This window comes from Trachurus trachurus, assembly GCF_905171665.1.
Source record: "Trachurus trachurus genome assembly, chromosome: 6".
NCBI lineage: Eukaryota > Metazoa > Chordata > Actinopteri > Carangiformes > Carangidae > Trachurus > Trachurus trachurus.
In genome coordinates, this window is record NC_139897.1 from 15,931,485 (window position 1) to 16,446,811 (window position 515,327).

Consider the following 515,327-nt stretch of genomic DNA (forward strand, 5'->3'; position numbering starts at 1 on the left):
GGTTTCACTCTCCCTCAGGAGGCCGTATTCATTAAAGATTTCACTCTGGAAATATAGACTATATAGGTGCCTCATAAAACTGTAAAGAATGTTCTCAGCTTATAGTTAAAGCAAGATGTCTTCATTTTGGTTATAGTGATGCCAACTGTGTGGAAAGTATTTTGTGTCACATAATTTCTGCTATATTTACAATACTAATAATAATTCTACTGATCCATGAACTCAGGCAGTTGTAAAGGCTCATTAAAAATATCACATCACTAATGGTAATTGTCATTATTAATTGCAGGAATAATCCCTGGTTTCCAGTTGTAAAAGTAATATTCTTGAAAGCAGCCAACTCTATGAGGTGTGTTTATTTTTTCAAAGTCTCAGTCACAGCCTAAAACATTTTTTCAAAGTCTCAGTCACAGCCTAAAACATTTTTGCCTAGCAAACAGCTTGGCAAACTCTGGCATACACACTGGAGATGCTCAAGCCAGTGTTGACTTGGTTTTCAATAATGTTCACAACAGTGCAGAAAGTATTTGACAGGGTGAGACAGGCACAGAGGAGAAACAGACACCAGAGCAAAAAAATAAATCATCAGGTATGAATAGAGAGCAATCATTTGTTTGTAATAATCTGACCTGCAGACACAAACATGAACTCTCTATCAAATCATGTGAATATGTTTGTCATTTTTAGCAGATTGCTTCTCTCGTCATGCAGATTAGTGGTTAGTCAACTCTGTGTTTGTTAATGAGCTCTCTTGGCTCTCCTTTATTACAGGTTTTCAGGGTTGCTTCAACACATTTATGCACTCTGTTTTCACATTTCTAAAACAATTAACACACAGGCTTAAAAACATGCAACAAATGCAAACACACTCATTTAAATAACTGAGCTTATGGTCAAATTAACACAGTCTTTCTACCAGCACGATTCATTTGTACTTAATACTACATTATTGCATGACACTATTATGGTGACAAAGGCTGTCAACAGTCACAGAAACAACAAGTACTCAAAGTCTTCTCTGTTGCAGTTCCCGCCACATCAATCAATCAATCAATATCCTTTATTTAACCAGGTAAAAAAAAAAACTCATTGAGATTTAAAACCTCTTTTCCAAGAGTGACCTGGCCAAGACACATAAGCTGAGCTGTGTCCAGGACACATACACTCAAAGCTGAAAACAATAACAGCCCTGCTATTATTATTATTATGCTATTGCGACTGATAATAATTGTTGCTTGAATTTCTATTCTCTAACTGCAGCTCCTGCCCAAAACCCCATCTTCCCCGAGCCCCTCTGCCATGGCCTCTTACTTCAACTACCTGTGTTTGGCTTCTTTGATCCGTGCTTGAAAATAGCAACAAGGGTGGCATCTTTTATAGATGAATAAGGACTGATTGCTTACTAAGGAATGGTGCAAAGGAGTTTCACACCACTGCATCAGAAATTCATAAGGCAATTTGTATCAACAGGATGTTTTCCTTCTGTTTAACAAAGAGAGTTCATGTCTATGTCTATGCAGTCTGTGTTAACTGCTTTGATAAATGGTCTACAACAGGGTGAAAGTGTTAACACGTTTGCAGCAAAAGACCAGTGCTGTGCTAAGAAGGTTATGATGCTTATGTAGTGCCTTCACAACTGTTTATCAGGAATCTTACTACACATACAGTACATGGATCTCCCTACAGTATACAAGCTCAAATAGTGTGCACATAATGGCACTGCCACTGCAATGATTTTATGCAGGCATAATGTTGTTTACTGTACATTTTGTAGTTAACACTAAAAGAGAGTGATGGAAATGTCACAAGTAACGAGATATTTGGTCATAGAGCAAACAGGGCAGCTGTGTTCAGAAGCTAGGCTGTGTTTACACCTGTGAAAAAAAAGGGTAGCGGCTAATCGTGTATTTTTTAGGGACATATCGCATTTGCATGTCTGGAGACACTATGAATACTAGCAAAACACACAAAGCAGAAAAATTTTTGTCAGGAATGAGTTTCACCTCCAAGTTCAGTTTCTGGAAAAACAATAGTGCAAAAAGTCCAATGCTGCATGGTAAAGAAGTTTGTTTATCAGTTAAACTTTTATGGCAATATCCTGATGCATTGTAGAAAAAGTGGAACCAGATGCGGTGGTCTGGGTTCTAGAGCCACACCACTAGCCTGGCTGAAAGACCAGCTGTATATGACTGACACTGACCAATTACTGGAATTTTCCATGATAAAAACTAAGCTAATACTGCAGCAAACAGACACATGTGGGGCTAAGTTTTTAGATCTATACTTTCCAGGTGAATTAAGGAAACAGAGTTAAAACAAGATGTCTTGTTTTAACACAATGGTAAATATTTAAATAGCCATGGAGGGAAATCTGGTGAGGAAATTTTCATTAATAATAATAGCTCTAACAACCATTTAAGTCCATAATTGTGCTTTTTCCGGTATCACGGTGTATAATAAGACACAAACGACGATTACCACAGAGGGAATGGCAGCTGGTGTAGGGATGATTATGATGTTAAGTATAAAATTGTGACTGTATTTGCATTCACCGTGGTACTAATAGCAGAGATCGTTTATGCAAAGTGTCATATTCTAAACCAGTAGTGTACATACTAATGTTAAACGTGGCATTTTTCTGACATTAATTTTTGATGCCCTTTCGTGAAAATCATATGCATGGGCAATGCAAATATGGTCATTGTTGGCTGCTCTGCATGGACCAATACAGAGATTGTGTTTGCGCAGTGAGAGGCAATCCTTTCTAAGGAGACGGAGCGTGGCTATTGCAGCTCTAAGTGGGAATGAATGGAGGGCTAATTTGATGGGAGCCACTTTTCTCCCCACCACATTTAAAACCCCATTACTCAAACATCCACTGTGAATAACCAACGGTTCCTTTTGAGATGACTGAGCTGCACAGTCTCATATATGTACAAATGCATATAGTGTATGCTCCTCAACAAGCGGTGTATGACTTAGGTAAATGCACCATGGCATTATGGTTACTTAACCATGAGCAATTCTCAGCATTTCAAAGGTTATAACACACTCTATCCTTTCCTGTCTTTTCTCTTCTACACAAACACAAACACAAACACACACACACTCTCATAAGCACATCTGTACCCACCTGTCACTGAGACCCATTAGCACCCCTGCTGAGGTTCTGTTTAGCTTTTAGACTAAGGCACAGAAGACCCCCCGTGAAGGAGAGGGACTGGCACTGGCGCTCGCAGCTTCCCCTCCTCTCCAGCTAACAGCAAGAGGAGCGACACTCAAAAAAGGAATGCTACTGCACCACGAATACAGTCTGAGGCGAAGCATGCATGTGTGCATACACTCATACAGAGCAGCTCCTGGCAGCCCCTGCAGTGTGGGATCACCTTCATGCAATTACAACAGGTTGAACTTCACTGAATTCCCATCTGCCGCACAAGGACCGTGTGGCGATCGATTCAGCAGTATTAGGAGTGGCAGAGGTGTGGATGCACAAATGGCTTGCTCGCACTATGTTTGTGTGTGTGTGTGTGTGCATGTGTGTGTGTTTCTGCACATGCGTGCTGAACAAGTGTATGCTTGTGTATGTGTTTGTGTGGGTCTTGTCTGTGTGAGATCTCTCGTGTAGGTGTATGTGGAGAGGGAAAAAATATCAATACGTTACAGGATTGTTTTTTCTCACTGCTGTTATCTTAGCTTTCCCACCTCCATTACACCCCCATCAGCCTTGGATGGATTAAATCAGCAATAAAGACCTGTATCCATGCCTCTGTAAAAGACATGAGACACGTTAACAGCACATACACAATGAGCAGACTTGTACCCAGAGGCAGATTTTACAGCATCTATGTTTGTTCTCCGTGCCATTTTGTTGTGTTTATCTTTAGGTGTGCATGATATGCTTATACAGATGCATGCATGTGTTTGTATGTTGCAAAAAAAAATAAAAAAAAGATGAGATGTAGAAGGAGAGACAAGCAAAATGTGTTAGTCACAGCACCTTGGGTAGTGCACATTCACATGCCCGGCAAATAATTAGAAATGGTTTTTATTGACACTGTAAATGCGTTTTACACAGGCAATAGGCTGCCAAGGGGATAAAAGACTCATGCTATCAAAGCCACGTGTGGCGGGCCTCCCACAACGGAGGACTGCGTGCGAGCGCCACTGTGCGTGTGCGCCTGTGTTTGAGTGTTTTTCATAGCTTTTCTTTTAATTACTCCCCTAGTGAATTAGCTGATGAATAGGAGACTGGCTATGCAATGTTAAGTATCTTTGGCTGGGAATTATCTGTTTAGTCTGTTCTGTTTGATCTTCAGGAATAAGTCATTAGTTTGCAAGCAATCTTCTGCCTCTCCATCCCTCCCTTTTACTCCTTTTCTCTCCGTTCACTCCTCCCCCTGCATAGTGTCTTTATTTAGGCAGTTTCTTTGGAGCAGGGTGACTCAAAATGCCCGGTTACATAACAAAAAGGGTAGATCGTGTGAAGGAGATGTTGTGAGAAGATGGGAGGGTTTGGTGAGGGCCTGGTTAAGAGAAAAGATAGAACAAGTGAAGGGCACAGGATATGGATCTTTAACTCCAGTTGATCTGGGAAATGAAGGGGTTCATTGTAAAGTGCATCGCACGTGGGGAGCATGGGCCGGTTCTTTGAGCCACAAGGCACGAATGAGGATTAAAAGTGAGTGTGTGTTGCTCAGACAGAGTGCAGATAAGAAGATTGTTAACACTGGATGAAGAGCAACCATTAGATGGTAATTGGCTGGCCAGATGCTCTTCTCCCTGCATACAAATTACAGTCTTTAACTTCAGCATGCCTTTGGCTTACTCCATGCCATTACTGGTTGGGTTACAATCGGAGCCTTCACTCACTAGAAAAAAACATACTATTTTTAGGAGATCACTGTCTCCATGCTTCTAGACCAAAACAAACATTCTATTGATGTGATTTGTTTTTGTTTTTTTTTGCCTTTTTCACTGGCACAGTTAAGCGTTTATCCATGATTGTATTGTCTCTGTACCTCTGACCCAAGATTTTGTTATCCGGGACTAAAAGGACTGTTTCGGTAAAAAACATTAAAACTGAAAAGTCTGCCTCACTCCCTCTTAGTCTGGGCTGGTGGTGTTTCAGGGTTACTCAGAGCACTTTTCTAAGTCTTTTTCAGACAGGGTGCCAAACTGTGTCAATGCCAAGAGAAGCATTAGCGGACCCTACGCGGCCCCCAACCCCCCCACCCCAAATGGATATTAATAAACCCTGCTCCGTCTAGCATCTACTCTCGTACCAGTTCCACTTCTTCTCCCTCTCCATCCCCTCTAATCCCCTCCTCTGTCTCCAGTCCTTTTCCCCTTAAGTGTCAATAACTCTTGCTTGCAACACACACACACACAAACACACACACAGAGAGCAAGGCAGACACACAGGCAGTAGTTGCAGTGTCAGGCTTTCCACGGGGGCTGGTATAGTTATATAGTAGACTCTGTGGGTTTAGTAAAATCCTCATTAGGACTCTGAGTGTAGGTGTGAGCATCGCTGCTGCTGTCTCACAACAAACTGCTTACCTCAACAGAATACTCACACAAATGCAAACACACACACACACACACAGCTGCACATGGACCAAACAAAGAGGGGAGGCAGACACTGATGCAAGGCAGGAAACACTTATGTCTGTGCATACAGTATATGCACACGCGCACACACACACACACACACACACACACACACACAATGTATGTTGATTAAACTAATGTAAGCCCCCCTCCACCCTCAAATACACATTCACTAACAAAGTGTTAGTGCTGTTGTGTGGTGACATTTTAATGGAGGATGACGTCTCTCCCCTAATTAATGTCAGTCAGGATGGCAAAGTATCCAAAAATAACTCATTGAATAAGGCCTAGTACACTGCAGTGCCACCACCCTGGTAAACCAATTAGAATATTCAGAGACTATCAAAATATTCAGCATCCTTTTTAATCCAACATCTTTTTGACCTGGATGATGCTGTCAAATGTATCGGGTTTTTGAATATTATATGTGGAATATGACATTCTTATTTTAAAAGCAACATTAACTTTGTAAAATGTTTCACATTTGCAATGTTTACTGCAATTTGCCAAAAAGAAAAGAAAAGAAAAGAACGGATCTGGTGGTTCTTCTATGTGCTATTTTGAGGGGAGTAAACTGTGTAGTGGTGGTGGCAGAGTGAAGCAAGTACAGTATGTTACTGGCATTTAGCAGTGAGCAGCCTCCATCTCTGTTCGTACTATTAGAAACTTGAAACAGAAGGCAGAGATTAAGAGCTGAGCCAAGTGACATGAGGTCTTCTGTCTTATTGAATGGAAGATGGGATTTGTTCAGGCTTTTTTAAAACAACACAACACAAATGGCTGAACAGCAGGCCCATATTTGGCAGCAGAGGTGAATACAAAAGTTAACAAACCAAAACGCTGGATATTAAGCTTGAAAGGAACGGCTGAGAGTTAACATTATGTGAGAAGAACCACGTCATACAAATCTTTCAGGCTTTGTAGTCCAATATGATGAACAGGCATATTTGACATGTTCCACATATAATGATTTCCAAAGGTTTTCCATTTCCACTCTGTTGTCAGTTAAAGATTTTTTTTTCCGCCTTGCTCAGCATGCCATTGTGTCACTTCAGTCCCCTGCTGCTTCTGAAAGGTGTGAAGGATTTAAATAACTGGTTAAAGACTTGATGGTTGATAAACATCACTTACAGTCAGTCAATTTCTGCTTTTCATTAGACAGAAAGAAGAATGAAAAAAGATAAACAGTCTAAACTAATCATCATTCCAATTCATTATCAAGAGAAATATGTTTTTGTTTCACTGTTTAATGCATTTTTCTCTTTACAGAGATATTTATCGTTAATGATGAATTCATTATAAAATGAAATATCCCTTTATTTTTTTCTTCTTTTTCCACACAACTTGAAAATGGAAAAAATTGTGACATGTAATGTTGCACACTCGCTGTCAGTTCTGAATGTTAGTTTACACTTTAATTAAAACCAATTTCAACATGCCCTTAAAATACTATCAGGGATTATTTTCAGAGAGCACTATCATCAGCAGAGGGCTCTTAAAGTCCACACAGTGTCTGCAGATCTACACTGTGGAACATTTAACAAAACACCAGATCCAGCCTGCAGCAGGAAACTACAATTGGCTGCTATGTAAAACAGATCCACAACGGTGCCCATGCAGCATGAGAGCTAGTTGTTTTCATATGCAAATTCTTGGAAAACTGAATGGCCCCGTTCATTTGAAGCATGTCTGACTGCATCTACTGATTAGAACTAACAGCTCCACGAGCGCATGCATCCAGCGGAGCACTGTGACTAATGATGTCTCCATCTATTCTGGAGAAAAGCTGCAGATGTTTAGTCGGATTTAACAGGTTAAACATTTACTGTATATTCACGGGTGTGACATATGTAAGGCTGATTGCTTGCCATGAGTGATTGTGAAGAACACCTGTACAGGCTCCGTGTTACGGAAGAGAAAGAAGCGCAGAGCCTGTGCACATGCACAACGTGAAATTACCATTGCTTAACTGCACTTGTGAGAGCTCTTTCCTCTGTATCTCCCTCACACTTTTACACACATACACACACACTTACACTTGAAGGGGCTGCTCATTTGGCTAACAGACCTCATTACACGGGTGAATGGACCATCGACCCCTTGGTGGAGGAATTAAAGAAATCTCCCTTTTCTTCTCTTCTGTCCAGAATGTGTGACATGATGTCCTGGAGTTATTTACCTGCCCACTGTAGCATGACAGCTAATCTCACCTGCAGCCCCCAAGACCTTGCACGACAGCTACAATGTCTGCAGCAGAAGTTAAGTGGACAGACGAATATTTTCAAGATCTGTGGGTAATATTGGAGACAGTATCTTCAAACCTGTCTCCCAGAAATTACATTCATAGACCACTAGACTGTTTTTTATGATTATATTGGTGGGAATAAAACGATGGCTAGATTATGACATTGTCGGTGGTTTACTTCCAATATGCAGACTGCAGCAGAGACACAGGAGCCTGTTGTAGTGGATGGCAGGTGTACAAAGTGCTCAACTGTCACACCATATGCCAGGATTTGCGTCCAAGAGACCTGCCTGTGGCACAATTAAAGCAACAACAACACTTAAGTGAAGGTCAGGGAAGTTTGTGGTTTTGGTCTCATGCAAATTTTCCCTTCTTAACAGACTACAGGATATGTTCAAAACCGCCTTTAATTTTATGTCTCTATTTCTAAAATGCATTAATGTCCAATGTGCAATGACACAATTCCATATTTCGATGACAATATGACTTGTGATAAATAAGCAAATATTCATTCCTGTGTCTTTCTGAAAGAAAGCTGTAGTACATATACCAGGCCTGTAGTGGCGCTATAACGCTTCCACACAAATACACCAAAAACAGAGAAGAAGAGTGAAAAGGCTGTGCGCTGTAAACAAACTCCAAACATTATAAGTCGTGCCAGTGCAAATAATATGCCGATCGATGCCACGTGGACGCATTTCAGGAGCCATTGTTGTTGTTGTTGTTACATTACATCAAGCAGTGTAGCTCAGGTTACCAGTATGAGATGCGCCTGTATATAAAACCGACTCATGCATGTCAGGCAACCTTTTGCGATGGGTTCATCATGCATGTTGACATCACGATGGCGATGAAATTTTGATTAATCGAGCAGCCATACACAGAACTAACTTTAAAACATGTTAAAACCCTCTTCATAATCACAAACCCACTTAAGCTGTTGGAACAAAGCGCTGAAATGTGTTCGCTAAACCATCACTGATAAATGTTCAGAGCCCCTTCCTACTTAACCAGCTGACAGCACCTATGGTTCATACTCACGTGTGCACCTGGACCGCACATGCACACATGTGCTATGGCATGCTAATTTCACCTCATGTTTCAAAAGACCACTAGATATATTATTCATATTTGGCAATTCAATTCTGATGACAGTGTTACATCTATTTATTCTAATTGTAAGGCAATCAGGGGTTCCAGATGTGTCCTGAAGACTGCGGGCTTGTTATGTAATCTGTGGCCGCAGCCATGGAGACTCAAATTATCATGACAACACTAATTAACATGATGACAACCAGTTAAATCCCCACCACAGCTGGGCTCTGGTCAACATGGTAACACATCACAGCCAAGTGTTCTTGACATGCTTTCCAGAACATTGGGCATAGTGTCCCACACAAATGCTCGGTTTTCACACACCTACACGTTGCACACACATGAACACAGACATATACTGTAGACACAAACAGCTCCACGCCTTAGGAGGTGTGTATGTGTGACTGGAGTTTGGAACAGCTGGAAGCCATGTCTCATCTTTTGTGACCTCCCAGCTGCAGGCCAGTGGAGGGGGAAAAAAAAACTATCAAACCAATGAAGCTTGGGGAAACAAAAGTGTGTTTGTGTGTGTGACTGTGCGTATATATCACAGCTGCACATGTGACCATCAAATGCCTTTGAGGGAAAAAATACATCGGCTTAGATTGGATTTTATTACTCACTGTCCCTCCCTTCAGTCATTTTCTCAGCTTCCTGCCTTCGTTGAGAAATCTCCCAGACTTTGAGGTCACTTTTGGTCAATACCATCCCTCATCTCCCCTCCGTCCCTCTCGTTCCTCTACTCCTGCTCATATATTGCATCCCTCAACCTCCCACCCTGGAGCCCCCATCTCCACTAAAGATGTCAGACAATGGTTTCACACTGATCAAATGAGACAGTGTGTCAGTTCCATCACAGGCCACAGGGAACAGTGGGAACAAGTGAAATTGTTTGTGAGTGTGAGTGTGTGTTTGTGTGCACGTGTGTGGGATTGATTGTGTGTGCGTGTGTGAGAGAGAGAGAGATATAGAGATTGAGAGCCTGTGTGGTAATATGTATGTGCGTGTGTGGGTGCTCGCAGGCATATAAAATTGCAAAAGGTCCAGATGTGTGTGCTTGTGTGTCTGTCCGTGGTGTTGTGACGTCAGGATATTGCCTAGAGAGAGCAGGCAGGGAAAAAGAAGGAGGAAGGGAAGGAGAGGAGAGGAGGTGCCAGGAGAAGGATGAGAGGCACAGAATGAAAACTGTCTACTCCACAACTGCTTTGTATGATTCACACGCTGTCCGTCTTTCTTTCTGTCAATGTAATATTCACTATCTTTTCCACAGAGTATGGAATCCATTTCTCTGTAAACTTGTAGGCACTCTAGTCGAACAGCAACTATCATGAAGTAATACTCCATTAAAGAATGTAAAAATAAGAACAAATGCAACATAAAGTAGAGAGCCCTTAATTACATACAGTACCATAACATATTCCACATAATTCCCACAGTGAATTCTGATCACCACTGACGTGTGTGATAAACTGTATAAATAATCTTTTTATTTGTGTAAGCTAATTGTTTTCACCTCCAGTCAGACCCCAGGAGAAAGGATCTCTGCTCGTGCCTGCTTTCTTTTTTTCTTTGCATGTGCAGGATCAGAAACTACTGCTGATGTGGGTCTGTAAAGTCCACTGAGACATTCCATATACAGAGTGAACCAGACTTGACTTCATTTTGCATGAGTTGTAAACAACACTGATATAGTTAAAGGGGAAAACTACAGCCACTCTGTCACTGCACTTCATTTCCAGCTAAACCAGTCTGCAAATAAATTGTAATAATGACTCTTTCACTCAATCTTTTCAAGGTCGGCAAAGAACACACTTTTGGTGGTGGGAGCAAAACATAAAGTGTGCGTTGCACGTAGGTTGAGCCAGGCTCAACTCGCGCGCAGCGCTGTGTGATGACAACTCTGTACGTCCAATAGGATGGTCTCCCTCAGTTTCCTGGTAGAAACCGATCATCGCGAAACCGGAAACAGGGACGAGCTGAAACTCTCCCAATTGAGCCCCGAGGGTTTAGTGACCCCACTCCCTCCCCTCCCTGCCGATACATAGGGCATTGATATTCATTACACAGGCATAGAGAAACACTTCCTGATGCCGTTTCGGTCACCCAGCAACACACACATGATTTGCGCCAGGGTCCTGGTGCGCTGTTGTGTTGTACCACGCGAGGCGCATGGAAAACACTGCGTCCTATGTGAAAATGGCTTTCGATTGCACCAAAAAAAAAAGTGCTTAGAATTGAATAGCACTGAATTATTACATATACAGGTCAATTGAGGGGTCACTGAACCTGAAAACTTACTTACCTACTACTAATAGGTCTGGAACTGCCTAAAAAATTGAAAATCAATGAAAGCACTTGTGTTGTTTTACATCCATCTTAAGGATTGTACAACAAAGGCATGAGTTAAATCACCCTCTGCTTGAATTTGCTCACTAACATTATTACTGAGACAAAACCTGGGCCTTTGACTACTACTTGCTGTACTGCTACTGTAAATTGAACAGACCAGTGACAGTGACTGAGGACAACAGACAGGGATGGAGATAGGAAATGAAGATTAAGAGGAGAATACATTACAACTTCTATAACACCCTCACTGCACAATATCTAAAATTTCAAGGAAAGAATACATCTTAATACTTGCTCAGCTGTCAGATTCATGGTGTCATTAAATTTCATTATATTTCATATTATAATGACTCCCATCTTTTACACTTTCTGTAAGCGAGACCGAGTATATTCATTTGTTATGTCAGAATGTAGACAGTAAATCAGGAGGTCTGAAAACAAATATTTAAACACGGGAAAAAACCTTTGCTGTTCCTGTTGCTGTTTCTATTCCAGTGTAATGCCTTCTTCAAATGCAACCCAATTTTATGACACATATTGTTGATACATTTGGCACAGATTTTCAACTGCTTGTGCCATTTTTGCTACATGTGGTAATTGTTTCCATCCCTGCTAAATATGGGCCTAAGCGAGAGGCTCTTCAATTATTCTGTCTTTCACACCTTTAATAGACTATAATTACTTGAGATGCACACAATTCTATGAGATATTTCTTTCTTTGCACATGGTCACAGTTATTATTGCTTTTATTATCCTAGTCTCTCCACACAATTAATGTTTCAAACCTTTATGAGATCCGCTCTTGAAAGCACACGAAAACCCAGACTCAGGCATTTAACCTGCAGTACACTTCCCCTTTCTTTAGTGCACATTCAGTGATTTTTAATATTGCAGAGCAGCCATAACAGTCTCTCTTGCTTCAACCACTTTAACTCTTTCAACAACATTCTTTTCATCCCCGCTCGTCCCCATTTCCAAGCATTTTCCACCTGTCTGGTAGAGGTTCGACTGGTGCTAAAATGAAATATTGTGTAAAATCTCAGAGTGCATTAGGTGCATTAGGTGCAACGCTGTGTCCCTCTATTGAGTTTACTCAGCTTTTAACTGAGTATCTGAATGTTCATACTGTCACTCTCTTTAAAATACAGTCCATCAGTTTGCAAACTTAGACACAACCACCAATGAAACATGAACACACGCGCGCGCACACACACACATACAGCTTCAGCTTTTTCCTCTGGGTATTGCTGATGTGACAGAGAAAACCTGGTCTGATGTAGCAGGGTGAGGATTACAATTGCAAGCTTTTACATATGCATACACACTCACACACACACACTTGCACACTCACATACACACACACACACACACACTCACAGCATAGGCCTTGAGCAGATGGATAAAGTAGGGAGGATGTGACCAGAGGAGTGATGCATGACAAGGACAGCTGTGCTAAGCTCACTTCATTCAAGATATACAAGCTCAGTCACCGTACATAGGCAGCGGGGCAAAGTGTCAAAGCAAGACACAAGTGCAAACAATGACGGCCTGTTATGCAGACACTCGGTGTAAAAAAAAACAAAACATACTGCATATTTCAAAGGAACAAATGGAGATGCAGGAGGCCTGAAAGTCTCTCACTCCTGTATATTTCACTTTCACTTTGGAGAAACAGTTTCATTTCATCCCCACACCAAGGACATTACCACAATATGGACCATATTTTATGCATTGTGGTCAACCTCTGGGATGGATTTTGGAAATTTCACACTAAATGAAGACTAGACTCTCTCACTCTGATCTCTTCATCTTGCTCCCTTTGGAGACAGGCTTGGGTATAAAACACAGCTTTGTATGATGTGGCTGCAGTCGCTCAAAGTGCATTATTCTCCTGACTCAACATGTTTTTGTTTGTGTTTGTCAACTTCACTGTCTCCTCCAACTGACTGTCTGTGGCAGTGGTTAAAGATGTGCAGGAAAACTCCACTGGAACACACAAAGACTCAAAACAACAATGTGAGAATGACTCAGCATCTAAAGTCATCTTAAGTCCTGATTGCTGCACTTATGACACAAATTATTGTCCATTTTATTTCTGTTATATCATGAACTTAAAATTAACACTTGTGCCCTGTGATTTGCGATCAGTCTTAATCAGTGGGAACCTATTTAGTCAACTTAATCAACAGCCTACCACAAACAGGAGTGGACTAGCATAGACAATTTACTTATTCTACTGTGACAGGACAACAACATCATGAGGTTAATTTATTTTGTCAAGTCCAAGAGAAAAATTAAACTATTGCATTTCATGGGAGACTGGTCATAAGTCACATGCAAATAAGCAATGGGCAGATAAGCAACCTGTAATCTATCTCATGATATTCTCCGAGTATCAATTAGCTACCTGATGTTAATTATCAGAGTGCTTGATGTATAACCGACCTATCAGCAGCAAGAGAGAAAGCAGGAGTTCCATATACCATTATTTTTTAAAAAAGCAGTGCATTGTGACTTATTGCTGGCCAGATAAAATGAAATAAACGCCGCAAGCATATTGAATTGTTGCCTTATTTTAACATACAGTATATTTTATGTATTGGCTTGCTGATTACGTTGTGAGATTTATATCAAAACAGTCTAAGCAGAGATTCATAGCTGTAATAAATATACACAAACACTGACTTGTGGAAGGCCAGTGAAACATCCCTCTTATCTTAATATTTCATACATAACTGCGGAAGAACAGAAGAGCTCTCCATTTTTAATGACCTGAGGGGGGTTTACTACCAAACCATGAGTGGGTATAGTACAAACAAAGTTTTGCATTTCATGACTATTTATGTTGTTGTCTTTGAGTTGATTTAGAGTATTGTGTATATTTTAAGGAATGAGTGAGGAGAAAAGAGGAGACGGAGTAACTAAAGAGAAGAGAGATCTTCTAAGTGATTATTTTGGGTTATTTCTGCTTTTGTCACTTCAGAGCAACAAACCATGAAGGCCTGTCAAATATCTCTTAGTGGCCGCAAAATGCCTTTAATATTCGTTTGTGGACAAAAAATGTTATGTAATCCTAGTTCACCAAGGTTTAAGCTATAGAAAGACCGTTAAAAGATAGTTTGATAGTTTGATAATGTTTTGGTGAATGGCCTGTCAAAAATTGTGTGACCTACTATAGATCTCATATACGGTACCATCTAAGGCAGCCCAGATAACGTTTTCAAGAAATAAAAATGCTGTCATTATTTTCCTTATGTGGTGCTTTTCAGTGAGTATTTCTTGGTTTAGTTGAAGTGCTGTGGTACGAGTAAAAGTAAACAGTGTTTGCAAATCAATACCTTAGAAAAAGCCTAATATGTTGTTATGTCAGACACAAAGCCTCTTCCCTGGGGACCCTAAAGAGCAATAGAGGACCATTCAGTGTGCATTGTCATCATCCAGAGCTATTGAGCTGAACCTGGGAGTCAATACAGGGCAAATGGCTTTCATTGTGTTTCAATGGTTCCCAAAAGAATAAGGAAGAGTGCGCAAACAATCCAATTTCAGATGACTGCTGTGACTTCGTGTTCCAACATCAAGCAAATTCTGACAATTTTTAGAGACCAGAAACCCACGATAAACTGTGTCTGGCTTCTCGAGGAGGATGATACATTTTAAAAAGAAGAGAAGATGACACAAGAAAAAATGAGATTGCTATGGATAAGTACCTTAGGAAGCCATTAAGTAGCTTCTTAGCACAAAGGTTTTCTACTGTAGTTAATGTTTCCAACTTCACAGAGACAGAGAGAGGGGAAAAAAGCAGCAACAATAACAATTAATATTAATCACACTAAATCACTTATGACTCCATTAAGCTTCATATTGTTCAACTTTGGAGACAGATTATACACCACCAATTTCATCAAACTTGTGTGTATTTTTAATGATAGATACAGATGAGATTAGTTTGCCGTGTGCCCATGTACCTTCATGTTCAGAGGTTACAATAATAATGAGGTACTCCACTGTTTGCTGGCTAAATGATTAATTCATCATTCAGTTCTGCAGCAAAACAAACAGCTGTTAACATCATCCTCTTGCTCCTCTGTTAACTCATCTTGTAGTCTGTTGTTTGTCCTTCACTGACAGAGCTGCGTCTTTACTTCTCCTCAAGGTCAATGAGAAAATGAGTATGGAAAATTACTACTGATGAATCGCCCTTTATTACGGTGAAGTACTGTGACAGAGGGTTGATAGTTTGTGGCCCACATCAATTATGGAGTGAAAATACATCACAAACACTGACGCACACAAAAGAAAAATCACTGCCCTTATGAAATGCCTCTGATAAAACCTAACACTTTTAGACTAACAGCTAAACTACATACACTAACCAAATTCGAAAGTCTGATGGGAACTACTAGAAATAAATCAATCCAAAAAGGACAATGAATGAAGTAATTTCTACTTCCATTGCCACATAGATATATAAACACAAACACACACACATTTATGTGTTGTTGTTGTTTTATTCAATTGGAAACACAAGAACATGATAGCCCTCGGGGCCGCTTCCATCAAGTGTAGGAAGAGTTCCTGTTAATGTCAGTGACTGAAAAAAACTTGGTGCACAGGCCTCCTTAAAATGGTTTCTTTCTCAGGCTATTTTAACCATGCCCACGTCAAGGAGCATAGCAAACACTGTGGGCTGGCTTACAGCTAAAACAGGACCACATCTCACTTTGCACTGATTCCAGTGATACAAGTCACCGGAATAAATGCAAAATAATAATAATAAAACAATTACCAGGAAGCAATTGGATCACTATTAATGCTGCTAGCAATTTATTTTCATCCCCAGTGAGAACGAAAATTAGCCCTCTTATAGATTTATGCTTAGGTTGAACCTTTGGCTGTGGCTTTTAAAATAAAGATAAAACAACAGCCAAATAGCCAAAGGAGCTACAGAGCCCCCTCTGATTTTCCTGTCACTCAGTTTGCAACAGAAAGGGGCATTTTCAACATATTGCGTTCTCACCCCTGCCGCAGATACAAAAGTGAATCATTATATTGATGGTACAAATTTAACATCATCACTATGACTTCAATTACAATTGATGTAGTTTAACAGTATGTTAATTCACCCCAGTCGCCACTGCCATTAAAAAAAAAAAGCCCATTAATTCACTGTCAGTAAATGTTCCTCTTTTGGTGCTCCACTCAAAATCCTTTGTTTTTCTCTGCAATGAATATTTCCCATTCAAACAAATAATGGAATAACAACCCTGAAAAACACAATGATTCATACATGTCCTAACTCTGGGTGCAGTACCGCTTTAAATCTTCTATACTAGGAGTGTACGTCTTTTTGACATGTCACAGTTGAAAAACATAGGTGTAGGTACACTTAACAAGAGGTGACACACTTGGCTGCTTCATTTTCAGGGTGCTGGTGTTGTTCATGCTGGATCAGTGTCACATGGTCATGGCTTACTGGGGCAGTTCAATAGAACAGAGCCATCGTTAATGTTATTAGTAACACTTTCACTTTTCCCACCATGATGAGTCAAAATGTCTGCTGTGAAAAGACCTGCTGTTGGTCAGGATATAAAACCTATTATCACTTCCAGTTAATAATTGGTAGCAGTAAGACATTCTTGTTATCAAGTTGCAGGACCTACATCTAATGTAAGGTGTTTAAGTAGAGGAAAACAGCACTGTTTAGTCAGGTTATGAGAGTTATGGCAGAGTAGCAGGATCCATCTTACGTATGTAGGTGTCAAGCTACATAAGTGCAAGTTCCTTGGTCAGTCTTGAAATATCTCTTGATCATCTTTTTCCTATACGCATTAGATTCCTTTTGAGTTCAAGATGAGTGGTGGCCCTCCTGCCTCTGGTAATGAATGCAAAAAAAAAATGTGTAAGCTGTTTGGTAGAAGGTCCTTTGCTGCTGTCTGTTTCTTCCTCCTATACCATCCTCTCATCTTGGGCCATTTTCCCTACCCCCTCTCTCCGCTTCTTGTAGCCTTGGGCTAAAGTGTGAGTATTGCAGTGATTTAGAGGCACACATAAAACTCTGTCATGCGCAGACAGACCGGGACAGACACCGAAAGACAGAGACAGTGGCAGAGAGGAGTGCTTGTGTAAGTAAGAAATTGAAAGTGTCTTTGTGTGCGTGTGTGTGATTTTGCCTGTGTGGAGCCTATACATTATCACACAGATCCCCTAACCACCAACAGAGCCTCATTTTCATTCATTTCATTTCATTTCAACATGTCAATCTGCTCAACCAAAGAACACCCATCATTATCACCTTCTGAACTGAAAAAAAAAATCAATTTCCTGAATGCTACCAACATGACTTTATGAATCCACAGTGGGGGAGAGATCTCCCTTTACAGCTCTTCCACATTTCAATCCAGCCACCAGTTATAGCTCCACACTCACTTCCCAATGGGAGACATTGAGGAGAGAGAGGGGTTGGGCAAGAAACACAGAGGGAAGCACATGTGTATCTGTGCTGTGAGGCAGAGAGGCTGAATACTTATCACAGAAGAGAGACTTGCAGGAAAGGGTCAAATAAAAATAAAGAAGGAAAAGAAATGCTAGTGCGTCCTAAAATGAGCAGAGAAAGTAGAAAAACAGTGAAGAAAATGAAAGAGAAGCAGGATGGAGAGAGAGAGAGAGGACGGGGAGGATATTTAATGTAAGCCAGTAGTCAGTCTAAAAATAGTCTTGATTATATACTGTACGTCTAAGAGCATTCAAATGTTTATGTATATGGGGACTGGGAGGGCATATATATATATATATATACACAACTGCTTATGTTTAAGCAGTTGTGTGAATCCTCATCCCATCAGGGTGGCATCCCTCACAACACACTGGCAGCGTAGTGACTAAAGAGCAGGGTGACATGACGAGCAGCTATCTTTGCTGACAGCCCCCATGTAACAGTGACATGATAAGGGTTTTCATAGTTGGCACTGTAAATACAGGTTACACATTATACACGGGAGGATGACGAAGAAATCAGGGGGTGGCAAGTTTAGCGGAAAAGGATGGAGTGTGTGTGTGTGTGTCTGTCTATATCTGTGTGTGTATTTGGGGGTTTGTGGGGGTGGCAGAGACACAGCCATGAAAACTGAATATCTATCACATATAGACACTATACAAATATAAATGTTGTTTTTTGTAATCGGGAAAAGTAGTTACCACTAGTGAAGTAAGTTCTTCCAATTATGCTATTTGTTAGATAAATCAAAGTATCTCATGAATGCATTTTTTTCCTGCCAGTAGAACTTTGCATAAAAGTGTACTTTCATATTTCCAAATAGAATTATCTCATTTTTGACAAAACTATTAAATTTTCAACTTTCAAAAACAAATGAGGGCAAATGACTGAATATCTGCCTCTAGTAGACTTTGTAATTATTGTGTCCATATTGCCTGAAAGGCAGCAAATAAGAAAAAAAATGAGAAAATTAGTCTTGTAGAAAGAGATAGAGAAATAAGTCTTGTCTCAATGAATTAAAACAACACAGTGATGGAGTAATTTTCACTCACAGAAAAAAATGAAAAATGGTGACTGGAAAAAGTAGTCTTGAGGGGTGTGTTGTTTGTCTGTCTCTCTGTGTGTGTGTGTGTGTGTGGGGGGGGGGGGGGTTAGAATTATATGTTGGCGCTATAGTAAGACAGGACACACATGTCCTATGCTCAGCCAACACTCATTAACACTGCATGGCCCTTTAGACGGCAGTGTTTAGCATTCTATAATGAGTTTCCCTCCGGAGCAGCAGGCTTGAATGTCACTCACAGTCAACTGCAGTTTGAGTCGGGAGGTGGTGATGTGTGTGGGTGGAGCAGTGAGCACCATGTTTGTGTCTGCTTTCTGATGACTGAAGGCAAAGTAAACAGACACTAGATGCCTCTTATGAAAATGAGTAGGCAAACAGAGAGGGGGAGACGTCAGAAAGAAAAGCATTTAGAGAGTATTATGGCTATGTGTTTGGGGACATGTTCTCAGCATGCTCTCTGGACAGACCAAATGCCAGAATAAATGCCACAGACACTGTGCATTTTCTGTGGTCATGGCCTTTTAGGCTAGACAGTCTATTATTCAATTAAGAGCCATGGAACCCACTGGCCTTAAATAAAAGCCCAAATTGGATCCAAGTTTGCAAGCTATTCATCGCACAGTGAGAGGGAGTGACATTTTTATTGTATAACCTTAAGTTGATGAGGTTGTGCAACACAATGACCCCATCTTGACATTTGTTCGCAGTGCTGGTGTAAACAAACAAGGTAGAAAACTTTTTTTTTAAAAACCTTCAGAGGCACTCTCTTTACTTCAACAGACTAATTAAACAAGAGAGAGCAAAAAGTGAATCGATTGGATGGCATAATAGTACCATTTTGCTGGACTAAAACGAAAATGATTTAATTCCACAGTATGTGAAAAGCAACCAGCAGTGTTTATTGGCACCTATTGTGGTCATACAAATAACTGTAATTTCTCAAATGCAAAGGAACAAGGAGGAGGTGTGGGTGGTCCGGCATGTGCGGAAGATGTACACAGCTTGTACATCCATATGACAGTAACCAAAACAGTTTGTTGTTTTTTTTTTAACAATAACTGCTGTTTTCCCTAAGATGCACTGTTTTCCTATTTCCAGTCACTTAACCATATAATTCATAAATTGAGGATGATGTCTCAACTATTTACTTTTTTGTTTTGGGGTTGTCCATCAGTTTGCATTCGTTCACTTCTCATGTAGCGATTATACACTTATACAAATATATTCATGGGTAGTATATTCAGATTTTGCCAATAGACCTTGCCAAATATTACACACTGGATCTTTAAATTCTGCACAAATGTTCACTAGCATTCTGTGACTTTGTTGTCAACAGTCAAGGTCACTATGACCCCAGAAAATAGTCTTTACCCATTACTCAAGACTTCACAGCAATTATCACAACATTTCATACAAATGGTTAATATTTTATGATACTGGGGTGTAGCTACTAAACATTAGTCTGAAGGGCAGAGGCAGACAACCACAAGTCGGTAATTCTAATTTATTTAAGGCACAGTTCAGAGGGAAGTCTCTCAGTGTCTCTCAAAATCCATTTTTTTTAGCCTTACAATGCGTAAAATCAAATCAAACTTTATTTATAAAGCGCAATTCATACACAAGGCAACTCAATGTGCTTTACAACAGATAATTACAGTTAGAACAAATACTCACAATACAAAAGTGCAGAAATAGTAATCAAAACCATCTCATTCACACTTATATTTCTATACACACACTTAAACACAAAAATGCGCGCACACACACGCAACTTAAAGCAGAAGTAAGCGATCCGGTCGTTTTGGCTAATGCTGCGTTCCAGGCAGGCTTTTGAAGCCGTAAATTACAGCTTCAAGTCACGACTTACTACTTTGTAGCGTTCCAGGCAACCCACTCGTGTTTTTCCGACCTGTTTTACCGGTGAAAGTCACTATAACGGCCACTCGTAACTTCCGACCGGTGAACTCGTACCAGATCGAACTGGTACCACTTCACGGTCGGAAAAACACGAGTTACGAGTTGCCTTGAACGCACCATAACGTCTTGTCAGCCGATGGAGTTAGCAGCCCCCGCCCTCGTCATGGATCTATTGGTCCTCGTCCCTATGTCACCACATTCACGCGCATCCCTTGGCTGCACACACAGCCCTTCATGCCGTTCTCTCTCCTCATTGGATAAAACTTGTAGGATACGAGAAAAGTTTTCTCCTCGGCTCACTGGCTCAGAGCAGAGCAGAGTGACTGAGAGACCCGTGTTTCGGTCCAAACACTCTATGTAAGTGATTGCTGTCGGAAGATATACCTATTTAAAGGTGTACAGAAAAGAAAATTGAATTTAAGCCCACTCTGGGTCATAAAATTAGTGTAATAACTCATCTATCAGACGATGTAGGCCAAACTTTGTGCAAAATTCTATTCTTGAGTAAATCCAGGATGAAAGTGTGTATTTTAGTGTAGTTTTTTTTTCGCATTGGATAATGCAGGCGCACGGATTATACGTCAGCCTGTACACGATTCACCAGCCACTGATATTGGATCCGTCATCCGTCATTCAAACGTCTGAGACACGCACACACACACGGAGCTCGGGCTCGCCCCAAGCTTTGAATATCCCGCCCGCTCGATAACGACCAATCAAATTCGTTTTCCTCACTCGGGTAAACTCGTGTTGCAGCTCGTGACAACTCGGCGCGACAAACAGGACAAACGGCCATTTCTGTACACCTTTAAGACTTAGATTAACACAAAAATATCACTTACTTCTGCTTTAACCAAACGCTGCGTTTTTAACCTGTTTTTAAAAATGGTTACTGATGTGAAAATAAACGGTTTTTAATTATATACTGTACAACTCTGTGTGTGTGTGTGTGTGTGTGTAATAATCACATATTCACATGCTTTATGTACTGTATGTGTGAATTTGTGTACTGTATGTGCTTGTGTCTCAAGTGTGGTCAAGAGTGTGTGTCCATATTCTCATTAGAGCATGTGGTCAAGCGTGGATTAATTAGCAGTAATGTAATTCATACTGTCACCTCTCATTACTTTCAGAGTGCAGGATCTCCCCTACTCTCTGTATCCCTCTTGCCCTCTCTCTCCCCTCCTCTTTTTTTCCTCTCTCACATTTCTCTTCTCTTCTGTCACTTTACACACTTTCTGCGGCACATCAAAAGAGTACAACCTGCCTCTTGTTGTCTCCACCCCTCCCCTCCTCCTTCACTCCTTTAATTTCACTTCATCTTAATTTTCTTTTCAACTTTCTTTCATCCTCATAACCTTTTCATCAGCTTTTCTACCTGAGTACATTCAGCATTAATTCACATTCACCTTCTCCATGGTGGACCTTCTCAGTTCTCTAGGGCTCGGGCACACCACCAAAATCTGAAAAATTCTTTAAAGGGGAACTATGTAGGATTTGTATCTTAACTATGCTACATTTTTACCTCAACTAAACAGCTTAGGATAAATTGTGATGGTTTAATAAATGGTTTAACTCTGTCCGAAGTAGAACGGAGGCTCTCCCTTCGTGTATGTGCTACGTGCCTATACGTGCCTACGTGCCTACATGCATGTCACTTACAGTATCGCGTCTCGTGGCTGAAAAACCACTTTGCAGGATCGGGGCCGCCAACCGGCGGGGCCGTGTCCCAGCTCTCGTCTCTGCGCACCACCACACAAATGTGCCCCATAACCCATAATCTCTTGTTTATGACAGATCAAACTATACAAATATACACGTCGTAAGATTATATATATAACGTTATCTACCACTCTATTGATTGATTTCTCGTCTGCTTCATTGTAAACAAATGCACACGGCCAGGACAAAGGTTAGCAAAACAGCGAGAAGCAACCAGACTTACATAGTTCCTCTTTAAATTTCCACTGAGCTCTCATACAGAATCAAGCTTTGGTGTACTTTGATCATTGGCCAATTGCAAACTCTTGACAACCAAGCAGAGAACCATCACATTAACTCTTAAACCATTCAATTTCATAATCATTGGCTTCAAAAAGTTATTGTGTTGTTCATTTCAAATGGAGGTCATACCATTTCTGGCTGGACTGCAACAACAAGGCCTATAATTAAGTCACTGACTGACTGGCTGAGTAACTTACTGACTGATGATTTCCGCTACTGCTCAACATGCTGAGTCAACTTGTGGAATCAGCGGAGCACTTTCAATACTCTGAGCCTCACCGTTACAGAGAACAAACTATACCTTTATTACGCACTAAAGTCATTTCAGATGAAAAAAAACAGACTGCAAAGGCCTTAACTGTGTTTTATGCTGTTGTACCCTTGTTATGTCAAACTCTTAAATGAAACTTTATGGTAGCTTATTGATCTTTACAATAAATATTTAATTAAAACAGGTTGAGTCTGATGACATCAACAACAACACCAATGGTAGCAACAATGTTCAACCCTCGTCCCAGCAAGGAGGATTTCAGCTCATTCCTACCACAGCAGAACATGTGAGCTCCACATCAACAGATGGAGCTACGACTAGAGATGAGGGGGGCACTGATGTTCCAGCAGGGGGCTACACATCACAGATCTGCTATGACTTTACTCCTGGGTGAAAACTATACCACCAGCACCAACAATGACAGAAAAAGAAGTAGACATGTTTCTGAAGGATTCCCCATCACTCCTTGACTCTGGTTTCTGAGGCTGGCTGACCTGGCACTAGGACATTTGTGCATACCAGGTGCATCCATCTCATCTGAGCGTGTATTCTCAGCCGCCAGTAAACAAGAAGAAGACGCAAAGCTGTGTATCAGCCAGTCAGTTGTGGAAATGTTTGTGAGCATGGCGAGTGAAAAGAGTCTGAGCTAGAAGATGCGCCAGCAGCATTGTATAGGTCTGTTGTATGGGACCGTGTGTGTGTGTGTGTGTGTGTGTGTGTGTGTGTGTGTGTGTGTGTGTGTGTGTGTGTGTGTGTGTGTGTGTGTGTGTGTGTGTGAGACCGCGATCAATTAAAGCAGATATCAGCTTCACGGCCGTTTCGGCTAATGCTGCGTTCAAGGCAGGCTTTTGAAACCGTAAGTTACAGCTTCAAGTCACAACTACGACTTGGTAGCGTTCCAGGTAACCCGTAGCTCGTGTTTTTACCATCCTGTTGTCTGTGAAAGTTCCCTATAACGGCCACTCGTAACTTCCGACCCGTGAACTCGTACCAGATCGAACTGGTATGACTTCACAGGAAGGAAAAACACAAAGTACGAGTTTCTTTGAACGCACCATGAGTTAGCAGCCCCCGCCCTTGTCAGGCATCAATTGGTCCTCGTGCTACGTCACCACATTCACGCGCATCCCTTGGCTGCACACACAGCCCTTCATGCCGTTCTCTCTCCTCATTGGATAACACTTGTATCCCACAAGGAAAATTTTCTCCTCGGGTTACAGCAGAGCAGAGTGACGGAGAGACTCGTGTTTAGGCTGAAATACTTCATGTAAGTGATTGCTGACGGAAAATAGGACTATTTAGGACTTATATTAACAAAAACATTCCACTGATATCTGCTTTAATGATTTAGCGCGTTTAACATTTATTAGCGCTCCAGCGTGACCTGTGCAGCAGGAGGAGGAGGTGGGGCTGACTGACAGAGAGGAGAGGTGGTTAAACGCTGTTAAACACCACAATAATAATAGTTAGGCCCAAATGAGACCACGGCAGGACACCTATGCCTCTGGAGCCTATAGAGCCTATGCTTCACTTTATGTTGTTGGTAAATAATGTGGTTGTAAAAGTAGTAGGCTAAAGTTAAGTTATTTTGTATGCACTAATTCAAGGGTCAGAGCTTTAAGAGACATTTTTACTTTTATATTTCATCAGATATTTTTTTCTTTTGTAAGAAACACAATTGGTTATATACTTCAGTGAATAACTAATTGTTCTTAACATTTGTTAAAGATAACTTTCTTTGCCCAATAAATTAAAAGCATGTTGGAACTATGTCTCCTTTCTTCTATAGTGCCAGAATCTCGCCTACTTTTAATAGACTGTCACAATGATGTATCAAATGTCAGACTGACTCATTCTTTCAGTTTTAACCTGAAGATATGTTTGATTTCCCAACAATCAAAGTATATCGCACTGAACCGAAAACCATGACCACAAAACCGTGAACCGAACCGAACTGTGGATTTTGTAAACCGTTCCACCCCTACTATGAGGAGCCTATATTAAAAACACATTCAGACAGGGATGATGTTGTTTCAGGAAAGGGCAGCCTATCTTAATTTGATTGTTCTAAGGGACGCCAACTTATTTTACTGTCACCTTCCTCAGGGATGTTTTAAGTTGAGCTCAGTCAGCCTATATTTTAAGTTTCCAGTCCTAGTAATTTTAGCGTTACCTTTCTCAGATCAAGAGGGATTATCTTAAGTAGCCTACTAGGATATATTTTTCTCTTATTTCATATAATCGTCTTAATATTATGTAGGAATGTTCAGAATTTATTTTATGTTGCTAATGTTTCACATGCAACAGATGAGCCAATGTACAATTTATTTTTATGTGAAAGTAGCCTACATAATTGTCTATGCAGAATTTATTCAGGTATACGACATAAATGCCATTGTCTATACTGTATTTCTAATGGTACATGGTACAATGGTCTGACCCAAAAGCTGTGTAATATTCAAGGGAATAGTAATTGGCCCATGTGAAAATCTCCTGTCAGTTACAAGGACATCGGTAAAATGAGAGTGATACATGGAGAAAAATCTCCCTTTGTGCTTCTTGTCTCTTAATACTGTATAATGAGACATGGTGAGGATCCCCCTCTACCAGCCTCATGCATTATTTCACCTTCATTAGGACATTAGTTGGAGAATGGTATTGGGCCGAAGAGAGGTATCAGAGGGAACAGGGATAAATTAGTGGATGAGAAAGAGAGATCTAGTGGATGGCACAAATTAGGAGTGACATACTGTGCTTTTTCTTGTCAATGGCTCATACGATTTTAGAACAAAGGGAAGTCATTCAAACGAGTGGTGCATTCAAAAGACAAACAATACCGTTCAAAATGCTCTTCTAGACTGATCGATGGTCTGCCAAATATCAGTCACTGCTCTTTTTTGGCGCAGCGATACGGTGTGTGTTTGTCCTTTCTGATGGCTGAGGTAGACTGAGGACATGTACGTGAGAGACACTGTAAAGGCAAGTCCAGCAATAAGTCATGATTGATTTTGTCCCCTGCCAGTTGGAGGAAGAGACAAACACATTCCCCACAGGGTCCAGAGAGATAGATTGTGTACTAAGAATGCCATTGTTACTGAAAAGCACATTTTCCCTGACAAGGCACTGCTATTTCTTCTCCTCTTCTCCTCCTTTTTTCACAATGACAAATACTCTTAGCCTGATAGATGGTATTGTTTCCAATCACACATCTCTCCTTCTCTTTGTTTCTTTTTACCCCATACCAAACACACACAAGCACATATACAGTAAACAAGAGTGTGTGACTGTGTGTTAACAGTGAGTCCACATTCCTCCCATAATGTTTATCACAGTCAGCAGGAATAGTATTTAAGCTTTACTGGACAGAACCTGATACACCCACAGAAGCTTTATATCAAAATTAAGAGGGATCTGAAGCCCTTTGTTTATAAAAGAGGGGTGGATGTAAAATGCATGACAGTCTTGACACAAGGAGAATGGTAGAGCACATGGAGAAGAATAGTGTCTTTGTTATAGAGATAGCACCACTGAAACACACAAGAGTTCGATTCACCAAATTAAAAGCTGGTGTGTTATTGAACTTCAATTACATTAAAAAGGAAATGTTAAAGCAGAAGTAAGCGATCCGGTCGTTTTGGCTAACTTCCTGTCAGCCGATGGAGTTAGCAGTCCCCGCCCTCGTCCCTACATCACCACATTCACGCGCATCCCTTGGCTGCACCGCCCCTTCATGCCGTTCTCTCTCCTCATTGGATAAAGGTTGTAGGATACAAGGAAAGTTTTCTCCTTAGCCGAATGTAAGAAAGGTGGTCAAATAAAGCGTTGAGGTTGAATTCAATTTTTTTTTTCTTGTGGTCCTTATTAAAAGTAGGTCATTAAGTAGGTATTTATTAAAAGTAGGTCATTAATGCCCCACAAATACTTAAAAGAAAATTATCGATAATTATCAATATCGATCAATATAATTTTTTTTCAATTTACTAATCAACCAGCCCTAATTTGAAATTTAAATCACTATTTTTTATCACAAAAGCAGAGTTTTGTGAGAATAGCAACAAAGAAACTTACAAACAACCCAACAAAGAAAGCAAAATTAACAATACAGCTAGTTCTTATGTTCTCCAGTCGTTCGGCTGGTGTGGTTAGAACAAAAGCTGTGTGGGCCGATGGAGCCACATTGTCACCATGCAGGACGCTTGCTGTGTTTTCTCATCTGCCAGTCAGCTCCTGTTGATTACAGCTGGCTGCCAGGAAGAGGAGAATTTATCAGTGCTGTCAGATCACTATGCATATCATCTGATCAGGCGCAGGAACACACTTACTGACACACAATTTATGCAGAATATGCACAGAAAATCCATCTATTACAGTGCTAGATATGCCTGCTCGGAAAGTTGCTTAACCTTCACAAAGTTGCCTTCTGTCGCCAAATGGTGTGTTGACTGAAGCTTAGACTGCAAGTGCAAACTTGACTTTTCTTTGTCATGAATGCACAAAACAAGGCACAGAGCTTCTATTTAAGAGTTTCTCTGGGTTCTTATGAGACAATTTATTTAACCTATGTGTGTTTAACCCAAGAGTGTGTTTTGTGTAGACAAATTAGAGTGGGACTCAAAACTGGTTTACTGACAAAGTGGGCTACTGCTGCGCATCAGCAGGGGCCTATGAACCCCTGGGTGTTCAGACTTGTGTTTAAGTGTTATATGGCTTTTGCTTTTTTGACTGACACTGATTACTGGCTTATGAAACAGCTCTTAGTGATTTAGGTTGTTTGATCCGGCCTTGACAGCACATAGAGAAATTCTTAACCAGCAAAAGGTCACTCTGAAGTGACTGATATAAGACATGATCTACATGAACAATGCTGTCTTCTAGGAATTAGATTTATCTACTACTAATATGTTTTGAGGGAAAAGAAATCACTCAGTTTATGGTCAATTACATTTTTTGGATGGAGGAATATTGTGAGGTTAGATGGTAGCTGTGTTTTTACATATTTAAGCACAGTAAAGAACTTATCCTGACCTTTTAGCTTTTAGTGGCAAATTATGACCTGGAAAACCATTGATGATGCTTAAGCTGCTACAAGCAGAATATGTTGTAAGACAGGGAAAAAAAAAATAAAAAAAATAGTTTCCAGTCCATACTTTGCAGATACGTATTGTAATGATAAATGTGAATTACTTGCGCAACTGTACTTTATTGGAGGCGTGGTTGATGTCAATCGAAAAAAAGTTAAGAAAACTGTAGGCTACTGTACGGGTGGGCGATATGGGCAAAAACAAATATCTCGATTATTTTTTTCAATTATCTGATAATGATAGTCTGACGATATACTCTACTGGCTTACCAGGACATCTATGGATAGACAGCTTTTCAGAACAACGGCTCTTGTTTATTTTCTGTTAACTTAAGCATTCAAGAGACTCCCAGTTAAGCTCCAGTGTGGAGACATTAAATGAGGAAACATTCAGGTTCTGAGGTCAATTGTGCAGCATAGCATGAGCAAATAGATGACACATTACTATTTTTTAATAATAACAAAGTGCTTCATACATGTTCGGCAAAACATGCACACAGTAGTGCAGGGTTTTCCCTGGGTTGCACATCCTGACAGCTGATATTATTACTCTAGGTATTTTCCCTCCTCTATTAAATATGAAAGGAGGCTGAAAATCCCAGGACATGTCTGTTCTTTCCTGAAATGTGTGTTTCTCTTCACATTCTACATCTCGGAGGCGACTTCTTTCCACACACAGCTTCTTTCACCTTTGTGGCAGAGCTACGTGTGTAGTAGTAGGAAAGACACAGCCTGAGGGGGAACCGGGACACAACGGGAGAAGCAGGTCCAAGCTGTGCACCGCGGACATGCACAGAAACACAAGTGCGTCGCACCAAATGCGCGCCGCTACGGTGTCATTTTGGTTTGTGAGCGCATATGACACCTGTCCGCATTGAAAGTAATGGGTCATATTTCTTCTGTGCCAGACGATGTTGTGTTACGGTTGCTGCCGAGACAGTTTGCGGGAGATCACGTTACCACCACGTAACTGAAATTGCACATCATCAAAACAACATTATGATAATATCCTAGGCGATATATATCGCCCACCTCTAACTGTACATGCATTTTACTAATCTAACGCTGGAGATATTAAGGGTGAATGATTCAGAAGATTTCACAATTCAAATCTCAATTCACAAAAGACTAAATGATAGCATTGGATGTGAATAGTTTTTTGTGCATGCCAAGGAGATATGGCTGTGATATTATTTCCATTTTTGCTTAATCTGCCCAAGGTTGAAACCTCAACTGAAGCCTGTGAACTTTTGTTTTACTGTGATACATAATTTTACTTGCACCATTCAATTAATCTATTGCCTTTTTTAAACCAAACTATGGTTAGTGAAAAATGGCATAATGGTTTTGTTGATGGACATTTTGAAAGCCCCATTAATTAAATAATTTCAATGCATGCTGGCAGCTTCAGAACGATCAAGCTATAAAATTTCACAGTATTTAGTTTGATTAATATCACAGCAGTGCTCCATTATGATCTGAAAGATGATTTTTCTCCACGGGTTAAAGTGGTCACACAAAATAAAATGTAGTATTTATCAGAGGATGCTAACACAAGGACCTCTGCCTCTCGAAAACCACCATATCCATTATCCTGCCACATTTTCTCCAAACCCCAGCTAAATATGGAATATCATTTTTCTTGTTGAAGAAATGTCATGGGAGTATGCCTTTCCCATTCTCTGCCACTCCTGGCTTAATTAGAGTTCTGTAATTACTGGGACTGTAATTTCTGGGTTGAGGAGATGGAATGTGTAGGGTGGGTTGCAAAGGAAATCCTGGGAGCTTTCATGCAAAGCAATGCTAGATACTTTCGCTCCGACGCAATCACATCGAAAGGCTCCCTACCGTCTAATCTCCGAGTGAAGATGAATTGGGGATGGTCTGGCCCATTATCTAGTCTTATTTTACTATTTTTAATCAATAAGGATTAGGGGTGGGTAAAAATATTGATTCATCCATGCCTTACAATGTATTTTTTACCAATTCAACATAGATTCAATAAATCCTCTGAATCGATTCAAGCAAGCTTTGCCTTCCACGCCCTCCCCTTTGGTCGGGGCCCGCTGTCACTCGCAGGACGCCTCTTGGTCCCCGCCTCCAGCAGCTGGAAGCAACTCAGCCTCGACCTCGCTCGAGGGTCAAAGGGCGATGCGCCGCAGAAACACCGTCAGAGCTGCAGAGGTGGGTAGCCAATGTCCAATGCACCGCTCTTTACAGGCAGAGAGGGGGCTCAGTGTTTCTGTTTCACCCCCTCACGTTTAGCCGGAGGGACCGCGGTTGTTTAAGTTTATGTCAGACAAAAACGTACCATGCAGTCTCAGAAACAATGGCACTTTCTCAGCTTTACTATGGTTGCACTAATTTATAAATGACAATGGGTGATGGCGGGGCGCATTTACGGTTTAGTGTTCCAGCGCCACCTGTCCATGTGCACGTGTTAGTGTCTGTTTGTGTGCGCGCCTGCTGGTGAAAGATGGTGAAATGCTGTTAAAAATACTTCTTTTTTTTTCTGTGAGAGACTGTGACGGGCCGCCACCGCCTCCTTAATTAATGGGAAACACTGCACTGAATCGATATCGAAGCATTTATCAATATTGAATCAAATTGCTACCTAAAGAATTGAAATCAAATCAAATCAAATCGTGAGGTTGTTAACAATACCCAGCCCTAATAACGATGCTGACATTTATAATAATGCAACAGTTTGACCTGCAGTACACCTTCTGATTAGAGGTTCAGGCCATTATACAGAAACACTGGCACTTGGCAGGAATCCAACTTGGTTTGAACAGGTAGGACTATTTTTGATGCTTTATTCTAAGTGCCTAGAGAGGAGTAGGCCAACTCTGGGAAGATAAGCCGATTGTGTATTATTCTGTTGGGCTGATGATGATGCAATCTCAAGCAGTGAACTCTCCCTCTGTTTTTTTTTTTTTTTTTCAATTTCCCTCAAGCATCTGTTTCTAAATGGGGGTTTTATCCTTTAAAGCTGAGGCATGTTGTAACCTTCAGCTGTTTTATTATTTTCTAAGCGCTAAGCAGGATAGCCAGAGGGTACAAACTGCTGCCAGGACACTGTACACTCTTCAATACGGGTAATTACCACTACAATCAGTTCAGCCCATTACCAACTCTGAGCTTAATAGGGAGACAAGAAATTTCTGTGAAAACAACAGATTGAATCAAATGTCAGCTATTGAAATATGCACAAATACTGTACATGCATTTAAAGATGTGTGCCAGTATATAATGCATGCATATCATAATTACTCTTGGCACTGTATGTAGTCTCCATTTCAACTTAAATTATTCAAATCCCGCATTTTTTTTCTTAGCAGGCTTGTGAATGTCTTCCACTAAGCTCTTTTCCCACATCCCTTTTTCTGATTTAAGATTTGAAAGCCCTCACAGAAGTTGTCAATTTATAGTCAGATGCTTGAGTCCACTCTTTCTCTTGCGCGCTTTAAGTGTTTTATGTGTTGACAGCTCTTTGAACTAAACCAGTTTCATATTTGTGAGCTATTCAAGCAAGCTAAAAGTGATATGGATCTACTTCAGAGGGAGAGAGAAAATCTACTCAAACTCTAAATTGACAGGACTTTCTACAATCTCCACCATTAACTTGTTTTTCTTGTCTTGTTTATTAATAGTCCTGAAGGGTTTACAAATGGACTTTGCGGCCTTTCTTTGCTACTAACTTTCTTGTTAGCCTCTCTCTACCCCTTTTGTGCATATTATGAATATGGTGATATTAAAAATGGTTAGAAAGAAGGAGGATGATACTGTTTTTTCAAAATCACATTGATGTTTGGCTATTCATGTAACTATTTCTAGGCTATTTCTAGACATTATGAGGCAATTATTGTTATTTGTTGGCCATTTCTTGACATTGTCACATAATTAACGGCCTGTGAATTAAAGGGTTACCAAGTACAACTACATACTACACAATTTACTGTATTACCATGTAGTACAATCTACTGTAATTACAGAAATAACCAAGGAATACAGACATGTGCAAACAATTGCTTTCATGTGATAATCTTTAGTTTAACAGGACTTTCAAAATATAGGCTCACAAAAATAATAATGTGACATTGCTGTTCCTGCGAATTCAGTTTTCAGACTAGCTTTGTCCATCACGTTTCCCCTACCGTCTGACTTTATCCACAGGTTATGTTAGCAGTTCTCCTCCCATGCTGAGGACAACCTGGGCCTGGAACTGCCTGCCAGACTCATCTGACAGTTTGTCAAAAAAGTTCTTTGAGGCAAACTCAAAGTCGATCTCCTTCTACACTTTGATTTTTGTTTCTATTAGAAGTTGCGCTCCTTGTGGCCAGATGATGCCTGTCAGCTGATCCAGGTGTTCCCCAGGCTTTCCAAGCCTAGAAAAAGAAAGTTCTGGTTTATTTCAACTTGCCACTGTAGGAGCATCATACGGTTTGTTGTTAGCAATGTTTCTTCACTGGGTGCAAACTTAGCATGACCAAATAACTACAATAGCCAATTAAGGGAAAGTCAGCTAAATTAACCAAATTAGATGGTTTCTTCAAAGTTTCTATGATGAGCCAACAGATTCTCAGGTTGTTGACATGAGAGACACTGACAATGGTGTAGTTGTATACATATTTCTTGTCTCCAACCCACTCTATGGAGCAGAGTAGGTTTCTCTAGGTCAAGATGTAGGACTCCTTGCTCTAGTCATCCCATACCACAGTTTAGGTACCTAAATTTGCAGGTGACCCAATTTTCCTGGTTGTTAGTTTGTTGTTACTTCATTACTGCCAGAGACAGATCCTTAATGTTGTTGGGGTTTTTTTTCTTTCTTTCTTTCTTTCTTTTTTTTTTTTTTTTTAATTGTACCTATATTATTCATGTTTTCTGCTTTAAAACAAATAATCAATATCCCCTTTAAAGGGGGATGCCCATATTTTAATGAGGTTTACAGATTGCTATCAATTGTTCATGGTGACTGAGTGGGATGATAAAGCTGACTGAATATAGTGTATGCTTGCTCAACTTGACCCTCAGTTACTACATGAGTCAGAGGATAGCTAACCTTAATAAATGAGTGTGGGGTCGACGAGCCATTAAAAAGCACTTTGAAGCTCCATTTAAGAAAAGATGGTCCTGTAATTTAAAAGAGAAATAGGCTGCGTCAGTAGACATTTATATTAATCTATATGAATGTGGTTTTGGAAAATATTTGTCAGAATGAGGCAGTGGTTATTGCAATGTGATGTCTATCTATCCATCTACATACAGTATCTTGCTAACAAATGGGAGTAGGCGGGAGTGGTCAGAAAAGTAGCCATGAAAGTGGTAAGTGGTTTGTAACAATCAAAGGGAACCATGAGCTGTGGGAGCTGATGGTATTGATTGTTCTGATTATATTTATTTATTCATTTATTTAATAAATAATTATTTGTTGTTCCCTCAGCTCTAAGGCATTAAGACAACACTCAAGAAAGGGATGGATGCTCACAAGTATGTCGTTAATGCATCCTGCATGCTGAAGTCAGAAGAAAGGAACCATTAGTCCTCTCATCATACACAAATCAAGATAAAGGCGCCTGCAAGGTTCAGCTCAAAGACAAAAAGGGACAAATAAAGGATGCCCAGGTGGCAGCAGAGAAGGGAGGGATGAGAAAAGTGGGGCATTGGAGAGAAGGGAGAAGAGAGATGAAGTGATGTTTCATCTTTCAGGTCTTGTCTTAAGCTCTAGTGTCATCTACTTCAACAGCATGACTCCAGGCTTTACATATTTACATATTTATATATTTACATAACGATTTCCATAATTACCATAATGAAAACTGTACCCTGCCAATGCTTTGTGGTATATGAACCTGCAATGAACCCAAAGTTTCTGAATAGGCGTTGGATGCCAACAGATTTCTGCTCACATATACATACAACATTGTCTCTCTTTCCCCTCTTGCCCATCATCTGTTTTCTTTTCTTTTTTCTTTCAGTTTCTTTTTGTCCTCTCTGTACCCCCATGCACACCTCACCTCCCACAGCACCACCATAAAAGGTGCAGGATGTATTACCAATGTGTGTGTGTGTGTGTGTGTAAATGTGTGTGTATGACCTGCTGTGCCCCTGCTGAAAGCCCCGTACACCATAAGGACCTCGCTATCTGATCTGCCCCATCTGCTATCAAGACAGGTAGTGTCTACACCTGGGGGAGAACTCTCTTTCTCCCTTTTTCTTTCTGTCTCTCTCAATCTGTCTATCCCTTGTCTGTTTTACACACAGAGAGACAACACACACGCGTGCTTGCACAGCACACTGTTCCAGGATACAGAGTACTTGTTATCGAGAGACATCTGCCAGACTGTAGACTGACTGACATCATTCATGCAGCTGTAACAGATGATGATGAGGAGCAAGGTCAATGTTCTGTCTCCTGTGCGCTCTAACCCTGAAGGGCCTTTGGCTCCGGGTCTGAATGAACTATACTTTAAATATACATTTGACAAAAAACACAGAAACAAATCATTTCGCTATAGATTCATGGGCAACAAAGGCAAAGTCAGAGTAGCTTTATACTCCCTTGTTCATGTAGCCATGATGAAGCACCACAGTGCTGTGTTGTCTAGTATACATGAGGAACCTTACTCTGTGAGAAGTGTGCCTCAAAGGGTCTTTCCTAGAATTAAGTTAATACAGAGTTGAAATGTCATTTCTTCAGCAAATTTCTTTTGATATCAGAAAACGCACTTAAAAGCAGACTCACAGCTTAGATTTAAAAGAATGACTCTGCCTCTGGGAATGGCAAGTGGAGCTTTTTGATTATTAACGACATTCTGCTGTTAGTGCGAGAACCAGTCTGAGTTTCACTCGGTTATTCTACCTAGAGGGCATGACGACATTTCACCACAGTATTATTTGTCAAAGTAATTCAAATTATATTAATAAAACCTTCAATTAAAGCAGTTGTCGGCACGGGCCAGAACATAATGCAAACTGTCCTTGTGTGAGTATACTGTATACACCATGCATGCAAACTCAAGAGGTCAAGAGCAGTCTGCACTATATCAGGTAAATAAAGCTTTTCAGTGGGGCAACAAATGCAGCAACATTGTCCCTGCTATTGAAACCACTTCTTTAAGTAAAATAATTGAATGAAAGTGAAAATGTCAAGGTATCCCTTAAGAAAAATATCTGTTGCATCACTGGTTCACATTGCAATTGCACTGAAAAGGAAACCAGAGAGCCTGAGGAACAGTGAACACAGGAGGGGACAAACAGCACAACAGATTGAAATGCAGAATGTCAAGGCATCCTTTTAAGCGTTCAACAAGTGTCTGTACCTCCGCCTGCTCCCCCTCTCTTCATACCCCTCCCTCTCTCCATCCCTGCCTCCCTCCCTCCCTCCATCTCTCCATCCCTCCATCTCTGCCAAGGACACCATCCCTGCTGTTGTTACCATGGAGACAAGCCCAGAAGGGCTGTGGGCGAGACATGTGAGGGACTGTGGGTGACTGTGTGTGTGTGTGTGTGTGTGTGTGTGTGTGTGTGTGTGTGTGTGTGTGTGTGTGTGTGTGTGTGTGTGTGTGTGTGTGTGTGTGTGTGTGTGTGTGTGTGTGTGTGTGTGTGTGTAAGCAAGCGTGTACACATCTTTGCCCTTGTTTGTTTTTGTATGATTTTTTAAGTTTTCTACATGTTTGTTTCCTTTTCTGTTTTATCCGTTGCAGCGCTCACCAACCATTTAGTGACAGTCCACAGGTGAATTTGTGCCATTTCAACATACTGTACAGTGCTGATGTTAACAGAGAAAGTAGGAGGTCAGGGCCAATTCTTGTATCTATATCATATCAGAAGTGGTAATAAGAAAGTTCATTTTTAGTGGTAAATTGCTCATGAAGAAAACTGCAATGCATTTGTGTACAAGAGCGATATGGGGTTTTTTTGAAGTAGTTTTGGTTAAGGCTCAAATCTCCGTTACCGTCCTTGGCATTCTGACACACACAGCTGTGGATCAGCATCATATTGTGCCATAAGACTTGATATGATTTTGATTTATTTCCCAACAAACAATGCAAGCCTCCAAGGGTATGGGCCTGTGTTTGTGTGCATTTGTGTGTGATGGGATATGGGGTGGGAGGTAATGCATGTGTTGACAGCAATAATTCACCCCATTTACTGAATGAGAGATGAGAAGAAAGTGTCATTTTCTTGCCCCAGCCACTCTCTGCGCTAAGAGATGGTAATGTCTCACTTTCACCATTCTTGTCTAAAAAGCCTAATGGCCCAACATCAAAGTCCTCTTTTTCCTGCCAGCAAATGGAGGTTTGCAGCAGTGAGACATGCATTATGTGTGAGTTTATGCATAGCATATTATCAGTTTGAGCAGAATGTTGGATGAGGTCTAATTCAATGACAGATTTATGGAGCTGGCTCCAATGCACAATTTATTAATTTTCACTGGATTTAGTGGTTTTATTTAAGGTGGTGTGAATGCGTGTATTATAGAATTTGAGTATCCTAAAAGAAATACAGAGGAAAGGTTACATACTATTATCATTGCACTGATATCTAGGGCTGCAACAAGTGGCATATTTTACGGATGTTCAGGATCACTACTCGAGTAGTACTCGAGTACTCAGACTGGTCATTGCCGTTTTTCTATCTGTCAGTGTATTTTCAAAAACTGGTACAATTATTAATCAGAGGGGGGCGCACAACAACAATTTCACACCAGGCGGCCATAGCCTTAATGTTTTTAATTTAGCCTTTTATGCTGTGAGTCGAAGAAAGGCGTTGTGTTGGACCATTTAAGATTAAGTCCTGCTGCGGCACAAACGGTGAGACCGAGATGCCCTGTCTGCATGGCAGCTGTGGCATGACACAGTGTTTCTCAGGACGGCCGACTGAGCGACCGACTGATCTGAGGTGGTGGGGGAGGGGGGTGGGTCGTCCGAGTAGTGAAATGGAACTCAGATATCGGTTACAGCCCTAATAATATCTAAACACAAAATAGCTCCACTACAACTCTTTCATTGTCTCATAAATATCCTGAAAGAACTAATTTATTAAGGTGTCACTACAAACATCAAACTACATGTGCACTCACACAAAAACATAATCACAATACAGGAAATAAAAACACAATGTGATGAAATTCCTAATGAGGACCTTTTACAATACATAAGCGAGCGCACTGATGCATTCACTTATAAAGAACCTGCCTTCTGCCTTAATACTGATCTGAAAACATATTTTATTACACCTCTGACATTTTCAGTCAGGGTCTCGTAAATGATAATTCGCTCAACCGGTATACAAACATCCTAATACCTGTGATACAAACTATCAATGGTGGCTATTAGCCATGCCGACTGATGTCTCTCCATTCGACTCTACTTTATAAGCATCGAGTTATCTTGTTATTTGCCTCTCACTTACTGCCATGCTCCACCCTGCAATGAATAACTTTACAAAGCCCCCATGTTACAGCATTATAATATTTACATTTTAGTTGTAAGAATGTCAAAGATAGCGAGAAAAGTCAGTGGGAGAGGAAGCAAAGGTCTCATAAGAGAGGAAGAAGAGACTAATATACTGTAAGTAATTACCCTCATTTAAGAGCCATATATTCAGACAGACAAGAGATCATTTTTGTGTGTGTGTGTGTGTGTGTGTGTGTGCGTGTGTGTGTGTGCGTGTGTGCGCGTGTGTGCGCGTGTGTGCGTGTGTGTGCGCGTGCGTCCGTGCGTGTGTTTCTATGCTTTATAGTGCCTCAGCTTCAGCCCTCTGGCATTGATGGAGCATCATCATTATCACCTGGGCTGATGGTAAAGTGGCTCCTTAGCTAGACCCCATCAACCGCCACCGTTTGGTGTCACACTTTTGTGTACGTGTGAATGTGTGAGTTTGTGTGCCCTTGTGTGTCTTCCCGTCTTCCCGTGAATGCATTTTGCAATTGCAGTTTCAGTAATTCGGTGGCCACACTAACATGGCTTTACTGGCAGGTCCCTTATGCAAACAAATGGCCTTGGCTGGCAGGTTCAGTGGAGGGTGACGGTTGTTGCATCAGGTTGGGGAATCATGGCCATAGCAGATCCAGGGGAGAAAGCGTTCATTTCACTTGCAGCGTGAGACCCTCCACTTGCCCGAATAAAACACACAGCAGCCAGGGTTTGCCCAGCTTGTTTAATTGCCTTACAATTTTAGTTATTTAACCGTCTATGCACTGATACTGGTTCAGGAATACTGTTGTCAACTTTATCTTTTTTTTTTCTTTTTTTCTGAAGGTCAGTTAAATAACAGCCTGTATCTAGGCAACAGTTCTGCATTGATAACCATCATAGTCAGGTTAATATGAGGACAAATAGAATAAAGGAACCAATGCAAATATCCACTCATGATGACATAAATGCATATCATTTATTACATCATTATAGATGAGAAGGAGGGGAGATTAACATATATATTTCTTCATCCCAATCCACATTATTGTCATCATTTACCATCATTTTCTATTTATTTATTGGCCAAATAAAATTGACAAAACAAACTTAGTTGTCCTGTGTTCTTGGCTTTATTGGTATTGATTTTGTTTACCAATTCCAGCAAAAAAATAAATAAAATTGGGTCATTGTTCCATCTCAGTGATGAGTAAAAGTTCCTTCATGTAAAGAAGAAACAGAAAATTCAAAATAGTTGTAAGATGCTGTTATATCAACTTCTTATTAACCAGCATTTCCCCTACCGTTGTACAGGTCGCCAGGCCAAAAAAAAAAAAAATGAATATGCTCGAGTAGTACTCGGGGTTGGTGGACGGACTGGTGCTTGCCGTGTTTCTATCTGTCAGTGTATTTTCAAAAACTGCTACAATTATTAACCAGAGGGGGGCGCACGACAACAATTTCACACCGGGCGGCCATAGCCTTAATGTTTTTAATTTAGCCTTTATGCTGTTGGTCGAAGAGAGGCGTCATGTCAAACCACTTAAAATTAAGTCCTGCTGCAGCACAAACAGTGAGACCGAGATGCCCTGTCTGTGTCAGCCAACGTACCATCACACTCCGCCGCGGGCAGCTGTGGCATGGCATGGTGTTTCTCAGGACCTGGGGGGGGGCAAGTCAGCAGTGTAAAGCTCAAGCATGTGGGAGCCTCCCTTTATATATAGAAAGGGGCGGGTCTGCAATTACACTATCCTATCCTAACCCCCACCCCCAGTATTGTGAACAAAAATTTCAATGCAAAAATTTCAATGCATAAATTGCAGACTGCTTGCTGCGCCACCTGACCAAATCCAACTGCGCCAATATGGCGTCCCACGCGCCTCGTCTGTTTAGGGTATTTTCGGTGGGTACCTGGGCCTGAAAAAAATTCTAGGGGAAACACTGCTGCATGTCGAACTGCAACAAACAGTTAATAGGTGAATTGATCCAGCAAAGCCTACCTGGAGGAATACTAAGTAAATTGGTTAGTTCCAGATAAACTAAATTTTTTCCGATCAGCGGATGCATTGTAAATTTTTACTTTATATTGTATTCTTGAACTGGTGTATTTTTTTGAGACAGGGCTTCTCGTATTAATCGCCCCCCATTCACAACAGTTTACTGCCTGTGTCTCGTAGCAGCGTGATGCGCTGGTGTTTCTCAGTGGGGGGAAGCAGGGACCATTCTACTGCCATTTGTTCCGTCATACAACTCCACTTCAAAAAACTGAACTATCCCTTTAATATCCTGCAATACATAAAAATCTAATGAAATGTGATATGAAGCACACCACCTAGGTTCATATTCCTTTATTTAAATTTAATTTAATTTTCCTCTCAGACTAACGAGTAGCTATATTTCAACTAATATCAGATTTCACCTTCCAAAAATCATTTTTATCAGAAATTAAAACACCACCAACACCACACCACAGACGATCCCCCGACTGGTTGAGTTTGTTTCTCTGTTGGACCACACACCAAGATCAGGCGAGTGCATTGTTTTCCCAACTAACGGAACTGGTGGCCAAAGCTACTTTATATAAAACCTAAGTTGGAACATAAAGAGATGAATTCTCCATGGTAGTGTTTTTCAAGTCCATAAATGAACCCCACATTTTTTAAAGACCTTAGGCAGTACTTTTATTTCAAATGTCAATTTTTTCTACAGAATAAAACTTGATAGCCCTTTTCATTGCTGGCTCAGCGTTGGTTTTTTGTACCATCAATTTAAATTAATGCTCATGCAATGAAAAAGAAGCCTTTTTTCATCGTCACAGTTTTGGACCAATTTTCTTTCTAATTTTGTACTCGGCTGACAGAATCCATTGTGCAGTTCCAAAAATCGTCTGCTACCACTGCCATAACAAATATCTTTATTGGCAGCAAAAGACGTAGTTGTTAGCTGACATGGACAACAAATCTGCTCATATTGAGAAGAAGCACAATATGTATGCAAAAAATTGTCCAACCAGCAGGATACAATTTCACAATTTATATTTACACATATTTTCATCAGAGGGCTCAGCTTTGCCTCATAGTGTAATAGGAGGCAGTGGATAGATGTTATTCAGGCAATTACTTTACAGGCAGTGGGCGTAGGTGAGAAGTTGCTAAACCCCTCTTGGGACATTGGCAAAACTCTGTGTGTTTTGGCTGCATGAGGCCCTATGTGTTGGCATGTATTCATCCTCAACTAATCATCAAAACACAAACACCTACTCACTCTCCAAGCAGAGTTCACACAGGCTGTTGTCACACCTGTTGCTCATGGTGAATATGGAATAAACCATGGGTGTGAGAGTGAGACTGTGTGTGTATGTGTGATTGTTATTGTATGTTTGTGTTTATGTGTTGGTGTATGATATGGAGTTATGAATCCTAGTTTATAAGAAAACAAGGCAAGGATTACCAAGCTATGCTGCGTTCACATGGAGTCCAGCAGACGGCAAACGGCAAATGCCGCTGGACGGAATGGCAAAAACAAACAAACGGTCCGACGGGACGGCGCGACGGCAAAACGCGTCACTATGTTGCTGTGGCGATGTTGAATTTTTCTCCTTCTCTAAGCCCAAGACCTGAAGATTTGTGTCATTAGAAGTTAATGCGGTGACCAAACGTGCTGTTAGCTAATAAGCATTTACCTTTGTAACATATCCCTAGGTTGTTGTAGGGCTTATGTGGTGTGGTGGCGGGGGTGTTTTATTTTTTTTTCTAACAGCTCCTTATTTCCTCAGTTCAGGGGGGCGTGTCAAAACTTTCACGTACCTTCAGTCATATTTTTCGCAGCAAAAAGTGACACAAGAGGACTGACAGTATGAGCCAGTTATGCAGCGCAGTCCCCGTGAAGGAAGGTCAGACAACAAATGTAGCCCACGGACATAGATGTGCATCACCTGTAACAACGGCGCTGTAAAAAAAAAAAGATCTGTGGACCAGTGAAGCTATCTCCTAAACACTCATAGCCAACCACTGTCTAGTACCACAGGATAAGCTAAGCATTCTACATGACTGCAAAGTGCTTGAGAGCTGTTGTTCATAAAATTTCAAACTGACTCAGTGTCATCATTTCGCAAAAATAAGCTCTGTAACACAGCATGTATAATGTATGTTGCCTGCTGAGGAAAAGGAACCGACGCAGACAGACCTGACAGCCCCAGGGAGTCAAATGAGTGAAGGAGAAAAGTTGATTATAAGGCTCTTAACGACGCCGCTAATTACCATTGATGCTAATTAGCTGAAGCTCCAAGTTAACTGCACGGAGAATAATCAGTGTCTGGAACGAGACAGAAGTTAGAGTCAAACTATCATCTCTCAACCCTTCATGGGGCGCACCAAGACGGTATACACTGCTGTTATGTCCCAGAAATGCTAGCATGCTTTTCACGCTGATATCAAAACGGGCCCTCAAGAAAAAAGTGAGGTTTTTAATTGTAGGCCAGTAAAGACAAAAAAAACACAAGCTACTCTGATCTTGTCATGGTCATACCATCTTTGTAATGTGAGGCAAAATGAATTTCCGACATTTGACTTTCACAGCAAAGGTTAATGTGTTGGTTTCTTTCTGTGGGTGCGGGGTGTAATTATACTGATCATTGCAGTGTTTCTCATAACACACAGCTATAGACATCAACACACACACACACACACACACACACATAAACACACACATCCATTTAGCTTGACTTATGTGGTCTGTGACTGTGTTATTTTGTGCAGTAAATCCAGGTTTCTCCTGATGCCGAGATACCAGCTTAATCTTCTCCCAGGCTGTCGACACAACAACCGCTGGGGCTGATTTACTGTGGTCAGCTTCAATAACCAACCCTGAGAGCCAAAGGTATTCCTCAGGGTCTGGATGGCCATACGTTTCAAGGACAATTATTTTTAATGAGTCTGCCTCCAATCTATCTGCATGTGGGTCGAGGGACGCTTGACAAATCCGTCCTTCAGAGAGCCTCCTCCTCACTCTGATCTATGGTTCTGCTTCATTTCCTCTGCCTGTCATGCGGTGTGTAGAGCTGCTATCAGTATGTTTCACCTGGCGTGGTGTCTCACCAGTAGAAAGGCAGGCTGTGTGACTGATACGGCAGTATGGTATTTGTAGTTCTAAAGAAATGGAATCGCTCTAATATACTGTATGATGATGAATGAGATTAAAGTAGGAGGAGAAATAAACTTTTATGCAGAAACCTCAGTACGCATAGTAAAATAACAGCATGCATTACTTGTATGAATTGTCCCAATGTGAATTCCTGACTCTGGCACTGTAATCAAAGCTTTAAAATTCAGAGACCAAAAAGACATAGGCTACTAACTTTAGGGATGGGAATCAAGAACTGGACTCAGCTGAGAGCTATAGTCCTAAATTGTCTAAATCTTGAGGCACTTATCAAGTCTATTTATCTTGCATGATCTTCAGAGTGGGTGTGCAGGTCTCCACATATTATGCAAAGTCCCCACCTCCCTCTTGTGTGAAAGCAGATGGGCATACAATAACTGTCACGTATTCAGTCATTATATAAACAGTGTTCTATATTTAATGATTTGATGGGTTGCATGGGGACTCTAAAAAGTAGGTTCCTGACAATTTAATCAAGGCTTCCTCCAATGAAAATACAATAACAGACATATCATAAGGGAAAAAAGCATATGTGCCCAGGATACATCATTTAGCTTCGGAACCAATTCCACCAACTTGTGGGAACAACAGCAGAAAAAAAAAAAAAAAACCTTGTTAATTCAGAGAGCTAGAGTTTGTATAAACACTGTCACTAACACTGTTCCAGCCAGTGTCAGTTGCACGCAAACAAAAACATAATCAAGAGTTGCTAACTCTGAAATGTCTACTAGTCAGTATTTTGGTGCACAACAGATTTCCCAGTTGAGTCTGTGTCTTGCTAAAGCTCAAATGTGTGGCTGAGTTTCCCCAATACTTCCTCTAAAGCTAACACATCTTGATACAGATTGCTCTTTCCGGTCACAAATAACTTGTCACAATAGAGACTGAGCTGACAAGTTTTTACTTTTTTTTCAGAGAACCATATTAAGCAACGTATTAATCGTAGCAGAGTATTTTACATACCTCAAAACTGTGTCTTGGGGGGGACTTTAATGTAGTAATTATGTTCTGTGTTGTATTGCACATTTGAGTCCATGAAATGTGTTGTTTACAACATACCAAAGAATAACTGTGTAATATTACAAAATCTGTGGAGGAGCGGCACCATCCATGTCTCTGAGCTGCAGAAACAGCTTGCCTTTATTAATCTGATCTATTTTCTCCAAAAGGCTTTGATCCTCTGCTGCTGCTGAGTATACATCTCCAAAGGGCTGCAGCCCACGGGGAGTATCTCCTGCAGCGATCCCCAGCAGAGGTCCTGGTTGTAAGGTTGTGGAAGCACTATGGGCTCGGCAGCGTGCTTGTTGTCCAGGCCTTTCATGTCCCGTTGGAAAGTGGTTTCTACTGGGATGGCAGTTTGATTCACCAGCTTGACCTTGTGACTGTAGGCAGTAATCGCCATTTGCCATTTGTGTGTTTGTGTGCCCGTGTGTATGAGCTTATAAGAGAGGGGGGGGGGAAAGCAAGAGCAAGAGGCAAAATAGATATGATTCATGGCAAGTCCGTCCATCTGTGTTTGTCATATGTGCACGTGTTTGTCTGTGCTGGCACAACTAAACTGCCCGTCCTAGAGTCTAATCCATGTTTCACATATTGTGCTCTGATCAAAGTTACTGCACATTCCTATAGCTTCTTCTGTGACACCACCTTCAGGCTGTGTTGTGTTGCGTTTGTATCCTGCCTCCACCTGCGTATCTTGTGGTAATTAGATGCATTGCATGTGTCACAGTGAGTTTTGTCTCCTGTTAAACTCTGTGACCAGATAGTGATTGAGTTGTAGCACTCTTTTATCTTCTCCGTGGTCCTCTGATGAAGTGTTCTCCCTGTGGGCCTGGCACTCTGGCTTAATTCATTGTGGTAAGAGAGCCTGTACTGTTGCTCTACACGGTAATCACTCAGAGATGCTCAACAAACACCATCAGCACACAGACACGTTAACGGGAGAATAGCAACATTGTGGGGGGGGGTCAACTTTGCCAACATCTGAACATCAGTCTAAATAACAAACCAGCACCCATGCTGCCCATGGCAGAATTTAGCCGTTTTCCCACTAAAATTAGCGGGTCGACGCAGGTTTTTTAAACGCGGGTCGACCCGCTAACAATCGGCATTTGGCCCCTTTCCCATTGACCAAAATAAGCCGAGTCTGACCCCCCGCGGGGGGGATCAGACAGAGCAACCATGTTGCCCCGCTCTCATCCATGGTGCGAGTCATGCCACAGCCGCCTGCCGCGGAGGTCTGTCGGCCGAGGCAGATGAGGCGTCTGGCCAACCTGCGGAGCACCAGGACCGCGGAGGACAGCGAGTCTGCCACGGCCATATGACGGTTCGTCCGCGGCACAACACGTCAGTTAAACACACTGTCGTTTCTTTTCTCTTTTTTTTCAATCGTTTTCGGTCAGTGTTCTTTGATCTTTTGATCCCAGTCTCGGATGAGAGCAGAGCAGAGCAGAGGCAGAGCGGAGCAGAGCTTTGTTTTGGTACGTGATATGAGATGCGACCGGCGCGATGACGTGGCGTCACGGAACGTTCAGTGTCATCACGTAAATTAGCGGGTTGACCCGGGTCTGACGTTCCCACTGCAAGCCGAGCAGAGCCGAGCCGATTAAAGGCGATTTTAACCCGCGTCGCTTGCCGAGTCGTTTGACCCGCGTCGACGCGGCTCATTGCGCCTTTCCCACTGCCACCAAAAGCCGATTGTTAGCGGGTTTAAACAGGTTTTTTGGCCAGTGGGAAAGGGGTATTAGTGTCTGCCTTCTGCTGCCCTTTAAATTGCAGAGGTTGATCAAATACTGGAGTGAGTAAACTTGGTCACATAGAATTTAAGTCTTGCCTTATAGAGGAAGTACACACAGGAAGTACACACATGTACAATACAAGCTGTACAGTATGTTATGTATGATTGCCCCACATGCATTTTTAATGCCCAAAGTTGAAAGATCTTTTTGTTCTTTCTTCTGTTTGTTTAAATTAAGACACTCCACTCTCAGAGAACACATCCCACATTTGCAAGAACACACACATTTAAACAAACATACACACAAGAGAAGCCTCTCTAATCCAAATACCATATCTTGCAAACGTTGAATAATGTTTAAAGCAGATATCAGTGGAATGTTTTTGTTAATATAAGTCCTAAATAGTCCTATTTTCCGTCAGCAATCACTTACATGAAGTATTTCAGCCTAAACACGAGTCTCTCCGTCACTCTGCTCTGCTGTAACCCGAGGAGAAAATTTTCCTTGTGGGATACAAGTGTTATCCAATGAGGAGAGAGAACGGCATGAAGGGCTGTGTGTGCAGCCAAGGGATGCGCGTGAATGTGGTGACGTAGCACGAGGACCAATTGATGCCTGACAAGGGCGGGGGCTGCTAACTCATGGTGCGTTCAAAGAAACTCGTACTTTGTGTTTTTCCTTCCTGTGAAGTCATACCAGTTCGATCTGGTACGAGTTCACGGGTCGGAAGTTACGAGTGGCCGTTATAGGGAACTTTCACAGACAACAGGATGGTAAAAACACGAGCTACGGGTTACCTGGAACACTACCAAGTCGTAGTTGTGACTTGAAGCTGTAACTTACGGTTTCAAAAGCCTGCCTTGAACGCAGCATTAGCCGAAACGGCCGTGAAGCTGATATCTGCTTTAAGTAAATATTTGTGCATATGCATGTAATAAGTAACAAACACATAGATGAACACCTGAATATGATGGGAATTAAATAATTGCTTGCTAATTGTTTTTACATTTATCATTAGTGAGGCCAATTTCTTTTGATTTTCTTGTCCCGGTGGGTCTGCTGCTCTGCTATACACACAGCAGCTTGTTTGCTTGGTAGTGGATGAAAATTCCCTGTCCTCTGAGCATCTGTTCGCTACAGCAGGGATGTGTACCTCCCCAATGCCCCAGACTACTTGTCTTGACAAAATACAACTCTGAGAGATACAAAGCTACTAGCTACAGTAAACCCTAGCCACCCACCCCAGTGTAATGAATACAAAACTTCTAATTGTATACTCTTTCCAATTAATGAAAGGACACTGTCACAGAGGGAAAATTACTTTAATCTATTTTAGGTAAATTTGGGTTTTAATAAATTCAATTTTGTGTTGTGTTTTTGTTTCATATTATCTTGTTTTGTTTTTCCCAGGGAAGCCACCATTGAACTTTATGGTGTGACCCCAACCTTTATCATGTGCATGTCAGGCACTTAGATTAATCATAATTCAACACCACCAGGGGTAGTTTGAACTGTGATTCAGGGTAATATGTTCGTAATGGCTAATGTAGCCCCAAGGAGACATAAGGAGCGGGATTCGGAGGCCCGGTAGCTCCAGACCCAAGATTATTTATTTTTCTTTACTTATAGTCTTCAGCTCTTTATACAGAGTGTATAAATTTTATTTTTATAACAAATTTGCTTAATGGCTGATTTTTATTGGGAATGTTTCAAATGTGCAGTCTTGGAGGAAACCCTTGGCAACAATGTCTTTAAATCACACAGACTTTGGCCAGGCATTGCTTCTGATTAGGTTCCTTTTTGACAGCTGATTTTCTTCCCACATCTTCCATGGAAAGATAGACAATTCAGTCTCAGATGTGACCCATAGTTAAGTGTGTCATTTATATAATGTCATACATAATTCTGAGCCTGTTTAATAGCAGGAAATCTACCCTGTTTGCAGCCCTAACCACGACAGGGAAATCCTTTCAAGCTGCAACCCTCTCTACCTCACTCTACTCCTATCCACTTGCCTGACTGCTGACAGCCTTACATGCTGACCTCACATTACACAGTACACCACACTGAGGTATCACACCACTGAACTTGCCTATTCAGGTTAGCAGCAGCTATCTAATTGTGTGTTCCATTGGCACAAAGTGGAGCCACTTCTGCTCCTGCTGCTCGGTTAGTGTGAAAGACCATTAGTGCGGTACCGATACAGCTAGACCGTGCACTTCTATACTCCCAAGTTTAGAGGCTGTGAAGTCCTGCAGTGGTACAATACATGTGCATAGCATTCACAACATCTGCTATAGCTATTTGGTAATGTAATGTAATCAATTATACAACCACTCGAACATGCTTTTATCTTCTGATGTTAACTTTTAATGACATTTATAACTTTGACTCACAATACTCTGAAACTATATAGCTCTACATTTGAAGCAGGTTGTCCAGGCCTATTATTGAAGGAACAACTATCCTGTTAAGGTGAGAGAAAGAGAGAGCCTTTTTAGGATATTTATACTGTAGAAGTTACAGTATATGGCAATGCTGGGCTATCTTTTTTTAATCCAACATCTTTAAGAACGTCAACTGTCTGATGACTGAGTGATCTGACTTTCTAGATCACACAATATTTTCATGAAGATTAATTACGCCTCCTACATAGCCACTATTATCCTTCGAGTTAAAGTAAAGAACATTTACATTCTGTACCAAAAAAAGATAAATGTATCCAGTGTGTCATTTTCCAGACAATATTTTTGACACACATCCCCTGTGAATTGGTCTCCGAGTGTCCCTCTCTGTCAGTGTGCGCCATTGATAAGAGACTGCACATCCCACTTGTCAATCATTCAGTCAGTTAGGAGCAGGCTGGTTGCGTCAGGTCATAATTTTGCTGTGAGTTCATCAACTGAAGACATATCACATCATTTCATCACATTCTTTCATCAGCCAGACAGCCTTTCAGACGTACTGCTGCTGGGGATTTACCCCACAAACCACAGTTACACAGAGGGCCACCCGCTGAACTGCAACTGGATCAAAGCCCCGAAAGCACGAACCAGATCGAGTATGTCTCTTCTTTCATTCACAGGGAGTCTAAGCAGGTATCAAAGATACAGCAAAACAACCTTTACATCATCTTGTAAAGGTAAATGTGATGACAAAACTCAAACAAGCATTTGAAATTAAGTAATCTGCGATTTATACATAAAGATAGAAGAAACTTGAATTCAGCTAAAATTAGGCCTTTCTACTTCCTTGCACATGCACACAGACACACACACAAGCCTGTAAATAAAACCTTTTTGGTGTGAAAAGGCTAATCTACCGGATATGTGTCTGTGTCCCTGTAGAAAGTGATCTGGAGTCATTGAGCTGGATTAGCAGGTAAATATGTAAGTCATTGTATGTCTGGAGGTGTAGGGAGCACTGGAGTCATATCAAGAACTGTCACCAGCTGCCACAGATAGCATCACATTGAAATTCATGGAGACCATCTCAGTTGTGAATATGACAACATAGGGATCAGATGCTCATGCATGCGCAAGCACATCAACAAACACTTAACACGAAGATGCACGACATGCACCCATAAACACGCACATCAGAGCAAACACCTACTTGCCTCCCAGCAGTCGGGATGTAAATGCATTAAGAACTCAGTGTGTGACATGAGGCAGAAGGAGAAGAGTGCCAGCTGACACAGGTGGCACAGAGCAGAAATACAACTTATTACAGCCAATACAAAACCCCTGCTGAGGAGGGCTGCTAAGACAACAAATATGAGCAGCGCGCTGGCACAGGAAAGCAAAGACAGGAGGCGGAGATGGGTTTGAAGAAAGGAAGAAAGCAACCATGGGAGAGTGGGAGGAGACAGGGGAGTCAAACAAAAAGCAAGAAGGGCAGAAGAAAGGGATGGAGAAATATACAAACAGATGAGAGAGAGAGAGAGAGAGAGAGAGAGAGAGAGAGAGAGAGAGAGAGAGAGAGAGAGAGAGATGGGGGAGGAGGTGGCTGATAAGAGAAACAGTTTGGCTGGACCTTAAGGGGCGTATTGGATGAGGACTGTCTACTGAGCCAGTTTTAAAGGTTGCCCAGCATCACTATTTATCTCATCTGCATCCAAATGATGGCATGGGCTCAAACACACATCCACACATAACACCCACGCACACACATACACACCATGGATAGCACTCTGCACTGTGTATTCGTAAGAGAAAGACTTATTGTGCTCCACTGCACCTGTGGCAGGTTTCCAGTATTCAGAGGTGGATAAATGGTCTGCTCTTTTAGGTTGGCCTGCAATCTGACCACTCTGCTGTTTATGAGAGAGGGGAAGTGGGAAAGGAAAAGAGAGATGTTGAGAGAGAGAGAATGAAATAGAGGTGAGAGATGTGGGAAGGTGAGGTGAGGGGTAAGCGAGGGGTGGAGGATGAATAGGGAAATGCACAGCAGATGATTTGTAACATGACTACCTTCTATTAATCTCCTCTAATGCACTTCACTGCAGGGAGGAAGGAGCAGAGAGCAGAGTGAAAAGATGGAAGAAGAGGAGAAAATTAAAGACAAGTCAGACGTATGATTTTACAGTAATGTAGAATATCCAGGACAAATCATATATGACAGGCACTATCCAGTTGGATGATTTAAGTTAAGTGCAGATAAACAGCTATGACACGGCCAACAACAAATTGATGAAACAGAAGTTTTTAGATCAAGCCATTAGTTGAGAAATGCATAGGCCTTTACAGTATAACTTACACAAGTGCAGGTAGAATGTGGGTCACCTGCCAATTACACCAGAAAAATCTGTATTGGTTCTGAATGTTTTTGATGAGTCGAGGCCCTGCTATAGTCAACAAAAAATAATAATAACAACAGGTATCTTGTTGAAAATTAAAAAAAAAAAAAAAAAAAAAGTCCAAGATGGTTAATGGTAAAACTGTTCTAGCAGGCCACATTTTGAAAATACAAGTCAAAAGTCCAAGCCCCTTTCCAACACTTCTTCTCTGAGCCCACACCTCCAGAGCGCTTATCAGTATTGGGTTCAAACAAACCAACCTATCTGCAAATCAAACAATCAACCAAAGTATGGCTACAACCTACCCAGTCAGAATATAGCCAAAACCAACCAACCAATCAGAGCCACAAAACTAGGCTACTTCAATTACAGCTAAATCCCAAATGTTTACATGTCGTTCCTTTAACATTCAGAATTACTCAAAGCAGATTTTCAAGTAGCTATTTTAACAAAATCACTCTGGTGTACACAAACCATCACACTGGTATTTGCAATAAGACAGCCTTTGCACACACAAAGCTGCAAACCTTCACCTTGCTCAAGTCTTGACTGAGGTGGGAATAAAATCACCTTGCTGATTTGAATCACTTTCTTCAGTTCAGTGAGCTTTTCTGTATAATTCATTCACTGTTTTTGCCCTGCTAAGCAGGGACGTTACAGCTCAAGTGTACTTCAGTGTGTACAAAGCAAGCAAACAAATCACCTTGCAAATAAACCCCAGTATGTACATCAGCAAGTGAAGGCATGACTCCCCATATGCCCAGTGTTCAACTCAAATTCATTTCACAGTAACCAAACGCAGCACATTGAGTTAATATCACACTGACTTTTCCCCCATGTAAGGAAAACGCTGGCGCAATGTCACTTCAACAGCATAAAGGCAAATAAATAATGACTTACAGTTCAGCAGCATCAGTCCTGGATAGACAGCTTGCACGTCAGCTATGGCGGTTGTGTCATGGTCACCCAAGAGCCTTTCCCCGGTCAACAATGGCGGCTCCCATTTACTCCAACAGGTGTTTATTAGCAGAAGATCCTCTCCACTTTCCTGCTGCTGTGTCAGGTCCGTCCTCGAAGAAGTCCGTTGTTCATGTTACGAAGAAGTTGCACAACATAAGTTGAGCACGCAGCTGCTCTGCTCGCCTATGCTACAAAAACATTAAATTAGCCACCTCAACAGCCTCAGTATTAGCCTACCGCTAGCTTAGCGGCTAACAGATACAGTTGCTTCAGTGCTACATAAACATGTACCGTCCAGCCCAATATTATAAGCCTTCCTGAAATTCATTCGAGAGCAAAAGTCCGTACGGTCGCTTCACCAGCTATTTTTTAAATAATTTCTTCGCCTGTTCGTTTCCTCTGAGCTCTGCTTCTCTGTCTCAGTCTGGCCTCTGTTGACGCTTCCTGACATCCTGCCAATCACTACACACACTGATTAGCGCCAAGAAAAACGGAAGTAGGCTAGTTCAAACTTCTTTACGTCTGACGCTTTCTTCTATTCCTTTGTGAAGTAGGTTAGTATGTTATTGTTTATTTAGGTTACTCATATTAGCCTACATGTTTCTTTATGTATTATCTTATTGAAATGTTGTTCAGATTTGGTGCTTCATAGATTAACTTTAGTTGTAGCTAAATTTGGAACCACATTACTTCCAACATTTTTATCTAAACATATTCCATCATTTTGCCCATGCAGTTTAGGATGAATATCACAGAGGGTAGGCTATATAATAATAATTGATCAATAATAGGGCCTAATAATAATAACTTTATTCATAGCACTTTTAAAAACACAAGTTTACAAAGTGCTGGACAAAAGCAACATATAAAGATCACAGAAGAAAAATCACAAAAATTAAATGTCACAAGCCATAGGAGATGGACTGCCCAAGCATTAGAAGACCCTAATAACAAATTGAGACGAGGACTCAAATTAAAATGCAGGGTGCAGTTGATTAATAAATAAAGATATGATAAGATTAGAAAAGATGGGGTAAAAGAGTTCAAATAGCTAGAAGAAAGCGTAAAAGTAAAACTTGAGCGTCTGGGTAAAACTGCAAGATAGCCTATAGCCTCGCTATATTTTCATGTTTGTAGATGCTTTATGAGTCTTATATTTATTAATCTATCTAGGCTATCTATTTATTTATCTGACTCATATTAGGCAATGTTCATGAAAATCTAAACCAAGAATCCTACTGTTTTTACTGTTCCTCTGTGCCCAAAACTGTTATTAACACAACAGTGAGTCACACCATCACACTGAGTGTCATGATCCATCATTGTAATGAATATCAGTAGCCTACTGTGGTTTATTTTGAACTGATCCCACAGTGATAGTAGACTGCTGCTGTAAAGCACACCAAAAAATAATCAGTTGAATAATATTTGTTTTCGAGCTAGATTTGGCAAAAGATTACAGAGTCCAGCTGTTTTGGGGCTGGAATCAGAAAATGAAACAATATATTTCGACTTTGTTTAATTAAAGATGACTCTGTTGAAAGGCTGCCAATTATTATTGACCTGTTATCATATATAATTCATGAGGAGTAGGCCTAAATTGAAATTAATGCTTCCAGTATTGATCATTTTTAAACTAATCATGCATTTTTGTAGTTAAAACTGGTGTCTGTGGCTGAGAAAAGGAATGTGTGCTGTGTAGTCCCACCTGTTACCTTGTTCAAAACAGGCCACCAAAATAAAACAACACGTCAGTCATTTGAAACCTTTACAAAGTGTCTGAGACAATACAACAAACATTATTTGCAATACATAATACAAGTGGATCTCACTTACAGATGATGATGTTTAGGGCATCCCTAACGTATAAAACATCTAGCTGGTTTTGGTTGGTAGGCCTATTTAAATGGGATGCATGTTGATGATAACAAAAATACAAAATATTTTCCACCTTATCTTTTAATTGGGGGGGACATGTGATGTAAAAATTCTTGATGTCTCCATGTCTATCCATTAAAATTTCAGTCAGCTATGGCTGTAGAAAAAACCACACTCTTCATTTTTGCTCCCATTTTCCGGCTTTTGATCTTCAGCACGTCTCTATGTAAGGCAGCCCTTAATGTGCTCATGAAACTCTGACGAGCTAACTAACTGACAAGCCTGCCAACAAGCCTGTGGGAGCAAAACACAGCACTGAAGATAAAATTATTAATTAATTATAAATAGGCTAGTTCCAATATCTGTGAAGTTACATCATGTAGGCATCATTTATGAGGAGCAAATAATCAACTGCCTTTAGTCTGAATAATGCTGCACCCTGTAGTTGCTTCACTGTACATAAATGTAACATTGATGATGAGAGGCGGGAGAGGGGGTGTGGGTGGGGTGGGGGGCTGCCTGTGTCAAAGCTGTGATGGCGTTCCAAACAGCATTTCCCCAGAGACTCTGTTTCCAGGCCAGATACACATTGCTGATTAAGACACTGATCCTAGTATTGACGTGGCTATAAAATACAAGATACTTCAACACACATCGATCCAGGTCTTAACTTAACACAAGACACTCACACACCCAGTAATGTATCCACAATCTAGCATATGTACACAAATATGCACACACACAGAGAGAGAGATGCTTACACATGCATACATACATTCATACACAAATAATAAAAGAATCCACAACAGAGTTTACCTTATTCACTCGACACAAACACACACCACCAATAGATCGACCTGGGCTGTGCCCAGCATGGGTCTCCAGCTGTAGATCAATGAGAGACAAGGCTGGAAGTGCCATGTTGTGAGTGAGAGGCCTGAAGGCAAGCTTTATGGGGGGATCTCCTGTCACAAGGTATAGCCTTAACGGTCCATGTGCTTATTGTGTGAGAGTGTACCATGTACATTTATGTGTGTATTAAGCTTGCAAATGCCTTTATGTATGTGCATTTTGTAAAACAGTGGAAGTGGAGGTCGATCGGTGGGCAGTATATGTGCTTACATTAAAGACACAATGGCAATGTTCAGGTTTTAATCATGGCTGTGAGGTCTCTGACTGACTGGTCCTCTGTTCCTTCTTCCTTTCATCCTGTGTTTCTGTAATTAGTTGATTGACCTCTGCTGTCAGGGCCTAATTAGACATGGTAATTAAGGATTAGATGGGTCAGAAGGGAGGTGTGTGTGTGCGTGCATGTGTGTGTGCATGCGTGCGTGCACACATATTGGGGTAGGAAAGGAGGGTGGGTGGGGGTTGGTATGTGTGCATGAAGTAGGAGGCTGATAAGGGATGCGAAGGTCAATATGTTGCTTTTAGTTTTAGGGAACAGCAATTGTCCACTCTCCTTGGCTATATGGCTGCCTTGTTTACAAGATCAATGTTAAAGATGAACAATGTTAATTAAAAAGTATCACTGTACTAAACCTACGATATTGACATCAATGAGCTGACCGATGCAATTTATGAAGTACCCTGTATTTCTGGAGTAGCAACATCCACTTTTTTGGAAAATGCATAGCTGGCAAGGGAGGATGGGGGATGACATCCCTCTTAGGAAATGTTACTAAAGCCTTGCTGCCTGTCACTAGCACATCTGGGACAAGGAAATAGAAAAAGACAGTGTATGTGGTTGCTAAAGACTGTTAAATTATAGCTTGAAAGCAGCACTCAGCTATACTCTTGTACTATACAAATCAAATTAATTAACTACATTTTACGCTAAGGAAGCAGGTCACGCAGACATTGTGAGAAAATAGCAAGCACAATAGACCAGCAGTGTGATTCAAGTAACAGCAATTACAAAACCACAATAGAATCCGCAAAAAGAGCCAGTTCATGCATATTACAAAAGGGAAATTAGGAGTTAATAAGAATAGCAAAGTCCAAACAAAACACCTGACAATAGCACAGCATGTGAATGTTTAAAATAAATCTATAGACACGTATTGGGCTAAATTATCTATTTTCACCTAATTAAATATGGTCCCTTCATCCCAATTATTGCTGGGAAATCAAAAGCTGGGGCTGAGAGGCAAACAAGACTCTGGAGGGAAATTCTGCAAGTGACACTAAGGCTGTCGCACAGGGCACAGACAGTTTTGCAGCTTATGGAGTGCAAAGAGGGAGTGTGTTGGCACCAGATAGGTTGCATGTGACAGGCAACCCGAGAACTTCACTTGCCAATCACTCACTGCTGCCCTGTGGGGGGTTCTCTCTCCTTGCTCAATCTCCATGTCTCTGTACTTTGGTGTGTGTGTGTGTGTGTGTGTGTGTGTGTGTGTGTGTGTGTGTGTGTGTGTGTGTGTGTGTGTGTGTGTGTGTGTGTGTGTGTGTGTGTGTGTGTGTGTGTGTGTGTGTGTGTTTGTGTGTGTGTGTGTGTGTGTGTGTGTGTGTGTGTGTGTGTGTGTGTGTGTGTGTGTGTGTGTGTGTGTTCTAATGTCATTCGACACATGGCAGGGGATACTGCAAGAAAAAGGGTTGAAGGAACACTCAAGTAAAGATAGAAGGGGAGGAAAGAGAGGGAAGAACAATCAATTTAGCTGCAAGAAGGGGAAGAGTGGTGAAAGGCAAGGCGAGAGAAGCAAGACCGAAGAGAATCATGACAAAAATAAAGAAATAAAAGTAGCTATAAGTGGAGGGGAAAAGAGGTGGTGGGTGATTTGTATGCTTCTCACAGAGACACTTAGGACTCTCGTATAAGCCACGACCCAGTCCGAGGCTTCAGGAAACACAAAGTCATGAAATACAGTAGAAGCCATCGAATGTGAACCAAGAAATACCAAGAAGGGAGCTCCTCCTGTGAAACACAACAGAAAAGGAGACACAGTGATAGCTGGTGATATGGCTTGAGTGTTGTGGAGTGAGGTGAGATTGGGATGACCTAGTTAGAAAATAGTGAGGGATAAAAAAAAAACTGAGTGAAGGAGAAGAGAAGACAGAGAGACTAAAACGAATTATGACAAGGAAAATTGTTACATACTCAGTTGGAGTTACGCATGACATGTTATCCGACTCACGTAACAACAACAACAACAACAATATAACACATTTCCATTATTTCCATTTCCAGTAGTGCTACTGCCGATATTAGCAAGATGTTAGTGTGCTAACATCAAGCTATTCAGCACTAAATACAAAATGGAGTGAAGGCTGGAAATGTAATTAATTTAGAAGGTATTAGGTCGTTTAAAAAAAAACCTGCTAAAGGTCAATTAATCACCAAAGTTGCTTCAACTGATCTTGAGGAGAGCAGTAAAGTCTGTATTTCATAGCTATCAACCTATCCTGTTGGTGGTGCTAGTGAGGGGACCAAAAGAAGACACCATTCATTATTGGTTGATGATATGCAAATAGATGGGTAGTCACCGATCACTTTAAACACCACTTACTGTACCTGTGATTAGTATGCATGGTGGAGCATGGTGAGCTGTATAGTGTAGTCCTTCCTGCCACCCCAATCTGCAACAGGCCACCAAAACAAAACACGTTGGCAGCGCAGAACTTTTCTACACTATTAAGTGTGTGAGACTGATAGTGTTGTGATACTCAGATCGGTATTGAGGCCACATTTCCAAGGTGTTGGTCTTGTCTCAGAATCCACTACATTTTTATTCGGTCTCAGTTGAGCTGGACTCTATTTTTATTTTTATCAACCTTGCAGATGCAGATGTCTCTCTCTGTCACCCGTTCACTTTGGTTTAAGTAATGTAATTCAATAATTCCAAGATAATTAAAACTGTTCTACAAAAGTATATGATAGGTACCATCTGAAGAACTTGGTTGCACCAGTGTCAAAAGTGGGTGACTTTAGCAGGCCATGTTCTTCTGTTCAACCCAAACTTTGTTTCAATTAAATATAGATTGTATATGAAATTATCTTTTCTTTTTAGCTAGGGAATAATGTAAATATCAAGCCACATGATTAATATGAGTACTGGTACTGAATACAGTAATGGTCTTGAAAATGGTCTTGCACTGGTTTGATCTCGGTCTTGGACTTGGTCTCGACCCCCTCAAAGTCTTGGTCTTGGTCTTGACTCTGGTTAGGTGGGCTTGACCACAACAATAGACACTGATATATCTGCAATGGATGAAATGATCAGTATTGGTAATGGATCGGCCGATCTCACTATAGATGTTCAGCAACAAAAAAAACATGATTGGGGCGTTGTTAGTTTGAAGTTTTGTGACAGTCTATCATTTCATCTCTTTTGTTGCAGATAATTCACTCAATCACAGTTTCTCTTTGTCTTATCCATTGTAATGCTCCTACAGAACAGGAACTAGAAAGCTTCATAATAGTCAGTCTGTCTCATTGTGCCCATTCTGTTGTAAACATGTGACTAAAAAGTAGACAATGCGCTGCATTATACTATTCTCACAATGTAAGCTGTATTATTGCTGTATTTCATGAGTTTTTCAGTATTGGATCTCTGCTCCTGTGACATTTGTGTTTCCGCTGCAGGTGTGAAGTGTGTGTAGAGTTTCCCTGTTTTGTGCACAAAAGAATAAATCAAGTTTTCACTCTAAACTTGGACTTGACCAAGAAGGTTGAATATGGAGAATTACCAGAATACCATCATCTATTGATTGGAGCTATAGGAACAACAACAACAGAAAAATAATTCCTGGAGTCGTAGCCAGACCATTGCTAAGTTTAACACACCGTTGCTAGGGAGGCAGAATATTTACTTTATTTTTCATTTTTACCTTCATTAAACAGCTTTGGACTAACTGTGATATTAGATAAATGACTTGTAACTTGTTATAGGGAGAGTGGAGGCTAGCTCCCACATCTGGCTGAAAACCAAACCTGCACGATCAGAGCTTCTGACCCGGTGTCACAGCTCTCGTCTCAGTGAAAAAAAAGAAAGAAAGGCTCTCGTCTTGGTGGCACCAGGAGTCTGCGACACAAACGTGCCCCGTAAACCATATTCCCTTGTTAATGACAGATAAGACAAGTACACACATTGTAACATGTATATGATAATCCATCCATCCATGCACCGATTGATTATAAAAGGCTTCTGGCGCACAACCAGGAGGAGGGTTAGCGGAGAAGTGACCCCCAATGTGGCTACTGGCTGGTACGACGGGAGTCATTGCCAAACCCGTCAACATTTCTTAAATTATTTGTTCACTAAATATAATTTTTTACGGAAAATCAATACTTGTATTCTGCACCCCTCTTAACACTCCGTGGATGTATTATTTTTGAAAAAATTAAAATACACTAAAAACTTTTTTTTTTTCATCCAATTTGTTTTTCAATTGGTTACATTGTGCTTCCTTATCCATGAACATGTTGGTTTTAATATTTTTGGTGTGGTTTTGATCCGAGTCTTAAATCAGCTGTAAAACACATTAAAAATGATTATTTATCATCCCATTTATTCATCATCTCTTGGTTACAGTATGTTGTTAGGATTCCTTATCCATGAAAAGGCTGGTTTTGCACTTATGATTTCAGCTTTAACTCTAATTATTGTCTTTATCGTTATAACTGGGTTGTAACCGACCCTTACAACACAAATGTCATAATTTTGAGTGTTTTAGAATTTTGTGGAGAAAAAAAATTGCTTTATTTTGTTTAAATAGAAGTTCCTGACAAAGTCAAAAAGCCTTGATGCAATAAACAAATTTATGTGGTACTTTTATGCATAAAAAACCTAAAAACGGGTCACTAACACAAGAGGAAGATTAAAGAAAGGTGAAGGAGAGATACACATCATCAAAAGCAAGAAAGAAAATAAAATAAACTTTTGTTTAAACAAGACAGATGAAGACACAGTGTGTCCTTGTGTTTGTGACAGTGTGTGACTGAATTTCTTTTTGTGACAACTCTGTCATCCTTGGCCTTCCTGACACTGACTCTAAAAGACAACCTAACTCAAGAGACTAGCTTTGAAAGCATGCTGTATTGCACAGAGCAGTCAAGCCTGTCTCAAAACCAAGCATATTTGATTCCACTGTGAATTTTTTGAGACTAGCTGCCATGAAAAGTCCCTTGACCTTTTTTTTCCCCCTTAACATATTTGTCAATTCATCTATTTCAGCATGAGCACCTGGGTTGGAAAAACAAGTGGTCCATGAGTTGGACTGCACTCATACATGTAAAATATACATTTCAACTTTAGAGTGGTATACTTCCTGAGCATTGTACACACTGTTCCTCTTTTCTGTCTTAGGAGGAAAGCATTGAAGCCTTAAGTTTGCAGGATCCTAATCCATGCAGATAGAGAAAGCTGTATGAGCATGCGTTCACCGGGGGAGAGGAAAAAAACACACACACAAACTTACATGCACAAAAATGCACTTGCATCCACGCTGCATGAGGGAGGCTTATAGTGAAGAGGAGAATAGTAATGAGGCAAAGCTTTGTAATATTCTAAATTTGGCTGCCGGTCTCCAGATGCAGGTAAGTGTTCACATCGCACCCTCTTTCCCCTGCATTCCCTGCTGTGCATAGATGAGTGGAGCTGTCTTATGCAAGATATTTCCCCCTTAAGGCTGTTTCCATTTGGGGTGCCCGGAATAATGTTACACACTCCATTATTTTTATAGGCCTTAGGCATCTCACTCAGATCCGTTCACGAATATATTGACTTTCACTTTGCTGCATGATTGAGACTTGTTTGCCTTGCTGCTGGTAGACAGCGCGGACAACCAGACTGTAAAGGATGAGTTACAGAAAAAACTCCACCACATACAAAACACTCTTTTCAGGTTGAAATTGTGATTCTGTTTAAACTGCTGACGTTATCGCAATCCCCTGGAGGAAATTTAAGAATTAGCCTGTGTAAAGAATGAAATGAAAAACTAATGCTCCACATATGATAATGTTAAGATGGGGCAAAACATTTAGACATTACCTGGGTCTTCTTTGTAAACTAGAAAAAGAAGATGTGTGTTCATAAAAAAATTTCAGGGTTTAGCCAGAGGTCATGTGAATTATTGTGGTTATTTTCACATACCTATCTTTATTGCATCTTGAATATTGACTTTGGGGCAAGCAGTAATCAGTCTGCCCACCCATCTGTTTAGAAATATGCTTTGCCACACTTTTTTCTCCTGCAATATTACATCACTCTTGAATCTCTACTTGTTTAATGCATGCATATGAAAAAGTCAGGTGGAAGAATCGTTGCCTTATTTCACTCAGCTTGCATGTGCAGATTCCTCCAACCAAAGAATTGTGAGAGAAAACGAGAGACAGAGACAGATTACCCAGGCTCTTATAGCATTCTAACATATTTCCTTATCAGTCTTTAGGTTGCAGTGGCAGCAGAGAATTCCAGACATCCTCTTTCCCAACCCCTCCCGGGGGAATCCTAGGCCAAATGGGATGTATAATCCTGCCATGATATTTGGGATCCATCAAAGCTTTTCTCCCATTTGTTTGTGCCCAGAATACCTCAAGTTAACTGGTAAACTGAGGTTCAGGAGCAGGGTCACACCTCAACCACACCTCTAATCACAAGTGAAGCCTACAGTACATATACCTGGTCAACCCCTTCCTCCTCTGTTTGCCTCAGTTTTCACTCTTCCATGTCTAACTTTCAAGGTACTTGGGAGGCATTTAACCAGCTTGGGTGAAACCATGCCGAGACGGAGCCCCGACACTTAGTCTCCCTCCGCCGGTCTTCATTACATCCTCCCAGACCTGCAGCGCAGACATCAACCTTCCTTCACCTTCACCCCTACGTACAATATCCCATTCACCCATTCTCAACACTTACACATTCCATCCATTAAAATGTTTGAATGGCACATTGTTGTGGCGTGGTCCTTGCTATTGAAAGAAATGTACAGTATGGGAGGAATCCAGATCATACACATGAACCACCTCCTTTAAATGCAAAGGAGCAGCATTTTAAGATCCAGCTCATTTGTTATCCACAGTGTTTCTAGCTTATGTCAGCGGTTTGTATCATCAATATAATGTTTTTGGTCACTATCCAAAGCTTTTGCCCATGGGTAGGGGAGCAATGCTCCACACATTTCATCAGCTTCCACTGTTCTCAACAGTGTCCCAGCAGTGGGTTCCCAGGTGGAGCCTTGTAACAACTAATCCCAAGAAGTCCTGGTACTACCTGAAGCATGATGCAAATGAGCCCCAGAGCATACCGTCTAATATGCAAACATAGCCCTAAGTAAGTGTGTGTTTATATTAGCACACGGCATACCTTTGCATATGTTTGCATATGTGTGTGTCAGATATTTATTAAAGCACATGCTCTTAATTATGGGGATGTTAACAAGAACGCTGCCCCTGCTGGTGAGGTGTATTGTCCCTGGACACTCATTTCCTTATGGGAAGTCCAACGCAAATACAGTATGTCTCTGCTCATGTAGTGTGACACTGTCATCATTAGTCTCATTTATTCAATGTGACACCGAAACCTCTGTTACATCAACAACTGTGGCCCTTATACCCCTGGGTAATGAGTAATTCTGCTAATGATGAGTGAAAGACACAGATACAGTTAAGTTAATGTGCCTGAAAGTGACACCTTGAATGCAAACTATGCTACTGTGGGGTAGAGAAACCGCTGCTGTTGCTAAATATTGATTGTATGATATTTATATGTGTAATATGTATGCCTAGTTTTCACTAATGGGGCCAGGTCTACAAAAATGAAAGTAAAAATAGGAACTAATTGAAGTGATTTAGTATAGACAAACAAATGGATAACAGTGTGCATTTTCACTACACCAAACATTCATTTTCATGCCTTGTAATTACTGGATCAAATGTGGAGCATACTTATAGGGATTTTTTTAAGCAGAGTGAAAATATTGTATTAACATTCATGTGCATGGATGATGAAGGTGAGTGAAGGCTGGAGTTGAGGCTAACCTTGTGAAAGTGCAACAGTGTAGCTCAACTACGATGCGGCTCATGCACCTATCCTCTCAGCTGAAGGTTTTAGGAACTCAAAGCATTTCCCATTTTTCTAGTCTCACACCACACCAGCTTGGAATACATAATATCCATAGCTGCTTACTCTGGTGGGATCACCACCTTGTCACAAGAGCTCTCAGGGCAAGACACCAAGGTCAGCCCCATGTCCACCTCTCAGGTCAAACCCAGAAGTAAATATTCTTACCACCAAGCACCCAAATCACTGTCAGCAAGGTCCTCCTATATTCCAGGAGCAGTGGCAGTGACTGTAGATGAATCAAAGGGTTAAAGTGAAGGATTCTAACTTGAATATTACCTAGCTGACTAATTGGCCCTGAACACTTTAATAAATGGGATTTGAAGACAGTATTCTTTTTCTGAGGGAGTTGGGTAGGTGGTGTGGGTTGTACGACACCCAATTAAAGAAAATATCCATGGAAACTCATTAAAAAGCGGAAATTGCTGCTTTGTATAACTTATCTCTGTTCACTCAAAGGTGTATTTTCACATTTCTCTCACATTTCTCACCCTCTCTCTTTCTCCTGAGTTCCCAGTTGTTGGCACTTTTATGTAACAGCTAATTCATACCACTGACGTATATTAATGATGTGAGTGCATGTGGTTTGATATCATTTCGTAATGACATTAACACCCTGACTCTGTTCTGGAACGAATGAGGAATGCATAGGATCAGGGCCAATCCTCTGGCTTCATTTTCTCAATTGACATAATCACATTCAAACATCTGTGAAGGCTCCAGCTGTTTATGATGCTCGGATTATGTTCTTTAGCACCACAGTGTCTTCCCCCCACTAGCTTTAAGGGCTCGCTCCTCTTAGGGTGCCTGCCAGAATAAAAGCAGACTGTAAGTGTAGGGAACCTCAGCCTCCCATTACACCAGCTCTGTGTGACTTTCCCTTAGGGGAAAGGTCGAGTGAAAAGGGAATTTACTTAATGGGAATCAGTAAGGGATCACAAAACCGTAACATTGCTTCAGTTTTAGTGGAATGATGAGAATACAATTTTTAACTGAATCTCATCAATCATCTAACCCTTACTTTGGATAGTCAGAAGACACCTAATACACACAAAGCAAGTGGCTACATGCCAGACACAGAAACTGCACTATGCACTCTGAGAGTCAAGAGTTTAGGGTTGTATTTGCAAAGATCTAACTTGAAGTGTAATGTAAGAAATCAATATGATGCAAAGGTAGAGTATCACTCATCCACAGGTTTCATGTAACAGGTTTCAAGACAGTGTTGGGGTGGGGCTGGGGTTGGCCTTTTTAGTATTGTACACCAACACTCCTGTTTTGATGCAGCGCTCACATGGAGTGAAAGGAGGTCATCCAAGACAAAATGACTTCCCTTACAAAGCTCCCGTTGGTAATTCACTGCAATGAAACTTCAGTCTGGTAACTTGTTGTGTATAATGCGTATAATAAAATGTGGGGCTTCTTATGAAAGATACAATTTACATAATATAAAAATCATCTCCGTGTTAATTCAACTCACCTTGAGACCAGGCTGGGATGTGTTGATGTGTGTAAGTGTAATGTAATACAGCCTCCTTCCTTACTGCAGGGCCTCTTATTCAGAGCAGCTGCCTCCTGAGAATAACAGGCAAACGGAGCATGAAGGGAAGCCGAGGTCTGGACCAGGGGAAGATAGCATGACTGTCTGACAGGATGTGCTTTGTTACACACTCTCTGTTCCTACTACAGCCCAGACAGCCCACCAAGGCCACACATGGGAGAAGAGACAGGGGGGAGGAGGCTACAGGATGTGTGTGTGTGTGGCTGTGTGTGTGTGTGTGTGTCTGACGCAAGGAAAGATATATCGTCCCCTGCTTTTGCCTGGAGAGGCTCTGGGATGCATCCAAGATGCCAACAGCAGTGACAGCATCATCAACAAAATGTAGCTGCGCGCACACACACACACACACACACACACACACACACACACACACACACACACACACACACACACACACACACACACACACACACACACACACACACACACACACACACACACTCACACGTACACAGATTGCTGCTGAGCCACTTGAGAAAAACACTCCAAATGTGTTTAGGAAACTGCTCTGCCCCGGGAGGGAAAATCACTTTTTTCCTTTTAGTCCCAAACAAACAAACAGCTACACACTTTCCATCTACACTCCACCAAGTGAAGATTCCCTCTCGGTCGAGCGCGAGCATGAAGTCTGCTTTTAGAGGGAAACTTTTCCTCTTCATCATGTCTACTGACCATTAAGCCAATTACAGCCAAATGAAACTAAGTGGGGCCGGCTTAACAGAGTGTCAGATTGCTCCTGAAGGTCAAACAACACTCAGAATGAACAGCCTCTGTCTATAAATCCCTCAGTGTGTGAATGTGTTGCTTATTGGCACTCAACATCAGCACACCTGTTTATCTGATGAAGCTATTTCCCAATAAAGGAAGCCTTTAAATGTCTGGCCATTTGCCCAGTTTACCTTTATGGACCATCTCTTGCTCTCAGCTCTCTGTCTCTCTCTCTCATTTCTTTTTCATTTCCCATGGGGTGATTCTGTACATTTTTCACTTTCCGAACCACCTGAAAATAACGACCCAGTATGCACAAGGACGTAATAAGAACACTGAAGATGTGAGGACAAGAGCAGAAATGCTGACCAGAGGAAATGGTGATGAGAGGAAAAAATGATTCATCTTCTAGTAATATCACTGAGTTCCTAATTACTCTATCTGCTATTTGGTTTATAATATTTTAAACTATCAAGAACATTAGATCTATAAAAAAAAATCCTCTCCATTTCTTGCATGAATACAAAGTAATTAGCTGCAGATATGCCAGTGAGGGGGTGGTATCGCTGAACAGGCCAAATGCTTAATAGAGCCAAATAGATCTCAGGGGAATAATGCCACTCATGTAAACAAAACACTGTGTAAGAGTGAGAGGCAAAGATGATTTTTTTTAAGGTGAGTGACCTATTTTTGGATATCCAGCTGAATGAATGAGTGCAGAAAATGAATGAATGATGGGGCTCTGTTTGGGGAGAACTTTGAAACAGCAAGTGGGAGGAATAGTAACAGAGGGAGCAACTAAAGTAGAAAAAGAAAGAGTCAACCAGAGATGAGAGCAACATATGCTGATGATGAGGACTTCCCAAGAAGGGATTTTAATATTTCATGTGTCCTAGATTCCACCATAACTCCAACACACATACACACTCCCCCCACCCACCCACCCACCCACCCAGGACTTGAAAAAATGACTGAGGAGGGCATAGAAGGATGGAGAAAAAAGAATGACAGAGGGATTTATCTAAATATATGTATGTATGTATATACATACTGTATAATGTGAGCAGGCAGTTGGAGTGAGTTACACCACATATCCTCAGAGTATTAAATTGATACTACAGCAGATCCTTTGTTTTGTTTCACCTTTGGGAACTTATGTGCCATGAGCGCTGAGCTGAAACTCAAACAGTTTGTGACGATTATGGAAACCCTGAAAAGCAAGTGAATTTCTTTCCCTCCACAATCATCTTCCTCAGTTTTTGTTTTCCTCTTTAAAACAGTGCCCTGAAAAGCAAGAGACTTTTTTTTTAAAGGATCCTTTTATTAAGTTTTTTTTTTAAATTATTTTTATTTTAACACAACAGTACCATAAAAGACAGGTCAATGTTGTTTCCATAACTATTTTCACAAGTCTATATATAAGTCTTTAAGGATAGTGCCTTCAAGGGCGATTGGCAAATATTATTTTCGCCAAGCTCTCTTTTTTCTTTTTCTTTCGTTCGGGGACAAATTTTAACATAGAAAAAAGATTGCCCCCCAGAACATGCTTTTGCAGGGTGATTTTCAAAGATAAAGAAAAAAAAAACTTTGAAAAAATGACACTTTCCTCTTAGGCGTTGTTGTCACATATGGAAAAAGAATCTGGGATGAAAAAGAATTTGTGGTAGCTTTGGGCTCAGTTTTTTTGTAATACTTCCAAAAGCGTTCCTGGCAGAAAGATTTTGCTAATAATAGCCCTGTGAATTTCAACCTTTTATTCCCAAATTCACCATAACAGTGGGGGAAATGTGGCTGTCAATACCATTCCCCCTGGACTCAACATGACATGAAAATCATCAATCAAATCCATACTACTGACTTTTATACCCATAACAAGTAGGCCTAAGCCTTGTAAATTTGAACTTGCCATTTCCAAATTCACCATCATAACAGGAGGGAATGCATCCTGACAGCTGGAAATATGTCTGACAGATATGACAGTCACATTTCCTGCTGTTAGGATGCCTTCTAAGTTTTTTCCCTCAACAAACAAACAAACAAACGAAAAATATAGAAAAAGGGTCCTTTCACTATACCTTTTGGGGCATATTTTCTAAAGATTAAAAAAAAAGTAGGATACTGATCTTTAAAAAAGAATTCACTTCGCCTTAAGGGCTTCCATAGTAAACACAGATGATAGAGTTCTTATTCCATATGCTGTCAACAATACCGTAACATTTTTTTTTTTTTTTACTGAGTTAGAGTGAATGATGAGTCTTTACTTTATATAACTTCAAGTTTATATATTGCATGCAACTCCCAAATTACAATTTAAAGAAAAAGTTCAACACTTCTTGTGCCAGTACTGTTAAAATGAGGAATAACACCAGGACACAGCTCGCCTAAAACATAATACCTCCAGACCTGGCTCTTTCTGGTGCTGTGGCATAAAAAAGAAAACACTTCCAGTTTTTATGCTAAGCTTAGCGAAGCTATTTACTATTGGTGACAGGTTCCCATTTACTGCACATGGGAATGGTATTGATCTTCTCATCTAACTTTCTGCAGGAAAGCAAAAAAAAAAAGGCCTAATTCCCAGAGTGTTTCCTGAAATATTCCTTTAACAGGAACAAAAGGGACGATAGAGAGCGATGAAAAAGGAGGGAGATGTATTAAACAGTATCGAGCGGAATGGAGTAGAAAAGAAAAGTTTTTCCTTGAGTGACCTTGACTTCATTATTCAAGACATTGTTAAAAGTGTGAGGAGAATAAAAAAGCATCAGCATTGCAGGACACAAAGCTACCCTTTATTGTTTAAAGCAGCTTTATCATCTCTACAGTGCACTGCATATTTTGATGCACCAAGAACGAACCACCAGTAGCCTGCCATCTATATTTGTCTCTGCCACTTGATCAGACAGCTAATTAGCATGAAAAGTAATGTTGCTGCCACTCTCTGTGTGTATTTATGTGACTGTCAGCCTGTCTGTCCATACACTTGTCTGCCTGTGTTTGTATCTCCATTTGTCTGTCTCTGTTTATAGCTCTCTGTCCGTGTGTGTCTGAATGTGTGTGCACGGTTTCTTCGCTTTGTGTCTTGCTGGTCTGCTGCTTTGCTAACATTGTCTAGTTCAGCAGACCAGGGTTGCCTGAAGCCTCTGACCATGCTAATCAGCTCAACCCACAATAACCCACCAACTGGCACCTTAATTAATCATGTTACGGTGGTGGGATGTAGCCTTGCATCTCAATGTTCTGTGCTACAATAACAAGCATGAATATTAAAATAATGATACCTGCCTCTACCCATTGTCTTGCTATTAGATATCAGTTGCTCCCTTGCCTGTGCGGGCTTCAGTCACTGTGTGTTAGTGTAGAAACTGTGCTCATGTTCACCTGCAGCATGGGTAACAAGCATAAAAAATGATTTAAAGGTGATGAGAAGCCTAGTGCCGCTCTGCTGGCTGCCACTCTGTGTTATCTTTAGGATTGCCCTGCAACTCACTTCACAATTTCATTTATTTCGGAGATAACATTTGCTGCCTGCACCGGCACACTCACACAGGGAGGTGACAAAGCACACACGCGCACACACACACACACACACACACACACACACACTGAATTGCATTCATTACCTTGGAGCTAACCCTTACCTTACAGTAACTGGAATAATAACAGAAACCATTTTAGCGCATGCTGTATGCAACAGCAGGGGACCCATTCATACACTCATTTTGTCTCCAGCGAGACAATCTGTCCCCTGTCTCTTTCTGTTTGAGTATGAGTGTCTTGACAGCCAACATGTAAAGGAGAGAGAAAGGCTGTCTTCAGTCATGGACCACACAGAGGAGATGAGGAAGACATACCTGGATATGGATAGGAGTGTGAGGACAGCGTCCAGGAGAAAAGTACCCCATCTGATAAACCCTCTGCTTCGATTGAGACAGTCCAGTTCAGCCTCTTTGTCACCCCGCTGACAGTCAAATGACATGCTGACAGTCAGTGGCCAAAAGTCATGCTGTCCAGAGCCAGGGCCAGGAGGAGTGGGCCACCCACACCAAACAGATGGTTAACCAGCCCATGGTGAACCTTGGTGGAGCAGAGGGCGTTAATCTAGACATCAGGTAGGTGGAGAGTCTGCAAGGCTTTTATTGCAGAGGAAAAAGTTCTGCGGTCGGTGTCTGCTGAGGTTGGTGATCGTACTTAACTGTTGATGTAGCCATCACACAGTCTCTGGCAAAGTCATTCGAAGAGAAGGACTGTTCCTGCTGCCGGTGAAAAGACATACAGGTTGTCTCTTCCATGGCTGGCCTCCTTAATTTAATTTAAATCGTCTGTCTTTTGGAGCCCTATAAATCTTTTATAACACTGTGCAAAAAAAGATCACACCCAAGCTCTTTTCTGTTTTCTGTACTCAACTCAAAAAGTGCAGTACATTTTTGGCATTCTAAGGTGGACAGTATAACATATCATCACTTTAATCTGAACCAGTAACAATAAAATGTGTGTGTATGTGTGAGTGTGTGTGTGTGTGTGTGTGTATGTGTGTGTGTGTGAGAGAGAGAGAGAAACGTGCAACTTAAAAACTCACACATCCAACACACACATTGAATTTAAAGTCCATTCTATGCCTGCTCATATTAAACATGGCGCAAACCATCACAAAATTATTATTCTACTCATACAGTTCTGTCTGCTAAATCTGCATGTTTTACACTGTGCTATCCTCTCTTTATGGGATGGCATAATGATGAAGATACTGTTTAGATATTCGCTTATTATCTCCTAGGCTCAGCTTGCAGACAAGTTAGGGCTTCCTGTACTAACCAGAAAACTGGAAATATCTTCGGCTGCCTTTTCTCTTTCTATCGCTGGACAATTACAATATTTATGAGAAGGACCCTGTAGTGGAAAAACACAGTTTTATTCTCTAGCTATTTCTCCCCCCCTTGTACTGTGGATTATTTTTTCTTCTTCTTTTTTTTTTAATGAAACACCGCCAAGAAAATCACTCAAGCATTTGTCAGTGTAATTGTACAACACAATGCCATGAATGGATATGAGCCTGCCGTTTCAAACTGCTGACAGGCACAGAATAAAACACCTCGCACTGAACAGAGGATTAGGGCAGAGAAATAGAGTGACTTAGAAAGACAGCAAAGGGGAAATGATGAGAGACTCTGTGTGTATGTGTGTGTGTGTGTGTGTGTTTTTAATTTCTATTACTTCTTTTAAGCCTTTTTTTTTGGGGGGGGGGGGGGGGGGGGGGGGGGTCTATTTAAATTGAGTGGGACTAAAGCGATGATTATGCTGACCTTTGACACGTGTCACAGAAACAACAGTTGCTGGAAGCTCATTCATGTCTGTTCTGTAACTGACCTTTCCCATTATGGGAAACTTGAAAGTGTATTCCCACAATAGTGTAACCGTGAGTGTAATTTTAAGTATTTATGGATGATTGACTTGAGGTGTATTGAATTTTCAATGATATGGGTATTCATAGTGTTTGGAGCATGATGCACTTGATCACCTGGATTTGTGGAATCGTTGCTATCTTTGCATCAAGGACCACAGTCAACTTAATAGTGTTATCACTGACCTTTTTTAATTAGTGTGATTTGATGTGATGTCCACAGGGCCCTTCAAAGGGCACAGAGGATTTTTTTCTGCTTCACTTTGCGTATTCAAAGCTGGCTTTGCTGTAAGCTTTGCCTTACCTCAAATGACTGTGAGATGGGATGAGCTTTGATGCTTGTATCCATGGCGAATGTCTCACTCAAAGGTAACTTATGATCTTAATCGTAATAGTGTTATGCAGAATTTTCTATCAGTCGCTCTCCATTTTTTGTTTGTCTCCTGCACAAGGACACATGTATTGGCACATGTGCATGCACGTGACACACTGCACAGGTGGTAATGCGGCAAGAAATGCAGCAATAGGTCAACTGAGGTGAGAAAGGAGACTACTAAGTGATGTAAATTCAGGCTTCAAACTTTTGAAAAAGACTCTGCAAAGTGCTTCATGGGGAAGGAAGTGCCTCCATTGTTTGTTAGATCTAAACTTTTGTTGAAAGATGAAAGCAGCCACAGCAAAGCTACCATAGGCATATCCATAGCTCCACAGAAACAGCCACAACTGCAGTCGTAGCCCTAGCGAAAAACCTGGTCCACAGCCACAGCCAGTCAGAGCAGCTGCAGCTGCTGTCACAGTCACAGTGGCTGTACCCTGTCAGTGCTTGGCCTTTAGAGAGGAATAATGAGCAGTAGGTGCATAATGTAAAACAGTGTCAGATCATTTTGCCTTATCTATACAGACTGTTTTCTTACACTGGCAGCGTAGCTCAGATTTCTCAAGTACTGGACCAACGCACTAACTGTTCACATGAATCACAGAAAAGCCCAAAAAATAAATAATTGATTTGATAAATAAGCTTAAGCAAACTCTTAAATCACTGTCTTGTACATTTTCTGAGGCACTTAGGCAATAGATCTGCTTGAAGAACTGCTCGAATATTGACCATCCAGATCATTACAGGACCTGCTGAATCCCAGTGGTTTATGCTACAATTAATGAAGTGGACTGGGGATGTCTTAACTTAAAGGAAACAGGAAGGAGTCGTTGAAGTAGAGGCTGCCTAAATTCCAGCGTTATGTTTATTTATCTCCTTCTGTTTCTCTCACTCACACACACTCCTGAAAGTGCTGGAAATTAACTTAATAACTAATTACATTAACACAAGTTTATCTACAGTTTTAAGTTACATTTAACTTGTGTAAAGCCTCTGCAGCTAATACATTTTAGACTATTCACACATTATAGGAACTTTTAATTTCACAACATGTATTTGACATTTTATTATTATCCAATTTTCATTATTTTTTTTATATTTAACACAAGAAAGTAATATTAGGATTACACTGTATGGCAACATTGCCAGAGATTAGACTGACCTCATACCCCTTCACATTAAATCAATGCTGTCTGGTAACATTGCAGATGTTTATCAGTAAAAGCGAAGTAGAAAAGGCACTGCTCATACAATGATGCATTATGCCATATCAGTCAAAGAAGACATTTGTTCTAAAGACCCATTACTTTTGTATCTGAACTTTCATGTCTGTGAAGTGTCTGCACCTTTTACTTGAGTATTTCTACATTAAAATATTGGCATTTGGTACTTTCTATGACTGCTTTTTTTTAACTCAAACTCATATTTTTCCTCTTTGCTTGTTTCTCCCAAACAGTAACTAGTCATTCTTTGGGAAATTATGTGTGTTTCATATGAATCAGTCCACAGTGGCAGATGTTTGGGCTCCGCAGGGATTTGGGAGGCTGCAGAGCCAGAGGCCATCTATAGGAAAAAAGCGGAACATGAACTGGCTGCAAATCAGGCCTCAAATGGCTGCCTCACAATAATGCAACTACTGAGGCTTCCATTTTAACTCCAGAGATATTTCACACTCCTGTACTGATATTTTCATACTGCTCACTGCTCCATTTTTGGCTTATCAGTGGCAAAAGAGCAGGTTTAGTGTGTAATTTGTGTTTAGTTCACTCTGCACATGGAGTCTCATGCTGGAGGACAGAGGATTCAGCATCACCTGCCCGCGAGCTTATTGCTCTTGATTCATATTTACATTGGAAAATGTGAGGTATCACAACATATTAGTAGACGCTGGAATAGGCAAGCATTCTCAAACCGAGTTGTATATGTGCAGATTAACTGAATATCAATGTGCCCTTTTCATGAAAGCATGCTGCACAGCCACACTGGGGATTGGATTAAATCAAGTGAGACTTCCAACTATTTTTCTGCTTGATAACTGAGGGATTGAATAAACTCTAACCTGTACTACATGCGACACATCACATGTCCATGTTGTATTCTATCTCAACCCACCAGGTTTCCTCATGCATCCTGTGGTGAGTCTTAAAGTCTATGTACACGTGAGTAATAGCCATTTACTTTGTGTAAATGGATGTGTCGCATTGATTTAAGCACCTTCTTTAATTTCACCCCTTCCCACCAGGGTTCCCAAAGCACACTGCAATTTCCTTTTGATCACTTGCCTGTGACACTGCAGATCAGCTCGTGTGTGTGTGTGTGTGTGTGTGTGTGTGTGTGTGTGTGTTTTCCAGTGTGTGCATATATATACTGTATGTATGTATTTTGCTTATTGTGCACGTGTGTTTGCAGCTTGCGGTATGCCTTCATGCACACACTTGCGCAGTGGACGGCTTATTATATGACAGCATCCTGCAGTCTATCTCCATCATTATCCCACAGAAAAGAGGCACATCACACACAAACCACTTTCACTCATCCATACATCCAGTGAATGATGGATTGCACTCATGTTTAAAGTCACCAGTGTAAAGGGAACACCAAACCCCTTCTTTTTGACCTCTTCTTCCCCTTGTCTTACAAGCACAAGCACCACTTACCTCAACCAATTTTGCGTCTGTCAACCGCAGCCAAAAGCACATGGATTCATTGCTGTAGAAACATTTCTATTTTAACGTATAAGTAAATATTTCAGTGACATATCCTATAATTAGGAATCAGCAATGATTTATGGTTTGGTCTGTAAATAAGGTATCCATTGATCTTTCTCCCCTATTCTCAGACTGTCCTTGCGAATGTTTTCTGTTTCTTTGTGACCTGCCTGAGAAATAAAATCTTAATATCAGTGGCTGTAATCTCCTTCCCATAGTTACAATGGGGGCACCAGCCGAGGCAGACAATATGTTCATTATTTGTAACCTTGATCTCAATCATCCACCCATAAAATAGTAATCTTTAGCCACACTTTTTACGACTTAAGATACATTTTATCAGCCTTACAAAGACAGACCATTTGCGACAGTCATTGTGGACCTGCAACACTCAACAGGCATTTGCTCGGGACAGACAATTGAGAAACAGAGAGAGCTACTTCAAAAGAGGAAGAGCCACATTAATTCCATTCACTGTATAGGGAAAGTTTTCTTTCTTTCTTATTATTTACTGCAGTGGTGGATGCAGTGGCAGCTGGTGTAGTTTTCTCCAGGGGGGGCTATAGGCTACTTCAAAATAAAACTTGACTAGTATATTCAGTGCTTTAATTGGAAAAAAAATAAGTGCTGGTACTCTCCTTATTCAACTGTTGGTGGTAAATTAGGCAGTGGGCGGTCGGTACCAGCAGATCATTAAAGGGATAGTTCAACATTTTGGCAAATTGGCCCATTGCCATAATCCCTATATTTATAGCAGTAGGTTCGTTACCTTTATTTGTCGGTGCAAGCTATTTTTAGAACGGCGGAGCAGAGCCGCAAGCTGCTCAGAGCTACGTTACGGAGGCTAATGGGATTTCTTGGTTTCCCTCATCAAACTCATTGAATACACAATCCAACAACTCCAAAACGCTCTCGTGGACAAGTTGTGACCTTCACATTCACCACACTATGAGATAATACCTATCCTACTGAAAAGTCCTTTCTCAGTGTTTGTACTGGTCCAAGGGAGGTCTTCAGAGGGGAACTTGTGTAACGGAGGTCCGTGGGTATAATCACAGTACCAGTATAAAGAGAAGTGACGGCGTGTGGCGGTTAGCGGTACTGTAGATAAACTCACTCTCCCATAAAAGACGTGCTAATCCCCATGCCAAGTGGTCATTGACCTCTTGGCGAAACGGTTAGCATTGTCACTGGGGGGGGGGGGGGGGGGGGGGGGGGGGGGCAGCGCCCTAGCGCCCTCTATTGGCCACTGGGTGGACGACAGGAGTCAAAGTTCCAAACATTTAAAAAGAGTACAACAGCAGAGTTGCAATGTCATGACTGCACTTTTTGAATTTCACAAGTGAAGAGTAGCCTAAGTAGTGTGTTTTTAGTGACTTACAAAGCCACTGAACACATTCATTCATTTATTCTGGCGAAACCAAAACACAGAGGGACATAATTTCAGGTGCTTAATAAATGACTGACATTTTCCCTTCTTCACTCAGACATTAATCCGTCTTACTGCTGGTTGACTGCACCAGTTCCATGTTAGTTAGACCAAGTTTCTCTTTAATCTTTCAGAACATCTTGTTTTTTATTGATGAAATCTGTCATGAATACATGAACAAAAGCAAGCTTCTTTATACACCTACTTTCTCATACAGAAAAATATAGCTATATATGGTTTAAAGAACACGTTTTACATGTTTTTTCACATTTGTATTTTTCCACACATATGCACATGCAGTGAAAAGTCTGGAAACACTCCCTTATTCTAAGGGGTGGTTTACATGTTCAACGCGTTGGCTGTGAGTTAAAGACCACATCCACCAAATCTGTTTGGGAATAAAACAGTTGCACAATCAGGCTTCATCTCATATTTATAACATCTAAATTAAATAGTTTCAGGAGTGCCAAGAAATAGTGTGTCACATCATCATCTGAACACTCCCTGTAGTTTACTAATTGGTCTGGTTTCCAGCTGCTGGGCTCCACCAACTCTCAGTGGATGATTTTCACACTCCATTCTTGCTGAGAAAATTGAGCTCGCAAGATGTTGTCTTTCTTTACCTGACAAATTTGTTGCTACATTTCCATTTGCCTGCATATTTGCCATTCAAAGTAAGGTGATGCCTGGTTTTTGTAAAAAAAAAAAAAAAAAAAAAAAAAAAAGCATACTGTCTGTGGTTTGTCTTAAGACTCAATGCTGACGCTTTTTTCCATACATAAATCATGATGTGTAACGCAACTCTACTGTACATGTGTGTGCAAAATGGGGATTGGAGCTATGGAAATTAAAATGCAATAGTGAATTAATCTACATGTTTCAATGGTTTAGGCATCCATTACATATTTGACATTTGACACAGCCTTCTTTAATCACAACCCTTATCCCCAGCTTGGAAAACGTTAGGAATCATGTTAATTATATTTGATGAAGATGCTATCCCTTTGGAGTGTTCTTCTGAGTAATCCCTCACAGTTAAGTCTCTTGCTGTCTACAATAATGGGATGCCATCTTGAATCCCAAGACTCTAAGCGCAAGTTAGACTGCTGATGACAGAGACTGGGCTTTCATGGGATTTTAAAGGGAAGCTGGTAAGCCACTTAACATCCCACAAGTCAGAACACGAGGCGGGCTGCCAAATGGTTCACCATTTAGATTTCCAGGATCTGATTGCTGTGCTCCTGCGAAGTGTGGTGCCACAGATTTCAATTTCAAGTGCTATACTCACATGCAAGACACTCACTCACACACACAAACAAACAAACAAACAAACATAAACCATCTGGCAAACTTCCACTTCCACAATATAATTGCATGGTTACTTGACTTTTGCATCGCACAAGCCAACATATGTTTTCGTTTTTTTGCTGATTGTTTCGGCCTGTCACTGTGGTTAGCAAAGGTTTCACTAGAAGTAAATATCTACTGATGGAGCAACCTATTTAAACTGGATGTCAGTGTTGCAGTAGGTTTCAAACGAAGGGCACAGGATTAAAAAGAAGGTGACTTCACACACAGAACTTAAATGCTCACTTCACTGGAAAACAATTTGACATGTCACAGCAGGTAAAGCACAGGTGTAAATAAAAAATAAACACACACACACACATCTGTGATGACTAATATTTTGCTGGTTTCTTTTCAGGATGCTGGTGTTGTTCATGCTGACTCACTGTCACTCGTGGTTTACTGAGACACTTGAGCAGAGAGGAGCCATCGTTCCTGTTAGTGGAAAAACATGTGCTTACTTAACCGCTATGTTTAAATGCTGTGACAACAAAACTATATGCTGTAAGTTAAAGCAGCCAGGGTTAATGAGAGATAATGAAGAACAGTAAAGAGCTTGTGAGAGCTTGTGTGTGTGTGTGTGTGTGTGTGTGTGTGTGTGTGTGTGTGTGTGTGTGTGTGTGTGTGTGTGTGTGTGTGTGTGTGTGTGTGTGTGTGTGTGTGTGTGTGTGTGTGTGTGTGTGTGTGTGTGTGTGTGTGTGTGTGTGTATAGGTGCACTGCACTTGGTCGAGCCCCTGTGAGCCACAGGACAATGAGATGCCCTCTGAGCACTGTAGTCATTAATCAGCCGCTCATTATTGAGCTGTGCAGGGAGATTTACACACATGGACATAAACATACACGTGTACACACAGGCAAAGAGGCCACCCATGCACACACACACATACATACACACACACACACAGACATACGTATGCACACAAATCCTCAGTTCTGTTTCAGCCTCCCTGCTCTGACCTCCCCAAGCTCCTCCTTACAAACACATAAACCACAAGTCAATATGCAGGACTACTGGGCAGAGGGACATAGAGAGCACAGGTAAACTAAAAAAAGATTAAATAAATAAATAAAATTCTGGGTTTACAGTTTGTTTACCATGATCACCAAACAGGAAGATCTCTCTCTTTCTTTCTGTCTTTACCACAGACCTCCTTGGCCGTTTCCAGTAGACCTGGAGTGGACGATTTAATGTTGCCTCATGAATCTATTTATGAGAATGGCAAAGCAGAAACCCAATGAGTTTCATTGTTAAAACATTCCAAGCTTCCGCTTTGGTTAATTAGCATGCTGCATATTTAGCATATCCAAATTACTATTTAATATTTTTCATTTTAGTTCAGCTGTCAAGGCTGCAGGTGTTCTTGATTACATGCCCTCAATTTGTGCATATGCTTGTGTGAAGGTGTGTGTGTGGCCAAAGCACATTATTATGCACCACCTGTTGGGCAAGAAGTTGCAATGTGTGAAAATGTCTCGACAGTCAATCATTCTATGATAAGTGCTTGAAGAATTACTCAGCCCATGAATGATTTCACAGAAAAGGCTTCCATTCACCCCCATTACATGAGGACACTTGTCATATTCTGCACTTCTTCCCCTTTTCCTCCTCAAGGACAGACTCATATTTATCCTTTAAGCGTAGTTTCAAGGGGGGGGAGAGTGTTTCACGCCCACTCTGTCTTGCCTCGATGCATTCCTAAACCCTATTTCCAATTCTTCAAGCAAAATATTACCATCAATCAAACCACACACACATGGTCCCTGCCATCTTATAAAGGTGTCACAGACAGCCTTCGTCTGTTGGTGTGGGATGAAATCTCTTTGTTCCACAGAAGACAAAGACTTATAACAATTCCCAGTCCGTCACCATCTACTCCTCCTCACCATCCACATACAGTACTTTAGAAACCATCGCCATCTGTGTCAGTATGGACTGAGGAGGCTTGACTACCCAGTGATCAAGTGTGTCCAGTCTAAATCTGTGTCTAGCATGTTGGCCCCAGTGCACATCTCAGTGTGTGCGCATGTGTGTGTGCGATGCATGCATGCTTTCATGTGTGTCAGTGCTACGGCAGTGCCAGTCAACACGCCTGCTATCATGGAGGAACAGAGGGCTGTATCTCTGCTGCCTCATGCAGGACAAAGGTGGATATTGCAGGCAGACTCATGTCCTCCATCACATCTAACACATGTAGAATTAATCTTACACAAGCAGTTCTCCAGTGTCCTTCCCCGCATCCCTCAGGAGGGCTGATAACAGTGGTGGGACTCCAGCTGCTTCCCCACTTATGTGCGCCATGCATGAACCACGCAAGAGCAGAGAAGCACCCATGTGTGTGTGTGTGCACGCACGCACGCGCGCGCACACACACACACACACATCTCTGAGACTTACTGCTGAGAAGGTGGAGAATGAGAGGATCACACTGACATTTTCCCTGCAGGCTGTCCCGGCCAGGTGACTGCTTTATTGGTGTGTGTGTGTGTGTGTGTGTGTGTGTGACTGAAAGAGACAGAGAGAGAGAGAGAGAGAGAGAGAGAGAGAGAGAGAGAGGGAGAGAGAGGATACAGAATAAAAACTAAAATACTAAGTAAAATGACAGAATAGTTGTAAAAAAGAAATGGTATATACACCCTTGCATAAAGCAGCAAATAGGACAGGGTTATGTCACGTATTCAGTGTATGGCCTTCACAGCATTTTCACCCTGTGGATGCGCATGAAACTCTTGAATAATCCCTTTAACACCATGAACAAAAAAAGAGGCATGGTTCATTGATAAAATGTCAGAGGTGCACATTCTTTTACATAAAATCTTTAGGTGAGAAGACATCTACGTGACCCAAGGAGCACTGCGGCGAGAGACGTCCAATCATCAAGCTTCAAATTCCTAGGCCCACGCTGATCATGGTGAACTGACAGTAGAGGTTAAGCTTTGTAAACCTTGGTAAATACATTCATCAGCTCGAATCAATTTGGAATTCTAAATTAATTTTGGATCAATTCAGCCACGACGGTGCTGTGTTTTGTTCCAAACTGCAGCTTGTTGTGAATAAACCTCAGCCCTGATCCCGCTGGCTGACTTCCTCTCCAGCACAATGACTGCTACGTCTCATACCAGAGAGGTAGTGCATTGTTTGGAGTCATTCAACATGCTGAACTGATAAAAATCAGTAAAATTAAATTCTCCATTATTTTGTTCATCATTTGGTTATTTTTTAACTTTGCTGATCTTAAAATATATTTGTAGGATTGTAATAAAGACCTCACCACTGCTTTTGCGTATCCATAAGAACGTTTACATAATGTGTAGTTTCATCAATATTCAGACAGTCCTAAAGTCGTCCTCAGTGGTTTCTCAATTGGTTTGAGAAATTAGTTTGCCCTCACTTATTAGGTGGTTTCTGTCCAAATGATTCCATCCATTACAGTGCAAATCTACACTTACGTTGCATCTGCTCAAAATTAATGTCACTGTGATGGACTGATCCCCTAGCAAGTTTAATGGCTCAGTTTTAAATTGCAATACTGCTGACAGATATCTTCAAGAAAAAAATGGCTTATGTGAGTTTTCCTTCTATTAATATGTGTGGGCATATTCTCAAAAGATTTACAGCAAAACAAACAAACACTGTTGATGGAATATCAATCTCCTTTTTTCCTTCTCTAGTGACTTTCCTTTGGGTATTCCAGCCGAGTTTGCTGTTTTGTTTTGTTTGTTCACTTTTGGTTTTTAGGCCAGCATTTCATCATCCATCACACTACGAGGCAGAATATGAAATCATTCCATCCTCTGCTCCACAAAAAGCTTCATTCTCTTATCTCTGAACGATACAACTTTATCAATATTTGCCAAACAGTGGGACACTGAACGCTAATACGAGCGATGATATATGATTTTGCTGAAATACTGCTGAGAAGTGCATTACGCTTCCATCAGTGGGTCTTGTTTTCTTGTCCTACTCAGCAGGTAAGCAATGCAGGTAATTCAGGTAAAACTCTGATGCCAGATACAAACACTGACTGTAGCTTTCTTCCAGTTTTTACCCTCCTGTAGCTTGAGTCTAGTAATTACTGGAATTATCCTAGATGTCCACATTCTGCACCAGTCAATAGCTTTTCTGCTAATTCACTCCCTGAACAATCAACCCATTTAGACTCCTCTCTCAAGGTAATTAATGGAACTTGGCTCTGATATGGATTCTCCTGAGCTGACCTACTACATAGCTACTTCACAGATATGGCACTGTTGCATCAGAGTGGCACATCTGAAAATGTGAAACAACATGATGATACACACAAGTTCTAGCACAACACTCTAAAGCCGCATCCCCAATTCAGAGGCTGCATCTTTTGGAGGAAGCTGTCTACGAAGGTGTGGCCCCTTGTAGCCGTCATAGACCCTGAGGACCGAAGTGAAATGAAACGGTCTGGTCGATGGAGGATTTGTGCTGTGCATCACCAGCTGTGCTCACCCTGAGGCCGGGAACACACTGGCCAAGGCTAGGAGTGGTGTGAAGCTTTACTCAGGCTCACTGCCAGTAAATGCCAGTGTCAACATGATAACAATGCTCACAATGTTGAGGTATACAACGCCATTTTAGTAAATGCTGTAATGGTAACACTCTTTAATTAGTACTTAACACTGATGACACTGATTCAAATGTCATTAGTCCTGCATGTGTTTGGTCATAAACTAAAATATTCCATAACTGGAAATTTAGACCTGATGACTGTGCCAAAACAAAAATCAGAGGATAACCAAAATTGTTTGAATTCATCTTTATGTGGACAAAATGGCAATTCATCCAGTAGTTATTGAGACATTTCATGCAAAATCTTATGGAGAGAAAAAGTCAAGAGATGACCAAACTCATTGGGCCTCGTCTTTTAGCAACAATGAATGTCTAGTACCAAATGTGGTACCAAACCATCCTGTAGAAATAGATATATTTTAAAACTCTGACCTGATCATGGTGCTATACAGAAAAAGATCAGAGATTGCAAAGTCATTAAGATTTATCCTCTGGAAAAAAAAAATACAGATCAGCACAAAGTTGTATGCCAACCACCCATATAATTATAGAGATATTTCAGTCTAGACCAGTGTCCGGCTGACTGACAGAGCATCCACATGTCATGCACGTGTAAATCCAGCTGCCCATCCTTCTCTTGACATTCAAGGGATGCTAGTAGTTGTCTCGGTTTCCCTACGTGGCCACAGGGATATTCAATTCTTTATAAGGCTCAGTGGCATTCCCATCTGGAGGAGCATTCAAAAACTGCTGTAGTTGTACTGTACATGCACAACTGTGATACATGAAACAGGATACTCTGGGTGACTACCAGGAATTGTATAGATAATTTAAGATGCATGAATTATACATTAAAGATGCATGAATTATACAGTGCTTGTTAGCTATATGCAGCCTAACATGCCTGAAAATGTTTTAATGCTCTCTGTGAAGCTGACAGTAGTTCATGCCAGAGATCTGAGCGGTGGCATCATAGAGGAGGATCAGAGGATATCAGATTAACCAGGCACCAAGTACAATAATACATTTCAAAGAGGTTGTCACTTTAAAAACTGAACGTCCCATTGTTGTCCGTAGCTATTACTCTGTCCACCATCCCAACCTCCAACAGTGTAGGACAATAGGACTCAGTGGGGTTGTGTGTTGAATTCATGCATTATCTCATGTGAATCTGCCCTGTGCGCTTTGTGGGATTGGTGTTCTTCCCCTTGGACTCTGCTGCAGCATGCGGTCTGGAGATCTACAGGGAATGAGCCAGTGAGCAAAACATGCAGTAAAGCCATTTACTGCATGTTTTGCTCAGTGGCTCTGATTGCATGGGGTCCTGATTGCATGACAAGTGTCCCTGTGCTGAACATACATCAGGTGATTGTGTTTGGAGCCTCTAAATGGGCAAATGTGTGTGTGTGTGTGTGTGTGTGTGTGTGTGTGTGTGTGTGTGTGTGTGTGTGTGTGTGTGTGTGTGTGTGTGTGTGTGTGTGTGTGTGTGTGTGTGTGTGTGTGTGTGTGTGTGTGTGTGTGTGTGTGTGTGTGTGGCTGATGTGTGTCAGTGTCAGTGCACACTCAGCAGATTCCAGCCTACACAGACTATTGGCTTGTACAACAGCATCACTGGCCTCTTTAATATCATCAGTTAATGCAAGTCGCAGGCTAATTGAAAATGAACTAGTCTATGTCTCCCTGCAGTGCCTTAAGAGAGACACACCCTGTGAGTGCAGGACGGGCATCTGAAACCTCCTACTGTAATGCAAAGAATAACTTGCTCGGGTGAATAAATCAATACATTCCTCCGTGCAGAGGCACTCCACCAGGTGAAGCCGTGGTGCTATCATTCCTTGCCAAAAAGCAACAGCTGATAAATCAGGAATATGTGGAGATAAAACCACACATAAAGCCAGTGCGGAGCGTGCGTCTCCAGTGGCAGTGATTTACAACAGGCTGAGCTAAACTGCTTACCGTCAGGAGCTGTAATGGATGCCAGTGTCTGCTCTTAATTTCTGTGGCTCGGGATAGATATTGCTCCTGTTATTTTCTCCCAAGACGATTCCACTGATGTCTCCCAAGGTACCCTACTGTGTTATATTTGAACCATATGGGTGCAAAATGATGCAATTAAAAACATGCTGAAAGCCTGTGAAATTGATCACTAAGACAGGCAATTTTGGTTTCGGTGCTGTAATACACAAATTGTCTACAGTTTCTCCTACTGTGGATCTTATGATGAGTCCCCAGAGCTGAGATAATAAGAGACAAACATTAGCGGGAGATGAGCTGGAAAATTTAGAGCAGACTTTGGGACTAAATAATGTGAGCTCTCAAATGTACATACAAATGTGCAAACGAGAACAGTATGTGTTTAAGGGAAAAGCTTTCCTCCCTCTATCACTACACACAATTAACATTTTTCTCTCTGCCACACAGGAAACAAATCTATAACAGACTGTGTTTTTGTGTTGCCCTGTAGGCCCAGAGATATGAGGATGTTTAAGCTGTAAACTATCAATGCTACAGTGAGCATGCATATTCACAAACATGTATTTACAACTTGAAGGGCTCCTGCTTTGGCAGCCCATCAGGAACAAGAAAAAACAAGAAAAAACAAAAAAACGCTTACATAAGCTGCACTATATTTTATGGATGTGCTGCAACAGGTTTGCCTCTCCTGCCCCTCCTGCCACCTGCTTTTTACGGAGCCCACTGCACAGCTTCTTAGGCTCCACTGCTTCAGTTATTTTCTGCTCTGCAAATATTTGCTTGTCAGGTGAAATCCAGCATTCATCTGTCTGCAGCAGAGGATAATACATGTAAACTCTGAAAAAAGAAGAAGAAGAAGAAAAAAAAAGGTCATGGTGTCCATTATTCTGATACCAATTCATTAAGTGTGGCAGTTAGAAAGAGCCCCAATCATGTTTCCATCCTACACCATTTCCAACATCAACTGTAATACCAAACTGCACCACCAGCTCATAGGGAAAGAGAGACAGAGGCGCTTCTACCTGTGCAGCTTCTGGGATGATGCAACTGAGTTTTCTGTTATATGCAGGTCTCTTTAATAGCCAGTAGATGGCATCAGCAGTTTAAGATTAACACTTGTGGGCACAAAGCTCATTATCAACACTGTGTAGCCTCCAATAAAAGCTGTTAGATCAAATATGGCCATTACAAATACTGCTAGTTTATTTAAACCACATACTGTAGCATTAAAAATGATATTCACCTGCTTTCTATTTATATTATAATTATTATTAGAAGTATTAGAATTATAGGAGTAGTAAATATTGTTTTGATGTTTTATGAATTGAGTAAAATTCTGTGTTGTATGTAAATCAATACTTTAACACATGAGCCTGAAAACAACCAGAAAGCACATGGTTCTAACATCTGTCTGTGACATCTGTGTCAATCCAGAGAGATTACACCAAAAGATGATTGATAAATACACATACACACACACACACACACACACACACACACACACACACACACACACACACACACACACACGGCAATAGCTACATGTGAGTGTTTTTCATGTCATTCTTCACCTCTGCTCTATGAATGAATAATCTGGGGCTTCAGGGGACAAGATGATGCAGTTCCAGTGGCCAGCTGGCATAGGCTACTGCAACAGACTAAGGCGGCCTCGCAGGGCACCGAGCCTCTCTGATCCTACACACCACTCCAGCGAGATGCTCAGTCTCGATCACAATGTATGAATGACTGAATGAATGACTGAATGAATGAATGAATGAATGAATGAATGAATGAACGAATGAATGAAGGCTTTCCACCTCATAGGGAAAAAGCAGGCCCGTGTGTGTGTGTGATGGCTGTTAACTAGGTTTAGGGTCCACCCACACCCACCACTTGCTGGCTGCATGGGGGCTGGATGACCGCTCTTTTTTTTTTTTTTTTTTTTTTTTTGCTATTTTTATCCCCGTGGTGCTGTTTCTGTTTCTCAGCCAGCCAGCAGAGAGGAGAGCAGAGGTGCGGGCGTCTCTCATCACACCCACCTCTCTCTCTCTCTCTCTCTCTCTCTCTCTCTCTCTCTCTCTCTCTCTCTCTCTCTCTCTCTCTCTCTCTCTCTCTCCCTCTCTTTCCAAAAATAGCCGTGAGTCGTGATCAGCTCGTCCTTGAGAGAGAGACAGAGCGAGAGAGAGAGAGGGAGAGAGAGGGGGGTGGGGGGCTGTAGTATTGCTTAGGATCAGAGGAGGGGTTATGGATTGATACAAATAGTCACCCCCGCCAAGCCAACCCCAGCGCAGGCTGAATTAATGTGTTGCTATTTTTGGGAGCCCCGTGTTTCCAGGGGAGACCTAATGACGCAATGACGTCAATGCGGGTCAATCGCAGACTGGAGGAATTGAGTGGCTTCCATTTGGGGCTTTTGCAGTATTTCCTACAGAAAGGATGGGAACGAGTACAAAATGGAAGTATATTTCCTCCAAAAAAAAAAAAAAAAAATCTTGCATCGTGAATCAAAATGCAGAAGTGAAAATTATCACAGTGGCATCACGTCGTCCCCAACCCTTCGAGCATCAGCGATAGTAAAGGGAGGTGTGTATATGGATGCTTTTTTCTCTCTCTCTCTCTTCCTACTTCATCCACAGCGCATCAGTGGGGATAATACCTGCCAGTGACTGTAGCCTTGTGGAATTATTATTATTTTCGAGAACATTTTGTGTGTGTGTGTTTAGATGTTGATGTGCACAGCCTCGGCTTGGTTTGTTCTCCGTGTGATCTTTGTGTGTACGTAGCGTGTTGTTTTCCCTGCAATGCTATGTGCTATGTCTATATCTCTACTGCCATTAGCTGCATGTGATTTATGATCTGTTTTTATTTGCATTTCTGTCTCTTTCTGTCTCTCTCCCCAAGGGCTTTATCCCGACTTATTCGCATCTAGACGCGCAGAGGTAACGAGCTATACCTTTCTCCCTCATCTCACATCTCATGCAATGATACAGTCTGAGCGTCTCATTCCTTGTGTGTGTGTTATGTGTGTGTTTTACATGACATGGTCCCAGATTATTGTTATTTGTATACGGTGGTCGTGGGGGATGATCAGTTATTGTGGCATGAAGATTGTGCGCGTCATGGTTGCTCGCAGCTCGGGCGACCTGGCCGACGCGCGCAGCCCAAACGGCGGCGATGCGTTGAGATTGCTGTTTCTGTTTCCTTTCCCCAAAAGAAAAGAAAAGAAAGAAAGAAAAAGAAAAAAACTTTAACATTAGCCTGTGGATCACGACGTCTCTTCACGGTCGAAGTTCAGAGTTGTTTGTCAAGTGGTTCGTGTATCTGTGTGCTTGTTTCCCTCTCCTCATCCTCCCCCCTCTACTTGATTGCGAGGAGCGCATCCATGATCAGAGGAGGGTTATTTTTTTTTTTCCAGTGGGTAGTAAGTAGGCTAGTGTCAGGTGACGTGGGTATACAGGCAGGACGAATTGACTGTGCAACCCCCTTGCTACAAGAAAAACCCCAAGAGAGACGCATGTTGCATACAGCAAGAAGATGAACAGACATAGATTTATATATAGGCTACTACACGCATTGTCGGACACATTCATGAAAGCGCACGCACACACACTTGCACAGTGTCGTGAGAGGAGCTGGTGGTGATGGTGATGGTGATGCTGGTGGTGTGTGTGTGTGTGTGTGTGTGTGTGTGTGTGTGTGTGTGTGTGTGTGTGTGTGTGTGTGTGTGTGTGTGTGTGTGTGTGTGTGAGGGGTTGGGTGGGGGGTTAGGGCGTTTACCGGCAGGGCTGGTTTCAGAACCATGGACAGCTCACATGAAGCTCATCCACTGTGGTCTTCTCTCTGTCTCTGTGTCTGTCTGTCCGTCCGCACTGGCCGCAGCATCATTGTTTAGCTGGAGCACTTCATACACCACACTTCATTGTTAAAAGAAATGATTGTCCTAGAACATAAAAAAACATAAAAAAAGAAACCTTCTCAACAATTATAAGCTCAACACATCACATAACATTGTAGTGCAAGTTTTTTTTCTTTACATGGCACCTGTGTAAAATGACGTCAGCTGACCACTACCATCAGGGTGATAGATGTGTTGAAAAAGAGCTGAACAATTATGTTTATGTGTATGATAAGCATTATTATTATTTGTATTCATGCACCATGTCACCTTAAAACTAACTTGTGCTATGGTGTGTGTCCACATTTAACCTCCCGTCACCTGAAATCTATATTTTCCCTCTCTGGCCTACGATTTCACACTACAGTTTCACACAAAATCCACTCATATCTTTTTTCTTTCTTTTCTAAAAAAAAAAAAAACTTTTTTTCATGGTTCCCATTTCTGGTTGACAAGCAATGATCATTCTTAGCTTCTATTAGAAAGTCGTGAAATGCTCGAGCAGGCTCTAGGACATTTCTGTGTTATTCACAGGAGATCCAGTTTTAATTGTATGTTTGTATGATAGAAAAAATGTCAACCTTTACTGTGTTTTAGCTTCATATTTTGCCATTTTGATGTTACATCCCATGGTCAGTGACTGGGTGTCGGAGGTGTAGGATGTCATAAGGGTAAATCATGAAATAGGGAAATCAGGGAGGTGTGTGTAATCTAGTATTCCATAAATCTGAGGATATAATTCCTTGCTTTAAATTATTTTTTATTTTGTCATTTGAATGCACTTTTGAATCAGTTTTGCTGCATTTCCAGTCAATCAGTCATCATCAGAAATGACAGGGTGAGCATACGATGATCAGTGACTGATTCAGTGCATGTTTCCATCAGCCTGTGATGATACATGACTGATGTGAAGTCAGAAACAGTCCCATAACTCAAATTCATGCTGAAATCAGAGACAGCTACATTTACGTATTGTAATGTAATGTAAAGTATTCATCTGCTCATTCCTTCTGTTACACCGTGTTAAATGTGTTTTTAAACAAATTCAATTGTATCTACAAGGGGAAAAAATGCACAATGAGCAGTAATTACACATCCATTTGACATCAGAAAGGAAAACCTACTGATCAGACAACAACAAAGTCAAAAAACGTGATTAATACCTCAGTGGCGAGTAAAAGAAATACCTAAATACCACTGCATGCGATCACATTCATTTTTCTCCCTTTTTCTTTGTGCTTGTAAGTAATTAAATGTTTCAGTAATACCACATAGACTGTCACGTCAAGGGAAATGGGGTCATGCTGACAATTGATGTGCTTTTGCTTATGGCACCACTAGTCTTGTATGTAATTTAGTTGGATTTACAGTGAACATTTACCTACAATATGCTGAGTGGCGCAGTGGGTTAAGCAGGCACCCCATATGTTGAGGCTATAGTCCTCGTGCAGGCGGCCCTGGTTCGAATCCTGCATCGGACGGCCCTTTCCTGCGTGTCATTCCCCCTCTCTCTGCCCCCCCATTTCCTGTCTCTCTCGACTGTACTATTAAATAAAGGCATTTAAAAAACAAAAAAAACATTTACCTACAATACAAACCAAACTGTAGTTAAAGAGCTCTAAACTTTATCATTGTTCCTCTTGATGTTTGGTTTAAATCCTATCTGAGGCGTTTACAATAGATGAGGTGGAAGAACTAAACATGAAATTTGAAGGATTGTTATGACTCATTTTATTCCTAATGTACCTTGAATCTCATGGATGCCTAACTGTGTGTTTCAGATGATGTGGTTCGTATCAGCTTTTTCCGATCGTGACTGTGATTTCAACTGAGTAGTCTTGTTCCATTTAGGTCTTTTTGCGGTCTGGGCTTGCTGTCAAATGAGTATCCAGGAAGCCCTTACCCCAAAAAGCATCTGCATGGGACCCTCACATCAGGGAAGAGGTGGGTCCAATTTAAAATCCACATTCAGACGTTTTTGAGCTCAATTAAAAACGAAAAATTAACATCTATTTTCTCATGTTGTCCAACACTGTAAATGTATGTAACTGTGAAATGGTGTGGTGGAGTTTGACTTTGTAAGACAAATAATGTGTGTGTCATTTAGGCTATACATATATCATAGTGCAACATATAGAACATGTAAAACCTGCTGATCATTATCTGAAGTAGTGCTGTGTTTCCTGTGAGTAGTAAGATAGTAGCTTAAACTTTCATCCAATGCGGAAAACATCCTGTGTTTTAACTGGTTCGACTGAAGAGTAGCAGTGAAACACATTACTCTCCTTCTCGGTGCATGTGAAGCATCACTTATTCTTTTCCAGAAGGTGGCAGCATTGCATACGTTTTTTTTGACTAAGAGGAAACATATTTAAATCCACAGCCACAGTTATGATGGTGACAGTGGGTTTGATCGAGGTGTCTTTGTGCACTGCAAGCAGTGGTACAAATTGGCTGTACTTATTCCTAGTGGTAATTACAAAGTGTGTTTGTTTTTAATGCCAGTAAGAGTTTGTCCACATGTAAATGGGAAGCTGTTTTCGCTGTCTGTGCATTTGCAACATTGCATGAGAGAAGAAAGTGATTTCACACATTGCCACTAAATAAATAACTTCTGTAGAAACTTGTCATCTATTACTCATTTCCTCAGCTTCTGTGTTATGGTGTAAAACAGGGTAGTGTATGCAATTTTATTTCCAGTGAAACATCCACATAAACACATAATTAAACTGTTCTTCATCCACTGTGTCCGGTATTACTCCACTAAGCAAGAAACCCAACTCATCACTGTTTTCTGGTAAGGAAGAAATTGTGTCCAGGAGTTTAACTTTTAAATAAGAATAGCTACGTGTGTTTATAGATTCTTAAATTTGTAAAGAAGATGCAGGAATAGGTGTGATTTATGTTTAAGAAGTTATCAAGTGCAAGTTTTTTAAGACATACAAGTTTTTTTGTAAAAAAGAAAAAAAAATTGCTAGGAAAAGGAAGATGAACATAAGTGAGTTGTCAAGAGCATCCACAAAATTATATCTGAACAATAGAGGTCCCATTAGCAGTAAGAGGAATCACATTTATTTTTCCAACTCTTGATCTCCTCAACAGCTGCAGTTTGTGAAAACGTGTTTTGTGGTTGCTCTCATCATGTGTTGTGGTTCATTATTCACATAAAGTGCTTTCACTCATTCTAGTTGAGGCTCAGCAGCAGCAGCTGCCTCTTCAAAAGCTTCACTTACATGAGAAGAACCTATTTTCCCTTGAGTCAGCTTTGACATCCTGCTCTGCTCAGTCTTGAGTAATTCAAAGAGGTAAAATGAGGGGGTGCTGTCTCAAACCTGCTGTGGGGTGACCGTCTCATCAGCAGTTACCTGAGGGTGAGCAATGCCCTGATCAATGTCTGAGCACTTCTACAACACATGTATGCATGTGTAGAACTGGCAGGCATATAATTTAAACAAACTCCCTCTTGATACTGGTAGTTTAAAAAAAGCCTGTCTGGGTTTATTTACTGTACCGGACCGAAGCTACGTGTTGATAAATGATAAATCGTATATAAATTGTAACATAATTTCATTGGACTCAACAGTGATAAGTGACCCACACGTCTGTGATTTCAGATGCAGATTTAAACAACTGACCAATAGCTTACCAGTGATTAACACAGTTTGTGATCAAACGAGGCCTGAGATCTGCAGATGGAGGCCTGCTGGCCACCTTTAGGTCTAGACTTGTGACCTGACTCCCCAATCCCAAATCATACTGTGAGTCCTTGACCATGTCTTTGTAAAACACATTGGTGACTTCTGATTTGTGTTTTATTTTATCATTTTGTCCCCATCATTGTTCTTTTTTGTGATGCTCAATTACATTCTTCCTTTCTCTTACCTAGTTTGTACATAAAAAGAGTAAAAAATAATTTTACTCACTTACTGTGACATATAAGGAAACAAAGCTATAAATGCCAGAACATGGAAACCTTGATTCCTTATATCTTCCCATGTTAATGATAGTTCATATGTTATCAAGTCCAGAAAATCCCAGTTTAATGTAAGCAATGGGAAACAAAATACAGCCCCAAACCAGTAACCCCTTCAATGTAAGATAGTCCTAAAGAAGTGTAAACACACTGTATCCTTTAATGGACCCTTGTTGCATTGTTATACTTACATTTCATGACTTTTTTATAGATTAAAATTTTGAATGGATTTGCATCACTGATGTACGGTTCGTCTGAATGATCTGGTCATAAAGGTCATCTTTACTCACTTACATTTTACTTGCACAATGGACGACCTCAAATTCTAATACAAAAGCACTACATGGTCTGGTGTTTCGTCTCATTATATTCACATGAACCATTTTTTTAACGAATCATATTTCTGCTGAATGAACATCTGTCTCATTAAAATCACCACATACTCCTTCCCTGTACAACTTTTTATGACACACTATAAAACAGGTAAATGGCAATGTACATGGTCAATAGACTGGGCTAACACTTACCCTTGTAATGAAGTACATTTGCTTTCACACTCTACTTAAGTAAGTCATTGTGGTATTTGAGTATCTGTACTTTAATTATTATTATTATTATTAATAATAAAAAATATAAGTATTTGTATAATTTTCTTTTAGAAATATATTGCTTTTATTCCACTTCACCATTTCTATGAAGCATTCATAACTTTGAGCTTTTAGTCAGCAGACTGAAGGTATTTTCATTACGTGTCATGTTGTGCAGGCTGCATTTTTGAGTCGCTCAATCTGAACTTGGTGGTGGCTTAATAGAGGCAATGTTGGATAAACATGAGTAAGAAGATTCATCAGACTTATCTTAAAGATATCAGAAATAATGGTTGCTGTGTTTACTACGACCAAACTTCATTGCTGCCAAAAAAAAGCAATAATAGCCGAAGGCAGTTTCCACAGGCTCTAAATCTAATTCTACAAAATCTTTATTCTACCACTAAGTCAGTTCATTTGGAGGGTTGTTTCATCGGTCACTATTTCATCAGCCACTAGGTTCTGTAAATGTAGTGTGAAACAAAAGTAAAAAGATTGACTGAACAGCCTTACTTGAATCGGTGCAATATTTGATCAGAAAGATCCACAATATGACTAAAGTAATGAAGTTGTGTTGTGGATATGTCCAAAGAAGCTTCATAATAAGACATGGCTGACTACCACGGTCACTCCAAGTCTAACTTTGCTTCAAATCTCAGCATGTATTTGTATTTGGTGGGTTACACATCCACATTTATGCTTTCATGAAGCTCAGTGGCAAACACTTTGCAAAAACTTGACTGAAGTGATTTGATTTCTATAGAGGCCACAGATCCTTTGAATAGAGTTGGGTGGTTTGAACATGTTACACACAAACTGATAACTGTACAATTATCCCATGTTATTTTCTGTGACCGTGTACAGAACATTGTTCAAATGAATATGCATTGTAGCTATGTGGTGGTTTGGATAGTTTTTAGACGTACAGTGTAGCCTACTTTCATTTTTTAAAACAGTTGAAATGTCACGTTTCAAGATACTCAGCATCCAGTCTATATGTAATATGGGGTAGGTAATATGAATTTATAGTAACATACAAGGCAAAAAAGTAAAGTTTTTTTTTTTATATAACAGATCCATGTCAATTATCACATTAACTCAGTTTATCGTCAGTATTACTGCAGAGAGTTTTCTGCATGAATTGTGTAAAATCAACTCTTGTGTAAACTTGATTATTCCAAGTCAGCATTGATAAGTCTGGAACAAATGTAACAGCAAACACATGCCAGACGTATTCACAGAAATACAAAGCCTCTTGAAAATATAATAGTGGGAAAGAGCATCAGCAGCTAACTTTTCTTTTACATGCTTTTACATGTGATTAAAGATTTTCTGTCTGGACATTTGTATAGTTCCGGCTCATTCTCAACCCCTCACCCCAGTGAAATGCTGATTCAGGTTGTTTTTTTGACGAGTTTTATGATGTTAACGTCACTCATGTGTCTGGGTATGAAAACAGCTCTGCACCCTGCAGCATATCCAGTACCCCTGAAAGTGAATTCCCGTCATTCCTGTGACTCATCGGGCAGGTCCCGCTGAGTGGAATTCCTGGTTGCCTACATCTGGACAAGAAATCTGATCCCATGTGAGGCCTATTAACATGGCTCTACTCCTGCTGCTGAGGGGAACAGGTCGGCAACACTATGTTAAGGTCAGTATATCGTTCTACGTCATTCACTGCTAAAGTAATCACATCCGCCCCCCCTAACATTCGTGGGTTAATGGACATTGTACGTGCAGTGGTAAAGCCTGTGCAAGTGTGTATGGTTTGATTAAAGAGGGGCACACACTCCTATGAGGCTGTGACTCATATGCTCCCATAAGTCATGTGACACAAAATCTTCATGAATTATTAATGAGGCCTTGCAGCGTCCTTCTGCCACACTCCAGGAGGTGACTCCCTTGTCTTGCAGGGGATGCAATCTGATTGATCCTCTGTGATCAAAAGGACGTCCAGACATAAAAACTGTGGAGTCACTGGTTTGTTTCAGTAGCAATTCATAATACAACCACAAACACGTGTGACTCTCCTGTGTGGAAGCGGTTTGTAGACACCGAGAGCTGTGAGCAAAATAAACACATGCATAAACGAACAACTCCGTCTGACAAAGAGGAAATCAGACCTGACTCACCTTTTCTGTTCGTCTTTTCTTCTTTCCTACGTCCGTATCACTCATGACGATTGTGAGTGACTCCTGGAGTCAAAGTGATAACACCACAAATGCCACATAGATCCATCTAAAATGTAAAAATAGCACATGATTTTATTTGCAAAGGAGATACACTGAAAGTGTGGTAGCATTAAATGACAATCATAACATCATCCGACTGACCACTGCATTATCCTAAAAATGTTTCCTGTACAGGGAGACGTCAGATACTGGCAGAGAAATCGGCCTGCTCTGATTTAAAAATAGTTTTAGCGACTTTTCATCCCTTTTATTTATCCCAGATGTCAGGACTGTTGGCAAGAGAGCGCCCCTGAACAACCAGCAGAGCAACTCTTAAGAAACTTACAACAATATTTGGAGCCTGTCCATCCACTTTAATCACTCAATCCATTCCAGCATGTTTTTCTTTCATGAATAATACACCATTCCCGGTGAAAATACAAGTGGGACACTGTCACCCATTTGCTTTTCTTCCCAGAAGTATGTCTTTCACCCTGTATTTTTCCCAACAACTTTCAGATCCTATCACATCTGTTTACTCTGCCCAGAGCATGGCCGTGACCATGTGTTAATCATTTTATGAGACGTCTTTATCGGAGTGTGTGTGTGCTGTCAGCACATTGGAGAATGTGCATGAGGTTATTAACTGTATATGCAGGATTTACTGAAAATTACCTTAAGAGAAAACTGTAATGGCCACCGTGGTCCTGTTTTGTTCACGGCAGACCTCCCCTCCGACATGCTTGGCCCTGCTGACCTCTTTCCATTTGCTTCAGAGGAAACAGAAACTCACTCTGCACAGCCACACTCCTCCTTCTCCACGGAGCAACAACAGAAATCTGCTTCCAAAAATAGCCACCCTGCTTGAAAAATACATAGATGTCAAAACAAGTTTTCCAAAAAAGACAAGTGAATTACAGTAATATGAAACTCTAATGGGAGAAAAATTATTGACTCATATAGTTATCCAAAAGGACTGGGGGCCTGCATCAGAAACATCTGGTATCAACATGACAATGTTAACTATGTTAACTATTGAAAGACTGCAATGACTTTTCATGAGAACATAAAGAAGACAAATATTTAATTCCTGATCAGATTTATTGTAATTGTTTTGTTTTAAAGTGGAAAGCTGAAGAGATGTGCCAGTAAGGCAAGGGTGTAACTTTGGGTAATACATTTGGGGGTTAAGAGCTTTGCCCATATAAGGATTTTCAGAAGGAGAAAAAAAGTCAGCATGTGTCCTAGTGGACAAGGATGATTCAACTCTTAATTTTGGCATTACCATATTGATGTATTTCAGTCATGTACCATCTTTTTTCATTAATTTATCATATCACCACTTGCCATGTGTAGCTATTTCTTACCAGGAACATGAACTAATGGCAATTTGTGATTTAGGCAACTAGGCTATGACACAATAGTTACCCTGCCTGCAAAGACATTATGAACATAGCACACCACACCTTGTCATTTATACAATGTAAAGACCAAATTTGCTTGAGAGAGAAAAGTCATTCTATCAGTTTTCAGATTGGCTAAATACCAGCACATTTATTCTGTGGCGTCCTCCCCTAGCTTTACCTCTTACCACTAGCAAACTATCAACCAGCTACACATTGTCAGATTATTACAAATATTACTTGGGTTGCTTGGCTTCTTTTTTTGCCCATGCAGTAAGGGGACTTATGCCACATATGTGTGACTAGCTACTACCTCTAAACTAGTTTCACTTACCGTATGGAGAAATTGCCACTGTTGTCCGAACAACTTTCAGAACATAAGACACAAAATCTGTCAAACTGAACTGGGAAAGAGCATTCATAATGATTTCAGATAAACATCAACTGAGACCATACAAATGTAATATCTATGTCCATATTTCAAGAGTGATGTCACCACATGTGTCATGCATATTATTGTCACATGTATACATATACACGTATGAGGGTATACGTTTATAACATATGGAATACCAAAAGTAAACTTTGTGTATATACATTAAAAAATATCTATGAGGAATTTTCCCAACAGTTTGGTATAATATGTTGCAAGCATATATGCAAGTTTATTAGGACAACAAAAACATGCTATATGCTTATGCATGTTTTTGTTTTTATTTTCCCATTCATTTTGAATATGTTTGTCTATAGGCAACACATAAAAAAACATATTTCGTTGATACATGAAATGTTTTTATTTTATATTTGATCTGTTTTATTGTATAAGTATAGATATTCCGTATACGGGGGTCTTAAAGACATTTGGTATTCTGTCAAAATCTGAGATTTATAAAGTAAATAAAGTATTAATTGTGTACTTACATACAAAAGGGATTTGATACCTTGTCATATCACGTTGTGTATACAGGAGGCAAATGATCAAATAAAAAATGAAGATAATATACAATGATTCAATTGTACATTATTAAATTGCAGCTCTGTATTTCATTCCATCTTTGTAATACTGGTCCTTGTGTTTAGATGAACAACACTCAGTTATTCTCTGTCATATCACTGCTGTATGTTCTTCTTTTCCTTGTTATATTGTCTTAACATGTAGGCTCAGACACACTGTGTTTTGGTCCAAGATAAATACATACAGATGTAACTGACCCGGGTGGCATTATGCAATGTAAGAATCAGGATATGACATATAAGGCATGGTGACTGTCTGACCAGTCAAGCTGCAGTCACATAATTAGAGTGATTATTTCTATCTGTAACATATCAGTATTCAAAGTATGAATAAGGACATTATGGAGATGTTGTTGCAATTCTGGATTTGTTATGTCTACATGTTGGGTTTTCCTTAATTTCCAAACATTACTGTTCAAATACCATTGATCAAACGCTTTACCTCCCACAGCTCCAGTTGAGTTGTTCAGTGGCTACTGAGTGACTGGGCCACTTTTACAATCAAGTATTTTTCCAGGTCTCTGTAAAAGGAAAAAACAAAAAAACAACTGGATTCACTTCAAACACTTCTAATCTTGATTTCTCTACTCTGTGTGTGTACATTCATTTTTGCCATGTGGCTAAAATATGTCACGGAGTAGTTGTTAAAAAAATAAAAAATAATATTAAACTTGCACGCCCCCCCATCTCCACCCCCGGCAAAGCCACCAGGGGATTTAGGCGTATGGGATGGGGAGAAGTGAGGAGGATGAGGGGGGTATGGGGCTCTGAGGTGAGTAAGAGATGAGTCAACAGCCCTCCACTATAAGATACCCTGATGGAGCCCAACAGTAGCATACGACACAGCCACCAGCTACGGTAAGGCCAACTCTCCTCTTCAACTCTCTCTGTCCATCTCATTCACTGTCTTCTTTACTCACTCTTCATTCTCTGTTTTTACCATCTGTGCTCACACTTCACACCTGGTCTTTCTCCATTACTTACTTTGTTCAACTTAAAACTTTTAGTAGTGCCTCTGGGAATTTCTTGTGAGATTTTTGTTGTTTATTGCGTGTTTGTCCCGTAGCCTACCTTCAGCTCAGGCTATTAACCAGCTTTGACTCTCAGCTCTGTAGCGTAGATGTAGATGCCTGCAGCATGGAGAACTGGGCATAGCGATAATCAGAGCCAGTGATCTTTGTACCATTTACACAGCACAGAAATTCACAGGTGTCTACAAATATTTGCTGACATAATCAAACATAGTGAGTAAATTACTGGAAGTAAGGATGTTGATAAGTATAAACTGATGACACATTGATATGAAATCATGTCTGCTGTCTAAGAGAGATGACACAGTGGTGAAACAGCAGATCAAAGATGGAGCTGTAGAAAAAATATTAAAAGGCAGACTCACCTGCACAATATCTGATCATCTTTAACTCCATCCTCCTCCCAGGCAAACAGTGCTACTCTCAAATCTGTACAACTCTGGGAATATGGACTACACTCTGGCTCTGCTGTTTTCTCTGCTGCAAGCTTTAAGTCTGTGCACAGCTGCTCCAGTGGCACCTGAAGCACTGAAGATGAGAGCAAAAGTGAAAGGGATGGCTGAGCAGCTGATCATCAGGCTGGACAAAGACTTCCAGGTAATATTTGAAGCTCTGTTTATGGTGACAGAATGTAAAATACAGTGCGTTAAGTGCTTTGTGGCTGAATTGTGTCGTTCCTTTTGCTGCAGATCCCGCCGTCTTTCACACTAAGTGCACCTGCTGATGAATTAGCTGGACCTGCCTCCATAATTACCATCTTGGACGGTTACAACGGCCTGATCCCAGACAATTTGATCAGGGTCACCCAGGTCAAGTCTGAAATCTCTTCGTTGACGGGTTACATCAGTCAGTGGAGATGGAGGCACTGCGGCGAGCAGGGGCCAAAACCTTTGTTGTCTGGACCACTACAAAAGTTAGAGAGTCAAAAAGACTACACCCTCACGGTGGGCATCGAAGCTCTCATGAGAGTGAAAGAATTCCTCAATCTGGTGTTGAAAAACCTAGATCAGCTTGAGACTTGCTAAAAAAAACAAACACCTTGACCAGAATTTGTATTTTAATGGCCTGATTCTCTGGCTACTCAGCATTTTCCCTGGCCATGTTGAACGTGGCCAGGGAATGTGTTTTGAATGAAATGTATTCTTAAACATGCACTTATTTATATACATATATATTTATTTATCTACTAAACTCAGAAAATATGCATTTTGTAACAAATTTTGTTCTCTCATTGGCATGTCTGCAGCAAGTGTTTCCACATGAATGTTTGTATGCAATCTCTAGCATACTTTGCACATAAGAGGGAAATAAGCTGCGTATAGGCTTGTGTTGTGAAGTGTGGGGAAAAGAAAAGAAATATTAAGCTGAATGGGCTCTGTTAAGAAGCATCACAGCAAAAAGTGATGTCAGGTCTGAAATGTCCTGAAAACCTGCCAAGAATAACAAATGTGTTTGCATGTGAACTAGGGCAAACAAAAAAGTTAAAACTTTATTTTCAGTGCAATATGAGCAGCTTTTCCTCAATGGCTATGTATTGGTAAATATTTTGTATATTTTTGTACCATTGACGATACTTTTTTAATTATTGGGTTTTAAACTATGAATAAATATTTAACAAACTAAGTTTCTTTTCTATGCAAGTTTGTCAGTGTTATGTAATGAGTGAAAGAGTGAAAGTGAAGACGCCTCCACAACATGGTCAATATTGAATGTTGTTATTGGATGTCCTGTTCTTCACCTACTCATATATTCAGGCTGACTGGAAGTGATTCTGCAGCGCTAGTATCAAACAAACTAAACAAAAAAAGTGGAGTGGACGATAACAACCATCATTGTGAACTGACACATCTTTGAATCCTGCAACAAATAAGGATTTAATACAAAAATGTAAAGATTAACAATAAAACACAAATTCCGAGTGTTCTTTTGTAAATTTTCTTAAAAAGACAGAGTTTGTTTTCCTGGTAATTAACAAACATTGGAAGTAAAATTGTTTGGAATACGGATTAGGACTTAACAGGAACATGATGGGGGGTTAAGTGACTGTAGAGTACATAGGTATCACATACTCTATAATCTGACACAATAGAACTATTGTTTTTAATTGAAAACCTCATGATGTTAAATATCAAGCCTTAACAATTTCTCCCTCACACACACAAGAATACAAATATACAGTGCACACTTGTATTAGCTATTAAACCACTTGTTTCTTTTGATGCTGGTGTTCTTGTCACTGTTACCCATCAGTTTCTTCTTGTACTGCTCCACCAGGCTGTCAAATCGGTCCCCATCCCTTCTCTTGAATTGTTTCTTTGCTGCTTTAACCTGCTGGGGAAAATAACACAAGTAAGTAAAAGACAGTTATGAAGTGGAACAGGAAAACACTGATGAAGTGTCACAGCACTGACAGAAGTTAAGCAGCACAGCAAAGATTAGTGCCCAAAGCACTAGGTGTGTGATCTCTTCAGACCACAGCCTGAAACATATACCCCTTTCCCACTAGTCAAAAAACCTGTTTAAACCCGCTAACAATCGGCTTTTGGTGGCAGTGGGAAAGGCGCACCGAGCCGCGTTGACCCGGTCAAACGACTCGGCAAGCGACGCGGGTTAAAATTAATTACTCGGCTCGGCTCTGATCGGCTTGCAGTGGGAACGCCAGACCCGGGTCAACCCGCTAATTTACGTGATGACGCTGAGCGTTACGTGCTGCCACGTCATCGCGCCGGTCGTGTCTCATATCACGTACCAAAACAAAGCTCTGCTCTCATTCGAGACTGGGATCAAAAGATCAACACTGACCAAAAAACGATTGAAAAAAAGAAATAAGCGACAGTCTGTTTAACTGACGTGTTGTGCCACAGACGCAGTCCTCCGCAGGTGACTTGCTTTTCTCTCTTGAAAAACACTCTCTTGCTCTGTTTCTAGTTTCAGCTTTTGTATTTTATGACCATTAGCTATCACCCTATACAGTTGAAGAGATGCTTCGACCTCGAAAAGGGAAAGAAAGAAAGAAAGAAAGAAAGAAAGAAGATTCCTCACTTCACCATCTGTAAACACAGCTCAGATCAGGTTTGTGAGTTGTCAGGATGTCAACCACCGCAGAGTTTGTTAAAAGAAGGAAAAGAAGGAATCTGAAGATTTTCTTTTTAATTGCTCCTGTTTTGCAGTAGTTCTGTCTGTCCCCACATCGCCACAGCAGCGATGAACGGGAGCGGATTGATCTTATGCTGGTAAGGCCATTTACATCCCACAAAACTACAATTTTTTTCCACAGACAGCATCAGATGTCTATTCAAACATACACCGAGGGATTTGTTAACTTCAAGCAAGCGGACATGTTTGTAAACGGAGCTGTAATACAAAGTCTTGGGAAGTCTCGCGTGAGAGACAAGTTGAGGGCTAACTATCAAATATACTAAACCGTCTTTATAACTATGTTTACAGGTCGTCTGAAGCTCTTCCATTTGTTTTATCAACAAAGGAATATCAATGTTGGAATGTTCTCAAATAATTTCAATGCCGCCTTTCAGTCGACATCTCGTCAGGTGTATTGTGGTACCTCTACTATGTCACTTGGGGGTGCCAAAACAGGAACATTTTGTATTTTATATAAAAACTATTAGAAAGCATGAAAGCCCATTTTGTGCATCACTTTCAAAACATGTTTAAATCCAGTACATTTCTGTGTCAGTTCTGAATAAATAAATAACTAGCAATCAGACTGTCTGCAGCAGCGGTGGGGTTCTTTTTGATTAAGTCCTGTTGACTCATCTCAGCCTTGAGTTTTTAAGACGACAACTGACAGAGTTGCTGCTTTTAATAGTTTCTTATAAATCAGTGCCTTGACAGAATATGAATCTGACCCCAGATCACAAATACGCATGTACAACAGTATATATAATATACAAACCTGCTGTTTTCTGGGCTGTGTGGGCTTCTGGATGTGTTGTCTTTGGCGCTCTCTACTGTTGGATCCAGGTGCCGCTTTCTTGGGTGGTGGAGCTTTCTGCTTTCCTTTATCACGCATCCTGTAAAAGACAACAGCAAATTATAGCTGCTGCGCAGCGATCGGTCGGGTCCGGGCTACTTTTGGGCAAATTTAGGCAATTCTGAGCAACAAACAGGAGAATAGGAAGACAGGACAGTTGACCTTATAATGTTCAATTTGCATCAGTTGAGGCTCGAACCCACAACCTCTGGAGCCAAAGACCTTTGTCTATCACACTGAGCTAATTGACAAGTGGCAGTTCAACAGTGGCTTCACAAATTGAGTAAGCCATTCACTGTCGTGCAGGCAGATTTGAAACCACAGTAAAAAGAAAAATCAGTTTTTGAGGTAAAATAATGATATGTATTTGTTAAACATCTACTGTGACTCTAAGATGTTAGGAGCCTTTGCATATGGTCCAGTCCAAGCTATTTGGATTTTTAAATTTAGAGGCTTGCTGTGTCACAGGCTTGCTGTGACATGTGCCCCCCCTAGGAGGAGGGGGCACATGTCCTTGGAGTTGAGTGAATCTGGCATGGGTTTGGATGTTTCTGCAGAGTTTGGTGAGTTTTCGCCCATGGGAAGTATGACTTCCTTGGAAGAAGAAGAAAGAAGAAGAAGAAGAAGAATTCCTCGGAATACAATAGTGTCCTGGCAGCGTAGCTGCCCGGACACTAATGACGTTAACAGTGAAAATATTTTTTTGATCCTTTTTTTTTTTTTTTAAGAAACATTTGTCTATTTTTTTTTTTTTTAATAAAAATTGACTTACATTCATCTTCAAAATGTCAGTGTTACACACAGAGTGACACGGAGCATGCAGTTAACCACAAGAGAACAATCAAAGTAATTGATAAAACCGCACCTGATCTTCGGTCCCCGGTGAGAAGGCAGCGGCAGAATCTTCCTTCGTTTCTTTCCGTTCTCCAGGTCTATGTGTTCGACCTCAGGGTTTGTCTGGAAGCCGGAAAAGTTTCTGCCTTTTTTCTGGTTTTGGGGAGGAGCTGACGAACCCAGCACAGAAATGGACAGAGATTAATTTAACAAAAAAAAGAAGCATGTAAATGGTAACAGCACAAATAAAAGACCTGACAGTGTGCCATGTTTCTCCTTACTTTTTAAATGGTTATGAGAAGCATAGGGAATAACATCACCTATCTCATAATCAAATGCTGGCGTGTCCAGAACAACAGGAATCCTGTCTTGAAAACCTCATAACCAACTGCCTAATAATATCTTCATACCTCTTTCCTTCCCTGTCAACTCTGTTGACGACTGTGCTTTTCCTGGACCTTTCTTAAATCCTGCTCCATCTCCAGCTGCTCGGGACTGAGGTTTTGCTCCGTCTTTTCCTGGAAATTGCTGCAAAAACAATCACACAGGATACCTTGAATTAATTTTTTTTTTATTTGAGCAAGAACTCTACATGACAAGTGTGATTAAACTCGACAGAAACATACCTTGCTATTTTGATTTCGCATTTCCTTTATTTTCAGTTTCCTCGTATCCTCCAGGGAGAACTCGACGATAGGTCTCTGTAGGAAGATCGGTCCAGGAAAGGAAAACAAAGTGAACACATTTTTGTATTAAATGTTTTTGATTTAGAACAAAGCTCTTTTGAAAAACTCTGATAAAGATTTCAGCTCTCTAGCACTGACGCAAAAAAGTACCTTGTGTGTCCCAAACATATCAGGGTTGTTGTTGAGGTATCGAAGTGTGCTGAGAGCATGTTCGTGTTCCTGGAACTGGACGAAGCCGTAGCCTAATGACTGTCCCATTGACTGTCCCTTCTGTGGCTTCTTGTCATACATCACCCGACACTGAGAGGAGATTTGAGGACAAACAAGCATGAACAGACAGCAACACCCCCTACTGGACAGAACAGTGTAAGGTTTTTAATTCTAATAAATGCCAAACTCAAAACTATTCCCAGGGATGTTTTATAAAACTACAATAAAATAATCATCTATTTGCACAGCAGTATTCAAAGGTATGTCTCCATCATAGCATGATTTCTCACCTCTGTCATGCGGACTCCTTTGACGGTCTTAAAGCCCTGAAGGCAGAGCGCTCTGAGTTTCTTAACGTCCACTGACTTTGGCAGGTTATGGACACATAGGCGATTCTTTGACACAAACACATTAATGTCCCGAAGCTTGGCTCTCTTAGCTTCTTCAAACTGAGGGAAATAGACAACAACAAAATACATGAGTTGAATCGGGGTTCATTTGAGACATGGCTCAGTGTCTTTCAAGAGTAACGCATGATGTAGATGAAAAATGAACTCACTCTGGTTCTTTTGACCATGTCGGCTTCAGGCACGCCCTCTGCAGCCTTGGTCCCAGCACGGATTACTGCAGAAGAGAATAACAAACAGTGTAAGAACAAGAACTGACCCAGAATTCATTCATTCAGAAATTTTATTTAATAGGATAAACCCCTTGAGAGGAATCCTCTCGTTTTCGAGGGGGTCCTAATATACATTACAAACCAAAAAGAGACAAGACACAATCAACAATCTACAAACATACAGCAACAAGGACAATCAGAATCAGTTCAGCAAAGGAGTCAGACAACTAAACCTATTCCATATTCACACAAACATGGCTTACATCACAAATGGAAATACCTTGGTTCACAGTTTCATGAGGAGTGTTAAATCAAATCTGCATTAAACCTTCAATCAAATAACTGTGTGAGACCAAAGAGTCACAAGAAAAGACGAGTTGGAAAACAAAGGAGGAGAAAACAGGAGTGTGACAAGAGTTTACTCACATCCCTCTCTGGCCAGGTACAGGTTCCTGCTGCCCGTCTCTACTTTCACCTTGTCGACCTTCAGTTTAACAGCATCCTCTCTGCTCACTGCTGCCACAATCAACAGCTTTCTTCCGTCTACGCGGATGCCCCCAGTCTGCATCAAACACCCCCGTGTTACAACTCATTGCACAGAACACAAAAAACACAAGATGTCCCACCATAAAAAAGGAAAACACAGGGAATATTTATGATTAAATGGCTCTGCATGTTACCTCTGCCTCGTCCTGTGATGCAGCTATGCATTTGTCTGCGCCCTCTTTAGTTTTAAACTGAGCAAATGCACAACCTGGAAAAAACAAACAAACCCAAACTGACTTAATTAATCAGCCCCTTTCCTAAAACAGAAGAGTGTTTCAGTCGAGCACCGCTCACTGACCCTTTGAATGTTCTGTGTCTGGGTGGACAACGATCTTTATGTAGTTCAGCTCCCCGTACTTTAGGAGAGCTTCCTCAAGACCCTCCTCCTCTGTGTCAAAGGACAGGTTCCTGAAATAAACAAAGATGGCGATTAATTAACAAGGATGAAGTCGAGTGAGAGAAACAACAGCAGCTTAAAGACCCACTCCCGTGAAAATCGTGTTTTTTGAAGCTTTTCACATGTTCCTGTGGCATTTTTCTTGTGTTAGAGGACATATCAGCAGAAAAGGAAGTGCAAAATTGCATTTCTGAGTTTTTCTGCCTTCAAACTGCTGTGAACCAATGGCAGACGCAAACTGGCAGTTTCAGGGAGACTGGAGTTGAGGGTGTCACAGCTCCAGGGGAGGGCACTAGTGCTACAAGCTCCCGCCCCGCTCTGCATCTGGCTCAGAGGTGAAAGGCTTCACAGCTCGGTGTAACTGTCATGGTATAGCAAGTATAGCTCACCTGGTAGAGCAGCTTGCACTGTAAGCAAGGACTATGTTCCAGTCTGGGATCGAATCCCAGTGTGTAGTTTTACGCTAAACACGCTGAATCTGTAATTGTACAATGTCCAGCTGTCAGCAACCGGGGGGTGGGGTGCGAGGAGGTGGCTGGGCGGGTGCAAAACAGCGCAGTCTCCGCCCACCCCCCAGAGGTGCATTGCTAATGTGCATGGCTAATGAGCTGGTTTTAAAATGGCCGAAAAGGGTCGCGGGAGTGGGACTTTAATGATTAAGTCGGGACAAGAGTTGCTCACCTGATGAAAATCGTTCGGCCCTCCTTCACATCTGAAGGGAGAAGTTTCTTTGAGGATTTCTTTCGGGCTAGAGTAAAACGCAGATGGCAACCCAGGTCAGAAACAATGTCTTCATGAGAGAAAGTATTTAGGTAAAAGGCAAAAACATCAACTCAGTTTATACCCGTTTCTCCTTCTTCGTCATCCTCATCTTCATCTTCATCCTGGCTGTCATCCAGATCATCATCCTCAAGGCTACTCTCGTTATCATCATCATCATCATCATCATCATCATCATCAACGTCGTCCTCCTCCTCCTCGTCATCCTCACTATCTTGCTCCATACTACCATTTTCGTCTTCGTCATCGTCGTCATCATCCTCCTCCTCCTCCTCGTCCACCTGCTGCACAGCTGGTTTTGAACCGACTCTGTGGATACAAAATGAACAGTAAACTTAACCTGTGGATAAAACCTTGTGGCACATTAACAGAACTGTTTATTCATTTGGGGTTCACACTTTTTCTTTGCAGGCGCTGCTTGTTTTTTCATTTCATTTTTCCCTTCAGTGTCACTTTCTGAGTCGGATTCTTGTCCAGCTGCCTCTTTTGTAGTCGTATTTTTTCCTGCGGAGGTAAACAAATCATTGTTAACATTTCTTCTGATGATTTTAATAAGACACAAAGTGTTCTCTTTTCATTTTCAAGGTAGTTGATAAACCTTACCTGCACTCGAGGGCGGCTGTGTGGCAGTGAACTTGTCCTTGGGTATGGCCCAGTCGACGGCTACCTGCCGACCTGTGAGTAACAGTAACGTTTAAATATAAGCTCTAGATTAAAGTTTGTTTCGCAAAGTGGGATGACAACAACAAACTGTAATCCTCACACAACAGTAACTAAAGTGTTCCAGGCACTAACCTTTGATCTCCTTCAGGTTCATAGCATTTAGCGCTTTCGCTGCCTCCGGCACATTTTTAAGCTTGACAAATGCAAATCCTCGCATCTTCCCATCTGTAGAAAAAAAAAGAACAATTAACAGAATGAATAAAGGAAGATCGTGACATCACAATTCAAAATCTTGCTCTATGTGGTAATAAGAGTTAAAACATTTTCTTCACCGGGTTTTAGGGGAATTTGGGCCTCAAGGACTGTTCCAAACTGAGAAAACACCTCCTTCAGATCGTCCTCTGAGCACTGGAGCACAAAACACCAAAATGTCAGGCAACATGCATCCTCTATGTTCTCATCGGATAACTGTTAAGTCATGGTGGTGAGTGTGCCTGCCGATATCTGATGACCTGTACCTTGAAACTGAGGTTCCTTATGATGAGTCTTGATTTCTGTGTATTCTTTGTGCCCTTGGGTTTATGCTCATTCTCTTTAGGTGCTGCAGGTGCCTCCTCGGACGCTGAATGAAAGACGTGATCAATCAAGGTTATCAAGTAGACACAGTTGAAGACAGCTGATAACTTTGAGGACAAGTCTTCATACTCACTTCCTTTCTTTTTGACTGTTATTTTCTTCTTTGCTACCGCCAGAAAAACCCTCTGTCCGTCGTATTCTCGTATTTCTTTCAGGGCTGTCTTTGCATCCTCCTCCATGGAGTATGTCACATAGCCAAATCCCCGACATGTTTCTGTGCCTGGTTTACAAACCACAATCAATTATTTAATAAATAAATTACTTAACTATTCAAAACTGAGTTTAAACATGTACAGACTTAAGTTTCCCCTCCTGCCCTCTGGCAGGACATACAGAAGCCTCAAATTAAGCACCAACAGACACAAAAACTGTTTCTACCCCTGGGCTGTCAGACTCATCAACCAGAGCAACTGCACATAAACTCTGCACTTTACCAACAGTGTGCAATATTTATTCATAGGCTCCTATTTACGATATGTCAATATGTCACTTATGTTTATTTTCTTCTTTGATTATGTCCTTTTTTACACTGAAAAGACGTAGCACTGCTAATTTCGTTACATTTTGTTGTTTTGCAATGACATTAAAGGCTCAGTGTCTGTCAGTAGCCTATGATCTATCTCTACTACAACTTGTCTCTGTGGTAGGCTACAACTAGCTACAGCAAGTCATGTGCTTGCCTTGGTTTAGTGCACATACGTTCCCACATAAATGAGTGTCGACTTTACCTTTCTCTTTGACCACGAAGCACTGTTTTAATGGACCAACTTCAGAGAATATTTCCTCCAGGCGCTGGTTTGAAGCCGTGGCCGGCAGAGAGCGAACAAATATGGTCTGAGCAGGCATGGCTCCGTGCTGCCGAGCTAACTTAGCGTTAGCACGATAATGTTGTTAGCCTGTCCGGCTGCGTAGTAGTAAGACACGTGTTATTTGTTATTAATTTGTTATCAATCCAGCATTAGAAATCGATGTTGAATTATTCGATAGCAAACGAGTGAGCGGGATGAGCGCGTGTCACCGTTTACATTGCACGCAGTTAGCAGTCGGGTTTAATCGCATGTTTACATATGTGCGCAGACATCTTAGAAGAAGGAAGGCACCGGAAGTGGTCACTTCTATGGCTCAACAGCAGGGATGTTGACGATGGCGCCGCCTGTGGCCTCGGAGGTGTTAGATCTGGTTACAGCAGCTTCTTTACATACATTCAGATTAGAAAAAGAAAAATATGATACACAAGAACAATTCAACTTCAACTTTATTTCATTATATAATGCAATTAGTTTTGCAGTAGAAAAGAACAGAAACATAAAATGACACATGGCCTACCCTATAACAAACACATAGAATAGCAGGAATGGTGATCAGCCGTGCACAACCACAGATCAACAACAGAAAGATGGATAACAGAAGTACAATAAACACTTACATAAATAACAAGTGTAAGAAAACTGCATGCTTATTGCTTGAGTCTCAGCCCTGGGAGAGCTCTGTCAGGTTAGAGTTAGCTGACTCCTCCCCTTACCATAGTTTCAGATAGAGATGGCAGCGAGGATAAAATAATGCTTGAACAACAATGGGTGGGTGGCGTCTGACAGGATGCTTCTGGCTTTCCTCTCTGTCTGCTGAACAGGTCAGAGAGTGTGCCCTGCTGTAGGCTACTTTAAAATAAGATCATTACAGGTTCAAAAGACTAATTTCCACTATACACCAACGTCTGAAGGGTGACAAAACGCAAGACTGGGAGGATTAACATAATATATAATAAATAAATGGAATAAATGCAGCCTGCGACCCTATAAAAATATACAAAATAAAATATAAACTTTATTATTATAAGGAAGAGAAGGAAGTACAGTTCATAAAGGGCTCTTGTTGAAGTGTGACATGACACCTAGCAGGGATGAAGTATTTCTTGTTCTTTGTCACAATGGGGCTTAGGTTTACCCCCCCACCCACACACACACACACACACACAGAGGCAACAGGCACAGAGCCAACAACTCGCAGAAGCATTTTTCACTTTTCTATGACAGAGAGAGAAAAAACACAACTCCATAAAGTTGTTCCCATATTTACTTCCAAACAACAGAAAAGGCACAAGAAAATATCAACACAGAATTGTTTCTGGAATATAATTGCAGATAGAAATGCATCATAAGTTTAAGTTAAAGATACAAAGCATTACAATATGAAAGACATTGCTTCATGTTCAAAAACTATTTTCAAGAGACACTGTGGAGGTTAACTGGTGTAGTGTAACAGACATAGACATGGCTCATTAAACATGTAAATAACAACATAACTAACTGGTTATCAGTGTGATGTAACTGTATGGTGAAAGACACCAGTGTCTAAAGGAGCCATAGAAACTGGATAGGTTAGTATTATCAAATTATTGTTGTTCAGCAGGATCAAAAAACACATAAACGGTTAAATGACATATGGAGGAAGAAATTCTTCAAGGCACTTGTCAACAATTGAAACAATCAATTGTCGCTAGAGATTTTTTCATAAATAATATATAACAATGTGTGATGTGTGCTTTGGTATGCACAGTGGCTCATTTTTTCTGTTTCACAAAATAACCATTGTATTACACTAGAAATCTCCTCTGGCTATACACACAGGAAACTGGAATGTGAAATGGTTTGGATGCAACATTCAGTGAAAAGAAATGATAGTTACACAGTCAGAGGTTTCATTTGCCTGTGTTCACTGTCACAGTGCAAACATGAGACATGTAAATCGACTTCTGTAACATGCAATTTGTTCAAAGCAGCAATTTACTTCCTGAGATGAGAGTACAATCAACCATCTGTAAACAAAATTAAAGGTTTTGGTGAAGAGTTTGCCCTGAACATCCTAACATCTGTTCGTATCTGTTCGTTCATGAGCAGTGATTGCTGTGGTGCCACTCGACCACTCTTTTTGAGTTTCTACAAATCAGGTCAATGAGTCATAAACTTTAAAAAGTCTTCAAGCTATATTTGCACAAAAAAAGACACAACTGCAGTACTCTGTGTGCCAAGTTCTTCCTAAAAACACACAATTTAAGTAAGAACAAAGGTGGTCTACTTTGTGGGTTGTATCAATGAAGTCTAGTTTTTTTGCAAACCCCCCCCCCCCCCCAAAAAAAAAACCCAACAACTATATGACAGATTAAAACTCAAGTGTGCAGGGTGCGTTCAGATATAAACAACATGATTCTGACCACAGGGGTTTATCTGACTTCAAGCAGTCAGTGGATGACTGTGTTGATGAAGTTTGCTGAGACAATGAGATGGTCTGTCTAAGTTCAACTCCAGTTTTATCTGGTTCTGTACAGTCGCAATCATATATATATATTTTACACTCAAACAGATCAGTACTATGTAAGCTTTTTACATGTTGAATATATTCTCAGTAAATTGTGTTGTGTGTTATATGCATGTGCTCTAAAAACACAGCCTTGCCTTAGTTCACAATGCCTGGAGCAAATGTGCGTGTGGCTTGTATCTCAGTTTGCATCTTTCCACCGACATTCATCTCTAAAAATATCTCTGAACTGGATAATGAGCAACAGTATTCAACACATTTGCTTTGGAAATTAGGGCTTGGTAAGTAGTTCAGAATCTCTTTGTGTTTTGTTTCCTCACAAAGACACTATGTCTATCATATCACTAATAAAAAAGCTGAAATGGATAGTTGGTAGTTGATTAAACTATTCAAACAAAAATCCCATCACAGGTAGCTAATAACTGCAGTTGAACTAAGTTAAATGAGAAATAAATTCTTTTTTTTCTCCCCATCACTTTAGCAAAGTTGAATTAAAATAAACAGAGCTGAGAGAGTCACCTGTATTTATTTTTATGTAGTGCCCAATGACCTAAAAAAAAACATTTAAAGTTAAAGACCAACAACAAGAAAAGCCAGGCTGATATGGCATTAGGTTGTAATGAAACCATCCTACATTTTGGCCTTCAGTGGAGTGATGTGAAGTGAACTGAGGAATGAGTCGAGGGTGCTCAGATACTCCAGTGGGTGCCTCTTTAGGTGACCTGCATGCGTTGAATCCTCCCACTTCTTCGCTGTTACGTTTATCCCATTCTTCTGCCAATAACTGATCAAATCCTCCGTTGCTCTGGTGTCGCTTAATGGATCATTCTCGCAAAAGAAGAACAGTGCAGGAGCAGGGATGGGAGTGTTCCAAAACACATCGATGCTTGTGTTAAAGTAGTCCACTGTTTGGTGTTTAAACATGCTAAAGTACAGCATGCTTACCTTTTTGACCAGTGTCGCAAAACGAGGAAACACAGTCTTACCTAAACCTGGACAGAAAGGAGAAAATCACATGTCAGTGTCTTGTTTGTGTAAGTTGTCCTTGTATTGTGTCCTTAGTTTGTCCTTGGATTAGGTGACATCAGGTAAATTGGGCCATCAGGTAAAATGAGCCAGTTAAGGTTTGAGCCTCCTAGCTTTTTAAGTTTTAACAGGCAATGGCTGTAAATGATTTCAAATTGTTGCTACAACTGTACTTGACAAAAAACAATAGATTTGAGTGGTCTCTGGTTGCTGTTGTGGGTGGGACAATGCTTTATATCCAGCCTGCTGAGGAGAAGTGTGCGAAAAGTGGCCTGGCAAACAAATTTCACTTGAAACTGATAAGGTTGATAACTCCGTAAAAAAACAGATCTACAATAAAAAAAATTGATTTATAATACACATTGTGATTCCCCCCATTGGATAGAATGCAAAATTCTTGCTAAGCTTACTTATTTTTAATTTAAATGCATTTTTTGTGGGTGGCTCAATTTACCTTAATGCATCATGGTAAATTGAGCCATGCATTTCAGCTAAAATGGGCAACATACAAAACACAGTCTTACACTGAAGTTACACAGAAATTGAGGGTGCAAAACATGTTCAAAGTTAGATATATATCCAAGGTTGGTCAGTGCCACTCATGGCGCCATTAGCACTGTGGGGTAAAAAATGGCATCTATAATGCCACACACACACATACACACACAGTAAAAGAGCCTATAACATAGTCAGTTAACAAAGAGCATAGCAACAACATGATCATGTAATTTTAAAATGCATTTTTAGATTAAGAAATGTCTTCAACCTCTTATGTATTCACTGTTAATGTTAAGTTTAGTGTTGTAGTTTAGTAGTAGTGTCAATTAATTATTAAAATTTAAATGATTTCTGCTAAAATTACTGTGTTGTTCTCTCTTGGCCCAATTTAACTGAACGGCTGGCCCATTTTACCTGAACCTTCATCGTACCTCGAGAGGGAATATCCCGATACTTTAACTCTCATAATTCCAAAATAATTATACTTTTTAATTTTTTTTTCACACAGTAACATTTAAGAGACCTATGTCGATTTTTAAAAATATCAATGGATTTCATGCATAGCGTTTTTGATGGTCTTATTAATCGTTTACCAAAAAGTGGCCCATTTTACCTGACTTCACCCTATATCTTTGATGTTAAACACTAAATAAATAAGCTAAAATAAAAATAAAAACACTGAACTCACCTATGGCCATTGTCTCCAGAGAGCCCACCACCAAGCTATCAAAGACTTGACCTTTGATCCTCTTTGAGAGCGACTGATGTGTCTGTCTCTTCTGGGACACGTGCACCAGCAGTTGACAAAATGTGTAGCCACCGATAGAGAAAGCATGGATGAGTAGTGGGCGGGATGCGAAGCGTTCTGTCTGGAGCAAATCTACCAGACGCTGTCCATGATCCAGACCCCAGCGAGGCCACAGGAACTCTTGCACCTTGCGTGTGGAATAAACAGAAAGTTGAATCCCTGTCAGACTTTAAGGAAGTGTAGTAGCTTTAGCCTATAAAATTAAAGGGATGCTCCATAATTTTTGTTGTTGTTAATGTTGTTATTGCTACTGTGTTTGTGGTTGATGTTGCTGCTTTTTTTCTGATTTTTTGTCCTTCTTTATGGTTTGGTTTTACTGTTGATCATGTTTATTTGTTTGCAAATGTGGATTTGTAGCAATGATTTTGATTTTGTGAAAATAAAAATACAGTAGGCTACAGTAGGCTATATAAAAAAAGGGATCCTCCAAATATAGCCTATAGGTTGGAGTTAAATGTAGGCCTACTCACTGGACTCTCTGGTCTCCGTGGTTAATAATTCACTCTTATCTTGCATAGGCCTACACAAAGTAGGCTATAGGACTACTGTCAAAAACAAATTTCCCAATATATAGGAACACATCTGTAGCTGACTAAGTAAAGGAGAAACCACATCGATGCTGTTAAAATGTTAAATGCTGATAAAAAACAACAACAACAACAACAACAACAAAGCTGCGTCAGTCATGGTGAAGTTACCTTAATTTCAATTCTGAGTGTGATGTCAAGAACTGACTATGCTCAATATCTTATTTTGTATTCATACTGTCCTCTTACCTCACTCTCCACCACCAGCACGTCAAAGCCGGTGCGGAAGTAGATCTCACAGTACTTGTTCACAGTTTGGGGGCGCGATCCCAACCACGGCAGCATCAACACGAGCGGTTTGCCGTCTCCAGAGACGTCGGCGTGGCGTGATCCAGAGGCTGGTGGAGACGCTAATTCATTCATGTAGAAAGTCACATTCTTACTGAGGCGGTGGGCTGTGATCCCCCTGCTCAGGGCCGTCCTACCCAACATAGCTGCTGCTGCTGCTGCTGCTGCTGCTGCAAGGAGGCTCAAGTGTCTACAGGAGTAAAGAGGAAACAGGGTGGAATGAATGAAACAATGGACGCGACAACGACAAAACGAGCAGCATTTTAGTTTTGAGGTTTTTTTGTGCTGTCCTAACATCAGACGACGAGCATTAACCATGGATGTATTGGCATTAACCCTCCATGCTAACGCTAAATCTACGTTATTGTTGCTCCACATTAGCAACGCGTTGTAAAACACACTATAACAACGCTGTGTTTACAAAGTCGAGCTCACAGACAGATTGAATCTGCTTTGGGTGAACGTATGTTTTAAACATGACATTAAACACACCTTTACCAGTGAGATAATGACGACCTTTGCTAGCCCACTTAAGAAGGATTAACGTTACATCACCGTGCTCTGAGATCATAATGCACAGACAGCACGAACACAGCGATATATAAAATAAACATAAACTTTAACTGAGCGTTAGGTCAGTCTTTACATTGTTCATGATTAATGTTACAATTAAATGCTCAAGCCCCCTTACTTTTATTGTGTCTGTCCGGCCCTGGATTAGTGGCGGTGGTGTTAACACATCGTTGGACATGAGTCCTTTGCCCACACATGTTGTGAAACTTGTTGACAGAAACTCCCTCTGTTTTTTCTTGATCTGTCCTCAGTTGCAGCTCAGGCGTAATGCTGCCCTCCTTCGGTTACAGACTGCCAGTAAATCAAATGAGCCTAGGTAGGCTGATGCAAAAGTGTCAACAGTAAGACAAGTGGGGAATGAAATGATCTCCAAAAGGCATTACGTTACAGATGACACATTCCCTTTACATTTTAAAGAAAATGATTTTTATTTTTATTTTCATCTTTTACATTTTCAAAATGACAGAAAAGGAAAAGGGCCTGCATATCCCTAGCACCCCCTTTGGAAACTAACACAGCTGTAAATAGTAGCCTATAGCTTGTCCGATAACTGATGCCTTATAGATCCCGAAAAGGATCTATCTATCTATCTATCTATCTATCTATCTATCTATCTATCTATCTATCTATCTATCTATCTATCTATCTATCTATCTATCTATCTATCTATCTATCTATCTATCTATCATATCTGATCAGGACTTGTGATATATAGCTATATCACATATAATAATAGGCTATGATATCTCTACTTCTATTTATATCGTAAATTACTTTTATATGTCATATTTATGTTATGGTATTATATGGCATTGTAGTGTATTGTATTTAGGCCAGCATTTACAGTGTCATATTTGTCACACATTTCATGACATATCCTAAGACTGGCAAGTGTATTTCTAATGGTGGAGGAACCAACAGATTATGGTATGAAAATATATAAATTTGGGAGTAAAATTGTACATTTCCCCCCCTAACTATGGAAAATTGTCATTATGTTGCCCAGATCATTGTCCTGTCAGAGCTTCTTCTTTAAAAAAAAATAATAATAATTTTTATACTAATGTGTTAACCATTAACGACTTTTGCATCTACCCTGATCACTATGGCTTCCTTTGTTGGACATATTTGCATGGCCATTGACATGTAAAAACTATATTCTTAAAGCTTTCTCTTATCCTACAGTACATAGGGTCATTGCTTGCCTTTATCCTCCTCTTTGCTTGTGCAGCTTTGTTTCTGTGTCTTGTCCTGATTGTACACATTCCCAGCTGGACCCCAGTCCCTGCTGACTTTGTCTTGTTGGAGGATGACTTGTCTAAACAGAAACCAGTTGCCCAATGAGTTAGGATAGCAAGTGTGAGGCGGCAATAATTTGGCCATGTCCCTCACTGAGCTCATATGTTTGGCCTGTCATTGTCCCTCTCCAGTCCCTTTAGTTACGGCTGGGTTGGTGCTTTCCTGTATCCTCATCAGACAGCGGGTTATTCACACCCCTCGGGAAGTTGCTATCTTCACCACTGACTGTCTAAATTGAATGAAATAGCCTCCACTGTCTTATGTGAAATCTGAATCTCATTGTTGTAAGCAAAGTTGTTTTTATCCTGCGAGTAGAAGCCTGTGTAGAGGCAAGATAAAAAATTAGGAGACAATTAGTAAACTGCTCTCTTCATTACTGGCTGTGGTATTTACTGTCACGGCCAACACTATTCTTGGCAAATCAGCTTGTATATCTTAATCTTTTTGTGTTTTGTGCTAAATATATGTTTGGCAGATTTGTTTGGGATGCAGTTTGGCCCTTGTTTATCTCTTCTTCTTTTCTTTTTTTTTGGACACAAGAAAAATCAATGTGCATTTGGCAGAATGCCCACACAACAATAACCCTGGCTTGAACATTCCTGTGCCCTGTTAATTCAACAGTAGTGGTCAGTGGAGAGTTTAAAACATAACTTTTTATTATTACATCAGTCAGACAGAAAGAGAACACAATGTGTGACTGTGCTTTAAACACCCTGGCTCTAAATGCACGCAAAGGTATGTGGATCAGAGGCTATTTTAGAACCATTCTAGGGAATTGAATTAGGCCATGAGGCTACGAGATTTCTCCCATTGGATGAAAACAGAACACATGAACAAGTCTGGTAACATTGAAAGCAGAAAAAATAAAGAAAGCTATAGTAACATGGCATCATTGGAGACAGGATATTTGTGGCTCTCGGCTTAGACATTGGCAGAACAACCAGGTCACAGTTTAATGGTGCTTTTCTTTGCTAAAACGTGCACAGCCTAGATTCAGAGGAGGTTGCTATGTATGTATGCTCACATACACAAATAGCCACTATCATGCATTATACATGTACGGTATGCTATACAAAGAAATTCTGCTTCATCCATTGCTGTGTGTGTTTCAAACAGCTGATGTGATGGTTAGTTTAGGAGGAAGGGAGCAGCATCAGTTGTAAATTACACTTAGTGGCATGTATTGATCTGACACATAGGTTCGTTTAGTGCAGGGCAATGCCTGCCTGTTGGTTGGTGAGCCTTTCTAAGGACCTAAAACATATTATTCTCTCTTCTCTTCTCTTCTCTTCTCTTCTCTTCTCTTCTCTTCTCTTCTCTTCTCTTCTCTTCTCTTCTCTTCTCTTCTCTTCTCTTCTCTTCTCCATCAACATCATCTGTAAATCATGGGGATCATCAGGGGATGTTATGTGTGTGTGTGTGTGTGTGTGTGTGGAAGTGCATGTGTGGAAGAGAGGCAGTAGTAAGGTTCCTATGCAACCACAGAAGAGATGGTAGTCAGTGTGGTGCAGATGCCGATTTAGGAGAATGGGATTGTGCAAACAGTCAAACACACGGTCAGATCGGTGCAGCGGCAAAGTGTGGGACAGCGGGGGTTGTCAAGAGGAGGTGGGGTCTGTCCCATGTGTCGACTGTCTGATGAAGAGAAGAGGGGCACAGCACAGTGAGTATGAAAGGACACAGAGTGCTACGCAGAGAGAGACTGCAGGCATGCAGCAACACAGAGCGGCATATATGTTTAAAGAGGCTGCAGCAGAGTGGGCTGTTGATGAGGTAAGAATGCTGAAATAAGAATGGCTACGGGAAAAACAGCTGTTGTGTAGTTGATGTCTCTTCATGTGCTGTCGTTATGTGGCTCTGTCATTCACACTCATGTTTGTATTGTGTATGTGCCACTGCCACATGACTTCATAAGGTTAAGGTATAGGATGCTAGAGTATTTTTGTGTATGTTTGACACACATTACTTGCATTTAGTACACCACATATTGCGGATATCCTCAAAGTAGACCGTTTCTGATGAGTGCTGATACTGACTGGGTCCTGTATGTGATATCTCTCTCTTTTATCCACCAGGTCTGTTAAGGATAAGACACTTGAAGACCTGACTTTAGAGACCTGTCAACCATGTAATTGGCCAATAACACCACAAACCTACAGCATGTGACTTTGCAGTGGAGTTTACAGACCCTCACCATGCTCTCTCCGTGGAATCTTTATCCTCTCCTCCTTCTCTTATTGCCTCTCTCACTTTGTGTCACAGCCTTAACTGGAGAAAATGTCAAGGAAACACAACAGCTAGACACAGCGGTGCAGCATCTCACGCAGCCTTCACAGAGACTGCATGGATCTGATTTAGCACCCGTGAATCCCATGTTTGGATCTGACTTCCTGGGTCTGCCTTTGAGTTGGCCCTTATCGTCATCTGAGGAATCAGATAGACAAGGTGTGATTGGGGAATATGATGATTTACAGGAAAGCACAGAGGCATCTGTTTTGTCTCCCAATGAGGAGAGTCTTTTTGTATCCAGACCCATAGAAAGTGCTACAGAAGATACTTCCACTAAGGAGAATACTCAACCAAAAGTGTCTTCATCAGAAGCAGCACTGCCTCAACCTACCCAGGAGCAATCATTCAAGCATCAGCCAGCCGAGACCAGCATTAGATCTATTTTCAATTCTACACAGACCGGAAAAAATCAGCTAATTTTCCCGGCTTCGGAGAATGAGACAACTGATAGCCACTTACCTTTTCTTCTGTTTGGCTCACTTCCATCAGTCAGACCAGAACAAGACTTAACTTCACCCCCATCTGTTGGACCTGAGCCCAGCCCTGAGCGCACCACTCAGCCTGTTGCCACTAGCAGTTTGGGATGGACCACGGGCCCTTCTGTCAGACCACAGGGAAAGACACAGGGGGTGACTGTCCCCATGAAAGACACTGGGGATGTATTGGTTGATATGATAGACAGTGTTTTACACAGAGGAGCTGTTAGCTTGGAGGCAGAAAAAGGTAAGAATTAAATAATTTATCATTTACTGAATCTGACACCAATCTCAGTGTAAACTCGTCACTTATTGCCAATTGTGAATGACAGAATTTATAGTGTAAAAGTCTAGAATAAAATACTCCAAGTGGATGTGTGACTGCAGTGTTTGTGATATGCATTCTGCTGGCAGAGGCACTTGTTTTACATTCACAGGAGGGTTTGCATCGCTTCACTCTCTCAAGCATCTACTCCTCAAAAATATTTGTTTAGCCCTTCCTTCCAGTTCTCTCTCCCTTGCCTTGTGCTCTCAGTCCTTTTATCATAGACTATCCCACCCAGCCCTGTAGAAACATTACACTCCCTTTGCAACCAGAGTCCATTGCCCCTATTTAAAGTTTTTTTGGACAATGTCGTGCACACATGGAATATTTACTGCACAAATACACACACACACTACTTGCTCATGCTCCCACAATTGCACTCACTTGTCAAAGTAAATGATGTGTTGTGGGAGGAGGGCTCTGACAGAAATATAAGGAATGACCCTTCCTCAATTTGCCTATATGCATTTGATGCCAAATGTTATTTTTAGCCTAACAGCCATTCATGAATTGAATCATTGAATATATAATATTCAATATCTATTGGCACTTGCATCCCATCAAGATGCATTTATTGTAGACTTTGAAGTGAACACAAAGAAAATCAATTACCTCAGTGCTAGTTTGCGGCTTCTGCATCAACACAATCAACTTCATGACTAATGGAGGACCAGAAATAGGACACATTCCATTTATAACCAATGGTTTCCCTGATTCCAATGGCTTCAAACAGCTTACTCTGAAGGTTATTTCACTTACAGAATGCTTATATTATTTATTGCGTGACACGATCACAGTCACATAATAATGGTTGTCATTTGCAGCTTTTCGCTGAAAGGATGTAACATTAAAGATAGACTAACACTTCTTAATCATGCTTTATAATGGCCACTCAAAATGAAAGCAGCAACGAGGTCAATACTGGCTAATCAACACACATCTCTCTCTCTCTAACACACACACACACACACACACACACACACACACACACACACACACACACACACTACTTGCTCATGCTCCCACTCTCTGTGACCTAGTTAGAGATTCCCAGTTACAAGCCTGCTCTGTTTTATTATGGATTAACTTCACACACGGCAGATACCACCATGCTCTCTTTTTGGACAATTAAAATTGTAAAGAGCATCTTTGGCCTGTATTCATCGGTTAGATCATTATGTTGTTACATTTACATCATTATTATTGTAATTGTTTTAAAATAAATGAATATTAGAATTGTAAAGTTATGATAGCAAAGGTACACAGCCACACTGGTACTAAAGCGAGGCTGTGTTGTGCTGATGTTTTGTATGTATGTTTCAGTATATTCAGCATCTCATTTTACTATACTAGCTCCATTTGCCCACTAAAAACATTAATTTGAGTAAAACTTCTACCTCTCTAGCTATCTGTAGAGACAACAAATACATCAGTAACATGTTTTCTTGCACTTGTTTTACAGATGACTCCAGGGACAATGGTCTTCATGTCTCAAAAACCACTAGCACACTCTTACTCGATGGTAACACGGACACATCTGCCACACCCTGCAAAACAACAAACCAATCCTGGACTTCTACCTACCCAGATGATTTTACTCCCAACGAGTCCCTTCGCCCCTCCCTGGCTATCAACCCTGGCCTTTACGTCCCCCTGTATTCGGACTGGAACTCTGCCCTCGCCACATGGGGGTTTGCATGGGAAGCTCACATCTATGGCCTAGGGTCTGTCTTCACTGCGTTCAGCCTAATCTCTGTGGTCAGTCTGTTAGGCCTTCCCCTGCGATGTCCTGCTGGAAGCCCCTACTTCACCCTCCTGCATTTGTTCCTACTAGCATTTTCAGGGATGCAAGCTTTCTGTTTGCTCTATGATGCTTACAGCCATCAAGACCGTCTTCCCCCTCTGGGCTCTGTGTTGCTTTCTGAGTTACCGTTCCCCTGTTTGATTTCAGCCTTCTCTCTGGCCTTCCTCCTTCTTTCATTGCGCACACGAATGCGTCTTTCGCTTCCTCTTGCTATATCCACCTCATTTTCAGCTTTGCCCAAACCTCGCGTGTTACTGTGTGTGTCCCTGTTGCATTTTGGAGTGTCCTTAGGGTGTGTTGGCCTGCTCTATCTCTTCCACGGCCTCCCCACCATGATCCTGCTCTCCCCTCATGGCCTGTTTGTGTGTCTAACAATCTTTCTCTCATTCTCCTACCTCATATTCTACTGCTTAATAAGAGTCAACACAAAACACATCTACAGGCTGAATGACAATGGAGAGACTGGAGGATCTCCTGAAGTGATGCAACCTCCAAATTGCCCCTTTGCCAAAGTGGAGGACTGGCACAGGGCAGCAGGAGCTGGAGTAGGAGCTTCATTGTGTTTGTTGGGGTGTGGAGGTCTACAGCTCTATGGGATCCTACATGCCCTTGGTTTTGGTGGAGTTGATGGCTATGGGTTCCAGCCCTGGCCCTGGTGGGGCTACCAAGTAGGCTGTAGACTCTGTGAGATTGGAGTGTGTCTAGGTTTGTCTCTCATTGGCACACACCCTCTATTCTGTCACAAGAACTCTTCTATCAAGACCATCACTCGCCCTCGGCCTGGATCCTGGTCGCGCCTCTCCTGCAGCTCCCCTTCTCGTGGGCTCACCCTGCCATCTCATGGGGGCGCAAACTCCCCTGTCCTCTGCTCCGATTCCTGGTCCCAAGGTAAACAGGAGAAGCTGGTGGTCTGTGATGTCATCACTAAGGGACAGTCAGAGGCTCTTCCTCTTTGCTCGATGGTGGATCCTCCTGGAAATGGGCTAGATTGTCTACCAAAAGTCAGCCAAACACGGATTACTATACTACCTCTACCTACACCCCCAAGCCCACCCCGCAAGCCTAAAAATGCAGACGAGTCTCAGCTATCATCACTGGATAGCTTTGGTCAGGATACTGACTCTACTGTGGACTTGAGGCCCCCATCTCCCATAGACTTGTCACGCAGCATTGACCAGGCTCTGTTCAGTGAGTCCCTGTTCTCTCACAGTATTTTTGGTTTGCCCAGGATGTTCCATTCTTCTTCAAGCCATTCCCTGAATTCTCCTAGCCAGGGTACATCAAAGCAAGGTCCTAGTTCTGTGGATAATGCTTTATTCCGAACCTCTTCTTGTGGAGACATGGATCAAGAGAAAACCCTGCCCAGTTCTAAACCTCCTCAGCCACATAGTTCTTTGGCATCTCACAGCAAGACACCAGAGCAATGGGATTGGAAAGGGAGTGTCTCTGGATCAACCCAGGGTCTTTGCAGCAAACCCAAGGAGACAGGAAAGCTACTTTCACATTCTTGGGCCAACCGAGGGCAAAGCTTTGCTCAGCACAGTCTTCCACGAGCAATTCCCCACCTGTCTTACCACAGGCGCTACCGAACCCTGAGCTTGGCCTCCCAGGACCCCCAAGGTTCTGTCCGACTGGCAGGGACTAAGCACCTGAGTGAAAGCAAACAGCTGGAATGGGATATGGCTGTACAGGCAGAGTTTGTCAACGTGTGCAGACAAATTGATGCTCTGAGTGTTTGCAGTGACACCATTGAATTATAGGAAATTGTAAAAGTCCAGCAGTGAGTGGATTGCACCTGACATTGTGCAGAAATAGCAGACTCTGATTGTGATTGAGTTGAATTGTACATCATAAAAGTCATACAGATGAAATAATGACTGAATGATGGACATTACTGATACAATGTGTAGACCCAAATTATTTTCTGCTGACTTTGTCACTGTTTTCAGTAATGTATGCCCTTAAAATATTGTTTCAACTTTTTGATTTTTTGATTCAAAACTGTGCTCATTCCATTTCGACATTCATGAATGTTAAGGATCAAGTATCTGTTGCTAAAGAATGCAAATAGTACCATTCTCAACCTAAGAAGCATTAGGGTTTTTTTTACACTGAAGCTGTCCTGCAAAAAGAAACTCCAAGAGTCTATGAAAACAATAAGAACCTTCTCCATAGACAAACAATATGGAACCCAAAAAAGTCTCATTTAACATTGCTGATGTATTGCTGTGGATTCCACTCAGGAAAAGCAAGACATGCTCATTAACAACTTCATTTGACTTCTTCCCATATGCGATAATATCGCCTCAGACACAAATTCATTTACATTGGAAAAAAATATGAGCAAAATTTCATTGTGAGAGGGAGCTAAAACTATTTGTTACAGTGAAGTATAATATTTTGCGTTCACATCATCACAACCTTAATGTCCATTAAGTGAACTGAGTTGGTAACGGTATACTCAGTCATAAGAACAGACATTTTGGCATTTAGTAGCCAACTTTAGCCTACTTTTCTATTAGGATGATAATATTATCTCAGTGTGGTGCAATGAAATGGATATTTAAGGAAGAATCATACTATGACTTTGTCAGTTGCTAAACCAATCATTTGCGTGGATTTTTTTTATTACTTATATATTTGACAAATGTATACTATATTGCCCTCTAGTATACTATGTGTAGTAACAACATTTTTTAAAGATAGGACAAAATGTCAAAACAGTATCAGAATGCCCTTGTCAAAATTATCTTTATTCATGCAACACTATTTACAGTAAATATCATTCTGAAGCCTTAAGGTGGATGATAGAAGAAGACAATTATATTTTCTGTATATTCAGTGATTCTTGGGAATTGTTATAAAACTGTTAAATCATTTAGTCAACTAGTACAATCATTCATTTAATTGGTTGACAGTTATTGCAAAATTCAGATCCAGTATTCATCATGGGACAAATATGTAATACCAAAGGTGTTGAGTACCTTCCAGTAAAAGAAGAAGTCATTATTGAAACTGGAAAAATAAACTTTGGTCTATCATTCTATAAAGAAATAGATCTAGCCCTATGTCAGTGACTCACCATTTAATTAACTGAAATATTGAGCCTGAAAAAAGACACATAACTATCTGTATTGTGTATTATGTACAGTCGATAGCCATTAAATTAACAATGTTTTTTTGCAAAATGAAATTATGGAAGCTCATGACAAGTCAAGACTCATTTGTAAAAATGTACATGGGAATAATGTATGGACATATAATCAGATATACTAGAAATCAGATTATAATGAAATAATTGTAATATAAAGCATGGATACTCTCCTGTTTCGTCAACAGTTTCTTGTCCATTGTTTCCTGATGGGTAATCCAGAGTGAGATTACATGTGGTTGGTCCTATAAGGCGCTCCTTTCTACAAATGTATGTGTGAATTAAGGCTGATGCTAAGCCTCCCTTACGCAACAGTGCAGCACATCACATCACACATCCAGTGTGTTCAAAGTAAAGAAACACGTAACAGCCACATATTCAGAGATAATGATGTTGAAATCACCACTACAAAAACTATCAAGTGCAGTAAAAAGACAATGAAACTGTCCTGTGAGTACTCTTTGTTTCCTCTTGACAGCAAGCTTTATGCACCGTGTTGCAGGCTGTCAGATGTGACCATGGCTACATAACATGCTTTTAACATCAGCAAAAACAATCTTAAATATGTGGATTTGTGTTTCTTTCCTCTTTTAATTAAATAAAATGTTAAATATTTAAAACATTGTGTCAAGGATATGTTGCTTTTTGTTGTGTCTTTTTTTATGTAAATAAAATATATGACTGTCTGACTTCCTGCAAAACAAAGAAAAAAAGATCTTGTGTGATTTATCTATGAGCATGGAAACATGGGACTGCAACTCTGCAAGGTTTATGCTGTACTCTTCTGTATCAAAGTGCAATTCAGAAGCCAACAGGGAGATGAGCTTCACATTAGGGTCAGCAATAGTAAGCTTATCCTAAAGTAGTTAATGACATGCATTTGCTTGTTGAATGGGATTAGCAGAGTTACATTAGTGTCACTACACCTTGAACACAGCAGGGGAAAGACAGAGTTCATGTGCGGTCATGCAACTCTTTGGCTCTCCTCTAGACGTCATACTCAGATTAAAGTTTGTTGTTTTGTCTATCCTTAAAGGGATCAAAGTTAAGACAAACAGGAGAGGGAGAAGAGGACACAAACAAGTGGTTTCTGATATTTGTGTAGGCCTAGATGTTGTCCGGCAACAACAGTATTATTTTTTTTATTTAGTTTGTGGTTTGGTCACATGCGTCCACTACATCTGCTCATAGCTGCTGGGGTTGGGACATTGGGTCCTGATCGTGCGTTTCCTCTTCCTCCCGCCTCAGTAAAGCCGCTTTTCATAACTACATTTGGAATTGAACAAAGTAAAAGTATTAGCATTTTCCGTGTTGTGATGTGTTTGTGTCTTGAATGGAAATGAATGGATGAAAGAAGAAGATGAATGATGTGATAGCCTTGTAGTTATACTTACATGGCACAAAAGAATATCTAATATGATAGCATGGGTAAGAAAAGAGGAAGAGAGAAGACAATTTTATGTTGCTAACCACAGGTAAACAATTTGACAATAGAAGGGTTCTGACACAGGGACTGAATACAAGTAAGGTTTAGACAACAGATGATGAGAAAACAGATGATGACAGATGTCACCAAACCATCATTCCCAAGACAATATCTACACACTGGAAATAAGTATCACAAAAAAGAGGCACATGGAGTATGAAGCAGTTGTAAAGGTGGTGAAAAGGTCACTGTAGGTCACTGTAAGTCACTGTAGGGTCAGAGGTCAGACTTACGAGTGGAGGCCGTGAACTCCTCCCTCCATTTGAGCAGACATAGTCCTCTTCTCAAACTTCAGCTCTCCTGAGTACATCATCGACCTGGGACACACACACAGATACAAAGTTCATCAGCAAAAAGACCATACACAATATAAACTTACTAGTCATTGTTGGGGTTTGGAAAAAAAAAAGGCTAGGCCTACATAATTTTCTGTTAATGATTGTAAACCTAACTCCAAGCATGTCCATGTCCTCATAATAAATATCGGGGTAATATATCTTCCAGTCAGCAGGTGGTGCTGTGGTGCTGTCAGGCCCTGCAAACAGACTAGCTAGCTCTGGTTTGAGTACCATGGATCCCCGAAATTCTCTGGTAACACAATTTTATACTCCTAAACTGGTGTCAAAAAACAAAACAAAACAAAAAAAACTATTGCAACGCCAGAAAAAGTGCTGTAAGACGGTTTCGATATGTGAAACAGGAGTAGAAGGTGCTCATTGCCATGCCGTAAATGAGCTATAGTGAAGGTATTGTTAAAATTGTCATCATAAACCAGCCGGTAGCACGTGAAAATTAACGTAAGAATCCCACTTTTCAACGAGTTTCATGATCACTGTCATATGGTTGAGCTATGTTGTTAAATGCCACCTGTGATAAACCTGAGGACTTGTAGCCTGTTGTTGTTTTGTGTAAGTTAGCATGTTGATAAGGAGCAAGACCAACTTATTGTAACAGTGAATGTGTAACTTGTAAGTTATTTTTTAATTCACGGGCAATATTGTCCTTTTTGTTAGAATGTCTTATAAGACAAAAGAAAAAAACTTTGCTACCACTTAGCATAGTTTTGGTTGTGTAATTGCGGTATCATTTATGGCTAGTGGAGAATGTCAACATTATGTAAAATAGATAGGGGATGAAATTGTATTAAGAAGCATTTGAGCTCTGGTCTGTTCAAGATATTAACTGTGGTCCTCTCTCTATCAATCCACAGTTTCATTGTGCTACCTAGTCTGTCTGCTGCTTGCTGCCAGTACAGAGTATTTCCCTGAGGTCTGGTGCCAATAACGCTCACAATTTAACACTTACCTTAAAATCGACAAACTCTTGGCTCCTATGTCCTGACAGCCGTGTTGGATACCAGCAATGAGGTAAGGAACAAACTTGTGGATGGAGCCTTTGTCTTGTACTGAGCCTGAGACACCTTGGGCCACTTTCACTTTATCTCCCTCACTGGACAATAAAAAAAAAAACATACACAGAATAAGCGATACATCACAATGACATCCTCTGAGTTTAGATTTTTCCAGGAAAAGTTTTTATACAGATACACCACCTGAAGTAGCGCTTCTGACTATTGTTTTTCTCCATGGCATCCAGGGAGCCCATTCCTCTGTATTTCTTCAGACGCACACCATCTGAAAAGAAATATTCTCCGGGGGCTTCGGTGGTTGCCGCCAGCAATGACCCCATCATCACTGAAGCAAATAGAAAATGGGAAGAAGTGATGCTGGTTGCATATGACAACAATTAAGGTAAAAAGAAAGATACTAGATGTTTACAAGAAATACTGCTTTTATTTTGAGAAACTGGTCTGTTTGTAAAATGACCTGCCAGTCATCCACCATACATCCATGACCCTTGCCCCATATGTTATTTCATGAAAGTGTCTAAGGAATCTTCTAAATGTATATTATGAAAATGTAAATTGCATAATCAGGAAAATCAATGCCTTTTTCTACCTGTAGATGCTCCCAGGGCCAGAGCTTTCACCACATGTCCAACAGTCTGGATGCCTCCATCAGCGATTACTGGCACTCCAAAACGTCGTGCATACTCTGCAACCTTGTACACCGATGTTCCTTGGGGTCGTCCGCAGGCCATCACTGAGGAGAAGGCGTAAAAAATAGGTATGTGTCACAAAACATACACAAAATTGCATGTTTTTTTTGTTTCTTTACAGTATATCTAAAAGCAGCAGGGTCTCACAGTACTGCTCTCTATAACATACCTTCCTGGGTAATGCAGATAGAGCCACAGCCCATGCCCACCCTCAGGGCATCCACGCCTGCATCTATAAGATTTTTAGCCTGAGCAGCTGTCACCACTAGAGAGAGACAGAGACACAGCAAAGAGCTGAATGAGGAAGAAATGGTGTAGAGGGAGTTTTTGACTCCACAAATGCAAAAGAAAACCCTAAAGAAAATAGATGAGCTCACCGTTTCCCCCAACCACCTGCAGCTCAGGATATTTCTGTTTGATGTAGTTTATCATGTTGATTTGATACACTGAGTTTCCTTGGGAGGAGTCCTGCAGATACAATTGTTAAAATACTATCAAGGAAAGATAAAGCAACAATGAAATGCCTCACAGGTTTTAAATTGAGTTAATAGGGACTTAATGTGTTATCACATCCAGCATACTCATAGATTAAAAAAACAATCCACTGTTAAAACCTACCAGGACCACCACATCCACTCCAGCCTGCATTAGGAGGTCCAGTCTGTATTTGTCATCCTCTCTGGTACCAATGGCCGCCCCACACAGCAGCTGTTTGCGGGAGTCCTTGGAAGCCAGGGGATAATCTCTATTCTTCTTCAGATCAGTCCTAGCAATGATGGCAACCAGCTCATCACTGTCATTTACAATGGGGAGCTTACCTGCAAGAGTCAGAGTATAAAAAGGGTGCACAAAGTAAGAAAGAAGAAAGAAAAAACCAAAGTGTGTATCTGAGTTCAGTTGTTGTGTTACTACTCTGACAGATTTACCTTTTTTGCTACGTTGCAGTATGTCATTAGCCTCCTTTAGTGTGACTCCAGCTGGTGCAACAACTAAATCTTCCCTTTTTGTCATTGCCTGAATGAAAATAGGTTTCAAATGATTTTACTTATTTGATATCATTTAAATAATGCGTGTTCTCCTGCACATGCACATATTCACGTGTAAGCTAAGCGCCCACCTCTTCCAGAGGTCTGTCATGATCCTTCTCAGAGAGAAAGTCTATGTCTCTGGACGTGACGATGCCCACCAGCTTGCTCCCCATCTTGCCCGTTTCTGTAACTGGGATCCCAGAGAAACCATGGCGTATCTTAGCCTCGAACACATCCCCCACTGTGTGTCGTGGACTCATCACCACGGGGTCTGTAATAAAGCCTTGCTCAAATTTCTGGCAAAAACAAAAACATAAGCGTTGAGTGGGTCAGAGATTTTTCACTGTAGAATGTTTTGAAGGTAACATCCGAAAAGAGGGCTGCTATATGTCGTTCTTGACCTGGTCAGTCTTACCTTGACTCTGCGGACCTCATTCGCCTGGAACTCAGCAGTACAATTGTGATGAATTATTCCAATCCCTCCCATCAGCTGAAACCAGCCAATAAGGGATAGAGGAGAAAATGAAGAGAAACCCTCATATTAAATTACATTCAGATTTTGGTGCACTTGCCACAGACTGTAGAGCGGGATGTTGCTAAGTTGAGTGATCAATTAGGTATGGCATGTGTGAGGTTTGCGCTGTGTACTCACTGCCATGGCGATGGCCATGGATGACTCTGTAACTGTATCCATGGGAGATGAAATGAGAGGAGTCTTGAGGGTTATCTTCCTTGTTAATGCAGAGGTTAGATCCTGAAAGTGTGATGCAAAACAGAAGCACCATCTTAAACACCAATGAGCACAAAAGCAAAAATAAATCTGAAATGAAATCCTAAGGTGTGTGCTTGGATCCTGGTAGATAAATCACTCATTACTTTTGCCACAAACAATGGCTCTACTGTGTTGCAGCTGCAGCACAAAAGCATCACAGTTTGGAGACATTAGAGGCCGAATCTCTGAATTCACCTACTGAGTGTTAGATGACGCAGGTGTGCGTCTGTTTTGAACACCCTCTTTCAGCAATAGCCCATGTGACCAAGGCATGAAATTAATTTAATGTCCCAGCAGAGCTGGCAAAGACAAAAACAAAGCAAGTCAGATAAACAACCCTGTGCTCAAGCACCCCTCACTAACGAATGCAACAAAGAGTGAAGGATTAATTACTAGGATTACAGCAAAACCTGGCTGGCTGTGTTGAATTATTATGAAGAACATCATATATGTTCACTGGAGCTAACACTGGAGGACAAAAATATGTTTGTAGACCAAATAATGACACAGAAAGGTAACTTTAGCCTGTTTGGCTACAACAGATGTACCTGCTCATCTTTATCCAAAATATAATGCTTTGTGCTACCAATTATGAACAAGTTAATCAACAGTTTACTGTGTGCTCACTGTGCTAGCCAAAGAAGAGCAAAATATGGACTGTACTACGCTGGACATTGTGATACTCACCACCTCATCAGAGGTGAAATCTATGAAACCCGGGAGGATCAAAAAGTCACTGAGAGGGGAGAGAGAAAAGGATACACAAGATTAGTGGATACAACATTAGAATATAGGATAGAACATCTTTCACAGTGGAATAGCATTACATAAAGTAATCATGAATATATATATAGGCTATAGATAATTAATTTTATCCCTTCCAACAAAGCCACAGTTTTTTTTTAACTTAGTGAGCAGACATAATCTGTCCACCTTTCAACTCACTGAAATGTCCTGTGTTTATCCATTGCACACTCATGAACCCTGCATATAACCTCCATTAAGGAAACTACACTCGTCACCCATTAGCACACACACACACATACAGACCCTGCTTTTAATGACGGCGATTCCACTCAGAGTCATGCTTGAAAGTCGTATTACTCATTATAATCCTCCATATAAAACCCAAGCAGATGTGTCATCATAGATATCACTAAACATTTAATGGACCACATTGCATAATTCTTTGTGCCTCTGTATGTGCACATGCATATTGTTCCTTTTGTGCACATGCATCTGTGTGTGATAGCAGTACCTTGAAATTAGCCAGTAAATGTGTGTGTTGTGTGTGTGTGTTATCAGCATTTCTTACTTGTATGTTAGTCCTTCGCCAATGGCAAAGAGTTGTTGTGCTGTTAACCCGTCTTCAGGAACATAACCTGTGCCTCCACTGATCAAGTAGTCTGCCATGCTGTAATATTGAAACACTCACATGTAAGTGTGTAACAGAATTACAATGAATAGATTATACTGTTTATATTATGAACTTCACAGCTTCTCACAGTTAATATTAGATTTCAACTGATATTAGTTGTAGCACTTCACTTCCACAGAAATAAAACAGAGCAGTTTCCAACTAGCAATATAGACAGAAGATAAGAAACATAAGCGCCAAATCTATCAACTCCAACTGCAATATGTTTTACTGACTTAAACAGACAGATGTGTGCACACATCATATCATGGACAGATTTATTCTCACTTTAAAAAAACAACAACAAAAAACATGTTCATTTAGGCAGCCATTTATTTCTGGATGCAGTTATCCCTTGTGCAAAACATGCATGTTGTTTTGCTCCTCTCTCTTGACCTCCTTTTCACACGCCAGATCCTATTACAAATGTTGGAGCTGAGACAGGAAATGCTAACAAAAAGAATCCGTCCTTGTCAATGGAAACTCCTTCTATACACTCATGACGGCAGTGCTGTAGGTAAGAGGATTTGGTTGGCTAAGGTAGTTGATAGATGGACTTGGAAAAAGCACGCAGCTAACGCTTTTAGGCAAACATTAGAAAACATCTTGATCGCTGCTCAAGAAACATTGTTTACAATTTAGGTAGTGGTGTTAAGGTCATGACCTTACAGGCTATGAGTGTGAAACTGACCTTTCTGGTTCGTATCCAGCTTGGATTCTTGTAGCACTGTATCGCTGGGCTGCGGTCTCATGCCCGTGTCCATGTGGCGTTGGGTGAGGATGGGCTCCGTAGGGGTGAGGTTGTTCCCCATCTCTGTTTGAGATGCGTGGCCGCGCTGGTTCCATGTCTCCCACAATCCTTCGGTAATCAATCTGGTAACTGTCCCTCTCCCCGTCTCCAAACCGGTCATAACCATGACCCTCCATCTCTAGGAAATCCAGGGCTACGTCCTCCACGGCGCCCCCCCACCTCACGCACACACACTCTTTAAGCACTTTTGACTTGTATTATACACATTCACAAAATCACACCCTCACACTCCAGTTAGCAGTGGCCCCAGTGGCTCACAATAGACGCACACCAACACACACAGATTGCTGTTCAATTAAAAGCACTCATAAACACCCGATGCTCCACACACAAACACACACACACAGACCTTTCAGACACACCTGACATGGGAGGAAGCTGTCCTGCCATCTGTTTTGTTGCCATTGCAGCAGTTAAACCAAAATGGCCAAAAATGTAAGATTTCACAGGATCTCGCAGGAATTCACAAGTTCCTCTGTTTTTTTGTTTCCAAAAATCTTAAAAACACAGAGACAGCAGCAACAAGAATCTGTTAAAACATGTTGTACGCCCAGAGAAGAGTTTGTATTCCAGCTTCTCAGCACTCATCCTTGGAGGCCATCGAGGCCCTCCGACAGGGTGGCAGAGTGTTTGGCTAACCTGCTGACCAAGCCAACTGTCTTGACACACCAAATTTAAAGATCCTTGTGTTTTCCCCAGCTGGAAGCCCGCGTAGCCGCTTGGGACAAGTCAGGTCTTGCTCAGGTGGCAGAGATTCGTCCCCCCTGGAGGACAAGAGTGCAGCGCTGCCTGGTTATCCCTAAGGCTGGGAGCTTCTCTCCACTCTGTTCTCCTGGTGCCTGCTGAGCTTAACTCTGTTTCTGACAGTAGCAGACGTCACTCTCCCACAAAGAGGATTGGGAGCGTTAATGCAACATGGGGTGGGGTGAGATGGGTGTGTAGGGTGGAGTGAGGCAGTAGGACTGAGGAAGAGAAGGATGGGTCAAGATGACACTTAAACACACTTTCCCCTCAGAGGATTACCACCGGCGCAAAGGTGTGTGCGCATGAGTGTGTCTGTGTGTTTTTGCAGAGCTCAAGGAGATGAAGCTGTGAATGAAACAAAGGTCAAATCCCAGAATAATGTTACGTGTCAGGTTTTAGTCCTGTGGGACAGACACAGAGAGAATTACAAACAGGTGTTTCTGAGTGTGGTAGAAGGTAAAACTTTTTAAAAGCAACATGTTGGAATTGATTCTTTAATCTAAATTTAAAAGTGACATGTTTCTGAAAGCACCTCTTGCAAATGATAAATATTCTTTTTTAGAGAATAATGTTTAAATATAACTAATGTAGGATTTACCTTAAAGTTTTTGTCTGCAGCAGGTCATTGTTTGGACCATTAAAGCATGAAAACATTGAACAACAAACACATACACGTAAACTGAGATGGGAGAGTAAATTTGTTGCCTAGGTTGCCCTCGACACCTTCAACTGCAGGTGACTGTCTGACTGACTGCTTGTGACAGTTACTGAGGGATTGAACCAGAAAAGCCTCTTACCCAGTCTCTCTCTCTCTCTCTCTCCCTCCCTCTCTCTCTCTCACCCACTGGAAGAAACAAGCTTTATAATATCAACAATGGAAAATACGTTGACAATTAAGTCAGCACACACCATGTCGCTTTCTGAAAAGATAAAGTTAAAGGATGGAATTTAATTTCTTTCTGAAAAATATGTTTATTCAAGAAAATACTTAATGGCTTGTAGTAAAATATTAACAAATTTACATATTGGTATATGCATATACAATATATAGAAGAAAGGCGCCTAGGAGAAGAAGCATTGGCAGTCTTTGTCACATCCTTCATGATCCACCTGAAAAAAAAAAAAAAACTTAAATGTAATACTTGAATAACTAGTATTGGGGTAAATTATTTTACTGTTTTAAGAAAACCCAATCTTACCAAGCCTCCTCACTAGTTCAGGCTCATGTTTCTTGAGTGCAGCGTAGAAGGCGACTTTGACAATGTCACTTGAACGTAATGAGGTTGTATAAAGTTTTCTCATTTTTTCCTCATGTTCGGGTATAACATTGATCTTTGTGTATATTTGGCTGGGGACCATGTCTCCAAGTTCGTCCACGATTTTCATCACTGCCATGGCTTCCTGAACTATCTCCGGCATGTTCTCTCGAACAAAATTTACTGTTTGAAAATGAAGAATAATGAAAGCATTTCCATAAAAAAACATGATTAAATTATAACTGAATAAATGTGAGCCTTTTTACATGCAAAATTCACATCATAAACTTACTAAACACACATTAAACATACATTTTTAAAAAATCACTTCGGTAACAAAAGAATAGAATAGAAAAAAAAAAAATCACCTTTATCCTCATCACTCATTGTGTCAGTATAACCACTGTCCGACGGCTGTTGGCAAAAGTAAAAAGTTATTTTAGTCTATACTGAGGACTTATACATGATAGACAAACAAATATTACATTTTTTTTTACATATATCATATCATACATATATTTTATATATCTGATATAATAGCCAAACACAAATCGTAATTTGACTTGTTTTAGTTTGTTTGCTATTTGATCTCAATATAATTTCTTTGACTATCAGGCAGTGATCAAAGTGCCTTTGGTGTACCTGTGTTGAAAACCTTGCATCCACTTCATCATGTGACGGTGACTGACCTAAAACAAAACAGAAAGAAACATCTGCATGATGTTTTATTGTGGAGTGTAATCATTTACCAGATTTAAGTTCCCCAACCCACAGACAGTCTACCTGGGGGTGGCACACTTTCGTTTGAATCTCCTTCTAGTAGTTTCTAAAACAAGGAGAGAGAAAAAATACATGAATATATGACATAGATTTGGTGTAAATTCTAATTGATGATTAATCAGCACTTTCTGACATGTCATTTATGTACCGAGACTTGATGGACTACATCATGAATTCGCTTCTTGTGCTTGGAGTAAACCCTCTCAGTGTCTTCAACGCAGGCTGAAACATAAACCAAGTTTCATTTTAGGAGTTACAGTGTGTTTTAATCGGCAGCGGCAGTCAAGTACCTATGTATATTGCCACAACAAATACGTACCTTTAGATTTAGGCCTCTCAGAGGGTGTGTGAGCCCAACACTTGTTCATGAGGTCAACCAGGTCTTTTAACCCTTCTACAGCACCAATTCTCTGATTAAACTTATCGCAGCGAGGTCTTTGTTTTCTCCTGCAAACCCCGTCTACCACAAGATCCTTTGGTGCCCCTGTTGTTCATAGGATATAAAAATTAAATGCATCAAAACATGCAAAAACCTGTGTACAATTTGTGTAAATGTGAAATGTGCATATACTGTATGAATGATGTGGGAAACAGTTATTAGCAAATAAACAAATGATAAGACAATAAAAATGACTTACCGCGATACGGCTCTTTCCCAGTAAACAGAGACCAGAGAAAGATGCCATAGCTGATCAAGAGAAAGCAAGAGACTTTTTAGCAATGTGTTCAAACTGTTCATGTTTTGAACCATACAGTTTTCTTGTTTTTAATTGTTGATTGGAATTTTTACCTGTATATGTCAAAGTCACGGCAAGGCTGATATGAAATATCAAGCAATGCCTCAGGAGGCATGTACTTGTATGTGCCTCCAACAGCTTCTGTTGTTTGTCTGTTGCTGTTTCTAGCACTGGCTGAAACTATGGACAAACCAAAGTCTGCTAGCTACTTAAAAAAGGGGAAACAAACAATTACATGAGTTTCAGATAAGCTTTAGTTGATATAATAATATACGTACATGAGCTCAAGAGCTGAGCTTTATGGCACTTCACCTGGGCATGAAAATCCTCCGTCAGCAGAACATTGCTTGGTTTCAGGTCCTGGTGGACAAGCTTCCTTTGATGGAGGTAGTGTATGGCAAGAGCAACTTCATATGCCAAGCGGAAGGCCAGGGGCTCTGGTAGAGGGCGATCCAGGTTTTCTTGGAGGGTCTCAATTGATCCTCTGGCCATGTACTCCATGACTATTCCCTTTGTTGGTCTGCGGTAGTCTTCAAGTGGTGGAATTCCCTTAAAAATTCCACAAACCCTCAGCACATATGGACAGGAGGCTTGCTCCATGTTTTTAACCTCATTTGACAGTTCTCCCTCCATGAGCAAAAGGCTGCTAGGAGAACATCTGATCAGGGATGAAACAGAGAGAGAAAGGGTTAGGCTACCTGAATTTCTATTAAACACGTGGATGTTGATCATTTAAAATGAGTGCTCCAGATAATTACTTTTGTATTTATAAAAAAAAAATATTTATAATTTTTGAGATATTTAGCCTATATATTTACCGAACATCTTCATTTAGTAGCTTAATTGCCACGTCGCGCAGATCGTTATTGTTCCTGGCCTTGTAGACACGACCAAATCCCCCAGAACCAAGGATCTCCCATCCTTCCAACACATCGCTGCCTATAGTATCGTGGTCCGGCATCTCCTGCTTTAACTAAAACCCCCCAAGTCTGTTATATTTATGGAGAGAAAATGAAAGTAAAAGCAGGTAAATAAGTGATTTAGCAGCTACTTACACATTTCTTCACTGAGTTCACTACATTGTAATTGCTGCTTGTAAAAGGAAAGAGCACCGTGTTTTGCTCTTAAAAGCAGTAGCTAGTTAGAACCAGATGAGTATGAGCAGCAAAAAGTTTTTCTCATCAAGTACGAAGACATTTTCCATCAATACGTCTCTGGGTTCTTGTTCTCGTTATATTGTTAAAAATATACCTTGTTGTAGTCACCTCATCCCTTCAGGTGTTGTCCACATAAAAATTCAAGCCTCGGGAGTTTGTTAAATTCTAAACTCCAGCTGCACGGGAACAAGACGGCAAGAGTTCAGTTCAGACCATAGACTTCCTGTTTATGCTCTCAACAGTGACGCAATGGCCGGGGGGCGTGGGCTTTACTGCCCTACGAAGCAAAAAGGCAATTAACTGCATTTTTGGTCGAGTTGTTATCATTTTCATGACATTCAAGGCATCCTTTGTTATGTGACAACAACCTATCTGATCTTGTGTGTCGTTGAGATAAATGGTGGTCGTTTGTACAGTAACTGCAAAAAGTGAAACAAAGCCCAAGTACAGTAACATGTAGGCCTATTCTTGCTCTGTTTCATGTCAGTTACTGTAACGTTACTTTAGCTTTGTTTTACTTCACGTGAAAACAACCGTGTTGCCGCACAGCACAGGGAAGTTACTGTTTCCTTAAAAAAATAAGTTACTGTTTCCATGGAGAACACAGACAGCTACGGCTGTCAGCTGACTGACAGGCGATGTTTTAGCCAGCGTTAGCGTTTGCTTACCTGCTCCTCCTAGCTGTAACTTCACATCATCGTTGTGTCGTTCACATCACAAAGTTATAATCCAACCAGCGGTGGAAAGACATTTAATAAAAATTCAAAAGGCATCATAAGTTATCCCACAACATTCAAGCAGCCATGAACGTGATCTCTCTCTTCGTCTAATCAACGGCATCTTCATTTTCCTCGTAGGCCTCCTCATTCACGCCTTTGTCCCGGCAGGAATATATTGTCCATAAAACGTAATGTAACAGTTATTCTTTAACGTGACACTTGTTTAGCGCTGTTTGAAGAATATGTCCGCTGTTTAGAGAAGTTAACGAGTTTGGAGCAAAGACGACTTCTCCATGCGTCCACCTGCTATTCAAAGCAAAAACAAACTTCTGAGCAGGTGAGCCGACAGGTATTGATGTCCCCCTTAGCTATCAGGCTCAAACACATTGGTTCCTGTTCCTAAGCATTTATTTAGTGCACGGTTTCTTCTTCTGAATATAAAAATATATTTATGATTTCCCTTAATTATAATTCCTCATTATCATTCCTCAGTCAAAATTATTTTTGCTTTGCTCTGTTGAATTGAAGTTAGCCCAACTTGCAATATATTGCTTCAAAGTGAAGTTGTTTTGCAGTGCTTTAACATTAATGTGATTAATTGTAGGTAACCTAGCAGATACATTACAACACACCCAGATAGGCTATATTAATCTAATACTCACACATACTATGTGGTGCCCTATTCAAAATAAATTGTCCTCATTTGGGCCTTGATACAACTAGGAATGTGAGACACTTTAAGCAGCAATTTCAGCATCAGAACAGCTTCTGGGTGGAAATATTGGCCTAAGATGGTCAAATTACTTTGGGTTTGGTATATCCATGTTCAGAAAAACAAATGGTTCTTCTGACTAGTCCAAATACAGTAACACACCTAGAGCCCAAGTTGTGACAAAATCGTTTTTGAAGAATCTGCAGTTACTGCCTTTTTCCTATGCTGGTGCCACATTTTTGGTAAATAATACAAATCAAGAATACAGTTACTGCAAAATAGGAGTAAAACATCAAATCCATCATGTCCATTAATATACCTACAACTACTTAGCTGCCTGGGCGACAGGATAATCAATTTTCTCAGTTCTGCACTCTGCATAGTTAATAACTGCCTTTTTGCTTTGTAACAGGCTTGGTCTTCTCGGAGCAAGGGTCTGAAGTGTGAGCGTTGGAAACAGTCTGGGTGAGTCATTTATCATTTGAATGACGATGAATACGTTTAGCTGTGGAAAAAAAAAAGAATTGCATGACTTCAGACCAACTGTGCCGTGTGTGTGTATGTGCATGTTTTTTTGCATGTTATCTGAAGGTGTGGTGTGGTAAACTTTGATTCCAGTTGAGAGTTTATCTTTTATGGTAGTTTATCATAAATGAATCCCAGTATCAGGGAAGAATTATCATATGAACTCTTTTTAAGTTAACATACAGTATTACAACATTTTTGAAGATGTTGTGAACAAAATTTGGGTATCTTTATCCATCCATTATTCTGTGCTCTGAAAAATAGCTTGTTTATTGTTTTGTCTTTTACTGAGACATTTTACAAATAAGCCTCTCACATAGGGTGACATACATTCATTAGGACTATGTAATGAAATGTAGTTATGAGCTTATTTTGAGAAAAATAATGATATAGCTTGCATAGCAAAATTTTAAGATCCGAAATCCACATTCATACACGTTCACACAAACATCCACAGCACCATCCATAAACATATACATGTACACACTGTGAAGATAATTACACATTCACAATATTTAAAGCTGAGCTATAGCTACATGACAGCACTGAGCCCTGCTTTTCTTCCAGTTATAACACCATGTAGACTACATGATTCCTGACCTTCCTCCTGAATCTTTTTCTCATTACTTCTCTTCATCTCTCTGCCCTGCTTGCTTCCTTCCTGTACAAGCAAGACAAAAGCCATGCTGAGACTGTTGTCTGTGTAAATTATTAATGTCAAACACTGATCTAAAAAATCAGAGTCTGAAGCACAGGTGCCTGTGGATACGGCAGCTATAGTGGATCTATGTGTGCACACTCTCCCATCTACATCCCTTTAATTAAGCAAACTGGAAGTGTATTTACTCATATCACATGCTGCCCTGCTTTTTCAGCCGGCATCGATAGGCGCGGTCTGCTCTCACTCTCTGCATTTCTATTGCTCCTCACCCCTCCCTCTTCTCCACCCACCTTCATTTACGCTCAGCACGGTGTGGACCTCTCTTACCAGTGGCTGCTCTCAACATCTCTCTCCTCCTGGCTCCCTTTACTTCATCTCCTGTCCTTCTGAAACCATTTATTATACTCTTCCTTTATGTGCTTCCCTCTCTGCCCTTGTCTCATGCTGATGATATGTGAGGCGGGGGGGATTGGTCTAAAGGGGAGCTCTCTCTACTCTGGATCTCTGAGTGGAGAGGTGAGGTGAGCGTCTGTCTTTTCCCACCACAGTGGAGGAGTGCTTGAGGCTGGGGGTGAGCATCACTGATGCACGTTGCATCCTCTGGAGCGGCGACAGGACAGCCTCAGGAGCAAGCAGACAGATCCACGTGTACGCCTGGATGTGCTTTGTGTTCAGAGGCAGAAAGCAGCAGCAACTGAGGGAGGAGAGCATTTAGCGAGAGGCACCCGAGTCACAGGGGTTTGGGGGAGGTGGGCGTGGGGTCTGCAGGGAGTGTTTTAAAAGTGAAAGGAGGAGTGGAGGGGGTGTCTGCTGTGCTCTGAGATCAAAGAACTGGAAGAGCGAGGATTGCTTTTCACTCTGGAGAGTCTAGTCTCTCCCGAGACTGTGGCATTACAATTAGAGACCAGAGGTCGTCTGCAGCACTGACTGGAAAGCAGAGGGAGGTGGTTAAGGACACTGAGTGGGAGGACCGGTCAAAGGACTTCATCTGGACAGAGGTGAGCCTGCTTCCTCACTGAAGAGTCAGAATCAGAAGGAGGAAGAGGAGGAGGAGGGAGATAACCAAGAAGAGTCCATCCAGGAAATTGGCGCGGTTCCTTTTTCGCAAGAATCTGTAGGAAGATCCCATCATGGCTGTCCAACTCATGCCTGAATCAGCCGTGTGCTTGCTCATGGTGAGTCTCGGAGGGGTATAGTATTCCCCGCACTGTCTACCGGTCGTCTTTGTTTCTTCCTTTCTCTCATCACTCTCTCCTCGTGGCAAAACGCTATGCACCCTCTAAAGCAGGATGGAAGCTGTCATCTCATTAAAAGGCATCTTGCTTGTTTGCTCCTCCCCTTTACTACAATCTACCAGTTTGAAATCTTCCGATAACTTTTTAGTGAGGATCAGTGACTGCTTTCTGCACAATAGAGATGTGTGTCTCTTGCACCCAACTCACAAAACTCTTATCTTTTGTCTAACAGCTCCACTTGTGCAACTACTGCAGTGGTCAAGTGTGGGAGAAATCCCAGACAGGCTATTGCAGGCAATAAGGGGGGCACGGTGCTGAACATGGTGTCAGAGCATATTGGAGATGGATGCCATTTAATACATGTGTGCGCAAAAATGATGCAATACGTGCATGTGAATAAGTTGCAAAAAGGTTGTACTCTGTGTGTGTGTGTGAGAGAGAGAGACAGATATCAGTGTGTGTGATCATTTCCCATCCTTGAAACTGAATCTGGTCAATTACACATTATAACGAGACCAGTTTTGCTGCAGCCCCTGGCAGAGGATTTGCAGGGTCTTGTTAGCGTAGCATCCAGCCCTTCGCTGACATGACACAGATTGGTTTGGCTCTCCCCATGGTCCTGCCTGGTTCAGATCTGGCCATAGAGAGTAGTGAAATAGAAACACACAACATGCTTCAATCCACTGAACTCTTCTTTCTCCTCTGTCCAGCTGCACAGTGAAACAATGGCAGCGTGGCTTTGCTGCATGCGAAGAATACAGATAAGGCATGGACCCCTCTTGTGATCAGCCTCACTGGATTGAACGTACACCGAGCGATTCTGTATAGGAGGGCACGTTCTGCTCATTCTCATTCTATAGTGTTGGCATTCTGCAGTCCCAGGGGGAGTCATGCATCGCCGCACTACCTGCTATCTCCACCTGTCACGGCTGTCTGTTACTATGGCGATAGGCCATGAACCCCACTTGAGGCAGAGGAAGGCAGTAAAAAGTCGCAGTGCAAGAGATGACAGACAGGGCAGAGAGAAGAAGATGGAATAGGTATGAGTGAGTACGAGTGAAGATGGCAGGAATAGAAGAAGGAATAAAGCGACCCTTTATTTCTGCAGAAAGTAGCACACTACAAATACTGTCAGTCACTCTTAAGAGTTTTTTTTTTTTTTCCTTGCGTAGCGTGGAGACGTGATGGGTTCATCTACTGAGCATTGAATCATAACGCAGACAGTTGGTGTCCCTTGACTCCATTTTGCGCTGCCTCTGCATTTGTTAGCATTAGCATAGAGGGCGTTCCACTACAAGCGCTGTTACTGTCATAGCTGACAGCCCTAGAAATGCCTTACTGTCACCCCACATTTTTTTCTGTCTCCTCAATGCGCATAAAAAAAACTAGCTTACTGTCACAACTTTTTACTGTCACTGTTCCATTTCTGATTAGAGCCCCACATCTACACTTCTCTCACCACCCAGGGCAGCTTTAGTGTCTTGTCAGTTGGCGATGAGCAAGACACATCAGTATGGATACCGTTGGTTCTTGTGGTGTTTTCTTTGGCACAGATTTATTTGTGTTTGCTACTATAAGCTCACAAAGGCTACAGAATAACATGACTTAAATCTGTTCCATGGTGAATTTTCTTTCACATACATGCTGAGCAACAGTGACAGTGAATCACTCAGTGATTTGTTCACAAAATCCCTGGCATTTTGTATTCATGCTGACGTATTCAGGGGTTGAACCTATCTTAATTATTAATGGGAGTTTATGCAGCAAATGTCTGGTGTGTTGTGTGTGTGTGTGTGTGTGTGTGTGTGTGTGTGTGTGTGTGTGTGTGTGTGTGTGTGTGTGTGTGTGTGTGTGTGTGTGTGTGTGTGTGTGTGTGTGTGTGTGTGTGTGTGTGTGTGTGTGTGTGTGTGTGCATGCTCACATGTGGTTGTGTGCGGGCCAAGATTAATATTGATCATGCCTCCTGCCTCTGTGTATATTAATATTTCAGGTGTTTAAGTGATTATCTCCTGCCGTAATTACAGAAACTGCTTTAAATAATTGACAGCACAACAAATACCCCGCATCACGCACATCCAAGAGATAGAGAGATACAGTAGATAGATAGATAGATAGATAGATAGATAGATAGATAGATAGATAGATAGATAGATAGATAGATAGATAGATAGATAGATAGATAGATAGATAGATGTTCACATTGTTATACACATATGCAAATATACAAATGCAGTAAATTGTCTTTTAGTCCTCCTCGGGGGGGCTCTGTTGATAATGTGATTGGCTGAGGCTTACAGTAGCTCAGCTATTAAATTGAATGGTCTCATGTCTGTCATAGAAACTGGGGGAAGTGGGGGAAGCCTATTGTGTGAGAATCATGGCCAACATCCTAATATTTTTATGAATAGGGATCAATAAAATAGTATGACTAGGATGAGAAACTAGTGAATGAGTCTTGTGGGAATTGCAGTCTTTTTTTTCTTTTTTTTTTAAAACACTTAATTTTCATGGATAAATTAAGTACGGGCAGACATTATAGGGTTGTTTCCATGTCAACTGTATCTACATGGAGGGATATAGGATCTATCTGTCTGCCTGGTCTGATGGAGAAGGATCTAAGGATCAATAACAAGACTGTCTCCAGCCAACACACACAGAGACATGATGTCATGTGATATTGAAAGAGACCACAAACTAGATACTATAATTTGACCTCAATGGACCATACTATAGTTATACCGCAGAGATCTCGAGCACAGGGACTTGATGTGTTTCCTAGATTTTTGTTTTTTATCCTTGACCTAACTGGAATGAGTGACAACTACTGCACAGAAATCTTTCTTTTTGTGATTCAAACTGATAACATGTGCTCTTGATTGCAGGATTATTTTACTGTTTCAAATCGCAACTGGAGCAGCTATATATTTTGCCCCCCACGCTCATCACTGAGCTGATTAGCTCTGCTCTTGAGGGCTCTGAGAAGAGCAGCTCTTAGCTACCTCCAAGATGCACATACCATGGGGATACCCTGAAATACAAAATTAAATGCCAACAAAGGTAAACTAAATATGGGTTTAAAAAGAGCTGCTTTGAATCTGTACTTTTTAATGAGTACAGGAGGTAAATAACAGCACTGATTACAGTCTAAATTCAACAAGATTTCACAGACTCCAATCTGAAGCTTTAGTGTTTTTCAAAGAGGCTTATTCAGGATTCATCCTAAATTCGACACATGCCGATGAAATGCCACATTGAATTATAATTAGAAAATGGGAACTCAGTTAATCTCAATTTTTTTCTCTGGCTTGTCTCTTTTTTTCTTGCAAATCTCTTGTACTGTCAGAGCAGAGTTTTCTTTTTTTTTCTCCTGGTGATCAACATGCTTTTTGTTTGCTGGTACACTGGTCTCTGCAAATACAGCTCAGGGAAAGCAGGGCAAGTTGGTGTCTTGACACACACACATACACACATAAGATAAGTGGATTATCTTCATATTGCTGGAGGGTTCTGCTCTGCATAAAGTGAGAGAGCAGCAGCTTGAAACTTTGCGCTCCCCAGTGCGGCATGCATGTAAGAGGTTAGCTGTACGTTTCCTCCATGAAGCAGATCTGCCATGGTGGATGAGATCATCGCACACCTGCCAAAGCAATTATCACGTCTATAAAGCAGTAAGTGTGCGGCTTGCACTTTGCCGCGTGTGAAGTCATGTTGATAACCTCATAATGGAAGTGTTATTTATACTCGGGCGCGCATCCAACTATGAACCTAAAGCTATACAGAAACTCCAAAGCAAAGACCTCATGTTGCCCCTCGTGTTGGCGCCCATGTCTCTTCATTACTGTCCTTCATTCAATTATCCTGTCACTGAGGATGGAGACCAGATGACTCAGTGGTATCAAGTCAGAGGATTCATTCAGCGCTAATCAAATCACTGCTCTATGACGTGATGCACTGAATCCTGGCTACACACGTGACTTAATTGCAGTGTGCATTAGCTTCTGTTTATTCCTATAAAAAGCTGTAGTTCTTACAGTGACAATGAATCATGGGTTCATTGTCAGTGTTTGTATTTTCCATTCCTCATCTGATGCGCACCACAATAGAGCTGCCATTGTACAAATGGAGGAGGGCTGGACAGCATGGGGGAGGGTTGGCAGGATGACATCATACTGAGATAATTGATTAATGCCTGTAACAATGGCAGAGGGAGAGAGGCAGATAACATTGCATGTGCGTGAGTACGTGCAAGTGCAGACCTACATAAGTGTAGAAAGAGTTCATAACAGATGTATTGATATGGACAAACACAGTAATTGACATCGTAACCTTTCAGTAACTTAGCTTGTCTTTTTTTAATCGATAAACACTCCTCTCGAGGAATGTATGAAGACGACTATACACAGACACACACTTTTATATTATTGCCATTTTAAAGTTCTCCTGAACCACCACTCGGTGAGAAGCACGAACAAAGACTTTTTTTTTCTTTTATGCTGTCACACAATCTGCCACTTCATATCCTTGGTCATTATCTATCACCACTTCTTCCTCTTTGCCTGCATTTCTGTAAGTCTGTACAGGTCTAGTTCCCCCATGATAAAAATAAATAATGATAAAAACCATTTTACAGTTCATCATTTCTTTAATGCTGCAGTCCGACTGCAGAACAGTCATGCTTGAGTGATGTTAGGAGCTGGTTCTGCTGATGTCAGCTAACTAAAGCTCTGGAGTTACTGCAGGGGGAAAGACGCACTTTAACTTTACAACTGAAAAAACTGCCTTATGCACAGCTCACTATGCTATTTGTGTTCAATCTGTTGTTTTTCCAGTGACGTTAAAATGAACAGTGTCACACACCTGAAGGTTTTGTTTGTGTTGTGCGAATAGGTTAGCCTGTTTTAGAGCTATGGGGCTTCATAGCTACAAATCAATCACAGTTTAGGGATATAAAAACATAACACACCAAATTCATAGATAAGTTATCTTGTTTTTTAAATGTGTTCATTTGTTAAATTTGCCTTTTGTCACAAATGTACTATACTTCCTAAATGTGTGCTGCAAACTGAAATGGCAACATTAACTTAAGACCTTCATTTAATTCAACTTTAATTTAATTTTAGACAATTGAACAGACACAAGGTCTGCCTGGACTCTGTATTATCTTTTCATTTTACCTCATTACTACTTGTTATGACATAATTAACTTATGGCATTACAGTGTGTATGCTGGCAAAACCCCAGCAGAAATGGATCATCATCATCATCATCATCAATGAGTTTGGGCATGTAAGTCAATATCTTCATTCTCTTCTTTGCTCTGGTTTGGTCTCCTCCAACTCCTGAGAAAAATATCCTTGTTTCTTTGCTAGTTGCCTTATTATTCTTCATTAGCCACTGTTAGCCAGCAGGTAACTTTCTTTGTCTTTTGGATGCTGTTGCTTAATTTAAGTATTTCTGACAAAAACAGCTACATGGTGGACATTTTGCTGATGAAAGTAGTGAGTCTTAACCATACGTTAGCTACATTGCAAGTGCAGATATTTAAGATAAAGTACAACAAGCTTAATCCACAGACTTCCACAGATTGATTTTATGAGATGTTTTCTGTCGATGTTATTACATAATTAGTTTTTGTCAAGGTTTAATATGCACCTAGTCGCTGAGTCCACAAAGTCAAGAACACAGCAGAGGTTTGATATTGATATTCTGCACTTTGATTCTCGGGTGTTATGGCTTTGAACGTTGTCCATGATCACAGAATTGATGGGACTGTCTCAGATCAAAGGAGTACCATCAAGAAATTCCTGCTTGATGGTGAGCGTTGTGAAATTGTTCATTACATTTTCAATTGTTTTACGGAAGTTGCCTAAATCTCACTTTTGTCAGAGTGAGCACAAGGTGATGCATTTCACACAGGAAGTGCAAGTGAAAGAAATAGGTCTCATGTCTCACCACATGCATAAGGGTTTGTGAGTGACTGTGTGTGTGTGTGTGTGTGTGTGTGTGTGTGTGTGTGTGTGTGTGTGTGTGTGTGTGTGTGTGTGTGTGTGTGTATGTGTGTGAGAGTGAAACCGCAGAATACCATTAAATCTTATGAGCTGTTTACACTGCAGCCTGTTTAAGGACTATTGATGAGCTGCAGAGGTGAAGGCGCCTCAATTCTAATTGACTTCACCCGAGTATCTGCTCGCTCAGCTGTGGTCATTTGAGTGTTTGTGTGTAGCCAGGGGAAGGTCTCAGCCTCTCAGGTGTGTGTATAGTGTTTGCAGTGTGTGCGTGTATGTGTGCGCAGTGCATCCCCTCCTGCATGTTAATGCATGCGGCACGCCGGCAGTGGAGTGTGACGGAGTTCCTTGTGTGTTTAATAGCCAACCCACTTTGCTGGGGAGTTTATATTGTGGAGGAGGTCTGAGGAAGGGGTTAATGAAACAGCCATTAATGAGCAGAAGGTGATCCAGTGTGTGTGTGTGAACTGGTAGATGCTAATCAAAGTCTGGCAGTACTTCCCTGCGCTCTGTCTCCGCCTTCAGCTTGATGTTTATTAGGACTCTGCTCTGTCTACGTCTGCAGGTGCACTGAAATGCATTGGAATAGATGAAACAAGCCTTGTTAATTATGCGATTCTCGAGTCGATGCAGCGTATGAGACTGTGCAGAAACATGGGCAGAGATGTGTATTTGCATTCACTGTACGATGCTGGCCATTTCATTGATTGAACAGCAGCAGGAGAAACTGCATTCCTTTCTTATCGCCCACACACACACACACACACACACACACACACACACGCTCCTACATTTACACACAACCCTTACACTCACACATTGCCTGCTTCATAGTGCAGTCAGTCATTGCTTTCAGACCAAACTAAATATTTAGATGAAATTCCTGCAGCAGCTTTAAAACAGTCCCATCTTATTTCAGCTTCCTTGCCGGACATTGCCTACAGCAAAAACCTGCATATGACATTTATCTGATGCCTGTCCCCTTTAGAAGGTCAAGCTGCCGTGGAAATAAACCTCTCAGGGTAGATAAATGAGGGTTTTCTGCTTGGTGTTGCAGTATCAAAACACAATAAGCTCAGTGTATTCCAGTTTAATCAATCATGGCGGAATCTGAAGCGGGCCTGTGGGTATGGTGGATGCACACCGGCAGAGGAGGGGGTCAATGACTGTTCTCTGTCTCCTGCTTTTTGTTATTGGTTTTGGGTCTCCTCTCTTTGCCTTTGATCCATGTGAACTGTCTGGAAAATGCGTTTGCTCTGAATGTCAACATTGAAGTTAAGGCAAAGCAGGCTCGGCTGGATGCTGCCTGGAGCTAATGTAATGAACACATAAATTATTTTCCAGAGCAGCAGTGTCACATTTGCAAGGTGCCACCTGTCATATGTGCCAGGGTGCAGGTTTTGGGGAGGGGCGGCAGGGTGGCATGGGAGTAACAGCGGCACCAGGCGGTCTGATTGGCTCGCCATCTGTCTCTGGGACCGAACAGATGTCTGAGTAGAAAGACCAGTCTCCATTTTCTTCCAAGTTCATTTTCTCTCCCTTTTGTATGTATGTAATGTTTGTCGCTGTGTCTATGTGTTTTTGCGTGCGCAGTGCAGTGTGTGTATGCTTCTGACGTTTCACACTCTGGCTGACACAGGTCCCACTGGGGCTGATTGTCTTCCATATGGAGTGACTTAACAGAGAACAGGTCCTTGTCATAATGAAGAGCTGTCTTGTTAGCAGCACTTACAGGATAATGAGTGAGAGCCACTGTGAGGGCAGCAACAACCTTGCACATATACAGTATTATACAAGGTTTATTGATATTTTTCTCTGTTTTGTTTTTAAAAGGGTTAAAAGTCTGGACTTTAAAATGAGTGAACTGTCAAGGATGTAAAGAGAAGTGTGGATAAAGACTTTGTTTCACTTCACCCTCTCACAATAGGGCTCTATTGTCCACTAGCTTTAGCTGAGAGTCACTAGCAACTGCAAACTGTCAAAGCAAAACACGTACAACACACGTTCAGTACATACATGTGAATATCTAAATAAAGAAACTGAAAGAGTGTCTGACTTTTCTGATTGAGCCAATGTGCCACATTTAGAGAGAATCACAGAAAAAGGACAAGAAAAGACTTGAAAAGAGGAAGGACAAAAAAGCCACAGCATTTAGTGCTGAGAGAAATCATGTCGTCATTTGGGTCACAGTGTAACTGTTGTTGTTGTTGTTGCACTTTATAATTTGGGAGGAAGTAATTTGGCCTTTTCTTCGTGTTGTATTTCACCAATTATAACGTCTCTGTGTGTAATACACTTCACTAACCACACATCAGTTTACTCAAATTTTCAGTAAAAATTAGGCACATGCTATGAAATGAATGTTTTGGTCTTTGACACGTAGATACAGTGGGGGTGGAAGTGCTCGTAATAGCAAGTGGTGGTAGCTACTGTAGGAGTGAATCACTATTCACTTCCACATTCCATTTTGAGTTTGCCTAAATAAGGCATGTGTAGAAATAGCAAAACTAGGAGGAGGAAAGACAAGTAGTAACTTCCTGTTTGCAACGGGAAGTGACACAATTTTTCAGAAATTTGAGCAAAATTGTGGCTTAATATTGAGAAACACTTGATTTGCATGCAGCATTTACACACTGTTTATGTATCATCTGTTTTCACTAATCGAATGAATGGTGATATTTTTATACAAGGTCACTTCTGACATTTGTTTTGTTTTTTACCCCCAAATATATATTTTTTATATACATTCTATAATAAAAAATCATATTAGCCACCAACAGCATTGTCTGATCAGCAGTGAATGTGGTCCAGCTCAGAGACTGACTTTTCAACATCTTCTGTAGAGAGACAGAAGTGTGGCCTTGGTTGTCCTAGTAACAGCTGCCTTGCTGCAAAGCCTTCTGAAAAGGCATCTTTTTTTTCACTCCCTTTAATGCTGAGCCCAAACTTAATAAATAAATTAGTACGGTGACTTCCAAAATAAATATGCCTACAGCAATACACTAATTGCAAAATCTGTAGTTGAAAGGAAAAATGTATAGTATACCCTTGATGAATATTGATGCCCTGATTTGAAATGTAGTGGCCACTGTATATACAGTATGTAACAATACAGGTTTATTTGTTGTTCCAGCTACAAAAAGAAATGCAGTGGGAATGTAGCTGGAGTCAGGTGTAAAGTAAATCTGGAACCAATACAACTTTGTTCAAAGAAATGTACCGAATACAAATCTTGATTTGCACATGTCTTATGATAACTGCTGACGGCTGGCTGGCTGTGTATGAAGAGGACTGGTATTCATGATAGCAGAGCTATGACAGAAAAGTAAGAGTTGGTGGTAGTGGGGGTGTTACTACCATGTGTTCCTTTCAGATATTCACCACAGAGGAATGATGGAAGGAAGATGATGAAAGAGCAGGACAGAGCAAAGAGAAAGAGGAGGAGGAAGACAGACATACTGTATACCGTGAACCGCTCCTCGTAGCTTCCTTAGTCTGCCTCTAGAGGGAGGTAAAGACTATTAAATGAGATCTGAGTGAATTACTCTTATTTGTGGTTTTGGTGATGTTCTGAGACTTTTGCCAGGATGATTAGATTCCTGGAGACAGAGGTGTGTGAGTGTAGTGTTTCTGTGTAGTCTGTCTTGGCATTTAATAAGGTGGCGTGAGCACCGTTGCTCAGTTAAAATGTGAAACCCCTGGAGTTATGAGCAGGACACGGAGCAGGAAGGTCAACAGTGGAGGCTTCGTCTCTGCATGTTACTGCAAATGGCATCTCCCCATGAGCCCTGTTCACATTTGTAAACAACACATTTGTAAACAACACATTTGTAAAATCTGTTCTTGATTGCAACTGTTAAATGATTTTTGTCCTTGTTCATGTAGCTGTGTTTCTAACAGGCTGATATGACTGATATCAGAGCCTCAGATTTTAAACATTACAAGACCACAGCCACGCTAATCCCCTCTGTGATGCATAATGTATTACCCAGCAGACACACTCAAAGCAGCAGCCTGTAATGCCTCATTTGAGCATGTGCACCTTTTTTGTTTTTCTTTACTGGCTCTTATTTGTTATGTATCAAAGTAAAATTCAAATTAAGCAAATCTGTGTTAAAAGATCAACTATAATCCTAAATCTTACCAACAACCCACATAAAGCAAATCATTCATGTTCGGTTTTACTCCCTTCACTTTCCTATGGTTTTTCTCCTCAGGGATTAAATCTGGGTCCTTTTTTAGACACCGCCATTCACATGGAGAACAGAGCGCCTTTTGGCTCTCGTCATCCCTTTATCAGGCCAGGCCAGAGTTGGAACCTCCAAATGGTCAAAGTCAAACCCTGGCTTTTCCAGCCTCTAGGCAGCAGCTGTTGGTGGCGAAATTTTAAAACTTAATGAGAATTTTTTTTTCTCCCCATTTCCAGTTGATATAAAGTCCTTTTTGCCTATGGGATATTGTATGGGTTAAAAATTCATAATGGTCCATGTTCTTTAAATCCCTTATTTCCTGTATGTTTTCATCTCCTCCAAACATTTGTATCATGATAGGTGACTCTACCGTCATTCTTACCTACAGAGTTGTAACTTGGATTTTTTTGCTTTGTTTTTGCCAAAGACAGTAAATGTACATTTCAGTCAAGGTTTTGCAGTTGTTTGCATTCAAATCTATAATAATTATTTTGTTTTGTGTTTTATTATAATGATTTTCATTTTTTGCTACATGTTGACATGAAAAATGAATAAAAATTGTTAACAAAAAAAATATAAAAAAAACTATATAAATCTCTATGGTGCAATATATGCACACACATAAAGTTTCGATCTCACATTGTATTATTATTATTTCCACCATTTCCCCTGCTGCTCTTCAATTTTAGTGTAGCATTGAAAATAAAATGTAAATAATCTAACTGTGACCTGAGAGACTGACAAACAGATCAACAGAAAATCAGGCAAATCCACAGCAACACTAACACCCATTATAACTGTAACACATTACTATAATGTAAATAATATACATTATGCCTTTTATATGATATCGATAGCACAGGTATTTGAATGCTTCACTTCTTTTTGGCCATGCATTATTATAAATTATATGACAGCAGCTGTGCTTCCAGTGATGTTGACAATCGTAGGAAAATCTCATCCTGAAACACAGGAGCAATTTCACCCCAACAAATCCTATTAGTCTCTTCATGGCCTGTTAGCGGACGGATGTATGTTAGTGCTACGGACTCATGGACAAGAATTCAATTACAATCAGATTAAAGACAACAAAGAGAAATGATTGTGATAAATAAAAAATGTGTTATTCTCTATTAATATTCCAGTAAGTGATGGGAATCCAGATCTTATCAATATGGACATAGAAGAGGGAACACTGTGTTTTTATTATCTGTCCTACCCTATTCAATATGAGAAAAACAACTTTTGGCAAACAATATGTATTGAAAATGAGATCTCGATCTCAACGGGTCTTTTACCTGGTTAAATAAAGGCTAAATAAAAAAAATAAAAATCCACTATATCGCATTTGTAATAAATTGTAAATTTTGTCAGGCTGAGAGGAAATACTGTGCCTGCATGTTCTGTTTAAGCATTAGCAGCAGAGGGCAGTGTGTGAATGTGGGTGGGTGATTTGTCCTCCATGCAGTAGCCAGCGTCTGGCTATGCTCTGGGGATGTGTGTGTGAGTATACAGCATGTGTCAGAAATGTAGACATGGGTCAGATTTCTGTGGGTGTTTTGGCCAGTAAAACAGAATTAGTATGCTAAACATGTGAAACATGAGCTCTGGGAATAGAAACGAGGCGTCTCATGAACCATTACATTGTATGAGAGGTGACACATGATGGTGGATGATGAATCTGGATTAGGGATGCAAAGATTGTTGTGATGTTAGATGCAGAAAGCTGTAATTTAGCCACGGTCAACCACGCTGTCACTCTCTGTGTGCCTCTCTCTCTCTCTCTGTGTGCAAGGCTCACTGTGCTGTCTGCAGAGAATGCTGGTTGCCCCTGACAACAGTTGCTAGGAGACCACTCTGGAGTGACTTCATAGCATTGTGCACGCTTATGCCACAGCTCACGACAAATAAAACCCAATCCACAGACATTTCCCTTCTCATACATATGTGCATTTAAATAATGATGAAGTACTTTAGAGCCCAGATAATCAATACTACTGATAAATATGTTTTTTGGGTTTTTTTTGTTGTTGAACCAGGTCATTTCTGATCGATGATACCACAGAGGTTGTTTAAGAAAGTTATGGAAATGAGGTTGATTAAATATTCTCTCTCTCTTTCTATCACTGCTGTTCTCTCTTACCCAATCTTACTCTCTCTCTCTCTCTCTCTCTCTCTCTCTCTCTCTCTCTCTCTCTCTCTCTCTATCCCTCATGTCCTTCCACTACAAAACCCTGCTCACATTACCCTCTCCCATCCATCTTTCTCCCTCTCTAATTCTCTGTCTCTCTGCAGTAGTGAGATAAGATGTTCCTCCCTCTGAGCTGTGGTGAGGTGTGAGAGAAGAGGGGCTTTCCTCTCTCTCTTTAAGGACTGCAGGCCAATGAAAGCAGCCACACATAGCAAATGTATGTCTCTGTGCATGTAGGTGAAGGACATTTTCTCTCTGTGTGTGTGTGTGTGTGTGTGTGTGTGTGTGTGTGTGTGTGTGTGTGTGTGTGTGTGTGTGTGTGTGTGTGTGTGTGTGTGTGTGTGTGTGTTTCTATGTGTGTGTGAATCATTGTGCATGTGCAGCATGTTTCCCAGGATTGCTGTTTAATGAACTTTAGATTGGATGTCAGACAAATTCCCTCTGGCAACAATCAGCCTGGCTCTTTCCAACATGGCCGGGACCCTTGGCTCAGGGAACACGCTAAAGTAGTTTCATACTCACAATTTATCATAGTAAATCTCACCCTTGGCTGTGAGTCCGACACCAAACAGCAGTAACCAATTGCGCTAAAAAATCTTGTTGAAAGCTCTTAGAACAAACACAAACCTCTCTCAGTCCCCACTACACAGTGAACCCTAAAATAATATTCTATTACTGCTTGAGTAATTCCTGGATTAACCCATCTACTGTACGGCAGCTTACCTCAAGTCTCCACCAGGAATGAGGATTTTAAATATTTAATGATGATAATGTGGTTAATTGATTTGGACAGTAATTAACACTCTTCTTGGCTTACTACTACAATCCCACAGATTCATACCGCATAGCTCAGTCAATATTAATGTAGTGGATTTCTCCTCTGCCTCTGTAAATGACTTAATCTGAATGTAGTAGTGGTAGTGGTAGACTCTGGGGTTAACACTGACACTGAGAAACAAAACCAACCGATGGCTTATTTTTCCATCTCAGACAATGAAGCAATTGACGCCCTCGACTGAAATTTCCACCCAAACATTTAAAACCTGCAACAGCAGGTTTTGTTTTTCCATCAGACCACCCTCAGTATCGACAGGGATTGTTAACAGGCACACATCTTGTATCTCCAACTCCCTCCTGAGTCGATGCTATTGGTCTGTGTAGAGCAGAAGTCCCAGTCCGGTGTATGAGCGTCAGCAGCAGTTCCCTCTCTCGTGGCATTGATTTAGCTGTAATGCAGTGACAGGGTCACACACTGACTTATGGTCTCTCTGTTCACAGCCAGACGCCTGGGCACACACAGTGAATAACGATGAATATGACTTCCCTCTTTTTCTGTCGGTTCATCTCTTTACATGTCTATTCTCCCTGTTATTTTGTCCCGCTGGGCTGTCAGCCTGCTCTTGTCCAATTTGATCACCTGGTTGCTGGACCTTTGATAGTAACTTTTGATACGATTTAGTTTTAAACCACACATGAGGGGGTTTTATTCCCCAGACTCATTTCCACTATTAAATATCAAAAGTGAATTTTATAAAGTGGCTGGAAAAAATGGTGTGTGGCTAAGGAAACAGTGAGAATTTGGACGAGCCATAATGGCAGATGGGACAACAGATTTAAAGACGAAAAGACATCAGGTTGAAGCGTGGACTTGGAGCTGCTGTAAAAGGAAGAATAAAACCTTTTAAGCGCCTTTTCTTTTTTTTTTGCTGTAATGTGGTTTAATTGATAATCATTGCAATTAATTCCTTTGTTTTCCCCATGAAGTAACAGTCTGTCTAACAGCGGCTAATTACCTCAGCCCATTGGACGTCTGCTTTTTGCAGTGTAATTGCAGCTCTCAATAGAAACACAAACAGCCAGAGAAAATTACACACTGCTTTCACATTTTGTCCGTGGTGCCGCTCTCTTATATTTGCTCTGTGCAAACGCTGTTTGTACAATAACATGTTACATTCTCATCTGACCACAAAGGACTGTTGCAGAGTGAATAATGCAAAATATTTAAAAAAAAAGACCACAAGGAGTTGGAGTGATAAATCAAACACTCTATGACCAACGTGTGTCAGTTAACATCTGTGTGATGTAAAAACTCATGAGGGATTCATTTTGGGGTCCAGCTGGGGCGATAGGGACCGGAGTGAGGAGGAGGTGAGGGGAATGGGAGAAGGGGGGAGGGGAGACAAAAGGGGGAGGGGATGAGTTGAAGTGCAATGTGCAGTATATTGCGCTGTGCACTGTGCTGTGCAGTATTGTCCTGTGATTGTAATGGTTATCACCCCCGCTATCCTGCCCACCCATTCTCTCCTTTATGTATGGCTATGTGCAGGTTTAATAGTGACTGGGAAGGGTTGGGGGCAGGGACGAGGCGTGTGTGTGTGTGCGTGTGCATGTGTGTGATTCGCTGACAGGTTAACATTCACTGTCAGCAGTAATGTGTGATAGTGAAATATGGGGCTGTATGTTACTGTGGCTTGCCAGACACATGCACATCAAGCCTGCTGAAGAAAAAGCACATTTTCAACCTTACTTCTCCCTGAAATAATGTCTTCACTGGCAAATATACAGTTCTGCCTAAAAACATCATCCCTCCCATAAACACAGCGTAGGCCAAGCAAGTAGCAATATATATTCAGCCAGCATTAGGAAAAGAGTAACCAAATACAAAAAATAAAATGAGGCATTATTTGGAACATTCTGGGATATGAGAGAGGTGAAAGGTGCTCTAGGTTTATTCGTAAAGCTTACATTTTAAAGACTACATTGGGTCTATCACTGCTCTGAGGTCAGAGGTCAGCTGAATAATGAGATTTGAGTTCTTCCCACTGCCTCCCTGCAGAGACCTCTGCGGCACTTATCCAATTTTTACGTCGTCAATAAGTGTGTTGTGAGAGAATTAGGGGTTGATATATTGTGTGTCTGTGCCTGTGTGTGTCTATTCATCTGTGGCTGTGATGTGCCCTTGGTTTGTGTGAGCGTGTGCTGTGATATAATCATATGGTCTGATGGTGCTGTTCTGTGTGAAGAGGTAAATTGTCTGATGTGAAGTGGACCGTTGAATGTCCTCCTATGGGAAATCTCCTGTTTAAATATGCTTTATAAATGAAATACATGACTATGAACCCTGTTCATGGGGGTTCATTAATTAGATTTTAATTAGCTCTCAGATAATGAGTATTGCATCAAGTTTCACCTTCTAGGCCCCCTGAGCAGTGTTTCAGTTTACAGCACACATTCATGTTTGTCATCATGCAATCCTGCGTGCACATAATTAAGATTTAGATGCAAAGTCTTCATGTTTGATACAGTATCAGTATTTGCGTTTAAAACCTTTAACGGGACACTACCTTTGCCATCGTTAACACAAACACACGCATACGTTAGGCCACATTGGCCGCGCCACCTGCGGGCTGGATGTTATTGATCTGGTCCACACGTTGTTGTGCTGAGATGTCTGTGTCGTCCAGGCCAGCCTGCGATCAATGCCGTTATGTGACAGCAGGTTCCAGTCTATCTGCTTTTTCATCGGTGCGATAGTAACGTGACGGAGTAACACTCGCCATACGTTTTCAGCTTGTCAGCACAAATCAATTGGCGGGCGCCTAACCACCAGCTGTGACCATTCAATGTATGTTAACACACACACACGCACTCTAACGCTTAATAAACACCAGATCCATAAATGTTTTTAATGTAAAAAGGAAACTAATGATTTGCCACAACTGACGTATTCTAAGTAAGTGTACTATTATGGCCTTAATACAGTGATGGTCAATGACCAGTGGGGCATTAACCACTATAATTTACATGATTATGAGAATTGTCCTGTTTTTGTTTTGATTTTTTTCAAATGATCTTTATTGTCATGATATGTAGATTATATTATTTGTGTATTCACATTTGAGGCTAAGTGGTGCATAATAAACATGTGTTACAGGCCTTGGCCCGTAACACATGGCATGGTATGTTATACTGTGCATAAAAACTAATGAGGGGTCTTTATCTGTAATGTCCATGGTGGTTAATTTGGTTAATGAAATGCTTTTTTTGTCTTATCTGGGCCAATACAGAGAAACCAGGCTAAAAATAATTGAGAGAGAGAAACGAAGACAGACAGAGAGGGAGAGAGAGAGAGGGAGAGGGAGAGGGAGAGCGTGCTCTTCACTTGATGTCATGCAGTCCAGGTAGTGAGGTGAGGCTTGTTACAGTCATAAGACATGAACCGCTAGTGTCTTAACATCTGACAGCGCGGACTGAGAAAGGCAACAGGCACCAGCACTACCGTAATTTTTACTCATTTATTTCAATCTTTTTTTTTTTATGGTCTCGCCGCTTCTCTCTGTGTGCTCCCATTGTTGCCATGACAACGGCGAGATGCAGCTCGGAGCAGAGGTGATGATTTGTCTTGAGTTTTCATCCACTTACAAGGAAGAAAATTAGTGCCTTAATAACACAAACGCGTGTTCACAAAGACGTGCATCCAGTGACGCATCACCATTCAGCTCCACATTGGTTTCCAGTGGCAGCGCCGTCACACAGAACAAACCAGACACCTGCGTGAACACGGTAACCAACCATTATCGTAATGAAACGCACCACATGACCTGAATACTTCCAGCAGCTGATGGTGTAGTGTGCTATGAGTGTGGGCAAGGAGGACGAGGTTTGCGTGAGTGTGTGTTTTTGTCTATTTGTGTGTTTGAGAGGGTGACTCATGCCTTGTCTATTAAGAGAATAGAGGGTGATCAGGTTGCTAGGCGATTAAGAGCCACTATTGTCTGGAGGGACAATAGTGGCCCCGAGAGTGCCCTCTCTTCTCTGTCCATGTCTTTCTTTTGCTTTCTTTCTCCGTCTCTTTCACACACACACACGCACACACACACACACACACCAGCTATAAATGTACATTTTGCCTGACCCCCCCCCAGCTAGGGTCTTGGGCGGGAACCGGGAACTGCCAGTGAAGAGGAGGACTGAAAAAGAAGCATTATGGGAAGCTGAGAGGATGAGAGGGGACGGAAGGAGAGAGAGAGAGGAGAGGGCGAGCAGAGGAGGGAGAGCACTATCAGGAGAGCCGTACTGAGAGAGAGAGAGAGAGAGAGAGAGAGAGAGAGAGAGAGAGAGAGAGAGAGAGAGAGAGAGAGAGAGAGAAAAAAAAAATAGAGACCTGCAATCATTTGCCACATTGAAGGGAACAAATGTAGCTGGAGGCAGTGAGAGAGAGGGAGAGAGAAGGGGACAGGCAGGGAGGGAGAGAAAGGAGAGGAGGCAAGGAGAGAGAGAGAGAGAGGGAGAGGGAGAGAGAGACCTTCCCTGGACACGGCACATTAAAACCACAGTGTTTTGTAGAGGAAGATCACACACCAACTGACAGGTCGGCGGAAGGAGGGGAGGCAGTGGAAGTTTGGCACTGCCCGCACTCCTCCTGCTTCCCACTGTGTGTGTGTGTGTGTGTGTTGATGTGTGCTGATGTGTGTGTCATGGACATACACACACTCACACACTAAGAAAGAGAGAGGGAGAGAGAGGGAGAGAGAGGGAGAGAGAGAGTCTCTGTGCTGTCAGTTTGCCGGGCTCTCTGGGTGGGTAGAGAGCTGCGTTGTAGAGATGTTCGCTCTGAGGATGAGACAGCGTTTCTAACAGGATCTATTTGCGGACTGGGATAATACACCGACACAGCTGAGGGGACCCGAGCCCACCGGAACCAACCGAATCGGCCATGGAGGGACTGCTGTCTCCGATGAGGACGCGGGTAAGTTAGTTACCATGGGGACGGCAGAGCATCCTAACTACAGTGTTCTCCGCAGGAATCAAACACATTGGGGAGATGAGCCGCGGTCTTGCAAGCCGGTGAACTGCCTGAAACAAATCGGTCTGTGCCGCAGTCGCCACGGTGATATACTAGTACTCGAACTGAGAAGTTTCCGAGCCGCCGGCGTTGCTAGGGGCGATGGGCAGAGTGCTGGGGGATAGATAGCAGGGGACACGGGAGATATTCTGAGATAGTAGAGAAAGATGTGAAATCAGGGCAGAAAATGGGAATGGAGTTACAGTTTGCATGCAGTGTGTGTGTGTTTGTGTGTGTGTGTGTGTGTGTGTGTGTTTGCACAGAGGGGCGGCTTTGAAAGAATGACTCAGTGTTTCACAGTGGTGCCTATCTCCCTTCAGTACAAACCACTGGGCATTTGATTTAGGATAGTGAGGGGAAGGAGCGGGGAAAGAGGTGCAAGGGAGATGCTGGCTACAGTTTGTGTCAGTGAATCGGATGAATGTCTGAAAGTGTTGATTCTCTATTGTTGTATAGTTACACACTGTCTACTGTTATATACCCATGTCTGTCTAAGATGAGAGCATTTAGATCTGTGTCTCAAAGTCCACAGCGGTCAGCGTCTGTCTGACAGTGATCGTTTATGTCCGCACCATAGAGGAAGGATAATAAAAGAGCACAATTATGTGTTTGTGTGCTGATGGTGTCAGTGAATGTGTGTCTTGCTGTTAGGTTGCTGGGCTTGTATCCATGTGACTGCATGTGACATCCAGTGCAACTGTGTGGGGACAGTAATGGACTCTGAGAGGTGTCCACCTCCCGTCTTGAGATTTAAGATGATGAGATTTATGAGAGTGAGAGTTAGTGTGCAAGCATCATGTAGAAGAGGGAGGGTTGGCCGGGTAAGGGAAGCTGTAATGGTGTCATTAATATTTATAAAGGTATGATTACATTTTTGGGAGAAGAGGAGAGCAATTCTGCAATATTTACCATTACAACTATTTCAGAAATTACTGTGGTACAGCCCAGAATTAGATTCAACCAATTCACCCAATAATATTCTCACATAATTTTTTTTTTGTCTGTGCTCGTTTCCCTTTGCCGTTCTCCTCATGAGGACAGATATGATTTAGCTACCTGGCTCTCTCTATATCCCTCCCTTCCCCCTCCCTCTTTTATTGCCACTGGTACAGATCTATACCAACCAAAAATACATCCTGACCGCCTCCTCCTCCACCAGCTACATGTGGGGAAATTAGCTTATATTTTTTAAAGTCTGATTGATCACATTCCTGGACAAAAGATTAGCTCAAAACTATATTGCGACTCCCACACAGCCCTCTACTTGTGAGGGCGTTGAAAGGGTTAATCCACTGGAATGACCTGATGGCACTGTCACACATGAGTACACCGCTCTGCCCATGCACCTCCCCTTCCTCATTTTTGCAATTTGCTCTTCTTCACTGTAGCACCCCACCACCACCACCCTCCTTTTTTTCTTTCCCCCTCTTGTGTATGAGCCGCTCACTTTTTTTTTTTTTTTGCTTGTAAGCCAAGAGAGTGTATATTTCGCTCCTCTGTCCTGTTTGTCTGCCCACCTGCCCATCTGTCCGTCTGTCTGGCCCTCGCTGTGTCTTTGGCAGTTATAGCTTGAGCGCTGTAATTGGTATTTGCAGATCAGCCCATGATCTAATCCAAAGAGGAGTGTTAGCGGGCTGTTTGGAGATAGACTTGGCTTCAAAGATGTGGAATCGAGCCTGCTGTATCTCTGCTGTCTACCACCCTGGCCAGATTTGCCCAAGAGCTGTGGGACTCATTCTCAGTGACTAAATGACTTTTGCATTTATCTTCATCAGCCACATTGAGTTTCACATGCCCCACAGTCGATCCATGTGTGTGTGTGTGTGTGTGTGTGTGTGTGTGTGTGTGTGTGTGTGTGTGTGTGTGTGTGTGTGTGTGTGTGTGTGTGTGTGTGTGTGTCACTTTTGGCATCAAAGTCATTTCAGTAGATTTATGTGAATGAATCACAGCATGATGAGCCAACGCAGGAGTCTTTCAAAGTTTACACTGTATAATCTTGCCTTAATATGCTATTTCTCACCCCTGGAGATAAAGGGAGGAATCCTTTAGTGAGAACAGCAACTTTTGATTTGTGATTTTTTTTTTTCTTTCATCCAGTATTTCAGTGCCCTTGCAAACCGCATCAGAGATGAGTAATGTAAAGAGGGAAACAAACCCCTGACAAAATGTTCGTGTTTTCGCAGTGGAAGCAGAACTATTTGAAGCTATATTTTTCCAGCGGAGAGCAGCGTATACTCACAGCCAAAGAGCATCTGTAGAGATATTACCTCAAAGTTTATCCACACAAAAGTGTTGGCAGCATCCCATTGATAGCTTTTATGGGTGTGATTTTTTTTTTCCTTTCTCATAAAAACCCAAACCCATTTCAGTATAAGATAAAAAAAAAAAGGTTAAAAGAAAACAGCTTCTTCAGCTTCTTTCCTTTCTAAGATGGCATGACTCCTATATAGGTCCTACTTTTGAGGTTACGCCAAAGGTGACTCCGACCTAAGATAAGAGACATGGAAGAGCAAAAGCCTATTCCTAATCCTCAGCTCACTAAAATAGGAAAATTGTGCTGAGCTGGCTGTGTAGGTTATCTAGTGGACTTGAGACGAGTTGTACTTCTATCTCTACTGCCTCACTGCCCCCTTCTGGACTCTATATCACTCTCCCTATCTGTTTCTTTATGTAGGATGACAGTAATGGGCAGTGAAGCAGGAAAATGAAATGAAACAAGCATCAGTGAGTTGTGCGTCTGACTGTGTTGCCTTTGTATAGTTATATACAGCGGAAAAGCAGGTCAACACAAACACACAGTGCATGCAGAAGAAAACAGCAAACTAAGTAATACTGTGGGAAAGTGGCCAATTTGTTCTCCAAAAACTTTACTTGAGTGTATTCCTCATTATCATAAAGTCTCTTTAGTGAAGATGAGAGGGGAATGACAGATCCAGACAGGCATATATGAACCAAGTTCCCTGTTGATATCCCTACTTGGGCTTAATATATGCATATAGGTCAGTAGAACAAGGAGCTCCAGCTTTACAGAAATCTTCCTCTTGAGGACGTGTGCTGCTGTTGTATGGTACGTCTTGTACGTTCATCATTTAGTCTGAGTGTGTGTATCTCCGGCTCTCCAGTCAACTCCTCTAGTGTGTTACCGGATCAATAGTGAGTAGTTATAAAGGGATTAACCCTGTCGATGCTCTATCAGTCTAATCAGAGAGACCCCTCCGCTCGTCATCTCTCACCCCCGTCGTTTATCTGCTGGCTCGCATTTCTCTTTCAGCACAGTGTCACTGTCTTGTCTCGAGGCTCTTTCTTCCTCAGGTCATGTTTTGTGCACAAAAGTGTGTGTGTGTGATAGAGAGAGAGAGAGAGAGAGAGAGAGAGAGAGAGAGAGAGAGAGAGAGAGTGTGTGTGTGTGTGTGTGTGTGTGTGTGTGTGTGTGTGTGTGTGTGTGTGTGTGTGTGTTTATGTCCAGATGCCCATGACAGATGGAGCCATTACAGAAATGGCCAAGGGTTTGGACATACATGCACATTCGCCCACAAGCACATATTTATTACATTAAGAAATGACCGGTTTAAATGACACACACACACGCACACACACACACACACACACACACACACACACACACACACACACACACACAGACTTTTCACACACACACTCTCTCTCTCCCTGTGTTGCTACATTTGGCTCTGTTGCCTTCTGTCTGTATGAGAACCATCACAAAAACTAACTTCACAGCAGCTTGACTCATCGTTCTGCCGCCCACAATATCCCTACTAGCCTTGGGTACCACATGCCCCCCAAACCCACTACCCCCCCTCATACTCACATTCAAACTCCCACCCCAACCCAACCCTTCTCCTCGTTCTTTTCCCTTTGCCATCCATCCATCCACCTGGTTCATTAGCGGGCAGACGGCTGTCAGGATGGTTAAGGTCAGGGTGACGCAGAGGAGAGGGCGAAGCAAAGCCAAAAGGGAAGTGACCAGACCTTACATCCCTGAAGCCGGCCGCCTCGCTGCTCGGATGAAAATAATTAGGAGAGAAAGGCAGGGCTGGTGGGGTTTGGATCTGCAGCACAAGGTGGGACTGCCTTTGGCAACCCACTCAGACACTGAGACAGGCACACACAGACACACACACACGCATTCAGTGCACAGCAGGTTGGCTGGCAGCATTTAAAGGCCAAAGTAAGCAGCAGAGATGGTGGGGTGGGGCTGGCGGGGGTGTAGTGTCTAGTGACTGGAACCACATGGGGCTCATGCTAACAAACACACACGCTGAGGCACAGATACACACACTGATTGGATGTAGAGCCCCATCTCCCAGCTGTCATCCCAGCCTAATAAGTGCACTGTCAAGGCTGTGTCTGTGTATGAGACCTTGCAACAACAGATTTTTTGTTATGCAAATGTGGCCAAAAATACTGTGATCAATTTAATTTTAAATTAAAACCACTGCAATCCAGTTGTCCCACTACGGGCATATTCTATCATAATTGCTCATTTTGGCACTTGCTATATTAGAATAGAAAATCATCATTTGGATTTAATAAAGTTAACTGCAGAAAATAATATCTATTTGCTGTGCTAGTTTCTCATCTCCAGATACAGACAAAGAGAAGTGTTGCTGTTCTGTGTAAGATGACATCAGTGGGATGCCTTGTAGAGAGAGCGATACTCCCACACTTCCCTGTTTGAAGCGTTTTCCTCTTTGCCACACATCTCCACTTTCCATGTCGGAAGATCTGGCTCTGCATGTCGCCTATACACCATCTCTGATCATACCTGCTATACAAGTGTGGTTTATTTCTTCCGCGTGCGTGCGTGTGTGTGCACATCTGCACATGCGAGCCCGCCCTGCTGTGTCAAGCATGTCAAATGTGCTCTTGTCCCCTTGAAGAGGCCCGAACGATGAGATCAATCAGAGCGCAATTGAGCAACGGGAGAAGCAAACCAGTGATGCACTTAATGTTGGATGTTGTCATGGAAACACAGGGTGCAGATTTTCCACTTCATTGGCTGCCATTGGTCCACAGGCATTTTAAAAGAATGATTCCTGAGAAAGACAATTGAAAGATGGGAGGTATCAAATCAGTAGTGTCCAAGAAGAAAGACGGAAGACACAGCAGGACACGGAGGTGTTGTAATGGAAATTTCACTGTAACACTATGCTTCAATTAATGTGTTTGTATTTGTGTGTCAGTGTTAAAACCACACACTTTAAAAAGCCTCTAGCAATCTTATTATGTCTATTGACTCTATCTGTGTAATTGCATAGAATAGATAGTCCCAGGAGACGTTCCTCTGCATTGCTTTATGCCTTTAGAGAATCAAAGTGGCAATTACACTTCCTTTCACCAGAATGCAACCACAAGCATGCGTACACACTCGCACACTAACCCAGACACACTCAGACACCTTTGATGAACGAGCAGAGGATTAGTAGTGTCACCCCTGCTGGAGAGGGTGACCCTGCAATGCACAGGTATCATACATCACCTTATCAGTAGATCTACATAGCACAGGCTGCTCTATGCATGCACAAATACGCATACAGGAAATAGACTTACTTTCCACCCTTCACTCTATCATCTATTATTCTCCAATCTCTCTCAGTATCATGCATTTAAGCATCCCCCCTCTCTTTATTCTCCTGTTTTCACCTCAACCCAGGAAGAGACCCACCATTTCTAGACCATTTTCCTCCTCTTTTAAGCCATTCTGCCTCCAGCCTCACATGTCCTCCCGCGGGCTCTGAACTGTGACCTCCTAACATGAGGGGAGAGGAAGGTGGCGGTAGTCACATTTGATTGGCTGACCAAGACCTGGGCGGATGTCAACGCTGTCCTGAGGGGGGGAGAGAGAGAGGGAGAAAGAGAGAGACGTATGTTGTTGTATTGGAGAGAATGAAAAGAGGAACATGCACGATGGAAACTAGTCTCAAAAATGCAGTGAGAATATCAACAGAAAAACATACTCAACATTCAATACTCACATTTCCAGCTTTCCACCAGCAACTGTGCTGTTCCAGTTCTGACCTGTTCACATGCACTGAGGAATACTGGCTCTAGTACAATTACAAATTCAGCCTGGAGCTCAAGTGTGCAATCCCTAGCTGTGCTGTTGGCTTCTGGCGCGGGTGTGCTTCTGTGAGCATAATTGGCAGAGGAGCAGGTAGGTAGCCGCAAACGATCATGTCTTTATAACAGTGCTGATGGCTACGACTAGCAGGCTTCAGCAGTTATTTAGAGCTGATCGCATGGACCGCAACATGTGTTGCGTCCTCCCTGGTGAGAATAGGCCAACACAGGGAGTCAGCTGCAACAAAAACATCGATTCAAAGGTAATTGGCCATTCCTGAACTGTGAAAAAAAGCAAAACAAATGCAAAGGATCTGAAAAAAGCCAAAACATTAATGCTCCAATTTTTTGTCAAACAGGCACTCCGTTTAGGATAGAAACAATAACGGTGGAATATTTTGTGACAGGCCACCTTGTAAATATAATACATTTTTGTCTTGTTCACTAGAATTGCTTTGTTCCCCGTTTTTCAGTTCAGTTATTTCATTTCAAAAAGTCTTCAGTGCAAATAGCATGCACAGATTGCACATTTGCACTTTTTATGCTCCAGTGCTTAAATGTCTAACTCACGATTCACTTGACTGTGCACAAAGACAAAGACGTTGAAGGCTTTCCCATATGTGCATACATACAGATGCACTGCACACACAAAATGTGCATACACACAGATACACGTATGCACAATGGTCAATTTGCATGCTCCATAACATGTACGTGCTCATCTCCAGATGTTCTGGCCCGTATGCTGTCACCAGACAGCTTTATTGATGTTGGCTCGTAGGCAGCCCAGCAGTGATGCCGGTGCGCACAGGTTCAGATGCTGCTCGATGGATGGTTGGATGGATGGATGGATGGATGGATGGATGGATGGATGGATGGATGGATGGGAGATGGCGGAAGTTTTCCCGGAAGGAGCAGGAATAAATCTGTTTAAAGTGGCAAATTGGACTTAGAGGGCTGAGGAGAATCTTTAGAGCTGGTTCTGATTTCCAGCATTTGATTTTTTGAAGCAGTAGTCCATGACACCACTGGCATTTTACCAATCTCCTCCAGCTTTAGTGTTCTTATTTGGGGTCCTTGGGGGGAAATTCAGCAATGAAGAACATGCTTTTAATACATATTTCTGTCTAAAAGGGGTCTACACCAGAGGATTGCTTCCCATATGTGTGCACATGTTGGCGGGGTCACCTTAATAAATACTGCACATTTCAGCTGATTTGTGAAATCGGTCATATAGTAATAATTCCAACCACTTACCCCTTGTTCCCCTTTTCTTGCCTCATTGCCAAAGTGTAGGTAGCACTCTGTGTTTTTATTTGACCCCTGTTGTCAGTTGTTCCCCTCCCATCACCAGTTCATTTCTCCAGCTTCAAACACAGTGCAGTGGTTGCCAAGTATCCTATTATCACCCCTCTCCCATGTGTAGACAGCTGCCATTACGCCGAATTAAACCCAAATATGAAATCAGGGTTGCCAGATTGATGCTCGTCCATCCTCCAAGGAATACTTACATCATCCTAAGTGTCTCGCTGACCCTCGATGCTCTCATTACTGCTTGTTAGAACAATTAAATGTGACATGTGTCAGATTTATAACTCACCCCTGTGTGTGTGTGCACACTTATACGTGTGTGTTTTATTCTGAACAGATGTGAGCATCTGCCACTGCAGTTGAGGCCATTAATACATGTCTAGAGGTGTTTGTATGTGGATGTGTCTGGTTTTCGGCAACAGCTGTTGTTGTTTGCTGTGTAGTCTGTTTGTACGTGCACCTTTGCAAGTTGTCTGGCGTAGTTGTACTTTTAAATATGGATGTGCATTTATGAGACATAGAGCGTCAATGCAGGCGTCTCTCTTCAGTTTTGAGCTGAATCTTGCCCAATTTGGTTTATATCACATGGTGGGATTCTTAAAGAGTGGATATTGTTCATTCATGTGTAGACACTTGAGCTTGTTTTTCCCAAACACAGGGAATGCTTTAAGCTACATGTTGGCTCTAGTACAGGTGCTTCACAAAATGGAGGAAGGGCATTATAATACAGAGATATAAAGCAGATAATAAAAAGGAACCCCTTTCATTCAGAATAACATCATGTGGAATGTGGTCCCACGAGTCCTGAGGTGGGTGCAGTTTGATGTAGGTGATTATTAAGTACAAATTATAGTGACGCATAAAACTCAGCTTTGTGAATCAGCATGTCAGTTTTCATGAGAAAAATGTGTGTTGATTCCCAGAGGCTCCACTTCTGACGTAATTGACGTGTGAACTACACTTTGAACCGTTTCTCAAAAGCTTTTGTCTGCCGTACCCATTTGTCAATCTTAGTTGTCACCTTGGAAGTCATGGCCTATCAAAAAGCCTTCTACAAGTTCCATGATGTCCTGTAAATCTTCTTCCATAAGTTGTTTCTTCTATTTTTGAGCCTTTTCCCAGAGCCTTTGATTAGTGAGCTGTGTTCCACACTCTGACCACCAGAGTGCGCTGTGCGATGGGATTCCCTGGCCTTGCCCAAAGGCTTCCCTAAATCATGTGCCTGGGTTTCATTGATTGAAGAGGAGCAGGTCCTCATGACCCTGCAGTTGAAATGGTGTCAGAAGAATCCCTTCACCGGTGGAGAAAAACCCCTGACATCGCTTCAGATCCTCGGCTGTTAGACGCAACCAGCCTCCTCCATGCTGCGTACCGTCTGATGTATGGAGCCAATAAGCGGAGACCTTCAGCTCTAATGAGTAGTGGTCTACCGCTCTGCCGCTGCGTGTGAGTGCCGGTCGTTTGGCCCCAATAAACACCAAGTTTTATTGGACAACTCACACAGTTCCTCTCATCTGTCATCACAGCTTTCTCTGAGACACACAGGCCTGTGGAGGGGACCAGGTGGAAAAGAAGGAAAGAGGAGAGTGTGCGTGCGTGTGTGCGTGTTGTGACCAGGGAACTGTTATATGTATAATTAATGACCTCACCCTGCTCCTCCTGCTGTCCGAGAAGGAGACAATGAGCAGGCGAAAGACAAAAAAGCAGGGGAAGCAAGAGAAGTGGAGAGAGGGAAAATGAGGGAAAGGGATAGAGGAAGGGGCAGGGAGGGACAAAGAGACTGAAGGGAGGAAGCATATGTTAAAGGCTGCACATGATTAATAATTATGAGTTTTGTCAGTGACCGAGTGGCCATCCCGTTACCCCTGCTGTCTACTGCAAGGGGCAATTATATAGGATTTACCCCCCCAGTGCTCCCTCCCCATCCAAGCCTCCCCCTCTAGACCTTCATTTTTCACGTGCCAGTTGTCTGCTCTGCGTTGCTTCCCTTCTCTCTCGTGGCAGCGTCTCTGTTATCATGGTGGTAACAGGAGCTGAATGTAAATAAGTGGTAAATACCAAGGGACAGGACCTTGGCTTGGACTGAAACCTGGGACGGATCAAGCCCTGGCTGTCATAGCACATCTTTTTTTTTTCCCCCTGACTGCAGTGGGGTTGAGGAGGTGTAGCAAGGACAAAGGCAAAAGAAAGGTGGGAGGTGGGCTGGTCTGTCTAACAGGGGACCTCAGCGGAGGCTGCGGCCCCAGGGGGTCAGTCTGGCTCTGCTCTGTCAGCCCACTCTCTTTTTGATCCCATTTATTTGTCCTTGCAAAGAGTTAGACGGAGAAAAACAGATGCATTCATACAAAAAACAGAAGACCCTTAAAAAACAATAAATAGGCGAAATGCATTACTGTGATTTTTCATTTTACCCCCACAATGATGAGGATGGCCTGGAGTAATGTCAGTAGGTGGAGACGATCTCCTCAAATTACGTCTCTCTTTCCCTAAAGCCTTAGGGCTCTTCTCCTCCCTCTCCTCCTCCTCTGTATGATAACAAAGCCAATCTGCCCAAGTCGTTTGGCCAGCATTCACCATTGGTTAGTGTGAGGCCGGTGCACCTGTCATAGGTGTAAGGCCCATCTGTACAGTAACAAGCAGCTTAGTCTCGTGCCTGCAGCAAGAGGTGGAGCTGGCAGTCTGGCTTGGGTTACTGCACCCCTGGGAGAAAGCATGCAAGTGTGTTGTGGATTATAGAATGAGGAGGTCATGTTAGCTCATTAGAAGAACAAGGAAATGCAATTGTGTGTGTGTGTGTGTGTGACGTGATGTGTGTGTGTGTGTGTGTGTTTGGCACGGTGTGCACAGGTGCATCCTCTTTGTACTTTGTATTTGTTTGTGCACATACTTTGTTAGTTTGTGGTTTGCATGCCTGAGGTATCATAATGATTCATTGTCTATAAAGAAGGAGACTCGTTCAGTTACGAGGGGCTGAGAGGTTTACGAGGGTTATAAGCACAGCTGCATCCTGCATGTAGACAAATGAGTCCGAGGCAAAGGTCTGAGGAATGAAAACAATTTTGGTGAGGGTGGGAGGAGACAGGAAAACTTACATTAGTTTGTGGGTTTTCAGTTGTTGGCTTCAGTTGCAGCGGCGACAGACACGTTACTGTAAATTGAATATGGTCAAGGAACACAAGCAGTTTGAGATTCATAAAGGGTTGCAGACAGAAAACCAAGGCACTCGTGAGGGTACGACCAATTAAAATGCCTTTATTGGTACATGGCTAATCTATTTAAAAGCGAGTCAACGCGTTTCAGCCAAACTGGCCTTCGTCAGGACAAAAGTGAAAATGTTTGTCAGTCTCAGTTCACAATTAAGTAGGTAATTGCAGACAGCTGCTCAGTGTGAGCAGGTAGGAGGTCACATGACCTGAACAGCAAGACCTGCCAATGACAAGCAGACTCTGTACAAAAAGAAAGAAATAATAAAATCACAGAGTCAATAAATCAGCATTGCACATTACATAATCAATTAAACAAATCAGAAATGCATACAATATAAGTATTGAGCCTAATAAGAGACTGAGGAACCGTCATCAGAGTCAATCTTAAAGGACAACAACACACACCAATAGTCACAAAATACACTCACAGAAAAGGAGAAAAATCGAGTTCTCCATTCAACCCTGGATACTGAGTGGCCTTTAATGTATAAATCCAGAATGACTCTCTTTGCAGGAGTGTTTTGAGTCTATCTCCTCCCCTGATAGAGTCTTTAATATGTTCTATACCTGATATCTTTAAAGAGTCGCATTTACATACCTCCATCTTTAGAAAACCAACTGACCGCAACACAATTCTTCGAGCAGATAGTTTTCATCCTCCTTGGTTAACAGATAATATTCCTTTTGGTCAGTTTCAGAGACTTAAACGTATATGTGATTCAGAAGAAGATTATGAAAAAAATGCTTTAGATATGACCCAGAGATTTAAGGCAAGAGGATATCAACATAAAACTATATTCAGAGCTTACAACAAAGCAAAATGTCTCCCTAGAGAACAACTGTTAGCCCCTAAACAGAAAGAAGAACAAAATTCTGATCAGGTATATTTTGTGACACAATACAGTGACCATGCAAATGCAATTAAACAAATTGTTCAAAACAATTGGGGCATTTTGAAAAGTGATAGTCTTCTTAGAGAAGCTCTTCCAGATTCACCAACTATTAGCTTCAGAAGAGTTCCTACTCTGAAAGACAAACTTGTTAAGAGTCATCTCCCTCCTGTATCACAGAAAACCTGGCTTTCAACCTTAAAGGGTAATCACAGGTGTGGACATTGCAATCACTGTAGCAATATGATAAATGCCAATTATTTTACTGATGTGACATCTGGTCATACATTTGACATAAATGCATTTATTAATTGCAATACCTCTTATGTTGTTTACAGACTTGAGTGCCCCTGTGGACGCTTCTACATTGGGAGAACAAAGCGTAAATTGAAGGCAAGATTGGCAGAACATAAGCATGCCATTAGAACTAGTAACCCACAGTACCCCATGGCTGTCCATTACAAAGATGTAAGTCATGGTAGTTGCGACTCTTTAAAGATATCAGGTATAGAACATATTAAAGACTCTATCAGGGGAGGAGATAGACTCAAAACACTCCTGCAAAGAGAGTCATTCTGGATTTATACATTAAAGGCCACTCAGTATCCAGGGTTGAATGGAGAACTCGATTTTTCTCCTTTTCTGTGAGTGTATTTTGTGACTATTGGTGTGTGTTGTTGTCCTTTAAGATTGACTCTGATGACGGTTCCTCAGTCTCTTATTAGGCTCAATACTTATATTGTATGCATTTCTGATTTGTTTAATTGATTATGTAATGTGCAATGCTGATTTATTGACTCTGTGATTTTATTATTTCTTTCTTTTTGTACAGAGTCTGCTTGTCATTGGCAGGTCTTGCTGTTCAGGTCATGTGACCTCCTACCTGCTCACACTGAGCAGCTGTCTGCAATTACCTACTTAATTGTGAACTGAGACTGACAAACATTTTCACTTTTGTCCTGACGAAGGCCAGTTTGGCTGAAACGCGTTGACTCGCTTTTAAATAGATTAGCCATGTACCAATAAAGGCATTTTAATTGGTCGTACCCTCACGAGTGCCTTGGTTTTCTGTCTGCAACCCTTTATGAATCTCCCCAACTGAAGAGCACCTGAGGGATACACTTTTCTACAACACCCAAGAAGCACTCCATGCACTGCGTTCCAGTTTGAGATTCACATTGCCCTCTGGGAAATTGAAATGAAAATTTCAACTATTTTCTTATATTATGGAATAAATGAAGAATAATCAACAGATAAATCAGTAATGAAAAGAATTATTGGTTTTGCAGCCACATGTTTCATGGCACATCTTTTCAGTGATACATCCCTGTATCAAACAGCTGTTATGTATGTGTGCGTGCATATAGGACAATGATCCATTTTGAATTCTTGGTCTGCATGTTAACACACACACACACATACACGCACACACACATACACTAATACACACATTAAAGTATGTTAACCCATGTTTCCCTCTTTTCCCCGTGTCTGTGTTTTCCCCTGGGAGTACGATCATGTATAACCCATTTCCCCTCATGATCTGGCCTGTTAAGATTAAATATGTAGCTGTATCATCAAACATTTAACGGTTACGCTGCTACAAATCAGGTTCCTAATCGTATGTGGACTTTGGGGTTGGGGGACTCTCGTGCGCGTCTTGATCCTAAGTTGATGTGAGTGTGCCGTTTGCACGCTAGAGTAATTCATAAAAAATTGTGCAGCCTTGCAGGCAGACAGGCACGCCTGCTTACTAGAGTGTTAATTGTTAAATCAGTGTTATGGAAACAATGTTTTCTTATCCACTTAACGGTGTTGCTGGGTATGTGTGCGTCTCTCTGTGTCTATTTCTGTGCATGGCGGAGGCTGGGAAGCCTCCTCAGCACTGGGTAAAGTGGGCTAAGTTTACTGGGGCAGAAAATGCTGGAGCGTGACTCAATCCAGCGCCTCCATACAACCAGCCTCGAAAATATGCCTCTGTCGCATTCTGTCTGCTCAGTGCCTCTCAGACACACACTCACCGTGTGGTGAGAGACTTGTATGTAGGACAGGCAAAACAGAAGTAAAGGCTCTGACCAAGTTAGAAAAGGTAGAAGGTGTGCATATTTGTTTTACCCTATGATTCCACTACATATTCACCTTCTGCTCATGTATTCCAAAGAATCTATTGTCTATGAATGGATAGAACTGTAATATCCAAGGTGACTTTCACTGCAGCAAGAATGACATAAGATAGTAGAGTGCACCTGCGTCTCCTCTATGCACACACACAACACACACACACACACACACACACTATCATCTAGAGAGACACACAAATAAGAGAGAACCATTCACCGTAATGTGCAATGACAGATTTGGGGTGCGGAGTGACACAGCAGAATTTAGATTACTAACAGTGCTGCAGAGAATGACTTAGCAGAATCCCTTTCATCTGCACTCTGCTGTCCTTCATCACCCCAGACTGACAAAAAAGAGACACATGAATGGAGAGAGGGGGAAAAAAACGGTAAGAGACAGAACTGTCAGCAAAAAGATAAAAATAATGAAAGACAGCAACAGACCTACATCATTGTGGAGACACTGTATGCTAATAAAACTGTTTCCAGGCAGAGTGAGAGGCATAAAAAAAATACAACAAAGGGATGATAACTTACAGTGTGACATATACTGTCAATCGATAAAACCATTTTAGGTCATTTGGCAGACATGTGAGCATATGAGACGCAGTGTGTTAGACTCTCTGCTGCAGACTTTAGCACCTACTAGCCCAGAGTATAAGACTGGCAGTAAACCCTTTAGACAGTTAGCTGCAAACAGGTGCTTAAGAGGCTTTATCAACATGTCTGGAATAGATACTATTTTTGTGTGTGTGTGTGTGTGTGTGTGTGTGTGTGTGTGTGTGTGTGTGTGTGTGTGTGTGTGTGTGTGTGTGTGTGTGTGTGTGTGTGTGTGTGTGTGTGTGTGTGTGTGTGTGTGTGTGTGTGTGTGTGTGTGTGTGTGTGTGTGTGTGTGTGTGTGTGTGTGTGTGTGTGTGTGTGTGTGTGTGTGTGTAAACCATTTGGAAGCGTGCCCAGAGTTTGATTAGCACATATCCCTATTTTCCATGCCAGGTGGACATCTCACTCAATCAGGCTAACACACACACACTCACTCTGTACTCTTGCTGAAAACATAAAGACACAAAGAGCAAAACTATCCTCTGAGTTTTTCTTTTACAATGAATCCGATTCCAAGAGGCAAAATAAGGCCGGTTTTGTGATGTACAGTCTGAGTTGCTGCAGTTGCCACCACTCTGGTGTACTCATTGCTTACTGGATTACCGGGACAGACAACTTGAATGCGGAAACTGACAGTGAAGATCGGAGTGAAAACACGTCAAACTGCTTCAGCCTGTTTCATCCTCAGGTACCAAATGTAGGGTAGTTGATTTGTTAGATAATGATATATAATATGGCAAACCTTAGGTTTGGTTGTTTTTATGTAAATCATTTGTATAAATCACCTGTTGAATGGCACATTCTCATCTTCTATGTACGCATAAATCCATATAATGGCTATTCTTTGTATATATGCATGATAATGTTCATGAGGAAGTGTGAGTTAGAGCTCAGCAGGGATCCATTTAAATTCCATCTTTATATTTAAATGAGTCATGTGCAGAACAGCAGCTTGGCAGTTCAAACTCCCTCTTACAGAATCATGCATTTGCAAGTGCACACGAATGTGCCTTGATGGAACATAATGTGTTCTTTGTTTGTGTGTATTATGCAAAGAGATGAGGTGATGGCTGTTGTAAACACTGTGGTAATGATTCATTCCACCATCTACATACAGCCTCACACACTTTGGATTACACAGAGAAATCTGGGTTTTAACCCCAGCCGTGCAGAGAAGAGTCACACTGGGACATGCTGTCCCGTGCAGCCCCTCTGTTGGGGGCTAAGCTCTTCATTAATGGCAAATGCTGGTCTATATCGGCTACCTGCCGATCTCTCCACTCTTCACTGCATTCAGACTCTGCAGGCCACCTGCTTCACACGTCTTAGTGGCTAAATTCTGTCCATCTTCACCATGCTGGAGGGTATTTATAATGCATGAGCGACATGCAGATGAGAATTAGAGGGATATTTCTGCGTTATTAATGGTGGGGTGTTACATATTCACAGCATTAGAAGCGGCTTCAGAAAGACAGGAAAGCCTCCTGAGGGCAACAAAGGACTGATGGATATGTGCACTCTGTTTTACACCCATTGGTGTGTGTAATGGTGTCTGTGTAGATGTCTGTGTGTGTGCATGCACAAAATCCTGGCAGGTCAATAGACTTGGTCACACCCTGCTGCTCCTGACCGCAGAGCTGATGCACGGACTGATGAGTGGCTGTTCTTGTCGACCTCGCACCAGAAAGAGGTCAAAGAGCAAAGGTCATTGGCGCTCTGGGTCTGTGTGGCTTAGGAAGAGGGCAGGAGGGGGACAGGAGAGAGATAAGATTGAGAGTGACTTTTCTGAATCATATCGAGGCCGAGTGAGAAAAAAGAAAGAGAGAGGAGGAGATGTGGCCGTCGGGCTCTTTAATGGTGCATCAAAGTACTTTGGGTCATGGAGAACAATGTATTCTATTGTCAAAAAGACATCTTACTTAATCAATCAGCATATTCATGACTGAGTTTTTCGTCTTTCTTGGTGGTTCTCAGCAGGAACCTGATGCCTCAGGTGTGAAATTAGAGGAACTTATTTAACACAAGCACAATCATTAATTTGTCACAGTTTTGAATGTGCATGACAAAGATGAAAATAAACGGCTCTATACACTGTAGTGATGCAATAGGATGAAAATAAACGGTTGCCCAAAGCTTTCTGTCCTCTAAAAGTCTAAATGATGTTATTCATTAGACCTTTTTTGACTCAAAAGTAAGTAAAAGTGCCAAGAAGTCCCATGTTAGAAGTTTACAACCTGGTTTCTGTAAGTAAATTCCCTTGTGGGAACTGCACAGTCAAACATTTAGATATGATTAATTAAATGAGGAGTCATGTTAAATATTTTATATTATTATCATGCATAATTAAGGGTGTGCTGTTTTGAGCGTCAGGTGTTGGTGCTGAAGTCTCGCCTCAACGAACTCCCCATCTCTTTCCACCATTCATTCATAAACTGGGAATAAGATGGAGACAGCCAAGGTGGTGATGGTGGAACAGCTCGCTCCGAGCTTTAAAACCGCTCTCTGGAAACTCGTGGGTGACATCACAGAGGATACTACTACTACAGAGGATTACGTACATCTTCATTTATAGTCAATGGTGCATGAAAACAGTCTCCCTTCTTACAGGTGGCTACTACACACACACAGTCATATCCTGTTTGGTAGTAAAGCCCAGCTAAACTCACTTCCTCTCACCCCCCGTCTGACTCAATCTCTCTTTCTTTCTTTCTTTCTTGCAGTCTGGTAAACTGAGAGAGAACGTGGGATGGGTTGGGGGTGGTGGTGGGGGCATTCCATCAGCACATGCCAGAAAAACAAAAACAGCCCCTCGCGATGGTCCCGCCAACATCCCTCGTCCCCCTGCTTCCCTTCTTTTCTTCTGTTTTCCTTCCTCCCTCACTGAATCACTGTCTTCTGTGCCATGTACCCTTATCCTCCCACCCGCCCTGCTCCTTCCCAATCAGCCCGCTACCCCACGTGCCCTGTCCTCTACAACCCCCCCCCACCACCCAGTCTCCTGGCCACTGTTACATAAGCCTGCAGTCATAGATCCAGGCCATATCGCTGTTGATTTCTCCTTGTGTTTCTATGGAAGCCTCGACATCCAGGGCCGGCCCTTAATGAGGCCCCTACAATGGTCCATTGATGAGAGGCCCAGTGTGAGAGAGGATGACCCCAGCCAAGAGCACCCAGAATTGGGCATCAGCTGCCCCAGGCTCTCCCTCCACACAAAGACGTCCACTGTGGACAAAGACCCGAAAGGGCACAGACGAAAAAGAGGGAGAAGGCAGGGGAAAAGAGGGAGGAGATATCCTGTTCAAACAACTTAGTGAATGTGAGATAGAAAGATATAAAAAAAAAAAAAATGAAACAGACACATGACTTCCCATCAAGCCTTATGCCTCCTCCTCCTCGTCCGCTCCTCTTCTGTGCATCCTAACAGGAACAGTGAGACACACCCTCTGCCAGGGAGTTGTCAGCGTCTTCATCTCTTACATGGATCAAAAATCAGATCTGAACAGGGAACTCCAAGCCTCTAGTCCTTATCAGTAACCACAGGTTGCAGTAAGGAGCGATTGAGGGCACTTCGAGGGGGACGCCCACACCCTTTTTGGAAACAGTTGGAGCAGTGATTGGAATCCAGACAGTTTTCCGAGCCAAGTTTAGTGGCAGTAGACGCGTTAATTTATCAGACTTGGACTACAACTGCTTTTTTTGGGAAGCCACTCTTAAATGGAGAATGAGAGGAACGTGTGGACGAATTAGGCTGAACTGTTAGAAGCTGTCATGGCATGGTTCTTTGGAGAATTGGGATATCACAAGGCTGACATGGCTTAACGTCTCCCATTAAGTCATCCGTCAATATCCAGTAATATAGTAACAGAGGAGTCTGGAAAACCAGAGTTTGGGTCTAAGACCAAGTCGAAAACCTAAATCGAAATTCCTTCTTGTTTTCGAGTTTTTGGATCAGATGAACAATGACTCTTGCAGCTCGACTCGAGGACTTAGAGGTGACCCTGGAACACATGCTTATGGATGTTTTTGTAAGTTTCCCCACTCTTTCTTTTGTTCAGTTTTACTTTTAATCGCAGTATTCGTCTTATCTGCCATTTAATGGGGGCATGTTGGTCTTTCGTCACCGTTCTTTGCTCTTCTTTGACCTCTTGCATAATTGCAGTCGGAGACCAGAAGCCAACATATGTTCATGTCTCTTTCCAGATGCTCTCTCACTAATTGGCAGAGAAAAAAAATATGTGCTGATTAAACATCAAACTCTGTGCAGAGAGAGAGAGATTAAGGGAATAAACTGGCTGACCAAGAATCTAACCTGGACTTACATGGCCTATGCATGACTCAAAACGGGGTTAACCCACTGCGTAAAGACTTTAGGAATGTTAACTCAGCATGTGAGCAGTTTTCATCCAAAGCATTAAATCTTGATATTGGGGTTACTTATGCTTTCTGTGGTCTGCAGGACTCATATTTATCTGTGGATAGGCACAAATCTTTTGATTATGAGTGAATGAAATCTCCCAAGTAAAGGAAGTGAGGATTGAGAATGAGGAAATGAGGGATGAAAGAGGAATGAGACAAGAAGGAAAGTCTGATGGATGTGATAGTCGGGTTTCTATTGCCCGTGACGCTTGGTTAGAGGTAGATTACTCGGGCTCCTGTGGTTTACAAAGCACACAGGCTGTGGGAATGAAAAACTGCTCCACACTGCAAACCTCACGCACACACACACACGGTGTACACAAGCGAACTCCCTCACACATGCGTAGATACAAAAACATACTCATATGTGGGCGCATGCATGCAGTCTACCTCCATACAGACACACACACACACTGTAAATACGACATCAGAGTCCCTGGTTGCTTTGATCTGCCGGCTGCTGTAATGAGTTTGGTCGTTAAGCTTCTGTTTTCCTTTAACATTGTTTACAGGCACAGGCATCTGTTTGGAGGGGGGGGTAATCTGTCCTTTTCTGACATACACTTTGCTTCCAGTGAACACGATCAGCACTCACTCCACTGCTGCGGGGCATCAGTGTCACTGATATATGCAGGGATTTTCTGCCCGAATCCATCAACCTATTTTTCAGATTTGGTCATTTTCATACATCCCAATAGTTGATTTATCACTGAAGCAATAAAGATTAGTGTTTATGGCCACAACAGGATTTGGATTATTCATGCACTGCATGTGGGATGGAAAAAATGGGAGTCCAGAAAATACTTCCTTCCTCTACACTTCCTCTCAGCATCCTAATTAGACTGTTTATTTATTTATTTATTATTTCTCTAATTGCTGGAAGAGGCTGGAAAACAGAGGGTTATCTGGCCACTTTGCATACGTAAATGAGAAATATTTAAATCGCATGCACCCTTTTCCAGCTTGGTTGCTTACCCAGCATGCATATGGCAGTGCATGTGTACTACACACACACGCGCGCACGCATGCACACACACACACACACACACACGCACACACACACACACACACACACACACACACACACACACACACACACACACACACACACACACACACACACACACACACACACACACACACACACACACACACACACACAACTGAAGACATGCAGACATGGGCTAAATATGTCTATTTCAGTGAACCATCAAAAATAAAGGCAGGGTGAGTTAAATACTTTTATGGGAAGGATTACCAGCAGTAGATGTGTGTCATTGACCGGGCATCTTATACTACTGAAAACATTTTCATCCTCTGGGTTGAAAAAACGCAGGGCCCATAACTGTGCCGCTCGCTGGCTTTGAGCAGCAGCTGAGTGCACTGTTGTATTCAAGGGTGCGCAGCTATTTTCATTACCACAGCAGCGCATATGAATGATTCAGAAAAGCCGAGAGGATCCGAGGCTATGAACTTCCTCTACAACCTCTTTCGCTGCAAGAAAAGGAGGTCACTATTTTGTTGCCTCGATCGCTCGCAGGAACCCGGAGTCGAAGTGGAGTCATTTGTAGACTAGCTTTTTCAGGTCAACACTTTTATTTCTCTTGCTTTCAAGCCCCGCTGTCATAGAGTTAAAGCACATGACTGCACACAACATGGTTACAAAGTCATGCCTACCAGCTTAAAATTTAGAAATCTAGTAAGAAAAGCCCTGATTTTAATGCCAACAGCATTCAAATCAGCTCATGCACTGCCCTTTAGAGGAGAAGCCATGTCTATTTCATTTTTAGAGGCAAAATACCATTAGTCATTAATGGTAGTGTATTGCTTTATTTCTGTGGCGTTTGTGCCCCATAGGTCTCATTCACATTTGAACAGTGTCACTGCCACAGACACAACGAATACAGCACCGCTCGACATGAATAAGATAGTGACATGATCCGAATCTTATGATTGGATATTCTCTTTTTTACATTTTGGCTGCTTAAAAAAGTCTGTTCATCATGTCATATCAGCTCCTACCAAACCTGCAGTGTATTGTGTTGCTGGTCCACTGAGCTGTGTGAGCTGTGAGGGGAGGACAGAGAGAGAAGAGAGAGAGAGATGGCAGCTCCTCTTTCAGAGGATGCCTCACAGTCTTGCACAAAGGCTGACAGTCACGTCAGGAAATGAAGCGGCGTGATTAAAAATGCATTCAGTCCTTGTGTAGTTTAATTGAATCTCCTCCTCCATGCATCCCACCAATGTCTCCCCTCCCCCCCCGAGTCCTCTCCCTCCCCAACACCCTCATCACTGCTTACAATCCAGGCCTGGAGGCAGAGCTAAACATCGCATCTCTTAAGTCTTCTGCCTCCCAGATCCCTTTTTTTCCCCCCTCTCCCATCCCCCTGTGTCTCCTCTGACAGAAGACCTCAGCTGGATGGGATTGTTTCCATCACAGCTGTACTGCATTGCTCTTTTCAGGAGACAGTCCTTTCAGTGCTGACTCCTCTCCTTCAAACAGCTATAATGCACTAGTTCATATCTTTGGGGTGGCCTGTCTGCCACAAAGGGCCTGTGGTGTCTGCCACAAGCCGAAACACTGTGACGTACTGATACCAGAAACTTGTTCTCTCTACACGGTGACAATTGTATCACAGCATCGTGCAGTATTTGTGTATTTATTTGTCTATAATCTATTCTCCAGCATATGACTTTCTTTTGGCTGCGTGACTGTGTAGATGTGTTGATTCAGGCAGAGGCTATTGACTGGGTGTATTATGTGAGACCATGTTGTTATGTAATGGGTGTGTCCTCTGCCCAGTGACAAAACTGTTCACTTATAATAAGCTGACCTCCTCCCTCTCCTCTACGCCTCTATCCAGCTCTGTCCTTTTGCTCTGCGTCTCTCTCCACCAAACAGTTGTGATCCCATCCACATTAATCTGACAGTGCTGTTCATTTGTATGAGGTTGGAGACACAGTGTCAAGTCCTCTCATAACCAGAACATAAGTGTTGAGAGATTTTTTTTTTTTTTAAAAAGCCCATCTCTGCAGCCTTACAGTATATCAGGCAGATGCTATTGGCTATATTTTTCTTAGAGTGAACAAACAAATGTACAGATGAGCTCCAAGTAACAATGCATTTATTGATTCATCTCTCCTAAAAGAACCCACAGTTTTCCCCAAGCATTACTCAAACAGAAGTAAATGCATTTGTTTGTTGGTATTTGTCTAAGTGCAGTTGTTTGGAACTAATTTCGGTTGAGCATTTCATGTTAGTCAGGACTGACTAACACAAGGAACATACTGTCTGTGGATCTGGCCCAAAATAAACTGCAGGGCGTATTCATGTTAATGAAGGAACGTGTCACACTGTGCATGTGGCTCGCTGCTGTGTTTTTATTAGTTTTTGGATAACACTGGATTTCTGTGCCACAAAGGAATCTATTCCAGGGTGTAGCTACACAGACAACAGGGATGTTGCAAAAACTGATCTTTTGGTACCAAGTTAATGCCAAATCTTAGTGTTTTGTGTTTTAGTTTTTCTACAATGATATAGCAGAGTTAGGATGTTGTAGAGTTGTTGGCACTGGAGATGTGATTGGGCAGTAACCTTTCAAATGTTCTGACATCATAGTCCAAGAGAAGGAAAAAGAAAAAGAGCAACACGTGGAATAGTATCAACAATTGCAGGTGCAGTAAGCAGGGGGGAGGTGTTTAGTTGTAGCTTTATATAAGTGAGTTACAGTTGTACAGTTGTTTATATTTACCAGTCACCAGTGTCTGCTAAAGTGTTCTAGCTTAATAGTTTTATACCATTGGTCTAGAGGTGTGGTATCAACAATCATGGAGGTTTGTTGGTATTGGTACTGACGGCCAGATTTTGAACTTTCAACTTGAAAATAAAATGAAGTCATAGTTGGGTTTGGATTTTCAGCATCATCCGCAAAAAGAAAAATATACAATTAAAAAATACATTATACAAAGTTCAGGAAAACACATAGCCTACATTTTCTCCATAGTATGAATCAAATTTGAATAATTTAGTCAAATTTGGCAATCAAAAGTGTTTCTCAGTTTCTTGCCTCATTAGTCTTCTCTCTGACTGCAGAGTCACCCAAATAAATAGAGAAAGGGCAATTATCATAAACTTGAACCAATTTTTATGTGTATGTCTGGAAACTAATATGCTATTATCATTCAACCTTTAATTTCCATGCATGGTCCAGATTCGGATATCAACGGGTCCAGCACACATGCAAGTTTTCCAGTAGACTTGGGTGAATAATTCAGAAGCCTTGAATGCTATTCATTGGGGCAAATTGCACGTCTAGCGGCCCATTCAAGTCTGCTACTACTCCCATAATAGACCACTGATTGGCCCGCTGGAATGATATATTCTAATTCCATTAAAGCATTGATGATGGTATAATAGCAGTGCACAAGCCTGGGTATGGAGTTAGTTAGTTTTTTTTTCTTTTTTAAGGCAATGTCTACACACCTCATCGAGGTTTTAAGCAGAGCGCATTTGCAAATGTTCCATCCGTCTACATTCCTCTGGAGCCAGTGGCTGAAATGTTAATCATACTGAAAGACACATAAGCAAATAAAAAGTACACACGCACACACCCACACATGCATACACACACACACGCAGTCACCTCCCAGCAGGTTTGAGCAGATGTTGTGCGGAGCGACACGGTTTGACTAGGACGATCTGTCCCTGTGTTCCACCAAATCTCTCCACAACACAAATATGCCCCAGTTTTCACAATGAGTCACACACAAAATGTCCCAATTTCCTGAAAATCTCATGGGCTATCGGTTACCTTTCTGAGCATGCAAAAATGTTTCCCATGCTTTCTTACACAGACGCTGCTGAGGGGATGATAATTGAAGTGGATGCTCCCCTGTGGAGAAGTCATTATGATTAGTTCTGGCCTGATGAAGGGTGGGAGACCCCGATTTCTGCTCATCTCCTTCTCATGAGATAGAGAGAGACAACGTTGGCATACACTTAGAAGCACGGACAGAGGCCCACAGTGAGAAATGAATAGAATTAAACTCTCATGGTGGCATTGTTTAGACAGTATGACTGTTTATCTGTGTTTTGTGCAATGATGCTGTAACTGAACCCTTTGTAATTTGCGTAGTCTTGAAACATAAACATCCAACCGCCTCCCTTGTTGCCTGGGATGGGGCAATAGTCCAGCTAGAGGGCATTTCCATAAACATACCCACCCACACACACACACACAAACACACAACAAGGAGCAGGACCACAGGGATGAGTCAGACAGCCGTGGGCAGAGACTGGCTGGGTTATCGGGGTAAATTAATGCCTGACAATGCCGGGATTCTAAAATCCAGAGCCACTGCTTCTTATTATTACAACTACAAACACAGACGGGGCAGACATAACACACACACAGTGTAAAAATAAAACCCAGACAATTCAGATGCTTTGTTTGCACCTCCCCCATTTGCATCTTTCATAACCAGGTAGTCATTCTCTCTCTCTTTTTCTTTTCTTCTTTGCTTTCACTCTTTCGCTTTTATTTGCAGTTTCTATTAAATGTATTAGTAGCTGTTAGTTCATTCTGAGGACAACTGCCTTGCACTGATCCAATAAACTGAGGCGTGATTAAATCTCCCTGCTCTTTTTTTTATGTGTAATGTAACCTATGTAGTTTTGTATTTCACATATTTTTTTTCCAAGTGTAAATCCCATTTGCCTTTATTTATATGTGCTTGTTGACTGAAATGGGTCATCATTCATCTAGCCCGAGGCATCGAGAATAGTAACATGTTTTTATTTTATTTATTTTTTGCTCCTGTCAAGACGAGGGCTTATCACCTCACAGGATTTGAAGCGGTGGAATTTAAAAAAGAAAAAAAAAGATGAAAAACAAACAAACAAACTGCAAGCTGTGGGAGACAACAAACGAAACACAAAACAGACTTAAACTGTTCAATTAGGAGAGCGTATTGTCATCTCCCTGTCAAGGCGTCACAAAAAACCACTATGGAAGCAGCAGGGTTTTTGTCTCTCAAATCAGCAGTGGCAGTTAATCTCTGTCATCACGATTTGAATTAACATCAAACACACACACACACACACACACACACACACACACACACACACACACACACACACACACACACACACACACACACACACACACACACACACACACACACACACACACATATCCCACCCATGTTGCACATAGAGAGAAATGGAATTGAATCTCTGATTTCTTTCCCTTCTTTCTCCTCCTTCAGCTTGTCTTCTGTAAGACCTGTGTGACTGCAGACAAAGTTTATAAATAGCCCTCTGATATTTCTCATGTAGGCCACAGCCAATCACACACAGATGTGGGCCAGGGTATTGAATAAATAATGCTAACTGGGGATTACCACCACTGCAGATGATTCTCTCCTGAATGCTTGTCGCTCTGTTTTAGCACAACATGTGAGGATTTTTTGGGGGGTGTGTGCCTTTTATAAGCGTGACATATAAACACTATCATGTCATTAAAGCTGCTGGGGGTCCCTACTTATAGAAATCATATGGGGGCGACGGGCGGGGGGATGGGAAAATGTTGCTCATTTTGACTGGTGGCTTTAATCTGATTTTATATCCCATGACCCAGCTTCCACTCACCTCGTAACTGTGATAACTGAGTTTAATCTCACTGGTAATAATCCACAGCTACTGGTTTACAACTACAGAAACTACTGACATGCTCACTGTTATGTACAGTATGTGAACCTGCTGGTCATGTGTGCATCGCGGACATCTATGCCTGCATATGTGTAGTAGAGCATGTGTGTGCTGATCCACTTTAGTTAATCAGCTGACAGTTCAGTATTGATGTGCAGAGGCGCACAGAGCTCAGCAGTGACTGATGATGAGAATATGACAGTAAGTCACTAGGTGCAGCTGTAACTCATGAGTGCAATAGCTTTAATGGACATGTAAAGACCACCGTGGTGGATACTGGAGGACTGACTCAGCTCTGTGGCTGCAGCCATCATGATGAAAGATTTCTGCAAGAGCAGGAACCTCAGTCGCTGCTAGGAATCCACTACTCCCACAAGTTTGTGGGGGGGAAAAAATCAAATCGATTTCTGCACTTTTCTGTGTGCAGACAATGAATCAAGTCCTGGGGATGATCAATATCTGAATACATGAGCATTGTGCATACTCAACTGCAAGGATGCATGCTTGTGATTGTCTGTACGTGTGTGTGTGTATGTGTGTACTCCCTTTTTGTCCCAGCCCAGACAGTGCAGGGAGAGAAAGCTGGATGTGGGATTTCAAAGATAATCTCCCTACCAGATGGCAAAACATCCCATATTCCTTTTGAGGTTCCCCACGTGATCCCCCTGTAAGGGCTGGGTGTGTGTGGTGGTGGTGGTGGTGGTGGGGGGTATATATGCTCAGACACAATTATTATTGGATCACGTGACGCGGGTGCGTATGCTAATAACAGCCGTAACATCACATTAATCCAGTGACCTGGTTAAGCCCCCAACTGAAGGAAGTGAGTGTGAGAGGCGAGGAGGGGGAGCTGCCTGCCAGAGAGCTGGGGAAGAGAGAGGAGAGACAAAGCGCGCTCTCCCTCTCCCACACTCTCACACACTCATTCACCTCCTGAGCGGCGGAGTGGAGTGGAGCTGAGCGGAGCAGCAGCAGCAGCAGCAGCAGCATGGGCAGTGTTTTAACAGAAACAGAAGCAGAGAGAGGCTCATAGGACCGGTGTGGGGCTGCTACAACCACCCACACACACACACTCAACTCTTCGCTTCTTCGCACAAGCTTCTTTCCATCCTTACACACACACACACACACACACACATACACACGCACGCGCAAGCTCGCGTGAAACCCGGCTGCCAGGCTGGACGGGACGGCGAGGACACCCACCTCACACACTTGCACACATGCTCACACACCCACGGACACGCACACCCTGGAGCGTAGTACTATGGTGGTCCAAGGTGCGGTGACACCGGGGAGAACCCGCCGGCTGATGCTTAAGCTGCCGGTGGGGACTCTGCGCAGGAACAGTGGAGAGAGGGTAAGACACAAGCTTCCCTGGATTCCTCCTTTTTTTTTTTTTTTTTTTTTTACTTTCTCCCTTCTTCTCTGACTCTGTCTCTCCCTCTGCCTGTGCCGTGCCGTGCCGTTGTGTATGTGTGTGTGTATGTAAGTGGGATTTAAAAAGGTTCTTGGCTAATCCAGGGAACGGTATTAGATTGGAGTTGGTGGAAGGCAAGTCAAGAGCAAAGCTTTTAATCTCTACAGTGGACAATACTTCTCTGTGTTTTTTCTTCCTGACAGTCTGAGCCTGTCAGTCTTTCCACTGCTGGTTCTGTCTCTGTCACTGCTAATGCATGCCACAGCCGTCCTCGGCTTCTCAAGGTTACAGGGAAGTCTCACTGTGGGAGAGCTGCGTTTGACTGAGTGCAGCTTGTTTGCCTGTCACTGTCAATGCAATGGAACTGACTAGAGACACGAGTAAGCTTCCTTTTATCAAGCAAAGCCGCACATCGCCTTCAGCTTGATTTTAAAGCAGCAGGTTTTTTCATACAGAGAAAATCACTTTGCCTGTCGGGGCATCAGAAGCCCTCAGTGTTTGTGTGTTTGTGTAGATGTGGTGGGTGTGGAAGATAATAGTTCCCACTAGCGAAGCTTAAGAGGTGGAATGTGTCGCTAAAGTTAACCTTCATCTTGTTGTAAAGAACGGGCTGGAACCTGCCAGGTGATTCACCTCTTTAACTCTTCAGCAAAGTTGTTCAGACCACGAGAAGACTGCGAACTGAAAGGAGCACACAAGTTTGCAGCTGCGAGTGGTATTTGTATGTCTAATCCCCCGCCCCCCCCCCCACCCCCCTCCCCTCCATGCCTTTTCTCTGCGATGTGCATCTGTGCTCTTTCATGCTGTAAAAACACTGGCAGTGGAGTGAATCATCAAGAGCGTGGTGGTGGTGATGAGCAAGTCAACCCCTCCAAACTGCTTTCCAACAAAAATCACGATTGCATTTGATTTGAATTTGATCTCCCCTTTGAAAGCTTGTTTCTCTCACTTGATACAGTGTGACTTCATCAGTTTCATTAACGCACCTCTTTGAGGGAACGCGACTTCTAAATACCATCAGCTCCTCTGAGATTCCGCCGGTCGCTTTGTAGTTCTCTCAGAGGATACAGCAATACACACGAGCGCACACATACTTTACACATGCTATCATAAATTACACGGCGTGGCTACTGCATGTTGGATGAAACAGCTTTCACTTTAATAAGCTCAGACGTGTATATTCCCACCCAACACAAAAAATGACTGACGTAACCTTCATATCTCTGTAAAAGCACAAGCTGATTGATTTGCAGAAGAAAGCTCTTGGCTGTCTTTCTGAGAGTGTCTTGTTTGGACTAACTGAATCTGTCTTGTTGTCGTAGTGCATAGCATACTCAGAGAAAACTGAATAATAATCACTGCCCCTAAGACAAGTGATGGTGGTGGTGCTGGTTTTGGTGGTGTCCATCACTTGTAATTCACTTTGGATAAAAGCCAAATGAGTAAATGTTAATATCGATGGTTGACTGGCAGGTAGACACACTCACACACATACCCTCACTTTCAAATTACCAATCAAGAGAGAAAAGCAGATTTTGTCACATAGGAGTGGAGTAAGCTCTCTCTCTCTTTCTCTCTCTCCCTCTCTCCTGATTGCATCCCTTCTCTGCCTCCCATTCCTCTTGCAGCCAGCTGTGTCTGGACAGGCTGAACGGGGGGATTACTTGTTGTGATGATTTACATACACTCACTCACATAACTATTGTGTTGTGCTGAAAGGAATAGATGGATGTGCATCACCTTACTGTGCGAGGCAGTGAATGCATCAGACTTTCAGAATATCATCATCTATTAAATCAAACAGGGCAACACAGTTTTAAAGGGAGACTTTAAATCCTCAGACTGTCTGACTGATTCCTCTCCTGGGTGATGGCAGGTGAACAAAGCTCAGTGATCTACCGGTTTCTTCCCCAGAGGCGAGGACGACCGACTTTCTTTTGACGTATGATTTTACCTTTACCGCGTCCTTAGTGAGCCTCTGAAATACTTTCACTTCTATACACAGCTGCAGTTTTGTCCTGCTCTGACATGTCACATTAGATAACTCATTGCATTCTCATCCAGTCTCCATCTTATGCAACTGCGTGAGCTGCAATGGAAGAACACATGCATACAGACAAAAAAATATATTGACAAAGTCTGTATCTATACACAGCAGGGGAATGCTGCAGTGTGGAGGGTTTATTGCTGTAAGCAGCACAGATCCAATGAAAAGGCATTTCGCACACTCATTTTTCCATATCCATTGGCATTTCCCAGTGAACATGCAGAGACTGGTGCGCATCCCCGCTGGTTAAACCCTCTTCTCGGAAATCATTTGCATTCTTTAAGTTCTTGTGAGAGGTGTTTTTGAATGAATGAAACCTCCATCTGCGCCCTGCCACCTAACTAATGCAGATGAATTGTCTCACACGGGGGAAGTTTCTGATGGATGTGGCTTTCGCATCACATTTAATTGAGTAATACATACGGGGAGAACATAGCTATCCCTGTTCAACTGCTATGACACATTTGAACAAAACACGCCTACAACAATTAAGGGTGAGACAAGCTTGATTTGTACTCGATGAATCAACTTCTTATCTCAACCTTAGATTTATCTTGTCCTTTTGGTCTTCCTCTTCATATCTTGACTTGACATGCCTCTTTCCCTCGCTACATCTTGCATAACACTCATTACAACAGTAGTTCTGCGAAAGCAAAAGTGACAGCAATGGTGTGAGTGGTTTATAGAAATGGGAAGGGTTTATAGACAGAAACACTGTTCTGTATGTTGACAGAATAATGGCATAGTGATAAATTGCACAGTTTCTGTTGACACTTTTAAAACAGCTTCTTTTTGGGGGTGTTTTCTGTATAGATTACCCCTGTGAGCAGGCTGTATTAGGATTATCCTCCGCCTTTGTCATCCTGCTATCGTGTTAAGCTGCTCAACTCTTTTCTGTGAAATTAAGAACAAAAACAGCAAACAAACAAAGGGGAAGACAAGATGTGTATGTGTGTTTACGCAGAAGAAAAACATTTCAGATTTTAGGCGGCTAAATTGCTCTCCAAGGAAACATGTTGTTGTCAGGGGCACCGCAGGGGAGCGAGGGTTTAAAGGTGGGAGGGGTGGATCACTGTCAGGGAAGGAGAAGTTCACACAGGCACACACAGACACACACACACACACACACACATAGACACATGGTCAAAACACACATTCATGAGCAGGATAGGAATGCAAACAGACAATAGCATGACTGTAATTTACCCCTACAGGCCCTGAAAGATAGAGGCAGCCAGACAAGTGGGGAGGCAGGAATACTAATCGATCCTCGTTACGTTTAAACATCTTGTCTGCACCAATCACAGAGAAGGTCAGCGCTGGACTCCGGCATTCTTTGGGTCAGGTGGATACTCCGCTGGTTTCTCATCAGGCTGATCTAATTGTCTCGATATTAAAGTCAGGATTCATTTAAGCAGCTGTGAAGTTGACACTGAAAACCAACGGACCAATATTGAAAATTGGTCTGTTAATCTGTTTTTTTTTTTTTTTGTCTTTACTAAATAGCAGTTTAGAGCTTTGAGATTTTTGCCCCTTCAGCTCTGCCTCGCTACAGTATTGATTCCCAGGGATCTCAGCCAGACACCCCCCCACCCCCACCCGCCTCCCCAAGATTGAGACTGTAGGTGAGAGAGCTGTGGTCAGTCAGTCCAATTAAAGAGACAAAGAAAAGTGGGAAAGAGGGGAGAAAAGAAAGAGAGAGGTGGGAATAACGGGAGCTAAAGGCTCCTGTATAGGCCCCTCTTTGCACCACACCCTGTTCAGCATGAAAGGGGACCCCCCTTTTCTCCCCAAGGCAGCTCATAAGGAAGAATGTTTTGGAGCGAGGGAGGAGGGAGAGACAGTGGAGACTCCCACCCTTCTCTCCACCCCATCTCTTTCATCACCCTTGGCTCTGATTTTTTCGTCTTCTATCTTTTATTCCTCGTCCAAAATCAACCCGCAGACCTATAGACACACAGCTGTGTACCAGTTCAAAGTAAATCAGCACAGAACATGATCAAACAATGAGGAGATGATCGCCTATTGACTGTGAGTGAAGGCTGAAGGCAGTGAGCTGCTGGTAATGTGTTTTCTCAGTTTGCTATAGCAGGGTAGCTATGGTGAGACTGGACTCCTCTGTCCTGTGCCAAAACGTCCCCAGTCCATTGATGGATGTGTGTGTGTGTGTGTGTGTGTGTGTGTGTGTGTGTGTGTGTGTGTGTGTGTGTGTGTGTGTGTGTGTGTGTGTGTGTGTGTGTGTGTGTGTGTGTGTGTGTGTGTGTGTGTGTGTGTGTGTGTGTGTGCAGAGCTCAGAGTGATTTCTTCATTATCTCTGCTTCTCTATTCTCAGAAATTGCTTTATGGAATCCTTTTGAGGAATGGGCAGAGCAGGGAAGAAGAGAGAAGATGAGTGTGGGTTGATGGGAAGGAGTCTGTTAAATTCCATCTCCCCAAAACAGGATGTAGAGACCCCAAAATGTTCCTGAAATATCCCAGCACAAAAGTGCCTTTTGTTAGACAGAGATAACATGACCCAATGAGAACGGAGGCACTGTCTGTGACTCATTCATATGAAGGGGTTTATTCATAGAATCCTGCAATGACAGAATAAAACAGAAAGCAGGGGAGAAAAAGAAAGAATATGTGTTAAAGACTTTATTGAATATGTTGGAAGCAAGAAGGCCCATGTTTGTGTGTGTGTGGGCTAGAGTGACAAAGAGAGACAGAGCGGGAAAGGGTTAGAAAAAGAGAGAGAGAGGTGCAGCGCCTTGTTTTCCCGTGGGTGTACTGCAGTAACATAGTAATCCTCATTAATATTTATCTGCCAGGCAAAGTGGAGAGAATGATTAGCTTGTGTGTGTGTGTGTGTGTGTGTGTGTGTGTGTGTGTGTGTGTGTGTGTGTGTGTGTGTGTGTGTGTGTGTGTGTGTGTGTGTGTGTGTGTGTGTGTGTGTGTGTGTGTGTGTGTGCGTGCGTGCGTGCGTGCGTGCGTGCGTGTGCGCGCGCGCGCGCGTGCGTGCGTGTGCGTGTGTGTTTGAATATCTTCTTGAACATCCCTTTGTGCTTGTGTATAGCATATTACAGCATATAACATATGAACTAGGTCAACTTTTATACTTAAGAGACTGACAACTCCCGGCACTTCAAAGGTTCTGTGTCATCATGGGGTTTGTTCATTGCACGCATGCACAGAAAATAGTATTTTCACTTTAATTATTGCAAGAGCACATATGTACAGGGAAACCCAAAGTTCATGGTATGCACACATACATATAGACATATAGAAGCTCCCGGCTTTCATCACTCTCTCAAACCACATTGCGTTATGTTATTGATTTTCCTTCTTGCACCTCTAATACAATCACATTCAACTAGACTGATCGGGATTGAATTTCAGGCTGGGCCTACACACGTGTGTCACTTATAATCTCTGTCACAGTGTGGCATTATCACGTAATGAGCCTGTGAGAAAAGTTAACCTGTAAAAAAAAAACTAAAAACACTGTCAGGTATATTTTAACTTTAAAATTACAGTAAAAGAAAGGTACATGAGTAGTACCTGTGTGTCAGTCGCACATTCTACGCTCTTGTACACAAACAAGTGACTTAGTGAATTTATGTGCTGAAGAGCCTCAGTTGTGAATGTTCTTGTGAATTTATAGTGTCTGTGACCCATTTCCCTCCACTGCTCTCCCTCCCTCTCGCTCTCTGACACTGCCTGCACTCTAGTATAACACGCCTGAGTGAAGATCAGAGAGCAGAGGGAAGATTGAGAGATAGAGAGAGAGATGAGGGAGAGATGAAAGTGGGAAGGACGGGGAGAGATTGAGGCAGGAGAAAGTAAGAGGGGTGGAAGAGCATACTGAGAGAGATGGAGTAGTGATGGACGTTTACTCCTTATTTATCAGAATTATTGCCTGTGTCAAGACGACTGGGGCGACCTCAGAACAGATTTTAGGTTTTTATTCAACGTCGTCAGTATGTGGATGAATGTGTGAGAGAGAGACTAAAGCAACACAGATTATCTCACTGTTGGGCTGTCAATTCCATCTGTCCACTACGACACTGATTGTAAAAATCCTGAATAGTATCTTCTCTTCTCTGTCTTCATAGTCGGCCAGCTGACGCTCGGGCGATGTCTGTTTACATCGCATGGTCTCGCTCGACCTTTCCCAGGATTCAGCAGGACATAGCAAACACATAGACTCATGGGAACAGTGCACTGTCATACCTAACCTCTCGCCTCCCTCCCCTACCACAACAAATATTTACACCCCTCGTAAATTACAGTGGGTGAGAGGTGAATGCCTCCACCCTTCGTGTGCAGCTCCAGCCAAGCTGATTCATTTTGGAAAATTCACACATTCCTCATGGATTTCTCAAGACACTGCCGAGAGCAGAACAACATGAGGCCCAGAGGCGGAGAAATGAGGAACTGGTGCCGAGGAATGAGACAATCTTGGAGCATGTGGTTGGTAAAATTTAAGGAGATATGAGAGCGTGTTGCATTATGAGGAATTAGGATTTTTGTGCAACGAACCTAACTGTAATCCTTTCAATTAGCCATCTGTGCAAATTGTAGTGAGAGTGGAGAGTGAAAAAGAAAGTAGCGCACACATGGAGAGAGAAAGACAAAGAAGAAATAGCCTACAGTAAATTGGGCTCTCACTCCCATAGCTTTAGTCATAACAGTATTGTCTCATTGTGGAAAACCTAAAAACACATTTTTTTTGTTTGACTTTCCACAGTGTATGTTTTATTAATAATAAAGCTTACTCATTTTCAGGAACTAACATATTTTATTATCATACATCAAGTTATATCCACACACACACATACACAGACACACCATAGCTCAGCAGTACAGGATTGACCCCTCGCATCGATAAACCCCCTCCATGAATCAGAGCAGGCTCGGAAAGGCCATTTAATCCAACCATAGTCTGATTGGGTTCGGTTGGAAGGCGGAGAATTACTGTACAGTACAGAGTTATTGAATTCTCTATTGATCAAGGCTTTCAGAGAAAAGTGGAAAAAATAATTCCCTTTGCTGCAAAAAAAAAGGAAACATCCACAAGTATATTTTGGGGCTTTTTTTTTTGCCTTTATTGGATAGTATAGTTGAGAGTGACAGGAAATGGAGAGGCAGAGAGAGAGAGGGAATGACATGCAGTAAAGGGCCGCCCGATGTGGGATTCGAACCGGGGCCGACTGCAGCGTGGACTGTAGCCACTGCATATGGGGCGCCTGCCCAACCCACTGAACCACACGGCACCTCTATTTTTTATTTCTGAATGTCATCATTTGGCGTAATAAATCCAGAAGAGACCCAGAAGCTCATGGACAGTCTGTTGTTGTGTCTGTGTTTGACGCACTAAATAATGCTTTTAACATTAAAATTACACATAACAAAGAGATCAGTGGTCATTAGAGCTGTATTGTTTCAGCAGGACCATTGGCAACCAGAGTTTATAACAGACTGTCGAGGATATACACACTGGCACTGTGGGCTTGGCACAGCTTGTATATGGGGGTTGTATTGCCTCCATGTGGCCATTGTTGTAAATGGGTGTGTGTAATCAAATGCATATTAAGGTTCATTGTGGGTTTTTGTCTCAAATAAACAATTAAGTTTGACGTAATCGGTTATATTTACATTCTTTTGCTCATTCTGTCGGAGGATAATGTGTGGCGTTGGTCGGTCGGAGTAACAGATGGGTTGCATATTCTTCTAATTTTTGGGAAGAATCTGATAGGTCAGGTCAGGATACTCCGGCCTGGGAAAACTGGCTCAGAGGAGGAATGTTTCCTTTTTTAAAAGCATTCTGGCTAAAGTCCCAGTGCTGTCAGAAAGTAACATGCTCATGTCTTTAGAGACCAAATGTCAGCATTTTTCAGTCCAGTGACTATTTTGGTCTGTGTATGCATGAGCGCGAGCTTGTGTTAAGTATTTATGTGAGTGTGTGTGTGCGTTTCTAGATGTAGGATGAGAAGTATACAGATAGCATCCCGCCTGACCAGGTGTTTGCAGTGTATAGGCACACGACCCTTTCTCTCTCTCTCTCTCTCTCTTTGAAAGGTGAGATGGAGAGAGCGAGCAAGGACTGGTTGCTCTTCATGGGAGCTGCAGTATTAGAGTGCATATCGCTTTAAAAACAACTACCAGTCAGGGAGACCAAGAGACCGGCTGCATTTCCTTAGAGGGAATGTTTGTGTTTGTGGTGCTCAGACCAACGAACAGAGGCTGCATTGCCTCAGAGGGGAGGAAAGAGAGAGAGGAGGAAGACTAGAGAAAGAGTCAGCAGGGACCACTGTCCGTGTGGGACCGGGGCAGAAGGACTTGCGGGGGTTTTGACCTTGAGGAGGCATCAGACCGCTGAATCCCAGAGAGACTGAGAGGACAGAGGCAGGAGAGGAGGAAGCCGTAGGGTCACCGTGTCTCACTGTGGCTTACCTCTAGAGATGACCCAGTTATTATCTATTGGCGCTAAGTGGTATCAAGAGGACAATAAAGGCAAATCATATCTTCTTATTACCTGGGCCTCTGTGGATTTTACCTGTAACGGCTCACCTGTTGAAATAAAGCTCTGTGTTAATGTGATACCTGTGGACAGCCCACCGATATCATCCGGTACCGCTGTGCAGACCTCTGGTGGTGTGTCTCGTCACAGAGGGCTCGGTGTCGGTCCGTGCTGCTGTGATGGAGGCTGTTCTGTTGGGTCTAGACGAGGTGGTCTGCACTCGGCAGGGTCTGCTGTGGACTCTCACCTCCACAGCGCTCCGACGCCTCCGCGTGCAAGCCAGGAACCTTCCTGGACCCTTGCACTTATTGCACACACACAGGTGTGCTTCAAGGCCACTCTATCAGGTAGGCTGCACCTGACATACACACTAGATAAACATAAACTACGTTTGCATGTGTGAATCTGTGCATTCAAATAAGCGCCTCTGTCTGCGTGTGTGCTACCTGTTCGATGGAGGACACTATTATAAATGAATGACTCCACTGTTGATGTCAAGGATCGGGACAGACGGTGAACATTGCTGCAGGCCAGGTATGTCCTTTAGGTAATAGGCCGAGGCCAGAGACGGCAGCAGAGTTAAACTGGTCTAATTTGTTTCATGTGAAGGACAGAACTGGGTTAGATGTTGTGGCTGTGCTGGTGCAATGGGACAGACAAGCCGATGAAGTTTTTATAAGACACCGCTTATACGTGCGTGTGGAGTGCTGTCCCACCATTTTAATCTCCTGCATTGAAAAAGCTGCTTTGTTTTGTTGTTGCTGTGAATAATTATCATTTGTTGTTGTTGTTGTTGTTGTTGTTTTTGTTGTTGCAAAGCTTGAACAGGAAGTTGTGTTGCTAGGGTCACTATTAAGGAGCAGAGAACTAAGCTTGTAAGTGTTTCAGTGGATGTGAATGGAGGAAGCTTGCATAAAACACACACACACACACACATGGTTTTATAGGCTGTCTGGTGACCAGGCCTCCATCGTGTTACAAATTTAATCTTACTCCATGGTAACTTTTGATGCACTAAATATGTTGGTTTGCTTTAAAAGAACACTTTCAGCGGCCTCAATTATTTTTAATTGCTTTATTAAAACCAACTGCAGCTTTTGTGCCTTGTGTTTGTCTAGCTGTGATTCAGCAAAATGGTCGCTCAGTATTCACTCCGCCGCGTCTGGACCAGTACTCAGGGCTTTCATGGAGACATTAGTATTCCCAGGCACGTCACCTGCCCTGTATGCAGCTGGCACCACCAGGACAAACCCAACAGTCTTACAGAGAGAGACTCACCAGGCCTGTTGCTAGATAACAAAGCACAAAATGATCAGTGTGGTAACTTACATATGTGAGCACGGCCTCCACACATGTAATGTGTATGTAAACATCAACGCAGACACTCTCGCCACATGTGTTTTCCTGTCTCTTTGGTCAAATTCCCTTTTTACTCTCAAGAGGAAAATAAGCTGGTTTGTTTTTCTTACTTTTGTCTTAATGTGCTCTTATCTAGCTCCTATGTTAAAGCATCCTGAGGGAGTGTTAACACAATCAGAGGAAACTGAAATAATTTACCCAGGCCTCCCTAAGACAAACCCATCCTTAACACCCCCTCCTGGTTGAGAAACACCCTATAGTCTGAAAGAGACCACGCTAAACCGCTGATCAAACAGAGGTCTTCTAACACTCTACCAAACATCCTCTGGACGAGGGCTTTGATGAGCTGAAAACAATACCTCCACCTGGCCTGATGGAGTGGTACGGTCCAAGGTGGAGTAGCTAATAGTGGGGGGAGTTGCGAAGGCAGGGGAGGAGGGGTCAGTGTGTCAGGCTGCAGGATGGGGATATCCCTGGCTCACTGCACTGCCTCCCTTCCTCTATTACTGTTAATGAGATACCCAGCCTCACACAACTGGCACATACACAATAGAGAGAGAGCAACTGTGTCTTCATGTTGTATCAACCTGTTTCCACTCCTTTTCCACAGCAGTGATCCAAACATGTTCCTCCATACCTCCTTTTCCTTTTTCCTTTCAATTTTTGCTTTTTTTCCTGCTTAAATTACCTCTTCATTTCTTATTTAAGCCTCTCTCTAATCTTTTTTCAACTCTCGCTGGGGAAGGCATCCATCACGGGCAGTCCTATAAACTCAATCAGGATTCTAGCCAAGACATTTTCCTGCACTCAAGAGTCACGCAGATATGTCAAGGTGATAATTTTACGCTCAAGGTGCTTTTGCATGTTGCATGGAGGTGCAGCATGCACTGTATGATTGAGCTGCGGCGTTACAGTAACCAGCAGCCTGCAACATTTGCGAAATGTTGTTTGTTCACACACATGTGCTCTTATGTCACTCATGAGAGAACGCAGCCATGTGTTCACACATTCATACATCAGGCTGAATAATATTGACTCAACAGCCTCCAGTCACACATTTTCCTCTGGTGGTGTGACCCTTTAAACAGGGTTAGAACAGAGAGGCGTGTGAGGCCAGTGCTCTGCTGTGCCGTGTTAGACACTGTCTCTGGGTAATTGTTTGTCATTTCTCACATTGCTCTCCCATGCATTGATTTCAACTGTGTGCATTTTTATTTTCTTTCCCGTTTTTCTCACACCCCCAACACCCCACACCCCTCTTACCACCCGCCCCATCCCAAAAGCAGGATATCCTGCATGGGGAAGAAGCAGGGGTAAGGAGTATAGCAAACACAGGTGGCTGGACTTCCCCTTGAGTTGCAGGAATGTTGCATCTGTAATCACTGTTGTCCTGCAACACACCAGAGCTTCTCCAAGCCATCATTTTGTTCTTATGACTACGAAGTGACATGTCATTAAGCAAAACATGTCCTCAGCAAGTTCAACATCCCTGTAGGTAATTGCAGACTTGACAAGCTAAACATCCCAGATAGACCCAGTTTATTTCCTGTTATAGTGCTTGGTAATATCAGTAGCTGACAGGAAGCTGGTGCACCCAGTCGGCAAATAAACTATGATCCAAGCTGTCTCCTAGCAACGCAATCCCACTGAAAAGTTTTATGCATATTTTATACCTTGCATTATGTCACATCTATCATACATATTCATCGGGCCTCACTGCTGTGTTCGTTCGGAGGCTCTACTCTGCTGCATCGTATTTAGGATCGAGAGCCGGGTGGTTTGCTCCCACTGAACTCATCTGGTCCCGTTTCCTGTGAGAAAAAGCTCTGTCACTGATCGTATTCCTCTCACACTGACGAATCCCAGCCCATAATGATGTGAAGCAGAGACCTAGCAGCTAAAACCCTAAAATAACCAAAGACACACAATCCTCCCTCTGTCTAGTGGCTGGTTCATTTATGTCTGTACAGTTACGTCTTTTGTTTGTGGTGTGATAAACTGTAGGCGCTCAGTCAGACCGCGGTGTTTTCAAGCAAGTGGATTTCTTGGAGGGAGAGTCCACTGTGGTTGCCAGCAGCTCCCCTGGATCAGGACACGACTGTACTCAATTCAGTTTGTCAAGTCTTTCCGACTCTCATGTTTAATTTATCATCCATTTGTTCTCATGTTCCACTGAAACAGATTTCAAAAAAACTACACTCATGTCAAATGGGCAAATATCCAGAATTGGAAATTTGCGTGGCTTTGCTAATTCCCAACCTTATTAATTTTTTCCTGTCTTCCAGCCAAGTCATTATAGAGGTTGAAGTTGAACTTGTGACTTCCTACTGAAGAATTTTGATCACTATCCCTGTCTGGCAGCCATCTTTGTTCTTACTGCCAAAGTCAGGATCTGTATGTGAGAAAATCTTTTCCCAGAACCGAGAGAGAGCTTTGGTGCTGGGAGGGGGGAAATGAGGGCCAGAATGGACATTGTCTCAAAATTTTCCAGGGCCTTGCTTTCTTTTTTTGTTATAATTTTCTAATTTGTTTGCAACTACCCAGAGGCATGTTTGTGTTTGATATCCCCGTGCAGGCCCACACACACGCACTTAAATGCCCCTCCGTAGATTCTGTCGGTGGTTGAGGCCGTTTACAGTGTCTCCCTAGGGAAAAGGTCTTATTTGCATAGTTTGCCTGGAAAACATTTCCACTGCTCCATTCCCAGGTTTATCAAGTAGTGTGTCAGTGTGAAAGTGTGCATGTGTGCATGTGTGTGAGAAAAGAGAGGGGGGGGGGGGGGGGGGGCTTAAGAAACATTTCCTGTAGAGATTCATCAGCAGTTCAACCATGGGAAACAATTCTCACCACTCCATGAATCATAAATCATCATCAAAATTTTATCTGTCCTTCATATTTTGTTGCCATAAATATGTCTGATGAGTGTGTTGGAGATCCGCAGTCTTGTTACATGTTAAACATTTAAAGCACCGTATCCCACCCCCCCATGTGCCATGTCACTTAGTCACTGCGCACGATAAGCTTCTTCGACATGTCAGAATCTTAATTTCTCTGAAAGTGTGAGAATATGCACGCTACTTGATAGGACGGCCGCTCACTTGATTAATTACAGGCATGTGAACGCTCACTTCCTCACACGCGTCCTCATGCAATCATCCCAAAGGACTTATCTCCGATTTAAGGCACGGTATTGAAAAATGAATGACATTGCTATTTTGGTCTGTCGCTGCATGACACAGAAAAAAAAAGTCCACAATATAACGATTACTGACAGTGTTAGGGCTACCAAATATGGACACTTTCCCAGATATCAGTTGCCATGTTGGAGACTATTCAGATGTCCAACGTGATGAAACTCAGTGGTGGCGATATCTGGTCAGTGTTGCGTTGGGCCAAGGTTGAGAGGCCTACTTGATAAATCCGGGCTGGTATCCCTCTAAAATCCTCTGAGTGTGTCTGAGCTGTGGCCAGAGCCACAAGTGAGTGGATATGATGAGGTTTTTTGAGGGTGGTCCTCCTCCACCCAGTGAAGTGATAGGTTTAACTGTGGCATTAGTGATTAGGATATAAGCGTTTATAATGTTTTAGGTTCAGAGGTTAGGGCCTCAGTATAGAATGGTAATCCCAGAGGATTACCAGGAGAATCTGGTGAATATCTGAGGAAATCCCTGTCAGGGACTCTCAGATCCTCTGTTTGTGTAGATATAATATCCTCTAACAGCGTGTCCACATGTGTTTACCGAGCAGAGGTTTAAAGTTTTTTATGTGTGTTAACGGTTAGTGTCATATTACCGCTGAATGAGGGAAAATATGATTCACACATGTTCAAATAAAGTGGAGCTTCCATCCATCCAGGCCATCCATGTCCTATACTGCTTATCCATGGAGGGTCACTAGAGCCAATCCCATCTGACATAGGGCGAGGGCGAGGTACGCCCTGGACATGGAGACAAACGCTCACACGCTCACATTAAAGCCTATGGGCAATTCTGAGTCGTCAATTAACCTATGAGCATGTGAGGCACCCAGAGAGAACCGACACAGGCACAGGAAGAGCACGCAAACTCCAGGATCAAACCATTCTTGCTGTGAGGCGACAGTGCTAACCACTGAACCACCATGCCGGACGCGGTGCAGCTTCATCATTCAATTTTCAATGTTCCTCTGGGGAGGTACATTCAGTCACTATACTATATTTAATAACTTATATCAGCTGGCATGGACAGCTAAATATGAAAGCTAGTCCATGTGGACTCTGATGGATTTTTATTACAAGTTTAACACTTTAACACTGTGGATGCCTTCAATTTCTCTCTGTCTGGTATGCACACCTGTAGGCTAAATTCTACATGCACAAGTTCAATGCGCAGAAAACCACAGGGGGATGTGACATGTGCAAGCTCTCGACCAATAATTCAACCACTAAAGCTAAAAAAAATGAACCCAGGTTTCAACTGTAACTTTACGACATGATTGATCAGGTTGTTTTTTTTTTATTTCCTGAGCAAAAGCTTTCCACCTCCTACCTTCATACTCTGGCTCTCCCCGAGGTGAAATGGCCAAATGGAAGACATTCAATACCTTTACAATGACAGGATTCCCTTTGGACGAGAGGAATTGCGCACACACACATTCACATACACACACACACAGACCACACAGACTTGCCAAAGGGCTCTCCCTGCAGATGAGCTGGGTCATTTTTCATTACCCTGGCTCAGAGGAATCAAGTGTGTAGTAATGGAGCACAGTCACATTGAGCCAAAGCTATGGAGGGATAAATCCCAACTGCAGAGCACAGTGGAGGCAGAGCAGACAGGCTGCAGGACAGAGCCTGTGGAGGGGCATATACTAGCTCTTTTCCACCCCTCTATTTGTCACCCGAACACCTCAGACTAGATCCTGGGGGAAGATGAAGGAAAGGTCTGAAACGTGTTCCGTCTCCTCTTATCTCTCTGCTGCTTCTGTGTTCTTTATTATCTTGCCCCAATTTGTCAGCCTGCCTCATCTCCGGTTTATTCCCACTTCTACCTGTCTGCTTCGCCTTTGCAGTCTCTTCCCCTGTGAATTCCTTTCCTCGCTGTCTTCGCTGTCGAAGTGCGTGTTTGCGTGTCTCTTACATGTCCCTGTACTCATCTTGCACATAAACCCTCCCACGCCCCCTAGGATAGCCTGAGGGGGAAATACGCGTGGGAGGACAAGGGGGTGGTCAGGTGGAGGTATGAGAGATCTAAATGTTGACTTTGTAGTGCAGATGGTTCTCGTGTCTTCGCTGTTCAAAGAGCATGATACTGTCATCAGATGGACTGAATGGCTTTGTGAGGGAAACATTAAATTTGTGCCTCTTTTACCTCATGTTTACACCCCTGGGTCGGACCTTTGCCTGATACAGTGTCCTCCTGGCATTATCTTACAGCGCCTCCTCCTCTAAGTGCCCTACTTTTCTTGCAGAGAGTGCCCGACAGAGACGGCTGGATCTCTCAGAAAGTTGTCATGGCAACTTTTGTTTGCATCTTAGGCTTGAGAGCACGGGGGAGTGAGGCTGGTCAAACATTTATGTGCATGAGCTTGTGTGTGTGTATGTGCTTAAAGGTGCAGGTTGTGTCTTAGACTTAAGAGATACTTTATTGATCCCATGGGAATTGTCAAAAAGTGTCAGTGCCACTCAGTCAGTGCAATAAGTGCTTTTAAAATCTAAGAGTTATTATGGGGGGCGGAAGCTCACCGAGCCCCCATAAAGCTGGTACCCTGAGTGATGTCGTTCTGACGCTGTCTCCCCTAATTAGCCTGGAGGGTCTTTGGAGCCCTGAAGGACACGCACACACGCACACAAAGGCAAATTAGCAAAGAACAGGGAGGATTTAGGGTGGGTTTTACCCCCAAATCTCTTTTCTCTTTTTCCCTTTTGGTCTCAGGGTACGTATTTGGAGGGCTAGTGGAATACATTAGAGCTGTGGCACATAAACACACACAGTCACAGACACACAAAAATACACACACTCACGCACAGGGCTTTGCAGACAGGACTGTTTAATATTCAGCAAGCTAAATGATTAGGGTGTTTGGTATTCCATCCAGTCGAAGGACAGGGGATGGAGGCCACGGGAGTTCAACCGCTCTGCAGTGCACACAGTGCCCTTGAGTTTAGGCCACAAGCTGTGTGCTGTGTGTGTGTGTGTGTGTGTGTGTGTGTGTGTGTGTGTGTGTGTGTGTGTGTGTGTGTGTGTGTGTGTGTGTGTGTGTGTGTGTGTGTGTGTGTGTGTGTGTGTGTGTGTGTGTGTGTGTGTGTGTGTGTGTGTGTGTCTGTCTGTCTGTCTGTCTGTCTGTCTGTCTGTCTTGTTTATTTGCTTATGAGAAACTGAGAGAGAATCAGAAGAAGCCAGAGAGAGATAAAGAGAGGTGAAGGGTGAATTGAAAAGGTTCCGTTGGTTTACAGACTTAAGTGTATCATCACTAACACACACACACAAGAGCTGTATATGTAGGACACTATAAGCAGTGCAGAACCAAATACCTCGCTCTACGTCACACTGCTTTTCTGCATGCATTGCCAGCAGTATCAGTGAACGCAGGGTTACTCAGGTCTTCGGTGATTTCACACTGTGTGAATTATAAATGAATAGAGGAGGTGTATGAGTAAGAGATCCTTCCCCTGTGAATGACACACTCGCACACACACAAAGACACACATTGACCGGCCAGATCAACCCCCATGATCACTAAAACTGCATCACAGAGATAAATCAGTCCAGAAAACATGACATCACACTTGTACCTATTTGCCCTGAGCCTCTCAGTGCTTCTTATTAATGCGTCAGTGCTCTGCCTCACCCCCAACCCACTTTGTATCACATTGTCCTCTGTCCTTCCTCAGAAGCTCCTTCAGTTACCTCAGATCTATTTCATCCAAAACACAGAGCAGATGTATGGCCACATTTTCAGAGGCACACCCACTAAGATACACACACACGCACACACACAACAGTGGTGCTTATAATGGCTTTATCAACTAAGTGCTCACTTCAGTCTGGAATTCATGGAATGTCTAAACCGTGTCAGTAAAGGTCAAAGCTGACCAGAAGAAGACGAAAGAAAGGCGGTTTCCCCTCCTTTGGGACATAGGCAAAGCAGAATAATCCTTTTTCACTATTTTGAATACAGGTCGTGGCCATAAAAGCACAAATGCAAACACATTCAAACTGCTGGCAACATTAAACACAGATGACCTGCATGCACAGTGACAGCAGCCAGTGGTGACCTGTTCTCAAAGCGACACACTGTGGCGCACTACCATCGCGCTGCGCTGTTCGTGAAAGGCTTTTATTTGCCTGGTTGTCATCAAGGGACACATTTGCCATGGTCCAGTTTTAGAGCTTTTTTTATATTAAATATAACTTCAGGCTCCATGTGAGTGCCTGTGTACATCCATCTGACCCAGTTATTTTCTGCCACAAAGTTCTGGCATCAGTGAGCGCAACATGCAAAAAAAAAAAAAAAGAAAAGTCTATTATGGATTGAAAGAGGAAAAGAAAGGAAAGCAAGCAATTGAGGAAAGGCAAAGGTCGTGGAGTCTTTTGCATGTATACATTACTAGCTGAAAGCTGAGTAGAGTTTCAGTTTACAGCGCAAGATAACACTCGCTGTAAAAATCAATGACGTAGTTATGCTGGACTTTCAAAAATGCATTTAATGAATTTAAGATCAGCTAGTGACCTTTCAGCAAAAAATCCAAAAAGAATGAAGAGAAAAATTTCAGAGTATCAGGAATTTGTCAAGAACAAGGCAAGGTTATTTGTGTTATGACTACAGGGCATGTTGGAATTTACTGTAGCGATGCAAAATAGTAACTCTGGCTCACGTTTTGCACAATATTGGAAGTGCCTTTTTATGATTTGTTCTGTTGCTGAATATAAAACTGCTGTTACTGCTGGCACACACACTCACATTTATAAAGCCATGATAGCAAACCTTAGATGTGTAGTAGTGAAGATGTAGGAAGGAACTTTTGTACGTCTTCTGGGAGTTTTCAGCATGAAGCCAGGAGATGATGCCAATTCATCAGGGATTGAGGCTCCTCTGGGCGCACATGGCAGTGTAGTTGAACTTATACAGGAAAGGATGGATTTGTGTGGATTCAGCACAACTGAAGTTTGGATCCCACTAAATCAACTATAAAGTATGGCTTCAGTTATCTTCATTGTGCTTATAAACACCTCACAGCAGTTTTCCCGTTAAAAGCTGTGTTTAAAATTCATAAGTGTTAAACTCATAAGCTCTGTCAGTATTAGTCAAAGTTGTGATTCAAACTAAAAAATGAAGGGGGAAAAATGTAGAAAAGTTTTTTTTTTTTTTAGTAAAGTCTGGGAATGGAGCTTTGTAGTAAAATGAGAACAAAGCAGAGCTGGCTACAGAAATATCTGCTGTTTGTTTGAAGTGCCAGTGTGTTTCTGATTTTAAAAAACGCCCTAACTGGAACCACATTTCAGTCCCAAAGTCACTCACGGGCAGGGAGGGTGGAGCTCACAGACACACAGAAAAACATGCGCACGCACGCACACACACACACACACACACACACACACACACACACACACACACACACACACACACACACACACACATATATATATACACACTTGAACAAACAAAACAGATCTCTCGCAGTCAGTCATTTCTCAAGACATTCCTGGCTGCCTTTCCGTGACCCTCCCAGCTCTGTCTCACTCTGCTGCAACACGAGGCACTGGATGGAGATGAGGCAGGGATTTGGCCCTGCTATTATTTTTCCATCAGGTTTTCAATAACTCATCGAACTGCAACTGCAGTGTATTGAGACCTACAGTATGTTTTGCTGAATCTTGTGTTGACATCTAATCTGCACCATATGCAGATACTGTTACATTAAAACTGACGACGAGCCATAAAGCTTATTCAGCCATAATGATCTCAGCATCATAAATCATCACAGGACTGCCTGTGTCAGTCCACGCTTGCTCCCAAAGTGACGTGTTTAAGACTGTGTGTTTGTTTAGTCTCCATAAACACGGGAGAGACTCAGACAAAGACAGAGAGTGAGAGCGTGCAGTGTGTGTGTGTGTGTGTGTGTGTCAATCTTAACTGCCTACCGCAGCGTCGCACAGCCAGGGTTAAAGAGATTCTCCATCTTGCTTCAATTAACCGTTCAGAGCTGTTTATATCACATTCCGCCAATATAGGTTTCCAGCGCAGAGCATCAACCCTGGTCCCCTGCTCGACCCTAAAACCTGACTCTACCCACCGCCTGTTCAAACCCGCCTCACCCATTCGGATCTTTCCCCTTTGGACCCCAGCTCCCTACAAATACACCAGATCAGCACCTCATTACGACCACACCTCAGCCCAGAATAGAATCCCACTGGCTGCATAACAAGGCTCTGTCAGGACCCAGATATGTCACACCTATACAAGTGTGTCTCACCTTGTGCCTGTTGGCAACACTCTGTAGGCCCTTCAAAGGTGACCATGTGTGGAGGGGAGTTAAGAGGCATGGTCGTCGTACAAACAGCTGGACAGTCACTCACTTCCTGCTTTCCTTCCTGTCCTCATTCCTTTAGCCCTCTGTCTTATTTTGCAAATCTTACCCCCCTCTCATTCAGCTTCTCTGGAGGTTGTCACATCCTTCCCATACAGCCAGGAACAATAATTCATAAACTGTTGTGTTGAAGTGTCCAGGATCTTTTCTTCCGCATTTTCTCCTCTTTTCTATCTTCATCAGTTTTATCCTATCCTTCCACAGCCTGCATTGTCCCTCACTCCCCCCCTCCCTCCCTTGCATTGGTCAAACAACAGGGCCCTTGTGATAGCAAACTGAGGAAGCAACCAATAAAGAGAGATATGTATTTGACCGGAGAAAGAGAAGGAGGAACGGGTGTATGCATTAAAGCCAAAAGAAAGAGTCATCTGGAGATGTTTAAGTTGGACAGGCCAGTTTCCGGTGTCTGGAACAGGCCAAAAATATCCAGAAACAGAAAAATCCAGCAGGAGGGGAAAGGATACACCTCCTCATTTCTCATGTGACCTTCTACATTCAGCAAACTAAGATGAATTTCAGGCTTGAGGCATTAACCGCAGTTCTAACTAACCACATAAAATCTAACTGCATCGTCATATTGCTTGATGTATGGGGAAAGTATTTCTAAAGGATTCTAAAATTTAAGATTATGCTTTGTATTTCATGTTTGTTGCAAATGCAGGTGACTCAGACAAACTGTATTTTTCACACAGACTCTGAAAGTTAAGATTATCTTTAGACAACAAAAGTATCTCAGATGCTGATATACAGTATGTATGTACATTGAGCATGTGTTTAATGTGGCCTCACACTGTTTTCATAACATGGGGATTACTCATGCTGTAATACAATAATAGAAAACAGGCTAGCCTGCACTCGTAGCGTGATTCAAAGACTGTATTGACAGTAGGTATTGGCTTATCCCTGCCTTCCCAGCACACATTAGTATCTATTTATGGTACCAAGAACTGGACTCATTTTGTTATGTTAACAACTTGCGGTTTTAACGGCTGCTGCTCCAGCTGTGTAAGGTGAACACAAGTGCCCAATTTAGGCCATACAGAAAAAAAAAACGAGAGTGAGAGTCAGTCCAACGGCTGCAGTGGAATGAAGGCCAGGAATCATTCAAGCGAGCCAAACCTGAGAGCAAGGAGATTTGTGTTTAAAAGTGCAGACAGGAAGTGACAAGCTGGAGAGTCAGAGGGGGAAAGGGAGACCCAAATGAAACTCCTATTTGGTTGCAGCCAGACCATTTCAGGCTTATAGATCTATCAGAATGCACATGGTATTGGTCTAATATATAACAGCATGGTCAAAGTCATATGAGGATAGTCTTTGAAGGGGACACTCCCTCCCTCCCCTACAAAGAGTACAGTTTATGGAAGTGCAGCTGATTTGTAGACTGTGATCCCTGCTCATTGTTATTTATCAGCCGTGCATCAGTCGTTTTTTTTAATCGTGTGCTTTGCAGACACGGATGTCTGTTTGGGTTCGCGAGCACACGGATACACGCGCGCGCACACACACGCGCGAAGAGGCAGAGAGAGGTCTGCAGTTTCTCATGGCTGTGAGAGCTGCTGCAGAAAATTTCCCCTCTCATCCCCTCCTCTCCCCGCCCCCACATCTTGCCTCCATTATTCCCGTGTTTTCCAAGCAACTCCGGTGACAGGGAGAGAAACATCGCTTGCAAGTGAGTGCAACCGTGGAAAACGACTGTTAACCCATTTCTTCCGGTGCGTCGTCCCGTCTCGTCTAGTCTCGTCCCGTCCCCCCGTCCCCCCTCCTCGGTTGTTGACCGTTGGTACGGTCCTCTGCCTCTCCGCACGTTCACACACACCGTTAGTGCCGGTAGCGAAAAAAGGGGGAGTGGGAGAGAGGTGGAGTGGCGGAGCGAGCGAGCGAGGAGGTGGGGGGCGGCGGTTGAGCTGTGGTCGACCGGGACTAGACCCGTGTGAGAAGAAGCTCTCTGTTTTCGGAGGGAGGGATGAGAGAGAGAGAGAGGAGCCAGCCCCCGGTAAACGCTGCGCGGTCGTCGTTATCTGCAGCCTGAGTGGTAAAGGACACGAGATGTAGCGGCTGTGTGAAGAGGATACAGAGGATACACAGCAGCGAGCTGCGTCGCCACTAAGTAACTAATGGTCACTAACATGGATGCTGATGTGCCTCCTCCCCTAGGCCGGCCGGTGAAAGGGGTGTTTTTTGATGATTTTCTGGCAGTAACACGGCTCGTGTCGTTCTGGGATTAATATTTCGGATATTTTCATTTTCATTTTTTTTCCTATTTTTGTCTCTCCCTCGGAGCCGTTTTTTTTTTAACCCTGTGTGGAAGAAGCCTCGTTTGTTTGCAAGGTAACTAATGATAACGTCACTGCCGCCCGTCGCCAGCACTGAGCAGGCAGGCATCACTGTCAACTGTGTTTAGTGTGCACCTCTGTAATTTAGGTGAAATAATGAGGCGTTGTGAACATGGCTGCCTCACACAGTAGTGTTGGGTTTCATTCTTCATTTTCATCTCTTGTAATCTCCAACCGGTGAGTCAGGCCCGAGGAGGTCTGTAGGTTAGCCAGTTAAAACCTGACTAGTAATAGGTCAGAAATGTTGGTGGGAAACAATACAGCATGAATCACACACCAGGGCTACACCTCAGCCTGTGATTCTGTCAGATGAGCTGCATGATAATATAATGTTACAACCTGATCATCAGACCTCAGTGTAGAAAGATGTGTAAAAGAGAGCATCAAAGATCCATCTATGTGTAAATAACATGTTACTATACATGGTTGAACTCTCCAATGATTAAGCCACACTGCATTAACTGAACATAATCTGCAGTATATATTTTTTTCCAACCATGTTAAATGACAGCAAGCTATTCATAGAAACTTAGTACATTTGGTTTCATGGTGAATAGAAACTCAGTAGCATGTCCAATACTGCAAAGTGATTTTTATGACTAAAACCAATAAGCGTATGTCTCTGCCAGATTGGGCTGCCTAATTTTAGCCTGAAGGCAGTGATTTGTTACCTTGACATTAAGGTTTGTACTATTCCCAGGTGCCTCAAGCAGAGTGCCAGTGAGAGGGAGTGTGTATTTGTGTGTGTGTGTGTGTGTGTGTGTGCGCGCACTGTCTGCATTGCAGTTTAAAGTATTCTGCAGACAAGATACTTTGGTAGGATGTTTTTAGTCTGTGTACTGTAGTCTTGTCTTCTCTCCTGTCACACTGTCCAGACTCAGTGATCGAGGTAATGGAGAACAAAGATTAGTTTAAACAATGCAGTGTTTTCAGTAATTCTGTTTGCATACAGTCTAGTAACTTTGCCAACTCTTGTTTACTTATCATATCAGTGTTCCTCTGTTATCCATATTCGGTTATACTGGATTGTGGTGGCAGCTTTGACTTAGTAGTCGTCGTGGTAGTACCGTAATTAAAATCACTGTATACAGTATAAACATGGAAAGTTTGGGGGAAAGGTAATGAAACTCCAGACAGGAGATGAAAACAAAAGGCAACGCTGGAAAATGTAAGGGTGTGTGTCACTGACTGTGTGCACAGGTGCACCCAATCTAAACCCTCAAACCACAGGAGATCAATGGTGAGTGGGAGGGAAAACCGAACCCTTCAAAGTACCTAGAAGGCAGGCACACACACACACACACACACATGAAAAAAAAGTAGTCATTCTGCAGAGTTCACACAGGGATGGCTGTTGAGACACAACTCTGTCACTTCTTTCTCTCTCTCTGTCTGGTGTCTTCAGCTCTCTGCTAAACTCCCACCTCCAACCTGCCACCTGAATGCCATTTGGAGTGGTGAGAAAGTAAGAGTATGCTATACTCATGTTGTGGACACACCCTTACCAAATTGCTAGAGCCTCAGGTGGCACAATATGATCCTTCTCATGGTGATGAGTTACAAACCGGTTACGCTTGTGCTCATGTTTGTGGCATTTTCGCTTTGATGGGAGTTCTAGTTGATGTTTGTTCGACAATGAGGATGTCTCTCTCTCTCTTTCTCTTCTTTCTCCTTCTTGTCCAACTTTTCTAACCCCAGCACCCCACCCTTCCACACACACACACCCACACACACACCACCCCCACTCACCCCATCTCCCAGATGTGAGGGAAGTGTGGGAGGAGCCAGGGGGTGTTTGTGTTCCTCAGGGTCCCCGCTTCCTGTTAAATTGTGGAGAAACTCCACATGTGCTGAAAACACCACAAACATACACATGCTTGAACAGTCATCTTTTCTAGGTAGTCTGACTCTATTTCTGTGGTGGATATAAACCCTTAGTCTTATTATATTTGTTCGAGTTTGATCACACAGAAGGAAACGTATTGACAGGTTTGGGGAGATATCTTTCTCTGTCGTGTGTAATGGTCTGATTTGTTGCACATTGTTCCCACAGTTGACTGTTTCATCATTGCACCTGCTTCATTGTTTGTGGATGAACTTGGCAGATGGATATTATCAGTTTTTGCAGCTCTATTCGGCAAATCTTGTATCAACAACATGGGCAAACACTCGAGTGCACAGTGACAGCAGGCAGGCTTCACTAACTGTGGTCACTGATGTCCATTGATGAATAATGGATTTCCTGTTCAAGGAGGAACGTTAGAAATGTCAGCACAAGACATTGTCTCTACTGACTCATTGTGCATATTTAGCTCAGCTAACCTTGTTAAGACTTCACTGAGATCCCACACTCTCCCATACTCTGTGGGTTATTGGGAAACTTAAATCCTTTTCTTAATGTGCTTGCTTGGCATCAGTGGATACCCATAATAATGTTTGCTTTCGATCTGTATCATTATAATATGTAACACATATTAACATGGATCCTTTGTTTTTTCTCTGTTTTTCAGATGACAGAGGGGAGGCGATGTCAGGTCCATCTCCTGGACGATCGGAAGCTGGAGCTCCTTGTACAGGTGACTCTTTCTTCCTCCCATCCTCTCTCTTTCTTTCTCTGTCCTTCTTCCTTCTCTCTTTGCAGACTCTCATTTCCTTAGAGCGAGGGAGAAGAGATGTCTGGTATCCTAAGGGACCCGGTTACTGCTGACCAAGGGAAATGTGCTCAGCAGTTGGTGACTTTGCGCTTTCTTGATGTTCACCTGATCTCTACACAGACACAGAATCACACAGCAAACCCTGCCCTAATACACTGTCTCTGTAGAAGCTATGCACAGAGAAACACAGAACAGCCCCAACCGTAACCTAAACAAAACCTTTACTTGCCCTGAGCTCCGGTCGTAATTGTTCATCCCTTCGTCCCGCCTACCCCTTGGAATGCCTCAGTCATCTACATGTCTGCTTGTCTGACTGCTTTCTTGTGTATCCGTAGTACATCTCTTGAAATTGATGCATCTTCCAAATGTCTTGGAAAAACAAAGCAGCATGCTGCCCCCCTCCCCCTACGTCCAACCTTCAATCCTCCCAGTAGGCCTTTCTGCAGTAATGACCGATGGCCATTTCAGAACCCTGCCCTGGATAATGTATTTTACAACACACATTATATAAGATGGGGATTTTCTAGTTGTATGACACTCTCTTTAGTAACCTCACTTAATTTATTCTTCTCTCCATTGATTGCTGATATCATTAACTTTGGTCATGTATAAAACCAGATCATGGTTTGGCTTCATATACCAAATCATTTTTGTACAAACTAAGCTCTTTCCACTCTTCTTAACCTCACAAGCCCCTCTTGTGTCTGACCATTACTTGATTCCTCTGTAAAGAGAGGAAGACAAAAGGAGTTAATTGCCCAGGAACAGGGGAAGAGGAGCAAGTGGAGAGCAGAAAGACTGACGCAGAAGCTCAGGAGATTGAGAGGGAGAGGGTAAAGCGAGATGAGAGCTCAGGAATGGAGAGACAGGAGATGACACTAAAGGGACGGGAATAGAGAGGAGAAAATGGAGGGGGGGAGCCGAGGAAAGGTCTGCTGACTTTCTGATTTGATTACTCTGCCAGAACTGATCTCTCTCTCAAAGTGGTACTTCTTTCTGCTCCTCTGCCCCTCTCTCTCTCTCTTTCTATATCTCTGCCTTTTCACTCTTCACCCTCCATATCACATTTTCTCTCTCAGCTTCTTTCTTACCTTTACCTGCCTTTCCCTGGATGTGTCTCCTAAATCTCCAAATAGCAGCAGCTCCATATCCCCTCAGCCATCCATCCTCTCACCACTTGATCATCAGGGAAGGAAATGACAAAGAAATAAACAAGAAGACGCTTGAAGAGTCACATAAAAACATTGCAGTGATCCCTGTTATTGGCTTAGATTTTTTTTTTACAGGTGCTTGAAGACAAGTTGCAAGCTAAAAAAATAATTTCTGTTAATAATAATATACTCAGTGGTAGCAAACTGTGTTTTGACAGTTTGGCAATGATATTAGCAAGAGAGAAGACATAACAAAAAGACAGGAAAAGGGGATGTTATTAACACATCACTGCCATTTAAATCAGGATAGTGTTGACTTTTTTTTTCTTTTTCTCCCGCTCTCTGTCCCTGCTTCTCTCCATTGGGCGGATGCACAGTAGGCCAGCAAGTTGTTAGTAGGACCACAGAGAATTACAGTGTTATTCTTAGTTTTCCACTCAACTAAGAAACAGTCAAGTCAACCGCTCATTTGCAAAAAAAAAAGGATGAAGGGATGATCATAATTCATCAGCGGTGCAAACGGATGTATTTCTCAGATATTAAGACAGTGATCCAGCATTACACGCTTCGCTGGGCTGCTTCATGTCTTCACTGATCATTTAACAGCGCTGTGGTCAAGTATGTCCTGTTGAGGTTTTCATTTAAGTTCCTGATGCCACGCCAGGCGCACCAGCGAGCCAGCGAGCTCGCCTCTGAAAAGGCTGGATCTCTCATTCTGTCACTGGCTTCTAACATTGACCAGCTGTTTAATCCCAGAAGTGTTGTTCACTTTTTTCCTCTTCCTTATCCCCTTCCTCCTCTTTGATAGCGTGTCCTCTGTGGTCTGTTTATGGAGCAACGCCTCATTGGCAGGGAACTATGTGCCAGAGGGCCAACACACACCTATTGGCCAGGTTGTAAAGAAGATCGAAGCTAAGCATCAAAAACATCACAGGCTGAAAGTATATTCCAGTCATATGGCTATCGCTCCCTAATGCTGAAGCGTATAGAGTGAATACAGTATTACGCTTCCATGCTGATGTCTAGTGAATGACAGTGAAAAAAAGAGGCACTTAGGGGTTTTTACTTGTGACCCACCATAAGGGAAAGGTGCTACAGCACAAGCATTAGTTAAAATATTAAAACCAGACTTCAAGAGGGGGAAATTATGCACTTAATGAAAGGCGTGTAGCAAAAACCTTTTCCTTTCTCAACCTTGCACTGTAAGAACTGCCACTGATGAATCAGTTAGTGTCCCATAAATCTGAGCGACCCTGAAGGCGCCCAGGGCCTGACTTGCTGTTTGCAGAGATTGGGCTATGACTTGCTGCCAAGCCAGGCCAGTGAGTTGTTATGTGTTTGTCACTTGTCTGTGGGTTTGCTTTTGCATGTCTCCGCCTCACTAGCACTTCCCTGTAACTCTTCTGCTGTTAATTACCTGTGCTGCTGAGGAGGCACAGGCTAAATGTCTATTAGTAGTAATGCTGTCTAAGCTAGCAGAGAGCTTTACTGTCTGATAGATGGCTCCATACTGTGTGTGTGTGTGTGTGTGTGTGTGTGTGTGTGTGTGTGTGTGTGTGTGTGTGTGTGTGTGTGTGTGTGTGTGTGTGTGTGTGTGTGTGTGTGTGTGTGTGTGTGTGTGTGTGTGTGTGTGTGTGTAGAGAGAGATGTGTCTGGATATGTCTGGCATGTGTACTAGTAGCTCCATTATTGTGTGTGTGTGTGTGTTTAATGTGCCGTATCACTTACTATATTACCTGTCATTCATTGTCTCTATCTCTATTGGTATCTTCCACAACATTATTACACATCCGTTTTGTATCTGCCTTCTCACAGATAGGGCGTGCAGTCAGGATATGTGCAGTCGTGAGAGGAGGATGAGTCGTCACTTGAAGAGAGTCTAACTCAATTATACTATCCAGTGCAGCCCATGTGATTTTTTTTACAGTCTGCTTGGTATTCATAACAATGTTGAGGGGAAGAAGCTCAGCCTAACCTTACAGAAGTCCTTGCCTTGTTCTTTTTTCACTTTCAGTCATACGCTTCTGATATTCAACGGTGTATCAGCGGTTTATTTTTGTCTCCATATCATCTTTTCATTCACTATCAGTGTCCTCGTGTCCCTGTCCCCAACTAATTGTTTGTTACGCTGCAGTGGCACGAATCATGTTTAATTGATATTGTTGCGGAGGCAGTTGACTGTTGCTGTGTGGGTAATGAGAGACCACCACCATAATGTGTCTCAGACTAAACCAAAACATACATTGCTGCTAATACTATAACGATCGCCTGTTACTAGACTTAAAATTTCCACATCTAACATCTTTTGAGCGCTTCAAAGAGGCCTTGTGTTGCTCTCATGAATGGCTGCCATCCCACTTGGAGAAACAACAGAGCCAGGAAGAACCTTTGTGGATGGGACTTCCAAATTTTCAGTCTGACAGATCAGGATGTAAACACAAGTCTGATATTTTAAACTACATGTAACCATATAATAAATACTAGATTAACATTTTTTTGACTAAGAGAGGTTGAGTTTATATGCAATTGACAGTAGTAGCGTTAACTAAATCATCCACCACAGTAGACCTGTTTTTTCTAGTTAACATCTTCTGGTTTATAAGTCATTCAGATTTGAATGTCAGCAGGAACAGCCAACCTATATGTTAGCTTCTCCTCAAGCTCTCTCCATCGCTTCTGTTCTCTCCAGAGCCTTTTTGTGTAGCAGGATCACTGTAGGCGTCGCGCTTATATGAGATCTAGGTCACTGGAGATGTGTGTGTACGTGCATGCGTGCGCGTGCGTGTGTATGTGTGTATGCTCGCTGTCTGCATGACATCACCTCCTTTGCTTAAAATAGCTCTTAGTAGCTTCTGTCACTGAAGTTGTAGCTGTGCAGGGAGCAGATAGCACAGGACCTCGGGGAGAGATTATTAGGAATGTGCACACCACATCACTATATGAAAATATATGCAATCTCTATACTGTAGCTGTGTGTGTTCATATTTGATTGCACGCAGTATGTTGTATCCTGTATGTATACAGCGCAGCACATGTGTTCCTCCTCTATGTTGTGAGTAGATTCTGCGCATAGACTCATGTGCATATATGCATTTATGTTTGTGTGTATGAGTGTGTGTGTGTGTGTGTGTGTGTGTGTGTGTGTGTGTGTCATGAAAATGTAGGCAGTGAGGCACACCCATGGTTAACCTCAGGGTGGGGCGGGCTGCTGTTACCCAAGATGTCACAAACCAGCAGCATATGGCACCAGTCCCCGGCCTCTGCCTGGCTTTAAGATGCTCTGCATGCTCTGAGTGTTGTGATGAATGGAGCATGTCATCACATACAGTACAGCCCAGACAGTGTTTCACAGTATTAACTAGCTAGCTGCAGCCCTCTCTCCCTGCAATACAGTCGTTCAGCCCACAGCCATGACTCTGCAGTAGAGGTGTGGGTCAGAGAGGCGGAAAGGAAAGAGGGAGGGGAAGGGCAGGGTACCTGCACTGTCAGCAACATCCACACACTCCATCCATCTTTCTCGTGCTCTCTCTCTCATTTATCTCCTCCTCTCATGCTCTTTTCCCCAGTGTTTGTCAGAATGCTTAGTCATTGCAGTAAATCAATACCTGATAGAATACATCAACATAAAACTCTTACCATATGAACTTGCTCCAATTAAACTACTTTAATTAAACTGCAGTGTGATAAACCACTACACTCATACAAGTAATGTGCAAACATAAGGAGAATAACACTAATATGTCTGTCTCCCTGCTGCAGCCCAAGCTGATGGCTAAGGATTTGCTGGACCTTGTGGCCTCCCACTTCAACCTCAAGGAGAAGGAGTATTTTGGAATTGCATACACAGATGAAACGTAAGTCACATTCAAATGTTAAAACCTCTGAAAGTTGCAATACACAAGATGTATCAGTAACCCAGAGGTATTTCTTCATTATTATAATTTTTTGCAATCATATCCGTGATAATGTTAAAACAGTTCAGGACATATTTGTAGACAAGATATGTTTTCATATAACATGAATGCCCATTAATAGATCTTTTAGGATTAGTACAGAAATCTAAAAACTGCCGAAAACCCGAGAGCCATTGTCAAATATATGCATACGGTATAAACATACCGTACGCAAGATGCTGCACCATGTTTAAAAGTGCCACTCTGAAAACCTCAGTTACCAGGATATTGTTTGAGTTTTAAATATAGTAACAAAAGTCTTGCAGTAAAATATGGCTGTTGATTTTGGCCAGTTTTTCTCCTGAGGAATTTCCAGTCTGGTATCATATACTTAACTGTGTTTGTTGTTGTTTTGCACAGGCTTATTTAAATGGTCCTTCTCTGAGGCCTCTTTTCTCATGGCACATTTGATTGATGTTAGCAACTTTCGTACAGTCGTTGGAACCATTTTATCGAGATGCAGGAGTCTCCCAAAACCATAGATTGAACTATTGTGGAAACTTCATTGGTAATTTATACAGCACAAACCATCACTAAGCAACACAGGCTGCATCATTGACAGAAGCTCAAAGGAAGGTGGTCACCATGTTAGTAAGCTGAAAATCTAATATTGTCACATTTAAGCATAACATTACAATGTTTTTGTATGTTTTGTACCGTATTTATTGTATGCACCATAGGGGGTAGCACTCCCAATTTCGTTGTATTTTAAATGTGCAATGTTATTGTCGTGTGCTACCTTTAGTTGTTGTACGGGAAGGCGACTAGCAAAGGGTTATGAGGTTATGTCTGCCGGAGGGCTAGTTATGAGAACTGTGCTTGAAATGCAAAACTGACATTACTGTTTTGTGACCTAGAAATGCACAGCATGATAGTCCAGAGCCAGTCATGCAGACATACACATGATTTACATAGATGCCAGCATTTCCATGGCCTTTGTGTCATTCTTCTTCTTTGTTTCATCTCACACATACTAGTCATATCAAGCAAGCCCTGGCCGCTGCTCTATGGCATTTACAAGACAGCAGCACATGCATGTAGCCAGTGTCAGCTCAGCAAAGGAATATCAGCTTTGCAGTCTCGGTCCCCCAGGGCTAATTCTATGGTATGTAGATTTGTTAGGTGTGCCTGGGGAGAAGCAGACGCCTCAGATCTGACTGCTCCTGGTCAGAGAGACTATGTGGGGGGAAACGAGGGAGAGAGATTGAGAGACAGAGACAGAGGGAGGGCGACTTTGAGAGAGATGTTGCTCAGTTGCTCAGGAGACCATGTAGGGTTACCCGGGTGACAAACTGTCTCTGCAGTTTTCCTCTCTGCTGGAGAGGGAGAGAAAAAATGAGAGGAGTGGGGCAGAGAAGTGGGGGGAAACGGAAGGGAAGGAATGGTAACAGAAAAACAAACATGTTAAATCTTAAGGAGGAAATATTGTGCTTTGAAGTTTTTGTGTCCTCGTTGGATAGTAGCACTGACTGTTTTGTGTTTTTCTTCCATCAGGGGCCATTTTAGTTGGCTGCAGTTGGACCGCAGGGTATTAGAACATGAGTTCCCCAAGAAGTCTGGTCCCATCGTCCTCTACTTCTGTGTCAGGTGAGTTTTTTCTTCCGTTTGAATGTAAGTTGGAGAGAGAAAGAAAGATGGAGAGAGTGTGTCTGCATGAGTATTTGTTTATTCACGTGCAATCATGTGCTAATAGGAACAGATTAACAAGGTTAGTTATGACAAAGCCCTATGAAATTGCTTTGACCCCAGTGTTTAACTCCCGCCACAGGGGCCTCTCAGCCAATCATGTGCTTCTTAGACATCATCAGTATGCACTGCATGCAAATCCCATCACATAGCCTTATGGTGACTACAAAGTGGCATATTCCAAACAGGATATTACAACGCTTTCCCATAGAGGAAGAAGCCTTATTATTTCTGTGCATTTATATGGGAAATCAATTCAATAAATGCAGAGTCACTAGTGAATTTTATGCTAAACGAGGTGCAAAATATTCTAGTATTCAACTCAACATGTGATGAGGCATGAGCCCTTGAAGTGGGCTCTTATTATTGCTGTTGCTGCATTAGAGTCAAAACACAGTCAAAAGCCAACTCTTCTATGACCTGTTCTGACAGGGTTATGAAATAACCCCACAATCCCACACTCCTCCCTGAGCCCTTTGTACTGCTCACACAATGGCCCCACTCATATATAAAACACTCCTGACTCATACAGAAGCACCGGATCATGTACAAAATACAGAGGTTGTGTGTCTTTGCTTGGTGCTTTTTTGTGTTTTTGTGGGTATACTTTGTCTTCAATGGCTATTCAATAAAAAAGAAAAATACACCTGACCTGTGAAGAGAATTTCTGATCTTTCTTAGCCTTCCCAACCCACTCGGTGCCTCCAAACAGACACACACACATGCAGAGAGGCTTCCTCTCTAAGAACCCAAAAGGCAAAGCCAAGGCTTTGTTAGAGAACCAGTGGTTGTTCTCGGTCTCCATACATATCTGGATGATGTCATAGACTCCCCAGGGACTGAGTCTTGGTTAGCAACGTAGTAACGTGACGCACATTAACGCTGCTAAACAATGTCACTGACTAATCATTTCCAGTTGACATTTACTACACGGCTCAAGTAATGACACAATGACACGGCTGTATATCGAAATCACATCCTCAGTACATAGACCTATTGTTCAGCCTATTTTATAAACAATGGCATCTTGTACAAAGTGACAGTGATGCTATCAAATGATGCAAGATAAGTATGGTATCTTTGGCTGCCATTATTGCTATTGTGGCCATCTACAATATTTTAGATTACTTAAACGTCCCCTGTATTTCTGTGGAGGAGGTGGTGGGATGGTCAGGGTGAGGGTCAGCGTGTGTGTATTTGCATAGACTAATAGGTGTTTGAGGATGTGGTAGTGGCGCGGTGACGTTGTGAACTTTGACACCATTTTGAGGCTTCATCGCCCCATTTCTCTCCTGCAGTTCAGTCCAATCTCCAAACTCAATCTCTTCAAATGTCACATTGACTGCACCCTCCACCCCCCTCCCCTCACTCTCTCTGTGACGCACACACATCCTTACCTTACTTCTTAGACATGAAGTCACATACACACATACGCAGTTTCAGGGCCGTAATGGAACAACAATCAGCCCAAATGTCAGACCTGAATCCATTATCAGTCTGTGCGTATTGTTTTCATTAGCACAATATAAGGGTTTTTTTGTGTGTGTGTGTCTCTGTGCAGGTGCATTGTTTGCATATGTGGTGTTTGTGTGATATGTGTGTTCCTAGTAAAGGCTTAGGCAGATGCCCACCTCCTGCTGATCCAGTGGGTGCCTTTTGCATTTGCTTGCTGCTGTGCCGGCAGTGTGTGTGTGTGTGTGTGTGTGTGTGTGTGTGTGTGTGTGTGTGTGTGTGTGTGTGTGTGTGTTTCTCATCAACACCGTGGCTTTAATTAAATGTTCACACTGAATATTGACAAGGTTCCTCTCATTCCCTCTTGCAGCTCAATGGGTAACGCGATTTAAGCCCTCCAATATTGATCCTCCTACAATCCCTCTCACTCAATACCTATACACACTCATATGCACTCACATGAACAGATTCATTTAAGTATGTTCAAAGGAGCGTGTGCTTCGATCACATTAAGCACTCTTACAGTGATATAGCAAGTGTATTTAACATGTGTGTCCAGTCCATACATTTAACTCTATGTTGCTACCGTGGAAATTTCTGCTGATTGTGTGGGAGGTTTTATATGAGACCTCACCAAAAAAATAAGTCAGGGGCCAGATGAGAGCGTCTGTTTGCCATAGCATCTTTCTGATGTACATTTGCACCAAAGAGGCGCTAACAATGAATAGCTTCCTACTGTATCACCCATACTCCCCTCTGGCTCTGCATGCATTCATGAGCTAAATTTAGACTGCATTATTATGTTAGTTCCCTGCTCACCGCTCTGCAGAAGTGGGTTACTGTGCTTCTCTCTCCAGTATGTGACAGTGTGTGTGTGTGTGTGTGTGTGTGCGTGTTTAGTTCTGTATGTGCATGTGGAATCGGTACACACTGCTGATGATGCAGAGAGGTAGACAATATGTGAAGTGCATCATGTGCACATTCAGTGTGTGTGTGTGTGTGTGTGTGTGTGTGTGTGTGTGTGTGTGTGTGTGTGTGTGTGTGTGTGTGTGTGTGTGTGGCATGCACATTCAGATTGTGGAATGTGCACACACTTACAAACTAATAGTGGATCATTGCCAGCTGCCATGGTGAGAGAGAGAATTGGTTTAAGGGGAAGTGGAAGGACGTTTGTATACAGGTCAGCCTTTGGTATGGTGTGCCCCCCCCTGGCCGCTTCAGTCATTGCACCACTTTCATAGCACGTTCAATCTGTCCTTTTTTATTGCTCGAGACAATACATAATACATCACTGATCTTCTTTATAGGATTTGTAGGATACCTTTTATGATTCAAGGTCAATATATGCCCTGTTAGCTTTGCTGTTGCAAATGTATTGAGGCTTTTCTTTCTATGTTTTCAGATTCTACATAGAGAGTATATCCTACCTGAAGGACAATGCCACTATTGAGCTGTTTTTTCTTAATGCCAAGTCCATCATCTACAAGGTAAATTCAGTACTTTGTTTCCTTGCATCTGCATTATATTTGTTTGTGGCAGTGTAGAAATGTATCATTAAATCTGGAGTGCTGCAAATGTGGGCAGATGGGATACTTTGAAAGTTTGTATCTAAAACCAAGGTTTGCTTCTGGACTGGAGTACTGTGATAATGTCCTTGATGCTGTTAGAAGCACGGCACTTAATTAGCCCACTTTTGATTTTAAAAGAAGATATGCCCCAAGAGGGCACCTTGGACAGCGCTCCACACCGATTTGGTGAAGAAGAAAATATGAAGTATTTGCATCAGCTGTTGCCCATCATGTTATATGCTGCAGCACATTCTAGCAGCTGGTGAATAAATTGACACATTCACTGCCATTTGTCAGTGTGGAAGCATATTTATTTGGGTTGCTTTAATAACATTGAAAATAAGCCTTGAAATAGAAACTAACAACAAGTTTCACAACAAGTACTACAAATGCAAATGGTACATGAAAATGTTAGGCAAATGTACATGTATTTTGTATGTTCAGTGAACTGTTCCCTTACAGTGAAGGCCATTTTTCGTTTGTTTGAAGTGAGGGGTCACTGTCTTTTTCAGTCTGGTTCACATTCTGCCTGGGTTACCAACTGATTTCTATTGTCATCAGTCTACCTGCTAGATAAACTGGAGTCTGAAGTCACAGTGACAAGCAGTTATTTGTTATGTCCAGAAGAGGGTGTATGTGGCCTGAAGGAAAATAAACTGATCCATAAAAAGCCCTGTCGAAGATAACCCGTTATTTTCTGTGCTAAAAGTAGCACTAAGTTTAACAAATATCTTGCATTGTTCAAAAGTTTGTTGAATGTATGTTCAGTAGTGGAGAGCTGTCCTGAATGCAAAGGATACATTGTAGGCTTAAGGTTGTATACGTTAAGCCAGACTGGCAGTTGAAGGGAATTGACCAGTGCTCAATTACCGATTCTGCATATTAATCTTTTCTGATCTTAACAAATCATTTTCTATGTAGGAAATAAGTGTTTTCTCAGGTTTTTGACAGTGTCACCTGACACCGCCATGCTTCCATTACAATCCTTGCTCCACGAAAGCAACTTGCTCCCTCTGTTGGTCTGAGAATATGGAAACCTACACAGAACAAAATGAGATATAAACAAATAGTACTGAAACTGTTGTAAGAAATGAGAAATTGTGGAAAATATAGAATAAGCTTTTGGTCTGCTCCACTTATCCACTCCTCACAATATTATACTATTAGCTTTGGCTGTACAATGTAAATATAAGCCTAAAGGTTATGGCTGCTGCTGCATCAATAAGTTTTAATCAGCGGTGCATCCAGTATTCATAGCTAATCAACCTCTTAAATTCACCTTTTAATTGATAGTCAATGTCAGTCCATTTTTTTCCATCATGCATTAGTCCGCTCTGCCAAGCACAGAGACACAGACCTTAATGTTACTGTTTGCTGACATCAAACATGGAGAACAGAGAGTGCAGGTTCACCTGATTTACTTGCAATTCTCTCTCAACATGCACACTGATGGTACATGGGTACCTGGCACTGGGGAGCATGCAGGCCTGGATAAAAGAAGTTAATCAAATAAAAAGGGCTTATGATTCCCATGGTTCAGACAATGTGGACCTTTTTTTTTTTATCACCATCCCTAATAATCAAAATGTTGTAGCTTGACTGGCAGTGACAGTTGTATCCACATAATCAGAGAGAGGCTTTCCCACAAACATTACGTCTCTGGTTCAATCCGACCGGTTATCTCTTTTAAAATGTCCTTGAAGACTGCTGACCCCTGTCTGACCATTCATCCCCTGTCACCCCTGAGAACATGAGCTGAACATCAGTGTGAAGTACAAATGATCCCCTCTTCTAGCTTCAGTGATAGATGACCTTGTTGACCCCAGAGGGGCAAAAGAGGAAATAGTCACATAGTATTTTAAATAAATATGTTGTATCAGATGTAGCTCAGGATTTGCAGCCATTGATTGTGTGAGTGTAAGAAGAAATATTTTCTGTTGTGCTGTGGAAATACAAAAACACACGGTACTGTAGGTGATGATCTGGAGCCGCCCTTGATATACCACCCAGGGTGGGTTTGTTCTGTCTCCTGTTTCATCCTGGTTGTCTGATCCTTCAGCCAATTAAGAGGTGGATTGTGAAGGGAACATTCCTGACATACTTGACCCACTACTCACTGCCCACTAACCCTTATCCTTCCCCCCTTCAATACACACACAGAATAGTTATGTATATATATAAGCAAATGGTTGGTGAATGCGTAAGTACTTGAAAGACAACCGACATTGATTATCAAGCCATTTAGGACATTTCAGTGCAGCCCAACGTCTCTCATACACAGGGACATAAAATGATCCCTGTTTTCTTTCTTCTCTGGCCCCCTCCTCTTAGTTCTCTCACTCTTAGAATCACAGAAAAAAACTGTAATGCAACTTTAAAAAAGACACCTTTGGAAAATGTTTGCATCTGTGTAAGAGTCAGTAACCAGAGCATCCATGACTGCCCTCAACCCCCAAACCCCCTCTACCATCCCCCTTCACTTTGCTTCTAATCTCTGAGCTCCATCCACATGAAGAGGTCATGAAATTAGAGAAGGGAGAGAGGAAAAACAGAGGGGGAGTGGTAGGCAGATGAAAGGAACCACCAAGCCATCTTGGAGAAGTGGATGATGATCAGAGGCACGTCCCATTTTCCTTCCCAGCAGCACTGTGTGTGTTTTATTTACTTGATGCCAACAGAAAGAAAATGTATCATTCATGACCCCTGTTGTCTCTTCTCTTTTCTCCTCTTTACAGGAGCTTATTGAAGTGGACAGCGACGTTGTCTTCGAAATAGCGTCCTATATTCTACAAGTAAGATGGCTTGTGTTTGCTTGTGAGTGCGTGTGTAGAAGGGGATGTCTTTCCTCATATTTGTTTTTGTCTACACAGCCTCAGCACTTTCTTTCTCCCATCATTTTCTCAAAGTAGGTTAGTCCATTAACTGCAAGGTCATGTTACACCTAGACAGGACTGACTGGTGTGTTTTCATGTGAGTGCGTGTGTCCACTGTATAGGTGCAGATGCATAGTATCATGTACCTGCTTTGTAGGCCTTTAGAGGTTTCACTTCAGATGGAGGTTTAATGTTTCTCCCTGATTTCAGAACAGCAGACCTGGCTCCATGCTCACCTGTGCAAACAGAATACATACACACTTATCTTAAGGCTTCATAAACGTACGGGTAAATTGTCCTCTCACTACTTTTGTTTGTCTCTTTCTGTTCAACAGGAGGCTAAAGGTGATTTCACCAGGTAAGAAGTACTCAAGCACTCAATCATATGCAATGTACGCACACATTTGTGGTTGTATGGGAGTGTTAAGAGGACAGGTCACGGTGTTGATTAAGAGTGATGGTGCTCCAATTTGTTTAAAAGCATATAAGACTCTTGGCAGCCAGAGGGAATATGCAGAGGAGCGCACCTTCTTCACTTGCTCATTGACCCATTTATATGGAGGTGTCTATTCATTTCCTTGTTATACATTGTCATGACTTTATGAGCAAAATCTATATGAAGTTAATAACGAACCTCATCTCCATGTAAGCCAGTGGATTAGATGGTCATTTTCGAGGCTGTGACCTTCTTTGCACCAGATTCATTCATCGGGAAATCAAATCTTTAATCATACTGGTCCAACCCAGGAAAAGTCCCTCATAAAACTAAGAGTGCAGTGACAGACCGCAACATTCACAGGGTTTCCGAAACCATGTTGAGGACCAGTCATTGCGGTGTATGCTTTAAAGGATTTAAAGTTTCCTTTATTCGCCATCTTTGTCCTCAAAGTGGCATTGCTGTTTTTTTCTAATTGAAAACCAACATGCAGCTACACAGAAGACTGAAGACTTACAAAGGGTCTTGACACTAATTTCTTTGTGGACTGGATGCATGATGACCGAAGATTTAACTCTTATTTTGAATGCTAAATAGTCTACTGCCTAACAGGAGTTAATACATGCATGTACATGATCCAGAACACAGAGGCACAGACAAGGGGACAATAGAGATGATATCAGTGGTCTGTCTGTTCCCCTGAGCATCGAGGTGCATCACTGAGAACTGTCTTTGTTTCTGAGCTTGATTGACAACTCTCCCTCCTTCTTTCTTGCCATCCCTGCTCCACTTTGGTTCATTTGTTTTCAATCTGTACTGCCATTCATGAGAAACACATGGACTTGTGTATGTGTAATGACAGACTGTATCATTTTCTAATATGAATTTAAAAGGGTCAGCTATTGACAACTTCAGTTCAAAAAATGTCAGCAAAAGAATCAGTCTTAAAACTCATTAAAGCTAAATCCTTGAGCTTTGTATGTTTCATGTGAGCTGCGGCCCACATGTGGTTCTCAAGGCGAACATCTGTGTGATGATGTTGGCCTAAATGTGTGTCATCCCTCATCCCCTCATCCCTTTGTTGTAGCGCAGATAACAGACTACAGCAGCCATCACCTCTGACCTCATTTCCGTCAGTGAAAAGAGTAAATAAACACAATATCCAGCAGAGGGCTGGAATGTGACAGACTCTGGAGACATTCCTTTCACCCCCCCTCCCACTTTCCTCACCCCTTTCTCCAGCACACATACCTCTCAAACGATCCTGCTCTCTGTAAAGCTCTACATTACCATACACTGTACAAGGCTTCCATATAGAGTTTCACCATATTTCTTACTGCTGCTGCTCTAAAAATATGCAGTATGATGACTAATGTATTGATCCGCTGGATATGATTTTTGTGTGAATTTATTTCCAGTATATTCTAAAAGACATGCAACAAGTAAATCTACATTGGAAACAAGCTGAATTTACCTATTCATTCAAAAAAATTGAAGGGTTTTCTGACTGAATATACATTATAATTTATGACTAAGTCATTTGTGATGATGAACATGTCACGGTGCCATGGCGCACCTACTGTATTGGCTCAATTTTTTTTTTCGTCGCTCTTGCCTGCCCCTTCATTATGTGTAACACACCTAATGAGTAGTTACTTGAGTGGATATCAACAAATCTATGTCCACAGCTGTGTCCAAACATTGGAAAACAGCCGGGCAGGGTGGATAGGATGGATATCTTCCAAGGCTTTAGCTCATAGGTTGTTATGTTCCCAGGGCTTTCCCCAATCCTCCGAGGCCTCTGCAAAGGCTGGGGAGAGGCTGAGGGATTATAGTGGGGTATTAAGACCTCCTGCCACTGGAGGTCTGAAAACTGGATCTGGGGCCAAGTCTCTTTGGCTCGCTGTGTGGTTCCATGTCTCATTTACACTGTCTTAGTGTTTATCGTTTCCTCCTCTATCCCTGTTTTTAATCTTCCTTTATTTTACTTTGTTTATCTTTCATAGCTGTGTCTGTGTCTCTGTCACCTCTTTTCTCTCCCCCGTTTCCGACTGTCTGTGTCTTTGCAGCTGTTGAGAAACAGACAGTGCCCAGTCTGGGGAACAGAGAGCATTTAGGCCATCAGTATTCATTCCCCTTCACTGAGCAGAGTTCCTTTCGCTGCATTCTTCCAAAGTTTACATTTCAATCCAAAGACAGTTCTGGGAAATGGTCCATTGTGCTTCAACTTGTTGCAATGCTAAATAGTTCCAGTTTTCATCCTTCTACAGCCGAGTGGTATTGCCTGGTCAGTTTTTTGTTTTTTTTTGCATGAAACTGCTCGGCCTACAGCAGAGAGTGATCATTCTTGCAGGAGTTGTGTTGACCATGTCTTGTGGTTTTTCTCCTCCAGTAATGATGCAACCAAGTCTGACCTGAAAAAGCTGCCCGCTCTGCCCACCCAGGCCCTCAAAGATCACCCATCCCTGGCCTACTGGTAAGAGACTCGTCCGTTATCCAGAAAACCATCAGAACATTACACACACGCTCCTCTTCTTGTTTTTTCCCATTCTGAATGATTTTCCTTTTCACTCCTCATTGTACTCTCTAACAGTGAAGACCGGGTCATAGAGCATTACAAGAAGCTCAATGGGCAGTCCAGAGGGCAAGCTATTGTAAAGTAAGTGTCTATGTGTGTCCCTGCTTATGTTCATCCACTGCGTGGACGTGCTGTCTGAAGGATGTGCTCTCAAACCCTTACATGTCTGTCTTTCTGCTCCTCACAGTTACATGAGCATTGTCGAGTCTCTGCCCACATATGGAGTACATTACTATGCTGTAAAGGTACAGTTTTACTACTCTGCCTTTTCTCTTTCTCTCTTTTTGTAACACACGCACACCGCATACATTTCTTCTCACTGTGGACTTGTAAGGGAACAGTTTGGATTTGGAGATTGAACGGAGCTTAAAGCAAATGTGCTTTGTTGCTATTTCCAATTACAATAGCATCTTCACACACACACACAACTTTTCCTGAGGTTCTTTTTTTTATTTTGTGTTTCAGGACAAGCAGGGGATCCCATGGTGGTTGGGCCTGAGCTATAAAGGCATCTTTCAGTATGACCACCAGGACAAGGTCAAGCCCAGGAAGGTGAGATGATTCTCCATCTGATCTTTCAGCACCACAACTTAACTGTTCGCTGCACAGCTTTCACCTCTCCTTTATAGTAACACATGAATCAATATACTTAACATCTTTATAAATGCACAATACAAGTTATTTCCCCCATCATAGACATCCATTCTTTTACTCCTTTTTTAAAGACAAAGGTATTGTGTATTAGTGTGAATCATGTCCCTTCTCTGTTTTTTTGTGTCTCTGTCATGGTCACCACTGTCCATTTTTCCAAGTGAGTCAGGATATTGTGTTTGGGAAGAGCATGAACAATGCTGAACAAATACTACTGTCTGGAGACGTTCAGTCTTGGAATGTTTTGCATCCTGTTCTGTTTTTATTTCTGTCCTTCTGTGGACGAAGCCCTCCTCCCAGTCCCTGGGCCCAGTGGCTGGACCGTGAAACCGTTCTCAGCTTACCTCTGACCCTCAGTCGTGTTTAAGGCCTTCATATCTGGCATTCAGCCTTGTCTGGTAGAGTGTTAATGGGGTTAACAGCATCCTTTCATGGTGACGGATCGCCAAGAGGTTGTACTCTGTGGCTCGCAAAACCAACACTCTCACTAACGAATGCACACAGGTCAGACAGGAACTGAACTGGACTCTGAACTCACCTCCCTGATGAATACTTCCCGTCTGCCACAACTTTCCTGTTTGCCGCTGACACTGTGCAGTGTGTGTGCACATGTGTCTTGTTTAACACATTCCAGTCTAAGTGACTACCTCACCGCCAAGCCCCGATCCGGCCTCGTTCCCAGTCTCTCCAAATCATGTGGCCTGCTAGGTGTTGAATCACCATGGTGATGGAAAAAAATGCAGTCCACTTGCCCACTAGCCCACTTTATCTCACAGATACAAATGTCAGATCATGCTAGGAAGCCTGTGAAAAGGTCACAAACCATGTGTACCTTAATCTCACAGTGTCTGTACATGTCGTTTGAACAGCGTGAATAGAGCAGGAGACGTCCAGGGAAGAAAGAGTTAAAAACGTTCCCACACAAGTGACTTATGAAGCATTCAGCTGCCATAGCAACAGTCAGTATGAGTCACTGGTCCGCTAAGCTCCAGCACCGACCCATTCACTTTACTCTATTCTCCCCTCTCCTTCTTACTCTTTCCCTTTTTCCTTCTCCCTCACTGTTACACACACACACACACACACACACACATAAACACACGTGTTTAGAAGAGGAGAGTGGGTTTCCTCGCTGCCAAAATAAAGTTCAACTAAACCACCTCAGTGAGCACAGTACTCTTTTCCCTTTTCAATAACCAGGCAGAGAACAGAGGGTGGGCGGTACTGCTCTGTGAAACGGTTACACTCAGAGAAGTCAACAGGAGCTTTCCATGTTAGGTTACTAATGAGGGTCATCCCTGTTTCAACAGACTGGGTAGCAGCTGATATGGCTATTAGTCAGTCAGACCAGTCCAGTACCAGTCACCACTGACTCACAGTGTAATCACTTGTTTATCACCGTTAAAGCTTTCACCGCTGCGCCTCAGTGGAGGCAGGACGCTAATTATGAGATATTTTGGGCCAGTTGTTACAGAAAAAATGTTTTACGCTTTCAACTCAAGCCTGTTTTATTCATTAAGTAAATTCTACTACAGTGTGTGTGTGTGTGTGTGTGTGTGTGTGTGTGTGTGTGTGTGTGTGTGTGTGTGTGTGTGTGTGTGTGTGTGTGTGCGTGCGTGCGTGCGTGCGTGCGTGCGTGCGTGCGTGCGTGCGTGCGTGCGTGCGTGCGTGCGTGCGTGCGTGTGTGTGCATCTGTGTGTGCTGGAGACAGTTGTGTTTAATTAGTCACTTTACAAGGGGAGTTCCTGTTGTTTTTAAATGCAAACCATCTACCGCACCCTCCACATTTACTTGGGGATGTTAAAATACTTTTCCTCCTCTGCCTACCGCAGGCCACATGCAGACATATACAGTGCACACAGACAGGGGTTTACGACCCAACCACACACCGTACTAATGCCCCATTAGTGTGCTGTGACTCATTTAGGCAGAGATTATAGACTAACTACCTGGCTGATTGACTTAAAGCTTATGTGTAAAAGCTTCTGTCGACCCTGTGATGAAGCTACAGGAAGGTTTCAGTCAAATGCAGCAAACTATGGTGTAACTCATCATCATCATGGCCTATGCATTTCACTGCATAATGATTCAAGTTTCCTGCTAGTGGACTGTGAGTACACGAAGATAAACTTATTCAACTTCTGTGTTTCAGTTAGAGCAAATAGGCTGCTGCAGCCTGTTCTGATTAGTTTTTCCATAAATTTTACCCCCCAAGACACCACAACCAACTCACAAACAACAGGAAGTGCCCCCAGAGTGTATCTTCATCTCCATGACAACTGGTGGATATTGCATTACACACCAGAACCCCACCTATGGGTGAAACAATGGTCTGGGACCCTCAGGTCCGATTCTAGAGAGGAATAATACCTGCCCTCAGGTTATTGTGGCCTATGCTGTTTAAACTACTCTATTCTTCTACTCTAGACTCTATTCTTCCCAGAGTCCCCTGGGAATCCACTGTACAGAATAAAGGCTTTTACACTCTATCAAATCTGACCTTTCCATCTGTAATGGGCGTTCTTGTTCGGGTGCACAGACATTATTAAAAGGACGACATGCGTCCGTGCCAGTGAGCACCCAGTTGTTCATGAATAATGACCAGTCCCTTCCTCTGCTTGTGTGTGTTTGTGCTATTATGTGTCGATGTTCCAGTCAAAAGAAAGAGGATTTATAGCATACACACGCATACATCCAAAAACCTCGCCCTAATAGTAGAAGCACTCACCAGCTTCCTAAGAAAGAAATTGTCATCAGAGTGTTTTTTATCAGATATTCAGGCTATTCAAAAAGTCACAAAGACTACAAAGGTTTCATTAACACAATAGGGTTATATAACTGGAGCACTTTGTGAAGCAGTACTGAAATCACAACAAAAAGTCTAATTTTAAACTCCAAAGCGACTTTTCTGTAAATTACGTGACTGTTGTTAACATTCTCCAAATATATGTGGACACCATTAGCACACATGTATATGCAAAGCTTATCCTGAAACATCAAAGTCCCCTTTCAAAGTTGCAGCCGCTCTGCGTGGAGCGCTTTAGTGGTCTCGTGCTTAAACACAGTTTCAAACACCTATCTTATCTCCACAGCTCTGGTCCACATGTAACCAACCTGCTCTCTCACACACACACACGCAGTCACTCTCTCACTATCTACCCTGCCCGCTATATTTAGCACCATGCTACATTAGCACTTCACACTCCATTTAAAATGTACGGTACTGAAAGAGTTTCGATAAGAACGCCAGTTTTGCTTTCTTCATACTCACACTCTGCACACACATCTGTACCTAACTCCTCCAGCACATACTAAATACATACAGTAGGCTGTGTTTACATGCTGTTTTCATAATATTTCTCACCCTCCTCCCCTTTCCTCCCTCTCATCCCTCTGTCCATTGTTTTCCCAGGCTGTTAAAATTCCTGGGCTGTGACCTGTTCCTCCCTTAGCTCCCTTTCTCCTCTTTTTCTCCTTCATCCTGCCATAGCAGAGCACAGAGTCTTCTACTTTGTTACTTTTGTCTTGCTTGTCAGTTGTTGCAGCTCAGTTTTAGTCTCCTCGCTTAAAGCTGTTCAGTGGCCATCAGAGGTTTGTGACCGTGCTTGCATGTCTGCTTCAGCTGATAGATGCAGACCCTCTTGTGTTCTGAAGCGGCCCACACTCTATCTTTTCTCTAACAAGAACCAGACCCAGACTTTGTGAGTGTGTGTGTGTGTGTGCATGTGCATGAACAGAGTTCGGACTAAACAAAGCAAAGCAAGGGCACTTCAATTGGGGAGGGGGGGGGGCACAGAAGTCTTCTCTCCCCCTTCATCACTCCTCCCCTGACCCCACACACACACCTCCCAACCGCAGGACCCAGAGCAGGAAGCACAGTCCCTGAGGGAGGAAGGAGGGGTCAGGAGGAGGGGAAGCATAAACGCCCCCTCCCTCCTCAGCTCTCCTAGCAGAGCTCCAGGAGAGGAGGAAACTTAACTTTACACACTTTCTCTTCACCAACACACACACACGCACACATGCCTACAGATGGTGAACACCCACCATCTCAAAACTTTCTGTTCCCTTGCGCCTGGGAGGATTTAAGATACACACATGCTGCGGAGTACGTCTTGGGGGAAACTCTCTCGCCCAGCTGGCTTTAACTACATTTAAAGAGAAGCTGATGGTTCATAAAGTGGACGGAAAAGGGAAAAAAAAAAAAAAGTAAAGCTGAGCGGAGGAAAGAAAGCCTCCTCCCTCTCTCACTGTCTTTCTGCGGAGTGAGGTCATCCAGAGCAGGGATCCGCTGTGGACAAGACTGCCTGGTCTGGACCTGATCAGAGAGCTCCAGACTAGGTCCTCCTCTCTCTCCCTCCACCTCCTTCTCTGCTTCTAACTCCTCCTCTTCATCGGTTTCCATTTATTTTCTTCTCCGTCTTCTTATCCATTTCTTTTTCTCTTTTTTTTCAAAACAAATTGGGACATATAGAGAAGAGAAAAGAGGATGTGGCTGAAAGCTGTGTGGATTTAATGTGAAGCATGTTTTTCTGTGAGCGACCCTGAAAAGCGTGTGTTTCCCATAAACCTCAGGTGTTCCAATGGCGTCAGTTGGAGAACCTCTACTTCAGAGAGAAGAAGTTTTCAGTGGAAGTTCATGACCCCAGGAGGTAAATTTATATCACAAATTTAAGCAACTTGTTACAGTGCCTGTATTATCTGTGTGTTTTTTCAGTTAGAATCTGTATTGTATTATTAGATTATTATTATTATCTCGTATGGGTCCTCCATTAGTGACTGAATATTTGGAAGTGATACAGTTTTCCATCAGTGATGGATACATTCCAGTAGATTTTACTGTAAATTACCACTGTGCCATATGTGAATGTGTGAAGATTGAAGCTATATACAGCAGAGTGCAGGAAAAGAGAGATTGGAATCTGATTCGGTAATGGTTGCAGTGTTTGTTTTGGCAATAGAGCAAGATATTGGGGATGTCCCGGTGGAGCCTGACATAGATTGATAGGCCGATTATTAACACACTTGTGCAGCCACATGCATGCGAAAAGCTATGCTCTCTCTGTCTCTCCCTCTCTCTCACACACACACATACACAGGTCAAACCCTTGGTAGTTGACCACAGAAGGAAAGATGGCTGAGCGATAGCTGTTTTGTGGAGGAAGTGACCTCTCGTGTGTTTATTTAACATGGCTATATATGTGGAGTGTTATTCTACAGACAGAGAGGGAGGTAATGGGAGAAAAAGAGTCAGGGTGAAACAGAGAGCAGTGGTGTTTTCTTTAAAGGAAGCTGTCATTTTGGGTGAGCTGGTCTGTTGCTCAGCTACAGATGTGTGTTTAAATAAGGATGAGTAAACAATGGGGAGCGTCGTGTGTGGCTTTGCAAAGAAATACCTCTATTGGGTTTGCTCTTCAAGCCTTTAATATTTTTTTTTCCTCTTCTTCAGAGCAGCCGCAGCAGTAGTAATTTTATCAGTGTCAGTGGTGGTGGTGGGAGAGTAGCTTGGTGTTTTCACTGTATATGTAGCCATCCTTTGCATTCAGTGTATATAAGGAGGCCTTGTGTCCGCTCCTACTGTAGGGCGTCGGTGACGAGAAGGACGTTTGGCCACAGTGGCATCGCTGTGCATACCTGGTACGCCTGTCCTGCCCTCATCAAGTCCATCTGGGCCATGGCCATCAGCCAACACCAGTTCTACCTGGACCGCAAGCAGAGCAAGGTCAGTCAGTCCCACAAGAAACACTCAACTCAACACAGACCACAGACATGATTAAAGATGTACAAGCCATATACAAACTCTGCAAGGGTTGTGTTGTCACTAAAAAATGTCCCACTTCGTTCTTGTCTTTCCAGTCCAAGATCCATGCGGCACGGAGTTTGAGTGAGATCGCTATAGACCTTACAGAAACAGGAACTCTGAAGACGTCCAAACTGGCCAACATGGGCAGCAAGGGCAAGATTATCAGTGGCAGCAGCGGCAGCCTGCTTTCCTCAGGTCAGTAAATGTGTTTTTATGTTTGTTTGACAAAGTAAGAGACTAACAAACAGGGAGAGAGAATGACTGATATGTGAGTGTACTTGTGTGGTGGTGAGTGGAGCCTCGCTGACAACTGGAGCGACAGAAACAGCTGCCTCTGGAAAGAGGCCACTGATTCTCTGCTGCATGTTCTCACACACATACTGGACACACACCACACCCAGCACCTCTTTGTATGTATAGAGCACCAATCCCACCCTCCATGTCACACAGACTCATCCTCCAGAGGCCCCTGCCCTCTCTAAATTTAGGGAGTGCGGGAATGAAAAGGTCAGCAACACAGAGTACAACTTTGTTTCGGCCTTTAAAACAATGCCTATCTGGACAAGCACCGAGTGTGACAGAGAGATTTGTGCACAAACTAAAATTAGAGTAGAGAGGAAAATGCCCTTTTAAACACAAACAGCCATGCAAAGTGTGGTGCATGCACCTTCTGCTGCGTTATTCACTCATGAAATGAGATGCACTCAACCAAACCAGCATCAGAGGAGGCAAGTATGCGGGTGTGGTTATGGCCATGGGGTCAGCTATTTAGAGTATAGCACACCTTATTGAATCAATTACTGTGGGCCAGAATAAAGAGCACTATTCTATCTCAGTAATCATGTCCTGCGTGCTCTTTTCATTTTCATCTAATCAGATGTGTTTCTTCCTTAACCTCTCTTCTCAGTGTAGATACATGTATCTCCTCTTTCCTCCCTGATCCCTTCCCGTTATCTCTTCAAATACCCATTCATAGTCTCTTAATCTCCCCTTTCCCTCCTCTGTTCTTCTCTAGTTCCACCCCCACTCCATATCATACAGCGTCTCTGGCTTATCTGTCTGAGTCTTGTCACTTGTCTCTGCAGTGTTTATTTCGTGATCTAATGTTTGTTGACTGGAGGCCATCTTTTCCCAGCAACACAAACATGTGACACGAGCAGGCATGTCACATCTATGCCGCAACAAAAGGCAACAATCACAGACTTTTCTGGCTCTTCTACTTACTTCATTAACACATTTCTGGTCGTCAGACCTCCTTTAAGTAAATTATTATTGTAAGAACTTTAAAAACACATGTATGCATGGTGTTTGACTGCCACAGTCAACAAGTTTGACTTTGAGCGATGAATGTGAAACTCTTCATGGCCAGAATTGAGTTGTTGCAGAAATGTAACTGTTCAACATCACTTAAATAGATGCAGACAACAGCAACAAAGAGGTTTTGAGTCTTTTTGGAACACTAAAGAGCCATTAAATATTTCTTTCTTGCTTCCATAACTTCTTCAGCAGTGGTTAGTTTGGTATTATTTGACCGCACAGTGAACCACATTGGGTCACCGAGAGAGCAATAGAAAGAAACAGATTGTGTGTGTGTTTGTGTAGTTTTCAACAAGGCATGTTATAAACAAGACTGGCAACGTCTCAGGGCCTTGGAAATTGTGCGTCACAGGCTTTGCCCTAAACTGCCCCTTCCTTGATTCACTCGCACAAACACACGACTCAAACTCAGCTTCCTTATCGAAATGTTCCATTCACTTCCTGTAAACATCCTGCAAGGCAAGCAGGTGCATGCACAATTTCTCCCTCCCCTCCACAATCCTCCTCAAAAGAAGTTCCCCCAACTCCAAACACACACATAACACACTCACACACACATACAGTATATGCTCCAGACTCATGTCCTCTTATCATGTGCTGTCTGCACCTTGCAGGTTCTCAAGAATCGGACAGTTCCCAGACGGCTAAGAAGGACATGCTGGCAGCGCTGAGGGCCAGGCAGGACGCTCTGGAGGAAACACTAAGACAGAGACTAGAGGAACTGAAGAGCATCTGCATCAGAGAGGCGGTATGAGAAAACACGGACAGATTTGGTGAAAAAAATTATTTAAAAGACGTTTTCTTGCTCTTCTTTTCTAACTTTATTTCCCTGCCCCCCCTTCTCATATTTTCCAGGAGCTGACAGGAAAGCTTCCTAAGGAATATCCTCTGGATCCGGGAGAGGAGCCGCCCACAGTGAGACGAAAGATTGGTACCGCCTTCAAACTGGACGAGCAGAAAATTCTTCCTAAGGGAGAGGTGAAGATTGAACTTTCAGTTCTCCTCAGTAACACTTTATCACACTCCACAATCTCCCAGAACAAGCTAAAATGAAAACAGGAGGCCATCTAGAGGTGTACATGTTTGAATCAAATACCATAGTGCAACATGTACCTGCACCTCGCACTGGGCTGCAGTAATTGGAATATGTTGAAAGCAGTGCTGATTAGCAAAGAGTGGTCGTCTCCCTTTACCTGCTATTAACTGAGTTTGGGCATTATAGAGTACAACTGGTGCTTAAAGCTCAGTTCAGTGCAGAAGTGTTGTTCAATTTCATTAAAAAATTTTAACATTGATGATTAATGATAAGTTATCTGATCCCTATTCCCTGCTGATTAAGGCAAGCAATGAAAAGCGCAGTAAAAAGCTATATAGTCTGAGACGTCTTGGACCTGGTAAAAGTAGCGGAGCTGCATCTTTTTCTCGCTGTCTTTTTGTGCCACGGGTAGATTTTCCAGAGCAGCAAAACTTCTAAAAATAGTCTGGCAGCGTTCTCGCCATAGGAAGTGGTGATAGTAGGATTGTGTGCACGTCTGCGTGTGTGCAGGCATGCGTGTGTGGGTGTGTGTCGTTGAGGTTGTATGCTTTGAAAAGAATCCAGGGACATAATATCGCAGAAGTGCCTTGCGAGCAGAAAAGATGTTTCTTAATTTATCCCCGAACACCTTAAACCCGTGTGCACACACAGAACAAGAAGCCGCCCTGGCAGGAGTGTGAAGGCACTGTTGTGTGAGAGGGATTCCTCAGGACTGAGGTAGTCCAGCAAGATGTCGACTCGAGTGAATACATCATTGTTCTCGCTCTCTGGAGGCAAGTGGGTGTGTTCTGTCATGTGAGAGCACACATCACATGAAGGCTGTACACAGTGTGTACCATGAGTCTATTTTCTTATCTATTATCACATTCACAGGATTATACTGTACTTTATTATACACACATTGTAGTACTATGTAGACAGACACTGTGCAGTAAACACACATCCAGTATGCAATACATTTGCAGCATGACAGTGTGTGTTTTACTTGGTTCACCTTACAGTCTCGGCTGCACAAATCTCAGGAGGAGTGTAGAGGACGAGAGGATGGATTGATGGAGAGGTGTTGTTATTGGGGGACAGAGGGCCTCAATAGAGAATATCCAGTGGTGAGAAAATGTGGGGCTGCAGCACAGATAAATGATTTCCTCAGTGTGTTTTCTCTGGCAAGGCCCCGTGTGTGTCGAACCAAATACGTTGCATGGGAGAGTTACAGTCTGAATATGTGTCTGCAAACTAAGCTATGTTGTTTTTGGAGTGTGTGTTCGATTTCTGTTGCTAAAAACTGTGAGCAGAATCCAGTATCTTTGTGCTCTCTTGGGTTACCCAAGAGTTTGTTCTCATGTTTGTGTGTGTGTGTGCATGTGTGTGCTCATCCCAGGAAGAGGAGCTGGAGCGGCTGGAGCGGGAGTTTGCCATTCAGTCCCAGATTACGGAGGCAGCCAGGCGTCTTGCCAGCGATCCTCATGTGAGCAGTAAGAAGCTCAAGAAACAGAGGAAGACTTCTTATCTGAACGCACTGAAGAAGCTACAGGAAATTGAGAACTCTATCAATGAGTACCGGGTCCGCTCTGGCAAGAAGCCTACGCAGAGAGCATCGCTTATCATAGAAGGTACCAATATTCGCCTATTCAATGCAGGGAAATCTGATTTTTTTCATATTTCATAGCTATGTCTGTTAGCTGTAAGGCTGACACAACCCAGCATTGTTGTTTTTTTATACAAAAGATTTGTCAATATGATGTTTTTAAGCTTTTTGATTTTGCAGTTGTACGGCCTCTAACACCTTGCCTCTGTTTCCCTGTCCTATAGAGGCCAATATTGGCTCTGAAGACAGCTCACTGTCTGACGCACTGGTCTTGGATGATGGTAATGATAAATGTGACTTTTTCTTATTGTACTTGCGTACTTGTATCTCATATTGTGACGTAATTAAAAGTAATTCTATCTGAATCATTTGAATTATTTCTGTGTTTCAGATGACCCTCAAGTCACAGGTACTCCCACCTTCTCACCAGTAGCATCACCTCACAAGGGCCTCCCTCCCCGGCCGCCATCTCACAGTCGGCCCCCTCCACCGCAGTCCCTGGACGGCCTGCGACACCTGCACTACACACGCTCTGACTACGATAAATCGCCCATCAAACCCAAGATGTGGAGCGAATCATCACTGGATGAGCCGTATGAAAAAGTCAAGAAACGCTCCTCTCACTCCAGGTATGAGGGAGTTTATCCCAACTGCCCCTATACAAAAGACTAGAGGTATATTTATGTTATATTTATGTGTAAGGCTGCCCATAGATATTTTAGTCAGCTGTTTAAATAACCACAGATCAATTTAGGGTATAGTTTAATCATCATGGAGTACAGACTACAGAGTATACATGTCATGAATTTTTTCATCAGTGATGCGCATTTTCCTTGCACCTCTCCGTAGTCACAGGCGTTTCCCAAGCTCTGGCTGTGCTGAGGCAGGGGGGAGCAACTCTCTGCAGAGCAGCCCCATCAGGAGCCTCCCTCACTGGAACTCTCAGTCCAGCATGCCGTCGACCCCGGACCTGAGGTCCAGGACCCCCCACTATGTTCATTCCACTAGGTCAGTCTTTATACCCCCAATGGTTATTCAAGAGTTACATCACTCCAGTAACAAAAGATTACATAACTGTAAAAGTAGGTAGAGCTGACAAGTCAAAACTGTCTTGCTTCGTTTTCATTTTCTAAATCAGAGTAGCTCAGCTCATTGTTTGTGTTTTTCCAACTGACAGGTCAGTGGACATCAGTCCCACACGTCTGCACAGTCTTGCTCAGCACTTTAGGAACCGCAGCTCCAGCCTTGAGTCCCAGGGCAAACTGCTCGCTTCTGACCCCGACGCACACCCGCACACCCTGGGAACCCTGGGCAGCCCTGACTTCTTCCTGGGCCCAGGACGCAGCTCCAATGGCTCGGACCCACTGGACGACTGTTCATCTTGCACCAGCCAAAGCAGCTCAGAGCATTACTACCCTGGTGGACCCCCAGGCAGCAACCCCAACTATTCTACTCTAGGAGAGGACTCCCCCTCCAAAGCCAGGCAGAGGCAGAGGCAAAGGCACAGGTAAAGGGTTGGGGAGATGCAGGGCAAGAAGCTGTCGTCTTCTGTTCTTTCCTTTGTACAATACATATTTCAAGAAATAAAACGTTCTGTGAGATTTACATTGTCGGCTTATGTTCTCCATCCAGGTCTGCTGGACACCTGGGTTCCTCTAACTCCGGCTCCATGCCAAACCTGGCAGCTAAGAACGGCTCTGGAGGAAGCACAGGCGGAGGAGGGATGGGAGGGGGACACCATGGAGTCTACCTCCACAGCCAGAGCCAGCCCTCTTCCCAGTATCGTATCAAGGAGTACCCGCTGTACGTGGAGGGCAGCCCCAACCCCGTGGTGGTGCGCAGCCTGGAGAGCGATCAAGAGGGCCACTACAGCGTGAAGGCCCAGTTCAAGACCTCCAGCTCCTACACGGCCGGGGGACTGTACAAGGAGGCCTGGGGGGGAGAGGAGGGAGGAGAGGGGAGCGGCCGACTCACTCCATCACGCTCTCAGATCGTACGGACTCCGTCATTGGGGCGAGAGGGTGGTGGTGGAGGAGGAGGAGGAGGAGGGGGGAGGGCAGCAGTGTCTGAAGAACTGCGATGTTGGTACCAGAGGTCCTCAGGGAGCCTGAAGGAGAGGAGTCACTCACATTCGGGGTCCACTTCCTCCGAGACAGGGTCACAGCAAGGCACTCTGGGACACGGACGAGGGAGTAGAGTAGGGACACTCGTCAAGGGCTCACCAGGTGGGTCACCTTTATTTATTTATTTACACTTTGTGTGTTTTAGATAAACGTTTCCCTTTATTTAGTTTATTTAGAGGTTCCAACAATAAATCTCCATTTTAGTAAATATTGCCATATGTGAGGCTCAAATTTAAAGCCTTCACATTATGAGATTAAGAGCAAATATACAGGGGGTAGGAAGAATAACACCTACTGCTCCGTGTGAGGCTTGAACTCACAGCCATCAAATTACAAAACTGACAAGCTGCCTACTGTGTCAACAAGGTTTATCTGTGCACTGACAGATTTGTGCTGATGACTTCAACTAGCTGAGTAATTAAATGTAGTACCATTTTGAAATACCAAGAGACAAGCTGAGTCCAAAAGTCCACATCTTCTGCTTGATGAGAGCCTCGTGAACTTTGGTCACATCAAACTGCAGATTCTCTGCCTGTGGTTTGACCTCAGCTTTTCATACAGTTTTCTGTCGCCAGAACAAATCACAAACTGCATTTACACACCAAAGATAAACAAAATGAGGTCTTTGAAAATACATATGGCACAGTTGGAGTACAATCTATAAATTGTGCATGGGTCACATGGGAGTGAGTTGTGTTAGCTGTATTGATCTATGGCAAAACAACACAGCACAGCTGTTTTATGCGGCCAGATGAAGTGTAAAAACAAAAACACACTGCCCCGTGTGAGGCTCGAACTCACGACCTTCAGATTATGAGACTGACGCGCTGCCTACTGCGCCAACGAGGCTGTGTCTGTGTGTGACCCCTGAGCTGAACTGTGGTGACATAGAGGACACCTCCCCCAACACCATTTGTGACACCGTTGAAATTCCTCTGTCACTCACCTCACTATAGCCTCTCTTGTGCGTCTGTTGTCCCCGTCTGTATGTAAACGCATGTCCTTTGTCTGTCTCACGCTGCATGTGTCGTATCAGCGTCACTAACTGTCCGTTTTTCCCGTAGCTGCATCCCCTCACAGCCAGAGGAGTATGACGCCCTCCAGTGAACATGCAGCCACACCCACACCCCCTTGTAGCCCACAGCACATCCTCAACTGGCAGAGCGGGTAAGAGACACACCAGCGCACACATGAAGCGGCTCAAACAGGGTGACAAGATGTTTAAAGATATGACTTTTATCTTAATACTTAGGATGAACTATATCTTGCCCTCTGAGCTTCTTTCTCGCCTTCTTTGTCCAAACCTGACTTGATCGTCCTCACAAGCTTTCACTGTCTGTTGTATCTGTGTAAGCGGATGTCGTTTTTCACTGTGGTTTACGGGGTTAACATCTTTTCTCTTAACAACTTCTCCTGCCTTGTCGTCCAGTTTGGCTGTTTGTGTCATGGTTTCACTCACTGCATCGTTGTTTCTTCACTCTTTACCTTCCAACCTCTGGGTGTCTCTACCTTATGAAGCGTTTTTTTCTATTACCTAATATTGTCATTTCTTTCCCGTCTCTCTCTCTGTCTATACTAACCCTCCTTTACTTGTGTGTGTGTCCTCTCTCCTGGTTTAGAGGCACAGCAGACAGCTCTCCTACTGAGGACGTCTGTCAGTCTCCCCCTCAGCCCAGCTCTGATGCATAGAGGTACTGTCTGTGGTCTCAGCCTCCCACTGGTCTAAAGCTACAGTGTAGTGTTGGGAAAACACAGCAGCAGCATAAGCAGAAATTGCAACAACAACAAAAAAAAACTAATAATAATCTTGAAAGAAAAATTTAGCAATAGCAATAAAAAGTGATCGAAATACCACACAGTCAGATGTTCAGAGACATGTGACCATACACACCCCTGAAAGTCATATCATGACCTATATCAATAACTGTGGGGGGGCTGACAATGAGGAGGTTTCACAGCTTCTTGCTCTTTGACGGTGGAGGTATGTGTGTCAGGTACTCCTTCCCTGGCTGTATCTGTATCTGATCTCTGCATGTGCTCTGCTCCCTGCTCTGACAATGTGGCTCATTCACCACAGGGTTTACTAATAGAAATACTTAACCATGCGCTGTGTGTGTTGTAACAGAGAACGTTGTGTAACAGAAAACTTAGAAGCAGATGAACACTAGAAATCATATGTTTTGAATGTTTGATTGCTTCACCTCTTGAAAATGGAGGCTACTGTTGGTGGAAAGTCAATGTGGTCTCTGTTCCTCTGCAGGTCTTTCAGTGACAGCTGTTTTCTCAGCAGCCCCCTGTGTTCAGAGCTGGCAGATGTGCAGTGGTACGGACACGACAAGGCCAAACCTGGAACCCTGGTCTGAGACCTTCCTTTAGGGGGCCAGAGAAGTACCGTTGCCCTCTCCTACTGCCTCTCAACTGTCCCTCACTGCTACCCATCGACAACCAACAACCTCATCCTTAAAGCCCTACAAAAACCCTGCCCCCACCAGACTGGTGGACTGGACATGAGCCTTCCTCCTCCTCCTCCTCCTCCTCCTCCTCCTCCTCCTCCTCCTCCTCCTCCTCCTCCTCCTCCTCCTCCTCCTCCTCCTCCTCCTCCTCCTCCCTGCATCCTGCCCCTCTTCCATCTCACCACCTCTTTATTATGCCCCCCTTTATCACAGCTCAGTCAGACAGGGACACGCTCACTAGGCTCTGATAAGGGCTGGTTTCACAGGACAGACTGAGCGGTATCACCTCAGCTGTTGAACTGTAGCCCTACAGCATCACAGAGCCCTTTTCTTTACTCACCCCTTCGCAGCACACAAGCAACGGGCACTTCGGGGGGAAGGAGCGATGGAGAGAGAGAGAGCACAGGAAAAAAATATCAAACACAAAACTCACACTGGCCACTTCCAGGATTGATTTCATATCTCATCTTTGGTCACCCCCTCCCCACTCAACCTTACGAACTCCAGTGCACTGCCACCCAATCAGAGGATACCTGCTGGATTTGAGCCACCAGTTTGAAACCCATTTCCAGGCCCAAACGAACTGTGTTGGATTTCATTATGCCCATCGATGTCGTTTGTCAGTCTTGTTTATTTCTCCCTGCATATTTATAAAAAAGAACATGACACAAACTTTTCCAAAAGAAAAGAAAAGAAGAAGAAGCTGGATTTACAACCATATAGATGACAAATTCAACTCCTCTCAGTTCTAACCCACACAACCAAAGACAACTGGATTGACTGATCAACACCAGGGTCCAATGAGTTGGGTCCCCCCGCCCCCACCCCATCCCACCCCCCTCCTACAGAAAAGTGACTGTCAGTCAACCGTCTAAGTGTGAATTCACAGTGACAATATCGGGATGGTTTCTGGGACTCTGTCTGGGATATTGATGAGGACTATAGCAATAACAAACATTGTACAAGTACATGAACTGGTTTGAATCTTCAGAGTGAATAGAAGCAGGCAGTTTGCCATGTTCTCTGCCTTGTGACGCTCGGAGTAAAGGATCATTAGTGCATCACAGGGAGGATGTGGAGTTGCGGTTATTGGGTTTGGCATTAATCTATGCTTTCTTCAGTGACTTCATCATTCATTTTTATTTAACGTCTTTGGTCTTTATAAGATTTCTACGTCCATAACAGTTTGTTTGGCCGCATGGTGGATTATGAACAGTGCTTGAGCCAGAGCATGGAAGACTGGGTTGAAGGGTGATGTTATTTTTAAGCATTGGCTACACACAGTCACAGTTACTGCAACTTTTCATTTAGGCTTTTCACATTTTTCATCTTCAGCCCTGAAGGTAAGACTGGACACTGTTGACACCTGTTGGCATCACTTGTGGTTTGATACTGAGCCTATTCAGTGGTAAATCTCTACGGTGACTCATCTTCTTTTTTTTCTTTTTTTATCACGAGTGTCTGTTCTTCGCCTTTGGTCTTGGTTTTACATTCACACCACGCTGTGCATCGGTCAGTCTCTTTGTAGGACTGTGTTCTCTCATCTTTCTGTCCATTGCTTCAGCAGCACAGGAGAGATCCTGACTAGACACAGATAGTCCCAATTTCACACTGGCCAGAACTCACGCTGACAGTTACAACACTTGCATTTACCGGCACACGTGAATAATAACATATTTGTGCCAAACATGTCGGTGCTTTACATTTGCACTGTATTCAGCACTGGAACGGTAACCTCCCTCAAGCTACAAACCCCTTCAAATCTCCACTGTCTATAGTTGTTCTATAAAAACAGCAACAAAGCAGAGTAGCTAGAAGACACTTCTCGTGCTCATCTATATTTTGGCGTCTGGTGGAGTTGTTAAGAAACTAGTTGTTCTTACTCACTGGTCTCAAAGCACAACATCAACAGTGTCTGAGGGCTGGAGACACCATTGGTATGTTCTCATTTTCCACCCTCAATATTGTACTGAGGAGTTGGATCAAAGTGCATAAGAAGTAACTAGAAAAGCTGGAATCATAGATCAGACATTAATTGTGTTTTTTTTTTTTTTTTTACAGTAGGCTATATCATTAATGAATTAATAGTTATTACCCCACTGTCAGGGCAGAAGAGAAAGCCATAACCAGAACTGAAAAAAAATCAACTCCCTCTGAGATGAGAGTGAGAATTATTCACACATCCCAGTCAACAATCAAATATTCAGAACAGGGTTAGAAAAGCACATCTGGTTTTGTACAAAGGAAGTAGAACTTTGCATGTTGTTGCTGTCTCTGAATCAGTTCCCTCATCATGACCTTGTAAAATGTTTATGTTGAAGAATGACGCTTACCATTGTTTCACTGTTGCACAAAATCTGAACCAATCAGATGTTGATTTTATTAAGATTATGACAGATTGTACATCTCAGTGTCAGAGAGAAGTGGACGTGTTTTGTGTTTTTCAGGCTCATTGCACCATTATGTCTGGATAAACTGTGTATCATGCTGTAACGCATGGGCAGAATGGTACGTATGCTACCCTGTCCCTCACGGTAGTGTTTCCTTTATGCACTGACGTCAGTTGTTGTAATCTGTCACTTTCTAGACTGTTTTCATAAGAAGGGTTTAGCCCACTCCCATGCACCTCGTGTATGGCTGGCCCCCGCCCCAAGATTTACCCATCCATGCCTGGTCAAATCTGACAAGTCTTTACCCAAGCTTCGAACCAGCATTCACCACACAGTTATCATCTTTAGTGTATTCAAGTTTGACCCATCGTTTTCTCACTCAAAGTCTGCGCAATCCCACGCATGCCATGAAGCTCCAGTGATGAATGAAAACTCCTCTAAGACATCCAGCGTGCCATTTCTATATGCTAACATTAGCAGGTCTTGCTCCGTAGTGTTGCCCCACCACTCCCAGACAGTCCTGTTTTTGCCCCTGTGGTAATCTCTGACCCCTGAGCCCAATGTGATTTAAAGTGTGACCTCCCCTCCTTCTGTAGTTCCAAACACACCATATTTTCTGTGCTTCATAGAGATGTTTGAGGTTTTTTATAATACTCCAAGAGAAATGAACTAACTCTTTATCAGTCTTTTCCTGTATGTACGGAGGGGCACTGTAAGGTTTTGTGGGGTTTTTAACATTCACATTCATTGTTTTAACAATGTTCCATTTTATATGAACCAGTATTGTTTTTGTTTTGTTCTTCTTTTTTTTTTTTTTTTTAGTTCTGACATCGTAACAACCCTTCAGGTGCTACAAATGACCAGTTACTGCTTTGTCACGTAGGATCTAGACATCTCTTCATTGTTATCAATAGATTCAATACCAGTTGTGCAAAACGAAGCTTATTTTAACAAACAGTTTAATAGTAGATCACTACCCCTACCAGACAATAGAGCATGTAACTTGATTTTATCAGTTCTGTTCAACTGTAACATTAAAAGTGTTGTAGAAAAAAATGTGGAATTGATAAGAAAAAAAAACTGAATTCCACAGTTAATTTATTCTTTTTTCTATTAAAAATTTGTATAGTAACTTTACATTTTTCAAAACTGTGTTGTTGGACATTGATGATGACTTTTCAAGATGAGAAGCCGTGGTGGTTCTTGAGAGTAAGAAAAATAAATTATTGATGAATGTTCTCAAGACTATGCCTTTGTCTGTTTTTTTTTCCCCCTCTTCTAATAGTGAAAAAACAAAAAGCAAACATGAAGTTATTTAGTTCCCTGGCTTCCAGGTTATTAAGCTGAAAGGTCAGAGTGTCAGTGAGACTAATCAAAGGGAATCTCCACATGTAGTCACTGCTTCCTCTCCTCCGGACACACTCACTCTGTTGTCATCACATCCAGGCCTCGCTCACTTCCCTCTCACACTCTGGCCCTCGAAGAGCAGGAGAAGGAGGATTTCCTGTAGAGTCAAAGGGAAGATCCACTCCAAAGATAACAGATATTACTCATCACCCTACAGCGGACCACAAGACTAAACAGCTGCACATTAGACATCTAGGCTTTCATTTTTTCTCCACACATTTAGCCGTTTCTGATTTGCAAACCACTGTGTCACATGGTCTGGCTGTTAACTCGGATCACAAAGAACAATCCCTCTTTGTCTAAATGCAACATGGAACCGTTCAAGCGCACTGGCAGGAGATGCAGACATCTGAACAAATGGATTGTGTACAACTTTTACATGTACACATCTTCAAACACAAGCAGCACGGATAGTGAACACACTCAAAACAGTAGTTTTGATGCTGTACCACATAGAAACGTGGTTTCTACCAAAGGAATCAATTGTCAGTTTCTTTGAGGACACCAAACCTCATCATCCTGCTTTGTTTTAGTCTCCTTCTGTGTCCATTTACTAATGAATCCCATGTTACTCTTTGTACTCGGTGTGTTCCCATAGCAGCTCTCTCAACCAGGCTACAGCTGGAAGCTGTTAGCCAGACATGCCGTGAGAAACTAGCTGCTCTGTGATTTTTTTCACTCACACAAGTCGATTAGAATGTGTGTGTGTGCTCTACAATAGTAGTGCATGAGTACTTGCTTTATATATTCAATGAAATTCTCCATCCGTTAAATACTCACACGACAACGTTGACTCTGTACGCTTTGAAATCCATCTTTGTGAGGAGCAGAATGATAGTGGGTTTTTGTTGTTAGTTCTCTTTAAAGGGCTTTAACCTGGTTTTATGATATAAGATAGAATCAGGTTCAGTCTTATACGAACAGTAGTGTAAGATGTATTTACAGTCTGTCTTGGTTCAATAACAGTGTGCTCTGGATCAGTTCAAAACATGAAGAACTCCTTAGAGTGAATTACAGAATCTACATCTTCAACAGACCACACTGTCTCCTCAGGCACCAACAAGGTCTTAAATAAAACAATTTCACCTTCTGTTTTTATGATAAACACCAGAAAGAGGTCTGTGTATCAAACTGGACCTCGACATGAAAAACCTCTGGTAATGCTGCCCTCTAGTGTTGACCACAGAGTAGCATCTTTGAAAATTAGAAAAACTGGGGAACAAGAGGAGGAAACTGTAACAGCTGTTCAATTATGAGATACCTTTGTTTATCACCAAATCTACACAGAGATTTATTATGGGCCTACAAATAATAGGCTGACAAGAGTTAAACCCGTAAACTTTATTAGCAAATTCTAGTTTATTAAGTCATTGTGATACTTAATATGCACTTCTATCCATTGCATGCTGTTTATTTTCTTAGCTTTTGAATTTGTTGAAGTAATTCTTCATAGTTTACTGTACATTTCAAGTTTTTGAGAAGGAGAAGTGATACTATAAGTCATCAGAACAGTGCATGATATTATTTCCTCACATCTTAACCCAGAAGTGCACAAAAAATGCATAAACATTTGTCCCAGGTCAACAACAACAGTAACACATTTACAAAAGCTCTTCAAGCTGGAGTGAATCTATACAGCAGTGTGAATATCCCCGTCCCAGTGAGCAAGTGGGATTGATACATTTACAGTAAATCTTAAAAAAAAAAGAGAGAAAGGATTATAGATTACAGATTATATTCCACTTGTTCCAGTAGAGGTCCATTGGTTTCATCTGGCTCCTGCCCAAAAAAGAGAGGAGAACAATAAAAATCAAAAATCAGATTTAGTCAAACAGTATTACTGACTAGTCAAGAACTGGGAATGACCATAGGCCCAAAGTTAATGGTGAATCAGTCTCTCTATATACAATCCTGCTGCATTTACCTGTGAGAGGCGGCTGTAGGTCTGAGGGTGGGGAGGACTGTAGCGACGCAGGCCTCTCCACGACAGGAGAAGTATATAAATAGACGCCAGAAAACACAGGACTGAAAACGTTATGGAGCTTCCCCTCGCAACATACGAGCCAGCGCGCTGATGAGGGACAAAACAGAATGATTTAACAGGATTTCTAAATTATAAATGAATATAAAAAGCATCCAAAGTATTTTGATAATTACCTGCTGGCTTGTTTTGAGTGCAGCAGGTTCTGCAAACACGAGACTGTTGGCCAGGACAGCAGAGAACCCAAGCAGCAGAGTAAAGGCGTTCAGACCCATAAGAGTGATGATCTGTTTGTTATTGGGACAGAATCAAGTGAATCAGTCGATAATAAGAGCAGAGAGCGATGTAAAAAATATGAAACAAAGCATTTACCTTTATTTTATTAGCTTTCCTCCGAACCTCCAGTCCCAGACAACCAGCAGCCACATACTGGAACAACACAAACAGTTATGAGCCATGACAGCTGTAAGTTTCTGTTTCTGTCTGCAAGATCTTCACTGAGTGGACTCACGAAGAGGCTTGACCACACGGGCGTCATCATAGAGACTGAGCAGTTGTAACTCACACATGCATGGGTGACTGTGCTTAGTATACAAGCTACAGCGCTGATAACCTGCACCACCTGAGGGGAGACACACACAGGACATGAAGCAGGGAGACTGTTTTAAAACGTGATATGAATCTATATGAGTATAGCATCTCACCCCTGCAACTAAGAGTCTGGAGTTGACCACAGTCCCGAACCAACGATGGATCCTGGCGTTGTCCAGCTCCACATGGACATTGGCATCCTGGGTCTGTGGGCGGGTCGAGGGTCTATCCTTAAAAAAGACATGGTACAGCCCCTCCTGAAACATGTTCTGTGTCATCTGAAAAAATGGAGGAAAACACAATGTATATTGAAAACGCCCCAACACATGTATCATTTCAACACACTAGTAGATCAGGTTTCACACTTAATTTCAGCTTAGGTGACCACTTACCTTTCCCAAATGTTGTAAGGCTTTTACTTGTTTCTCCACATGCCTTTGTGTGAGCAGGGAACGTCATTTAACTAAAATAAGAAACATTTAGACTGATCTTTTTCTCTAACTGCTGCTGTCACTCTACGGTGTCGTACAGTAAATCCAGAGGGTCAATGTTCACTTGAGTTAGGTGACAGTGACTCATGGTTAAAGTTCACCCCAGAGGAAGCAGTCCGAGGAGGTGACGAAAGAGCTTATCACCTCAACAAAGTTTACAGCTGTATATTTTGTGATTCACAGATTAATACAAGACTCATATTCATATAGGACAGGGGAAAATCCATACTTGTTTATATGTTATTTTACAAATAAAAACAACATTTTATTTGTGATGGACAAAGGCAGGATAAAATGTTACAGTATGACAATTAGCTTTCACTGTGACCACAGTGCAAGGCAGTAACAGTGTCTCATACACACAGGAGCAAGAGACATTGATCGTATAGATAATATTACCCCCAGGGAAAGATAAACATAAAAACATGTAACAAATAAAAACAAATAACTGAGCGTTGATGAATAAAAGTATTTTCATTAATGCATGAGGATCTTTTCTTTGAGAGATAATTTAAGTTGTTGACAACCCAGGACTTCATTATTATACTTGTATTTTAGTTCATGTCTTGGTGCTGTTGCTGCATAACTACGAGCTCTAACTCAGCCTGTCAGATATTGACCATTTTTACGTTTACTTGAATCACTTCGGAAAAATCCATAAGTTAGAAATACAGTAGCAATCATTTGTAAAGCTGTTACCCACATAGTAAATGTGGTTTACTTTAATTTGTGGAGTGAAGTTTTGGGGCGAAACAAATCCCTGCAATGACATAGGCCTAGTGAAATAAAACAAACCAGGGAAGCCAAGAGTTGCATGAAATGACCATATGCATCTTCTGTCTCAGAGCACAGCCGAGTCTGGAAAAAAGCCACATTGGGCGACAGAGAAAGGTCACTGTGCTGCCAAGGGCCGAGGGCTTTAAATAAACATGAGCCTGTCAGACCCATTCTGTTTTTCCTGGCAGTGTTTCTGTGTCGTCCTCCTCTACCCCACCTGTGTACAGGTCAGCTAACCTGCCGAACCGTGGCCCCCACTGAGTCAGGCTCTGATAGCAGTGCTCCTCGTCTGGCTCTGACGAGTTGATGGAACTGAGTGAATCTGCGTCAGAGCCAACACCTTCATAGTCGAACACCAGGAGAGAGTCATAAGGCGGAGCTGTGGGGTCATTGTCTGCAGCGTGGATGTTCTACAGGGACAGACAGAACTCAATTCAATAAACATTGCACATATTCAAACTCTGACATTCATACTGTCCTAGCAAACAAACTATAAAACCTCCACTCACGTCTTTAATAAATTCGCCAATCTCCTCATTGGCTTGGAGCTGTAGGCGATAGCGTGGGGCCTTCTGGACAACAGGAAGTACATCAGTGCAGAGGACATCAGGCCGGGTGTCCAGCCCTCTGTGAAGCTGGCTCAGGTCAAACTCCTGAAGAAACATGAATCAGTTACCAATATCTCCCTGAAGATTTTCTGACATAAGCCACAGAGCGGAGCTGCAAACTGTTGTGCAACTCAGGGCTTAGGTTTGTGAGGCGACCATGTCCTGTTTGTCCTGTCTTCCTATGCATCACTCTCCTAATCGATCCAGCTAACATTTGTCACATAACTACACTGCCCGCCTCAATTTGTCCTTGTTGCTTTCAGCCTGTTTCACTACCTACATTGTCTACTTTAGTTTTTATGACTCTTTTTAATGGCGCTTTTGACCTTTTGTGGCCTTTAAAACTGTTTCCTGAGCCTGCCTATTTCTCTCTTGATGATGTTAACAAGTAGGTCATTTTAACCTCTACTAACTCTTTACTATGTTCCTAACCAATATGGCCTCTTTTTAAGGCTACAATAAAGACTTTATTAGGTACAAGTAGTCTAGGTCAAAATAATTTAATTGCAAAGAAAAAAGGGATTATCCGCACACTGGATTAAAGCTCCCATTTATTGGATAGCCTACTTGCTTGCAACGTTTCGAAACGTATCCTGACTGTCCGGCCTAAAATAGGCATTGGATGTGCGCACAACCACCCTGTTTTTCTCAAAATAATTTACACTTCACTTTGGGACAGAAAAAAGATGCAAGATGTGACAAAACAAATCCTGTGGTAACAGTTACATTAAAGACAACATCCTGAAAACAGTAAGTAAAAGGTAGAAAAGAAGAGCAAATGGTGTCGTGAATCTCTTTTCTTTTCTCTTTCCTCTTGCTCCTACCTTGTCTTCTTCACCTCCTCCCTCCTCATCATAGTCAAAGATGTTGTCTCTGGGTATGTCTTCCAGAAGAGGGACAGCCTTTTCTGAGCTCCTCGTACTCCTCCTCAACAACAGCAGCAGAAGCAGAAGCAACACTGTGTTCAAAAAGAAAGACAAATCTGAGTAAGTAAAGTGAATCATAACAAACGCAGGACATAGTGTGAAGAAGAAGGACCTGCTACATACACAGAAGACCAAAAATTGCTCCCAGAACTGATGTGGCAATAGAGGATACGTGCAGACGAGGGGATGGATGTGACACGACGCAGGTGGAAACGGCCCCGTGACATTCACACACCTCCACTTCCAGTGTGCTGTCTTGGTAGAGTGTGCCAGAATCATAGATGCGCATGAGCACATAATAGTTCCCAGGTGACAACTCACGTTTTGGGGCCAGGACTGCAACATCACCTACAATGGTCAGCAGAAGATGAGAGAATTGACACCACAGCAGTCAAATTACAGCTTCTACATCTTGTCAGTGGGTTTGTATTGTGTTAGTAATCTGTCTTACTTGTGGAGTTGGTGGTAACAGTCCAGTTGATTGCGTGCTCTCCTTGAAGCACCACATGAAATGGTCCAGAATAATCTGGTCCGTCTCTGTCCACTATGTCCAGAAGGACATGAACAGGGTCTTTGTTGCATATGCTGGCTTTTCTCTGCTTGATCACGGGACGATGATCATTCACATCCAAAAGCGTCACGACCAGAGTGCCTGTCCCTGTCGCTGGGAAAGTATCTGGAAGAATGAAAACATAGGGATTCTGGGTTATTGTTCAGTCAGGATTAAGAATTAGATTAATTTATGAGAGGATTGTTAGAACAAAAGTCTAACCGTTGTCATAAGACAGAATTAGGACCGTGTATTTGCTATCTTTGACGTAGTGTGATTCTCTGTCCATACTGTATCTAACTTTGACTAATCCTGAGTCTCCATCAATACTCAGCCACCTTGCAGAGTCGTTGTATAGTTTATATCTGAAAACAAGAGAGACAACCAGATTTAGAACTAAAACAGAACAACGTACATGCATGTCAACACCTACAGACGTGCGTCGACAGGTGACAAGACGTTTTCCATTACCTAACAGACTGTTTCCTTGCAGTGTCTGGATCCTTGGCTCTGATGTGGACAACAGCTGCCCCAATTTTGAAGTCCTCTGGGATTGTCTCTTGTATCTTTGCTGGGCTGAAGATAGGAGGCTCGTTCTGGTCTTCCACTGTCACGGTGACTGTGGCTGTTGAGGTGAGAACCGGCTCTGAGAACGGCACCTCGTTTGTTACCACTACCAGCAGAGTGAAGATGGGACTGCTCTCAAAATCCAGCTCCTTGGAGATTGTGGAAAACAGGAGAAGAAAATATAATGTACTCCTGACAATGAGTAAAGACGACAAAGTAAAGTGGACTGACGTCTACTGACCTTGGCTGTGGTGATGATTCCCTCCATTTTATTGGGGCCCGTGGTGACGCTGAACTCTCCCCCACTGTTGCCTTTGATTATCGAATATTTAGTGTTGGCATTTGGAGATCCTAACTCATCCTTGTCCATGACGGTTAGCCTTATTACCTCAACTCCAATCTCATTCTCAGGGACCGATGTGGATAACTGGGAGAGAGCAAGACAAACATGTTAAATGTAGCTAAAGATCAAACTCATTTATGCTTATTTTAAGTATTTGGGCTTTTTCAACTCACCGATGTGCTAGAAAATTGCGGAGCATTGTCGTTGCTGTCAGTGATGCTGATGATAACAGTGCAGGAGGTCGTCAGCCCATCCCCCTCCATGTCAGCAGCTTCAATCGTCAGCTGGTACTCTGGGTGAGTCTGACATAGGGAATTGGAATGGAATGGAAATTAGATGTGACAGAATCTTGGGAGGGGGAGAGTGGTGTTTACACTGTATCATAACTTTACCTCTCTGTCCAGTCCGCCTGCTGCCACACTGATCATCCCACTCACTGGGTTTATGCTAAAGATGTTGTTTTTGGGCATTTGAGGAATCTGACTCTTCATCTGATATCTAATTATTGCATTGTTTGTGCGTGCATCATCTTTATCCACTGCTGTAACCATTATGACAGGGTCACCTGTAGACAACAAAACAAAAGGGACTTTAGATTCAGATTGCTGGAGGTCATGTGAACTTTAGAGGATCCAGATTTTTATTTTTTTCTCACCAACTTCAGAGCTTTCGGGGACTCTGCCGTAGAAAGAGGTCTGAGTGAACTGTGGAGCGTTGTCGTTCTGGTCAATGACGTTGATGATGAGCTCCATTGGATCCTCGACCTTATTGCCCTCATTCATCGCATGGGCAAACAGCTGTAACACACACACCACACAGTTTCTAATAACAGAACTTGTGCATAAGGATTGAGACATACTGTAATTGAGATTGAGGTTATACTGTTAGCTCACGGTGTAATTGGCTGTCTTCTCCCTGTCCAGTGGCTGTGTCACATACAGCACCCCAGACCTCCGATCCACAGTGAACACATTCTCGGGGGGCTCATCAGCACCTGGTCCAGAGATCCTGTAGGTTATGGCCACCCTTTGCGCATTGCTGGACTTAATCTAAAGTGCAACAATAAAGTTATTTTAGTCAAGACAGCTGTAACGCAAATGAAAATGCATTAATAACTATTAAATCCATTCATTAATCCTGTATTTACCGTCACCATATATTTGGGGTATGGACCCCGGTCATTTTCTGGAAAGTTAATTGGTGGAATAACCCACTCCCTCTTCATGCGTCTCAAACCACCAGACACATGTGGGAAGTGAATGGTGGACACCTGCTGAAGGTTCAGGTCAGAGAGTCAGGATGTTTAGTCAAACATTTGTCTGTAATTTAATAAAATCATTTTAAGATTACAAAACCTATAAATTTACCTCAGGATTCGTGTTCATTGTGTTTCCTTTATCAGAGCAGTTGTTTCTATTGTTGAAGCACCGTGGTTGGGTCCACGTCACAGCCAGAGTGAACAAACACTGAGGAGTAAACATTATCCTATGACATTTGTTCAATATGAACATTTGAGCATTGTTTTTTTTTTTTTTTTTTACACTAATACTAATGATGATGTAATGGGTGTGCAATACTATTCAGGTGTAGAAAGATGTAAATATTCAATGTTCCTGATCATTCAAAATAAAATGTAAATAAATCTAAACATCTAGTGGATAAAACATGAAAATTAATTAACATATTAAAAAAAAATACTCAATTGAGCTGAACAGTAAAAATCTACAGGTTTCTGACTGCCAAAGGACATTTACCACTGACAAGAGCACACACACACGCACACACACAATCACCTTAGCATTTCTGTGTCAAAACACTCACGTGGACTTGGCAGAGTGAAAATAGCACCCTCAAAGCTGAGCTGTTCCCCATCATCTGCTTCACACGGACCTGTCCTCCACTGTCAGACGGACTGATCCTCTGGACTGGATGTGCTGCTTTGTTCCAGTGGACTGCCAAGTTTCTGACATTTACTAACTCTCCTTTTTTGACAGGTTTTCACCTTCAAAGTTGACTCCTTCAAATTAATTATTTCTTTTCCAGAGACATGGACTGTCATCTATTCTTTAAACTGCCTGTGGCAACAGCGATGGTGTTTACTCCTACTTTGCTTTACTCCCCCCGATGCTGCAGTTGTCTGATTTTTATCTGCGAGGGGCTGGTGAAAAACAAGGAAGCTAAAGGTGACCTCAGGCACCTTCACACATGCAGGTGTGTGTGTTTATGCAGGTAACGATTCCAGTTCTTGACTTCTGAAAAATGGTGATGTTTCCATAACATGGATTTACAACCTATAAAAATTCTAAATTAGGAGTTACAGAGGAGGAACTACAGAACATACAGTATACGTTACTTAAGGCATGCATTAAAATATATCCCCTCACTCTGATTTTGGCAGGATAATGGGGTCACTGGGGCTGAACTTTTTCTCAGTTGACAGAATACACATGTTTACACAACAGTGGAGGATCAGGTTGTCGACTCTCAGCAACGAATACATTAGCGGATTATTTTGAAAACTTGGTTTCCCACACATCTTTATGCATCAAATTCTCTGCATTGTTCAAAATGTAAGTTGGCCTTAAATTTCATTACTTTTGTAATTCAAATGTCTCTTTGATTAGTGAGTGAGAGAACTTAAATTCAACTGATAATCACATTTAAGACAGTACATTTATATAAAACTTATAGGATTGGTGGCTTCTGCACAAGCTGAAGTTAAACTGTTGCTGGCTTGGTGAATAAATGGTGTAATAATGGAATAAAATGAAAAGTGAAGAAGATTGCAAACTAGCGTGACCAGTGAAAATGAAAATGCCTGTGTAAGGTGTAACTTTTAGAAATAAATCTCTTCACTCTCCTGGTATGCAGGCAGGGGCTGGGGTTGGAGGGGCCTGGCTTGTCCTGGACAAAGCAGGTAAGTAAAAAAAGGTTGGGAAACACTGCCTTAGAAGACATTTTAAAAGAAGCAACAATATATCAATACCATTAAGCAAAAAATGACTGCATTATCTGGAATGACAAAAACAATTACTAACCAAATCAAATTTATTAAGATAATTCAACATTTTTGTCTATCTGTACACTTAGATGCAAAAAGTGAGAAGAAGAAAAATAAAACGGCAGATGAGTAGAACATATAGTGGAAGTGCTTTCACAGCAATCCCAAATAAACAAAAACTTCACAGTTTACAGAGAGTTAATAGGGAAGATGGATTGTCTAAGTCAAACTAAGACAAACAGACACAAAATACAGACACAGAACAAAGTGAGTATGTGCATTACTCTGCAGCTCCGTACTTTCTTCCCTCCTCTTTTGACTTGAAACTTAAAAATACACTGATGGACCAAATGTTTTTTCTGCACAGACAAGAGTATTTTGACCTGATGAATGCTGCAAATATGAATGTAACCATAAGTTAAACCTATAGAATAATGATTTTAGAAAAAGCTGTCTTCAATTTTAATACCTAGAAATCAATTTATCTAACAGGTTGTAACGATTACCTCTTGTATCCCCAATTTATATATCTGTCCAGCGCTGTATATAAAACAATCCGTTAGCTGTGGTGATTTCTGGCCAGGTCAGAGTTCAGATACACCACAGTAGCTGTGATATCGTCCCTGTACATTCGAGCCAAGTCCTCCGGCAGAGCGAGCATAGAGGCCAGTCTCTCCTGACACAGTTCTCCATACTCCCCTGTGCCGAGAGCATGTCTGATGAGGTGTGTGGCACCATTGGTGTCGAGGGCAGGGGAGGCACGGGCCTGACGCTTCAGTAAGAGTTCATGCATCTGACCCAGTTTCAGCTGCCTCTCGGATGGAGAAACTGGAGCCTGAAAAATAGAGAAGGTGGTTGGAAACCATTTTTGCAGGATCCGTTTACAGGATGAAAACACAAAAAACATAAAGACATGAAAATTGTGTCACTGTGACTCCGTCCACAAACCTGTAGGTGGATCCCACTCAGGTGCTCTCCAACCAGTCGTACAGCCTCCTCACTACTTAGTTCGTCCCACAGCCCGTCGGTGCCAAGGATCAGGAAGTGGTCCTGAGGTCTGAGCTTGTGATAGGTTATCTCAGGTGTCACGTCCAAGTAGGGTGGAGTCAGGTAATTAGGTGGAGTGTACTGGTACAAGTTGAGAGAGTCCAGATCCACTCCCGATTCCAGCCCGGCTAAAATGCTCTGCTGCAACTCACAGCTCCACTTGAATCTCACATCGCCGAACGCACGCAGGGGCATCAGAACCTGACAGATTGATAAATGTTTAGAACTAGTGATTTAAAACGTGACTTTCAACTCATAATGATCATTAAGTCAAAAACCTCTCACCCCGAGCAGTCTGTCCTCTGTGACCACTGTGTCTCTCTCTGTGGGTGGGTGCTGGGCTGTGATTCGCTCTACTTCAGCCTGGTTCTGTGAGTTATGGTCCTTGGATAAGGGTAACGCACTCCATGAACCATCCTCTTCCCGCACTCCCAATACTGCTCTGCAGTCTCCAGCATTCGCCACGTGGATCCCATTTGTGCCAATATGAGCCACGCAGGCTGTGCAACCGGCAAACGCCACCTAAACACGCGATGATGCATGTGAGTAAACATTATATAAGCTTGAACACACTGAAGAAGGAAAAGATTTAGCTCATTACTTGGATGGCTGTGCTTTTCATCAGGTCATTGGAAAGTGGGACTTGAGCCTCCAAGGATATGTCAGCATCTAGTCGTTTGAAAGCACATTCCAGAGCATCTTGAGGGCTAATAGTAAAAAGGGGGAGAGATGATAGAAGTATGTAAAAGAAAAAAACAATATCAAGCAGATGTAGAATATATTAAAATACATGCAAGTTTACCTCATGCCTTCATCGTGTTCCTCATTATCTAGTAATTCCTGCCAGAAAACTCTGAGGTGGTCAATGTAGAGAGAAGCAGATTCACGATAGTTGAAGTCTGCATGATGTTTGTACCACTTCAGGATAGGAGGAACAGGTCTTCCATGCTCCATGCACTTCTCAAGGTCCTCCAGGCTTTGCTTTTGCATCATCGCGGTGGCTATGTAATACAGCAGTCGCTCACTGACCGCCTGGGCACATGCCCAACCCCCATGGCCATCAAACACTCCAAAGAGCATGCCCTTTGTCTAGAGAAGATAGAGAGGAGTGAATTAAATTTAATGAAAGGGAGAAAGAAAAGTTGCGGAGGTGGATGTATGTGAGGAGAAGATGCATACCTGTAAGCAGGTGGCTGCGCTGCGGCGGTCTTCATTTGGAGTGTTAGCAGCTAACTGGTTACTCTCAAACTTTTTCACAGCACTCAGTCCTCTGCCATCAAACTCTGGCACACTCACAACCTGAAACAGATAATTGTGCAAAAACAATAAGCTTTTTCACCTTGCTCTGTAGCATGCTCACTGTAGCTTTTGATAGCCACTTTTTTAGAATACCATCTCATTCGAATCTAGAAACATATATCACTAACTGTCTCACCTGCTCATTAGAGCGCAGAATACTGTTGATTTGGACCCGGCTGAGTTGAAAGTCCAGGTCCTGACGAGTTGAGAGGTGTCGACCTCTTGGAGGCCAGTTTCCTGACTCTTCACCACTGGAGCACAAGTGGTCTGATCTGTAGTTACCCCAGGATGAGAAGTGACAAATATGGGCTGGTCGAGGCTGAGAAGACGAAAATACAACAAGGTGAACACACTTATTTACAACTAAGGATGATTAGGACGTGCTACACTGAATATATAACATATAATGGCCAAAGTATGAGGTCGGACAGGATGGTACAAACCTGAAAATAGGTACTGGAGGAGAGAGTGTAGCTTGAAGCTCTTTGGAGGATGCTGGCGCACACACGACCAGACATCTCTAATGCAACTCTCTCAGCAGGGTGTAGTGCAGCTTTATCACCCAGACACCTGTGTAAGCAGTGAAAGGATACCAGTTATGTTATGGTCATACCGGGGACAACTCCTGTCAAAACACTGGACAATCGAGGCACTGACGTAACTGTAACTATATAGCAAGCTAACGTAAATGTTGTGTTAACGTTACCCGGCTTCAAATTGACGCCACAATCATTGTGCTATAGCGTTAACGTACACTTGTATCGCACAGCATATCTCCTTTTATGAACTATCCGCAGTATTACTAGGCGCAACCTCTTTTATATACAGTCTATGGGTGCAACCAAATCATATAACGCTAAGCTGACCATATAAAACGTAAAGTTAGCTTGCTAGGCGGCTAGCTCCGCTAACGTTTAACATATTAGCTTCTTCCGCTATTCAAAGAACCTGTCGTTGAACTAAACGGCTTCATACCGGTCGATGTGCTATGTGTTTAATTCAGTCAATAACAACTTAATTAGTCAACTTCATACATACTTAGTAATTGCGCGAATGAATCAACGTCGATCGGCTGTCATCTGCTCCATACGTGACGTCGACGTGCCACACAGCGAACGTCTGACGCTAAGGTTGACGCATCAGAATTAGATGAGTGCGTCAAATGTAAAAAAAAAAAAAAAAAAAAAAAAAAGAGAGAGAGAGAGAGAGAGAGAGAGAGAGAGAATAATCGGAGAACAATTTAAAGAGTTTTTTTGTTTTGTTTTCTAGTTTGTAATGTAAGAATAGGGTTAAGCGGTTAAGCAGCATTAACAAGATGAGGAGTCTGTAGACAGTGTAGGAAAATCTTTTGTGACCTGCAGTGGACGGCCGAGTGCCAGTTCACATCGATTCATTCATATCATTATGTCACAACACATTACGGTAGTCTATTCTGCCCCCTGCCCAGGTGATAAATCTACAGCTACATCTTCTGCACACACATAATAATTAATATAGGCTAAACAAAACAGAAAGAAAGAAAGAAATTGAAAGCGAGAAGTAAGATTTTCACCCTTTAGAACTTTTTAATTTTCATTTAATCTATTTCTTATTCTTTTGTATATTTCTTTCTTTTAACATTTTTTGTAACATCTTCATAAAAATAACAGTTCAGGTATCAGCCGCATGAGTTCACAGGAGTGAAGTTACGAGTTTGACTGTACGTTCCAACGGGTAACCATAGGAACAGGTCGGAAACGCAGCAACACTACGTTGTTTTTTCGACCTTAAAAGAATGTTTCTAAACTCATTCAAGTGATAGAAGAATGGTTAATGTGATGAATCGTGCCGCTGTCGTGTTTAGGTTAGGTCAAAGACGGTTTATAAACCTAAATAGAGTATCTTTGATTAGGTTTCAGTCCTGGACGGCCGCTGAGACAGGTTGTTTCCATGGTAACGCGAAGTGCCGTCCGTTGCTTCACTATCTTGTGTAAGCAAACAAACGCGGAAACTAACATTGGCTGAAGTTTATATTTTCTCACTTTACCATCCCATGTTTTGTCAGAGCAGAAGTTTGGATCTTAGCTTAAGGAAACACCATACATTAACAGAGCAACAGCTTTAGCCAATGTAAATATTAGCACGATTATTTAAGGTTTGTAAGATAGGTTAGCTGGGCAGCTAATTGGAAATAGCATCTCGTTAGCACACAACCACACTATTATCCGCTGGAAGTAAGTAAAAAGAGATAATGTTCTTGTAATTATAAGTTAGCCATGCTGTTGTTAAACTTGAATCGCATTTAATCCTGGCTCTGAACCCGCTGAGAAAATGGATAAGACTGGCAACAGCCGCAACAGTAGGTGACCTTGATGCTAACGCTATCTATAACTTACTCATTTTGTTTATGTAACTTATTTCACTATCCAGCTAGCCTTTATAAATGCATGACTGTTGTTAATTTGATCTCTGCTTGCTTTCAGGCATAAAGACGGATCTCAGCTTCCTGCTTGAGAGCCTGAAATTGCAGATGAAAAGCCCTGATTTACAGAACCAAGCTCTTGACACCATTCGCGATATCTGTGAAACGAGAGGTAACGTTAATATAAGTGAACTATGACTTTGCCCTTTCATGCACACACTTGGCAGCCCTGTCAGTAACTAACTCAGATTTGTGGTTTGGGCATAATCATTTTCATTCAAAGTAGCATTATGTCTAGGTGTGATACCATTCAACTGTCTGTGTAATACTATTTTTTTTTTTTTTTAATTATTATTATTATTATTATTATTTCAGAGGATAATGTGGACCTGCTGAGAGAATTGGGAGGTGTGGCATTTCTGTATAACCTCTCCAAGTCCAGCATTGTTCATCCTGATGTCAAGGAGTCAGCACTCTTTACACTCTGCATACTGTTGGAGGCCAATGGTAGGGGTATAGTGTGTGTGATGGTTGCAGAATCCCAATTTGGTGACACCCTAGTAAAGGATTCACTCTAACAATTGTTTTGCAGCACTTGAAACCTGTGATGAAGTTCACATACTCCTTAAATGAAAAAGTGTAGCCTTGCAGGAACCAAATCTATGGATGTATATGGTTTGGATTTGAAGTCAAAAAACAGAAGATGTACAGATTTAAGGGCAGATAATTGCCCTTAAAAGTGGTATATTAAATGACCTGTTTGCTTATATTAATAATTATTTATGGAACTTTATAACCCTGATGTTCATATTGATCCCTGTGTAGACTGTGGGATACTTAAAACCGCAAAGGACACATGGAACACCTCTGTCAATGTATTATGACATTCAGATTTGAAATGTAGGCATTACAGTCTGTGGTCATGTATTGCAATGCAATTTAACTGTAATTTATTTGAAAAGTATACAACAACCCTGTGTACCATAATATTTTCAAATGTCATTTCATCATAAGTTTAACATAAAGTTAATATATTGTTCTACACTCTTTCTGGCAGTGTATTGCAAGAATTCTTTTTGCCGAAAGGAGACATTTGTAGACCTTGGCCGTTGCTTGATGAAAGAGGACAACACACTGACACAGAAGAGCACATCTGTCTATTTGCTGTCTGTGCTAGTAGCCAACAACAGTAAGATCAAGACACCTTAGCTGACATAAAGGATTACAGCTGTCTAATTTATGTGCACTTTTTATCTCACACAATTTCATGATGATGAGTATGATGGTCTTACTTTTATTATGCAGACATTTGTAGCCCTTGTGTGTCTGTGTGCTTTTGCAGAATTAGGACAGACTTTAGCCCAAAACACTGGTTGCCTTGATGTTCTCCTGGACCTTTTCAGGTACTTTTCAATGATGTAGCGAGACTCATGTCTCATAGTCCACATTGGTAGATAGATTTTAAGAAAATTATGATTTTATTTAATATCTCTTTTCAGGACCACTTTTCCCCTCCCCACCGACACTACTTCACCTGTAGTGAATTCCACGCACCTCTATAAGCTCTGGACATCTGTGTCTATTGCTCTCGGTGGATGTGTCAACAATCCTCAGAATGGTAATGTCATCTTTTTTTTCATGCCTTGTAATGAAGCACTGTAAAACATTGACAGTCATCCTGACCTCCTCTTTGAAGCCCAACCATAGGGTACTTTAATTTACTGAAGTCTTTTACTGAATTTTTTACTGAAGTCTTTTTTGTGCTAACAGCCAGAAACCTTCCAGATGTCTAGTGGACACAATGTCTGAAGAACGAGATGTAACAAGGTCACACTGACCTCAAAACACTTTTTAGCCTCTATTCAAGACTTCACATAGCAATTTATGGCAAATTTATTTGATGTGATTCTGGACAAACAACTTGAGAATTTGACAACAAATTGCAGCTAGTCTCAAGTGGTCTCAGTCTGGTGGTGGCATGCACCCCCTTGAGGGTTATTCTACTTTTGTCTTGCAGAAGAGGGTCAGCTCATTTGTGTGGCAGCCTTCCCCATAGTAAAGACATGGCTTCAGCAGATTGCTCTGCAACGCACAGATATTTTTCAGCCAATATGTTCCTTCATAGCAATGACAGTTTCCAACAACAGTAAGTTTTTATATGTGTATATACAGTATTTGGGTAAAACATCTACATTGAAACAAAAATCAAAACCACTAAATTGGTTGAAATGAATCAGTTGTTCTGTTTGTCCATAGCCTTTGTTCAGGAGCATTTTGCTGCCTCAGGGGGATTGGAAACTCTTGCTCTTTCACTGGTTCGTCAAGCGTCTGTGGCAGATTTGAGCTTGATGTCTTGCCAACTTTCTGTCACTATATCCAAGACCCTATCAGCTTGTGTAACTGATAACTGTGCGTATTGCTCTTTCATACAAAAACACATGCACAATAAGAGGTTACTCAAATATTCACAGTATTTCCCTCTCTATTGACAATCTACTCTCTTTAGCTCCTCTGGCTTCAGGTCTGGCTAAGTATGGCATCGTGCCCCATCTCTTCTCCCTGCTGGCTTGTCCAAATCTTAACCCTGTGGACCGGATCTCAGTTTTACTCACACTGGGTCACTGCACTTGGGCTTCTGGTAAGACTGCTCTTCAGTCTGTTTTTGTGTCCAGTATTTTCTAGTTGTTTTTGAGTCATCCAGTGCTACAGTACTCCTTCTCTTGAGATTACAACTTGGTAATTAAATGCTACCCAAATATTTTTCACAAATATGTTTTTCTTCCTGTCTGTAGTGGAGCATCAGTCCCAGTTGGTGCAGTGTGGAGGCCTGCCCCTTATAATAACCCTACTTGCCGAGGACACATGTGAAGAGGTTAGGAGGGCTGCGACATTCATATTGCAAACCTGTAAACAGGCCAGTAAGTCAAGGCAATTTTGTTTCTATTACAATGCAATTATGTTAGTCATCGTGTTTTATCATTTTTCAGACTCTAAAGCATAGACATTTTAATTTAGCATCCAACAAAGTCATGCACTTAAAGGTGGGCTGCTGAATTCCTGCAATCAAAATGGGCCACTTTGATGGAAGAACATTCACACTAATCTCTAAAGCCCATTTAAAAATCCCAAAATGTTCAGTGCAGAGCTATCGCTCTGGTTCAGTGCAATCAAAGCTACTGTAAACACAGTTTCAGTGTATCTGTTGGCAAAAAAAATAGCAATAGCACTGAAAAAAGTTAGGTTAAATTGCTACACTGTGTAACACTGTTATTGTCATAGCTTCAGAGTGGCATTGTTGATTAGTCCTGTTTGTTAATACAGGGTCTGTTTTTGAACACCTGCTTATAAAAATGAAAAAAAAACTCTCTGTAATTAGCCTGGGTAACTTTTGTCACATTAGATAAGTTAAATTAACTGTTTTTGTCTTTACCTGTGAAGCCACAGCCTTTGGAGTGCGTGATCTGACAGTAAAACATGGAGAGGATGAAAACACTGAGCGCCTTACAAATGTGGAAAGCTTCAGGAGCTCAGCCAAGGAGTTGCTGCACAGGATTGATCTGCTAGAAAAGAACCAGACAAAGGTTAAACATGCCTACACTCACATGATGACAGTTCATTAAGGACATACAGTATTTATGCGTGTGATGTGTGTTAATATTCATCTTTAGGTAGCCGAGGACAACCAGGAAGACAAAGACTCAGCTACTTCAGCAGAAGGGCTTATTGTACCATCTTTACCTCAAGCCTTACCTCCACCTCTGCAGCATAAGCAGGACATTAGAACAAACCCCATAGTTTATAGACAGAATAGCACTCACAATGATATGAAGGAAGAGTGTGACAACAGCATTCAAGTTCAAAGTGTTAGAAACTTAAAGGAAAATGACAGTGAACTGAAGAAAATGAACTTCAACGAGGCTAAACCCAGTGAGAAGCAGGAGTGGTGGTCACTAGAGGGAGACAGAGAGCCACTTACTACAAACAGGTTAGTAAAAGTGGTACTTATTTATCAGAAAACCTCAAATCAAATACTGTTTTTTTTTTTTAATTATTGCTTTCTCTCGTCCTTTTTTTAGTCCCTTCTTTAAACCCCCAGCACCACTGAGGTACAGCGTACCAGAGGAAATGAAATGTACTTATACAGAAGGTAAGAGTTGAAGAGGGGGGTCAACAAATGTCTTAAATGCACTTTTCTGATAACATACCTTTTTTTTGCTGATTTTGACTTTTGGTTATACTGTTGTTTATCATGTGCTTTGTTTTATGTTCAGACTTACAGAACCCAGTGACGAGTAATATCAGGGAATTTACAGCAGAAGAACACTTGCTTGCTCGTTCTCGCTGTGCAGGTACAAGAACATGAAGACATATGAAAATAAAATAAAAAATCCTACAAAATACTATCCATCTTTATGATGAAATAGCAATGTGAAAAGACATTGTGTGTTTGCATGCTTTTACTATACTGGAGTACTGGAGTAGTAGGAATACATTCAGACCTGAGAATGCTGATCTCTTCCTCTTGGTTGTTTTTCAAACACAAATTATTAAAATCCCCTGTACTGAAGTCTGAATACTCCATCAAACACTCATCTGCTTATATCAGATTTTTAAGTACAGTATGTATTACCTGTTGTATTTTCATTTGGGACTGGCAACAGCTTTAGCTACACAAACAGTCAATTGTATTCATATTGAGCTGTTAAGGGGTGCACAGCTAATCTTATCTTATTTTTACATTCCTTTAATCTCTTCTCTTCAGGCTGTGTGGTGCCTTTTGAGAAAGTGACCAGCCGCACCTTTGCATCTCTTCAAAGCTCCTGCCGTCACAGCTGTGAAATGCACAAGGCTCTCCAAGCGGCCACAGAGCAATTCAGGACTCGTCACTGCAGCCTTCTTCTCAGGAGAAAGAACCAGGGCGGCTGTGTTGAGACGACAAGACAAGACTCTGAGAGCGTGTCAGCAACAGAGTCACAAAGGAGAAAAGAACACTGGAGTGGTAAGAGGCTTCAACATTTGAATTTATAAAAAAAAATCACTAAATCAGACAGTGCAGTTCTAGTCTTACAATCTGATTGGACATAGAGCAAATTGCAGTCCCTGTAAACAGAGTTATAAAATTGCTTTTTGTGGTAAAGAGAGCAATTTTGTGTTCATTCATTTTTCAGATCTGCAGAGTGATTCCTTGTAGAAGCTCTTTATAGGTTATAGGCTGCGTCATGTTTTTTTTTACTACGTTTGACAGGGAAATATAATAAACAGTTCTTAAAACACCTATGTGATGCATATTTCAGACTTTGCTCCTTGTATGCGCTTTGCCATGGGTGCACTCAGTTATGGCAGTTGTGATTTATGCATGTCTTCATAGCATGAAATGGTTGTATTTGTATTTGTATTTGTTGTATACATACTGGGACTAGTGACATCTGCTCTAAACTTTATCACAGTGCATTAGTTCAGTCAAGACAAAAGTAAGAACTTAACCACTGAATAAATGTGAATCTGTGTGGAGTTGATTATATTTTATTAACAAACCGTTCAGAGAGTAAGCATGCATCACAAGTGTACCTGTTGGTCCAAAGAGTTTTTTATTTTCCCTGGCCATCACTTCATGAATATTATTTTAATGACCTCATTAAGAAGCACACATTGTTGACTCAAGCTACTGCTATAAAAATGTCTGATTTCTACTCTACAGTAAAAGAGGTCTCCCTGACTCCCATACGTAAAAGAGAAGGTACCCTGCCAGCACACAACTGGAAAACACACAGGGGTAAGAAGCAACTTAATATTAATAGAACTCTTAACACGTGTCTAGAACTGTTGGGAATGAGTGTATGATGTATCATAAAAAGGTAGAAATAAATGCACAAGACCTATAAACTTGCCAGCCACAAAAAAAACAAGTTTGTCTGATAAAACTAAATGTCAAGATGTAACACGTGACAGCAGAAAGCAAATTATATCTTAGAAAAGAAAAAAAATTGGGATTGAAGTACTTGTAAGCTTTCTAACATTATTTGACCTTTATCATTGATGTGACATGCAGTATTCGTTATTTGGGTGTTGTCTTTTCCCCCCGAACCATAGGCAGCAGTTTGACTCCAATGCGCAGACGAGATGCAAAGGAGACATCCACCCCCTATAACAAGACTGGTATGTGCATGATATTTTCATAGCAGCACATGGTGCTGTCCTTTAAATGTGTCATAACCAAAACAGGTTCATCTTCCTGCAGGTAAACATGTGACAGCAGATTCGTGTGTTTACAGTGGATTGCGATGTGTGAATGTTGTGATTGAGAGGCTGCGGTGGGAGCTGTCCTCTGTAATGTGTTCTTGGCAGCAGACAAACCAAAGAGCAGGAGGAATGTTGAACTGCAGCCAGTGTTCTCACAGCGCAGGCCAGGGCAGCACAGCTGTATTAAGCTGTTTCACACTCTATATAACACCATGTGTGTGTGCGTACGTGTGTGTGTATGTGAAACAGAGGGAGAGGGAAAAGAGAGAGAGATTGAAGGGTGTGTTCTGATGCTTTTGTCCAATGCCAGTGACAAAGCAGTGAATGCAGAGGAGTTTTAAAGTGTTCCACCTTATGGTCTTGTATGTTCTGTACTTGCATTACAATCACTTTACTGTAATGCACATAATTATATGATTTGTGGTTGTCTCTGCCATCCATGTACTTTTTCTTCTCCCATTTCCCAATTTTGCCAGTTCACATGATCTTGCTCAGACTGTCTATTGCCAAAACTTGCAACAGTGTTGTAATATGGATGTAGAGGCGCCAGTGTGGAGTACAGTCTCTGTGCTGTCAGGCTGAGATTTACTGTATTTTTATACTACTCAGCCAAATGCATTTTCCAATGCTGACTTTATGAGTCCACACTTCAAATAGTTTTTCTTGCACTGCACAGTCCACATTTTTATTCTCTCCGTCCAGTTCATCTGTTTTTTACATTCTTCACCTTCTCCGGTAATATACTTCTTTCTGTCTTACAGTAATTCTCTGCTTTTCTTGTCTTCCCTCGTCTCCCTTTCATTCATCACACATTCTTCTATTTCTGTATTATTGTTTGTATGTCAGCTGTATTAGTCGTTAAAGGTAATGTGAAATCACTCCAATGAGAAATAGGGATAGAGTGAAAAGAGATTAAGTATCTTTGTGTATTGACTCAGGTAATGATGTTGAGTAACTGAATAAGTTGCAAAAACAGACCTGTTCTGACTCGTACACACACACACAAATGCAAACTGTTTTGTTTCAGCTACAGAGAGAAGAGGAGCGGGTGACAGCAGGCGCCGTGTTCCTGAGGGTGAGCCGAGGACTGTCGCTGATCACTGCTCTGCTGTAAGACTTTGAGAGAATATTTTCAGTCAAAATGTTCATGTTGATATGGCCTGACAGAGTTTACCACCAGCTTTGTGTTGCCATGACTTGTAGACTGCAGTATATTTCACTCCAACACTGCTTTGTCGTGTCAGTGCCTGCACACAGTAATACAGAGATGCATGTCAAATTAAATCTAACCCATGGAACAAAGGAGAAAAGATATTTTTCCTTTATTTTTGATACTGTCCTTGGATTATTTATCTAAGGTGAACAGCTAATGTCAAAGTAATGATTATTGTGGCTTTATTAATTAACCTGTTACAGTAGTTGCAGGGTTGCCAGCTGTGCAACCAATGAAAGACAAAATGTGTGTAGCTTACTGCAAGTATAGACAAAGTTCCACTACGACCCATGCCCGGCTAAGGTATCTCTCAATTTCAGAACAATATGAAAAACAGCAAAAACCTTACTGGTTGGATTTATTTATCGAAAATTACAATATTAATGTGGTCATCCCTTGCATGGTACACTTAATCAAGTCATGATCAACAGCTGAATCTTAACACAGCTGCCAAAATGTTCTTGAAACCACTAACAGATGATCTTTGAAAACGACCATTGCACCATCCAGTAATTTTAATGTAACACCCTATTGCACAACATGATCAAGTGTTAAATGCACAAATGCGTCAACTGTGTTAAGCCAACTGAGTTTCATAGCTTACTGAAGTTTGTTCAAAGCAATCGCTGCCTGAAATGTGGGATCTCAAATAAGAACTGAAGGATATGCTTTGCAGGATGGTTGGGAGTAATTTATACCATTTGTAGTTAATGGGCTGAAATGTGCACAACCACCAGTAAATTCCAATAACATTGGTAAGACAGGCAGCCTGGGTGGATCGTATTAGATTGTAGTAATTAAATGAAAAACAGACGCTCAGTACACCCATTTCATTTCTATTCTATTTTATTATTCTATCAGTAGAGCTTTAGTGTCAAGGCCGTGTGTCCCTGGAGAAGTCATCAACATCTGAAGCAGTTACAGTTACAGCACAATCACAGTTTTGCAATGAGGTAGCTTGTGTAAGGCAGAACCACCCTGGCATTAAACTTAATGATTCCAACTTTGCATCTCTGCACGTGACTCGTTGCATAATTCACACACTCTCCTGTCTGTCAGACAGTCTAATCTTAGTTTAGTCTTTACTGTCATATTATCAATCTTAGAGTAGAAGAAGGAGGAAGCACTTCAGCCATGAGGAGGTGCGCTGTCTACTGAGTGGAGTGAAGAGATTTGGCTCCTCTTGGAACTCCATCTTGTGGTCATATCCCTTCCATCCTGAACGCACTAATGTTGACCTGGCCAAGAAATACAGGCAGCTAACGGTAACAAGAGAACATCTTGAAATGAGGTTTTAAAGCAGAAGTAAGCGATCCGGTCGTTTTCGCTAATGCTGCGTTCCAGGCAGGCTTTTGAAATCGTAAATTACAGCATCAAGTCACAACTTACGACTTTGTAGCGTTCCAGGCAACCCACTCGTGTTTTTCCGACCTGTTTTACCGGTGAAAAGTGCACTATAACGGCCACTCGTAACTTCCGACCCGTGAACTCGTACCAGATCGAACTGGTACAACTTCACAGGTCGGAAAAACAGGAGTTACGAGTTGCCTTGAACGCACCATATCCTCGTCCCTACGTCACCACATTCACGGCGTCCCTTGGCTGCACACACAGCCCTGCATGCCGTTCTCTCTCCTCATTGGATAAAAACTGTAGGATACGATAAATGTTTTCTCCTCGGCTCAGAGCAGAGCAGAGGGACTGACAGACCCGTGTTTCGGTCCAAACACTCTATGTAAGTGATTGCTGTCGGAAGATATAACTATTTAAGACTTATATTAACACAAATATATCACTTACTTCTGCTTTAAGATAACTGTTATGAAATGTACTGAGATTAACTACCTTGGTGTCTCTTCTTGTTTTTGCCTTCAGAGAGGTAAAACCCATGGATGCTGTCTGTGATTAATCCTAATCTGAAGTTCTCTGCCAGACACATTGATGCTGGCCTTCTGGGAATCAACACCCTTGAAATATCTGAAATGCTTTGATTCTGTCTGGTTCAAAACACTGTATTTATGATAGAGTTATTCATCTAAAGTTGTAAACACTCCATATTTATCTAGATATTGTTCTTTGAATTTTAGTACTTTGTATATCGTTGGCACTGTCCTAGACATTGTTTCTAAAGTGGTTGTTGGTGTTTTGACTGATATTGCAAATGGTTCCATTTTGTTATTAAAACAAAAACAGTTTTCGCCTCTTAACTTTGTCTCCTAGTATCTTCTTCATGTACCTTGTATTTTTGCAAACAAACCTTTCAGAGACATCTTAAATTGAAAATATGGCAACAAACTCTAGTTATGATGTGCGTAATATAAAAAGCTAATTAAGACCAAATAAGAAACTATTTGTTTGGATCAGTTGTGCCACATTTAGGTAAAATTAGATGTATGTAACCTTTAAGCCCGTTGTTTTGCTGTTGCATCACCTCTTGATGATTCACCGCCACATTGTGCCAGACCACTGTGTTGTCAGGTATTGGATGTCTGCCAGATATAATTGCAGTTGCATAATGTTGTCATGGGTTGTGGCAGTTAAATGTTCAAGAACTTAACACTCAGGCAATCAATCATAACTCTCCTATATAACTAATTTTTTTAGCCTCAGTTGGATTTAAACAGACATATTTTGGATAATAATTTTAAGACATGTAACTAAAGTTGAGAGTTACTTTTTTGGGTGGTTAAAATGTCAGAGAAGTTGTTCCAGCAGAATTGATATTTACCAAAGGTGTACAAGAAAAGATTTTGGGTCGTTCATTCCTGCAGATTTTTCTCGGCCTACTGTACTAATACTGTATTCAAAAGTGAGTGGTGTTACGCATTTGAATTTGACATGTAGTATTTTCTTGCCTTTTATTTTTAACAAGAATCTGCTTTTTTAAATGCAAGAATGATCCAACCACAAAGCAATGATAGTTGCACTTCTGCTTTGCCGCTATAAAAAAGCCTTCAAAATCACATTTTTGTTACTTCCCTTGCCATATACTGTCACGGAAGTAAATACCAAGTTCTGTTTTCTTTGGTTTTGTGCTTAGGCCATCAGAGTCCGTGGAGAGGACAGGAAATCAACATTGTTTATTGAGCTGAAAACCTCTGGTATGACAGGAATCACAAATATTGCAAATCAGCTTCTTATCTATTCTCGGTGAGCATCAAGAAGCAGCTAACTGTACGCTTTACCAAAGGCAAGCTTGACTGAGATCACTGTCTAAAGTGTGCCTCTCCCTTTCCATGGGGACTCCTCTGTGTGTTGCCAAAACCATGGGACTTACCCGTTTACCATGTTCTGATGCGTTGACTGTTAAAGTTCGATATGACTGAAGAGGGGAAAAAGTTTATGGGGAACTACACACAAATTTTGTATATACTGTATATATTTTATATATTGTCAGCAGTATACTGCATTGTACATCTTGATGACACTGCAGGATTGTTAAGTGCTAAAGTTCCTGTCACGGTGGCACAGTCTGTTATTTTACAAAGTTTCATTTTTAGGCATGGCCTCTCATACCAGTTCACTAACTACTTTGTCAAAATGTTGGGATAGCAAGCCAGCGAGGGCAGAGGGAGTGTGGTGGGAGAGGCATGTGAGGAGCAGATTTCTCATGGACTGCAACACAGTCACACTCGAGACTTTTGACCCAGGCCCCCCGAAAACCTCCTTCCTCTGGAAAGAATGTGGCCTCGTCTCTCCCCCTCCTCCCCCTTCCTCCTCCTCCTCCTCCTTCTTCTCTCGTCTTCTCTCCCATGAGACTGTGAGAAGGCGCTGTCTCTTTTATGTGATCTGTACTGTGTTGAGGCTGGAATTTGATTTCCATATGTGCTCTGTGTCCCATACATGCACTAGCATGTTGTGATACTTTCTGTCTAACAGTGAAAGCTCAGCAGTTGGCACTTATGTATTGGACTGGCTGAGTCACATTCCTCATTAGAAATAAAGGGATGAGCTCACAGCTACTGTTTATCTGAAGGCCTGTTGTTAGACATACAAGCTAATGAATGCTAAGCATCATACCAACTTGCCTTTCTCTTGACCTTTGTATTTTTCGTTTCCATTCTCAACATCATACAGAGTAACATGTTTTATTATTGTTGAAAAAAACAAAAAAAACAGGGTGGGTGACTATGACACACATGGAATAATATTTTTATTTATTTTTTTACAAGCAAGCTACTAAAATTTCTTTTCAAAATTACATTATTATACTGACAATACAATAACCACTCCTGTTATTGCCAAGTCCAAACATGAGTATGTTAAAGCAAACATGTTTATAGGATACTTGTATCCTTTTATATCATCAAATAGTGTCCACCTGTGGTTGCATTGCTACTGTCCCCTGCCTGTCCTTTTGCACTAACTTATGAGTTATCCACTTTAAAAAAAACTGGTACTTTTCCCTCAATTGTTTTCATTATCCCTCATTTTTCACTATCAGGTTGTGATATAAAGGTACCTTTTTGTTCAAGTCCTTACATGAAATACAATAATAGTCTTGCTTGGTGAATTTGCATAGAGGAAGATCTCTGTTGTCCATTAATACACTTAAGTACACTAATATCCCCTGTCCTGTTTAAGCTATTTTACACTTCACCCACACACAATATATGGCTGTATACAAGTATGAAAAAACATGAATGTATCAGTATTTAGTTTTGGGTTAAAGCTGTCCCAGAGTTCACTTGGCACATTTGGTTCATTTTGAAAAAGAAAAAAAGCTGTTTGACCACACAGGTGAGGAAAAGAAATTGTATCTGAAATTCTTACAGACATCATGTGAAAGGTAAAGAGGGTTTCACAGAAAAATATCCATTCACTTGCTTCATGAATTCTCCCCCAGTGGATTCACATCAGCTCAGTAGGCGTGCTTATGTCTGTGACGAGAGTGTCATCAGGGATCTTGACATCACTGGGAATGAGGTCAGCAACAAGGTCATTTCCTTTCAGCTCTAGGTTCTGTAGAAGTCCACTAATGTTTTCCTCATTGACATCACTCACAAGCTGCTCCAAATTCTCTGCAGCCTCCACCTCTGTCGGCTTTTCCACAGATTCTGTTGTTTCCTCAGGCTTTTCCGGCTCCAATGTGGAAATCTCAGCAGCCTCGACGCTGCCTTCGCATTCCTCGGCCATTGGGATGTCTGAGGGCTCTTCTGTATTATCTGGGTCAGAGGGGGAAGCGTTAACCTGTTGGGGAGCGTCATCGCTGACACCTAGGTCCACTAGAGGGGCTGAGACAAGCTCTGGCTCAGGGAGAGACTCTTGGTTAGCCATGTCTGTCTGCTGCTCCAGAGACTCAGCAGGGACCGGTGCTGCCTCTGAGATGGGTTCAGGCACAGCTTCGGCCTCAGCTTCTGCCTCTGGTTTTGAGGTAGGCTCTGGTTCAGGAACAGGTTCTGGGGCCGGGGCCGGGGCCGGTTCTGGGGCAAGCTGAGCATCGGCAACAGGTTCTGGTTCTGCCACAGGTTCCGACTCTGGAGGTGATGGTTCACTGATTGAGACCAGGGGCTCCGGTTGGGCTGGTGCTGGAGTTTCCTCCTTTGGCACAGACTCTGGTGCAGCATCGTTTGGTGTGGCTGAGGCAACAGGGGCCTCGACCTCTTTGGACTCGGCCACACATGCTTCAGTAGGTAAACACGCCACTGGTGTCACTGGCTCCCCCACCACCACATCTAGATTCTCTGTAGTGGCCTCCTGAGTCTGCGCTACAGCAGACTCCTCTGCTGCTGCTGCTGCTGCTGCTGCTGCTGCTGCTGGTGGAGGAGCTGCTGGCTCCTGTTCAGCCCTCTGTTCAGTGGCAGCAGTTTCACCACTGCTGGCTGGCGTGTCTCGCCTTCTGCTGAACCTGTTTCCCATGATCAACCTGTTGTCAAGTTCAAAATGAGAATAGTCGTTTTTAAATAATTAGTCAACAGTTTGTTTGTAAAAAGTAAATCTGTACTGCAACATTTAACTCGATACTACATAAAATTCCTGTGGTTGGTGGCACTGTGTTAAGTTGAAGCTGATGTTTTACTTCCAAATTCATGGATACACAATTGAATTGAGTTACATAAAGAACAAAAAAGTATTTATAAAAATAAGAAATATAATAAAGAGGGAATCTTTATTTTAGTCAAATCAGGTTTTTAAGTTTATTTACATCAACTAGTCGGGCAAACATATTCATGTTTGTGTGTTTTGGTACATTATGTTCCCTTGAAGCCTTCCTGGACTGCATGTACACTGTGCTGTGCTGTGCTGGGAGAAGAGCTGTGTCTGTGTGGTGAAAAGTTTCTGAAGTGCCTAGGGATGATTTAAAGCTTTAAAGTTTGTTTGATTCTTTCTTTCTTGTTTGCTTTCTTTCTTGTTTGCAGGTCACCTCACGGGTTTGCCCTTTAACTGCATGAAAATCCTGATGAATCCTAGACAAGTTTAAACGTGCTCTTCACACATTAATCCCTAAAATATAAAGGAAAAAGTTTCTTTTTTGTTGTTATTGTTTTCTTTATTGCATTTTCTGTTTATTCTATATCACAACCACACCTTATTATCCGTCTGCCAGAGCCTTGATCTCCTTTACCACATGCAATTTTATGTGTAATCATTAAAAATTTTGCCCTGACAAATATAATGATGATCATAATTTAAACCGCAGATAATATCATTTGGATAATTGCTTATAATTGCAAGTCAAAGCAAAACGAACAAAGAAACTCTTGCTGACGACCCGCCTCCCTCCCTCTGCTGAACAAACTGTTAAAACTCTCCAAAGCGCAGAGGTGAAAACAACTCCGGTGATAATGAGTAGTGAAAAATATGGAACAGGAGCTAATGTGCAACCAACCTTCAGGACCTTTCTTCGGTGCAGAAAAGTAGAAAACGCAGCAGACGATCTCGCACTCTCGACTTGGAGAAGTCCGCACGTCAAACTGACTGTGCAGCGCACCAGCTGCAGGACAGACGGAGCTGTGCAGACGCTGCTGCTGCTGCGCACGGAGCGCGTTCACGTCCTTTGCGCGCCACCGCTAGCCTACCACAATTGACCAGAAAGCTGCACTTCCTTACTCAGATTGACACGAGTCTCTTCAAAGATGTAAGTAAATAATAAAACCTTTAATTCAAACTATGTTTATAATGTACCACATTTCAATATAATCATAGGGTTTAAAACAACATTAGAGGTTTTTTGAACTGATACCTGTGGGTTTTGTATAGGCCTAATACAATGTACAAGTAGCCTAAACATGCTGGTCAGTTGGTTGAATATTAATCCCGTGACACATTTGCAGAAGTTGACAGGGATTCCACTCAAAGCTCACTCATGAACACCATCTAGTTGATAATGGGGTAAGTTTGTGTTGATTACTTGAATTGATGGGCGGATTTATGGAGTCTAAATGTTTGTCATCTCTCTGTTTGTCATATTGTTGGTTGTTTTGGTTTTTGACAATCTGAATATTAATGTGCAGGTCAAAGATCAAAGGGCCTCATCAGGCTTCAGTTCTAGCTGCTCTGGCCATGAAGAGTCCCACAAGGTGCTGTTTGTGGATTTCTGTGTTTCTGCTGCTCATCTTCATTCAGATGATTACATCCCTGGTGCTCTTCCCTGGCGTGTTCATCGCCTCCAGTGATGCCCACATCGGTCCCTTTAAAGCCGAAAATAGCAAACTGTACTACCTGACTCTCTGGGGAGCTGAATTTGAGATAATAATTGACATTATTTCAACAGTAGTTGTCCTGGGTTTGTACGCTCCAGTGGTGCTGGTGGCCTTTGCCCTGCTGGCAGGGCTGTTGACAGCCTACGCCAAAGACAGAGCAGCACTGTGGTTTAGTATGGCCTGCCAGGCTGCATCAAGCCTGCTCATCCTGACTGGCATTATTGCTTTTCTAGTACTCAATCAGCCGTATGTGACCTGGGAAGACATGACCCCCTGGTTTTATGTGTGTGTGGGAGTGCAGGTTGAGCTGGATATAACAACTGTGTTGACCTGCGTATTAGGGAGGAGGCTAACGTCTGACTGGAAGTAGACTGATTCAAACTGTCCCCACACAAACACCTCAGTTGGGTGCGTGCAATTGCTTGTGTGTAGTCATTCTCACCTTAATCCAAAGGAAACTTTAATCATGAAGACAAAGTACTTGAGGCGGGTATAACTAACCTGTGTGTGTGTGTGTGTGTGTGTGTGTGTGTGTGTGTGTGTTTTTTTGTAAACATTACATAATATTTTGATCACTATATCATCTCAACCATGGGAAATGCTGGCGAAAAAAAAAATATATATAGCCTATCAATGACCTGTGATAGATAAGATAACCTGATAAATGTTTTAATAAAATGTATTTCAGTTCCTTCCTTTTGTTTAATCAACTAGAACAGGATGTTAGCTCTAATATAGTAAATGCACACACAAATGAAGATAAGAACATCAGAGGCTTTAATCTGTGGTGTTATAAAATCAAAAACTGAAGCTGCTTCACTGAGACCGACTCCAGTGCAGAAATTTTGTTTTTCTTATAGCCGAAGCTACAATATTGTGCCCAGAGTGGAAACTCTGCATAAAGTCCAATAGTCTGCCCATAGAAACTTCAGAAAGCATTGGACTTATGTACACACAGCTGTGGTGAAACAACCACAAAAAGCATCTACACCTCATTTTGATGCAAAACTGTTGGTGATTACGGTAGTATCTTTCTCCATGTCCACTTTCTACTGCGCTGTGCCAAAATTTTACACAGTAGTAGCCTATCAATTGACGGATCAATGATTGAATTTGTAGATTTATGGAAGAGCTGTGTATATTTACATGTGCTTACTGACTTGACTCGATTACAGAACAGATAACATTTCCTAATAAAGAGAAGATTGTTCCTCAGTGGTATTTGATGAAGTTCATCGTCAGGTGAAAAAAATTTCTCGCACAAGCCGTAAGGCATCATCCTCCCCTTTTGCATCTGTTGGCGTCTGAGAGCGCTCCTCCTTTTTCTCAGCCTCCAGTTCACTGATTACAGCACCTATGTGTTTCTGAACTGGTCCTGACCTCTGTGCCTCAGGTTCCTGAAACCTCTGGTTGTTGGTATATGGCAGTGTTTCCACTTCAGTAACATCCAAGTCTGTTTCTGAAGTGTATGTTGCCGCCTGGGCCTCACTGCAGTCGGAGGACTCCTCCTCTGCAGCCTCTCTCACTGCCTTTGGTTTTGCCTTTGAAGATGCAGGTTTCTCCTTGATCTCTGCAGTGGTGTCTTCTGCCTTGTCCCAAAACTCAGCCTGTGTGGGCAGAACAAGCACTCATGATTTATAGGCAGTGAATCAGCCACAAATAAATGAGCGGTATGAATCAGAACATTTTTTGCATAGAAATGATCTGCACAGTAGGCTATACTAATTAGAGCTTTATGGAGAAAATGTATGGTGTGTCTACTTGTACAATTATATAGTCCCTTTGATGTTCACATACAGTATGACAAACATGTGTTATCTAATATATTATTTTTATGCTTCATTCTTCACACTTTTCATGGAAGTTTACAAAAGAAATTATGCAATCTGGTTTCTTCCTCTGGCGAAACTAATGGATGAGCTTATACAATGATTTAAGAGAGCTGATTTTCTCTGAAACAGTTTGATAATTATAATTTATCTTGGTGTGCAGATGATCAAAAACTGAAACTGCTGTAAAAATTTTGATGTGTTTAAGTTTCCTAATTTATGGCTTTATATGGATTGTTCATGTAGTATTTATTCCGTGTAATAAGTGACTGCTTACTTCAGTTCAAGTTTATACTGGTCCAAAAAATGATGCTCTACTAGTTTCTACAGTTTTGGATTTGATGTTTAGAGTTTTTTCAGTGTGGAAACATGAGCCGCTTTAAAAGGGAGAGAGGAGAAACAGCGCCACCTTCTGGTCCGTGGGAAGAGCCACATCCTCGCCGGCACCGTGGGTAAGAAACGACACAGCAGCGTCCACCAGCTCCTTCTCGTTCATGCAGTAGAAAGCAGCTCTTAAAAACACAACAGTGCGGGTTTGTTCACCAGACTCCACATATGAAATCACACATAAATCAGACTCTATTTTGTTACACAGGTCGTTTACCTCGCTGCTTTCCGTTTTCTCTTGCTCTTCAGCGGCTCCTTCTCTTTCACTTCCTGCTTCTTTGCCATCCATGACGGCAGCGCCCGGTGTTTGTCCGACATGTTGGATTTGTTTTAAGCACACGCAGCTTTTTACAACCACGCGTCCATCCCCTCTAACACTGCAGTTGCGTCTCTGTATTATCCACCATTTAGTGAACAGAAAACCATATCCATGCAGAAAACACACAGAGGGTTATGGTGAAGTCACGCGACCACAGAGACCGACTGAACCATTAGCGCCACCTGGTGGGCAAACAGCTTCATGCGCCATCAGAAAACGTTCAGTAGAACACAGACCATCATAAGACCCACTTTGTTGGCTATACAGAACATATTCTATTTTTTTTGTAATAACTTATATAATTAACAGAATAAATAAATAATAAAAATAATCAAACTACATAATGCAGATCTGTGCAGAAGTGGAGTTGCAAACAGCATGTTGCTAAGGCAGAATGAGGCTAGAAGGTTGTTCTGTGGTGACATTACTGCTAATAATTCTTTCTACACAATTATTTATTATAGCCTAACTATTAAATTATATGTTTAACATAAATTATATGTTTTTGTGTGGTTTGGAGAATATTTAAGGTAAACTACTGACATACTACCATCATTTTCAAATGCCTCGCTCTCCAGTCTTTGCCTATTCTCGCTCACTCGCGTCTTCTACACAGCAGCACACTTACATAAACTCTCTGTCTCTCTCTCACACACACACACACACACACACACACACACACACACACACACACACACACACACACACACACACACACACACACACACACACACAGTACAATTTGTTGTTGGAATTAATCAGCATCGCAGCAGTGTATAGGCTACTGTGCTGTGGTGTGTAATTAAAACTGTGTTGCAAAGTCCTATCATCTAAGGTCACATCTTTCACCGTGGCCTTTTTGTGATCTGAGCTTGTTCAACATAAATTTGAAGTGTGTCTGTTGTTTCTACGTCACAAATTTGGACTGGTAGCTATACCAAGGGTCTTGTCTGGCATAAAGCAACATTTCTTCAAAGAAATTACAAGAAAATCAGTTTATTACTTTTGCACTTTCTTCCCAAGTTAGGCTACCTATTGTTTTATGCCCCTTCTTTGCTGCTGACATGTATTCTGGGTATGTGAGGACATTCAGAAGCTCTATCCCCATGCCGCTTGGTCGATGGCCAATAGCAGTTAATCCACACCAGTCTAGTCTTATGACACATTCCCACTTCTCCCTATCTTCTCCTTTCTCTGTTCTTTTCTCACCCTCTTTAAGTGTGATATTCAAAGCAACCTTGTATCAGACTCTCACTTTCTGTCACTTTGTACCCAAAGCTGCCGTCTCTCACTCAGGCATTTTAATTATGTCTCTAAAGCCCCTTCCTACAAGTGCTTAGGCTTTGATTGCAAAGACCAGCTTTGTATATTTGACTAAATTAAAAAGTGGGGAAGAAGAGAGGGGAGGAGGGGCGGGGGGACTCAAGGCAAAGAGCATGTTAACGGCCAGATGCATGCACAGTGTCATTTTCCCTAAAGTACTCAAGTTCAGCGCATTTTAGGAACAGCAAGTAATCAGATGGTTGAACTGGTTTCACAGTAAAAAAACAAAACATGTTTCATGTTTTTAAAAATCCTGTCGTTCCTAAAACCCGTTTCTTTTTTTATATGATGCTAATGTAGGCTACAACTCATAATATGAGCAAGCACAAACTGATATTAGCCTAGATTTAACTGGTTTGCCGTGAAAGACACCACTTGTGTAACATGAGGGTCCCAGACAAAGCTCTACCCTATCCATCTTTTTTATATCCACCACAGTGTGGTGGTGTTTAAAAAAAAAAAAAAACAAATACACAAAACATCATCATAATTAACTCTTTGCTAAAATCACAAATTCTTAATAAAAAATCAGCTAAACATTAAAAAAAAATCTTTGATGAACCTTAAGTGGCACTGGACTCATCCTCGTCCAGGCTTGCTGCCACATCCACAGATCAGTCCATGCTAAGAAGATTTCAGTTTGCTACTGCAGTAAAGCTTGTCACTGCTCTACTTGCCTGCTGACTTTGTGGGTCGAACACGGCCAAGATGTCTGATCAACTTAGAGAGATGGGAGCATCAGCACTGTGGCGTTGTTGGTTTTATACCGGGATGAAGAATCTTCCTTTTTAAAACATTGAACCCATTTTTTAAATCATAAAATATAGATTTGCAAAACACAATTATCTCCCAATATTGATTTTTAATTTTTGATAGGGCAGAAGACACAAATGATCCAAGTTTAATTTTGACTTAATCTAATCTATATCCCCTCTTGTTTCCCACATCCTCCTCCTCCTCACATGTTATACAGAGGGTCCTAATTGGTGAGAAGCAGACTAATCTTTCAGTTGTCTTCCTGGGCTTAATCGTACTTTGCGTACTGTAAGGGTCATTACCATTGGCCATCTGTTCCAGAAACATCCTTGTGATTGGCCATATGCTGTAAGATTTAGGAAGAGCAGAATGTTTAAATTGAATGAGGATATCCCACTGCACTGGTCATGAGGGGAGTGGTGTGTGATGGAAATGTTGCCATATATTTTGACTAGTGACGTGTTTTGGGAACTACAGTATAAGGATAGCAGGTCTGAGAACATCTTGCTCACTCACCCATTGACTGACTGTTCATGCGGTTGTATGTTTGTGACTCCATTCATGAATGCTTAGGCTATTAAAACCCAAGAAAGACAGCTGTCGTGTGAAGACTTTCTTTTTAAATTCTTTATTGAATAGATATAAAAAATTTTTACCACCACAGGTGTTATCTGTTGGGAGAGACACAAGATCATCTCACTGTGGCATCCAGGATCACGTTAGTGCAACAGTATTCACTGATGTGGAGTTTGGTAAGAAGTAAAATACGATGCAACAAGACACACAGTCCAACACCTGAGGAAAAGAGGAAGTCATTTTTAGATGTAAGCCGACTGTCGAGATCCCATTTGGCTTTGATCACTAAAACACATGGGAGCCAATTATTCCCTGTATAAAATTATGTAGAGTGCAGTAGTCCAGCACTCATTTAATGCATTTATATATGACTGCTACTAAGTGCACTTGATTTAAAGTTGCAGTACATAATGTTTCTATCACATCAACTGGATATGCGTATAAATACTTACTCATTCCTGTTGATATCTTTGCTTTTTTAAAACAATATATATATTTTGCTAATGATACACAGCATATAACTTGAATATAAAAGCTTTTTATTAATTGATGACTCAACTTATTATGTTGTGCCAATTTTTCTGAGGTAACACTTAAGGCTGTTGAAATAATCACTGGAAATACAGTGTATGGCATCATGTCTTGTATTTTTGCATACAATTAGAAAGTCTTGCTTTAGTTTCCTGAGCCAACAGGTAAACAGTAAGCAATCCATCCAAAATCAGCTCATCAGCTCCCCACATATCCCCTCTCCTCGCCTACAGGGCACTTTGCTAAGAATGTTTTAATGACAGTGTCTTTAAAACATTTTTCTTTGAAAATGAGGAAGATGCCTCAAGGATCAAATTCCCAAATGTCATATCCCAAATAACAAAATAGCTTGTTCTTCTCCCTTGAAAATATTAATTTACAGTTGTATGCGGTTCTGGTTTGATCTCAACAGGAAGCAAAATACTTGAAGAAAAAATTTGATTAAATACATTTCCATCTAGTTGCATGAAACTGAAGGTTTGCAAATGACAGTTTTTTTGAGGAACTGAATGTGTGTGCAACATCACACACACGACAGACCATATGTTAGTTTGAATTATTACATGTATGATGCCACTGTCTATGGGAGCTGAGGATGAGCATGAACAGATTATGGAGATTGTAAAGTAGAGAAGTATGCTTACAAATATTTTGAAGAACCAGGATTGCTGTGAAAGTCAATCAGGAAGCTTAGTCTCAAATGTAACCAACCAAAATCATCTCACAATGCATTTTATTCAGGGGTGTTTACACAGACTTAATACTTGTTTTCTGACAGGAGATCATTTTTCTTTCCTCTCCTTTCTTCTCTGTCTAATCTGTTGTCATGGGCTAAAGATAAGGATGGAGTTTAGCAAGAGCCCTTCCTGCTGAGTGATATCACATGTATCTAAATCTGTCTAGGACCAGGATATTTGTATATTCTCATTGACTGGGTCTTCAGGGACAGCCTGGCTTTGAAACCTACGATGACCATTATGTAAGGAATCATCTATTTGGATGATTAAAATTCTAGTGAAATGTACAGTATGTGTCAATAACAATCAATCAATCAATCAATCAATCAATCAATCAATCAATCAATATCCTTTATTTAACCAGGTAAAAAACTCATTGAGATTTAAAACCTCTTTTCCAAGAGTGACCTGGCCAAGACGGCAGCACACAACAGCTCAGTTGCACATCACACAAGACTCAAATAAAATACAATCACACATTTCAGGAAAACATGATTATTATTATTATTATTAAACATGACGCAATCACACAGTCCGATTGAGCTTAATTCTCTGTCTATTATAACATTATATAACATTTTTGGTTAATGCCCTTTAAGGGGAAAGTAAATTATGCATTAGGTGCGTTGAGGATAAGGGATTTTTGCGACACTATATGACCTGTGTTTGAGTTCCCAGCTGAGTGTAGGATTTAACACAGTGGACTGAGGGGTGATTAGTTGGAACATAATCTACACTTGTAACATCAAATGCTTATGGGCCGAGCACAGGCTATAAAATCTGTCGCGCTAAAATGTGTTGGAGAGGACCAAAAAGAAAAAAAAAGGAAAAAAGAAAAACAAATCAATGTGATGATAAATAAGAAGTCACTGGGAAGCAGTAATCTGTTCCACCCTATTAAAGTCGGGACTTGTAGGCTACTGTGCTTCCTCATCAACAGTAATAGGCCAAATCCACAGGGATTTCATGCCAATCACAGGCTCGTGGTGGTGTCTTAATGACTTTTCCTCGGAAGCTGATAAAAGTGCTTTTCTTCTAAATTCAGCAATCTGTTGTGTTTCACTGCGACAAGCAGATCGAGCAACAGTGGCACGGATTCAAAGCAAGTCCAGATAGTGTATTACTATGTGCTTGGAAACCTCTTAACCTCGTTGTGCCATGCATGGAACGTCCTGCTGTGTAATCCCTGACCTTAAAGATGACCCTGTCCTTGGAAGCTCATTGTTCTTTTCAGACATGCAAAATAATTTCCAATACAAGACACGCAGCTGGACATACATGCATATGATGCATGCGTGTGTACTTTAACAGTAAGGATATTAAAAAAGATAGAGTGAAGAAAGTGTGCAGCCCTGTCACCTGGCTCACTCAACCATAGACAATGCCAAATTAAAGATGTTAATTTCGTCCTTAAGCACATGCTAATAGGAGCAATCACTTGCCTGGGTAAGACTGCAATTAAAATTCTAATTACAGTTCTGGTCCTGCAAATGAACAATGTAGGATTCATTGTCCTCTGTCAGTTCTCTTCTGCAGTCTTGGCCTTCTTTTGATCGCGATCTGCTCACAGAAAAAGTTGTTATATGACAAAGAGATGTCTGATTATCTTCACATCACAGTTGACCTCTTTTTTTCAAATGTAGTGCATGAGTCTGATCTACGGCTGGTTGAGCTTTGTTGTACTTTTTTGGATTAGGGTTATACGAGACATTGGCGACTGTGCAGCTACTCTTTGTTATAAACTATTTGGTGAATTCCTATCAGTCACAATGCATTACATACTACTGCAACAAAACTGTATTGTGTGTTTTGAAAGTTGGCACAACAATTTTACCATTAGCTCCATGATGTGGTTTACCAGAGCTTTTATTGTGTTTACTGATTTCCTTCTGCAGAAAAAGTTTGTCCACGCAGTTGTCAAGAAATTATAAATGAATGAATTTCTCATTTTTGAGCTTTCAAAAAGTCCGACATGAAAACAGCCCTTGCTGATCTTAACCTCACCATAAGATCAGTCGTTTGAACAAGATGAGACTAAGAGGGATTGTTTTGCCAAAATAAATACTAATAGCTCCCTACAAAACTCATCAAAAGTTGCATTTCAGTTTTGTTGGTTTTTTAGGGAACATTGTGAACATGGTGAACGACTGTTTTCCTCAGCTTGTTGATTAGTTGGTACAGGGAGAGCCAACACCACACACATGCAACACCCAGAGAAGTGATTTTGTACAACATTGTATTCAGAAAAATGACAAGGCTGCAGCAGTTTGCATGAAGGAGGCAAATTAAGGAATCAAGGACAACACTTTTACAAAAGCTCTCCCAACATTACAGTAACTCAAAGGGGAAAACACAGTATTCCCACTGGCTTTAGGTTTTACTACAACACAAAGCTTCCCCGCTACTTGCAGCAGCAGCGCAGGTAGACGAACCAGGAGATTTTGTCTTTTGTTTTACTTTCATCTTTTGTCTCTGTCAAACCTAGTGAAATCCGATGCTTCCCAGGTCCCTGATTGCCTTAGAAGAAGCAGGGAAGACACCAGCCCTGTTACCATGGCAACAGATGCAAATTTCAATACCTTTGATGTGCAGTAAACAAAGGTGTATGTGAACCGGTTTGCTAGTTTGCATGTGTTTTTACTAGCGGCTATGTGACACACAGACAGACAGATGGTGACCTGCAGACAACTGTGGCCTCTGGTCATGACAGCAACAGCTGGTTTTGTCCATCGAGGCTTGTTGACGACCCGTCACTCGCACTTTCTCCGAGTGGTTCAAATGTCACGCAGCTTAAGGATGAGACAGTGTCTGAGCAGTCCTGCCCAACCAAACACGTCCTATAAAATAAATGATTCATGCGTCTCTGAGGCAACACTCTCACTTTATCATCAATCATAAGGGAACAGTGTCATTTTTAAACACGGGCCCAGATGATGCAACTTTATGATAGCGCCTATATTGTGTGGGTGAGTTTGTTCATCTCCTGCTGAATTAATTTACCCTGAGGTTGTTACTGCAGAGGAAAAATTGGTCCCACCTTACTGAATAATGATGGCCTTGGAGACTTTGAAAATATGGCCAGTGGGTTTTCTGATAGGATGTGTAGCTTTGTGGATTGCCGGGTCGCTTGAAGTTTGGTGGCTGCTGTTTTTCTTCTGTCTTACTGAAATTGTTCGTCAAGTTTTATGTGAGAGACGTAACTTCAAAGAAAGAACGATGGAAGAAATCATTATTGTGAGAAAAAAATAACACGCATAATGAGTTTTCAACTTAAATTACACAGGTTGGTTGTATGCGTGTCAATCCCACCACATCCACTTTTTGTATCAACTGCTAGTAAACCATGGTGCAAGGTCACTAAGTAGCTATATTCACTTTACTATTTTACTTAAACCTTTAAGTTGTTGTATTCTATACTTTAAACGTTTATTGTAATCCAGAAGGAAATATCGTACTGGTTACTTTACAGAAAAATTATTTTTCATACTCATCAGTTTATGACATTCATTTTTAAGAATACTCAGCTCATGAATATACACTACTACATCCGTAACATTATTTGATAATTATACTGCAGAGACCAAAATTTAGATTACTAGTGATTATATTTTGCTGCTATACTTCTGCACTTTTAAAGTGATAATATGTAACTTCTGAAAGAACTGCAGTCTTCCACTCATAAATCAAAAGTTGAATTCAGAAGCACAGCAACACTGCATGGCCCAATTCAATGCACTGGTGTGTGTGTGTGTGTGTGTGGGGGGGGGGGTATGACGAGTAGCTTGTGGTTACAGTATAATTACACAGCAAGTATCAGAGATGTATGACTGTGTAATTGACTGTTATGACTCGTTTATACATGTGAAACTGTGACATGTGCTTCAGTATCATTCTGTCATTGTCTTGTAGTCATAGTATGACATGTGCCTCTCATATCAAGGAGGGTATTCTATTTAAAAGATACTTCAAAAACAGTTTTGTAGAAGGCTACAGATGCATACGACCACACAAGTGTGAGTGTAAAAGGCCAGGGTGCATATTAGACTTTATCACTTATTTAGACTCAGGCATCTGTCAGAGTGAGATTGCCTTGGGCTGCCAGGAGCGCCCTTACATCGTCCAGAGCCACTGATTCAAAGCAATTACAATCAGCTGCTGAGGCACGAATCTGCCACTGAAAATTCTGACAGGTTGTGTTGTTAAAAGGCAACACATCAAAGGAAAATCTCCATCCCACCAACTCTTGGCTTCCATTTTCTGCAGCTCCAGCCAGCATTTTTTTTTTTTAAGGCTGCGGGCACTCTGTGTCCTTCTAGAAAAATGAGAAAAGACAACAGTGAATGTGCCCTGCTCCCTGCTCTGCATAGAAATGCACACAGGAATGTAATGTGTGACTGTTTTATGCCTACTGAGCTCTTTGGCACAGGTGTCCAGTGTGTGTGTGTGTGTGTGTGTCCGTCCCCTTCTGGACGCTTGCCCTGTAAGAGCTAATTAAATTAAAATAAAATGTTAATTCATAATATAATTCATGAATATGCTAGACAGGCTATGTGAGGATTATCATAACACTTATAACTCATGTATGATTATGCACATGCGCAATCATCTCTTCCCCCTTCTCGCGCCAATTGAGCCCAATCTTAAAAGCCGAGCAGCCGCAGACAGATCATCTGTTTATTTAAGAGGGGAAGTCTCAGACTGATACAGACTTGAGCTCTGCGGTAGCAGAGTCTCTGCGCAGGAAAACTCTGCTCTGCTGGTTTTGTTTTTGTTTTTTTGTCTTCTTTTTTTCCCCACAAGTGGAGACCGATGATAAATCAGAAGTCGTTCATCAGCGCTTTCTTTGCCCCAGAAACCTCTCGCTCTCACATTGACCAATAGGATGAGGATGAAAAGGTGAAAGTTGGACTTTGGAAATCTGTGGTTCGAACATTCGCTAATCCGGACCATTGATTTAAACGGGCAGAGGGATGTGAGGGATACACAGCTGGTTAAGTTTGAAACCCAAAGCCAGACAATTCTTCTGAGAGGATGCATGTAGGTGAGTGGAATTATTCATACTTGCGTGTGTGTTTTCTTAAGAGCGTCCAGTGAAACGGTGACTTTTCCTCTCTGTGTCTGGAGGAGTGGGTGATGTAGGAAAGTCATGCTTTCTAATCGAATCAGTGTGTGTGTGTGTGTGTGTGTGTGTGTGTGTGTGTGTGTGTGTGTGTGTGCGCGCGCGCGCGCGCGCGCGTACGTGCGTGCTTGCGTAAAATTAACTCCCGATATGCAGGTTTGATTTGATCCGTGCACAAAAGTCACGTACGTATGTAGGTGTGCGTGTTTTTTAAAAAGACCAAACAAACTTTATGATCGGTGAAACTGACAGCATAGTTCAAAACACACGGAAACTGTATTGAAGGTTTCTCTGGTCCAACAAATTCATGGTGCTGAAGTGACAGCTCCTGCAATACGTTTTTCTATTACAATTATTTATGTAGGCTTTTTTTTTTTTTTTTTTTTTTTTTTTCATTTTTGCTTGAGTAAACTAAAATGAAATATTGTTCCCCTTTGCACCATGGGTGCAGTGGGCAAGTGACAGGGGGAGGATTTAAGCTGCTGCTGCCTCCGTTTTTCCTCCAAACACACACACTGAACACAGTCGAGGTGGTTTGGTGGAGAGAAAAAAAAATCATTGGACAAAAACCTGGAGCTATTGACTTTGACACAGTGGGTAAATGTCACGACATTTTGCTCTGTCTGCCTTGGCTTCATTGTAAGATGTGGTGTGTTAGTGACAGTAGCCTACTGCAAATTCTCATTTGGGGTCAAGATTAGTGGGGATAGAGGGTAATCCTTGGATCTTTTAAAATTTACTTTACCATAATAACACACAACAACATGGAATAAAACATTAAGAAGCCTGTGTGAGCACAAGTAAATCATCATCAAGAAACTGAATTGTTGGACACCAATCAGCACTAGTGTTCGACACTGCTGCTCTGTGACTTGTATGTCACGGGACGTTTACAGCAAAATGCCAACACGTCAACTTGCCACTTTGATTAAAACTCAAAGTAAATTTCAGTGTCCCGTTGCCCTCAGGCTAGATGCCCTGCCCTATTTAGGTCATATTTTATGTAATGGGCACAAATGTGGCACAAGATTTGGTTTCATGAAGCAGGGATGATATTTCATTTGTCATTGATCATTCTTGTACTCAGCAGCACATATGGTAGTCAGCAGATAAACAGCCCCAGCTCTCATCCACTGTGATACATGTAAACATTTGGATGCAGAGATAGGAATAAGTTACAGTAAGGAAGCAGAGGAAGCAGCATGTCTTTACTCTCTTCCTGTCAGGTGTTTGAACTCCACACCACTGGCCTGTTGTGAAGATTCAGGGATTCAGAAAAGAGAACAAGCAAAGGCAGAAACCCTGCTAAGCTGTCTCTCCCTCATCCTTTTATTCCTGGACTGTGACCCTCTCACTCACACACACACTCGCTTCTTTTTACAGTCTGGATATTTCTCCTGGTCATTGAGGAGGGATTTGCCCTGGCACAGAAGACTAAAGGTAGGATTGATACTTTCATTAATGGATAGACCCTTGTTCTAATTTAACTACAGACTAGTGACATTATAACACAAGCAGGTGCACACAGCGGTGTCTTGCTGTGGTATCATTAAGTGTATTTTTTCTCTAAATTATGATTTACTGTCAGAATGTCATGTCTCAGCTGGATGTCATTTCACATGCAGATGGCGGAGCGGGATCAAAAGCAGCTAAATCTTCTCAGCAGTCACAGAGCTCTCGTCACTGTGGGAACTGGGTACGAAACACAGAAGGAGGCACCTTCAGCTCCCCCAACTATCCAAATACGTACCCTGCCAACAAAGAGTGCCTTTACGTACTGGAAGGTAACCAACAAACCTGAGGCTGATTATTTAATTTTGATGAGAGGTGTCTTACGTATTATATTATATATATATATATATATATATATATATATATGTATATTATATCAGAGTCCCTCTGATATAAACATCACTACCAACACTGTTTCATTTGCTTTGCGTACAAGATAACGTAGAATTCAATCCTCTCTTCCTTCAACAATGGCGTTGTTACATCACTCATATAAACCGATCACAAACGATGCCCTTTTTTTTATTTCTTGGCTTCAAAGCCAGTTTCTGACCAAGTTAATATGTGCAGTCTTGAAGTTTTCCCTGTGTGGTTGTTAAAGCACAAAGCACTGGCAGGTGATAACTTTTTCACAGTTGTCTTATCTCATTATCTCGCGCTCCAGAAAGGATATCAAACTCTGCTGTCATTCTGTGTATCACTTCCCCTGTAATTGCAACAAGAGCTGACAAAACAAAACAAAAGTCTTATTTACTAATGCTGTAAAAAAAAAAAAAAAAAAAAAAAAATCAGCAACACTGAGGGAAATTTGAAAGGAGCTGATTTTTTTTTTTTACCATCATTTTTTTTCACCATTATTATTTTTCTGAACTGACAACAACTGACTTACCACCATGCTTCCCTCCCCCAGCCCTGCCCCGCCAGAGAATAGAGCTCCTATTCGACGATGCCTTCTACATCGAGGCGTCGTTTGAGTGTCGCTTTGACCACATCGAGGTGCGGGATGGTCCGTTCAGCTTTTCGCCCCTCATCAATCGCTTCTGTGGCTCGGCCAATCCGGGGCTCGTCCTCTCCAGTGGTCGCTTCATGTGGATTCGCTTCTTCAGTGATGAAGAGCTGGAGGGGATTGGCTTCCAGGTCCAGTACAGCTTTACTGCAGGTGATGCACACGCAGTGGGATGGTTTATTGGTCCCTGTATGGCAATGTTCTCCCTGCACCTTTCTGATACTCACTGAATGTTCATGCGCTGAAATAATACTTCAATCAAATGCCTCTTACCGGCCAATCACATCTCTGTATTTGGACTGATGATGCCTCTCAGTGTGATATCTCTCTCTCTCTCTCTCTCTCTCTCTCTCTCTGTGATTTCCCCTCAAGACCCTGAATTTCATCTCCATGTGGGAGGACTTCTAAACCCTATCCCAGGTAGTAGAACTACATACTTATTCAAATCATTTTTTACATTAAACCAACACTAAGGAACTTTTCAACCTTCATAAAATATTTTCATAACTTTTGTGATGATACATCGACTTACAACAAGTTGAATGACACCTCTGTCGTGGCCTGAGGGGGTCTGTATCTCTTTCTCTGGCACTAAGCAGCTTTGAGGAGCATGGTAGGAACCCTGCTCTCACTTAAGTTTCACTTTCACTTTTGCGAGTCACAACAAGGAGGGAACAGGCAAAACGGCACTTTAGCAATGGATTATGTTTGTGTTTTCACTTTGAAATGATCCACTGGAAACAGAAACTTAGTTTTGATGTCTTCTGTTAATTTTAATGCAGGATATTTACAGGGCTTCACGCTAGTGTTCATGGGAAATGGAGTCTTCCTTCAGGCAAAACACTACCGCTTTGGTCCACAGGCGCTGCCAAACTCAACCAAAACTGAAAGTTCTTTAGTACTGCTTTAACATGTGATGCAGACTCATGGCTATTTCCCTTCACCACCACCACCACTAATCTCCCTCTTCTCTCTGGTGTGTTTCCACTTTCTCTGCCTGATATTGATATTTCCCTGCTCTCTGTCTGTGGGGCAGATTGCCAGTTTGAGCTGACTGGACCTGACGGCCTGATCCGCTCCAGTCAGGTGGAGGAGGAGTACAAAGTGAAGCCAGACCAGGCAGTGGACTGCATCTGGACTATACGAGCCCCAACAAACAATAGGGTATGGCATACTACAGTGTTTTACATCGACATTTTTCATTATTTTCTTTCAAAATGTAAACCAAACAATTAATCTGTTTGTCAACAAAATGAATGGCAAATTATTGGATTAATGGGAAATGAAAAATAATTAGTAATTTAATCACTGGTTGCAGACCTAATGTAACATTTTCGCCATTTAGCTGATGTTCTACATTGTCAGTGATATGAACCGCACAGGATGACAATACAGGAAAGAAAGGCTGAGAAAGTATGAACCAAAGGGAGATTAGAAAATAATAATAGCCTACCTTTTGTTGAGGAGAGAGGACGTGATTTATTTGGAACCAATTGACAACACAGTGGTTGAAAAGAAGAGTTTCATGTCTCTAGTGTATTATGCATCCTCTATATCTCTTTATCTATTGTGATGTGCGCTTGTTCCACATACATGTACTTAACATTATCATAAGAATGTGGATTTGAGATTCATACAACATAGAATGTGTTTTATGATCAAACATACAGTACATCCAAGCTGTGGATGAAATAACTCCAAATGGGACTTGTCCACATGTCAGAACCTCATACTGTAGCAAAGAAAAACACACATAATAGCATGAAAAAGTGACTAAATGTATCATATTTCCTACACATTGATTATTCCAGATTTACCTACGATTCTTGGAGTACCAGATGGAAAACTCAAATGAATGTAAGAAGAACTTTGTGGCTGTTTATGATGGTAGTAATGCCATTGAGGACCTAAAGGTAATATAATTTATGTTATGAAATGTACTGTAAAATTATACAGTGTATTTTATTTGCGGCACATAGAATTTTTTTTTCATTCTTTCAGTTCTGAGTTTCTCTCTCCTGATACAGTGCATCTTTCCTTGTCATGGTTGTGCCTCTTTTAATATCACATTTCAAAGAGAAATATATAGCAACTGTTCTACAGACCTTGGCCTCAATGAGACTGCACATCCAAGACTACGAGAGAAAATAATGTGTGGTTTCTTGCAGGCTAAGTTTTGTAGCACAGTAGCTAATGACATCATGCTGGACACTGGTGTGGGAGTAGTGAGGATGTGGGCTGATGAGACGAGCCGTCTCAGCCGTTTCCGCATGCTGTTCACATCTTTTGCTGACCGTGAGTTTCTCCTTCAGTTACTCTTAACCTCTGTCATTTTAATCTTTTTTCTGCCAATGTCCCATTTGTTTAGTTGCTGCTGCTGTGAGATGGAAAGTACAGTGTGTGGTCTGGACTGCAAACATATCTGTAATAGCACTCTCTTGTGTTGTCTACTCAATATTGTGGGTTTTAAAAGTAAGGAAGCATTAAACTGTATAATGTCTTGTAATAGTACTCCTCATAAAAACAGAACAGTGTAGTTATAATTCAATAAGTACTTGATAAACAATTGGAGCAGAAAGAGTTCCAGGAAATAATGAGTTTCCTCTTACTGTTAATTTGCTTTTTCTGCCTTCGTCACAGATACAACTTTGTTTATGTTTCAGCACCCTGCTCGGGCAGCGCATTCTTTTGCCACAGCAATATGTGCATCAACACTTCTCTGGTATGCAACGGCATCCAAAACTGTGTCTTTCCCTGGGATGAGAGCAACTGCAAAGGTACTCTAGTTGTGCCAGAACACTTTGTCATGTTATATAAGATGATGCATGTCATGCCTGGCTTTGGTGTCACATTGACTCTCCTTTGAGGATCCTTTTTCTCAAATATCCCTGAAAGTCTGCGATGTAATTTTTCACCCCGAGTCCTACAGAGCAGTGAATGTAGGTCAGTGTCGGGCACTACAGGAAATTCTTACAAAATTTCCTCCTGGCAGAGAAAGCAGAATCTCTTCATCTTTGGCACCTCTCCAACTTAAGAACCTGAATGGCCTTTTGTCTGATAGAAGCTCTTTAGCACCTTGGTTGACTGGGATGGCTGTTCATCAGTGCCTTGACTCTTAGTGACACCTCTGAACTGATCCTGGCAACCAAAGATAGAAGGAATCCTGACAAGGATGACAATGAGTAAATGACTGATATACTCTCAGGGCACCTGAATGGTGTTCATATTTATAACCTTCCTCATCCCTCTCTTCATCTCCGTTATCCAGAGAAAAAGAGCAAAGGTATTTTTCACCAGATCACAAAGACCCATGGGACCATAATTTGTGTCTCTACGGGAGTAGTCCTGCTGCTCCTCATTGTCTCCATCCTGGTGCAAGTCAAACAGCCACGAAAAAAGGTAATAGACAAGTCACAATTATACTACAAAATATCAGTGTAGAAATAATTAATTTATCAAGCTTTTTAATCATATTTTAAAGGTGTTGGTACGCAAGAATAATCTGTTTCAGCGTGGCGACTTCCAGGAGGTGTTTGATCCTCCCCATTATGAACTTTTTACTCTCAGAGACAAGGTTAGTTTAATCACTTTGATCATTTTTAACTTAGCACAGCCATGTTCTTTAAAAAAAAAAGTGACAACGCTCTTCTTTTTAGGAGATGTCTGGGGACCTTGGGGAACTATCAGAGGAACTTCAGTCTCTGCAGGCACTCAGGAGATCCTCATCAGGCTCCCGCTGCATCCATGAACACCACTGTGGCTCTCAGGCCTCTGTCAACTCCGTCAAAGCCAGTCAGGGTGCGCACAGCCTGGGGAGGGGATCCATGGAGCTTCCCCCTTTCAGAGGCGACTTCCAGAGCACCTTACCTCCCTTCAGGGACTTGAACAGCAGTCTGCGTAAGAAGAGCTGGCCTAGTATGAAACCAGGCCGGATGCAGAGCCATCACAGTATGGGGGACAGAGCACTGGGACGACAGGATAGAGTGATGGAGGAGGATGAAGAGGAGGATGAGGATGCGAGGTACGATGTTTATGTGCGTAGAGCAGGAAGCCGAAGAGGGAACTATGAAATGGCCCAGCAGAGATCTTTGTCAATGGACTTCTGAAAAGAAAAGACGAGTTTGGCACCTTAAATACTACAGCAGCAGTTTTTCAATCACTGCCACAGTTTGGAAGAGGTCACACATTTACAGGAAAGAGGAGGAAGAAACTGCCAAGACGGTGTGACTCACTCACATCTCACAACTGCCAATGCTGTGTATTGTTCTTGTGATTGATATGTTTTGTTAAATACATTTTACTGTAAAGGAAATAGATTAAGAATAAGAGTAGGCCTGATAACACTTCTGGAAACAACAGAAAGAAGAAATTATGAATAAACAATAGAGGTAAAATGACAATTTACACCGAAGCAGGTGCACGTGCGTCTGAAAGGATGAGTCACACAGGTGCGCTGGAATTTTCCCCTTGAAGCTGCTTGCCAAAATGAAGTGTTTAATCATCCACTATTCCCGGCACTCCTGTCCCATCAAAAAAACAAAAACATCAAAACAGTTTCGCTATGTTTTCTGAGTGTAAACAGATTTAGTAGTCTGCAATAGAGGCAATTTACAGATTATTGTTGTTTAACGAGACCAACATTGAAAAGGGGTTAAAGGTCCATGACAATCTGTTTGTCACCACAACATAGGGCCTTTTGACAGGTTGCATTAACGGGCTATTTCTTAAATTTTGTTTGTCGTTGATGATAACTCAATAAAGATCAGATAAAGAATCTGTGAAAATTGTTCATATTCTGACATTAGAAAAGTAGGAAGTATATCACAAATGACCATAAATGTGTCCGTTGTGTTGCCTTTTCTCACATTGGCACAGCTTTGTTGTTTGTTAGACCAACTGCTACATAACCTTGGGGCTGGAGGACAGAACACATTTAGAAATCCAGCGTCATTTCTAGGCCACAGCCTCGCAGTTTAGTCAGCAAATCTGTAGGCTTCATGTATCATATTCAGAAAATTCACTGGGCAGATAATTAATGGAGCAACTACGCGTATGCACAAACACATGAACATGCAGGCTTGTTGCTACAGGATGGGCACTGTTTGTGCCAGTGAACCCTGTCATGCAATTAGTGTTTGAAGTATAGTCTGATATGTCCAAGAATGAACAAAATCATAAGAATTTAGCTCTGTGGGACTTTCTGCACATGTTAAAAAGAATAAAGATATGATCGAACAGTCACAAATACTGTTAATAAGTCATTCGTAATGACTCATTAACTTATTAGCACTGGACTGAGCAATACGTTTATCAGGAAGGAATATTTTTTTAAATCTGTGTCATGCCCACACTGTAAATTTGCTGAGCTACTAAACTGTGGCATGTCGTCATTATTTGTGTCACAATATGTATGACTAGTATATCTCATACACATCAAATAATGAATATCCGTGGAAACTAAAATTAGGCGAATAAATGCAGGAGACACCGGTTGTAAGGCTTTTTTTGTTACAGTAAAACAATATCACATTTGGATCTGTGATAAAAGCTCAAGTTATGATCATGCAGAAGGTTTTTGTTATTCTTGCCACAACTGAATTCATATTAAACACATGAAAAAATGTTTTTGACAGACGTATCTCCAATCTATCTCTGTGTGTATTATCTGCCTGATTCAACAGTGCAGTCATTCTCTGTTGTGAACCCTGTTATCTCAAACCCATGTCGCTGACTATATGTTTATCAGTAAAGGTAAACTGTGCACATCACGTTCACAAAACAGTGCAGTAGATAAGTGACAGTTTGACCACTCAAGTAAAAAGCATGCATGCTTTAACATGGTCATGGAGTTCGAGACACTATAACATGAGAATGTGCTGATATCTGTGCCTGTGTGTATGTGAGAGACCATATAGCTGAGACGTTCTTATATAAGACCTCAGTAACACAAGTACGCAATATTTTTTTATGAGATAAGTTAACGGTTGTCGTTGGACCCAGACATGACAAACCGTACCAGACACTGTGTTCCCTCTCTTGTCATGCTTCGTGCTCCTCAGATTGAACTCTATATTATCACAGGTGACATGTACTTCTGAGGTGACAGAGAGGTGACTGCATGTGTGCTACTGTACCCCAACAGTTTTTTTCATTGTTCTAACAATGAGTGTTTAAGTACTGTTGAATAACAAGTCAGCAATAAAACAGCTGGTAATCACTACAATTCTCTTTGGCATCTTTTATATACAATACATTGATAACACATAAATACAACACAATTGCACAATTTTGGGCCTTCTTGGTCTCATTTATACAAAAAAAATGCTACTTAAAATATTACAAATCACATTGTTTACTACATGAACAACTGAGCAGTTGCAATGAAAAGCACTGCCTCTGTCATTGCCCGTTTTAAGGGTCTTTGTGTTTCCTTCATCTTTTTGTTCCATTTCTTTTCGACTTCAGTCTTTGATGAGAGCATTTTATCTTCCAGTCTAAACTGTCATGAAGTCATGAAGTGTGCAGACAGTCGATGCTCCTCGGGCCAGCAGCAGGTTGTTCCAACAATTTTTCTCGCCGTGTTCAGAGTCAACAATCAAGATGAGATCCTCAGCGATTCATCAAAGAAGGGAAGTTGGTATTGTGCCACCAGGGGCGTGTTCTCCCCAAGAACAGCTTCTGTGAAGTTTGGTCGTCTCCAGGCGTAAACCATACTGTTCAGGAAACCTTGCAGGGACACACTGGCAGCCTGAAATACACACAAAAAACTTTTTTTTACTCACAACTCAGACGTACATTGGGTGCAATTCTTAATTTCCCCCCTCATTTGAAGTCTTGATTTTCAGAGATGCAGCCTACCTGTATCACGAAGAGGCCAAATAGACTTTTCTGTTCAATATCGGTCAGTATCATGAGGGTGGACATCAGAATTAGCATAAGAGCTGCAGGGGGAGGAAACGTAGAATATGAGTCTGATAGTGAGTCAAAGCCAATGAAACAAATTACATTACCATTAAGTATGTGTCCATACCTGGTGTCCAACAGAATAGGATAACCATCACCATATTTCTTGCTGTGGAAATCATTCTTTTGAATTTCCTTCTTGAGCGTCCATCTCCTTCCACTGGAAAAAGATTTGAATGCTGATGTCTTTCATACCATTTTCTCACATTGTAGTACATTACCTAACACAAGAAAGGAAAAAAAATATTACAATCTTCTTATGTATATGTAAGTACACTTCCCAAACCTTTACATTGTATCACAAAATAATGAAAATGAACAAAACTGCAAATAAGAATGTCAAATGTCCTCTTGAGACTAGACAAGTTAATTGCTTACTTACAGAGCAAGACAGCATCACTGGTACAACAACGAGGATAAGAAAAATTCTGATGAAAGTATCATGGAGTTTTTCCTAGTAAAAAAAACAAACACATTAGGACATACACATATTGTATATTGACAAAAAATGACATATACAATATAATAAACACAATAAACTACAATACAAATTGCAGAATATTTGAAGTAAAACAACAGAAATGAAAACAAAGCCTGAAGCTAAAAGCAAGTGGATAAAAGTGTGTCATTAAAGAGTTTTATACTCACAGAGCTTGGGCAAGCGTCCCTCCAGACATGCAAGAACAAAATACAACTGAGAAAAAAGAACAATCAAAAAGGTCAGAAACACAGGGGAACAGACCTATTTCACTTCTGTAACTTCTTTAAAAGAAGTGACCGTGAAAGTTGTTCATCTTTGAAGGTTGTGTGCTCACCTGGTGCAGTACATGCTCTCATTTTGGACATCCCCGTTCGCTGACCTGTCGGTGCTTGGGATCACCAAAGCAGGTTTTATGAAGTGGGTGAGGATATATGCTAAGTACATGGCAATGGGGATCAACCTATGAAAGAGAGAGAGACAGAGTTAAATTGCATAAAGGTAGTTTCATGAGTGGATTACAGTGTTTAAAATAAGTGAAACAACTCACCACGCCAGGGCGTATAGAGGTATAGCTACCATTTGCCTTCTACAATGACTCTGTAATGAAAGACATAGTGAGAGAGAGATGATTGAATCCATCCTGACTCCTCTCTGGACAAACGATAATCTATACCAATGCAGTTGAGGACTCACCTGTCCGCCCTCGTCCCCTGATCTCCATCCTCGGATTACATTTTTCGATTTCCATGCGTAAATCACCACCAGCAGAAATGAAACAAAGTAAAATGTCTGGAATAGAAAAGAACACAAACACATAAAGAATATATAATGAAATCAAATGTGACAATAATGAAGCTGAGACAATTATCATTCAAATACAACTCCTCACAGGGAGGGATCCTACTCTGAAAATCGAAAATCAGTTCCTTCATGAGGTTAGAGATCAATACTCCCAACAAGTTCAGACGACTGCTCTTTGTTTTTATAGGGACATTTTTTATGATTCTTCATGGGGACATTTTTATTACTCACGTCACGTTGTAAAAATGCTAATAAAAAGTTTTGCTCAAAATCTATGATCTATTATTTCTTATTATGGGTTATTATCATTATCAAACATCTCAATTTATACCAACTTCACTACAGTATCGACTGAAAACCACATCTTGGAAATTATTCATCTCGGGTTTGAACTGACGTTCAGGTCATTCAGTTCAGAAATGTGAACGGACACAGTTATTTTTAAATATTGAACTTTTAATAAAGGCTAAATAGTTTCCATATCTACATTTTGAAACAAATCCACATCCTGAACTGAATGAAGTTGCATAACACTGTTCTTGTTTCGACATTACATTATTTTCTCTGTAAAATATCCACTCTGCTTCAGAGTACTGCTGTCTCTGCAAATCACACGTGGCAGACAATATAAAACTTGTGAATCATAATGTTTACACAAAATAGTAATTAAAACTTGAAACATGCTGTGTCAGGAAATAATAAAATATTTAAAAAAACTGACAACAAGATCCACCTCACCATTTTGCTTTATAACGAACATAAGGGTTTGAGTCATTTTACTCCTGGGATGATGTGACAGTGAATGTTTGTAACCAAGGCAAGCCTCCCCCTTTTTATTATTACTTTCCTGTTATAGTTTAGAGGAATTCATCTTGTAAATTTATATTAATTTAAAACATGTATTTAAGAGCTCAGTCACTCACCAGTGACAGTGGCAGGCAGTACAGACAGATGAGTACACGATGGTCGATGGTTTCAATTTTGTTCACGACACTGGTGAACATCAGGATCAGAGCAGCCAGAAGGTCTGCGAGGGCGAGCTGCACCAGGAGATGCACCTGCACACAAACACACAAAAATCAATACATTTTCCGCAGCCTTTTAAGCCACAGTAGACTGAGTCACTCTGTGCCAAAGTACTTCCAACAAATCAATAAACTATATCAAAAAGAAGCTTTTCAGTGTGAAGCTTTTCAAACAACTTGACTCACCTGTTGTTGTAGATGCCTCCATTTCACTATGGAAACCACCAGGACAGAAAAACTCCCAATCACACTGCAGGTAATCAGAAATATGTGAATGGCAGACAGTACAATCATATCACATAACACACACACATTGTTGAACATGTGCGTAAGATTTTACAAGGAACGAGGATCACAAAGCTGAGCCAAGGATTGGTTTATTGGACAACTCAGTAGATTACACATTTTGAAAATAAACTTCAGACACACGTGACCTCTGCATGAATAAAAAAGACATAACTCTCGTAAAATAGTGCACGTTAAATCTTTATCCGCCTCTTGGCCTTTGTAGAAACAAACGGAAAGTACAGAGTTCATTTTCTCCTCCACTAGTTTGTTTTCCCTTTTACGGTTTTGCTTCCTTCATCACAAAGCAAGAAAGATACATGATTAACTATGTTCACTGAAGGGAGTTAAATTTTGCATTAGCGGCCTCCAATTCAATGACATAGGCTACATTTGAATTTCAGGAAGCAACACAGACAGCAATGACCTAAATAGACTTGAAACATGCAACGAAGAAAACATAGAGGCTCATCATGCCTCGTGCCACATGCTACCTTACTGGTTTGGCAGATTTAATGAAATGAACCAACTGTATACATACACTTGTAAAACAATTCATGCACGAGACTGAAAAAGTATGAGGAAGCATATTACCTGGGAGTCAGAAACACCAAGTAGACATCAGATAGAGCATCAATCTGAAAAACAGAATACAAGTATCTGTTCAGAGATGAATGGCAATCATTTCCCGCCTAAAGATTTTCATACAAAAAGCTATCTTCATTTTGCTACTATAATGGAAAGTATTAAGTGTAATACCAACCTGAGCTCTATCCAGTGTACCGTTGAGCTCTATGGAAGCCATCAAATAAAAAGTCTATCCACACTTCACACACTCTGTTTATAGGCAGCTATATTACCTGTCTCCATAACAGACCTTTGTGAAAATGAAGTTTTCTTATCAAAGCACGCCTCTATAAGCATCTGCACCTTGTCACATGCTGTTTGACTCCACCTGTTGTGGGTGTGTAGTCATGTCAGTACTGTTCAGTGGGAAGCCCCAAGAAGAATCATAGGGAAATGTGTTGTCTCACCGTCATTCTTTTAAGATGTTATGGCAGTTGAGGGGGCAAAGAAAACAGTGAGATGAAAATTGGAAATTCCTCAGTGCTGTTTGAATTATTATCCTCCTCACAAACATGTAGGCTATGCCCTCACATGTCCTGCTTTCCTAACAATTTCTATAATGAAATAATAGCCTACTAGGCTAATATAAATTGCACAAATAATTTGACTAATAATTTACAATTTGGTATTCATTAGTTGCTTTTTTCAACTAGGCTATTTGTTTTATACATACATTATACAATTTCATTTTCGTCCTGCATATATAGGTTCATCACACCAAAGCTACAAACCGCCTTATGACAGACCAAGGCGGTTTAGAAACCAATAGTAACAGAGTACCGGTAGGCTACCTTTCATCACATTACGGGTGTATTTTTTCCATATGACAATATTATAGCGACATCTGATGGTAGGAATCGGCCTTGCGTTTGATATCTTGATATTAAAACACGTCTTTTGTCTTTTTCTATTATGTTGAAGTATTTAGCCTGCAAAATAGTGCTCCAGGATTATCTGTATGAATAAAGGAGCTAAAATATGTGCGCGAGGAGAAAACACTACAAAAGTACACTGACTCATACAGCCGCTGTGTTCGGGTGTTCACAAATGTGTCGATAAAGTTGATTCAAAGTGATGACGTCGTGGATTCCACGTTGGCCCGGACGTGGCAGTAGTCCTGAATCAGAGCAAACCGGACCAGTGTGAAATTGTCACACTTCGCCTCTGCTGTCTTTAACATCAGTGCCATTTCCACAGATTGAAACCCCCTCGGTCAGTCATGGGGCTCACCATCTCGTCGATCTTCGGCCGACTCTTTGGCAAAAAACAAATGAGGATTTTGATGGGTGAGTAAAAAGCTTTGTTTGGTTCGCCTTGGTCAGTGTCTCGGTTTTTTAGCTTTAGCTCCGAGCTAAACGAGGAGACAGCTCGTTCTTGACGGGCTCGTCATGGCAGTGGGTTTTTTATTTTTTATTTTTAAGTATAACATCGTGACAGATGCGGGAAGAAAACTCAAATAAGACCCTTTCAATAAATTCCTGTTTGTAAAAAGATGACGCTAGCTTCTCCACCAGGTGTTACTGTTTAGGTCTCGGGTGTGTTGTTTTTAAAGGAAGTTTGGCAATTAAATTTGTCAGCGACGACTGTATCCTGAACGGCTTCATTTAAAGAATACTGACATTTGCCAAACAATATCTTTTCTAAAAACATTTAGCTGGCGTTAGCAAGGGGTTTATAGAATATGTGCATCCGAATTTATTCACACTAACTTCTTTGAGGAAAAAGCCGTTTACTCCTAATTATATACAAGGGAGGTTTTATTGCCCAAGTCCTTATGACGTTAGAGAGTCAGATGTCATTGTGTTGCTTAATTTTCAGCTCCATTTCCGGCCACAAAGGGTGTAATATATTCTCAATGAAAAAAAAAAACTTATTACTGTCAAGGCGATATTTAGTAATTGAGATATGTGTTCTCCTCCACACTAAATAATGAAACTGGCTCAGGGGATTACAGATGTTTCTGTATGTGCAGTCAGTCAAATGTTATTACATGGCCACTGCTGTGTGATGATTAGGCCTATAGGAACAGGCTTGTTATGTAATGTGGATGTAGATGTTGTTATATGTGTCTGGTGCCCTCACCTGATACAATGCAAATACTGATTATGACCTCACCTTACTTCCCTGTAGTTGGGCTGGATGCTGCCGGAAAAACAACGATCTTGTACAAACTGAAGCTAGGTGAAATTGTAACCACCATCCCAACCATCGGTAAGCAACACATTTACTTTAAAGTGCATCTTTGTTTAACCTGTGCCATGTATGGATATTATCATGATTTCTCCCTTATCTTCCTCTTTATACAGGTTTCAATGTGGAGACAGTAGAATACAAGAATATCAGTTTCACTGTATGGGACGTGGGCGGTCAGGACAAGATCAGACCCCTCTGGAGACATTACTTCCAGAACACACAGGTACGAGTGTGACAAGGGAGTGTGTAATTACAGTGTCTGATAGATGCATTAGTTGTATGCAGCTCTCATATTGAATGTTGCACTGTAACACCTACACTCAGTTGACTGGAGTTGTGCCAACACAGCCACAGAATCTTACCAAGATGTGCTCATGTATGTGTTTGTCAACAAGTGATGAATATTTTGCTCGTTAAAAAAAAAATAAAAAAAAAAATTCTCTTTGAAACTACCAGGACCTTTTTTTTTTTTAAAGATTGCTTTGGTATCTTAATATGAACATATTAAGTTTCCATTCCACATTCACATCACATTTAATCCAATCTTAACTTATCCAAATGTTTGAAAATCTTTTAAATCTGCAGTAATCAGTAGTGTTTTTGTTTTTTTGTGTATATACTCATTGAGTTGCTAAATTGAATTCAGAAAAAGGTAACTCTAACCGCTTGACTGTTTTTCCCATCTAGGGCCTCATCTTTGTAGTGGACAGTAATGACCGAGAAAGAGTGGCAGAGTCTGCAGAAGAGCTTTCAAAGATGGTAGGTATTTCAAATCTTCAGCTCAGTAGTAATGCATTATTAGTGTGCATTGTGGTTCTGTCAGAGGATAAGATGGTTCTGACATGTTGTCTCATATTGTGATAGGGATAAATCATAACAAATAGTGTTATTGTTTGTGTCCCTCCTAAATGTGGAATGGTCCTCCTACACTAGTCACAACAGCAGGACTTTCTGTGTTGTTGTTGTTCTTGTGTGTTGAATGACAGTCCTTCAAACTGCAGAGATCTGTATATAGGTCAGCTGAAATGTACACACTTGGTAACAGGATCTTCTCGTTTGTGGATTGCATGGTTAACCTCATTGGTTTCAGATTTAGATTTTCTTTTTTTTTTCTTTTTTTTAACATTGAAATTTTTGTCCTGGATAATCACTATATTTCATGCATAAAAAATGATCCCAGAAGTGCTATTGGCTAGCAGGAGAGATGGACATCATGGGCATTTTTTCATAGGCAATATAGGCAAATCTAGTTAGTTTATTAGAGCCCCAAATCTCCTGAATATCTCAAAACTAAAGTTTCTAGAATTGCTGTATACAGTTGATGTTTTACTTTAGGAATATTAAGTAGGCTTCTTGTGATTTTAAGAAACCTCCCTAATGTCAGATGAGTACGGCAGTATTATGTCAATGTAAATGACATAAGTCTAACCGCTAATGCCCTAATCTCTGTTTTCTCTCCCTCTAGTTGCTCGAGGACGAATTGAAAGACGCCGTTTTGCTGGTGTTTGCCAACAAACAGGATCTCCCCAATGCCTTATCAGTCAGCGAACTCACAGACAAACTCGGCCTACATGCTCTCCGCAACAAAACTGTAAGTAATCTGAATAGAAACCTGATCCCTGCTCCTGCTGTAAATTTCACTTCTTTACACATATGCACATCTTTATTCATAGTCTCCTAACCTAACCTTGTAATCTCTGACTCCACAGTGGCACATTGAGTCAACTTGTGCCACCCAGGGCACTGGGTTGTATGAAGGACTTGACTGGCTATCCAAAGAGCTTTCCAAGAACTAAAACAGGATTGGCTGGACAGATGAGAGTGAGAGAGACTGAACACCACGGGACAGGAGAGAAGGCACAGACACTCAATGCAGAAACATTTGGTCTTCCACCAAAAGGACAAAGCTGGTGGACAGTGTAATCACCCTTGGGAAATTTTACTATCTCATATTTCTTATTTTGTTATCAATACTATGACTGTATTATCTCTTGACATAGTCACTACTTCTCTCTCTTTGTTTCTAAACTCTTGGCAACATGTTGTACTCCAGTTGCATGGTGCGCAAATGTCCAATTAGGGTAATTTCATGCAAATGATGAATAGAGTAATGGGAGTTTCTTTTTCCACTTGACACCTTAGCTCCTGTCTGGGCAGCATTTGCGGTAATCAACCACTTAATAATTTGTGAACCTCTTGAGCCTAGGTTGAGGGATATGATAATATAACCCTTGAGTTTTGGGCAAGAACAGCTTGCAAGCTGCAACAAGCTGTTCATCTCCACAACCCCTCATGGATATTTGACTCCCTTGCAGACCTGACCCTTAGCTCTTCCCTGCTACATCCTCAATCTTATGCCAAATCATTCCTCTAAAGGCCTGTAGCCCATAGAATGAGAACAAGGAGGGCTGCAGTGATTTCACAGATAGATTTTTGTTAGTGTTGTGAAACCATGTGGCCTCCCAGTAAATGGATCCAAAAAGGAACAATGTGCCTTCTGGTCCCTCTTTACACAAATCTGAGTAATCCTTGAGTTGTCTCATTCTCAGGTCACACTCCTGCCTAAGATGCTTTTGTGACTTTTTTTTTTTTTGCTTTTGAAAGACAAGATATTGCAAGAGGGCACTTCCTTTTGTACTGCAACATATGCTGTGGTGCAGCCAAACCACACCAATGCAACTGTAGATTGCCTCCTTACATATTAACTTATCTATCAACCAGGATATTATCCTGTTTGAACATATTTGAATTTGTCCTCATTCCTCTTCTTCCTTTCTTTAAACAACCATGGAAAAGGATTTGATTAAACTTTCACTTCTTGTAATCTAGAATCTTTTTTTTTAACCTAAAGGGAGGAAGGAAGTGTGTTTTAAAGTAGCATGTTTTCTGTTGTTGTGTTTTTGTTTTCTCTGGGCAGTGCTTAGTGCTGAGTTTGTACCAGCTGATGGCAGATACTGCATTGTATTCTACCCCTTTTGAAACACAAATACATACCTGCCCACTGATTTATTTGGGTGTACATTCCAAACTACGCTTGCAAATGCTGGAGCTGTGACTCTTGAAAATTATTCGCTGAGAATATTTTACAAAAAAAACCTCTGAATAAATCCAGTGTTTAAAAAAAAAAAAAACTTGTTTTGGACTCCTTAAGCTTCAAGTACAGCCAATCAATTAGATTGTTTTGTGAAAAACATTTTCTGTCCAATATATTCACAGATGATGAAAACAAATCACAATTTCTTCATTTTCACATTTTGTTTCACAATAACTTGGTAAAATACTCAATTTGCAAATAGTATCAGGAACTGTGGTTGCTAAGAGGAAGTTCTGCTCTGTCCAACTCTATCTAAGCTTGTGACTTAACACATAGATCTTTGCAAACAGATCTGGCCCCCATCTATCTTTGGTGGAGTACCACTCACTTTCAAACCACTATACTTCCTACCACATGTTACATCATAAATCTACCTATGTCTAGGCTGTCTATACAGCAACTATACGGCTTCTGCTGCCATGTAATGGAAATATCTCTAGGCAAGTGAGCTTATTTTAAATAATAATTTAAAGGTTATAAGTGTACATCAAATTAAAAGTGTAAACAAATAAGTGGAGAGTTTAAATATACATCAGCAATGCCAGTCAATGCAATGTTAAAGCAGGACACTGAGGCAGAATGAGCTGCACCTTTGCTCTGACCACTGACACAGAAAGACACCTGGGAGAGAAAGTTGTTTTTTAATAAACATCTAAGTGTAAGAAGCAGATTATGTGACAGCTTTGATGAATATGATGCAATCATGATAAAACATCTTATTAAGAGGAAACACTGAACAGATTTAGAAAAGGTTATCACACAGACACACATTTCCTCTGAGGCTAAAACTCAGCATAATGTTCACCAGGAGCTATTGACAGGCACTTGTTATTTCACAACAGCTTAAACTAATTTCATATACAAACCATCAGGATTGATGCGTCTAATATTTAGTGTTGAAAACCAGTTTATTTAACATATACTGTATACAATTTTATGATCCATTTGAATTTCTCTTATGACGTGACACACTTAGACTGCTTAAATTATTAAATTTGCCTGTTAGTTTTTAGGAAGGATATTGATTGTTATTATACTGTACATGTCCCATCTGAGGCTCTCCATTGCAGCCCATTTTGCCAGATCTAAAATGTGTAGAAGTAATGCTCTTCTCTGCATGTTAAGAAATGTTCATTCCTGTAGGAAGACATGTAGGAAGGTAATTTAGATGATGACTTTCTACCAAAATAAAATTGAGATTTTTTTTTTTAGATTTATCTTCTTTTTAAGTCATAATTGCACTTATCAATAGTTTGCATGTGAATGAATCTGTTCAGGTTGTACTGTAGCAAGTGAGACCAGGATATATGAACAAACTTGCATTGCCGTTGTACAGTAGAGTCAACACAAAGCCTGCTGGTGTTTATTAACTGAAATAAAATCATATAGCTGCCTCCAGGTAATTGGGACACTCAAACAGTGTTTACTGGTGTAGGTATAAGCATTATATAATTGGCTTGCTATCATGTGTGAATGTCTGTTCTAATGTATTTATGACAGCTAATCAGGCTTAGCGGAGCTGGGTCAGCACAGTTTTGTTAGTGTGTGTAACTGTAAGCAGCAGGGAGGGTTAGCAAGCATAGAGGAGCACATGTGTGCTCTGCAGCTTTCATCAACCCTTTTCTCGTTTACTTTCACTCCCAGTTCATACATTCATGGGATTTATAGCTTCTTTCATAATCAGAAAGGTAAGGTCATTTTTTAAATACTTAATTTTATTCAGTTTATTTGCAATGTCTACTAGCACACAAGCCAGAATGGTGGGTGTGACACAAGATGTATCTTTGTCAAAGGCTCTCATCATGAAAATAAATGAAGAGTTCATTTGCAAAAGCAGATAAGTGCCATTTTGAAAAAAATGAGCTGAGGCTTTGTAATTATTCTTTGCATAGTGTTCTTTTCAATAAAACTTTATTTTTTTGAGATATATCTGTTTTGTTACATCTCAAAGTCACTCAACTTTGGTTTGACTGATATAACCTTATGTAAATTGAAAATTAAAAATGAAGATTCTAGAATTTTTTAAAAACGGAGTTATCTGCTTTTGCAAATGAACTCTTCGTTAATGATTTGATGTATTGGGGGTTTCCCTTGGTGCAGAATGATGCCGAGCTTGACGACACACTTACCAGTACCACGGGCCTCCTACTCCCAGGCCAGAGAGAACTTGGTGAGGGCTATCCCACCCAGACTCCTCTGTCTGCTGGCCTGTGGAGGAGTAGACTGTCGCTATGAGGGACCAGAGTGCTGGGCGTTAAACCAACAGGTTGTACGAGGCCTATTCTCCTCCTGGTGAGACTAATGTTGCTCTGTTTTGTCATGTAGCTACAAAAGGTATACACGTGGAGGTTTAGTGATTGTAACTTCTTTTTATAGGGTGACAGATGACATAATCGCTATGGCGCGGCCATCCACTCATTTAATTGAGAAGTATAACATCATAGAGCAGTTTCGAAGGTAATCACTGTTCATTGTTATTTCTGCTGTGTTTGTAGTAGCCTAGTTGTAGGGATTACAACTACATTACAACCCTATTACTTTTAAGACAAACACAATAGAGTCACGCCCTGTCTTCATAATTTTGACTTTTTCCCAGGTTGAACATCAAATCAATCATCAACATGCAGTTTCCAGGAGAGCATGCTCACTGTGGACCTCCCCTAGACCCTGGAAGTGGTTTTACTTACTCTCCACAGATCTTCATGGAGAATGACAGTGAGCTCTTGATACATGAAATGCACGACATAGAGGTTACACTTAGGTATTTGTGATGAGACATCACACGTTAACACTAGGAAACACTGACCATCCATTTTTAACTGTACCAGTTGCAAGTGTGGAAGATATGCAACGGAAATAGTTCAGGTTTTTTTTTTTTTAATCAAGTAACAGTATCTGTGGGGCAGTAATTGATGACTTTGTGTGCTGTGTTTCTGTAAATACAGTTGATCTATATGTTGTTGTTTTTTTCACCATGATCCTGCGTGCATTGATGTGTACGTGTTTGTATGTTTACAGTTTACTTTTACAACTTTGCGATGCCCGATTTTGGTGTGTCCTCCCTTGTTGGAATAATTGATGGGGTGAAAGTCTTGGCCTTTGCAGTGAGGGAAGGAAGAGTGGCCGTGCACTGCCATGCAGGGTTGGGTAGGACAGGTAGGAATAGACTGTTCAAACTGTATCCACGGTTGTTACAGATACTTGGTTTCACATGTAATGATCTTGTGTGTATTCTGCCTGTTGTTGCTGGTCCACAGGTGTGCTGATAGCCTGTTACTTGATCTACACCCTGCGCATTAGCCCAAGTGAGGCCGTCCACTACGTGCGGATTAAACGGCCTCGCTCTATCCAAACCCGGGCACAGATCAGCCAGGTGTTTGACTTTGGTCGGTTGCTTGGTACACAGCTGGTTCAATACCCAGACCTCAGCCTGCGGCACGGAGCACCTTTCACCCTGCAGCACTATCTAAACCGACAGGCACTACTGCTGCATGGCCAGGAGGCACGCACCCTCAGACAAACACCAAAAGTGAGGACGTGATCATATTACTACTACTATTAGTCCTGTCTGTGTCATCAGGAGTTCTTTCTTACAGCTTCTTCCCCATGTCTTTCAGGTGGTGTACCTCCTGTGTGTGCGTATTTCCTGCTTAGCCCTGGGTCTCCCAGCTCCTCCAGAGGTCCATGCTGAGCTGGAAAAGAGGTCAGAACTGAGAACCCTCAGCAGGACAGTGAGGGAGACCCTGGTGGCCAAACAGTACCTGCCGTTGCTAAGGGAGGGTCATAGGGGCTCGTGGGTGGGCTCAGCCTCGGTGTCCTCCTGGGATGAGCCCCTGGGATTCTTGGAGAGGAAGAGGGACGTCCTGCTGGACAAACGCAGCTACAGTGACTCTGACCTCAGCAAGATTGCAGCAAATGAGGTCAGGTTTGCAACCAGAAATACATAAATGAATGAGTAAATTACGCAGATATCTTCTTTTAAATCAAATGATCATTGAGGCTTTTCTTAATTTGTAACATTCTGTCCTGAAGGATCTGGAGCAGAGTTCACACTGCACTTCAGCCCTTGGAAACGAGAGACACTGGTGTGTGGAAGATCTTATAAGAACTAATCTGAGTCCAGTTAGTCCAGTCCTTGGACCACTTTCACCAGGTCGTCAGCCCTTCAGAAAGTCACACACATTCAACATGCCGGTTTCCAGCATGAAAACAAGCAACAACTGTGATGAGAGTTTGAACTATGCAGGGAAAAAGACACTTCTCAAATACAGCTCCACCATTGAGGTAATTATTATTCCTGATATGACAAAAACCTGTTGATAAAAGAGTTTGTTAAAACTCTTCTGATCTCTGTCTTATAAAGTTGTGCAGAAATCCACATATTCCAGCCCAAACCTTGGTGGCCCGTACTGTTGCTAAGGCAATGGCAGACCAAGGTCCTCCCGGAGAAACTATACTGCAGAGGTCGGCTCTGCTGCAGGTAAAAAAAAAAAAAAAAGCAGTGGTGTGAAACTTGGTCTTTTTTTTTTTTTTTTTACAGCAGAACCTTGATTTTGACCTGACTCATCTTCTCAACAGGAGGAGCTCAACAGTAGTGACTGTGGATGGGCTCTGATGGTCACCGAGTCAGATCCTCAGGTTCTCAGTTGTCTCTTGTGGACATGGTTGGAGAAGTTAAGGGTCAGTACCGTCAAACAAGAGATCATAACACCAGTGATGTCAATTTATCCAGGAATTATCCAGCCAGTCAGTCAGGGATGTTTGTGATCCCACTGATGCAGTACAGCCAGAAAAGACATTGATACCTTCTGAATTTCACTTTGTACATTCCACATTGTCTTAAACATTACTCTCTTAATTTTTTCTTAATCTTTATTCTTTCACCAAACTAATGCAGGACCCTGTTCTGGGTGCAGAGGATGTGGACAAGTTGTGTATTGGTGCAAAAAACAAGAAACCTCTCAGCGTGCTAAAAAAGGTGAGTCTTTGTTATGAAGAGTGCCATCTTAACAAAATGTAGTGCTCTACAACACTTTTTTTTTGATATACATATATATTTTTTAATATCATCACAGCCACAGAGACACACCATCTACTGTCTGCTGAGCTGTGTGAGCACAGTGACCAGTCTGTGTCCACACAGGGAGGATGCAGTGCTCCAACGGCTGATTCGAGCACTTACACGGGTAAGACTAAAGAGTTTTTCTGTGTGTGTGCTGCTAGAACAATAAATGAGGGTTTAGTGGTGAAATCAAAGGTTGTCTTTTTTTGTTTCTCTAAATCAATAGCGCCCTCAAGAGGAAATGGGAAACTTTGCAACTTTGATGAAGCTCTTGAAGTCCAGTTTGAGAGAAACCTTCCACAATACGGTTACCTCCTGAGGCCCTGCAGCACCAATGCTACCCTTTGAAGAAGAATTCATAGTAGAACAACAACTGTCACTGCAGTTTTCATTGTAAAAACAATGTCAGTGTTTCATCCAGGACACCTGATTGTGGACAAAATGGAAAGGTGTAATTTTCATGGTTGACATTTTGACAGGTCACAGTAAGAAACTCACAGGTGTAGAGATGAACTCTGTTTAGCTGTTTCAGATTCAGGCTGCTGGTGTTGTTTGTGTTCGCTCACTGTCACACCGTCATGTCCCACTGTAACAGAGTAAGTGTCAATGTTAATAGAAAGACCTTAATAAGACATTTCCTACAACAACAGAAAAACTACCCGTTATTACTGGACCGGTCCAAGGTCAATCTGATGTGGAATTTCAGAATAAAAGCCCTCTGAACTTCCATATTTCACTGTATTCTGTATTCATCAAGATGGATAACTGGGTGATTGTAATGATAAATAATAATCATGAATGATATAATAACAATAATTGAATGCTGAATAATTGATCATATGAATTGCTCTCTCTGGCAGCACATGTTTTTGGTACAAATATAAACTAAACAGATAAATAGGCTACCTTCCTAACCAATACCTGATATTTCACATAAACAGATCTATTAAAAAAGAAAAGAAAGAAGAAAAGGGAAAAAAATCATCAGTTGAATCAAATGATGGGACTGTGGGGCTAATTTAATTAGGCAACCCATGGGGTACTCTTGCATGTTGTCATGGAACAGTTATTAAATTTAAGACCCCTCAATTAGTTTGAGACACAATTCCATGTTTACTGTAATATACTTATGACTGACTCTATCTATAACTCTGTCTATCTTGTATCCAATATGTTGATTTATGTTAGTGAATTTGATTGTTTTCTGGCCTAAAATTAATAAATAAATAATAATAAAATGTGTCTAAAAATCTAACTGGCTCGTTACTTGTGGAATAAAAGAGATTATATGTTTTAATCTGACACTGAATAAACTGCAGTCTGCTTGATGGACAGTTGGTTGGTCCCATACCAATTTCACTTACACTGCAGATATGTCCAATTAGTTAGCTTCAAAAATCTTATCTTATAATAGGACTAATAACAATACAAGCTGCCTCTCCCTGACCATGAATGTATTAGAAGAAATCCCTAATACATCGATGTCCCTAACCCACTAAGAGCCCAATCCTTTGAGCTACTGGATGGTTGTGTGTGTGTGTGTCATGATGACATTAGAAAACTGTCTGTGTGTAAAAAACAAACAAAAACAAAAACTGAATTACATGTAATCTCCTTGAAACTTTATGGTAAACTTTATGGATGAGGGGTTTTGTTGTTTCTTTATGATTATTGTTTTTGTTTTTAAATGTGTGACTGCAAAAATGTTCCATGCACAGGCGCATGATTAGGATTTTTCGTCAGGCACATACAAGGACGACAGGAACCATTACATGGGGTCCTTCGGGCGTCCCCGTTGCATAGAAACGAAGACCGTCGGGGACTTCATGAAGCAGCTACAAAGTTTTAATGTCACGATCTCAAGATTACTGAGGAAAATCGTCTAAATTGCCCGTTTTTTTTGAAAACACAAATCGTGTATGCACGAGGCAGACTATTGGCATTTCGATAAGTGCTCTTTAACAAATGCTAACAACGCCAAATCAGTTAGCGGCGCTAGCCCACTGTTAGCTGTTAGCACCAGTTGCCTCTTTGAGTATCTCGGAGCGCGCTGTCAAGGTAACGGCACAGTTCTTACCATAGACTTAAAATGTGATCCGGGGCTATTTCTGTACCATCGTTGTTTTCAGCACGAATCGCTTTTGTTAGTATGAAAACGGACGACGCAGTGAAATGAGCGATAGCTAGTCGAACCACGCAATGTTAACCTCAGCTAACCCGTGGCAAACGAGCTAACAGTTACTATTCTCAAAAGCCGGCCGATGCTCTGGGACTCGTTTTTTCCCCTCCAGGTATTTACGTTACAAAGCCGGCTGCTCGGCCATCCTCTGCTGATCCAGTCATCTCAGTCAAAGTGTGAAAAGAAGAGGAAAATGGCTGGCGACGTTGGCAGCATCCCTGAACTGGACCAGAAGAAATACGACGCAGACGAACAAGTGAAAATCATCTGTCTGGGCGACAGCGCAGTTGGCAAATCTAAGTAAGTATTAACATAATAATACACAAAGAATGATGAACATATACTTAGTATATGTTGTTTTCAATTGTATTCTCTTGTGTAACATAACGATATTGTTGCATTGACACAGACTGTTTCTCTTTGTTTTTAGGCTGATGGAGAGGTTTCTCATGGATGAATAGTATCCTTTAGTATCTCTAGAAATATATGATGTATTGTATCATCGTGTTTTAGCCATTACTGACACTGTCTGGACACAATCGAGCTGTTAAGTCTCAAAGAGGCATGGCTCCACCAAAGCAGACCTCCCTGACAGCTTAAGATCCTTAACTCCTTGTGCAGCCGCCCCCAGCAGTTGTCAACCTATGCTCTGACTCTCTACAAACACACAGCCACTGTAGGAAACAAGATCATCGCTATTGGTATGTACTATTCATTTACTTTTGTTTTGCTCACAGTGAATACTGGAAATTATTTAACTTATCTTAAAATCATCTTAAAATCATCTTAAATCAACAGAATGAGGCTTGTTGTTGCTTCTGCAGCCATGACTTTTGTTTTTCCACAGATTTCTGGGACACAGCTGGTCAGGAGAGGTTTCAGAGCATGCATCCGTCATACTACCACAAAGCACATGCATGCATCATGGTAAGATAGTTTCAAGACAGATGCCTTTATTACCTAACCTGCTGACTCCTACAATATGTAAACAGAAACAGTAAACTGTAGTACTCAAAGATGCAAGGAATAGAATATTTTTCACACACACACACACACACACACACACACACACACACACACACACACACACACACACACACACACACACACACACACACACACACACACACACACAATCATAATATTGTTTGTGTACTGATTCATAGATCACTTATTCATGCTTCATGCAGAGATGATAACATTTCACAGTGCATTTTAGTTAAGCTAGTCAATGCAGTTATGTAATTTAACTGAAGATGAAGATGATAATACTGTCTCTCTGCCATATGATTGTTGAAATGCGCCACTGGAAATCGGCAAAGCAGGCCGGACTCTTTCATACTCTACTTTATGTTCAAGGTTTTTGATGTTCAAAGGAAGATCACATATAAGAATCTGGCCAGCTGGTATAAGGAGCTGAGAGAGTACAGACCTGAGATACCCTGTTGTGTGGTTGCCAACAAAATCGATGGTGCGTCTGGTTTTCACACTGCAAGAACATAAAACACTCGCAACACGCTTGTTCATTTGATTCACTATTTGACCAACACATTCACTGATGTGAACATATTTTGTTTTTGACATGTATGCAGCTGATTTGAAGGTGACACAGAGAAGCTTTAACTTTGGGAAGAAGCAAGGACTCCCGTTTTACTTTGTGTCTGCAGCTGATGGGACCAATGTAGTCAAGGTTTGTACTTTGCTCTGAGTATTAGCAGTAGTGATCAAGACAGTGGTCCTTTTACTAACCAAACAGTCACAGTCATTCAGTTTATAATTTAGTGTAACGTCATTCATTTTTTAAGATGTCTTTAACTGCTTGTGTATGTTAATAGTCTGGATGTTACTATCACAACAGATGTTCAGAGAGATGATTAAGAGAGCGGTGGACTACAAGCAAAACCCCAGTGACTTCATGGATGAAGTATTGCAAGAATTAGAGGTACTTGTGTTCGAATACTAAAACAAAGTGTGATCACTGATGTGCTTCTCTTTTCACCTGGTGTAATTTTTATACAGATCAAGAATGTTGTGTCTTGCAATTCATGTCCTAAGAAGAAAACATTTTATTTAATTTTAGATGATTTTTTTTTTTCAGTATTTGAACTATCATAGTCATGACTACCAACACAATTTACAACATATTTGCACTGATGTTATTTTATGTCTCTTCTCTTACAGAACTTTGACCTGGAGAAGAAGGACATTAATTCAGAGACAGATGAAGATGGACTGAAAGCTGAGAGTCCTGAGTTGGTATGACGGATTATTACTGATCCTCCAAAACCTCTCGTCATCTCACAGACTATTTATCCTCTTGGAGCTGATGCTGCAAATAGATTATTCTATTACCCAAAATGTCAGATCTCTGATTTTCTGTGACGGACACAATCAACAAGCGTGTTGTCCTCATGTGATTCTGCTGGTCTGGTTTTATACTATTGAATTGTATTTCTATCACTGGAGGATGGTTGACAGTCTCTTCATCAGGTTTTACGTCACGGCCCTCCATCTGTCCAGTGACATTGGCAGGGAAATAAATCTGGTGTAATAATTAGGAATTGGGTTATTTACCAGGTTAATTTAGCTGCTGTTTCAGCATTGTCACTCATAAATTGTTGAACAATATCTACACTATTATTGTAAAATATCCCACAGTGAGTTTGAATGTTAGCTCAAGCGTAAAAACCAATTACTCTCACATAATAAGAATGCGAGGCGTTGAAAACGAACCCACACAGAGCAGAGGGCGTGTGATTATGAACTGCATTCGCTGCTGTTCTCCATGTTTGTTTGTAGTGTTGTGTGAGCAGTGCCAGTGGGGAGTCTGTTTCTGTTGGCTGCTTTAGTTGCATTCACTTCATGATGCAAAGTCTGTTTTCCAGCGCTCCTCAAATGAAAACTTAATGTACCATGTAACCAAATTATCATGTCTCTTTCGAACTTGCCGTGTGACTCGACAGCTGGCGCAAAAACACTAAGTAGGCGACCTCAGCAGTTTATGAACATACAGCTGTTAGGCTGCTGTGTGTGATTGGACATGAACTGTGCTGTGCCCTTGTGAAGGTCAGGGTCAGCTGACTGCAGAACAAATGTTAATATGAAGGACCCGTGTGAAGCCTCACTGTACAACAAGGCGATTACATGTCATTCAGTTATCTTTATGGTTATGATGTTGTTTACAGAAACCATGTGTGTATATTTTCTATTTATGTTGAACTGTCTTGTGTGGCATTTACTCAAAATAAATCACACTGGAACAATGCTCAAATACGGCAACAAACTTAATTAGCAGGAACAAGAATTTGACCCAGTTCATGTTTTAATTAAAAATTTATTACATAATATAACAAACATATATCTCTGTGGTGGAGATATCCTGGGCAACATCTCAGATCTTGCCTCAACCTTCACTATCACCCTTACTCTGCTGCATGAGGAATACTAGGTAGCTTCTGGTTAACTTGTGTTTTAACATGGGCGTTCATTTATTAAAATGAAGGAGGGTAGGGTAGGGTGGGGTGGGGGCTGTACTGCTGTAAGCATCCAGAGGTCGCTGGGAGAAGTTGCAGATTTCCTGGTCGTCTGATGCCGAGAAGGGGAAGCTCACCTGTGAGACAAGGCTGAGGTGTTGCAGTGATACATCCACCATTCTAAACTTCACAGTGCAAACAAGGAGAAAACCAACAATGAAAGAAAAAACCCCTTTCATGATAAGATCACTGGTTCCAGTAGGTGACCTGGAACCCAGTGGATTTTTAAAAAGGTTACACTGCTCCCCCTACACTATTTAGATTGTGCTTTGTTGATTAGAAAATAAGACAAAGATAACCCCTCACTTAACTTATTTTACCTAATGATGTGTAAGTCTGTTACACGTTGCTCATTTTGCATCTGTATTTGTGGTAAACTTACACAACAATCCAACCAGGTCTTCACTACAGCATTGTTTCTTCTAACCAGGCCAGCCTGTGTGAGTGCAGACTGTACACACTGTTTGTGTTTCATTCGTTATTTGTATTTATAGGGGAACAGTAAGCCAAGCTGGATAATAACCTTCATCACAGTAAAATCAAGCAAATGTGATACTTTGTCTCAAAATTTTAAATAGAAATGTTGATGCAAAGCTCACAGGTAGATATATACACAGGCTATATACATGTATATATATATATGTATACATACAGATTTATAGCCTGCTGCTTTACAAAATAATAACAATGACTGTATTTCCACCTGTAGGAAATACTGTAGGATCTAACAAATGTCTGTAGTTCTCAAGATTTCCAGGAGATGGCACCATATTATTGAGTCTAACAGCTCAAGAATGCTGTAACTAAGATAGTCCTAAAGCAAAGACAAATATACAGTTAAAAGTTAAGTTATTTTTTGGCACATTTTTCCTTTGTGTTGCTTTTTCCTCACTGGATCACCTCATATAGCATATCCAAAACTCAGAAACTGAAGGTCTGAAAAAGGAAAAAGGAGTGCTGCCAGACAGAGTGGAGGGTAAAGAGCGCAAATGCCATCTGGGAATGGGTGTACAAAACAGTGACACTGTGTAAGCTGTGACCTACACAGTTACAAGGTGAGATTCAGTTGTCTTGCAGTATAAAATGTTAACAATGGTTTCATTCAGTATCCCGTGGTAATCTCTCTTTCTCTCCCTCCCTCATGGGGCAGGGCAGTCCACTTTTTTTCTTTCTTTTTTTTTTGAAGACGTTACTCAGTACAAAACGAGAATGCAAAACAAGTATATTCATTCTTGAAATGAAAATGTATGTGTGCATTTTTTTTCTGTTTGTGTGTGTATGTGTTTTGTGTGTGTTTGTCTGACACAGCCACTGCCGGGAATCTCTGATGGTAACACAGTAAGGCTATAGTGGACTAGCTCCAATGATGTAAAACCCTATCAACCAAGCATACGCTCTCTCATGGTCATGTGCGCATTCTCATTGTCTCTCGCTCTCTCACAAACAAACAAATACACACGCAATGGAAACAGACAAGCATTTGCACACATACACACACAGCTGTAAACACACGCTTAAAGAGGAACGACCACACAGAGAGATTCAGGGAATCCAGATGCACGCATGCGCTTGAACAATGGGTGGCTTTTATGTTAGCACCTTGTCACCTTGTTTTGTGCAAATCATCCCCTAGTTCATAGTTCAGAGTTCAAAAGTTCAAGAGTTCATAGAAAGAATAAAATCTGCTCACCTTTTCCACAGGTGGTTAACTATGCATATATGCCAAACATTCATATATATATCTATATACTTTTTGTTTTTCAAAAATTTATATGAAATCTATCATATATACATTGCTTGTGATTTTTAAAAAAAGCAAATATTTGTAGTTTGTTCTTTTTTTTTTTTTTTTTTTTTACAAGTGTAAGTACGTTTAGAATGGACAGGATATTAGTTTTTTTTTCTGTCACTCTAAAATTCAAATGAGTGAAAGATTTAAGTATCATGTTCCACACGCTACAAAATCTACCCACAGTGTCCGAGGGTAACGAATCAACAACAAAAGAGGAAGAAGAAAAGAAAAAGAGGAATTAAAAAAATAACCATTAACACAAAAAAGTCCAAATGAGTTTGAGGACAGAGTCAGAAGTAAAATAATCAGTGAGGTCACAGTGAGGCAGTGAGTGCTATTCCTACAACCCAGATACAACGTTAGATTTGCCACCCGCTTTTACAAACTGCTAGCAAAGAAGAACACAAAATAAGATGTACACATCTTCACGCCAGGTGAAAGTGCCTTGGCGTACTGATTGGATGCAGCTGATTAATGGAGGTGTTAATAGAGATTACCTTGACTGTTAGGAGAAAAGCTATATGAATAAAAATGTTGTTTTTTTTGTTGTTGCGTGAATAAAACTCACTGTTTCTCACTGCCAGCAGAAGCTACTCATGAGTACAATTATAGATTTTTATATTGTTAAAAAAAATTCAGTTGTTTTTTATTTATTCATTCATTTTTTTTATTTTTACAACCTGGGTCTTATTTTTAGAGTTCTGGCTGCCACTGTTTATGATATTATTTTACTCACTAAGTGAATCGTTGAGATACAGGGAAGCAGTTGATGTTGCAAGACGCTGCCAGGTTGTAAAATACTGAATTTTCTTTAAGACCTTCCAGAGGCTTCCCCATCCACACAGCCTGATAAACTACAGACACATTTCCTGCAGTGCCACTTCAGAAGGGCACACGCTGTATATCCAGCTCATTTAAACCCTTGTTTGACAAGGTGTTGTTGGTTATAAAATAGATTTTTGAGGAAAACAAACATTTGCTTATTTTGAGTGGTTTGAACTGAATTTGGCAAGGATCTCACACTCAGAGCTAAACAGTGATTTCCTTCATAGGAAAATTTAAATACTGAACAGATTTGTGTTGTCCTACGCTTCGATGGTCATTTCCTCTATACTGGTGATGAGTAGGCCCAATGTTTCCTTTTCTTGACCTTCTTCCGCTATAGCAGACCTTGTGCGGCCCTGATCTGGAAAGCATCCTCATGGGTTACAGGGATGGAATCTTCTTTATACTAGCCCTCTTAACATTTTTCAGCCTGTGGTGGTTAAATGTCCTTACAGGTCGTAATCGAACTGGATAATATACAAACAACAACCTCTCAATGCTAGTGCCCCCCAACTTCCATCCCTGAGTGATTAACAGGCATAAGATAATTAGTCCCTTTTACCGAACAGCTCTCTCATTAGGTGGATGAACTGGAGACAGAGCGATGTGGAGATGATCTGTAGCTGAAGCAGTGGGGATGGGTGTGTCAACTGGGGTCTCAGCCTCACATTACGGGATGCCCTTTAGTATGAAGGAAGACCGTAAGAAAATAAAAACAAACAACAAACTCTCTGTTCAAGACCATGATGCAACTCGTCATGCTACGGTTCAAGAAAGGGTGACCATAAGGAAAGTTGTATACCTATGACAAAAATTTCATTTCCATATCTATATACTTTTTTCTTTCAAATATATATATATATATGTATATTTATGTATATAATTGGTAGAAATGAGTAAACTATTGGTGGAATAAATTTAAAGATTTCTCTCTGCCTTCTATACTAAAAACCAAAAACAGGCGCAAATTATTACATTTCCTCTTTGCAACATTGTCTTTTCTTCTGAAAGCTATATTTAGATACATATATATATCATATTATATAATACCTATATATAATATTCCCTTTGGAAAACCAAAAAATTGATTATGAAAAAAGCCACGAGTGTTGGTTAAACATTCTCCAAATATAATAGATAGCACAGTCTGGGTACCAAGGCAGAGGGGTTCTCCCATGGTTTACTTTGTGGAGCTCCACCTCTGGGCTCTAAAGTCTTCGGTTTAAAAACAACAGCAGGTATAGAGTAGAGAAGACGCACCTTTTCAGAGCTGTGTCAGCACTATGTCCATAGTCCTATGTTATCATTTGATCTCTGTATAAATATTTTGAAAGGCAACTGAGCTTTCTGTTTGGAACAAAAATTCTTCCTCTTCCTCCTTTACTCAAACTGCAAAAGGCTTTCAGAGGCCTAGAAGATGGAGGGATAGAGGTAGAGAGGAAAGAGGGGACAGATGAGAGAAAAAGTGTGGGCGTTACTAAGGGAACGACCGAAGTCTTCCCAAATCAAATGTTTAAATTGGAGCTCATGCTATTCTCCTTGGAAAAGAACGACCAGAGCCCATTTTGAGGTCTGATCTAATTGGCTGCAGGCAAGGAGGTGGGCAGACACTAGGGGCCTAGTGGAGGGGGACAAATGTATTGAGTCCTCCTCTTCAGTGCAGTGCCAAGTGCAGGGTATTGACGCAAAATGGGAACGTAAAGTGCCGCTGAGGACAAGTAAACATTTGTGATGCAGAACAAAAAAAGCAGCCAGAGTAAAAGAGGACTTGTCACTGTGTATCTTCCCCGTTCTCTCCTCATCTTTCTCTCTAACTGTTGCTGTGTCTCAGGGCAGGGGTCAGCTCTCTAGCAGCTGTTTTAGTGCTCGTTCAATGTTCATGCGATGTCCAACTCGTGTCACTCCCAGTTCCGCAAAGTCGTCCTTGGTAAGAGCCGGGAGGTGAGAGCCTTCGATCTCGTGTTCCTGAAACCCTGCTCTGTGCTCCCCCAGATTGATGCTCTCCAGCCAGTCTCCGACGTCATACTTATTCCAGAGGTGGAGGGGTTTTTGGTGGAAGGGCCGAAGGGCTAGAAGTGGCGACCCCAGGCCAGGGGAATGGGAGGGTGATGGGGAAGGTGAGCGGGAGCGGGATCGAGCGCTGGAGCTTCTCATCACAAAGCGGACCTCTTTAGGCTCCTGGGGTAGGCTGAGGCTGGAGGATTTGAGGATGGTTTGTGGTGGTGTAGTCGGTGAGGGCGGTAGGCCGAAGCCTGAGAATCGTCCAAGAGGGTCGCCCCGATCAGGTGAGCCTGAACCTGGGCTGGGGGTGCGTCGGGTGACAGGGTAACGGCTGCCAGGGCGGATGGTGTATGTGGTGCCATAGCTTCTCTGAGAAATGGTGTGGAGCTCGCCTAGGCTGCTGAAAAGTCTGGTGGAGACAGAGACAGAGAGCGAGATAAACGTGAGCAAGTGAAAATGAGGAGGAAGAAGAAAAGGAGTGAGCGCTTTGGGTTGTACTGTTTGTATTAGCTGTTGTCCTTTGAAGTTAAAGTTAGTGTAGGCTCGAGGTTAAAGATTGTTAGAAAGACCAAGCTAGTCTCACATCACAGCAACATCGCAGCGCACAGCGGCAAACTACATTCACTGGTGGCAACATTTTAAGTTTCTGAGATTATTTAAACCGCTAGATAAAAATCTTGATACTCCTCAGTCATGACACATCACTAAGGACTTAAATCATCATTTCAAGTTATGCATTAAGCAAAGATAGGATAGCATTTGATAATGGAGCTCTGCTTTGACTGACACTTATTCCACACTCAGTCCCTGTGACTGTTACTGAGTCGTTCCTCTAGTGATTTTAATTAAAAACTACTGCCTGCCTGCCACACACACAGACACAGTAAGAATAGAGTAGAAATTCATTTTTGGCTTTCAGCTTTGCATTGCACATTACTTGTCATTCAAGTAAAGTTACATATAGTACATGTGCATTTGTATGATGAATAACAAGGAGTGAAAAATTCAACAGAGAAGATAGTAAAAGCTCTGATATTTGTCATATTTCTAAACTGCTGCTGAAGGACAAAGTGTAGCTTCATTTAATCCAATAAATACCCATTTACTTTGGAGATGCAGCTAACAAGTCATTCAATATATTAAATCTACCATTTTGTGAATCTTACTGACCAACCAACCCAATCTTACCACCTGCATCATGTAGAGAAAGAACTGCATTGATATCTGGCAATAATTCATTCAAAAATAACAGTCACTCCATTTCCATTTTCTCTCACAGGCACAGCAAATACAGGTTTCTTTACTGTTTCACACGCCACCCTCTTTTGAATAAATTTGTGTAATGGTCTGAAAGTGGCTGATTATCCATTAGTTTATCAATGGAATAAAGGATGGTCAGAAAGAGGAGAGGGATGGATTTGGTGATTTAGGCTAACATGAGAGCTTTGTCAAGCAGGGAGAAGCAGAAAGGAGAGGCCTAAAGAGTTGCAATGATGTCTGTTGTACTCATGCATGTTAGCAGGTGCCTTGTGTACAGGTGTGACACATGTCTTCCCTCTACGGTGTCTAGAGCTTTTGACATGGGTGAGATTTGGACTAAAGAGTGTAATGGAGCAAAGGTAGCCAGGCAGCGCACAGGTTTGAAAAGTGATCACACTACAGGGAGCCGACGGATATGAGATGAGCTCCATGCGCACTTACACAGTCGTCCTGCCCTCCTGGGCGCACAGTCAGTTCTAGACCAATCAGATCAGAGCAGCAGGGCGGAGCATGCAAGGTGAGCAGAGAGAGAGCAATGGGAGAGAATGTTAGCATCACTCCATGAGACGCAGCCTGCCGACCAGACTTAGGATCTGCTTCAGCCAACTCTACTGTCTTTGACATGTCTTATGTTTGTGCACAGTGAATACGAGGCTGTATGTGTATGTGTGTGTGTGTGTGTGTGTGTGTGTGTGTGTGTGTGTGTGTGTGTGCGTGTGCATGCATGTGTAAATGAGCGCAGGTGTGTGTGTGTCTGTGTCCGTATGCTGGTGTTGCTAATATAGCAGCATGGCAAAGACAGCAGAGCAGGCTTCAGCACTTGAAGGTCTGACCAGTGGGCTACATGAGAGAGAAATGAGCACACTATTCACATATCAAACACTGCACAAACAAAGAAAAACAAACAAACAAATAAACACACCAATAAAAGGAGGGCACATGTCCCTGGACTTTTGTGTTGCTTTGCGCTCTTATTCTGAAAAGATTAGAGTCAGCAGCAAGACTACTACTCTTGCTGCTGACAAAGTACTAATTATGTGTATGTGTATGTGTATGTGTATGTGTGTGTGTGTGTGTAGTATGTATTCATTCATATAGTGGGGTGTGTATATTTATGTATTGGCCTATTTTAGCATAGTTTAAGAAACCTACAGTATCCAATAAAGTAAGACAGTCAGGGACCATGGCCATCCTCAACACAATCACTGAAAAACAAAACAAAGTTATGCAAATTACATAAACGGAGAAGAACAGAAAACCAAAAAGCACAACTGAAATAAAATGAGAACCATAGGTTTCTAAACCACCCAAAGCTATGATACACAGCATGTGAACGAGGTGGATACAAGAGAGACAAAATACGGCAGCATATGTGGTGTTTGGAGAGGTTTAAATGGGGCACACTGTGCATGGAGTAAATGATGGAAGGACATTACAATTAAGGGTGCTGGGATGCTTGTTATATGTGAAATGTTCCAGTGGGTGAAGAGACAAAAATGCAGAGGGAGAGAAAGAGAGAGAGAAATAATGGTGTGCATGATCATCTCTGCCACAGCCAAGGGCAATCCACCGTCAGAGTGGAGATGGTTGGGATGGATTTGATTGCATAATGTCTGACAAGGGCCAGCCCAGTAACAACAGTGTGCTGCATGATATGTTGTAGTTGATATCATGGTCCAGGGATCATGATGCTCTTGTGGTACAAATCAATGATGGCTGAATGTGGCTCAATACCATATTCAGCCAAATAGTGACCACAGTACATATATTCACCCAAGCAAGGCATTGTCTTAAACAACAGGGATGAGTGAACTTTTCGACCCAAATCATTGTGATACCAAATGATTAGTGGACTGAAAAACATGCTTCTAAGTCATTAAATAACTACAGGTGCTCTAAATACATGACATCACTACCGGTATTGTTGGTAAACCTTGTCTCCAACGGGTCCAAAGGGAAAAACAAGAAGAACCAATAGATCTACGCTACACCCATCTAACAGGTATGGTCACAAAATACCAACAAGTGCCAGAGTAAACATAAAAGGCCATTTACTAGAAGCCTTGTGGTAATCACTCCTAGAAAACATATTTTTCTTTTTTTCTGAGACAGCCATGTAATAGGTTTTTGACAGCTGGATGGTAGCAAAAAATTGATTTAACAACTTGAAACTTGAAACTCCACCTGCTGATATCAATATGAAGAGATGGCCGTGAAAGAGTCTGTTCTAAAAAACTTTTCAATCTTAGATGGTCTCAGCTTCATCTTAATCAGCAGAAAAGTACAATGCAATTTTCTACCCTCAGTATTCAGGGATGAGAGCAAAACAGTGGAAATCTAAGTGAACAACATGTGAACGGTGCCTATGAACTCCTAAACCCCCTAAATAGCTGCATTCTGAGACTGGGATGGATAAACCATCTACCGGTAATCTGAACGACTCTACTCAACAACACATTAAGTTCCTCATCAATTAGTGTCAATTTCATGGCTGAGTAAAACTACAGTGGACAACCACAGAGGACAACATCATTCTTCAAATACCAGATTTTAATTCCCACTCGCCAAGCCGTGAAAACACAACCAGGCTGAAAACCTGGTCCACCTGAGAAGACTCTGATGCTGAGAACATGAGTGGATGGGTTTAACATGACACACCATTATAGTTCAGACATGTTCAAATATTTGAAATACATCATTATGTCTTTGAGGTTATCACTGATATCATTGTGGGAGGGGAGGACGGTGATGAGGAGCAAACTACAGGTTCAAGTCGTATGAAATTTATATCAGTGATGGCTTCAAAGAGCTGTGGGTATGATGATGTATTATGTTATATTTGAACAGGGACTCTGGTTGAAGGTCAAGGAAAAGCTGGAGGGGTAAGTACTATCATAGGTCATAGGTTAGAACCCAATAGTGAGTGTGTGAGAGATGAGGATAAGCTTTTAGGAAGTACATGCCTCCAAGCCCTGTTACCTTGTTTGCAACAACAGATACTACTACTAATACTACTACTATTATTATCACTACTACTACTGCTATTGCTACTACTACTACTACTACTACTACTACTACTACTACACACAGTATAAAACTAGCTTACAGATCACTTCTGTCTTATGTATGTGTTTTACAACACACATCGATCAACAATGCCCAAGCAGTACAGCTATCACTATGGAAACATTGAGCAGTTTGGATCTGAGACCAGAGCTATTAGTTGTACTACTGCGTATCTCTAAAACCAATCATTTTGACACATTAGCCAAATACTTCAGTCTTCTTCTTTTTTTTTTAAATAAATAAATTTTATTCTGAAAGATTCTTCAGAAGCAGTGAAGCAATCAGGTGATGCAAACAAGGTAACAAATTATATTAAAAAGAAAATACATGAAACAAAAAGTATAAAAGGGTTGTTCTCTTTCGGTGGGATTAGTTGATAGGCTTGTTAGGAAAAATATGTTTTAAAAAAAGCTTTGGTTTACCCTAGGGACTATAACCTTAAGGTTTACTCTCTTCGGTGTCCTCACATCTGCAGAAATATAAACGACTTCATTGTACTTTTCAGGTATGGTGTGAACAAAGAAACCCACAGAAAACAGACATAAAACACTTCTGTGCTTCAGAGGCTTCAGATAACCTTGGTGTCACTGTGTAAGCAAGTTTGTGTCGGCTGCTTTTATAAGCCTCATATGTGTGTTCTCCCTACTAATGTGGCAACAGATTGTATGGCTTACTGAAATGTACCGGCGCACATACTAACTACGTTTCTATACTAAGGTAGTCGGGGAAGCTAATCAGCAGTGTTGATGACCTCTAATCTAATCATCATATTATCACCATCACAGACTGCATGAAAAATAATTTGCATATTTAAAATGTGAGTAAAACCACATCATCTACACAAATTAAAATTAGAGCCACCAGGTTTGACTCAGCCTCAGAGAAATGCAGTAAGATTTCAGATAGAGAAAACAGAAACTAAGTTGGTGTAATAAAATGTTTGCTTATAAATAATGAATGAATGCTTCTGTGTTTGCAGTCTTTCATCTAATGGGCTTGTAAGAGCTAAGAATTAATCTCATAGTGTTTGACAAGTGTGCAATTTAAATCAATTTGAGACCATTTGCTCATCAGACTGGCCAATGGAATAATTTCATGTCTTGTGTCTCTGCCTCTTGAAATCACCAATTTCAACGCGAGGACTAGCTCAGGTGTCCAGTATTTCATACATTTTTACATAACTTTGTTTTTTTTTTTACTGGATTTTCTCTTACCTGGCACCTGCCACAGGTGACTTCCTTCCTGGGTCAAGTGACGCCCCAAGTGGTTCCTCTCCAAGTGACCTAGTGTCTTTATTTAGCTGCTGTAGTCGTGAACTGAGCTCCCCCATAACAGATGGTTTTGCTCCCTCATCTGCACCCAGCCCCAGTCCCAGCCCACCAAGGTTGCCCAAACTCCCAATACCTAGCCCCACTCCTGGCCCACGGGGCTCCACCGGGTCCCCCCACAGCTTGGACCTACGCTGGAAGAGGTAGCGCGGCTTGGTGGGAGCGAGTCCGGTCACTGAGGCTGAACCACCTGAGGGGAGCCCAGCTCCTCCAGCAGCAGCAGCAGCCAGGGCAGCAGCCTGTTGCTGTGATAGCAGCTCGCTGTCAGAGCTCTGCTTCAGCAGAGGGTCCCTGAAGGTGACAGGGCCTTTACTGCCTCCTATCTGGGACTTGAGTCGGGGCTTAGGAGGCACTGGCGGCTTGTCGAGCACAAAAGTCTGCCCGTCGGCATAGGAGGTGTGCGTGGTGTGTGTGTCGGCAGGCTCGCCGCTTTCTGAGGACAATGTGGACATGCTGGAAACTGTGGAGACGGTGCTGGTGGTCTCAAGATGGTGGTCTCTCTCTCTGTCGCTGGAGCTGCGTGTGTCAGCCTCCTCCACGCCTGAGTCAGCCGCAGAGCCAGACTCGCCCACCGGTGGGGGCTCCAGAGGGTCAGAGGGCTTCCCTGAGACAGCTGCTGCACTGGGTGGAGGTGGGGCCTTGGAAGGCTGAGGCTGGCTGGGAGTCACGATCGGGGTCGTTGGGGCTGAGGGAGTTTGTGGTGTTGGTGTTGCAGGGGCTGGGGGGGACGTGGCAGGTTTAGTTGGGGACACTTTTGCCTCCTGTGCCTGTGCCAGCAGCCCATTAGCAAACTCATCGGGTGGTGGAACGACCCCAATCTTTCGTAACTCCTCTCTTGTTTCCTCGTCACTGGAGGACAACATCACAGGGGGCAGGGTCACTGTGTATGGATCCACATCCTCCTCAGAGCTTCCCTGAGCCAGACTCTTCTCTTGGGCCGGACTGGCAGGACGCTGAGTTTGAGGCTGGGCCTGGAGCTGGGGCTGGGACTGGGAGACAGTTGGACTGGGAGATTTAACCCGTGGACTTGGAGATTTGCTGGGCTCAATGGACGCAGGGGTGGGGGTCTGTTCTAGTTCTGAACCTATCCCAACGGCCTGGCCATTACTGGTCGCATGGACCATGATTAGCCCCGCCGTCTTCTGCTGGGATGTATCCATAATACTGATCAACATACTCTTTTTATCCTCTAGTCTTTTCTCCTCTTTCCTCTCCTCTACTCTGGCCTCCATCTCCTGTCGAAACGATACAGGTGATGGTGACGTGGCCCACTGGGGTTTGGCGGGCTGGGGAACTAAAATTGACGTCGGGGATCCAACTCCATACCCTGGTGCCTTGGCGCTTTTAGGTGAAAAAGGGGGAGATGTGGGTGCCCCTTCATGTGGAGACTCTTTGGTCTGAGTGTCAATGAATATTATGCCCTGGCCTGTCCGCTCCTGTTTAGTCCTAGGCTCTGGGCTGCTAGTTGGGGACTGGCTCTGGGAGGTCAGTGCCCTCTCCCTTGCGGCCAGCGCAAGAGCCAGTGGTGAGTTGGGGTCCAGGGGCTTTCCTGTGAGTGGGTGGATGAAGGTTGTCCCACTGGGCGAGGGGCTCAAAGCCAAGGCAGGGGGAGGCAGCTGTCCCAGCTCTCGGGTGAGCATCCGTTCATCGATGGAGTGAGACTGAGTCAAAGAGGGGGCGTCAGAGCTGGTGGTAGACGCCCCTTCCATGGTCCCGACGGAAAGGAAGACTGTGGATTTCCTCCGTTCTTCTAGGCGACGCTCACGGTCTTTCACTGCTCCAGCAATTGCAGCAGCAAAAGGGCCCTTACCCTGAAGCATCATCTCTCCCTGGGCACGCAAACGCTCTCGCTCAGCCATCAGCTGCTGCTGGTAGTAGTCTGCACGGCTGGTGTGTGTGTGCCCATGTGAATGTGGGTGTCGTCCTGAGGGTGAACTTTCTCGGGAATGGGCAGCAGCTAAGGCCAAACTAGCTTTTTCTTGTGCATCTTCCACCTGCAGTACGACAAAAAAAAATCAATCAATGCTCATAGGGTTTTTGGCACAAAAAGAAAATTCAGATATTATCCCCAACACATGACCTACCTGTAGTTGTTTCACCAGAGGACTTTTCTTCCTCTGAGGCTTGGTGGGTGTGTACAGTCCGATGCTAAATTGACCTACATTAGCGTAAGGGTTGTCAATAACTCGACCCTTCCTTTTGATTCGCTCAGGTGGAGTAGCAGCAGAAGGTCGGGGAATTTCTGTGGGTTCAACAGGTAGATGGGAAGAGTCCTGGAGAATGATCATGGAGCGGGCTTTCTTCTGTCTCTCGATGTGCGTGGCCTGCCGCTGAGCAGCCTCGTAAGGCAGGTCCAGGGAGGAGGGCTTGAAGCTGGAGCGTCCTCCAGGCTCATGGCCCTGACTCTGGGTCCTAGATGGGGGCGGAGGGGGGCAAAAGGCTGGGGGAGGACCAGTGTCTAGGTAGTAAGGAGGGGGAGGAGGTGCCGTTTGTGGAGGCGGGGGAATAGGATGGGGCTGTGAGTGGTCTCTGAGGCTGTCTGTCATAGAGGAACTACGTGGAAACCGGTGCTCGCCTGCAAGGGCAGACAGCCGATCCTCCTCAGTGGCACCTGATGAGTGAGAAAAAGCACAGATTATCTGGTGATGAGGTGTAAACTCATGTAACTGAACTACGTTATACCAAGCCCTGAGGATGAGCAGCTTCATGAAAAGACACACTGGAATGCATCCATCCGTAAATCTGTTAATTCTCGCCGGTGATTATAAATCAGGTGTCTCAAAGCCAGCTATATAATACAGGTAATTCTCAACTATTTTTGAGTTATTTCACAATTAATTCAACATTCATTTAATGAGTGTACTTGAAAACAGGAGAAATGTTTAATAATACAGAGAGTATAAATAATGAATGTGTATATCTACTTCCGAAACAGGCTCTGTGCTTCAACATCTGCTCTGCAAATCTGTTTCTGTGAATATTCAATAAGCACATTTGCACATTCTGAACATGTAAAGCAATGTAAGTACGTATATATTTGCAACTATGTCAACTGTTAGCATTTGTTAAGCTGTCAAATTTGACAGCTTAACAAAAAAAGGAAATGAATCAAATTATCAAATTATCATTTTATAGATAGACAGATGTATAGATGTATAGATATGGGGCCGGATTTACTAAGATCCCAGATAGCGGGCGCTATATTGTTTGCGCCCGCTATAATATTGCGAGTTTGGTTAGTGCACGCAAAACAGGTGATCTACTAAGAGTAACCCGCTAAATAAAAACACGTGCAAACCGCAATATGTAAATGAGGGTTTTGCGCATGGTAACCGTTTCCGCCATGGAGAGAGTGGACAGAGAGCTGGATGGACGAAGGGACAGAATGACATTTGGTCCGATGCATACAATGACAGCATGTGTTCATCTCTCTCGCGCTCTGTTTAGATTAATAAACACAAATCGCTACAGGGCCCAACTCGTCATATAGTGACGAACAGGCAGCAGCTGCAGCAACAATCACGCACCTATAATATATGTGTGTGTGCCGCCCATGATCCAGTGGATTAATAGAGAGCTCAGGTGGGACACACGGATCTAAACGCTCTGACCACTGACCAGAGGGATCAAAGACGGGTGAAGGCAGCGGTGACGTGTCTCAGTCCGGGACCGGGACTGAGAGACGGAGCTGAGCAGCCAGGTGAGAGGAGAGGAGAGGAGAGGAGTGCACTGCAGGACAGACGTGCCCCGTGCGTAACGGCGCGTAAAAGACTTTTAACACGGCTGAAAAACTGTTACAGAACTACCCAGACGTGAGGAAATGCAGAGATGTAAGATCACGGGGCTCTGACAGGTATCAAACCAATAAACACAAGTTTTGGCAAAGTTGTATCAGTTAGTACATGGTTTCAGACGTGGTAAATAACAGCCACTGCAATCTCTTCCTGGTTTGGTAAATCACATTGCACACGCTAAATAAATCGATTTGCATCTACTCCTCCCAGTATTCTGCACGTTCTGGCTGAAACGCCCATATTTACATATTCATCAAGGCAAACACACTAAATGGATCGCACGTGCTATTCTGCCCGTGTGAGGGACGCAATCCTCGGTGCGTCCGGTTAGTAGATCAGGTTCCACATGTGTTTGCGCGTGCAATCACGTTTGCACACGTTTTAATACACGCAAACCTTTAGTAAATCCGGCCCATAGTATAGATAGATAGTTTCAAGTTGTTGAATTGTGGTCTACTTGATTGTAATTATTGTTTAGATGCAATTTGGTTATATTTTCATACATAATATTATATTACCTATTAGGACAGTGCGCACAATATACACTATCATTCACCTTGAATGAATATGTACAGGATGGGTGATTGTTTTACCAAAAGACTTGGTCCTGGACATCCCCTTTGGTAGTGGTATGTGACCTCTCTCAATGCCTGGGTGAAGACCTCCATGTAGAGTCATCCCTTGTCTCTCAAACAGTGACTGCAACACAACAAAACCAACACATTGTCATGTTATATCAGCCAGTTTCAGTGTCTTTGAAGCCTCAGTAAAACTGTACACAGGATGCCAAGAACAAAACAGCACAAAGCAATACAGAAATGGATACACGTGTGCAACATTACATGTGTTGTATCTGTGTGGATGTGCACTCACACTGATCTCTGCTGGTGTTATTCTCCTGCTGGTAGGCCGTTGTTTGACAGTGGCCGCTCTGTAATCCGCCTCCGGGGGCTGAGAACGCAATATGGACTCCTGGGATGCCAACATCTCATCTAGCCTCTCTGTAGAGGAGGAAATGAGTGAGAGCTAAATACAGAGACAGGAGCATTGGACAGAGACACTGTGCCATCATTTCTGGTACTTATAACACATAAACAACTACAGCCTGTGATGGGCATCTCCAAAATGTACTGTAGCTATACACTATAATGTAAGGTCATGCCCTGCATTATTGTGTTCAAAATTACTGTGCTATCTCAATACAGCTTCACTTTGAGCCTTTGATGACAGAGAGAGAGAAAAACAGACAAAAGTGAAGAAAGAGAGTCCACGTTTCAAGTGCTCTGCTCTTCTGTTCTAAGCAACACTGCTTAAACTGACACAGCAGTGATGAATCTATATGACGTTCAGAGAAGTGTCAGTTTCTTGCCTCAGACTCACCTCCTCTTCTCCTCCGAGCAGAAGCTTGGTGGGAAAAAGATAGCGTCAGCAGAGGAGGGAAAATGACAAGAACAAGCCAACAGAAGTGACTATTCTAAAAGTTAGGAGACACACCAAGTTTTAATGACAAAGGGAAAGCAGAAATTTGACAGAATAGGAGGAGGAGAGTTTGGAGTTTGCATGCCAGCTCTCTGGCACTCACCCAGTTCTTCAAGCTCAGCGGTCATGGACTTGGAGCGCAGTGTCAGGGTGGTGCTTGGAGCTCTCTTGGGTGGTGGCGGAGCTGTGGAGAAAAGGCATGGTGTTGAGGTTGAGGGAGACGAAAATCCTTTGGTTTTGCGACTCAGTGCCCTCTTGGCATCGCCCAGACGACCAGCCCATCCTGTCTTCACTGCTTTGATCTGGTCAAATTCAGATGAACTGGACGCCTCACACTTTGCCAGGACCTTGTTCAGGCTACGGTTTGAACTCAACTTCTTCATGTTTTATTCTCTGTAGATCCAACTCCTTTAGATTCCTCAGTGCGTCTCCAAGACTTTCAGTTTCTCAGTCTTTGTGCTGCAAGAATTCCCCTCTGTCGAGGAGCCCAGCGGCAGTAAACGTACAGCTCAGTCCTCTTTGTAACATTCCTAGCTTTCTGAATCCTCCCGCTGCACACAGAACAACCGAATTTGTCCACCACAGTAGGGAAAATGAGTAAAATGCATGAGGCAAGGAGAGGGAAAAAGTCGTCCATCTTACTTTTAATATGCTGCCTGTCTGGAATTTAGCAGGTGTGGATCAGACAGAAACACACCGACACACCGGCTTACACACACATGCATATCCTCCCACATGCTGGACCACATGCGGATACACAGAGAGAGCTCCCTGAGGGAGGGCATAATGACATGTGGGCTGACAGATGAAGAGATGACAGTAAATTCAACAGCTAAGGAAAATGAGGCGCTGCAGACTTTATACAACAAAGCTCAGGGGAGCCTCCCAGTCCTACTATACACACAAGGCTGGGCTGTTTCTGTCTCACTCAAAGCCATAAAACACAATTGCCAAATGTTAGTTCGAAATGCAAACTACAGAGTCACAGGTTTAAATTAGGTCACAACAGACACCAAACCAAATCAGTCATGTCTGCAGCAACAGCGTAACGCCATGCAGTCGAGCAGTCCACATACAGCAGCAGTCTCTACATGCTCGCATAAGCCCAAGTTTCCTAACAACACCCCACTATACAACCGGATGAGCTCACTCTATCTTACATCGACCAGCTAACACTCAATGCACCAACGTAGAGCAATAGATCTTTAAATCCCACGGATGCCTCGGTGCCGTACTAGAGCCCAACTATCCTGCTGTTGTCAGCAGCTGCAGATCTAGTGTACATACGCCATCTTCGGTACAGTCCATATCAAACATCTTCATTTCCTCACCAGTCTGCACATTCTGGTACAGTAGCGGGGCGCAGTGGAGAAGGAGGAGGATGGAGAAAGAGAGAGGAACAGAGACAGAGACAGACTCAGAGGGAGAGAGAGAGAGAGAGAGAGAGGGAGAGGGAGAGAGAGAGAGAGAGAGAGAGAGAGAGAGAGAGAGAGAGAGAGAGATGCTTTTGCTGTAATGTAATGCCTAATTCAAACATGCAGTGTAGTCACCATGGCAACGATGGCAGTAGTGAGGCCTCGCATGGTGCAGGGAATGTGTGTTTGCTTGCAAGTGTGCAAGGTGGGTATATGTGAGCATGCGTCTGTGTATTTGTGCAAAGGTGCGGCACAATATGTAGTAGATGTCCCAGTGGAGGAGCAGAGCAGGGAGGAGGGCGTTCTACACAGCTTAGGATGTTAAAAAAGAAGACCAGTTTGAAACAGGGAGACAAATCCCTCTCCTCAGCAACACTTGTGCAAAGCTGCTTGCACTTTGTGTTATCAGCCCTTGAATCCGTCTACCCATCTTTTCTTCAATTCACTAGAATGTAATCTTATCAACTGTTGTCTTTTCAATCCACCTCACTCCCTCTACCTCACACCAAATCTGTGATCTCAGCAATTAAGACACACACAGAGATAGGCTAACTTTGAAGTAGACAACATGGCATTTTTTATGGAATGGACACTAAGGTAGAGGCACTAAGTACAATTATAGATGCACTGTTTCATATCATTTCAAAATATATGCCATTATGGTGTTACGCTGTACAGATGCCACCATGATACTGAATATTTCCTTGCTTCTCTCTCAAAACACCCTCAATTCTTTGTGGCAGGAGTTCCACAGGATGTTGTAAATATTTCTCTGAGATCCTGGTTTGAGTTGACATCATTGTATCATATAATTTCTGCCAACTGCACGTTTATGCGGCCAATCTCCCATTCTTCCACATCCAAAAGCTGTTTGACTGAATTTGGATCAGGTGACTGAGGAGGCCACTCAAATTCACTGAACTCATTATTATGTTTATAACACCAGAGTAAGATGACTCCCTTTGTGGCATAATTTGACACACAATTATCATGTTGGAAGTAGCCATTAAAAGTTGGTAAAACTCTCTGCCAGAAAGCAAACAAGTAATATTTCTAAAAAAAATAATAAACCTTATCTGGTGATAAAGACTTGTAAACATACTGAAAAAATTATAAAAGGGTTCTTTCAAGGAGACAAGCATAAAGAAAGACACAGACAACAGAGATGAGACATACACAGAGGTGGAGAAGAGAAAGATGGAGGAGTAGAGATTAAAAGAGACCACAAGCCAATAGCCAAGTAGCACGACGAGTTAATACAATACTGTCTCACTGAAACTAGGTCAAACTCATTTATCACTGGGTATCTCTGCTGACTGCTTCGGTAAAAGTTCCTGTGGTCGTCATTTACCATCCAACAGGACAACTGGGTGATTTTGTGGATTACCGAGACACAATGGTGTGTTTTATTTCTCAACATTATTATCTGCTACATATTTCATATCTACAGACTTCCTGTCCCTGAAATAAAGATTTATTTAGGTATTTTAGCTATTTTTTGGTGATAGACAGGAGAGTCAGGATGGAGTGAGTGAGAAAGACATGCTGCCATTAACCCGGGCCGGACCCTTAGCCTTAGCACATGGTATACGCTCTGCCAGTTGAGCTACTACCCTGATACACTCAATTAAACCAAAACAGTTCTGCAGCTCTCTCACTCACAAATCTGGAATAAAACTTCAGCTCATTCTCATCTGAGAATGTGCAATGGACTGTGAGCAGCTCTCCACCTCTCTGACCATCACGTGCCACAGAGCTGCCACAACCTCCACAACTCATCTCCCACTTACTTTTCCTGAGTTTTCACCTCCACTTTACCTCCTATTAGCACATTTTACTCATTGGAGATCAGCTATTCCACGGCGTCTCTCTGCTCTTCTTTAATCTCATGACTGAACAGCCTGTGTTGTCTATACCAAAATGACCCACTCAAACCTGCCTGACCCAACACTGAATACCAATCTCAGAGCTACTAAGAGAAAATGGTGCAAAACCCACCCTGCTTATCAAAAGGGCTATCAGTCAGTCCTATCTTCTTTCTCTTCCGACATTATTGCTGCCAAAACCACTTTTCACAATGATAAGATCAGCAGCCATCAAATTCAACACTTTACTCATCCCCCCACCACCACCACCTACCCACCCACCCCCACCAGGCACAAACCTCTCCTCTGATATCTTTGCCTCCTTGACTGAAAAGGTGGTGGTCATCAGATGCCAATGCTTTGAACCTCTCAGAGACAACCAGTCTCCACCGGTTAAGGGCATATCACTCTCCACACATCAATGCCACGCTCTCCTCTCTGCCTCCTCTTGTCAAAAACCTTGTCACCTCCTGAGTGCAATGGTCCAAAATTGTAAGTAGTCCTACTACATACTGGTCTCCACAGGTTAATGATGTATCTAATTCACTTCTCTCACTGAGAATGTGTCAAAACTTCTGAATGATACTGTAGTCATCCTGCCGCATGTCCACTGTTAGGTACTCCCTCAGTGTGTTGTGGCAACGACAAGCAACCCTATCCATTCCCCTCCCCACAGTGGTGAACCAAGGATCAGTACTGGGACCCCCTCTGTTTGCAGTTTGCATCAACTCCTTGGGTCCAATTCTGCACCAACATGGGTCCTCATAAGCTACTGGACTTTACCAGACGAGGGAGCGTCCCTCTCTATCCTCCAGAATCTCTTGAAGACTCATCCCTTCAGAAAGCACCTCCTCTCCAAATACCTCTATCCCAATGTGCCTAACTAGCGCTTACTGAGCATTTTGCTGCACTTCTTTACCTAATCTCCTTGCACAATAGATGTAGTGCTTAGTACACACACCAAGGCCTCCTACTGCATCGAAGCTCTAGTGTTGTCCCTCCCACTTGTAACTCTCTTTGGATAAAAGTGTCTGCCAAATGAGTAAATGTAAACCTCTAAAATCAACACACACACACATGCACACGCACGTACACACACACTATCAGTGTACACAGTCCTGGGGTCAGAGTGACAGGACTGTGTGGGAGCTGAGTAATGGCGAGCACTGGTTGACATGGAAACCACATAAATTTACAGCAGGGAAATGTGGAAAAAATCACCTTGACAACAGAAACACTTTTCCCAAATCCTCTGTACATAAAACCAACTTACATGTCTCCATGGCATTGCAGTTATAAAACTCATCAATTTATCATTACAACTGAAAATCAAATGACTGAAACATGCTGCAAGAAATAACATGTCATTTTAAAACGCCCATAATCCTCAACAAACTTTAATTAGGTCATTACTATATAATTAGTGGAACATGCTTTACTGAAATTGCCGTTCATACTAATGTACAAGTTAAGTAATGGTTGGGCCAGTATTTTAAAAAATAAAAAATGATTTCTGTCATATTTAATTGTAAGGCGGATCTCTTTTATACATTTGGCAGATAAAAAAATAAATATATTCTTGTATTACATTTGAAATGTAATAGTTATCATCTGGAAATGTGAATTTAGCAGAGGACACAGAGGAGCTCATTCCACCTCTCTGGTCTTTACCTTTCTTGCGAACAACTTCCTCAGACTCAGGTTTGCGCGTGACGGACACCACCTTCATCAGAAGCCTGTTGCCCCCTTGCCGGATCAAGGACACCACCTGCTTATGGCCCACCTTCACTACATTCACCCCATTCACCTGAGAGAAAACAAGACAGAGTGTAAACTTGTTTTCTACAGGGGTGCTGACTTTAAAGCACAATAGTTACTAAATTCTGGTCAGTCTGGGTGGGATACTTCGCATGATTAGAATCAAATACAACATTTTCATATTTCATTTAATATCATTAATACAGAATGTAAGCTGTTTTTTTTTACTAAGTTTCTCTGCTATTTTCAAGGCCAATGTGTTCAAAGAGGAAGAAGAAGACGAAGAGCTGTCCTAACTTACCTCAATCAGGAAGTCTCCTGTCCTCAGACCAGCCCTCCAGGCCACTCCCTCCACGTCCACAGACTCCAGGTACTGCAGGGCAGGGAAGGCCGGGGTGGGGGTGAACTCTTCAATGGGCGTCTCAGCTGAGAGAAAGCACACAGAGAAAACCTGCTCAGAACAGCTGAGTAAAATCTATAGTCTCCTTTGACTGTTTTTTGTTCCCCTGAGTGGATATTGTTGTTATCTGCTGCACCTATCACTGGTGCATGTAGGTGCTACAAACACATCTTCATGCAAAAACAGACACATGCACACATCCAGTGCACAAGCGCACTTTGTTAAGTGAATGTGCTACTACAAACTCCATTTAATCTTGGAGCGAATCCAACAAAATCTCTGACACACGAGAGTTCACAGCGGCACAGCACTGCAGTGACTAGATGTGTGTGTGTGCGTGTGTGTGTGTGTGTGTGTGTGTGTGTGCGCGTGCATGTGTGCATGCATGTGTTTAAGGGTACTGGGGACTAAAAGATAGAGTGAATAAAAGAGAGCAGGGTGAGCCAAGATCCATGGTAGTGAGTGATGGAGCAGTAACAGACTCCCGGCAAGGTGCCTAAAAGGGGTTGCCATGGTAACCGGCATGAGCAGGGAGCTGGCACGTGCGTGAGTAAAATGAATTTCTAGTGATGGAGATGAGTAGAAAGGCAATTTCTGTTAAAATACGGAAGGTATGAAAGTGATTGTCTGAAATATTTTGAGAGGATAATGGACAGGGAGGATATGAAGGAGGGAAGAGCAGCAACAGAAAGGAAAAACAAAACAAAACAACAGCAGGCAGAGGACCGGTGAAATAAAAGAGGAGGGGAAAGACTAGTGTGCCTCTACTAAACCTCAACGCCATGTGTGGGGAACAGATGGGACAGCTAGCTGACAGCTCAGCCAAGGATGACGCCACCAAAGGGGCTTCATGCGTTCACACACACAGGCACACACACACACACACACACACACACACACACACACACACACACACACACACACACACACACACACACACACACACACACACACACACACACACACACACACACACACACACACACACACACACACATATACACACGCCTCAGTGTGTCTGAGTATACAAGCTGAGTGTTGACCAAAGCTGGTCATGTTGTTGACTCACACGTTGACAATGGAAACTGAGCCATACTCAGTGACTCAGATCAACAAACTACTTCATACATCAAAACTTACACACGTTGAAAACAGGTATAGAGTAAATCAGAATATTTTGGTAAAGGTGTGTGTGTGTGTGTTTGTTCATCTCACCTTTGGCTCCCCGCAGGACAAAGCCAAACCCCTCATTTTCTTTCTTCTGTAAAACAGCATTCTTCTCCTCTATGATATAGTCACTGTGAAGGAGAGAACAGAGGGAGAGCAGGTATGAATCCAACACCATCCTCACACACACACACACACACACACGGCGAGAGGGGCGAGAAGAAGGGCAGGGGAGTAAAGAGGGTCGGTCGGTCGGTGGGGGATGAGAAGTGGGAGGAGATTGAGACGAGGCGCGCACACACACACACACGCGCACACGCTTTCTTTCCTGTTAATCAATCAAGTTAAAAGCCACGGCTCAGGATGTCCAGGGGGTTGTACGAGTATTTTGAGACACACACACGCACACACACGGACAGAGTGGACAGAGGTAGAGAGAGCGAGAGGGTGAAAAAGAGCGAGCAGAGAGAGTCCTCATGATTGAAATATCTTTGGGATAAAGCCTAAGAGTGAATCAATCTCCTGGTTGATCCTTCAGATGAGGCTGCAGCTGAGGAGGGTGTTCTGGAGGGCTTCTGCTGAAGAAACTGAAAGAGATGGCTAAGATGCAATATTATCGCCTGACTAATGACAGAAGGAATAGGAGGTAAACAGAAGCAGAGAGCAGTTCATCAATGCCTGATTTGCCTGAGTGTTGAGAGGTGAAGACTGTTGGGTGGTGTATGTAAACTTGGAAAAGGCCTGTACACACTTGTACTTGTGTGCATTTTCTCGAGCTATGCGTGTGTATTCCAAAGCCTGTGAGCCACAACCAAAGCAGAGTTAGTAAAGCAGTCTTTAGCACGATGGGTGTTCAGACCACACGTCCTTCAACAAAGAAACAGACAGAGATTTAGATTATATCCTTACCTGAGTTGTAATATTGCAACAACGAGTAAGTCAGATTTAATTCTAAATGTGTCATGAAAAACTTTAAGGTGACCTTGGCGTGTCTGGCCTCAAGTAATTATAACCCAGTGTTCCTTAACACTGGTACAGATGACAGAGAAACTGCGGGCTTTACTTGTATCTTCAAATCTCTCCACAACACACTCTGACTGAGGGGACTGCAGCCACTTTACAGCCTGAACACCATCACAAAAGCTCTGAGCTTCCGAGTATTTGTGATTTTCAGCATTATCTGTCATCCTGCGTCACAGACTCAGGCAGATGTAGAGAGCTGGTGTTCAGGTTGCGACTCAGTGGGCGGCTGCAGTCTCCATTAGCTTAGTTACACTCCACTCTCTCAGACTTACCAAGGGAACACAAAGCTCCTGCTGCTGGAGCCAGGAGACCCGTAACAAACCTTTCTGCAGGAGGGAGGTCAAAGGTTTGTTTTCATGAAAAGCTATCTATCCACTTTTGCACCACTTATCATGCACAGAAAACGGTGTTGGTTAAGCATCACTACGGTGCTTTGTTTAAGTCCGAATCCCTTTCATCCTCTATGCTTCCTTCCCTGCTTGATGCCCCAAAATGCCACATTAATGCAACATGTTCACTGTCCTTGTTCACAGTCTACTTGTATATCCGCCTACTTATCTCAAGACTGTGAAGTAAGAGTCACATTTCCTGAAAATAAATCTGTCCTTTGACATTTATGATTCCTCAGACTGCAGTTCAAATATCGATCGAAGAAGCTGTGCAACATAACTCACAAAGTTTTTGACCTATCTAGGCCTCTTTCTGGTATATGCAGCTGCTATTTTATTTAGACATTCATATGTTGAATCTGGGCCTTCAAAATCATAGCTATAGCTGTAATCTGATATGATTTATTTCAGAGTTTTAACTGCAGTAACTTTTGAAATCAATTAAAATTTTGCCTTACCATCCATTTTCCTATACACGCTAAACTCTATTTGGTTAAAAGGACTACCAATCTCTTCAAAAAAAAAAAAACGTATCCATACCATGTAGAGTCTGTGACTATCACAAGCTTGTTCCTGTAGTAATGTTAATAATAAAAAACCTTCAGCCCTGGCACCACAAGTGACACTTAATCCATTTAAAACCTAGAAAGAAAGAACCTGACATTTCATAAAAGGCTGAGCAATTGGATGGAAACAATGCTCACTCCCTCACTAGCTCTAGGTCTCTCTGTGTGACATACTATGGCATTAAAATGAGAATTTGCATCATAACAACACCCTCAGCTAACACATCTGACTAAAAGGAGAGTCTGCACTCTGTACATCCTGTACACAATAAATGTCGGCCTGAGACAGGGGCGGAATTGACTCAAAATGTCCTGGCAGCAACTTATACACATGTAAAGTACTGTATTATATCTGCGTGCCAACACTTCCAGACAAAAACATACTGTTACTGTTAGGGCCGGCTCAGAGCTGCAAATAATTTAGGGACACCATACTAGGGTTGATGCAAAGGGAATATACGATGACATGTAACAGTTACGCAGAGTTATGCATTGTTTAGACAAAGAGTTGCCCTTCTATTTATTTATTTTTTTACAACTGGGTGCACTGGCTGCATGATGCCTTTAGATGGCAGCAGCTCCCAAGAACTCAAACTGTTCATTAACCTCTTAAGGTAAGGACGCAGTCTATATGTGATGTGACTAGTATTATTGGTGCAGTATAGTATGCTCTTATGCTCATGGCCTGCACACGGAAGTGGCATGACAACTCAGAGAAAGAGGCTATACCTGTATGAGGTGAAGTTGTCGTAGGATCCCACAGTGTAGTGTCTGAACAGTCTCTTAGTGCGGTCCTCCCGAGTCTCTGCAAAGCAAATTAAACATCCTTTAATCCAATCAGACAATCAACTACCTCCAATAGTTCTGCATTCATATTTGCCTATAATAGTAAATACTGACATCAAAGACTGAAAACATCTTGAAAGGCAAAAAATATATATTAAAAATACTTTTTATGAGGAGAAGAAGAAGAAGAAGAAGAAGAAGAAGAAGAAGAAGAAGAAGAAGAAGAAGGAAAAAGAGGAGGGAGGAGAGGAAATAGTTCATAATAGGTTGAAATATTTATGTATTGGTGGATTTGATTTTAAAAGTTAATGACTCTATTACTATGTTTTTTTTTTTTGCATGTATAAATAAATCAGGTTTTGGTGTTATGTTGAGAAATTCAAATTTTTAAATTTTAAGAGAAGGCATGATATAAAAAAAACAAAACAACAACAACTAGTTTTGACTTATTTAGAACACTCACAGAATAGTCAAAATGGACATCGACAAAATGATTCCTATGATTTCCTATCTGACGCGCTCTTGCAGTCACCCAAACATCTGAGGCTTGGAGTGGAGTGCAGTGTCTTGAAAGCAAGGTCAGCTACATTTGCCACTATGTGATGTAACATTTGAAGAATTGAGAAAATGAGCTGAATCAAGGAACTTCTGAGGAAAAATATATTTTTTTAAAGTAGTGTGAGATTTGCCACTAACTTTTTTTTTTTAATCCCCAAACTTCCACCCCAACTCCTAGTTTGTTAGTATAACAATTTCAGGACAAATCTAATCCAGTTAACACAGAGAAGTTCACCATGAAGTATAGCCACTCATTGTTCAATAGGAAGCCTATGATTTTAAAACATTAAATATTTAAAATTCTTCTAAAAGCAGGAAATGCACTACAATGTGAAGCACGTCAAGCTCATTTAATATAGTGTGTGTGCGTGTGTGTGTGTGCAGTCCCTGTCAGTATGTGGGTGGATTTATCCTGTGGGAGTGCAGATAGAGATCAATGCACTCTCCTCATCCCATTAATGCACATTGCACCTCCACAACGGCAATCTGCTGACAACACACCCCAAGACCCTTTCACACATGAACTCTTTCCTGAAGCAACATATTAAGACATATATGTGAGACAGCATTTGAAATAATTGTGTATATAATGATTAATATCAATAAAAGTATCGGTACTATACTACACAGTACTAATCATATTGATAGTGATTATAAACTGTTGCTAATAATGACACAAACACACAACTTTGTCATGTGGCCACAAGTCTTGCTCATAACACTCGTCCCACATTGGCCTGTTTCTGTTTCCTGTCACTTTTTACTGTCTGCTATCTGGTAAAGGCATTACGTCAGGCTGTTGAGATATGCTGTATATGTGAAAGAGAAAGAGTGATAAGGGAAGGAGATCAAAGTAACTGAGCGGACTTGAAGTGGCTGGCATCCTCAGATCCATTTAAGCCTGTCCATCTGGCTGTGTGTGTGAGTGACGGACTGTCAACGGCGAACAACTTGAAGCTCTGATAACTGCATCCACTGTCACTTGGTGACACAACAGCAGAAAAGGAAAATAGATTCAGCATTCTGCCTCCAAATTCCCATTTTCATGCCTAACTTTGACCCTTCAGCCTCTGCTCCCTCCTCTCTCACCTGCCTTCTCATTTTCTTCATCTGGTGCTCTATTAAAAACCTGTTTGCCTGCTTCTCCGGGAGCACTGCTCACAATCACTTGGATTCTCATACTTTCATTTGTTTCAGTATGACTGCAAATGCTCTCCTCTCATTACACACACCCCACTCACAGGAAGGAGGCTGTTTTAATCAAAAGCCCTACATTACAGAACCAGATACACAGACCCTGCTCTGTGTATTTGATTACCAGGCATTTGTCTTCTTCTCAAAGCAACAATATCAGTCAACTGGTCAGTGAGTCACCTCCTGCTCACTGGCTGTGTTGATATGTGTCCGACTTGTGGCTTAGTTGAAAAGAAAAATCACCAACAAAACACATTTTATTGTTGACAAATAACGATGTTACTGCTATATCTGCAACAACTTTATTGTTAGGTGGCTATCTGTCTAGAAACACATTTGTTCAACAATACAGGAAAAGAAGAAGAAGAAAAAAACGCAGTTTGAAAAAGCTTTCTGAATTTAAGAAGCAGCAGGTGTCCAGTATTTCATATTCTGAAATGTCTTACTGTCTTGCTCCTGCTCTTATTCACTAACAAGGGAAAAATCCACAAAATCAACTGAAAATGTATAAAATGTTTAGTTTTGATTTTCTCTCTTTTTAGCTGAAGTGAGAAATCCGTTTGCATTTTTCCCTGAGGAGGTGAATGCTCCTTTGAAGTGGCTGAGGATGTAGCTGTGCAAAACTGTATCTTCCTCCAAGTAAACCTCAGTTTATCGGTGTGTTGGCAAACTGCTGAAGTAATGATGTTATGGCAACATTGTATACGCGCCAGATAAGTGGTGTCACGGTCACCGTCCCTCACTCCAATCAGATGAGGTTTATTTAGTCCAAGTAAGTCCAGTTAATTGTTTTTTACTTTGCTCAGGCGTGGCTGACAAGAAAAGTGCAAAAACATATACTAAAATAAAAGTCTAATGAGGAGGGCTGAATGAATCTGGACGCATATAAATGAACAACAAAAAACATGAACATGGGTGTTTTGTCTGGGGCAGAACTCCACATCCAGTTGTGGGAGAAAGGACGTGACATTTTGTTAACGCTAGTTGTCAGAGGGAAGTCTTGATGAAAGAAAAGGTGATATTTGGGAAGAAAGTTGCAGATGAGTCAGCACCTGTCTTCTCCCACACATTTAGAGTATGTCCTTTATAGCCCCCACTCAGCTTTTGCACACACATATGCCCTTTCATCCTAGCACATCATCAAAAAAAGTCCTCACTTCAAAAAAAGGACAAAAGAAAAAGAGAATCAGCCAAATGCTGGATCATTTTGGGAGTTGGTGAGTGTGAATATGTTTTGTGTGTCTCAGTGGTATATGCATTTGTGTACGTACAGTATGTGTGTGCACTATGTGATACAGATGCAGCCTATGAGTGTGAAATGCAGCTCATTCATCACAGCTGTCATCTGTTTTGTACAGCCCAGGAGCATCTTAAGGCAGGGCCCTGATAGCACAGATAACCTCAACTCCTCTTGCATCCACCTCTCTCTCTCTCTCTCTCTCTCTCTCTCTCTCTCTCTCTCTCTCTCTCTCTCCCTCACACACACACACCGGCATGAAATGAGAGACATGACTTTGGGTGTCCACTAAGTTTATCTAAATCCCTAATTAGGATAGAAGGATTTATTGTTCTGTTCTGGGTTCTTTTTTTTTTGGCTTGTTTTCCAGTACGGGGGTTTAGCACCAGATGGACGCAAAACAAAGACATGCATTTTCCAATATGCACCACAGCTACAACATCTGGGCTGACAGAGGGACAGATACACATACTGAGCTTCCAGGGTAGAAAGACAGTCACAAACTCACTGGGTGTTACTTAACTATTTATTATACATGTTAAAATAAAGCGTATAAAATATCTATATGAATATAATAATATCATATAATGTTGATTTGGGTATTGAGCACTTGAATAACAAATACACAGAAATACAGATGGTAAAAGATTATGTAGAAAGACGATGTGAAGTACATGAAAAAGAGATTAGTGGAATTTGATCAAAGTGGAACTTTTATTTTATGTAGGACAGAGAGATAGCACAGGTATGAAAGACAGAATGTGAATGGACTGATGTGACACCGCGGTACTCACTCACTCCTACACCAAAGCTCATTAAAGCTTTTACGCTTCCTGTTCAAACACCTGGTGCTTAGTTGATCTTTCCTGGGAAGAATTCTCACTTGCAATCGAGGTAATGCGTTTCATATTTCTGCTGACAGCAATAGCAGGTTATCTGAGAGGAATGAAAGCAAATGGATTGTCGCCACGAGGAGTGGCCTAACAGTTTGTTCACCTGTTCAGCTATTGAGGCTTCCTGCTACTCAACTGCCTGGAGAGGTGAGGGACAAAAGAAGGGGTGCTTTACCGAGGCATTGAGGTTTTTGTGTCACTTGTGTTGAGTAGGCTTCAGGGATGCACTAAGGCCACCCGCTGGTCAAAAGTGTTTACAGCAAACAAGAGCGCTTTATGCTGAGGGTGTACCCAGGTTGCTGGTTCCTTTGGTCTGGACCAAAGAAGAGTAAAATAAAATAATAAATGCATTGTTGTCTATCAGTTGGGGGTTTGCTTACTTATGATGGACAAAGCCATGGATCCCATTCTCAAACATAAGGCCATGCAGTCTGAGAGATAACCCTGTCCAGGATCAAGACTTACAGGAAAAACTAAGTCTTATAACTTAACAATTAAAACCAAACAATTCTTTTATTCCTTTCTGTGTGTGTCAAAATCTTAAGACTATGCAAGCTGTTTTACTGCTTAATGCAGCTGCAGTGCTACTGACACAAATTTAAACCTCATAACTTTCAGGGACATTGATATTACACTTCTGAAAACTGATTGACAGGGCAATTCTGGGAGGTGCATCTACAAGGCACCATAACAATAACTACTAAGGACAACAGATTTTGCATTTCAGGGAGACTTAATATAACTGTACTAAATACAAAGGCCTACTGTAACAGGTCCCTTTTGGCCAACAATTTGTTACTGTGCCACTAAAAGCACCGTGTGCCCAATGCCAGGCCATTTTGTTTTTCTCGGCACCACATGTCTAGAAGTCTAACCTTATAAAATTACAGTTTAAAATGTTGTTGTACTATTATAGTAATACCCAGGAATTTTCACACAGCACTGATCTTTCACTAACTTCCAGAGATAAATGCCGTGCGCAACTGTCTGATCCACAAACTTAATGTGGGATAGATTGAAAGGTTTTGTGTAATGAGCAATAACTCACCCATAAAAATGTGTGAATAAACTGTTTGTCTGTTCTCGCTGGTGATAGCTGTGAACGCTGTGTGATTGTAGTCGCAATAAAAGCATATTTAGCACATCAAGCTGTATGTCATGCTGTAATATTGCAGCTCTTTCTCCCACTCTGTTGCACATGCAATGTCTCCGAGAGCGTTCTGCTGTAAATGTCTGTATTTCAGCCCACAGCGCCTGTCCATCCTGGACAGATTGTAACACCTTCACTGCCCTTGTCTGAAGGACACAAATGCCACATTACACACACACATTACACACACACACGCGCACAGACAGATGTGTGGAAGCACAGGCACGCACACGAACCCTGATGAATGAGAATTAACTTGTGCTATCCTGGCACTGATAAGAGCTGCAGACAAACATGCACACACACTCACACAAACATGCACACTTATCAAGAGAGCCTCATTGACTTTTTAATTCTTTCCTTCCGCATCCCTCCTTTCCTTTCCTTTCCTTTCCTCCATCTCTCTCTCTCTCCCCCTGTTGTGCATGTTAACCTCCTAAACCAGGTGGATAGAAGACTAAGCAGGGGGCATACTGTAGTAGTAAATGCTCTATCTTGAATACTAAAACATTATTTAAATTAATCACAACAAAGCTGGATTCTGTGGTGTAACCACTTCTTAAGAGCTTCACAGCCTGCGAGGGGTGGCTTGTGGAAAAACATAAAAATAAAAGCAGTCATTTTTTCTTTTTTTTGTGCTGTCTTTCTAAAGATTCAGCAGGGAGTTGTTGGACCATACAGGTGGGTATGGGGCTAACCCACTTCCACACAGCACCAAGGAGAGCCTTTATTTTCTTTTCCCTCTTCTTTTTGAGAAGAATCGGGTCCTTTGACATCTGTAATGTTAATGTAATGCTGTGCATGTTCTATCAGTCCATCATCAAGTGTTACATTATTTGCCATTGTCTGCTGGGGTAACAACAACATCGGGGTCAGGGACAGGAACCGACTAGACAAGCTCATCAAGAAATGTAGCAGTGTGATGGGAGAGGGAGTGGAGCTGGAGGAGGCTGTGGTTAAGTGGAAGATGGGGTGTAAGCTGGAGGCCATCCTGGGTGACCCCCAACACCCTCTACACAGGACTCTCACAGGTCAGAGGAGCAGCTGCAGTAACAGGCTCATTTCCCTGACCTGCAGAACAGAAAGATTCAGGAAATCCTTCATTCCTGCTGCCATCAAAATGCACAATGCCTTTTGTTAGGCTTTACACGTTTACTTGGCATTTATATCATATCATTTTATTTAGGTTAGAGAAGCTGGACAATTTGAATTTCCCTCCAGGGGATGAAGGAAGTATTTTTCTTCTACTTCTTCTCTTCACCTTCTTTTGTCTATCCCTTGTTTTCTATTTCCCTACAAAACTGTTCTTGAATAAGACTTAAAAAAAGAAAGAAAGGTGAATTAGTTTTTCTTTCCTGGATAAAATTAGTCATGCTCCACAATATAGGACAGTGTGACGGAGAGGACACAAGTCAGTACAAAAGAAAAACTATAAGCAGCAGGCTCTGTATTAATTTAATCTTTATCTGTTCTGTACATAGAAGGAATTCAAACAAACCATGCACATGGTTTGGAGCTACTGAATAATGTTCAACATCAAAGGTGACTTCAACTGTAGGGCACATACCTTTCATATGGGTGTGATGCACCACCAAATCTTTTCATCAAGCCATTTGTCTGCATACACGGACACGATAAAGCAAATGTAGGGTAACTTAATTAAGTGGAAAGTGGGGAGTGTCGGAAGAAAAGGAGAAAGATGAGAAGGGAAGAAACAAAATAGTGTGGGAAGACAGGGAGGACAGATTAGAAAGAATAGACAGAGGGGGGAGGGGAGTAAATGACAACAGACTGACAGTGAAAAGCGCTGTTGAGAGTTGATAAGTCTGTATCCTGCTTAATAGTCCGAATGGGCGTCTTCTAAAACCACCCATGTTACAGCGGCAGACACAATTCATTCACATTGATGTTTTTATTATCTGGAATCTTGGTCAAAATTATGATCCTCAATATTTTTTTTTTGGTTTGCAATTTGTCTCCAATATCTATTTACTGCATTTATAGCAGTATCATGTCTCTATATTTGCAATTGTGTGGTCATGCACAGGGAATTCTTAGGACACGGGCATTTGATCCAGTGAGCGACCAATGTCAGAGCTGAGGGGATGTGGAGGCAGTTTCTGAAACTGACAATTAGACATTCACACCCACTTCACAATGTGATTGGAGAAAATAGCCAGGGGCTGGACTTCTGTGGAGCTCTCTGTTTCTATTTGTTACACAGCTATTTCACTTTTCACGTATACAATCGAGTGCACCACTATGAATGCCTTCCATAAGAGACTGAACAATTATGCCCATATTCAATCGATGACCATATTTTGTCCCTCTCAGTGACAGCCAGCTATAACACTTTTGCCTTCTGATGGTTTAGACACACATTGTATATACTAGTTAATCTTGGGCATAACCCTGACCTGCAAATGGTCTACACAGTGTATGATTGAGTGCATTTACTGCCAAACTCAGTGCAAGTCCAACACTTAAATCAAATCAGGTTCAAACATTGCAGGGAGCTGTTAGATGAAAAGCTGCAGACAACAGGCTGCACATGCCCAACTCCTCGACTTGGTATCCAGTTTTAGTGTGAGAGCTACATCATTTGCTTTTCTGTTTGCTGTTGCCACAGCAACCATGGGTGTAGCTGAATCAACCAACTAAAATCTTTAAAGTTAAAAGGAAAAGGAAATTCAGGGGCATTGCTATGGTTAGGGAAAGATCTCTATCTCTATCTCTATCTGTCATCTAAAACCAAGACATGAAGCAAACTGCAGTGTCTGGTGTTCACATAACATAAAACATAACCACTAACAGTTTGCATGTCAGGTAAGTGTTAACAAACACACCAAGATGTTTCATGTGTTTTAAAAAATGACTAATACTGACATTTTTTTCTGGTACAATCTTATATCAACTGGTAATTAAAGTTTTCTCTGCTGAGTCTTTTACACATCATGACTAACCGTCTCACACTGCAGAAGCCACAAGGGAATGACAAAGAAAGAGTGAGAGAGGGAGGGAGGGACAGAGGGAGGGAGGGCAGGAATTGTAAACTTAATACCATCCTTTCACTATAAGCACTACAAGGCACTTTGATCAAAGTACAGACTAAGACAATGACAATGCAGTACTAATGTTCTTTTAGGAAGAAAGGGCATTAATAAAATAGAATAGAATAGGAGATGAGATCTAATAATGCTGCACTAAAGGAAAAGAGTTCATCAAAGCTATCAAGTATTGAACGATTTCACTATAAGTTAATATTGCAGATCTGCCCTCTCTCATTTCATCAAGTGCAGAAGAAGGTCACCCGAGTAATGGGAGTTATTTGATACCCATGACATATCTATATTGAAAGGGACGCATCGGTAAGAGCCTTCAATGACAAACACAGACATGTTCAAGAATAAAACAAAAAGCCTCTTCATTTATAAGGCAGGGTGGGGCTGAGATAAAGACAAGGCAAATGATACCATGGACAAAGAAGTGGACAAATGATTGAGAAGACCTTTAATGAGTTCTTTGTTGTAAAATATTTATTTGACAAGCAGTCAAATACTCTCTCCAGTTCTAATGTGTTGTATTTTTTGCACTGAACCAAGCCATCAGTCACAGTCACTTCAAATTGTGGTATTGTACACCCTACTCTGCTAAAAATGGAAACGTTTGTACGCTTGCAGACACCACCCTCCTGTCTTTACTACAATTCTCCTAGTGCTGAGTCACATTGCAAGTTTCTCACAAATTACAGTTTCTCTGACATGATACCACTTTACATGCTGTATGACAACTAGTGTCCTGATGTAAGAAACAGTGCAAAGAGCTGTGGGCAGGGAGAGACTTACCCCAGTACAGGTCATGACATGTGGAGTTTGGATGCTCTGCCTTCACGACTGTTACCACCCCATCTATCCTGCTACACAGCACTGGAAGATCTGATACCATGACAGGACAGCAGTCCATTTTTTCCAGCTCTATATCTTTACAACTCCCTTTCTAAGATTGTGACCAGCGGGTCGGCCCTCCACCCCGATACTGGTCCGTTTCCCAGCTTGAATCAATGAGCAGAGCTGTGCCTGGCCTCCCCCTCATCCTCGCCTTGACACAACTGAAAGCGAAACATCCATTTTGTGCAGTTGGCCATTCAGAATATCTCAGCACCATATTCTTGTTAGAGAGCTCCACTTTTCTCCGTTATGGGAGTGAAATAAGACTTCCAGGACGAGTAGTACCGAAAACTGTCCCATTCTGTAATCGGTCTCCAGCGTATATTTCACATCTCTGCTTCTCTGCCGTCTCTCTTTCTCCTCCTCTCCCGCAGAACTGGTTGGTTTGTTGAAGAGCCTTCAGAGAGCTCGTTGTTACCGTGTAAGTGTCGGAGGCAGAGACCAACGCCTATAAATACCTCAGCTTCTGTCAAAGTGGAAGAAGCCTTGAATAATTCAGTCAAATTCAGACAACAGGCAGCAACTACTGTACTACTGTACGAGCTCTTCAAACACTGTGACGGCTGATCACGACATGCCTTTGAGTCAAGGTCAAGATAAGCCCAGATACGCTCAGACAAGCACAGACGCACAAACACATATTCTAGGAGAGAGAAAGGAAGGAGGTGAGGAGGAGCTTTCAGCACAGGGACAAAAGTACCTTTAATGCTGAAGCCTTTTATAAAACTGAATGTACTGTATTATCAATGTAACTGAATCAGTAGCTTCATGTACTGGATCCTCCCTCACAAAAAAATGTGACAGGCAGCTCAGCCATACAATACATAATACGTTACTCTGTGTTTTAAAGGGACAACGAGGAGTTTCTCCAGCGGCAGAACGAAAACTTCTGCGACAATAAAAAAGTCTCATATTAATGTGGATGAATCTACGTTACTGACACTTGTTAATGGGTCAATTTTCGATAAATATATCGTTTTGTCTCAATCGTTATTTTGTTATTATTAGTGGTGGCGGAAATGCTGGGCGAGCCGACCAGCGTTTCCTTACTTTTGGTTTCGCGGACGCTGCCTGGCGGGTCATGAGAATAACGCCGCCGAATCACTGTTTATGGTCGGGACTACGACGGTATCTGAACCTCTTTGAACCTCTGACTTTAATTCTTGATGAATGAAAACATTCTTGGCAAGACGTCCGTCTTGCGCCGGTCCAAGAATTTCATCGTGCACGCGGAGGCTCATGGTAAATGTAGTAGGAAACACATTGCTTTCCAAGACTCCTCGTTGTCCCTTTAAGGCTTTCTAAAAAACTATAAAAGCAGGTTTATACGAATTCTCCTCTTTCTTCACTGATGTGCTGATCACTTGGCTTAGGAACAAAATAACTACACAGTCTGTAGTTATGAAACTTTGAACTGAGCAAAACGATTCAAATCAAAAGAGATTTGTAATTTGCCTGGTCCAGCTCTACAGGAGAGTGAGGGAGAGCGAGGAGGAGAGTGAGACAGGGGTGTCCTGGTGTAGAGGTAGGTGTATGATTAGTCATGCCCAGTCAGAGGGATGCTTTACAGCTCTGCCAGGTAAGCTGCTCTGGGTGTGTGTGAGGTGCCACATTTCTTTTAGATGTGACACCACGCAGACACACACGCGCACACCACAAGCTGTCGAGTCACTGCGGTCAAAAAGCTTACATAAACAAAATGATTCAACCAACTGTGTGAGAACAAATACTACAGGTGAATATTGTATGTATGAGCAGCCCTGACACTGTGAAATAGACTTTCGGAGAAAAAAAATGCTGTAACCTGCCCGTGTGTATGTGCTTTGTTTGCGTGTGTGCAAGTGTGTGTGCGTACGTGCATGTGTGTGACCTGCTGCCAACACAATACGGCCCCTGTCAAAAGTGATATGTCTCTGCTCAACTGCGAGACCTGATTCAGCTTTGATTCATTGTTCAAATAGCATCACCATCTATTATGATTTGATATGCCTCTGTCCTCAATAGAGAGCGGGAGAGAGAGAGAGAGAGATGGCTCAACACACCTGACTGACTTCTGATGAAAAGTACAGATAGTGGCCATCACTCTGCTGTGAACAAACAAACAACAACGACACTCACACACGTACACACACTCTAACACCTTGAGGAATGTCACTGTAGGACGCCTCATGTGGGTTTTTTCAGCGGCAGACCTCCTCTTGAACTGCCAGTCCATAACACTGACTCAGCTAAACCTTAATACCAAAGACGTGTCTTTCAACCTGTAGTTTACACTCTCTCCTGCCCTTCTAATAAGATGGATTAGTTGGCTATGCTAATCTATCTGCTGACTCCACACAAAGTATAGACAATAACTAAAGTGTGTGCATGTGCATAAGCATACACATGTAAAAAAAGGAAAGAAAAAAGCCTGTCCATTTGCATGCATGTGCACATACGCTGCTCTGTGGTGTCAGCATTTGCATACTTGCATGGTACTTTACAAGTAGGCACAAGAGTTACTGACTGAAGTCAGTATCTGTGTGATTTGCAGTCTGGGCCCATATGGACAGATTTATGGCACCATGAGAGAACTTAACAGAAAGTAGTTTGTCACTGAAAGGTAAATGCTTCTCTGTTAGTTATTTTTATGAGCTTTCCCTGTTTAACCTTTGAGAGTAGTAAAACTACAGCCTTTATAAATCTGAACAATGAGACATTAAATGTGGAACTTCCTTTCCTATGATAAAACAAGAAGATGGAATAAGTGATCGGACGACCATGAGGGTGCTTGATACACAATCAAGACACAGCGGGGGATTAAAACCACATTCACATAATGACTATTCTGTTTATTTGTACAGTATGCAGTATAAATTCTAAATTAACGAGAGCAGGCTCATTTTTTTATATGGCAGATATCACAAAATATAAATACAATATAGTATCAATACAAAACAAAAAGAAAAATTGTAATTCCAATAATCATTACACCTGATAGATAAGATGAGGGTAATGCCCTCAAATGCATGCAACTTAATCCATTAATTTTTTTCCCTCATTTCACAGCTCCTGTTGAGGCGCCACTGAGCAATTCTCTTAAGCCTGAAGCATGCACAGTTTCTAAGGAGATTCAGAAGGGGAGAAATAAAATCTGTGATTTTCAGCCTCCTCTGCAGAAAAGAGAGGGTAAAGGTGTGATAAGAAAGAGGCTGGTGTTACCATATAGGGATCGACCAATTATCGGCATTTTTACGATTATCAGCATGAATTAATTTTAAAACACGCTCCTTTGGCACTGACGCTGACGCAGTGTCTCTCTGCCTGAAGTCACCACTCTTGTAACAATGTCCCGCCCACAGCCCACACTGATTGGTTAGTCAATCAACACTGAAGCCTCTACATGCAGTGCCAAAGACAAGGAGGAGAAGCAGATTGCTCCGGTGAATGGTGAAACGGTCGAACTTGCAATATAAACCGTCTATGCTGAAGTTTTAAAAACACCACAGCATTGTGATCATGACCATCGTAATGGCCCACCACTACTTAATAACCGCCGCCGCTTCACAATTTGGGCCAGACGCACAATTACTAGGGCTGTAGCCGATATCCAAGTACTCGAGTACTCGCTCGGCTTGGGCGGCATCCGAGTGTCATTTCACAACTCGGATCCGCGGTTCTAAAAATAGCTTGCACCAACAAATAAAGGTAACGAACCTACTCCTAAAACTATAGGGATTATGGCAATAGGCCAATTTGCCAAAATGTTGAACTATCCCTTTAAAATAATAAAACATATTGCCAGAGGCATTTCAATTAAGATTTGTGTTTGAGTTTGTGTTATTCTACAAAAAGTTACTCTTCATTTTTACTGCAAATGAATATCGGTTCTAAATATCGTTTTCCTTGATTATTAATCATCGGTTTCGGTATCGGCCCTGAAAAATCCATATCGGTCGATCCCCAGTTACCAACATACTGTATCTTCAATCTGGCCTTGCTAACACACAAAACATTCATATTCATCATGCTAGGGTGATGCTCTAGGTTTAAAGGGTGAAGACTGGCCCTGCCCTTGAAAAGCTCATAAAATGACAAAATGAAAATACAAGTGGACGGAAGCAGGGAAGCAACAACAAGAGAGAGAGAAAGGGAAAAAAGGGATAGTGGAAAGAATAAAAGGGGATGGACAAGCGAGTATGAAGTTGCCAGTCAGCAGAGCAACATGTATCTTAAACAATTCTAAACAATTCTAGAGAGATACGTTTAACAGTGTCAACATTTTAAAAAGGAATTAAGCAGCTCCTGCTTATATTATATCTGCTTTAAAAATTAAAATAAAGAACTAGAGATGGCAACAGCAAGAAGGGTTTTATAAGGGGAAGTCTAATGTACTTCAGGTCATGCTGGTCAGCAGCTGATGTCCTTGAGCTCCAACAAACCATTTTCATGGCTGAGCGATAGAATCGAACAACTTCATACTGTACATAACTGCTGCTCTTTCTGATCACTACCATCAAGTTAAATATGCACCATCCACCCCCACAGAACTCAAAGAATGATGTGCAATACATACATAAGATAACATTATTCAACAGTTACTCTTTCTAGCATTGAAAATAGTTTCTTTTTGGGAACATAGCTTCTACAACACAGTCATTTCTATTTTCAATATAATGTAATATTACTCAAGTAATACTTGCTCTGCCCATGTCAAGAATATCTCTGACTGATGCTGATATTTACATTTGCTAAAAAATATAGCCCCACGTATCTATCTTTTAAGGTGACAATGTCCGTAAAAATATGCTCATTGTGAAATGGTGTGAAATTGTCTACAACTGCCATTGAATGGCATCAGATAATGACTGAAATCCATCGCTGTAACAGCAAAACTATTGACCTTGCCCCTCAGACATGAATAGGTAAGAGCCAAACTACAAAAAGCCCACAGAAAATAAAACATGCTGATAGCCTCACACTTTTGTTCAGACGACTACCTGTATGATCCCTCACCAATCCATTGCTCTATCTCTCTCTATCCTTCCTTACCTCTCTCCTCCACTCTACCCTCCAACTTGCTCTGTCCGTGTCAGTCTCAGCTGCCGCAGCAACGCTGATGTTTAAGCATTCTGGGGGAGTGCAGACACACTCCAAAACTTCTTAATGGGCAGGCTAAAAATAGCTCAGGCTGGATCTGACTGGGCTGATTCATGCGGCTGTGAGTCATTCAACTGTGCCGCGGTGTGAGGAGAGCGAGGGAACGGAGTGAACCAGCACAAAGAGAAAAGAAATAAAAGTTTGCATGCTTGTTAAGATATCAAACGATGGAGAAATCAAGCATTGCTTATCCCATCACAGAGAAATTGTGCATTATTATGCTGTGAATGTGTGTGTGTGTGTGTGTGTGTGTGTGTGTGTGTGTGTGTGTGTGTGTGTGTGTGTGTGTGTGTGTGTGTGTGTGTGTGTGTGTGTGTGTGTGTGTGTGTGTGTGTGTGTGTGTGTATAAAGGTCCTTAAGGACACATGAAGCTGCAGGGCACTAAGCAAAACTAAGGCTACTATAATAGACGCTAGGCTTGGTAACAACATAGCATTGTTTCATATGACATTTGGCAGAATTTGTCTGTTTGGCTGTTGCATACAATTGCTTTTTTGGGGGGTGGGGAGTTGGAGGTGGCAGGGTCTTTCAGCTGGAGGGCTGTATGATCCCAACAGATTGTAGATTAACAGTACCACTGCAGAAAATGACTGGCCTCTGGCAATTTGGTTGCATCGTTAGAAAGGGAAGAGCAGTTCATACTCACATCATTATCCCCTCCATTACCACGGGTAAACATCTACCATTAACCCCACATACAGGCCAGAAGCATGTGTGCTGTGTGTGTGTGAGAGAGAGACAGGGGAGGGGGTTAGCTGGATGGTGACGATATTCAGGCGATATTCTTCAGATTTCACAACTGTTCAGATTTTTGCTGGACTCTCAGTACTATGGAGACAGTTCTCTCTATGAATGTCGGTGACTGACCGACTGACTTACTGACTGATCATACGCCTCTAGGCATGGCCTCAGTTTGATTTGCTTCAAATTCACACCACTTCACTTAACCTATGCATTGTGAACACGCACCTTTTGCCATATTATTTTAGCCCTGCTGAAGACAGATCACATAACAGAAGCCTGACAAATAAATAGATGGAACAATGTCCACTAGTATGGGCAGCAAGACTGCGTTGACAAGGGGTATTTTGCTTCCTAAGACGTAAAACAAACACATCAAATACAAACTGTCCACTTTGCACGAAAAATACAGTATTTTATCTATATTGTATTACTAATTTAACCACATTTATTGTATATTTATGTTAAACAGCAGCCACCTTGTTCAAAGTGAAAGCTGCCCATAATCGGAAAGAAGTGATTGAAATAGCCATCACGGCCCAGCCTTATGTTTGACATATATGGATACCACGCAAACATAAGTTGTTTAACCACTGCATCACTCATTGTGCCCTTAATGAACTCAATCAATAGTCTTTGCTTTTCGCCCTCATTTTCTCTATCAACTCACTCTTTCCTATTTTTTCCTCTCCCTTCGACATCTGTGCTTTGCCTTTGACTCTCCTTCCTCTCTCTGTCCCCCCGAGCACTGGTTGAAGATGAACTGGTGGCTGTAGGTATCTCTGGCTGTGCTGAGAAAAAAGAGGAGCAGTGTGGTGACAGATAACAGCCAAGAGAGTCAGTGATGGTTTAAAGTGTGCCTATTTCACATGGTCACCTGCTTCCTTTCTCTTTCTCTCTCACTTTCTGTCTCTCTATTGTTTGCTTGCCGGCTTCTCCTATCTTGCTCGCCCAAACCGAAACTGCTTTTTTCCATCAACCCTTTTTTTTGTTGTCTATGCCCCTCTCTGTCATTACTCTTTCAAACCTGGCACAGTGGAGGGAAAGAGATGAAGGGAGAGATAGGTGAAGAGGGATTGCATTTTCAGAGTCATGACTTATGGGTGATGTACAGTGGCACAGAGAGAGAGAGAGAGAGATAGAGAGGGAGAGAGAGAACGAAAGAGAGAGAGTGTAGTATTTAGGTTACCTAATTGTTGACAGGGCTGTCTTTTCTGCTTCACTAGGCTGAGACATAATGCCCTAACTGTCAGTGACGCCTCAATGGTTGCCTTCAGAAAAACAGCACTGTGTGTTTAAGTGTGTCCCAGTGTGTGTGTTACCGTGTCACCCTATGTTATTATGCTGTTGTATCACTGCTGATGAATTTAGGGATGAGGGTGAAATTAGCTCTCAAACGCCTCAGTAGACTCAGATTCAAATGATATATCAAATATATTGGGCTGTATAATATATTCAAATTCTACACATGATCATAAATATAATAGATTTTGGACATTTTAAAACATCTGACCCTTCAGTATTTTGAGCATGAAGTATTTTGTTTGTCTTATGGATGTCCAAAGTCACAGTGAAATGATAAGTGTGTTAATCTTGTTTAATGTGATTTAATTCAGAATGAAATGGTACAGGAGTGGAGTAAAATACAACCACATAGATTTAAGTCCGTTTCTTTTCTTTTTTTATTGGATCAGTAAAAGTTGGTGTGGCTTACTGAAAACAGTACAATATGAAGCCGAAGAGGACCGTCGACCTCCACACATACACACACACCTCTCCCTCCTGCGCTCTAAGATATAAAAGGAGCAGGTTGAAGGAAATAATAGATCTCAGCCACATTCTTTGTAAATGTAAACATCTGCACACACAGCTCCTCCTTTGATATCGCTCTGCAAACTGCCACAACCCAAGAGCTAAGTGTCGAGTACTGTTTTACATGATGGGGTTAACCCGCTGCCGCAAATCACATCCGGTTGAATTATTTTCCCAAAGGAGGAGTTCAAAAGGAACCATCAAAGCTAATGTCATTTTCCCAGGAAGGAGAAAAAAGGACTTTTGATATATAAAAAAACAACTAAAAACTAACAGCAACAACTAACACCAGGACTGGCTGCACATTTTAATGCACGCACATGGTGTTTTATCAGCCTTTTTATCCACAAGAACACTTGCTGATGATTAAAGCGTCCCTGTTTCACATAAAGGGGAGCAACAACACACTGTGCCAGAGAGGAAGGACAGTGGAGACATAAGACACTTTTTGTCCCTGAGAAATAGATATCTGAGGGTTCTGAGTTTTTCAGGATTTATGATGGGGCTCAATATCAGACCCATCTCCCTCCCTCATTCCACTTGCTCTTTTTCTCTCTACCTTGCTGAAAGACACGCTACGCCATCTCCACTTTGCTGTCCTTTCGAGTATGCTCCACCATCCGTCTCCCTCGCTATCTGGGCCTTTCTTTCCCACCTTCCCTATCTTTTTCTCACAATGCATTTAAATGGGGTATTTAGAGATTCTGGCCTTTCTCATCTCTTCACACCTACTCTGAGGTAACCTCAATCCCTCAACAACCCTTTGAAAGAAAAAAATGTCCCAATTGCTCTAGAAATAGGTCTCCAGAGATGTATGGCAAACACGAAAGGAATAAGAAGATATTTATGACAAACTTGTCCTTGTCCCATTTCCAATATATGTACTTGCTGCAGCGTTTCCCATCTCACTGAACACTTTCACACAACGACCAGATGTTTTCCATGATGGCTGTTTTTGCTGCTGCACACATTTTAAATCTGGTGTCAGTGCTGCACATGTAGTTGCCCCTGAGACCACAGCAAACAAAATGTGCCATCTGCTAATTAAATGACACTCTAAACGGGGATTTGGTCACATTAATCTGATGTACTCCCAGTTGTTTACAAAGACTTCCATACAAATCTGTCACAGTAACATTGATGGATAATTCATCTCAGTCTGTCTATATTTACAGTACAGTGAGGTGCATAATTCACTCAAAGCAGTCCCCTAAAAATGTTAATTATGACTGGTGGTGGATGTATTTTTTTTAATCTTTAGTTATAGGTTTTTTGTGTAGCTATCTAATGATATGGACAGGTCAATATATCATGAAAAAAATAGAAAAAATAAAGAAATTAAAAATTGATCACAACATCTATAGCAGAGAAAACATATATGACTGAATAAGTTAATATGTTAAGAAAATCATACATAATGATATGGTTTGTTGCCTTTTGGGGATTACTGTGGTCAATCATCTGGCCGAGAAAATAAAATGCTCCCTTTTCTATATGATGTAATGTCAAGGACGACTGCTCTCTTCACTTGCATGAAACTGAAGTTCAGGCACATTTCTCTGGTGGCTGTTGACAGACCATGAGGGAAGTAACTAGCTGATGTAGAAGTTCATGAGGCAAGGTTACACCAAAAATAATTTACCACATGTTACAAGTTTTAGTCCAAACTGTGGATTAATTAATTAAAAAACTCAATATGTGAACATGCTATACTCCATCAGAGCAATTTACTGAACTAAACTTGTCACTCATGATAAAGACCGTGTGTATTTGCGTGTATAAATTATCAAGATGCTATGAGAAAGGAATGTGTGAATTATAAAATGTTGACATGACAAATGTACTGGCATTTTTCTAATGCATTTCCTGAAAAAGCTAAAGCTAAAGTGTTTGACCTTTCCAATGCACCTGCGTTTAATTAGGTACAAATTAAGTGCCCTAAAAGCTTTACAATCAGTGGTGAAAAACTCAAGACAGTCGGCAGTCGGCGTGGGAAGCAAATGCCAACAAATGATGCAGAGATTAGAAGCTTTTAATTCTCTGAAGATAACTGATTGTTGTCAGTATTTTGACTACTGTGCATAATTGAAAGTGTCCATTGTTTTTCTAGACAACCTATTCATTTTCAAATGGATATTTACATAACTTTTCCTTACTATCAAAACAGGTGTAAATCTATTACAGGGAAGCTTAAAGCAAATCAGGTCTCATATACATGTTTTTACATTGTTGTGCTTTTTTCTGGATATAAGTAAGACCTTGGATACAAATTTTCCTGGTCAAACAAAGTAAAAGAAAAGATTCATAATAATGTTTTGTAACCAACAAGCTTTTTTTGGAGGACATCCTGTATATTAGATGATGAAAAAAAGAAAAGGCAGCGCTCTTCAAACTCTGCCTAACCTCACTCTGAACCTAATTAAAAATTTCCATCAAGATCAATACTTCATTTCACTGACATTTGTGATGCGGTGGTTGCAGAGGAGCTATTTTACTAAGTGTATTTCTGTGACACAGGTGGTCCATAAAAAATATAAAACCAAAACTGGAAACAATGAAGAGAATCATCAGTCCAAACATTTCCAAAAAGTCATCTGAGACTGAACCATAAATGTTGAGATAATTTGTTTAAGAGCTCTTCAGCAGATGTTTTCACACACAGAGGGAGTTTAAGGACTGAAAACTTTGCTTTTCAGCACCAAGGACAGCGCCATGTATGCCAGCGAGTACTTCACACCATGTACAGTATATGCATGTCTTACCTAGCCGTGGGTCAAACTGCCTCATCTGAACTTCTTCCACACAGTCTGCCGGGAACCAGCCTGTCCTCCCTTTGACTGTGCCTTCCCAGAAACCTCCTTCTCCTATACTCAGCACTGATAAACAGAGAAAGGAAATGGAGAAAGGGGTTAAATCAGTCAAATATGGTCATAAAACAGAATTAGTTGTCTTCACTGGGAGGTTGTGTAGTGTTCATAGTCTTGAAAAAAGAGAGACAAAAAACGACAAATAGCAGAGTGAGGTATTAAGGTTTTTATGCTCTTGGTTCATAATTTATAGTGGAGTGTGCAAAGAGAGAGAAGGTAGGTGGAACAGGAGAGAGAAAGGGAGGAGAAAAATGTAGTTTTACAAATACACAAACTTTGAGTGCACTGATACAATGAGACTCTGTCATGTGAAATAATTGGTCTATAACGAATGTGCCTTGGGTGAGGTGCCTGGGTAACACAGGTTTTATTATTTCATATCAATAAACAATTTGTAAATTCAAATAGATCATGAAAGAAATGAAGAGGGAGCGATGGTAAAAGATAACAAGAGGGCGGGAAGGAAAAGGAAGGAGAGAGATTCCCTCTAAGTTCCACTGTGGTAATTAGGGATGAATGTATAGTTGATATTGATCTTCCCTCCAGGACTGAGCCAGCATGCTCATATCTACAACACTCATCCATTATCCCAGTGCACACACACACACACACACACACACACACACACACACACACACACACACACACACACACACCAGAGTTTACCAGCTGGAACTGAGGCTTTGCCTGAGAGAGCCCTTCTTCTAAACGGGTTGCTAGGATACGGGCAGTGTGATGTTGCAGCCGGCAGACAACCTGCTAAATGATGTAGTCGACTTCCTCCGAGCCATATTCTACTCGGGAATGGGGACATGTCACAGTGATGTAATCTCAGGCACTACGAGAAGCAACCAACTGGACTTCATCAGACTTCATCTTCATCTTGACATGATAGTAAAAACTCAAATATCATCCATTCACAGGATTCCTTGAGTCTTGTAACAAATGCACCATTTACTCAAGAACTTACTGGTGTACTGCGACTATACGCTGCTTCAACTAAAGGTCAAGTACATCCACTACTAATATAAAGGCCAGAGCATGAATGTACATGTTAAAATCAAGGCTGTTGGAGACATTTAGATTTTAGTATTTACTAAAGTTGGTCCTCACTTAAAGGGATAGTTCAACATTTTGGCAAATTGGCCCATTGGCATAATCCCTGTAGTCTTAGGAGTAGGTTCTTTACCTTTATTTGTCGGTGTAAGCTAATTTTAGAATGGCACAGCCGAGCCGGGAGCTGCTCAGAGCTACGCTACGGAGGCTAGTGGGATTTCTTGGCTTCCCTCATCAAACTCATCAAATACACAATACAACAACTCCAAAACGCTCTGGTGGACAAGTTGTGACCACATTCACCACGCTATGAGATAATAACGAAACATTACGAGACAGAGTTGTTTTCGAGGCAAATGCAGAGACTGCTTGCTGAAAATCTGCCCCCAACGGGAACGCGTGGTGAATGTGCAGGTCACAACTTGTCCACCAGAGCGTTTTAGAGTTGTTGGATTGTGTATTTGATGAGTTTGATCAGGGAAACCAAGAAATCCCATTAGCCTCCGTAGCGTAGCTCTGAGCAGCTCGCGGCTCGGCTGCGCCGTTCTAGCTAAGCCTTACACCGACAAATAAAGGTAACGGACCTACTGCTAAAACTATAGGGATTATGGCAATGGGCTAATTTGCCAAAATGTTGAACTATCCCTTTAATATTCTCTTTTACATAATCAATGGCTAAATGTTGGGCCTAAACAGAGCATATAAGAATAAAAGTAGGCTAAACATGCTCAATATTGTTAAAATCTTGACACAGCTTTCCTCTGCCAGGCTGAATAATATATTACACTAGCTAAGAGAGAAGTGGTGTTTGAGAGGGGAGATTGGCTGTTTATCGACTCCCTGCTGTAAAAAACATGACACTCAGCACACAGAGGATACATCGACTGATCCTCCTCTCTGATCTCAGCTTAACAAAACTTTACACTGCCTGTCTCCTGAGAGCAGACACCCCCCTGTCTCTTTATCCTCTCTATACTGTACACATCTTTCTCTCTCACTCTCATTCTCTATTTTCTGAATGGTTTTCTGGCCGTCGTCTCTATTGCCTCCTCTTTGTCTCTGTCAGTGTATCTGCCTATTGTAACGCTGTCCCTGCAGTGGACAGGTGCTGGCTGTGTTCTCTGTCCCCCACTGACAGAAATGAAAGAAAAGGTGAGACCTTTGATTGAGCTTCTCGGTCGCCCTCGCTCACTTCTCTTGCTCCCGTCTTCCCCCACATTTCTAATCCATTTCTTGTTTCTGAATCCTGATACAATCGCCTGACAAACTGGACAGGACTGACCACCGAGTACCGAGCCTCAGCAAAATCCACTATTTTAGAATACAAAATACATCTGCATAAAACCTCTTCATCATATACTGTAGGCTGCTGTTACTCCACATACAGTATGCACACATGAATATACACATATAGGCTACACATACACATATGTAATGTACATTCAATCATCCTCTTCCATGAGGTTTAAACACAGTGAAGGAACTGAAAACTGAAATCAAGCCAACAGATTGAAGCATGTGCGCTCACTCACACACAGACCCATTTACAAGCACATGGTAAACAAAACTGTCACTGTAACACTCCTAAGAAGTCCTTAATTAAAAAGACTATGGTTATTATCTTGGCAAAATTATACTGTTGTTAAACAATACCACGCATTTCCAGTAAATCTGTTTCAAACACTGTCATTTTCTGTAATTGGCTTCAGTTCATATCTGGCACAAACACATCTACCGGTGACCACGTATATATTTAGTCTATATTACGTCACACACAGCATAAAGGCCTGCATGCACAATATGTCCACAGGGAGTTAGGTGCTGCATCAGTAGCCTCTACCTTACACTGCTACTCTGTTTTGGTGCTTGCCAGCACTGTGTTGGCATGACAACTGTCCCTGTGATGAATCAGATGTGGGCTCACAGGAGCCAAGTGGCAGGAAGGAACTCAAACAGTGCATGTCTGTGCAGGAGGATTTACAATATGTGTGCCATGTTTATGTTTTAGTCCAACCAGGCCACTTCAGGACGGCTGCCATGTGGAGAGCTACAGTTGTAGATGGTGGTGGGAAAAGGCCTGTAAACAGACACACTCTACACCGTGGCACAACTGTGGCACACAAAAGGGCAAAACAAGTGGAAAAGAAGATTATATATTTCCTCTGCTTGGTAAGATTACAGTATGACACAGTATCTCTAGCCTCTAGCTGAGTGGTACAGAGATCACTTGTCCCATAGCAGTATGTTCGAACTGAATGGTCTTGTTCTTTTGAACTATGTTTGAGTTTTGTGAAATAGGGGATAACATTAAGAACTGGTTACATTGGTCAAAAAGAAGAATGCAGTTATTTGTTTAGTGGATATCTCCTGCACTGAATAGGCGTTTGAATGACAGGTTCGCTCAGGCTGGTGAAGAACCTCACTTAGCTCCTGTAGGTGGGACTCGGTTTCACAGAAACAATAGAGATCATTTAAATCAGTATAAATTCTGTGTTTTCCATTCTACTGGGAGTTAATTAACTAAAAGGCAATTCACTACATACGGCAGTCGACACATCAGCTGGACTCCGGCTTTTCGTTTTACTGAACAAGAGGTCGGCTTATCTCCACAGGCAGAAAACTGTCAAAGTGATTCATAATCACCAGGCAAACCAGTGGGACATGCCTTCACACAGTCACATATGCAAACACATATACACATCATTGCACATATGGTAATGCATTGAGTTACCAGAATATGATGTCCTTTTTTACAGTAGTAGTGCCGTGTTGTTCTACCTCTAGAACTGGGAGTGATTCTGCATGATGCTGGAAGCATCGGGTGATGGTGTTGTTCAATGTGCAGTTATTTGGACAATTGTTGCAACATCAACAGCTGCACAGTCTTATTAGAAACCTGCTCTGTCTCTGGATTAACTGCAGCCTTGAAGGACTGAAACTGGTCATTAACAGCGTCAAGGTGCTCCTTGAGCCAAATTCAGATTATTTAATCATGAAAATGCAAAAAGGAAATAAATTGGTCAGCAACTTTTTCATTCTGCTCAATGGTCCAGTTTTGATGTGCCTGTGTCCACTGCCAACTCTAATCTTATCTGTTAACCTCAGCACATATAGCTGGGCAACACACCAATTTTTTTTTCAGTTACTAACTTCATGAATCTCTCAAACAGCCTAAAGAATCTATTTGAATTTGGACAAAAAAAAATCATAAGTGCGCCAACATGACAAAAATAAAATATTATTATTATTCATTGCTTCATTTATCATCACTGGACTAATTGTGGCAATGTATCAAGACCCCCAGTGTGATCAGCCTTTCGGCTGCACACAGCAGTGGCATGCTGATGTACAAGCTCTACTAAGGTGGGTCATATAATAAACTAAACTCAAATATGAAGAATCAATAGCATTTCAGTGCAGCATACACAGCCACTAACACTCAACACTACTGTAGTACACACATTCATATTGTTCCACAGAACACAGTGCATGATGACAATTAAACGTTCCCACGGTAGATTTTACTACGTCTCACTGGGCCATTACTAGAAAATTCTAAGCTTATATAGAAAAAACACACAAACAAAGCATGAAATGTGGCCAAAAAGGAGGAGAGACATAATAGAGCTCCCTAGAGAACCAAACAAAAGGAAAATGTGTGACAGAAAGACGCTTGCATTCAGCAATGACAAAGAGAGATTGGAGCCAGCTAAAGACAGAGACAATATGACACGGGGAAAGAGCCATGTTTCGTCAAGCGTCTAGTTATTCATGATGGTCCAAAAAGTCTGAAGTCTGGTGTGTGTGTGTATTAAAGCCTGCATGTATTACCTCTGAGTTTTGCCCTTGGTTGAGTCAGTCACGACTCCAGGTTTAAAAATAGCATCAGTGAGGATGCAGAGCTATTTATACTCTTCACACACCCTGTCTGCTAGCTTCAATGCATCCCTGCTTGAGTGTGTATGTCTCCGACTGTGTGTGTACGTGACGACCGATTGAGCTCATTTTAATTCTTGCTTTGCTTTGCTCTATTGCTTTGAGCTGAGTCATTCATTTTCTTGCTCCTTCTCTTTTCATGGTCGTTGTTTCTCTGTGCACCAACAACCACACACACACTCACACAGAGTGAGGGCGACTTTCGTGAATGAATGAATGAATGAATGATAGTTGGTGAGAAGGGGAGGAAACTTCAAAACACACTCACACGAACAAACATACACTCAGATGTCAGTTTATTAGGAACACCTAGCTAGACATAATGTAGTCTAACACAAGAGTGCCATGACAAATACTTCATGATGATATAATGTTCAGTTTTTGATAAAGTGTTTATTTAATTGTGCGGATATTTTGAAGGCTGTAGATTATGCTGCGTCTGTTGTTTTAAATGGAGTGGATAAAATAATAGAAACACCTGTCAACAACACAATGCATCACCAAATTCTACAGCACATCTCCAAAAATCATACAATCAACCCCCCTTTAACACGGTTTCAACAAAAACACTGAAACCTTCATGCAGGTGGCATATAATGTTGTATTTGAGTGCATTATTTTTGGCTAGGTGTTCCTAATAAACTGTCAACTGAGTATCTGTCAGGGGCAACAGTGAGTGCGTCAGACTCCTATGTTTGTCTACAGAAACAGACAATAAAGGATGCAGCTGTGCTGAGAGAGCCTGATGGCGCTCTGCCACTGATGCACTCACACTGATTCAGAGACAGAGGCCATGGAAGACATGCCAAAGCCAAAATACAGCTTGATTTACATAAAATAACATGTTAGGATTTCTGCACATTGGATTTGCTGTTAGAATAGACATGTTTTTTTCAGTCTTTCTTTACTGAAAATCATTTTTCAAATACAATATGACAACAATACAGACAGACCCATCATATCTGTGAACATGTTTAAAAAAACCCTCAAAATGTATAGCAGTAATAGTGCTCTCTGCCAATCTACACCTGTATGTTGCTGCGTAAAGCATTTTCTTTAGTAATTTCAAGTCTTTTATAGAACATACATGTATGTACACGTTGCATTTATGATTTATTATGAAGACAGGTTGTATCCTGAAATTTGTACAATAAAAATACAAGTTGTTTTGATAAAATATTATAGGCAATTGAATAGAAATAGTATAAAGTAAATACCACCAAATTTACAACATTTTAGTTTGAAGTAAAGTATAAAATGGAATTTTGGGGCTTTAAGACATTCCTCTATCCATTTTACTTTAATTTAAATCAGTTTGGGTAAGAAAACGCAATAATGGTAGTATTATGGTATCACTATGGGTAAATAAAATACAGTACTAAGTGGATGATTGACTAGCTTGTGCAGCCATTTAATTCATAACTGCTGAATGAAGGGAGGTGTGCTGCTTCATTGAACATTATGTTCAGATAACCTGCCTCTTCACTTTGTCTCTCTAGATGCAGTGCATACAATTTTTAGTGCAGCTAACAAAAAAAGTCTGTCCCTTGCTTTATAATTTTTTAATCTCCAGTGTTAAACTGCAGCCAAATGTGCACATAAATTGTTGCAGTTTTATATACAAAAGAATGACATTTAAAATGATGGGCTGTTGCATATTGCAGACATTATAGCATAGGGTAACTGTCAGATGGAGTGAAGAGATGACAGCAATTAGTGCACATACACCTGGTAGCTTGCTCTGTTTCATTCACACACACACACACACACACACACACACACACACACACACACACACACACACACACACACACACACACACACACACACACACACACACACACACACACACACACACACACACACACATGAAAGTCAGGCTATATACTGTACATATTTCATCCTTCTGTTCCCTGCTAATCACTTGATGCTCGTTCTGTGCTTCTTAGTCTCCTCTGCATCTCTTTAGCATAAGAAGTAACAACTACTCTCTAGTGCTGACAGGTGTTAGCATGTGAACAATTTAAAGAATTGGCTTCAAATTAAAGGAGATAAAGATGTTGTTGTTTTAAGAGTATTAAGACCATTTTTAATTATAAATAATTGTGCAACTATGTGAATACATCAGTGTAAATCCACCTGTGGTCCTGACCCTTGGGTCAGCTCCCAGGAGGAGGTTCTACTATTCTCTACCAAAACAAATGGTGTTATGATCTTTTACTGAGAACAGTACACTATTGTGTGTGTTTGCATGCTGGGTACAGTAAGTGGGAAGACTTGCTGAGTAAGGATTTTTTTTGAAGAAAGATTTAGCATATAGCTCAGCCCCCATGGCTGTGTGAATGCGTGTGTGCAATAATGTGCGTGAAGGTGAGTGTGGAGAGCATTCCAATAACCACAGTGTAGCTGTTATTAGATTTGGATCCCTGCACTCTTTATTAAACCCTGGTTCAATTCAGTGTAATAGAGAGAGTGAGAGAGAGGGAGGGGGGGAGTTGTGTCTTGGACAAGGGTGACACAACCAGAGACATGTTAACACCTACAGCGCACCCACACAACACACACGGCAAGGAAGAGAATGGGGGATGACTACGCACAGTTGTGCAGCAGGGATGGTCATTACTGGTTGTATGCATATACTCTGCAGGGGGAACAGAGGAGAAGTGGAGCCATATAGCTGGAGTAGTATATAGGTTTTTTTTAAAAAGTAGAAAAATGGAGGTGGACATGGACTCCAGAGTAGAACTGAAACTGAATGAAACAGTATGCCTGTAAATAAAAAGCAAGAGGGACAGTCATACAGCTATGAGTCAATTTTGTGCAGTGGTTTGCTGCGTGATCAGCCTCACAGGCCTTCTTTTGCTTAGAAGAGGACGAGGGAGTGTCGCAGTCTCTGGCTCATCATAATTCAACAGAGAGAGAGAGAGCGAGAGAGAGAGCGTCGGGGTGGGGGTGTTGTGTGAAAGAAATAAAGACTTGATAAGTAAAAAAAAAAAAAAAAGAACTTGGAAACGATAAGAAACAGCTTTTTTGTGAATGAAACAGTTGAGTCAAAAGAAGCATAGCAGAAGAAGCAGCTATAGAGAGAAAAAAAGAGTATGCAGGGACGCAGAGTGGAAGTGTAAATTATAGTAGGAGGAGAACGAGGAGGTGTGGGTGGGGGGATTGGGGGACTCCAAGGCTGACTCAGAGGGATCCCTCTTCTCCTCTCCCTCCCTCCCTCCCTCCCTGCCAGGCAAGAGGGGAGCTACATGACATTCCTCTACTTGCGTTCTCACTTGCTTTTTTATTCCATCTCTCATTCTTCCTTCCTCTCCTTCTGTATCAACCATCAGGTGGAGACAAAAATAGAGCAGGCTATACCCTCTGTCTTTACTTGCTTTTTTTCCTTACTCCAGGGCAAAATCACAGAAAAGCCTGACAATAGTCAGCTATCATGAATATCTAAATGTACATTAATGCCAAATGTGGAGAAATTACCTCTCAAGCGTTACTTAGATAAAAACTTAATGACAATGATAGGGACAGACAAACATACTGATTGACAGCCTTAGTAAAAATGTCTCCCGCCCTGCCACTGTTGCCAGCACAAAAATAGTGGAGTCTTCCATCAGCATACTCCTGATTGATTAGCTGTAGACCAACCATTGATTGTCTGTTGATTGGTAATAGATTGGTGATATATAGTTTCTTGTTAGTCGTTAATCACTCACCTAATCGTTTAATAGACCAGTTGGACTGCCACATAAATGATGATGTTTATGCCATGACAAATGAACAAGCTGTAATGAGTTGATCAGCGCCCATGCTCAACGCCCAAGGCTCAACTGCATATTATTATGTGAGGGGAGAGTTGTGTTGGTCACTGAATTTGAGGACTATAATTACAAGGATAATCTCACAGTCCATTTTCTCGTTTGACTGTTAATTTCAGGGAGATTCTGCATGCATTTGTATGAGGTCAAGACCCAAGGTTTTTAAAAACTTGTTAAAAGCTACTCTCCCTGACACCGCTGGTTAAGGACGTGACCTTTACATGTGTAATTTCACACCCACGACCATGCAGAGTAGGTTGTCACAGTGCAGGACAGAAAGACACCTGTTGCTAACAACCATCTGGAGTCATTCAGTCAGCTCAGCGCTGTCCTCGTCATGTCCACCTCAAACCGTGTGTTATGCATTGTACATGATAGACTGATTGTTAGTCAAAAGCATATCAGTGTTTCTGTTGAATATGTATCCGTGTTGGTGAATGGCTCCTGTTTATGCAGTGTTGTTCCTGTTTATGTTTATTCATATACTGATTAACTCTGCAACTGCTGTTTCTGGTGAGTTTCTAATTGGCATTTTGTATGATGCTACATCTCAGTAAATTAGATGTAGGTTAGGCAATCATGGTTTTTAATTTGAATGAGCGGACAGTGTACCTGCACTGTATGGGCAAAAAAAAAAGCAAGAAAAGTGGATGAGAGTGTAATAGGAGGACAGGTGGTGTGTTCAGCAGGGAGCAGGTAGGTGTGTGGGCGGGACTTTACACCCTGCTGCTACTCTGATTAGACAGCTCGAAGGTTAGCTGTGACATCAGTGTCCTTGCCTTAGGCTTGTGACCCTGGTCAGCATCAACAAAAGGAACACACGCAGACGTTTGCATACTGTAGCTATCCTTATTAGGACTACACTGACATCCATTCATTGTTTATGTTTACAACCTAACCCAAACCCTAACCATAACCAATTCATGCCAAACACTAACCTCAGAAATTACTATTCAATCACTCATTCGGGCCAGGCTTTGGTCCCCAGGAGGACTGTTTAAATTAAGACTAAAGACACACACACACACACACACAGCGCTTGGAACATTATGAATCACCAACGAGTGAAACCCAATGCCAATAACTGACTAGCCTCAGGTCCATAATGTGATAACATTAATTTCTCCTGGGTAACATGGGACACACACTCTAAAGCTCTCACTTCAAATACCCCCCTACACACTACATTGTGCGATTAAATATCTTTGTGGTCCGCCGGGCTTTCCCTGTGAGGTGCATGAGAACATACTATCAACAGATGTGTTTAAGTGTGCTTTTGAAGTATAAAGCATTATTGTTCACCTTTCATTAAACATTTCTCACATCTGTGGTTCATATCTAATAAAGGTGTAATGGTAAGAAGAATGCTCCTATAATCAGTGATGGTGTCTATTGATCTATTAGGAAATAGCTCACAAAAGTAGAACCATGTGTAAAAAGATTTCCATCATCATTCTGGCCTCAATAAATATTTTTTGGGAACAGAGCATACAGGTTTTTGAGGAAAAAAGGGAAAATACATAATCTAACTTTCGTTTGTGCTATAATCTCAGAGTAAAAACCTCAGTTACCACAGGAATTGAATGACTCTAGGTTCAATGAGGTTCGGGAGCACCCGACTTCCAAATTAGAATAGGGGGGAAAAAACCCACACAGGCACAGGGAGTACAGGCAAACTGCACAAAGTAGCTTTACTTTGTAAGGCCCAGGTATCAAACCCAGAACCTTCTTGCTCTGGGGCAACAGTACCACTGTGCCACTGAAAATGTTGTCTAAAAATAAAGAAATTAAGTCAATTTTGTGTTTCTGGCCAACAACAACAGATGCATGTGCATTGGACATACAATGCCAGGAATGGCAATTTTGGATAATGTAAGTACACCACTCAAAAACATGTAGAAAATAGGCCTGGTCATTACATATCATAACTTTACTGTGAATAAGCTTTTCACATGTCGAAGAGTGTTAGAAGTCAGCAGGGGTTCTCTTCAGACACTCACATAGGCTACATCAAAATTACATGTGATAGCTCTGCTTCCAAGTGCTGTCATACTGCACAGTTACTTTCAGTGCATTAAATACACTAACACAGCTCAAACGTTGTGTGAGTCATGTAAGTGAGGTCTCACACTGTGTTCCCGAAGTGCAAGTAAATGAGTGGAACACAAATAGAAACTATTGCAGATCATTAACTGCTAAATAAACAATCAAGAAATACCAAATCTGCATGAATCCTTTCATGCTAAACATAGAAACATAACTGCGCATGTATGTGTGCATATACAGTAAGTATACAAGAGAAAATAACTGAAAGATGCGCGAGAGAGAGAGAGAGAGCGAGAGAGAGAGAGAAAGAAAAAAGAGAGAGAAAGAAAAAAGAGAGACATTTCTTCAATTTGTGCCTCAGATATTAGGACAGCTGGTTGCTGAATACTTGAAGGATGCTGTTTATCTAACTTGTGGAAGGCAATTACTTACACTATGGTATACAAAGACACACACACATACAAAGGCTGGCACACAGACAGACGCAAATTTACGCATTTGCAGGTGCACACACACGCAACAGCCAAACAGACAAATTCTGCCAAATGTCATAATAACAATGCAACATTGTTACCAAGCCTAGCGTCTACTCTGCACACAACAATGGACAGATGCTCACACAGACAGACGCATGCATACAGACTGCATGTGTAAAGACACAGAAGACTTCATGCTACTAGCGGACAGAATGGAAGTCTAATTAATTCACCCTGAGCTCACTGTGGGGAGCTAACGGTGATATTTAGTCTAAATTCAACACTTAACACTCAGGCTCTCATCCAACCTGATTTGCATGCAGGAGATGAAGAGGAAATGGAGGAATATTTCTAAAAAGCAAGGTGAAAAAAATGTGCAGGTGAAAAAATATTGTTCCTCAGAACCAAATGGGTTTTTTGAAACTCACTAAAGGCATAATTTGGTCATTTTTATTCTGTCTTAAAATGACATTTCATTGCTGAAATGCACTTAGCACCTGTTGCTTGGTAACGGACAGATGCATATGCATTTTAGTCTTAATAGTAAACTGTGTGGTCAAAAACACAATGCATTGCGCACTGCTTCATTTGTATGATCTTGCTTAAAGCACACATATACTGTACAGTAATCTACAGTACATGTATGCACAGCTACTGTTTGAAAGAATTAAGTACACACAAACAGAAGCATTACTTCAGAGAATGGGTTCAACAAAGCTTTTGCATTTCTATGGCAGGTGTTCAGTATGCCACCAAAATGGCTGGGCTATACTGTGGGTGTTCCCATAGATCATAACAACACTGATAGCTGCTTTCTGAGCATGTGTGAAGCTACTGTAGACCTGGAATAATCCATTAAAAACACAGTATGTGTATATGCGTTTGTGGTGGTATAGCTAGTCCAGGTATCCTCCGCTGCCCATAGCAGTGTTAATATTCTGCACACACTGGGTTCGGCCAAACCCCATTAATCATGTTTGTGAATGTCTAATCTCAATGTTACTTGCGCTGGTTTCATTTTCATGGCTGTCTGCAAGATTTATAATGGCGTTTGGAGAAGGTGTATGCGGTGTGTGCGTGTCTGTGAGATGTAATACACAGTTACGGAAGCATGCTCTTAAATGTGTCACCTTGTTGAGGAGAAGAATGTCCTGAATGTGCAGTTAAAGCTCCTGGAGGGAGCGGGGGGTCATCATGTTTATAAACACATCTGTTCCTTTGAATGTGTTCTGGTGTTCCCGTGTGTTTCCTGTCGGTACCTGCGGTTCTATGTTAAGTTGAAATGAGTGTATACACACATCTGTAGGTGCACACAGTGGGTGCAAAACGCTTGATCAGGTTACAGTGGCATGTGTCCTCGTTTGTTACCATGGTGACACTAAGAAGCCTTTCAAGAGATGTCCATCCGAATGATGAGATCAGATTAGAGAGAAGAAACAAACAGGGGTGAGCAGGGGAATGAATTTGGAAAGGGGATAAAAGAGGGCTGGGGGATGGACCTGGTGGGTCTGTTAATGGACATACCCGTCAACATTGGGATTTGAAAATAAGGGAAATTATCTGCGACCCCGCCGCGGGCAGTCCCACCACCCATGACCCTTACATTTTTAGAAAAGTGTACAAGACACTTATAATTACCCCTAGTCAACCACTTACAAACTACAAGATGGTTTTCACAGCTCCTACTTCCTGAAATTAGGCGGGCATTTTTATTTCCTGTCCTTTACTATTGGGTGAAGTGATTAATCAGCTGTCAGATCATTGTACTGAAGTCAGGCACACCTGATAATCACTTCATCCAATAGTGGTGGACATGATGAACAACACTTTCGATTTTTTGGCAGGTGGTCCGTGTCCATCTCCATGCCCAGCCATCTTCACTTTGCGCTCGCACTTGTGATTTTTGAACGTCGCAACTTGAGTCTCGTGAATCCTTATGCATACTTGGCACGCTACAACTACTGTACTGCCACCTGCTGGGCCGGAGGGGAAATACGGGAGATTTACGGGAAAATATGTAAACAGGAAGACGGTGGGACAGATGATTAAAATAATGGAATTTCCTGGGTAAAATGGGAGGGTTGACAGATGAGTTAATGGAGTGAACCACCTCTCCACATGCACAGGCACGCACACATGTGCTGTATACATTCTCACATGTACAGAAAAAAAACACAAATCTGTTTGATCACTGATCGATGAAGATAATAGCATACACACACACAAAAACCTCATGATATCAAGTGCGTGCTAGTTTTGGTCCAGTGGAAGTCAGTGAGTGAGGAGGGACAAACAGATCTCATTACCTGAAACTAACAGTGTGCTTGAGAAACTGGATGTGGATGACCCTGCTAAATGGCGAACAGCAGGGCTGTTTGTCTAGACAATGGCTGTCTACAGACATTGATCTCAAACAGCGGACCAATGGACTGACAATCACTGAGTGAAGACTAGGAGTTTTTTCCAAACAGTTCTTCGTTATCGATGGAAAACTGTTTGGATAAAACATTCTGGGGGCCTCTAGCATCTGATTCATTTACAGAAACTGAGCATATGCATAAAAGCTATCAACCTTTTCTACTCTGGAGTCACGTGTGCATCTACCAGTGCTAGTCTAAGTGAATATGAAGGATGAAAAAGTAAAATTGTCCACCTGAAGGACATTATCTGTCTCAGAGATTCTTCCCCCCCCCATTTGCTCACACTGCAGATCAACATTGTGACTTAAAAATAAGCCTCATTTGTTGTGGTCACCAGAGGGAACACAACACTGCAACATTTACATAATACACTTGTGGTAGCAGAATAATAAATAATAGCGCCCCCTTAATGATTTGCTGTTTCATCACTTTGTCATCCTTCTTTCAAAATTAAAAAATAAAAATGTTCATTTTACCTTCAACTTCATCATCGTCATCACTAATGTCATAAACGTAATCTTCATCATTGCTTGTTGTTTCAGCTATAAGGCATGAAATGAATTAATACAGAGCTATTTTTCATTATATAAACATTTCTGCAGGCTACATGTAGGCTATTCACAGTGAAGGTACTAGCACTACCCCATCACAGCACACAACACTATACACTAATGTATGTCACAGCTACAACATGAAATACATGTATTTCTTCTAACAATAATAGGGAATCTTAACAGGAAATAAGTTATGATTGTTTGTTGGTTGTTGAACACTTCTAAAAACTCAAATGCCATGTTAAGACTTTTAATATTTGAAAGACCCACCAAATTACCGAGAATGGGGTGTGGAAGTTGAAAGCATTATTCAGATGCAATATCAGGCTCAATAAAGTTCTGATTACATTTGGATAAATATCTTACAATGAGCAAAATTAAAAATGATGATTACAATATCAAGATTTCCATGTTAAGAAAAAGGGCTTAGTTAAACGACCCTTAACTTTACTGATAAGCTAAGGAACCAGCTGGTTCAGCTGTGGTGCTATAAGAAGTGTTACTATGAAGCTCTGCTGTATTTACCATCTGAGTCCGGATAGTCATCCTTCACTACAAAAAGTAGAAAAACACAAGACATCACATTACATTGTACCATATTCAAGTCTGAAACAATCCTACATTTAAGAAAGCTGAGCTACACACATACTCCACCAGGAACAAGCTACAGTCAACTGTGAGGAGCCATTAGAACAAAATCAATGGTCTTCACCAAGCTGCACATGTGACATATCTTCCCTTGTACAACATAGGGATGGTTGCTGCGTCAACAGGCCACTGGTTAGTCCAACTAACAATCAAGCTAATAAACAGATATGCAAGGCACACATCTCTCTCTCTCACACAGACACATAGACAGAGACAGAGACACAGACACGCACGCAGATGATTTATAAAAATTTACCCAGTCTGATCTCATCATAAAGATGCTCCTCTGGTATTGCTGGTGATTAACAAATATGTGAGAACATTAACATCAGGACAGGGAAGAGTGTATGAGTGACTCCATGTATATGTGTGTGGTTGTATTTCAGGGGTTGGAGATGAGTAAAGAGGCTGACAAACTCACTATACCATCACAATGTTTGTAATCTGACGCGATACCTGAGTTAGATCACAAACAGTCCTGCTGATTTTTCCCTCACATACATGCAAACACATCAGTTTGTATTGACCTCAATCAGCGTCACTGGGGTATTGGTATTTTTGATGTGTTTGTCTCCTTAATCAGGAGGATGAGCAAGAAAAGGACACAAAGAAATTACTTCTCGTGTCTTTTTCCTTCTCTTTCACTTGCCTTACCTCCTCTTGCCCTTCACTGCAAATGACTCCTATTACTATTAGCAACTCATTCATTTATGAATGCAGATTAGACGGAATGCATTATGTATCAAACTAAGGGTCATCCATCCCTAAAGGAAGTGGCTTCTCAAGCCAGCCTCACTGTGCACCAGGATGGCTGGTGGTTACCCATAAAATGCACTCAACAGAACTTGGTTACCAGAACAAATTCTTTACACAGGTTCTGAACTGCCCAGACAGTCAACCAGTTGACAAAACTTATCCATTTATATCCCAAGACAACAAAGGAATAGCGAATGCAACACAGTATGGTTATGATGGTCAGTGTTGCATAACAGAGCCAGATGGTTTACTTGGCTGGGCCATGGTGCTGGCAGCCATGCCACTGTATGCTTGTTTCCTGCATGGCCAACATGAAAGAACGGCAAAACACTGTGTTCACATTAGTGGCAGGGTTATGGATTCAGCCGCGCCGACAGAAAAGCCAGTGACAGCAGATCCATTCAGTAGATGGAGGCGTACTGGCTGCTGTTGAGTCATCACATTTCTGATAACATTTGTGTCAACATCAGTATGCATCACAGTTTCAGACAATGTCGTGTCATTCTGTTTTGTTCGCCCCAATGCAAAATGTTTATCGGCTGCTTCAGTGATTCCTGTGGAAATTACAGCAGTTATCCATAAAACAGATATGATATGGTAAAGAAGTGACATCAAAGCACGTAGGAGAAGGTCTGCTGGTAAAGGTGTGTAAGGACAGAGATGCTGAAAGACAGGGAGCACTGAGGAAAGGGTGGGAATACATCAGTGGGAAGGGGTCTTGTCAGTTGGTTTTAGACTGCTGTTTCTGAGTTGTTTGCTAAGAAACAAGGAGGAATAGATGACTTGTGTGTCTAACTTGAGTGTCTGTGTGTGCATGTGTGTGTTGTGACTGTTTGCACAAAATCCAAATTGACCCTTGATCTGTACTTCCTGTACTTCTGTAGATCTGAATGAAACATAAGAGGTCTCAGCATGAATGCGGCTGCCCTCCCTCTCCAGCCTTTCTAAAGGACACGAGGGAACTGTTTTCCATTAAGCTAATGTGGGTTTGATCCATGGTGATGTAAGTGACGTGACAGGATGTAGAGTGTGGGGTCAATGTGGAGCTGGGTGTATGTGGACAGGTGATAAGAAGAGGGAGCAGAGCAGTTGTATGTTCGGGGAGAAGCACTCTCACAGAGAAGGAAGGGCAGTGGTATGCATACCAATGATGAAAAGCACACAGGACCTGTTTGAATTTGCATGCCCTCTCCTTGAAGTAATCACAGATTTATACCGAGATTGTAAACACATTTAAAGTGGATTCAAACAGGGCCAGGAACTAAGTGCTCCACTGCAGGTGTGACACACTGAGATATATGGGAGAGATACAGGGTGATAAGAATATTATGGAGTTTACCTTCTACGTCATTACAGTCATAGTCTTGAGTGAAGCATGGATGGAGACAAAAGCACACACACAAACACATGAAAGCGAAGCCACGGCAACCTCTGTGTAAAGCAGAGAACAGCACATTTACAGTGAATGAAATGATAATTCACAATGTCAAGCTCAAACGACACTGAAATGACTTTCAGGTTGAGAGATTACATAACTGCTTTGCAGTGAAAAAACATAGTGAAGTAATGGTGTGGCTTTGCATCTGAGAAGTATGAGAGCATAGGAATGTCTGCTTTTTATCCTGCGATGAGCCCAACACAACTGACAGTCATGCAAGATACATGTAGCCATGGACTTCACAGGAGCTCTTAAACATCACTGGCAGTGATGACAGAGAGCTGCTGACATGCTATGAAATACAAAATAGAGGCAGTAGTGTCAGAAAGTAGTAGTCATAGTAATGTTTGAAGCGAGGGGATAAATTCTGTACTACCACAAACGAGAGAAGACAACCTACCTTTGACCCTCTCTCCACGGTTGAGTTGGATCTCTCCCTCCCCCTGTGGCGTGTAGGGCTTGACCACGATGAAGGTACGTCCTGGGACGGCACTGTAGAGTTTCCGTTTGGGCCCGCGGGGGCCTGTCAGCGCTGGAGGGGTGTGATGAGGGGGGCTTGGGTCTCGCTGCACTGAGCCAGGGCTGTAAACAAACACATATGTTACTGTGGTGATCCCAGGGAGCTGGTAGCTGAAGCCCGTGGTCACCGACATGGTCGTCAGTGGGACAGCAACCTGATGCCTCCCCCTGGTTATGGTGGCCAGGGAGGGATTCATACACGAGTCCCAGTGCCTGCCGATCAACAGTCAACAGTCAGTGTTCCATGAGAGAGTCATGAGAGGAGAGTACACTCCTCCCAACCTCCTCCCAACCACCCCCCCTCTTCTTATTCCCTCTTGCTTTCTTAATAGCACAGACAATATCCTTCTTGCTCCCTTTTACCCTCTCTCTCTTCTATCTCTCCCCTCTCCCCTGCATCCAAACCGAGGTAGAAGTAGAAATAATTAACGGTAAGAGGGACTGCACTGTGTTCTCCTCTGTGTGGGTCTCTCAGATCCGTCTGGAAGCCCCTCTTAGCCAAACACATCCTGAGTTGGGGCTCCAGCAGTAGCCCCCCAGCAGAGAGGGACAGAGATCCCCGTTGTTACACCAGTTCCAGCTGCTCCAGGCTGGGCTACAGATCCTGCCTCGTCCTTGGGTCCTGGTTCTCCTGCTGTGGAGGAGAGAGGCTGGGTCTGCTCCCCAACTCCCGCTCCTTCTCCCGGGAGTCCCACCGCGTCTGCCTTTCCTCTCCCCTCCACCCCTCTCACACACACACTCGCTCACACACACTCTGGTGATGCTGCTGCTGCTGCTGCTGCTACTGCTGCCGCTGCTGCTGCTGCTGCGCTCCGTGGCTCCCCTCCCCTTTGACGGCTCGCTCACTCTCACACACCACAAGCCCTCTATGTGCATTCTAGCTGTGCGCACAAGCACATACACAGACAGACCCCCCCACTCCTGCTAACATTGCACCTCCGCTAGCATGGCATACACCACTACCAGCATGTCGCTAACACATCGCTGACCTACACATACACACACTAGTCCCAGAGCACGATTGATCTCCTCCTGCCTGTCTGTCTGCCTGCGAGCTTGCATGCGCCATGGCTCCCCGAGGCAGGCTGTGAGAGTATGTGTATGTGCGTGTTTGTGTGTGTGTGTGTGTGTGTGTGTGTGTGTGTGTGTGTGTGTGTGTGTGAGTGTGAGTGTGCATGCTTGTGTGCAGTGGGGCGGGGGGCAAGAAGCTCCAGCCCATTTGGTTTAATTGTCGCTCCTCCCTCTCTCCTTTGCCTCGAATCCCCTCCTTCTCTATCTCATTCTCTTGCTTCCATTTCACCTTCTTATCCCTCTCCTTCTTAACATTTCTTCGCATTGCATCTTCACGCTCTCTCTCCTCCTCTCTCTCCTTCTCTCTCTCTCTTGCTCGATGGTGGTGAATTCTAATACAGCAGCAGCAGCAGCAGCAGCAGCAGAGCTCCGCCTAGTCTTCATTCATCACTACTTTGCCACTGCTGTGTAAGTTGCATTCAGCTTCATACTGCTGCTTGTGTTGTCTAAGCGTTATTTCCTTGTGTTGTTATAAAAAATACTGTATTTAATACATTATATCTAGGCATGGTTTAGGATGTCCATCACATAATGTATATCATTGATATACAGTAGACCACTTTATGCACTGTAACAACTGACTTGCAATCTTTTACCTCGTCTAACTACCTTTCAGCTTCATTCACTCTTACAATTCCTCCCCCGGGAGATTGTACCAGTCAATTCATAGCCTTCATTCTTTCATTCACCTGATTTCCAGCCTCCTGTGCCCTTTCCCCTTCCTCTATTCTCCCTTCTCCCAGTTCCTCATATTAAGCCTTGCTTGTCTCTTTCTCTCCCCAACTCCCTATTGCTTTTCTGGCTCTCCCCACCTCCCCCAGCCTCTCTTTCTCTGTCCCCCTCTCCATCGAAACAACGTCTTGCTGATGGGCTTTCCAATTACCACAGGGACTGTGGCTGCCGCATGTTAATATCTGAGCCCTAGCATTGAACATCAGCAGCACACAAACCGTTGGAGATGGATGGCTCAAGAAATAAGGGGATGAGTGATATTACTGTATGTCCAAGTGACGTAGACAGCCAAAAAATGCGATCTCTTCAGGGTATCCATTTCAATGACTCAGATCAGCCTGTACCACCCACACACCTTACCATCCTGTACACCCACTGTGAGGTTACGCACACAGTCTGACCCCAGCAGTTTCCTGCAGCCGAGCTGAGGATGGTTGTGTTGACACATGTAATCCATGTGTCAGACAGAGCATATTGTAATGATGTAAGATTTGACTTGTCAAGTGAGATCGAGGCCCCAGGACTTTGCCCCCACAGAGATTGGACACTTTAACCACGAAGAGCAATCAGTGGACTATAAACACAGAAGATATATGGTAGAAACATGATTTTATGTGTGTGTTTCCCACCAGGCTTTTTTCTGTATTTCTTTTTTTTTTATGAATTATGCAAATATTTCTAGATATTCAATTTTGTTTTTATTATTATAAAACACAATTTTAATGTTCTATTCCTAATGTCTTCTCACAGCTCTGTTATTGCCTTTTATCTAAATGATGAAATATAAGCTTTTAATTCAATATGGTCGAAGTTACCATGGCAAATATTACAATCACTGTGCGGCCATGAATTTCTTTCAGTTATATTTTTGATTTCACTTTATATAGTATAGTAGTATATTATTTCATATACTGTCTGTATACTGACAGTTTCATGTGTTACTTTTGTATACAGGATGCAATTTAGGTCCATCTTTTGTTTTTTTTAATAAGAATTATACATCTAATGTGAGGTGTGGATCTTTAGAATGTATGATGATATAATTCACAATATGCAAATGTATACTGCATTTGACACAAGGGCTTTTTTCTGTGCTTCTTTTGTTTGGCTGTACCTTCTTTCTCTTTCTTCTCTTTCACTGTGCCTCATTAAGAGTGGCTTCTACAGGATACAGATGTAGGATCCATTACATGCACACACAAGTACACACATACACACAAAGTTCTAATGCAGCCTATTACAAAAACTCCTTTGTTTCCTAGGACACCATCCATGCCTCTGTAACGATAGCAACTGTCAATAAATGGAAAGACTAGAATTACTGCCTCGCAGCTGTATACCTCCGCCAAGTTGCAAGATATATAGTCATAATCTCCCCGTTCTGATTAGATCATTGAGTAATGACCAAAAGTGTCTATGGGGAAAATGTTGATACAAGAGTGAAGTTGACCTTTGACCATTTAGATGTATCATCACTTCATCATTTGTGTTAACTTGTGTCCTAATTAGTATGAATTTGTGCCTTACAGCCAAATGTGTTTTATGAGGTTGCAGTGACTTCACAAAAACATAGTTCAGTTCATCCTTGAATCTGAGTGAATGTTTGTGCTAGATGTAATGACAAGACTGTGCAGTCATTGTGACTTTGAACTTCCACCTTATAGTCTACTTGCCAGCCCATAGGGCCCCATTGTGAACCCGGAAATGTTGAGTACCCCAAAATTTTATGTTAGAAATATATAGTATGGGTCCCCAGTATTCAGAAACTGCCGGATGCTAACTTATATATATTGGGCAATTAGCACAATTGACATAATTAGCATAAATTAGCATAATTTCCTATATGGGCAATATTTCAACAAAATTGACTTGGCTGATCTGGGCAATATTGGAGTGGTTTTAGGGGTTATTGATGATGCTGAATCCATTTCTGACATTTTCAAAATTCAAAATGGCTGTCTAAACCGGTAGTGGCCAGATTTAAACCGCCAGTGGGCCGATTTTGATGGATTTCAATCTGGTCCCTTCCGGTTTAGACAGCCATTTTGAATTTTGAAAATGTCAGAAATGGATTCAGCATCATCAATAACCCCTAAAACCACTCCAATATTGCCCAGATCAGCCAAGTCAATTTTGTTGAAATATATGCTAATTTATGCTAATTATGTCAATTGTGCTAATTGCCCAATATATATAAATTAGCATCCGGCAGTTTCTGAATACTGGGGACCCATACTATATATTTCTAACATAAAACTTTGGGGTACTCAACATTTCCGGGTACTCATTTTTGGCAAGTAGACTATTATCCCACCAAAAACATTCATTCCTGTGTCGATTGTTGGAGCCAAATTTGAAGAAACTCCTTCAAGGCATTACTGAGATTTTGTGTTCACAAACGGTCAGTCGGACAATTTGAAAACATTTGTCTCTGACTCTTGCTGTTAATAAGCATGGATGCATAAAAATATAGCCAACAAATCACTAATAGCTTAATAATATAAACCTGGATCTGTAACAGTCAATTTGTCATAAATGGTTTACCTCAAAATACATGGTTTATTGCCCCAGCTGACAAATATATATATAATCTCTTCATGCACATTTGAGTAATCTCTCTGAGAAAAAAGGCGCATGACAGCTAGTGAATATGGCAGCAGTAAATCAGTTTATCCAGATCAAAGTATGTGACTGCCAGTAATGTTTTAAATTCCATTTAAATAAAGCTACATCAGATAAAACAAGATACAAAAATAAATGTTCCATCAATTATTAATACACTTCACATGAGTTTGCAACTTTTATGCTCAACTAAAATGTCATAGATATATAACTTTTCTTTTATCAGCTGTGAGTTACACAAACCAAGCACATGCATTTTGTGCAAAGTTAAGAGCAAAATAATGTTTGTCTTATTTATTTTGTGCCCTTTCTCCTTTTCATCTATGGTTTCAAGAATGGACCAAATTTGGGATTTTTTCCAGGTAAGTGGCTCTTACCACAAGTTTTAAAGCCAATAATTTGGGCATGCAAGCAATCCAATACTTGATTACGATCAATGAGCCAGACAGGTTAACATTTGAATAGCTCAATAATACTGGATGTCAGAATCTATGAACTACCTACATAACTCTGAAGATGCAACTGCAAATGTCATTAAATGCCATTTTTCGCAGATGCTATCAAACTAAGCAGCCTCAGTGAAGCCTTTTCTCACATGACTGCCTTGCTGTCTCTGGTAAATGGCTTTTTCCTCAAATAGCCCAGCTCCCTAAGGTGAGATGAGCCCATTATAAACTCAGTCATAATCAGCATCACACTTTGCATCCTAATGACCATCGGTCTGTCCTTGCTTTGCTGCACTTGAATGATTGCCCAATGTGGGAGTGTTTATGGCTATTGCGGAGGAACTAACATGCAGACTCTGGTCATTGGACAATATGAAGTCTTAAACAGCAAATCTGTTTGTACACTGAAAGCTTTTGCTTCACAGAGACTTCACCAGCAGAATTAGTACAAAGGGTCAATTGGGGTGATCAAAATGTAACTCTAATCTCCACTTTGATCTGAGATGGGGGAGGAGGCTCGGATAAACAAACCACTTGGCTCATATGGGTAACAATTGTTTGCTTTTTCTAAGATGTGTTGTTAATGTGTGGAGGAATATATACTGTAGGGAGACAGGGCCTTGCCCTGAAAATATCTGTCATTGTAAGAGAGTCATGAACAATTCACTCCCAACTAAAATGACAGAATTTAAATATTGTGTGGACTTGGGCAAGACAGCATGGTTTACTGACAGGTGTACTGATTCAGCACCCGCAGTGGTGTACTGTCTGGAAAAAACTGAGCTGAGCCGGAGGGCCAGGCCCTCAGCTGATTAACGTTCAAACCCTCACCTAAGGTCATGAGCCCTGGGAACTGACAGAAAGACAGAGATCATGGATACAAGATGGCAAAATTAGCTTATTTCACAAGGTTTCTGGGCTAACCCCCAGGGATAAGGTGAAGGCTTTAGATATGCAGAAGGCACTCAGAGCAAAATTTCATGGGCACATCAAACTGGAGAAGACCCCAGGGAAAACTCAGAATATGCTGCAAGGATTACATATCATATCTGGTCAGGGAATGCCTTGGAGCCCCCCAGGATGAGCTGAGGGAAATGGCTGGAAAGAAGGACATCGGGGGTAGTATGGTTATCAAACTGCTACCATGACCTGGACCAGAATAAGTGGCAGACGATCCTCCAAGTAGATAAGGTACCTGTGGTACCACATACAGTACTAGGGTTCATGTTTGGAGCGGGCTGTGCTATAGGTAAAACACATCCACATAGCTTGATGTATTCTGATTTTGACAGTTAAACATGTAGCAATGTCTCTATAGTGAATAGCATGCACTGCTGATTTATTTTGTGTGGCTAGGCCGTGCAGATAACATCGGTGTATCAAAACTAAGGCAGGAGATAAACCCCAAAAAGATCACTATCAGCCTATCAGCATGACCCTCCAATAAGAATTATGATGTGAACAGATCAATACCACTCCCTGTGTGGCCGTTTGATGTGAATTCTCCATACTGTATGTGAAGCAAAAGAAGCTGAACCCTGAACCTCCAGCTTCTCTTCCAACCTATTCCTGTCCTTCTTTTTTTGTACCTCAGCCCTTTGGCTGTGTTAAGATAGCATGGATAATTTACACACAAACAACAACTGGTGTGACTAATGTAAAGAGACAGGGAAGGATGTAAAAAAAGAGGTGAGGAGAAGAGCAACTAAAAAGAATTAAAAGGTAAAGAGAATGGGATACTGCTCTTTTAGGTCCTACTGTATATAGCCTATACATATATATGGCATGAAGGGTCACAAAACAGCACATTGGTTAGTTAAAAACAGTTTCTTGCTCACTGACCCCTTCAGCTACATGTACCACAACAATCTTTCATGGTTCAGAATGATTCAGATTATGACTGACTCTTCATTTGATATTAAGATTTTGTCCCTTGTGTACAAATATCCTCCCACACTTTTCAGATAAAGGGCAGCTGAAGCTTATCCTGACATTCAAATATTTCCTCCAACCAGTGGCTTGGGTGGGCATTTAACTATTAGAAAAACCTCTTGAGGCCACTTCTGATCTGAACCAGTCAAAGGGCATTTAATAATGGTTTTCACCAAACAAAAACTGATGTGAACACTAACTTCACCATGGCAACTGCAGAGGAATTTTGTGGAAAATGTAAAAATGTTTTTTTCTGTGCTGCTGTGGGAAAACTAAATCAAGAGACACACTTTGAAATGGTCAAAGATAAACTGCGGTGCCTCCTTCTTCTTCCTGTATCATACACTTCAAATCAAGAGTCTTAACGAGCCATTCTGACCTATCTGTATCCTCTCTGTTGTCTACATCTAAACTTTCTGCTGAAGCCAGGCCAAGCTATTGAACAGCTCTGCACACGTGGGAGGAGGAAGAGATGGTGAGTTCCACAGGAACTTGCTGGAGTCTGCCGTTGGGCGGGCTGTTGACCGGCCAAGCTAATTTCACACTCCCCTGGTACCCATGATGCCTCTAGAGTTACCATGGGCATAAACAGAAGGTCAGAGAGAGAAAGAGAGGAGGGGAGGGAAAAATATTAGAGAGAAAATATTCAAGGACAGCATCAGTCTCACTTGGGTGCAGGTTCTGGCTATGGGGACCAGCTGCTCATTTTGGGCTTTTTATACATTCACCTCACTTTAACACTTGGTATAAGGGTAAGGCACACAAAAGAACAAGGTCTCAACTCCCTGTGTACAGAAGGCCATTGAGGGCAGGACACAGTGGACATACTAAACCTGCTGTCCTCCTTTTTCACCTTTATCCCTCTCCCTCTCTTCACTTACTGTCAAAGCACGCCATGACAGTAAGAGAGAGAGAGCTGGTTTAACACTTAATTTATTAATGAAGCAAATTCACTTTATATAATTCAGTTTTATACTGAACACAGTTTTAGTTTATGTACTGTGTGATGTGTCCACATAATATGATGTATGGTGGCAAACCCTTAGATTAATGGCTCAGTGTGTGTGTGTGCGTCTGTGTGTGTATGAAGGGCAGAATGAAAGGTAGAAACTGAGTGCAAGAGAGAAACAGAGAGAAAGTCTTTGATGGATGGAGTAAAGTGACAGGAGAGTATTAGAGGAGAGGAGAGTACGGCTGGCGTTGTGTCTGTAATGCAATTCCCCCATCAGACATCACACAAACACACACGCACACACACATCCACACACGGCATCCACACACTGAGGAATCACATTAGATTTGTGTTGTACGTAGGTGAGCTTGCTCTGACATATGATCATAATAAAAAGCACAACAAACCAACTGTCACTAAACCACTTCAGTCTTTAGCTCTGGGGTGTGTTTAGGGTCCTAGTTTCCTGTGCAGTTTGCCTAATGGTTCAGTGTACAAGAGGGGGGGGGGTTACACCCAGCAGTACAAATCTGTGGATTTATGTATCAATCACCTGACAAGCTGTTTGAACTGAGTGGCCCGTCCAATGACATTATTCAGAGCTCTAATTTCAGAATGTATCCACTGTCTCAATCTCTCTTTCACAAACTGACACACACAAACTTGCTCACTCACTCACTCACTCACTCACTCACTCACTCACTCACTCACTCACTCACTCACTCACTCACTCACTTGCTTGGCAGTCTCCAATTGGTCCCCATGGTGATCATTATTAGCCCCTCTCCATCTGTCTATCTCTGAACTGTGAAGGCACCCATGCACAGCTGTGTGCATGTGGATAATATATACATGTTAAAACATACAAACACACACACAGATTTGGAGCATCCTGTAGTCCTGCCCTGCATGTCAAGATTACTGTATCTTGGCACCAATGCCTTCATACCATGACAACTGCTACACCAATTACAATAAGAAAAGGTACTTAGTGATTTATATTTATGTTATGTTATGAATTATGTGCCACCATGTGTTTTCATGTTCAGTTCCTTGTTGATGCTTTACAGTATATATAGATTATTTCTTTGGACAGGTTACAGTTTTGACATAAAAATAGCTTTAATATGAGCCCGGGATTAATGTATGAATAAATAAACAAGATTCTGCACTGACTGATGTTATGTCATGTTTATCACCAGTGGCAGACGGTAGCAGATGGTCTAAGATGCAGAACACTGCCTAGTGACTAACAAGTGACTCAGACACAACACATGGGGCGTTTTGCTTTTTTGAAATTTGGTATGTGTGCAATCACAAGACCAATAACAGACTATCTATATATGGTGACTAACTGCTGAGACTGGTTAATGTGAGACATGAATTAGGAGCATTAGGAAGACGATTTGTTTGTTTATAAACCTCTCGATAAAACTTGTCCAGCTGAATAATCAGTGAATGTGACATCATGTGAAGTGGAGGTCAAAGCTATTGTAATCTTACAGACCTGAGTCTTCCACGAGGGCCATGTCCGTGGGGGTAGCCATGGCTGTGGGACCTTCTGGGAATCGGCCTGTCCTCGTCATGCATGTGATGTAGTGAAGGCGAGCGGGAATGAGAGGACCTGGAGCTGCCGGTGCTCTGGAGACTGCTGTCAGGGATCTCACCATGACGGCTCTGACAGAGAGCAGAAGAGGATATGCGTGTGTATAACATTGCAGTCGTTTTTATGTTACATTTGGATACTTCAATGAGATTATGTTTCCTCTGCTCACAGCTTCATGCTAAAATGTGCTCACACCGACAGAAACTCAGTGGCTCGATCTCACCTCTCCGAGGCTGCTGTGTTGTTGCCCAAGAGCTGGTAGACTGCGCAGTGAGGGGACAGGTGAGTGACCCTGGCGGCCACGGATTTCACGGGGGGCCTGACTGTGGATGTGATCGTGGTCCCCGTTCAGGTTGTTGTCACTCGCAGAGCGGAGCAAGGAACGTGGCGAGGGCAGGGCACCAGGAATCACACGTCGACGGTTAGTGTAGGAGGGGGTCTCCCTGAAAGGCACTGAGACAAGAAAGACATATGCAGGTGTAGAGCAGGCCCACCATCACATGGAGCAACAGCAGCAAGCATATTCAACACTGAATTTGGGAAATAACTGCAATGTGTCGTATCTCATATATCAAGGTCAGTGTTTGTTAAAGCTTATTTCCCATGTGCACCAGTCTGACAGAAGACTATGGGTCAATTTGTGATGTCTTTTTATGCAGATATAAACTGTATAAACCGACAATCATATGACCCATTGGATCTGGTACTGAGGACGAGAGTATTAAACAAAGGTAGTGCTTTAATTGGTCAGCATATTTTAATATCTACCACTGAAGAATAAAGAACAAAACACAGAATACGAAATTCATTGTAATGAAGTTTCAGTATTAATGTTCTTCTAATGAAAAAGTGCAACAAAAAAAACAACTATGAGTATTTATTATGTATTAGCAGCATATTGGCTGCATAATGCCATGTGTATCTATAGTGTTGTAGTAGTAGAGGTAGGTAAAGTGTGACATGAACTATAGATTTCACACATTTGAAGTGATGTCTATTTTAACCTGTTTGTAACTAATAGGAATAAAAAACTTAACCAGTCACTATGTAAAAAGATGATATTACATCCTCTTCACACTAGATGGCAGAGTTTCCCTATATGTTCATTACTCAATTCAGCAGGGACCCAATAAAACACCTGAAATGTTCCCCACACCGTTTACACTTCCATCTCCTCTACCTCATCTCTGCACACATCTGTATTCAACCTGTAATCACTGTCCTTGAACTTCTCCACTGTCAGTGCCTGGCCATTCTTCACCCTGATGTCTCCACATGACAATAAAACACTGAGGGAGGTTGGTGAAATACTACCACTGCTGCCAACTTACCAACATCTGATGCTTTGTGGACCTTTATGATTTCAGCCAGATCAAAGTTTCCTGCGATAATAGCCACCTTGAAAAGACAAGAGTACAGGTAAGGAAACAAAAAGATGCATTAAAAACAAATAGCACAAAGAAATTAGTTAATATAAAAACACAATACTTTCCTCACTCACTCTTCTAATTCATCTTTTAGCACTGACATTTAGCACTAAAGCCACATAGGCATACAAATATACAAACGAATAAACTTAAATCCTTTGTCAGTGTCAATTTCACACAAAGAAGAGATGCAATTCAGACACAAGCCAGATACGTCAGGAGCTGTTACTCTCCTAGTATGTACTGTAGTAAGTACAGTATTTAATAGCAATCAACAAAGCAGTATTAGGCCTTGAACTAGTCATTAAACCCATTCAGGTCTGACATGTCAAACATGAAAGGTATGGATGCCATACATACAGTACCTGAAAGGCGGTCTGGCTGTTGTAGTTCTTTATCTCTTTATTGGCCCCCCGGAACAGGAGAACTCGTGCACAGCTATCCTGAATAACAACAGAGAGATTTATGTGTTTAGCTTGGAGTTTTAAATGTCATTGTATTTGATTTTACCATACAGAACAACCTACACACACAAACAATTGCACACTCGCTCACACACTCACACGCATTCACACAATGATGTATGGAGCTCCTGAAGGTGCCATTTCCAAGGTTCTAATTGGCTTCTCCATTAAAGGTGGGTGGTTTACAAAGTATCAGCCATGTGCCATGAAATGGATTTAGCCATGTTGTATCAGTATAGATGAGATATTAAAGGTCATATTAAATAAAGTCCAGCTAAAGCATCAAATAATCCTACTTAACCAGCACAGCTATTAATAGCAGTAGCACCAACCAAACAAACTTTAATTTTAATAATAAAGAAAGGTTAAGAAAGGGAGACCAACATTTTTAGAAAACAAAACATTACAAAATTCAGACATGTTTTGGTTTTATAAAGTCAAATATCGAGTGGAATACAATTACCAGGCTAAGCAGTGCGGCATTTGTTGCCAGAGGCGGCATTACAAGCAACCTCTTTGATCACCTCCAAACGAAGCGTGTCTGGGAGTATGAGGTCTGTTTGAGAATGACTCCGACAGATAAAGCTCTAGTGGCAGCGAGAAAAGAACACAAATGCCCCTTGAGAAATCCTTGTGCTATGCAGGTTCTGGGGAATAATTTGATATTTCATGATGAGTCACTGAAAGGATATCCTTATTCAAACATGAAGATTTCAGTGCTGTACTCATCACGACCGCTGATTGTGTTTGCACAACTATAAGTGAAGAAATTAGAAAAATACTTATTTTTGCTCAACCCAAATTCTCCTTCTCATGGTACAAATATATAAAATTCACACAAATACAGTACACAGGTGCATTGTCAATACACACACACACACTGTATATATTCAAACTAATGACAAATGCAAAAAGCAGCAGCTAAATATGAATTTGTGACAAGCCAGTTCCATGAGGTGCCTCTAAAAATCTCATCTTTACTTGAGTCAGTGACAACTGTCACTGTCTGTATGGTAAGAGGTGGTATAAAAATAAGCACAGCAGAGAGCACAGGGCGCATACTGTAGATACATACACATCCTCTGCAAAACAATCTCATACCCTTCAACATAATGCATTTTCAAGTGGAACTACAGCATGCACCCCCACCACTCCCCACTCCCCAGCCACGTGCACTGACAAGAAGGCAATCCATGGAGGATAACGTTACATATCATATACTGTACGTCTTATGATGTGTATATTGTGTTGTCTTATCTGTCATTGACAAGAGACAAGAGATTAAGGGGTGTGTTTGTGAGAGACGAGAGCTGGGACACTGGGTCGGTGGTGCTGATCTTGCAAGGTTGGTCTTCAGCCAAGAGACGCTATGGGGAAGGCAGATAGCCTCCATTCTCCCTGTACGAAGTCATTTTACCATCACAATTAATCTGAAACTGTTCAATTACAGTAAAAATCATCTTAATCCTCTTTAACTAACTGTAGATTTGAATATAGACTGTAGAACCATGTCCTTAACAATATTTGGGAGGATATGATTGCCCTGATCAATATTTCAATAAACTAATTCACATTATACTTGAAGTAAAGTTATTTAAGATTCCAGTGTTCCAGAGGTTATGTCTGAGAAAACTGATGTAGGCAGCTCTCCTTATGGCTGTGACGCCCTCAAAATAATTTATATAATATTGTTATTTAATGTTTTACTGTTGAAACATTGCTATAAGATCGTCACAGCAGCAGTCCTTGCACCCTGGATAGGTTGTGTGCATTTGCTAAACTGCTACCTTCTAAGTTTCTCACCAGCTTTGGTCACCAGCACATGGTGGACAACCTGACAGGACAAGACTAGGAGCCTCTAACGCTCATCTCCTCTCACTCTAACTGTCCTCATAAAGTTAGGTGGCCAAACATGCCATGTCTACCATGACTGGGAGCAAAGCAGTGCCTAAGTATAATACTACATAGCATGTGCATACAGAACATAGGCATAATTACTCAGAACAAGAAACAATTAAAACTGAACTCATTAATTCACAACCACACATTTCACTTTCTGTCTCTATGTGTGAGAATACCCCCATACGTTTATGTGTAAATGAGCACAGGCGCCCCTGGCAAAAAAAAAGCCCAATCATAGATTGAGAGACAGTGTTATGTGTCCATGTTCTGGCAGGCGGAGGGTCGATATGTAATTTAACACTGAGAGCAGAATTAACACGACGAACAATGACTCTAGTAACTCACATTCTGGGACACACGTGCACAGATCGACGAAACACTAGTTAATAATCGCATAGTGGCTTCACTCATCAAGCCGGGTTTACCTCCACAGTCCTGCATTAGTGTAGAAAGCTGACATTAGCGCAGTGGAGCACCCTGTTCTGGTAAAACGCATAGTACATGGCAGCTGTGGACACTGTCAGACTCCCCTGGCCTCAGCAGGGTGTTTAGTGACTGTGTCAATTGGAACTCAGAAAACTGACATAAACCTGCAAAGCCCATATAAAGTGAGATGGTGAAAACACAAGTGGAGCGTGTGTTATGAAAATGCATGATTACTCTTGCCACTAGTAGCCTTTACAACAATTAAGTGTCCAAAAACCCATATAGATGGACTCCTACAGATCTTAGCCTAGCTTACTATTAATTACCAATCTCCCAATACATTGTGCAGTTTAATGTACAGCCATGCCTGTATAAACATACAAAGCTGTTTAAATACAAACACACACTTATTAGGCTCAAGGCTCACAATAATCACAACCGTTAAATTAATTCAAAACTAAACCTGAGAGGCTAGCTGACTGCATGTTTTTATTAAGACAGATGTGTGAGTACACAAATGACAATTACCGTAAGAAGAAACCTGGTGATTGGGGTAGGTTTAAAGAATTCAATCATAGGGAATGCACTGAAAGTGTAGAGGGCTGTTAGGATTAACCATTGAAGTGTTCCAGGGAAAAAGAAAAGAGGAATTGAATTTCGATGCATACCATGTTAACCTCATGTCGTTTGTTGGTGCAAATGTGTTGTCCTTCTAAATAATCAAAAGAAATAAAGAAATAAGCTTTGAGAACCTCAACAGCTGAATCTTTCTGCCATTTAGTGACTTTCCATACTCATTTGCACAGACACATACACACAGACATGCACACGTGGAGGCCAATTACAGTGTGGGCCATCTGTCTTACGCTTCTCTCCAAGGATTCCTATAGGAATAAATTAAGAAAACCAGGAGTCTTCGCTGTCATTTGCTAGTATGGCTTGTAAACAATATTACAATCGTATAGGCTATTGCCATACACAACATATATCTCGTTATTTTCAAATCTCCTCTAAAATGCTTGATACTTGAATCTTTTTAATGCATGAATTCACACCAGTATGATGACTCAGTTGCTGCAACATTAGTCTTTTTTAGCTGGAACTCTAGACAGGTGATAAATTAAAGGTAAACGTGGAAAATCAGTGGAAAAATGTGGTGGCTATGCCCCTATCCCTAGGATATTAGAGGTCACTGAATGGTTTGATTAGTATGAAATGTGAATCATTCATATGGGGGGAGAGAGCCATAGAGGAGGAGGAAAGAAGTGAAATCCCAAAGCAAGTTTAATCTCAGTCTTAGAAAAATGTTGTGATGCATTTAGTCGATGTCCTTGACATAGTCATTTACTGCATCCCGCACAGAAAAAGCTGCAATTAAGTATATTCAACATGTCGCCTGCTTCTGTTTGCTTCATGTGACTAAATGAGTCTACAGAGGAATACACAGTGAACTGTGTGTTCCTCTTTAGCCTAATAAGATAAGCCTGTTTTTAATCTTGTGTATCTCTTGTGGTTTTTATTGTTTATTTTGCACTTTCCTTTATTCATTGTGAGGTGTCCTTGAGTGACAAAAAGGCACCTATGAAATAAAATCTATTATTATTAACTGGCCCTAATGGGGGGCTGAAGAACTTAAAGCAGAGCTGAATTCTCTCTCATTATAGTGTCTATCAAGTTGTTACAGACCATAATGTCTTCACTACAACTACTGTTATAAAAATCTTTGTATTACAAAGTTTAATTTGTTTGGCTGGTTTAGGCAGCTTATGTACCACCTCCCTTTAATTGCACTCATCAGTGCTGTCCCCACTTGCAATTACCTACAGTACTGTATCCTTCCCCGTCGTCCCGATCATTCCACCAGCTCCTAGGTAAAAGACCCCTGCCTCGCCTTCATTCACTGCTGCTGGCCACATCTACCCTGATATAAACCCCTCAATGTTAATAGCCAGCCAGACCCTGGGAATGTGGTTTTCAGAGCACTGATCAAACTTTATTCTGTTGCTGATGGTGCATATGGTATCTTGTCATTCATCTAATCTCTCCAGAACTCATCTATGTATCCGTCCGCCTTTTCTCTCTCCACGTGAATCTATTGATCTCTGCCACTGGACTACTCCTGTCCTGGTCAATTCTACCAGCTCCTTTATTTCTGTGATTGTACATAATCAGCTCAGCCAGGCCTGTTTTGAGCCTGCTGGAACCCAGCAGACGCACTGTGTCTGGGATCAATCAGCTAAATGTTTGACTTCGGCCTCCACTGGCAGGATAACAGCTGTCCTCGGCACTGGTTGACTTTCCAAAAGTTATCCCAGTTAAAACTTTAAATTTAGCTTTTTACTCATTCTCTCTTGGATTATTATATTATATATATTATATTCCCTCTTTCTCCACAGGCACACATTACCTCTCGACCGTGTTTCACTGAGAAGTGGAACATGTACTGACTAAAGTCACGTGGACATGTTACACACAGCTTGTACACACACACACACACACACACACACACACACACACACACACACACACACACACACACACACACACACACACACACACACACACACACACACACACACACACACACACACACACACACTTTTCACTTGTTTGTATGTGAAAGACAGAAGAAGTGCTCATTTAATGTTCATGAACTGAGCTACTCTGTTTTCCAGCCAAGCAGCAGAAAAGCCACTTCCAGCTACATGTTTCTCTTTGAACAGCCTCTGACCAAGTAGGACACAAGGACATACTGTATCTGAGAAGAACACTTATAGTTTCCCCATAAGTAAAACCAGTGTTTTTTTTTCATTGCCCTCCTCTTCCAGTGTTTTCGTGTAGCCTTCCTTATATAAAACTGATACATTTCTTTTCTGTCATCTCAACCACACAGGGTAATTTCATAAACAAGTAAAAAATAGCTTGGATACTACAAAGGATTTAAGGTATTAAAGTACTGCTACTCTAGTAGGAAACAAGTTTCTGATGTTTTAGATTTAAATGATAGAAAATTACTTGAACAAGGCGGACAAATCCCTAAACAAGACCATATTGAACATGCACTTATCCTATAAAGGGTAATCCTGAAGTTAAGCACAATACAGGTACATACTGTAGCATTTCTCTTTGTGCCATGTTTGTTTGCCAACAAAAACACATTAATGATTCACACTCAATAAATGTTAGCGAGGTAACATTTATTACAACGAACTCGGACACTCCCAGCTCTCCAGTTGCTGTAAATATTGTACTATACCATACATGTGTAAATTCATATCTGAAAATTATCCCCAGCAAATGCGGAACTTAATCATGTTAGATGAATATTTGCTAAAAAACCTAAGTGTCTGGATACTCAAATGTCTTCCTACTGGAAAAATAATATATACTTTTTCTTTAGGACTGACAAAATGGGCTTGGGGCTGACAGCCACAGATAGGGTAGGGAAGTGGGAAAATATAAAGAGACTAAAGCATTGTTTTTGTCTTTTCATGGCATATGAAAAAGAAATAACACAAAACAATTCCTTCCCTATCCTATTAGACATGCCAAGCAACAAGAAAATTCTTAGAAATAGATACCTCTTGTAAAAACAAGATGTGTTTTAGCATTTAGGCATTTTAGCTCAATAGCTTTAAACAGGGTAGCTCTGCTTTAAATATCCCACTTTTTTTTTTTAAACAGGAAGTTGGCACACGCTGTAGCCGTCTTCTCCGTGTGTTTACTGTAAAACCTGCAATACGGGTGCACATGAAATGTTGGAGTAGCTTTGGCCATTTAAGTCTCTCACTCCCAGTCGGATCAGAACAGGCAACAGATAGTGGATAAAATTACCGGGTACTGTAGAAGAAACCTGTCTCAGACTGCCACTCAAGTGCACAAACATGTGCATTTTCATACACATACAAACAGATGAAACATAATGTGAAGGCTATCTCGCGACTACAGACAGTAACAGCAAGTCTCTGCATTGCATGAACGTCCTCTCAAAATACATTGAAGCCCCACTAGGTCCAAGGCTGCACCACAAGGTCTCCCTCCCACGGCTCTTGGAGGACAAGCAAACAGACAAAAGCTTCCATACATCCTTACATAATGCACATGCGAAAAAAAATCTACAGTTCAAATATACAGACACATGGACCAATGTACGTGGAAAACACAACATTGATACTGTGATAGTTCATTAATGATGTCTGAGAAGGTAAATGTACCACAGTCGTTTACTCTCTCGACCTGCAGCTTGTCACCCTGCTGCGTAAATATGACACTTCCTCCTGCACTGGCACTGATCATTAGCACTGAATGCAAATCATGTAAAGCACAACCACGTGTGTTGTACTACTTTTTTTTTTTTTGTAACTGTTACCTGGTTGTAGAGAGCACACACATGCAAGGCGGTGTTTCCAGATGCATTCTGGGCGCTCATGTCAGCTCCATAAAACAGCAGGTGTTCCAGATGTTGCACGTGGCCATAGCGGCAGGCCTGAAAACAAACACACAATAAAGACTTGTTTATCAACCAATTCAAGAGGGAGCAATCACACTGTGGCTCGTACATGACCAGGGCAGCACATTCTACTTGTATTTGTTGGATTTAAGAAGACCAGGACAGGAAATCATTTGTGACAAAGGTCTAACATGCTGGATTTTGAACAAAGATCTTACAAGTATGTGCAACTTTGCCAAACGAGTCAACAGTGCACTGTGTTTTTGTAAACTGACAAAAGGTAAAAAGGTGAAAACTGATGTTATGTACACAATTATGGTTTTGGTTAGTACCTGCAGCCTACTTGACAAAAACCAACACAAGCAGACCTCTGCAGTTGTAACGTACTTCTTTCCTTTGTCACAACATATTATTGGAGTTATTAGAGTAGAATAGCTTGAATATGAAGTGCACGACCACAAAAAGCAGCCAAAACAACAACAACTTTTTCTTGTGTATTTCCTTGGGCTACTTCCTTTGTAAAATGCTCCTCTCATGTTGTTAACAGTCTCTAAAAGCAAGGGAGAACCTTATTTGTATCACATACAGTACCTGAGGCCAAATGTAAATCTGTGAGTTAAAGTTATCCTGTTGAGGGTGATGCCTTTTTTCAGCTTTTTTGTTTCACATAACTGGAAGTAATAAAGTTTTCATCTAATCTCTATCTCCTCGCTCTTTTCTCCCTCCCATTCCTTTGTATTGTCCTGTGTCATTGACAAAGAAATGCACTAACTCTCCCCAACAATTATTCTCTACCTCCTATGCTCTGTCTTGCTAAGAGTGTGTGACAGCAGTGCGACAGTGCACAAATGGTGCCGGGATTGTTGTCGGTTATCAGGCCTTCCACAGTGCATCCTATTGTACACAATACATACCACTAGAATACTAATGCTCCAGAGGACAAAGAAAAAAATAAGAGACATGGAGGAGATGAAAGAAATACAATGGAGAGAAATGGCTGAAGGACTACTGGATTTACATTTCAGTGTCTTGGATTTAGGATTAAAGAAACATGATCTGCTTCCATGCTGAACTATCAATCTTTCCATTAAACCCTGTACTTTATTTACACATTAAAATGGCACACATATAAAGACAACAACCCTCTCTCCCTCTGCTTAGGACCTGAACATGCATTGGGAAATCAGAAAGGAGGACAGATTCAGTTTGCATTGAAAAAAGCACAACTGTACAAAAATATTAATATTATACCTTTTCACAATCTGACAATGCGGTCCATGGCTGACGTAAGAGGCAGCCATTGGGAAAACAGTTAATGAGATATTGGACTAGAGAATATTCTAGTATACAGTGCTGGTGATATTTACACTGTCAAGTGCAGCAGATGATGATACTGGAGAGTGACCTTCATACAGTAAAGATCCTGAGGCATCTGATCAGTCCTCAACTCATTTTGCAGCATGAAAACATCCCCAAACAAACAGCCAGAATCACTAAGAGATGCCGTCAGCAATAAGAAGAACAAATAGTCTGGCAACAAATGGTCTAGCCTCCACAGAGTCCTGATCTCAACATCATGTAAGTCACTCTTGGATTACACATGAACACAGGTGCGAGTGAGACAACCTTAATCTACAGAGGATGTGTCTTCAATCACCGGTAAGTGCCGTTCAAAAACAAATCTGTTTGTAATGTTTATATCACAGCAAGACCTTGAGATAAACTACAGTACACCAGGCAGATAGTGTAGCGCAAGCAGCAGACAGAATTCACACTGAAAGACAGATGAAGGGGGGGAGTTGATGGCAATGTGTGTGACAGGAAAATATTGACTGACATGCTGCCTCTTTCTGCTTTTCACCTCAAAAGAGTCATTTACAATGGCAACAGATAAAGTGGAATGAAAGTGATAATGCAGGTTTTCTCCCAGAGAGGAGCCAATAAATTTTGCATCCAAATGTATCACATCTGATTGTTTACTCAACATTAGGATTAGCTTGATTCCCTAACTCTGATTACAATTTGGTGTTGCTATTCAACTTTCCCTCAGCACTGATTTATATTCAGTGTCGGCAACAGAGGAGGTAAATCCCATAGCTGCCTTTTTGGTTTCATTTACTGTACAAGAACATTTAGACCTCCAGTGTCCTACTGTCACTACTCAGATATAGGCTGAAAACAATCACAAACAAAAACAGCATGTAGACACTAACCTCCACTATGTTTATAAAGCAGGGAATGTCTTGTGGCTGCATGTGTGTACAAATGCACTCTTTATACTGTGTTTCTGATTTGTTACTTAACTTAACAAACTACCACTTGGCAACAACTACATAGTAATTACATAATAGCGTTTGTGCTAGTGAACTGTATTTCTCACAGTACAAAAAGAGCAAAATGTTTGTGTGTTACAAAATGTATGGGTGTTGATGGTCACACAAATGCCATATAGTATGTATTAATGGATTTGAGCAGCCAACGTTCATTCATTTACAAAAAACAGACTTTCAAATATGTGCACATGTGGTTTAAGTTGGAAATCAATACAAACATCTGTCCAGTCTTTTAGAATGGAAAAAAAGTGCTGCCTTCCTGTGAAGGACCACTTACCTCACACCTGCATTGGTATTCAGCACATAACCCATCATTGTTTTATCGGTGTGTGTGTCAGTGTGCATTACCTGGTGTATCTCCTGCCAGCCATTCTCATCCACGCAGCCGACCTGTGCATGATCATGCAGCAGCAGCTCACAACAGTAGGGGTCTCCTCCTACCATTGAGCTGTGGTAGAGCGGAGTCAACCCCCTACTGTCTTTATAGTCAGGTGATGCACCCAAGTCCAACAATGTCTGTTGGGAAAAGAAGGTGGTCAGGTGGGAATGATGCTTAAAGGTCTTCACACAGTACCATCTATTACCATGTATTATTATGACCATGCAATATGAAGGTCAAAGATACTGGTACATGGGGCTGTATTATATAACTGCTCTTCACACTAAATAAATGGTGTGTCAGGGGAAAAAAAAACCTCTGCAAGCTTATCATTAAGTGGTACTGATCAATTCATCATACATCTACTGTACAGATATACAGTAGTATGACAAGCTACTGAAAGATAACCTCACATGACTTATTGTACCAACAGCAACAACAGCGTATGCATGTTACATGGCCCGACATTGAATATTTGGACAATGACTGAGAAGAAGTAACCAATTTCAATTTGAACAGTTCAGGCCTGGTATGAAATCAATTATATGACTCATGTAAACCCTTTCATTTAGGTTACAAGCCTCCTCAAACCAGACACATGCAAGGCCATTCAGTGAATATGCCAGCTCATTCAAAGAGGGCATATTAAGCCTCACATATTTAGTAATTGCTCAAGCACCCTCTGTGCTTAATTGCTCAAGCACCCTCTGCCAGAGATTGCCTGCCTGCAAACTCTCCTTTCCCATAGGAGAAGTTTGCAAGCAAGCATTCAGCGTAGCAAAAGAAATAAAGAGTCGAGTCAGATTTCTGCTATGATTGTGTGCCTTTGTTGTCTACTCACTATAAGCGCTGTATGGTTCTTGCTGCGCACAGCCTTGTGTAGGGCAGTAATGCCATCTTTTGTTCTGAAGTCCAGATGTGCCCCTCCACTCTTCAGCACCTTGATGAGCTCTGCACATCCCTCCAGCTGTGCTGCCAGCGTTAAAGGACATTCTGTAAAATCCAAGGAGGAGAGAGGGAAATGTACAAAAATTTGAGCAATCCCCATTGAAAAGTGTATTGTGCATTTTTCTAAGAAATGAACATCCCACAATTGAAGCTGTCAATATCTGATGACAAAATTGCCAATTTATAAAAACTGTGGGTTTATGATTGCAGTGACTCTGCATTTGGATAACTGCTTTGGCTGTCATGATTGTCACCCTCCGGTGCTCCTAAGTGGCTGCTTCCTGTTGGTGTTAAACCAACCTATTCTCATGTTTGCCTCGCTTCACAGCTCCTCTGCCAGACTACAGGTCACCCAACAGGGAAATCTCCTTTATGGCTGGACAAACATTTGCATAAACACGGGGAGATTAGCAAAGGGAGTAATCCAGCTTTACTCATCATGCAGAGGGCTTATTTCTCAAAATCCATACATGGTCATTTTGTGGTGAAGACAGTCAAAAGGGGAAGGAGAAAACAAAGGAGAAAAGACAATTTCACAAAGGTGAAAAATTGAATAATATAAGTAGGACAGGGATAGTGTATCTCTCAGTGCAGTCATCCTCACCTCCCGAGTCTGGATCATGGAAGTTGGGGTCCAGGCCTTTTTCCAAGAACCTTGAGACCTTTTCAATGTTCCTCTGCTGCACATACTCCATAAACTTCTTCAGGTTTGCCTAATAGAGGGAGACAAGGGAGCAGGGAGATGGGGAGGTAAAAGGAAGAGAAAGCTGTGATTGGGTGATGTCAGATTCATGTGGATGATGTTGTTTAATAATGCAGGTCAGAGATAAAAACTAAAGTGTCTGCTCTCTTCTTCTGTGTTTAAAGGTTTTATTTCTGTTCTGTCATGCCAAGGAAATGGACCATGTGCATTAGATGTATAAGCCATTATGGGATGGACTAAAAAAGACAGGGAAAGGCCGTTAGTAAACGTGTAGTAAGGTGTGGGGAAAAAAACTCTTTCGCACATCCCTTGCCACTGTCATGTGAGAAGTTTCTAACTTTCACCGCTCTACAATTACATTTGTTATTGCAGTTTATCACTTTTGACCAATGCTTTCCCTGAAAGATGGATGGTTTATCTTTCTGAATTTAATAAAAAATGTTGCCTCATTTGAAGACTAGACAAAAATACTGTCCAAGCCATGTATTAATATGAAGCAGCAGATGCAGCTACATTTACCAGCTTTGTTACAAAAAACACTCCTGCATTACGTTAGCATTGTAGCTAACATTTAGCGCAATGCCGGTGGGGGTTTTAAAGTGGTACTGTAAACACTGCATCGATCAACATAAAACATAGAGTGCAAGATTGATGTTCTTCCTCTGAAATGTCAACATGCTGTAACTCTGAAATGAAGACTTTACCTTTCTGAGATGAGCACACACAAAATAAGTTCAAATGTAATGGTTTTAATATTGTGCAGTGCCTTAGAGCTAATATTGATGTTTTAAACCATTTTCATAAAACAAGTACACATACTGTACAAATCCACTTAATTTCCTCTGTGACTTATGATTAAAAATATTCATCACTTCTACTGAAGGTGTAAGCCTGTAGAGTATAAAGTGAAAAATGAAGCTATGAGCAAGGTACCAGCACTAGCATTTCATAATATGTGGATATAGCCTGAAGAATCAGGGAAACAATCTGTCTGGGACTATCTGAGACATAACATCATAGACCAGCATGTACTGTATCCAGTGTCTATGGGCTGTACTTACAGAACGCAGAGAGAAATCATTAAAACAAATTTCCAATCTATCTATCTAATCTAATTTTGAACATAAAATATGAAAACATGATGATGGCCTAAAATGTTTCCTGCAGGATGTAATTACACAATATCTGCAGTATCCCAAATGAGCTTCAACTTTGATTACTATTGCACTCTCAAGGTTTGAGTCTCACTCATTACATAACATCCACATGTGCAAAACGCTCCAGACACACACACACACACACAGACTCTTTGTATTTTAGACAGCTCAATTACTTTGCAGACAGCTCATATATGATAAAGCAATACATATACAGTAAATGTGCACACTTACATGCAAGGATGGAAGCAGAACACAGCAGCTGTTTTGACACTCACCATATGCGGCATCATAGTATACTGTATATCCCTTGTCCTGACAAGTCACACTCAAACACCTTCTGGATTTCACATCACACACCCTCTTTCTCTTCAGACTAAGTCATCCGCTGCCCGCTTGCCACTACAAGCCTGCCTCTTGTTCACACACACCACAGTGACATGCTGCGAGGAGCTGCCGACCGCTACTCTCACCATCTCCAAGTCAGACTGAGTGAGGGAAATTCACTTTGGCTTTTTCCTTTTTTTCAGATGTTCTGTGAAGCAGTTGTTATGGTGATGGGATACAAAGACAGCCCTGGCAGCCAATGTACACATGAGTGGGAAGAGCACAGAGGTTGTGTTTTTTTGAGTATGTCTGTGTGTACGTGAGTATGTGTGTACATGTGTACATGTGTGTGTGTCTGCATAATGCCTAGGATAATGCCTTGAAGAGGCTTAGGGTGTGATTTGCCAGTGATCAGCTGGATCTGATGTGTGTTTTATTGCCTGTTGAACACAGGGCTGATAAAAGGCTTTGTAATGATTTATCTGCTTTGATGAGGGTCTTAATCAACTCGTATTATAATATTTCTCTGCGTCTCTCCTTGTCTCCCTGTAACACTCGCACACAAATCCACACATATGCAAAATCAGAAAAGGCATTCATTTTCCAAGTTATTATGACTTACTGACAACTGACTAAATATTCTGAAAATAAATCAAAACGGTGACAGTCACATATCAGATCTGAAAATCAAAGCTCTGTTGGACTGGTGGTATCTCTGAATACAATCTGTGTAAAGAAATAATTTTACCAATGTCTACTATATTTCACAATGACCGGCTACTAAAGAGGCTATTTCTAATGATACAGAGCCAAGGTTACCCTCAAGAGTTGTCTACACACCAATCTCAATCAGCCTACAATACAAGATGAGCAGTCCTATTTCTACAGGGCAGACTGGATGCTAACAGTGACTATAGGGGGGCAGAAAACCAAATTAGGGTTAGTGCATTTTGCAATAAAAGCATGAAATCTGGTACACTTACTATACGATACACACAGTATAGCCAATGCAATTCTGAAAATAATTGGATATGGAACAATCTTAAATTTTCAATATGGCAGCCATGGCAGCCATTTTTCAAAATGGCCACCAGCAACAACAGTTTTCTTATTTGTGATGGATATAATTTTATATTGAGGACATAACTAGTTAAATGTATTTACTATACCAGTGTGAATTGCTTTTTGCATGACCCCCCAGAATTTCTTACAAGCTACTTTCTTTCTCACAAGACTCACAGGTTGTGTCGAAACCAAGGGGGCAGTTGTCGGTCTGAGAAGTGAAGCCCACTTCCGCGTTCAAAAAACTGCAATCCCCTCGGCTTCCTCTGGGGGCTGGTGTCAGAAAGCAGCATTCTCCATAGACCCCCATGTTAAAATCGCCGACTTTACATCCTCAATAAACATGATCAAAGCCTGGTGTCAGCACGTTTTTTGGTCTCAATCGATAGTTTCTACCCCCGCACACACTCTGAGGGGGTGAATTTTTTTTTTTTTTAACTCTACCGTTTTACTGTTATTAGGTTAAAATTCTGGCCAATTAGGGCGCGGAAACGTTGAGTGACAGGTCTGTAGCGGTCCGTGGACAGCTGCTTCGAGGCCAGTGGGTGGGTTCTCGGCCGGCCAATCCAACATGGCGCTGTTCAGGCCGCCATATTTGAGTCACAAAAACGACTCCCCAAAACCAATGGGTGACGTCACGGATGCTACGTCCATTCTTTTTACAGTCTATAGTCGAAACCTTCCACAACCCTTCTTACATTTGCAGGAGACAAGCATCGTGGTTTGGTGGTTAGCACTTTTGCCCCCCAGCAAGAAGGTTCAGGTTCGATGCCGGGCCAGGGGGCCTTTGTGAGTGGAGTATGCATGTTCTCTCTAGGTTCTCAGGCTTCCTCCCACAGTCCAAAAACATGTACACTAGGTTGATTGGCCAATCAAAATTGCCTGTAGTGCTCGAATGTGAGTGTTGTTTGTCTTGTGGCCCTGTGATTGAATCACGGCCTGTCCAGGATGTGCCCTGCCCGTGCCTTATGTTAGCTGGGATTGGCTCCAGCCCACCGCAACCCTGCATGGACAAGTGGAGTATCAATGGATGGCCTGGCTGGACTGGCCTGCATCCGGCAGGCATGTCCAGAAGGGCTCATAATATCCCTCAGATGTCTTTGACAAGCCCCATTTACATGGCGAAGGTAGTTGTGAACATGGTCATGAAGGGCAGCCTTTGTGGGGAGGATTGACTGAACATTGTGCCTCTGCACATAACTTTGGGGGGCTGGAGCCAATCCTAGCTAACATAGGGTGTGGGCTGGGAAGGACAGGACAACACACACTTATAACGCACTACGGGCAATTTAGAGTGGCCAATCAACCTATTGGACTGTGGGAGGAAGCCAGAGATTTTCAGATATTAAAGCATACCCAAGTTTTAACAGATAGGGAGGACAGTTGAGCTCAACAACATTCCCAAAATTGTCTCAAATTTATCATGTGGCAACATAAAAAAATCATGCAAAATTTTAATCCCTGCACCTCTTTTATGTCTCCTCCTCCGGATACTGCAATGCTCTTTCTTCCTGACTTAATCAAAAACTCCCTGTCATGTTCTCAGCTTGGGGAAAATACTGCAGAGAAGCCTTCAGCTGGTACAGAGAGATGAGAGTGGATCGTTTTATTTCAACCATATGTGCACTGATTACCTATTACTTTTTGTAGCAACCACTTAACAGTAGATAGGTCTTTCTCCCACTCATCATGCAAGATTGTGCAGGCACAAGCAGCAGGGCCTGGCAATGATTTGCAAGTGAGACAAAATCCTCCAGTTCATGAAATGCTTATGAATTAAAAAGTAGAGTGCAAATTAGCAGAAATTCAGCTTAACATTTAATTCATTCATTTTCCAAGCTGGAGTGATATGGATGTGACTGCTGTCCCTCGTGGGCTACCATGCTGCACATTAATACTAACCTGAATGTGGAGTTCTTTAAATGGTTGTCTTGAAAGACAATAACTTCATAAATCTGGCTACACAGCCTGGAGCAGAAAACTAATTTACAGGCGATATTGTGCACACAGAAGTTGGTTTAAAATATAACATCAAATAAAGGTTAAAAAAAAGGAAAAGAAAACAACTCAAAAAGTGGGAGGAGTGGGTGATAAACTGGTTAGAGGCAAGCATCATCAACACAATCATGAAATCATGTTCCACTAAACTTTAATTCCCAATGGTGGTAAAGATCACTAAAACTAGGAATATATCACTCAAAATCATACAAAATTAATCACTCAAAATCTTGAAAAGCACAATCACTAATATTTTGTAAGACTGTGGCATGTACTCTTGATACACCAGACAGACCAGTGAATAAACTCCAGTTGGAAGTTGTAACCCACTAACACAGAAATGCCAGTCAATCACACTAATATGAAAGCTGTTGGGGAGCTGTTACTGAACTCTAGCTTGAGGGAAGGAATATATGCACATGGATTACAATTACCAGATCACAGCACAATTGTTGCTTAAGGAAAGTCAGTGACTGTCATGAAAATATTCAGGTGATGACATCCCTGCTAGGCGTCACTGCCTGCCTGCCACACCTCCTCCGGTGCCCTCAGGGAAGCCTGCAGCCTCTGGGAGAAAAAGCCACTGCTCACTAATGCACCATGTGTGTTTTTCTTAATAATACTCTATTGGGATTTCAATCACAGTAACCACAGTCCTCTTTTGAAAGAAGGCAAAACCTCAAGATACAGACAGGGGAACCAATTACATAAAAATGACAGATGTGGTGGGTTTCTCAAACCAACACATGCATACACTAATATGCACATGTGTGTTACTAGATACGTGATGTGTATGATTATGTAGGCTACACATGTTCACACACAGGAGAGAGAATAAGGAGGTAAATCATTACCAAACCACCAAGTGTGGAGTGCCACCCCGACAGAGGCTCATCCCAGAAAGGAAGTAAAAAAAAAAAAAAAGACAGAAAAGCTATCTACAATCTTCAAGGAAACTATTGATGTATTTCCTCACAGATACAAAAAGCCCCTCAGCTCAGTCACATACCCTGATTTACAGGACAGCTGCACAGTTCTGACAGAAGCAGCACAGACCACCTGTTTTCCTTTAGAAGGAAAGATGTGCTCTTACTCATTCTATACTAATTTTGGCCAATGAAGAAGCAGACAGCCCCTTCCTCTTTTCAGGAGGCATTCGATAACAACAGCAACACAGCAGGAAACTGTCAGGCAGCTAATACATGTCTCTCACTTTGAAGCAGTTGTCACAACATGTAGCTCATTTTTAAAGCCTCAGTCGCTACCTCACCTTAGCTGCCCCTTTAATCTTGCACTTGGTCTAGTGGGGTAAGAGACAGTACTGAAATGCTACTGAAGAAGAAAATGGCATGTCCACTTCCATCACCTGCAGCTGGTCAACAGTGTCCTATTGGTGTTTCCTTTTTTATTTCTGCTAACATCTTCCATGGGAGTCCCCTTCCCTTCCGCCATGATTCATCAGTTTGAGGTTAAACCTGCTGATGTTACGATATTAAAAGAGAGTATTGCTTTATCAAATAGCTGTATTAAGCGGACAGCAAATAGAGTACCCTGAATAGCTCATTAGTGCTGATTGCCTTGGCCCCAAAAAGCTATGCAGCTTCTTTACATCAACTGCTGTCATGAGGATGGGGTGACCCTGCTGTGCTGCTGGATCAGGAAAAAAGTGGGGGAACCACACAAGAAAAAGAGAATAAGAGACATGGAGGAAAGAAAAAGTGAATGATAGCATCTCATCCCAGTGCAGCACAGTAAAAAAAAAAAAAAAAAAAAAAAAAAGCAGCAATAATCATCTCCCAGAATGTTTCTGCTTTAATAATGCAAAATTTCTACTGTAATAAAGTGACACTCCAACTACATTTTTTAATGTTGACTTCACATTAATTCAACCTGTGAGATACCTCCCTCCTATCTGAGGGTGTTACTCCCCCATAGTGGCTCACTAGCAGCCAGGGTGTAGAGAAGCTCCTGGATATTGAAGGGCTGCTTTATTGCTCTTAAACCCGCTGCATTAAAGAGCTTAGAATTGCAGTTAGTTGTCATCACAATTTTACCTGGAGGACTTCAGACCGCTGACAAACTCAGCTCACTGGTTTTGAACGTTTGGATGCGTGTCATCTGTATACAAGATCATCAATCAGTGACACAAAATGAGTGGCAGTGGTTATCCAGCTACCAGGACAAAGCCCCTTCCTTTAGTTCAGTACACTGAGGAGGCTCTCATCTCCCCCTGCAGTAAAGTGGGATTATCTGCCACTACATGATAAAAGCCTGGGTAGGGGGCTAGAAATTACAGAGACAACACGTCTTGCCCTGCCACCATTGCTGTCCCCCATGTCTCTTTTACTCACTGTCTGATTTCTATGGCTATTCTCTCTTGGTCTTTCTTCTCCTTTAACAAAGTGTGTTTGCCAAAGCTTCATGAAAGGAGGTGTGCACACTTAATGTCCTGTTCAATAGCTCGTGTGCATCCATGTGTGACCCATACAGCAGTACATATGTGTGTCAGACACTTTCACTGCCCTATATTTACACTCATTACCACATGGCCTTGTAGCCCCTGGTGCCTCACAGCTGCCCTACAAGTACAGTGTGCCATGGATGAATAGTAATTACAATGCTCACCAAAATAATGCTTATTCGGGAGGATCATATATTGGTTTAATGTGAGCTGGCCCGTGAAATACACACATGCTCTAAAGCTTCACAGCTGCTTAGGTAATAAACATAGTGAGCCAGAGCAGTGGGTCATGGGAATGCTCTGGGGACTGTCAGATATCAGGATGATAAGAGCACAGTCTAAACAGCTGGGAAAGACCATAGGCCTCAAGTAGATGTGGAAGTAATGTTTTACCACATTAACACAGAGCCCTGCTGTCAGTGCCGGTAACATCATACATTGTGTATTGTGAAGACACGCATATGGTTGCCATATTCTCATTCAGGGCTACTGGCTGCCAATGCAATGTGACATACAGTACAAGACATAAGAAGGATTCCCGATCCACAGTGTGTAGTGAAAAGTGGTCATTCACAGTAGAAACAAATTGACTCTGATCTGAAAATTGTCAGTGATCCTCCTGAGCCTGCAACTACATACTCACATGCAGCTATTTTGTGCCTCCAACTCATCAGGTTTATCCTGTCAGCATCGAGCTGCTGCGTCTGTGTAGTGAAGCCTATTCAGATGCCAGGTGACTTGTCTATGCAGCCTGACTGACAGTGATGTGAAGAAACAGCCACGACACTAACTGATAGTGTGATAAACTAGAGCCAACAGTGTCACAGAGATTCACTGATGAACAAAACAGCTGAGACTGTTGTGGTTAATTTGATTAATTGCTTGAAGGAGGTAAATGCCTCTGACGAAGGTTGGGAGAGACGATGTTAATTAATAAATGAAACAAATGTACAATATAATATTTCACACTGCAATAACCATGGAGGGGGCAAAGAGTAAAGAAGTTAATACAAGCCTACAGTACCAAAAGTATTTCTATCATAAGTGCGCTTACTACAAATCATGGCAACAATAACAATCACCAATTTAAAGGGGAAACCGTCTCCTCTGGTATGGGGTCACATCAACAAACACAAACACACTTATCTGGCACAGAGTGTTCCTGATTCTGTCTGTGTGCGCTGTGTTGACAGTCACTTAAATTAAGGCTAGAGTAAGAGCGGGCAGGCCTTGACCCTCGTCTTCCACATCCTTTGTACAGACGCTGCCCTGCTGCAGGGGCACTGCATTTAAATTAGACACACAGACCAAGAGAAACACAATTCCCTTTTATAAACATGCGGATCATGGCTACATTCTCATATCTCCCCACTCATACAATAGTTGTGTTTAGTAATGTACATCTAATCAAAAGCATTTGACATACAGTAGTACACTACCATGTTTCTCTGAACACTGACACCAATAAGAATATTTGGTCTTTGAGAGGTGTATTCTGAAATAGAGACTAAAATGTACTGAAAGAGACAGGAATTTATTTTTCAGTGTGGAATAAAGGGTCAATTCTGCGGCAGACACTAGAAATGTATAGGCTTTACTTTGCTAAATACTGTAGTACTAGGATGACTCGTATGTGGAAAAAATAATTAACACAGGCCGAGTAAGAAAAGATAAGGTATGATTGACAGCCGAAAAGATCATGATGCAGTTTTTAGAATAAGAGGATGATAAATTTGAATCACAGTGTACTGTAAAGGTAATCCGGTACACAAACATGGGTATTGTCATGTTGAATAAACATTGATTTGTAATATAGAACCACTAAATTAAGTGAACAGGCAAACATTCAGACTACTTCCTTAGTTCTCTATCTGTAGATACAAGCAGGAAATATCATATGAGCAAACCAAAGGAAGGGGCATTGAGTCGCATGATTTGACTAAAATCTGAATTGAATCCTCAAAACATTTTTTAGACGGGGGCTTATTGATCAACTCTGATAAACCTGATGACAATCTGACGAATATTGTGTTGGTCCCCCTTTTGCTGCCAAATACATAACAAACTGTGATGCACTGGGTATTCTGACAACCAGCCTTGGCTGCTCATGACCCTGTGGCCAGTTCATCACTGTTGCTTCCTTGTCCACTTTTGATATTGACCGCTGCACACCCCACAAGAGCTGCAGTTTTCAGTTTTTGAGATGTTCTGACCCAGTCGTCTAGCCATCACAATTTGGCCCTTGTCAAACTCGCTCAAATCCTTACGCTCACCCATTTTTCCTGTTTCACATCAACACAACACAATCAACACATCAACTTTAAGGACAAAATGTTCACTTGCTGCCTAATATATCCCACCCGCTAACAGGTGACATGATAAAGTGTTATTCACTTCACCTGTCAGTGGTCGTAGTGTTATGCCTGACCATATAAGTCACTGTTCGTTTTTTGAAGCATGTTTCCATACACTGTATGCAACTTATTCCCACCTCTGAGGGATACTAAGATGCATTTCACGTCTTTTGCAAAAGCACAAATCAAACAGTGTCAGTGGAGACCATATAGTAAAGCTGTCACTAGTCGACTGCATCTTCCTTTGCAATCAAAACAGAATCTCCTCTTTTAAGATCTATTCTCATCAGAGGGGGAAAAACAGTCAAATGGCTTAGCTAGTTTTATTTGTCAGTTTACTCTATAATTCATGGATTTATTGCAGAGTATGAAGCATGTTCCTATTAAAAATGCAACACAATGATGTGGTGTGGCAGAAACACAAGAAAATGGGGACACGTGAGGGGAAGGAATGGAGGAGAGTAGTGCAAAGACTTACAGAGAGAGATAGGATAAGAAATGAGAATAGAGTAGTAGAGTAGAGCAGCACTCTACTCACAAGTCAAGCAAACAAAAGGCACAGAGAGAAACACTCTACTAAGATGTTAGTTGTTATGTAACGACTGTAATTTGCTTGTGTAGATGTTAGACTATAGGGAAAACTTCATTGTAACACATTTAACAGATATTCAGTATGATTAGAAATCCTACTATCAGATTCTGTTTGTGATCGGATGTTTTTGACATTCAGTCTGTCCCTGTCAGAGATTTTTATTCCCAGGTTTAATGGCTTGCTGAAACACCTGTCCAGCAACAAACACCTGTGAAATCATGTAATGTTCAGCACACACGAGCAAACAACAATCTTTAGATGATTTGAAATTCTTTTACAGAACAGGATTCTGGTCTTAGCTTGTTCTCAGACTTTGTTCTTGCTGACCAGTGTACGCACTCCCTGACTGTGAGCAAATCTAATTATAGCAAAAAGAATGGCTCTGTGCCAAACAGGCTCCTGACTGGCTGTCTAACACTGTGGTTTTACACAAAGTGGCAGCATGTTAGACTTCATGGTTTCTCAACAATATGTAAAAAAAAAAAAAAAAAAAAAAAAGTTGAATCATGAGTGTCATCTGTCAGTCACTGTTTGAGTCTGCAAATAATTTTAATTCATTTTCACGCCATGATGGGAAAATATAAATAATATTGAGTAAATATAGTAAACCAGCCTCTGGCAAGTCAGTGAAATGTTACTTTAGCACATTGGATGAGCAACCTCTGATCATCGTCAAATAAATGACAGTGATTTGCTCCCATTGCACTAGTCTCCATCTGTACATTGGTGTATGTATATATAGATGTTCTCTCAATTTAAAACATGAGAAATAATGATTTAAAGACGACAGCTAGAAAATATCATTTTACAACCACATCCAGGTTGCCTATCTCTGGTTTTTCAGCCAAAATTGTGTTCTTGAGGGATGTCTGAGTTTGACACAGCTCCATGAAATGTAGATCTGAAATGTGTGTAGCGTGATGCAGTACGAATATCCATTATTGCAAATATATTTTCTTTTGCTGGTTTTCAGTGACTAACGTAAGCAGCAAACTGTGGTGACAACACATTTTTAGCAAGGCATTTGTCACATTTTGGCATATTCGGCAAATAAAATACATTTAATATACCGGTGCATCTCAATAAATTAGAATATCATGGATGACTTCATTTATTTCAATAATTCAATTCAAAAGGTGAAACTAATACCTGATATGATCCATGACACACAGACTTAAATATCCCATGTCGTTATTTCGCTTAATTGTAATGATTATGGCTTATATTTAATGAAAACCCCAAATTCAGTATCTCAAAAAGTTTGATTACTACATCAGACCAATTAAAAAAATTATTGTTAATACAGAATTGTTGGTCTTCTGGAAAGTATGTCCATGTATATGCACTCAGTACTTGGTTGGGGCTCCTTTTGCTTCAATTACTGCATCAATTCGGGGTGGCATGGAGGCAAACAGCCTGTGGCACTGCTGAGCTGTACAGCAAATACCTGATAGATTATCTATGGGCTTGAGGTCTGGCGAGTTTGCTGGTCAGTCAAGCACAGTAACATCATGGTAATTTAACCAGCTTTTGGTGCTTTTGTCAGTGTGGGCAGGTGCCAAATCCAGCTGGAAAATTAAATCAGCATCTCCATAAAGCTTGTCAGCAGAAGAAAGCATGCAAGTGCAGCAAGTGCTCTACAATTCCCTGGTAAACAGCTGCACTGACCTTGGATTTCAGAAAACACAGTGCACCAACACCAGCAGATGATGTTGCACCCCAAATCATCACTGACTGTGAAAACTTGACGCTGGACTTCGAGCAACTTTCTTGTCTGTATACAGCATCTATTGCACGTCTGCCCATGGGTGAGGGATCCCTCCTCTGTTGCTCATCCTGAGGTTTCTCAAAAAAAGAAATTTTTGTTCTTGTTTTCTGTCCTCAGTCGATGTAAGGGTCTAAGGGCAGAGGATGTTGTTATGATGCTATGTAAAGCCTTTTGAGACAAACTAAGACACCTCTGACGTTGTTTCTGGTTCGAAATGGCTGGACACACTAGACCCAAAAATGCAGACGAGTTGAAGGCAGCTATCAAGGCAACCTGGGCTTCCATATCACCTCAGCAGTGCCACGGGCTGTTTGCCTCCATGCCACCCCGAATTGATGCAGTAATTGAAGCAAAAGGAGCCCCAACCAAGTGCTGAGTGCATATACATGGACATACTTTCAACAATTCTGTATTAACAATCATTTTTCATTAACATTGAGCTGCACCTGTATGTATATACATATATACTGTATATATATTTGAGTATTTGATGTTCATAACAAAAGATTGTGAAGTATTCACCTGAAAATCTAATACTGGTTTTCACATTGAATGAAATGTTGTGAAGTCGACCACACACAGAGACATATAAAGGCATTGTACATTTAACATTATACAGTATGCATGTGGGTTTTGTCTGCATGTCTGGTGCCTCTATCTATGTCTGTTTGGACCTCAGCCTACGGTGTGTTTGTCTGGGAGAGCAAGAGCGCCAGAAATCTTGAATATCCATACCTAACAGGCTTAAAGTGTAATGCTCTGAGCTACAAAAAGACCAGTATACTGTATGGCAGAGTATGGACTTGATCCCAAAAAATAGGATTTTCTGAGAGAGGAATCTTCAACCTTTACTGTATAGCAGCAAAAATAAATCTCTGAGTAATTTGATACACTTTTAAGCTTAGGGGGAGACTAACACCACATGAAAAAGCAGTGGAAGCTTGAGGATTAAATTTGTAGCACTGATTCACACACAAGCAATTACACACACACACACGCTCACTCACTCACTCACTCACTCACTCAGTCCATACATAAAATAACACTGATTCATAATTTAGAGCACTAAACACACACGTTATTCATGATGCATGAGTGCAGTAAAAATACACACACACACACACACTTGAAGACAGTGATGGGGGCTACTGTTACTATAGCAACAGCATCTAACACATCATTGACTGCAAATGCCTGTATGACTGCAATTCAATCTTACACTGTTCTGATTATCATTGTTGAGTCAATTGCAAATAACTTGTCTTTTGGAAGTAAACATTTCAGAGAGCTCAAAACATATTTTCTTTCACTGAGATTTGTTTTTGATTGATTTCTACTTAAGGGCGTTCCTGTTCTTATGAATGGTGTGTTTTCTCGGGTATAGTTGGCAGAAAAAAGATAACAAGAGAAAAAGAAAACAAAAAGACAAACAAAAGGGCCTCTCTGCATTCCAGCCTAAAGCTCGCCTTTACCTGGACCCATGTCATCTGCTGACACAGCATGCACATACCAGTATGCTCACTCTATTATGTGAGCTATCTCTTTATTTAAACCATTAAAATGAGACTGTAACCAGATCAGTTATTTTCTGTTTCTGTAATTAGTGTCATTCACACAACAGTGATCACTATGTTGATGTCAAATGAATTACACAAACGTTTCAACATGGAAGTTTGAACCACATGTGTAAAATGTCATGCGGTTTGCTGTGTTGCAACAGAACTTAAAGCACATACTAGGTCACACACTATGAAATAGAGAGTCCAGATAATTCAAAGCTGGCAAATAAACAGTTGGCTGCACTTTAGATGAAATGTTGCTCCATTAAAAAAAACTTATTTTTCTGTGGGTATCCAAGAGAGAGAATGGTGTCAGAGCTATACCTACACAACCTCACTGTGACAGTAACCTGCATTTACTCCAGATCTCATGAGTCATTTTAGCATTTGTGTGCTGTGTCTAACCTCTGTGGCCCGGCTCCTCGAAGTTCTCTCTGAACGCAGCAGCATGGTGTCTCCTGAGTAATCCTGTTCAGAAGCACTTGGAAAGTATGTTCTCGCTTTGTATAATAATCTAGTATTCCGCCTGATGTACTACAGTTTGGGCAGGCGGCACAGTGTGAGCTAACTCAGAAAGGGCTGGCTAAAGGCTGGAACAAAGCCAAAGCCTCTGTCTCACTCTTTAACACACTCACAAACATGCAGAGCAGAGGTTTATTGTATGTGGACCCCCAAACTCATTCTGCTGTATTTTATTTTCCCCCCACCCTCATGGCTACACTAGCTGCATGGCTTTCTTTGACAACCTTTAATGAAAAAAAAAAAAAAAAAAAAAAGGAAAAAAAAAGGCAGACTATCCAAATGCCCACTCCCGTAGGCTTAATTTGCTGACAGTTACAATGGACAACAATTAAGAGATATAGTAACATACACACATCTGGCTGACCAGCTTTTTAAACAGGTAAATCTGTTTGAGAACTACAGTAGAGATGTGAATTTAGTTACACATTGCATATACATGCAACTATAGGTGTTTAGAAAATACTGGGCACAGATGGACAGTAGAGAAGTCTGGAAAGTTTTTTTTTTCTCACTGTGTAACTATTTATGATCCATTATAACCACCCATGTTGCAGACTAACTGATTTTCACAGCTATAGGGGTAATTCTCCACAGAGTAATATTTAACAAACTCATGTGCAGCCAAATTCACACTACATATTTCACATGAAATATGACAAGAGCTCTATTGTTGCTTGTATGCATTACTGTGTTTTTGTGTATTTGTGTTTGTAAGCAGGGTGGCTGGGGAGAATGAGGGGAATGTATGCTGTCATCAGAATCAAAGAGTCCAGAGAAAGAAAGAGCTGAATCAGGTCCACTCATGTGCTTTCAGACAGACACACAAACTGACACTAGGACTGACACACAGACAGAAGGGAGGCAGGATGAAACACACATTAACAAAACAAAGCTAAACTGGAGCTCCATCTAATAAAAATAAATGTGAAATATAACTGAAAAAATAGCAAAAAACAACCCTCAACTACATGCTGCAAATGGGCCTAGGGTCTCCAGAGAGACACAAGAGGAGGACAGCCAGTCGGCTGCAGACAGGGGGTATGTGGCTAGTGTATTTATTCAGTCAGATGATTATTAGAACTCTATTGTACTTAACGCCCCTGGCATCCTATTCTGCAGTTATCTATTCATACTGCCTGACCTAGAATGATGGGGTCTAATGCCAGTGGGATGTTGTACAGTATGGAGCAGAAGCTATACCATGTTTTTTTTTTGTTTTTTTTTTACTGTGAAATGAACTTAGGCAATGAGGCATAACATCATCAAGACTAAACAGCGAGTCCAGTTTCACTTCAGTTAAATGGATGGATGGATCAAATCAGCTGTGTCTAAAATGTCGCCCCTTCACACATACAAAGAAACAAATGTCAGATGCGAATACGATCTTTGCAGACAAAATATGACACTTAGTGAAGCTAGGTGGTATTTTTGTTGGATTTACATACATATCCAGAAAAAGAAAAAAAGATATTTTCCAATTATACGCACAGGGCTGAGGTGTGTGTGACTGGTGCACAAGAATGTGGATGTGACTGAATCCTCTGCTGCAGATATCAGAGACTTACTGTGACAGCCAAACAGAGAAGTCACATGGTTTAACTAGCTTTCTCTTGTCTTCTTGTCTGTGTTGTCCCTGAGCCCTTTCATTTTGCAGGAGCCTGTAATGATTCTTCAAAGACTAGTGCAAATGTGTGATCTCTGTTCTTTTACTTGATCTGATTGTAGCTGCTAATTTCTGGATGTCACCCACTTTAATATGTCACTGCAAAACTTTAGCCCAAACTTCCAGACTGCCACAACACAAAGAAAACAAACCGGTTTAAAGTTTAAAAATCAAATCTGCTATGGACAAATCCCTCTCTATTTTTCTATTGCCATGACTTAATACTTAACCAAGATCACAAAAACAGAGCCCCAAAGAAATAGCATCAGTAGTAGCAGAGACCCACACAGAGTTTACTGGGGCTGTATTATAAATAGCCTGGAGCTATACTGTAGTTTCTACATGGCCTGGTTTCAGAACATACTGAACAAAACAGGATCAATTCATTCTTCATTCTAATCGTTCTAATCATTGTCACACTCTCTCGCTTGCACAAATACATAAACAACCCACTCAGTTCAAGTGAGAAATAAATAGTTGTGGTGAACGTTAAACAACTTACGTAGTATACAGTGGTCCAGTTTTTCAAAGAACTTCTTACACATGTGTTAGAAAAGCAGAAACATAAGACACATACAAACTGTGAACAGCTCCCCAGCCTACAGAGTGTAATTATATTAATTAGAGTAATTATCTGAAATGTCAAATAAGTCTGTCACTATACAAGCTAAGTAATGCTAAAATAATACACACAAGTGCAGTACGCAGTTTTGATGGCCATTACTCACAATAGCTGAATGTGTAAGTAGGAAATGCTGCTAAACTCAAACAATGTGTGTTTGACATAAATTCCATAATTGACCCAGTAAACAGTTGGAAGATGTTTGTGTGGTATATTTCATAGTGTAGGTTTGGCTGCCCAGTTGTGCAGTAGTAGCTCAGGTCACGTTGCCTACAGGGCGTCCTGTTGACAGCTGCCAGCTGCTGAGCCCTCTTTGACTACGACTGCCAGCTCTAAGATTCTTGAAGGAGGTTCACAGAAAATACTGTATGTGGTAGTTAACAAGTTTACCCACTGTGCCCCGGCCGACACTGCACGCTGTCTTTGCAGCTTTGTCTCTGTCTGACACAAACGCACACGCAGTGAAGTCATCTCCATCAGAGAGCATAAATATCAGGTTATGACAGCAATGTGAGACAAGCAGAGCATTGTGACAGTAAAGACCACAAGGCAAGTTCTGTCCTGGAGAGACCCGCTGGCAGACCCTTACGCACACATTGTCATGTGCATGCATAAACACATTTTCATACTTGCGTGCACCCACACACACTTCTTTGCAACATAAAAAGACATGCACGCTCAAAAATTGTTTTCCTTGCTTACACAGAGATCTAAGGGAAATCACAACCACTCACACTTGCCACAGTTTGACACAAACATCAACACCTCCTCTGACATATCAAGTGCACACACACACACACACACACACACACACACACACACACACACACACACACACACACACACACACACACACACACACACACACACACACACACACGCACACACATCGACTGATACACTGATCCAAGCACACAGTTAGTAACTGAACCAGTGCAGAGAGAAACATTAGCATTCTGTCAGGGTTTCAGACAAGACTGCACCAGCTCTTCACACAGCCAACATGCAGCAGAGCATAACAACAGAACGAAAGCCAGGGAGAGAAAGAGGGAGAGAGCAAGAGAGGATAGACAGGTAGACAAGGATGGGTTGGGGGGTTGGGGGGTGTTTGTGAATAACAGGGAGTAGAAAGTATGGAAAATAGACAGAAGGAAAGAGAGAGAGAGGAATAAAAAGATGCATTTACACCAGGGGATAATGGTAAAATCAAATTAAGAAGATGATGAGAGCAACTGGGGTACCTTACTATTGAGTCTGGCCTTCCTGGCTTCTTTATTTTTTCTTTCCCTTCTCTCGGCTGCTTGTCTTCTGCCCAGTGCGGATCCCATCTTATACACACACACGCACACGGAAGCACTCCCAGTCACACGCGCACTCCCGTGGGTCAGCTACAGTCCCAATGCCAAAACATCCTCCACATGGCCATACATTGTCCCCCTCCTCCTCCTCGTCTCCTCTCCTCTTGTTCTCTCTCTCTCCCTCTCCTTCGCTATCTGCTCTTGTCAAAGTAGCACATGCATATTCACATGGTCACTAACACTCACCCGAGCACAGGCGCACACATTGACTCCTGTGCATGCACAGACAGACGGAGAGATGGTAAGGGGTGATTTTGCAGGATGCTGGCGAGTACGGAAGGGAGGGTGGGGAGAGAGAGAAATGGAGGGAGAGAGAGAGAGAGAGAGAGAGAGAGAGAGAGAGAGAGAGAGAGAGAGAGAGAGAAGAGGGAGGGAAAATAGAGGGAGGAGAAAAAGCGTTAAGATAGAGGAAGGGAAAAATGAAATGGAGAAAGTGTGGGTGAGATGTAGAAGGAAGGGAAGATACGCTTGGAGTGGAAATCCCTAATAAACAGTGAAGGGAGCTAGTGTAATCTCTGTTATTACAGCAATGTGCGAAACCTAGTGTTACATAACAGTGGCTGCTTTATGACAATTGACTAATGGTCATGTTCTTGTATCTTAGTGTTCCTGAAAATATTATGTGTAAATGGAAAAATTGCTTGGGCCAATGACTCCAGAACTATCCACAGGCACAGTATTGTACAGTATGTGTGCATCCACAGGCACAGCCACAAAACAAAAAATACACACTCATACAGTGTCTCAAATTGAAAACAACACAATCAATTTCAGCTGAGCCCCCTCTTCATCTTGGATTTTTTTTCTTTTAATCCCAACTTCCATGTCTGCATTTGTCTGAGAGTGTGTGTGCATGTGTGTGTGTGTTTTCATTCTACCCAGATATGTCTCTTCTTCTTTCAAAGTACAACATTTCTCTTCCATTTAGGGGATTATCCATAAGGGGAGCTTTGTGCGCCAGGGATTCCCCATTGGAAATGTTCTCTCATCTTGTGCCATGCAGCCTAGTGTGTGTGTATGTGTATGTGTGTGTAAATGTTTGAATGTGTGTGTGTATTATGCAGAAATTCCACATATCATTTAACATTGCATGCAGCTGCAATAACACTGCAGTGATAGGAGGGTTTAGGCACTGAATGGTAGCAGTGTGAGATCTGGCATCTCAGAACAATATCATACCTACCCTGAGTTACATCCTCTGTGTAGTTTCATTGTAAACTGAAAATAATGCAGGATTTCTCATTCATAAATACAATAAGCTGCAAACAATAATACACAGCTTTGGTGTAGGAGGAATAGCATTAGTCTTCACTATGTTTTACGGGGGTGCCTTTTATGAATAACGATTTCCCACACATGCATATTTACAAAAATGTGGCAAAGTACGATGCATTGATTTAGCTTGTGAAGGTTAATAACTTTTATCCAAAGAGAAAAGCAAATTGTACAATTTGATATTGCATGCAATGTCTCAACTGGTTCATTATATTAGCACGTATGAAATGCCCTCATTCTGGCAATGTGCTTTGTGGAATCCGTGACCACATTACCAAATAGTGCGTTACTAAATGCTTTCCACTACTGTATCACTAACCCCCTCCCTGGCCATTTCAACGCCTAAGGCTTTCATAGTTGCATATAAAAATAAAAAAAATACTATATCTAAATCCTTCTATCTACTCATCCGTCCAATCCTGCATGCATTCCTTCTAAACATTGTTTTTAAAAAATATATTATTCCATAATTTTTTTAACTGCATGAGTTCTGCATCTGTTCTCCATAACACACATGAAAAAAGTGTTGCTAAAAAGGTCACATACATTTGCACTGGTGAATTCCTGGGCAAGGCTTAAGCATCAGTGCTCTGTTCCTAATAAATACTGTACGACAGCAAGAACTATGTGATCTTGTGAGTAACTGTTCATTCATTTGCTGGAATGCGGGCCACATAAATTCCATCATTTCAAGCCCACATAACTTTATTTAAAATTCTCGCAGTGATCATGGTGATGATGACAGTATGTCACTGTGAAAAGTAGATGACTGATACATGTACCTAGAATATTTCCTTTGATGTGATGTGCAGCCTAAAAACTGCATTCCTATTTGAAAATCACAACTCAGTACAATGTAGCTATCCTATGGCTTGTGTGGGACTGCTGCATGTTGAATTAAATAGTGTCGTATATGCACAGAATAATTGTGATTTTGTAACAGAGAGAATGTTTGTTTTAGGGAAAAATGTAGGTGTAAAACGTAAAACAGATGTAAAACAAGTCATAGAGTGAGTTTGAATCACTCCTAATTCAAAATCAAAGACAGTTTCTATCACTAGATGCCTTTTGTCACACTGCAAAAAAACCACCCATTCTTCAGCCTTGTCTATAACGTGGCTGACCTCCAACATGATACTCTGTTTTCCCCCTGAAAATATAATATGTAGATTTTCCATTCGGTCACCTAACACAGTTGACCGAGACAGTTCCAGGGTGAGAAGGTCCAGCTGGGTCAGGTGAAGAGGGAAAAAAAGAATGGGAAAATCCTATCAATTATGACCTCATTTTAAACTTGAGCCTGCGGCTAATGAGCTCCATACTAGCAAAGTAGGTTAACGCTTGACCTCTCCCTAAAAGGGCAGCTTGCTTCACAATAAATAGTGATCATCGGGGCTGCCAGGGCTGCAAGAGTCACCAATAAGAGGATTTCCCTCTCCACCCCTGGACATCATTATGCAACAAAACCAAACTCAGAAAAGAGAGAGCCAAATGTCAATGACCCATTACTTTCGAACATGACTGGCTTAATGCTAATCTTCACCAATGCATGCCTAAGAGAATATTCAATTTTTTTTATTACGACTGCCTAAACAGACTTATTAAAAGGCTGTTAACATTCATGATTGGATGACTGCTATGAAAAATTCATATAGCCTACTTTTTACCTAAAGTCAGAATTAAAAAGTATTTTATAGATGGAAATAATAAATCTCCACATAGAGCATGTGACCTTGATGTAGCCATGAAATTGAGCACCGTTATAAGATGAGCTGCATTCCTCCTACATTTAGCTGAGGAGACAGAGAAAACAGTGTCTGCCATAGCCTTTTCTAGCTGTGCACACCAACATTTTATAAATACATTGACACCATCCACAATATTTCCTATAGAGAGTATATTCTGTTTTATACACAGACAAATCATAAACACAGGAAAACAAGGATTTACTACTGTTCTTTGAGCATGTAACCCCATATTACCTCCATCAATTCTCTATAATAACACAGCTGTTCTGGAAAAGCAGGCTACGTGGCTCTCACCAGCCATTCACATACAGATCTCTACTCGTTAAAAAAATGTTAATAGTTAAAAAATCGGACTCTTTTTTTCTCATTTATGAAATTTGCATGCTTCCTTTCTATTGGCCTGCAAGGCAGACCAATCAAAACAAATTCTCTCTTTAGAGAGGATTTATTTTGTAGAATTGCCCCTAAATTGCAGCTGGGCAGGAAGTGATCTTGGCTGAGCCTTCCAGTTGAGTAGCATTCATAGACTCTGCCATAGTGATACCGTACACCAGACGGCAGCACCATGCCAAACTAATTAAAAAGAAGCAATATCTAACAGCGTGACTCAGCCTTCTAATGACTGCTTTTCTACATCTCCCTCTCATTCACTATTTCTCACTTCTCCTCCACACTCTCAGTAGATTTACACAGCAGACTCACTGTCTGTGAATACTGCAGATGGAAAACTCAACAATGACCTCAAAGTTCCCAATCTTTCAAAGAAATCATTTTCAGTGGCATTACAAGTGACACTTTCGCGATGTTGAAGTTCTTGCAGGGGTGGAGGTTGGAAGACCATATTTTGGGCTGTATTTTCCAGATATTCATACATTGAATGTATAAAAGTCTCTCACAATGAATAAAGACATTTTTCATATACCCCATTTCTACAAAAATAATGCCTGTTATGACAAATCCTGTTAATTTACTGGACACAGAATAGTATTTTGCTTTGACTGATATCGACTAATAAACTGAGAAAATACACTAGACATACCATACACATTTTCTAAGACCTGTTAGTTATGAAATACAACTGTTTGCTATTCAGTAGTCTTTAACCACTTCACCGCAATTGGGAGGATTAATTATACAATCAAATGTTGTCACAGCATGCCAGCAACTCGCAGCTATATGCCTCAAACAATCAACAGCCAATCAAAAACGTGTTCCTTGAGGTCGCAGTGAACTTGGCCTTTTGACCAACAAATCTAAGAAGGTCATCTTTGAGTCCAAGTAAATATTGATGCTGTGTCTACAGAAGGTGTTAAATGCTGGAATGGGACGTTTGGATATAGGAATGAACGGCCTGCAAGCATGGCCGTGACTGTTGCCAGTGAGGAAGCATGTCGGTGAAAACCACTGACTGATGCATAAATTATCAAAACTGCAGTTCTATGATTTGTACCAATAGCAGCTCCCTCCTGTTGTTGTCTCTCTCTCTCTCTCTTGCTAATACAAAAAACACACAAAAGTGACACTGGTCATTTTTCCCCAATGTAAATCTCCTACTGTTTGACACCCACATTATGCACACACTAACGCATAAACGGCAGACCAGAACACATGCACACATCTGCATCGACTTATGAACATGCCCTCGTACTTTACAGCTGTCATTCTACACCTGCCCACCAGTCGTTTCCACTGTGTTTCTACTTTGATTAGTTATCTGTTTACGCAACCGTTCCCTATGCCTTCATCAGTCATAGTATACGCAGTAGCCATCATATACAGTGCTCGACTGTCTTGACTGCTCAGTAGCCCTAAGCTGAGTCCCAGTGCAGGGACTGAATCTTTCATGGGCAGCATTTGAAGACCAATTCCATCACATCGATGTGACTAGGCTGCTCCATTTTGAAGGCCTCTTCATATGCAGCCTTCTTCTCCTGGGCTACAAGACTCCACCACATAGACCGTTTGTGGCACAACCTATCCCATGATTCATTGTGCGCCATTTGGCAGACAATAACAGGTTGTTACTAATTTTTGCTCTGCTACAGTACGTAAACCACTGGGGCTTCCCAAAGATTACACAAAGCAGAAATCCACTGTAGGCTTGTTTGGCTTGGTCTCTTTCTGACCGTTTCCAAGGCCTACCTTGCTAGACCAAATCCTTCATAGGCTAAAATAGGATGCTGCCCCTGGACTGGGACACAGACCGCCAGTATCTGTCTTCTTCTCTCAGTGTTTGTGACCACCTGCCTGCCCTGTTTGCCAGTTTGTACTGACTTTTTTTCTGTGGCCTATAACTCTGCCTAACCACCAAGGACGAACTGAATTACTTTTCAGGCCAACAAGAAAGAAACATACATTGCAGAGGGTCTGGCAGAAGGAATTAATACACAGGAATGGTACAATGTGTGATCGAAGTGACATATTAGAATATGAGACAAGTTATAAATCAAAATGACTTAAATGACTTAAATCATCATCATCAATAAATGTTAAATATTTGGCTCTTTTTAAATTATGAATGAATCAAACACTGATAAATGAGTGAACAAGTTTCATATATTGTGTTGCATACTGTATGTGTCACTGACTCAGTTTAGAAGGCTGCACAAAGAAAAAGCTCCTTAGATGTGGATGACACGGGTGTTTTCTCTTACCTTTGTGTGGAGCTTAGACAGCTGCTTTTCATCCAGGTGAGTCTGTGTGTAGACACGTCTTTTATAGCGGAACTGAAAGACAACAAGAACAAACATTAGAGGAAAGTCAGTTATTTTTCCTAACCTTTGGTTTATGTCTTGATTGCTCAACAACAGTTTTAATTCTCACACACTATCAGCTCCTCAGACCAAACAACATCAAATCATTTTTGGATGAAATGAGTGGAATAATTCTTATTTTATTATTAGATGGTGGACAATGATAGGATTACATGTATCTACCTACACTAAGTTACATGCCCTATTGAATACATAGCAGATCAAGTATTGATTACATGATTTTCCTTCAACAAAACTCCCAAAATTCTTGATTTACTTGTGCTTCCACTACTGCAAAATCATCCATCTCAGTTTCTATTTCCTATACTTTACAGCTCTGGGCTCTTGCCATTTTCTCACTTGTCAAAAGCCACATCATTCACTGTGTGTGATGCAAGCTGCTTGTTTAATAGACATGTTTCACTGAACACTGACAGCCTGTAATAGCTTTAAAAAATTGTAACTCTCACTGCTCTGGACTTGCAATGTATCTCACTTCTGTGTGTGTGTTGTGCACCTGCACACAAGTGTGTGTGTGTGCGTGCAATCGTGTGTGTGTGTGTGTGTGTGTGTGTGTGTGTGTGTGTGTGTGTGTGTGTGTGTGTGTGTGTGTGTGTGTGTGTGTGTGTGTGTGTGTGTGTGTGTGTGAGTACATGCACATCTGTTTCTCCACCATTATGTAGTTTTCACCAACAGGGTAAATCCGTGACAGAACAGAGTGTTTTCAGCTGCTAATCCAAACCTGTCAATCATCTCTACACACCACAGGCCTCAGGGAATAACTGCTGGTCAATCAATGACACACAGAGCTCCCACTGAGTAGTACCAGAGTCTCTCTCTCTCTCTCTCTCTCTCTCTCTCTCTCTCTCTCTCTCTCTCACACACACACACACACACACACACACACACACACACACACACACACACACACACACACACACACACACACAAATACACAAAAGATACTGTAGGTCCACAACCAAGTGGAATTTTTCAGAAGTAAAACGGACAAAGAAACGAAAAAGCGGAGTTAAGATTTCATAAGAAATGTGCAGGTGAAAGTTAATAAAATGAAAGCTCAGTGGACTTAATAGAAATTAACTTCTTCATATTCATACAAAATTATACAGTTGTTTTGATGGCACACGTCTCTGCAGTATGTGCATGTGCTTAACATTATGCCACTGGTGAATAGCAGGTCACTCCTGTTCACTCATGGCATATACAGTACCACTTGCAGAAACCTTTTACTGGTTTTACTTCACTTTCTTTACTTTCATCTCAGATATTTAAGGCACAATATGTTTTATGCAAGGACTTTGACTAGAAATATAACTCCTTCTAGTCTTGTATGCCCCAGTCCCATACCCAGAGTTCAAGTCATAACGGTTCAGACAATGGTTCATCGTTTAGCTTCTACAATGACTGGCAGTGTCATAATGGAGCCATCTCTATTGTATTTAGCTTGCAAATCCAAGGTCTTATAAATAAGAATTTAAATAAAAACCTTTTTAACCCTCTAAAACTGAAACATCACATTGACATAAATATTCAGCGTTTTTGCTACTGTATGGCAAATTGAATTTAGTGCAGGTGCCTTCCATTTCTTTTGATCATTTTGAGATTTGTCTACTTTGTAGACTACTTGATTGGAGCCCACCTGGGGTCAACTCCACTGATTGGACATGATTTAGAAAGACACACACCTGTCTATACAAAATCCCACAGCCGACAATACAAATCAGGGCAAAACCCAAAAAGTTATTCAGTTGCTAAGTGACAAGGTTGTGTTAGGGCTCAGATACTAAATAATCTGCTGCATTGAAGGTTCCCAAGAGCTCAGTGGCCTCCATCATACTTGTGAAAGAAACTAAAGCTGAACTGACCAACATGGGGAGAAGGACCTTTTTAGGAGATACAACTACTGTAAGAACCTGGGGGTCACTCTGGCTGAGCCCAGAGGTCTGTGTGGAGCTGGGAGAAACTTCCAGAAGGACAACCATCACTGCAGTTTTCTACTGGTCTGAGCTTCACGGCAGAGAGAAGTGTAAAATAAAAAAACGAATGATAATAAGAGAAGAGAGACAAGACTTTGCGATATGCTTATACATTCTGACACTGTTGATGTAGTGAAAACTGTACTAAACGTGACAGGCTTTTTATTAAAGAGATGACTGTATTAGAATATCAAAAGCAAACTGGGACTCGTTGGGACAACAGTGTCTCCTAATACACCAGGGATTGGCTTAAAATTGAGGCTCAAGGGGGGAAGTAAATCATTATCATCAATCTTTATTATGTTCTCCATCTCTTGACACATCATAAAACTACAGAAAACAAAAATGGCCTAAATGACATTTTTACACCGCTGTGTGTAAAGCAACACATCTGTATATGGATCACAAACCATGATGGACAAGCACTACAATTATCTCTAACAGATGACAGCTGCCGCAGACAATACATTGTCATTGAGTGTGGTTATTATTGCTGCTAGGTTTGATTGACACATCAGATCAGAAAAGCACAGTGTATGTGCAGTTATGCGCACATCCATGTGTGTGAGTCTGCTTGTCTCTTCAAAAACATTAGAGGAGATACTCTTCACTAATGACAAGATGACTTACAATGACAACCAACACCATGCTTTTAGTTTATATTTTGCCTCTTTAAGACAGAAATATCAGCATGCCTAACAACCGTAAGTCTGAAATGCTAAATTCATTCTTTCTCTATGACTAGATTAATAACGCAATCCTAAAATCCCAGGAGCCCTCAACTGTCAGATTTTAAACAATACATACAACAATAATAAACATCATCTTTGTTATAACACTAAGCAGGGATACCCAGCTTTATCCATGATGCTGTAATGTAGGTCATTATGAGTTAAACAGAAGGGAATTTCATTTACAATTTACAAACCAATTTATCAAAACAGAAAATCTAACATAACGACTTGCCTTTTTCAAAGAGGATGACAGGTGTTTTTGGTGTGTCAATCTAACTTTCTCAAACCTGAGTTTTGGAATCTGAGAACTAATAAAATAAAATCATATAAGATGACAACTAGAATTCTCAAGGAAATACATTTTCCCTCACCCTCTAACCATTACTTGGAGGACAGCAGGGGATATATGGTGTAGGTGTATACCACCTCTTCTTCGCTACTTCTCTTGCTCCTTAAAGCCTCATACATACACATGATCCACACTCACCTCAAGGTACGGTACAGGAGCAATGGATGGGAATGGGTATTCCCTTAGCTGTCTCTCCTCATCCAGAAATTTGCCAGCCTTTCCATTGTAAGCCGGCTGGAACAGGCCATAGTTGAGTACATCCTTCAGGCTCTGGTTAAGCGTACACAGGATCCGCTGTTTGGACCGCCAGATAGGAGCATCCACATTGAATTTCATACACTTCTGTGGACACAAGAGAAAAAGGTGGAAAGGTTAAGCAGATCATTTCTCAAAATATTGCATTTTGCGCCACAGTTACGTAAAACAAAGATTGAAGAATAACATTTCACTGATTTGCATAAATATAACATTTAGGTGCTGAAAAATGCACTGGAATATTAACAAGGATCACTTTCATCAGAAAGGCATTTATTGAACTTCCAATGTTACGCCCAGGGGAAAAGCTAGGCCTTTTCATATAATAAGCAGTTCACATTGGTCCAGTAGCATTTCCATTACTTTTCACAAAAGGTCACCGTAAGAGCCAGTGGTACTTATCATGCTAAACTAAACAAAACCCTAATGTAAGCCAAAGCTCTTACAGAAACACTCTCTTGACAGATATTTCAGCGACATAAATATGAGTCTACATTTGAGTGTGCATTATTTATGCCTTGGACATTAAAGTGAGCAATATGCAACTGCTCCCCCAACAGCTGCTGCAACTCTGTCTCCAGTGATAAATCGACAATTCATAGGTATAGATGCAAAAATATGAAACAAAATCCACATGGTCCTGGTCATTCTCTGTGCTACCCTACTCTATTTTCCATAAACAACTTAACGTTAAGAAATAAGATAGACTTTGGTTAACTGTTAATATCATACATTGGGTATACAATGCTAAATTTACCACTAGAAATTAATTACTACACTGTTTTCTGGTCTGTCCAAGACTATGGTTATTGTGGATGGGCAGAGCACTTCCCTCTAGTTGCCACATTGTGGAGCCTGAGCTACAGATGGCAGAGAGAGAGAGGGAGGGAGATAGAGGGGAAAGAGAGAGGTAGAGAGAGAGAGAGAGAGAGAGAGAGGGAGAGAGAGAGAAAGAGAGGGAGAGGGAGTGTGCAAAACCCACAAGTAATAAATCAATCACTGCTGCCTGTTATATTGATTGTGAACCTCAGCTCCATCCTGTTCAGCACCACTATGTCAGTGACACTCAAACAGAACTGTTGAGAAGCTCCTCAGCTTCTCCCAGCAAAACGCCACGATTCGAATGCATGCAGGCAGCTCTGACTGACACATCAGTACATCCAAAAGCATTTTTAGTATTATTTTAGTATTCAGTAACTCTATTGCTAAGATACTTTTAAAATATTCGTAAACGGAAAAAAACAAGCAGAGGAAAGAAGGAGGATCTGACAAATGATCCTTGCAGTTCCTTGCACATTTCATCTCAGCAGCTGATGAAGAAAAACAAACTAAAACACAGAGAATGCCTGGTTGGTTACATCGAGTGCAATTCAGTCCAGGGCAGATGCAGTCTACTCTCGTACCCTATGGACACAGGGTGAATGCTCAGCAGTATCTAACAATGCAGTGAGCTCAGACAGAAGTTATGCAGAGCACGCAACTCACTGAGAAATATTATTTCTACTCACTGCTCCCTGACGTCCTTCTGGTACATCACTCTGGAGAATTTCTAAATGAATGTCAGTTTCCGTTTTGAAATTGATCAGAGGATTTTCTCTGCAAGACCAAGTCTGCATACAATCAGCAGTCGCACACAAGACCTTCAATACAGAAGTAGGTGGATTTTTATTCGATTATCATCTATATTAGCATTCAGATCAGGGACATCAGCGGCAACACAATGCCAAGAGCACTAGTCGACTCAACACTGGGAAGTGGGAACTGGGTGAAACTGTAAACTGGATGATTAAATCCAGCCATTCTTAAAATGTATCACCCCCAGCAAGCAAAAAATCATTTACTGTAAACCATAAATGTTCTGATTACTCATCATTCCTCTGGGAGGCCTCTATCTCAGTTGGCCTGGATGCACTGGGAATTTTACAAAGTTGACAATATAGTCTAGAGTCTAGACAACTGTTGCACAGTTAGTCTGCATTCACCCAGAGCAAAGCTGGTGATGGGGGTGACTGTTTTGAAGTTGTATAATCCAGCCCTATACTGTAACTGTGTGAGCACAACAACACCCAGTGTTAGATTGGAGTTGAACTATTGCGTCAAATCCTCCTCCTCAAGGACATCAATGTTAGTGTAGCAAAGCTCATTTAGCAAACAGGGCAGTGTGTAACGACTGAGCAGCAAGAAAGTGACAGTAACGTGGTAAACGTGAGCATCGCAGGCGACAAGGTAAATTGTCAATATGGCAGGATATACAGTGCGTAAGTTAATAAATAAGTAATGTTTGAAGCTCATCCGACTCCGGTGTCACGCCCTCATGGATACCAGCACAACAGCACCACTGCTGAAAAAAATTGTAAGCAAAACACTAAACTAACACTCCAACTATTTTGACAGGTCAAAATAAAATCAATTTACAGATAATATGTGCTCAGACTTCTGCTCAGAGCAGGAGGAGCCCCACTTCTGGATGTCAGTGTCATCAGGCCTCTAATAGTTTAGTTGTAGTTTTTGCCACACAATTAGACCCACTACCACTGACAGAGACATTGAGCAGGGACCCCTACTATATTTTAAAAAAATGTACTAGGCCCAGTACCATGTATAAACGTAGCTTGATATTGTGCATATAAGCTTTTGAAATAACACACAGGTTGATATATTCATGTTTTTGTGTACAATACAGTGAGTAGAGTAGCTGTGCCTCTGCCATTTATAAACAGACCTTGTTCACCAATGCCAATATCAACAATGTCTGTCAACTGCATTGTAATCATGCAGACAAGCTATTCAAAATGACGTTTTTATTTGAAACATAAATGTGGAAACTAAAAGATATAAAACTACGGAAGCCGAGAACGGCCAGGTCCGTATACATTTTTTTTATTACCGTTTTCTCGTGATAACGACTTATTATTTCGTTATCTCGAGATAACAAAGTCCGTTTTCTCGTGATAACGAATTAATTTATTTCGTTATCTCGAGATAACAAAGACCGTTTTCTCGTGATAATGAAATAATCATAGAATGTGTCGTTGACATGGTTGCCTAGCAACAGGAGGCTACTGTTCAGCTCGGGGCAGTTAACTTCAGTCCAGAGCGATAGATATAACATCTATCTATCGCTCTGCTTCAGTCTACTCTACTCACTGGTGTGGTTATTGTCCACACCAGCTGTCAACAATAACTTACCAGTAAGTTACACTTAACGTTAGTTTGAATAACGTCACTGTGCTGGGTTTATTTAAGGGGCTACCGGCCGGTGGTCCCATCTATCCTGTTTCAGCTAAGCTAACGTTAGCTACTGTCTGCTGCTGTCAGAAATCACAACCTTATCTCCAACCATCAGACACCTGTTGCCTGCGACCACCGACATGTAGGCTAATGTTAATTTGGCAAGACAGCAGTGTTCATGAGCTTTATCTGAGCAGCAACTAGCTAACAGCTGAAGCTGCCATAACGTAAGTTAGTCAACTCTCATGTGTTTATGCTAACCTGTAGCCCCTTAAATAAACCCAGCTCAGTAAACAAACTAACGTTAAAGTGTAACTTACCGGTACTTCATTGTTGACAGCTCCTCAGAGCAGACTAATGTTAGTGGCAGCTCTTGAAGGCTGAAGTCAGGATGATGTGATCACATTAATCAGCTCACTGATTTGAGTTCTACACATGGTTCTGAGCAATTATCCCACGAAAACATCTCTTCTGTTACGTTAGATCTGTAGATGTGTAGTGTTTCCAACAGACTCGCTTTAGTAGCCTCCTGCTACGAACATACAGCGGCTAACCAGCTGCTACTTCCCCGTAAGCAGAAGCGATTGCACCGGGGAAACATGTTGCTAGGCAACCATGTCAACGACACATTCTATGATTATTTCGTTATCACGAGAAAACGGTCTTTGTTATCTCGAGATAACGAAATAAATTAATTCGTTATCACGAGAAAACGGACTTTGTTATCTCGAGATAACGAAATAATAAGTCGTTATCACGAGAAAACGGACTTTGTTATCTCGAGATAACGAATTAATAAGTCGTTATCACGAGAAAACGATAATAAAAAAATTATTATGGACGTGGCCGTTCTCGGCTTCCGTATAAAACATTGCCTGATCAACCAAAAATTCCATGACTCCCCTGCAGCACCTCCGCGGACCCCCTATTGAAGACCTCTGCTGTAGTTTCTAGTGGTTTGCATTGATAGTGACAATTATTTTCCATCTGTATCATCAATAAAGATGCCATGAGCAGCAACATCTTAAAGCTCCAAACCTCCAATGGCCACTTTTCTAATGCGCTATCACTGAAGATGTCTTGTTCCCCAGTGTAACAAAACCTAACATCAAATGTAGCTTTGAAGAGCTCCAGCTTCACTTTGAGAGATTGTCTTTTCTATTACACAGAGAGATGATGGAGGGGTGAAGAAAATGAAGGTTTAGGATTAAGAAGGCCACTTGGGGCAATTTTGTCAAAACAGAGAGATCTCCAAACAGTCACACAGCAGTGGCTGAACAAAGACATGCTCAGATAGAAACTACACAGAAGTGTAACTTCATAGCTAAAAAGTATCAGAAGTCATTATAATACTTGATGGGATAGACCTTTGACATTCCTTCAAAGCCTATTGAACTGTCTCTATTGTAAATGTGTGCATGTTAATACACACGTACACAATACATTTTGAATATCAAGGTTTTATGCGTGTTGACACTGAGGCTTCCATCTGTAATGTGAATTAATTTCTTGCTGCTGTTGACACAATATAATGCCTGAGGGTTCACCTCAAAAACACAAGTCATGGTCATAAAACAAGCTCAATCATGGCAAAATGTCCTTGTATATCATTAACCTTGTGTAGAACTTGAGAGATTAAACTCAATCAAAAATACTCAGAGCTATGAAAGTCACTTTTGAGAGTGACTAGGTAATTATAGAAGGTGAAAACTAATACATGAAAAAATAATACAGTGCCGCTATGGAGAGTAAGCTGTAACAAAAAAAAGAGAAGAAAATAAAAGAAAAAAGGCTCCTTCAGGTGAACATGATCTCCTGTTTAATACTGGATTTAAACAAACCTTATTACCTCCAGGAGTCTGGGCACTGTTATATCGCTGAGCTGTTGAAGTATTTCTATTGTGGGGACAGTGCACACTACACCGGAATCAAAACAAGCCTCTCGTCCCCTGCCAAGAGTGCAACAAAAGTCATGATGCCATATACACTTGCTCCTCTGCTTCTACTGTTCATTTATAAAAGTCTGATAAACAACTGACTGTTGGTGTGCAGGAAAAACAACACTTTTTGTTTAAAACTAACAAAAGTTTTGGATAGGTATTAGCTGTTAGTAGGTCTTAATGCAACCAAACCATCTGCTGTGATTGTGTCTGTGCAAGTGCTTTGCTCACCATGCCTCTATTTAGACAATGTTTAGGTTAAGGTCAAAAGCAAGAAAATATCTGCTGTTTCATCAGCCTAACCTTGGGGCTTTTCATCCAGCTTAGGGTTATACAGAGAGAGTTGGTATTGAGAGGCATCCTCTCGCTATTTTTTTATTTATTTGACCTTTTTGAAATGTGTTTTCATCCACTACGTATGTTTTGGGCCCTCTGTATGTCTTTTTTCAATGTTACATTGCAAGAAGTCCTCTATCAATCGTACACACGATGCACATGTAGCATTTTTACCCCCACGTATACAATTGTGGATGTGGTCCCATTTTGAAGGGCAACTGGCCATTTTTCTTATCTGCAGTACTTGTAGTTGATATTGTTGAGAAGAATAACCTTGTTTAAAGTTCTCAAGGAGACAGCACAAGGTGTACGTTTATGTAATTGTGGGTCCTTGAGTCTCTGTGCATCACTTGTCCTTGTTAATCTCCTCCTTGTCCATATGTGTATAAAAGGAGTTTGCTTAAACCCTCATAAAAAAGGTTTAAAAGAAAACATTTAATGTAGTAAATAAAACACTGTCAGTTTATACCATGTACAGTACCATCTACTGTACCTGTCCATTGAATCATGTCTCCTTTCCTGCCAGCATCTCATTACACCCGTTTGTACAGAGCTGACTCTGCTCTGATAATCAATGAAGCATCCGCAGTAAAACCTTAATTTAAAGCAGATATCAGCTTCACGGCCGTTTTGGCTAATGCTCTGTTCAAGGCAGGCTTTTGAAACCGTAAGTTACAGCTTCAAGTCACAACTACGACTTGGTAGCGTTCCAGGTAACCCGTAGCTCGTGTTTTTACCATCCTGTTGTCTGTGAAAGTTCCCTATAACGGCCACTCGTAACTTCCGACCCGTGAACTCGTACCAGATCGAACTGGTATGACTTCACAGGAAGGAAAAACACAAAGTATGAGTTTCTTTGAACGCACCATGAGTTAGCAGCCCCCGCCCTTGTCAGGCATCAATTGGTCCTCGTGCTACGTCACCACATTCACGCGCATCCCTTGGCTGCACACACAGCCCTTCATGCCGTTCTCTCTCCTCATTGGATAACACTTGTATCCCACAAGGAAAATTTTCTCCTCGGGTTACAGCAGAGCAGAGTGACGGAGAGACTCGTGTTTAGGCTGAAATACTTCATGTAAGTGATTGCTGACGGAAAATAGGACTATTTAGGACTTATATTAACAAAAACATTCCACTGATATCTGCTTTAAGGACATAGGGCTAATTATTGTTTCATAGAAGGACGGTGCAACTGGAAGTCTTCCACAGCTGAACCACTTGTGTCTCTTAACCCGTCCTGTTTCTACATTGTGTTAAAAATATAATACTTGCATGAGCCTTATTTCTTCATATCAATATTTGATCAGGAATTGTTGAGGTAATCAAGTAAAAAAGACCTACAGTAAGCAGAATCCATAATGGCTATGGTATCATAATAAGTCTTCAATTCCCACCCCAAACAGTATACTATCCAGCTACAGTACACCTGATTGATTTACACATTTTGTTTGACTCATTAACGCCTATTAAATGTGAAAATGTGAGTTCATGGTGACATAAATGTCTGCTGCTCAAACAGGACGCCATCTATTTATTTATTTATTTATATTCAGGCCAAAACAGCCAATTCCAACAAGTATGCTCCATATTGGTTTTATTATCAAACATACAGTACTGACCATGGGTTCAAAACTATGCGTATTTGTTATGACATAAAATGCAGTAATGGTTCAAATACCCTTCCTTCACAGAAAGTAAAGAGAGTGACTGGGGGAGGTTGCTAGCTAGTGCAACATAATCCTAACTAAGTCTAATTCTCACCCTCCCAGGAGTGAGAGCTTTAGCATGAGAAAAAAATAAACTATTATTATTAAACTATAACTCAGCTCTGCATGTGGCAAAATAGAGCAATTTTCAGTATCTAGACTAGAGTGAGTGGGACGAGCACCAAACAGAGAAAGTACCTTCTTTATACAGATTGTCTTAGACCCTGGGCAAAAAAGCTCAAAGCAGTCTCTTTGCTAATTTCAGAATGACCTTGTCATTTTCTTATTCAGCAATCAGCACTCATGTTGTTGAAATAGAAAATACTCTTGTGCTCTGAAATCACACACGCAGGGTTTCGCTGATACTTTAAGGGTGCATTATCAAGTGAGTATTATGAACCGACACAGGATGTCCATCATAACTTTGCCTGTTATGCAGAGGAAAAGGCTAGGGGTTTGCGATACTGCAAAATCTGGATTCAATCCATACAGGGTATCCTGATACACAGTTCTTCCACTACATAAGCTGCTTTTAAAAGAAAAAAAAGTATTGGTGTTACGATTTTTGAGGTGAATGAAGCATCAAGTCTGAATACATTTTCATCACCACTAAATTATTGATGACTTTTTTTTTTTTTGAGCTGCATACTTAACCACATGTGTTAAAACACAGTTGCGAACAACTTTCTTGCATACATTGTAGTTTGTTTGCAGCATTTTCACTGACATTTGTAAAAAAAAAAAAAAAAAAAATAGGTCCATACAGCGTTTCTCTTTGTCTCTGCTATGCCTTGTTCTGTCAGTCTGATTGATTGACACCTGTCAGGGTTAACGTATAGCTGCGCATGCACACGACGAGTTTGTTCACCTGACACGGGTCTCTGACAGCAGTAGCAGTGAAGGGAGAAGTAGCATGCAGATTAATGACAACAGCACGTTGTTTGCACACAGTTGTTCTCTTTTTGGTTTTAGTGGGTAATCAATCTAGTTTTGATACTCACGTGGTATTGATATTTAGATCGATTAGCCCACCCCTAGCAAAGGCTGCTTTATGTTCTCTGAGAGAGGGAGGGGCTGAGGCTCTTTTCTGACTGCAAATTGCACAAACTGCAAAATTAACCTAGAAATCTGATGGATGAAGGGTACAATATTTATACTATTTGCTGTAGTCAAGAATGTAACACTGGCTACTCACAACCAAGTTTCAGCCCTCACCCTAACTTTGAACTAGCATTAGCTTGAATTACTTGAGCATAGTGCAGTTGTTGACATCTTGACAAACTTGCATTGATCGTGGAATAATCTTTTATGTACGTACACCTTGCAACCTGATTATGCAACAGGTGGGTTATAGTATGTTTCACTGTGAGACTAACAATGATGATTGTACCAAGTCTGCCCAGTCAAAGAGGCAAGGAAGGTGCAGTGATGACAGGTCTACATGTAGGTTGAAGAACGTGAGGGAGAAGGAGAGCAGCTGAAGCAGCAGCATAAAATAGCTGAGCTCGAGGAAAGAGTGGAGGAATGTCGCAGAGAGAGAAATTCTGCAACACAGGGTTATAGCTTATAGCCCTCTCTCAATTACTACTTCTTCATCTTCTCATGTTGGACTGTGAGTTAACTTGGATACTACAGAGACACACTAACACCTCTTGAGGTACAAAGTGGTATTACAAGACAGGACAGGGCCAGCTGGTTAGCCTGTCAACTTCAGCAGATATCATTGCAACTCAATACAAAGACTCAAACATTTAGTTCTCTCTACCACTTTCCCCCAGTGTGTGTGTGTGTGTGTGTGTGTGTGTGTGTGTGTGTGTGTGTATGTGTATGTGTGCGTCGCAGTGCAACAATGTGCGAGACACAGAGCTTCCCAGGCCCCCTCACACACACAGGGTAAGAGAGAGAAAAAGAGCTCTCTGTTCTGAATTGGTAATAGCGAAAACGCATCATAGATGAAAGTCTTAATCAAAGACAAAATGAGAGAACTTTTATGTACAGTAGCAACAACAGATATGAATCTATTCTTTTAAATTCTCCACTACCAAGACCAGAACCGATGATGTCAGAGCTTATCGATATACAGTACAGTCTTGAAAATGTACTCCTGGGAATAATTTAAAACTGGGTTCCCATCTCTATCCAGAGTGTTCAACAACCATATTTCCTCAAATTCCTCAGGCTTGTATCAGAGACAGACCTTTATTTCTAATTTCTCCTGTTTGATAGCTCGCCATATTTTAGTCTGATGCTTCCTTCTGATCCACTCCTGTGTGTCATGTTAAAATGATTGCATTACAAATTAATAAAAACTCAACCCTTCCTGTAACCATTTTAAATTAAAAGCCCTCTAGCTTTCAGTGGAGAGAAACCCTTAATTTCTTAACAGGGTTTTTATTGCTGTGCTAACATGCTGCAGTAAGTGTATTGTCTAATTTCTAGCTGTTGGTGTTTCTGTTGTTTACATGCTATTCAGCCTCTGCAGGTTAGCAGTTATCTCTCTCTTTCTTACTTTCCTGCTCTCTCTCAATGTGTCTTACTAGCAATTCCTTTGCCCTAATGCTGTGATAGATACCATGGTACTTATTATAAATGTAGTTTATTTTGCCTCAATTGAGGTATTTGTTTTGTGTTCTTGGTGCCACCGAGTGTCCAAGATATGCAAGTAAAGCCTATGAATGAATTGCCCCTTTTCACCAGTTGTGCCTTGAACTGCAATGCAGAGTCTGGATACAACACCCAAAGTATTTGAGACAGACAGAGAAAGAAAGAGACAGAGAGAGAGAGAGAGACAGAGAATTCTGCAGAAAGAAATAAGTGTGTGTGGTGTGTGTGTGTGTGTGTGTGTGTGTGTGCGTGCGTGCGTGAGTGTGTACGTGTTCAATCAAAGGGCTCAGTTTCTGCAGAAATCACAACAACCTTTGCTGAGAACCAAGTGCTGTAGTGAATATATATAAGGCGTATTGTCATCGAAATTTCTTTCCATAAATAAGCCACTCTTCTATAAGAGTTACAACTATCATAGCTCCTCTCAGTACCTTAGTACCTTTGGTTAAAAAAAAAATCACTCACACTAATTTAGTACATGATGCATGAACATAACGTATAGCAGCAGTGTGACGTGAAGAATGACTGCAGGGGATCTGTAAAAATGCAAATTTTCATGAGGAGTGCTGAATCACATTCTTCTCCCAAAGTGCATGTGTTGTTGTTTTCCCGTTTGTTTACATGTGAAGCCAGTGTGGCCTTGTGTCTTATCAAAGTCCCCCCATGTCGAACACATTCACACTCTGGATGAGATCAGACACCCTGGGGTACAACATTCTTCTCCTCAGTCTCCCACTCGTCTTTACAGGCTTTCATCAAAGCCCAAGCCTTGATTATTTGTCTGCCTAAATTAGAGACCTAAGTGATGGATGACTTGACCAATAGTAGCTTGTTGAAGGAGATTAGAGAAAACCCAAGGTCACGACTGTGGAGCACCACAGAGCCATGGACAGAGGTGTGTGAGAGATGGCAAAGGTTGTGTATTAATTGCTGGACTTGGTGATCTAAAACTAACGTGTGTCATTAGGCATTTAGTGAGTAAAAGTAACTAGGTAAAAGTCTGTCTTAATCCCTCTATGAAAAACAAATGCAACCGTTCTTACAGTTCTATAGTCTGTGCAATGACTAACACTACAATTTAAACTTAATGTGAATGTGAATAAAACTAAATAGAAACACGGGGCGTTATTGTGCTGACCTTATTATGTATCTAAAAACAAATTGTGAGTCGGTACATTAATGCAAGTTACAGGGCTAACATTTAATAGTTCTTGACTAGTTGCACAAACTGATCAACAAGTCTGGCCTGAAGATCTTCATGAGCAATAATAAACACAATTAGTATGATATATTCTGTTTTGTAATGCACCAGTAATGAGGCTAAATGCATAACACTTGGAGAGAATTTAAAACTTCGGGGTTAAGTCTCCAGGTTGTTTGGGAAATAATAAAAAAAAAAATACAAGCCAGTGAGAAGTGTGAAGTTCAACTGAGTGCAAGCAGGTCGACTGTGTGGAAACAAACACAAACACACATTACGTCATTCCACATCTGAATTCAAGACACGTCCCAAAAGTGCCTTACTAATTAAGATGTATTGTTTGTGTGTGTTTGTTCGTGATTATGCAGGCAAGGATGATGCATGGGGCAGGACATGACTATAGTATCTCTAAAGGCACAGATGGCATCCAGTCACAATAGAAAGAGACAGGGTATTGTTGTTGCCTTTTAGCAAGAAGTGATGCATCGACAGAGAAGAGAAAGGAGACTGAAACATAGTGGTGAAGTGAAGTCAAAGAAGAGAGGAGTGCTGAGATGATGGAGTGTAATGACTCTCACACAGCCCCGTTTCCATCTCCCAAGACCTCTGGCTGTCGCTGCCCAGATGACATATGCACTAATTAACAGTGCTCTGACTGGATGTGGGGAGGAGAACTAAGAGTCCTAACCAATGCCCTAAAAGGATAAAACAGATCACTAGTATTGCTAATGTGTTTGTTTCCTTGTAAACAGGGTCATACATTTGACACACTTAACAAGATATAGGTCTACTGTACATGAACACGTGTGCTCGCTGGGCTTTCAGTCGGCTATTGAAAAGCTGGGGTTTATTTGACAGACAGACTAAATGAACTGCCTGTCTTCTCCTTGTATCCTCTGTTGGCTCTCTGCTCTGTGGGAATCCTTCTGTTGGCCAGAGTCCAGACTGATAACAGTTGCATATGCTTCTCTGTCTCAATCTGCAGACCTGTGGGAGTAGACTCAGCTTTAGGATATACTGAAAACTAATACTGTTTTATTTTTACAGCCCTGCACAGAGTACAATTAAAGCCTCAGTTTGTAAAAGTGAGCAGAAAGTGCATGTTAATGCCTGCCTGACATATGAATGACTGTCTCTGGCTCTTTTTCTACTCTCCCTGGCTACCGTATGCTTAAGTCATTATGCTACCAGCAAAGACATTAGATAATCATTATTTTCAAAAGCATTCAAATATAACCCTCTGTACTCCCATCCTTAGCCTTAGACCAACCTATAATAATACTGCTCAATCCACCAAACTCTATTGAGTTCATCCAAAGTGCCCTTGGTCCGTGTTCTCAAATGTGAAATCCATCAGCAGAAATTTACAAGAACTGTTTGATTAACATCCAGGTTATGAACAACACATGACAGAAGTTGCCCAGTCCTGCTTCCTACAATAAGAACACGAACCCCCACACCCTGATCTGCTAAATGATTCTCTTAGTCCTGCCTCCAACTATTTCACAATGCAGCACAACAGATATCGTATCACCCTCCTCCTCTCTTCTCTTCATTTGCTCCCTGTGCATTTTACAATTGATTTTAAGATTTTACTGATCACTTGCAAAGCATGCCAGGGCCTCGCCCCAAGCAAAATAACAGAAACGTTAACCCCATATGAGCCATCTGGCAGGCGCTTCTGGCTATTCCAAATTTGAGGCTTAAATCTAAAGGTGACCGTGTTTTTGTCGTCAGGATCCCAAACCTGCTGGACAGAATAAGGCTAGCAGAATGTGTTGTGATGTGGTCTTTTCTTTGCCCTTTTGTCATTTTTATTGTTTTTTAGTGTACCCACTACTTTCTCTAATTGTTTTTAATATTGAAGTATACTGTATGTCTTTTCTCGCCAGCTGTTCTGCTTTTATCTGACCATACTGTCCAGCTTTCTGTTGTTATTTTGTTGTCCTAAGCCTCTTGTCTGTTATTAGTTTGCTTTTAATACATTTTGTCAACTTTGATTTTAAAGTTATAGATAAATAAATAGAGTTATTGTGTCATTATTACCTGTGCTCCAGCTTTAAGCAGTGTTACCTGTCAGAAATCAATGATATGGGGCGGTGTTTAGCTCAGTTGGTAGAGCACCCTCCCCATGTGTTGAGGCTATAGTCCTCACTGCAGGCAGCCCCGGTTCGAATCCCGCGTTGAACGGCCATATCCTGCGTGTTATATCCCCCCTCTCTGCCTCCCACTTCCTGTCTCTCTCTCTCTCAACTATCCTGTCCATTAAAGGCGAAAAAGCCCCCCCAAAAAATATATATATATAAAAAAGAAAAGAAATCAATGATATACAATTTCAGGGAAAGCTCATCCTACAGTTTTATCAGAGGAGTACTAGGATGTAGCATAAGATAAGCACAAGACTTAACCTGTAGGGTATTCTGATTCAATTTGTCACAACAAGTGTGTGACATGTGGAAACAGTCTGTCGATTTGAAATGACACATTAGAATGAGAAATGAAAATCAGTGTGTGTAGTACAAACACCATCATTCAAGTGCAATGTTCCAATACTGTATCTTAGACGTGTTCTGCCCTCTCTGTTTGGGCTAATGAACTCTATGTGACACACAGCTGAGCAATGGATCAGAGCCAAATCCTTCAATTGCATCTTTTAAAACCAAGAGCTGAAATGTCTACAACTACTGAAGGTTTTTATTTATTGTATGTGACATATGTCGCTAGATCTTTAAGGTTTTTTTTTGTTTGTTTGGGTTTTTTTTTTTTTTTTTTTTTTCAGAAATAGATGCCAGGCCAACACCCGGACAGAAATAATACAAAATCAATAATAAAGAACATTTAATTCAGCATCAGTGAAAACTGTTTGGACACCTATAGAGCTAACACACAACAGCTCTCGTTGTCTAGCTCTCACATCTCTGGAGGCAGCAACTCATCCATGAAACATGCTGTTACAAGGGAACATGTCATGAGGACACATCTGGTTACGGACAAGGTAATATCAACACAGCACGTTTTCATTTGAGTCTATCACAGTCGACATCCATACACATTTGTTTGACCCATTTTGGTAATCACACACTGCAGCTGAGCTCACTTTAACACAATGCGTTTGATATGGAGTATTATCAATTAAATACCATGAACAAGGCTCTCTCTCTCCCTCTCGTTAATCTTAAGCCTCTCTGGCTATAGGAATCTGACTGCAAGTCTATACTCAGTGGACAATCTAGTCCATCTCCAAATCCCATAGCATAAAATGAACACACCACCCCAAGGTTTATAACTGAACTATAACCATGTTACACCCCTGAGACAAGAAAGGGAAAACAGCATTGATTCAATTAACTTGGATTAATGGGCTACAGTCAAGATTCAGACACCTTGAAAGACACTATGAACACACACTACACACTCTATTCACACAGAAAGTGCTGAGGCTGGACTTTACCTAATTATGTACAATGGTGCTTAATTCATGCTGTCCACTGGATATGAATAGTTGAGTTTAATTTGTGCTGAAGTTGGCTCTTGTCAAGAAATGCACAGCAGAAAAGAAAAGGTGTGTGTGGGTAATCTTCATTCAATACTATCACAGCAATAAACCATAGAGACTGTCAGTAATTCATAATTTGATTAACAAGTATCAGGACTGACACAGTATTTCCCATAGACTGAGAATTTTATTGTGGTGGCAGGTGGTGCAGCGTGTGAGCCATGTGCAGGCAGAGAATCAAGAAGATTAGAGGGGCAGAGAGTAAACCAGCTTATTTTGTGAAGCTACATCTACAGATTTCCCCTAAATACCTCTCATGCATCAGTAGAAGCTGCAATTTATTGATGTTACATGAATGACTCATGTGGAAGCTATTATAGACACTAGCCAAGCAGCTACAGTATGCACAGAGAAGCACCTCATCTCCACTCAGTGGAGGCAAGAGGCAAGATACAAGTTTAAACTTTTTACCATGGCAATGCCAGTTTAAGTGATGCCGTTGCACAGGGATTGCAGACATTCATTATGTCATATCTAGTTACAGACTAGATGGAGTGTTATATTAGGTAACTTAAAATGCTCTGTTACTAATATAAAGACACATTGGGTGTGTCAAAAGTCTTAATTAACTGCTAACCACTACCTACTGACTGAATAAAAAGTGAATGAGTGAACACAGGAGGGATTTCAGCGATAATGGAGTAGAGAGGGAGAGAATACTACTAAAAAAGAAGTAAAATATATGTGTCTATAGATCTTAAAAAGCAACAGAGGTAGTGTATTAGTGAGACAGTGAGCCAGGGAAAGAGGGAGAGCTTATAGATGTGTAGTTCCAACAGCTTTAAATTGAGCAACTTTAAATGCTGACACTCAGAGGAACCTTATCTTTCATCTGCAGAGAACCCTGGACCTGAATCTGTAAAGAGCTAGCAGGCTGCACTCGCCACTCAGCGGCCAGGAGGAGCGGTCATTTCAAATCAGGATTTGGACTCGTTTTGTACCACTACTTTCCTTCATTAGCACTGAATGACCGCAAAAGTGCACTGAACTTTCTGAATATAGCATTTCTGCATGTGAAAGTGGAGTTATGAACCGACATAACTTGTTACACACAGACCCACAATCATAGCTGGAGATAAATGGAGTGGCAGAGGTGGAAAGTTATCGCTAACAGACGCTGCTAACCAAACACTTGAGAACACCAATTGAAATAGTAAAAAAAAATGAGAGGACTACAAAAATGCACCTATACTCTAAGCAATGCATCCAACATCAACAAATACAGGGTACTTAGAAACAGGTGTTACAGCACCACAGAGATATATTTCAGCAGCTCTAACGCTTTCTCTGTGCCAAATTTTCTGTCTGCCTCCGACAATCTTACACACACTGCATTTTAAACCTACACTTCATTTCTCTGCATCCTCCCGTGTCCGACCACAGCAGCACGACACGGAGAACTATCCTGCATCTTAACAAGCACATCAGACAGGTGCAGCACAGAGCTGTCTGCAGTCAGTAAACACACTGAAAACTTACAGTATACAATTTATGCAGATTTTCAGAGTGAGAGAGAATCTTTTTCTTTCTGCAGGACGGATTAATCGTGCCTCTCAACGTTCCTTTTTCCCCCTTTAGCTTCTGTTTTCTTAAATTTTTATATCATCAGCCAGTTGTTCTCAGGGCGTGCCAAAGAGCAGTGCACCTTAGCTGGTTACCAAGGAAACTAACTGGCCAATATGGATGTCAGTTAAAGCTTTAAGAGTGTATCGATGTCTTCAACTAATATTGAATATGATACCAAACTTATCTGCCCATTTCTGTGACAATACTACAGTTCATTTGATTGGTAATGTGTCTTCCATTTACAACATCATTCTTTGTTCAAACACACACAAATGTAGGCTACTACTGTAAAGTTAAAAATGAGCAAAGCAGCATTAAAGAATGTTAGAGAATCAGTTTGGGGTAAGGCCACATTTGCCACTGGGGCACAGCATCTTTAACAATATCAACCATCAAGCTCCATCCACTGCATGTTGCTTTTTCAAATTCTGTAATCTGTATGCTTTCATTCATGATTTCCCGATTACACTAAACTGTCAACTGTTGCCTGAGCCCCGTGCTGTGGTATAGCTCATGAATGACAAGACACTCTGTTGTGGTCTGACTGGATTGTTCTCTAAAGTGCAGCCTACCTGGTGAAAGCACATCTGAACCCATGTCACACTTCTCTGGCCAATATTCATTATGTGATTTCCATTGACTTTAAGCCTTTGCCTGGACTGCTAAAGAGGGGGTCAGTGCTATGATTGCAAATGTGGCTGACTGAGTGATGGTATTTCCACCACTGCTCGCTCGCTGCTCATCCGAGTGGCAAGTCCCACTCTACCAAGTTTCTCTGCTTTCCCGGCAGCTCCTGAGCTGCAGTGAAGCAAAGGGGCGCTTTCATTACACGTATCATTATAAGACACCAAGCAAGAGCAGGAAAGAGAGAGGAAGTGAAAGACGCCACTGGTCAGGAGGCTTCGTACTACACTGCACCAATCATGAAGCAGAGGGAGTTACACACAGGGACATACCTGTAATAAAAAAAATCTGCTACATTCTGGAGTTGGAAGTGAGTAAAAGACAAAGTGTTGTGGGTCCCAGACTGCAAGCGAGACTGGCAAGAAATACAGTCTTCTATCTAACATGGTAGGGTGCATGCTTTAGGATTTGTTTTTGCCCCGCTGACCCAGGTTCAAATCTGGTTTTTTAGCCCCCTGCGTTTCATCCCCTCTCTCTCTATCTCTCTCCAGTTTCCCTGTCTCTCTCTCACTGACTGTTATTAAACGCAAAAGCCTGTAGAAACAGATGATTATCTGGGTGTTTATAACTAAATACAGGTGGAAATAAAGCTCAGTCTTTCATTTAAGTGTTTTGTGATTTCATCAGAAGACACTGCAGTTATAAAATTGATATGTGACCATAGGCGGTCCAGACGTATACAGGCTTTGACTTGTTCTTGTTTTTAAAAGTCACTGCCAACGTGCCTTGCCCATAGGTACGGTCCATTGCTGTTTTGATGTTTTACTTTTTCACCCTGGTTATCTGTTAGTCAGACACTGTATGGGTTCTCTTTGTAATGCTTTGTAATGTAACACTTGCTTCTGGGATTTAAGGGGCAAAACTCCTGAAATGAATGCCATGTGGGAAGAACATACACAACACAATAACAATGCTTACAATTACACAACATATAATGTAATATTTTTTTTTTGAATTTTCTACCCCTATTTGACAATCACTGCCGGTCATCGAATATCCCTCTTTTTAGAACAGTTACAAACCAAGGTATTGTTAAATAGTACTGGTCAGATTTCACTCTTTGTGATTGAATCTCTCTGGTCTCAGAGTATTACGTCATCTATAGCCCACATTAGATATTTGAATCTCATTAATATAACACAACTGTGAAAAGTTCAAACTCATTAAATTATAAATTCTTTTGGCCATAACACAAGCTGGAACTCAAAATGCAAAAAGAAAACATCAAAGAGTAAAGGGACATGATTTCATGGGATTGAAAGATGGTTACTAATTTAAGTAACACTTCACCCTGGTACTTTGAATCTGCCCATATAGTCTAAATAGTTCATGAATTTAGTTGTGTGTGATTTCACGTTCTAGATATACTCTCTGCCATTTACTTTTATCTAGGCTGTGTCTGACATATTCCGTATGCACTATTTATGCTTAGCAGAAAGCTTGTTTTACATTTTACATTTACATGCCAATAATGCATTACTGCTTGAGTAAAAAAAAAGAGCATAACAGTATATCTGTACATTATCATGTACGGGATGGACATCTTTGCATTACTTTGTATGCTAAAGCTGCCCACTATTAAAACATGGCACACTGGATTAAGTTATCATCATCTGCAGCACTAGTGTATAATATTGCATTGATTACACTATTGTATATATTATATGGTATACCTAACTAAAACTATACCAATGGCTGTGCAGAAGCCATGTGACAAATCCATTCACATTATATCCACCCCATTTATCAATGAGGTTGGATCATATATTTGCAACGTTTCTCAGCACAACAATACCATCATTAAGTCATACCAGCCTCTCTGAATACCATTATTAAATATCTTAATATGTTTTACTCACGCACACACATTTAATCTACAGTGACTTGTTCAGCCTGTGTCACAAAGTCATGACACACTCACGTCGCACACAGGTGTAACTGCTCAGCCATACTCACATCAGCCACAGTACTTGAATAATCATTATCACCTATAATTAATGAACAATTGTCCACACTATTGTGCATACAGATGTGCACACAACACCACACACAGAATATCCCATATAGAGTATAAACTGACGACAAGCAACATTTCAACACTGTATAGTGACACACAAACGTACACGCAGCTTGATTAAATATTCACTCGGCTGTGAGTTTATTAGGAACACTTAAAACTAATTGTGGCGCAGCTAAACCATAGTAGAATACACAAAGAGGTTGTTGATCATAGCCTCATTGATTGAGATGGTTGGACAAAATGATACAAACAATATACAGTTATATCAACACCTCTTTGACACTGTTTTCAAGAAACCATGACGGTGGTAGAATTCATTGCATTAGTTTTTTTGCTAGGTACTCCTAATAAACAGACAATTTAACATGTCAGAAGTTAAGCACGTTCTCCCTTAACAGCCGGCCCACTCACTCAGACACTGTTTTTATGCATGCATAAACAGACACACTAGCACACACAACCAATATCGATTAAAGTCCTCTTCTCCATTACTGTTGACAGGCGAGACTGAATATGCCAACAAGATCTACAGTTCATGTCAGTCACCAGTGAGATATGAACACTCATGGAGACACATGCAGACACAAATACACCCACCCACCCACTTACACAGACACACTGCTGGTGTGTGTATTACTGGCTGGTACGACTAAACTTTTCAGCCAACTATTAAATTTATAAACCATGGCTAAAACCAGTTATTTTGACAATTTGGAATGCACTAATAGTCTTAGATGCATAAAATTGACAATTTCATAGCTTCATAATTAAAAAAAAAAAAAAAAAAGTAAGTTCAGTAACTGTAAGATGTTTTTCATTTCCCTGAGTGCCCTAGTATGAATTATAAAGCTTTTCCATAACACATGACTAATTACAACCTCTGAGTGCACAATATGCGTCCATGTGACCAAATGATGGAGAAGCAGGGCGCTCCAGAGGGAATGAACATGTGAGTATGTACTGTACATTAACTCTGCAAAATGATAGGACTGTGCTAAACTATTCCCAGACCTACCCTAATGGAGAACTGTGGTGCAGGTCTGAATATGAACATGTCAAAATATGAATCACCCTAATTTAAAACCCAATGATGACGAACAGGTGTAATTAAGTTGAGTGCTGTAGGATTGAAGCTGCAACCATAATAAATTAAGTTGCAATTATTTTTTAAATTTGACCACGATAAGACAATAAGAGTCAACAACAAAGACATTCTACCTTTGTATCTTGACACTACCGAGAGACTCATATCACCACTGACATAAAAATACAGACAATCTTCCCTGCTGTTAAGAAGAATATAGCACTATTGTGGCAGTTAATTGGAAGTGTGTAAATTGCCAGGGGGTCTCCTTTTTCCCATTGGTAGCAAGGTAGAGAGTCTAGTGTTATCTTATTGACTTCACAGATCGAATTCAAAAGCTCTTTGAGAGTGTTTGCCACTGTGTGTACAATTTCAGGTCAACTGCACAGAAGGAGAGTGACAGCTGAAGCCTCATAAAATACTTGGTTAAATTATCTCACCCCTTGGTGATGACGACACAAGCTGTCAAATACCTAAAATAAAAAACCAAACCTCTCCTTTCTAGTTATATATATAATATCACATGGAAAGTGCCCCCCCTACAAACTCAATGAATATCTAGACCAGACTGGTAAGAAGTTCAGTCTTGGGCTAATATTAATGTCTCCTTCTATTCCCAGGCTCCCCTCCGATTAGATTCAGAGAGAAAGAGTTGGAGGAAAACAAGGGCAGAAAACAACAGAGAACAAGAGAATAATGGAGAGGAAAAGAAAGAAACAAAATAGGAGCTATACAGTATAATAGAGTTAACCCAAAAGGTGAGTGGATCAATAAGCCCATCACAGAGATAAATGAGAATTGCCTATCCACTAACAAACATTAATTGTTTATCATTTAATTGATTAGTATCCAAATGCACTGTCCCCAAAACAGCACTAATTCCATTGTTACATCACAATCACAAAGTACTATCCCAGTTCACAAATATAAAAGTGTTAATATATTCAAGACAGTCTAAGCTTGTAGCAGCATGTCGGAGTTAGGGGGGTGAATATGCCATAAAATTACACTCTTGTTGTTTCCATCGATGCCCCCCTTTGTACTTTATCTCTCTTTGGACAGAACCTGATGGACAGATGGGAGGAGATCTAGGGAGAAGGGGAGATGAATGGGAGGTGTGATGAGAAAAAGAGGATGGGGTGTTACACTGGGTCAAATCTCTCTCCATCTCGGTCTCTCCCTTGATGGGTGGGTGGGCAGATGGAGGGAGGAGAATGCTAGCCACGTCCTGTGCCCATGATGCTACTGTGAATGAAGCTAAAAATAGTAACACTGGGACGTGAGAGGCTTTCCAGAGAGGTGCCGACCAATCACGGATGCAACACTGCATATGTCAATCTGTGTGTGTGAGAGTATTTGGACGAACTGTCAAACCACTGTTGCATGTAAGGCTTAAGTCAGAAGAAGGAAAAAAGACACGCAGAAGTGTAGATGGAAGACAGCAGAGTGGGAAAGACAAAAAAGAGAAATAATCAACTGCATCAAAGTAAAACAGTTAAACGTCAAACAATGATTAAGGAGACAAATAACTGTATGCAAAGATACTGTGCAGCCATAGGCAGACAACCACACGAAGCCCCATCATATAAAGGAGCCAGACCAAGTCTGATAAAAGAAGTTGCTGGAGAGGGGGTGCATGCGCCTGAAGTGTTGATCGCCGGTTCAACTCCCAACCGAGACGATCTTTGGCATGTGTCATTCCCTCAGTCTCTCTCAAATAAAGGCAAAAATATCTCTAAGAGAAAAAAAAGAAGTTGCTGTAGAGAAGATTCATAGACAAAAGGAGAAAATCTGAAATGCTTAAAGCAGAAGTGAGTGATATATTTGTGTTAATATAAGTCTTAAATAGTTATATCTTCCGACAGCAATCACTTACATAGAGTGTTTGGACTGAAACACGGGTCTCTCAGTCCCTCTGCTCTGCTCTGAGCCGAAGAGAAAACATTTATCGTATCCTACAGTTTTTATCCAATGAGGAGAGAGAACGGCATGCAGGGCTGTGTGTGCAGCCAAGGAACGCCGTGAATGTGGTGACGTAGCGACGAGGACTGTTATGGTGCGTTCAAGGAAACTCGTATTTTTCCGACCGTGAAGTGGTACCAGTTCGATCTGGTACGAGTTCACCGGTCGGAAGTTACGAGTGGCCGTTATAGTGACTTTCACCGGTAAAACAGGTCGGAAAAACACGAGTGGGTTGCCTGGAACGCTACAAAGTCGTAAGTTGTGACTTGAAGCTGTAATTTACGATTTCAAAAGCCTGCCTGGAACGCAGCATTAGCGAAAACGACCGGATCACTCACTTCTGCTTTAAATGTTACTATGACAGAGGGCCCTGAAACAGGGAATTTGGATCGACTATTATTTGCATACTTATGAAACTTTTGTAAAATGAAGGTGATATCAGGACAGGAGTTCTTATCACCACAACCACAACCACAACCACAAGAAGGTATAACCAGGAGTAAAACCAGTGTCCTCCATCGAAAACCCAAAGTGTAACAATCAAGAACAGGTCTTGTTGGCTACTGAAGACACACAATGGGACACCTACAGTATAACAAAGCTCCTTGGAGACTGCTAAACAAAAGGTTCACAGTGCTGGGAGGGAGACTAATGAAAGACACCAGAGAGGCACAAGCCAAAACGATAAATGCTCTGATGTCAAAAGAACAATCCATAGTGCAAAACCAGCTGCAGTGCAGCACTATGGTGAGACCCTGCAAGATCTGAAAGTGAATAGTACATGAGGCCCGATGGGAAAAACAATAATCACATCCCAACACTGCTCAGTGAGTAACAGATCTGAAAACACACCATTACAACCTCCCAGTGCAAGAGTCTGTCACAATCACAGCAGCAGACGTTCAGTGGGCTTGAGTTGATTTACAGCTGCTCCTTAAAGAAACTAACAGAAGTGGATAGTGGCTGCCCTAAACCAAAGAGCACATTCTGAAAAAAAAAGTCATATCTCCAATACATAATTAAGCTAAGTCTGCCTGATAAATTAACACTGCAACAACAACAGCAGCAACATTCTGATTTTCCTAATGAATGAATGCAATTTTATTTCAAGTCCATTATTTTAGTCCATAACACTTCAATATGATCTATCACCGTTTCAAATCTATGCAATTAAGACAAAAGAGAACTTTGTTATTATTTAAGCCTATGTTACTGATGTGTTGCTATTTGTTTCTGTCATGTTTTAGGTCTAATTTGAAGAAAAATGATAATAATGCATCAAACAGAATGTGAAATGCAAATGTGAAAGGTAGGAAACAAACTGTCTACTAAATCACATAAATACATTTACCATAGAGTGACATGATAACAGGCCTTATACAGTATGAGAAAATGATGCGAATAATCCCAACTCTTCGATGGCTGGGTCATTACACCTGTGCCCACATGGTTTCATTTTCAAAAGGAATAACTCGCTATGGTTAATACGCAAACATGTACTATGAAATGAAAGAAATTTGTGCTGAAGAGGTTTTGCTATATTGTTTGTATTCATCTCTGGTTGTACTGGAGCATTATGAAGACAGTTGTAAACCAATAAGAAAGGCTAGTTTATTGCAATATTTAAACCATTCTATGAATCACTTTCATAAAGTTCCTTGATATGTCAAAAATTCAGTTCACTAGATTAGACAAAATACCATATATGTGTTTATTTTATCTGCAAGGTTTATCTGAATTTCTTGAACATGTACTACATTGTAAGAAAAATTAAAAACCAAAGTGTAAGCTAAAATTCTACATTAAAGCAGAAGTAAGTGATCCGGTCGTTTTGGCTAACTTCCTGTCAGCCGATGGAGTTAGCAGTCCCCGCCCTCGTCCCTACGTCACCACATTCACGCGCATCCCTTGGCTGCACACACAGAGAGGACCGCCCCTTTATGCCGTTCTCTTTCCTCATTGGATAAAGGTTGTAGGATGCAAGGAAAGTTTTCTCCTCGGCTTACAGCAGAGCAGAGTGACTGACAGACCCGTGTTTCAGACCAAACACTCTACAGTATATAAGTGATTGCTGTCGGAAGATAGAACTATTTAAGACTTAGGGTGTATTCACACCTGCAGTGTTGGTGCGCACTAAATCTGGTGCGCACTAAATTTGGTCCAGTTTGGGTTGGTGTGAAAGCAAATCGCACTCTAATGCGCACCAAAACTAGTGCGGCCTGAGGAGGTGGTCTCGGTTCGGCTCCAGCCGAACTCTGGTGCGCACTAGTTTAGGTGTGAAAGCAACCGCACTCTGGTGCGAGCCAACTGCCAGGCGAACTCAACACGTTTGAGCTAAAAGGGCTCCCGTAGTCGTTGACAACGGGTTAACGCAGCGGGGAGACCGCCCGGTGCTCCGGTCCTACGGAGCTCTGTCCCCACAAACGAAGCAGCAGCAGCGGGGCAGCCGGTCGGTGTGTGTCCGCTGAGTCCGCTCAGACACCGGACAGGTCGGCGTCCGTCCCTCGGGTCCGCGGAGCAGCTGATTACCGAGCTGCAGCAGCAGAGGTCCGCCGTGTTTAACGTTTAACCGGGAACTAACGGGACCGAGCTGGGTGAACGCAACCGGAAACCAGCCGGAAGTACCAAACAGAGTTATACATGCAAACAATAGAAATAAATGACCAGAGCTACTAACAACCGGCCCTACTGGAGTCTCCATCATGAAAGTTTTATCAATCAGCGCGTCCAGATTCCAACCGGTAGTCATGGAGACGTGACGTTCTCCAAGTTTGGTCCCGAGTGATAAAAAGCAGGTGTGAACGCAACCGCACTAACTGAAAAATGAAACAATGTATCATTTTAACATTTGGTGCGCACCAGAGTGCGCACTAAACAGGTGTGAATACACCCTTATATTAACACAAACATTCCGCTTACTTCTGCTTTAATAACCTTGCACATAATGAATTTGATTAAATGAGTGCTGAATCAAATATGTGCTTCCTAGAAACAGACATTTTTTTAGCCACTGTGTTCTGGGTTGTGCACATTTAAATCAACCAACCAATCTATTTATCGACCAAAAAGGGTCAGCCATACCAGCAGCACGGGTGAACTAGTTAGTAACAGCAGGGTTCCACTCTACTTGTTACGGCAAAGCAACATCGAACATAGACTGACTACAGGAAAGCCTACAACTGGCAGACTCGTCAACCACCTTGAACTACAAAAATGACTTGTCGTTTAGGACAATTGGAGCTAGAGGGTCTCATAGCATGTGCTGTGAATAGCATGGTTAAATGAAAGAGATTCCACAACATAAACCTTTAAATTTATAGGCAAGTGCTCGATTGAAAGGACATGATCTAAAAGGCCATCAAATAAGCTAAATTTGTCATCAGATGTTCACTTAAGTTGGCCAAGAGAGGGCTGGAAATGCCATTTCAGAACAGTAGTCTTTTAACTAATATCAATTCTATGTCTTAGTTTTAGCTTTGTTTCAAGATTACTAGGGTTCTACGTATGCAGTAGAAGGAAAGACCTGCAAAAATTTCGGCTACGTGTTTTGCGTGTCCTGTGTTTTTTTGTCACTGTCCTCTGTGACATGGCGGTTAGTTTGTTGATGGTTCTTTTTTCATGTGAGATTTGCAGATGAATCTTGATCTTCAATTGTAACGATTAATTTGCATTTAAAATAAAGAGACTGAACAAAAAAAAGAAAGGGTCAGTCACATCCCAGAAACTGCTTTATTACTTTCCTAAACATTGCAAAATTGAGGGATTTTCAATGGAAGGATCTTAATGTGACATATTTACATAGTTGGAATTAATGACTATTGAAATTCAGATCCACATGATAACTTGGATCTCACAGACTTCTATTTTATTTGGTTTGTTTGTTTATTAGTCAGGACACAGAAAGTACTGAACAGATTTGCCCCAAACTTGGTGAATGCGTGGGACACACAATTTTGGCACTGAAAGGATCAGATGAAGTAATTATTAGGCACTTTCCTAAACACTGCAAGATATTTTCTAAGTTTATCAGTTTCTCCTACTTTATGTTTTTTTTTTATATAAGAGCTAGACACGCATGCAGGATGGTTTGCTCTTGGAAGAGGTATGCACTCTACTGTGTCATTCTACCTAGGTTGTTGATTACAGTACATGACCTCATCACGATGCAGTAAAAAATGCCAGCATCCAGCCACTGTATGCCTGTACTGCTAGAAAGACAGGGATTTAGGAAGCATCAAGGTCAGTGTCCACACTGAAATACAAAGGATCCATGATAACACTAGTAAAAGGTTTCCTGAAAATAAAACGACAACATCAGAGAACCCCTACACTTAGGGTTGAGTACCAGGACTGTACCAGTACCAGTACCAGGCAGATACTGGCCAGAATAATGATTTGTTTTCTTTTGTAGATCATCACACAATTATACCTCTGACAGCCAAATACCTTCTGAGAATGAACTAAAAGAGGCAACACAAGGAAGAAGCAATGAAGATCAAGGATGAATGCAGGTAGAGAGTATAGTGGGGCAGACTATTTGTGTCAGTGTCTCCTTCTCCTTTTGTGAGATGAATGACACCCATTAGCTGTATTGGGAAGCTGTCTCTTTTTTCTCCAATCATAGAAATAGAGTTGGTGGAGTTAGGAATGATAAATGACAAATGATACCCAAGATCTGAAAAAAAGACAATTTTTGCAAATAATCAGCCCAACAGTCTGGCTGAACAAATGGTGGTATCAACTGCTAATGCAACTTGGCTCCTACTCCCAAGATACAGTACTACAATTTAAACCAACACTAAGTAACTTTTCAACCTTCATATAATATTTTAAGAACTTTTGTGATGGTACATCGACTTACAACAGGTTGAGTGACACCTCTGTCATGGCCTGAGGGGGTCTGTATCGCCTTCGCTGGCACTAAACAGCTTTGAGGTGGATGGTAGGAACCCCGAACTATGTGCTGACTGCTTCACGGCATAAGTCACTTCCCCCTTTCCCCATTCGTTAAAAAGACGGAAGTCGCCGCAAACGCCGATGTGGGATTACCTCTATCATGGCAGAAGCAGCAAGAAAACCAAAGAAATTAAAAGTTTTGTCTGAGGAGACTAAAAAACGAAAGAGGGAGAGTAACGGGCAAATTCCACTGGATGCGGAACAGCTGTAGCTCCACCGCTTCTTTTTCCACCGTTTCTACTCTGGTCAATGTGTGTGCTTCAACCGGCTCCAGCACCCGGCAGCCCTCCGCAACACGCAGCTTCTATTTTTGCCGGACACTGGAGCACTGTGCAAAAATTCAGCACAGAGCAGCTCGTGCAGGACAGGAAACCGTGTACAAAATACAAAACAAAACACCCGGTTAATTTTGAAAATAAAATACACCGTTTTTACAGCGGATCATATTTCCCACACTACACCTTGAAGACGTTGTAATGGGCTGAGGCCTGAAGTCAACAGGTCAGATTCTCAGACATCATTTCACCCCGTTGACACCATGAACGAGGAGATACTGATTGTAAAATCACAAAATAGGCAGATCAACAGATCAGCACCGAGTTGTTGCACGCAACCGGGAGATCAGGATGTTTACGACGCTACACGCCGGTGCTCATGGGAAATGGGGTCTTCCTTCAGGTAAAACACTACCGCTTTGGTCCACTGGCGCCGCCAAACTCAACCAAAACTGAAAGTTCTTAAGTATTGCTTTAAGTTGCACTGAGGGGTACACAACACTTTTATGTAATACTGTAGACTTTGATTGTTCTAAATTGGCATCACATCTATCCCATTTCCCTATTATTATTTATGTATACTCACAGGAAATCCTCTTGTAGGGAATTGACAAAACTTTCACGAAGCCAAGCCCAATTTTTCTCCCCGACTGGAATTTATTGCATTACAACACTCACACAGAGAAAGGGACCTTTCGTAAAAACTGGGTTTTATCTTAAATATCTCCTTTACATTGATAGCATAAATTTGACATAATTGCCATGGGTACTAAAGAAAAAGTGAGGGTTAAGCCATTTTAGACTTTGGCCTTACCCCACATGGGCTCTCGCCCCTCCATTCTCTCCTACTGAAAGAGAAAAGTGTTGCCTGGTGTGATCTTTGCATGGTGCTTCATTCTCCTGATCCAGGCTTGAGACACAGCAGGTGATGTGTAATCCTACTTCAGGCAGACTATTCTAGTGTAATCTCCTGCTCGCTCAGAGTACACACAAGTCACTTTTGACTGCTCCATGAAAGATTCAAACTGTCAGAGTCTGGCCATCTGTCATCTGGTTCTGTTTGTCTGTCAGACTTTCAGGCTCTCTCTCTGTTTGTCTTTCACTATGTTTTTCTGTATGTGTTCTTGCCTCATGGCCCATATATCAGACTACATGTGACTCCATGAAAGTGAAACTAATGAGCATCTTTACATTACATAACCACATTAAGGGAAGTCCCATGGTAATGGGATTAGGACTCATGGGCCCGAGTGCTTGTTTGTGTACACAAACGTGCATGCATGTAGAGCAAATTTGGAGGTGTGCATATGTGTGCACGTACACAGTACAACTTTGTGTGTGCCTGTATGATAGCTACTGTACCTGCAGGCTTGAGTGTGCTTGAGTTTGTGTAAGAGTGTGTGAGTTTGTGTGTGAGCTTGACTGAAAACCGTTGTTGTTCACAGACAGTGATTGTGCAGCACCTTTGGGGAATTCTCTGCTTCCTTTACAACTGCTCTCCTTTTATTTCCTTTCTTTATTCCTGGCATGCAGCACTGGAGCCTCACTAGGATACAATGGGTCATTTCAGCCAAGTACTCAACAACAATGAGGTAATCAACAATAACAACGCAAAAACAGCCTCTTGCCTTTCAGTGTCTCAAGAAGGAAGCACAAGCTCAAACTAAGCCACCTATAGAAAGCCAACTGAGGACCTTATGTAATGACTGTGAAGGTTCAATCTACATTTTGCTATATGACTAGTAGAGGACGTCTGGAAATGTGAGAGCAGAGCAGGAGGGGTAAGTTGACACAGAGGCACATTAGTGATAAAAAGCGTAATCGTTTTCTATGTGCTATGTACAAGCTCAAAGGGAGATACCATGTTGTCACATTTCCTATGTGACAACATAGAATATGTCACAGCTTGCATGAACTGCTGTAATATACCTAAACGGAGTCAGACATATGTTACTGTAAATTGATAACACTTCAGTCTCCAGCAAATCATGTTCCTTTTTTTAACACTTTCTGCTGTTTGACATTATGCTTAGTGTCTGGACTGGTGCCCTGGTCCAACCCCCCTCTGCAGCTAACAAATGTAGACAGAAGCACTTATGTGTGGTCACAGGGATTTTGTGAAGAGAGGGACAGTGCTTACTCAGTATGGAAAATGGGGAAAATAAAGGGAAAGAAAGGATCAATGTCACAGTCTAATAGTTTTGCATTTCTCCGGCGCATACACTGCAAAAAAAAAGAAAGAAAAAAAAGCCACAGGCTAGTGGGTTAGTAACAAGAACGAGGGACTGGATCTCAGTCTCGCCATAGAGCAACAGCACAGAACAGCACAGATGAGGTAAAGTTCCACAGTTCAGGTAAAACTATCTTGATTCTCTACATGGTGTATTCATGCAGATTTACAATGTCTCTTACAGCCCTCTTTATCACTGATGCCTTTTCTCTCCCTCTCCCCTCCCTCTCTGCCCCTTCTCTTCTCATCCTAAGTGGCCAGTTGTCAAAGTCAGCTGAAGCCCAGTTAATGAAGAGGTAGATTTATTAGTGAGACATCAGTGGGCAGGGGGGAGTGGAACCTCCAGAAGCCAGCAAGCAAATACAGCCATGAAGTGTGCATACCAAAAATCAAAGAGAGGGGAAAGAGAACGAAAAAGGATGGGACAAAAAAGGATGTAAAGAAGGAAATAGAGAGGAGAGAAAACGTCTGAAGATGTTTGAAAGAAATAGAGCAAAATCCACAAAGCAGATAAAAGAGAGGCAGGAGGAACCCAGCCAGAGAGGCAGGGGGAGAGGTAGCTTCCCTCTCTTTTATCCTCTTTTCAGCAGTGTCTACAGAACAAGCTCTTACCGTCTGTTGTAGGTCTGGGATACCAATGCGGATGACCACGGTATTGCCTGTCGGCTCCTCCATGGGTGCTCTTGCACTGTGGCTCCGCTGTGCACCGGGATGGAAAGCCGGAACACCGACAGGAACGGGAACGGCGCTGTCCTCTTCCCGGGAGCTGCCGCTGTCAGTGCTGGCCCCCTGGCTGCCGTTTGCTGCGTGTGTGTAAGGGTGTGTGAGTGTGTGTGTGTGTGTGTGCTGTTGCTGCTGCTGGTCCTGCCGTGGAGGGCTGGGTGGCTCATGTTTGCCGGCTGCCGGACGCAGAGGCATGCTCCGTGTTAGGGGCTTAGTCTATGTCTCTCTCTCTCTCTTCACACACACTCGCACACATCCACACACACACACCCAAGCATACACACACACGCACACACACAATGACTCTCTCTCACACTACACGCACACACGGCTTGTAGCGTGCATCAGTCGCCTGGGAGAGAGAAGAGGGAGGGAAAGAGAGGCAGGGAAGGAGGGTGGCAGAGAGGGAATGGGCAAAGAGGAGGAGGTAGTAGGAGATTACAGAGATATGGAGGGCAAAAACACAAAGAGGAGATAAGTATCAAGGGAACTTGGAAATAAAACTGCTGCTGATGCAGAGATAAAGCAAATTTGAAGGAAACGTATTCATAGACGGGTGTAGGATTATTAAGCATTTATCTATGACTTGAACAAAAGATAATGCTAATGCAATTACCAAAAAAGGAGGCATATTTAGTCTTAAAATAGAACAAAATAGATAAAAGAAAACCTTACAAAAACAGCAGCACTGACGAAAAGGATTAAAGGTAATTTGCATAAAAAATATTTCGATTTTTAGTATTTATTGACTTTCATTAGTGTTACTAGCAGCACTATTACCAGATGAATGACATTTAATTTGATATTACACATTAGTCAAGATGTGAAGAAACCTGTAACACATGACACTGAACTCTGGACATGATGATGACGTTGATGATACAATGATGATACAACTGTAGTTTGCAGTTTTACAATGCTGCACACATAGACACTCTCACACACTTGCTTTTTCTGTAGTGTGACCCTAGTGGTGATATCAGGACAGCACGAGTGGGGGGTATTGTTTGTTCAGATCGATGCGGGGTAGAATTTGGCCTTCATGCTTCACTTTATCCATCTGTGGGAGTGTTGCTGATCAAATGGTTCCCTGGTAAACACAGTGATACACGGACAGAGGAAACTGCCATAGATAAAAGGAGATTTGTGGGAGTTCTCCATTCTCATAAGGGCAGCCTTTTTCTATTCATGAATGGGCTGTGAAGCCCCAACACTGGGACTGTGATGAAGAGCTAAACAGATGATGTCAATCTGACCTTCATTTCTAGTCTGTTGCTGTCATGTTTTGTGACAAAAGATGTGTTGTTATCATGTTGACCAACCAACCAGCTTAAGGCACTGGCCTATTCACTTCATGTCATATTCAATTGAACCCAGAACTCACGATAACTGTGGATGTGCTTATCAGAGGAGACGGGTGCACGACCTTTGTGTGGTGTGCAAGATAAATGCTTAAGGACCTGAGAATTGCCAGTTATGCAGCCCACCCTTTTAACAAGCAAGCTTCTCGTGCAAGGAAATGTACCGTGGAACATTTGTGGCAGGTCTTTAAATTATTAATTGTAAGCTTAAGTCAGCGCTGCGCTCTATTGTGTTCTCGGTGCCACCAATGTTCAAGTTGACCAAGACAGCAGGGTGGAATTTAGAGCAAGCCCCTCAGGGAAAACGCAAGTGACAAACAATTTGAAGCTGCTGACAAGATAACATAATGTGGGCACTTGAACTGACACACATGCAGATGTGTACACTGTTCACAAGCTCGCACAGGAAGAGATACCCACAAAAATAAAGGCTTCAGGAATGTTAACACACTGCACATCACTGATACCAAAACCTGGAAGTACAAACAAAGAATAGCCCAGAGTTTCCCCTGTATACATTTTGTAGTGGCTCCCCACTGCTACAAAATGATTGCTGCCACTGCACTGTCAAGAAGTCACAATTACATGACTCTGCAAAGGGCTTTTAATTTGAAAAGACGACGAGGGGGGCAGTAGGAAAATAGAGAATAATAAAAATTAAACAAGCTTTCATTTAGTTAATTAGATTTTACATCAGTGTTCACTATGACCACATGTGTACACCACCTATAGGCAGTTGTGTCAGCCTCTCTCTCTCTGGCCTGGCTGTGAGTCAGGTTGCACATGAGGGCATGACTGGGCCTGTTTCACAGAAGTAGGTGGTTTGCTGTGAGAGCACAAAACTACTACGCCAATGAGTGGAGAAAATTGAATATTTGAAATTTTTTTCCAGGTGAAATTCATGCACTTTAAGCACTTGTCTTGAAGACCCAGTCATCATTATGCTCATGTCATGTCAGCTAATAAAAACAAATACAACAGTAACAGTTGTCTCTTTTGGAGCTACAGTGGATTATTATGTCAACCTATGGTAAATGAGCATAGATTGAAAGGCAGTTAAATGTTCTGTCATTCATCATTTACTCTTCTGTGAGTTTCTTTTTGCAAAGACATTACAAAGCCTGCCTTGGAAAGACTTGACTAGCAGGAGATTCTCAGAGTAGAAGCCAAGGTGCTAATTTGGTGGCACGTGTTGCTTTCAGCTGCAGTAACCACTTACAATTCCAAAAGACGAGAGGCTAAACCTATCACATAAAAGAATATAAGGGTTTAAATATTTAACAAGTCACGGGCTAGATGTTCTACTTACCCAGCAGACGTTAAACTGTGTGTATTTCCCTGCACTAGAGGCTTGCATGAGAATACCCTGCCACTGTTGGACACTCTACAGTATGTAATCCCATTAGCATTTGCGAAAGAGCATGACAGGTTGTCCTAATACATTAGAGGATTTAGCAGATCACTCTACCTGTATGCGACTTTGGCTGGCCAGGTCTTTAGGGCAAGGAAAATTGATAACTCTTCCCCAAAACCGTGTAGCGTAGCTTCATATTCACATTTTATAAAGTGATTCTGTGCCCTTACAGTGCCGGCCAAATGGGTCTCCATGCACTTCAAAGCTGGCGCAATGAATCACCAACAGATAACAGTGCAGTTTGTTACTACTTTCAGTCACAATTTTAATTTGTGTTCACTTTAATATCAGCATCCTGAATGCAACATCCAATTTTTTTCAAAATGATCCATATCCAGCATCTTATGAGTACATGAAATCCACAATTAATAATTATGGATTACACAATTGGAAGGATTAAGTTCTGGGAATGTGGTAAAGGGACCAAAGACAGCTTGCCAAAACAACGATGATTCCCCTTGATAGCTTGGGCTGGGCCAGAGAGAGATTTCATCCTACTTGCATCATACAAGGACAAACTGTGTAGGCAACAGCACTTGAAGAGATCTACATACAAGCAACGAGTTATCTGGCTGGAGAAACGGTAAGAAAAAAAATCAGGGAGCAAAGATTTGCGGTTGGTATGCTGTACATCTTTTTATCACCCTTGATTTTTTTGGGGTGTAGATCACAAGCTTCAACAATCTGTTCTAGAGGATGTTCAATATTTCAGAAAGAGACCAGCACTTTTCTCTGGTTTATATTCAGCAATAATTCAATGATTTAAGGTTTTTGACCACTAAAAATATCACCTTGAACTCTCAAAAACTGCCATGACTATTTCCCACCACCTCATCAACCAATGAACTCAAAACACAATGAACAGATTAATCAGTAATGAAAAATTGTGACTGTTCAAACAATATGGTGTTGACAACAGTATGAGTAATCTATATATGAACCTACTTTTATGTATATGATTAATTCCATGATATCCCAACTGCATGATATCCCAACTGCATGAATGACCAGTATTTGGGAGTGGTTCAACTGCTTAATGAAATAACTATACCTTTAAACTGGCCTAAAAAATATATATATAATGGCACACCCAGAGCTGGATAATAATTCAATATTGTCATTAAGCATCTTTCTCTCTAACTTTATGACATAATTCAGCAGCATATTTAATCATTTGCATGGTCTATTGTAATGTGTCTCATACCTTTGCAGATCTATGAGCGTATCTATAGATTAACACTGCAGTCTAGATTCTCTGTCTAACTGCTATGGCTTGGGAACATTAAGAGAGTGGACGAGAATAATAAGGAGGCTAGCTCCCATGCCTCAGCTAACAGCTAGTGCCTCCTCTCTCTTCAGCTCAGATCTCTTTCACTGCGCCCCCTCTCACCCCATCTCTTGCGCTCCAGCCCAGTGAAAACAAAGTGAATAATTCATGTCCTTAGCAGTGTGTGCATGGATCCAGTGCAATGTATGCGTGTATCTGAAACATCCGCTAGGCTTTTTAAGTCCTTGCTACAGAACTGTACTGTACATGAGGACCTTCATAAGCACTACTGAAATCCACTGCAAGCCCTCAGCCAGCCCTACCTGCTCCCCTCCACACTGGAAAAAAAGGGAGAAAGATAAAAAGGTAAGCAGGATGGGTGAGGTACAGTAGCATGAAGCAGAGAGAGTCAGGGAGGAGGTGGCTGAGGCAGTCAGTGGGCCAGGAAAAAAGTGGGGAGAAAGGGAGCATGAAAGAAAAAGAGAGGGAGGCAGAGTGGCGACAGAAAAGGAGGGTGGGAGAGCCAGGAGTGGGTGGGAGCGAGGGAGGGAGAGCATTACATACAGTCAGCTTTGACAAACCAGCCACATAGCTTGTGGCCTGGGGTAAATGTGATAACTGTTCACAGACCCCATCACAGTCTGCTTCACGCTCCTCTACACCTGGTAAAGCAAAAGTCATGGCCACTCACAAACGGAACTCACCCAGGGGCCACATTTATTCACACACACACATGCTGATACACATACTCACTTTATCTCTCCGTCCCTTAAAACATTTTCATTCACCCTGTCTTCAAACCTCTTGTTATAGCTCCTCATTTCATGGTGAATTTGAATGAAGGTAATTCATTTAATTCATTGGTAAAGCTGACAAGCATCAAACCAAAAAGGGAGAGTATGGTTTTAGCTGCCTGCATTGGTGCTCTGCAGTACCTGTATCTTAGAAGGATTTTTCAGGCTACCAGGTGTAATAGGCTGATTTGTCTTTCAATGGAGCTGACCTGAGAAGAGAGCAGACATCCATTTTTCACTTTAAGATAAGATAAATGTGATGAATAGCAATTTTTTTAGACATCCATTTCATACTTGACTTCGGTGAGCGTGAACAATATGATATAACTGGATGAGAATAAGATTCATAGAATGTATTTGTAATCTGCATTGATTTTTAGGTTCTTTTAAAGCAGCATCTTCTTTGGGACACCTGTGGACCATCAGGAGGCGACAATGCGTGTGTGGGAGTTGGAGGAGAGTTCCCTGCCACAATAATGGTGTGGTCTCCAAAGACAACAGGACAGACTATTCAGGGTTCACCTGAGATGACTCAGATGACTGCAGGAACTGAAATGGAGTTGCTGAGGTATTAGAAGCAACACTGTCAAAAGCTGAAGAGGCTGCTGTTGAGCCCTCATATTATGGCAGATGCTGAATGTGTAATAGATGGCCCAGGGCCTAAGGGCCTCATCTGGATATGCTAACAACTCCTAACAGTGCTCTGATGGATACTGAGAGGAAGCTGGTGGATTCACTTTGGTCTGGACATTAATGACTGATGACTAGCTACTCCTCTACAGGTCCAGCTGGCAGGTTGAATGTGAGTGAAAGGGGAAGCGGCCGGCAAGGCTGCTTCATGTTTAACAGGATTAACATAGAAAGGAGTATGAGAACTGCACAGAATAGAGCTTGTTCCTTAATAAAAAGAATAAAGGTTTTGACAGCCTAAATGAGCAGACTTTACCAAGCTGTAACACTTTCCATCTTCTCTGCTCTAATGGAAGTTAGGGAAACTTTGCTGATGCTGCTGACAGAGGTCACCCTCTACCCCGAGCAGGATTTTTGAAGAAGCTCAACTTTTAGCAAATCTGGTAGTCAAAAATCACAGGGTCTTGAAATACGTTACTAAACACTGGTGGCAAATTGTATTGATCGAGAGGGATGCTGCTGAGGGATTCAGAAATTAAACAGTGTTAGCCAACACTGTGAGTGTGCACACACTAGTAGATGCTTGTGTACATTAGATGCTTCGTTGGCGTAGCCAACCACACATGCATGCACAATCTCACTGTTTCTCCCTGACTCATACACACACACACGCATACACAGCCAGCGCACGGATTAGTCTCTCAGTGTAAACAAAACAGTGCCTGACCCATCCACAGCCCTGTGGCCACATGCAGAGGCCCCATATGGAAAATTAGCCATGCGCCTAAAAGCTTTTGGAATCAATACTGTACAGTAGTTGCACCACATCCCAAAGCCACTGTCTCTACCCAGTTCGCATGGACTGTCACAGAGAGCAGGGCCCTCATTCCTTCTCTCTCACACACAGCTGACATACAAGCAAACTACAGTGATATTCCTGGGCTGAACAGCAGGGTAATCATAATGATATGCTGTTTATGAGTAATAATATCAATATTTGTCTTGATTCAGTTGGCTGGGTGGAAATCCTGCTTGGCAAGCTCCTTCACTATGCCTTTTCAATCTGTCACCCCTGCAGACAGTACTGGAAATGTGACAAACTGACAGAGAGAAACATTTTAATGCCATGGAAAACCTATTGCATTTCTCCTTTTTGCCTATACTGCAAAGGGTACATTTGAGGACACAGCTATTTCTACGCTCTGTCAGAAAAGGTTTTGCACTGGGTCTAGGCAATGCATCGCAAGCGCTGATGTGACATTGGGTTATGGTAACACATTCAACAACAATAGACACAGGCATACAGCTCTATTAACATGTGAACATTGATATGCAAAAAAACTAATCAGGAACAACAATGCTTCCTTGGACATTCTTGATTACTTCAGAGTGTAACTGTCAAGGAGGACAGGCTTCTAAAGCAAGTTGTGTGCAAGGTATACAGTATAGCTAAGGTACATTGGGACACAGAAGAAAACAGGTAAAACACTTTCTAAGGAACAAAATCTTGTGTGCCAAAAATCAATTTCCACACTATCTTCACTGATTTTTCCTCATATCTCGGCTTTTATTGCCTCCTCTTGTTCTCACACAATTGTTTCTTTCACCATCTGTCTGTTTATAAATTCTCTCTATGACCACAGAAGGTTGCGGATGTACAGTATCTGTTGATCTGTGTGTTTCTAGGGTTGCTGCTCGAGTGTCAGTTAGCTCTTTGATGCAGCCTGCGTATTAATAATCAATGGGCCCCCCAAAAGAGAACTTCATAAAGCCTGGCAGCCAATTAAGTCCAGTTTTATACCATGCACAGCATTATCTCTCCACGCACCACCACAGTGCTTAACAGGCTGGTTGGAGGGAGGTCAAGGTTATCACTGTGGTGGGCTAAAATGAATGGAATAAAATGCATGCTACACTTGGGGATTATTGTTTGTGCCCATTAGTGCACAGCAATGCTACATGCAGTTTCAGCCCACTCCTATTCCCAGATGCTTGTGCAGTTTTGTTTTCCTTTTTCCCCATGTACAATGGTAAAACAAAGAGTGACAAGTATTTGGTGCAGTCACTTTTTAATAATCAAGTGCAGTGTAAAATAGATGGGCTATTATAAGCAATACAGCTATTTCATGCCTTCTTCTGTAATGCTTTGCAATTCTCCTTGCTATATAAATGATTATAGCAGACATTATATGAGCTAACATTTACTTGTATACACTACAGGAATTACAAAAAAACAAGAGCTGTTGATCTGTTCAGTCAGCATTCTGCAGCATTGGCAAAGTGATACTATTGATTGTACGTTAGTTTAAAGTATAAACGCAGCGGGAGGTTATTATATGAGGTCAAGAACCCTTCTTGCCAAGCTCCAAGTTATTCATATGAAAAAGTACACTAGTTCTGTCCAGTGAGTCCTATGAGAGGAACTAGTAGCTACAGGGAAGCAAAAGTTCTGGTATATTTGACGCACCCTTTTGTTTTCCTACAAAGATATCATGAATCAACATGGCAATTCAGACTGTCTTAGTTGTGTTGTGTTTTCTCTTTAATCACAATCACAACAGATATGACAATTGAATACCCAAGCGAACCCAAGAAATGTTACACTGAGATGACGGTGACCATCACACTGGGTTGATTGATTACAACTAACAGGTGGTCCTGGGTCGGGTACATGTTGCTGAAAAGCAATCTGGATGTTGCAGCATGTTTGTGATGAATGCAACATAATTGCCACTTTCTATGCAACAAAGATTAGGGAAGACTGAAAAACAAATCAGACACATAATCTGACAAGAAGATGTCTCCCAGTGAATTACATGACTCTGCTGCTCATGAGCTGTTAATTGTAGCTACTGTAGGCAGTAGGCACTGTTCTGTCTTTTAAGTAGAGCAGCAATCATGATAATTCAACCTTCTTTGGAAATGTGGGTCCGATTCTTTCCTATACATTTTCATTGCAAAAGCCATGTTTCTAGCCAAGTTCTATACTACATGTTGATAAAAAAATGTTTCCATTCAATTCACGTGGAAAGTGCACCAGTGTACCAGTGGATAGAAAATAATACCACATAGTTAATCTGAATGTTTGTGTAGGTATTGCAGAAAGAGAGGGAAGGGACCCCCAGTCAGTACATTTCATAAAAACAATTTGTAGCTGCCGATTCAATAGGAGGGCTGGGGGGTAATACCAATGACTTTCAGAAGTGAAGGAGTGGTAATAGTGATAAAATCATATACTTATAAAGGCACACTCATAATAGAAACTCTCCAGTACTGCAAGTCTGACAAGAATACCTGACTAAAGTGATAGTACATCAAATTATTGCTGATAACCCAATGCATACTGTATCAATTACATGTGACACACTGTTGACCACATGGCTGCTGATACAGCAGGAATAATAAGGAGTCGGGTTAATAGTTTGCAAATCATAATATATGCCTCCAACTACAACAAGTAGGTATGGCCTGGCATCCTTCCTACATAGTCATAAATATTTCACGCTGTTTACTCCATTGCTGCCCTTAAACCCCACAGCCATCTACAGCATCCTTGGTTGTATTTTTGTATGCACTCTTATTGGGAGAAATCTAATATGGGGGTTATTATATCATGAAATTAACACAGAGAGGGAAGAACACAAATGAGAAAAAGAGTTCTTTCTAGTGCAGTCAACGATTAATCAATCATTCCTTAACTGTCATTTGATTTAAATCGATTAAAAATATAATGACCAACAATGCAGAAGACAAAGATGTGTGGTGTAACTGTCAGAAAATGCACTGTACTTTGCTGTAATATCAGACGATGCCATTAGGTGGTAGGAATATCACAATAGCAGGATTTTAGTACAGTAGTACCGATACTAATGAGATTTGGCATGATAAATTGGTGCAACAGTATTTGCCCACATCTGTCTCAGCTAAGCAGGTGTTCCCAGTAACTGATGTTAGCTACAGTGATCAACGAACAACTTACTTACTCATCATTGTAAGGTATGTGTATGGCTTGTATGTAACCATTATATAACCCAAACTGAGTCAACACTGTGAAGATAGGGGTAAACTGTTTATGCTTATTTAATAACGTTATAGGCTATTTAACTTTTGAAGGCTGGATCCTTTTTGATGGAGCAAAATGGTTCTAAAATCCAACACATTTAGTCTGATCTAATGTATGTTCTCCAATGAGGCCTGAACGTTGTGCACCATTGTTTGCCATTTTTGATGGATTTTGTTTGGGCCATTGCCCATTGGGAGAAGAAACGCCACAATTTTTAATACATCCTTATTTTGCATTATCAACGTAATCCATTCTGTAGGCACCCAATTTACACTGATTTTGCAGCAAATGGGTAATGTCAGCCGTTAAAAATTGTTTAATTGTGAGGAGACAATTGTACTTAGTTTATTGTTAACAATTAACCAACTATTGATTGTTAACATGGCCAACTACCAATTCAGGGCATTAATGTTTCAGTTAATTCTAATTTATGAGTACACATAAGGAAAGGCAGCATAAGACACAGACTGAGGGTAAACCACAATTCATGAGATCAACCATTTGATCCCTCTCATCGGGGATATAAGCCATTACTAAGCCATCTACTCCTGAGCTTTTATGACTATTGATCTACATTTGTCATTTGTGAGAGAAACATAGTGCATCTGGGTCATAATCCAGTCCAGCGGCACTCTGACACATCGGAGTAGAGCCATGATGTGTGGGCTATATAGTATCCCGCAGTATTTCCACCAACATACACAGTTTGTTAGGTCTTGACAGTTAAAAAGGAGCACATATTGAATGACTGAGGAAATGCAATGGACAGTGTGCTATGATTTATAAGTCGCAAGGCAAAAAAATGTTGTGGTAGAGGCTGCGACATGGTTATATAAGTAAATGATCAGAATCATTTACTATCTCACATGGTTTTAGCGAATCACTGAACGATATGGCCAAAATGGCAGCAGACTGGGTAAAACTTGTTATCTGTTATGACCAAGTAACTGGTTCAATAATCACAATGTGCATCCACAACTTAAATGTATCTCAATTCATATATGGCAATTATGTGCTTGAGGAAAACCCACAACTACTCCAATAGGGCCATCTAATGGGCAACAGGTAGTCCTGGGCACTTGTGAGGTGTGCATGTACTTGCTGAACACATGCATGTGAAATCTCATGGCATACATTTTAGCTCAAAATGTATAAACATAACAACACATCCATGCAAACAAAAAACACTCAACAAGAGGTGTCTGCTGCAGGATTCCTGAGTATTTAAAGTCTGTGCAGATGGATTAGTCAGTCTTGCAACAACCCCTTTTTGCCACTGTTCTTCTCTGTCATCTTCACTGATATAACAGATAAAGGTTGGGAGGAAACAAGGTTGGGAGGAAACAAGGTTTCTGCGCTAACCCATCTCCATCTTGGTGAGTAATGGAGAAGGAAAAAGGATAGACCATTACAGCTAAAGGGCAGTTCCTAAGCAGATAAAGCCAAAAAAGAGATGACACACAAAACAAGCAAACTCAACATAGTAACACCACAATATAGTATCTATAGGAATACCATAACAGAAATGTAAGCACTGTGCAGTACTTAGTTTTTCTTCATGGCATCTCCCTCATCTAATTCTTACACTGGATTTGCCATTTAGTGAAAACACTCCAATAAGATGCACAAGTGGAGTGATGGATATGATCGACTTCACATTCATAACCATATATGCCTGAAGCCCTGCAGTGGTTCTAGTGCCTCCATCAGTTTCCTGATGTAACACAATTAATTTGCATACAAATAGATGCCAGTGACATCAAGAGGTTGTAAAATATTGAATCACAAAAACTGTGAGGGAGTGAATTACACTGTGCAATGCTGTGTTGATTGGTGTATGAAAAACTTGAATAGTATTCAATGGGAGCCTCTTCACAGTTATACAAACAAGATGTGGCATTTATATGCTCAAGATTTTAAGACACCATTAAAGGAGATGACAAAACAATGGTGCACAGATGGTATTGAGGCATCATTTGAAAGTCCTTCAGCACATCCGGCGTGTGTTCATGGATAGGGGTTCAGTATTGTGTGCCTTTGTTTCTCAATGTCTTGCTGGTATAAATGCTATGCTTGCTGCCATTATGCATTCCACTGGACAATATTAAAACAAAAAATGTAAATGTTTTTGTGCACCCTGAATACTGATGTTAAAACAGAGGACCAGTACCAGTTTTAAAAAGCATGAAGGATCCCTACCATCTCCCTCCACTTACTAAATGCTTTTTCATCCATTATCAGCATGATATTTTCACTAATTCTAATATCATGCTTCAAGTACTTAGGATTTAATATTTTGTTATCCTATACTTGGCAAAGAAGCACAGGGCAAATAGGGTTTTGCACTATGATTTTGTTCATTGCAATTAATTGTCTTAAATGCTTCTAGTGTTTTCATGTTTTATACTGTAATGAACAGTACAAAGGCCCACACTATTAACAAAGAAGTGAATAGGACTCTGAATATTACTCATACTTTCATCACTACTAGCTTTGGACAACTTGTCCCGGTTGTACTGTATTTGCAGCAGAATGATTTTTTTACAGGACAGTTTTTTGCATTAATATGTCAATATTTTTTGTTTGAGACATAATTTCAAGACAGAGATCTTTTACCACCATATCCAGTTCTTCCATCCTTGAGCTCCCTGTTTACTTGTCTTTATTCTGTCCCAGCTTCATCAAACATCAAGAAAATGTGTCCTGAACCATAGCAACCCGAACATTAGCAAAACTCTTCTCTGAGAGGCATCATTGATTCTGAATAACTATTTCCTTCTTCTGCCATTGTACACTAGCATTACCTGGAGTATATCAAAGGCCACAAATGCAAGTTAACTCACAGAGCCTTTTCTCATCTGTTAGCTCCCCAGTGCTCCTCTGTTCCCTTCATATTATTCCTTTCTCTAGACTTGAATGTCCACAGTGATTAAAGGGATAGTTCACCCAAAATTCAAATTTCACTCATTATCTACTCACCCTCATGTCGACTAAGGGCTGGGAGAAGTTTCAGAGTCCTCTGTGCCTTCTCTGAGTTACAGCGGGGCTCCGTGCAGCACTGCATGTCCATATGACGGTTGCGAATGGGTCTCACTTTTCTTTGTCCAAAAAGACACGCTTGTTTGTAGCAGAAACTCCCAGCACTGCTCTTCCTGGTCCGTACAAATCTTGCGCGATTTGCATAGACACCCCGTTCACGGCTCTGCAAATCGCACAAGATTCCGGCAGAGCAACACTGAGAACTTCCGCTACAAACAAGCTTAAAACCTATACTTATTTAATTTTTTTTTCTGAACAATTTCTCATGTTGGGACTTCAATACAAGAGGGACATTACAGACGAGCACTATGGAGGTATTTGGATGGTTTTTGGTGTGTCTTTTTGGATGAAGAAAAGTGAGCTCCGTTTGCAACCGTCATATTGACATGCAGTGCCACACAGAGCCCCGCTGTAACTCAGAGAAGCCACGGAGGACTCTGAAACTTCTTCCAGCCCTTAGTCGACATGAGGGTGAGTAGATAGATGAAATTTGAATTTTGGGTGAACTATCCCTTTAACCTCCACTTTACTACTCTAGCAAGAAAACATGCAATACCCTTAAAATTATAAACTGCATTTTGGGTTAGGTATGTTTCAGTATGACACTTGTGGCATTCAGATTATAAGGATGTGTGCAGTGGAACATTATCAAGGGTTGCTCCAGTGTAGGCGCCTGCCTTGTGCAGGCCTCACGGAGGTTGGAGAGTTGTAACAGTAGCTCCAGGTGAGGAGCTGAGAGGAGCGGCAGCTCCTTCTGAAGAGCGGGCAAGAGAAGAGGGCGAAGAGCGAGGGAACTCAGAGGAGCGGCAGCTCCTTCTGAGAACCACTGAGAAGTGAGAGAGAGGGAGAAGGGCACCTTCTCGTTTTATATGGCCTGTGACCTCACAGGTCCTGGGGCCATACCTGACCAATGGGGGTTCAGTAGTGGAGGTTTCACACCTAGGTGTGAAGAGGTGAAGGATTGAGTTCAATGGTTTTCCTTTGTCTGGGAGACAAAGAAGCCATGCGGCCTTGTCCTCCATTTTGACTGGGCTGAGTCCCAACATAGCCAAAGGAGACAACTTGGAGATTGGCCGATAGTTGTTTAACTCCTCTTTATCGCTGTCTTTATGTAAAGGTGTCACATGAGCTGTTTTCCAAACACTTATTTTACTAATCATCACAAAGAAAATCCACTGTACCATGTCACATCTGACACACAGACAGTGTGCACACACTCGGCTCCAAGCATATGCTCACCTGCTTGGGTCTTTGCATGGCTCACTCTAAAACTTTTCACAGTGGTAGGATTTTTAAGCAAAAATGTGTGAAAAAGGAACCTGTGGTTGTCTTTTTCCCCTGCACAACACCCATCCCCACCACATCTCTCTCTTCTGTTGCTCATCCCCTCCCTACACGCAAATTCGTCTGATGTCGATGTGTCGTGACTGTCTGCCAAGTGCAGTAATTACAGTACAGCAGTAGGAGTTGAGCAATAGAGAGCGAAGCAGCATATCAAACACGACTGCACAGGGAAACGGGTGCAAAAATTCATTCTCAGAAGAACTATGGGTTGCTGCATGCCACAGAGCACCAGACCAACGGCTATTTATTTCTCCTTCGAGTTTATTAATATCACGCAGCCATACATAAGTGGATAAATATAACACATATTGTATAAAACAAGGTGCAGGTTTAATGTCTCATCAACCCACTTACATATATTTCCTCGATATACATCAATTAGATGTAGTCCATTGATACAAAGATGAGCACTCTGAAGCACCTAGTGATTCCAGACACCTACATGCCCACTTTATGTCTAAAAATGCTGAGCTCTCACACATTGACTCAGACAAATTCACTCACACAGACACATACACAAACACACATACACTCCTGTTGATGTATTGCCTATTACATTGCAATGACAGTACTGGCAGTGGGCCCAGAGCAGTGGATAGTTTATGATGTTGGGAATAATAGGCACGGTTAAAAATAACTTTATTATCAAATGCACCTCAGAGACACCTGTGACGTAGGCAAAGGGGGCAGACCCTCTGATAACACATAGAGGAGAGCACATGCTACACACACAGCGTGGGCAGATGTGTGTCATAACATTCACAACGTTCACATTCACAAAATCAGCCAGACATTTAAACGTACAGTAATGGTCACTGAAACAAGGGAAGAAACAGATTAAAGTTGTCCTCTAAAATAGTGGTTCTCAAAGTGGGGTCCCAGGACCCCCAGGGGTCCTTGAGCAGGTTTAACACCATTTTCTTTCTAGAAATGTAATTTTTTTGCCCAGAAATTACCCAGATTCATGCCATTGGCAGTAATTTGAACGTACATTGACTAAAAAAAGTAACGTTATTCAGTCTCACAAAAAATATTTGTGTATTTCTGGTGTTTGGTTTTAAATATTGGCCAATGGGGGGTCCGTGGTCTAATTTGTGTCAGTTTAGGGGTCCTTAATGTAAAAAAGTTTGATAACCACTGCTATAAAACACTAAGATAAGGACGTTATGGGCGGTTTCTCAGTAACCATATAGTTGCATTTTTGTCATGCCAAAATGTTCCTGAATTACCACACACAAAACAACAACAAAAAATAAATAAGGTTACTGAGGGTCATGGTCAAGAGAATAAAAACATTTTTTTCTTTTAAAATGGCAGTCCAGACAGCCTTTTAACAGTGGCAAGTCTCATTTACTTGGTCACTCACTAATGGATGGTCATTCATCGGCTGCCCCTTGGACACAACAGTGCAGAATTATTAAGAGTGTTATTACTGTGCAGGGTTGCCTGTCAGTTGCTAACAAAAAGGCAGAAATGTGAGGGTTTTTCAGAATTTGTTAATTCAGTAATAGTTATAGAAATAATTTGTTTGGGATATGCTGAGGATACAGTATGAATGGATAGGTCTTGCATTATGCTATGTGAGCTCCTACACCTTTTTTGTTTTGCTTATGGCCCTTATTTTATCATGCACGCCAACCATAACTCTGTAGTTACTGTAGATGCAGCAATTTAAACATATGGTGGCTGGGCAAGATTGGTATTTCCAGTCTTCATTCATAAATGACATTTCCTTAAGGATGCAGTATGCCCCGAGCCTGAAAAACAACACACACACACACAACTCTACAGGGGGAAGGCTAATCAATAGCCTCTGGAGAGGGGCTGGGGATGAAGTGTTCATTTCTCTAAAGCTACAATAATGACCTAACACCTCCACTCCTAGGTCCACAGGGATCTGTGTGTTTTTGTGTGCGTTTTTCTATTTGCGTGCCTGTGAATGGATCAGTGTGGTTATCTCTGTGTGTATTTGCTTCTACATGAAATTGCAGTCCCTCAATGTAATAGCCAGCAGAGAAAACTGATTTCCTGATTTCACAGGAGCAGTGAATTAAGAGCTGTTGCATACAAAGCTTTTACTTCCCTCAGAAAGCACACCCACCACTGAGAACCGGGAAACATTCTGAAAAGCTAAGATTACAAATAAAAAGTAAGAGCACAAAGCAAGTAAAAGCTAAGTGAATATGCAACATCATCATTAAATTCATCAGTGAATTCTTCTAAGTTAAAGAACAAGTGTTGAACAGACAGTACTCTATGGAGTTATTTTTGTGTCATAAATATCTGTAAACGCACAGAAGGTGATCTACAAATGTTCCTTGGTTTGCACACGTGTTTTGCTATCCACAAATACAAATTTCTAATTTGTAACTTGTATTTTGGTTTTTACAAATAAATGTGTATTTGTAAATATATTGTGTATTTGTAAATGTATAATTTTCCATTTGTAAAAACAAAAAAGCCATTTGTAAAACCGAAAATTCTGTTTGTGAAGTGTGACTCTGCATTTGTGGATCACCAATCACACACACGCATCTCTCTCCGCAATGACGTATTTCTGAGACAATCCTGCCGCGATCCACACAGATCCACAAACTCACAGCTGCTGATTCACAAAGGGCCGCTCTCCTCACCAGGAGGGGCAGTGTTGGCGAGTAGCTGAATTAAAACTAACGAAGAAGACTGCTACTGGCTTATCTCGAGAAATTATTTTAATTCCCACTGTTAATGCGTCACTTTATTAAGTTTTAATGTTTTTTCATGCGATAAAGTAACTGTTTAGATCCCCAATATGCGGTTAGTTTATCCAAATGACGCCTGTTTGGAAGCTCCATCTGTGGAGCAGCTAAGCTAACTAGGCTACCACCGGACAAGCGGTCTATCACAGAGGCTACAGCCGGGCTGCTGTGGTGGTCGGCCGGCTAACCTCCGCTGTCATCCAGGTCTCCCCCGGCTCGTTTTTTCCCCCGGAATGACGAAGCTGGTTAGCCAGCCCACCGCAGCAGCCCGGCCAAAGATAACCGTCTTTGGCCCGGCTGCTGTTTAGATCTGATTAGATGTTTAGATGTTAGACTGTTTAGATCCCCAATATGTGGTTATTTTTTATCCAAATGACGCCGGAGCAGTGAAGCTCCACCTGCTAAGCTAAGCTAACTAGGCTACCACCGGACGAGCGGTCTATCACAGCGGCTACAGCCGAGCTGCTGTGGTCGGCTGGCGAAGCCACAGCGTCTTCTCGGGGGAGAAAACGAGCACTTCAGTAAACCGGTTGCTGCCTCTGGATGAGCAGATCATCACAGAGGCTACAGCCGGGCTGCTGTGGTGGTCGGCCGGCTAAGCCGCGGCGTCATTCCAGGGGAGAAACCAAGCCCCAACCCGGTTGCTGCCTCTGGATGAGCGGATCATCACAGAAGCAACAGCCGGGCTGCTGAGGTGGTCGGTCGGCTAATCTGCGTCGTCCTCCCAGGGGAGAAAAGGAGCCCATCAATCTACCGGCAGTTTTTTAGAGGTTTACCGCCGGCTGGATGAATTATTTTTAGGAGATAAATGTTGTCTCATTCAGTGGTGTAGTAGACTATATCAACAAACAAAACTATTTAGTCTATAATGGGCTATGTAGCCTACAATCACCACCGCTACATCAATAAATAAATGTTTTACAATGAAACGGTCAGTCAGTTGACATTAACAATGCAGGTCGTTTTCTCCCCTGGGAGGAGACCGCGGCTTAGCCGGCCGACCACCACAGCAGCCCGGCTGTAGCCTCTGTGATAGACCGCTCGTCCGGTGGTAGCCTAGTTAGCTTAGCTGCTCCACAGATGGAGCTTCCAAACAGGCGTCATTTGGATAAACTAACCGCATATTGGGGATCTAAACAGTTACTTTATCGCATGAAAAAACATTAAAACTTAATAAAGTGACGCATTAACAGTGGGAATTAAAATAATTTCTCGAGATAAGCCAGTAGCAGTCTTCTTCGTTAGTTTTAATTCAGCTACTCGCCAACACTGCCCCTCCTGGTGAGGAGAGCGGCCCTTTGTGAATCAGCAGCTGTGAGTTTGTGGATCTGTGTGGATCGCGGCAGGATTGTCTCAGAAATACGTCATTGAGGAAAGAGATGCGTGTGTGTGATTGGTGATCCACAAATGCAGAGTCACACTTCACAAACAGAATTTTCGGTTTTACAAATGGCTTTTTTGTTTTTACAAATGGAAAATTATACATTTACAAATACACAATATATTTACAAATACACATTTATTTGTAAAAACCAAAATACAAGTTACAAATTAGAAATTTGTATTTGTGGATAGCAAAACACGTGTGCAAACCAAGGAACATTTGTAGATCACCTTCTGTGCGTTTACAGATATTTATGACACAAAAATAACTCCATAGTACTCTGTATAAAATTTTAACGAACTGTGTCCTATAGCCCACATTTCTGGATCTCTATATTGCTGGTTTGCTATAAACACCATTTTCCAGTCACACAGAACCAATGTTATACTAAGACCTTGTCCACACGAGCCCGGGTATTTTTGAAACCGTGAACATATGTTCCCGGTTGTATGTCCTGTCCACACGCAACCGTGCTTTTGGAACCCTGAAACCGTGGTTTTTTGAAACCGGAGTCCAGGGTGGGGTTTTCGGCCGGGGTTGGTTTCACCGGGTGCGTGTGGACACTGCAACCGTGATTGTTTTTCTCGTTTACGTCATAGCTGCACACGTGCTGATGTAAACACTGCCAGCCTGCAGAGGTTGTTTGCAGTGGTTTGCAGAAGTTGACGTGAGCTCGCAAAAATGGAGGTGACAAAGTGGATTTTTATCTTTTTTTTTACATCATCTAAATGCTGTTTGTATAGCTTTTCGATGAGAAAAATATAGTAACGAAACAGTCGTCTCGTCAGCTCCAAACTCACCCTCAATCACACACCACAGCTGGTTTTCCACACAGCATCATTTACAGTAGGTGACGCTAGATCAGCGGGGCCGCTGCCGGTGTGTTTTTAAAATTACAGAACTACTACAGTAGCGCCGCAGTTTCTTATTCCCCACCTTGTTTGATTGAGAGTTTTTCGGGATGATTTTCATGAATGAACAGGCAATAGCCTATGTCACTGTCAGACCGGGTACGACGGGAGGGGGGGGGGGTCGGACTGCTGTCATGCAGTGATAAAAAAAGAGCCTATGCGGAGATGAACAGAACGAGCCAAAAGCCGAACATTTATTCGTATGTCCGCGGTCGATATAAAGTGGATATGTTTCATTCATCCATGTTTTGACAGACAACACAACAGCCAGTGATAATGAGTTGCGCCGCACCGACAGTCATGTGGCTCAGCAGCCAGGTGACGCACACAGCACAAGAGTCAAGACACAGCGCAGCAACATGTGCAGGCTGCTGCAGCAGTGCACGTCAAAGGGACACCGCCGAAAATGAATAATAAATAGCTAAGGCTGCACGTAGTTTTGAAATTGTTTTTGCGCATGTTTTCATCCATAAAATGACCAAAAATGAACACTATAAGCGGATTTCTTGATAACGAATTATTTAAACAGCATTTGTATAGAAATTATTCCGTCCCAAGCCATTTGATAAGCGGTTTCCACTGTATTTTGATTGGTTAAAACAGCCTTCCACACGTGCATTGCGTCACTTGGTAGCGGATTCCACGGTTGCGTGTGTACGGAGTGTTTTTATTACACCACTCGTGTGGACGCAGAGCAAAACTCCGGTTTCAAAAATACCCGGGCTCGTGTGGACAAGGCCTCAGTCAGTGCGAAAATCAGGAAAATGACAGACATCAAAGGAACTGAGGATGTGTGTGTGTGTGTGTGTGTGTGTGTGTGTGTGTGTGTGTGTGTGTGTGTGTGTGTGTGTGTGTGTGTGTGTGTGTGTGTGTGTGTGTGTGTGTGTGTGTGTGTGCAATGCATTTCATTGGTTTTGCAAAACAATGTTTGTAAAAAGCGTCTTACTAAAAAGAAGCCAAAACATATTCATAACGAATCTCCTGTTAATTCCTGATTGATACTAACATTTTAAAACATAGAATTAAGTTGTTGTTGTTTTTTTCATCATTACAATTATTTTTATTATACATGCACGACAATGTGCAAAAACAATGTTTTCACTGTACTATTTGTATTCCAAACAGTTGTTTGTGTAGTAAATTCACTGGCACGTTGTTCATCAAAATTTCACTCACTAAGCCTTTGTGTGATACTGGAATAGTGCCTGCATCTTCATTTTTGATCAAAAGCGTTGTCATTTTTGGAGCGTGGTCAGCATCATTACCCACAGACACACATGCCTTAACATCTGCATTCCTCTATCCTCCATTTTTCACTTTCCTCAACTGCCTCCCATCCCCGTACACACCATTTATTCTGCTTTCCATGACCCTATATTCTCTGGGAAATTAATACGCAAGTCAGAAGGGTTGTCATGGAGACCTAGCCCTAAGAGAGGTTAAGAGCATGTATGTCACAGTTGGGCTACACTACACTAAGAGGTTGATCTACATGATTGGTGAATAATTGTGGCCTCACCAATCATGGTATTAACCTTATACATCATGAAGTCCCATCTTAGTTTAATCAACAGACCTCCTGTAGCTCAGAGCCCTGTTTGCTTGGGCAAAAGCAGTGATACTTCAAGTAGGTTGAGCTTTACCTAAATCTAAATCCAAAAACAATGGATTGAAAAGTCATAGAAGAGTTGGCCCAGAAACTATAAATGTACTAATTAAACCAAACAAAAAACCCAAAATTGTTGCCAGATTTGCAGGATATTGGAGCAACTCAAGTTCCACAGAGGCTAATATTGGTTTACAGTGTAGCTGTGAGGGGAAGATGTGTGCCTTTTACGAAGGGCTTTAGAAGATGCCTTTGTGCAGACAGAGGTAGCCAGCTGCAATACTGTAGCTCTAGCTTTGGCAATGGGAGGCAATAGACACACATATCTCTTTCAAGCACACTCAAACTCACATTCTCCAGTCAAATACACATGCACATGTGTATTTCCATACACACACAGCTCCCACTGGTGTATGTGAGAAGGTAATTAGCAGGAATAATTCATTGGAGCATCTTCTCTCATTTCTCTCTCTCTGTGTTGTCACTACCCTTAACCAACTGTGATAACCTGTCGCACTCTTAGACTCTGTGTAAATATTTGCATATTTATTACTGTTGTACTGATAGTTATATTGAAACTTAATTTGTGGTTGTATTGAACCAGGAGGAAATGTTCTGATATGCAAAGTTGGTTCTTGGTGAAACTTGCTTCACCATATTAGGTTGTATCTGCATTTTCTTGGCTATATGGGCATTCTTTAGGATATGAATATTTAACAATGAGTCTAATTGCAATGCATAAAAGCTGGAAAAGAGAGAATAGAATATCTTGTGCAATGGCATTTACATAGAAGGAACAGTCCCAGATTGAGGTGGCAGATTTTGTATAAAAATGTTCTTTAGAGGAATCACTTCTAAGCCGAGAAAAGCTTAGAGGGAGAAATGGAGAGAAGGAGCAGGAGAAGAATCAGTGATGAAAAACAGGGGACATACTGTAGAGCGGCAGAAAAATCAATCAAGCAGCCTTTCCCTAAAACTTGCCATGTTTGCCCAATGCCCACTTTACTGTCATTAAGATGTGGTTTTTAAAAGAATGATACCTGTTTGAGAATAAGTTTCTATGAGCACAGAGCACTCATGAATTTAGGGTCAGTTTTAATGTCAGTAATCCATTACATAAAGTCATTTAAGTTTTTACAGGTAGAGTTTATCATAGTATTGTACCACAATAGTACAATCGTTTCAGATTGGTTTGGTGCTATTCAGGGTGGTTAAATTATATGTTTGTGTAATCCTCACAGCCCCTTTGGGACAACACAGACCCCCACTGACATGAACTGATACACAAACTAAGTGTTGAGGCATTTGTTAATCTTGTAAACATCCCTTCACTGATCTCTCATTAATTCAGCCCAGAGGATGACAAGAAGAAAGAGAGATGCATGCATTTGAAATTCAGTCAATTACCCACCAGTGTAAAGGAACTTTCCTCTCTTACCAATATGCTGATGCAAATCATGCTAATCTCCCCTCTCGGAGGCTGCTTTTAAAACAATTTGCAAGGCAAGGGCCATATATCTGCATTTTTAAATTATTTTTCAAAATACTTTGTGTATCCATGTGTTTGTGACCTCTTTCTGTAAGCAAGTGAAGATCTGTGGGTCCTAGAGCCAGCCTTTGATAAAGCGGAAATCATTAGAGATACTGTTAACAATTAACTCACTGCAGGGTGGTGATACCCATGCAAGGACAACACAATAATTACAATGTACAAACACATGCAGGACTCTACAGTGTGAGCATTTCAGTCACATTTGCAACTAAAATACACACGTGCCTCTTTAAAACAAACTAATGCACTCATGAGCACAGCCCCACTGTGGACTAGAGGCTACAGTAACCATAGACGACCTGCCAACAAAAGCAGCATCCTACTGCTTCAGCCAGTAGAAATTAGCAAGTGACTGAGAAATATCCATTGTTTGTTGTGGTGACTGACTGAGTTCAGACACATGAGCATACAGCCCTGACGCATTATTATTACATATTACATAATTACATTACCTTCTATTTTGAGAAAATGTTATAGCACAAGAGATCGAGAATTACTGCCTCACAATTGTATGTCTCCACCACTAAGACTAGTTTCAGGTTGCATTGCTGTTTATCCAGAATCATACAAGATATTAACCACTTGTGTGACCAAAAAAGCCTAATAAATTCATCCTTAAGTCTATGTGCACATGTGTGCAAAGTTTGTAAGGATTCTCTTGAGGCATTCTGGAGCTATTACATTCACAACACCAAAATCATGGCTTGTGAGGTCATCTTTACCTTGACCTTTGACCACCAAAATGCAGTGGCCATTTGTGCCAAATTTGTAATTCCTTCAGTGCGTGACGAAACTTGCTTCACACACCTTTGACAATCAAAACATAGTCCCCTGAGTCCTGTGAAAGTCTAAGCCAAATTTGAATTATTTCCATCGAGCATCACTGAGATATTGTGTCTACAACAATGAGGCACAGACATACAAACAGTCAGACAGACTGATATACAAACAGACAGACAGACAGAATGAAACCCACAAAACAATACACCTCCAGTTCTGGCTGTCACCGGCACAGACTCTTAAAAATGTAGTATTCATATGTATAAATTTGTTCATTCAACTGTGCATCTACAGGCCGGTCTGGAAGAGAAACCACACAAATCAGAGCAGACACTGAGACAGATGGTGATTTTACACCACCATGGGAAAAGAAATGGCTCTTTAACATCAAACCTTTGCACATTACTTTGAAAAACCAGCTGGCCAGCCACAAAAAGGGAGAGTAAGTCTGGGGAAGCAGCCAGACTCCTAAGCAGAGGTGCTGGAGAAACGGTGAACCAGGCAAGATGGAGGGCAACCCTTCCATTCTATGATATCTGCATGTTCGGGAAGATAGTGACTAAGGCAAACAATAAGACACAGATGAAAGGAGAGTGTGCAAACAAACATGAACACCCTGATTTGAGCATTAATCAATTTACCCGCACATTAACCTCAAACCAAGACTGTAACACCAACAAATGAAATAACTAGTTATCAGGCCATTAAATATAATGTCACCCTTCCTCTCCTTTCATCACACCCCACTTTCTCATCCATATACAGTAAGCCTTTTACTTTACAGCTTATCTGCCCTTGTACTTGCTATCTCCTCACCCTCATCTCCTCCCTCTCTGCACCCAGAAACTGAAGTGACTTTGCATAATTACTGAATGTAAATGCCAGCCCTTGGTTGAAGCTGAACAATACTGAGAGAGCGGATGGTGAGTCTGATAAAGCTAGCAATGTCCTGTTTAATGCCTTGGGGCAAAAGCTGCCACAGAATGCTGATGTGTTTTAACACATTCATCATCTCTGATTGAGAAACTGGTTTCCAGTATTTCATATTACAATGAATATCAATCAACATTTCTTTTTTTGCAGGGAATTTGAATGAAATTCCAATTGTATTTTCTAAAAACATATTGTATAATTTTGTTAACAACTAGGAATACTAGAAAGCATAGGAGCATATCAAAAATGTGCTTTAGCAAAACACCCAACACTGATGGAATAATCACTGCCCAAAATTAGTTTGGAAGCATAAGGGCAAGTGTTTCATAACATTTTAAATACTTAATCAAAAGTTATTGTGTGTACATTATCATTTCCTGTGACAGTGCAGATTAATATGCCCTAAGTATGCTTTTACTCACTAAAATGCATCTCCATTTTCAAGGTCTGAGTGGTATTCAGTTGTGTTAATGACCCATCACGCCTCATTTTCATCACTTCATCTGCCCTGGGAGGAGGCAAGTGGTGTTACCTCAGGTGAAGCACCACTTCACTTTTACATCTGATCACTGGATACTCTGGACTGTAGCTTCAAAAAATGAGCAAAGACATTCCTTAGCAAGGAAACCTGACCAAGAACGATACAGCTTACTTAACTTAAGGTCAAAATCGGTACGTCAAGAAACAAACTTTGAAATACAAACAAATCAGTAAAGACATGTACATTTTCCATGCATATGTAAATCAACGCCTCTTGGCAAGCAGCATTCTCAAAACTGACTATAAAAACCTTTAGAGGCAGCTTGCTGAGTTATTGCAATCGCAGATGTCTATCAATGTATGTCTACTGATATGAACTTTCATGATCAAAGTGACAAACAATAACTGGCTGTTGCAGAAAGAACAAACACACTTAGTCAGAGAAAAACAACACTTGCTTCTCATTGCCTCAGTAATTCAGCGACGTCTGTCAATACATCAGGACAGAGAACACAGCTGGTGCTGTGGCAGTCACAGTTGAGCTCCTACTATCCAAAATGTGGAGGGAATGGAGGGCATGAGACAGATGAGATTAAATGGAACAAAAACTGTGTATATCTATGTAGTTAGTTGAATTTCAAGAATAGTTCAAAATCATTCAGGTTGAGTGGCATGTCTCTAGTCCATATTTTAAATATTCTTTATAATGAGATTAGACCTGCCAAACTCCCATCCTCTGGGACTCTGCCAAAGCTACCAGAGAGTATTCTAATATGACAATACTGTATTGCTCAGGCCTTTAAATTCATCATGGCTGCGAGTCTCCGTCTAAAAAGAAGTGGGGGGGGGGGGGGGGGGGGGGGCAGTAAAGCCTGAGTCAGTAACATTTCTACATGTATGACACATGACAATTCATGTTATACACACAGCTGCACAGCCACAGTCACACACATAATATGTCATCAACATGGTAGTTCTTCCACAAAATTCACTTTGTAATACTTATAAGGGCAAAGTAAACATGGAGAATAACCACCACCTCACTGACCATGATCATTACTGAGAAGTTAAGCTGTGTCTGTAGGAATTATAAAATCAGACCTTCAAAAAAAAGTTAAATTGGCCCCTGAAATTGCATTTGGCACAGCACTAATTGGGGCAGTGGTTTTTCCAAAAAAGTGCACTGCTGTTCTGACTTTCTTACCGACTTTTATCACCTGCCTCTACCAAACAACGAAAAAACAAGTCATCACACACAGTTAACAGATGATTTTAAAACGTTTTGAAGGTGAAAGCGTTATGATGATCATTTCAGTTTTGTAACCAGTAAACCAGACACACAACCATGAGAGGTAGCAGAGGTGAAAGGATCAGTGCTGTATATGTGGCCTCATCCCAACACACGCCACAGGCTATACTGTAAATAACACCACAATAACTAATGCTAAGAGTGCTCATCCAATCAAAACAAATAGCTATGTTTTGTTTAAAGTGATTCTGGAGAAAATGTGTACCCCTTTAACTTAATTATCTAGTGGTTCATACAACTTTCTAGAATTCTTGATTACTTTTTCCACATTAACAGATGTACAATTTACTACTTAATAGGGACACAGTGATGTCCCAAGGCTTAGGCTACACATTAAGGACAGATGTTACCCTTCACTAACCTGGCTACAGGAAGCGTTTCCCTTGTACACCTCTCTTAAAGGGATAGTTCAACATTTTGGCAAATTGGCCCATTGCCATAATCCCTATAGTTTTAGGAGTAGGTTCGTTACCTTTAATTGTTTTAGAACACTGGAGCAGAGCCGCGAGCTGCTCAGAGCTACCCTTTCCCTCATCAAACTCATCAAATACACAATCCAACAGCTCTACAGAGTTGTTTTTGAGGTAAATTCATGCAAAACCGCTGATGCGCGTTCCCATCGCAGGCAGTTTTTCGGCAAGCAGTCTCTGCATTTGCCTCGAAAAAACTTGGTCTTAACATTCCGTCATGTCATTGTCTATGACAGTGTTTTGGAGTTGTTGGATTGTGTATTTGATGAGTTTGATGAGGGAAACCAAGAAATCCCATGAGCCTCCGTAGCGTAGCTCTGAGCAGCTCACGGCTCTGCTCCGCCATTCTAAAAATAGCTTGCACTGACAATTAAAGGTAACAAACGTACTCCTAAAACTATAGGGATTATGGCAATGGGCCAATTTGCCAAAATGTTGAACTATCCCTTTAAGAAAGATAAGGAGAGTGTCTTTTTTCCAAAGAATTGAAAATAAACCGACTAAATAAAATAATACAATCGACTTCTATTCAGTTACATCAGTACAGTCAACTGATATGACATTTTCAACTGTGTGTTGTTATGAAGCCCAGTCCTTTCTGATACTCGTTGTAAACCACAGTGCTGCAGGTATAGCAGCTGTCAGAAATGCCTCATTGAAACACTGGAAATTTTTTCAGCACCACAGAGCGGCACGCACAAATAGACAGCCACCGGCAGCATGCGGGCAGCCAGGGTCAGTAAATGATGCAACTGGAGCTACACCAGTTTTAACAATGGCTATTTGTTACTGTTAAAAATGTGTTTTTGGCATTTGGTCTTTTCTTGATACTTGACAGTAAAGTGGCAAGCTGCACAGCCTGATAGTGTTGCTGTCTCCTGAGATTTGAATGATACCAAAAAATGGCGCAAGAACCCCTGAAAAACGCTTAACTGAATCTGATCAACACATTCTTTAGATATTTTGTATTTGCTGTATTACAGCTAAATAGAAATATTTGGTTTCCTTTAATCTCAGGCAAGGGTTCACATAGACACCTGGAAACTTTTTGGGGGGAAGTAACCGAAAAATACATTTTTCTTTTGCTACTCACCTCCCAGTCTGTCAGTTTTTATTATAAGCAAGCATAAATATTACATTTTTAATTTTGAATGTTCAGTATCTGTTACAACCTGAATAGGACAAATGAGCATACAAAGATTCATTAAATATTCATCAGTGATACACTGAAGTAACAATAATGCCATTTTAAACGTGCTTCATTTTCAAAATAACTTAGTTATGTGGGCTAATAGAGCAGTGTCACTTACTATACTTCCCACCATAAAAAGTGATACGTTTCAGAAATAGAACAGCAATAGAAAACACTGCCACAAATACAAAGAAAAAACACTGTGTAAAAAGGTAAGAAGGTAAACTTGATTAGGAAACCTTGGAAGGAACCAAACAGAATAAACCATACATTAAAAGTATGTGACCAAGGCCAGTATTTCCCACAGGTTGGGCACTAATTTGTGGGGATTGGTGGCACATTGGGTGACCCGCATGTGCATGTTGAGGCTCATGCAGTTTAGAGGAGGAGTATGATTCAGGTTATTTTCAGTAGCAAAAAAAGATGTCCCTCAAAAAAGCTGAAATATAGACACTATGATTTTGTGAAATACGGAGTTGTACTGATAAATTTACCTGGATTGAAACCGATTGATTTTATCTACCTGAGTGACCTTACCCGTGCAGCCAACTTATGAAATTGACCATTTGACTATAAAATGTCATCTGTTATTTGAATTAAATTGTGTCTTGATTTCCAGTTAAATTTAGTCAACTATATGAAGAGTCACTGCTTAAATGGAGGCCCTTTAATTGTATGGGTAAAAACTAACATGCTGTTGGTCTAATGCTAATATTTCTCATTATTTCCCTATACATTCTGTAGCAGCAACTGCTACATTGCTATAGTATGAAGTCGCAATAATGCATCACTGCAGAGCACTTTTTTTTTTTTTAAGTATATTTTTTAGGCTTTTTTTGCCTTTCTTTGATAGTACAGTGAGATAGAAAGGAAAGGGGGAATGACATGCAGGAAAGGTCTGCCCGACGCGGGACTCGAACCGGGGACGCCTGCGTTGAGGACTGTAGCCTCTACATGGGGCGGCCGTTTTAACCACTGCGCCACGAACTGCCCCTGCAGACCACTTTTAATTTGAAAGTAAAGTGTCAATGGGCCAAAGCAAGAGGGAGAGAGAGAAAGGCCCAATTCCGATTCTATTTTTCATCCCTACCCCTACCCCTAGCCCTTAACCCTTGCCCTTGAAACGGAGCTACAAGGAGTAGGGTTGAAAGTCAACCCCAACGAATTGGGACACCACTTCAACAATCACATACGTCATCAGTCGTCTCTGCTGGCTTTCACATAAACAGACGTGATGAGCTTTTGCCACAAATCCTCTATTCAGAACCAACCAACTTAATAAAATAAAATAAAGTTTAATGAAGAATGATCGGTTCATTGTAAAACATTTATTGATGTAAATGTGGTGATTTCTGTATAGGCTACAGAGCCCCCAGGCAGCTGCTCCTGTGTCCAAAACACATGAAGCTTCACTTTTAATTCAAACAAATTAATGCGACAATTGTTACATTTCATCAATGAGACGAGCATTTATCTCCTAAAAAGAATGTAACTACGCGGCGGTAAACCTTTAAAACCCTGCGGGTAAGTTAATTAGTGGTCGTCTTTTCTACCGGGACGAGGTCGGTTGGTTGGCCGGCTGGCAAGCTCTCCGGACGGGGTGGTGTCTCCGTGACGAGCCGTTGATCTGCTCCAACGTGGAGCTTCACTTCTCCGAAAAACATCGGAGCAAACGTCTAAACAGCCTCATTTGGATAAACCGACCGCACATTGGGGATCTAAACAGCTACTTTCTCGCATGAAAAAATATTAAAACTTAACAAAATGACGTAATAACAGCGCTACAGTGAGAAATAAAACAGCTGCCGGTTGCCGCAAGATGCATTCTGGGAAACTTGCCATAGCCCTCGGTCCGTAGTGTGCCCCTGAAAAATCTCCGTTTCGAGGGCGAGATAGCCCTACCCCTTCCCCCTAACCCTCGTCTGAACCAGAATTGGGACACCCCTACCACTTCACGTGAACGCGCAAAACGAAGGGTTAGGGCCAAGGGCTAGGGCTAAGGGGAGAATCGGAATTCGGCCAAAGGGAAGATTAAAAAATGGATAAGAGACTGAAAGGTAGACTTAAGGTACTCGCTAACATCAAGGGATTGTTATCTATTGATATTCACTTGACCACCAAAGTACAGCAAGCCATCATTGTCAGACTGCCCATCAGGCGCACTGGGACAAATCCCAGTGGACTGTCATAACACTCATTAAGTTTTTACCAACCCTGTTGTGTCAGACTCTGCACCAGCCCTCTCTCTGTGTCTGTCACTCAGGATGCGCATTTACAAAGCCAGCCTATTAAACTTAGACAGCTTGTGCTGCATCAGTGTCTGCTGAAAATGAAAGCTTGCTTGTAATATTCTCAACATGATGAAATTATTCATGAAGTCAGTCAAACATTTGACCTTTTAGTTAGTTATAGATGACTAATGTATGGAAACTTGCCTCGACAGGAACTACTGTTACATAACCTTCAAAATAAACCATACTTGTGATATTTAGGCAGCACACCTCACCAACTTCCTCTCCCACACACCAGTTGAAAGCTGCAGATAAGGCTAGCAGGTGGACATTGTGTATACTTCGACTTTAAATACTGCGATTTCACCACTGTTGTTATTGATATATGTTGTATATCTGTCTGTCCTGGAAGAGAGATCCTTCTAAATTCTACTGCAAGGTCAAGAATCAACATTCATGTTGAGGGTATCTTTCAAACACACACAGAAAGCTCTCATGACCAAGTCCTAAAAGGAGTTAAGGGTACATTTCAGGTGCACTTCCATGTAAGAGATACATTTCAATCATAGCTAGTAACTTTTAGGAATCGGTCTGATTTCACAGCCATGTCCTCTACAACAGCTCAGCGTTCAACACTTTTGTTCCCAGTCGACTGGTCACTAAGCTCCTGGATCTGGGCCTCAGTAACATCCGTGCACGTGGATAAAGGACTTCCTAACTGATCGCCCACAAACAGTCATATTAGGCCCTCACCTGTCCTCCAGCCTGTCCCTCACCACCGGTGCACCACAAGGCTGCGTACTTAGTACTCTCCTCTATACCATCTACACACACAACACAACTGTGTCGCCACTCGCCACCCACCCTTCAAACACCATAATAAAGTTTGCAGATGACACAACTGAAGATCTGGAACAACAACGAGACCGTCTACAGAGGTGAAGTCGACAGGTTGGTAGGGTGGTGTAATGAAAACAACCTGACCCTAAATGTCAAAAAGACTAAGGAAATCATTGTGGACTTCAGGAGGCACAGAGAGAGACCCCTCCCCCCTACTCATCAATGGTGAGGAAGTGGAGAGAGTCTCCAGTTTCAAGTTTTTGGGTACGTGGATCACAGAGGATCTAAAATTGGACATCAGCACAACTGCCATAGTTAAGGACTTTAAAAAAGAACAACCTGTCGGCAGACCTTTTTATCACTGCTCTATTGAGAGCATTTTAACTTACTGCAGACAATAACAGAAGATCACTCAAACGAGTCATCAAAACAGCTGAAAAAATCATCGGTCTTCCCCTTCCCTCCCTGGAAGACATCTTTCGGACATGCTGCCTCTGCCGTGCAAACAGCATCCTGCAGGACAACACCCACCCATGGCATCCTCTCTTTACCCTGCTCCCATCTGGCAGGCGCTTCTGGGCCTTCAAAGCCCGAACCTCTAGGCTGCAAAACAGCTTCATTCCCCGGGCCATCACAGCGCTGAACAAGCAGCAAGGACTCATAGAAGCATAGAAGACCATCACATAGACTGTGCAACATAAATATGTCGGAAAGTGGGAGGCAGAGGGGGGTTGGGTTGTGCAATTTATTTATTTTTTACCGTTGTTGGTGAATGGTGATGTCCCATTTAATTGGATGCGAGTGTATGAGATAAAATGTTGATGATGACGATGATGATAGTAGGGCTGTTCTTTCTTTCTTTCTCTCCTATAGAGGTCGCACACATCTCATTGTGCTGTTTTGTTTCCTAAACTGCATAATGACAATAAAGGGATTTACTTTCTTTTTAGCAACTGCATGCATGCCTCAGATCAATGTCATCTCCAACGTCACACATAGACAAACACTCCTCCCCCTTCTGACACTCAGTAATTTGATTCTAATCAAATTAAAGCTATAAAGACAAGAGACAGGCCCCCCACAGTCCCTTAGGTCCATCACCTGTTTGAGGTCTATGAGGGAGACAAGAGAGGATAGAAAGAAAGAGACACAATGAGACAGCGAGAGGTAACACTGCTGTGAAAGGCAGTTGATCTGCAATGCTGCCAGAGTCTTTGGTGTCTGCATGTCAAATGCCAGTGCACTCCATAGGAATACGATAACGAGGGCTGCACACACAGGGAATGCCAAATGAGATATCAAACACAGAGGAGAACTCAGAATCACAGAGCACAGCGCTGAGCCATTTAATAAGACATAGATGGAAAGACTGCCTGCCTACATTTTACTTCAGTGCCATTATTCATCTGACAACACAGGAGGTGGCACAGGACATAGCATCTGAATACCATGAGATATACTTCACAGGGAGTCCTATGGTGATTTGTCCTTAGCTAACTTTTGGCATTCAGAGCCAGGCATTAATCGTCCAAAGATCGCCTTAAAACCACAGATCAAACAAAAACTCCCTGATTTTGCTATACTGTAGGTCTAGCCATGTCTTGTTTTGTGTAGTGCTGAAATGCAATAGTGACCTATGCCCACTATCAAAACTTTATATTGACATTTCTTTATAAGGTAATATGTTGGTAAAGAAAAACAACAACAACAACAAAACATCATACAATCTATGGCAAAACTGCCATGCATATGTAACAGGTCAAAAGTTTTTCCCTGGTTGACATCTCTTCATGTCATTTAACACACAATATGTAAAATAATGAATAAAGCTAATTTATAGCACCTAAAAGAAACATACTGTACTGTAGAGCCCATTCTGTCATCATTAACAAAAAAAATTGAAGAGAAGTAAGGATGACAACACAAACTTACAGGATTTGGGGTTAGCACCAAGACTCCTCCATCCTGAGCTGCATGCAAGTGTAAAAACATCTGAGGAAATCTTGACCCTATACACAATGTGAATAGAAGCAGTTGGTAAAACATAGTTGCCATTAAATCTACTGCAGTTCTCAGTTCAGGCTAGATAAATGTTAAATATAGACCCTGGCAAAGTATTTGTTGACTTTGGCACCAAGTTTTTAACTGATGAACATAGGCTACTACATTGTCTCACTTAACCTTCAAAAAGCAAAAAAACACAGGTGTAGGCTACATGTGCTTCTTTTAGCCAGAGCTCTAGACTGGATTTAAATTCTACTAGGCTTCCTGAGTCTCTTGGTATGGAGTTCCACTTCCCTATTACTTTAACTGAGAAAGCGGATTGTCCAAAAGCTGTTCTTCTGAACTGTGGCACCCAGTCACCCCGAATAGATGCTCTAGTCCTGCCAGCTCTGCCACTGCTGGGGCAGGACAGGCATTCTTTAAGGGGAAGGGGCGCCAGATTATGAATAATTTTAAACATAGCGTCAGAGTAGAATATGAAATTATCTAAATCTAGAAAATCATATTTTTTAAGAATGTTACAGTGATGATAATCCTTTGGGTTTTTTATCTAGTGTTTTTAATATTTGTTTATTGAATTTTATTAAATTTTGATTTATTGCACACAAACTAAAATAGTTGATGTCTTTATTTGATTTAATTCTACTGATTATGGCTTACATTGAATGAAAACCTAAAATTCAGTCAATACAAGCAAAAAGTTTGAATATTGTAGAAAAAGGTAATTATTGTAGCCTAATGGTGACAAACTCGATTTAAAGCAGAAGTAAGCGATCCGGTCGTTTTGGCTAATGCTGCGTTCCAGGCAGGCTTTTGAAACCGTAAATTACAGCTTCAAGTCACGACTTACGACTTTGTAGCGTTCCAGGCAACCCACTCGTGTTTTTCCGACCTGTTTTACCTGTGAAAGTGCACTATAACGGCCACTTGTAACTTCCGACCCGTGAACTCGTACCAGATCGAACTGGTACGACTTCACAGGTCGGAAAAACACGAGTTACGGGCTGCCTTGAACGCACCATAACAGTCCTCGTCCCTACGTCACCACATTCACGTGCATCCCTTGGCTGCACACACAGCCCTGCATGCCGTTCTCTCTCCTCATTGGATAAAACTTGTAGGATACGAGAAAAGTTTTCTCCTCGGCTCAGAGCAGAGCAGAGTGACTGAGAGACCCGTGTTTCGGTCCAAACACTCTATGTAAGTGATTGCTGTCGGAAGATATAACTATTTTAGACTTATATTAACACAAAAATATCACTTACTTCTGCTTTAACTCAAAACACCTGCAAAGATTTCCTGAGCAGTCTGGATCAGTGGGCCACACTATCATGGGGGAGACTGTGCCTCCATCATATTCTCATTCATCGGGATTAGCCCAATTTTTGGTCATGCTCTGTGCAGGTGCCAGTGAGCGAACACACATGAACAGGAACACAGCAATGTTAGACTTAAATTAAATACAACCGTCTATGATGTTATTGTGTTTGACATGAAGTTATGCTCACTGTAAAGGGCTGTCGTTGCCCAGAGTGCTATTGGTGAAATTAGCTAACAGTCTCGTGCACTTATCATTAGCTATTTACAATTTACACTTTTTTAACATTCACGTCCTGCAATACATCACGTTTTCCTGCCTATTCATCGTCACAAACAAATAACTTTACCTGTAATACGGAAGTTGACAATGCCGGAGTGGGTTCAGTCCACACTACTTTTTGTCCGAATCGATAAACTCGCTGTCAGGTTGTCACATAGACTGTAAAAAAAAAAAAAAGGGTTGTCAGCAACAGACTTATCAAAATAAAAGCACTATAGGTACTTTTTACCGGAAGTATATATATAAGAGAGATGAAATACTTTTATTTTGAAAAACGCCCCAAAAAATGGTGGTTTATATTTGCAACTCTGATAATTTAGCTTCTTACATTCAGTGTTGAATTGATTGGAGTCCTCCTGTTGATTAATTTGAATTTCATTATTTTTAGTTACCTCCATTAAATGATGTTAGCCTGTACAAAAGCCTGTGGGTTTCCACATTTTATCGCATATTGTCAAAAAAAATGTTTTAAATACAATAACAAGTGTATTTCTCTATTGTTTCCCTCACAATTGCCTATGCACTCTATTTTCCTTGTGCTTTCATGAATATTATCTTCACTTTAAGCAGTGAAATAACCTGCTCTGAACTGTTTAACTCATTTACAACCCACACCGCTTCAACCTTCCGTCAGATGAAAGAGACAAACTTGAAAAACTCAAATGTACGAGCCAAAGAATATTCCTGAATGCATTTTTGCTGTATTATCCTAAGTGCTGGGGGGGACAACAAAAAAGAATCAAATGTTCACAGCGTTAGTGAAAAATAGGAAAAAGGTATGAAAATTCTTCAGGTGTTTCCTTTTAAGTGCCGTCAACCTGTCTTTGTGAAAAATTAGCTGTGACACTGCTGAAATTGCAAATTATGGCTACTGTGTATGAGTGTGTTTGTGCGTGGGTGTGAAAGTGTGCATGCGAGATTGTGCGGTGTGTGAGTTTAGGTGTCTAGGAGCAACAAACAAGAGAACACATGCTGGGCAGAAGATGTTTTTCTGCATTTTAAGTTGATGCCAAAGTCAGCTAACCCCAGCTGTCACTTGTGCATAGTTTTATGTATCCTTGCCTTTTAAAAGACTTAAGGAAGAGGACACTTTAGATGATAACAGCAACAACCTGTTATGTTATATGCTTTCAAGTCGAGTTACAGAAAGAAAGAAAAAACACATCCGTCTGAAATTTCTTAGTCAGGCCAAATCTTCTTATCATACATGAACTATTTTAAATAGTAGCCTACTTTATATTTTTAATAATATCATCAGCAGCACCCTGCACAAAACAATGTATGCTGGCCTACACACCCAGGAGGAAAGGCCGATGAGATCCCCTTATTTCCTGCTTACCAGACCAGAACAATGAGCATGACTGACCTTCACTAAGACAATGTGGACGTAGGGTTATTGGAGGGTCACATGTAAAGGATGGGCTTGATTCTGCCTTTGATTATAATTCTCCTTCAGTCTGAAGGCAGCCTGTAATGAGGCCAGCCAGGAAACGATGCCGTTTAAACGGTATAAAGACAAGTAGCACAATGCCCTCTCTAAAACGGCCCATAGCTATTGTAATGATTGAAATGCACTCTGTGTCATATATTAGCGTATCCTTTAGTGCTCAGTTGAACTCTGGCTCCATAAAGCAGCAGAGGGGAGAGTGGGTTACCATGTGGAGATGGATGACTGTGCGGCCCCTCTGTTGGCCTTGGCAGCAGTGCCTCAACGTTAGATCTGTGGTGTGGCAAGCTGGTCCTCTGTTGCATGCTTTGACACAAGGGACCATTAACACAAACACAGACACAAACTGTCGTCTGTGCTGCCTTGGCAAGAGAAACCCTCTGGGCAGTCCCACAGTCCACCTCCACCCCACTCCTCTGCTCCCTTTTCCCTCTTTTCCTTGGTCCTCTCTCTGTCTCCATTTCCCTCTGCTGGACTGTTGCCCAGCAGGCTGTGGAAAAGCCCTTTTACAGCATTAGTAAAAGACTGAAAAGTAGTGGAGGCAGTGCAAGGAGAAGGTGAGGGAAATGTGCTGAAAAAGTGCAGAGGAGCGAGATGAAGGCATAGTTAAATGTCTGTAGAGGAGTGAATGAGTGAGCTGGGTAAAGACAAGCAAAGTCTGCTGTAATATCACAGCTATTTGAAGTTTTTCTGTAACACTGCAGGTACCTGTATCAAGAAGCAGATAAAACCTGAGAAAACTGCAGGTCTTTATGCATCAGCCCATCGCTCATATCAGATGGGTTTCAGTTTTATCTGGCAAAGTTGTCCAGTTCACCTGATTTTCACAACAAAGCAAAGCATGAATGGGGGGGAAAAATCTACTATAATCATTGCCAGGAATCTTTATTGTTTCTTCAGTCATTCGTCGTTTTTCCATTTGAATTTATAGACTCTATTCCATTAAACAATTAAACTTTTGATGGCAGGAGTGTCATTTAGACTGAAATACATGACCTGTAATGTACAGTACAGTACAATCAAATTACCATTTGGATTGTTGAGAATCTCTCCCCCAGTTGTTTTGTGAATGGGCTCTAGATGCAAATTAAGTGGGATCATTGTTATTGATCTGCAAGCACATGCACACTACACAAGGGTAGTGTCCGTGCTGGGTGTCTATACGAAGGTTATTGATCACCTGATGCCATTTGCAATAGAGACAAGCACATGCAAGATAACAAGACAAAATGATAACAGTAAACAGGAGCAACACAACGTTACATGACGTCCTCCCTCTGTGAAGTTTATATTCCGCACACAATCGCCGAGGAGACAGGCAGAGAGATAGAATTAATGAATAGAGAAAGAAACAAAAAAGCGTAAAGACAGACCTGCGTGCAGATGAGCAAGAGGAGGGTGGAGAGATGGAGGAGAGAGATGGATGACTTGCACCTGGCATGGGGAGATTGATTAATTGTTTGTGAAGATGGAGAAAAATTGAAGAGATAATGGAAAGGAAATACCGGAATAAAAAGACAGATAAAATCATAGCCTGAAAGATAGGACTCTGGATTTGTGTGGATATGTGGCTGTGGATATTGATAAAAGGCTGATAAATATGAAAAATTTGTTACATAAAATTTGAGGGGAAAAAAAAAGGCTCAGGGGAGGAAAGTTAGACAGAGACAGTGAAAGAGAGAATGGGAGAGGGAGTAAGAGTAGGGGGAGGGAATAATGAACTAAATCACAGAGTTCATCTCCTGACTTTAAACCAATCCCGGTGTCTTCCTGCGGTAATCCATTATCAACTGTTCCCACATCCCTGGCTGGAATGTTTTTGGTCGAATCCTGGGTGGATAAACAACCTGATAAATGAAGGTCCAAACTGAACAAAGTGGCCACTCTCTTAACTCTAAGTAAACCATTTACTAACCTGTAGTATGAGCTGTATGTCAATGTTTAAACAAGCACATTTTATCCTGTCGGTGGTGCCTGACAGTTCATTATATGGTTGGTTAATTAATGTAAAAATTCTACTTTGTGTCCATTTCTCTCAGATGTACTGCAGTGATAGCCAGTTTTGATGGGTGTGAACAGCTGGTGGTGTGATAAAGTGGACTGTACTTTGTTTCTCTCTCTCTCTCTCTCTTGCTCTGTGAGTGTGTATATGTGTGTGTGTTTTGCAGAAAGATAGATAGCTGGTACTGCTGTGCGGCTCAGTGTTCATCCATGCAGAGCACAGAGGCAGTAATCAAACAGAAAGGCAAAAAACAAACCACCATGACTACAACCTGGAACACCTGCTATCACACATTTGACTGGGCTCCAGTCTCTCACCCACCATCAAGGATTTGCTCTGCAAATAGCTGTAGCAACCTGGGAATATGGTTAGCCATTAGTGAAGGACACCCATTTAAGAGGTTGTGGGCTTAGCAAATACCACATGGCATGGAAAGGCTTACCAATTTGGAGCAGTATTGCAGACAAGATAGACAGACAGTGTCACATCATGTGGTCCTTTCGCTGATATAGTTAATTAAAATAGCATGTGGGGAATTTCTTTTAATTGTTTTTGATGTCAAGTAAGATGCCCCCTTCAGGACTTTCAGTTATTAGTAATCCGTTGTTCAAACATGTGTCACTTTGGGAAGAAAAAACATTTTTCAATGAACCTTTCCCAACTCAATTACATTTCATGTCACTTGGCTCAAAACAAACGACAACTATATGAGAATGAAAGGTTGATGGAAAATGCAGTGAATCTTAACAAATAAGTCAACGTAAGACTCGGGTTGAATTTCATGTCTCTATTTTCATCCAGATAAAAAATCCAATTAATCTTTATGATTAACTTCGAAGCAAAATGAAAATCATGTTGTCCTCAAGCTGTTCTAGGTGACAACAAACCCCTCAGAGTCCTGCTTGAATTGAGCTGTGCTTTTGTTGGGGACTGGTGGAGATTTTTACACGTTATGTTCTGAGCTGAACTCCTTTTTAAGATGATAACGGCGCCCGCTGGAGCTCACAGCTGCAGCAGTGTTTACTGTTGCACAGTCTGTCTCAACAAACCCACTGCCACTGGAAGAGCTGAACTCAACTATCTCTGATACGGCTGGTACCAAAAGCCATTTTACAAGGCTAACACATGCACAACAACACATTCCAATTCACTTACATATGCACACATTAAAAAACACACACACACACTCTCTCTCTCTTTTTCACGCTACACCAGTAATAATAGCTGATTAGCCTTATCGGCATCATCAACCTTCGACGCATCGCTATGGGGTAGATTACACTGACAACCATACCCATGATAACGATAAAGGAAATGGAGTGTACTCATCATCAGCCATGAAACAGCCTCTGATTACAGTCATCATTGGTTATGATGACTTGGACTGATTAATAATTTAAATAATCAAGTTGATTGGTCTAACTAGGTGGAGTATGATGCTTATTAGATATATTTACTTTGGCTTAAACAAGTTTCTGCTGCGACCATTTGAAAGTGTTTACTAATAAAATGTCCAATGTCATCTATAAGTTTCAGTAATTTATTTTTCTTTCAGTCAGCCTTACAGTACCAAGTATATTACTTTAAACTCAGATCAAAACTTCTCTCCTGACTATTTCATAAAACATAATTCGGCATGTGTGTACTACAAGTGTGTTTTGTTCCTCCTCTGACAGTTCGTTCAGCTAGCAGAGCCAAATGAGGTGCTTCCTCATTAGCCTCATTAAGCTGAACCCTTGTTTTGTTAATTGACATAAAAACAAACACTTGCTCATGAAAGAGAAGCTGCCAACTATCCACTGGCCCTTCCCAGCATTTCCTCTGTCTTGCGTCATGTGTGTATCTAGGCTATGTGTTGCATGTTTTGTGAATCACAATAGACACAACAGACGAATACAAGTTTTGTATGGATCCATCATTCATCCTGAAATAAACATGACTTTATACTGTATGGTAATTACTTTATTACTTATTGATGCCCAGCAGTTTCCTGCCTTGTATTTTACCATTAGAGTGGGTTTTGATGACTCATTATCTCTGCAGAAAAGGCAACCATTTTCTCTCTCAAGCTTTGGAAATGATTATTGTTTATGGTATTTTACCTCAAATGGACAGTTGACAGCAGTGAGTATAATGACGCTTGATAAAGGAATCGGGGAGTCTCAGTCAGTGACAATCTGAAGCCAAACAGCTTCTGCTGTGAGCTGTAAAAATGATAAGAAAGGAGACAATGAGTTGACGCTGTGTTATATATGGTTTGGAGAAGTCTATCAAACAGTGTTTTTTGTTGATTTATCCACTTGGGAAAACCTTATTCATCTGAACATAACAGAGAGAAGCATGTCTGCTGGTAACCATGGAAACCCCGCAGCATTTCTGAGAGCGACATAGAGGAAATGTTTTGTCAGATAGTTTCATATTTGTGCAAACGACCCACTGCTTTGTGATAATACGCTCTCAAACACACACACACACACACACACACACACACACACACACACACACACACACACACACACACACACAAACACACAGAGTGAATAAAATCAATAATTGCAGTGATCCCCATGTGGAAATAAGGTGATCACTCCCAGCAGAAAGAAACAAGCTCTCAACACTTTTAGTAGCCTTCAGCTGACAAGCTTACACTCAAACATACACACACAAACCTGCGTATACACACTGGATATCCTCCCTGGGACTCAATGGCGCTGTTTGAGGAGTTGTGATGGTGACAAATGCACAAGAGCAGAGGAGCGGATTGAGATTTGTGTGGGAAATGTTTAATCTCTTTCACACATGGTGCCAGATAACACACACAAAGACAAACAAACATACACCACACACACACACACACACACACACACACACACACACACACACACACACACACATGTAAATCTCGTGTGTGTGCGTGTGGTGGACAGAGACAATCAAGTACATATGGATTGAGAGTGGAATGATTTATTACCCATCCAACCTTGCTTGGGTAAAACGGTGACTTCATGTAACCTGGTAGAAAAATGTAAACAAAGCAACCCTTCAGCAATGTCAACCCACAAAAGTTACACACACACACACACACACACACACACACACACACACACACACACACACACACACACACACACACACACACACACACACACACACACACACACACACACACACACACACGCACACACACACACACACGAACCCAGGGTGATAAGGAGAGGGAGGGACTGGCCGAGGAATGTCTTTGCTTGATATTTGTAGAGGATTGTGGACCTAGAGAGAGAGAGAGCAACTATAGGAACAAGTCTGGACACTCAGGGTGTGAGAAAGGAAATCAATGGCTTCCATTTGTCCATCAGTGTCTGCTAAAGACAAATGTCCTGCTAATGTCAACATATGGCATTACCAAGAGTTTCTCACAGCCAGGTTCAGATGTCTATAATCTGCCATGGCAAGAGGTGTTAAAGAAAACACTGTTAAGGAATAGCTACTTTGTCCTCCTACTACCAGTTATTAGCTACCTCAGATTAAAAGATTCATCAAAATATGATTAGCTGAAAACATATTAACCCAATGCAGTATGAATCAGCTTTTTATGAATAAAATAGGGATAACATGTCAATGCAGCATTTGGAGTAATTTTCTATCATGATATAGGCTACTGTATAAATAATCCCGGCAGGTCAAATATAGACAGATAAAACTATCCTCTGACACCCCGCTGTGTATCTCTTGGTGTGAGTGACATGGCTGCAGTGCTATGACCTCTTATAGCTGTCGGGTGTTCATGTACTGTAAGTCTATATATTAATTTTGTCCCCTCGGTCCTCCGAGCTTATTAAAGTCTCAGTCTGCAGTCAATCCCAGCAGTCCAACGCATCAAAGACGACCAATTAGCAGCTACACTAAAAGGAGCACCCTGATGTAAATGGGTGTGCAGTTCTGCTTCATATCCTTTCAACCAGCGATCGTCCAGCTGTGACGCCGGGCATTGATGATCCTAACAGGTTCTATGATTAACCCGACTGGGTTTCAACAGTGAAGAGATGAGGTAATTGCAGAACATGAATTCCCCTGGTCATTAAAGTAAATACTGCATGAACGTTGTCAATAGTATTCAGTCTTGATAGAGTAGATGGTGCCTGTTTTAATAACTAGTATTTAAGTAGCAGCCATATTTCAAATATTGCTATGAACCACAAAGACAGTGAGATACAATACCTCAAGGTCTGCTCTCTGTTCCCCTCTTTCTCTCCGTCTAGCTTACTTGCTGCAGAGCTTTCACCAGGTCGCTATGGTAACTCAGGTTTCCTGCCAAGATCACTTCCAATGCACTAGATTTGACATTCCTCCTTTCTCCATTTCATTCTTTTCCCCTCCTGTCTTTCAATCTGTCTTACCGACCTGTTCTCAACTCTCTGTGATTCACCTGGTTGTCAAGAAGCAGGAAACACATCTGTAATCCACCATAACTCCTGCTGACATTAATTGAGCTCAGGTAGCCCCCACTTGTCATCTTCCTTCTGTGTTCACCTTCTTATGTGGATTTGCCTTGTGTTTTCACACTGTGAGATTTTATATCGTTTTTTATCTACTCAAAACACCCATACCTTCAGAAAACACCATGTTTTGATAAAAGTAACTTTTAATTAACTTGATCAAGAGAGATGCCTGCTTAGTTACAGTATTAAACTATCACTAACATGCACGCACATTTCATTCCCTCAACTCATGTGCTCACAGAATACATGAGGGGCATGTGTATGTGCTTTCTGGAGTTTAATTACCTGTGTTAATAGGTGTAATTGTGTCAGATGTTAGGGGATTAGAGCTCCAGTCAAAGTCTGAACACTGAGGCGTTTCCCTTCACTGGTTTTTCAGGGTGAAAGATTCTCGAGAGTCTCCACTTCAACAGGGAAATCAAACTGCTGCTGCCGCTGCCAAAGCCTCCCTTGAAACCAAATGACCTTAATGTCACTGACTGTGATAGGACAAAGTACAATGATTTCTACTTTACTGGACTAATTCAGTCCATTGCAACTTAGAAAAATAGCACAGTATTTCTAACTCTTTTGGATGTTGGTTCTTTGGAGCATGTTTTTGGTCGTCTTTTGGCTCTAATAGAAAATATGTAACTTTACATAGTAAAGGATAACTTGTTGTGTAGACAATCTACTGTATCTACAGTAGCCTATAACCTTGCTTAAAACAACTTCATAACCTTCCTCGTAGTTACTATTATTCCAATTTTCAGGACTCTAGAGAAAGGCAACGAAAGAAAAGACACAGATTTAGCTGATAGGACTCCAGTCCTCATCTAAGAGTCATTTGTTTTGGAACCAACTTCATAAACCTCCACATTTCCAAGGGATTAAAACCACAACTCTGCAACAACACCAAGTATAATTAATTCTAACCCAGTCTTGGACTTCCAAAAGTATTTAACATCAGTAAGTTTTCAGTGGCCGCTGTGCTCTGACCTCACTGTCCAGTGCTGTCACTAAGTAACAAATGCTGTGCAGGACATTCAGAGGACAGAAACAGACTGAGGGACACACACTTAATAAAAGACACAGCAAGCACTGACCTACACACACACACACACACACCAAAAGTTTCCCTGGAGCATCTGTTCTGAGAGCAAACCACATACTGAGCTTGAGAGGAAAACACACACACACGCTTATGCACACTTTAATAGGATCCTGTTCCTACACATTCACTTTCAAGGCCCTAACCCTTATACAACATCCTTAATAATTGTATGTGTTGCCTATAGTTGCCTATGAACATAAAGAGGCCCTGGCCCGCATTCTGATTTGTAACCCTTACCCCACAGGAAACCATTTTGCTAATAAGGTCTGGAAACCACCCTAACATGAATTCACTTTGTCTGTTGTGGGGGCATGGTGACTCCACAAGGACACGCCATCACTCCTCCCCTCTGTCTGTCTTCTTCATCTCACATTCACACAACCACACACATACACACACATACAAAGATTCCACCAAAATACTGTCCAAGCACTAATTACTCCTTCTATCAGCCTGCCTCTCTGGACTCATACAGCTATTGGCTGAGAGTTTGGTAGAGCTGTTGAGCGCTAGGAGAAGAGAAGGCAGAGATTTGCTACCTCTGTAGGGAATGTCTGGACCTCTGCCCAGCTATGAGTTTGGGAGGCTATGAGACCTCTGCCCATCTATGCCTGTCCAGTGGCCACTTCTGGGCAGAGCAGAGAGACAATGGGGGCACAACCTGGGCCCAGATCTGATAAAGAGAAATACATCAGAGAGATGTGAGGGAGATTAATCAGGATGGTTGGACTGTGTTAGTCTTTCCTAAATATGAACTACAGTATAAGCTAACCACTTGGAATTTGGTAACCTGTTATGAACCTGAAATCAATGACTCCATTGCAGAGACAAGTGTATATATAAATGTCCATGTTCGTAAATGCTTTGCTGAAAACTGTGGAGGGAATTAAGGGGTATCTATAATTAGACAAGACCGACATCCACAACTACGTCAGACAAGGTCTTATTAGCCTATGAGACAGGGCTAAGCATGACTCAGTCATACAGACAGACACAAACATACTGTATTTATTTATGGATTTTTTTTGCAGCCTTGCCTTGAAAAGAAAAATCCAACTGGAAGGCTAGAAGAGCTGTAATGAGTTTCTCTGTTTTCTTTGTTTTTGGCCAACAGCTGAATCGTGATCAAGAGTGAGCATGCTACCAAGGCAGAGAGCAGAGAAGGAACTGCTCCACAGATGAGACACATTTCTCTGACTGTATGCAGAGGGTAAGACTTCAAAGACAAAACCCACAGAACTCAGCTTCAACACTGTTAATTAGGTTAGGCCGTTTTATATTAAAGCAAAAAACAGTAATTTGATCAGAAATGTAATATGTTTCAGAGAGAGACTGCAATAATCAAATTCATATTATTATAGTCATTTTCTCCCATTTGTAATGGCTAAGCCATTTGTTGGTATTGCTGATACTGAAAGCGTAACAACCGTATTGTTTTATTTGCTCCCCACAGTTATCTGTAATTGCATTTACTTCACTCAGTGTGTGTTTGCATGCACATTTATGCATGACTATTGTACTATTGCCTGCTTGTTCCTCTATGTCTTTCTATGGGAACCTGGCTGTCTATCCTCTCCACCCAATAGATCTGATCTGAGCATTTACTAATGTCTGGGTCTGTTTTGTAGCCTCATAGACGAACACTGTCTCTCTCTAGGTGTAAAACCCCTTGGAGCAGAAGCTGCAAGACCTCGTTCCACATCTCTGAAGCATGTAAATTGTAGCTCTTCAATCACTGTCCAACTGTGCCTTTTTCCATCTATGAGCCCAACCCCACAGAGGCCAGGTTATGGCTGCAACTGGGCCCTTCATCAAACTCTGTGATAACTCAGACTTCTGCTCTCACTGATTATAATGGAGCTATTTAATTGAGTTAACCACTGCTGAGTGCTAGGGGCTGTTAATAAGAGTCCAGTGGATGAAAAAAGTTTGTTATTAAAATAACAACAATGGTTTGGTATTACAGCTGGGGTGACAAGGTGTCCCACGTCACGTTCATTGAGACGATGTCCCGCATTTTGATAAGTAGTTTGTTAGCTTTTAAAAAAAAATTAACTCTAGTTTTGAAGACACCACTGCAAGAATGACAATTTATTATCTCACTCTAATGGCTGTGAAGAAAGACAGGTCAGCTAGGCCTACTTTACCGTCAAAGAGCAGGACGATCATTTACTGCGTGTCTGAACATGCAAAAACTGAAAGAACAAAGATTAGTGGATTTGCGCATGGCCCAGCCCAAGGCCACACTGTCTCTGGCTCTCTGATGGAGACAGGGGCCAGGTGCAAAAAATAATAATGTCTCCTTCTTCTTGCTCTCACAACATATACTAGCCATGAGTGGGATTCATACCCCGACCTCCCAGTCCACTGGCATTACCAATGAACTATGCAGCTGGGTGTGTTGAGTCCTCAGGTCACATCATTATATTAGCTTACTTTACACTTCTTGATAATAATGTCAGTCATAACTGAAATGTTCTTCGATTGATTATAGCAAATACTTATATATATTCAATATAAAAAAGCAAGCTCTTCTTGTCGACCCTGCCTAACCCCCAGCCTCCAAGTCCAAAGTTTTGGCCCACTGAGCTATCCAGCTGGATGTTTCAAGCTTGTGACACAAGCTTCATACAACATTTAACCATAGTGCAGTAAGTCAGAGCTGGTTAAGCAGGCCATCACTGTGATATGCAATGTCAAAAAGCACTCCACAGGTCTGTAAGTGACTATAATGAGTGAACAGAACACAACGTGTCACAGATGGAGTAATCATATTCATTCAAATGGTACCACACAAAGTTAAAATGATTTTATCTGAAACTACAGAGTTGTAGATGTCTCTAATCCAAGAGCCCTTTCCAGCTCTGGGCTGAAGATATCTGCTTGAGTGGATTATTTAATTTGGACACAAAGCAGTCAGAGACAAACAGCCACTTCTCACCCATTTTCTACTGTGCAGAAGAAGAAAAAACGATAGACCAACAGCAGTCCACAACATACCAGCAATGCTGACCATGGACTCTGACATATAAAACAAACATTGATTGATTAGCTGTCATCTATGTTACAACTACACATTCTGCACATATATTCCACTGAAAAACTCCTGAAGCACAAAGGTGAGGTGAAATACCATTGCACACTGCAGAAAGATGATAAAGCACCAGCCTGAATATTTGCATAATCCAAGATACAACCCTGTGTTCTGCTGGTGTCACAGCAGGGAGTGCAAGCATCTGACTTCATCCTTTTAAGCCCATATAGCCCATTAGACGGTAAAACCTGCGTGAAATAAAGCCAAGGTTGTGCATTTTCACTTGAGCTCTGCCAGCACAGGTGGAACCCCACTGTTTGGCTGCTCCTCAACTCACCACGTGACACCAGGTCAGAGTAAGATGACAATTAGCCTTTACAAAGACAGATATTTGACAGTTAGGGGCTTGGCTGCCAGTGTCAATGCAGTTTAACCAAGTTTATTTTATTTTATTTATTTATGCAGCCTAAAATCATTTATTTGAGACTGAGAACTTTAAATCGAAACAACATCTTCCATCACACCCTGTGTAAACAGAGCAGGTGTTACAAGAAACTAGATGTTTTTTTACACTACAACTCATGCATGAGAAAACATAAATATCTGCTACACCACACAACACCATGATTCATGCAAGCCTTCACAGACTGAGAACATTGCATTCAATTACAATCATGACAACAACCTAGAATTACCCAACAACAGAGATTTAATTACCATGCACCATCCAGTATGATGAACTGAGTTAAATATAATGATCTATGGCTTTATTAATCCTCGAGTCCTATTGATCTACAGGCACAATTATTAGATGTAAGTAAATATCTCATCTACTAGCAGTTATGGTGTTCATAAGGATCAGTTGTGAGATATTTAAGGTGTAGCTCTGAAAAATTCAGTCAACCATAACACCACTGCCACATCATGTCACGGTGGCCACTGAGGGATACCTAAACATAACATAAAAACAATACAAACATGTAGAGCAGCGGGTGTATTTTTGAGGTCAGGATGATGTTAAATGCGCCATCACTTCCTGAAAATAGATGGATAGAGGGCAGACACATAAAGAAAGCTAAAGAGATGGAGACACAAAACAACAGTGAAAATGAGAGAGACAGCAAAGCCGGCGGCAAAGTCAGCACTGTCATTACAGTGACAATTAGATCAGCAGGAGGGGTGAACCACGGAGCAGAGACACTAAACACCTCAGAACATAGCTGAGAGGCTCTGACGCGACCTTCATGTGTTAACCAGCAATGCTACTGGGACACAGAAGCCATGAGACCCTGTAAAAACTAACCATAAAACATAATGACCAGCATTACAGATAGGAACTGCTGCATACAGTAGCCACCCATATTTCAAATTGTACATAAATAACAGTATAGCACTCAGATGTCTGCTTTATATTGTAAGATATACATCAAGAAGAATTCAAATGTATTCACTGAATTGACAAGCGTTTTAAATTTTGGTTATTTTTTTTAAACGTGTAAAATAAAATATAGAACCCAGAAAACTTAACTATCATAATTTTACATGTTGTTGTGGTTACAGATAACACCAAAAGAGAGTATTCCAATGATCTCCTGTGCCTCCAGCTATGATAATAAAAAATGACCTACAACTCATTGATTATAAAAACAAAGTAATATAAGATAAAATTGTACTGTTCATTTTGTATATCATAGGTACATACTACTGTTAATACTTTTGCTTTTATTCAAATGTGAGATTGAATGCAGCATTTCTACTCATGACCTGGTCATGAGAGTTGTGACACTGCTAAGATAACATACTGCAAGAGACCATATCATGATGTGCCGCTGTTTAATAATTTGTCCCACCTTTAATCTGCATGTTAAATTATTTAAATGACTAAATCAAAACACTGAACTCTGAGCCTCTGTGTGGTGTCACATTCAAAAGGAGATTATATCACCAACCGAGGAAAATTAACGCAATCAGATACCATCTGCTGAAAGAAGGAGGCTAAATGTCAACTCAAGTCTATGCAAATATAACTCTTCAAAGTGTGCTTCGAGGTCAGTGTCTTGCACGTCTTCTCTGAGCTGTCCTAGTTCTCATGAAAATAAATGTAATTCAAATACATTGACAAATAGGTTCAAACAAGTTTGAAGGAGTCTCTAATGTGCCTCTTCCGACAAAACATCAATGAAAGTGCACTTACAGAGCTGTTTTCAGATGTGATACCAAAGCTGCCAAACCACCTGTGGTCGCTGATTTCAGCACCTTCAGCTTGTTGATTGTTTAGAGCAACAGTTGAAATATCCAGCTGGAGACAATTTGCATGTCTGTGTGTGATTTCAGACCTCATGTAGCCCAAAACAATGTAACATAAATGCCTCAGCTTTTGTTGACACACACATGGTATTTAACCTCCCACAGTGATCAACCTTAAGTCCACTGACCTCAGGGGAGGGGAGGAGCTGTTTGTCATTCTTTCTGGTTGCTCCCCTCATGGGTATATGTGAGATGTAAATGAGAGATGAATTAGAGGCTTCAAAATTCACATCTGGAAAGAAAGACACCAAATCAGACAGAGGGCAAAGTCTTCTTTGTGAAGTCTAATGGTTTATGGTTGAGCTGAGGAAATACCTGAAAAACCTGTAGGATTAGATAAAGTCTGTGTGTTTTTTTAATCGTCCTGAAATCTTCTCCGGTGGGTGGGGTGGGAGTTGTCATATATTCACCTTTTTTTTAATGTAATGTGTCATCTTTGTTTTTAACTTTTTGATTAATTGCTTTACAATATAGAATAATGAAGTTGTACTGTATAAACAGCACAAGCATGTAGACTGAAGTGAAACTCAAGACAGGGGATGTTTGCAGATCTTAACAGCTTAAAAATGATTCATTTCTCTGTTCCGGATGAATACGTGTGTGTGTGTGTGTGTGTGTGTGTGTGTGTGTGTGTGTGTGTGTGTGTGTGTGTGTGTGTGTGTGTGTGTGTGTGTGTGTGTGTGTGTGTGTATTTATCACACACCGGGGCATGATCTTTTTCTTAATCATGGAGGGATTCTCAGAGGAAGAGACTGTAATATAGCCAATTACTCTGCCTCTCACCATTAACAGTGACAGATATTAGTTTGGGAGATAGAAAAAGCTTGAAAGACATTCTCCTTTGTTGGACTATAGAACAGAGAGCAGGACAGGATGCCCTTTCTTATTTATCTCACTTTGACATTAGTAGTTTGACATTTTGGAAAATAAGTGAATCTTGTTGAGTGTTAGCTGTGAAGACTGATACCACTCTCATGTCTGTACGTTAAATGTTAAGTTACAGACAGGATATGGTTAACTTGCCTTAAAAGACTGAAAACAGGTTTCCAGGCAACCAGAGCAGAATCAAGGAATTTTTTTTTGTGAATATCAGTTTAAAGGTTTAGAGATGCTAAATGGTGGATTTTCTTAACAGTTTTCCCTGTTTTCAGTCTTTATGCTAAGCTAAGCTAACCAAACCGTCTCTGGGATGTAGCTTCACATTTGGAGCTTTGGTCCTGTCCAGCTCTCAACATGAGAGCCAAAATCCTGAAGTGTTGATCTACTTCTGTAATTATATAAATGGAGGGTATGGCTGTTGACAGAAAACATACACCTGGTTGTCACGTGTTTGAAGGGAAACACTGTCATCATAGACGCCCCCTGCACAACTTTTACAAACCCTTATAGACCCTGTTAATTGCAAATATCAATTTCATTGCCAATATTTTCTCAGTGTGGTTGTTGCCAAACACTCTGAATACCATCTTGTTACTCTGCTGTGAGATTTAACAAGCTGTCTGCAGGCTTGCTAGTGACCAGAGAGATAGTCATTAGTGTTTCTCTCACATATCTCCTCGGCGCTGGAGGGAGAATGTCATTAGCATCTCTCCCTGTGTCTGACAGAGTCAAAAGAGCATCTGCCTCTGTTCTGCTGGTATCAAATCCTCTATCACTCATCCCTTGAGGCCCAAGATACTGTTGTGCCATTGGCTGGCCTGATTGCCATTCATTAGGCCAATCAAAAATGTAGAGGTCTTCTGTTTTATTTCAGCAATGGAGCATGTGGGTCAAAGAGGGCTCTTTGTTGTTAGCAGGCTGGAACACTTGCAATATTTGCAGGGCACACAGATGTACGGATTTAAAGGCTTTTGATCACCTTCACGACTACACTGACAGCAGCCTGGGAGCTTTTTGCTGAGAACAGAGAGGAGGACTCAGGCTTGAAATGACTCAGTCGCTTGTTCGTGTGCGGGAGCAGGGCTGCAGACTCGCAGACATCTGGACCTGTATGTACAATTATAAAACTGCTCAGAGTTAACATTTGACCCAATGTCTGATAAATTTCTGAAAGCTATGCTAATTTAACTTTCAGCAATTGAGGAGACTGAGTATAAATTTTGTATGTTAATGATTCTCTGAACTCTCGTGACTTGAGAGCTTAAAAAGTCTCCATATGACCCAGGTCAACAATTTCTTCCAAGCAAGGAGTGAGGAGCTAAAACAAATCCTTGCCGTCATTCAGCAGCTGCTTAGTGGCTAATACAATTATGGCAAGCTAAAAAGAAGTATGCTGAAAATTAGTGACGCAATGAACAGATTCCTTTTTAGATATAACAGGCTATCCATTCCCCAAAACTTCCAGTCTTTATGACAGGCTAAACTAACCGTGTCCTGGCTATAACTTCATATTTTAAATATCAAAAGACAGACAAAACAAAGCTTTGTGGTGAAGAGAGAAGAACATTGTGCTGTCAATGAGAACTAACAGGGCTGAAGGTGGATGATCATTGTCATCAAGCGGCCAAAAAAATTGAACAGATTGGCTAAAAATACTCCATACAGTAGGCTACCTGCAGGATGGAAATAAGCAACTATGCCATAGGTTTGCCATATAGACATTATGGAATGATACTATGATATTACTCTGTTTACAGTTTGTAGGACTATCCACAATAATTATGACGACATTTAGTAATGACATGTAAATAGCACAATATATACTGTAGATAGGCTAACACATGTTTAACCATGGTGGTTCTTCATTGAAAAGGTGCTCTGAGCTGTGAGCATTATACACAAGTTATATACGTTAGTTCTCCTCATTCAATTTACACAAGGCATTAACACTGGACATTTCAAATACTGAAGCTAGAACTCCACATATTCTGCTGCTGCTCCTTCCTTCTTTATAAACAAAGCACCTAATTTGTACACGGTGTGAATGTAGAATGGGCCCGCATACCAGATGTCTTTTCACATTGTACAGTTAGTTAATTCCACCACATCAGGGGACAGAAACCCACCAACTATAACACGTTTCAATTTTAATTAACACAACATCCAGCTGAAGAAGAAGAAGCATGCTGTAGAGTTTAAGGTAGACTTGACTCACTCACCAGAAACATAGTGTGTTAAGGTAAAGCAATGTTCCTCAGCAGCTTTTATCAGGGTCCAATGTGCTCGGCAGCACTGAACACCAGAATAAAGCTCTGGAAGGCATGTCCACTGCTAATCCTAGGTAAGGTGAAGCACAAACACACAGTCCCGTAGCCTACATGCAACACAATGCTGCAGCAGGAAAGTCCAATCTGTGTAAGAGGGAGTTGGGTGAGGGTGGAAGAGATAAGTAGGTGATGGGAGGTGAGGAGAGGTAAATAATGCATGTGTATTCGAATGATTGTGTCTCTGTGTGCCTCTGATGCCCTGATTGGCATTGTCTGCCTGTTGCCATGTACCCAAATGGTTCCCTCATGCCACAATCACACTTAGCAGCTCCCCCACAGCCATGACAGCCCTCACACTGTCACCTGTGACAGTATGTACCCCCTGATGGTCTCACTGTGACTCCTGTTTGTCAGCTGTGTGTTATTCTGTCTATGCACCTGCAGCTTGTTGCCTGTGTGATCAACCCCCTGAGCTCCACCCTGCACTTCAGCTAATTGAAGCAGATGGAGGGGTTAAGGAGGGTGAGGAGGAACCCCGAGGGTTGATGAAAGGATAAAAGAGAAACAGAGGATGTCGAGGCCATCAGGAGAGGATATGGAGAGGACCCACTTCCACCAACCGAGGCTTCATACTGTAATGAGCAATCCTTCAGTCAGGAGACATACTGTATATATACTATAACATAAAGGAAAGCTCGCAAAATTCTCATAACACCTTTTAACCTTCTATGCATTTTTAATATAAGGTGTTATTTTAATTTGTCCTACAAAGATATTATGAAATTTAGCATGGGAGGTTAGCAGCAGCCAAAGGCCCTTATTAAAGATACTAAAGCATGTGTTAGCCAGGCTCCAAGGTCTACATCCTCTGAGCAACTTGGGAAATTTATGGAGGGGGAGTCATAGAGAAGCATTTCTTCCTCCTTTATAGCTTTCTTATCTATTGTACTTCCTCATGCTTGTGACTTGAGGAAAATAAACCTCAGGTCTCATCCTGTTTCTTTTTCATGTCCTTTATTTAATAGTGACGCTTGGATATTACAGTTCTTTGCGAGGGAACGGATGTTTTCTTTCAGTGTTTATTACCCAGTGCTATTCTATTATTGCACTGCTTCCTTTATTACAGTCACTTGAATATTGCAGACTTGTGAGAATGTGTACAAGTCTACTGCATTCTTCACATTGCTATGCTTGTGATAGGTTTAGTAATGCTTCAGGAATTGGAGCGTGCTCACTTGTTGCGTCAAACTTCTAAATAACATTTTTTATATTGTTGCCCAACATGTATGTGTGAATAAAATGTGACTGTCAGATCATGTTCATTGTTAGAGCTGAACATCATGTATTACAACAGTTTTGGACCCATCTCAGAGCTCTAACAACCTTCGCAGAAAACATAATACACCCTGAGAGTGAACATTTACTGGAAAAACTAAATATGAATGAGGTTTACAATAGGTCTCATGCTAATGTGACCATTGAGTGATGCTTATCCTCTGTTAACTTTGAAAAATGTGAGTCAGGTGGCACTTTACAGTATGAGTATAATAGCTATGATGATAACAACAGCAATAAAAGTGTCTTTCCTACCTGAAGCGATGGATCCCAGACAGCAGGAGGAACAAGCACAGCTGAGTCCCACCAAGAAATTTGTCGTCCCACGAGAGACAAAAAAAAAGAACTAAATAACTGAAAAATTGTGCTATGGTGATGCAAGAAACTCCAACCAACACAAAGATGCTGCTTCTGCTCCACTGAAAGTGTACAGAGAACTTGTTTCCTTACAGCTCCCTAGGCAGACACCTGGGAAAATGTGGCTGCTGCTCTCAGGCTGTCCACTCAAAACTCTGTTCCCCTGCATGCATGCATGTGTGTGTGTGTGTGTGTGTGTGTAAGGAGGGTATGGCGGCCTTTCTTTGTTGTCCATGGTAAGAGGATCCTGGCTAGTGAAACAGTACCTGGTCATTCAAACGGAGAGGAACAGACTTAACCGAGTCACGCTGAGGCGATCTTAGCCAGGCTAGAACAGACCAGACAGAGACAGAGGGGGGGGGGAGACTGAATACCCCCTCTGTGAGAAAAGGAAGGAGGAAGCCTTTCAGCAACTGGCCCGCCATTAGATATCAATGTGTGTGTGTGTGTGTGTGTGTGTGTGTGTGTGTGTGTGTCTGTGTGTGTGCATGTTTCATGATCCTCTTGGGGAGTTTAAGGGGATGACATGGCTGAGGGGGTCTGATAGGGATGAAAGCAGGAATAGGAAATGGGGCAGATAGAGTGAAACAGATCACTTTTTACCTGTGTGTAAACTCTCCCTCTCTGCAGGGGTAATCTACACCTGCATCAATAATTGAGGAGTGCTGTGTGTGTGTGTGTGTGTGTGCCTGAGAGGAATCCAGCCATTGTTTATCTCAACTGTGCAGTAAATATCTGCACCCTGTGTTTTTTCCGCATTGAAAGTCAGCAAAATTGTCTCACTGTGGTTGGAAATTTGCCAGACCTGAATTAAGGGGATAAGGATTTACTTCTGATAATTACCACTCTCAAGCTGTGGTGTGACATCTTTATCCGCCCACACACACACACACACACACACACACACACACACACACACACACACACACACACACACACACACACACACACACACACACACACACACACACACACACACACACACACACACACACACACACACACACACACACACACACACTCTCTCTCTCTTTTTCTTAACTGTCCTAATATTCCCCTCACTCTCCCACCTGAGAAGGGCAGCGGCTGTCACTCATGTCAATGAGATTTCTGGGTATTTAACAGTCCGTGAGCCAATTCAAATTGATCTCACCTCAAATGGAGCCAAAAAAGACAATTTACATATTCATGGTGAAACAGAACAATGCTGACTAAATCTGATGAGGGTCACCTTCAAGGAAAGCCGCTGTTGATTTCAGCTTATCAGTGTCAAGCACCTTCTATATAGACAGAAGGTGGCAAGAGGAGAACAGTTGGTGAGATGTCAGTACACAGCCAGCATGAAAATGAACACTTTTATGTACTTGCAGCTACTTTATTTTCACCCTCAATTGTGAAGGAAATTTCACTCAGAAATAATTATGAATACATCCTATTTAAATTCTATTTCTTTTATCATTTCTGCTACTCTTGTTCTTAATCCACTTTAAAACAAAGCACCACTTCCCTCTCCCCTCTCAGAGGACATCTCTGGATATGTTTTTCTTTTGTGTGTGCCTGTGTGTGTTTATACTAACACAACTTTATCCCCATGCGCAAATGTTTCCTATTGCTAACAATTTGATTTTGTTTGACAGATGTATTTTTCTCGAACAGTGAGGATTTGATGTTCATACCCACCTGGGACTGTGTGAGACTTTGTCAGCAAAGTAGACACTGCATTTTCATAAAGGAAAACATTGTACTAGCCCTCTTCACCCAGCAGACATGATGTGTTTGTCAAATGTTAATCCTGATGACATAATGAACGTTTTCAGTATATGACAAAGGTGTGTGTGTGTGTTAGGCATCATCAGCATATTTTTTGTACATTATAAACAAACCCCAATTCAGTCAAAAGCATAAAGGTATTACTAGACTAGACATTTTTAGACATGCTGTGATAGGGAGTCATGAATTACAGAGTAAGCAGCAATGTAGCAATGAAGTTTGATTTTGCTAGATTATGAAAATTGTGAAGTAAAACATTGAGGTGCCACCAAGTAGTTTAACCAGAACTGCTCCTGCTTAGTTTCTCAGTGGCGAAGTGCCGAAGAGACATGCCAGTGGAGTGCCTCATGTCAAATTCAATTTGGAAAAGATTACAGTGAGTAATGTAGTTGCCAGGGAAAAAAAGATGATTTTGGTGCCTCTGTCAAATAAAATTCTTATATTCATCAGCTGTTTGTTTTTTTTTTATCCTGAAGACAAGAAGAAGGTGAGTTCAGACTGTGGATGTGATGGCAGGTGAAGTATGACATGCACAACTGCAGGAGTTCTTCCACACTCCAGCCAGAGCTCCGACTCACTTCACAAAATGTGAAACAGCCAGCGCTTTAAAAATCTAGGAGACAAATGAGAAGCAGCTCAGCGCTGAGAGACAGACGGTGTAGAAAGACAGGGAATAGCTTTTATCGAGCGTGACACAGAGAAATGGGATCTGGGTTTGTGGGCATTGAAGACGAAATTGATTCAAGGATCTAGATCTGCTCTGAGGCTAACCCCAGGAACATTGTTGTATGGGAACTGATATGCAGTGTGATAGCTTAAATACCCATCTGACGCAGACCGGGATTCGGCTCTGTGAAGAGTCACTCCTCAAACTAACATGGCTAATAGTGTGCCAAGCTAATACAGTCAAAACTGTAATTAGACGCTTTGTATGACTATACTTGTTAATTCATTTACAGCCCTTCCCTGCTTCCTCACCAAATGAATTCTTTGTGATTAAAGCTTAAAGCAATCTTGATGGTAACAAGGATGATGAGTGATACTGTACTCCACTGTTGTTGAAGTCTCATTATGTGCCTGTGAAACGAAATGGTACCATGTTATTGTAACCCCCTTCATTAGCTTTTATGAGCAGTGTACAACGTACTCAGAAAGTGTTCATTCCTCTTAGATTTTCTCACAGTTTCTTGTGTTGCATCCGTATGCCCGAAAAGGAAAGAAAATAAAAAATATGACATGATTATAGAATTTTAGATTTTTGAAATGCATTAAAGAATTGAGATATTAAGATGCTTTGCTGTGGCACTTCAAGTTTAGCTCATCTTGGTCCTGCTTTTCTTGATCTTTGAGTTGTTCCCTGTGGTCAGGCCAAATGATTGGACCGGACTTTGCCAATTTTATTTTTTATCACAGTAAAGTATGAGGAACTTCCTGCAGACTTTAGGGACAGGATGGGTTGACAGAAGGTGGGGTAAAAGAAAATTCCTGCTGCAATTTTTTAAAAAGTTCGGTGGCCTGAGAGAAGTTCGGAAAAACCAGCACACTTCCAAGAGCTAACTGAGCAAATGATTAAAGAAATGAGAAGGGCTGTGCAGAGAGGTGACCAAGAACCCCATTGTCACTCTGAGTTTGAGCGCCTGTGTGGGGGTGGGAGAAACTTCCAAAAGAATGAACCTTGAATGCAGCTCCCCACTTATCTGGAGTTAATGGCAGAGGACAGACCAGCGCCTCTCCACAGTTAAAAAAAGTCATGAGAAATGTAACTAGTGTACAAACAAATAAAGAATCATTAGCGATATTTAATAGCAATTAGAATAATTTATGTCAATCATGTCGTTTTCATTCTCACAAAATAGAACTCAGCAAAATTCATTCAGGATAAGAAGACAATGAGGTGAAAGCACATGAGATATAGACTTTTAATTTTTTTCCTCTTACACTGCAATTTCAAGGGTCAGCCATGAACCTTTAAACACACACAGTTGTGTGAAATCATGTTATTTCATCCAACCAAACAGCTACAACTATTTTTCCATTTGAGCTACAGTATTTTGTACTGTCATCAATTATTAATAGACGCTAATTGCTGATGCTTCATAGGAAAAATTATACTTGACAAGTACATGAATAAACATTTAGAAATCTCAGATACATTATTGTGTATCAGTTTATCAAGTGTTGATGTGCTTGTTAAATATACGAAATAACGAGGATTGAAGTAAAGTATTGCCAGTTACAGTACACCTTACTGAAGTCTAGTGTGAAGTCAATATGACAGCTAGATAATGTGTCTTTGCATCACACCTTCAAAGTGACTGATGTTTTAAGTGTCTTACCTTTCGTTTGTTTGCATATTATCGACTCTTACCTTTATCAGATGTGCTCAGTGCCCAGGACGAGCTGCAGAGGAAGCGGCATGTCTACCAACAGCTGATCAAGATAGACTGTGAAACGGAAAAATAATCATTAAGTCTGCTCATGCGTTTTGCATTTATTACCGTTTGTAGCTCTAAAGTCGCTAGGAGCAATCTGGTCACATGCTTTAACTGACTAAAGCACTGAAGCTGCTAATGAAGGGTCTAACAGTCCTGTTCACGTCTTCTACTGTGAAATATATTCTGTCGGCATTTATCAGTGGTTGACATCAGTTTGTTCTGTGCCATGGATGAGACACCTTATGTGTAAATAGATTTGAATATGGTTTCCCACACTGATATGAAGGTGCATAGGAGAAGAAATTGTCAACCGAGTACTGTACTAAGTCAGAATTTATTAAACTCAAATATTGCTCTGTGTTTTTTTAATCAAACACAAGAGGACTTGGGAGGAATATGATGCAGCTTGGCGGCTATATCTGTTCCAATAACAAATGATGACAATGGAAATATTCAAATTGGAAAATGAAGGAAATTACCATTTACTTCTGACAGCAGCATTTGCATGAATATGGAAATGGAGACGTGAGGAACTGGTCTTTGTGATTATACACTCATGGCAGACGATTATAAATTCAGACAGAGTTGTTTACAATCAAAGCAGAGTTTTCTGTCCCTCAGGACATGCTGAAGCGAGGCACATCTCAAGGTGAGCAGAAGAGTAGATGGACCAGCTGAGGTGATATGTCTCTGGAGCTCATCTAGTGTAACGCCAATATTGCTTAGCTCTGAGCATACATCACTCATCTCATATTCCAATAAATGCAACCAGAAACTCAATTTTTCTAGTACATATGGAGTGTGTCATCTTACAGTGTGAGGCCCTGTTCCTCTCCATGTCATCTGTGTGTATCTCTCAGGCCCGTCTGTCTGCGTGACGAGAGCAGGGGTGATGCAGGAGTCAGCCTGAGAAAGAATAAATCACTTGTGGAAGCAGCTTTGCCAGGGCGGCAGCAGATGACAGCCGGAGGGTAGTTAGAGGATGGCAGCGGGCATGAGGGCCACTCAGACTGCCTTTCTTTATAATATTACCAGGCAGTTGCGGAGGAAATGGTTGCGAGGGCAGGTCATGCTTACCACCAGTAGTCCATCATAAGAAAGCAGCGACCGCACAGGGACACGCCAACTGGATCACAGGAGGTGGTGCAGGTGCCGTTTATATCTGACTGTCATTGTGTTGGCTTTTTTTTTTGTGTGTGTGTGCGCGCGCGCTAGTGGAACAAAGCCAAAAATGACACTACCATTCATTTTGAGTGTAAAGTCCCTTCAGTATTTTGTGCATAGGCTGTAGTGCAGTTGAAGAGAACTTTTGCTCTATGTTTAGAACAATGAGAGCTTCAGTTTTGTGAGCTGACAATGTCGACAAAAGTGCATATTACCCCGGCAGGTCCTCAAACATTTATGAGTTCTTCAGCTCATGTTGCTCCACAGAGGCCTGTTAGATTTCATTGCATAATTCTGTGCTCTGTTCCAGGCTCTGTTGTGCCAATGAACCTCTGTTTATTTGCCAGGATGTTTCCTATCTGTGCTCCCTCAGCTCACAAGCCAAAATAACAATGACTTTCATCACTGAAAGGACTGGTTGATCCCCCGTCACACAGGAGCCTGCCGCAAAATGGTCTCACGCAACTGCCTTCAGCAAACACCTCCAGCTGTCTTTGCAGTATCATGAATGTAATCTTAGTTGCAACCGAAGAAAAATGTAAACTGTGTTTTCATACATTTCCAATACTGTGGTACTGTGTGTTATAACTGTTATTTATCAGAGTGAGGTAAACTTTGTTTGTTAAGTCTATAATGAAAACGACCGGATATGAAACGCTTTTGGTGCTATTCTCAATTTGCGCTTATTCCTCATTATTATGCATGCATTATTATACATCACTATCTCTTCTCAGGAGCAACTTCAAAGATGTTGTGTTGTATGCTGCTCAAAATGCATTTGTGTGACGACAAGATAATGGCCAGCTTGCTCATTCAGAGAAGTTCTGCTGTCAGAGCAGAGCTAAATCAAAGTGTTAAGAGCTGTCCATGGTTCTGAATCATCCACTGCTTTGCCCTTACACCCATCTATCTATCTATCTATCTATCTATCTATCTATCTATCTATCTATCTATCTATCTATCTATCTATCTATCTATCTATCTATCTATCTATCTATCTATCTATCTATCTATCTATCTTTTCTCATTCATGCTGCATCTCTGTGCATCTCATTCAGCTGTAACCTTCTTTCTGTAACAGCCCCTCTTAAGCAATTTGCAAGTTACCACAGAGGTCAGAGAAAGCATAAGATGAGATTTTTTTTTCACCAAGAAAAATGGCAGGAAAAGGCAGAGTGTGAGGAAACATGGAGACATTGAGAGAGCAGCTTTACTCAGCCCAGAAACGTCAGAGAGCCACTTTGCAATTTCTGCTGCAGATGCATATTAATGGCTACATTACTGCTCAACGTATTGTGCAACGTAACTCGAGGGATCAGATTTAAAAGAGACTGCCAGTGGAGCCGAGGGTAAAAATCGGACTGAGGCACACCTGCAAGGAGGTGAGGGGAACTGTGATCCAATGGCACCCACTAGTGTTACACAGCTGACCTGCATTTCCTGGCACTAAGAGGAAGCCTCAGCCACTGCAGCATTAGTACTTCACAGTTTAACTCGAAATGTCTGACTGTTAATATTGTATGAAATAACAAGCAGCTAGAAGAAGATAAGAAAATGTGTTTTTCCCATTGGTGCTTGTTTACTGCTGGCTCACATCCCACTTATTATTACCTGCTGTTCCCTCTGTGAAGCCAAATAAATTAGCAGCATGTGCAGAAAACTGTGAGCACCATCCCTTATCCTTAAGAGGAGGAGAAGGAGGTGGGGAGAGCTAGATGAAGAGGCGAGGAGAGAGACGCTCCCTGCAGGTGTGTTGCTCGTCTCCCTCTCTGCTTGTTTCTGTCCTGAGGGATGAAGAGTGGATGGTGGGATTCGTTTTCTCCATCAGCTCTGCAGGGTTGTTTTGTACCACACCTCCGTCTGCCTGAAGCAATCGCATTATGTGCACACGCACGCACTTGTAAGTGCACACACAGAAACGCACATGTTCCTAGCAAAAAAAAGGTGATGATTCACACTCACAAGCACAAACACTACACCACATTCTTGTGGGACATTAACTCATATGAGACAAGACGCCCAATTCTCAGACTCAAATGACTGGGCAACATTAACCTGAGCAACGGTCAACACAACATGGCCACTGATGCTTCAAAGACATATGGACACACACACACACACTCAGAAGGACAGGCAGGGGTGAAGACCTTTTTTGTCGCCTCAGCTGCTCCAAGCTACTTGCTCTGCTCTGTGTTTGTCACTGGCAACAGTTTTCATTTACTCACAGTGAAAGGTCAGAGCAGTCATCTCTCACGGAATCACAGCAGAATCAGCAGGGCTGTGTATCACACCCACAGTCATTTATCCACAGCAGGTCTCCTTGGTCGGCCCTGTGGTGAAAACCCTCATGAGTCATTAGAAGTGGCAAAACCTAAACGGTCATTATCATACATTATTTGCTCCTAATGATGGCTGCTTCCAGGTATCCCGATATAAGCTACTGCACTAATGACTGACCTGCCGTTTACCTGAACTGATGCCCTGGAAGATTTATGATCTCAAATTTAAAATCAACACTGAACACACACACACACACACACACACACCCCCAAGGCTTGTAGCACCAGGTTGTTCCCTGCCGACCTGTTTCTAGAGCTCAGGGTTTCACACGATGAGATGAAGGAAGCTCCTGCTAAGAGTTCATTCTTCAAAAGCTCTCTGTTATCACTGGCTTCCCTGCATGCAACAGCTTCATATTTTCTTGTCTTTTATGTGCGCATTTGAATATTTGGATTTAAAACAAGTGTGTGAGTGTGTGTTTTTTTGTGTGTGTGCTCTTCTGTGTTCATTTCACTAGGTATTAACGGGTATTACATAAAGCAGTGAACCCGTTCCTTCTCTTTCATCCAGGGTCCTGTATACTAACACAAATTGACTTGAACACAAACACAACTATGCACAGACACAAGTGTACACACACTTTATAGAACTGATGCTGATTAATTACAGTCATCCATTGACGGCATGAGTGTGATATTTGCATGAAAGAATAAAAATCTCTCTCTCTCTCTCTCTCTCTCTCTCTCTCTCTCTCTCTCTCTCTCTCTCTCTCTCTCACACACACACACACACACACACACACACACACACACACACACACACACACACACACACACACAACAGTAGCAAGAGAATGTAGGTCAGTCCTGTAGAGAGATGTGAAAGTGAATAGTAAATCAAAACTATGTATCAGCCGGTGCCACAGTGACGATTCCCTGAGGCTAAACACCAATGCTGGACAGCACACAAGCTAAGCGCTAGCCTCACACACACGCACACACAGTGGTGAAAAGGTACAGTGGATGTGTTGCATTATTCATCAGGACCAAAGAAAACAGATTATGTGAACTCCACTCCTCAGTGAATCTGTGTCAGGTGTTGGCATTACTTTGCATAAAATGTCCTGGGATGGGACTCACCTGAGTGAAGTGTTTCAGTGATTAAAATAACATTTGTGTTTAGGTTTCTATGTGGGTATGTACTCTTTTTTTTGTTTATCTCCCTGCCTCACTCCCATAGGCACACACAATGCCAGCTTATTTAAATGCAGATAGCAACCTCCGGTCCTCTCCCTGTCCACCTG

At 41.6% G+C, this 515,327-nt stretch overlaps 19 protein-coding genes and 1 long non-coding RNA gene across 26 annotated transcripts; 9 read left to right on the top strand and 11 right to left on the bottom strand.

Moving 5' to 3' along the window:
* Positions 1 to 96,661: 96,661 nt before the first annotated feature.
* Positions 96,662 to 97,757, top strand: lepa (leptin a). Its single transcript, XM_083973338.1, has 2 exons — positions 96,662 to 96,846; positions 96,939 to 97,757. The coding sequence occupies exons 1-2, from the start codon at positions 96,697 to 96,699 to the stop codon at positions 97,272 to 97,274; spliced, it is 486 nt and encodes a 161-aa protein (XP_083829464.1). The 5' UTR covers positions 96,662 to 96,696; the 3' UTR covers positions 97,275 to 97,757.
* Positions 97,758 to 98,173: 416 nt separating this feature from the next.
* Positions 98,174 to 106,701, bottom strand: rbm28 (RNA binding motif protein 28). Of its 2 annotated transcripts, none has more exons than XM_083974501.1 (20): positions 106,340 to 106,701; positions 105,685 to 105,831; positions 105,494 to 105,597; positions 105,308 to 105,383; positions 105,108 to 105,200; positions 104,916 to 104,987; positions 104,711 to 104,816; positions 104,377 to 104,621; positions 104,214 to 104,280; positions 103,434 to 103,543; positions 103,270 to 103,343; positions 103,016 to 103,151; positions 102,530 to 102,594; positions 102,261 to 102,419; positions 101,911 to 102,060; positions 101,701 to 101,775; positions 101,485 to 101,602; positions 101,106 to 101,244; positions 100,163 to 100,280; positions 98,174 to 98,577 (listed from the first exon to the last, which is right to left on the bottom strand). In XM_083974501.1, exons 1-20 carry the CDS (start codon positions 106,455 to 106,457, stop codon positions 98,440 to 98,442), a joined length of 2,310 nt encoding a protein of 769 aa, XP_083830627.1. In that variant the 5' UTR covers positions 106,458 to 106,701; the 3' UTR covers positions 98,174 to 98,439. The 2 variants fall into 2 exon arrangements, with proteins under 2 accessions (XP_083830627.1, XP_083830626.1); XM_083974500.1 differs by having other exon boundaries at positions 98,174 to 98,580.
* A 2,855-nt stretch (positions 106,702 to 109,556) lies between these two features.
* Positions 109,557 to 112,893, bottom strand: LOC310987152 (transmembrane protein 53; the record flags this gene model as incomplete). The annotated part of the gene is made up of 4 exons (XM_083973335.1): positions 112,825 to 112,893; positions 112,035 to 112,323; positions 111,139 to 111,385; positions 109,557 to 109,918 (listed from the first exon to the last, which is right to left on the bottom strand). Exons 2-4 carry the CDS (start codon positions 112,275 to 112,277, stop codon positions 109,557 to 109,559), a joined length of 852 nt encoding a protein of 283 aa, XP_083829461.1. The 5' UTR covers positions 112,278 to 112,323; positions 112,825 to 112,893.
* Positions 112,894 to 116,935: 4,042 nt separating this feature from the next.
* On the top strand, positions 116,936 to 120,659 carry prrt4a (proline rich transmembrane protein 4a; the record flags this gene model as incomplete). The annotated part of the gene is made up of 2 exons (XM_083973130.1): positions 116,936 to 117,017; positions 118,558 to 120,659. 2 exons carry the CDS (start codon positions 116,936 to 116,938, stop codon positions 120,657 to 120,659), a joined length of 2,184 nt encoding a protein of 727 aa, XP_083829256.1.
* Positions 120,660 to 123,178: 2,519 nt separating this feature from the next.
* Positions 123,179 to 128,808, bottom strand: impdh1a (IMP (inosine 5'-monophosphate) dehydrogenase 1a). Of its 4 annotated transcripts, XM_083973098.1 has the most exons (15): positions 128,710 to 128,808; positions 128,082 to 128,130; positions 127,275 to 127,376; positions 127,038 to 127,112; positions 126,712 to 126,918; positions 126,521 to 126,608; positions 126,213 to 126,412; positions 125,972 to 126,062; positions 125,764 to 125,859; positions 125,495 to 125,638; positions 125,089 to 125,230; positions 124,842 to 124,985; positions 123,770 to 123,853; positions 123,445 to 123,461; positions 123,179 to 123,316 (listed from the first exon to the last, which is right to left on the bottom strand). In XM_083973098.1, the coding sequence occupies exons 1-15, from the start codon at positions 128,805 to 128,807 to the stop codon at positions 123,213 to 123,215; spliced, it is 1,641 nt and encodes a 546-aa protein (XP_083829224.1). In that variant the 5' UTR covers position 128,808; the 3' UTR covers positions 123,179 to 123,212. The 4 variants fall into 4 exon arrangements, with proteins under 4 accessions (XP_083829224.1, XP_083829226.1, XP_083829225.1 ...); XM_083973100.1 differs by lacking the exon at positions 123,445 to 123,461 and having other exon boundaries at positions 127,053 to 127,112; XM_083973099.1 differs by lacking the exon at positions 123,445 to 123,461.
* Positions 128,809 to 131,347: 2,539 nt separating this feature from the next.
* Positions 131,348 to 134,864, bottom strand: LOC310987459 (receptor-interacting serine/threonine-protein kinase 3-like). 2 transcript variants are annotated; one of them, XM_083973729.1, is made up of 12 exons: positions 134,391 to 134,864; positions 133,958 to 134,128; positions 133,452 to 133,797; positions 133,193 to 133,344; positions 133,041 to 133,090; positions 132,722 to 132,886; positions 132,551 to 132,624; positions 132,406 to 132,448; positions 132,265 to 132,335; positions 131,991 to 132,036; positions 131,566 to 131,805; positions 131,348 to 131,476 (listed from the first exon to the last, which is right to left on the bottom strand). In XM_083973729.1, the coding sequence occupies exons 2-12, from the start codon at positions 134,098 to 134,100 to the stop codon at positions 131,466 to 131,468; spliced, it is 1,341 nt and encodes a 446-aa protein (XP_083829855.1). In that variant the 5' UTR covers positions 134,101 to 134,128; positions 134,391 to 134,864; the 3' UTR covers positions 131,348 to 131,465. The 2 variants fall into 2 exon arrangements, with proteins under 2 accessions (XP_083829855.1, XP_083829856.1); XM_083973730.1 differs by having other exon boundaries at positions 132,265 to 132,311; positions 134,405 to 134,863.
* Positions 134,865 to 182,901: 48,037 nt separating this feature from the next.
* Positions 182,902 to 238,233, top strand: frmd4a (FERM domain containing 4A). The gene is made up of 24 exons (XM_083973152.1): positions 182,902 to 183,072; positions 207,455 to 207,520; positions 212,509 to 212,603; positions 214,197 to 214,289; positions 217,243 to 217,327; positions 220,144 to 220,200; positions 220,617 to 220,639; positions 223,110 to 223,193; positions 223,311 to 223,376; positions 223,483 to 223,540; positions 223,761 to 223,847; positions 228,519 to 228,595; positions 229,527 to 229,665; positions 229,800 to 229,941; positions 231,678 to 231,811; positions 231,919 to 232,041; positions 233,478 to 233,709; positions 233,909 to 233,965; positions 234,076 to 234,313; positions 234,534 to 234,692; positions 234,862 to 235,191; positions 235,317 to 235,909; positions 236,872 to 236,974; positions 238,068 to 238,233. Exons 1-24 carry the CDS (start codon positions 182,980 to 182,982, stop codon positions 238,168 to 238,170), a joined length of 3,237 nt encoding a protein of 1,078 aa, XP_083829278.1. The 5' UTR covers positions 182,902 to 182,979; the 3' UTR covers positions 238,171 to 238,233.
* A 5,504-nt stretch (positions 238,234 to 243,737) lies between these two features.
* tmem253 (transmembrane protein 253) lies at positions 243,738 to 245,124 on the bottom strand. The gene is made up of 7 exons (XM_083973733.1): positions 245,022 to 245,124; positions 244,743 to 244,907; positions 244,550 to 244,660; positions 244,411 to 244,467; positions 244,215 to 244,325; positions 243,982 to 244,128; positions 243,738 to 243,836 (listed from the first exon to the last, which is right to left on the bottom strand). The coding sequence occupies exons 2-7, from the start codon at positions 244,905 to 244,907 to the stop codon at positions 243,783 to 243,785; spliced, it is 645 nt and encodes a 214-aa protein (XP_083829859.1). The 5' UTR covers positions 245,022 to 245,124; the 3' UTR covers positions 243,738 to 243,782.
* A 934-nt stretch (positions 245,125 to 246,058) lies between these two features.
* LOC310987336 (B-cadherin) lies at positions 246,059 to 250,276 on the bottom strand (the record flags this gene model as incomplete). Its single annotated transcript, XM_083973533.1, has 14 exons — positions 246,059 to 246,307; positions 246,407 to 246,550; positions 247,330 to 247,463; positions 247,555 to 247,779; positions 247,883 to 248,107; positions 248,204 to 248,346; positions 248,453 to 248,697; positions 248,790 to 248,975; positions 249,065 to 249,193; positions 249,284 to 249,456; positions 249,547 to 249,688; positions 249,785 to 249,940; positions 250,039 to 250,164; positions 250,259 to 250,276. The coding sequence occupies 14 exons, from the start codon at positions 250,274 to 250,276 to the stop codon at positions 246,059 to 246,061; spliced, it is 2,295 nt and encodes a 764-aa protein (XP_083829659.1).
* Positions 250,277 to 252,025: 1,749 nt separating this feature from the next.
* pdp2 (putative pyruvate dehydrogenase phosphatase isoenzyme 2) lies at positions 252,026 to 255,350 on the bottom strand. 2 transcript variants are annotated; one of them, XM_083972993.1, is made up of 9 exons: positions 255,277 to 255,350; positions 254,682 to 254,808; positions 254,375 to 254,557; positions 254,119 to 254,238; positions 253,742 to 254,028; positions 253,541 to 253,646; positions 253,225 to 253,461; positions 252,841 to 253,140; positions 252,026 to 252,727 (listed from the first exon to the last, which is right to left on the bottom strand). In XM_083972993.1, the coding sequence occupies exons 2-9, from the start codon at positions 254,754 to 254,756 to the stop codon at positions 252,452 to 252,454; spliced, it is 1,584 nt and encodes a 527-aa protein (XP_083829119.1). In that variant the 5' UTR covers positions 254,757 to 254,808; positions 255,277 to 255,350; the 3' UTR covers positions 252,026 to 252,451. The 2 variants fall into 2 exon arrangements, with proteins under 2 accessions (XP_083829119.1, XP_083829120.1); XM_083972994.1 differs by lacking the exon at positions 255,277 to 255,350 and adding an exon at positions 255,214 to 255,268.
* A 994-nt stretch (positions 255,351 to 256,344) lies between these two features.
* terb1 (telomere repeat binding bouquet formation protein 1) lies at positions 256,345 to 266,046 on the top strand. The gene is made up of 17 exons (XM_083973534.1): positions 256,345 to 256,576; positions 256,701 to 256,811; positions 257,015 to 257,146; positions 257,697 to 257,828; positions 257,982 to 258,042; positions 258,139 to 258,257; positions 258,657 to 258,785; positions 258,896 to 259,048; positions 259,146 to 259,277; positions 259,432 to 259,557; positions 260,078 to 260,220; positions 260,308 to 260,624; positions 260,716 to 260,786; positions 261,402 to 261,638; positions 263,907 to 263,989; positions 265,199 to 265,357; positions 265,968 to 266,046. The coding sequence occupies exons 1-17, from the start codon at positions 256,549 to 256,551 to the stop codon at positions 265,995 to 265,997; spliced, it is 2,163 nt and encodes a 720-aa protein (XP_083829660.1). The 5' UTR covers positions 256,345 to 256,548; the 3' UTR covers positions 265,998 to 266,046.
* A 2,182-nt stretch (positions 266,047 to 268,228) lies between these two features.
* Positions 268,229 to 271,027, bottom strand: LOC310986894 (uncharacterized protein). The gene is made up of 2 exons (XM_083973000.1): positions 270,922 to 271,027; positions 268,229 to 269,958 (listed from the first exon to the last, which is right to left on the bottom strand). Exon 2 carries the CDS (start codon positions 269,949 to 269,951, stop codon positions 268,944 to 268,946), a length of 1,008 nt encoding a protein of 335 aa, XP_083829126.1. The 5' UTR covers positions 269,952 to 269,958; positions 270,922 to 271,027; the 3' UTR covers positions 268,229 to 268,943.
* A 96-nt stretch (positions 271,028 to 271,123) lies between these two features.
* On the top strand, positions 271,124 to 271,671 carry LOC310987128. Its single transcript, XR_014595441.1, has 3 exons — positions 271,124 to 271,170; positions 271,367 to 271,424; positions 271,547 to 271,671. It is a non-coding gene; the product is annotated as an uncharacterized lncRNA (long non-coding RNA).
* A 2,197-nt stretch (positions 271,672 to 273,868) lies between these two features.
* LOC310988007 (uncharacterized protein) lies at positions 273,869 to 274,269 on the bottom strand (the record flags this gene model as incomplete). Its single annotated transcript, XM_083974487.1, has 2 exons — positions 273,869 to 274,076; positions 274,169 to 274,269. The coding sequence occupies 2 exons, from the start codon at positions 274,267 to 274,269 to the stop codon at positions 273,944 to 273,946; spliced, it is 234 nt and encodes a 77-aa protein (XP_083830613.1). The 3' UTR covers positions 273,869 to 273,943.
* Positions 274,270 to 283,224: 8,955 nt separating this feature from the next.
* Positions 283,225 to 289,936, top strand: neto2b (neuropilin (NRP) and tolloid (TLL)-like 2b; the record flags this gene model as incomplete). The annotated part of the gene is made up of 12 exons (XM_083973535.1): positions 283,225 to 283,234; positions 284,696 to 284,752; positions 284,938 to 285,096; positions 285,735 to 285,983; positions 286,203 to 286,250; positions 286,867 to 286,994; positions 287,642 to 287,743; positions 287,999 to 288,125; positions 288,494 to 288,607; positions 289,099 to 289,229; positions 289,312 to 289,404; positions 289,487 to 289,936. The coding sequence occupies 12 exons, from the start codon at positions 283,225 to 283,227 to the stop codon at positions 289,934 to 289,936; spliced, it is 1,668 nt and encodes a 555-aa protein (XP_083829661.1).
* Positions 289,937 to 292,425: 2,489 nt separating this feature from the next.
* On the bottom strand, positions 292,426 to 296,425 carry LOC310987339 (uncharacterized protein; the record flags this gene model as incomplete). The annotated part of the gene is made up of 9 exons (XM_083973536.1): positions 292,426 to 292,578; positions 292,689 to 292,771; positions 292,861 to 293,014; positions 293,176 to 293,247; positions 293,968 to 294,063; positions 294,999 to 295,133; positions 295,287 to 295,350; positions 295,980 to 296,023; positions 296,420 to 296,425. 9 exons carry the CDS (start codon positions 296,423 to 296,425, stop codon positions 292,426 to 292,428), a joined length of 807 nt encoding a protein of 268 aa, XP_083829662.1.
* Positions 296,426 to 297,103: 678 nt separating this feature from the next.
* On the top strand, positions 297,104 to 301,336 carry LOC310986944 (ADP-ribosylation factor 4-like). Its single transcript, XM_083973070.1, has 6 exons — positions 297,104 to 297,298; positions 298,143 to 298,223; positions 298,319 to 298,428; positions 298,893 to 298,964; positions 299,671 to 299,796; positions 299,915 to 301,336. Exons 1-6 carry the CDS (start codon positions 297,232 to 297,234, stop codon positions 299,999 to 300,001), a joined length of 543 nt encoding a protein of 180 aa, XP_083829196.1. The 5' UTR covers positions 297,104 to 297,231; the 3' UTR covers positions 300,002 to 301,336.
* Positions 301,337 to 303,400: 2,064 nt separating this feature from the next.
* On the top strand, positions 303,401 to 306,680 carry LOC310987418 (protein tyrosine phosphatase domain-containing protein 1; the record flags this gene model as incomplete). Its single annotated transcript, XM_083973650.1, has 12 exons — positions 303,401 to 303,591; positions 303,676 to 303,756; positions 303,896 to 304,014; positions 304,318 to 304,455; positions 304,557 to 304,828; positions 304,917 to 305,219; positions 305,332 to 305,583; positions 305,663 to 305,779; positions 305,878 to 305,979; positions 306,197 to 306,277; positions 306,375 to 306,485; positions 306,588 to 306,680. 12 exons carry the CDS (start codon positions 303,401 to 303,403, stop codon positions 306,678 to 306,680), a joined length of 1,860 nt encoding a protein of 619 aa, XP_083829776.1.
* A 1,493-nt stretch (positions 306,681 to 308,173) lies between these two features.
* rabl2 (RAB, member of RAS oncogene family-like 2) lies at positions 308,174 to 311,675 on the top strand. The gene is made up of 8 exons (XM_083974222.1): positions 308,174 to 308,840; positions 308,971 to 309,000; positions 309,162 to 309,241; positions 309,388 to 309,467; positions 309,900 to 310,011; positions 310,133 to 310,230; positions 310,399 to 310,482; positions 310,722 to 311,675. The coding sequence occupies exons 1-8, from the start codon at positions 308,623 to 308,625 to the stop codon at positions 310,800 to 310,802; spliced, it is 783 nt and encodes a 260-aa protein (XP_083830348.1). The 5' UTR covers positions 308,174 to 308,622; the 3' UTR covers positions 310,803 to 311,675.
* Positions 311,676 to 315,137: 3,462 nt separating this feature from the next.
* On the bottom strand, positions 315,138 to 465,713 carry shank3a (SH3 and multiple ankyrin repeat domains 3a). The gene is given in 25 exon segments (XM_083974021.1): positions 315,138 to 316,904; positions 316,907 to 316,936; positions 316,938 to 317,100; positions 322,232 to 324,339; positions 324,430 to 324,956; positions 326,733 to 326,838; positions 327,013 to 327,140; positions 327,722 to 327,802; positions 332,570 to 332,705; positions 332,958 to 333,082; positions 334,272 to 334,354; positions 336,931 to 337,006; positions 356,421 to 356,534; positions 374,071 to 374,252; positions 383,452 to 383,621; positions 383,774 to 384,003; positions 384,882 to 384,948; positions 385,343 to 385,420; positions 392,139 to 392,255; positions 394,901 to 395,068; positions 395,773 to 395,924; positions 396,484 to 396,592; positions 419,703 to 419,774; positions 423,020 to 423,223; positions 453,103 to 465,713. Coding segments are annotated over 25 exon segments (5,907 nt in total). The 5' UTR covers positions 453,409 to 465,713; the 3' UTR covers positions 315,138 to 316,529.
* Positions 465,714 to 515,327: the final 49,614 nt, after the last annotated feature.

Bases quoted from the DNA above. Each gene is read 5' to 3' on its own strand.
- impdh1a (XM_083973098.1), bottom strand. From the start codon at position 128,807: ATGGCAGACTACTTGATCAGTGGAGGCACAGGTTATGTTCCTGAAGAC. The intron at 126,063-126,212 runs GTAGGTTTTAAC...TTGTATCTGCAG, and splicing joins GAGTGGATGTGGTGGTCCTG to GACTCCTCCCAAGGAAACTC. The intron at 125,860-125,971 runs GTGAGCTCATCT...GTCTCTCTCTAG, and splicing joins GCAGGTGGTTGGGGGAAACG to TGGTGACAGCTGCTCAGGCT.
- tmem253 (XM_083973733.1), bottom strand. From the start codon at position 244,907: ATGACACAGAACATGTTTCAGGAGGGGCTGTACCATGTCTTTTTTAAG. The intron at 244,661-244,742 runs GTGAGATGCTAT...GTCTCCCCTCAG, and splicing joins CCAGACTCTTAGTTGCAGGG to GTGGTGCAGGTTATCAGCGC. The intron at 244,468-244,549 runs GTGAGTCCACTC...GTGTTGTTCCAG, and splicing joins CCGTGTGGTCAAGCCTCTTC to TATGTGGCTGCTGGTTGTCT.
- lepa (XM_083973338.1), top strand. From the start codon at position 96,697: ATGGACTACACTCTGGCTCTGCTGTTTTCTCTGCTGCAAGCTTTAAGT. The intron at 96,847-96,938 runs GTAATATTTGAA...CTTTTGCTGCAG, and splicing joins GGCTGGACAAAGACTTCCAG to ATCCCGCCGTCTTTCACACT.
- terb1 (XM_083973534.1), top strand. From the start codon at position 256,549: ATGGATAAGACTGGCAACAGCCGCAACA. The intron at 260,625-260,715 runs GTTAGTAAAAGT...TCCTTTTTTTAG, and splicing joins GAGCCACTTACTACAAACAG to TCCCTTCTTTAAACCCCCAG. The intron at 260,787-261,401 runs GTAAGAGTTGAA...TCTTCTCTTCAG, and splicing joins GAAATGTACTTATACAGAAG to GCTGTGTGGTGCCTTTTGAG.
- rbm28 (XM_083974500.1), bottom strand. From the start codon at position 106,457: ATGCCTGCTCAGACCATATTTGTTCGCTCTCTGCCGGCCACGGCTTCA. The intron at 104,281-104,376 runs GTATAAACTGAG...GTTTTACTCTAG, and splicing joins TGACGAAGAAGGAGAAACGG to CCCGAAAGAAATCCTCAAAG. The intron at 101,603-101,700 runs GTATGTTTCTGT...TTGTTTTTGCAG, and splicing joins TGCGAAATCAAAATAGCAAG to CAATTTCCAGGAAAAGACGG.
- LOC310987459 (XM_083973729.1), bottom strand. From the start codon at position 134,100: ATGCCGGACCACGATACTATAGGCAGCGATGTGTTGGAAGGATGGGAG. The intron at 133,345-133,451 runs GTGAAGTGCCAT...TTTTTTAAGTAG, and splicing joins CGGAGGATTTTCATGCCCAG to CTAGCAGACTTTGGTTTGTC. The intron at 132,625-132,721 runs GTACGTATTTGT...TTTATGTTTCAG, and splicing joins TGAGAGGCCTAAATCTAAAG to CCTGCGTTGAAGACACTGAG.
- pdp2 (XM_083972993.1), bottom strand. From the start codon at position 254,756: ATGTCTGGTCGTGTGTGCGCCAGCATCCTCCAAAGAGCTTCAAGCTAC. The intron at 254,239-254,374 runs GTGAGACAGTTA...TATCTGTTTCAG, and splicing joins TTCTGCGCTCTAATGAGCAG to GTTGTGAGTGTGCCAGAGTT. The intron at 253,647-253,741 runs GTAAACTTGCAT...TTTTACTATTAG, and splicing joins GAACACGATGAAGGCATGAG to CCCTCAAGATGCTCTGGAAT.
- LOC310986944 (XM_083973070.1), top strand. From the start codon at position 297,232: ATGGGGCTCACCATCTCGTCGATCTTCGGCCGACTCTTTGGCAAAAAA. The intron at 298,224-298,318 runs GTAAGCAACACA...CTCTTTATACAG, and splicing joins AACCACCATCCCAACCATCG to GTTTCAATGTGGAGACAGTA. The intron at 298,429-298,892 runs GTACGAGTGTGA...TTTCCCATCTAG, and splicing joins ATTACTTCCAGAACACACAG to GGCCTCATCTTTGTAGTGGA.
- LOC310986894 (XM_083973000.1), bottom strand. From the start codon at position 269,951: ATGGGAAACAGGTTCAGCAGAAGGCGAGACACGCCAGCCAGCAGTGGT.
- rabl2 (XM_083974222.1), top strand. From the start codon at position 308,623: ATGCTCTGGGACTCGTTTTTTCCCCTCCAGGTATTTACGTTACAAAGC. The intron at 309,001-309,161 runs GTATCCTTTAGT...CTCCTTGTGCAG, and splicing joins AGGTTTCTCATGGATGAATA to CCGCCCCCAGCAGTTGTCAA. The intron at 310,012-310,132 runs GTGCGTCTGGTT...ACATGTATGCAG, and splicing joins GGTTGCCAACAAAATCGATG to CTGATTTGAAGGTGACACAG.
- frmd4a (XM_083973152.1), top strand. From the start codon at position 182,980: ATGGTGGTCCAAGGTGCGGTGACACCGGGGAGAACCCGCCGGCTGATG. The intron at 223,377-223,482 runs GTAAGTGTCTAT...TGCTCCTCACAG, and splicing joins AGAGGGCAAGCTATTGTAAA to TTACATGAGCATTGTCGAGT. The intron at 232,042-233,477 runs GTGAAGATTGAA...TGCTCATCCCAG, and splicing joins AAATTCTTCCTAAGGGAGAG to GAAGAGGAGCTGGAGCGGCT.